This window comes from Ursus americanus, chromosome 9 (assembly GCF_024610735.1).
Source record: "Ursus americanus isolate L20-20 chromosome 9, mUrsAme1.1.p, whole genome shotgun sequence".
NCBI classification, from domain to species: domain Eukaryota; kingdom Metazoa; phylum Chordata; class Mammalia; order Carnivora; family Ursidae; genus Ursus; species Ursus americanus.
The window spans coordinates 14,041,147-14,617,862 of record NC_142135.1 but is presented as its reverse complement, the minus strand read 5'-3'; the positions used below and the strand labels follow the sequence as shown (position 1 = coordinate 14,617,862).

Genomic DNA, 576,716 nt, shown 5'->3' with positions numbered 1-576,716 from the left:
TGAAAAAGAAACATATTCCAGACACTTTTCTTCCTGTTGGCATCATCATTGGTTAACACATTATCTTTGGCTGAGCTTCATTTGTATTCTCTAAAAATCATAAGGGTCGGTACGTTGAAGTCTCTGTTTTTATTTGGAAGAAGATATTCTAAGCATCATATTTCCTTATCTCTTCCTGTTTTGATTCTTTTGCTTTACCTCACTCAGCGAGGAATCACGCAGATCTCAAATCTGATCCTAACTCGGTCATAGCCAGTTGAATGACCTTGGGCTGGGCACTTGTAATTTTCTTTGACACGTAATAGCTTCTATTTCCTTGACTTACATTTTTTTTGGGGGGGAAAGCCTCTTTATTTACTTGTTAATTATTGACTTTTAATTTTAGAAATAATTTCAGTTTTTAATTTTGACTTTAGTTTTAGATTTACAAAAAAAATTGTGAAGCACAGAGTTTCTACATATCCTTCATCCATTCCCCCAATTATGAGCATCCTATATTATTACGGGACATTTGTTACAATAAATAAATGAATACAGATACACTGTGATCAACTGAAGTTAATGGATTGCAAAAGTTAAGTTGATGGCAGTGATTGGTTTTCACATATTGAATCGGTATTGTGTCCCTGAAATAAATCCCACTTGGACATCACATATACTTTTTTTCTCATACAGCTTTTGTATTCTATTAGCCACCTGTGTTTTCCAGTTTTGCCTTTTACTACTTGCCAATACGAACACCGATCTGATCAGGTGACCCCATTGTCTATTATATGTGACATTTTGTTCAAACCCTCCCCTTTCCTGTAGATCTTCTTTAATTTGTGCTCCCTCTTCCAGCCAGCCCTTCCTAATCTGCTCCTCAATCTCTACCTCTTCTGTCTCCTTTAAAGGTTCTATGTCTGCAGCGCTGGAACTGGCACAGCTGTGTAGATTTTCTGTAAATAAGGTCTCTATTTTTTGTTTGTTTGTTTCATATCTCATCTTATTACAGAAAGAATTTAAAGCATTTTCCTCAACTACACTGATTTAATAAGGTAAGAACCAATGAAAGCCTAAGTGGATAATGACAGTGGGACAAAGGAAGAATTAGAGTGGAAAAGGTAAAATGAAGCCAGAGGTGAGGTTTTTGTATCATATAGTGATAAAATTCTCTGTGTTTTTCTTATTTTTTAGAATTTCTGGTACATTAGTACGAAGTTTTACAGTTTTCAAAGGACCTTGCCACATCTTATTTTGTTGTATGTTGGTGTTCTAATTTTTTTTTTCCCCAGGGTAGGAAACCTAGATTCAAAGAGTGCAGAAGGTAGTGAATAATAGAACAAAGAAAGTAATCTCAGTGTGTGAAAATGCAGTGTCATTGCACATATGCTCCATTTCACAATAGGATTAGACAAGCTTTGTGAGGAAGGGGCCGTGTTTCGTAGTTGCTTTGTTTTCCATATCTTGCTCACTCGAAATTAGGCACCTGTTATGGCCAACCACATGCACATTGATTTGAATGCTATCTCATTTTGCCTCCAAGTCTGTAAACAGTGTGGCAAGGTGGGTTAATGGGAATTTAATGTAGCAGAATAGGAAGACCCAAGCTTGTGTTTTGTTTCCTGTTGCTTTGCAGAAGTAGCTGTTCAGCCTTGGGGATATAAGACTAACTCATGCATTTTTACACTGATCTGATTCCCATAAAAGACAAACAATGCTATCTTTAATTCTGATACCTAAAATAGTTTATAGATCCTAGTTAACCATTCAGTGTCCCCATTAAGGAGAAAGTGTGAAGAAAGACAAGTGGACAGTGGTCCTAGTTGAAAGTAAGGGCTCCTCTGCTTGGTGGGTTAAGATGAGATTAGGGGAGCTTTCCTGAGACTGGAGAGAATAATCGCACTTTCAATTTCCTTAAATAAGTGAGAACTACCCTCAGTAGCACACACGGAGTGTCAGGTCTTCCAAGAATAGGAATTCAGGACCCAGCCTGGGAGCCATAGAGTGTCTATGGGAAGGGCTGGTGACTCCTTGGCTGGTGTGAATAGGGGGAATCTACATTATGTGGCCAGTTGGGTAATGGTGAAGACTGTGAGTGGTCTGCAGAAAAGGCTCCTTCCTGAGCCAAGATGTCCTTCAACAGACGAATGGATAAAGAAGATGTGGTCTGTATATACAATGGAATATTACTCAGCCATCAGAAAGGTTGAATATCCATCATTTGCATCGACATGGATGGAACTGGGGGGATTATGCTGCATGAAATAAGCAGAGAAAGACATCATACGGTTTCACTTATATGTGGAACATAAGGAATAGCATGGAGGACATTAGGAGAAGGAAGGGAAAAATGAAGGGGGAGAAATCAGAGGTGGAGAAGAACCATGAGAGACTATGGACTCCGGGAAACAAACTGCGGGTTTCAGAGGGGTGGGGTGTGTGGGCATGGGTTAGCATGGTGATGGGAATTAAGGAGGGCATGTATTGCAATGAGCACTGGGTGTTATATGCAAACAATGAATCATGGAACACTACATCAAAAACTAATGAAGTACTGTATGGTGACTAACATATCATAATAAAAATAAATAAATAAAAGAGACCCAAGAAAGTGCCCTTGACCCTGCCACCATGTGACGCAAAAGGAAGTAGAAGTGGGCTCTCAGCACATATCAAATCTACTGGTACCTTAATCTTGGACTCCCTGGCATCCAGAACTGTGAGAAAGAAATTTCTGTTGTTTATAAGCCAAAAAGAAAAGAAAAGAAAAAAGAAAAGGCTCCTTCCTAACTTTTGAGTAATCCTGAAAGAGTCTTGCATGTTGTAAGGTCATAATAATCACCAATTAATGAAGGTAAGTGAGAATTTGAAAGGACATAATTTGATCTGCAAATATAGAGAAATAGGGTCTTTCTTGCAGCTTGGGTATCAAGGAGCAGTCTATGCCTATTACAAGTGCTAAATACTCCAAGTACCACAGCTGTAAGAAATATGTCTTTGTCTCCTGAGTAGGCAACATGGTATAGCTGTTCAGACTTAGCTGTCCCTTGTAATAAACCAGAAAACCTGTTCAAGATACAGAAGTATGGGCTCCATCTCAGGTGTATGGAACCAGGATATTGGTAGAACGGGACATGGATAACTGTAGTTTTCCTTTTCTGTCGGTCCTACTCTCATCTGCGGACTGCTAGTTGAAAAATTCCTGGTCAGGGGATAAAACGGGGACTTTGGGTTCAGGCAAGTCAGGATTTAAATGGAAGCTCAGGCACTCAGACAAGTTACCTAAATTCAGTTTGCTACAGGATCTTATTTGTACAATGAGGATTAAAAATATCTACCTTTCATGCATATGGAAAGATTAAATGGGATAGTGTATGTAGAGTTTTCACTTCGGTGCTTAGCATGTAGTAGATATTCAGTAAATATTTATACATCCCTCCAACCCCATTAAGTTTTCTGCTTGATTTCAGGACATCCTTCCATTTAGGTAGCCAAGGGTTCTTGGAAGGTCTGACTTTGTCCCCCTCTTTGGTGTCTAATCTTAAAGCTCTCCTTCATCATAAACCTACCCATGGCTTCATCCACAATTGTTCTAGGTACTGACTGGCAGGTCAGAACACTGAGAATGACACATTCAAAATGACTGTGTGTCCTAATCTTCACTCCCCTAGAAGCGATCTTGGAGTTAGCACAACTGAAGATAATTAAACGATTGCTTTTTCGGAGCTTGAATCTTTTCTGACAGCCTTATATGAAAAGGTCTCCTTTGTGTTGTCCAGGAACGATTTTGTAGCAGATGAAGCCATTAATCAGTTTTAGTCAGGAAAGAAATGTCTATTTTGATCGTGTTAATACCTGGTCCAATGGTGGCAGATGGGTTGCTTCAGTTTTCACGGATATATGGGATGGTGGTTTTCAAAACGGAAAGAATTTGGAGTTAGAGTTGACAAATGTGAGCTTGAGTCCTTCCTTTCTTTCATCCCTCCCTCCCTTCCTCCCTTCCTCCTTCTTCTTCCTTCTCTCCTTCCCTCCCTCCTTCCCTTCCTCCCTCCCCCCTTCTTCTTCCCTCCCTCCCTCTTTCTTCTTCCTTCCCTCCTTCCTTCCAGTCTTCTTCCCTTCCTTCCCTCCTTCCTTCTTTTAACTGCATGGATTTGGATAATGGAAAATACTGCCTTTTGCATCTCTTTCTGTAAGATGGAAATGACAATCCCTACCTAAACTCTCAAGGGCTTTTATGAGGAATAAATGAGATACATAAGGTCTCATTTTATAAACTATAAATTTGATGAAAAAATAAATACAGTGTTTATTTTTCATATTCATGTCTTAGATGACTCTGGAATGAGAATGTATAAGAAAAGGAAAGAAACATTCTCCCATTTATTAATTATTCATTCACGCACTCATTTATCGTTAAGCAAATATTGAGACACTACAATAGAATGTAGCCTACTAAACCCTCACACTCGCATTATGTCATTTAATGTTTACATCAGCCTCGAAAGGTAGTTATTATTACCTTCACTGAGAAATTTGAGATCAAAAAAAAAAAAAAAAAGAAGAATTAGATCAAGGTCACACAGCTAATGACAAGGTTGAGATGGTAGCTTGGCTTTTTCTGACCATAAATAAGATCGGGTTGTACACAAGCTTGAAGAGAAGTGATTTTTATAAGGCGTTAAAAACTTGAGATGCTTTGGATATCTCAGCAGGATCACTTATTGAATAATAAGGATATGTTTTTTTGGTTCTCATCACTTCTGCAAATTTCCATCTGCTAAAATTAGATCTTTCTTAACCCTTGCTCTAAACCCATGAAGTCATGCAGACCTAGTTTAGATTTGTGCTTGACAAGATGATAATTTAGATTCTTCTGTCAGTTAAAGCCCACCCACCAGTCACCAAGTAGAACAAAATGTGGAGTGATCTGGTGAGGAGGGTGACAGAGACATCTATGATACGGGGGCATCTGCTAATGATTCCATCAGTTCCTATCACTCTCAGAATGGCAGGGGCAGAAGCTTCTAGGCTGTCAAGGCAAACATCACAGGATGATTGTGGTTCCCCACTATGAATTCAAAATGAGAGCTTGGGCCCCAACCATGACCTGCTTAACTGCAGAGCCCAGGTCACTAGTTCCATTCTCTTCTTTCTCTCGTCCCCTGTACATCTCCTGGTGGGATGAGGGGGGGAGGTTCTCCCATGAACTCATGTCAGTCTAGGTCTTGACTCACAGTTGGAATCTGCTTTCAATTTCTACTCTCACTACTTCCCTTGCTGCCCCTCCAATCACCCTGCTTCTCTTTTTCTGAGCTCTTAGCTTCAGAAACCTCTGGGCTCTTGACTGTAACACTGTTGCAGCTTCTCTATGTGGGGGCTACATGGTTCCTGCTTCCAAGGCTCTGCTTCCTTTTCATCAACACTTAATGGATTGCTGGGTGAATCCATTCATCTAAGACTCCATTGATTTTGTATCTTAGAGAGCCATGCTGGGATTCTTGGAATTATCATGGGATGCAGGGAAGTAAAATGAAGCAATGGATTCCATCATATAATTTTGTCCTATAGGTTACACCTGCTAAGAAGGGTTCTATGGCCTTGCTGCTTGGATTTTGTCACCCTTTGGTTTATATGCAGCCTTTTTTTTTCTTTTCTTTTTTACCAGCCACAGAGGTTTGTTTGTGACTGCTTCAAGAAACATCCTCCACATTGCACGCGGAAAGCATTATTTCCTACTTTAACTCTTAAATTCCAATATGGACTTCTGTTCCTGATGGGTCAAACCTACTTCTTTTCTCTTGAAATCTTACACGGTGACAATAAATAACACAAGCAGTTTAGACCTTGAAAATACACCAAGTCATACTGTTTTATTTAGGAGGTTACATTTGGGGCCACTGGGAGAGATAGAGTGAGTGTCCTTTGAACTACCAATAATTGGGGCAAGAAATAACGTAGACCTTTGGGACTAGAATGTAAACTCTATGAAGGCAGGGATTATTTTCTGTTCACTCTTGAATTCCCAGTGTCTAGAATAGTGCCTGGCTAATACAAACTGCTCAATAAATTGTCTGTTGAATGAATGGTGAATAAATGGTGAATCATTAAAGGGGAGAAGGAGAGTAATTATTATCTTAGGGATCAAAGAGGGAGTTATGGGAAGCTGGACATCAGTCCTAGGGGTGTTTGGGAACATAGGAGGGAGGCATATGAATTGCCCTTGATCTCACGGAGACAGACAAGGATGAGCTCAACCGCTTTTAGCTGAGTGTAGGGGCAGAGCAAATAACAGTGGCAATCCCAATGTGGTGGAGCCCCAGATTCTCATGGACAAATCTTTATTTACTCTCGCCTTGCTAGGAAATGGTAAGAAGACATGGGACTGACTTTTTGGAGTAAAGTAGTGTTACACCTGCCTCCGCATCTCAGTGGGTATCTGGTACTAGGTATGCTGTGTGGCTGATGGTGGAATCCTTTCCAATCTTGTCCATCTGTCCTGAGGATGAGTCTCACAAAAATATCCCTGAGTATGCACGGATGTAAACCTTGAGACCTTGAGCTGTGGCACTGGACCCAAGACCACTTATCTCATGTAACCATGGCAGATGACAGCACGAAGAGAGAATGGCTTGCTCCCTGGAACGGTATACCTTCCTCTCAAACCAATGTTGGTGGGCGTGTCTCAGTCACTGCTGCAGACAGGCGCTGTTGAACTACATGAGGCATGCCGTAGACCAGTGACTGTAACAACAGGTAAGGAGAAATGGGTGTCCTGGCACACTGGACAGCTTGTACATACTCTTTCCCTAACATGATCATAATTCTTTGGACCAAAGCCAAAAAAGCAATACTGACATTCTTGGAGTAATTATGGGAGGGGAGGGGCAGGAAGAAAAGAAAGTAAAGAAAGGCATTTTTTGCAATATAAATAGATGCTATATAATCTCTCAGTTATTCACTGTTGCTATTAAGAACAATTTGCCCCCAAGATGATGAATCAGAACCTACCAAGTGTTCCATGAATTCTCCTACTTGGTCCTTGCAGTCTTGAGTTGACCTCCCTCCCTATAGTTCAACCATCTGCTGTTCTATGTCAGATTCCCATTCCTGAGCATAGTTCAGCTTTTCTTCCTGCCCTAGAGACCTGTTGGCATCCACTTAAATCATTGGGTACAAGAGATAGTTGGGGTAGCGCGTTGAGGCTGCAGTTCATGGTTCTACAGACGGTATCCTCATTTGCAAACTATATGCAGTTATGTGCTTCAACCTGTGTAGTGGTTCAATCTGTGAATTCAGAAAAAGTGGTGGCCCCTCACCTCTTCAGTGGAGGACACAGACGCTTAGGAGGGCTGAACGACTTGCTTGAGTTCATGCAAATTATGTTTCCAAGGCAGGATCTGAGCCCAGGTTTTCGGACTCAAATCCAGTGTTGCCTCATCTACTTGGGCTGCTCCTTGGGATCAGAACTAAGCCTCATCAAAGCCATGAAGCTGACTGTTCTCTCAGGGTCTCACTCTGATTCCCTGGAGCTCTTAACCCTCTTTCCGGGGCCAGGGTTCTAAGATGTACTTCCTGCTGAGTTACTTGGCTCTCCCACCTGATGCAGCAGAAAAATGACATCGGTTTTGGAACCTTCTGTGACATAGCAAAGGCCAGCTTCATGGGCCTACAACCTGTGCGGTAGCCTAGATCCCATGCGGAGGTCCCTGCGCTCAGCATCATGAGCTACGGTAAATTACGTAGCTGATCCTTCTTTCAAGCTTATGACTTTGCTTACATTTATTTTTTTGTTTTTTTAAGATTTTTTTTGTTTTAATTTGAGAGAGAGAGAGAGAGAGAGAGAGAGAGAGAGAGAGAGAGAAGAGTGGTGGGGAGGGGCAGAGTGAGAGAGAGAGAAGCAGACTCCCCGCTAGGCAGGAAGTCTGATGCAGAGCTGATCCTAGGACCCAGAGATCGCGACCTGAGCCAAAAGCAGCTGTTTAACCAGCTGAGCCCCCCTGGAGCCCCGTTGGTTACATTTCCTAACTTTTCTAAACCTCAGTTTTCATATCTGTAACTCATGTCTGTAAACAATGTAGTTATGCATATCTTAAAGTCTTCTTGCGTGGAATAAATCAGAACAGCAAATTGGCTAACAGCTTTTGTGCGTGCATGGTCCTCAATAATTCTTAACTTTTCACATCTAATCCAGGAGGGAAACCCGCTCATTAACATCTTACTTTGTCAGCTTGGAAACGTTGGTTATATGCATGTGGAGTTTGGTTTTGTGGTGGATAAGATAATTATTTTGGTTTTGCTTTTGTGAGATTAGATTAAATAAGTAAAAGGGCTCCTTTTTCACCCAAAGTCACTAGTTCAACCACTGTGCAGGCTTGGTAAGCTGAGTGATGAGGGAAACAGTGTAATAGAAGCAAAGTAAGTAATCAGTCAATCCTCGTTAGTGTCAGGTCAGTACAAGGAGCACTCACGCTTCTCAGAGCAGCCCGGAGCCCGATCAGCTGGAGTTGCCGGCCAAGGGTAAGGTGAGGGGTCAGAAAAAAATGTAAAGAATGCAGGAAGTAAGGTTTAATGATATTCTAAAAACTTTTGTGTTTGGTACTGATCTAGCTGGTTCAAATACAACATTTCATTTAATCTTCCTAAAAACCCCATGAAGTAGATAACATTAGTAGTATCTTATTGTTGAAGAAACTAAGCTCACTGAGTATTTACAGCTCTAGAGAACGCCCTAGAACAGATAGTGTTTGGAGTCCATATTCATTGAGGACATAGCTAGATGGGACAATAAATATTATCTGGTGGCAAATGGGTTTCATCTTGTGACCTAGGTCTAATTCTTTGGTAAGGCTGTGTGAAGAAGGGTTCTAGGACTCTATCTGTGTGGACTCGGTGGGATAGAGTGTCTTGATCAATTAGCCTTGGGCTCTAGAAAACTGGTGGTGGTACGTAGGGCAGGTATCTCTGACCTAGGCTCCTCACTTTACAGAAGACATCATGACCAAGAAGTTAATATAGTTACAGTTTATAAGCTAACCTATTGCCTAAGCCTGCTTTTAGTCCCGACATCACTGATGCTTCAGTAAGGCTGTTTTACCAAACAACAAACAACAAAAACAAAAACAAAAAATCCAAAAGGAGTAATTTATTGACATTCCCAGCATCAATAGAAAAAGTATTAGAGCTTAGAGGATTCTTTTTAAGATCCATAAAATCACAACAGAAAGAGCATTTCAAACTTTACTGTATCAGTAGCTGCTAGAAGCCTTTATTTTTTAAAAAAGATTTACTTATTTATTTTAGAGAGAGTGGACCTTAGCAAGCGTGAGCGGGGGAGGGTGAGTGGGGGAAGGCAGAGGGAGAGGGAGAGAGAGACAGAGAGAATCTCAAGCAGACTCCCTGTTGAGTGCAGAGCCCACTGTGGGGCCCAGGACCCTGGGGTCCTGACCTGAGCTGAAATCAAGAGTCCGCTGCTTAACGGGCTGTGCCACCCAGGCGCCCCCTGTTGGAAGGTTTTTAAAACACAAGTTGCTGGATCCCACCCCAGAATTTGAGTCCGTAATTACCACTAGGGTGGGGCCTGAGAATCTGCATTTCTAGTAAGTTCCTAGATGAGGTTGATAGTCAAGTCTGGGACTATGCTTTGAGGGCTCCCTATTTGTAACTTTTCCTTGACCATTGATCTGATTCCTATTGAAACGAATTATGCAAGCATGCAGTTTTTATAAATTTGGGGGATACACTCTGCCACTCCCGTGGGATTTGTTAATAAGTCGTGAAAATTACCTCAGAAATTTTCGATTTAGTGGTTGCTTCAGCAGCACATATACTAAAATTGGAACAATACAGAGAAGACTAGCATGGCTCCCGTGCAAGAATGATATGCAAATTCATGAAGCATCCCATACTTTTTGGAACCCTTGTGCACTGTTGGTGGGAATCAAAAATTGTGCATCCACTATGGAAAATAGCTATGGAGATTCCTCAAAAATTAAACATAGAAGTACCATATGATCCCGTAATCCCCCTACTGGGTATATATCCAAAATGATTCAAAGTAGGATCTCAAAGAGATATTTGTATATCCAAGTTCATTGTAGCTTTACTCATGATAGCCAAGAGGCAAAAGTAATCCAAATACCCATGGAGAGATGAATGGATAAAGAAAATGTGGTATACACATGCAGTGGAATATTATTCAGTTAAAGAATGGAAATCCTGCCACATGCCGTAACATGGATGAGTCTTCAGGATATTATGCTAAGTGAGATAAGCAGTCACAAAAAGACACATACTGTCTGACCCCATTTATGTGAGGTATCTAAAGTAGCCAAACTCATAGAAACAGAAAATAAGAGGGTTTCCAGGGGATGGACAGGGGAGGAAATAGGGAGTCAGTGTTCAATGGGTGTAGAGTTCCAGGTTTGCAGGATAAAAAAGTTCTAGAGATCTGTTACAAAGAGATGTAAATATATCTAACACGACTGAACTGGCCATTTACAAATGGTTAAGATAGTAAATTTTATATGTGTATTTTGCCACAATTCAAGAAAAAGTGTTAGTTTAAAGATAACACTTTCCCTGGAGGACACAGTAGTTCTTAGCTGGAGAGGTGGCTAGAGGGAAGGGAGGGGTTCTTTGTGGCTACTCGCATATGAGCTGGGTACTTCTCCTGGGTCCAGTGTTAGCAAGCTTCACCCTATGTATCTGCCTATGGATTCCCAAGCTTTCCTAGGTGATTCTTTGAAGTGTTGGTACCTCAGTCCAGCCCAGAGATTCTAATTTGGCCTGTGATGTGACCTGGATGGCAAGATTTTTGAAAGCTCCCTGGATGGTTTAAATTGTAGTCGGGGCTGTAAAGCATTGTTTGGATCTGTGATTTATAAATTAGGAAAAGTTAAACAAATTCTCTTTAGAGCTTTGACAAACTGTATACTCTCGGCACTCCTCCATTCTCTCCCTCACTGCATTAGGTAATTCTGATTATTGTCCCCCTCCTCAACCAATTTGAGAAATGTAACATTAGCTGATTTCTAATGTCTCTTGCAGGTAAAATACATCCATGACTCCTGTTTTCTATGGTAGGATTCTTCTGATCAATGGATTGGCTAGATCCTATATTTGAATCCCAGTTAACAGAGCATTGAGTTCCTCATCAACTGGGTTTGCCCATGACCGAGGTTCCTGCTGAGGTTAGTGGGACAGTCTGAGGTTCGGCTGTGCGGGTACACGGAACCCACTTAGCCTGTAAATCCTCAGCCAGTCAAGCCACAGAGTCGACACAACATTTGGGCTTAAAATCAACTTGTTGAGCTATAAGAAAGTCTCATTCTTTTGCTTACACATTGTTTGTCAGGCTATGAATAATTTAAGGATGATCTGAAGAACGAGAGGATAAAATTTTGTAGAGTTAACATTTGCATAAAGGGATTAGGCACTGCCAAAGGGATTTTTCTGACTCCCTAAAAATCAGCAGTACATCAGAGGGAACTGGGAGTCTTGAGGAATTACTATCAGGGTATACTCATTACCAAAGAATCCCAAACGGAAAGAACTCCTTACATATTCAGCCATTGTAAGCCAGTTTAGATACCCACGAGATCAGAAATGTGGCAATGCAGGAGTCAGGGGACTCGCCAACTTAATGCTGTTTAATGTTAATTAAACTTAATATAGCTCAGTTATCTGTTTTTCAGATATTCCCAGGCAGAATACCGGAAAAGAAGAAATAAATCTATATTCATATTTTATGTATATTGAAATTACATAATCATAAATGTATGCAAAATTATATATTCTCATTGTGTAATACATTATCATATATTCTAAATTTCTGAATATTGCTACAATAACTGAATAGGGAGAAATAGGAAATCAATAATTTCCATGAAATCAGTTACCTAGGAAAATTCGTACGAGAAGGTACTGGTGTCATTGTACAAATACGCATGCGCAGTTTACTGTGAAGAAGGTTAAACTACGGCTACGTGCACGCACATGACGCATTCAGGGGTGGGAGCCATTAAAGCCCCCTAGAATTTTGTGAGAAGACATCACGAGGACATGACTACCCAGCTGTGTTTTAAAACATGTCTAAGCGTAACCAGTCCCATTGGGCAGTGCAGTTCCTGTGGTGGTGTTATCTTGGGAAGGTATCCAGTCACACATAATCTTGGCGAATGTTCACTGCATTCCAACTTTGATGGGTCCCTCTTTAGGAAGATGATTGCATATATATAATAGAACTATTGTTGGGTCTTCTTCAGCTGATACAAGTGTGTAATACTTACCCAGGGCAACAAACACCCAATTTCTGTCCAGCAACCCAATTTATGTTGCAGTTGGTTTTCTGAACATGTGGATGTTAAGCCTTACTGAAATGTATGACATTAAGTGAGCATTCCTAGCCTTAGCGCCAATGTAGCAGACATTACAGTGTCGTACACGCAGGCAAGAAGAGAAGAAACTAAGGTTAAAGAGGCAGAGAAGCCAGGTCCGGAGTCCTAGTCATGCTCTGAGACTTAACCCATAGATCTCAGGTTTCAATATAAAGTAAGGGTAAACATGAACTTTACAGATAAAAACTTAACCCATAGAACTCAGGTTTCAATATAAAGTAAAGGTAAATGTGAACTTTACAGATAAAAAGTAAGGGTAAACCTGAACTTTACAAGCCAGGATTGTCAATAAATTCAGTCTGGAGTTTTAAAAATGTACAGATTCTCAGGACCTAGCCCATGATTTCTGTATAGAATAAGGCTGAAGAATGTGCATGTGTAAAAATTTCCCAGGAAAGATTGCTGCTTCCACCCAAGATGGAATAGCGGGGGCTATATTAACTGTCCTGCAGAAACAACTAAAAAACTGGACAAAACATATGAAACGATAATTTTTAAGACATTGGACATCACACAACAAAGGGCAATAATCCTTGAAAGACAGGAAACAAATGAGATGAGCTCTACTGTTATCCCAGATTATTGCCTTGAGAGAGTTTCCAGGTTGTGTTGCTGGTGGGAGGGACTGAGGCTGAGCCTGTTGGTGTCCCTGTGTTGGGAAAATGGACATGGGAGTCCAAGAAAGCCAAAGTGGCTAGAGTTTGCAGAGTGGAGTCCTGAAGAGAGAGAGCAGGATGCAGAGAGACCCCTGGAAAGCTGCAAAGGCTCCCCCCTCCAGTCTTCAGCTGAGTTCTGATCAGTATATGTATGTAAAAAAAACTGCATAAGGGCAAAGCAAAATGCAACATCAACTCCTGTAAAAACTGTCAGCAAACTAGGAAAAAAAGAGAACTTAACCTGGTGAAGATCATCTATGAAAAAATTGTACAGTTAATATTATACTTAGTGATGAAAGGCAGAATTATTTCTCTTTGAAGATCAGAACCAAGGGAGGGACATCTGCTCTCGTCACATCTATTCAACATTGTACTGGAGGTCCTAGCAAGTGAAATTAGGCAAGAAAAACAAAAATAATTGCATCCAGATTGGAAATAATGAAATAAATTTGTTTTTACTTGGAGGTGGCTTTGTCTATGGAGAATAAAAAAAGATATTTGAGCTAGTAAATGAATTTAGCAAAGTTTCAGGGTACAAAAATATACAAAACTCAACAGTATTTAAGTAGAGTAGCAACAAATATTTGTAAATTAAAATAAATGTCATTTATAATAGCATAAAACTAGGAAATACTTAGGGATAAATCTAACAAAAGATGGGTAATACCTATATATTGAAAACCATAAAATATTGATGAGAGAAATGAAAGAAGACCTAAGTAAACGGAGAGATTTACTTTGTCTATGGGTTGGAAGACTTGATATTGTTACGATGTCAGTTATCTCCAAATTTATCTGAAGATTCAACACGATTCCAATAAAAATTCCAGGAGGCTTTTGGGAGGGGGAGGTAGAAATTGGCACGCTGATTTTAAACCTCATATGGAAATGAAAAGGATCTAGAAGAGCAAAAACAAAACCAAAATCCTTTGAAAAGAACAAAATCAGAGGGTTAACACTACCTGATAGACTTGACTGGCTCAAAATTTTATCCTCACGCAGATCGTTGGGAATATCTTGAACCTGTACTAAGTCATTGCTTTCCTATTTAGCAAAGGACTAGTTTGAGGAGCTAAACAAAATCCTGGAGGTATGTGAGTTATGATTTAGTTGCCAGATTATCTACAGGAAGAAAGGAAATATGACGTATGGGCACTAAAGTAGGGATCAAAAGCTTGTGTTTTAACGGAACCCATTTTTCTTAAGGCACGTAAACGGAGAAGCACTATTTGCCTACTTGACCTTCTTTATTGTGAGGATGAAAGCATGCAAATATGTTTTAAAAGGACACAACAGTATGCCGCTCTGGAATTGCTAGCACGTGCAGGCAGATCTTTCATCGTGTGTATTCGGAGCTCCTCAGGGATGGGGAAAATTACCCAACTATTGCCCATTGTGGGGAAAAAGTGCCCCAAAATGGGAGATAGAGTCACAGCCTGGACCACGTGTAGCATGTGAAAACTTGGTGCTCAGTCCCACATCCTGAGCTTTGGATTGGCCACTAATTTAGAGGAGTAGCACGTGGGAAAGAAGGATGTATAATCTAGGTATGCACTAATTACACTAATAAGCAAGATTCATATAGCACTTTCTACTAGCTCAGTAGATACTGGGCTTCAGTGGTGAGTGTTGAGGATTAAATGAGAAGGAAGCATGACAAAGTATGGCACTTATATTAGGAATTTTATAATGTTAATCAGAAACATACATGGTTTTCTTTTTTTTTTTTTAATGATTTTTTATTATATTATGTTAGTCACCATACAGTACATCCCCGGTTTCTGATGTAAAGTTCGATGATTCATTAGTTGCGTATAACACCCAGTGCACCATGCAATACGTGCCCTCCTTACTACCCATCACTGGTCTATCCCATTCCCCCACCCCCCTCCCTTCTGAGGCCCTCAGTTTGTTTCTCAGAGTCCATAGTCTCTCATGTTTCATTCCCCCTTCTGATTACCCCCCCCTTTCTTTATCCCTCTCTTCCCCTACTGATCATCCTAGTTCTTATGTTCCATAGATGAGAGAAATCATATGATAGTTGTCTTTCTCTGCTTGACTTATTTCACTTAGCATTATCTCCTCCAATGCCGTCCATGTTGCAGCAAATGTTGAGAATTCGTTCTTTCTGATAGCTGCGTAATATTCCATTGTATATATGGACCACAACCTATAATCCAGTCATCTGTTGAAGGGTATCTCGGCTCCTTCCATGATTTAGCTATTGTGGACATTGCTGCTATGAACATTGGGGTGCATATGGCCCTTCTCTTCACTACGTCTGTATCTTTGGGGTAAACACCCAGTAGTGCAATGGCTGGATCATAGGGTAGCTCAATTTTTAACTTTTTAAGGGACCTCCACACTGTTATCCAGAGTGGCTGTACCAACTTGCGTTCCCACCAACAATATAGGAGGGATCCCCTTTCTCCACATCCTCTCCAACAATTGTTGTTTCTTGCCTTGTCTATTTTTGCCATTCTAACTGGCGTAAGGTGGTATCTCAGTGTGGTTTTGATTTGAATTTCCCTGATGGCTAATGATTTTGAACATTTTTTCATGTGTCTGTCAGCCATTTGTATGTCTTCATTGGAAAAGTGTCTGTTCATATCTTCTGCCCATTTTATGATTTGTTTATCTGTTTCTCATGTATTGAGTTTGAGAAATTCTTTGTAGATCTTGGATACCAGTCCTTTATCTGTAGTGTCATTTGCAAATATATTCTCCCATTCCGTGGGCTGCCTCTTAGTTTTTCTGACTGTTTCCTTGGATGTGCAGAAGCTTTTTATCTTGATGAAGTCCCATAAGTTCATTTTATCTTTTGTTTCTCTTGCCTTTGGGGATGTGTCATGAAAAAGTTTGCTTTGGCCGATGTCGTAGAGGTTGCTGTTTATGTTCTCCTCTAGAATTTTGATGGATTCCTGTCTCACATCGAGGTCTTTCATCCATTTGGGAGTTTATTTTTGTATATTCTGTGTGAGAGAGTGGTCAAATTTCATTCTTTTGCATGTAGCTGTCCAATTTTCCCAGCACCATTTATTGAAGAGACTGTCTTTTTTCCACCGGATGTTTTTTCCTGCTTTATCAAATATTAGTTGCCCAAAGAGCCGAGGGTCCATTACTGGGTTCTCTATTCTGTTCCATTGGTCTATGTGTCTGTTTTTGTGCCAGTTCCATGCTGTCTTTGTGATCACAGCTTTGTAGTACAGCTCGAAATCCGGCATTGTGATGCCCCCAGCTTTGTTTTTCCTTTTCAACAGTTCCTTGGAGATTCGGGGCCTTTTCTGTTTCCATACAAATTTAAGGACTATTTGTTCCAGTTCTTTGAAAAATGTCCTCGGTATTTTGATCAGGATAGCATTGAAAGTGTAGATTGCTCTGGGTAGCATTTAACATTTTAACATTAGCATTTAACATTTTAACATTTTAACTATGTTAATTCTTCCGATCCATGAGCATGGAATATTTTTCCATCTTTTTATGTCTTCCTCAATGTCTTTCAAGAGTGATTTATAGTTTCTAGAATATAGGTCCTTTACGTGTCTGGTTAATTCCAAGGTAACATATGGTTTTTGGTGCTATTGTAAATGGGATGGATTCCCTAATTTCTCTTTCTTCAGTCTCGTTATTCGTGTATAGAAATGCAACTGATTTCTGAGCATTGATTTTGTATCCCGCCACATTACTGAATTGCTGTATAACTTCTAATAGTTTGGGAGTGGATTCTTTTGGGTTTTCCATATAGAGTATCATGTCATCTGCAAAGAGAGACATTTTGACTTCTTCTCTGCCGATTTGGATACCTTTGATCCCTTTTTGTTGTCTGATTGCTCATACATGGTTTTCAAACAACTCCCGCCTCCCCCAAAATAAGGTTAGAATTTAGGAGAGTAAAAGCATTCCTCTTTGTGAGCAATAATGTAAACCATACAATTTGTTCTACTTCCATTATTGGCGTGGTTACCTGGGAGCTCAGAACCAATTATGAAGCTTAGTTCTAACAATTCTAAAATTCCTATCAATTTTATATCTGATTTACATTTGATGCTAATTTTCTTTCAATTAACTTCCATACACTGCCTATTTCTTTCTGAGAAGAGGGTTGGAAGAAGGAAAGTAAATGAATGAATGAATGGGTGCATGAATTAAGGAATAAATGAATGAATTATATATAAAGAAGTATATAAATATATGAATATATAATGTGGATATATTTATATATAATTTACACATTTATATTATATATAAGATATATAATATATATAGCATCCTAGCTATGTATTTATTTACCATTATTCAATAAACATGCATGAACTCTTGAGGCAGATTCTCAGTAAACCCCACCTGAAAACTAGCCTTATACTATAATTAAATCCCAGCATCTGCAAGTGTGCATGTGTGTGTGTATGTCTATCTCGTGTTGTCTGTGTCTACCCTCATTCCATTGAATCTCATTCTCTAGGGACTTTGAGTTAAAGGAAAATCTATCCCCTTTTGGCCAAAGAGGATTTGGCGTTAGTTAATTAAATTCCTCATAGGCGTCTTTCCTGATGCAGTAATACTAAATCCAGAGATAAGTTGTCTTGGCAACTGTTTTGGCGACTGTTAACAGCCTGCTTTTTAGGCTTGTGAATAAAGATGTTTGAGAATGTAAATCAGCAGCTGAGGTTTACCAGGTTTTATTCTCACTTTCCCAAAGAAGCTGGACACTAATTGATAATACAGTACACTTTTATTTATGTTTGAGTAATAAAGCAACGTTCGTAGCTCAGCCCTTGGACGATTACATATATTATTCATGCTTTCAAAATGTAATAAAGATACATAATATCAGTTTTCCAATTAAAGTTTATGACCAAGCTTGGTGATGGTTATAGTTTTTGGCAGAGATTTTTAGTTTTCTTCAAATGCTTTCTTGGGATTCACAAAACAGCTTCAAGCATAAACATGTTTCGCTTGGGGGAACGGGAGGGGCAGAAACTAACACACATGCACACGGAGCTGACATATATGTGCAAACATTTTCCAGGTACTGAATCTGGCAAAAACTGACGATAGCCCTATTTTTAAAAATAATTTCTTTTAATTAAGGTATACTTTGAGGGTTCGCATGCAGTAGAGAAATTGGCTACTGAGTTCATTTGTTCACTATCAGTTTTGTGGCTACTTAATGTGCACTGATGTCCATTCCTGGCACTAAAAAAATATGTGCCAATAAAACCATTTTTTGCTAGATAATAAAGTAATCCTCACTTGAGAGGCTTCACATTGAATGCTTTATAGAAATACAGGGTATTGAACAATTATGTAGGATTCAAAGGAGCTTAAGATCTTTTGGTCCAACCTCTTTACTTTACAGAAGAGGATACTGAGATCCAGAGAAGCCATAAATGCTGTGAGTCTCTTGTAACTATGATTGGGTCATAAGGTCCCCAACATTGTCAATGCAATATAGAGGGTCCTGCTGTGGTGGCCTTCCCTGTACTTATTTCTTGCTAAAATAACCCTTTCGTGATTTTTTTCCCTTTTCATAGGGACAGCATGGTATGATTTGAAAGTTTGGACTTCTGGGACACCTGGGTGGCTCAGTTGGTTAAGCGTCTGCCTTTAGCTCAGGTCATGATCCCAGGGTCCTGGGATCGAGTCCTGCGTCGGGCTCCATACTCAGCAGGGAGCCTGCTTCTCCCTCTGCCTGCTGCTCCCCTGCTTGTGCTCTCTTTCTCCCTGACAAATAAATAAAATCTTTGAAAAAAAAAGTTTGGACTTCTGGGTCATATATACCTGGCTTCAAATTCATATTACTTAAAAAAAAAAATCTAGCCTCCGTAATTTTGATTCCCATATAATCCTATGATTAGGTAGCAGCCACCCTATCTATAAATTACATGCAAGTGTTCTATAACCTCGAAATTATAAAGACGACAGAGGATCCCACCCTGCCATGAGAATTTCACGTTGTGTACAACACATACTTAGAGTCCTTTAACTCTACAGAAAAATGTGTATTTCAAAATCAGTCTCCATTTAGTGCCCACAGGGTAACCGTTCTCACTTGGGGCTACTAAGGAAGAGACTGCTAGCTTGTCATGGCTGAATCTGTTTCTCCGTCACCCATACTGTCCTTCTCCTGTGGAAATTAGTCTGCAACAAAATATCTGCTCCTTGTTTTTTTTGTCTTAATGTATCAAAACTATATACAAGATACTATACTTTTTTCTCTAGTAGAATGTGCTTGTACGCTTCTTTTTAAAACCCATCACTTCTCAAGAATATGATATGGTTCTTCTGTAGGACTCACTCACTAGGGCAGTATAGTCCGATAGAAATCTCTGCAGTGATGGGAATGTTCTGTGTCTGCCTTGACAAATATGGTAGCCACTAGCCTCATGGGGCTATTGAGCACTTGAGATAGGACTAATGTGATGGCTGAGCTGAATTTTTTTATTTTACTTAATTTTGGTTCATTTAAATTTAAATATCCACATGTGAGTAGAAGCTACCATATTGGACAGTTCAGGTCTACAAGTTGGATGGATAGATGTTAGGAGCCTACCCCTCTATCTCCCTTTTCTTTCTTCTCTTTCTTCCTGCTTTCCCCTACTCTCTCTACTTTAAGTTTTTTCCTCTCTATGTGATCAAGTAACCCAGGCCAAATGGAATTTCTTCCAAAGAAACATATTTTGCTTCTTACTGGAATTTTTTTTGGGACAGTCCTTAAACTGGGGGGGAAAATAAGATTATCAGGCTCTGCAGAATCTTGATAAGGAAGTCCTTTGAGGTTAAGGAGGTCTGTGACCATCCTGTGCCTCTCGAAACACACCTTACAGGTAAGTATCCCTGTGCCCGTTTAGAATACAAGTCTCAGTTGAGCATCTCCTGTATCACAGGCATTGACATTTCTTGATATGTTGTAGTCATGTCTTGTCCCCTTTAAATAACCTGATGTAAATCTTCATGCCAATAGCTTTTAGTGCTCGAAGTCATTAAGTCTAGACTTCGTTCTTAAAATAGGTTGTGATTTCATTTTTAAAGGCTTTGCTTATCTATCTCTAGTCCCTCCATCCCCACGTGTTGTGTAAGGATAGATACTACCCATGTCACAACCGGTTTTTCAAAATTTTGTGTTTATTCATGGAACAAACACCATGCTTCCTTCATTCTACTAGTGCTGGAGGGAGACAAAAAAGATACAAGGTGAATGTGGGCATTTGAATTATAAGGTAGAGGACAAAGTATTTCATAGGTAGTCGTCAGGAAGGTTTCCTAGTTTCAATAGAAATTCCTGTCTCCCACCTCTAGCATCTAGTTTCTGGCTTAGAGATTTTGTTTTGGGAAGTTCTTGTCTCTAAGCTTCTGAAGTCACATCCTTCGACAGTGATTTCTGAGTGTATGGCCTGTGGTTACTGAAGCCCATACCTGTTCCTTCAAGATTTGACTTTCTAGACACCAGCTGGCTCATGACACAGTCAGGTGGGAACCAAAAGCCACTGCCTTCTGGGTAGCTGCGTACAGGCTGCTTTCTAAAGCTATTGTTCCAATAAATTACTTCCTAAAACTGTGCCCTAATGTGCAATTTCACCCACTGCAATGACTGTGCTAACCCTTCAGCAATGCCCCCGACTCCTCTTAGCTGTCTGAAACATCCTTTTCATATCTTTCTTTTCTGAGGATGTGAATGGCTTGTTTCTTGCAGCCTTAAGGAAATCCTTGACATCTGCGGTCGTGTAATACCCCACTTTGTACCCCACTGGTCAGCAATGGGATCACCCGGACCAACATTCTAAGAAAATCCTAGCGTACAGGAAGGGAACTATGCTCCATTCATTTCATATTTTGGTGCTTCCTGTCTGAGGGCTTCTGTCGGGGATATTTCTTTTATTTAACAGCAGTAAGAATTATTAGCAGGGTGGCATTACCATTCTTACTTGTCAGTGAGGAAACCGATGCCCAAGGAGTCAAGCAAATTCTGCAGGATTTCGTAGCTCCTTGTGGCAGGGTTGACACCCCAAACCAGGCCTCGATGGACCTAGTGACAGCTCTCTCCACTTTTCACACATTCAATCCACCTAAGCCGTGTGTGTGCCTCGTTCTCTCTGCCTGTGAAATGAGAATGATGGCCAGGTTACTGTTCTACTTTGTTCTCGTGGAAGTAAAGATGTATAAATGGGTTTGACATAACCAATACTTTTCACCTAGAAATGAAGCCTGGTTTATTCTTGAGTACATTGCCCTCTCTTGACCTCTGTCCTTGCTCTTCAACGGTGATAAAGAAATCACCTGCTCATATAACCGCTCTATCGTGCCTGGTGTTAATATTCGAAGCATTCTTTTCACCATGGAGAACCAAAAACCCATGGTGAAGAATCAAGAATTCCTTCTCTCATTTCCCAGAAATATCAGACTATATCCCAGTAGGCTTTGCATGTAATTTGAGAAAGAGAAAAACCTAGAGCAGCCTGAGATAAACCTGTTTCAAGGAAGCTGCTATAGCTTTCCCTGCAGAGTGGCCACAAGGTGGCAGCTTCTTAGAACGTCTGGGCTAGCGGACGTCCTGAGCAATGGCCGCGCTGGTTGGTCCTGCCTTCGCAGCTCAGCCATATCCAGGTCAAGTGTCTGCCAAGGTGAGAGCTGCCAAGAGGTCCATCAGTCAACACTGATGGAAACCACTTCTTGACAGTGTTTTCTAAAAAGCAGTAGCCGTATCACTCTTCCACTTTAGAGTGCTGTAGCTTTCAGAATGCTTTATTTTCCTCAAGAATGTAACATCTAGAGTGGGTAGGAAAAAAGTGTGGGGGTAGGACTCTTCCTTACATTTTCCTGTTGTTTGAAGTGATTGGTTCTCAACCTTGATGGTACATTAGAATATCCTGGGGAACTTTTAACTCAATCTCTGGGGCAAAGTCCCAGAGATTGATTTTTAAAAGCACCCCAGGTGATTCTAAAGTGCATTCAGAGTTGAGAACCATCTTTCCAGGTCCTCACAATTTATTCACTCATTCACTCACCATTTATTGCACACTTCCTCGTGTCAGCTCAGAGCAAGGTGATGGCGATGATGTTAAACGAGATTCTACAATTGCCCCCAAAGACCGTGCAGGTTAGTAATTCAATTCAATGGACGTCAACTCAGCAAACATGTATCAAGCTCTTATGCATGACAGGGACGATGCTGGATACAGACGGGGCTGTCAGTCCTGCTGGTCTTGCTTTTATATTCTGGTGGGTGGTATGTATAAATAATTAGATGAGGCAGAATTTGGTATTATTAATGTCTTACCTTTCTATAACGCTTCACAGTAACACAAAGATTGTTCACCAACCTACATAACTCGAAGCTTACTCCATAATTTTTGAGATGTAAGCAGTCGGCTATCATTGTCTGAGGTTCAGAGAAGAGACCAACATGCTTTGCCAGGAAGAAGCGAGTCAGTCCTCACACCCACATCTACGGACTCCACGGTCAGCAGTTGCTGACTCATTCCATGCTATGCTGTGGGGCTCAGGGAAGAGTGATTGGTTTTGACTGCCCGAATGAGGGCAATTGTCCAAGGGTGTATTTGTGTATTCGTCTTGAGAGTTTGATTTCTGGAGAGTGGGCAGAGGACCATTCTTGTCCACCCATTTCCCGAGATCCTTCCTCCACCCAGTCAAAGGCCTCTTCTGATGCTATCCCGATGCTCCTATCCTTTGTATATGATTTCTCACTTTCACCACATTTCTCTTCTCTCCAATGTTCTGGATGTCTATTGTCTTGAAGGGAAAACTGAAAATATTTAGTTCCATCAGCAGATCTGCTTGTCATAAGCTTCTGTCAATCATAGAAAGGTTTAATTAGGGGACTGAAAATTAGTCCAAATGTATATAAAGAAGAAGCCAGACAAGTCTCATTTTTAGAGATCTCCGTTCTGTCAGCTAATAAAGTGTTAAGCCAAATGCCATCTGGATTGGGACTGGCGCATAAGATCGTTGACGATGAACATGTTTGAAGAATTAACCTTATGGCTGATTTGGAAAGTTGTCTCTTAAGGGAGTGAAGTGTGGGTGTGTATCCTCCTCATGTGCAGAATCAGAGAGATATTAAAACCCTTCAGGGTCAGTCATTATAGGGAGATATTCCTGGGCCATTGTTTTGTTTCCCCGTAATAGCAGAGAATCCGCTAAGTGATTGATTCCCAGAGGTCTCTGGTATTTCTATTGCATAGAAGACTTTGCTGCTGAAAACCTCACTGGGGACTGAAATTATCTATCCCTTCCTTAAAGGCTTGGCAATCTGAAATGATTAGGATTGCCCAGATTGAGGTGTGATAACCTCAGAGAAACAGGAAAAAATGGGAGTACATCCAGGAGGAGAAATTCATATGATGAGGGACCTGAACATTCTTCTAAAGAGCAGCAACTGAGGAGCTGTGAAACTTTAAGCTGAGGAAGCAAAGATCCAGAAAAGAGGATGGACACATGAGAAATGTTCAAATATGCAAATATCTATTTGTGGAAGTGAGACTGTGTTCATCCCATCTGGCTCCAGAGAGAAGGACAATGACCAAGGGGGGTAGTGACAAGAGGACAAATGTCAACTCACCCCGATGTGGAAGAACACTAGAACGATTCAGCAGTAAAAGGGGTTGCTTCATAAACCCCCCTTCTTTCAGAGACGTTCAAGTACACGATGTTGAGAAGTAGGGATTCCTCAACTGGGTACGCACTTGGTTTTCATGAACTTTCTTGGAAATGTTCAACAGTTCTGGGTATCCACCTCAAGACGGTTTGGTTCTCACGTCTCTGATTATGTTTATCACATTGTCTGTGTCATTAAACTTCACTCTGGCAGGTGGGGGAAACACTGGGTGGGTGCTAAAAATCAGCCATGAGCGTGAAGTGGACAGGTAATCTATTAGTCCCTCTTCTAGGTGTAAGGAACACTTCACTGGTCCCTGTTAAATGAGCATATGCGTGATGATTCTTCCAATGTCAAATCACCCGTGTACCAGAGGGGGCAAACGGTCCCACACAACCTGGTTTCAGTCTACCCCTCAAGCTCATCTTGCCTCTAACCTCTCCTCCTTTACATGTGAGTCAGACTCAACTACTGAACGCACTCTTCTCCGTCACATCCTCTTGCCTCTGCTTACGCTATTCTAGGTCCGAGAAGTATTCCCTTCCATTCCTGCCCTAGCACCTTTACCGACCTCACCTGCCTGTCTGCTGGTCCTCCTTCAGGTCATCTCAGACGTCACTCTCCATAGACAGTTGTCCCTAACCCCCAGGGATGTGTTCATTGGCCCTTCTCTGCTCGCATAGTACCTTCTGTATCTCACTCCCCTCCCCTTGCATTCCTGGCACACATTACTAATTAGTGACGGCACACTTTCTTGGCTGAGCCTGGATTCAACTTTAGAACTCTCTTAAAGGCATTCCAGGAAGCCACTACTAATGAACCAGAGTGGATGATCCAGATGAAACCTGCCTGCCAGCCCCAGTTTAGGGCATGCCTCACTCATGGCGCTTTCGATGTTGTATTGAAATAGTTCATGCAGTTGCTTTTTTATACAAGGCTGCAGTCACCATCGGGGGAATTGTCATTCTTAGATTTAAAAAAAATTCTCAATACCATGCATAGTGCTTGACATCGGTCTTCACAAAGAGCTCCTGGCTATAGAAGTGAGTGGGGCCTTGGCTGGGAGAAGCTTGGAAGGGCAGAGGGGAGCTCTTGAACTCCTTCACAATCCAGTCTCAGTGTACCTGCCTGACGATGACCCGGGGCATTATTGTCTTTGAATGGAGGATGGGGGTCGGGTACCATGACCCCTGTCTACCTGGAGAATGGACTGGGAACACACCACTTGCTGTCCCTGTAGGTGCCTCTAAGACCCTTTCTTTCAAGGGTCTGAGGGATCCTCTGGCAGAAAGGGTACTCCTTGCCTTTGAAGTCCTTTGTATTTGTTTTACTTATTCTTTTTAGAGATAGAAAGCATGCAGGGGAGGAGGAGAGGGAGAGGGAGAGAGAGAATCTTAAGCAGGCTCCACACCCAGCATGGGGCCGAAGTGGGGCTCGATCCCAGGACCCTGAGATCATCACCTGAGCTCAAAGCAAGAGTGCAGACACTTAACTGACTGAACCACCCAGGTGCCCCTCCTTGTTTCTTTTTAGAGACTGCTTCAGGGCGTCTGGGCGGCTCAGTTGCTTGAGGATTCTCTGTCTCCCTCCCTCTGCCCCTCGCCCTGCTTGTACTCTCTCTCTCTCTCTCAAATAAATAAATAAATCTTTGGGGGGGGGGAAGAGCCCTTCGATATTCAGGCCCATGCCCACCTCCTCTCACTGCCTCCACACGGAGCCCTACCTTTTTCCTTTTTCTTTTTCTTTTCTTTTTTTAAGGTTTTATTTAAATTCCAGTTAGTTCACATGCAGTGTAATATTAGTTTCAGGTGTACAATATGGTGATTCAACCTTTACATGCAACAAGTGCTCTCCTTAATCTCCATTTCCTATTCCCCCCATCTCCCCCCCACCTCCGCTCTGGTAACCACCAGTTTGTTCTCTGTAGTTGAGAGTCTGTTTCTTGGCTTGCCTCTCTCTCTTTTTCCCTCTATGATCATTTGTTTTGTTTCTAAAATTCCACATATGAATGAAATCATATGGTATTTGCCTTTCTCTGACTGATTTTGCTTATTTGCTTAGCGTAATCCTCTCTAGCTCCATCCATGTCCTAGCACGTGAGCCCTACCTTTGCATTTCAAAGTGCTCTCTCCTTCCCCAGAGCACTTCAGAGCTCGCTCACGGCAGCCGTGTCTCCCCTGTGTGCCACCAGGGGGCGTCAGTTCAGCGCTGATCCACCTTGCGCTTGCCTTGCCTGTTAGCCTCCCGTCCTCCCGTCCTCTCTCCATCACCCCCGGACAGGAACACTTATTCCTTCTGCTCCGCGCAAGGAGCTTGGCTTCCAGGAACTCGTCCTCAGTGGCTTTTGCTTCTGAGCCTCCAGTGCCTGAGGACCGTCAGTGAAGAGCAGGGCCCGGGGCCGACTGCACAGGCAATGGAGACACATAGAAATGACTCTACCATTCACAACCCACGTGATCTTGGCACGGTGCTAAATGGCCCCAAGGCTTAGCATCCTCATCTGTAAAAAAAAAGATTGTGCATTATTATGCCTGCCTCATATGATTTTGGGGATGATTAAGTAATACTTGATGTAACCTTATAATAAGGGTATGATAAGGCCTTATAATAAGAGCTTACGGAATTTTGGAGTGAAGAACTGAATGCCATCAGGGATCCCCAAACGAATCTAAACATAAAGATGATAGTGAGGTGACATTCACAAGGCTACAGATCGGCTGGGCTTGGGGTGCTGGCAGGGGGCGTGTGGTGGGAAAGAAGCCTGGGCAGGTGAGTAGGAGTCAAGCTCAGCGAGGCCCTGAAGGGAAAGCTGAGGGGTTAGGACATCATTATATTTTTGCTCTCTGGGCAGGAGAGAAAGGAGACCAAGGACGGTCACTGATCAATGCCAGCCCACAAGCCCGCCTACAGAAAGGGTGAGCCGTCCTGGGGATTTACAGGTGAACTGAGCAATTCTCCTTTGGAAGAGGACGTGATTTAGACCACACTGCTTTGGCCTTAGCCGACAGGGAATCCTTTGAGGAGCCCCACTGGCCCTATTTTGGGCATAGAAATTTCTAACTTAGTCCCTTTCTTGGCTAGGAAATCTTTGAAGGCCCCAAAGGTAGGTTTGGTAACAGCTTCTTCATGCGGAGGCTGTCCTTGGAGCACAAGTTAGGCCACCAGTAAAGACAAGGCCGCCAGAGCTGCCCAGCTCACAAGTGTCAGTAGGGTTGACTCAGAGACAGTCTCGTGGCCCCTGCACCCGGCAGCTCCCTACTGGGAAAAGATGCTCATATGCGTTGGACTTCCATCACAGCACATCTGCAAATTCAACTTAAAGAAACAAAGACCAAAGGCTGGGATGTGGAGTGGACATGTGGGAAGGCCTGTGGAGAGGAGAGGGGTCGCCCCGACTCCACCCCAGCTCCAAGGAGGGACGGTGACCAAGGGTGGACATTTCAAGGGGACCGGGTTTCACTGTAAGCACTCGGTGGAAGGACTTCAGAACTATCAGACAGTGGAAACCGCTGCTTTATGAAGCGTCCTGTGGGTAGGGGTATTCAAAGACCAGCCGTCACTTGGTAGAAAGGAAGTCATCAGTGGTTCCTTCTTGAAGTAACACTTTAGATGAAATGAACTCTTAGTTGGGAAGGAAGTCGGGTAAAATGTATTTTCCTGAGACTTCACGAACTGCAACATACTTTATTGATTCAATACTCGGCCGCTCTGGAAAAGAAGAGTCTCCCCACTCTGCCCACCTATTGAAAGATCCTCACCCCATGGTCTGTACTGGAAGACAGTTCTGTCAGCTGAGAGCAGGAACTATGTGCTTATTTACGTCCGAATCTCCAGCCCACAGGACACTGCCTGTTACTGGGTAGGTGTGCAATAAATGTTTGTTGAGTGAGTCTCAAATTAATTTTTTGTATCTAGGGTTAGACATGGACTGAGTCCTTTTTGTGTACTAGATATGCCTACTTGGAGTGAAAACCAGTGGTTAACATTTATCAATCCCTTATTATTGGCCAGATGCCCAGCTTAATGCCCTACACACAGTGTCTCATTCGAACCCCACAGACAACCCTACTAAAAAGATCAAGCAGATATTACTATCACGTTCTTTTTACTAATGAGGAAACTGAGGCACACAGAGGCTAAACAGCTCCCCCACAGTTACATAGAGAGCAATTAGATGATGAAGGATCGAAATTTAGGTTGTGTGACTCCAAAGCCAGCATAGTTCATCAGCACACTATACTGTGAGTGATGGAGTGACCGTTAACCATCATTAATAGGACGGTATATGCGCAAAACATAGCTAACGACTACTGAGTGCGTTCTATGTGCCAGGCACTAAGTATTTGCTCACTTAATCGTCCTGGCAGCTTCATAATGTAGGTACTATTACTATGTTCATTTTATAGATAAGGAATTTTTATAGATAAGGATGCAGGATTTGGGAGTTTATCGGGTCCTAGAGCTCACCCTTCCAATGTTATGTGGTCTTCCCTCTTTCGTGACACCGAAGAGGGCAACAATGAATCTTCTTCTGTAAAAGGTATGTGTTGCTCTAGGAAAATTGTACTTAGATTTGGCCTGGAACTGGATCTCAGCTCATCAAAAACTTTGGATGGTAACATTCCAGAATGCTTTCTGCTTGCCCACTGGCCATTGCCTAACTAACCGTTTAGAGGAAGGATGGGAGGTGCCAAAAAAACTTATCGAAAAGCCAGTGTTGTGGGAAAAACTAAGAATTTAGGATCAAATGGAAATGGGTTTAGGGCCTGGTTCATCAGTTTCCTGGGTCTAGGACCTTGCAGGCCATGTAACCTCTGCATACCTCAGTTTCATCCTCTATAAAATGGGAACGGTAACTATACTCACCTCATAGTGCTGCTATCAGAATAAACTCACCGAATTTCCTTCCTTCTCCTTTCCCTTCTCCCTCTTTCTGTTACTTTCCATTCTCCCCTTTCTTCTTCATTTTCTCATTGTTGTTCATAATATTTTTAAAAGATTTATTTACTTACTTTAGAGAGAGAGAGTGAGAGAGCATGTGTGGTGGGGGGAGGGGCAGAGGCAGAGGGAGAGGGAAAGAATCCCAAGCAAACTCCCCACTGAGCACGGAGCCCGACACAGGGCTCTATCTCAAGACCCTGAGATCATGACGGATGCTTAACCGACTGAGTCACCCAGGCACCCCCAGGTTGCTCACCAATTTTTAATGTGGATTCATTAGTGTATATGGATACCATTCATTCCTTTTTCATATTTTCACTAATCAAAATCAACCATTCTCCAGAAATGATACCAAACCTTAGAGTTGGATTGAATCCAAAGCTGCGAACTATGTTCTAAGAAAGTCAGTATGGTTTTAACAGAAAGAGGCAGAGCTCTTGCTCCCCTTCTTTGGGTTAGGACGTTTGAGATCAAGAGCTTTCTTGCTACGAAAAAAGGCAAAGGCTGGTATGTTCAAGAGCACACAGGTGCCGGGCACAGCAGCTCCGTGTGGGGAGCGCCCAGGGACAGCCAGGCTGGGAGGCATGGCTGGCCAGCGGGAAGAAGCCAGCAATTGACTGCACCAACCTTACACAGCACCTGGGCAGGGCTCTTTGAGAAAGAAATCCTTCTCCCCTTGCCTGGGGATCCCTCTTGGGTGTTTTTAGGTGGAATGTGTGGAATTGTACTTTAGACAAGCAAAACAGGAAGAGGATTAGCCATTTGTATCTCTCGGCCTTTTTCTCCCTCCCTCCGTCAGGATGAGGATGTGTGCTGCCTCCTGCCGGGCGTTGTAGCGGAAGATTAATTAGCTAATATTGGTAAAGGGCCTTTGATGATGACTGCTAAGTGTTTGCACCTTGTAATTGCCATTTTTTCCAAGAAAATGTCCATATAGTTACTAATTAGGCATTGTTGAAGCACCTCATGCCCCATTATTTTACAGTTGTCTTGCAATTAACTGCATCAGTACCATTTCCGATGACATTTATTGCCCATTTCCCTGGTTTAATTTTTGGAAATTTTATGGGAAGCCTGGGCATTGTTTCTTATTCACTGTAACTTGAATAATTAACAACGTAAATATGGCTTTGGGTGGTGATATTGCCAACAACAAGAGTTCTTTAGAGATTTTAATTAAGAACACTACACGTCATCCTTCATGTGAAGGTTTATTACGGTGCCAGATCACTCTAAGTACTTCTTCCTCCGGGCCTGCGGCTCATGCGTGAGTGTCCATGCACGTGTGTATGCACACACGTGTATGAATATGTATGCACGTGTGTGTTCACCAGTGTGCATGTGCGAATGTACGTTCTTCGTGACCAGGAGTGTGATATGAGATACGAGGACAAGAGCGAAGTCCTTCTTTGGCTTGGTCTTCTTTAAGGGATAAACTAGAGAAACTGGCTAATGAGCTTTTCTCCATTTCTTACTATAAGCTAGAGATTCATTTCTCATAATGTGAGTTTTATTTTAGCTACGTTCTGAGGGGGGAAGGCAATATGATATAATGGTTAGGAAAGCATGGGCTTTGGGGGCACCTGCATTGTATTTCTCACTCTGCTTCTTCCTATCTGGGTCATCTTGAACAAGTTCTAGCACCTCCTAAGCTTCATATTGTTGTTGGAAGATGAGTGGAGAGCATGTATGGAAAGCATAGAATGTTTCATGCCATGTAGAATGCATACAATACATAATGGTTGGATGGAAGGATGGATGAATGGGTGGATGAGGGGATAAAAAAATAAAAAGAAGTGAATGAATGGCAGAGACCATTACTCATTTGTACAATTACCTCCTCCAAATTCTGATCAGTCAAGCTCATATTTAGTATTAGTTCAATACAATTTTTTTTAAAATAAAGGAGAATCTCAAGAAGACTTTCTAGAAAATTTAGTGTATCTGACTGGGGCCTAGACTGTCTGCCCCTCTGTGGTGGGAAAACTGGACAAAACCCTGATTATGATGAAACATCCAACTTCTTGACAAAAATTACCACTAAGATCTGAATATGGTGATTACTAATGAGCTGAAACAAAGGGTTGTGTTCTGGTTTCTTTCACCCTATTTCACGTGTAGAGACAGGACAGAGGCCAAGGGGAGGCCTGGACTTGAAATCTCAGGATTCTTCTAAGAATTCCAACCCCACCAGGTGTAATTATCTATGTCACTTTGGCCTCTGCAGAAATGTCACAATTATCTATGTCACAATTATCAAAGTGTCACTTTGGCCTCTGCAGAAATGTCGGCCATAAGCAGTAACATTCATAGGAACTCTCCAGGAGATGGGCTCTGAAATGGAAATTTTCTGGTGGAGACTTCACTGGCAAAGCTTCTCTGTAAAGGTACCTGCCAGGGGGTTTGGGGGAGAGAAGCAGGATTGGGTTAGGGCGGCTGCCCCCAACCTGAACTTACTCCTCTGGGCATTTCTGGAGCTGGGGGTGGGCAGGCCTCAGAGCTGCCCTGAATTGAGAAAGAGGGTCAGTCATGCTTTCGAACCCTTGCAGGTCATCCCCAGGAGAGCGGTGTCCCTTTGGGCGAGGCCAGGGCAGGGCAGTTCCCGAGGAGGAAGTCAGCTGTGAGCTGTCAGCACCCCAACACACCCAGCAGCTGCAGAAATGGGTTTCTCAGTCCTGGGAGGCAGGATTCTGGCTGGAGCCCTACGGCTTCCACCGCAGTGAAGCGGCTGTGAACTCAGCATGTCCTTCCCCTTATGACTGCATCGTGGTTTTTTCCCCTGCCATCAATGCCTATTATCGTTTCCACTTTACTGCTGGAGATAGAGTTTTGGAGTTTAAGTCACTGCCCCAGTGACACACCAAGAGAGTGTAGGGCCCATGATGTGCCACCAAAGCCCATGCGCACTCCCTAGGACCATGTGTCTGTCTACTTCGACAGCAAATGAGAAGTCACTCGTAGCTTGCTAAACTATTCAGCACTCAGTTGCTTGCTGAAACTTATAAGAAGATTGAAGGATTCTGTGTTTGTGTGTGTGAGAGAGAGAGCAAGAGCAAGAGATGTTTCAGAGCAAGCAGAAATTTGGCTGTTTTTTCAGCATGGTTATTAGCATCGCTCAGGATTTCAGAGGACAAGTAGGCCATTACTACACGCTTCACGTTGCGAAGATTCTGAGTCAGGCCTTACCGCTTATAAAGATAACTCCATGCAATCAAATCTAATATACACTTTTTGAGCTGCGTTCATTAATTCCCTATTACTTGAGGAATTATTTATTGCACATCTATGATGTACTCACCAGGGACATGCAGGTAAACGGAGCTCAGAGGCTGGTGGTGACAGGTTGCGTTGGTCCCGGCCTCCAATACTGCAAAAGGGTTCGGCCACCGTGGTGGCCCAGGGAATACAAACAGACAGAAAATAGTCTCCAAAACTTCAGTCTGTTCCACCATCCCCAATCCGAGGTGGAGACCGCAAGAGGGAGGGAAGGATGGAGAGGCTTTAGGGAAACCAGAGCTTGTTTACTCCAGCCTTGAAACGTCCTATCACCCGAGAAGCTCTGAATGCTCAAGTGGCCGCCTCTGCTGGAGTAGGTCCCTGCAGGGTTGACTGGCGTGATCAGCAGCCTGGCCGCTTACAGACGCCAGTTTCAGGGCTGCCTGAGCTCATGGGGGCCCAGCAGGCACCGTGAGGACTCGCTCGGGCATGCATCCTGGCTGCTGACTGCCCCCGCCCGCTGGGAAAGGCAGGGCTTCGGCTTGCCATCCCCTTTTATGAAATATTTGCTCTTACCTGCCCAGACCTCATCAGGGTCTGTGAGTCTCCAGCAGGCACACACGGTTCTTGGTGCCTCTTCCAACGAAATGGGAGAGCAAAGTCCGGCTGGGCACTCGGCTCAAGGCGGAATGAAGTGGGCTTGAGTTCCAGGTCCACTGCTTGCGGGCAACTGGTGGGCTACCTCACTAGTCCAGGCTTTGGTTGCTCCATCCTCTGCAAAATGGCTTGGCGGGGTTGGAGGTGGGTAATAGCCATCCTGTATTGTGAGGATCAAATGGGAGAGACTTAGAGCTCCAAATGAAGGGCTGAATTCAGATTAAATTGCCACTTATTAGACATATACCAAAGGCCCGGTGTAGTGCCAGAAACATTTCTATCTACATTATCTTCAGAATCAATTGACACCACAGTCGCCTTCTGTGAACTTGAAGAAATGGAGCTCATGGAGACGATTTCACTTGCTGGAGGCTGCCCAGCAATTAAGCCTACCCTGGTTCCAGATATCTCGTTTTGCAGAGATTAGAGACTGCCTGGGCCTCCGAGGGGACAAGAGAGTGCTTGCCCAGCCGGTGGTGGGACTAGATGCAGGCTCACTCCAGGCTGACACCCAGGTTCAACGACCTGGTGGCTCGGTGAGGACCCCTGCTGGCCGAATCGTGTGGGCCAGTGTGAACACCAGTGAGGCTGCAGGTTGGGAGGAAGACAAAGGAGCGGAGTCTCTTTATTTGTTTAGTCACTCATCAGGTGTATTGGGTGCTCCTGGTTTCATACTTTGTTAATGTCCTTTGCACAAAGATCACGATGCTGTCAGATGCGGCTTGGCCTGCCTCGGCGTCCTGCTGCAGCCTCAGCTCCCCCGGACCCTGCTCCCCTGGACCCTGCTCCCCTGGGCTTTCAAGCCAGCAGCTTGTGTCTGCTCCCTCTGGCCTTTGCGCCTGCAGCTGCTTCTGCCTGGAAAGCTCTCCCCCTGGCTTTTGTGTCATCTTTTCACCCTTCAGCTCTCAGCCAAGCATCTTTTTCTCAAGGCAGGTGATTCTGCTGCCCTGGGACCAGCGCGGTGTCCTTTGTGCGTCACTAATACAGCCCTGTCTTCCGTTCCTTCAGAGCACTGGACTGGCTCTGTGGCTGTCCATTCTCTGATGGATTTGCTGATTAATATTTGTCTTTCCTTCTCCACTGGAAGCTGCAGAAGAGCAGGGACAGTCTAACATTGGGGGCGCAGAGCTTCTGATCACAGACTGCCTCTCATGTAAACACTCTCTAAATCCCAGTCTCCGATCTGTGAAACTAGTGCATGGTGGGTGATAAGTAAATATTTGTGGTTCACTCTCAAAAAACTATCTTCCATTCTTTCAGAACACGAATTCAGTTCCTAGCTCTACCTTCCTTAATGGATCAAATGACTAATAAGGAATAAATGGGGGAAAGAAGGACTGGGTATCATTGGTACTTACCATACACTTAACTGTTTGCAAGGCTTGTCCTTCAGTGCACACCTGTTACCATGTTGTGGGGTTTCAACCTCTGGAGGAGAATTTGAGGGCCGGTCTGCTTATCCGACTAGGAGCTGGTGTCCATGGTAAAAGGGATTCTTTGTGTAACGTAGGCGGCATAGACTTTGGAACCAGACTGCCTGGATCGAAGACCTGACTCCACCACTTATTAGCTCCAGGAAGTTAAGTGAGTTACTTAACCCACCCTTGAGTCCGTTTTGCCATCCGTAAAATGGGTTAATAATAGTACTTATGTTGTAGTGTTGTTGTGAGGACTAAGTGTTTTAATATTTGTTTTGTGAGGGTTTTAGCTCTCAACATAGGGTGCATGCTATCTAAGTGCCAGCTGTTGTTTTACTTGTTTAGGGGTAGATCATGTTACAGCTTTTCGGGTGCCAGCCCTTATAGCCACTTCCTTCCTGCTTCTGCCTTCCTTCTGACCTGAACTGCTAATATCTGGCCATTTCCTGAGCCTAGATGATGATGACAAAATTTTTGTTCTCGGTGATTTCAATTGAAAAGGAAAATTTCCTTCCAATTTTGATTTCAATTTCAAAACTCAAATTTCAATGTCAAATTCAATTTCAATTTCAATGTGAGTTTTGAAAAAAGATTATTTATTTATTTATTTATTTATTTATTTATTTATTTATTTGAGATAGAGAGAGTGAGCGAGAGACAGAGCATGAGCAGCGGGGAGGGACAGAGGCAAAGGAAGAAGTGGAGTCCCTGCTGAACAGGGAGCCCGATGTGGGACTTGATCCCAGGACCCTGGGATCATGACCTGAGCCAAAGGCAGATACCTAACTGACTGAGCCATCCAGGTGCCCTCAATATGATTTTCTTTGAAATTTCTCCACTGGTAGAAAATGGACCTGTAGTCCCACTTAAACCTCAGTCCTGCCTCCCCCCCCCCCCCCCCGGGAAGATTTGGTTCAATGGATTTAATCGACTGGAGGGAACAGTGTTGGGAGGTGGGCAGGCTTGAGAAAGATGGCTTTTGCCAATGTGGGTGGGTGGAGTTCAGTTCCACTGTGCTAAGCGGGGCTGCCTAAGTTCTAGTGTTTGCTTTCGTGCTCATTACCACTCTCCTTTCTCCCCCTTATCGGACTCCTGGCTAGCAAGCTGATGTGAAAAGAAAAGGAATGTTCATGAAATGCCTTTGTGAGACGGTCTGCCAGGGCAATTTAAAAACAGAATTAGTTATTGAGGTTCCCTAAAGTTACAGAGGGTTGAAAGTTTAAAGTCTGATCTAGCTAAGGCCGAAAACATTGGCTGTGGGGAGGACAAAACCCCAGTCCAGAGATGTGACTTGCACCCAGGGTCTACCCATCATGGCTTTGGTGGCCTTGGGGAAGTTCCTTCCTGTCTCTCAGCCTCCTCCTCCTCTGTTAAAGGAAACACATAAATCATCTAGTCACTAAATATTTTTCGAGCTCCTACAATGTTGCAAATACTGCTGGACTCCAGGAGCTGGTAGATGTTTACATCAGAACCGTCTGAGAACTCCACCTGAGAAACCTCACATATGCTGAACTGGGGAGCGGGAGTGCGATGGACTGCGTTGTGTTAATCTGTGTGATTAACATAGAGCACGACGTGTGGCACATACCATTCACCCGGGTCGATATGTGGTACACGTTTTAAAGGTCCAGCTTCCGGCTTTCTTACTTCCTGTATGTGTGTGTGCTACTTTATTGATTTAGAGTTCATATTTACCAGTTCCTTTCTTCTATTTACTTTGGATTTATTTTGCTGTTTTTCTATCTTTTATAGTGGAAACACAAGTCACTCATTTTTAGCTCTTTTCTCGGTCCGCGTATAAGCACAGTTGTAAGTTTCCCTCCAGCACAGCCTTAGATGCTCCCTTAAATTGACATGGTGCCTTTTCATTCTGATCATTTGAAATATTTCTATGTCCTTCATGACTTCTTTTTTGACCCATGTAGCATTTAGAGGTGTGTTGTTTAATCTCCAAATGTTTGCATATTTTTGTTTTATTTTTTAGTTATTGAAATGTCCATTTTTTTCGCCTTTGTACTCAGAGACATAGTCTAGAAGCACAGTGGTGTTTCCTTTCTGCTCTAAAAGAAACTCTCCCTCCATAGGTACAATGCAGCCCTGGGCCAGGAATCCATTTCCCCATGCGCCGTTCTCGAAATTCCTGTCTTCACAGCTCCCTTCCGTTTACTACACTGCCCTGTGAATTCCAGTGGTTTCAGGAGCTCTGGACTCTGATCTCTACCTCCTCAGCTTAGCAGGAGTACCGTTCTCTCCTTGAGCTCTTTTCCTGGTGACATATGGGAACCTTGAGGGTCCCCAAGGCGGGAAGTTGAGAAAACACTAAGCTCGCCACAGATGTCTGGGTTTTGGCTGGCTCGAAAATCTGCACGGACTCCACCCCTTCCTCTCCAATTTCTCCTTCAAAACTGCTTCGCTTATTTTGCCCACTTTTAAAGGTGTTTACGGGAGGGGGAAAAGGGAGCAGTCTAGAACCTATGTTCTGTCATGGCCACACCCAAAGTCCTCCTTTCTCATTTACTCCTATTTAAGTTACTAACAGCAAACAGAAGAAAGTGGTTTTGGAAAGCTGGGCTTTAAAATGCATGTTTTTAAAATTTAACAAAACGTGTTTATTTTTATCAGCAGTTTTAACTCAATTTTTGTTTGCATTTCTTTTTCTTAAAGATTGTATTAATTTGAGAGAGAGAGAGAGAGAGGGAGAAAACTCGAGTGGGGGGAGGGGCAGAGGAGAGGGAGAAGCAGAGACCCCCGGACCCCAGGACCCCAGGATCATGACCTGAGCCGAAAGCAGACACTTACCCGACTGAGCCACCCAGGTGCCCCTGTTTGCATTTCTAACGAGAAAAATTACTGTTTATGAACTTGAAAGAGAAAAATTACTGAGTCAGTTTTTCTCGCTCGATTTCTGAACTTCCATCACTCTGAGCAACTAAATTGAACTTCAAATGCTGTAAAAAACCTGTTTCTAACAGTACCTGAACAGGGCTTTTTTATGTGATGCTTTTTAAAGATAACATAATAACCTAGTTAAGAATGACTAATTTAACGCAGAAGACGAACTATGCTTTACTTCAGCACAATGCTACCATCTCACGGCGCAGGTGACATAACTGGTTGGCCCCTCCCGTCTCCTCCCTCAGGTGCTGGCGAGTCCTTCGAGTCCTTCGGTAACTCCTTCCAGGTAATACCGCTCTCTGCTCCTGCCCGCATGTTCATACTGATTCATGTACGATTCTTTCTGTTTTCCTGACTTTTTCCTGTGTTTCATGCTTGTCTCTGCCAGCTATGCCAGAGAATTCTGTTTCATAAAAACATGACTTTATACCTGTATTGAAAATCTAGCTCCAGGACGCCTGGGTGGCTCAGTTGGTGAAGTGTCTGCCTTTGGCTCAGGTCATGATCCCAGGGTCCTAGGATCGAGTCCCCCAAGTCCTTCTCCTTCTACCCCTCCCCCCACTCATGCTCTCTTTCTCCCTCTCTCACTCTTTCTCTCAAATAAATAAAATTAAAAAAAAAGAAAATCAAGCTCCAGAGAATTTTTAAGGTGCTTTGTCTGTAATTCCCTGGAGTATACTCATTATGAACAGAATCTTCGTTTATTGCATTTCTTAGCCATTCTTGTTCCTACTGCGTGCTGCGCACATCCATGAAAATGCCGAAAAATAAGGTTTTGGGTTTCTTTTTCCCCTCCAGAGTATATTCGGCAAAATCACAGTGCTAACACTCCTTGTTATCTGGGAATAGTGTCTTCTCTGTACCGCCAGGAGAGGGTTCTAGAGGCTGGTTGGCTTTTAATGAAAAGAAAAAAAAACAATCCGGGGCGCCTGGGTGGCACAGTGGTTAAGCGTCTGCCTTCGGCTCAGGGCGTGATCCCGGCGTTATGGGATCGAGCCCCACATCAGGCTCCTCCGCTATGAGCCCGCTTCTTCCTCTCCCACTCCCCCTGCTTGTGTTCCCTCTCTCGCTGGCTGTCTCTATCTCTGTCAAATAAAAAATAAAAATCTTAAAAAAAAAGAAAGAAAGAAAAAAACAATCCAATTTCATGTTATCTGAAAAACAAAATCTGTGTCACTGGGTCAAATGTTATTTACCCTATACTGGGTATAGGGTAAATTCCTGGGTCACATTGTTAAAATAATTCCCAGTTGTAACAATCTCAGGATTTTCCCTTTAGTTATGCTATGCTCATTTAGGATGGTACAAATGAACTTAATAACATCCATTTTGGATATTTGAAACAGCTTTTCTTTTTTCTTATGGTTCTTTCTTCTGTTTCAAAAAGATGAGACCTCTAGAGCAGTGAATTCTGGGTAGATGAGATATTATTCTATCTTCCACTCATTTGTGTGGCTTCATTAAACAGAGTTTAAAATCACAAGTGCCACGATTTTGGGGAAAAGAATGATGCTTTAGACTCTGGAGAACACAAGAGAAGCAAACTTTCTGCCCTCAAGTTGCGGGTGGAAAACCCAGGTGCAGCTACCTGCAAAATTAAATGACGATTCCAAATTTTTGAAATGCAAAACACACAGGAAATTTTGTGAAACATAAGGTTGGGGTAGGCAATGTGGACAAACTGAGAACTGGAATGGGCTGAGCAATCTTTTCGAGGAACACTGCATGCGTATACCTAATGTAGCCTAAAAAAATCTCCGTGATTAAACCCCATGATTGTGTTTATACACAAAGGTTTGGAAAGGGCTTTGTTCTTTGAAATGCAATACGGTGTCTCCTTATGTAACACATAACTCACCACCCTTGTGCTCTGCTTTCTTTTTCTCTCTAAGGAACCTCATCTGCTTTCTAGACCCCGAGCTTCCACTCTGTTATTGCCTCCTCACTTGTGATGCAGGCACCCCCCATTCTGATTCTAAACAAGGGTATTGGCCAATATGACTTCTCTGCCCAGATCGTACGTGAATGAGGAGCGATGACGAGGAAGAACATCTCCAAACACACCCCAAACTGTCATTGGATTGTACGTGACCCCTTGGAAGAAAATAGTTGCGGCTACAGTTCTGCATGTTACTGGTTTGAGACCAGACCAAAGCGTCTTCCTTAGCTATGCCCACAGGAATAGTTATATGGGGAACTTAGAGAAGAAACATCAAACAAAGAAGGCTTGCAGCCATATTAAAGAAAAGTTGTCCTTGTCTTTAGCTGGAGGTGTCACGTTCTAATTGTGTCCTTTTACTCTCATTTTTATACATCCCCCTTTCTCTTGGAAAATGACACTGTAGACATTGATTTTATTTTCATCAACGGAGGTGAGCCAAACCATATGGTTTTCAAGGGGGTAAACAGACCAGACACAAGGGCTAAAATGGAATTATGCAATCATGAGCAGGGGAAGAAATGGGAGCATTTCTGGATGGCTATGTTCTCTAGATGGAAACTGAGCCCTGCAGCCAGGACTTAAGGCTCCAGCATCCATATCTCTTTGGGAACACTCTTTATCCTTGTGTGAAAGCACGGACCGAGAAGCGAAACTTAAGCTCCTTTGACAAAATCCTGTTTAATCAGGCCCCTTGCTTATCTGCAGGCGTAAACCAGCCTCCCCAGAGCTGAAACTTACATTGTTGGGCAATAGAAATTTATTTCCTCCCTCTTGCCACTTCCCAGAAACATGGTCCAGGAACTCAAACGAAATGGACCCTGAAGGATGGATAGAATAAATGTCACTTTCAGAAATAGCTTGTCTATCCCAAGGTTAAATAATTATTCACCTTACATATTTTTCTTTTACTTCTGTTTATTAAAAAATGGAATATCTTTTTGTGTAAAATAAGGTTTTAACGCTATCCCTTGCAATCCATTAGCCAATTAGTCTACTCACATTTATTGAATACTTTACTAAATGAGTGAGACATTTTTATAATATGTAATGATTTTGTGTAGAGATGAGAATGTATTTGGACTTTTGGCCTCTTCCATTCTCTGTTCATCAGTCCTCATGCCTGCACCATTAGTTTTGATATTTTAAACTCAGTTTTTTTTATTTTATTTATTTTTTTAGAGGGGAAGAGGGACAGAGGGAGAAGGAGAAAGAGAATCTTTTTTTTTTTTTAAGATTTTATTTATTTAGTTGACAGAGAGAGAGACAGCCAGTGAATGAGGGAACACAAGCAGGGGGAGTGGGAGAGGAAGAAGCAGGTTCCCAGCGGAGGAGACTGATGTGGGGCTCGATCCCATAACGCCGGGATCACACCCTGAGCCAAAGGCAGACGCTTAATGACTGAGCCACCCAGGCGTCCCGAGAAAGAGAATCTTAAACAGGCTCCATGCCCAGCACAGAGCCCGATGTGGGGCTTGATCCCAGGACCCTGAGATCATGACCTGAGCTGAAATCAAGAGGCAGGCGCTTAACCAGCGGAGCCATCCAGGTGACCCTTAGCTCAGTTTCTTGACCTCAGCACTGCTGGCATATTGGCCAGATGATTCTCTGTTGTGGAGAGGAGTCCTGTGCACTGTGGGACGTTTAGCAGCACCTTGGGCTTTGCCCTCCTAGACACCCTGCCCTCATCACAAGTCAGCAGCAACAAGCAAAACTGTCTCAAAGACATTAGCAAATATCCTCTGGGAGACAAAACTGTCCCCAGTTGAGAATTACTGTTTTAGTCTAAGGATACATTTTATATATTAGATAAGACAAACCAGCTGCTTAGCAATGCTTGGACGACGTTCTGAGGCATTGGTATCTCATTCATTTTAATCGGGCCCTGGTACTTTATTTAAAGGAGCAGCAGTGTGTAATAATAGGATGACTTATGTGATCACAAACTGAAACTCATTACGATCGTATGATCATTTTCTTCTCCCTCTTTCTCACTCTGTCTAGAACCTAGGAGTGGAGGAATAATTTGGAACATAAAATCATGTACCCTGAGATCTTTTTGATAAAAGTTCACTCCATAAATATTACCTTATGCGTGATCACGAAGGAAGGATGTTTCATTTTCTTTTGCCTCAGGAAGTGTCTATGAGGGACTTAAATCACTCAGGCAGGATGTGGACTAGGGGGTGTCAGAAACAGCCTTGTACCTGCCCAGTAAGGCTGGGCAAGCTTGGGTGGACAGATCAACTGGACAAGAAGAAAGACCATCCAGACCAGTATCGGAGAACATGTAACAGAACACTAAGTTAGCAGGGGTATGCCGAAAGGAAGTGATGGAAAATCCAGTGGCTAAAGGCATCAGAGAAAACGACTTGCATACATAACCAGGCTCCGGTTTCTGAGCTAAATTGCAGAACAGAGAAAAAAGTCAGGGGAGACTAAGAAAAATATGACCACCCTAATAAGAGTTTTACAGGAACCACATGATTGAAATGAGAAGCTGGCTCAAGGAACATATCAGAGATTCAATTATCTGGGGGTGGAGAATAAGATCCTAGAAGATTAGTAGCAAATATTTCTTTATTCTGTATCTTTATGCACTAGATGGATATGCTTTCATCACATCACAGGTGAGAGTTTATGCACAAAATTGACAAATACTTTTTGAGCACCTGCAACGGTTGGTACTGGGTGATGGAAATTTAGTAGCCAAAATAGAAAAACACCGCTGTCATACAGTTTATATTCTAATAGAGGAAGAGAGGCAATAAACACAATAAATAGATAAATATATAGTATATTAGAAGGGAAGAAGTGATATGAAAAAATGGTGCAGGGTATAAAAGCTTGGGAATGCTGAGTGTCAAATCAAAGACTTAGATAAAGAGAGACTTTATTTAAAAAGACTGTTCCAACAGGCAGAATGCTCTGATCCCAGAAATCTGCAAGTATCTCAAAAGTAAACAAAAATAAAAGGCTTTTCTTTTATAGGGTGGGGCGGGAACAACTAGCAGGACGTCTGTAGGGGAGTAGAGCAAGTGGGTGGGGTAGGCAGGCCGCATCTTTGGGGTAGTTTCACAGTGACAATTTTTTTTTATGGTTAGCAGATTCTCGGAATGAGCTGTTTAAGGGCGGAAGTTCTGCACTGTAGCGGTTTAATGTTTGCCTAAACTTGCGGACAAGCCAATGTTTAGGGGCCCATGTGGAGGAGAGGAGGTTGACTGAAGTTTGTTTGGTCAAGTTCAATGGCTATGCCATGGGCAATTGTGTGCACTTGGTCATAGGGAAGAGCATTTATGTATAATGTCAAATAAGGTGGCCAAGGGTGGGCTCATTGGCATATTGTCAGAGTTGAGGTAAGTGAAGAAGCAGAGACTTCAGAGCAATGAGGGAACCAAGAGCTGGTATGAGAGGAGAGCATTTCCGGTGGAGGGAAGGCTAGTGCAAGGTATTGAGGTGGGAGTATAGCTACTCTGTTTGAAAAATAGCACAACGGATTACATTTTCCAAAGCTTGCCTCCATTGTCTCTCACATCCCACATGTTTTGTTTGTTTGTTTTTGTTTTGTTTTGTTTTTTTGCAATGCAATCTTGCCACATTCCCATGAATAGGAAGAATTTATTTCTCCTTGTCCTGAAATCCTGCCAGGCTCTGTGACTGCCGACACCCCTGGAATATAGCAGAAGCATCACTGTGCCAATTTCTAGGTGTGGCCCTTTCTTAACTGGTGGGAAACATCCACTTTCTGGTTCCTGGTGCACTTGCTCTTGGGACACTGTCTCCCAGAACGTGGACTCCCCTGGTGCCACACTGTGAGACGGCAGAGGTGCACAGAGAGGCCGTAGGGAGGCGGCCTGGTCTGCAGCCTCAGCTAAGACCCAAGCACCAACTGTGAGTCATGAGAATGAGTCATCTTGGGCACCCAGCTCCTTGAGCCAGTAGATCCCTTCAGATCTGGCTGACAGTGGTCTGCAACCACATGAAAAACCTTAAGCAAAAATGTCCAGCTGAAGTCAATCAACTTACAGAGCAACCAGGAGAAAATAAACTGCATTAAGCTACTTAATTTGGGAGTAGTTTGTTATGGGACAATAGATGACCGAGATAAATAGGAAGGAGGACACTGTAGGGAGAGGGAAGTGGGCCACAGGGAGATTAGTCCACAGGGAGATGAAGTCGGAAAGGTACATGGGAAGTCCAGTTGGGTATTGCCTCATAAAAACTTTTGAGTTTTGCTCTGAGCTAAGTGGAGGGCTGGCACACAGTTGTGAGAGCACGGTGACATGATCTGAGTAACATTCTGAAAGGATCTCCCTGCCTGCTGTGTGGGGAATTAACCACAGTCACTGTTGTAACAATCGGGGCAAGCAAAGATGGCGGCTCAGATCAGGCTGGTGGAGGGATGGGAGGCAGGAAGTTGTTGGCATCTGTGTATATTTTGGAGGTAGAACATAAAAGTGTTTCCTGATGGATTAGGATGTGAGAGAATGAAAGTGTCAAGAATGCCTGTGATACTGGAAGAATGATGTTCCTGTTCTAAACCGAGATGAGGAGCACTACTGGAAGAGCAGCCATAGGGAGGAAGATTGAGAGCTCAGCTCAGGACATATTCCATCTGGATCAAGGGTTGGACATCCCCATCAGCAGTAGGCAGTAGGACATTATAGGTTTGGAGTTAGTGAAGGTATCAGGGCTGGAGTTGTACATATGGGAGTTCTCAGCACATGGGTGCTTTGGAGCCATGAACTAATAGATCACCTAGGGAGTGAGTGCTGAGAAAAGAAGAGAGGGGAAGAGAAGAGAGAGAAAGAGGAGAGAAGAGAAGAGAAGAGAAGAGAAGAGAAGAGAAGAGAAGAGAAGAGAAGAGAAAGAAAGAAAGAAAGAAAGAGAAAGAAAGAGAAAGAAAAAGAAAGAAAAAGAAAGAAAGGAGAGGAGAGGAGAGAAGAGAAGAAGAGAAGAGAAGAGAAGAGAAGAGAAGAGAAGAGAAGAGAAAGAAAGAAAGAAAGAAAGAAAGAAAGAAAGAAAGAAAGAAGAGGAGAGAAGAGAAGAGAAAGAAAGAGAGAGAGAGAAGAGAAAGAAAGAAAGAAAGAAAGAAAGAAAGAAAGAAAGAAAGAAGAAAGAAAGAAAGAAAGAAAGAAAGAAAAAAAGAAAGAAAGAAAGAAGAGAGGAGAGGAGAGGAGAGAAGAGAAGAGAAGAGAAGAGAAGAGAAGAGAAAGGAAGAGAAAGGAAGAGAAAGGAGAGAAGAGAGGAGAAGAGAAGGGACTGAGCCCTGAGGCATTACAAGGTCAAGAGGCTGGGACAAGACAAAGGGACAGACAATCAGGCTGAGAAGGAGCAGGCAGTGACATAAGAGGAAAGCCAAGAAAGTGGGGGTCCTCTAGTCTGGCAAAGGAAGTGTTTCCACTAGGAAGGAGCCAGCAGCTGGGTCAATGCTGCAGCTAAGTCAAGTAAGGAGAGAACTGAGGATTGACCTCTGTATTCAGCAATGCAGTCTCAACAAATGATCTCACTTTCTCTCTGTTTCTCCCCGTACACAACACAATAGTTATTGAGCATTTATTATATGTCAAGTAGGTCTTAGACTTGGGGATATTAAGGTAAGTTAAATGTTCCCTTAAGGAGTTTACAACCATCAGATCGATTAAACAATATTTACTGCATAATTACTATGTGTAAGACACTCTGCTAAATACTATGAAGGATATAAATGTTGGATGGGATACATATTTAACCTAATTGGAAATCTAGACAGAAACACACAGACAGGTACATTGCAGTACAAGTGAAGCCCATAAAAAATGTCCTAATGGGGGCGCCTGGGTGGCTCAGTCGGTTAAGCGTCTGCCTTCAGTTCAGGTCATGATCTCGGGGTCCTGGGATCAAGCCCCGAGTTGCACTCCCTGCTAAGTGGGGAGTCCACTTCTCCCTCTTCCTCTGCCCCTTCCCCTGGCTTGTGCTCTCTCTCTTTCTCTCAAATAAATAAATACAAATCTTCAAAAAATATCCTAATGAAGTGTAAGATTTCAGCAAATGGTGGCATATATTGTATGATGAAGGGATAGGTTGCCTAAGTTGAAAAAATCTGGGAAAGCTTAATGAAGGTACGTGAATAGAAAACTGCAGGGGTGGGGAGCCTGTGGCATGGGCATTGGAGATCAGTTCATAGGCAACGATGTAGAAGTCAGAAAATGAATGTGAAAATGAAGGGTGATGCCACGGATGAATGCGGAGGACAGTGTTCTAAGTGAAGTAAGCCTGTCACAGAAGGACAGACACTGTATGATTCCACTTTCAGGAAGAACCTAAAATAGTCAAACTTGTAGAAGACTGGTGGCCACCAGCGGCTGGGAGAAGGAAATGGGGAGTTGCTATTTAATGGGCATCGAGTTTCCATTACGTGAGATGAGTTAAGTTCTAGACCTCTGCTGCACAAGCTTGTGCCTACTGTTAACAATAGCGTATTGCACACCTAAAGACTTGTTAAAAGAGTAAATTTCATTCTGAATGTTCTACAACTTAAAAAACATCAGAAAGGGGTGCCGGGTGGCTCAGTTAAGCTTCTGACTCTTGATTTCAGCTCAGGTCATGGTCTTGGGGTCATGGGATTGAGCCCTGTGCCTGGGTCTGCACTCAGGGCGGTATCTGCTTGAGATTCTCTCCCTCTGCCCCTGCCCCTGCTCACGTGTTCACACTCTCTTTCTAAAATAAATCAATAAAATCTTTTAAAAAATAAAAAAATAATTATGAATTGAAAAAAGTAAGTGGAGATACTTCAAGAATAAATGGGGTCATTTTTCATGACTTTGGGTTCCGACCTTTTTCTGTGCTATGGGAAGGCTGGAGCCTGGTGGATGAGGAAGTTTTGGGCTAGTGGATGCATCATAAATTTCTGTTTTAGGGTCATTGATCTGGTGGTGAAGTTAGGAGGGGGTGTAGCTAGGGGATGATATGACTCAGACTAATCTCACTGAAATGGACTGATACTTAGAATAATACAGGTTTTTTAAAAAGTCTTTTCAACCTTGGGGAGACTTTCCCTCTTTGTAGATGTGTGTGTTTTTGTGCATTTAGGTTGGTGTGTGTGTGTGTGTGTGTGTGTGTGTCAGATGAACATCTATTTCTTAAAACATTCCTTCCTATGTACTCAGTTTTTGCAGCCAACAATGGGCTCCCTTTCTTGTACATTCTAGCTGTCACTAGTGCTTAAAGTTTAATTGTAAAGCTTGGGGTTTCCTTTTATGCTACAGCAAAAAGAGCTTAGTTTGTCTTTGGATTTATTTTTCTCTTATTTTCTAGTTATGCAATTATCTCACCCACAAACATTGCTATTTCAGTGTCTTCTGTTTTGACTCTCACACCTCTTCTAAAATGTAGTGTCTGAGCATGATGTCCGGCGCATATGATCTCCTCCAAAATAATCATTCATTCGTATATTCCTTTTCTCTCTCTTTTTTTTTTCAGAATGTGGAAACATTGTCCAGTAAATATGTCAGACTTAGGTGCTTTTGTTTTTAAGTTGCTGTAAACCCTTTATGTTGTTTTAAATCTCTTGATTTTGTCCTATGTCTTAAAAAACTTTTTCTTCTCATTTTTATTCATTTAAAAACATTTACCAAGCATTTGTTATGTGGGAAACCAGATTCTGAACATAACCTACCACCCATCCCCATGAAGGTCTCAATCACTAAGGGAGTCAGACACAGAATTAAATCACCGTGGATACAGTAAAATCATAGATTTTATATATGTACAAATAAATTACCAGATTTATCATTTTTCATTCCAAATTTTATTATTTCATTTTTCAGTTTTTTATACAATGGCTAAATTTAAATATATAAACTATAATTTTTTTCCAACACACTATTAATATTGCTATCACATTATCATATAAATTTTATCTTTTCATTGTTTTATTCATGGTTTCATTGTTTTTTACTTTTTTTTTTTAGTATTCACGATTTTGTGTTGTCATCTTCCTTCCCCCTTTTTATGGCTTTTAAGTATTTACTTATTTAATACATATTTGAGGGTGAGTTTTTATGTTAGTTCCTGGTAGTAATAGCATGACTTACTCCATTTTGCTGGTTAATTACTCTTCCGGTACTATCACTATATTTTGAATGTATGTCTTCATTTTGTTACATTAAGCATATCTTTGTGGGTATATGAGCCAAGGGCAGGCCGCCCCAAAATGTGCCACTTTGTTAGATTGGTTATTTTGCATTAAACTTACTTATGAGTCAGCTGGTGTAGGAAGGACACTCTGCCCCACACTTTGTCCCCCCAAAAGCAGGAAATAAATCTCCCATGAAAGGTGTCCTCTCTGAACCAGGAGGTAAAGAGACATCCTTATCACCAGAGATGGGAAATTTAGAGCAGAGAAGACTGTATAAACAACTCTTGTTACTTTTTTTATTTACTACCCCAGCCCCAATTCTGTTTATAATTCCTCACTAATTAAAGCTCCCAAAGTTGTTTTCTTTGCCCTATCAATTCCTTACAGATTTATTGTGTTTGTTTAAAAAGCATAAAAATTGCCTGCCTTGGTCATTTCTTTAGGTCTCAGTTTCAATAATGGATCTCCATGGGCACATAATAAAACTTTGGGTTTCTTTTCCTCCCATTACTTTATCTCATGTCAATTTAATTTTTAGTCCGGCTGGAAGAGCTTGAAGGACAGGAGGAGGGATTTTTCCTCCTCTACATAGGCTGCAATTAGTTGTGTTTTATTTTGACATTTAAAAGAGGCTCTTTTTAACAGAAACCACAAGGATGTTCACAGTAAAAGGTATATATCAGACACATTTTGGATTTTCTCTTTTACCCTACAAGTTTACTGTTCCTGTTCCCAGAGTTTTCTTTTCACTTGTTTAAATTATGTGCAATAGATGCTTGAAACTCTTCCTTCCTCTTTTAAACTCTTTGGAAGATAACTCTAGCTCATCTCATTTTCCTTCTATTTTAAATTATTAATGGGTTTTTAGAACTCTATTTTCCCTCCTATTTTTTTTTCTGTTTTTAAATTATCCTACAACTTCTCTACTCTCTGAGAAACCATTTCTGTAGTTAGTCTCTGAGGGAATCTTCTGGCCTAAACTGTGTTGATTTTAACTAGAGTGGCTGCAAGTGCCCGTGGGGGGCTTCCAACTGTCCCCACGTCTGTCCCCATGGACCAGGGGGCTACAGATCACTGGTAGGTGGGGCTCAGCCAGTGATCATTTGAACTCTTCCTGTTCTAGCTCCCGCTTGGAGGACACACTAGTATCCCTTCTATTCCCAGGTCCTTTTCAACGTCCGTGTCTTCTGCGGCATGAACTCAACATTCCAGCTCACAGACGGCGTGTGCATAACAGAATTCTGCAGGAAGAACCCCAGCAGCGAAGGATATAGAGGTGAGAAAAGAAAAGGCTTTATCTGCTACCAGAAGGAGGGCCAGTCTAGAAGTGAAATGGCGCTGACATTTGACAATTAGCAGAGACTCGATGTGTTCGAGGTCCTACGGGTCCTGCAACAAGTGGAACGAGCAGCAGGGCTATGGGATGGGGGGCAGGCTCATGCCCTTTAAGGCCAGTGCACTGTGACCAATTCTCTGAGACGTGACTTCGAGAGTTAACCCTTGCGTCTTCTCAGAAAATCTGACATAAAAGTCAACACATCTGAGAAAGTACCTTTTGTACTTTTTGTGGTGTGGACCAAAGCAGGATATATGGGGGGGGGGGGGTGTAAGCTTGAGACTTAGGGCTCTGCTTTTGCAGAAAGACCTTACTTAGCTCTTCACACTCCTGAGCACGTCCAGTACACCCATGCGTGGCCGAGAGTCCTCTCTGCCTCCACAGACAGCAGAGCCCCTCCCTGACGAATGCCACCAACAAGGGCCCAAATCATAGAGGCCGCTTTCACTCCCCAAAGCCAGAAAGGGTCCCCGTACAGTGACTGCCCGTCAGCCTCGACGTTAAAGGGAGAGGTTCTCTCGTGGCGTCTGTGACTGGTTGAATGAAGTCCAGGACAACGTTTGAAGAACTGTGTGGAGAGGTGAGACAAATAGTACCAGCACCAGTGGTGTAAGTGGACAAAGTACGGAACTCGGCCTGCCCCCCGGAATTCTGAGGGTGCCCCTCGTTTATTACAGTTCTAGCTTGCAGCCGCTCGGCAGGAAGGCCACGTTCCCCTTCCCTCAGCTTGCCCGCCTCCTCTCATTTCTCCCACAGCGCGAGGGAACAGTGACAACCCGCAACTCGAGGAGAGGTGACAGTGGGGATTTGCACAGCCACAGAGAGGGGAGGAATCCACAGCGACCCCTTGACCAAACATAACTTTATTCCATGCTTCTCAGGCTACCCGTGGAAAAGGGACAGTTTTGTTTTTTAAGTTTCTAATCCATCACAGCCTGATTCTTTTATAAAATATCATAAAAATGAATCACTGGAAAACTTAAAAGGCATAATTAGACTCAACAGGCATGAATGTCTCTGCCAGACGTACTCTCAATAACCGCACGTGTCTCGTCACAGATGCGTGAGAAACGGTTTGCAGCCTTGCTCTGGTTTGTGGAGAGGCTGGGAGATCACTTTGCAAAGTTCAACATCCTGAGACAATGTGGTGATTAACCTTTTTAAACACACATGTATTGAAATCTCACCACATTTCTTTATCTATCATCTATCTATCTATCTATCTATCTATCTATCTATCTATCTACCATCTATCATCTTTTACCTTGTATATTATTGCTTCCGTATTTTCAAGCTGTATGCTTGAATTTTGTTCTGTTCTACTCTATTCTATTCCATTCTACATTGTATCCACTTCATTCCATTCTGAATCTGTTTAGCTTGTGGCCACAAGGGCCTCTCTTCCTATGGATCCCAAAACAATTGGGTGGAAGGTATGCACATATGATTTTGGTAATGCCTCTAACAGTGGACTGCCATGTGTTAAAAATTTGTGGGGAAGTAGTCACTTGGTGACTGGTGAGTGTTCCTTTCATATTTCCTAGTGCAGTTTCTTTAAGTGGATGATTAAAGTCACTTTAAAACATGAATCTGTTTCTTTTTAAGCTTGGACTCCTTTGTTTCTTGATAGAACACTTTGGGGGTGGTGTCGATTGTCAGAAGTTCTTTTGGATATTCTTTGGTTCTACCTTACGATTTCACAAGGAAATGACTAATTGACTATTTTCTTCAGACACTTTTCCGCTTCCTTTAAAAAAAATTAAAGGGTGCTTTTTTTAAAAAAAGATTTATTTATTTGAGAGAGAGAAAGAGAAAGCATGAGCAAAGGGAAGAGGCTGAGGCAGAGGGAGAAGCAGGCTCCCCTCTGAGCAAGGAACCCGATGCAGGACCTGATCTGAGGACCCGATCCGAGGACCCTGGGATCATGACCTGAGCTGAAAACTGACGCTTAACTGACTGCGCCACCCAGGCGCCCCAAGAGTGCTTATTTTTTAAGATGATCTCTCACTTAGTTTTATTCTTGAACTATTTATTACTTTTATCTTTTTAAGGAGTTGACAATCTTTTTCAGTCCTAAGTATTACATGGCCTGCTAGGCCAAAATGAGCATATCTGGGACCTAATGCTCATGGTGAGTGTTTTGTTTATCTTAGATTTGTGTTGAGTTTTATCGAAACCCTGGATTTCTCATAATCGAAGAGGCAAAATCTATAGTCGTTCATATTCTTGTATCTTTTATGTTACTTACATTCCTCCTGGAACTGTGTAAGATTATGACCTTGCATTTGTAGGGGAGGAAAAACATATTTTTCTTTCTACCCTTCTAGGTTTTCAGCTAGGGCTGGATGGGAGAAAAAGGAACAAAGACCAGACTTTTCTGTGGCTCATAGTCCCAAGGCCGGATTCTTGAGGCATACGGGTTATAACCCTCCTACAGCTACCCCAAGGACTTCCTTTAATGTTTTACCACTAGAGTTTGCTCTGGTTAGTGTTACTTCGCTCTGGTAACTGTAACTATCCCTCCAGCCCCATCTATGTTAGCAATCATCCTTCAAGCATATGGCCCACTGATAGACATCAGAAGGGTCTCATGACTAACGTTTTACTAGACAGTAGTAAATAACCTTATCTTAACAGCAGCCAGCCCCTCAAGGTCCTGGAAACCTTGCTTCTAAATTCCTTAGAGATTTAATGCTATCCCTAACCCCCACTGACTAAAAACGTATATAATCAGTGACTCCTCATAATCCCAGTGCAGTTCTTTCCGCCCAGGGGTTCTGTCCCCGTGCTGTAATAAAAGCACTGTTTTGCACCGGAAACTGCTCAAGAATTTTTTCCTGATCCTTAGCCAGCTCACAGCCCCACATCAGGGCTCTGTAACAAAGGCAGATTAACTGGAGAAAAACAAACAAGTTTTATTAACATGTTTATCTTACGTATGCATTGGAGAAACTCCGGGACAAGTGACTCAAAGTTTTATTTAGAGCCTGGTGTTAGCAAGGAAAAAGACATTTTTTGGGAAGTGACAAGACAAAGGAAAAGGACTTTGGGTCTCCACCGGCAACAAACTGTGTGAAAACAACAAGGGAAACTAAGGGCAGATAAAGTCTAGTTACCAGTCTGGTATGTAGATTTCTCCTGTGCCCCCAGGCTGGATGAGGGACTGAAATTGTCTCTGGTGATTAGCTTTTGTCCTTTCTGGTGGAGAGGGGGAAGGAGACACTCTGGTAAATTTATGTCTTGCTTTTAGGCAAATAGGAGGAGAGCAGAGAGCAATTTTGTGTCTGCTCGTTCTTAATTGCCTTCAGTCTGAAATAATCCACGTGCCAAGCTGGCATATTTTGGAGGGGCCAAACTTTGCTAACCCTCACAATTAAGGCGATAAAACTTGAAAATTAGAGGAGGGCATTTTTCTTTCAATGTCGCTCCTAAGAAAGATCAGTGAGAAAGTACTATTAGTGCATATATGAAATTTAATATCTGGATTTTAAAAAACAGAGTGCAATGAAAATCACATCTCTGATTACACAAAACTAAATACAGATCACAGAGTAAAAACAGGAGTGAAAGACTCAAGAGAAAGGGGAGATAGAAATGATTTAAAAACCTACTCTGAACTCGACATGGATTTAAAAAGAAAAGCAAATTCCTTTCTTGGATACCATAGTCCTTAAAAGTACAGATTCTGGCACCAGACAACCTAGATTCAGATCATCTGACATCATTTATGCAATTGTCTTTGGGGTCCAGTAACCTTCTTAAGTGTGAAATAAGTGGCAATAATAATAATAAACAGCTGCCTTATGGTGTTGTAAGGATTAAATGAGTTAATACATTTAAGTGTATGGAATAGTGGCCTGGGAGCTATGAGCATGAAGATGGGTATGACAAATTTTCTGCTCTTTGAGAGCCGCCAGTAACTCTTATAAACAAAATATAAAACAATGAGAATAAAAGGTTCTAAGACAGACAAACGGATGGGTGGACCAATGTGAATAGACAGTGTGGGTGTCAGTGGTTAGAGTCAGTAAGTGAAGAAACAGAGACGTAAAGAGTTTGTCATTGACTTTTGATCTCTTGGCTAGCAAGACTGGGGCTGAGACTATGACTCCGAGAGCCATCTCTGAGTAGAGAACTAGGGCTCTTTCCCTCTACAGCCTTACCTCAGCCTCTATCCTTACTAGCTGTGTTACTTTGGGAAGTGACTCAGCCTCTCTGAGCCTTAGTTTGTGTTATCTATAAAACAGAGCTAATAACGCTGCCTATTTCTGGCACTTGTTATGAGTACTGAATGAGATGGTGTGTATAAAGTGTTTTACAGAATGCCTGGCTCACAGCAAGCATTCAGTATATCTTGCCTTTTATTAATAGTCATATAAATATTTTATTTCATTCCAGTACTGCTTGTGGAGAGTAGATTACATACTTGCAGTCACGTCGTCAAGATTGGTTCTATTTTTGTATACATTTTTTTGCTTCTGGGTAGAGTATACAAGACAGAAACAATCAGAAATAATAAACATATAGAGGGAAATACCACCATTACAAGGCAAAGCCTTCCCAGAAGAAGTAATCAATTGCAAAATGAAGTGACTTGGGTTTTCGCCTTTCTCTTTAAGCTCCACAGAGGCTGTATGCCATGCTTCAAAACACTCCAACATAAGAGCTTCAGAAAGGAGAAGAGAACAACAACAACAACAAAAAACAAAACAGATTTCTGGACAATCCAGTCCGTACAAAATACCTAGGACAATTCCTGGCACCAAAAACGCGTTCACTGTAAGTTAAACTGACTTTTTATGTGATTAATGAAAATGTCTTCTATGCCTTCTTCACAAATACTCACTAACCCCAAACAAACTAGGTTTGTCAACTTCAAGGTCGAAACAATGCCCCAAAAGAGAAAATTTCTCTGGGTGGGGGAAATCTATGGCTCCCTATGCTTTCAAGGGTTTAGGCCAGTTTCAAAATGTGAAAAAGTTAAATTGACCAAAGCTATCTTTTGTGTTGTTGTTGTTCTTGTTTGAGAGATCATTGTGAGCTAAGTGACAGGGAGTGTCATTGAAAGCCAAGTGAATTAGGGAACCGGGGGAAGCAAGCTTCCTGAAGAGAAGATCGTGCTCCAGGCCTAGGGTGCAGAGGCGCCTTTCCGTAAGCTGTTCAGCTGCAGATCCAACCCGTGTTCACTAAGCCCTGGGGTTGCACAGAGTCTGTGCGGGGCACTGGAGGTACCAGTGAGCACTGGTCAGGTTCCCCCTGGAAAGACAAGACATGCACTCAGACCTCAACCCAATGACACTGTCCAAAGTCAGTAAAAATCCCCTAATGAGGAATCACAGCGTAGAATGGGATGCAGCCCAGAGGAAAGGCACAGCAGTAAGTTCTGTGAGTCAGGGGAAGAAGAAAGCTCTGAGGTCTGCATGCATCTGGAGGGCTTCCTGGAAGAGGTGAGATCTTGGGCTGAAACTCAGCGGGAGTACAGCGTCAGGAGAGGTGTGAAAGGGGCGAGTTCCTGGGGCATAAGCAGGGGTTGCTGCTGTGTAAAGGGAGCAGGCAGGGATACGTCTGGCACTCAGGAGACCCACTGGGGCATCACTTAGTACTCCTGTGCTACGGCCTCATAAAACATGGAGACTGGAGGCCCAGACTCCTCAGAGATGAGGGCAAGAAGTACCCACCAGAGCTCAAGGGGGCATCTAAAAGAGTGGTAGGGAAGGGAGGGAATGGGTACCCCCTGTGGTCTGAGCTCCAAAGGTCTCACAGGAGATTAGTTTATTCCACTAACTTTCCTCTCATAAATTTCTCCCCAGAGATTGTGACCGTCCAGGAAATGGAAGATTCTGACAGAGGAGTGAACTTAATGTGCCCCGCGTAGAGCATGTCGAATCCCTTTTACCGGCTCCCCACCTCTTCCTGTTTGCCACAGAGGACTGTGCCTGGGCCCTGGGGGCTCGCACCCCCTCAGAGCAGCCCCTTGCTAATCCTGGGTGACTGGAGGAATGCAAGAGCCCTCCTTCTTTGTCTGAAGACAAGAACCCCTCCAGAGTGTAATTTATACTGCAGAACTCTCTGCAGGTTCAGGCTGAAGATGGGGGCTGCATGGACCTCCTACCCTTACTTGGCTTCCTCCTCCCCCTTCCTCTACTTTCTTTCCTTCCTTCCTGGTTTCTTGGGGGGAGCACTTTCTCAACCCATTCCTTGCCCTGGACTCCTCAATGCAGGGTCTGCTTCTGAAACGGTGGATGGAATCAAGGTTTCAAGGAGAGGATAAGCATGTTCCATTTGCTTGAGGGAACTAATCTCACTTAGGTACAAAGGGAATGAATGCAAATCTGGAGAAGAGATTAGGAATCCGGCTGTTGCATGATGCATTGCAGACATTTTTTGAAGCTCAAGAAATTCATAATTCTTTTTTGCGGTGTATCGGCCGAGACAGCCAATTACTGGTGCAGTTGCCTTGGCTCAGCTGAAACATGATGGAGTCTAAGTTCCCTGAATGCATCTTGCAGTTCAGAACTTGACTACACAAAGTGTAGGTTAGAGACGCTGCCTGTGTTCCCCACCCGTGTCTCCTGCGGACTTGGTGGTGCCGGAAACTACTTGATGCTACAAGAACTTGTGGTTTTCTGAGAGCTTCCTCTGGCAAGCTGACATACTTGGCCTGATGTCAGGTGGGCTGTAAATGCTGGGGAATTTATACCCTCAGAGCAGTTCTCATCTAACGGGAATCAGTGCTTGGAACAGCCCAGATTTCTCAGTTCTTCAGTGGTTCTGAGCTGTGCGCTACACTGCCCCCTGGAGGCTGAGACCCAGTCTCCCGCAAGGGCGTTCCCTTGGCTCCGGCTTGATGCCAGTCCCCATTCTCCATCCCCCTCCTGGCGTCTCCTGGGATTTATTCCAAGTCTCTTTGCAATAAACCTTTGATCAGGATCTGCCTCTGAGGGAACCCAAATGAAGACAGACAGCTTGAAGCTCACCACTTTCATATTCGCAAGAATGTTCTCCACCGAGATGCAGTTTCTTTAAAAGGCAATTTACCTGTGTTGCTGCTCGGCATGGTCAGAGCACACGCCTCTGCAAAATGTTGCAGCCACCGTAACTCATGTTGATGAATACGGTCAGTCAGGAGAAAGATTTTTTTCCCTTTTGACTCTGGTCTGAATAATCATGAGTGGTATGGCAAGCGGAATGTTTCAGCAGAAGAAAATCAAGGAAACTAGGGAAATCGCAATCATTCCCGAAGTGGTGGGAAGCTATTCTGCGAGTCACTGATTCCGCAAATATTTGTCAAGTCTTGTTTATGCACAGGGCGCTGTGTGGTGCCAAGATGGTTGTAATTGTAAATTTGATTCTGGAGAATGCATCCCATAGTCATGAAAGCCAGGAGAATAGTCGTGTTGGTTAACTAAAAAGCAATATAACAGATTTGCAAGCTTGCAACTTGCTCAGATACTGTCTCTGGAATCAGGATCAAGGGAGGAATTCCTTCCTGTTTTTTTGAGTGTGGATACGCAACTGCCAAAGAAGTGTATATCCAGACCCCTAAGGTGGCTGGTTGGTGGGTGCTAACGTTCATTAGATTTTGTGAAATGCGACATGGTTTTCAAAAAATAAATCACTCTAGTTCATATTCAACCTCATATAGTCTTCAGCTTTTTCTAATTGCTTTCTATAAGCTTTTTTTTGTTTCCACAACACAATTGTGAGTTGTGTCGTATCATCCCACTAGGTTGTGTAACTGTAAATGCACAGGGTAAGTTCCCCCACTTACTAATGTCACAAGTGTTCAGTGCATGACTGTGGTGTGCCAGGCACTGCCTTCTGGGCACTGATGCCCACTCACTACCAGAACCCCCACCTCCCCTTGCTATGAAAAAGCAATAGAGAACACGTGGTCTCAACTTGCAGGGAATTTCTGGTTTATTTGCAGAAACAGGCAAAGAAAGAGGAATTTTCCAAATGGCATGGTGAGGGCTAAGAAAGAAGAGAGTATGGGATGGAGAAATTCCAGTCCATTCAGATTCGGGAAAGCGGAGAGAACAAGTGGGCCCAGGGACGAACCCAGAGTAAGTGTCATCTAAAGTTCATGTGTATGGGCTTTAAGGACTTAGCTAGATAGAGAGAGACACTGGAGGCAGAAGGGAAAACACAAGCAAGCGTCTAGACACGGAGGAGAGCATGGGGTGTTCAGTGGAGCTGGAGTGTGGAGTTGCTCAGCGCTGGCAAAAGAAAGGAGGGGAGGCCGAACGGGAAGGGCTCGAATGTTCTGCTATGCAGTGTAGACCATTTTGGAAGGGTTAACAGGGAGAGATTGAAATTTTTTAGCAGATTAGTAAAAAAATCAGATTTCCACTTTAGTTTGCTTTGGCTGCTCCATGGAAACCGAATCGTGGTGGAAAAGACTGGAAGGCAGGAGACCATTCAGGAGGTAGTACAGTGGCCTTGAAGGGATCAGATGATAGAGTGACCGGGCAGGTATCAGTGGAAATGGAGAGATGTGGGTAGAAGTGTTAAGAGTGGAAGAGAAGCTCCATGTAAGGAGATTGTGTGTGTGTGTGTGTGTGTGTGTGTGTGTGTGTGTGTGTGTGTGTGGTGAGGGGGCACAGAAAGTAAGTGCACTTCATACAGAAGGGGGCGCTGGGCTGAGGAAGGAGACATGACTCAGCCTAGCTTCAGGGGTGACTAGAAATTTCATTCCTTTTGTTGTTTCTTCTTGAAACTCTTTGCTACAAGATCTTTGATCACGTGTGACACAACCCAGCAAACTCTCTCTTTTGTTCTGAATCTGCTGACAAGGCAAAACAGAACTTCAGCTTCCGGTTCTTTATCTCATGGTTGATTAACAGAGATTAAAACTCTGTGCTCTCAGACGTTTGCCATATTTGGGAAAAACAGCCATTTCCTGTTTTGAAGCCTAAAATTTATGTCTGCAGCTTGAAAAACCACAGTGTAAACCACCTCATTTGAAAACGTGTATAAAAGCTGAGGTGCTCTGAAGACATTTAGACTGGGATTGATACTGCTTGCGACAGTCTCTGGCATATTAGTTTCGTAACTTGTCTGGTTTTTGTCTTAGACAGTTTGGTGCCATGACTCAGGATGGGACCTTGTCTTCAGATTCTCATTTACCCCAGCCAGGTAATAAGGCCATTTAGAGCCTTTTGTGCTCCATTTCTGGCTGGAAACCTAGGGATCTAAAGGTGAGTCCTGATCCTGGTCCTATATGTTCCAAACTCTTGTCTCTTGGAAGCCTGGTAAGAATTTGATTTAGATTCTTTCTGAGTACTTTAGTTGATTTCCAGTGATGGATTTTTTTTTTTTAAGGTTAGACCATTTGGCTATCTCTGTAAATGATTTAAATAGTTTATAGATATTTTATCTCTATTGAATAAAAGATGACGGAAAATTGAGTTCATTACTCTTTTCTGCTTGTTTATCCATTTTTCTCCATTTTGAACTCAAATCCATTAAGAATTTGTACCCATTAGGAGGGAAAGAACTCTTTTTATATGAAAGTGAGTTTCATATTTCTGGGTTTACCCCTGATGTATGGACTGAGATTTTGGAATCGAAGCTATGTTTTCTGGATCTAGAGGTACGTGTATGTGTCTATAGGTATGTAATATTTTCCTACCTCCAGATGGTATTACTAAATGAGATTACAAAATTTTAAAAAAGAGCTCTACTCTAATTGACTTAGAGCTAGCTAAGGTCTTATACAAATGGGACTATTCCTAAAAATTCTCAAATATTGAAAAAATTAAATTTTGAATATTTCAATGTGCTCAAAATACTTTCTTATAGGCAGTAACTCAAATGTTCTAAGAATTCAAGTTTACATAATTTAGGTAACTTTGGCAAATGAGACTAATTTAATATTGTTGGTTTAATATGAACAGCTTTATCTTCTGAGTTGTCAGCATTAAGTGTAGCACAAACGTACATTTTTATTTTACTTGGGCATGTTTCTCCTCAACTTGTGAAGGTTTGCTGATTTAATATGCTATCATTTCAGTTACTATATTTTAAGATTATAATAAATTTAAATTTGTATTTAGTCAAATTAAGTCATTATTTGGACTAACTTTATTTCAAAAGTAATTATGTTTTGTAGAATGTCAGCTTGAAGACAGTTTCCAAAATCATTGGGTAACTTAAAACCTTGGACTGATGCTAAATTGAGTTAATTCATGAATCATTAGATACCTAGATCATATCTAAGTAGGATAAAATACTGAAGAATTAATTGCTAAATACAGTTTCATTTTAATGTACTTTTTGCGTATTTTTATATAATACAGAGAGGCTATATATTTGGGTCTGTTAATGGACATGTTCATTTTTGCCACATTGAGATGCAATACTGTAAGGGATGTTCATGGCTGTAAAAAGTTATGAAATGAATATTTAAAAGCTCTGCTAGTCTGCTAGAAAATACTGGTATATGAAAGACAGTTTACAGTTATTTACTAACAGACGCTCCTTCCTTGACCAGACCTTAGTCAGGCTCCTGTGAATCTTCTTCTAGACGAGGCCTCGGCCTTAGCCTGCTGAACCCCATTTTAGCAAAGAAGCCTAAGCTAGTTAATTGACAACCACCCCTCTTTATATCTGATCATCCTCGATATCTGGTCGAGCTCCTCATCCCCTGCCTTGGATATCTAAGTCCTTGGCCTGCTTTTAGTAAGAATCGTGTTAAGCCAGTTTAGCAAGAATCCCCCTACTTTGGTATCTAACCAAGTTCCTCTCAATAATTTTCTACACTCACCCCCTCACTTGGCTCCTTGGCTGCAGTTCTCCAGTTGTCGGTGCTGTATAGAATGGGACTCGGGGCTATAGTGAAGCGTCTCTCCTTTACTGCAGTAGCTCTAATAAGTTCTGCCTCACCATTTTGACACATGCCCTGGGAATACCTCTTCTCTCACACCACTTCCTAGTCTTCTCTATGCAATAGAAGTGACTGTAGTGAAAACTTAGAATCAATATATGTGAATGAGGCTCTGTTAGGAGTGAGAGCAGCAGAGAGGAACAACTTTTCATGCAAAGTGTGCAGGAGGTATTTTGTTAAGGAAAACAAGAGAAGCTTGGTTCCGAAGTAAAACGACTCATTACAAAATGAGAGAGAGAGAGAGAGAGATAAATGTATGATAAAACTTGTCTGGATAGAGAAATTTGCAGATGGTTCATGGGAAGGGAATTTTACTTCTTATAGTCAAAGCTGGCTGAGGTTTATGAGTTTATTTATAAGATTTTTAGTAAGAGTGTTAGTATCAGATATGCTGTTTCAAAACTAGCATTTGGTTTTCTCTCTATTAAAATGATATTTTTTTTTCTTGGATTACTGGTGTTCTCTTAATAAATGCTTATAAAATACTTTTCTCTACCTTGAGAATAATCTGCTCAGAAAATAATTATTCAGGGTCTTATTAGAATAATTCTTATGCTTGTTGATTTTGTCATATCTTTAATTATTTGAGAGAACAAAGACTTTTCACTTAAAAAGAACTGAAGTTCTTTATAGTCACATACCTCCTATGTCTACTTTAAAATTTATATTGTCGTTTTGGTTAACTAGATAACCAACTATTGTTTCTTAGTAATCCACGATTCTATTTAATCAAGTGTTCAAACTTGACTGCTTTTTACATTTTACCTTCCAGAAATCAAATCCTAAATACCTTTGGCCAAGGAAATTGTCAAGGGGAAAAAAAAAAAGTTAAGTCTGGACCTGAGTAAGGAAAGATATTATTGAACGAGACTATTGCAGAGAGATGCTCAAAGCCCAAGCCAGAACAGTTTCAGGCAAGGGGAGTGGGAGTGAACTTCTGTAAGCAGAAGACCCTGGGATAGGTGTCTGTGGAAAGCACAAGAATGATGTCATGCTAACAGCTGGTGTGCGGGAGGGACCTTGGAACGTAATGAATTGCATCAAATACTGGACTAATAGAAAAGTTGAGGCAGAAAAGTTGGTTTGTACTCAGGCACGTGGACTTGGGATTCCAGGTCTCAGGTGAAGTAAACAAGCTAACGTGCACCTAGAGTTGGGACCCAGTGGTCTTCAGCAAAGCAGCCTAAACTCATGCGAAGCACAAAGTTTCATCAGCCTTCTCAGTCCCTCTCCTTGTTCAAGGTGGGCTCAGAGAGAGACTCCACAAACAATTTAGAGAAAAGGAATAACTCAAATAGGAGAAGGCTGAGTGAAACAGACCCCAGGGTCAGCATTTTCTCAGTAATATCCCTAGTAGAAGGTTAGTTTCCCATCTGTTTGGTGTGTAGCCAATGGGATGTGTCCTTCAATGGGATGCCTAAAATAAAAAAGATAAATGTTAATATAAAGGAATGTATTAAAGTAAAGAGCCAGCGGTTGAACCCTAAGACCATCTGGTGCAGTGAAATTCAGGAGATCAGTGGATGAAGTGGTGTGATGGTGTGGCACTGCTCCCCGAGTTGTATTCTGCCCTTCATTATGGTGCCCAGAGTCTGCGTTACAACCCTGATGAGGGCGTGCACGACCTGAGCATGTCAGCAGACTTTCTTAGTGACTCAGACAGCAGCTTGTCCAGGGACAAGTCTGGTCCATGCAAGGACTGCTGCAGTGTTTCTTTAGAACCCGGGGGGAAAGACCAGTTACAAGGCAACCTAGAGTCCGAATAAAGATCTGGGCAATCGTGTTTTAGTTCTCCGTGACTCGAAGTACAGAGGAAGGGAGAAAAGTTGGACAAGTTAGAAAGGTAGTCAGATATTGAAGGAAACTGAAAGAATTGAAAATTTGGTAAGGATGGCAATCTCTGTGAAGTAACAGATCCAAATCTCATTTATAAGTAGGTATAAACACTAGTTCATCCACAGTAGGAAAGGAAGCTAATTAGTGTCTATCAGACAGACAAAGTTTGCACAGCGACCAGTTACCTGCGATTTACAGAGGTGCAAAGAGCTCCAAGACAACGAATCGGGTCAGAATCTGGTAATCCAGAACAGCAGGCTTAGCTTCCCACTGAAACACAAAACGCTCTTACAGTCCCTTTTCCCCTCTTGATCAAGACAAGCCCAAAGAAAGATGATTCTTGATCACAAAGCAAGGCTGCTCTCACTAGACATGGCCTGGTTGTTTACATAGATGCAGCAAGAAGGACAAGTCACCACATAGGCCTTCTATTGGCTTTGCTGGACGTTTTCACAAAGAATCTCAGACTGGACTTTTCAAAGCCCCTTGAGGATAGGAAGCCGAGCCAAAACTTCACCATCAGTTTTCACCTGCAGTACCTAGTGATTTGGTGGGAAGTCCTCTCTCCTGAGGTCCCCAAAATACCCTAAGATTCCTGAGCCTGCCAGGAAGTACCTTCCTTGCTCACCTCTAAGGCTGGGAACCCTAGAAAGCCAGTTACCAGGCCAGTTTTCCCAAGAGGGACTTTATAAGCACTGGCCCCAGAAAGTCCAGCTTAACTCCTGAAAAGTGTCTGGTCACAGCTGATGAAACGAGCATCCTTCTCAACTATGACATTCTACGCAACGCCAGCCTGGATTGCATCACCCGTGTTTCCAATTCCGTCCTATTAACAAGGTGGACAGACTCTTACTGAATCTGTGTAAATAGCTAGAGTGCCACGAAAACAGGAATCCTCACTAAGAGTTCCTTAAATTTTGCAGAGTGAGTCAGGGCAGAAAAGATCACAGTCTACTAAATTGTTAGGAGTGATAGATAGCTTGAGAGAAAAGAGAGAGTGTTCCTTACATCCAGAAAACAGAGCATTAAAGCATCAGCACTGTTGCAAGCAAAGCCCGTGTCCACCCCGTTTACTCAGTTCATTCAGTGCTTTGTAATTCATTCTTGCTCCACTTGATCTGGGGTTCGTAGTCTCAAGAACACATCTGCTTCTTGACTAGTCATCTGGAACTCTTGACTCAGTCCACTGGTATGGTCTCATAGTTATTGAAGCAATGCCATCGAAAGTCTGTACCCAGGAGTACCTGGCATGGTCCACTTCCATGCGTCTCTAAGATAGTCCTCTTTTTGTTGAAGACAAAGCACTCATCCAGTAGCTGATTTCCAAAGGCTCTTTGGGAAGCATCAGAGTAAAACTCAAAAAATAAATGACAGAAAATGTAAAATAGCCATGTTGTGTTTTTTATAATTTTCAAAGGTGAATGATCTGATCAGAGCTCACTATTAAAATAGTACAACTGATAAGGAAATATGATCGTTTTTGTGACTTAAAAAAAGTCAGTTCAAAAAGTTTTAGACAAAACATGCCAAACAGAATGATGAATCTTATTTTCAAAGAAGACTGGATATTACTTCTAATTTGTGAAAATGGATAAACATAATCTTTACAGAGAAAAAAATATCAGATACAACATAATAATTCTGAGACATGATATGCCATGAACATATCAGGCATATTGTTAGAATACACTTGTTATCAAGCAAAAAGTAAACTTAACCCAATTGAGTTTAGGAAGAACATACTTGAGTAAAATAAAAATGCATTCTTAAATGGCCGATAACTCAAAGGTCATAATTGTATTTATTAAACCAATAACATTAAAATAGTCTCATTTGTCAAAGATTTACCTAAATCATGTGAGCTTGAATTTTAAAAACATTTTGGTAAGTTTCTATAAGAATACTTCCCCCCCCATAGTGAATATATTAGAGATTTAATTGTCTTAATTTCCAGGAACTTCAGGAATATTAAAATTACATAAACTCTTATTTATCTCTTAGCCAGTCCAAAAGGAGCTCTTCTAAGGGATTTTATAGTTTAATGTAATAATATTTGGAGGTAGGAAAATATTACACATGCATGATAGAACAGACACACAGACACACACACATAGACACAAAGAGCTTCTAGCTTTAATTTTTAATTAAAAAATCTTAGCCTGGTTCAGGCATAAACACAAAAACTCAAAACTCACTGGTTCATAGAAAAGAGCTAACTCTACTCCTTGCCTCACTTTTATTTTTTTACAAAGATTATATTTTTGGCAGATGGGGCAAATTGGAGCAACTTGCTCAATGTGAGAGCCGAAGGAGCTTCCTCAGTATTTGTGGAGGAGATCCTTACGATGTGCTTTGCCCTGAAGTGTAATCCTTTGAAGGCTGTGGACTGCATTTTGGGAGGCAGATGGAGGAGAAACCAAGTGGCCATCTGCCTCCAAAGTCCGTCTAAGTGGAGAAAATATGAAGCCTTTTCCCAGTTAGCTTTTCCAGTGTCAGGCTTTTGCTCTTGTTGTCACTGAGCTCCTCAGAGCCCCAACAGTGGCAGGGGACTTAAGCCTCAGGTGTCTACAAGGAGTTGAGGGCCTGAGTGAGAAGGAAGGCCTGGCAGGGGTGGATAGTGGAGAGGAGGAGGTGGCGGTGTTGAAGGGGGAAGAACAAGGGATTCTAGAGAGCTGAAGGGAAAGCGGAGGGTGGAAAAAAGAAGGTAGAAGTTAGGGGATGGTGATGGGAAGGCACAGGTCTTAGAAGACACTGAGGAAGGGAACTGGTCTTTGAAGGAAGCAAAGCAGTGGTCTCTGAAAGGTTTTGTGGAACAGATATTGTTGTTTCTTTGTACCAAACAATAAAACCAGTCCAGTGTTTAGATGCAATCTTGGAGTCATGGGATTCAAGATCCTTGCTCAGAATGAGCCAATTCACAAAGATCCTAAGTTCCGCAAAGAAGCTATTGAAATTCTATGGGTTTTTTTTTTTTTCTTAGTGAAATGTTGTCATTTTGAAAAGATTGGATGAAATCAGTATAAATAATGTCCAAGCACACCCCCCACAGGGAAGAGTGTGTAGAACAATGGTTAGATTGACAATTTCCCATGATAATGAAAGGAATACCTATTGATTCTAAGGATCTTAACCCAAGATGTCATATCTCAGGAGAGTCAGAGGCTTTAATCACACCCAGGAAAGCCAGAAGAAGGCAGAGAAATAGAAGGAAGGAAAAAGACAAAAATGAAGAATAAAGCCAAATCTGGACCATGCTACAACAGACACATGTTTGGAACACTATTCCAGGAGTTAGACTCACCGCTGTGGATCCCGACTTCCCAGCCAGGAAAGGACCCAGCACCTGCGAAGATGGCATTGACCCCTGGGTGAAGAAAGCAAGGTCCTGGGGCAGAGTCACAGCATCATCACTGTCAAAGAAAAAAAAATGCAATCTGAACATTAGTATGAAGGATTTCTTTAAGGGGTTATTGCAACAGGAGGAAGAGAGTAGAATAATAGGAAGATGCTCGAAGACTAAGTCAGAAATGTCTCAGGGGAGGGATGGGTAGGCAAAGCTTTTAAATGCAGAGATGCCTGGGATAGGTGGCTGTGGAGAGTAGGAGGCAGGGAGGTGAAAGCTGGTGTGGGAGGGGGTTCTTGAAACTTAAGCTTCATCAAATAGTTTACTGACAGGGAAGTCAAGGCGGGAAGTATTGGTTTGTGGTGAAGCACATGGGGCGGGGTCTGCACTTGAGATGAGCAAACAAGTTAAAGTACCGAAAATATACATGGGTTTGAGGGCCTTGCTGTCTTCAAGTTGCGTCAAACTCAAAGTTTGATTAGTCCTGTCAGCACCTAAAATTGTTTTGGGGATTTCCCAAAGGGTCCCCGAAAACTCTCTTTTGTAAAGAGAGGAATGTTCGGAATAATGACGGTCGTTTGACATGTTACTGATGATGAGTTACATGGGAAATATTCTCAAATCAGAAAAAATGCCTAAACTTCTTTAGGTTAAATTTGTATGGGTAAGATGTTATTAACATAAATATTTAAACAATTGTAGTCTGTATGGGAAGGTTCTAGACAATGATCAATGATTTCTGTCCATGATATGTTTCTGTTTATCAGTCTTGGTATTGCTTTGCTTATAAGACAAAAGCAGTATTGTATTAGCACACAAAATTTCAGTTATTTTGTAAAAAAACATTAACTTGGCTGAAACTTTACTTTTTAACTTGTATCTAGTGGACTTCAGGTAATAGTGTTCTATTGGGGACTCACATTTATCTATAGGTTTTATTAATCTACTACTGATGTTTAGAACATGTTTAGCTGTATTGAATCTATTTACTCGGTAATCTCAGTATATTCTTGGTATATTCTAACTTTGTGCTAGGTATATATGGTATGTAATGTTTTAGGATTTTTATATGTTATGTTTTCTCTGTGAAGATTATGTTTATCTATTTTCATAAATTAGATGTACTCTCTACTCTTCTTTGAAAATAGGCATAAATCTTTGTGCTTACACATATTTTGTCAAAAACTTTTTTGGATTGACTTTGTTTTGTTTTGCATGCTAAGAAACAATCAGATATGCTTGTCAATTGCATTATTCTTGTAATGAACTCTTTTCAGATCATTCTCTTTTGAAAAATATCAACAGTGAGTAAACAATAGACATTTCTAGTCTTTTGTCATCTACAGAGAGCTTGCATGTTTTGTTTTACTCCTGATGCTTCCATGAAATCATCTGGAATCAGCCATAAGGCAGAGTGTTCCATCTTCAACGAATATTCTCAAATCAGATCCCTGCCTAAGAGCCTGGTGAAGAAGACTATGCCAGGTACTCCTGGGTACAGACTTTTGATGGCATTGCTTCAATAACTATGAGACCATACCAGTGGACTGAGTCAAGAGTTCCAGATGACTAGTCAAGAAGCAGATGTGTTCTTGAGACTACTAACCCCAGATCAAGTGGAGCAAGAATGAATTACAAAGCACTGAATGAACTGAGTAAACTGGGTGGACACGGGCTTTGCTTGCAACAGTGCTGATGCTTTAATGCTCTGTTTTCTGGATGTAAGGAACACTCTCTCTTTTCTCTCAAGCTATCTATCACTCCTAACAATTTAGTAGACTGTGCTCTTGTAAGGCAGAAATGAAACAGTGATCTTTTCTGCCCTGACTCACTCTGCAAAATTTAAAGAACTCTTAGTGAGGATTCCTGTTTTCGTGGCACTCTAGCTATTTACACAGATTCAGTAAGAGTCTGTCCACCTTGTTAATAGGACGGAATTGGAAACATGGGTGATGCAATCCAGGCTGGCGTTGCGTAGAATGTCATAGTTGAGAAGGATGCTCATTTCATCAGCTGTGACCAGACACTTTTCAGGAGTTAAGCTGGACTTTCTGGGGCCAGTGCTTATAAAGTCCCTCTTGGGAAAACTGGCCTGGTAACCGGCTTTCTAGGGTTCCCAGCCTTAGAGGTGAGCAAGGAAGGTACTTCCTGGCAGGCTCAGGAATCTTAGGGTATTTTGGGGACCTCAGGAGAGAGGACTTCCCACCAAATCACTAGGTACTGCAGGTGAAAACTGATGGTGAAGTTTTGGCTCGGCTTCCTATCCTCAAGGGGCTTTGAAAAGTCCAGTCTGAGATTCTTTGTGAAAACGTCCAGCAAAGCCAATAGAAGGCCTATGTGGTGACTTGTCCTTCTTGCTGCATCTATGTAAACAACCAGGCCATGTCTAGTGAGAGCAGCCTTGCTTTGTGACCAAGAATCATCTTTCTTTGGGCTTGTCTTGATCAAGAGGGGAAAAGGGACTGTAAGAGCGTTTTTTGTTTCGGTGGGAAGCTAAGCCTGCTGTTGTGGATTACCAGATTCTTTTTTTTTTTTTTTTAAAGATTTTTTATTTATTTATTCGACAGAGATAGAGACAGCCAGAGAGAGAGGGAACACAGCAGGGGGAGTGGGAGAGGAAGAAGCAGGCTCATAGCGGAGGAGCCTGATGTGGGGCTCGATCCCAGAACGCTGGGATCACGCCCTGAGCCAAAGGCAGACGCTTAACCGCTGTGCCACCCAGGCGCCCCTGGATTATCAGATTCTGACCCGATTCGTTGTCTTGGAGCTCTTTGCACCTCTGTAAATCGCAAGTAACTGGTCGCTATGCAAACTTTGTCTTGTCTGGTAACCAAGCTTTCTCATTTCCTGTGGAAAAACCCATTTGATGTTTACTTCTAAATTGGACTGCATTTTCTCACCTTGCACAGCTTGTCAACCCTTACCAAATTTTCAGTTCTTCCAGTTTCCTTCAATATTTGGCTACAAACTAATCTTAGCCTGTAAACAAGCTTTCCAATTTTTCTGCCTCCTTGACGTGGAGCTACTGAGAAGTACAAATTGATCGCCAGCCTTTTATTGGGATTCTGACGTTGCCTTGTACCTGGTTTTTGCCTCCAAGATCTGCAGAGTGATTGCAAGCCGAAGACTAAGAACTTTTTATAAGACTAGAAGGACTTATCATCCCAGCTGACCATTCATGGCCCAGTTCTTTCCCTGGATAGGTCACTGTTTGGACTACCAAGCACGTCTGGTGAAATTCTCCATCCTTATTGGAGTAGTAACCAATGCTATGGACAACACCACCAACACAATTGACATCTCAGCTTCAAAAAGCTCGATGAATGGTAAGAGACTGAATATACAAACAAGCAACAGCCAGACCATGTACAGAAATAGAGCTCTGACACACAGCCTCTATAGCAATTAGTCTAAGAAGGCAAGTACAACCTGTTCAATGTTAGTCCCAAATCAGGACCTGGTAATAATTGCCAGCTTCTCTAATTCTTGCCCGTACTTCTAACTTAGGATGAACCATAGAAAGCCAAATATGACTCCTGACCAATCACTTCTAGTTAGTCCTCTAGCTTCTGCAAGAAAACAACCTCCTATTCGGGCACACCTGAAGCCTTCCCTTTTTCCACTCTAGAGCTTTCCACTACTTTACCTGCATTTGAGTTTCTGCTCATCTAACGTGATGGCGGTAGCTCTCTTGTTATAGCAAGCTCTGAATAAATAGCACTTGTTTTTATTCAATGGTCTTCACTTATTACCACAGCTTTTTTGGAGTTTCCATCAAGGTACAGTCTGCACTGACCATCATCATCGCCTCCAGTTTTCAACTGGCACCCAGAACCCGTTGTGCCCCACTGCTTGCTACTTGTCAAGTCCACAACGAGTGGTAAGTCAACACAGACCTGAACTCCACTCCCTTCCTGTTGAGCTCTTTGGTCGTTTCTTCTGAGTTTGGTACCCAGGTTTTATGATCAGTGCGCACCCATTTGTTTGGCATCATTGGTGGAATCAAGCCATTCTTTTCATCCCTTTGTGTTGTATTTGTGTTACTGGTCTGTGCAGCGCAGCCTTAAAGTGCTGTACGTCATAAGAAGGAGAATCATGTTGGGGCGCCTGGGTAGCACAGTCGTTAAGCGTCTGCCTTCGGCTCAGGGCGTGATCCCAGCGTTCTGGGATCGAGTCCCACATCGGGCTCCTCCGCTGGGAGCCTGCTTCTTCCTCTCCTATTTCTCTGCTGTGTTCCCTCTCTCTCTGGCTGTCTCTCTGTCACATAAATAAATAAAATCTTTAAAAAAAAAAAAAAGAAGGAGAATCATGTGATAGATCACAGGCGTATGCTTTCTAAGCCTATTGCTCATGGCAGTCTCACAGACCAACGAGTTTGCTGTTCTTACCACAACTGCCCAGTTGGGTAAACTTTATTGTAAGTCACCGTAAAACTGGATGAGGTTCTCTTTCCATATCAAGTTTTTGTCCTGAGGGCTTTTTTTCCCTTTTTGATTCAGAGAGGCATTTGCTATGGTATTCCATGTGCCAAAAGGCACAGATTGTCGAGTCTGTGTTTGGAGGTGACCAATCATGAGTTTGGGGCTTGAGCTGTGAGCTGCACAAACATTTCTTTCTACCAGCACTTCCAGCTCTCACGGGGTCGTCTAAATCTCAATTTTCTCCTCTTCTGGGGAAACTCTTGCTTCATATATCTACTCTCATGACAGTCCGTACTCTAATACTTATCTTTCCAAATGACATAATTTTCCCAAGTATTATTTAAGCCTTTACTGGGCACTTGGGGTGGGGGGACATTTGACTTCCACAAAATTGTTCCTTTGAAAGCTTCCTTAGAAAAGAAAGGAATACGATTTCTCAGTTCACATGGGCAGCATTTTTTGACTGGTATGCAGAGGCCTCCAAAGAAAGTTTAAATAAAATATTACTTCACTAAAAGATTCTTTGACCAAAGCTATGAGGGATTCAACAAACTTAAGCAACAAAGTAATTTCCCTGGTAAGCCCTCTTCTTCCTTGTCCTTCAGCTGCTTCCCTATATCCTCTTCTCCCTCTTCCCTCTTATCCTTCCAGTCTCTTTCCTTTCACAGCTCTGTCAAACCCTCCATCTGCTTCCCCTTATTCAGACACTTTACCTTTCCTCGACTCTTCTAAAACCACCAAAGCCAGTTGCCTCTAAAAATCCATCCTTCCCATATGCTAGGTATGCAGGGAACTATGGAATCGAACCTTGGACTCAAGCTAAATTAAGAGCTATAACGATTTCTCTAAACCTAGAGAAGACCAGCACCTACCCATAAAATAATTTAGAATCCTTTTTGGTGCATATGACCCAGAGTTACTTGACCTATAATAACTCGTACACATGTTGGTTGGAAGCTCAGATGCTGAATCCTATATGGCAAAAGCTGATTGGACCCAACCAGAATGGGACCTACAGTATCCCTCTTTCCACAATAAGCTTTAGAGCCAAAAAGAAGCTCCAAAAGTAAGGCAAAGTCTCCTGAACACCATACATGAAATATTTCTAATAAACATTGATTGGACCATCATTCAATCATGCAATAAAAGTAAATATGAAACTACGGGATATTTTTTAGGATAGATTAAAACATACCTTCCAAAAAACATGCCAGTGTGAAAAAGATGCTGATTGCACAGCAGCCCTTTCATCTCATTTTGTCAAGGGAGCTGAACCTGAAACTGGGCGCCTTATTCAAAGGAAAAAATTAGAATAAGAAAAAGAAAAACAAAGCTGGGGGCATCACGTTGCCTGATTTCAAGCTATCTTACAAAGCTGTGATCACAGAGACAGCATGGTACTGACACAAAAACAGAAACATAGATCAATGGAACAGAATAGAGAGCCCAGATATGGATCCTCAACTCTATGGTCAACTAATCTTCGACAAAGCAGGAAAGAATATCCAATGGAAAAAAGACAGTCTCTTCAATAAATGGTACTGAGAAAATTGGACAACTATATACAGAAGATTGAAACTGGACCATTCTCCTATAGCATACACAAAGATAAACTCTAAATGAATGAAAGACCTCAATGTGAGACAGGAATTCATCAAAATCCTAGAGGAGAACATAGGCAGTAACATCTTCAACATCAGCCACAGCAACTTCTTTCAAGACATGTCTCCAAAGGCAAGGGAAACAAAAGCAAAAATGAACTATTGGGACTTCATCAAGGTAAAAAGCTTCTGCACAGCCAAGGAAATAGTCAAGAAAACAAAGAGGCAACCCACGGAATGAGAGAAGATATTTGCAAATGACATTACAGATAAAGGGCTGGTATCCAAGATCTATAAAGAACTTCTCAAACTCAACACCCAAAAACCAAATAATCCAGTCAAGAAATGGCCAGAAGACAAGAACAGACATTTCTCCATAGAAAACATACAAATTGCTAACAGACACATGAAAAAATGTTCAACATCATTAGCCATCAAGGAAATTCAAATCAAAACCACATTGAGATACCACCTTACAACAGTCAGAATGGCAAAATTTAACAAGCCAGAAAACAACAAATGTTGGAGAGGATGTGGAGAAAGGGGATCCCTCTTACACTGTTGATGGCAATGCACGCTGGTACAGCCACTCTAGAAAACAGTGTGGAGGTTCCTCAAAAAGTTAAAAATAGAGCTACCCTATGACCCAGCAATTGCACTACTGGGTATTTACCCCAAAGATACAGATGTAGTGAAAAGAAGAGGCACATACACCCCAATGTTCATAGCAGCAATGTCCACGATAGCCAAACTGCGGAAGGAGCCAAAATGTCCTTCAACAGATGAGTGGGTAAAGAAGATGTGGTCTGTATATACAATGGAATATTACTCAATCATCAGAAAGGATGAGTATCCACCATTTACACTGACATGGATGGAACTGGAGGGGATTATGTTAAGTGAAGTAAATCAAGCTGGAAAAGACAATTATCATATGGTTTCACTTATACGTGGAACATAAGGAATAGCATGGAGGACATTAGGAGAAGGAAGGGAAAAATGAAGGGGGGAAATCAGAGGGGGACATGAACCATGAAAGGCTATGGACTCTGGGAAACAAACTGAGGGTTTCAGAGGGGAAGCGGATGGGGGGATGAGTTAGCCTGGTGATGGGTATTAAGGAGGGCACGTATTGCAATGAGCACTGGGTGTTATATGCAAACAATCAAGGAACACTACATCAAAAACTAATGAAGTACTGTATGGTGACTAACATAACATAATACAATTAATTAATTAATACTTTTTTAAAAAAGGAAATAGCCCCATTATCTGAACTAAAACACTTGACACAACATTTTGAAATGGCTTTAGGATAAAAATGAGACAAGACTTAAACTGTGGCCCTAAAGATCAAATATTTAAGTAGACCAGTTCCCACCAGCCACCTATTGATAAGGACACTGGTAGATTTTGTAAAAAGAAGGGGCACTGGAAAAAGAATTGTCTCATCTTAACAAGAGAAACACAAACAAACAAAAAACCCCTTAAATTTAGACCAATAAGGAAGGAAAATGCATTCAATGTTCTGGATTACTTTTAAGCAAACAAAGTGAATTATAAATATAAATGGTCGACCTCACTAATTCCTGGTAGATAGCGGGTACTACCCTTTCTGTATTAAATCCTACCACCATTACTCAACCTTTCCTCAGAGAAATCATAGCACACAGGAGCAGGCATTTTAAGTAATCTACAGCGCTTAACTGTCACCCTTGTATCCTTGACTGAAAAGCATTCCTTGTTTTGCTCTATGATGCCACCCTTGCAAAGTTAATAAGGAGATATATATTTTGCAAATGGGCTTTGCAAATGCACATGAGAGGAGCTCTTTCTTGGGATTTGAGAGGACTCCTTATTCATAATCAAGTTGTTTTTGCTCTGGATACACCGTTGCCTTCTGCATAATATTTAATACATTCCTCTGTAAAAGATCTTGACACCATACCTGACACTTTATGGGCTAAAAATTCCAACATCAGAATTCGAATGGAATTGGAAGAGAACCTATTAAAATTCAGATAGATCTTACCAAACCATCACCCAAACTTTCCCAATATTCTGAGGCCAAACACAAAGGAAGAGCTCAAACTTATCTTTAAAAACCTTATATTTAAAGATCTTCTCATAGTCCGTAGTAGCCCTCGTAACACTCTCATCCTGCCAAAAAAGAAACTAAATGGATGAAGATATAAATTGTTCAAGACTGCAAGACCATCAACAAAATTATGAACTTTTGTTTCCGTGTAGTATGTAATTCAGATGCCATCCTATCATCTAGTATGCCTACAGTCACTCGCTTCACTGTAATGGATCTTTGTTTTGCCTTTTTCAGCCTGCCTCTAGACCAAGCGAGTCAACACCTTTTTGCCTTCCACCAAGGAGGACAACAACATCCCTGGGCAGTCACGCCTCAGGGGTGCACTGAAGCCATCTACTATTTTTCTCAGGTCCTTAATCAGGATTTATAAGATCCAAATTTCCCTTGTGATTCAGTTCTGATAGAATAAATAATATAATATAATATAATATAATATAATATAATATAATATAATATATAAATCTCTTACTTTGTTCAGGGAACAAGGAAGCTTGTAAAAGGATCATTTGCTTATTCTCAGCCTTGACAGGAAAGGAACATGATGCTTCAAAACTAAATTACAAATGTTCCTTTATTTAGGAAATGACCTATCTAAGGAAGGGAAACACTCTCCTGATAGATTAAAGACTATCCAAACCTGGGGCGCCTGGGTGGCACAGCGGTTAGGCGTCTGCCTTCAGCTCAGGGCGTGATCCCGGTGTTATGGGATCGAGCCCCACATCAGGCTCCTCCGCTATAAGCCTGCTTCTTCCTCTCCCACTCCCCCTGCTTGTGTTCCCTCTCTCACTGGCTGTCTCTGTCTCTGTCAAATAAATAAATAAAATCTTAAAAAAAAAAAAAAAAGACTATCCAAACTTATTCTAGACCTCTTTCAAGGTGACAACTGGGAGGATTTCTAGGCTTAACTGAAAATTAAAGGCAATGGGTACCAAACTTTTCTGTGATTTCAACACTTCTTTACGAATTGTCTAAGTCTTCAGTAAGAGACTCTGATCTAGGAGCCAAAATACAACAGGTCTTCTGTAACCTAAAAAGGACCTATAATAGCCTCCGTCCTTAGGCACTCCTAACTACAAAAACCATTTCATCGAATTATGCATGAACAATTGAACAAGCCCTTGGGGTTTCAACTCAATTTCATGGGAATCATCAAAAACCAGTTGCTTACTATTGACTCACCCTTGACCCTATAAAGGCTTTCTCCCCTTGACTTAAGGTAATTGGTGTCATAGCAAAACTTGTTGATGCTTCTGCTGAACTAGTTCTAGGCTCTCTACTTAAACTCATGTTTCCTCATGCAACACAGACCTTACTATTGACTGAGAACACACAGTACTTTTCAGCCAACTGGTTAACCTCTTGAGAGATTCTGTTACTCTCTCCTCTCACATTACTCTTCAACCCTGAAACAACCTGAAACCTGCCACTCTCCTGCTCCTAAAAGAATGGCAACAACATGATTGTCTTAATTCAGTTAGGGATCTGTCTGTAACTTGCAGATGTACAATGTACTAGAGAACCATTGAGGGGTCAGCCCTTTATCTTCCCGAGAGCATCTGCTACGAATCATCTTCAGTATTTCAAGGAGATCTTAACGAAGGTTTTGTAGGTACCCATTGCCATACGACAGACCGTACCAAAATCCACTGAATTAAAACAATCATGATTTTTTATATGTCTGATCATTTTGTGAGTCCGTTTGCAGACTACCGTGCTAATTTTGCCTGGATTCGCATATGTGTTGTCTCAGCTAGAGATTGAGCTGGACTGGAAGGTGAAAAATGACCTCACTCATATGTTTGGCCATTGGTTCTGGCTTTTGGCTGAGATTCTTCAGTTTTTATCTGCGTGGCCTCCTATCAGCTAGTTCAGCTGCCTTCCCTGGGTGTCTCAGGGAAGTTTTCTGAAAGAAGAGAAGTAGAAGACACAAGGTCTTTGAAAGCTTGACCCTGGAAGTTACATTATGTCATTTCCACCATATTCCATTGTGCAAAGCAAGTTATGGGCTAGCCTAGATTCAAGAGGATGGAGAAATGGACTCCACAGCCAGATGAGGGGGAAGGCAAAAGTCATATTGTAATATAGTGCCTTACTGAGATAGGAAGGGTTAGGGACGTTGAACAATCCACCACCCTCCTTACGAGGATTTTGGACTTTAGCCTTCCACGCTTGGGGCATCTCTGAAATGTATTAATAGGAGGGAATTATAGGATCAGTTTGTGTTTTAGAAAGATGACTCTGAAGTCAGTGTGAAGATGGACAGAAGAAAGGAAGGACAGAAGTTAGGCAAAATGATTTAGAAAAATAATGAAACATCCATTTGGAGATGATAAGGGCTTGAACAGAGATTGAAGGAGATTAGCTTATGGGTTTTAAAATCTGACCCAGTGTTAGGCAACTCACCATACCATGACTATATGTATATGTAATAAATTGTGTATACCATTTCTAATAATACATATATGTGATACAAACTCTATCGAGTGAAAACAAGGGAATAATGAGCATGGAGTTTGGGATGATGAGCTCCTTAGATGAGCGACGTAAACTACTACAAAAGCCTTGGATTTGTGGTCAGGTAATAGGCTCATCCGTGCCTATTTTATTGCTAAAAAAGAAAGAGAAAGAGAAAGGGAAATAGATAGTTGTAGACCTAAGATGTAAGCACAGTATGAAACAAGCATTGTTCTTTATATATCTGAGCCGTGGATGAAGACGATAGCACTAATCTGTCTTGTGAATCTCCAGGAAGATGGTTTAGTACGTACTGGGCAGCATTCCCCAAACTCGCTTGCTCTGGAATCATTGGTCCACAGATGAATTGTGGAAGGTTCCATAGCACTTATCACTTCACAGATGAAGAAATCGAGTTTATGAGATATAAAACAAACTTGCTCTTCTTTCTTATTCTGAGTTTTCTTTCTCTGTTTCCTTTCTCTTTCTTTCTTTTTCTCTTTTTCTTTCTCTCTCTTTCTTTTAGTGATCTGCTATATTTTTATTAGCTAATAACAAGTCAGTAACATTTCATGAGGACTGAATACTTTAAAATGTCCTGTGAAAACCATAAAAGAGAAAAAAAAATATTCCAGTCTCCAGGGATATGCTGTCTAATACAGTGGCTATAGGCCACCTGTGGCTTCAAGCACTTGAAATGTGGAAAGTGTAACCAAGAAACTAAATTTCTAATTTTATTTAATTTTAGTTAACTTTGTTTAAGAGTTAAAAATTTTTTCCATTAAATATAACTATTGTTTTAGTAGGGCTTTATTTTACTTAAAGACTTGAAAATTTAGCATCCAAATTGAGATGTGTTATAAGCATAAGATACACACTGAATCTGGAATACGGTTGGATAAATAGATTTTAGTTTATTTATTTATATTTTAAAAATTTTAAGAAAGATTTTATTCATTTATTTGACAGACAGAGAGAGAGAGAGAGCACAAGCAGGGGGAGCTGCAGGGAGAGGGAGAGGGAGGAGCCCGACTGAGGCTCCATCCCAGGACCCTGAGATCATGACCTGAGCCGAAGGCAGATGCTTAACCAACTGAGCCACCCAGGTGCCCCTGGACAAATAGATTTTAGAAGAAAAAAGATCCATTCCATTTTGGTCATGTGGAAAAGAGGACTTATTATGAAGAAAGACTGTAAAATATTTTAAATAATCCTTTATAATTATTACCTGAGAAAATGATAATTTCTTTTATATATTAGGATGAGTAAAATATATGATTAAAACGAATCTCACCTTTCTTATTATCTTTAATATGGTGCTAGAAAATAGTAAGATTCCATATGTTGGTCATATTTGCTTCTACTTGACAGCACTGCCCTAGCAATTTTTTCTGTCTCAGGCACAAACTTTGAAACACTGTACTTGCCATGTGCCTTCACGAACATCAAAAGAGAAAACTGTCCCTCTCTGGCTTTCTGGCTTTTACATTGTTAGCTGTTATCAACTGTCCGTAGTGGGGGTGGTGAGAGCCTAGGGTCCGCGAGGGCAGGTATAGGCTAGGAAGTGAGAGGAGTCTCTCTGTGACAGTGTCCTCTAGACAAACAGCACTCATGACTGATGAGAGGCCCCTGCTTGACTTCTCTGCTTAATCAATCTTGGCAACCCTTTATTGCTTGCTTGACTAAAACATGGCGGAGATTATTGCTTTAAAGAACCTTTGTCAGCTCTTTGCAGAGCAGAGAATTCTCGAGGCCACACCAATTACCTGTGTATATGCCAATGATGAAAAAGGCAGGAGTGATGGGTAGGGAGACTAAAACTGAGACATGTCAGAGCTCAAAAACACCCTAAGCCCTCTCTCTCATCATGGAGCCAGGGTGTCACTCAGAGGACTGGGTCTGTCTTTAGAGTCTGGATTTGACCCTCTCAGAGAAGAGATGCGTAGGACTAAGAGAAGAGGGAGTCTGGAAAGGGGGTGCGTACAACTACACAGACATGTATAATTGAAAAAATTCTGCCCTTCCAAACAAAGACCCACACAATGAATGTTTGATTTCTTCTTTTAACCAACATTTACCCAACACCTGACACAAGCCAATAGTTTGGTTGTAGATGGAAGAGAAAGAGAGGAATCGAGGGTAGATGCTAGGTTTCTACCCTGAACAACTTGGCTGTGCCATTTTCTGAGATGCAGAAGGTTCAGATCCAAGGTCGAGGACATAGAAACGAAGAGAGCCGCTGTGTGCATGTAGATTATATAAACATCTCTTGGGCGGTCCTGTGGTTTTACTTCTGCTCTGTTTTGCTTTAAATCTTCTCCGGATGACTCTACAGTGCAGCCAGGGTTGAGAACACTCGGACCTCATGGGATCCAGAAACAGGTTTCAGAAGCAAAAATGATCCATTCCATTTCGGACATATGAAAAAGAAGAAATCAAACCATCTTGACCTGAGTCAGATTCAAGGGTCAGAATCCTTGCCTCAGCTCTGTAAGCTTGCAGAAGTGCTGCCCCATTTAGCCTCAGTTTGCTCACCCGCAAAATGGAAAGGTTGGAGCGGAGGAACTTAAGCAGCTGTTCCCTAGATGACTGTCTTTGGCAATATACTCTGAGCAGTACCCGGTACAGCACCGCGGTTAAAAACATTGTATTTGAACCCTGCTAAAGGAAATCCCCAATTCCGTAATCCCAGACATGTTCTCAACCTCTCTTATGATTGATTTCTTTGGCTAAAAAAAAAATGGATCTCAATCCCTAACACCCCAACTTGTTACGAAGGCTAAACAAATTGATATCCATAAAGTACTTCGCACAATGACTCTCACCCAAGAGCCGGTCAGTAAAAGTAGCTTATTACTTCTATGCCCTTTTATGCTCTGTTTATTTATCTTGCCTGATTTCGTTGATTTTACACATTTGGCTAATTTCTCTATAGAGTCACAAGGACATATTTTCCCCCCATGCTTAAACTGAAACATGAGATTACAAAAATCCTCCACAATGAGCAGAATTAATTATCATTCATTCTCCGCCCTCAGAATCTCTAAGACTGTACCTGAATAGTGGAATTATCCCTGGGAGCTTTCCAAAGCATTTTCAGTACAAAATCTTTACTTATAAAAGGGGAAAATAAGTCTCCCGTAAGAATACATTACTTCATTTGGAAAGTACAACAGTAGTAATTGCTTTGTTCACTTGTAACAATTTCACCATTCCGAACTTACCCACAAACACATCTTTCCGTCTGGAAGCCTCACTGCCAGAGAGCTTGTTTACACATTTTGCAAGGAGGGGGAGAGAAAGGAGTGGACATTTATTGCGTTAAGCCCTGTGCTGTGATTTTTAATGAAATTTTTAACAGTCAGGCGACGTTTTGAATGCATAGATTCTTCTGAGCCTTTAAAAAAATCTATTTTAGGTACATGTCATTATTTATGTCTTAAACTGGGTGCTGGGTGCACAGATCTGTGTTCTGTTACTCTATACTTTTTTCCTTTGTCGACAATGTTGCAGTGGGCTTTTGTTTTGGCAACGGGATCTGCCGCGTGACCTTCGTCGCACAAAGACCTATGTTGCTTCTTGGTGCTACGCTCAGCACCTCTAGTGCCTTATTTTGTTTTTTCTGCGCAGATTTATGTGGGGGGATAAATGCTAAATGCAGGTTTAGTGCCGGCCCAGGAGGCATTCCTGGCCTGCTGGGAAGTTTCTGAGGCAACATCAGTAATCACTCCTTCAGTTAAAAACACCCTGAGACGTTCTATGACCCGGAGTGCAGTTCTCCATGCTGGAGAACTAAAATAGTTTTGGATTCAGGAGGACCGTTTCCCATCAGGAAGACGGGAATTAACTAGCCACAGTCAGCATGTCCCACAGAAGACAAATGCCTCTCCAGTCACAGCCCTTTCAGCTGGTAAATAGACCTGACATTTAGGAGTCTTTGCTCCTTTTGCACTAATAAGTCTGACTGGAGGCCCAGAAATCATTAGAGGAGTGAGAGCTTTTAATGAGCTCCAGGAGAAGAATATGGTTGAAAAAACACATTACCTGCAGTTAGCCGCACCAAGGATGCTAATGTTAAAATTTATGAGAAAAGTGCTTGAGGAAGGTCTGAACCATTATAAAAGCTAGGCATAATTTCTGTTTTAGAAAAAAAATCAGACCATTCTTTTAAAAAAGGTCTACCCTAGAGTTTACTAAAACCTCATATTAGGTTTTATTCCAGATTTTTTCCCCCACCCTTTCCTCCCCACAATGGTCAAAGCTTAGGCTGAAGAACAGGCAGTGGGACCATGTCGTGAGCTGATAAATGTATTCACTGGTTTCTTTTTCTGCCAAAAAAAGTGTACGATGGCCTCCCCAGCTGTCTTACCAACTAAGGGCTGTTAATTCTCATCCATTCTTTAACCCATTCATTTATTTAATGATTCACTTAACAGACATTTTAAAATTCCATACTTACAGAGTGCCTGGTAATCTGATGTGTGAAGAGATTAATAAAACATCTTGTTTTCCCAGGGAGTTTAAACCCACACACCATTTACTCTCTTATGTAGTGAACTGATGGTTAAAAGCACAAACAGACGTGGGTTTGAGTCTGGTTTCCCAGTTAATGCAGGTTATCCATGCAATATATTGTCCGCAGCAGAGCACTTCTGAGAGACAAAAGGGGTGCCATCAATAATTGCTTTTGTTATCTATTGCTGTGGAACATACTACCCTAAAACTTAATGGCTTACCACAGGAATTATTACTGTCTCTCACAATTCTCATGTTGGCCAAGCTTGGCAGGGTGGTTCGTACTTGTAGACTTTCCTATGGTTTTTGGCTAGAGTGGTGTCATCTGAAGGCTCGACTGGGCTGGATGTCCAAGATGACCCCCTCATATGACTGACAGTGGATGCTGGCTATTGACTGGGACCTCCACTGGGTTGTCAACCTGAGCACCCCAGGCCTCTTCACATGGCATGGGTTTCTCATAGTATAGTGTCTGGGTTCTGAGAAGGGGCATCCATGCAAACAACTGTTCTAAGAGACACAGTTGGCAACTGCAAGTCTGTGCAAAGGTGATGCCTAGGATGGCAGGATGCTACATCTACAATGTTCTGTGACCAGAGGAGTCCTAGCACATCCTGGAGTTAAGGGGCTAGATGAATAGGCTCCACCTCTTGGTGGGGAAGTGACCCTTACATTCAGGAGGAAATAAATTTTATTTATTTAGGAAATAAATAAATAAATAGGAAATAAATAAATAAATAATAAATAAATAGGAAATAAATAAATAAAAAAAAAGAGATTGAAGTGGGTGGCCCTCTCAGAGAGAAGCTATCTCAATAATTACAGTAGGAGAAGAGCTAGAGCCCAGGACTGTTCTAAGGATTGTCATCCAACCTCAGTCTCCTTGTCTGTGATGTAGGGGGGTAATAATAATAATGTAACTCTAATTGGCTTGTAATGAGGATTAAACAAAATAGTCCAGGTAAGACCTGAAGCTTGTGTCTGGCACACAGTGAGCAGGTAAGGAGGTCTAGCTGTTAGGTAGCCTCAGGGTGATCACACTATTCTCCGTTTCCGTGGCCACAGCACGGGGTTAGGCCTTTTGTCACCTCTTATGTGGTAACACAGTTTTTGGACGAGTCTTGCTTTTTCCATGTTCAGTCCTCCTGCATCTGTCTGTCCTTCAGATACTTAGTGGTTCATCGTTACAAAGCATCGTTCTATCACCCCTCCTCTGCTCTGATGCCTTAGCAGGTCCTCACATTGTCGGCAAAGTCCAAATTTCTGGAGTGTGCCCAGACACATTGATCCTATATAGCTGTAGTTGCTGTGAATGGACGCTTCCCTGCTCCCTGCCCGGAGGGTCCTTTCCTAAGTCCTGCGTGTCGAACTCCCCATCCTTCAAGATTTATCCAGAAGCTGAGAGTGTTCTCTCCTTCATCTGCATCCCCATTTCATCTGTGCCTGCCATAAGGCTCTGGGGACTTTCTACCTTGCATTATAATTGTGAGAATATGTGGATGTTTCAAGGGCTGGAGGGAGGGAAGGAAGAAGAGAGACTGAAGTGGAATGTTTTTGAAATAGCTGTCTTTTGTTTCCAGCTCTGTCATCATTTGGTTCTCTTTAAGCTAGGCTGCTCATTGAGTGCCTTGAATAAAGGATTTGGCAGCAGAAAGATGGTTTTGAGATTCAAAATCCTAAAACGTGATCAATAGAAATAACTCAAGGCATACACTGGAAAATAGGAAGAAAGGAGCAAAGCTTCCATCCATGACATGAGAAAATAATCTCCCCAGGCTTTGTTGAGAGGAAGGGGACACAGACATTGTACAAAGGGAGAGGGAACTCTGTGGCCCCAGATGAGGGTACCGGACCTGGAAGGGATGGATGGGAGGAGTAGAATCAGCAGTTCAGGAAGGCTCAGTTTCTCTTGAGTGAGCCCTGTCCTTGTCCCATCTGAGGGGCTACACTCATGATGCCATCATTAATGCCTAAAGCACAGATAGAACTGCCTGTGGACAGATACCCATGTCTGCCTTACCCTTTGTTTGGTCCTTGACTGGTTTACCCTGTGGAACAACCACTCTCACTGTCCTTGAGGTCTCCTATATGCATCGGTGAGGGTGAGCCCTAGTCATGGATGAAGGGAGGACGTATGGAAAGAAATATGTCTGCAACTGTGCATTGGTGGGTGTGAGCTGATTCAACATGAGAACTGGGCTGAGACAGGGGCCAATCTTAGCATCACACCGTTATTGTCATGAATAATACTGCATACGTAGTTATGGAATGAAAGCCTATTGCTGAAGGCACAATGGCATTGTTTAGATTCTGCACAAAAGATTTGTCTCTCTCTCTCCCATTCATTTATATAACCAGTCCTTTATTTATGTTCATATACATTTATTGACATTTATTTTATGCTTTGGGTTACAATCCAATATTACCTTATGTTTTCGTTTTTGTTTTTGTGTTTTTGCTCAAATTGTTTTAGCTTTGGTTACGGGGAATTCCTTCAGTTCACTCCCGTGTCCCTTTGATATACCCCCATTTTTGTTGTTTTGAGCACTTCCTCACTTTTTGGCACAAGATTCTTCATGCTTATCTTGTATTCTTCCTGTTCCAATCCTAGAATAAGCTGTTTCTCTCAGGAGCCCTGGTCTCTTTTATTAGAGAATGGCATTAGAAACCAAGATCTGGGGGGTGCCTGGGTGGCACAGTGGTTAAGCGTCTGCCTTTGGCTCAGGGCGTGATCCTGGCGTTCTGGGATCGAGCCCCACATCAGGCTCCTCCACTATGAGCCTGCTTCTCCCTCTCCCACTCCCCCTACTTGTGTTCCCTCTCTCGCTGGCTGTCTCTATCTCTGTCGAATAAATAAATAAAATCTTAAAAAAAAAAAAAGAAACCAAGATCTGGGAGCTAAGTGAGCTTTGTCTTTTCATTTAGGAAGGGAAGTTCTTTCCAGAAGACTCCTATTTCAATCTCAACACTGGGCTAAGAAAATTAAGTATTAGTCCCCTTACCTTCTCTGATGGAGGAGGGTATAATCGGGAATAGATGTTAAGTAAACTGACCTACAAGATTTGCCACCATGTGAGAGCCAACCGCTGCACATCCAGATTTGAAAACCAGACTACAGTCAACACCCCCCTGGCGTACTTGGAAATTGGACACACTCCATCGTCGCACAACTTTATGTTCCTTTTTCAGCCCTAAGTGCAGACTAGTAATCAACATAATATAAATGTATTTGGATTTCAGCCACTTATACTAATAATGATGATGAGAGTAACCAATGTTGGTGAAGTGCTTGGATAAGCCAGGGACTACAGTAAGTATTGTGCACGCATTATTAGATTCGATCCTCCAAAAATCCCTAGGCACAATTATCATCCTCAGAAGAGGCAACTGAGGCTTAGGAATATTCGTGACTTGTCAGAGCTAACAGTTAATACAGTGGAGCCGAAATTTGAAGCTGAGCAGCCTTTAGCAAGACCTCAGCCTCAATTTCTCTGTGACGGCCTTGGCCATTTACAAGGGAAGACGCTGCTTTGGGGGTATGGCATCTGCAGAATCTCTTAAAAGGTGCCTTGCCAGGGATTCACATACAGCACATCAAAGCTGTTATATGCTCCACGGAGCATGTGATACCCGTATGCCACAAGTGATTTCACCCAATCAGAACTCGGCCAGACTCGGCTCCTGGGGGAGGCACACACTTAGAGCAGTTTGTTTATGAAAGGTATGAGATCAAGATGATAGGCTACGCAATGTAAACTGGTTGAAAAAGCCAGGAACCATTCATTTAGTGGCTACTGAGATGAGGTTTTTCTACCTACCACAAAATTGTCTGCAAATGACAAGGACTAGGACAAGAGCAGGGTATTTGGAATAGGTTATGCAGAAAACGAAACAAGTAGAGGCAGAGGAAAACAAGCTATTTCATGTGTGGCTCCCACTTAGGACTTCTCTCGCCCTGGTAGAGCCACCCCTGATTTTATATACTGGGTTTCAGCCCTACTTGAACCCAAAATCTGTGGGGCACCCACATCGCGCTTGTCTTGGCGGTCTGTCATTAATTAAGTGGTAATGCACTGGTATAAATGAACACACTCCTGATGTAACAGTCTGAGTTTGAATCCTGGCCTGACCTGGTGTGTCACTTTGGGCAAGATATGTAACCTCCCCATACCTCAGTTTCCCCATCTGTAAAATGGAGACAATAATGGTTCTTACCTTGGAAGATTACTGTTTTATGAGAAATAATATTTTGTTAAATGTGCTTCAAACATTAGTCATACATATTAGTTTTAATACAAATTTTGTTAATAAAATAGATGATTAATTTCTGTATGGTTTATTTGTAATAAAATTTATTATAAATTAACTTTCTGGGTAAGTAACACTGTATTTTTTTTTTTTTAAGATTTTATTTATTTATTCGACAGAGATAGAGACAGCCAGCGAGAGAGGGAACACAAGCAGGGGGAGTGGGAGAGGAAGAAGCAGGCTCACAGCAGAGGAGCCTGACGTGGGGCTCGATCCCACAACGCCGGGATCACGCCCTGAGCCGAAGGCAGACGCTTAACCGCTGTGCCACCCAGGCGCCCCAGTAACACTGTATTTTTAAGTGAATCTTCTTCCATCAGAATATGCCAGACATGACTTCACTTAGCCTTTGCTTGCAGATGCCATCACCACCACCATGGGTCTCATGACTCTTCAGTTTTAGATATGCAGTTTAGCCACTCCTGACTCTCCGTGGCAGGACCCTTGATTGCCATTCTAACTTTGTCTATTTCTTCTGTTTACCCACACTCAGGGCTACAGAAAGTCTAAGCTGTTTGTGTGTGGCTCCTTTCTCTACCCAACCCTGTTGCATCTCCATGAGATTTTATGCAAACTCTCCTCCGTGCTTCAAATATTCCCTTCTGTCCTTTATTCTTCTGATCAAACTTTGTATTTATCATTCAAGACTCATCTCAGATATCACTTTTCCTGATCTTCTTTCCCCTGACATTCAGAGTTAGCTGTATCTCCCCTGTGCTTTTGTGGAAGTCAGAACGTATCCATGTGATGGCATTTATCACAAGCAGCATAGTTCTTTGCTTATTTTTCTATACATATCCCCATTGGATTCTGACCTCCATGAACCATTTTTACATTAATCTCTAGATATCCAGGGCCCATAAAAAACCTATAATTTAATAATTTCTTTATGTATGTTTAAATGACTAAACAGATATAAAAACACATTGGGATTTCCCAACACTGTGTCCAATAAATTGATCACAGTAACATAATTTATGTGCATCATTTGAGCTGATTTTCTTATTTCAATAGACATTTATTGAGTACCCCCACTACATGCAAGACACTGGTTCAATTTGGAGAGCAGAGGGGGAAAAAACCCACTGTTGTATTCTTTTTCATGATAGGAAGCTTCTACCTCTTTCCACTTAATTCCTAGTTCCTCTCCAAGATAGAAGGAATTGTTCCTTCGGTCAGAGTCTATAATTTGTCTGCCTTCTTTCCATCCCAAGACTTAATCTAAGGAGGGAACCAGAAGATCCCACCTAAGCCCCAAACTTGATATATACACTTTAGTCTAATTTTTACGTGAGCTCTGCTCTAGGAATTACACGGTGCTATGCCACTAAATAAAGGAGTGCTTTGTTTTCTATGTGACCACAGCTCCTTATATATAGCTCTCCAAGAAATTGGTTTTGGCCGGAGTGGAGGTTTTGGGGGCTGGAGAAGGGATGGAGAAAGGAGAGATAATTAAGGCAGCAGAATTCGGGCTTTTCTGGGTTTCTAGCCATACCATCAAAAAACCACTGACATTCATTCCTCCGTAATAGAAAAGACACATGAACCAACATCATCTTATCCTTGCCCTCTAAAAATTACAATTTAATGGCCTTATGAAATCTATGTGAATGGGGAGAGCTGGTATATTAGTTTCCTAAGGCTGCTGTAATAAGCACCACAGCCCGGCCAGCTTAAAACAACAGAAATGCATTCCCTCACAGTTTAGGAGGCCGGAAGTGTGAAATGAAGGCGCTGAAAGGCTCGGTTCCTTCTGAAGGTGGTGAGGGAGAGTCTGTTCCATGCCTTTCTCCTAATTTCTGGTTGCCTGCCATTCTTGGCACTCCTCAGTTGTAGATACACCATCCTGATCTGCACGTGGGTGTCGCGTGGCATTCTCCCCCGTGTGTCTGTGTCTTTCTGTGTTCTCTCCTCATCGTATAAGAACACCAGTCATTAGATTGAGAATCCACTCTAAACTCAGGCTGATTTAATTTTGAGATTATTTCCATCTGGAAAGACCTTATTTCTTTTGTTTGTTTGCTTCAGTTTCAAATTTTATTTACACTCCAGTTAATTAACAATACCCAGTACTCATCACAAGTGCCCTCCTAATACCCATCACCTACTTAGCCTACCCCCCCCCCACCTACCTCCCCTCCAGCAACCCCAGTTTGTTCTTTATAGTTAAGAGTCTGTTTTATGGTTTGCCTTTCTGTCTCTTTTTCCCTCCTGTGTTCATCTGTTTCATTTCTTAAATTCCACATATGAGTGAAATCATGGTATTTGTCTTTCTCTGACTGATTTATTTCACTTAGCGTAATAACTCAAGCTCCGTCCACGTCATTGCATATGGCAAGATTTCATTCTTTTTTTATGGCTGAATAATATTGTGTTGTATATACACACCACATTTTCTTTAACCATTCATCAGTCGATGGGCATTTGGGCTCTTTCCATAAGTTGGCTATTGTTGATAATCCTGTTATAAACATTGGGGTGCCTGTATTCCTTTGAATCAATATTTTTGTATTCTTTGGGTAAATACCTAGTAGTGCTATTGCTGGATTGTAGGGTAGTTCTATTTTTAACTTTTGAGAAACCTCCATAGGTGTTTTCCAGAGTGGCTGTACCAGCTTGCATTCCCACGAACAGTGCATGAGGGTTTCCCTTTCTTAGCATCCTCACCAACATCTGTTGTTTCCTGTGTTGTTAATTTTAGCCTTTCTGACAGGTGCAAGGTGATATCTCACTATAGTTTTGATTTGCATTTCCCTGATGATGAATGAGGTTGAGCATTGTTGCATGCGTCTGTTAGCCATCTGTATGTAAAGACCCTGTTTCAGATAAGGTCATACTGTGAGGTTTGGGTGAACACAAACTTCTGGGGGATCCTCAGCAACCCAGCACAGCTGTCCTAAGATAACTGGTAAAAAATGGCGTTGCAAGCATGCCATATGTGAAAGGGACATGGATCTGGGAATCAGTAGATGTGCCAAAACCAAGCTGCGCAACTGAGTAATTCAATTAAACTCTCACTCTCTAGACTTTGGTAACCCAATCAGTGAAATAAGATATAAACTAGGATCTCAAGTTTGAGGGGATCTAAAGACTCATACAGGCTATCTTTTGCCACAATGATCCTTGTATTTCTCCACATTTGACTGTCCCTAAGGTCCCTTCTTAAATCTTGTTTTCTGTAACCTGTTATTCAGATTCCTAGCAGGAGCCTCAGTCTAGTGCCTCCCCATTAAGTTTCTTGCAATCTATCACCAGGACAACCAGGCCACGTAGTCTCTTCATAGGACACCTTTGAGAGTGAATGATAGCCAAAATTACCATGAAAACTTACATGGGGTAATAGACAAAGATTGGAACTGTCCCAGGCAAACAGTGTCATGTTATCAATCTCTACCAAAACTGTTCTCAGATTCTTCACTCCAACTGAAGTGTAAATTACCGTGTCTAATGAGAACTTAGATCATAAATAGTAAGATCCATGCCCATGACCAAAATTACTGGTTAACCCTAGGGTTTTTTTGGTTGATGCTAACTTTATAACTAACTTTAGAATTCTTCTAAGAGTGTTCCAGGTAGGCACTCTTTTCTACATCTGACTTTGAGAATTACCAGTTTTTCTCTATGTAAATGTACTACTCACTAAACACTGAAACCTTAATTTTTAAGAGTGAAATTCTAATAATTAAAATTCCACGCATTTAATGGCATAATATGTTGGGAGGGAGTAGCCGACTAGATACTTTGCAAAACATATTTTTAAAAAGATAAACTAAAGAAAAATATGTTCTATGTAGATAAAGAATGATTCTTGTAACTGCTCTATTTCTGTGCTTTTTATTTGAATTTCCAAGATTTAAGGAAAGAATTTAAAAAACTATAACAACTTAGTTTCTTTCTACACCTGCTGAGTTAGAACTGCATGTGATAATGGCCCTCATGAGATAAAATTGATTTCATGTTGACTCTTTGCTGGGAAGAGAGGAGATGAGCATCAGGTCCTCAACTCACTTACTCCTTTTATGGAGATGGTGGCGGAGTGGCAACTGGGAAGAGGCACTATTGAGAAAGATGCCTTGTGACCTGGTCTAATTGCCTTTTAACCTAGAACTACTAGACCTCTTGTCAATCAAACAAGGGCTTCTGCTAGCAGGAGAATCCTTATCTAAGGAATGCTTTTAGTAGAATGTGCCTGGTTGCTTAGGTTTGTGAATAGCAAACAAATCTGGATGTACACACTCTCTTTAAATTTAAATTTTAGACTGAATATTTCTAAAGGGGGAAATTCTTGCAGAAATGAGAGACTATAACTGGTTTCATTATTGCTTCTCTTCTGGTGACAGATAGGGGATCAACCTGAAACAGACCTAGAGACAGACGTGGTTTCAACTGCCCAATTTGTTGAGGACAAAAGCAAATGGTGGAAGAGCTGTCAAAGTTTGTTGGTGATTTTTATGGATTCTTGAGCATACAGAGAGCAAATATTCAATTTGTTTGTGTAAGACGGAAGTCTGAAATATACCAAGCTTCCTGCCCTTGCATCAAGTGCAAAATGAAGAAAATGACAACAATAAATAACTCCATAAACATGGTGCCCACGAAAGAGTCACAGCATGCACTGGGAACTGTGAGAACGCCCTGAAAGACATACAGTAGCCAACATAGAATTGAAAATGGAAACTACCAAGAAAACCACCATAGGAGGTCTGATGACAAAATTGAGATTGGCAGCAGAAAGCTTGCACGCCTGGGAGTGACCTAGACTCAGATGAAGAAGCAACTCTGTGGCAACCAGCAAAGGGATGCTCTGTTTTTGCCCACAGAAATAGCTTGGTACTTGACCATACAGCCATATCACTTCACCTGGATGTCTGCCTCCAGGTGCAAGCAGAGGGTGTGGGAGCTTGGGTCACATATCAGAGACAGTACCCTGGATGATTGGTCACTCCAGGAAAGAATGGTGGGTGGTCACTCTCAGTGAAGACAGCCTCAGAATCACATTCTGTGGTTACTTCCAAGCCCACACTGCAGAGAGATGCAGCAGACAGTCTGACTGGAAACCTTACCTACAAAAATCAACAGTGTGGAGTCATAAACATCTGGGGAAAGACAACACTCGAGGGAAAGAGAGAAGGAGCCTGAGCTCAGGGGACCCAGCAGCTTTGGGTGTTAGTCAGGTGTGCTCCCTCAGAGCCAGAATTATGAGAAAAGATCCCAACTTAGGAGAGACCTAGAGGAGAAAGGGACAGTCTCCTTAAAATAACATAAGGCACGTTTCTATCCCTTGATTTGTCATTCATGCCCTTGGTTGGCAGAAGCATGACATTCTTACTCTGCACTAGAGCCCAAGGAGAAAAGAAGACAAAGCAAAGCAAACAAGCTCCTTAACAATTAGGCCACTGCCCAGCCTGGCTAACACGAGTGAGAACACTTTGACAAGAGATTTACGTCATTAAGACCTTGGTTCCTTGGTTCTGGTGGGAAAATTGGGGCAATTGTTACCAAGGTCACAGAGACCAGGTTTTCTCAATGGATAGAGTGGTCCCCAAATGGGTTAAAATTGATTACTTGTTGAAAGAGCTCTTGAGATTGAGGGAAAAAATATGCAAAGAGATTTTCTTTTCCTTGACATTGGAAGGAAAGAAAATTTGTGAAGAGGGTTACCAACCTCAAAACGTCATGTATAAATAATGCTTCTGAACCTCCCAAGGAGAAAAACTCTAGGCCACAAAATAATTACCAAGATGTACGAACTACACTGCTCAATGGTAGAATTCAATGTTTTCTGGCTAAAGCAGGAAATTCCTTTACTGGGGCATTGAGGGAAGAAAAAAATGTCCTTCAATGTTTGGTTAAATGCCACCTTAATGAAAAGATGTCCGAAAACATAAAAATCTTTATCAAAACTTGTTAGGGAAGACACAGACAAAAAAGATTTTCTTTAACCTACAGGCCAAGGAGAAACCAAGACAAAAACTATACATTTTAAAATTTTATAATTCAAATTCTGCTTGGCTTTTTCTTATCCTGTTTTATTTTGAGAAATTTACTTAATTCCCTCGGCCTTTCTGTCTTCACTAATAAAAGAGGGATAATATGGGCCCGGTATGGTTTTTAAAAGTAATTATAAAGTCATGCATATTTATATTGGAAAATAAACTGGAATAATGAAAATTTAAATCTATGAAATTACATCTCTACCATCTTTTCCCATCAGAATCAAGTTTAATCCCTTGACACTTAATGTAGTGCCTTGTTCATACTAGATGTCCTATCACTATTTGTTGAGCGAATGAATAGTCTTACATCTCTGAGTTGGAGCAGTAGACAGGCACCAGGCTGTGGATGGTTTTGAATCCCACATGAAGAGCTCCTATTTTGAACTGAGAAATGTCTTCACCAAATTCACAGGGTCACGTGGAATTTGGAGCTGAGTGTTGGAATTAGCGGTGGGTGATGGGGAGGGAAACTGAGTGAACAGAGCTGGGGGAGCAAGTTAGGCCAATTCCATAATAGTTTGAAGGATATTATCTGCTTAATTAGATTTCTGTTTACTTTATTGCCTCTAATGATGTCCCATAATGAAGGGAAAAAGGAAGAGGCAAGGAAAACAGAAAGAGAGCAAGGAATGTAATCTTGATTATTTGTGGAAATCCCGAGATCTGCATGATTCATGCTGGGCGATTCCAAGTGTCTGGATATTTTCTCATTTTACCGACACAACAAACCTATAATCTGGACACCGTGGCCCACTGTCCTTTCCAGTGAGGGAACTGAGGCTAAGGATGATAAAACATATTTGAAACCTCCCCCAGATACTGAGTATTACAGTGATTTTCAAACCAAGGCTTATATGACTACACAGCCCCTTTTCCATCTGTTAAACCATATTTCTTCTCAATAGAAAAAAGAAAAAAAAGTCAAACTTCTTAGCATTACACTCAAGGCTCCCCACACTGTGCAGGGCTGGGATCACAATGAAAAACCAAATAATCACCACCTTCAGAGGACTTTTTTTTTTCTTAATAGAACTGTCCCAGCTCGCCAACCCTTCCCCTTGCTGATGTTAGAATAGGTGTCTACTTTTTTTGTTTCTAACATTTTATATCAATATAAATATATAAATAAATAAATATAAATATATATTTTATGTATATATTTATATATACATATATAAAATATATTAAATTAAATGTATTAATAAAATATATAAATATAATTTATTATATAAATTATATATAATATATAATATAATATTATATAAATTATATAAATAATATTATATAAATATATATATAAATATAATATATTATATAAATTATATATAATATTATGTGAATTTTATATATAAATTTTACATTTATATATGTAAATATATCAAATTAACTATATTAATATAATATAATAATAAATTGAAATATTAAATACATAAAATATATATTTATATTTTAGTATTATATATTTTACATAAAATGCATATTTTAGATTATGACGTAATGGACATATAACATTACATTTGTTTCAGGTGCACAACACAATGATTTGAAATTCGTATATACTGCAAGATGATCACCACCATAAATCTAGTTCACCTCCATTACCACAGGGTTACGAATTTTTTGTATATATTATATATTATCATCATCATATCCTCACGATTTGCAATAGAATTATGCTGAACTGACTTTTCCCCAGTAGCCCGATAGCACCCTTATCAATCCTCCCTGTCTGAGAACCTGAGATTTTCAGGGATTCACAGTCCGCACCAGAGCACAAATGAACAGATGATTCTTGAGAGAGCAACCCATTCCTTCTAACCTCAGGCCCCACACTCTGCCATGGAGTCAGTCTTCTCATTCCCTCGTCCACTGGTCTCATCTTTCTCCAAAAGAGGCTGGAGACCTCTTTAGAGAATACAGAATCTAGTTGGTTCTTTCTACAGATCAAATTATCTGGACAAGTTCATGGGGCAATGTATGGATGGAAGTGAAAGATATTAACCAAGAGCATTGGGTTATAATTAAAAAAAAAAGGAAGAAATTAAGTGAAAAGAGCACCTAATGATAGGTAGAAACGTGGAATAACCTTCTAAATGAGGTTGACAGCACCTTTTCTTCTGGAGTCAAAACAGAACAGGACAAATCAGTGAAGATCTTCTGTGTGAGGCAGTCCTGAGTGTCATGCTGGCAAATGTGTTGACCTCTTCAGTCCCCTAATTTCTATGGCTCCAAGAGCTAACATTCCCGGCTGCCTCACTGAGAGAGAGAGAGAGAGAGAGAGAGGGAGAGGGAGATCTCTTAATGATATTACTGAACGCTGACCTTTTCAAGAAAAAGAAGCCTAGACAGTTATTAATTAAAATAAGAAGGGTAACTGCAGTGTCAGCTCAAATTTGAACCTGGAGATCCCAATTTCAAGGCTGTGGCGAAAGTCCTCTCAGACGTGTGCAAGTTCAATGTATATTTAATAGAAGAACAACTTCCTTCTGATATCAAGGCTCAGATTTGTCAGTTACACTGGCAGAAACAGTCATGAAAATCTCAATTCCCTATTTGTGTTTGCCGCCATCTACACTGCTACCTGGTATGCTAAAAATATTATTAGGCATTGTATTTTGAATCTAAAAGGAAAAATGCATGTAAAATTTCCATATGATATATTACACTTTGAAAATGGTCTATATACTACAAATGGAGTGCTTTTTTTTTTTTAATGGAGGGAGAAGTGAAGTATATAATGTGTGTTGTGTCTGCTCTGGGACGACTGCTGTGATCTGGGGGCACTTGGGTGGCTCAGTCAGTGAAGCGTCTGCCTTCAATTCAGGTCATGATCCCAGGGTCCTGGGATCGAGTCCTGCATAGGGCTCCCTGCTCAGTGGGAAGTCTGCTTCTCCCTCTCTCTCTGCTCGCCGCTCCCCCCTACTTGTGCTCTCTCTCTCTCTCTGTCAAATAAATAAATAAAATCTTAAAAAAAAAAAAAAAGAAGACTGCTCTGATCTGAGAGATGGGAGTTTTTGATTCTGATCCATGCTCAGCCAAGATAAGAATTAGTCATGTGATTTGAGGCAGATCAGTTTACCTTTATTGATCTCAGATTCCTGAGTTGTAAAATTAGGGCCCTCTCATCTAAAGGCCTGTGGTAGGCAGAATGATGGCCCCCCAAAGATGCCTGTGTCCTGATTCCCAGAATCCGCACATGTTAGGGGGCTTAAGGTTGCAGGTGAAATTAAGCTTGCTAACCGGCTGACCTCAAGATAGGGGGAGTATCCTGGATTCTGGGGTGGCTGCAATGTCATTGCAAGAGATCTTATAAGTGGAGGGTGGAAGCAGAAGAGAGAGAGAGAGAGAACCAGGGAAATGGCAGTGTGAGATCGATGCCCAACCTTGCTGGCTTTGAAGTTGGAGGGAAGGCCACTGATTAAGGAATGAGGGCAGCCTGCAGTAGCTGGAAAAGGCAAGGACAGGGATTCTCCCCTAGGAGCTCCAGAGAGAACACTGTCCTGCCGACACCTTGATCTTAGCCCGGGCTTCTCCTTTCAGGCTTCCGCCCCCAGAACTATGAGACGTGTGTGTTGTTTGACGCTATTAAGTTTGTAGTACGTTGTCACAGTCACAATACAGAGCCCTTTGAGAACCAGTCGTGATGCAGCTGGTATTAAGTTTTCTGCGTGAGCACCTGGGAATCCCAGCTTTCACTGCTCATTTCCTTGCACTGACAGGCCGATCTGCACTCACAAGGGTTAATTGGCAAATTGCATAATCAGGAGGATACGTGATAGCCTTCAATTTAGGGGAAGCAAATTAACTTTGGGCAGGCAGTTCAGGCTTGAAAGCAAAGTGGCATCCTGGCACTTTTCTACTGCCGCTGACAAGCCAAATAGAGGTGGTTTGCTCTAAAGAAGCAGGCTTCCATGTGGGTGTGCTGACAGCAGAGAGTACAAAAGAGAAAAGGAGAACGTTCCTGATTTTTAACCATATCATTAGTAAATAATGATTAAATTACATCTTATTTTCCAAACCCTATGCCCCTAACTGTTTCCTTTTATCTCACCATATTAGCTAATAATGTCCTCAAGTTTCTGTCACATAATAGGGAAGATAACGGGCAACTTGTCTTTTTCCTCACTCAGTGGAAAAGATGATACAACCTATAGTTTGGGGACAGAGGTATTTATTGTTATGTTAAAGGTGTATCTACCAATTTATATTTCATTTAATGTTTTAACACACATGGGTCTTGAATTTTGTCAAATATATTTCTCATCAATGGGGATGTTGCAAAATTTTTCTACATTGTTCTGTTAGTATGATAGACTGCATTCATCAATTTCTGATGGAGCTTATATTTTAGGAGTGCTAGAGGACAAATAAACAAGTGAAATGTATTGTATGTCACATGGTGATTGATTCTAGAAAAGAAGGTGCACCATGGCTTGCTGGTGGGGAAAAGTAGGGATGCAAATATTTTATGTGCAATAAATGCTAAACTCATTTATTCCTTTATTTATCCAATAAATGTTTAACTATCCACATTTTTGAACATCCACATTCATTAATTTCTATACTCAACAGTCATTTTGAGTACCCTGGAATGCCTAGTCTCTACTAGGGATGTAATTTACAAATGGGAATAAGATAAAATGTCTGGGGGCGCCTGGGTGGCACAGCGGTTAAGCATCTGCCTTCGGCTCAGGGCGTGATCCCGGCGTTCTGGGATCGAGTCCCACATCGGGCTCCTCAGTTATGAGCCTGCTTCTTCCTCTCCCACTCCCCCTGCTTGTGTTCCCTCTCTCGCTGGCTGTCTCTATCTCTGTCAAATATATAAATAAAATCTTTAAAAAAAAAAAAAAAGATAAAATGTCCGTCTTCCAGGACCCCCCGGGTTGCATGGAAGGACCTATTTGAAGGAAGAGGAATCTGGGATAGTTTTCAAAACCAAAAGGAGAGGGCTGTATACCACCCTTCCATGCAGGAATATTCTCAGATTATCAAAATTCACCATCCCTTGTCCCTCTACTTGGAGATATGTTCAGGATTGCCAGAGGGAAGATGATGTGATCCAGCCAGTCACATGCCTTTAAAGATAGGGAAGGCTATGTTTGTTTGTTCGCCAAAATGTGTTGGTTACATAATACTCTTGTTTGCTTCATGATCTCCAATGTCTGTTCTGGAGCTGTCGTAGACATTGGCTTTGACTCCCTTACTCTTTAGCTATATACCTTTCTTAAGGAAAGATGGAAAGAATTGTAATCCATCTTCTAAATCTATGGAGTGTGTTTCCACAAATCTAGCATCAAGGGAAGATTCATAGGCATCTACCTTCAGTGATTTGTGACCTACTGACACCAGATAGCAGTAACTAGGTGTTCTCTATGTGAAAGGACAACAGCACTAACGTTCTTTCTGCTCAGTTGGCAGTATTTCTTATTTACCTTTTTCAGAAAGGTAATGCAAATCTCTGCATCCATTTAATGCCATCCCAGAAGATGAGGGAGTCATTTCTCTCCCACTTTTCAGTACAGCACCAAAACCATCTATTTCCTCTGTTGGATTCAGAGAAGCCTGTCTTCCATGGACAGTGGGGCAGTGACATTCACACACTGAACCTGACATCTGGCCCTGTCACTTATAGGAATCACCTTGCCTTGTTATTGGCTGCCACTGCCTTTCTGACTCTTTCTTCAGCAGAATTGACTCAAAGTATGACCTTGACCGCTCCCCAACTTTTCTATCCTTCTCCTACCTTAGACCCATCATAGAGTGATACGTCCTTTCAGTAAAATTTTTTCTTCTTCAATTTCTATTTTTAAATGGCAAATAGCAGCCTCTCATGAAGCAGGTCCCAAGTTTTTACTAAAAAGAATCAATAAAGAAAAAGAAAAAGAAGAGAACACCAACATTGGGCGAGTCCAATGGAAGAACGTTAACCATCCTAGTTCACTTTGCCATGTGGACCTTCCACTGATCTCCTCTTACAAAGGAAAGTCTGATTAAAAATGTAGGGGATTAACTTATTCCAGGGTATGTACCAATCAGGATTGTGAACAGCAACTCCTCTAATGCGTTTATTACTTCCTCATTATTTATGAAGCATTAACTGTGTACCCTGTAATCTAGGTGGTCCAGATAAAGCAGGTAATAAGACAAAAAAACATCAATCATACCTTCATGGAGGTTACGTTCTATTATGTGATAAGACAACAAATAAAAAATAAAAGATAGTGTCAGTGCTGTGGGAAAAATAAAGATGGTAAGGGGAAAGGGAAATATTGGGAATTAGTCTTTTCATTCAAGGCTATCGGGATTCCTGAGGGTGTACAGTATAGGGATCTTTAGTAAAAGATGTTTCTGGAAGATGGTGCAACAATGCATAGATAGTTGAGGAGGGGGCTTGGTTGATATGTTCGGAAAATAGAAATAAAGGAAGAGCAAGGTTGGTAAGATTGCGATCAGAGAGGCACAGATAGCTGGATTGTAGAGAGTGAGAGTTCATTTTAAGGACTTGACTTTTACTTTGAGATTGGAAGCCACTGGAGAAGAATATTAAATCCTGCTGACCTTTTCCAGTGGTGACCCCTGCTGCTGTGTTATGAACGAACAGCAGAGAGATGGGCAAGTACAGAGGCAAAGAGACCAGCCAGGGAGCTGTTACCAGGTGGAGAGTATGGCAGCTGGGATGGCAGGCGTGGTGGTGAGAGGGTTGCAGACTTTGGAAACATCTTTAAAGTGTAAACCAGCAGGGTTTGCTGATAAATTGCATGTAAAATGTAAAACAAACAAACAAACAAACAAACAAAAAGAAGTCAAGGGTATTCTAAGATATTTCGATCAAGTACTTAGAAGAATGCAAATATCATTGTTATGGACTGAACTGTGTCCTCCCCAAAGTCATACGTTGAGGCCCTAAACTACCCCCACCCCGACGTGCCCTTGAAGGTGATTAAGGCTAACTAATGAGATCGTAAGAGTGGAGCCCTGATCCCACCGGGCAGGTGTCCTTTTAAAAGAGGAAAAGACTTTGTTTCTGCCATGTGTGGACACAGTAAAAATGCAGCCGTCTACAAGCCAGAAAGAAGGCCCTCACCGGAAATTAAATCAGCTTACAGTTTGATCTTGGACTCCCCAGCCTCCAGAACTGTGAGCAATAAATTTCTGTCACTTAAGCTACCCAGTCTATGATATTTTACTATGGTACCCTGAACAGACTAATTCAGTCATTAACCAACAAGTAAAAGGGTATTTTTTTTTAGTCAGGTATGAGGGAGAAAATAGTCATTCCTGTTATGGATGCCTCCAATTTGATATGGCCATGGATTATTAACATAAAGATATTGTACAGGCAGTTGGATAAATGAGTCTGCTCTTCAGGGGAGTGTTCAGGGTAGATATAAAAATTTATATGTGTATAAATTGTATTTAAATCTGTGAGACTAGTGACTCTAAGGAGTAAGAGTATGTGGAGAAGAGACAAATTTTGTGCACCGAGCACTGGACCACATCAACACTAAGAAGGCGGTGACATGAGGAAAAATGCAAAGGGACAGAGAGGGATGCCAGCCTGAGAAGAGAACCGAGAAGGCAGAGCTTTCTAGAAGGCAATTACAGAAGTGTTTTGACAGGCAGACTGTAACAACGGTGTCAAATTCTACACATGTGGGGTAAGATGAGAACTAGCAGTTGATCACTGGGTTTGCCGTTGTGGGGGAAGGTCATTGGTAAATTGTCGTTAATGGTTTGAGTGCAGTGTTGGGATGCTGGTCTGAAGCAAGCGTACAAAAGGCACGGCATAGGAAATTGAAGACAAAGAGCACTGACTACTCTGTTGAGGTGTGACATAGAGATGTCAAGGTCCATTAGACATGGCGTGTAGCCATTCTGAACTAAAGGTCTGGTGAGACAGGGCATGCTGGGGATGACAGATTTTCATAAATTCCATTAATTTAAAGTACAAAAACCAAAAGAGGAAACAAGGAATAGAGCCGAGAGGATACCACTATGCCCTCTTCCTGTCTAAATGTAGACGAGTTCCATTGGATGAATATCTGCTTTACCTGGGAAACACTGGAAGCTTAAAATAATAACCTGTCCAGTTGTTGTGGATGTGAGAAGGGTATTGGGACAGAGCCCTTATAAGTCACATACTCAGCGACACCTGATGGCTCTCAAAACCTCATCTCATTTGAGTACAGAGGACAGCCTATATACAGAGCCTATGACAAAATATTAGAGAATAAGAATAAGGAGAAAATCCTGAAGTCTAAGAGAAAGATATGTTGGAGAATTATCTACTGCTGGCCTCAGAATGAAATGTTTGGACTCTGGAATGTTCTAGAATGCAGAGAGAAAGCTCTATGAGACAGGTGCAGAATGCCATTAGGATGTAATAAGCTGAGTGGGGACTCTAAGAAAATAAATTGCAAAGGGGAGGTAGAGGATATAAAGAAGGGCCACAGGAAATGCAAATGAAATGAAGTTAAAAGCTATCACGGAGAAAGTGAAAGCCAACCTTAAAGTATAAAATTTTAGATCGGATATGGGGAGGACACAATTGATAAGCTTTCCAGAAATACTGAAGGAAAGGACAAATGGATGAAAACAAAGGGCTGTAGACATTAAGAACTAAGATTGGAAATCCAGCTTGATAAATGTTCTGAAGCATTAGTAATCAAAAATTTAAGAAAATCATCCTGAGCTGAATTTTTCCCCTGCTAGTTTTTTTTTCAGATTGAAAAAGGTCCGATCAAAATTGATGTGAAGGGACACTTCTAAATTTTTGATCTGTAATGTTATATAATGTAATCTTCATTATCAGATGTCAGGGTGTATTATGACATACAATAATTAAGCAAATATATAACTGTCCCAAAAGTCAATACATAGACCTAGATCAATGGAATAGGATAAGGAACCCAGGGAAAGACCCCCAAATATGCAGAAATATGATAAACAACAGAGGGTGCATTAACACCAATGAGGAAAAAGGAGACTAATTCAATAATGTTGCTTCAATAATTGGTTCTAACACATAGAAATGATATAATTCTACTTCACATGATACACAAAATACATTCTAGGTGAATTAATGGCTTAATGTGTAAAGTAAATTTTAAAAACGTTTGAAGACAGTGTTGTGACCTTAAGGAGGAAAGAAGACCCCACAAAACCCAAGTCACTGAAAAAAAAAAGGATACATTGACTATTTTCAAATTCTATACATTTTTTGCAGAAAAAGACATTATAAAAATGACAAGCAGTAGAGCTGGAGATTTTAGTGACACATAACTGATAAACATTTTGTATCCAGCATGCAAAGTAGAATAACTCCTACCAATTCATAAGAAAAAAGCAACCAAAAAGAAAAAAACATGAATAGGGAATGCACAGGTAAAACAAAACCTTAATGGACAATAAACAAATTGGAAAAGATGTCCAGCCTTGCTTATAACCAGAGAAATAAAAATAAAACCCACAATGAGATACATTTTACATGCGACAGATAAGCAAAAAGGAAACATGCTGGCAAAGCCAAGTGTTTGCAGGGATGTGAATGAAGTTGGAAACTCCAACTGGCTTGGGGGAGTAAATGGCTGCTGTCTTCTGAGTTCCGGATTCTAGCTACCCTTTCCCGAGTAAATATGTACAAGAATCTTTGCAGCCACACTGTCTGTAATAGTAAGAAAGAACCTAAATGACCATTTACATGAGCACGATCACATTAGTTGTACTCTATTCAACACTACTTTGAAGTTATTCAAATGAAAGCACATATATCAATATAAATAATCTTAAAAACCTAATGTTGACTGAAACAAGCAAGTTGTAGAATAGTCTGTGGAATAGATCATTTTCATAAGGTGTAAAAACGTGCCAAACACTGATATATGGTTTATGGATGTGTCTCGTGTCCAGCTACATACACACTCATATACACACACGTACAGTAAAGTGCATATGTAGAAATTTTTTTTAAATATTTTATTTTTATTTATTCGACAGAGACAGAGACAGCCAGCGAGAGAGGGAACACAAGCAGGGGGAGTGGGAGAGGAAGAAGCAGGCTCATAGCGGAGGAGCCTGATGTGGGGCTCGATCCCACAACGCCGGGATCATGCCCTGAGCTGAAGGCAGACGCTTAACCGCTGTGCCACCCAGGCGCCCCATATGTAGTAATTTTTAAATGTGGAGAAGGATAAATGCTCCATTCAGGATAGCAGTTAACTCTGATGGTCAGAGAAAAACCTTCATTTATCTTCATGAAGCTTTATTTCATAAGCGAGGGAGGGCGTATTGGTGTTTTTATGACTGTTTATACCACTTGCAGGCACAAGCTATTTAATATAATAATAGATGATTATAGCAATAATACCCATTTACAATTCCAGTTTACTTCTGTGAACCTTGTGAAGCATGTATCATAGTGGTGGGGTAAAGGTGAAAGGGAATAAAATGTGCTGACTGTATCTTATATTTTAGAAATTAAGTCTCGCATTTCATTTGCCACTGATAATGAGAGAAATAGAGCTTCAGGAGTGTTTTTCTTAACTTAGTTATTTTTTATTTGTAGAATTATAAAAAAGAGACAGATGAATCATCCAAAACACTGAGAAAATAAAAGCAAATGAAACTTTGTCCTTATACAAAATGACATTAAAGAGCTGGGAAGCACAAAGCCAAAAGCACAAAAGAGAGTAATAGAAGAAATGGCAACCACAGCAGGTGGATAGAAAATCCCTTCACTGGAATACCCAACACTTGACCTGGTTGGCTTAAGAGTTTCTTCTGGGGTTGAGAAATCTTAACCTCCAAATATGTTTCACATGTTTTAGGGAACCTGATAGAGTATAAATTTAGGAATTAAAAACGAAAATAAATTTAAGAAGGACATTGGGCTTAGAAAAACTTGTATTGTACCTAAATATGCCTTGCCAATCAACTGAAGAATGAAAAGATCTGTTATAGCTTTGCTTCTGGGTTGATCTCTATATATGTGAAAAGAAAAAAAACACAGTTTTTGTAATGAAAGAACATAAATGCAGTTTCTTATCAATATTTATGACAAAAGGACAGAACTTCAAATGTGCACTAATTCTCTTAAAAAGGTAATTGAGCATCACGCAATGATATTAAAATGACATGTTAAATAAAAAGTGATGGAAAAATAACTTATCAGAATGATAGCTTGACAGGCTGTAAAACATACTAGTTAAGATCATAAATACCAGAGCTAGTCTGTCTGTGTTTGAATCTCAGCTCTGATACCGACCAGTTTATAACCTTGGTAAGCTACTTGACTATTCTGTGCCCAGTTTGCTCATCTGTACAATAAGAGCCCAGATGTGGCATTCAAAATACTCACCTGCTAGTAAAGTCATGTAAATTACTATTTAAATAAATATGTAGATTGAAATATATTCCCTTTTATTTCCTAAATATGCTACACAGTATATAGTAAAGTGTTACTAAGTAAAATGTTACAGGGCAAATTCTTTCTCAAGTCATTTTATTAATTCACAAATCACTTGTTCATTTTTAGAAATTATTATTGTGACCTTTTGTATCACTGAGCTGTCACAGGGTAAATGAGACTCCTCTTAAGCCACAATTTGATATAGGGACGGCATCAAAATTTCCCAGCAGCCCTATTACATTGATTGTCATTAGGTCCTTGGTGTCTAGCATTTTGTTGCAGCCACAAGGTGGCTGGACCCTTGCCTGTAAGGCATAGTCAGGTTTTCACTTAGATACTAAAGCATCCTTTTGTTTGTTTGAACATTTGAAATTTATTTATTTATTTATTTATTTATTTATTTATTTATTTATTTATTTATTTTCATGTTCCATGCTTCATTGTTTGTGTGTAACACCCAGTGCTCCATGCAATACGTGCCCTCCTTCATACCCATCACCGGGCTACTCCATTCCCCCACCCCCTCCTTTCTGAAACCCTCAGTTTGTTTCCTGGAGTCCATTGTCTTTCGTTGTAAAGCATCCTATGTTGCTCAAACCTGGGTCCATGCTGCCAATGCTGCTATTAATGACACCTGTTTTGCTACCTGGTCAGGTGTCCCTGTCAATGGTGCCTCCCAGGAGCAGCCGGCAGGTCCTGTAGACACCCGTGCCCTCAAACCATCAGACCCATCCCTGTAGCCTTAGTTGGGCTCAACAGCCGTCTTCTCTCCTACCTCCCAGCATCACTTCCAGACCCCATTATTTGTCTCTCCGCCTATGGCTGAGTGACATCAGTGGTGATCTGTGGTCTCAGTAATTAGAGTTGCTCTTTACCAGCCAATAGGATTGGGTTGCAGGGTTTCTCTGACTCTATGGCAGTGGTATGTGTACCACCGGAAGTATAGAATCTTAGAGGACCTGGTGGGGTCTTTGTGAGGACCACATCAGGTAGTTTAGGTAAAGCTCTTAGAACACTACCTCACATCTAGCAACCACTCGACTAATCCTAACTGTTATTAGCCATATTTATTTTAACATGTGAAAAGCTGGAAGTGGGTGCAACAAATTCTTAATAGAAAAAAAAATCCCACTAGTGTGAAATCTTTGCTCTTGCTGTAAATGTGCTGATCAAATTTCTCTTCTGGTGCGTACTGTGCGAGTATCTCTAGTGCAGTGATACGTGGTATCTACGTTGTGAAATTTATGATGCTTTCAATATCATATGACGAACAAGGTTGTATGGGTACAGAATGGTCGTCAGTGTATCAGTTGTTTACCCTTAGCTGGCTGACTGGGAGCCTGGCTCGCTGCCCATGCCCAGCATCACAAGAGAGATCAGAGGCTCGTTCGCCCAGGTAGAGGTCCCTACTCAAAATTCGAAGTATGGTTTCTACTGAATGTGTGTCACTCTCACACCACTCTAAAGTCGAAAAACCTTAAGTCCAACTGTCATTAAGCTGGGGATCATCTATATTCAGATTGTCTTCCATCACAACAACAAAAACAACAAGCATGTAATAAACTACGTCATCACTGATTTCTGTAAGAGATATACTTGATGGACATACAAGAGTGAACAACAAAGTTAATTTTAACAAAGTTAAAATGTGAGGCAAATGTAAATCAGAGAAATATAGAGTAGCAATTTTAGTAGAAAACAAGACAGATTTTAATGGCAGAGCAAAATCAGTGACGAAGAGCAACACTGCTTTCTATGAAAAACAGTTAATAGACCCAGAAGATAGGTCGGCAAATCTACGCATGTAATTATATATAAATCCAAAATATTAAAGTGACAAGTGACAGATTAATGTAGTGATTAATCTTGTATTAGAGATTTTAACAGGTCACTCTCAGAAATTGATAGAACAGACAAAAATAAGCAGGATCATAGATTTGTATGAGTTGATTAATGAGAATAATCCAGAGATACACAGAGAACTTTCTGTAACAATTGGAACAGTCACAAAAATCTATCATGTACCAGATTACAAACATATCTTTATTGTTTTTAGGCGCAGTGTTGTTGTTTTTTTTAACTATTTATTTAAATTCCGCTTAGTTAGCATACAGTGTCATATTAGTTTCAGGTGTACAGTATAGTGATTCACACTTCCATACATCACCCGGTGCTCATCACAAGTGCTCTCCTTCATCCCCATCACCCATTCCCCATCCCCCCACCCATCTCCCAGCTGGTGACCATCAGTGTGTTCTCTATAGCTAGGAATCTGTTTCTTGGTTTGCCTCTCTCTCTCTCTCTTTTTAAAACCCTTTTTTTGCTCATTTGTTTTGTTTCTTAAATTCCACATATGAGTGAAATCATATGGTATTTGTCTTTCTCTGATTGACTTATTTCACTTAGCATAATAGTCTCTAGCTCCATCCATGTCTTTGCAAATGGTGAGATTTCATTTTTTTATGGCTGAGTAATATTCCATTGTATAATTATCACGTCTTCTTTATCCATTCATCAGTCGATGGACACAAGCTATTTCCATAATTTGGCTGTTGTAAATAGTGCTGCTGTAAACATTGGGCTGGTGTTCGTATCCTTCGAATGGGCATTTCTGCATTCTTTGGTAAATATCTAGTACTGCAATTGCTGGGTCATAGGGTAGCTCTATTTTCAACTGTTTGAGGAACCTCCATACTGTTTTCCAGAGTGGCTGCACCAGTTTGCATTCCCACCAATGGTGCAAGAGGGTTCCCTTTCTGCTCCTCTAAAGAATTGCCATTGAACCGTATAGTTTCTCTTGCCACATAGAATACACATAGTTAGAAATTAATGTCCAAAAAGATTAGAATTTAAGTTACTCATGTCTTTAAACCAATAAAATACTTACAGAAAATCCCTGTGTTGGGGGGCCTGGGTGGCTCAGTTGGTTAAGCATCTGCTTTCAGCTCAGGTTGTGATCCCAGGGTCCTGGCATTGAACCCCGTGTCAGGCTCTCTGCTCAGTGGGGAGCCTGCTTCTCCCTCTCCCTCATGAGAGATGCTCATGCTCTCTCTCTCTCTCTCTTTCGCTGTCTCTCTCTCTCTCTCTTGCTCTCTCTCAAATAAATAAATAAATCTTTTTAAAAATAAAAAAAAAGAAAACTCCTGTGTTAAAGAAAATATACAGTAAATGATGAAATCCTCAGAGCTAAATGAAAATGAAACAATGCAGAACAAAATGTGTGGGATATATACACACACACATATGTACACATGTATACATATATAATATATATTTTGTAATCCATTGATAAGAAAATCATAAAGACTGAAAATACACGAGCTGAGCATCCAACACGAAATCTAGAAACACAAGCAGAGAGTCTATGCTTCTGGCAGTAGGCCAGTCCAGGTGTTCTAAAAGTAGCCCTGCCGCCTTAAAATACACACATTCTGGATAATTTACAACAGATTTATTTTAAATGTATTTCTGAGTGCACAAGGAAATATGGGAAATCCCCCGGGGAAAGGTAACAAAGGGAAAGTGGTCGGAAACTACAGAGACAACTGCATGAGAACCTCAAACCCACGCTTCTCTGGGCTCTAAGCCACTCCTGGGAGCTCAGAGTTATTCCAGCCTGAGAGAGCAGACCAGTCTTGAGGGCCATGCCCTCAGTGAGCTCCTTAGAAGCTTACCCCCAAGTAAGGATTGTTGTGCAGGAAGGGAAGGAAGCACTGCCGGAGGAAGCCAGTTAAAGAGTGGAGGAAACAGGAGAGAGGGGAGCCAAGTAAAGGGGTACATCTCAGGCAAAGTCCTGTTAAGGTAACTTATCCTGATCTCACGGAGGGGTTCTATAGTTATTCTTCAGTGATGATAGATTATTACCTTTATAATTCAATATAATATTATAATATGTTACCATAACTTACTGTTAAATTATTATGTTAATGTATTGAGATTAATTACTATTATAATAAGTTAATATAATATTATAATAATTTATCATGACCCAAGGAAAATAAACTGGATTTTCAAAGTCCTGCATCTATCAGTGATTATCAGTGGGTATGTGGAGGGTCGGTGAGGGGATAAACTCCTAGAAGCTTCTAGCTTTCTGTGCAGACCCAGGACAAGAGCTCTAGCAGTTCCAGGGAAGCCCTCTGAAGAAGATCTTAGGTTAGACCAAATCGGAGGGAATCTGAGCACATCACTAGTGTCTGGTGGAGCGAGGGAGCCAAAGCGGAGAGGGCTGACCAACGCAGACAGGCAAAGAAGTGCAACTTCTGTAAAAATGTGGGCAGGGGGACATGTCTCTACCTACAAATGCAAACAATGAGAGACCCTATTTGTCTCTACCCCTGCACCATGTAACACTTTTTTTTTAAAAGATTTTATTTATTTATTTGACGGAGACAGCCAGTGAGAGAGGGACACAAGCAGGGGGAGTGGGAGAGGAAGAAGCAGGCTCATAGCGGGGGAGCCTGATGTGGGGCTCGATCCCATAACACCGGGATCACGCCCTGAGCCGAAGGCAGATGCTTAACCGCTGTGCCACCCAGGCGCCCCAACACTTTGAACAAAAACCAATGGTATTTCTTTACAACTTGTGGCTATAGGCATGTGCTCACGGACAAATCATTTATATTCTCCTCAGAAGCAGCGACAGTGGGGCCCAGTACGAAACAAAAATGTGAGATTCTTTGCTTAAAAATTAAGAATTGTACTGATAGTTGCCAGAAAGGAGGGGGTTGGGGGGTTGGACAAAATGGGGGAAAGGGAGTGGGAGATACAGGCTTCCAGCTACAGAATGAAGGACTCATGGGGATGAAATGCACCGCAGAGGGAATATAGCAATGGTAGTGTGATAGCGCTGTCTAGTGACGGATGGGAGCTACCCTTGTGGGGAGCACAGCACAGCACACAGAGTAGTCGAACCAAGAAACACACTCTTTGTGTGTGTGTGTTGTAAAACATTTATTTATTTTTTTTATTTTTTAACTTTATTATGTTATGGTAGTCACCATACATCATTAGTTTTTGATGTCGTGTTCCATGACAAGAAACACACTCTTAACTACAGAGAGCACACTGACGGCTACCAGAGGGCAGGAGGGTGGGGAGATGGAGGAAATAGGTGATGGGGATGAAGGGGGCACTTGTGATGAGCATCCGGGGATGTATGGAAGTGCTGAATCACTATATTGTACACTTGAAACTAATATACCACTGTAATGAGGTTTTCTGAGCAGGGCAGGCCAGGCTGCCCAAGCTGGTCCAAAAAGCACTTGAGATACTATGGAAAAAAGGCTGGCTTGAGGGGGTGAGGGGAGGGTAGAAGTAAGGGCTCCCACACACAGGTCTGAGCTGCTGTTGCTTGAATTTTCCATTCAGGCCAAAGGAGGGAGAATGGAGCTTTCTTATCAGTTTGACCAGATGTGGGGCAGAAGGAAAAAAGAAGTGGGGCTTAAAAGATATCAGTGATTGAACATTAAAATGGAGTCAGAATCTTTGCTACAAGTGCTAGTAAAAGGAACAAATCCTCCTCACTGAGGAAATATGATTGGCTGGAATTTTATGTATCACATTTCATTATAACCAGTTGAGATATACGAAGTAACTCAATCACAAATTAAAAATATAAATAACAGAAAAGTAGGCTAAACATGGCTATGCACAAAAGGCCTAATGGAATTAGAAGAATGATATGAATGTAAGAAATATGAGTATTAATGGCAATATCAGTTAAATTACAAATGTCATTAATTTTTAATAACATTGCTTTATATAGTATTTAGAAGATGCAATGGCCATTTCTCAGAAGATGAGAGACACATTGTGTTATAATTCAGACTCAAAAAGTTGCTTAAAAAAATCTGACATGATCAACGACTTTTTCTTTCTTTCTTTTTTTTTGTGTGGTTGCCAATTCAGTTTAAACTGAGCAAGGATTTCAGACAGAAAGGAAACTGAATAATCCAGATTTGTTTGAACTTTTTTGACATTTCTAGAATGATGTCCTCCATTCTAGAGTTTGTGGAGTAGCAATATCAGAATCTGGGTGGCATTTTGAGATATGCTAAACAAGTATTTTTTAGAATTAGCCATATAGCACAGCTCAATCCTGGCAGGAAAGTATTCTCATATTGACATCTTTCCTTTCTCTTTCTTCCAGATCTGTGGTGACCTTCCACCATTGCTCAAAACTTTGGTTATAATGATATTCAACTATGTACCCCCCCCCTCTAAAATATGGTGGAAGGTCAAGACACCCCCCTCCCCAACACCATACTGTGTCCGGCTTACTGAATGACACTGGAGAAGACCTTTTTCCTCTCCTCCACCTCTGAGACTTTTCCTCTGTGAAATGTTAGGATTGGGCCGCGCTCTCTCTCTGCATGCCTACATATTAACTAGGGCTCCTTCCAGTTCTGAAATTCTAAGCTCCTTTACGCAATGTTTTAGGTTTTCTAAATCAAGAAGAGGTAATTAGGAGCCTGCAGGTCTTATTCTTCTTGCTCATTCTCTAAACTTCATCCCTTTGCAAATGTGCCTCAGAGGAGGTAGACCAGATCTCAATTATTTTGATGTCTTAAAGCTTATCTTTATTTCCTTATACAAAAGCAAATCTGTATGCTATACATGCTTAGGATAAAAGCAAACCATCAGAAAAAGGAAGCAAAAAGGAAAAATCAGCAGTGATAGTGCAGTGAAGAAAAATACAGCAGGGTAGGCAGATAAAGATAGCCAGGAGAGGAAGTTCCAAGGCGATGGTCAGAAAAGGATTTTCCAAAGTGGTGACTTTTGAGAAGATCCTGAAAGGAGTAAGAGAATGAACCATAATGTTGGAGAAATAGCATCACAGACAGAGGAATAGTGTGTACAAAATGCCCAAGTGAGAGGAGACTTGGCATGTTGAAATATTGACCAGGAGGCCATTGAGGCTGGAGGGCAGTGACCAGGTGGTGATGGTGAAGGATTTTTAGCTTACCTCGAGGACTTTAGATTTGAGTCCCAAGTCTGATGGGAAGTTATTTGGAGGATTCTGAGCTGGGTCATGTTTTGATCTGGCTTACATCATTAAAAGATTTGTCTGTCCATTGTGTGAAAACTCTTCTGGCAGTGAAGCAAAAGTGTAAGCAGGGAGGTCTGTTAGGTTAAGGAGAGGTGATGGAGGGGGCGAACAAGCAGACAACATTTCATGGCTGGATTAGAGGTGGAGTGGGAGAGAAAAATAAACATCAGAGATAACTTCAAAGTTTTGGACCTTAGATATTGGGAGCTTGGTGTCTTTTGCAGAGATGAGAAAAGATATGGGGTTACAGATGGGGTTGAGAGTTGGTTCAATTTGAGATGCCTATTAGAGATACACCTGGAAATGTTGAGCACGCGGGTGGAAATGAGAGGCTAGATTTCAGGGCCAGGTAAAGATGGACCTAAATGGGAGTGACGGACTGACCGAAATCACAGGTCTGGACTGAGCATACTGAAAAAGCCCATAGAGTGGACCTGGGGACACAGTGACATCTAGAGTTTGGAAAGGGAAGGCAATCTGACCAAAGAATTTCAAGATAGAAAAAATTGTTGTTAGTAGAAAAAGTAACACCAATGTCTATTTTAAGGACAGGGATATTCTGAAAGGCAGTTTGGCGGAAGGAAGAACATAAAGTCTAGGGGTCCCAACAAAAACCAAGTTTCAAGGAACTGAGAGAACCAAAAGAAGATTTCCAGCCCACACTGAAGCCATTGCCTCTGAGATTGGGCTCCTACTCTCACAAACGTGAGAGCTGCTCTTCATTGGCTGGTTACTAATTATAATGACACATATTTTCATTTTTCAAAGCCTCTTCATATCTCATCCCACTTTATTTTCGCAGCAACTTTGACTGAGGAGAGATGATACATTTTTTTTTTTTTTTTTTTTTTTAAGGAAGAAGCAGGCTCCCAGCAGAGGAGCCTGATGTGGGGCTCAATCCCATAACGCCAGGATCACGCCCTGAGCTGAAGGCAGACGCTTAACCGCTGTGCCACCCAGGTGCCCCGAGATGATACATTTTTACTAGCCCTTTCATAGACGAGAACATCGAGGCTCAGTGGTGAAGTGGTTACATCACGAATGAACGATGATACCAGCTCTGCAAGTAAGGTCTCTCGGCTGTTCTTTCTACTTTGCATACCACTTATTCAAGCATTTTAAGGTTTACACCCACAACATATTTCCTCACAAACAGCATTTTGTACAGTAAATTACATATACATAAGACCAAAAATGCGGAGTAACTTTCTTCATCACTTTTCCACCCCATTTAAGCGTCCACAGATTTATCAGCCCATCTATCCATACAGTAAATAATTTTTGAGTACTTACTATGTAAGCTGGACACCATTTTCCATGGAAATACAAAGAGGAAGATGGTTTTATCTAAGGGGTATTTTCAAATTTTATTCAATATACAATAATGGTAATTCATACTACTTGTTTGTGATTGGTTAGTGTCTGGATTGGGGAATATGACTTCATCATATGACTTAACTTCTCCAGGGTAACAGGTTCTAACATGGGAATAGAGGTTTATATTTTCTTTTCTCATTTGAAACTATAGGTTTTGGATAAATAAGATGTTTGAAGATAACTTGGATATTTTTAATCCAACACTTTCAGCTTGTGGCTGGGAAACTAAAGCCCAGAGAGGTGAAGAGTGATTTGACCACGCCACAAAGCTAAGCCATGGCATTGACATCGAAAGTTACGCTATTGGTGAGAGTAGTTTCTCAGATCTTTGAGTTCTGTCCAAGGGTACTTCCTGGTTGCCAAAAGTTTCCAAGAAGTTTATCTGGAAATTCCATGAGTTACTCACCCAAGAATTAATTTTACCAAGCCAGATGGCATTGTTGGCAAGAATGGGGTGTCACGATCCAATTTTCTTTTTCTTTAGGCTTCAAATCTCCACAATGAGCACCATCCAAATTATGAAATCAGAAAAGGGGCTCACATTTCATTAGGGCATCAGATGACTGATGTTCACGATTCGAGATTTCAGTCAGATATTTTCATGCTTGGGAAAGTAATGTATTTCTCCAGATAACACCCAGATATTTTCCCTTTATTTAGCTTGTGCGTGAAGTCCCTTCTTAATAACATTATATTAATCTTATTAATCTTGTCCGAAAACTGATTACAAATGTGAAGCTACCAGCAATATTTTTTTGAGGTTTATTATGCTAATCTTAGTGTCTTAATTAAAACAACAAAGGTTTATTTCCTACTTGTACAAAGTCTGTCATAGGTTTGGGCCTCTCTCTAGGGTAGCTGCTTTTCGTGTTGGGGGTCAGCATGGAATCTCCACATCAAGGCCCATTTCCACAACCACTTCAGCTGAGAGGCCTAGTCTGAAGGTTCAAGTAACAACAACTGAATGTTTCCACATGGAAACGTCGCATATCCCTTTTGTTTAGACAGCCATACCCCAAAGTTGAGAAGAATAATAGTTACAGCTGTTACAGTTACCTTTGTTGAGCTGAATGGAGGAATTTTTTGAAAGGAATAATTAATTAAAATTGTTCACATTTTTTACCCTCTTAACAAAAACTCGGTGATTAAGACCACGAGTGCAAAATCAAGGCCCCACAGTCAACCGAGATGCAGCTGAGTCCTTGTTCTGTGCTTATCACTATGCAAAGAGCTTTTCAGATGTTATTTTATTGCAAACAGTCTCTCAACAATCCTAACAACTTGGTACTATTGTTGCTACTTTATAAATGAATGAACTGAGGTTCAGTGATTTGTCCAGGGTTCTACAACTAGCTTAACGATGGCACAAGATGTTTTAGAAGCAAAGAAAAAAACAAAACAATACCAACAATTTGTGTAAAACCATTCTTATAAATCTAAACCTAGTAAATAAAAAGGATAATAGTCAAGTAGAGTCTTGCCTTATGCTTTCTTTCTTTCTTTTTCTTTCTTTCTTTCTTCTTTCTTTCTTTCTTTCTTTCTTCTTTCTTTCTTTCTTTCTTTCTTTCTTTCTTTCTTTCTTTCTTTCTTTCTTTCTTTCTTTCTTTCTTTCCTTCTTTCCTTCTTTCCTTCTTTCTCTCCCTCTCTTCTTTCTAAGTAGTCTCCATGCCCAGCAAGGAGGCCAACATGGGCCTCAAACCCACAGCCCTCAGACCAAGACCTGAGCTGAGATCAAGATTCAGATGCTTAACCGACTGAGCCACCCAAGTGTCCCTTGCCTTTTGCTTTCTAAGAAAAAAGTTCTTTTCCAATTACTGTCTTGAACAACCAGGAATGGTGGAGACACTCAGTTCTTGGACTGTTTTTTTGTTTGTTTGTTTGTTTGAACTCCTGTATTGCCCTGACAAATGTCTTCCATTGTTACCTTAAACTGTTGTGTTTTTTTTAACTTTATTTATTTGTCAGCGAGAGAAAGAGAGTGAGCGTGCAAGCAGGGGGAGCGGCAGGCAGAGGGAGAAGCAGGCTCCCCGCTGAGCAAGGGGTCCGAGGCAGGACTCAATCCCAGGACCCTGGAGTCATGACCTGAGCAGAAGGCAGATGCTTAACCAACTGAGGCACCCAGGCGTCCCTCTTAAACTGTTTGTTACACCATTTTGAAGGTAAGAATCATATCTGCTTTTATCCTGTGTCCCATCAACATGGAACAAAGCAACAACACAGAAGGTGCTTCATGAATTTGTTTTTAAAGGATTGCCACTGCAGCTTTGAAGGGAGCAACAGTACAAAAAGAGCATTGTAAGAATATTAAAATGACTGATATGACACGTTTGTGATTCTCCCTTTGTTTTTGCATTACGTACACCATTACCTAGAATTTTAAATGTTTTCTCTCAGCAGAAGGCTTATTACTAAATCATGAAAAGCATAGAAAGGGAGAACGGGAGTTGGGGAAGGCTTTGCCTTGGAAATGCCCATCTTGAGCCCATGTAGTACTTAATTTTCATCTTGGTGGATGTGAGAGCATCCAGGTTGGAATAATATTTGAATTACTTGTCAGGCCTGTTAGACAAGCTGGCATAAATCTCATTTCGCATTGACGTTTTTCAACTAAGATTTAACAGTCTAAAAATTCAGGTACATGCTGCCAAAAACACCACAAAACCCGAAGGCTTGGAAGGACGAGCAGGACTGACAATTAATTTCCTTGAAGGTCACGGTTTAAGAGTGATGCAGCGTCTTTAGAATTTTGACAACTTGGCTGCCCGTAGAGGCCTCCGAAGTAGTCCTAGCAAATACTTCATCATGCTTCTCAGAATAGACCTTGCTTTGGAAAATTTAATAGAATGGAGTTTTGGCTTAAAATAGTTTGCTTTCCGGGGTGCCTGGGTGGCGGAGTCGTTGGGCATCTGCCTTCGGCTCAGGGCGTGATCCCGGCATTATGGGATCGAGCCCCACATCAGGCTCCTCCGCTGTGAGCCTGCTTCTTCCTCTCCCACTCCCCCTGCTTGTGTTCCCTCTCTCTCTGGCTGTCTCTAACTCTTCAAAAAAAAATAAAAATAAAATCTTTAAAAATAATAATAATAAAGTAAAATAAAATAGTTTGCTTTCCATCCCTCACCCCCCTTTCTGGTTGATCTAGATAATGGAGAGTCAGTTAGAGAACGCATGCTAGGGAAAGCAAATCCTAGAGTGAGAGGTCACGACTAGATGTCATTATGTATGAGGAATCTATCCTAATTTTCCTCATCTCTATTTTTTATTCTTCCACGTTGTTCCTAGGCATGCCTCATTTTTTTTTCACATTTTCTCTCCAGCCCCAAGTGTCCACCTCTTCCTCTGTGTAAAGTAGGCTGTCCTTCCCTTCTTTGCCTCACTAATTCCCATTCATCAGTGAGATTTCAACCAATGCTAGTGAGAAATTTCTCCTCATCCTTGATCCCAAAAGTATCCTCGACATTGAAGGAAACACATGAGTGTGGTGTTTACTTATTCTGAGGTATGAATGACTGACAAGGTATCATACAGAGTCCTCACAGATGGGTTTTCTTGTAAGAAAGCACAAGAAGTAGGGGAGATAGGTAGGAAAGATAATCCACACTGAGTACCAAATATGTGTGGCTTTTCCACATAGTCATCTAAAATGCTCTCAAAAATGACACTGTGAAGTAAACTCTATCACCTTTCCACAACTTACGTTGATAAAATTGAAACTCAAGTAAGTGGTTTATATCCAAAGAATTCCAAAGCCCGGGCATGAGGGAAGGTTTTTGTTTCTTTGCTTGTTTTTTTTTTTCTTTTCCTTTTTTTTTTCCCTGCCAAAAGAAGGTACATTGCTTCTACTGTCAGGGATGGGGTATTGAACTTAGTTCCCATTGTAGGCGAGAACTTTTGAATGAAAAACTCATTCAAGCAATGAGTCCAAAAGTGTTTTTCTCCTTTGTCACTAGCTCGCCTTTCTTCACGCCCCTAAGGCCCCTGGTTTCAATAAAGCAGCAATCCTGTGAGAGATATTATGCGAGACAACAATACGGTCCAGTCGGAGACAATTACTGTATGTTTGCTCAGTGCTCAAGTCTATGAGGGGGTTTCAGAATCAAATTTATACAAATGCAGGAAGCTCTGATTGTGGTTATGAGCCCTGCTGACGCAGAGGTGCTGTGGATCACAGCAAGTGCCCAGAATCAGAGAGAAGTTATAGTGAAGGTGTCACCTCCTGACTTCTCCTGTGATCCCTGCTCTCCCTAGTTATAGCCATCTTTCACACAGAAACCATTTCAGGTATATGTTCAAATTTCACCATCACCAAAAAGTGCCATGGCTTAAGCAAAGCAGGAATGGCAGCCCCCATTTGACTGATGAGAAAAATGACATCTAGGCTTCATAAATGTAACAAAATGTGAAACTGTGACCCAAATCCTTAAGTTCTGGCCACAAACATATCGTGCTTTCCACATTACTTAAAAGGGGGTCATAATAAAACAGGACTTTAAATCAAATTAGATTTAAAATCATATCCTTGATACATATAAAAAAAGGGCAAAATGGCAGATATGAATCCACCTGTATAACTAAGAACACTAATGTGAATGGATTAAATACTCCCATGGAAAGGCAAGTAAGTTAGACTGAAAGTATGATTCAACTATATCCTCTCTATAGGTGATACGCTTAACAGACACTTCTAGACCACGCCACTCAATAACAGTGGAATATCCATTCTCCCTAAGCACACATGGAACATTCTCTAAGATATTCTGCATGGTGGGTCATAAAACAGGCCTTGCGATATGTAAAAGGATTGAAATAAAATAAAGTAAGCTCTCTAACTACAATGGAATGAAATCATAAATCAATAGCAGAATTATTTGGGCAACATACAAATAAGCAGGAAGAAAACAATATACTACTAAATTACCAATTTGTCAAAGAGGAATTCATAAAAGGAACTAGAAACTGTTTGGAGATGGATGAGAATAAAAATGCAGCAAAAGCAGTGCTTAGGGAAAAATTTATAGCTATAAACACCTGTATTAAAAAGAAGCAAGATCTCAAATCAATCATCCAAACTTGTACCTTAAGAAACTAGAAAAAGAAGAGCAAAATAAATCTGTGGCCAGCAAATGGAAGGGAAACTAGGGAATACAGTGGAAAGTAATGAAACAGAGAATAGAAAAAAACACAGAGAAAAACAGTGAAACCAGAAACTGGTTAGTTGCAAGATCAACAATTTTGAAAAAACTGAACTTTAGCTAGCTTGACCAAGAAAAACAGAGAAAAAAGTCAAATTATTAAAATCAGGATTGAAAAAGAGAATATTACAACTGATCTTGCTGATATATATTTTTAAAAGATCAGAAGGGCATATTATAAACAACTGTATGCCAACAAATTAGATGTTAGATGAAAGGGACAAATTCTTCAAAAAACACAAATTACACAAAATTGACTTATAAAAAATAGATAACCTGAATATACTCATAACAACTAAAAATACTGCATTAAATTTAAAAACTTTTTACAAAAAAAAAAAGCCCAGGGTCCAATGTCTTCACTGGTGAATTCCACTAAACTTATACACAACTAATGAATCATTGAGCCTTACATCGGAAACCGGGGATGTACTGTATGGTGACTAACATAATAAAATAAAAAATCATTATAAAAAAAAATAAAAAAATAAACTTTGAAAGTAGAATTAATATCAGTCTTTCATAAATTCTTACAAAAAATGGAAGAGAGAATGCTTCTTAATTCATTCTGTGAGACCAGTATTACATAGGTATCAAAACTAGACAAGCTATATGAGAAGATAAAATTATACACCCATATTCATTATTAATATGGATGTAAAAACCCTCAACATAACTAGCAAACTGAATCTAGCAACATATGAAAATGATTATGCACTTGACCAAGTAGGACTTACCCTGAAATACCAGGTTACTTTAACATCTGAAAATTAATCCATGTAATACACTGCATCAATAAAATTAAGGAGAAAACTGCATGATCAATTCAGTTGACAGAAAAATCTTCACATAATTCAACACCTTTTCATGATAAATACACTTAACAAAATAGGAACTGAAGGAACTTCTTCATGCTAATAAAGTGTATTTATAAAAAAACTTCTTCAAGCTAATAAAGTGTATTTATAAAAAACCTATGGCCAACATCACTAAATAGTGAAGGACTGGATGCTTTTCCCCTAAGAGTCATAATAGAATAAACATATCTACTTCTATTCAACATTGTACTGGAGATTCAAGCCAGAGTAATTAAGAATGAAAAAGACTAAAAATCATCCATACCGGAAATTAATAAGTTAAACTACCTCTATAGATAACATGATCTTATCTAAAGAAAATCCTTAAAGAATCCACTAAAAACCTAATTTATTCGAGTTAATAAAAGAATCCACTAAAAACCTAATTTATTCGAGTTAATTTGAATTCATCAAGATTGCAAGTACAAGATCAATATATGAAAACCAATTGTATTTCCAAACACTAACAATGAAAAATAAAAAAAGAAAATAATTTCGTTGTATCGAAAATAATAAAATACTCAAAATTAACAAAATAGAATAAATATTTAGGATTAAAATTAACTAAAGAAGCGTAAGACTTGAAAGTACAAGAAAACTACAAAAATCACTGAAAAAAAATTAAAGGAGATTTAGATAAATGGAAAGACATCCCATATGCATGGGCCTGAACACTTAATATTGTTAAGGTGATAACACTCTTCAAACTGATCTACAGATTCAATGCAATCCCTACCATCATCAAAATTGACACCCTGCCCCCCCCCCCCAGAAGTTGATAGCAGTTGAATAGCCAGAATAGCCAAAACAATCTTGAAAAAGAACGAAGTTGGAGGACTCATACTTCCCATTCCAAAACTTACTGCAGTTACAGGAATCAAGACAGTGTGATAGTGGCATTTGGGGCCACATAATTCTTTGTAGTGGGGGCTGTCCTGTGCATTGCAGGAAATTTAGCAACATCTGTGGCCTCTACCCACTAGATATCAGTAGCAGCACCCAGCTGTGACCATCAAAAATGTCTTCAAACATTTTAAAATGTCTCCTGGGGGGACAAAATCATCCTGATTGGTAACCACTGCTCTAGATACTCTTCTTTCTCCCAAAGAGAGCTGAAGCCAAATAGCCACAGCCTTCGAGAAATCCCCAGGCCAGTGGGAAACAATGGCTATTTTGACTTAGGGAAAAAAACATTGTTGGAACATTAAAGAAACAGAAATATAAGTAACAAAGAAGAAAACGATGTGAAAATTGTTAAAACAGCATGAACAACTCACAGTAGAATCACAGCATCAGGAGTGATTGATTGTGCCCTGGGGGAGAGGTAGGCAGAGGAACAGCGTAGCAGGGGATGTGAAATTTGATTTGGACCAAAAAAGCTGAGTGAGTATAGAAGGGAAAGACATTGTAGGCTGGAGGGGAAAAGATGAGCAAAGGTGTGGAGCTGTGCAGGTTGCAGGCAGAAGGGTGTCCGGGGACCGGATAAGGCAGGGGATGGCAAGTAATGAAGCTGAGAAGAACTATTATTTGCAGTCTTTAAGTCTTCCTTATACATAGCTTGCAATTTGTAGCAGGCCTTGCTTATGCAATTTTCCCTGGCTTCCCAGTGAGTGAATAAAAGTAAAATCAAAACTAGAAGGGACTTTTAAGTCCATTTGATAAAACCAAGAAAAATCCAGAGCAGGAGATCAACATAAGAAGTAGTTTTTCCTCTTTGAATTTCTGCCTGAGTGCAGAGAGGATTTTTTTCTTCTACTTTCTTTCTCTCTTCCTGATCCCCTGAGAAATTTGAAATCCTCCTGAGCAGGATGCTTGCTAGGGCATAGGAGAAAATAATCTTAATTGGCTCTTTCCAATCTGTATTTGTGGGAATGGGTGTGAATGCACCTCTCCATTTACATCTGATGGTATTTTTAATTTGGGTAATTCTTTAAGTGAATGATAACAGATGCATGTAAATTTCCCGCCTCTTGGAGACTGTCATACCTGGAGTTACTTCAACAAAGAAAAACTAATGATGATCTAAGAAAATAGTCATTCCAGATGTAGGCAAAGCCTCATTTCAAGTGGCAACATAGATTTTGACCCTTTAAGTGAGGACAATGGTAGTTACCAGGTATTAAAGTCTACAAGACAGTAATCATATAAATACTTCACAGGCATCATATCAATTGATTCCAGACAATAGTCCCATGAGAAGGATGTTTTTAACATCCTCACATTGTAAACGTGGGCACCAAGGCTTGGCAAGGTTAAGAACCAAGTCCTAGGTCACATAATAATAAGCAGGAAAGCTGGGGTTGAACATGGGGTCTGTCGATTTTAAGGTTTGTGGTTTTAACCCTAACTCAACACTGCTTCTTTCCTGGTCTCGACGTATAACTGAATATACTCCGATATGCTTTCTATTAGAAAACTGGTACTATCATATAATGTACAGCATTATTACCCAAAGATCAAATACCAGTTTTCTAAAGGCAAGGGGCATATCTTGTTTAAGAAAATCGAGAATATAGGAAGTATGTGGCTTGGCACAGGCCATGTGTAGATCATAAGTACATTCAGTAAAGACCCCAGAACTTTAGGATGCAGCCTTTTTAGTTGAGAGAAGGGTCACCAAAGATATATATCTCTATATATATCGATACATCTCTATATGTTTAATGTAAAATAGAGTTAGCTAGCTAGCATAGTGTTTTGAAGACAAATGTTAGAACTCTATGTCAAAACAAAGATTTGTAGTCACTGGAAGACTGAAAAGAATGTAGTGGACAATGTAGTCAAAGAATGACTTTTGGTATGATGAAAAATATGCTGATTGGCTGACAGCAAGCAGAGGAGGCAGGACAGCAAGCCAGCAAGTCACGGAGCATAGATATTTTAGAGCAAGAAAAACTCAGAATGAGAATTTAGCCATAGTCTTGGACAGAAAGAGTCTAAAAGCTATTGCCAAAAATCAGACAATTGAATTGGGTGTACATACCAATATGGAAGAGAGAGACAAAGTGTATATGTAATTAACAAAGGGTATGAAGCATCTGTGCAAGTTGATCAACCAGGAAGTTCTAGGATAAAGACGGGAAATGCTGCTTTATTCACGTTCACTCTAAGGCGGTGGCAGGGAAGCCTATCAGAAGGATCCTGAGGTCATTGGAAATCTAGAACCAAATAGCAAGAGAACAGCAAGAGTCGCTCAGTATCAAGTGATCATGATGGGCCAGTCCTCTAGCTAAGTGCTTTACATAATTTTTCTTTAATCTCCAAAACCACATGAGGTAGCTTGTATTATTTCTTATATTCTATGGTCTCAGACGGGTCAATTCACTTGCCTAAAGTCATGCTGCTGGTAAGTGCGGGGGCACAATTCAATCAGGTCGTTCTGATCCCAGAGCTCTGCTTTTTACATCCGTGCCGTTCTTCCATGAAGGAAAGGAGGGAGGGAGGGCTGGGAGGCAAGGGAGGGTTTCAGCCAGCAGTGGAAATTCTATTCACGTACTAACTATTGGCACGGAAGGGGGCGCTGTGACCCGTTTGGGCAATGGAATGTACAAGTATGTTGACTGTGGGGAGATTCTGGGAAACAAATTTTGGGTTGCTGGAGGGGTGGTGGGTGAGCGAATGGGGTCACCGGGTGACGGGCATTAAGGAGGGCACATGATGTCATGAGCACTGGGTATGATAGGCAATTGACAAATAACTGAACTCTATGTCTGAAACTAATGATACATTATATGTTAATTAGTTGGATTTAAATAAAATAAGAAAAACAGAAGAGACACATCAAATAAATAATCTCTGCTGGATGTTTGTGAGTGAAGTTGTGGTACCTGAAATTTCTAAAGCCATTTTAGGACTACAAGGAGAGCTAGCCTTCAAGCTAGAAAGAAGGAAGAATCTGGTCCATTGACTTGCTTAATTAACTAATTCCAGGGTTTCTCTACCTGAGATTTCTCTGAGTCCTTATGCTGTTTAAGCGGTTTTGAATCGCTTAGTGGATACTTATCTCTGTCTTGCTAGTGTGGGAAATAAGGATTAGACACAGGAAATGACTTATTTTAGGTATAACCTGAGATGGATCTCTACTTATTCCCTCTTTGGGTCCATTGGTCCTCACCTTTGCAGAATATACCAATCCTCTCTCTCTCTCCTTCCACCCTCCTTTAAAAATCCACTGCAAACTATGGAAGCTTTGCTTCTGCTACCCCATTGTTTTCTAGTTCTCTGTGAAGCCTTCACTCGTTTGCATTCTGTCTTAAATTGCAAACATCTAAGCACGTCCTAAGTATTCTACACTGGGCCAGGTACTGGTGAGCAGAATGAGCTCATCTTCACTAACAAGATCATTCTACAGTTTAACTTGATTCAGTCCAATCTATTTATGTATAGATATATTCACAAAATAAATTCATCCCTAAGGTTATTCATTGATTTGTATAACACATACTCAGTGAGCACCTAGTAAAAAGTACTATGTGCCTGGTGGGTTATGGGTCTACACAAATAAACAACACATTGTATATAAGAAGCACCCATGACTTGAACACATAGCAGATTAATTAAAGTTCTGGATTAAGGGTTTGAAGAGAGTATTACAGGAATGGAAGTCTGAATCAGATGTTAGGGGAGGACATAAAATCGAACGTGACATGGTTTCTCCCCTAAGAAGGAAACGGAGGGATACGTTGAGATTGTCAACATTCAAGAAGATGTCGACAATCTCAACGTATCCCTTCCCAAAATTGTACCCCAACCTAAAGTGGCTTGATATAACTATAGGATCCCTACTACACATTAGCATTTAGTATCCCCAGATACCTCATGTTCAGATCTTATCCCCTGGGAACTCATTATCTGGCTTTTAACAGGGCTTTCAACGCTGACATCTGACGCTCTTTTTGCATTTTTCTTAAACTGCTCTTATTAGTCTCACTCAGAGCCTATTTTAAACCTGGAAAGTTAGGGTGACCTTGGGCAAGGTATTTAATCTCTCCAAGACTCTAGATCTAAGAAATAGAAATGATAGCACTTATCTAGGGAGTTTGTTAGGATTAAATTACCTAATTACATAGGGGAATAATAGAGTGCCTGGTACATAGTAAGAACTCGACATACAGTGGCTCTACTACTGGTCTTCCAGATCCTCAGATAATTAGACTTCTGCCATTCCCCTCATATTCCCAGCACTTTTGAATTTTCTAAGCATTTTTGCTCACTTTCTTCTTTCTTCATAGGAAACTCCATTTCTTACAGTTTCTGAGCTCCTATCTATTCTGCACAGTCCACAATGAACGCTTAGGTGCAGTAAATGGAATTTAATGTACACCTACTTGTCAAAAAACCCACAATAATCTTTTTTTATTCTTGAAGCAGTTTTATGAGAATGGGAATTATGGGGAAGCTGTCTTGAATATTTGTTCTTAAGACATGACATCATCAGGGCACCTGGGTGGCTCAGCAGGTTAAGCCTCTGACTCTTGGTTTCAGCTCAGGTCATATTCTTGTGGTCATGAGATCGAGCCCTGCATGGGGTTCTGTGCTCAGTGCAGAGTCTGCTTCAGATTCTCTCTCCCTTTCCCTCCTGCTCACTCTTTCTCTCCCTGTCAAATAAACAAAATCTTCAAAAAAAAAAAAAAAAAAAAAGACATGACATGACATTATCCATGTCTACTCAAGAGGGAAAGCGTACTTTTACCAAATGCCTGAGGTGTCTCAGTGATGGGGAAACTTTCAGGTAAACAAAACTGACCAATTTGGTGTTGCAAGAGCTCTGTATACTCTATCCAGACCTCAGCTAGTTATGCACAGGCTGTTATAAAATAGAATTAGGGCTTGGGTGAAACAATCCTTCTAGAATTCTTCCTCAAAGACCAAAGTTGTCATTTGCAGAACGAAAGCCTTCTATAGAGGTAAGATAATGCTAAGGAATAGTGGCTTTTGTTGAGTAATAGGGTTACAATAAACTGGGGGGAAGGAGAACTAACACTTATTGGGTGCCTATGAGGTACCATGCATAATTTCACTTAATCCTCACAGTACCTTAAACATGGATATTATCATCTCTATTTTACAGATTAAGAAACTGAGGTTTACAGAATTGAGGAGTTTTCCAAAATTTTGCTGTAAAAGCTAGCAAATGGTAGAGTCAGGATTTGAACCCAGGTCTGTAAGACTCTAAAACTCATACTTTTTATGCTGTCATGTGTTTCTTTCTGTTGTTTTCAACAACTCAGAAATGGAGAACCATGTTGTTATCCTCTGTTTTCATTGAATATTGTTTTTGTACTTTCATAGTAAGCTGGGGTGTTCAGAGGAGTATAAATGGAAGCAAAGGGGACTTTCTGCATGGGCCAGAAACATTCTCAGGTGTCTTTATCCTTGGTCACTTCCTCATTCTCTCACTGGAATGCAATTTGGAGAGAACTGGAGAATGATGCTTCATACTAATTTTTATTGCTGCTGGTAGAATAAAAGGGTGTTTCTTCTCTACTGTATGCCTCTCTGCCCATGTTCTTCACCTCCTCCCTCCAAGAGAAGTCCCTATTCCAATAGGCCAGTTTGCCAGACACTGATTAAGTCATATTTGTTAGAGAACAAGATCTCTGTGGGGTAGAATGTCCATACCTGGCCTTCTATTCTACTTCCCTTCAGCTGAATATATTGAAAAGGCCCCAGTTATAGGTGTCCAGACCAAATGTGATAAGGCTGTAGCATTTGGATTTGGCTGGGAAAGAGGGGTAGGAGGAAGGCTTATTTATTGTTTGAGCCTAAATCATATATATGTTCTAGTGCAGATTTACCGGAGTTCTGATTTTGGACTAGTTGGCTAAGGCCCACCTGTTACCAAAGGGAAGTGTGGATTCTCATTTTTTAATGTTCCTTGTGTGTATCCCCCTAAATCACTTTAGGAGCTGGAGGTGGAAATGGTTGGTTGGTCAATGCCCCAGTATTCCTGGGTACCTGGCATAATATCACTTTAATACCACTAAAAAGTCAGCAGAACTCTTAACCTTTTCCAGTATTTTATACACTAAATTTTATTTCCAGAAATAGATAGTCTTTAAGGTCAGAGATTGACCTTTACATTTCCAATCTCCTGTTAGAAGCACACCAATTGATCTCAGCAGAGAGGGATCTAATGCAGCAGGTAAAGCATTGACCCCGTCTCTGTACCAAATCCCTATGTTGGTCCCTAGGGATATTTGAAATAATTCTTACAATCAACAGTATTCCCACTTTACAGATGAGCCTAATTTTTTGACCAGATTGGTATTAATAATAACAACGATAATAAATGGTTTCTGCTTATAACTGAAAAAATTCAGAGACAGAGAAAGCATGGCTAAGTCAGGGTATTGCCCTTTTCTGTGTTGGTTTTGACTTCAGGATTATTTTCTTCATGACATCAAAATGACCCCAAGCATCACCTTATTCAAATATAACGCACAATAGAATTGCTACAAGTAGATGGGAAAGATGGAAAATTAATAAGATTCAAGGGGCACCTGGCTGGCCCAGTCAGTAGAGCATGCAACTCTTGATCTCAGAGTCGTGAGTTCAAGCCCTACATTGGGTGTAGAGATTACTTAAAAATAAATAAACTTAGGGGCGCCTGGGTGGCACAGCCATTAAGTGTCTGCCTTCGGCTCAGGGCGTGATCCTGGCGTTATGGGATCGAGCCCCGCATCGGGCTCCTCCGCTATGAGCCTGCTTCTTCCTCTCCCACTCCCCCTGCTTGTGTTCCCTCTCTCGCTCGCTGTCTCTATCTCTGTTGAATAAATAAATAAAATCTTTAAAATAAATAAATAAATAAACTTAAAAAAATAAGATTCAACAAAAATTTGGCTTGATTTATCATGGTGGAGGGTGTTAAGTTGTCTTGCTTTCCAATTCCCAGTTCTGTTTCTTGATTGGATAGTTTCTTAAATTGTGTTAGATCTTGCTTCTAGTGGTGACTATAAATGATTGAAGTTATGCCTATAGGAAGTGTAAGCACCACCTTCCATATCTGTACTCTCTGTCTTACTGACAGAAACTGTACCCGGACAGCATAAAGTGAGTATTTGGCAAACATTTGGTAAATGTTGTGAGAGAGTTAAACTGGATAATTCAGGTTAGCAAATCTGAATAACTACAAAGTCTCCAATTGTTTTCTTTGGTACACAATGGCTCCTGACGTGTAAGTGAAAATCAATTATACAGTTTAGTAAAGCAACAGATGTTAGGGACAAAGGAGAGATATGAAATGGAACTAACATTCGTTGAGCATTGATAATGTGCTGGACAGTGTATTAGACACTTTTCATGTGTTATTCATTCTTTCGAGTCAACATTATGAAATACCTATTAGGTGACAGGCAGAGCACTCTCTGATGTACTGTCAGTAGAACTAAGACATGATATTTTCCTTAAAGAAGTTACAGCCAACTAGGTCAGCATTCATATTGTGATATGATAAATTGCTCTACTGCTCAGAGAAGGACATCAAAATCAGACGGAAAGTCCACAGATGGTTTCACAAATTTAGAAGTACTTGAACTAAGTTTTTCAAGAGGACAAAGGGGTCAATTAGTTGAAAAGGGAAAACAGGATATTGCTTATATCAAGAATAATACGTATGGGGGTGCCTGTGTGGCTCAGTTGGTTAAGCATCTGTCTTAGGCTCAGGTCATGATCCCAGGGTCCTGGGGTTGAGCCCCATGTAAGGCTCCCTGCCTGCTTTTCCCCTTCCCTCTACCCCTCCCCCACTTGTGCTCTCTCTCTTGAATAAATAAAATTTTTTTTTTAAAGGATAGCATGTGTGAAGATGCAGGGATGTGCAACAGTGTGATATAGCTGGAATTTGGAAAACTTACAAATCACGTGGAGTAGTAGCTGGAGATGAGGCTACAGAGCTGGATATGGTCCAAGTCATGGAACATGGAAGCCTTAGAAGCCATGAGTACATTCTTCATTTTGAGAGTTATGGGGAACTATTAATGAAGATTAATCCCAGAAATATCACGATCAATTTTGTATTGAAAATAATCACTTCAGAAGCAGTATGGATGACGGAGGAGGAAGGTGGAAGGACCAGTTATTTTAGAACCCCTTCAAGCATTAATGATGAAGGCATTGGCAATAGAAGGGAAGGGTGTACTTCAGGATGAGGAAGTAGAATTGGATGTGGATGGTGCATGAGTGAGAGAGGTCTACAAGATTCCCCACATTTGAGGCTGGGGCTGCAGATACAGACATTTTCCAAGATGAGGAATATTGTAAAAGGAGCAAGTTTTGGGAAAAGACATAGAGTTCAATTGGGGATATGGATGTAATGGGCACTGAATGAAGTAGGGCAAGGATTTGGTTAATTTATTTGGTGAGTTACTCCGCCCATATGTTCATACAGGTAGGGAGAAAAAGTCATCTTTCTTCGTCTTTTTCTTCCTCCTAAAGGTCAGTGGAGTATACCTTCTTAGTTATGCATATGCAAGGAGAGTAGTCATCCATTATAACTGGGGGTGGGTATAAGACTCTGAGCAGAGTGCCAAATAGGCAAGCATTAGACATCCTCAGTGTCTGCTCTCTGAGATCGTAATTTCGAGAAACCCATTGTCTGGGCTGATATGGCACTGACCAAAATCCACAGGGAGAAAAATACCAGGGCTCCAAAGGAACTCAGTAGGAGAAAAGAAGGATTGGTCCACTGGCTGACTTTTTCACCAGGGTTAACAAAATGGCCTGAATTCATGGAGAAGGGGTAGCTTACCTGGCCTACCTGTGAAACAATTTCTAAATATGTGACTGTGGATCAAATAGCTGTAAACTTAAAGTTTGGGAATTGGTAAGTATTTAAACCAACAAAGGCATAATAGTGGTAGTGAACAAATGTCTAGAAGACTGGGCAAGACCAGTGTTCAAAAGTGATCCATGTGGGGGGCGCCTGGGTGTCAGTCATTAAGTGTCTGCCTTTAGCTCAGGGTGTGATCCCAGTGTTATGGGATCGAGCCCCGCATCAGGTTCCTCCACTGGGAGCCTGCTTCTTCCTCTCCCACTCCCCCTGCTTGTGTTCCCTCTCTCTCTGGCTATCTCTCTCTCTGTCAAATAAATTTAAAAAATCTTAAAAAAAAAAAAGTGATCCATGTGGCCACAATGGTGCTACTAGTGGGGTAGGAGGGCTTTGTAACTTCTCTTTTTCATCTGGAGTTTGAAAAAGAGGACTAGATGTATTTGGGCTGAGTGAACTCTTGAGTTTTTTGCAATGATGTCTATCTATGAACACAGGCATGTGAGAGTTTGAACAATTAGTTGAAACCATAAAAGACATGTGGTTTCATCTGTATCTTAAACTGGTAGAGTGGGTCAGATAGATTACACGGAATTTGTAGTGCCTGTACAGCAGTCAGGTAAAGATATTGAGGAGGAAGATGGAGGCCTGAGTGAGAAGGTCAAAAGAGCTTAGAGTTGAATTACAGGTGTAAGAGTCATTAGTATGTGGATGGTAATTGAGTATATGTTTTCAGATGAGATCATTAAGGGCAAACTTGGTCTTAAGGCCTGGAGACGACTAACATTTAGGTGGTTAGTGGAAGAGGAGGGGTCCATGAACAAAAAGTCAGTGAAGTATTAGAAAGAGCGAGAACTATGAACTCACAGAGGTCAAGCGAAGAGAGAGATCTCAAAAGGAGCAATGGTCAAAATTCAAATGACATAGGAAATCAAAATGCTTAAAACAAATTGAGGGCTTCAGAGGGGAGGGGGGTGGGGGAATGGGATAGACTGGTGATGGGTAGTAAGGAGGGCACGTATTGCATGGTGCGCTGGGTGTTATACGCAAGTAATGAGTCATGGAACTTTACACCAAAAACTAGGGATGTACTGTATGGTGACTAACATAATAAAAAAATATTATTATTTAAAAAATGCTTAAAACAAAAAAGATACTGGCTTTTCTGACATATACTTTATCTCTGTACCTTTCAGTTATATGAGCCAATAAATGTTTTTGTCGTTCACATCACTTTGGGGTTTTGTTTCACTTAGTCCAGAAGAGCTCTAGCTCATGTTTTTCAGATTTTCACATAGACTTTGATGTCTCCCAAGGTGCTGACATACTTAGGTATCCTGGCTCTAGTAATTTAGATGCCTGCTGCAGGATGGAAGAGATAAGCTGTATACAGCAGGTGTCATATATACCACTTATTAATATGTACCACTGGCTTTGATACAGAACAAACAGCTCCCAAAAGCCAAGATTCCTAACCACAGCAGATTTTTAAATAGAACCCTTGTTAATGGATGTCATAGATGGTCTTTCTCCACGTGTAGATTGGGCCACATAAACTATTAAACTCACACCAAGCCATATGAAACTAAAGGTGTTCTTCCTTCCAAGATCCTATTCCTTGCTCCTCTGTAGAGGAACCTTTTCATAGCTGTACACTGGATTAAATAGTTGGGCAGAATCTTATTCAATTTTCAAATGGTTCTCACTCAGTATTCTTGACCTTCTTACAAAACTTTAAAATAATCTCAATCTTCCAAATGCTAATATAAATCTCTAGACTCCTTCCGATCCCTTGGGAGCTGTGTGCAAATGCTATGCTAATATGCTCTGTTACAGCTGAGAAAACACATCAAATTTGCCAGGGAGCCACATTATTGACAGAGCTCTGGAAATTCAACCCCATGAGCCTCAAAAGTTAGAAAGCAAAGCAAAGCTTACACTAGAAAAATAAAGTTCTGTGACTATGGCCTTCACTTTTAATTATAACGCCCTAAAAGTTACAATTCTATTCTGCTTTCTCACCAGGCATTTAGAAAATGGGATTGCCTCATCTTGCTTTTAAAGCGCATGCCTGCATCAAACCATAATATGCCTCTACCTCCTGTGGAACTACCTAGGAATTCAAAGGCATATTTCATCTGAGTTGTCTGTATTGTCATTGTCATTGGAAAATTAAAAATAAAAATGTTCAGTTCTTGCTGTGCTGTGTAACAAAGGGAGGGGGATCCTCTGAGAGATCATTTCAGAAGTGCAGGGCACCATTCCACTCTGAAAACACAACAAAAACAAGAGTGTTTGCTATGACTTTACCAAGGAGCTTTTAAAGATTTAGAGTTAAAATAAAACACTTCCAGAAATGGAGATGTGGGACCCATAACCAGAGTGTGCGCCATCTGTCTTGTCTTCCCGGGAGAGTTGTTGGGTTTTCCTGGGCCACGTCAAATCCCATTGGAATAAATTCTTGGTTGTCCAAACCATTTGGTCATAATGGGATTTGGGAACAATTAGCACACTGCTGGAAATCACATTTGAAAATTCTTAGGGCCAGGATTAAATAGAACTTATACCAGCTTTTATGTAGTCAAATCAAGGGAGAAGAATCTTGAGCCTAATTTATTTTAGGAAATGATATGCCCAGCCAACCTGGGACTGACTCCAACTTTGGAATTAAAAGGACCTGGGTTCATGTCTTAGTTCTGTCAATTCTTTACAGGCTATTCAAACTTTCTGGGCCTTAGTTTCTTCATCTGTAAAATGGTGGTACCAATCTTAGAAGATAGTCTTAGAATGTAGTGATAAAGTTTAAATTGAATTATACATTTGAGGCCAATATCTGGGTATCAGATACATAGTGAATGCACGTAAGTGGTCATTAGGGAACATGGATGTGACGCAGGCTTAGCACTTTCCAAAGATTCATCTTTAATCTTTTGATTATTTAGGGGGAAAATGATATTTTGTTTAGAGTTTGGCATTTGGGGAAGATTTTTCTTAGAAGGTAGAGAAGGAAGTTTGGAAGATAACTGCTTCCAACTATTAGTCTGACTTTAAAAATGGGACACAAGTTTCATTCAACTATATTCAAAAAATATTTATTATCTGATTACCTATTTTCCAGGTTGTGTGCTAGTTCTGGGGATCTAGAAATTAACAAGCTACCATTTTTGGCCCTATAGAACTTGATGCTTATAAAAAAAACATGGACATTAACCAAGTAATTACAGAAACAATTATGTGCAACTGTAATACAATGTCATCGAGGGAAAACACAGCATGCTTGGACAGTATGTAACAGAAGAAATTTAACCGCAAGCATGGCTTTCTACTCCCTGAAGAAAGATTCATCCCCTGTGGAAATGTGAAGTTTAAAGAGTTTGTCTTCAGTGTGCTTTCCAAAATCTTGCTATTCTCTCCCTAGTTGGGGACATTAGTTCCCTGTAGTCTTTTGGTGATTCTATATTACTTGTCATTATATTCCGAAAACTTAATAAAAGTGCATTGATATTGCATTGCTTCATTTATAACTAGTATAACTTTCCTACTGGCTACTATCCTCTACCTAAAAAACTTTCTCTCTATTCTCTCACTCAAGAAAGAGAAGTTCAACTCAATTATCCCTTTGTTTTGCACCCTTAGACCCATTCTATTGAACTTCTACTGATTAGACAAGCCTAGAGTCCTTGTAGCTGGGCACTAAACATACTTAAATCATTTCTAAATTTGTCAAATTTATGCTTCTATGGCTTATTTAGAGCATTCGGCTCCCTCTAGGAACGGCAGACTAAAATAAGGTGGAGGGATGATAGAATAAGAGGGAAGGAGAGAGAGACACTCCAGGTTATTCAGTTTTGATCCAGGTCTCTCCTGTTTAATATCATATTCCCTTCCCACCAAAATCATTGCTGGTAAATTTCTTGAGCAAAATAAAATGAATCCTATGACACTAGAGTTTTAAGGAACCTTAAAGTTTGTATTAATTAGGACTCTGGCAAGTGATGAAAACGCAAATGAAATTGACTTAAGCCCAATAAAGTGATATATTGACTGACTCAAATGACCAAAAAGAAAAAAAAAAAAAGGAACAGCTTGGAGGTCTTCCGTCGTTGTATGTAGCCTGATCAAAGGGTCCAGAATCTGGCTTTCTCCATTTCTTTATCCATACTATGAAACTGTGGAAGATGTAGGGACTGACTTGCTCAACATTTATTCATTCTTTCTTCTAGAATGTCTTCCATATTTCAGAAACAGTGACACCCAAAACTGTATTTTTAGCCTCCCTCGTGGCTCTGCGTAGAGATGTGATTTAAGTTATACCAATCCATAGCATCTGCATGAGATATAGATTTGGAACTGGATAAGCAGTGGTTGGGGTTAGGCATCCATTTTCCTGGTGTGGATCATGGCTGAGACAATATCACTCGTCAGTAGTCACTCCCTGAGTCAGAGATTTTCCACAGTGGGGGTGGCAGCTTTCCTGAACATGGCTTATGCAACCTGGTTCTGTGGTAAGCAGCATCTCAACTTGGCAATTTCCCACATTGTTAATGGAAATTCTCAAATCAGAGCAGAGGTATTGTGACCCTAAAGACTAGGAATATTTTTTGGAAGCTTAGCCTAACTTAGCCTAACCCAAACTCCTTTGGGTTTCCATTGATTTTCTTCTAAACTACCTTACATTTGGTAGATATAAACAAGACCAAATTAAAGCTCTAGAGATGAAAAATACAATGTTTGAGATGAAAAATCACACTGGATAGGATCATTGGAAGATTACACACCACAGAAGAAAACATCAGCGAACTTGACAAAATGTAACGTCTTCATTCAAAATGAACACAGAGAGAAAAAAGTCTGAAAAAATGAGCAAAACATCAGTGAGCTGTATAATGACTTTAAGCAGCTTAATATACATGTAAACAGAGTCCCTAAAGTAGGAGTGGGGCACAAAACAAATATTTGAAGAAATAATAGTAATAAGGACTGAAATTTTTCCAAATCTAAAATTCAACAATAAGAAAACAAACAACCCACTTAAAAATAGGCAAAAGATATGAACAGATACCTTACCCAAGAAGCTATATAGGCAACAAATAGGCACATGAAATCATATATCATTAAAGAATTATAAATTAAGGCAATGAGACATTACAAGCTTATTAGAATGGCTAAAATCCAAAACACTGACAACCCCAAATGCTGGTGAGAAAGTGGAGCAACAGGGCATCCCTTTCATTGCAGGTGGGAGCACAAGATGGGACAGCCACTTTGGAAGATAGTTTGGCACTCTCTTACAAAATTAAACATACTTTTACCATATGGCCCAGAAATTACGTTCCTTGGTACTTACCAAAAGGAGTTGAAAACTTGTGTCCACACAAACTTGCACATGAATGTTTATAGCGGTTTTATTTATAATTGCCCAAACTTGTAGAACCAAGATGCCCTCTGGTAGTGAATGGAGAAGTAAACTGTGCTGCATCCAGACAATGGAATACTATTCAGCCCTAAAAAGAACTGAGCTATCATGCCATTAAAAGACATGCAGGAACTTGAAATACATCTTACTAGGTGAAAGAAACCAATCTGAAAAGGTACATACTGTATGACTCCAACTATACGGCATTCTGGAAAAGGAAAAACTATGGATGCAGTAAAAATATTAGTGCTTGCTAGGATGTATTGGGGAAGAGCAGTGAATGGGTGAAGCACAGAGGATTTTAGGGCAGTAAAGATTTTCTGTATGATAGTATGATGGTGGATACATGTCATTGTACATTTGTAAATCTCATAGAACGTAAAACACCAAGAGTGACCCTTAGTGTAAACCATGAACTCTAGGCAATAATGTGTCAATGTAGGTTCATCTATCATAAGGAATGTACCGCGCTGGTGTGGGATGTCCATAGTGTGACAGGCTATGTTTGTATGGAGAAAAGGGATACATGAAAACTCTGTGTTTTCTGCTCCATTTTGCTGTGAACCTAGAACTGCCCTAAAAACCAAAGTTTATCAAAAATATACGAGGAATATACAAAACATTCGATGGTAATAAATGGCATAACAAATATATCCAGGGTAAAGGAGAAGAGAGAAAAGTTCTATTTCATGTATTTCCTCCCTTCCTTTCCCCTTGAACATCACACATGTCCTTTCTCAATGTATGCTAAATTCTTGGCTATTTACAAGCACAGCCCAAATATATCATTGATTCTTTTCCAGATTCAACTATGTTATAACATATATCATTACATTGTTCCTTTTTTTATTGTGGTAAAATTTACATCACATAAAATTAACCATTTTTAAAGTACATGATTTAGTGGCATTTAATACATTCTCAAGTCTGTGCAACCATCACATATGTCTCCTTCCAAAATATTTTTGTCACACTCACAGGATTTCCTGAGCCCATTACGCAATCCCTCTTCATTCCATCCTACCCCCACCATTACTAATATGCTTTCTGTTTCTAAGAATTTAATTACTCTGGATACTTCATTTAAATGGAATCATAACATATGTGATCTTCTGTGTCTGGCTTCTTTTAGTTAGCAGAATGTTTCTAAGGTTTACCCACATTGTAGTATGTAACAATACTTCATTTGTTTTTTATGATCAAATAATATTCCATTGTATGGATATACCGCATTTGGTTATCCGTTCAGCTACTGATAGACACTTAAGTTATTTCCACCTTTTGGCTATTGTGAATAGTTCTCTGATGAACATCTGTACACAAACATCTGTTTGAGTACCTGTTTTCAATTCCTTGGGGTATTGGCTTTGGAGTGGAATTTCTGGGTTATGTGATAATTCTACATTTAACTTGTCGAGGAAGCACTAAACAGCTGAACCATTTTATAGTCTCATCAGCAAAGTATAAGGGTTCCAATTTCTCTATATCTTTGCCAGCTCTTGGTTTTTGTTGTTTTTGTTCCCCTGCTTTTCTGATTATAGACATCCTAATCAGTGTGAATTAAATCTCATTTTGGTCCCTTCAAGGGTAGTTTCGATTGTCTGATATGTTTTTTTCATATGTATAGGTCACATTTTCTTGCATTTTTTTTCCTTTTCGCATTTTGTAAGTTTTGGTTGGAAACTCCACATTGTAGATATTATATTATAATAACGGTGGATACTAACTGCCATTCTGTTGTTTTATGTGGTCCTTTGTTTATCTGCTTCACGCCCTGGCTGAATTAATCTTACCAAGGTTATTTCTCCTGCGGTTTGCTGCCTCTGATATCCATGTTCAGATTTCTTCCCCTTGGTTTTATCTTCTAGCCTGGCTACCTGCAGTTTGCCTGTGGTCAGCATAAGCCATTTACTGGTCAAAAATTATACTTAAGCCCTGTTGGCCAGTTCCATTTTTGCCCTTTACTACAGGATTCACATGGGGCTTGAAGGCTGCTCTCAGCTCAGGGCATTTATGCATTCTGCTGCTCATCCGGTCGCAGATTAGGAAGTGGGAGATCCCCTTTCTGACTGCTCCTGACAGGGTGCAGCCTTGGGTATGCACATAACCTTTAAGACTTCCAGGGAAGAATGTGATGTTAGTTTTAAGCCTTCTTCTTAGGAATCTCCCCTGGGTCAGAGTAGCCCATTGTCCAGTGTTTGGTCGGTGAGATTTTTTTTTGTCAGGGTTTATGCCAATGAGATTTCTCTGCTGTGTTACTGAGTCTGTGCGTGGCTTGTGGAATGCTCCAAAGTCTGCTCTGGCAGCTTCTGTGCGGGCGTAGCCTAGTGCATGTGCACAGCCTTCTGGACCCCAAGAGTTGACTGTGATCTCAGCAAGGGTCTTCTTGTCTACTCTTTCCCCCATTCTCTCTACTAAACTTCAAATGGCTCTGCCATTTTGCCTGTATCAGGGAGCTACCAGATTCCTTAGCTGCCCTCCACCAAGATCTCCACTGCTCTTGGCAATGCCTTTAAGCATGGGGTTCCTCAAACCTGTTCCAAATTAAGTCATGCCAGCAGGAACTTTCTGTAGGGTATAGAGTTTGTGCGAGGTCTTCAGGACAGGCTTGGGCTGCTCCAGCCTTACAGAGGGGGAGAGGGCCCGGTTCTCAGCAAGGCCACTGTCGTGGGCAGGAGGGGTGCGTGAGGACCATGAACTGCTCAAACCCTCTGAGGGCCCATTTCCAGTGAATGTGGATTTGTTCCAGTCATTTTATTTGTATCCCAATCAAATATTCAGAGAAAATTTCCTCATTACCTTGTGGAAAGTCTTACTGATGAAGACCGCTGGTTGATTCTCAGGAGATTCGGGGGCCAGTATACGGATTTAGTACTAACCTCATTAGAAGAGGGACTGCAGAAGAGAGAATTAACAGCAGGGTGAGCTGCTCCATTAAATATCAAATTGTCATCCAATTAGGTGTTGTCCTATGAGCAGTGTGTTGTTTCCAGTTATCAGACACCAGATCTCAAGTAGCAGCAATATCTTCCTAATTTTGAAATGTGTCATTAACCTCAACTGCACTGTTGTTCACAACTGCAGTTCTGCACTATGCTTGAAAAATCCATCCTGGATTTGAAGTTGTTTCTTAGTAATCTGGTGGATTTTGCAGGCCCACCCTTGAAAGCAGACATCTGGGTAACAGCTCATGGGTGTCACTATGTCCTTCTGCCAGTCATACCATCAAAATATAAGGCAGACAGAGTTGTTTGCCAATGACCTCTGTGGGGATCATCTGGCTGGGTAGTGCATACTCTTCTTCGGCAATGTTCTTTGTCATTCATTTATTCACTCATTCATTCATTTGTTTGTTCATTCATCTACAAATTCATTTATTATACAGACAAGAATGAATTATAGGCAGAGTTAATATGTGTGAATGGGGAGTGGGTAGTGATGGGGAAGTATTTTGGAGGCTTACGACAGAAGAGAACATAGTCAATTTAGGAAACTGTAGGTAAGGTTAGTTTCAGGAAAAAAAAAAAAAAAAAAGGAGGAAGTATGTAACCTACCAGAAAATGACATAACACTGTTAAAAATGTAGGCTGTGAGCAGATGTAGACAAGAGGAATATTTAGTAGTGTTATCTGTACATATCATGGAACCTGTTATCCAGCAAAATGGGAGAGAGATTTTCATGCCTAACTTAACATATGCCCCAACACAAACAAAACAGAACAAAGACAATAAATACAACTCATCCTTTTCAACAAAAGTGAAAGTGTCTCAGATCAGAAAGTTCTCAGAAGTCAGATACCTGTGAAGAGAGGGGGAGGCACGGACCCAAGAGCCACAGGGCTCACAAAAGGGAGACAGCCCATTTGCCAGGCAAATAGCAACATTAGCCAAGGATACATGTTTTTCTAAAACCAAACAAATGACCAAACAAAAAGACATTATACACTAGAATGAATTTTATGAGGGATAGAGAGTGGAATTGGAGGTGGCAGGTTAGCGAAAATAATAGTAAAATAAAATAAAGGAGAAGCAAGCCCCGGCATGGACAGAGGTGATAATCACGTGCCATAAACTTTCGAGTGCAGTGAACTTAATTCTGTGTACTCAGGTCCAAACGTATAAAACATGAATTACAATAATGGCTATTAAGCAAAAACGATCACTGGGAAAAGACAAGCAGAGGAGGGTTGCCCTATGGCCATACCTCGCCAAAGAATTCATCCGTTACGCACATGGTGGGATTAAAAACTAACGCTAGACCAACATTCCATAGTATCGATAGTTAATCTTGTATGTGTTTTTATCTAAAATGAGCACATTCTTAAAATATAGAATATTATAATCCCACCATGTAGCTTTAGTCATTCCTACTTAATCCTTTCAGTCTCTAAAGGCTTGAATTAAAACTCTCTAGGTAATTATGTGGGTTTTAAAAATCTGATTTGAGGGGTGCCTGGGTGGCACAGCGGTTAAGCGTCTGCCTTCAGCTCAGGGCGTGATCCCGGCGATCCGGGATCGAGCCCCACATCAGGCTCTTCCGCTATGAGCCTGCTTCTTCCTCTCCCACTCCCCCTGCTTGTGTTCCCTCTCTCGCTGGCTGTCTCTATCTCTGTTGAATAAATAAATAAAATCTTAAAAATAAATAAATAAATAAATATCTGATTTGAATTTAAATGAAGTCAATCTGACTGATTTAAAATATTGGTGCCTCTTATCATTTGAGACCTTGGCCAAGTGATGTAACCTCTTTGTTTCTTGGTCTCTTCATTTGTAAAATGGGAATAATATAGTTCCTACGTCATCAAGTTATGAATAAGATATATGTGTAAAATACCATAGGGAAACCATTCACAGTCATTCCTGGCACACTGAAAACACTTTGAACACAGATATTCATGCTATCATTTGCTATTATCTTATTTATTGTTATGATCTTCTTGAAATCGTATCACGACTAGAATGGACTGAAAAAACACTGAGCATTTATGAGTCCTGCCTCAAGGGGGGTTATTCCTGATTGTATCGTGGGCTGTCCTTCACACTTGTGCTTCCCAGAGGAGATTGCGTGGAGCATCCATCTCCGAACAGTCTCTGGAAAATAAAAGGCCGTTGACACAGGTTCTGCCTGAGTTCAAATTCTGCCTCTGTCAGTTACTAGTTATGTGAACTTTCTGTGCCTCAGTTTCCTTCTATGTACTACGGAGATAATAGCATCATTTCTGTAGGGTTATTTTTGTAAGTATTAAATGAATTAATGTAGCTAAAGGGCTTAAAACAAAACTGAGCATACAGGTGATGCTTAATACATATCTCCTATTGCTACTGTAATCTGTATTAATCTATATACATTCTAAAGGCCTTAAAGTGAAAAGTGAGCCGTTTTTGTGGTTTGGGATATGTCTCTGTCATTTGATAAGAGTGTCCCCACACCAGTTTCAATTTCGGACAGGCTGGCAAGGCTGCCCATGTAACATTTGAACCTTTATCAATGTTCAGAATCTCAGTGTGTCAAGTTTTGTGCACCAAATTCTCCACATTTGCCCATTTTCCAGAATTGGATTTGCTAAACTCTCAGTCTCTCGCCCCTTCTATATATTTCCCAAATGAAAGATGGGTTTCTCTTCTTCTCTTCCAGGGTCAAGTTCATGGTGGGTGATACCAGATGGCTGGCAGCAAAGAGAGATGAGTTTCTAGGGACTAGGGCTGTCATTTGAAAAAAAAAAAATCGATTGGTCATTGTACTTGGCCACTGCTCTTACTAAAAATATTCCACTCTCTTAATGCACTTACGGCACTGGGGCTGAACTCTGTCCGCTCAGGGCGCGTGTTATTGGGGCTGATCGTGGCAATGGAATGAAAACAGGAATTCTCCTTCTTCTCTTATCACCTGTCTTCATTCTCATCCCCAGTATTGTCAAGAAATGAGTGAGACAGGTGTCAGATGTCACTGTTCCGGGGCCTTCTCCAAACTCCTGCCCTCTGAAATAGTCTCATCACACAGCTTTGGGAGGGAGCCATTCCCTGTACCAAAAGGGACTGCAGGAGCCTATTTGGATGGAGAGAAAGTGGACAAAAAGCTACATTTTCTGATTCATTTCTCAACATTCTCAACATACAATAAACACCATTTTTTCCTTCCGACTACCATAGACCTCTTTCTAAGTTTCTAAAACCCTGATTTATAAGCCATGTCCCCAGTCCTACAAGATAAATCACTGCTGCTAAACAAATAATAGTGTCTCACTTCCTCTTGTCAGTTACTCACTTTCCTAAATGGTTTTGCAATGAGGGGTGGGCAGGTAACATAAGGTAATGACTTATGAGAGAATTTATAAGAATAATTTTCTTTTATGAGATACAAAACAGTGACAGCCACAAAGAGATGCCCCTCGTGTGCGTGTGTGTGTGTGCGTGCATGTGTGCGTGCGCGCACGCGCATGCTCCATTTCATCTCTTCTCTTGACCTTGGAAGTTGTAATGCCATCTTGCAATCATGACAAGAGCTTTACCAACAGGATCAGAATGCTAAAGCAGAATGATGGAAAGATTCTAGATTCCTAATGAGATTGTCAGATTGTTGAACCAGCCTTGAATCCTCTGACCTCCAGTCTCCTTATGTTATCATACTTGTCAATATTATTTAAGTCACCATTAGTTGGTGTGTACACTACTTGCCTTCTCCATGAAATATTATACAAGAGTCTTAGAATTTAACAAGGTTGACTGCTTCTCTATCCGCTGCAGGTTGTAGGAAGTAGGCTGTTTGATGTATGGGAACAAGCCTCAGCTTTGTATCCAAAGTACCACACTCAGCTGAATCCTGCACGCTGCTCCACGCATAGATTACACATCAGAATTTCTCCAGCCTCAAGGCCAGGGAGCTGAGCTTTCATGTCCCACGCAAGTCGGTGCAATGGGTGGGGGGGGGGGGTGAGGAAGAAACTTTAAGGCATCTCCAGCTTTCTGTGTATACAACTCAAGAGGCTCTAGTAGTTCATAACAACATTCAGAAGAAGATTGTCGATGCTGATTAGTGGAAGCAAAGCACCAGAAACCGGACTGTTCATGCACAGAACTGGTAAGTGGGATCAGAGGGAATCAGACGGCAAGAGTTGACAACGTTTGCTACACCTGTTTCCCCTCCTTGCAGAGACAGCATACCCGCTTCCCCATGGAATAAACAAAGACCCTCAACTCTAGAAACCTGAGCTCCCCAAGGGTGTCTAACTCAGTGCATACAGGCTGTGTGATACTGGAAAAGAATGTAATGTCTCTGACAGTTTCAGAGACAACTCACGTAGTCCTGTCCAATGAATCCTTTTCGCATAAATAGTAGAACTTTATAAAAGAACAACACTTTAGAGATGAAGGGACGGATCCTGTTTGAATACTACCATCAGCACGATACAAGTCTGTTCAGGAACTTCAATTTTGCTGCAAAAGGGATTTAAGATAACTTGCATAATACAGGGCAAGATGGAATAAGTTAAAATTAGGAGTAAAAGAATAAAGAGAAACAAGGCAAGAGAACCAAGAATAGCAAGGATGAGACTAAATGTGCATATTATAAATACTTATGTTCCAAAAATTATTTTATGAGAATTGGCAACCCAAAGAAGATTTTTAAAACCCTGCCTGTTACATAGTTCACAGTGCTTATAAGCCATAAATAGATTAGTTCTATTGTCATTGCTGGGAAGAGACAGGACTTTCTCCCCAGGTTCCTCAAGAACACAATACGTGATGTAATGATGTGCTGAATAACACCTCACATCCTCTCAGCAGACTCTATGATGAGTACTGTAATTTGCTTCTTACAGTTGCCTTGATCCAGTTGAATGGTCTCCCACCAAGACACAACCCAATAAAAGTGCAAGGGCAGTAAAAATAATTCCCTGAGGAACTGATGGGTTACAGTCTGGTACAGGCTTAAAATGACTGACCCTAATCTGGGAGCCCGTTGCAGCCTGTCTGGTGGAATGTGGGGATGGCATGTCCATCAGGCCATTCTTCGCCCTGTGACTCTGCAGAGCTTTGATAGATAAGAGGCAGCAAAGAGATTCAGATTACATTGGCTGACAAGCACCTGGAGGACAGTTTTAGTCCATGTAGCCAGTTAAAAACAGACCCACGTGACTGGTAGGCAATCGAGTTCGGGACTGGCTGATGTGAGACTTACTAGTTAATTTCTACGAGGACTGAGCAAAGTGGAATCAGATACCCTTGCTTAAAAACCTTATTTCCAGGCAAGTCTGTCCCGTGTCAGTCACAGTGCTGCTCCCTGCTCAGGGAGGCAAACACATTTATACTACAGATAACATCATTAGAAGGTTGTGGTTGTCATGGGGCAAGTGGTATACCCCTCGCTCTCAAAGGTCCTTGTTCTGTGTTGAACCATTTTATTAGCACAAGCCTTCTGATATTATCAATTCCTTGGTATCCAGGGACTTTGATCTTTTTGGTTCCCTGGTGCCAAATAGTCTGTGACTTTAATTTCTTTCTTTTATAGCTCAAAGTTTCTTATCTTGTGAAGCTGAGGAAACTGATATCTCTGGCCTTCCCAAGCTGACCTTATCTTACCTCCTAAGATTTTAGACACACACTGCAGTGATAACCCTTTGTGTGGGCAGAGTGGTGGGAGGTCTGGGGAGGAAGGCTTAGGCACAGATGAGCCTTCCATTGCTCTGCTCTGCGTGGACACTTCCCTGGGGACTTTACACCCAGTGTAGTCGGTGCATGAAATCAGAGGGTCTGAGGAATTTTCTTACAGTTGATTTCATCTAAAGACAGGTGAGATGTTTTTAAGAGATTGACCTGTGTGTTTGGAATCTCAAATCACTCTGCACAAACAGGCACCAACTCTGTCCAAGAGGTAAGGCAGATGGCATCGAGATGCCTGGTGGGGCCATTTCTCATTAGTTGTGGGACTTGGGGAAGTAACTCAGTTACCCTATTTTCTCCACGGTAAGTGGGTAAGTGGAGATGGTGATACTGTTTCTCAGGATTGTCTTGAGGATTTAAGGCATTAACATATAAATAAAGTGCCATCTCAGTAAGGTGCCCCTCACTCATTATCTCTATTTATATAAAGATATTTAATTTTCTCCTCATTTAATAATTTTTCTTATTGATCTTAACGTTATATAACATCATAATCCCTGTTTTCTCTTGGGTAGCATATCATTAATGTCAATGATCAAATCTTTTTAAGTTTTGGATATATCTTTGATAGAAAACATTTGGCTGGATACAGCTTTCTGATCCACACTGTGAATCTTTTTCTTTAAGAAGGCGATTTAAACTTTTAAAATATTATATTATAAAATACATGTTTGGATTTGTGCACTCTCTCTTTTACAGGTTATCCTTTACTTTTCCATACTGTTTCTTTCGTTTAACTTTTTTTGTGTCGTCGTCTTCTTTTTTTTTAAATTTCCTCTCTATTGATCACCAATTTGGAAGAAAATAGATCAGATTTGTACTCAGAGCAAACTAAGTAAAATTATTTGTAAACAAAATATTTTCACTTGTATTTCTAAATTTATCAACTTTAGAAATGAAACATTATTTATGCCCCCCCACCTATGAGAGATAGGACAATGAGTCTCCTTCCATTCCTTGCCTCTTCTTTAATTTTTTGTTTGAATTTTATAGGGGCAAGAGGAGTCTCCCAATCTATTATCATGAAATTATCTTTTAAATGTCAGGTGTTTTATACTGTAGCTTTTTATTTTTAAGAACATAATTCTTCCTTTGCGATAACAATATCACAGTTTTTCCAATTATCTTTTTTTTTAACAATGTAGACATGAAATATTTAGTGTAAATATTAAACAATACGCTACTGCACAAGCAATGGGCCTAATTAGAAATCAAAGGGCAAATCAAAATATGTCTCAAAACAAAAGAAAAAGAAAATGCAATGTTCCAAAATCTATGGGATGCAGCAAAAAGCAGATGATCCAGTGAAATTGATGCTAGAAATGCTTGAATTAAGAAAAAAAGTTCAAATAAGCAACATTACACCACAAGGAACTAGAAAAAGAAAAAAAAAAAACTTAGCTGAAATTTAGTAGAGGAAGGAAGTAACAAAGAAAAATCCAAAACAAATAAAATAGAGCCCGGAATAAACAATAACGTAACATTGAAAGTAATGACCAGCTTTCCCCCCAAAATCAACAAAATTGGCAAAGTTTTAACTATATTAACTAAGAAAGAAAAGAGAGAAGACTCAAAAACCAAAATGAGAGATGGAAGAGATAAGAACACGACCGATAACCACAGAAATACATAGTGTGATAACAAATTACTATAAACATTTACAAACTAACACATCAGATAACTAAGGAAAAAAACACAGATAATTGCTAAAAATCCCCAAGTAACCAAGATTGAATCATGAGTCTTGAATCCAAGAAATAGGAAATCTTCTTAGACCAATAACAAAAATGAAAGTTGGATTAGGAATCAAAAATCTCCCAGCACAGAGGAGCCCAAGACCACATGGTTTCATGGTGAATTCTACCAATATTTAACAAAATAATTAATAGGAATCTTTATCAAAATCTTACAAATAATGGAATAGATGGAATACATTCAAAATCATTCTATGAGGCCAGTATTACACTGATACCAAAGCAGGATAAAAACAACACAAGGACAAAGATGTCCAGGGGCCTCTGGGTGGCTTAGTCAGTTAAATGTCCAACTCTTGATCTTGGCTAAGGTCATGATCTCCCAGTCATGGATTCAAGCCCTGTGTTGGACTCCACATTGGGCAAAAGGAACAAAAAAGTCTACTTTGTCCAATATAAGTATTGCTACTCTTGCTTTCTTTTGACATCCATTTGCATGATAAATGTTTCTCTACCCCCTCACTTTCAATCTGCAGGTGTCTTTAGGTCTAAAATGTGTCTCTTGTAGGCCCAAGGTATTTAAGTAATTTTAATCTATCTTTTTTTCTCCTTTCATCTTGAATTTCTGAAATCTGAGTGGAACTTAAAATCCACATGGTAATTTTGGTAAACATATTTAATTGGTAATGTATCTTACCTTCAAGAGCTTCTTTGAAGTGAGGAATATTACAGAGACATAAAAAACAGGTAGATAAAGGTGCCACTCTTATTGTCTCAAACTACATTTATTCTGATATAGTTAATAATTAAATCATAAGCCAATGATTAAATCAACAAAGGCAGCAGTATACTTTAGGGAAGAGCAAGGCCAGGCCTTGGAGTTAGGCTCAACTTGAAAATTGGCTCTTATCACTTGAGTAAGTTATTTACCATTTTTAACATCTTTGAGCCTCAATATTCTCGCCTGTAAGATGGAGACAATAATACATATTTAATAAGGATTAAAATAGCATCTAGTTAAGGCTTGGCACATAGTCGGTATTCAAAATATCACTATACTTTCTGAGCTAGCAATGTGCTAAATTTCGTGAGGATTACAAAGATAAGTGGGAGGAAAGAAAATCATCATTTGTGATAGTTTAGTTTGTATCAGGCTTTGTGGTTCATATACTATGTGGGCTCGTCTTACTTTTCCTAAAAGCCTGAGGAAGTTTCTCATATTCCCATCTAGCACATTCAGAAATTGTGGCTCAGAGAAATTAAATGCGTTATCCAGAGTCAGCTCTTGCCCTGAAAGGACTTGTGTTCTAACTGGAGACATAAGTAATATCTACTTGAAGATCAAAGAACCTGTACAGGATAAAAGGAGTATCATAAATAATTTCACTTATATGTGGAATCTAAGAAACAAGACCAACAGACTCTTAAATACAGAGAACAAAATGGTGGTTGCCAGAGGAGAGATGGGTGGGGAATGGGTGAAATAGATAAAGGGAATTAAGAGGTACAAGCGTCCGGTTGTAAGATAAATAAGTCACAGAGATGAAAAGTACAGCATAGGGAATATAGTCAATAATATTATAATAACATTGTATGGTGACAGGTGGTGTCTCCATTTATTGTGGTGAGCACTGAATAATGTATGGAATTGTCGCATCAATATGCTGTACACTGGAACTAACATAACATTGTACATTCATTATTTAAGAAGTATCATAAGGGTAAGTATGGGATCTCCAACTGAGTAAATATGGATGATAAAGGACCAGGAATTTAGAAGGAGCGATCTTCCTGGTTTAAAGTGTGTATTGATCAGGATAGATTGCCTTATGCTGTAGCAACTAACAACTCACAGATTTTAGTGGTTAAAACAGAGATTTATTTTTAACTCATGGCCCTCACAGGTTGGACACATCATAGCTTAGAAAACCAGGTTGATGGAGAAGCCATCGTGTTCAATGTTGTTGGTTACTGTGCCAAGAGATAAAAGCTCTGGAGAATCTTATAGTTAATTAAATTAATCAAATGCTTAGGGATTGAAATGTAGTGGCCCGGAGTCACTTCCATTTTCGAGTAATTGGACAGAACTAGTAATGTCACCTTTGCAAACACAAGGTGGGAGGGAAGCACATTTCTACCGTGTGCGTGCGAAGAGAGCAATCTGGAAATATTTGGTGAATGGCAATAGTAATTAACAACATGTGATTCTTACAAGAGTCTAACGTAACTTATTTTTAGTGACTTAATATTTAAATACTGTATTTTCTAAATATTACTTCTGGTTGAAGATTGCATTACTGATAAGGACGTGTGAATTTTTGCATGTATGTGTCTATTATCTAAGTCAACTTCCTGTGTGCACGAGATGCCTTGCTCATAACCATCCCTGCTGATTATCTTTCAAACCTTTACTAAACACCTGGGCTTACTGGTAGAAACTAGACCTATCCAAAACTCTGCTTCTTACCCTTCCCCCCCCCACCCCGCCCCTGGCGGCAGACATCACGTTCCAGGTACTTATTTATCCTAAAATGATTTACTGAGAAGTTGCTGTTCACAGAGTATTTATAGACACCTTGGAAATGACAAAACAATATATAATCATACTAGAAAAAATTATTTTAGCATCTACCATCTATGTGGTTGGCTAGGCCAGAAGCTAGAGAGTCATCCTGACCTCTTCCCCTCTTCCTTACCATACATGCAACCCGTCATCAAGCTCTGTCGATATTGTATTTTTAAGACAATTGACTGCATATTGGGATCATCTGGAATACTTAAAAAAATACTGGTGTCTGGGTCCCATCTCAAGAGTATTATGTAATTGGTCTTGAGAAAGGCCTGACCAGTGGGGCTTGAATAATTTTCTAGATGATTCTCACAGGCAATCAAGTTTGAGATCCAAGAGGTCTCAGTTCTGTCTACTAATCACGATTCCCACCTTCCACCTTTGGTGAAAGCCCCTCTAATCTTTAATGTGGATTATTTCAGTAACCCCCCCCCCACTCTGGCCTCCCTGGCTCAGCCTGAGTTAAGAGTCCCCAGTGCTGTGTTGTGGTTACACCCTGACCATCTCCTGTCAGGTCACTTGTAGAGATTGCATCAATACTGCCTCTTAATTGTGGTTTCTTCTTTTATTTTTATTTATTTTTTAGACTATGAGCATATTATGGGCAGCAATTACGATTTGTTATATGCCTGACTTGTAGTTCAGTATATGGCACATAAGGTGTGCTCAGTAAATGTTTGTTGAATAAATATGAATGGGTGAATGTTCAGCAAATCTGGAGCATTAAACCAGCACAAAAAAGAATGAGACAGAGGATCCTATAGAAGTATTAGTAGTCCGGTGGGGGAACCGGACATCGCAACACTCAATGCGGTAGGAAAAAGGGCTATTATAAGGGATGGAAATGTTGTTTCTCAAGGTTGGGGATTAAATAAGGTAGCAGAAAATATTGCCAAAATTATCCTGCTATACGGATATTCTATGATTTGCTCCCAGTAATAAGAGCATTGATCTGCTATTTAAAATTGGAAAGGTGGAGAGTAATTGAGAATAGAATATGGGGGTGGTTTCACATTTCTAGTCTTTTTAACATAGTCTTTTATGACCCGCTGGTTCCCAGATCACTTTATCGACCATTTCTTTTGCACCTGTTACCCAGAGGCCCCAGAACACCTACATATTTACATCTGAGAAACCACATAGGCCAATGGCAAAATGCACGTATAAATTTGTCTGTCCTCTGCACAACTTCTTGCATCTCAACTCCAAATCAACTTTCTGAGCTCTGTTCTGTGATCTGATCTGTGAGCTGAACCTGTCAACGAAACGTCCCCTTTGCCGGCACGCTTCCTGTGACGTTCTGCCAGCAGGGGGCACAAGAGGGAGAAGGGAAGGCAGAAGTTCAGGGACCAGAAACTTGCTCCTTCTTTTCCGTTTGTCCAGCCTCCGGCTGTTACCACGGCAACAACCCTTTGGTTGGCTTGAGCCTCCAACTTCTTTTTTTACACCTTGAACCAACTCCTGAGTAGCTCACCCACTGTTTATATATCAGTACCAGACAAGGATTCTGATTGACTACTTGGGTCATGTGCCCATCCTCTGGGCCAAACGCTGTTTACAGAGCGAAGGGGTTCTCTGAGGGGCGGGGCTTCTGGGACACGCCCACCACTGCAGTCAAGTGCTGGGTCTATGTGCTAGTGAGAGAAGAGTCATGAGAAAGGGTACTGGAAAGGCAAAAATTAAAGATACTACAGTCAACTATAAGAGTACGGGCAAATAATAATGTTTGAGTTCCAAGGAGTCTTAGATGTTGGATAAGCTAGCAGTTCCAAGTAGCCATAATTCTCCTTTCACACAGGGCTTCGGGGTCCTCGTACTACCCGCCATTTATTGCTAAACCGTGTCTCTAGGGGCTCCCTGGCGTGACCGGACTGGCACAGGTTCCAGAGGTTAAGGTCCCGTTAGGACTGGATACATACAGGCATGTTCAACGTGATAAGGAAGCCAAGAAGCATGAATAAAGAGTGGCTCGCTGGAATCCAGAAAGGTTTGGAAGTGTCATTTGAGTTGGATCCTTAAAAAAAATCAGGAAGCATTTAGCAGGCAAGGAAAGGGAAAGTGCAGTGTGGAAGATGTTCTGGGTTATGAAAATACAAGTGCGGGAGAGACCAAGGCATGAAAAAGGCATCATGGGTTTTGGAGAATCATTTCGTGTGGCTGAGCATAACATGTAGGGGATTGGGGGGGGGGTAATACGTCTGGAAAGACAGATTGTGGCCAGATTGTGATGAGCCTAAGATGCCATCAGTTCTCTCCGAAAACATCTGCTTCCCGTGCGCTGGCCAAAGCTACAACCATTTTCACACGTACTTCATCATGGGGACTCCCTTTTTATGGAGGCCTTGGAATCCGTTTGCTTCAAAAGGTCCAGTCCGGGGAGATGATACCGGGGAGGTGAAGCGGGTTAGGCCTGAGAATGGATGCTTTCCAATTTGTTACCCGAGCACATTTCAGAGTTTGGTAAAACATCTTCAAGCTGTTACAAAGTACCGTGAGCTTTTCATCCGCTGCATTTCTGCACCTGCGTGTTGCCTCGCCCACCGCTGGGTCAGGCTCCGCGAGCCCCAGAAACGGAAGCAGAAAATCGGGCTGGGAAATCAGGGAAGAGAACAAATCCGCCCAAGGCTGACTCATCTCAACACTGAACTATGTAAACAAAGTTTAGCTGCAACGGAGCAGTTGGAGTACAGATCGCCGGAGGCATTGGAACGATAACGAGGCTGAAAGGGATGCAGGGGCATATACGCTATTTTTAACTAAAATATAAAGGACAAGACAGAGGGGGAAAAAAACCCAGCCTTTTAGAAATGTGTTAGGGGAAACATTATCACCGTCCCCACACTGCTGTGTATCTTTCTGAACCGCTGACAACCGATTTCCCCAGGCTGGGTTTAAAGCTGTTTATAATGACCTTCACCCTGCTTTTATGGTTAATTAATTATACCTTTGCCTGCTATTGCCACCAGTATGGGAAGTACAGACAGGAGGAAGAGACGATGATTAAAAGCTGCGTGAAAATTCACCATTGAGCTACATGGCGCAGGAAAGGCAAGGATGAGCTGGAAATAATCCTGGCCTCAGGACCAGGAGGGCTTGGCTACTGGCCCAGTGCAGGATGGGTAAGAGAGGGACCACCTCGTCCTGGCTGGGCTGGACTTTTCTGGATTGAAAACTGAAAATCCCACTTTTGGAGTGCTCCCTGCCCCTGGCAAACAGCGTTGGTCACTCTAGGGAGGGTTGGAGATCTAGCTGACTGTAATTCAATAAGCCAGGTGAGGCAGGCCAGGGGTTTGGGGAGAGGGAGGGCTGCCCCCGGAAATGGCGCAGAGATGTGAGGGCCGGCCTCAACCAGAGGGCGTGATGCTCCAGGGAGCACCTAAATAGTCAAGCAGAGAGATTGTGAGAGTGAACAAACTGGCCTCAAGCCTCGAGAATCCAGGACAAATAATATTTATCCGTCCAAGCAGGCAACTCACAGTCTTGGGTGAAGCGGGAATGGGGGGTTTGTATTTGGGCTAAAGTTCTAGGAAAAGACTTTAATCCTTGAACAAGGGACTGGTGACACCAGGAAGGGGCACCTTTGTGGATGGAGGTTATTGAATTTCTAGGTTGGTTTGCGGGGAAAGAGCAGAAGTTTGGATGACTTAGAACTGTTTGTTGGCTTCCCATTGTCCTGAGGACAAAACCCAAGATCCTTGTTTGGAAATGGAGAGTTCTCTGACCTGTTCTCAGCTCTTTTCTTATCTCTTCATTCTCCCACACTGGTCATATCCAGTCATTGGTATTTCTTCAACCGTACCAGCTTCTCTCTCTCCCTGGCCTTTTGTCTGGTGGCTTCCACTCATACTAATTTCTTTTAGGGTTCAGCTCAAATGTTTCCTCCCCTCCTATCCTACCCCAATCATTCCCTGAATTCTCATTTTATGTCATAACCTAGCCTCTGAATAGAGTGCAGGCAGCCTACTTTCCAGTTTTGCTAGAGAAGTTCCAGGCAGCCAAGACGATGCCCCCAAAGGTCAGACTCACCTCCGGGGTCCCCAGGGGACGCACTGTGGTCTGCAGGAATAGTTTCAGATGAGCGAGGTAACCGATGGTTGCCCTATGAAGCTCCAGATCCCTTAAGTTTCTCAACAAAGAGTGAAGGCTCTAGTTGCATATTTTTTCTCAACACTATTAACATTTTGGTGGGATGAGGAGGTGGGGAGAATGAGTGCAGGGGAGCCTGCTCTGTGCATTGCAGGAGGCATAGCACCATCTCTGGTCCCTACCCATTAGATACCAGTAGGATCCTTCATATTATGACAACCAAAAATGTCTCCAGACATTGTAGAATATTCCTCAGGGGACAAAATTCAGCCCAAGTTGAGAACTACTGCTCTGGTCTAAAGGAACATCCTGTACAACATGGGCAGGACTCTTACAGGGCAGAATCCTCACACCTGCACCCATGAGCAGTTAATACACATGGCACATGGGCTCAGTGAAGACCTGTAGAGAACTTCAGGTGAGTATCACATTGCCTGCCCTGTGGGACTTGACCAGATGACCCGTGATCTATCTTGGTCCAACCTCACAGCCATTTTTTGCTCTTTAAAAAATGGATCCTCCCTCTTTTCACTGTAATATAAATCTAATGGAGAAGCCAGAGATTGGAAATTCTATACTGAGTCTATGGCTTAGTGTATGTGTGGGTCTCTTCTAGATTCTAAACACCCTAGAGTATGAAACAGTATTATTATTATTTTTTAATGATTTTGGTGTTTCTCCCATCCAGGGTCTAGAATGGAGCTTTGCACGGAATAGACAATTCAATAATTAATCAAATCAAAGTTAGAAGTCAAGAGAATATTTGGAAGCTATCATGACCAGGAAACAAGATGGAGCTGACTCAGTTGATCCGAGTGAAGAGAAAAGCCACTTTTCTGTGAAGTGTGGTACTTGGTATCCAAGGCTACTCTTTGGACACAATTATAGGCCTGGGAGTTGCAAGAAACGCAGAACCCTAGATCCTCTAAATCAGAATCTGCATGTTAAGAGGTCTCCAGGAGATTCCTATGCACATTAAGCTTTAAGAAGCATGGTTTTAGGGGCGCCTGGGTGGCACAGCGGTTAAGCGTCTGCCTTCAGCTCAGGGTGTGATCCCAGCGTTATGGGATCGAGCCCCACATCGGGCTCCTCCGCTATGAGCCTGCTTCTTCCTCTCCCACTCCCCCTGCTGTGTTCCCTCTCTCGCCGACTGTCTCTATCTCTGTCAAATAAATAAATAAAATCTTAAAAAAAAAAAAGAAGCATGGTTTTATAACACCACTTCTGTATTCTTGCAACCAATGGCCCAGTCTTTGACTTATCAGCTGTGCAGCCTTAAGCAAAACATTTAACCATATGAGCCTCACTGTTTTTTTTTTCTGTAAAATGGTCCTTTTGATAGATATTACATGCTAGGATTGTGAGGTTCAAATTAAAAAAAATAAATAAAAGGAAAATGGTCACAGATCACAGTGCCTGACTTTATACGGTGAGAGTTCAATTGTTATTATAGGTTGTTATTCTCTGAAATTTCTTTTTACTCGGGAAAAATCAGAGTCCGGACTACGGACGATCCCTCGCCTGCTATCTAGCCCATAAGCTGAAGATTGACCGTATCATTTACTCTTCCTCCAGATATTGAGAAATATCAAGTCAACCTTGGTTAAAAAGTTTTCACCCTTTTCGGGGCGCCTGGGTGGCACAGCGGTTGGGCGTCTGCCTTCGGCTCAGGGCGTGATCCCGGCGTTCTGGGATCGAGCCCCACATCAGGCTCCTCTGCTGGGAGCCTGCTTCTTCCTCTCCCACTCCCCCTGCTTGTGTTCCCTCTCTCGCTGGCTGTCTCTCTCTCTGTCGAATAAATAAAATCTTTAAAAAAAAAAAGTTTTCACCCTTTCCTACATGTGATCTATATTTTAGAAGTGTGTACCTTGGGAACAAAGCTCTATAATAAGGTTAATGAGAAGAGAAGCAACACAAATCTGTTTTCATCACTGTTAAACAGGGCTTCGCTCGCAGCACAGGGGGAACAGCTGCTCTGAAGGCAGCCTCGGAGCAGATCAGTAGAGGCTGATTATTTATTAATGAGAGGGTTTTAGTGGTGAACCCTGGTGGAAAACCACCAGACTCAATTCTGCAAGCCGTCCGCCGAAGAGGTGGTGTATATGAATCCCTTGATTGATGTAAAAAAATTCAAAACAGATACTTCCCAGCACCCTGGAGGCTGTCATGTTCCACTGCTCTCTTATCTGTTCATGTGAAGAAAATAGGATCCTTCAGTAAGTAAATGTGTGTTCTGTTTAATTAAACTCACTGCTGGGCTCTGTGTTGGGGCTGGTCCTCACTCAGGGATTATTGGACTGTTACATCCTGCCTTCCCTCTCATTCCCTCCCCCCCCCCGCCCCCCTGTGCTTCTATACCCCGCTCAAACTCGGCAGGAGCATTGTGGTAAGTGCTTTACTAGTTTCTTATTGACCCACTTTCTAGATAAGGAAACTGAGGCTCAGAAAGCTTAAGACCCTTGTCCAAGATCTTCTAGCTTGGAGGGCTGTGATTTAAGCCCAGGTTCTGGGTGACTCCGCAGCTTTTGTTCCTGACCTCTTGTGCAATATAACATGGGTGTACTTAGTAAAAACTCACCATAGCATGGTCCTCAGCATTTGTCCTCAGACCAGCATCATTAGCATAATCGGGGAACTTGTTAGAAACGCACATTTTCTTCTTTTTTTTTTAATGGTAACAGGGTTTTTTTAATAATATTTTTTATTATATTATGTTAGTCACCATACAGTACATCCCTAGTTTCTGATGTAAAGTTCCATGATTCATTACTTGTATATAACACCCAGTGCACCATGCAATATGTGCCCTCCTTAATACCCATCGCCGGCCTATCCCATTCCCCCCTCTCCGAAGCCCTCAGTTTGTTTCCCAGAGTCCATAGAAATGCACATTTTCATGCCCCGCCACAGACCCAATGAGTCAGAAACTGTGGGAGTCGGACCCAGGGAGCCCTCTGAATGATTCAGATGGATGGTAAAGTCCGGGAGCCACTAGCATGTAGGCTGTATGCTCAGCACTCAGACTGAAAAAAGGAAAAAAAAATAGACTCCCCGACCTCAGGGAGTTCAGAGTCTGCCAGAGGAGACAAGCCTAAAAAAAACAATCTGAGTCCTATTTTATTGGTGCGTTGCAAGTGCAGTGAGGAGATAAGCATGAGAAATAAGGGAAGTACAGATGAGCTCGATTCATCAGGATGGAGCAGGAAAAGCTCCTTGGGAAAGGTCGGTGGGCCTTGGACTGAATCCTAAGACCTGCGAAGTCCCGGCCACAGGGACAAGAGGAGAGAGTATTCTAGGTAAGGGGAGAGCATAAACAAAAGATGACAGAAATGATGGGCATCAGGCAAAGAGCAGTTATGTGGGGGATGCGGGAGCGTGACGTGCGAGGAAGGAGGCGGTGATGAGTTCACTGAGCGGGCAGCGAGCTGCCCTCTGTCATTCCGCAGCTTGACCCCCCACCTGCTGAAGCTTGGGAGTGGGAAGCCTTGGCTTGGCGATTGTAGAGTCATTTGTCACTCTCTGGCATTTATGACTGCCCTATGGTTCCCGACGAGGGGCGCCATATATCACGATTTCTTGTTCTCCACGAGCTCTTGAGCACCCAGTAATTCACGCATGTTATTTCTACCGCACACTTTTCTCCTGCTTCTTAATGTCCCCATGCCACTGACACCAGCGAGTAGACGTCAAGCTGTCCAGTGGATAAAATGTAGTTTGACAAAGGCTCTGTGGCTAGGGATGTCACTTACAGTTTATATCATGAATTCTAACTCAATTCTTTGTTCTCCGCATCATCTATCAGTGAATAACATACACACATTGTAGGACTTCGGTCTGTATTTTTCAGATTAATATTCTAACAAGGGCATGGGTTATATAGGTCAGCACTTAAAATCAAATAATGGTGTTAGATTCATCCTGGAATAGTGAAAAGAATGTGAGCTTGAGGATGAGAGAGGTGAGGGTTGTAGCCTCAACTCTGTATTTTCCTGCTGTGCCCCTTATAAATAAATCACATTCAAAGTTCCACTTATTTTTAATCTTGCAAAGCCTCAATTTCTTAAATCCGTGATGTGGGGTTGCTGTAGAATTAAATGATACAATATTGGTGCCTGGAACGCGGTGGGTGGTGTTCCTTCCCTTGTCAGTATGTATGTCTGACCAGAGTTTGCTTCTTGAAAATGCTCGATATTAAGACTGGACAGAGATTTCCTTCCTCTATTTCCAGATACTGTGTCTGCGCATGTTTCTTCCTCTATGGCCTAATGGGAGCGACGTTGGTCTCAGCAGAGAAGCAGCAAAATCAGTGCATCTGATTGAAAACCTTTCCAGCCGTTAGACTTCTAGGGGATTTCTAGGGGAAGGGAACTTAGGTCTACAGTTATTCGGTGACTCCTAAAGGAAATGGAAGACACGCTTCCATCTGACCAGTGGAAAAGGTCACTGTGCTGACCTTAGCCCCAGATATCAAGAACTCAGGTTTGGCTCAATTAGCACCCACAACGTGCTGGGCTGGGTGCTGGCTGCTTCAGGTATATGCTCTCCTGTCATCCTCACTTCAACTCTGCTTACATCCATGTCAAGGATGAGAAGCCAGTTGGCCCACTGCTGTCATGGGTCTAGTCTGAGGCAGAGACCTGACTGAACTCAGGCCTGGTAGTTCATGTCCAGAGCCATTTACAAGTTCCTATTCCAGACCTACTTTTCAGAATCTTCAGGGTGAGGTCCCTAGGCATCTATATTTTTATCGAGTGACCTGCAGGACAGTTTTCATGGTTAGGAAAATTTGAGAAAAAAAAAAAAGCAAAGCAAGCATACTATTAAAATAAAAAGCAACAGAGACCAACCTTGAAAATTTGCTGAGCAGAACAGGCAAATTGTACACACAGAAAGTGTATTAGTGGTTGCCTAGGGCTGGGTCGGGAGGGGGCTGCTGTTGGAGAGAAATGGGAAATGACTGCTAATGGGCTCCGAGTTTCTTTTTTGGGGTCATGAAAATGTCCTGGAGTTGTGGAAATGGTAATGGTTGCACAACCCTATGAATATACTAAAAACTATTGAATTGTACAATTTACATGGCGGAATTATATGTGAATTATATATCAATAAAGCTGATTTTTAAAAAAAGGAAAGAAACTTCCCTGAGCAGACAAAACCAGTTTAGTCAAACAAGCAAAGTTTAATTTAGCTTAGTTTGCAAGCTAGCTTGACCTGGGTCGCTTCTTGCTTATGCCTCTGAAAACCATAAGTAAACCTTTACCTGTTTCTCAAGGTTGGTGTGAGTTAACCATTGACCAATACCCTACCATTTAAGAAAATTCTAATATTATACGGCGCGCCTGGGTGGCACAGCAGTTAAGCGTCTGCCTTCGGCTCAGGGCGTGATCCCGGCGTTATGGGATCAAGCCCCACATCAGGCTCCTCCGCTATGAGCCTGCTTCTTCCTCTCCCACTCCCCCTGCTTGTGTTCCCTCTCTCGCTGGCTGTCTCTGTCTCTGTCAAATAAATAAATAAAATCTTTAAAAAAAAAAAAAGAAAATTCTAATATTATAACCAATCCCTGGGAAGAATAAACAGCCACGACTTTCTCACTCTATAAACTGCTTTATACCAATATACCCCTGAGCCTTGTTCCGTGTTCTGGTCTGAGTGCTCTAGTTTGCAAACAGTCCTTCTGGTGTCTGCACAAGAAACTCACTAATTCTTACGTTAGTGATTCATCGGTTGTACTTCTGGTATGACTAAACTTTAAACCATACAAACAAAACTTGTACTCCCAAGAGACACAGGGTCGCTTGGACTCTTTGATGAGGCCACTTAGGAGTCAAGATGGTGTTTCAGGTCAGGCTGGGCAACATATCTAGGGGCTTCTGTGAAGCTTATGTTAATGTCTCTCCCTTCACCTTATACAGGTGAGGGGACAGCCTCAGAGGTTTTAAATGGCTTTACCCAGACTCGCGCAGCGGTTCTTTGGCCAAGCCAGGATCAGACCCGTTGCCTGATTCTACTTCTTTTCTACTGTAAACACATTTTGGCCGATCGTCTCACATGTGTGAGCTTTCTGTCCCTACTAGACCAGCAAGCTCAGCTAAGCAGGACCTGTGACGTTGTCCCTGTGCTTTGCCCAGTGCTCAGAATATTCGTTCACGATTTGCTGTCATCTGTCAGGTAACCTTTTGCAAAACACACCCATATTTCTGTGACAAGCCCACGGAGTTTGTATCATTGACGCTGGGCTTTGGGTTCCAGAGGAATGGAAGAGAGAGACTCTTGTCATACAATGGGAGCATCAGAAGACAACCCAACATGAACTCCGCCCTTGCCTGGCCTACCTGTAGCCCTCCAGTGCGGCAATAAGCAGACGACCACATAGTCCCAGTTGTGGTATGAAATTGAAAATTAAGATTCCATATTACATCCTGGAAAATCAGGAGGGTTTCCAAAGGCCTAACAGCAACTTTCCTTCCCCACTCTGCTCTTGTGGATAAGGTCCCCTCGCTAAATGACCCTCTTCATCAATGGACCAGCCCCTGTTCCTGTCAATCTCGAGGCAGTGAGTTTCTGTTCATGCCGTTCTGTGGAATGACTCAAACAAGCCAATCACACCCTCCCACAGGAACTAGGGGGCACCCCTTCCTCTTGATGCTACCAAGCCTGCCTCCCACAGCCCTTGCTGCTTATTGGGTTCCTGAGCGAAACCCACACGTGACCTTGTGTGGCATGCAGCGTCCTTAAGTGGCATGCAGTGTCCTCCTTCCCTGGGCTGTGATTATGTAACTAATAAATTGTCTGTATCATCTGTCCACTGTTGGGTGTCATGTGCTCAACCATCCTCATAACCACAGGATGGGGATCCGTCCCTCACTAACTGGGAAAATAGGAGGCGATTAAAACACCAGCTCAGGTTCTCATCTGTGTCCCATCCTCAAGGACAGGTCAGTCATTCTCTGTGGTTCTGCTGTAGACAGAATGCTGGCTCAGGAATCAGGAATTCTGTCTTCTCTCTACCCAAACCTCACGGCATGACTGGGCTAAGCCGTTGAACCTGTGTGTGCTCCAGTCTTCTCTCGGGTAAAACAGAGTGATTGAAATATGTAAGTGGGTTTTAAACTAGTTTTTACCCTGGGAGCCCTCTGCTCAATTAAGATCTGAGAGATGTTTTGAGGAGACAGAAGGAACATCCTCAGTAGCACCCTAACCCTCTGCTCACTGCCCCTCCCCACGACACGGCTACCACAGGCCTGTACCTGAAGAACCCCAGGGTTCCATTGGACCAAGATTGACAATCATATCACCAGGCATTTTCTAAGATTCGTCCTGTATGTTCCATAGATTCTAGAATGTGAAAAGACAGTCCCAGCTCTGCTATCTACTAGCTATGTGACATTGGGAGACTTACTTTAAATCTCTTGAGTCTCTGTTTCCACATCAATAAAACAAAAGAAGCAGGATAACAATAAGAAGAGTGACAGCATCAGCAATAAAAGTCATAATAAGCATTAGCTGTTGACTATGTTCCAGGCACCGTTCTAATTATTTCACATGATCGTTAAGGACTGCACGTTTGTGTCCCCCACAAATTTCATATATCGAAATCCTACCCCAATGTGAAGGTTATTAAGAGGTGGGGCCTTTAGGAAGGAATTCAGATTTGATAAAGGTGGAGACTTTATGATCCTTGTATGAGTCACAAGGGAGTTTGCTTCCTTTCCTATTCTCCATCTTGTGAGATACAACAAGCTGGCAGTCTGCAGAACTCACCCTGACCTCAGACTTCCAGCCTCCAGAACTGAGAGAAATAAATGTCTGTTGTTTATATCAAGCCGGTTGGGGTGGTATATTGTTAGAGCAGCCGGAACTGACTATGATGTACGCATGAAGTCATTAATACCGAAGGTGCAGGTCAGCTCAGACGCCGTCTTGCTGCTTTGTCTGGCCCTGGCAGGTTGAAAGAGCTGATTTTCTAAAAGGGCCGCTTAGCGGCTCTCAGCCAGAGGCACCAACTGTCAAGCCCGCGTTTGAATGGCTGTACAGGCCTCCTTCTGAGGCAGCAGGCATTAGCCTGACAGGTGAGCTAGCCTGAAAGAAGGCTACCCTGCGAACACAGCTAGGCCGTCCATGGTATAGCTTGAGGGGCACATAGAAGGTTCCAAGACTCACAGCTTCCTCTCCCAACCAGATGTCACATTGTCTAAGATCCCATCATTGAAGACCCTTCCATTTTGTTCTCCCCAGGCACCGGTATTTAAATTTGCCCATGCCAAATTACAATATCCATGGGATTAAAGGTCAGTAGATTCTCTCTGACATTCTTGCCCACCAACCTCCTTCTGAATTATCAAACGCAGGAAGTTTCAGTAAAGAAAATCCTTTGGTCTTGTTATCAGAAAGTGATAGAGCAGGGGCGCCTGGGTGGCACAGCGGTTGAGCGTCTGCCTTCAGCTCAGGGCGTGATCCCGGCGTTATGGGATCGAGCCCCACATCAGGCTCCTCTGCTATGAGCCTGCTTCTTCCTCTCCCACTCCCCCTGCTTGTGTTCCCTCTCTCGCTGGCTGTCTCTATCTCTGTCGAATAAATAAATAAAATCTTTAAAAAAAAAAAGAAAGAAAGAAAGTGATAGAGGGACCAGGGATTTCTAAAGTTGGAGAGATCTGGGATCCGATGCCATCTCCAAGCTGAGAACTCCCCTGTTTCCCTTTCCTAAGCACAGCTTTCCCCCAGGCTACAGGTTGCATTCCAACTGCCTGCCTGACATCATCATTTGGAAGGAAGTGTAAGAGACATCACGAAATTCTCATGACCTGGATTGAAAGCCGTACTGTCTGCACTCAACCTTGCTTCACCACCCCCCACGACGACAAACCAAACTTCCTGTTGCCAAGCTCGGGGAGCCTGATGTTACTGTTGACTTCTCTTCCTCACATCCCAAATACAATTTTCCCTGAAACTCTGTTTACCTAACAAATACATCTATGATACGATCCCCGTGCACCATTTTCAACCATGACCTGCCTACACTGACCTCGCACCATCTCCTGCCCAGCTAGTGTCAGATTGGTCCACTTCCGGGGAGAGCTCTCCAACCTGTCACAGTGATCTCACTAAAACAAAATCAAATCAGGCCACTCCTCTGCTCAGAGCTCTGTAGTGGCTTCCATTTCACCCAGATCATGGTTCGGAGTCCCTGACCCAGCCCACTAGCTTTTAATGAACTCATCCCCTTTGCCTCTCTGACTTCACGTCCTCCCACACCTCCATCAGCTGTAACCACACCAGGCTCCTTGCTTGTCTTTAACGCACCAGGCTCACTCCTGCCTTTGTGCCTTTCCCACGGCTCTTCCTCTGCTTGAAGGCATTTCCCCAGGTGCTATGGATGGGATTGCTCTTCCCCTGGGGAACTGTACCTAGAGATGAGATCTTTAGGAGGTAATTAAGATTAAATGAAGTCATAAGGATAGAGTCCTAATCCCAAGACTGGGGACTTATAAGCAGAGAAAGATATCTCTCTCTTCCCTCTTTTACCCTCTCCCTCTCTCCCTCCCTCTCTTTTCTTCTCTCTCTCTCTTTCTGTCTCTTTCTCCCTCCACCACGTGACAACAAAGTGAGAAGACAGCCATCGCAAGCCAGAAGAGAGTCATCACTAGAGACTGAATTGGCTAGCACCTTGATCTTGGACTTCTAGCCACCAGAATGGTGAGAACTAAGTTTCTGTTGTTCAAGTCACCCAGCGGATGGTCCTTTGTTATAGTAACTGAGCAGACAATGACAGTAGATCTCCATAAGGCTGACTGCCAACCTACCTCAGCTTTTTCTTGAATGTCACCTTCTCAATAAATTCCACTACAATATTCTGCTAAAATTGCAATGTCAGGATTCCCAGTTCTGCTCATTCTGTTCTTATTCCTTGTTCAAAGATGTATCAGTTTCTAACCCGTGACATAATTCACTTATGACGTCTGTAGTTTATTGTGTGATAATCCTGATTGAATGCATTCCTCAAGAGACCTCTGTTTTGCTCCCAGCCATGTCCCAAGAATGAGGAACAATGCCCAGCACATAGTAGGTTCTCAATACATATGTGTAAAGTAAATACATAAATGGAGTACTAACTATAAGATTTTCTAGTTCTATGAGCTCGGGCAAGTTGTTGACCTATCTAAGCATCTTCTGTTACTTCAGAGAATTGTTATAAGAATTAAGTAAGTAAAACGTGAGTGAAGATAGAGGGGCTGTTTGTCTTGTTATCATCATATCTTAGTGCCTGGACATAATAGTTCTCAAAACAGAGTTGGGTACTCTCAGTGCAGTGCTTGGTAAATAGTAAGTACTTCCCAAGTAATGACTATAATTTTGACTGGCTGAAATATCTACTTCAATGCATTGTCTTTATCTTCCTCTTGGGAGCTGGATTGGACTGGACAAAAGGAATCCAAATCTTCCCATTCTCTCTGCCCTCAGGCTTTCTGTACCAGCCACACTGGTCTGAATTCCAGGCACCAAATGTACTTTCCTGCATTTTGTTTCAGTGCTTTTAACAATGCTGTATCTGTGACCTGGAATGCTCTTCATTGCCACCCACCTCCAGCTGGCAAAAAAAAAAACTCCCATTACGTACATCTAGTCGATTCCTATTCAACTCCCAGAGTTCAGCTCCAACATCACTTCATAGGAAACTTCTTCTGTCTCTACAGAGTCGATCAGGGTCCCTCACAGTCTGAGTAGGAGCGCCCCACACTTTTTAGGAGCCTTTCTATCCAAACTTCCTGGCACAGTGTCAAGGATTTAGTAGTTGTCCAACAAATAGGTGTTGCGTAGATAAAAGATATTATCAATGACCAGGTATCTGATATCCATAATTTAATTTGACTTTTTTTGGTAGATCCTAAAATTATCTCTAATACCCAGATAGAGAAACTAAAGTTCAAAGAGATTGAGTAACTTCTCCAGTCACATAACCAATAAGTTGTAGAGTTGGGATTTGAACTCAGTTCTCTTCAGCTCAAGAAAAATCTCCTCTTCCTACCACAAATGAACTCTTCCCAAGATTCCTCAAGTCAGCTTCCTGATTACTTTCCTTTAATGCACTTTGGTCCTTCAAGCTCTCCAGAGATATCAAAATATATTCTAACCCAACTGACTCTTTGACCCAAAAGTCCCCTGCACCTCCAGTGATTCCAGGAGCCCAAATTCATTCCAGGAAATTCATGGTTCTCACTAGCTATCTCTCTCAAAGATTTTCCCCCATTGTAAGATATCCATCCTTTTAACCTGCTCAGTCCTGAACTTCCCATGTCAGTAAGTGGCACCATCATCAAGCCAAAAACTTAGAGGACACCCTCAATACCTTCTTTTACTTCCCTGTGCCATCCAATCCACGTGTTAATATTTTCTGTGCTCCCACCAGGTATGTCTCAAATCCATCATTTTTCTCCAGGATTCTAAGTGTCCGATGTCCTCTCATAGCTTCTAATCCTTTCCAATATTTTTAATGTCCCTTAAGAAACAATCTATCCCATGCATTCCAGAAATAACGGGTTTAACACAGACTAGGGGCTTACGTGATTGTGGGAAGAGCTGAAGGGGTGGGGCAGATAGCAGAGAAACTGAAGCTGAAAGTCATCAAAGTCCATACTGAAGATCTCCACCTGCAGTACCGAATCTGGTGGTTTTCCAAAGCTTGCCTGGAGTTGCAGGCAATTCTCAGAATGTCTAGGAAGCTCCTAGACTGTCTAGTCTGGTCTGAAGCCATGGAGCAAGTAGGTTGTAGAGTTTGCTGACAGGCTTTTCCGATGCTCACATCTGCTCCTTTGCCCATCTGCTATCACTGCTAGAGAATAAGGCTTTGCATTCACTTCTATTTGCAAAACATCACAGGCAGATGTTACGCTCCTTCATGGAACATAGCTCAGAACAAAACATGGAAGGTGATTACAAGAAATGAAGTTGCTAACCTTACAAGGATGTGTTGGTGGCATTCAGCTGACAGCGGAGAGCCCACCCCACCATCTGCCACACAGCAGCCAAAGGATCTTTAAATACTAACACAACCGTATTATTTTACAACCGTGCTTAAAATGATTCAATGGCTTCCCAGTTCTCTTAGGATAAAACCCAAACTCGTCCCCATGACCTGCAAACTTCCTTGATCTTTCTCTCGCCACTTCTTCAATTTCACCTCATTCCAGCCTTCCCTTTAATCACTATATTCCAGCCACACTGGTTTTCATTTCATTTCCTTTCATTCGACATGCTGAACGTTTTCTCATGTCAGAATTCATATATTTACTCTTCCTTCTGTCCAGAATGGTTTTCTCCTTGATTTTCACATTCCTGTTATCTCAATGCTCTCTCTAAAGAGCCCTTTCCCGGTTTTCTCTGCTGTCCCTGTTATTTTCTTCGATGCATTTATTGTGATCTGTTCTTATCTTTTCTGTTGGGTTATGATCTGCCATACCCATTGGGACATAAGCTCAGTGAAACCAGGTACCATGTTGTCAAGGGCTGGTTCTCCATCCCGAGTTAGTTATCAGTTATCCTCTTGGAACACAGTTCATCATGGGCTGAGTTCACCCCTTCAATCAGACAACATCAGTTTCTTTGGTGTCCAATGACCTGCAGCCATTGTACCAACCTTAACAGAGGTGCTAAAGAGATAAAAACAGTATCTGCTCAGTGCAATGCTTAAACAGTTTCAGCACATTTCAGGCAAAATATCCTAACGAACCCTGAACTCTGCAGCCTTCTACCCCTGATGTTCTACAATGCCTCTCTCCTCTCATCCCTTGGCATAGCCAGAAATACCCTATCAGTTTGATTATTTGTAACTTTACCCCCTTTCCCAAATATTTCAAAATTTTCTTCATTAATCAGTACTAAGCTTAAAGATACTCCAAATTCATTTATTTCTTGTCTGTGCTTGCACGGCTCCTTATTCTATTCCCATGATAACCTTCATCACCATCAGCTTATTAATTGATTTCTTTGTATATGTATCGACACCTCACTAGATGATGTGTTACATGAGACCAGGGATTCTGTCTGGAGTTTTTTGTCTTATATCTTTAATGGCGGGCATGGAGAAGGCACTCAGGAAACATTTATTGAATTGCACTGAATTCTTTCTGAGAGCAAAGTGCTGGGTTAACCCCCACAGAACTGTAAGATTGTGGAAACACCTTAGCTAAACTGTTTATAGATCCATAATGCACAATGCCAGCTTTCTCCCCTGATTAATGGTGTTTTCCAACCATTCATCTCATCTTTCTATCTACCCCTTGCTGTCCTGTGTTGTCTTGACCTCCACATTATGCTAAGTGCATGCCACCTCGTGTTCTCAATGAATTCTCATAAATAGGAGCCACCTCACCAGCATCTGGCGTGCCCAGCACTAACCCTCCGCTGCAAACCTGAATGGCTTTGCCACATTCAGATATTTCTATGAACACATCATTCACTTGTCCCTTCAAAGTCTAACGGATACTAATTAGCAAATAAATCAAACTGAATTTTCCATTAAACATGCTTTCATTCGTGACAGTATTTACTTGCCTGCATGTAGTAGGGGAAACAGGGATGATAAACATTAGCCACTATTTTTTCTCTTGTTGAAGATGAACATAAATTAAAATTTCCTCAAAATAGAGGGTGATATATTTTTTTAAATTTTATATCCTGATGTGGTCTGAAGGGAAGGACTGCGTACTGAAAGTAAAAGGTAACACCAATTGTAGCTACCAACTGTGAAATCAGACGTGTCAGACACTATGCTAAATTATTTCTGAGCCTCACAAAATTGCATGGTAAGCGATTAACTCCATTTTCCAGATTACGAAAATGGTTGCAAAAGAATTAAATAGGGATACCTTGGGGACTCGGTTAAGCGTCTGCCTTAGGCTCAGGTCATGATCCTGGGGTCCTGGGATTGAGCCCTGCATTGGGCTCCCTGCTCAGCGGGAAGCCTGCTTCTCCCTTTCCCTCTGCCGTTCCCCCCTGCTTGTGCTCTCTCTTTCTCTCAAATAAATAAATAAAATGTTAAAAAATGAATTAAATAACTCAACTAAGGTCACAGAGATAATTTGAAGATAAATTAGGCCTTAATACAAAGTTGGCTTCATTCATAATCCAGAACTCCTTTGAAAAATAATCAATTGTGTGAATGTGACTTCCACTTAATTGTTCTAGGTCCATTTTCTCCACCTGCAAACTTGGGGGCACTAATTAGATAATACCTGTTTTTCCTCTGACTTTCTATGGTTCTACGTTCCTATACCGAAAGCTATTTGAGGCAAGTCTGACTTAAAGCATTATGCACTTTGAAGAATGCAATAATGGCGACGATGATGACCATGATGATATATACAAAGAAATTTAACACCGCGTAGATGAGGCAGGGAAATATTTTTTTTTGCCGAGAACCAGAACTAAAATGATTGCTGTAAGTGAGCATGAAATGCAGCTCTGAAAATGTGCAGGAAAGATGGCAGAGTAAATCTGGGTCACACAATCATCCTTCTTATTACCTAGCACAACCACCACCACCAAAACAGTAAGTGTCAGCAAAAAACCCATCAGCAGCAAATAAGCTGGAAACTGGATATAATGTTAGGCCCACAAAGAATAGAAGTGGCTGCCAAGGAAGCACTTGATAGCTCTTGCTTCCCATCCCACTGATCGACAAATAGGGAAAGTAAATAAAATTCTGGAAAGATTCATCAATACCCCCAATCTGAAATTATTAATAGACAGACCAAGGAAATATTTTTTTTTTCAAATCCTAGGACTAAAAACTCTATTCTTGAAGATTTCAAGATCTTAGCAGAGGCACTTCCTTTCTCTCTCCTGCTCTCTCTCTCTCTCTGTATGTATGTACACACACACACATACACACACACACACACACACACACACATGCACACTGCTGCTGGGAGTCACACATTTTCCTAGAGATCCCTGGTGAACTGGGAGAATGACCAAAATTTAAGCATATCAACTCATGGAAATGAGATATATACATTTCCAACTATGGGATATAAATGATGATATAGGGAATTAGAAAATATTTCAGAAAAGAAAGTAACACTCTAACATAGTTGAAACTATAGCATTTCATGGACATTGCCTTCTCCTTCCCACTGAGACAACCTAGTTTCAGAATAGATCTATGAGAGCACAGATTCTGGAATATCTTAGGAATTCAAGAGGAAGCCAGAGCTGATCAAGACAGACTTGAGAAAAATATTCCATAAAATAACATGACCTTCGATGCAAAATTAACTATAACTAAACACTTAACTCAAATAAACATCATTCAAGTATGCACCTAAGAAAAGAGTATGGTATGAAAAAGATTAATCCAGTCTGGAAAAACAAACATAACTCAAGGAAAAGAACATTGCCTCTAAGTGTGTGTGTGTGTGTATATATATATATATACACACACACACACGTATATACACACACATATATATATATAGTTTTTCAATAATCAAGAGTTCAAAGATGCCTAAATAAGAGAATTGCAGGAAAATAAGAGAATTATATGAAAAAGAGATAGATAGTAAAACACCGTCATAAAATTAATATATAAACTAAAACCAAAAAGAAACAAATAAGCTACATTAGAGAATTTTAATTAGTGACAAAAGAGAGCTTTGTGGTATCACTGGGACGGTCCATGAAAAGGGGGACATTCTTACAGACCCAACCAGAGATTAAGTGAACAGACACATGAAATCAGAAGATAATTTTTATTTGTGAAGTAGAGAACTCAAAATCAAGGGAGAACTGAATATTCAGAACAAAATAATACTGTATGTTCCCAGAAAGCACTTCTTGTAAGACAGACTAGACTTACTGTGCATCCAGGTCTAAGGAGAAAGTTGCGGATAAGGAGGAAAATCAGATTTATTTAGAAGCTCTCCATCGCACCCATTAGTGCCAAAGACAACAGACATAAGTCTACCCGATTCTAAAAAAAAATTAAACACCATCAAATTGTACCTCAAATACAGAGCCAGAAGTAGATCTTCTCAAATGTGAGCCCTTTTTGCAAAAACAATTGATGAGATCCTGTTAGCCAAACGGCATGGCAAGAAGACTAGTCAGGTAAGTAAATAAAGTCCCAAGTTTAGAAAGGCCTTTGGCGTCACTGCAGTTTCCTACACTTTTGTTCAATTACAAATGAATGTAATACTTTATTTAAAGCAGCATGGAAAATCGGGCACCTGGGTGGCTCAGTCGGTTAAGCTTCTGCCTTCAGTTCAGGTCATGGTCCTGGTTTCCTGGGATCGAGTCCCACATGGGGCTCCCTGATCAGTGGAGAGTCTGCTTCTCCTTCTGCCCCTCCCCCCCGTTCGTGCTCTCTCTCACTATCTCTCTCTCTCTTAAATAAATAAATAAATAAATAAATAAACAAAATATTCAAAAATTTAAAAAAACATGGAAAATAATCCAAAAAAGAAACATTTAAAAGCACACAGAGTATGAGATAATAAGACCATTTTTATTCTCACATCTACATACACAGATATCTCGAGTCTACTTAATGTTACTAGTCCTCCTAGCTGGTGATTTTTAGATGACTTTATTAGTTTGTTGCTTTTTTGGCATCTCTTGATTTTGAAAACAAGCATGTGTAAATGTATAGTGAAGTCAACTCATTATTGTTATATTCAAAGAACAGGAGGGAAAAAATTAGGTCTTAGCTTATGGTCAGCCAAGGCAGGTGGAGCTTGAGTAATAGAAGGGCAGAGGGGCAGAGAAAGGAAACGTCCCACCAGCGTGGCAAGGTAGGAGAATCTCTTCCAGAACTCACCATGTGATCTTGGAGGTTCCTCTCTGAAACCTCATAGACATTAGTCCTCTTGCCTTACTGTCTAAAACTTAGTTCTATTGATAATAAAACAGGGGAACTGCCGCTACATCAGAATGTGTCTGTAATAATGACAGGAAACAATGCATGTGGTAAGACCAGAGCGATTATATGAGCATGTCGACATCGGCTCGCCTCCCACCGGAAGTGTACTGGTTTCCCAAGCAAAACGTTGGATTTAATGGTAGTTAAGAGGGAATAAAGTGAGGAGAAAATAAAAAATAGCAGACAGGTGAGCCTGGCTCTGGTGGGAAAATTGGTTCTATTGCCCCACATTTCTTCAGAAAAATAAGCCCCAAGGATCGTTTGCAGTTATGGCAACCCCGGTTCCTTTTTTCTGTGGTTCACCTGGGAGGTGGAGCTTATCTGCCTGCCTACAGGGATGCAGAGACAAACACAGGTGGAAGTCAGATGGAATAGAGAAATCCCAGGATCTTTGAAGGGCTTGAGGAGAATGAGCTCTCTCTTTTAAACCCAAATCGGGGAGGCAAAAGCCTGGATCCACTTGTCCATCCTACCCCTCTGAGGTGAGAGGCCATTGAGACCAGAACCAATACAAAGCAAAGCACAGGATCCATCACACACCCCCAGCCCCAAATATATTAAGTACTTGGGCTAATTCCCTTTTATTTGAGGGAGGGAGAGCTGGTTTGGGCCATTTATGATGAAGAGTCCTCCTATTTGACACAGATGAGATTGTCCGTCTTCACTTGTATTTGTCTCCTCGTTTAGGACAGGTTGGGGAACATCTGCAGTGTCTGAGTCCCAAAGATGAGGGGGAAAGAAACACACTGAGAGATATTTCTGGAAACAATTGTGTTCCAGCATGGAGTTGCCTCATGAGGTTCAAGAAATATAAGCGGATAACTTACATTATTTTAAAATTAGCTTCGGTGGCATAGAGTTCATTTTTTTTTTTTCCACATCTGAGCATTCCAGGATGAAAACCTGTGGTTTGTGTCTTTACTGATAAGACACAGAGGAGACCGTTTTGAGGCCTTTGCTTATAACATTCTGCCAGCTGGGAAAGCCATGCCTTCTTCCCTGCTGCACGAGCTCCCTTTGTTTGACCAACTCCCGCTCAGGATCTAATGCTCAGTTTTGGCATTTCACCACAATTTACCAGCCATGGGTGCCAATGCCTTACCCCTAATCTCCCCGATGGGGCTCCCCTGTGTGTCTGTGACAGCCACCTCCGACCTCTCTCATTATATATGTCACACGGTAGTATGGTCCTCTCCTACTAGACTGTAAGCTCTTTGAAGATAAAGATGACTCACAAGTCTTCGTACTTTTAACACACACCACAGATGAGGCACGTGACAGATGTGCTAGATAGCTTTTGTTCACGCCCACCCTCAAGTCACTCTCTGCACTCCTTATTCTACATCATGGAGAATAATGCCATCGGGGGGGTCCTTGCCTTGTGATTCCTACTTGGGTTTGGCTAGTGGAAAGCACAGGCACGAGATAAAAGGGGAGAAGGTGAGGTTGGAATGTTTTTCCCTTGGCTTTTTCCAGCAGCCATGGCTTGCCTCCGTCTCTCTACCTTAAGGCCGCAGATACTGCCTCAGGGTACGAGGTATCAGTCCCTCCCCCTGACTTTTTAGACCTATGAGTGGTAAGGGCTTCTCTCGCTAGCTCCGGGACACTGCACTACTCCTTGTTGGTTCCACTAACCCTGGCCCCACCTTTATTCAACTCTCCTTAAATTGCTAACTCTTTCCCATTATATACTGACTGTAGGTTGCTAATCGTAAATGTTTTAAAGAATCAGCGATTGACTAATGAATCATCGAACTTTACATCAGAAACCAGGGATGTACTGTATGGTGACTAACATAATATAATAAAAAATATTTAAAAAAAAAGAATCAGCGATTGGATGGATGATAAAAATAGGGATTGAAGGTATGAGTGATTGGCATAAATAGTATTGGAGTGTTCCAGATTTGCCTTCATTGTGGTGTGTGAGCGTGCTGTGCCTGGCTGGTCTGAACCAGACAATATATGATGGGTGGGTAAGGGAGGGCATCAATTTGGACTAAGAATAAGGAATGTTTCTTAGGATCCTGAAGTTATCCAGAGGTCAGGTGCTGTAGGTAAGATCTAATTTACTGAGATAACGGTGGGGGTGAGATAAGGCACGAGCAGGAGATAAAGTGTGGATCAAGGGGGGGTCAGAGGCACAAATAACCAAAGTCAAAGCAGACAAAGAAAGTACAGGAAGTGCTTGGATTTAGACACAGAGAAGGAAGAGGTGGGTCCAAGGTTAAGGTACAGAGTGGTGCTTGCCAGGGAAGGCTTTATAGATGCTGTCTCTTGTGTCTGTATTCCATCATGTGTAACTTAGGAGACGGACGTGTGTGTCTTTTTGCATGAATTTTACAGGTACTTACACATGTTTGATCACTACCACCACCACCAAACTACATGAGGATATAGAACCATGCACACACACATGCACACACCAGACACAGTTCTACTCCAAAAACCCACAGTTAGCACGACTCTTTTGGAGGGGATGTAGAGATGTCAATTGTGGTTTCCAGGGAACACTCCCCTAGGAATTCCATTTTTGTGTTTCTTTCAGACAAAATCAAAGAAACCTGCATCTATTTCCACACTTACCCATTGTCTCCATCCTGATGTTCTGTTTTGCTTTCTGCATCTGGATCAGTCCATTTTGCCTCAGGGACTAGCCTTCTGTGTTAGTCCCCTGGTTCCACTATTGTCCAGGAGCCTGTATGAAGTGGAAATAATGTGATTATGGCATTTTATGTCATTTCATTACTGAGAGTTTCTTCACCACTAATGCCATCCTCATTCTTTTGTTGACCTTCTCGGGGTCTCTCTCCTCCCAAGTCTGGATTTTAATGTTGCTCCTGATTTAACTATTTAAATAAACTTAATTATTTGCTTGCTTTTACCAAAATCACTCTTAATAACTGCTATTGTCTCTTATAATTACAGTAATCACGTTGGCTCTGAGTGACTCACAACATTAGCTTTCAGTCCAATAAACCCTGGCAATTGTATTTGGCAGAAGGTCTAGGGTATTGTTAGTGAGAAAATAGCATGGCGCCTGGGTCTGGTGGGTCAGAGCTACACTGAAAAGTCAGGAAGACTTAAGGCATCCCAAGGTAACAAACTTAAAGGTTTCAAGCAACCCCAGCTAGATCTCGAGATTGGGAGATAGTTTAGAAAAGCCCTTTAAGTTTATAGTCTTTGAAGTCAGACTATCTATTTAAACCCATCTCTGCCACCGATAGAGCTTATGTTCTTAGGCAAGCTAGTTAAAGTTTCGATGTCTCAATATCCTCATCTGTAAAATGGGTATAATTAGATACCTGTCCCACCTGTTTCAATTGCTTCCATTCTGACTGATCTGTAACCAAGCCATACCACTTATTAAATATTTTAGATACTACCCATATAACCATATATAACCATAAAGTATAGCCATGCAACCATAAGATAACCATATCTTTTAAAATTTTGAAATGTTTCAATTTTCTTTTATTTCAATTCTATTCACATTTTTATTTTAATATTTACTTATGTGTTTGTTTGTTTATTTAAGAGACAGAGAGAGAGAAAGCACCAGGGGAGGAGCAGACGGAGAGGGAGAGAGAGAGAGAATCTCAAGCAGAATCCATGCTTCGTGTGGAGCCTGACACGGGACTTGATCTCATGACCCGGAGATTGTGACCTGAGCCGAAATCGAGGGTTGGATGCTCAACCAACTGAGCCACTTAGTCACTGCTTATTTATTTATTGTTAATTTGAGTACGGTTGACACACAGCGTTGCATTAGTTTCATGTGTATAACATAGTACATTCATTCAACAGCACTGTATTGTCATGCTGTGCTCACAAGTGTACCTACCATCTGTCACCATACAGCACTATTACACCACCATTGGTATATTCCCTATGCTGTACCTTCTTATTCCTGTGACTTCTCTGTTCTGTAACTGGAAGCCTGTCTTTCCCACTGCCCTTCACCCATTTGCCCATCCCCCAGCCCCCTTCCTCTGGCAGCCATCATCTTTTTCTGTCAAAATAACCATATCTTATGGTTTCTGTGTGAAAATTAAATGGGTAACCAAGGTATAGCCCTTAGTACTGTACAAAGTACATAGAAAATACTCAGAAATACTGGCTGTTAGAATTATTTTCATTTTTATTATTACTCTTCAGAGAGCTTTCATCTGGGTCACAGATATGTTATCTCATAAAATCCTTTGCTAACTATTAAAATTATTATTATTATTCCATTTTATGGGTGAGAAAATCAAGATTCAGAGTCGTTGAATATTACAGAGCTAACAAGTGGCAAAATGGGATTTCACCCTGGTCTGGTTCTTAAAACTTTTTACTATACAGCATTACTTTGAACCAGAAAGAGCATTTATAAAACCCAGAGGGGGGGAAAAGGTTTTGGGTCAGAATGTCCCTAAGTATAACAATTACGAGGGGCAGAAAAAGAATTAAATAGTACCGAGCATAAATCATATCACACCAACACCTGCAATGGGCTCTCACAGCTCTTTGTTTTAATTAAAGAGCAGGATCAGAAATCCCATATGTTCAGTTCTAGTCTTGGGAGCAGAGGCCGCAGAGGACAGAACGTGTAGTCACAACCTCATTGACATGCATGAAGTACAAGAAAGAATAAGATAATTGAAATCAGTAGCCTTTCTTTTCTAAGAGATATAGTGCATGTTACAGTATGTCCACCCGGCTCCTTCCCTTGAGGACCAAAGTACCTATTCCCCTGCCTGCTGGGAGTGGATTGCTGACAGCTCTCAGCTGAGTCCCCCACTGAGCACTGCTACCAGATGAAGAGAATCCACTTGTCCAAGGTTGATCTCCTTCCTGGACACAGCTTGCAGCTACTGATTGGTCAAAACAGAAGTATAAAGGACTCCAGGTTTCCCCTGCTATCTGAAAGCAGATCACGCTTATGAAAACTTTTGTAAGCAGAAATGGGGTAGAGCAAAGGGTATCCCCCTGCTTTCTGAAAGTTCACAATATGCCACTTTGCTTTTAGGAAAGACCATTAGTATGGTACAGACTTTTTTTGGAAAAACAAAAATCCTCTTTGGATTTCTCTCAATTAGCAAGACAGGTACTAAAGTGGGTCTAAATGTGATGTGGTGTCATGGGAACTTTTGGAAAGTGGGGGATACCTGCATTCCCCTTGCATCGGCTGGGGGCAACTCTGTGAGAGCACCCAGCTCCAGAACTTCCACCTTCCCTGGGAAATCACCGAGGCTGCTCGGGTCCACTTCTCTTTCAACTTGCCCCTCTGCCTTCACGACACCACAGGTATTCACCCCAACAGTGCTACCCCATGCATTTCCTGACCATAACTCAGGGCCTCGGAGCCTATGTCCTACGAAATGCCAACTGTAATGTGGGGTAGAGTAAGCACCTTTGTTGCAGCAGCCACCCCTGGTTAGCCTCCGTACTTCCGACAGCGCTCTAATGATTTGTCAGATATTTACTGTAGTATCAGTGACTACATCAGGGCACAATAAATATCAGAAGCACTTTTGTGAGCACCAGGATGGAAATATTTTATGGATATCCAAGGAGCAATTCAGCTGTTGTCAGAGGCTAAGTCAGTGGTCTTGGCAGAGATCCAGGGCTCAATGAGCACGTCCATTAACATTACTCTAACTCCAGCATCTTGAACGCTCAGGACAGCGTGGAAAAATCTTAATTACCATTAACCAAATGGTGTTTGGGGAGTTTCTTCCTTCTGATTTGTTTACGACTATACAGGTCCTGGGAGCATTCTCTTTAGAGCTGAGTCCCTCTGGTGATAAGTTGCCCTCCAGGTGCCATGTCAACAAGGGAACATTCCTGAAAGTTTTCTGGATGTGAAGATCACGGGGCACGTCGTTGCACGTCTTAGTGGTACAGTGTGCGAAGGGCAGAGCACAATCCTCTTAGGGTTTTGGAACTCGGATGATGTGTCATCATCACGTCCACGTCTCTGACCTAGTACCCTCACCTCTGGTCATTGCGAACCATGTGGCTTACTCGTCACTCTTCAAAGCCATCCCATGTCCTCTGCCCTGACAATCTGGCAGGTTCCTTAAGGCTTAGAAGAAACATGGCCTGCAGTGTCATGTAGTCACCATATTCTTTAAGGAATATTAATAAATATAAGCCTCTCCAGCAAGCAATTGACCTTTGTACTGTTCGTCATTGTAGACAGAGGAATTTAACCTCTGAAAGTCTATCTGAAGTGAGCAGTGCAAAAAGGACACACTGATTTTTCAATATAAAGACACACACAAATTTCCAGGCATGACCATAAAAACAACCCTGTTCTCTTTTCATTCCGCCTTCGTTCTGTAGAATTTCAGCTTCATCCGGGCAAGGATTATGTCTGGTTTTTTTCACTTTTGTCTCCCCAGTATCTAAAACAGTGCTTAGCACGTGGTAAGTGTCCAATTAATATTTAACAAATCAATACATGAGTCTTCCAAAGTGCAGAAGGTAGTGGAAAAAATGAAACTATGTTGAGATATAAAGGAGGCTGGCCGAAGAAGAGGGTACCAAGGTATTTCTAGTTGGAAAAAACCAACATTGTAAAGATGCCAAAGTCTCTAATAATCAGAGAATTTACAACATTTCCACTCATGAAACAAACTGACTTTTTTTCTTTGAGAACTTGAAAAAATATTCTAAATTTCAGCTGGAAGAAAAGAATAAAATCGCCCTTTCCATCTTAAGAAGAAAAGTCGGAGAGGTTTTGTTCCGCCACATGTCCCTGCACGCGCACACACACACACACACACACACACACACACAGAGTAATCACAGTGGTGTGGAAAGGGAGGAATACTTGGCCTGGTGGTGGAAGAGCTTCAGTTCTGTGAGGTATAAAACCATGAAATGTGAGGTTCCCCCAGTTACTGTAACTGCTCCGTTGAATCGTCCTTTCCCACTGGTTAGCAGCCATTTTAAGCATTATGATTATTAAAACAATCTATTTCCAGTCCAGACCATTCTACAGCTTTAATCTCAAACTTCCCCTTCCACCTTCCTTTCAGCATAGACTCTGCTTGTGGCTCTGGCGCCTCTGAGAGGGGGAGAGATGTGTGAAGTCTTCTCTAAATGTCCTTCTCCTGCCAGCGCCTGGTGAAACCCATACTGTGAGATCCATAAACCCGTATTTTCTGTGGAAATTCCAGCTGCTATTAAAGAAGTTAGTGAACTCCCAATGAATCTATTGTATATCCCGGCCTAACAGTTACGTTCTCGGTGACTCAGAACAACAATTTTTTATGTGAGTAAAAAAACAAAAACACAAAAAACAGAGATTGGGCCTTTTAGCACCTTTCTGAAGGTACAGCTTGCAACATTAACTCCATTTTTACAAAACCCAAGTGTGAAAAGCATAAAAGGAATGACATTACATTATTAGCACGTACCATCTTCCCTCTCCCACTTCTCCCAAAGGAGAGAGAATTATTACTTGCTAGGTCAATTCTGGATCCTCCTTTATTTATATAAGAATATCAGAATCAGGCCAAAAGGCAAAGGACAACAAAATAAAACAAATGACCTGAGCCAGAAAGACCAATGTTAGCGAGAGCGATGGGGCTGTTTCAGGCTGGGGAGAATGAAAATTTTTGAGGTGCATGGAGTGGGGGAAGGAAGAGATTTAAGACAGGGAAAGAGAAATTGAAAGGAATTGATACAGGGAAGGGGATTTTTTTTTTTTAAAGATTTTATTTATTTATTCGACAGAGAGAGAGACAGCCAGCGAGAGAGGGAACTCAAGCAGGGGGAGTGGGAGAGGAAGAAGCAGGCTCATAGCGGAGGAGCCTGATGTGGGGCTCGATCCCACAACGCCGGGATCACGCCCTGAGCCAAAGGCAGACACTTAACGACTGAGCCACCCAGGTGCCCCAGGGAAGGGGATTTTTAAAAGAGTTTTGCTGACTTCCAGGAACGTAGCCACCTCTTTCAAAATTTCTCCTTCCATTGCTTTATTATTTTTTTTCTCGGAGAAGTATAGTATTTCCACTGTAATTATTTCTAGTTGCTGGACTATTGGTTTTTATGTGACTTTGCATAGCGCTGGTTGCAAAGCAATCAGCTTATACAGGGTACGTGAAGTCTTTCGTCTACCAAACATGCCATCTGTGTATTCTGGTCAACAAGAATCCTTCCAAATGCTTGTGATGCCCTGATGTGGAGAGAGTAAGATAATGATCTCTGAATGAATGCTCCCGTGGTTTCCCCAAAAGTTCTGTACAGCAAATACTGCATTGAAGTTATTTTCATCCTTAATAGTCTTGAATTTATCTTCAAATATCCGAGGTTCGTGTTCCAGTTTTACTGTGTTAACTGTGCAACCAAACTAAGAGCCTTTTGATGACAGGCAAGATGCATTATCTTTGTATGTGGCCACAGCGTTAGCAATTGGCCACCTGGGCCTACAGTAAACACTCAGCGTAAGTGGATAAGTGTGTAAGGCCTCAACCATATCCAAGAAATCCTTTGGTTGCCTTTATAAAGTCCTAGATTAAGGAGTCCTTCTGTTCTCATTATGAATCGATTCTTGAAGAATTTAATTACCTATAACTTCAGCAGGTAGGACTCTTCCTTAAGGGGTCATATCAGCTGCACTCCTCATACACCCGGAATGCGGTCTTTTTTTTTTTTTAAGATTTTATTTATTTATTTATTTGACAGAGGGAGAGAGAGTGAGAGAGCACAAGCAGGGGGAGCAGCAGAGGGCGAGAGAGAAGCAGACTCCCTGCTGAGCAGGGAGCCCGATGCGGAACTCGATCCCAGGACCCTGGGATCATGATCTGAGCCGAAGGCAGACGCCTAACTGACGGAGCCACCCAGGTGCCCCCTGGAATGCTGTCTTAAAGAAGAATAAATGTTTCAAGTTTGCTTGAATCCATGAGGAAATGAAAGAGGGAACGGAGAGAAAGATACAGGAAGGAATAGAGAAAGGAAATAATATGAGAATTTAAGGCAATTCTTTAGGGGAAAAATATCTATTCCAATAACTCCTTGGTTGAAGTAACCAATCAAAATGCCCAAGAAACCTGAAATATTCTTTTTTCCCATGTTGGAACATCTACAGGTGTTTTGGGTAAACTATTTAAATACAGGAAACAGGTAATATACAGACTTCCCCATACTCGCACATTTCCCCTTTTATCACCATGGTTACTCTTATTTAAATTTATTAGCACTGATGGACACTAAGTAATGTAGTAATGTACTCATACTGAAGAGGCTAGATGTGTTTACACAGTGTGGTGATTGCTAAACTACTTTTTTCCAGCCGGTCAAAGTGTCACCAGTTTTTCCCTTCTACCTTTTTCTTATAAAAGGCAATGCATCAAGTACCTTCTGAAGGCTTTCTGTTCCATCCCGAAGGAGCTTCTCAGTAATGTTCTTTCATCATAAATTGCTGGGTGTTCTGAAATGTTTTCTCCCCTGAAGTTATAAGTCACAAGTTTCTGATGTTTTGTCTAATCTCTCTCTCGGCATACTGATTCTCTGGGGACAAGTGTCATGAAAATGCGTTTGGATAGATAAAAACACATTCATTCTCAGTCTCCACTGACCCTGCTATTCAAAGAGTCAATATCTATACGGATGGCAGTTGCATTCTTCGAAACATGGATTTTTCTTCTCCAAGTCTTGTAATTACTGATGCTTTGGACTCTTCCTGCTTTATCCATCATACTGAGGTTATCCTTGAAAAAGTACTGCCTGAGCCTAGAGCTCATAAGTCAACATCAATGATAATAGAAAGCATTTAGTAGATCCCATTAAGCACTTATCCTTCTAAAAGCTTTTTGTGTAAAAACTTTTTCAATCCCCACCACAACCCCAGGAGATCAGTTCTACTACTATCCCTGCTTTATACATGAGGAAAATGAGGCACAGAGAGGTTAAGTGATTTCCTATTTCACATAGAGCAAATGGTAGAGGAAGGGGTTGCGATGTGGGCATTTGCTCATAGATAGCTCCCTACACACTGGAACGTGTTGTCTCCAATTAGCAAGAAACGGCAGCAAGGCAAGATTTTTAACCTGTATGTAACCTTCATGGGGCCAACAAGGCCCCTGAGAATTACATGCAAACATGTCTGCACACTGTGTGCACAGGCGTTTGTGATTATGTGAGCATTTTTCTGAGAAGAGACTCTACGGATTTCATTCAGTTATCAGAATGGTCCAAGGTTCCCTAAGAAGTGGTTAAAGAACAATATAGTGAAAAACAGTCTAGTGTTTGAGATCTAACGACTCACGGTTTAAATTCTGGCTCTGTCACTTACTTTATTAAGTCATTAGCAGCTTTAATTTTCCTGGTATGTTACACGGGGAATAACAATGCCAACAACATAGGGTTACTGTACGAACCAAACAACATGATACATACCCAGCATCTAGAAGACCGTCTAGCATATACAGCAAATAAGGAGAGGTCCCTTCCTGAACCATCTGGAAGCCTCTAGGCAAACAGGATACTTCCCATCAATCAACATAAGTAGTGATGTCTTCATCTGCTTCTTTTCCCAGGTTCCCAGCGATCTTTCCTAAATGTTTCCAGCCCAGAGCAACAGTGGTGAGTGTGGGTCCAAGGCACGATGCTGGTCTCTGTTAGACCCAGTTCTCACCTTTACACAGATGGTGTTCAAGTTTTCTCCAGGCCCAGGTGAACCTCTTAGTCCTGATACTCATTTCTCTTGGCAGAGGACCGATTAGGAAAGATATCAACAAAGCAACAGCCTAAACCTTCCCTATGTGGGGTGCAATTGATACTTCCCTTTTAAAAAACTGAAAATTTTCTGAATTTCGAGGAAAAAGCAGGTTAAATAAAAGAAATTAAAATGTGACTGCATTGATTTTCTTGGCTGCTATTAAGAAATTACCACCAATTTAGTGGCTTAAAATCATACAAGTTTGTTATCCTGTCTGAAGTCTGATGTGGGTCTCACTGGGATAAAATCAGCGTTACCAGGGCTGCATTCTTTTCTGGAGGCTGTAGGGGAGAATCTAGTCTCTTAACTTCCCCAGTTTTTAGACACTTGCCTACGTTCCTTAGCTCATAGTCCCTGCCACATTCCAAGCCAACAATGGCCAGCCTGGTCTTTTTCACTCTGACATTGACTTTTCTTCTGCCTCTCATTTCACTTCTACTTCAGAACCCTTGTGCTCACCTGAAAAATCCAGGATATTCTTATTTTAAGGTCAGTTGATTAACGTTCTTAATTCCCCTTTGCTATATAATATAACATAGTCACAGGTCCTGGGGATTAGGATGTGGACATCCTTGGAGGGCCATTGTTCTACCTAACGCAGTTACCTTCTAAATTAGGTCTATCATGACCACCTTATTTAAAATTCCAACCCACCTGTACCCTGCCGATCTTCCCTATGAATTTAAGACATAAAGGCTGTAATAAAGGCGTGAGGTGCCAGGGGCATAGATTTCTTTCTTTTTTTTTTCCCCCCAAGATTTTATTTATTTATTTGACAGAGAGAGAGAGTGCACAACAGTGGTAGGCAGAGGGAGAGGGAGAAGCAGGCTCCCCGCTGAGCAGAGTGCCCGATGTGGGGCTCGATCCCAGGACCCTGGGATCATGGATAAAGGAGTCAAGTTGACCTGGGTTTGAATCCTAGTCCTGTCATTTTTAATGTGATAACCTTTGGAAAATCTTGGCATTTGGGGGCCTCAGTTTTCTTATTTGGGAAATGGTGATAATACGTCAACTGCACAAGATTTTTGTGACTATAAAAGAGGATAGTGTTTTATATGTTTCTGGCACAGAAACACACATGGCAAGTGCTCGGTATTTATTCCCTTGCCAGCTTTCTTCTTCCTTCCCCCTCTAATTCTAGTCAAGTTCTTTGTTTTTTAATTGTGGCCAAATAGATATAAAAGTTACCATTTTAACCATTAAGTATACAGTTCAGTAGTGTCTAGTATGTTCACATTGCTGTGCCACGGATCTCCAGAACGTTTTCATCTTGCAACACCAAAATTCCGTACTCACTGAATAATTCCCTATTTCCTTCTCCTCGCAGTACCTGGCAACCACCCTTCTACTTCCTGTTTCTAGGAGTTTACTCCAGATGCCTCCTATAAGCGGAGTCACACAGATTTGTTTGCCACTGACGTATTTCACTGAGCCTAACGTCATTAAGTTTCATCCATGTTGTAGCATATATCAGAATTTCCTCTGACACAGCATTTTTACAGCTAAAGAATATTCCAGTGCATGTATATACTATAAATTGTGTATCCATTCATTCACCCATGGTCATTGGGTTGCTTCCAACTTTTGGCTATTGTGAAGTGCTGCTATGAACACGGATGTATACATATCTCTTTGAGACTCTGCTTTCAGTTCTTTTGGATATTTAACCAGAAGTGGAATTGCTAGATCATACGGTAATTATATTTTTAATTATTTGAGGAACTTTGATACTGTTTTTATAGTGGATGCATCATTTTACATTTCCACCAATAATGCACAGTGGTTCTATTTTTTTTCCCACATCCTTGTCAACACTTGTTAGTTTCTGGGTTTTTTTTTTGTTTTTTTGTTTGTTTGTTTGTTTTGATAGTAGCCATCCTGATGGTTGTATAATATCTCACTGTGACTTTGATTTGTATTTTCCTAGTGATTAGTGTTTGAACATCTTTTCATATGCTTGTTGGCCATTTGCGTATCATCTTTGGAGAAACATTTCTTCAAGTCCCTTGCCCATTTTAAAAAATCGGGTTATTTGTTTTCTTGCTGTTGAGTTGCAGGTATTCTTTATATATTCTGGGTATTAGCCTCTTATCACATATATGGTTTGCAAATATTTTCTCCCATTCCTTAGGTTGCTTTTTCACTCTGCTGATTGTGCTCTTTGATGCAAAGACACTTTTATTTTTAGGTAATCCAGCTTCTCTGCTTTACTTTTATTGCCTGTGCTTTTGGTGTCATATCACTAATGAGAGTTATAAGTCCTCCTTTAACACATCCATGCATACACATAGACACGCACACACACACACACACACACACACACACACACACACACTCATAGGAGCCAAGCATTTAAAAAGAAGCATTGAAGAAATCACTAAAGCCACTACTACCAAATGAAAGAGCAGACTAAAAAACCAAAACAAACCAAAACAACTGAACAAACAAACGAACAAAAAGAGCGAAAAGAAAGTTGTCTATTTCTTAGGAATTTCCTTCTCCGATAAGAAATGTGCCATCTTCATGTCTTATGGTGTCTTCTCCTGAGAAATAAACACGCGGAAATAAGAGCAGCTGTGCTACAATCCTGGCAAGAACAAGGAAGTGGGAGCCAGTAAATCAGTATTCTTGCAGTTAACGAGCTATTTGACCTTGGACAAACCATTTTCCCCTTTTTAGGTCTCACACATCTTATCGGAGGTCTCCTCCACCTTTAGTTCCCTGCGCCCAGGTTTTTTTTCACATTCAGGAGAAAAGACCATATCCTTGGTCCTGTCATTTGTGACACTGTTGGTGGGTTTACTAGCAAGCAATTGCCCCTCTGACCACTCTCTAGAGTGCAGTTTCCCTAATGGGACGAGAGACAATGGGATTTCCTAGCCAGCTGCTTTTACTATGGTCTTCCCACACCAGGTGCCAACTGATGAGTGTCAAGATAGAGTTCAAAGCTCATTCATCACCCTTCTCGACTCCCTTGATGTCTGCAGGTGTTTCCCCCTGTAGTCATTCCTAGTTTCCAGACCATTTCCTCTAGTTCTTCTGAGGAGCCCTGCAATATTGTCATTGATAACTTGTCTCAACTTGGTTTGCTCTTTGTCTTGTCTTGTCTTGGGCCAAAGAACCCTTCCTTAGGCTCGAGTCTTACTCTTGTCCATCTAAGACTGCCAAGGTCATACCCCTCCATTCTCAGAAATAATGCTTTTCTGCATTTCTTCCATCACACATAAAATCAGTGTCTAAAAGCAATTCTGAGGTACTCAAATTCAGAGTTCTCCTTAAAACTGAATATCTTAAATCCTACGTGGCCCAGAGTCCCATAACGATCATGACCTCTGCTAGGACCCCAAAATATTCACTATTCCCACAAATAACTTGACTGATGCTATCTGGGCTCGTTTTAGATTATAATTAGAAGTTTTTCTTGAAAGTGATGAGCCAACTTTTATTTCATTCCGTTCCTAGGCTGTTCTTGTTTAAAACTACTGTGGCAGAACTTACGCCACACAAGTGGGTGGTGACAGGTGTGCAATAAATAGAAATAACAGATAATGCTCCAAGCATTTTCATTTGTCTCTAATGTGTTATCACACTTAAATTTGAAAATGCGGAGGCCTGATGTTAGGAATTAGTGATAACCAAACTCTAAAGTCACAGAAAACACACACACACACACACACTGTGTCCTAAACTCAGAAGACTACTAAGGAAACTTCCCATTGCCTGTAAGTTTCCTGGCATATTCACATACATGCACACATGTGCTCTTGTGTGCACATACACACACACACATACACTTCTTTATTTCTTCTATTCCAGACTGGGCTTAGAAAGACTGCCACATCATGACGCTAAGTGCCAACCTGTATCAGATCACTTTTATTTCATTAAGTTTGTTGTAACATACTTTTACCCCCTAGTAATAGAATAAATACAGACAATCTCTGGCCAGCCCATGACATCCCTTAGACACTTACTGACTTCGAAATGCCATCACCAGAGTCTGAAATGTGGAAGCTAGATCTTAATTCGGGAGCAGCACTGTGCTAAGGGTGGTTGGCACCCCGTTTGCTTGTTGCCTTTCTTCTTGATTTAAATTCCTATTCTGACTCTAGCATACCGGAGAAGACAGATGCTGAAAGAAGAGGGAGTCGGGTTTGTGACCCCAGCGAGAAAAGTGGGGGAATCCAAAAATGAGGAGGGATTTAGCAATAGACTCCACAAATTTTCATTGTGTTTTAGGAAGCAGGCTAGGAGCTTAGAACCCCCCGGGAAAGGCAAATCAGGCCTTTCTGATAACCTGGAAAGACATCGCTAAGACAAAGAAGGATCACTCACAAGAGTAACAAAAGCCAGAAGATCACGTTACTACTTTGGAACTGATGTCGCAATCAGAAATACAGATCGTGGAAACTTGTGCTCTATTTCCTGGATACAGAAAGACTCAGTATATTGCTAAACTTGATCCAACTGACCAGGGGTGAAATTCAGACTTCTAAGACTTCCTGTGTTTTTTCCATCATGCTGGTTGAAGAAAGACTATGAAGTCCCTTGAACCCTATGCTGAAAGCGTTTCGACTTTACTCAGTAGGCAACAGGGAACCAGTGACATATTTTTGAGCAATAGACTGATATATTATCACCTTTTGGTAATGTCTTCTCACTAATAAATTTGGTTTGTTTTTGTCCCGGGAGGAGAAGTATACTGTGGTTGATCTTTTCAAATCCTTTTTTTTTTAGAAAGAGGGAGAAAATAAATGTATAGAAAAATAAGCAAAAGCAAATAAACAAATAAATATATAGAGTGTGTTTCCAGTTTAAAAAAAGGTAAATAAGGGGCGCCTGGGTAGCGCAGTCGTTAAGCGTCTGCCTTCGGCTCGGGGTGTGATCCCGGCGTTCCGGGATCGAGTCCCACATCGGGCTCCGCCGCTATGAGCCTGCTTCTTCCTCTCCCACTCGCCTGCTGTGTTCCCTCTCTCGCTGGCTGTCTCTCTGTCACATAAATAAATTTAAAAAATCTTTTAAAAAAAAGTAAATAAATGCAAATAACCAGAGAAACAAAAAGCCTGAGTTATATAAATCATGGCCAGTTGGGTACCAAGTCATTTTTCCCTAAAGAAGCTCTTGATAAATGGTCAATAAACGTTAGGTGGTGTATTATTTTGTAGTTAATTCCTCTTATTCTCCAGTTTGCTCTTCTAAGTCATTTCACCACTTTATAATTGTGGCATGTAGGAACATATCCATATATATCTTTTTCCCCACACCAGGAGAAGAGTGCAAAGATCTCATTTCAGACAGCTAGGTGACTTATAGGAAGGCCTACAAGACAATTCTGAAAATACAGTGCAGATCTCCTGAGCTTTCTACCTTTTCAGGTTAACAGTTAGTGGTGGAAGAGAACATTCAATTTGACTGAAAAATAACACACACAGAATACAAAACTCACAGTCCAAGGGACTTGGCTAGGTACCAAAATTTACATTTTCCCCGCCTGTAATGCTAATAATTCAGCATTCCATTAACACTACATTAAAAAAAAAACTCTCTGTTTTATCTTAACCGTCTTTGTGGAAAACTCCCTCTTGGCCCGCTGATTTTTGACAACCTGTTGCAAGGTAATGATAACACAGATTTGCCTCTGAGCCATATTACAGCTCAGCTTCCTGACAACCTTGTCTCTGGCTAAACAAATCATTTGCACCCTGCCTGATTTGTTTCCGTGTTTGTAATTCAACTGCAATTTGCTCCTTCCCATGGCTAAATGAAAATGTGGTCATCAGATCTAATCCTTCCTGTTGCAGCACCATGAATAATAGGGTTTCTGAGGTGCAACACATAAATGTTTTACTAACCACAATGTAGGTGGGACGCCATGGCAGAATGAGAGTGGTAGAGATAAGATTTCCTACAGATTCATTTTTACAGGATCTAGAGGCCATGTTACGGTGTGGTGCGTTCATTAGGCTCTTTAAAAAAACTGTTTCTCATCCGAAGAAACATAGTAACATAAAGCCGTGCTTCTCAATTCCTTGACATACCAGCTGTATATTTTCTTCCTGGTTGAGTTGGGAGCTAAGATATATCATCAAGTATTCCCAGACCTGATTTTAATTCATTCACTGCCATTTTTTTTTTTGTCTTTGTTGTTATTTATTTATTTTTTTCTACATAGCATTGCTACCTCCTGGGCAAATTAAAAGCCACTGTAGAATAATGAGGTTTATACTGAAAATAAATTCTTCTCACTGATGCCGGGCCAGTCACCTGAAACTATAGAGGGGGGTAAAGCACTCGGAGATTTGAGAGGGACAAGGACGTGATAATGAAGAGTAGTACTGTAAACATAATTCTTCTCTTCTCCAAGTTAAAAAATGTTGTTGCAAAATATATTCCCTCTGGCCTGAAAAGCTATTTCCTGTGTCCTGTGGTTTCTGTTCCGCAGGTGTCCTGAAAATAATTGGGTATTTAAAGAATCTCAAAAAATTGCCGATCACAGAGCCAACCGCCTCTTGGTACTTTCCCTCGGAGGCTCTTATTAATTTTTAATCAGCCCGCTGCTGTTTCGGGTCTTTAGGACTCCTGTAAGTAAAGGAAAATGCTGGGTACGCGGCAGAGGGGGAGTAAATAAGGCAGGGGGAAAGGGCTCCCCAGAACTCAGAGACAAAGGCCGGTGTGCTTTCAGCAAAGGGCGTTGAAGCAGCTTCAGAGGAGAAATAGACCGCACGTGTGCACAAGAATCCCGTTCCTCTCCAGCTGCTCGACTGGGGCACACTGCGTGCAGCCTCTTGGTCTTTATTCCCATAGATGAATGCCACTCCTTTTGCTCCCAGACGGACCGAATGACTTGACACTCGAGGAAATTTTCTAATTTTTCTACTTCTTCTAAAAAATGTGTCAATTCCGCCCTTGTCCCCAGTCACCCTCTCTCATTGCTCTTCATCGTGAAAACCCTGCCCAAGGCCTGGCCCACAGCAGGATGCCAACCGATATCCGTGCAGTTAATGCTTCCCCCTAATGGGGAGGTGCTATTTTAAACCATAATGGGGGGCTCGGTCCCTTCTGAGGGCCATCTTACCAACGCCCCCTCCGACCCTCCAGTGGGGTGTGACCAGGTAGCAGGAGGCCCTGGGATTCTTGGTTCCAATGAAAAGATAGTTCCTCCGAGTGGACGTTTTCCTTTTTTCTGCGTTCTAAACTGTCAGGTGGTAGAAACCATCAGGTAGGAAGACCTACCTGGCAAGACTGGAGTTAGTAAGAGGCAGGGATCGTGATCCGAAACTGAGCCATCAGATGCTCTCCTTTTCATTCTGTTGCAGTATTTAGGGTATAAAGAGACTTCTCCCAAAGGGAGGTTAAATTTTAACAGACTTTGGAATAACAGATGTTCTGATTTTATCTATTTATTTATTTGTTTATATTTCAGTTATTGGTCAAGCTCAAGAGGGTCATTTTCAAGTATGCAGAAAAAAATGATTTTGTAGAAAAAACTTGAATGTTACCTCCTTAGGAAACCCTCCTTAAGACTGAACTTCTGGGGGGAAATCCTTAAAATAAGAGTATAATTTTTCACTTAGAATAATTGTTGCTATCCGTCAATAGCCCATTGCTTCCTACTGCCACATAGCATTGCAATTTATGGCTATCATAAATAAGCATTCAGTGAGCGTGTAGGTACAAGTGTTTGTATGGACATATGTTTTAATTTCTTCTGGGTAAATGTATGGAAGTGGGATGGCTGGATCATACGGTTAAGTGTATGTTTAGCTTCTTAAGAAACTTCCCAACTATCTTCCAAAGTGGTGGAAATGTGTACATTTCTGCCAACAGTGTATGAAAATTACAGTTGCTCCACTGCCTCACCAACACTTGATATGATCACTCTTTTCATTTTAGACGTTCTGAAAGTGTCCCCTGGAATCCCGTGGTTTCAATTTTCATTACCTTTATCATTAGTGATGTTGAGAATCTTTCCATAGATTTTCTCCGGTAAAGTGTCGTTCAAGTATTTCGCCCACCCTTTTAGGGCATTGTTTATTTTCTTATTTAATTTGTCTGTTGTTTGTATATCCTAGACGTAAATTCTTTGTCCGATATCTGATACAAAACTACTTGCCCCCAGTCTGTGATGTACGTTTTTATTCTTTTAACAGTGTCTTCTGAAGAGAAGTTCCTAACTTTTGGTAAAATCCAAATTTATAACTTTTTTTTTTCTTTTATAGATTACGCTTTTGAAGTCACATAAAAGAAATCTTTGGTTAATCTAAAGTCATAATATTTTTTCCATATTTTTAGACATATTATAGTTTTGGATTTTAATCTATAATCGATATTGACTTATTTTTGCACATTTACAAAAGCATGCATTCAAAGCATGAGGTGAAGTGCATATCTTTATAAGTGAACACTCAGCTCTTCCGGCATAACTTGTTGATAAGACTATCTTTCCTCCACAGCATTTCCTTTGCACTTTTTTTCTCAAAAATTAAATGACTAAATATGTGTAAGTCTAATTCTGGATGTTCTACTCTGTTCTATTGATATGTCTATCTTAACAACAAAAAAATGAGACTATCCTGATTATTCTAGCTTTATGGCAAGTATTAACATCTGGGAGATTAAGCCCTTAGACTTTGTTCTTTATTGAAGTTATTTTGTGTAATCTCTGTCCTTTGCATTTCCATATGAATTGTAGAATCAGATTTCGGCAGTTAAAAAAAATTAAGAGGGTGTCTAATAGTACATTTACAGGTAAATATACTGGTTTGTTCTAATCACGTAAATCATGTAGTTGCATCACTAAAAATATCCTTTTGTGATAGATGACTTTTTAGCTGTTTCGGAAGGACGTTTTTGTTTTTTGTTTTTCCTTAGGCAAAGTCATACTGCAGCAAGAGTTCACCCCAGTATCCATGTGGCTTACAATAAGAAAGGCTCATTTCTTTCCAGGCTTCTTTGTCTATCACAGGTTGATAGACAAGCTCTGCTCCACATTGTTTCCATCTTAGACCTGGGCTGAAGGCACAGCCTCTACTTGGATAAGCCTTAAAACAGAGAAAGTTAGAGAGATGGCACAACCGCTCAGTCTTTACACGTTTGCTGAGAAGTCACATGTCCCATCCATTCACATTTCATTGGATAAAACCAGAGACGTGGGCAAACCCGATGTCAGTGGTATGAAAAGAAAAATTGTCCCAGAAAGAGGGCACCCTAGGTGAAGGGATAGAATTGTTTTTAACAGAATAAAATCTATCACAGATACAAAATAGCTCTTTAAGTGGCCACTTTCACAATTGTGTGCCAATTTACAAATGGACAGGATTGATTTAATGTGGAATAAAGTTTTCATGGAAAAAATTAAGGTAGCCCACATGTTTTGCCTTGCATGGCTATGCCTCTATTTCTCCCCAACTTCACTCCTCTTAATTCTAGTGAAGAAGCCTTTGAGCAGGCTACTTTGACTTCATAACCTAGTGTCACATCACATATTTCTGGGGAAAGTGGCAGTATTTATTCCTGTGTCACTGTTTTGCCCACCCCTTTATTCTTTTCCTTCTATTATTTAATATTTTCTCAGAGATAGCTACAGAAAATTTACAAACTTGTAATTCAGTAAGTAACCAATTCTCCCTTAAGCCTAAGTGGGAATAGAGAAGTGGACTGTCTGAAATCCAATAGGATAATTATCATAAAAGCCATCATTAATTGTGTGTTCAATGTGTGTCAGTCATGATTCGAAATGGCTTACCCGCATTTTCTCATTTAATGCTTCCAAAATGCTGTTAAGTAGATACCATTGTTATAATATGAATAACAATGGGGAATCGGTGCACAGAGATGTTAAATAACTTGTCTAAAAACTCACAAGTACTGTATTTGAGTCTTGATTCAAATCCAGGCCTGTCTGACTCCAGAACATAAGTCTACAACACTATAATTCAAGAGGGTGACCTTCAGACAATCTCAGAGTTCTCAGCTGACAATCTGTAAGATTTTAAAATGGGCAAAGCTGGAATTTTAATATCAAAGGGAAGTAGTACATTTTCTATGAAATCACCTGCATCTGGACAAAGCAGGCTATTGATCTCAAGCTAATCTTGGAGAATTGCCATGTAGGTGAATAAAAATCTAAATTATAGTACCTTTCAAAGCAATATATGGAGGTATCACTCTAAAGTTCAGATAGACACTGGAATTTTTCTAAATGAGCTGTGATTAGGATTCGCTGGATGACACAATGTCATTTAACAAATATTAGTTGCATCGCCATATAATTATAACTTCATTCCACTTAAAAAGAAAAGGATTTTAAAATCCCCAACAAAACACTGTTAAACCAATCCAGCAGCAGATTAAGAGGATTATCCCTCATGACTAAGTGGGACTTATTCCAGGAATGTAAGAGTTGTAATAAGAAATCATTCACTGTAGTAAAGCAAATTAATAGAATGAAGACACACGCACACACACACACACTCATCTCAATGCATGAAGAAAGAGCATGTGACAAAATATAACACCCTTACATAATAAAAACACTGAACAAACTAGAAATAGAACACAACTTATTCCACATGATAAAAGGTATTGATGAAAAACCCACAAGTAACACCAAATTCAGTACTAAAATAATGGACATTTTTCTTCCCTAAGATCAGGAGCAAGACAAAGGTGACTGCTTTTGTGATATCTATTCAACATTTTATGGAGGTTCTAGCCAGAGAAATTAGGTAAGACAAAAAAAGGAAAAGGAAAAAAAAAAAAGAAAAGAAACAGCAACCAAAATGGAAAGAAAGTAGTAAAATTATATTTTCCCATTTGATATGGTTTTATATATAGAAAATCCTAAAGAACCCATAAAATCACATTAGAGCTAATAAATTATTTCAGCAAAGTTGCAGGATAAAACATTGACAAACATCTGTTTTATTTCTATACTCTTATAATCAACACTCCAAAACGAAATTAAGTAAACAGTTCCATGTGTAATTACATCATAAGGTGTGATATTGGCATCAAGGTATACATACTCATAGATAGAACAGACTAGAATCCAGAAATAGCTTCTTTATTACCAAGGGCCAAAGCAGGTGAGCATATATGTGAACCTGAGAATTTCTGTATTCCCAAGACTGCGATGTCAAAATCTTTAATCAAAATTTTAGTAATGGATGAAACTATAATATCTATAATGTCTTTTTATGCAGTGATATTTGAGATGAGCTAAAATGAGCCCTGGTGTTTGTGAAGAGTTGCCTGCAAGCTGTCTAGAGGGATGGGGGAGGGGGTGGAGATAAGTCACGTGCCTTTGTCTCACCACAACTGCTTCCTCCAGAATAGCTCCATTTTTATCTATTTTGTTTATTGTGTCTCCCCACAAGGTTTTGGTAGGCATGCCAAAATTTACACAAATTTATTTTTAATTATTTCAAGATTTTCTGGAATTTGTAGGGGCCCAGACAGAGGCCTCTCTTTTACTTGCCTTTAATCTCAATTATATTCTCTATGAAAGTAATGAATGATGCCTGCTTTCCATAATGCCAGTAAGACCTATAATTCTGTACCATAGAGAATTTGCAGCACACTTAACTGGTGTGTGTGTGTGTGTGTGTGTGTGTAGATATATACGTATATATATCTCCTACATCTTCTTTATCCATCTACCGGTCGATGGACATTTGGGTTGCTTCCTTACCTTGGATAACCCTAACTCTTTATGATGTAAATGTACCTATAATATTGACAGTACAATTAATAAAGTTCCTGTTTTCCCAAATAAACAACTGAGATAGGAACCAAGTGGTAGCCAAGCTAAAAATCAAATTCAAGTTTATCTCAATCCAAATTTAGTGCTCTTGGTATCTGCAGCTGTATCTCTAGAGCTTAATATGTTTTATCCTAAAATACTTTAAATGAAATCTTCTGGAGGCTTAGGAATAGGACCTAAAGAATAGGACACTAATATTTAAAACTAGCTAAAGCCTACTTTGCCCTCATGGATTTTTGGAAGATAGTTTGCCACTACTTAGGTTTTGCACTGAATTAAATAGTGCCTCTCCAAGATTTATGTCTGCTCAGAACTTGTGAATGGAACCTTAGTTAGAAATAAAGGTTTTGTAGATACAGTCAAGGTAAAGTTATGTTGAATTAGGGTGGGTTGTAAATTCAATAAAACTGGTGTCCTTATAAGAAGAGAGAAATTTGGACATACAGACACATGCACTGGGGAGAAGGACAAGAGAAGATGGAGGCACTGATTGACTGTTGCAGCTATAAGCCCAGGAATTGCAAGGATTTCCTGCAACCACAACAAGCTAGAAGAAGCAAGGAAGAATTCTCACCTGCAAGCTTCAGGGGGGCCACGGTCCTGCCAACATCTTGATTTCAGTCTTCTAGCCTCTAAACCTGTGAAACAATAAATTTATGTTATTTTTAGCCACCCAGTTGTACAGAAGCCCTAGTTAGGAAACTAATACAGGGTCTGTTTGGGAGAGTATCTAGTTCCATTATCAGTTGCATGGTCCTGGGGTGAGAGGACTTAAGAATCTGAGAGCTATTACCAGGGTTTCCCCAGCGTATCAAGGGAAGAGGGTGTTTACTAAATGTGGATAAGAATGACCCAAGAAAAATAAGGAAGCTCTCCACAGGGCCCCAGCCACCAGTTTAGTGCAAAGAGTGCAAGTATTCAAATTTAGAGAGCTAGGATCTGTGAACATGAATCAAGGAAAACCTCACTAATATAGAGCGGGAAGCCAGCAGGGGGAGCTCTCACACCCTACCGCTCCTTGTCAAATTGCAGACTTAACAGGAAGACTCACCTTGCAAGCAAATACTATTTGACTATCCCAGAAGGAGAAAGAAAGGTTTTCCTTCACCCCCAGCGACAGCCCAGCCAATGAGAGACAGTCACAACTCAGCCAATGAGAAGCTACCATATCTTGGAATCCCATTTAATTCCAATGGGCTTTTTCTTTACAACAGCCCCTCGGGCTTCCCCCTTTCTTCTCCTTTGTTTACCTGACGTGCTGTAGCTTGCTTTGTCAAATTACAATTCTCTGCTATTCTCAAATAAACCCATTTTTGCTGGTGAAATAACCGACAACTTTATTTTTTAAGGTTAACAGCTCTCATTCCTGATATGTCAGCATCCAAAACTGAGACCTTGTGCAAAGCACTTACTCTCCCCAGGCCTTTCCCTCTCCTATAAAAAAGGAATCTTTTCTGGATCTACTAATTTTCAAAGGGATAGCGAGTATCTGACAATGAAATGATTGTGAAAATGTTTTGAGACACCCGGAACTGTTCAATCCATTGTCATAAAGGACTATGGAAATATAAGCCAATCTAATTATTTTCATTTTTCAATTACATCAGCTAGAATCTTCAAATACAGAGTGAAGAAATCAAATGGTTATTTTGTTTCCAAAGCTTAACGTTCTATTCTTTTCCTAACCTACTTGCAGAGCCTATAAAGAAAAAAATTCCATGTTCTGTTTTTCTATTAACCTAGCTTGCTAAAGCTTCCACCACTTAGCAAACAACAAGAGCAACAACAAAACAGTGTCATTAAAACCCTCAAAGCAGGGAATAAAAATTACTCTTCATCATTGACTTAAATGGAAAATGAGCCGTTTTGAATACAATTAAGGCAAGTGGCCAGTGACTTGTTTGTTTGCTTTCAGATCCATTCCCTGGTCTTTCCTCCATCTGTATCATGGGAAAGCAGATCCCTAAAAACTGAGGTGTTAGAAGAGCCAGTAGGGATCCCTAGGAGCTGAAGAGAGGGCAGAGACAGGTGCCAGGTATCCCTCTCTCTTTGTGGTTCTAGTATCTTCCCTCCCACTCTCCAATACCTCCCTCCTTGGGCTCAGTTCCTGCCAGAATCACTGTGATTCAAGCTTCCAGTGTTTTGTCCTGGCTCCTGCTCTGGTAGGGCCTCCGCCCCCCTTCCCTGCCATTTTCCCTCCAGCCCTCAGGATGGAAGTGGCCTCCTAGAGTTTCTAATTTCATTTTTCACCTTCCCTTTTGTTCTTTCATCTCTTCCAGCATCCTTGTAACTAATTCCCAGTATTAATGTCCCTCTATTTAATTTACTTGGCATGGTTTTTGTTCTCCTGGATGGACCCTTATTGAATCAGTAAGTTAAATTAGTTTGTCTCTGCATGGAAGAAGGCATAAATGTTTCCAAATTTTTCTGATTCTCCAGCCTTAGAAAAGATTGACTGTCTTTAACATACACTATAGCATGGGAAAACTACAGCCACACGATTATTTATCCTGCTATAAATGCGTGTAATGCAGGGGGCACGTAAATAAGTCTTTACTTTTGTCCTTTCTCCAGTGTGTTTGGAGACAATTATGAAAACAAACTTTTCAGAGGCGGCAGGGGTGGGTGGTAAGTAGTTGAAAAGGGATGTGCAGAATGTTCAATCCTGCTCGGAATTTTGGAGTATTTCTGTATATAATCAGAGTGCACCTTTAGTCCTTCTAACTAGTGAGCCCTTATCCTACAAAATTCTGCTCCGATACTGCTAGCTGTTTGCAAAACTCCATGCTCTCCTCTTCTTCATGGTCACACAACTCCTGTACATTTCTCAGCCTTCCGGGTTGGTAGGCATCGTCATGTGTCCTGGGCCTGGAATGTAATATCACTTCCTACTGACACTAGCACTTCCGGGCATGGTTCATAAAAATCTCTTGAGTTAGCTTATCTGTGTGTTTTTTCCCCTTCTGCCTGCTGACGAGCAGGGGCGAATCAACCAGCTGACCCATTCACTCACTGATACTGTTATATGAACCAACATAAACTTACTTTGGGCTATTATACAGCTGGGGTCTATTAATTATAGCACCTAGCATGTCCCTAACCAATATACTCCCTCCAGAAGTCTTTCTTTAACTTCTGCGGAAGCACTGATTTCCTATCTTTGGTGCCTTGTTTATACCTCTCTGGCAGCCCTTATCAAATTGGATGAGAATTAATTGTTCATAATGTTCTCTCCCTTTCTGTCTCTCTGTCTCCAGAACATGAGCTTTACAAGGACAGGGAGAGGGTCTCATTTACCTTTGTATCCCCAGGGCCGAGCATTAGTTATGGAGCATACAAGGTCTTGAGAATTGTATGTTGAGTTGAATGGACTGGAACTGGAGTCTGACCTAGTCTATCTTTGCTTCTCCATCCTTCCTGGGATGAAAATCTTGTCCTTAACCTTGACCTTTTTAAATGGGTGTTCACTATTTGCTGCCAAACATACATCCCATCCATCTACCCATCTACTCGAAGTTTTAACTTGAGACTTCTGTATGCCAACCATTCCTCTTCTCCCCACTTTCCTACAAAACCGTCACAACTCTGAGCCCTACCTGTCTTCATCATGGCCCACAGACTTCAGTCTCATGGAAGTATTGCTTACAGTATCCTGGGGGATAAAAATAAGTATGAAGTTTTTGTGAGCACATAAGATCTCCCTGAATTCATACTCTGTGTGTGTTGTTTATTTAATTGAAAGAATAATATTACAAACCTGAAAATCTCTGATTTCTAAATTTAACCATTGTTAGCTATAATCCAGGATTAAACGAACTAACAACCTTGAAAACTTGTGAGTCCTGTGGTCAGAACAAAGGTGTGAATTCAATGAAATACAGTAGGGGGGATATTTTAGCTGTGGAAAACAGGGACAATAGAATAGCAGAATATGTCTTTATAGTCTTTATTCAACTAGAATGAGAGTAGAAGCAGAGAAAGACGGTTATCATGTAGTTTCACTTAGTTGTGGAACATAAGGAATAGCAGGGAGATCATTAGGAGAAGGAAGGGAAAAATGAAGGGGGGGAGTCAGAGGGGGAGATGAACCATGAGAGACTATGGACTCCGGGAAACAAAGTGGGGGGTTTAGAGGGCAGAGGGGTGGTGGGAAGGAGGGCACGTATTGCATGGAGCTCTGGGTGTTATACGCAAACAGTGAATCACGGAACACTCCGTCAAAAACTAATGACGTACTTACTGTATGGTGACTAACATAACATAATAAATAAATAAATAAATAAATAAATAAATAAATAAATATAGAGTGAGAATAGAAGGTGAATTTTTAACCTCTATTTACCTCACCAGTACTTCGATATTAAGAATTGTACAGATTCCTAGTCTATTCCATTGCAAAATAACTGAATCAAAAAATGTCAAGACTGGAAGGCACCTTTCAATTCATGTAGGCTAGTGGTCCCCGCCTTGCTGAAGGATGTGAACCTTTTAAAGTACATTTTCAGAGTTGTGGGTACACACACACACACACACACAGGCACACAACCACTTCATATATAATATCAATGACTTAAGTATTCCCCAGAGGACATGATGATCTCTCATCCATCCATGGGAGCCCATTGGTGAAATGTCATATGCACTAACAAAGAAATCTGGATATCAGCTCTGAAGTTTACTCCCTATAACGGCAAAGTGCAATCAGTGCCACACTGATAAGTTTATCAATTTCTCCAAATTAAATTGCATCTGCTTCTAGCTCCTACTCACTAGGCTGATAGAAAAGTCTATCTCAATCCTCATTAAGAAGGCTACCTCATCCATTCTCCCAGGATGATGTCCCAGGTCTTTCATAGTGCAGACCGTCCAGGGGGTTTACACTAGCTACAGCTGATGGGCTCCTGGCTCAGGGCCCCAAGCTTCTGTGGCCAAGCTTGGGTAGGCAGTCTTTCCTGGTGGCTCCAAAAGCCCTCACTCCTCCTATTCTGTCACATCAGCATGGCCAAGCTACCCCATCAGAGGTATTATCACCTGTAAAGGGAAGGGAGGATGGTGGCCATACCGGAGGTTGGGGCAGTGCTGTCGGCTAATCCTTGAGGCACCCATACTCCAGTTCCGTTCCCAGTTCTGGGGGAGAAGCTCTAAAAGCTTTCTCAAGTCCTATAGCTTTCGCCTCTTCTGCTCCACCGGCTGAGAGAATTCAGCATAAATCATGTCAACTGCTTTTTGCAGGACAGAAGGTCGTGTGCCTTTATCGTCGAGCACCTGTGCTCTGGGGCAGACAAGCTGGGTTCGAGGCCCAGCTCGGATGCTTGCTAACTCTGTGAATGCATTCGTTTCATTCTGCCATAACAAATTACCACAAGCATGGTCACTTAAAACAACAGATATGTATTAATTCATGGTCCGGAGGCCGAAAGTCCAAAATCAAAGTGTCATCAGAATGGGTTTCTTCCAGAGGCTCTGAGGGAAAATCTGGTCCATACTTCTCTCCCAGCTTCGGAACGTGACCCACACTCCTCAGCTTCCCTTGGCTTGCAGACGTGTCACTCCAATCTCTGCCTCCTCCATCAGGTCATTTTTCTTCATTTATAAGGACACTTCCCATGCAACTTTATCATTCAATTTAATGCAGGATGATGGCATCTCAAGATTTTTAATTCAATTACATCTACAAAAAGCGTCCTTCCAAATAAGGTCAGATTCACACGTTCTGGATGGACATATCTTTTGCAGGATTACCCTTCAACTCACTACAACAAACTAAAAGCAATTTTTTAACTCTACAATGTCCATCGTGACCCATTGTATAATGCGGATGATGACGACAATTGTAAACTCCCCCATACGTTTACTGGGGATAAATGAGTTTATCCATGTAAAGCACTTAAAGAGTTCCTGGTAAATAGCAAATATTCTTTGCTAAACAATATGTGTTGTGATGGAGTTAACTTCTGAATAGCAATTAATTTCTGCTCTTGGGTCGAGTCAAAGTCCCATTAACAAAACCCAAGACAGGAAACCACAAAGGCTAATAAACTTCTGCTTATGAAGTTGGGGGGCTGGATGTGCACATTGGAAAGCATTCTGCCATATTTCTGTAGCTATTTTGCCTTAGTTCTAAGAGAGAGTTTTCAGAGAGAAAATATCAACAACCTGGCTTGGTTGCCTTGTATTTAGCCCAAAGAACATAAAAATTTCCAGCGATAGGACATTGGGATGAAAAGAGGGTCTAGTAAGGAAATCAGGTCCACACCAGGTTTTAACACAGGGAATTTAACATAGGGAACTGATTAATCAGGGAGGACTGAAAAGCCAAAAAGGAAGCACAGAGGTAACACAGAGACAGTAATCACAGGGAATAGCTACCTCTCCCAGTTAAAGGAATAGAGGAGTCATTCTCCCCTCATCTCATCAAGCAGGCATCCTATGACCTCACATGGTCACAAGAAGGGTCAGTACAGTTCAATAAGTTATTTCGAGATAGAGACCACAATCACATAACTTTTATTACAGTATATTATAATAAAGGTTCTATTTTATTATTAGTTATTGTTGTTAGTCTCTTAGTGTGCCTAATTTATAAATTAAACTTGATGATAGGTATGTATGTATAGGAAAAAGCATAGTATATTTAGGGTTTGGTACTATCCGTGATTTCAGGACTCTGCTGGGGGTCTTGGAACATATCCCCATGGAAAGGGGGCACTACTGTATATATATAGAAATATATATATACACACACACATATATGTATATATGGTCATATATCATGTGATAATATAAACAATCTTTGATTACATTAAAACAAAACTAAACTACAGTTAGGAAAGCCGAGTTCTTCAGCATCTAATGCTAATAAGTAGCCAGGCCCATATATTAAGCAAGGTCTGTCTGATTTTAAGGCCATAGTCTTTTTAATCTGAATTATCATCTGGATATCAGAGCTAAAATCTGAAATGTTCTCAGCATTTGGAACACTGGAACACTGGAAAAAACTTAAAACGCATTTCTTATGCCAAACATAAATGCAACATTCTGCACCTGAACTAAAAAAAAAAAATCACCATTGTCAGGGAAAGAATATATGCGCCTATATAGCCCCCAAAAGGATTAATGTGTTCTAGCCTATTACAATCCTAATATTAATAAACAATGTGGTTCAGCTGTCAAAAAATAAATGTGACCATTTTCTGCAGTATCCAAAACAAGCAAAGGGATAACCCATCTTCGTTCAGCAATGGTCAGGTCACAACTGGAATATTTGTTCACTCTGAAGTATTATAGCATCAGAGGAACTTTGAAAAACTGAACTTAATTAGACGAGAGTGACCATTATGATGACAAGATGATAGCACCATCCTGTCACCATCCCGCCACCGTCCTGATATCTACCCACCTCCTCTTGCTTCATAAAGTAATAGGCTCCCGACGGGCTCCTGGCCTGCCATGCAGTAACCATCGTGCGGGAGGGCGGTCTGTCTAAATGCCAGTGTCCTCACATTGAACCTGCCGCAGTTCACCCCACAGCCTGGGGAATGATGTCCAAATCCCCTAATAAGGTTTTAAAAGTCCTCAGGTTCCTGTATGTGTTTACCTCTCCAGACACACACCATAGCTGGATCTTGCTGATTCGTACTTCCCATCCTTTGGGCATTCGACTCTTTCTACTGGATAACTTTCTACCTCTGATTTCCACTTACACACTTGCCTTCCACCCACCCCTTTCCTGCTATTCCTGCTCATTCTTCTAGGGGTTAGCTCAGGCTTCACGGTATCTTGAAAGCTCTCAGCAGCCCCTGCTCCAGATTTCAGGATTTCTTGGCCCCTCTTTTATACCTCCATACCCCTCTGAGCTTCACCGATCTTAGCGCATAGCACACTTTGCTGCAATTGCCACTTTCTTGTCTCCTCTACTGGGTAGGAAGTTCTGTAAAAACAAGAACGAAGTTTGCTTCCTCACTATTTTACCCCCACCACCAAATACAGAACTCAATGAATAATTGTGTCTTGGAAGGCTTCATTTTTGAATAAAAGAAGAAGGGATTTGAATGGAATAAGGCTATCTGCAGAGAGGATTGTGAAAGCCATCTCCTGGGTATAAAGCAATATACAGTGATTTTTCCATTTAGACCAGAAAGCACAATTAGGACCAATGGGTAGATGCAAACTGAAAGTAGATTTAATACATTTAATACAAGAAAGAACATCTAACAATTAGAAGGCTCTGGAAACATGGCATGCTGTAGTTAAACATAGAGATTCTCTACCACTGAAATGTTCGAGTTCAGAGGCAGGTTCCTGGAAGGCCAATAGGATATATTGTAAATGTCAGCTCAATAAATTGGTAGTTTTCTAGAGTTGAGTTGTGTTGAGAAAGAGTCTGAGGGACAGGGAGAAAAAAATTATGTAATCAATTATTAGTGTCTGTCAAGACCTTTCTTAGGATTGAAAAAATACGCACTAATACTGTCCTTCTCCATCCCTGTTTCTGTCCTCCCCACCCCCAGCACACAGAGAAATATACGATTATAAAACAAGAGTCTTAATAGGGAGACTCTCACTTTGTCAGTCAAAACTCACCCCCGTCAGTGGCTACACTGCCTGGAAACCCTTATTTTGTTGTTTCTTTTTTGAGTCAATGGGAAACTGTAATGTCCACTGTCCCTTCTCTTAACTGGAAAGTGGGAAACTTCATCCTGGCTAACACATCGTAATTCATGACTGTTTTTGTCTTGAAACAGCAAAACGGAGAATCGGGTAGATAGTTGTGGGCAGAAAAGATGCGAGGGAATCGTGGACTCGAAGAACACCTAATGGCTCGTACCTGAGAAGCAGCACCCAACGGGATTATTAGATTTTGCTAAGCATTGGACTTGATTACGAAACAGAAAAATAAGTCCCAGCACATGGTATTTAAATCACGCAGTTCTCAGAAGAGTATCAAAGTTCACATTATCCTGGTGAAGGCTCCAGCTGTCCCTAGTATTGGGGAACCACTCTGGTTTCTGCATTTTATACATTAATTTTTTTTAAGACTTTATTTATTTGAGAGAGAGAGACAGCGAGAGACAGAGGGAGAGGGAGAAGCAGGCTCCCCGCTGAGCACAGCTGGATCCCAGGACCATGCGATCAGGACCTGAGCCAAAGGCAGACGCTTAACCAACTGAGCCACCCAGTCGCCCCTGCATTTTGTACATTAAATGAAGATCTTGAAGTCGTTAAAGAGAAGCTTGTTTATTAGCTGTGATGTTATTCTCCTTTCAGGGCCGCCTTTTCTTACCACATTAATCTTGGGTGTGCTGCTAATGTCTTTTCTGCATTGAAGTCAGGAGGCCGGTTGACATGAGGGCAGTGAACCGTGAAATGCCTGCGTGGGTAATATATGGGTTCCAGCAGCCAGACTCTTCGGAGGCACAAATAAATAGACTCCTTTCTTGCTTGATGGGAGCATTAAATGCATGGGTGCAGGGACAGCACATACACTGGATGGATACTAAATACTTAACAAATGCTCTTTGTTATAATTTTCATACTAATATTGTTTTTATGTATTGTCAAGTGTCAAGTCAAGAGCTTTGCTCCCAAAGTTTTACTTTTAGGACAAATATCAGACTTTGGTCTGTAGTTTCAGGGCTGAATCAGTCAACGCCGGGAAAGGAAGCAGCAGGATTTCGGGACCAGGTACGGATTTTGGAACCTCGTACTTACATTTGAATCTGGATTCACCTACTTATTAACTGTGTGAACTTGAGGAAGTTATTTTCTTCTCTGACCTCAGTTCATGATCGGATTGAGACTGTGCATGTAATCAACCTAGTGCTAAGAGTAAAATAAAAATACAAAACAAAATAAAATGTTAAAAAGTTAATAATCTCTTGTTATTTTGTGCATTTGTTTATTTTTATTTTTTTAAGATTTTATTTATTTATTTTGCGGGGGGGAGTACCCGGGGGAGTTGGGGTTGGGGCAGAGGGAGGGAGCCTAAGCAGACTCCACACTGAGCCTAGAGACCACGTGGGACTCCCTCTCACGACTCTGAGATCACAACCCAAGCGAAACCAAGAGTCCAATGCCCAGCCAACTGTGCCACCCAGGTGCCCCCTCACATTTATTGAGATTCGGGTTTCCTCCCTTTGATCAGTTCACCATGCTGTACCCAATGTGACCCCATCACTGCCCTTCTTCAGGCTCCTTACTGGTTCTCCTTACACTGGGGATAATCGTAACAGCAGGCAGTATTAACGGTTCTGTGTGAGGACCAAGTACTGTTCCCCCCAATCCTTTTGGATGGCTCTCTCCCTGGCCTCAACTGTTTGGCCTCACCCACATTCAGAATTCTGCTGGGTATTCAAAGGAGATGCTCTGTAGGTGTGCGAAGTCCTCTCTGTGCAGCTTTCTTCTCTCCAGCACTTGAAAATGTAGCCACCCGGGTCTCCCCAGACTCTGTTTCTTCAACTCAAGGATTCTACCAGGCTTTGCCCATGTTTCCTCTCCTCGTCCGTACCGAAGCCTGAAAAGTTCTCTCTGGGGCAACTGTACGGTTCACCAAATCGTCTCCTACATCCTAGAAATCACCGCCCTTCGTTATCCATCTCCACTGTCTTAAAATCATTGTTTCATCTATTTCGTCCAATTTTGCATTTGTTTTAGGTGTGGGGGTAAATGGGACCCGTTATTCCATCTTGGCTGAAAGCAGAAGTCTGGGAGCTCACTTCTCACAGTGCTCTCAGCTTAGGCATTTATAACCTTCGGTCCCCAGACAGAAGGCTCAAGACCCAATCATTGCTTCATCAAATGTACGTGCGCCGAATTCCCATCAGACGGCAGCTTTCTTTACCATTTTGCCCTCTCTGCCTGGACTTCTGCCTTAGTTTCCTCCTCTTCAGCTCTACATTCCTAGTAAAACCCTCCTCTGAAGCCAGGGAGCCTGGTTCCTGCTTTTTCGAGCCAGGCCCCACACCTTGCACATAGCCTGTGGTCAGTGTTTCTCCGGGGCTGTTATTGGATGCTCAGCTGTTGCTGTGCTGAGCTCCGGGCACTCCCTACAGAACATACTAACTATTTCTGGATTAAGTGTACCTGAAAACGACTTATGTACTACTCGTTTGGATATCCATGGATGTCGATCCTTACCAAACCAAGACGAGGTGTATTATAAAGCCCTGGACCCTGGAGCCAAATCTCTACCCCCAGAGCTCTGCCTGTGATCCATTCCCCACCAACATGTGATCACAAGGGTCCAGCATACCCCGAACTCCCAACTAAGGACACCGAGAAGCTAAATAGTGACTATTGCGTGTTTTGTCCTTGGAGGAAAATATTCACGTGCAGAGAAATTCCTGTGAAAGCTTAGTGAGTTGTCTAGTGAAAACTTCTTTTCCTGTCTCAATTTACAAGTTAAAAAAAAAAAAAAGCAAACAAACAAAAAAACAAGGCCAGCAGAGTTTAATTGAATTTCCCAACATCACAGAGCTAATTAATGTTAATGGTAGTACTCAAACTCAGGTCTTCTGTATCCTAATTAAAATTTCTTTTCTCTTGGATCACAAACACTTAGTTCTTTTGGTGAGCTATTTATTATTGATATCATTCCTGAATAAGGGGGGAAAAAACTCACACACAACAACCCAATTATTGTGGCCTTCTAATTTTTTCTAGACGTGACTCAGAGGGAGAATGTTTTTGTAAAGATTTCCAAGCCTCCCTCTCATTCCCTTCCCTCCTATAACATGGTCATCTACAAAGGAGAACAGAGAGAAGCTCTTGGCTTCTGATTTCCTAACTCCTTCTTGATTTCTGAAGAGCCATAACTCTACCATAAACGTTCAGGCATCGTGCTCTGGCACTGCAATTTTTAAGTTCCCAAGTTACCTAATTTGTACATATTGGAGAAGCAGGGTAGCTTGTGCTGTAAGTCAATGCACTCTAGACACCTGTTTTCTAAATCTGAGCAGATGACCTGGTGGGGGACCTTGATTTTCTCTTTTTCTCCCCACGGAAGTATGGTCTAATCCATGGGCACATAACCATTGCGTTCAGAGAGTGATCGGGTGTGATCTGCCGATCACATATGGAAGAAAATCCCTATGTCATTACTTCCTTGAGATGATTGAAGAAGCAGCCTCCAACCCGAGCGGACAGTCCGTAGAAGTCAGGCAGTGGAGCTCAGTGGATCCCCACCTGAACTAAAGCTGAGCAGAATTCAAAGCTGAGTAAATATTGTTGTTCTCCTCTCCCTTCTTGCCAACTCCCACCTCATTCCCTGGAGTGCTACTGATGGAGCAAAAGTGGGAATACAATCCCCAATGTCTAAATGAGATAGAGACAGGTTTGGGCTTCAAACACAAGTGCCTCCTCCCCCAGTATCTTATAGCTTCGGGCGTCACTGGGTTCCATTCCACGCAGAGCTGCTCCAACAATTCACAGAACGAACTCCTTAAGTTCTCGACGTTGCCGAACACTGCAGTAACATTAAAGATTACAGTTGGGACATACATGAGAGTTGAGAGAAGAGCTATGTTAGAGATTAGTTGGGATATGAGAAGAAAAAAAAAGCGACTATGAAATAAAGAACCGTTTAAAGTTATTTAATCTTGAGTAAATAACAGCTCAGTCTTCTCTTAGACACACACACATACCCACAAATGATTCAAAAGATTTCTAGCCTGTCAGCCTGGCTCACCTTGGAAACCTTAGTTACTAATATCCCCCCAAACACTGGCAATAGCAACAATAATTTTAATTGCATGGGTACTGAAACTATGCCAGGCACTACCTAAGTCCCTAAACACCTCTAACTTGGACAATAACCAGGTAGAAATAATTTTACCATGTTTCCAGCTAAGGAGATAGAATCTCAGAGAAGGTAAGTAACTTGCCCAAGGTCACACAGCTGGCAGGTGCTGGAGAGTCGGGACTCTGTTTGATGCCAAAGTCCTTGCTTTTGCAGTCACTAGAATTACCGCTCAGGGTAAATTGTTCCTCCCTGCTCTCTGTTCTCCCCAGTCCAAGGGTGGTCATCATTATTATAATCTTGGAGCTGCTTCAAAGGCCGGTGGCTCCGCAGATTCAACTCCAGGATAAGAAAAGCAAACAAAGTGAGTGTTCATTTGCAGCCTTTATGTGGGTCTTTTCATCTTCAAAGTCCTTTGTGAATATTAAACAATTAATCCCCCTGGAAGCCCTCAGCACTGGGGGAAGCGAATGTTTCCATTAATGTTGATGAATGTCTATTGCTATTGGTGAAGTTTTGCCTTTCAGCTTGTGCTTCTAAAGCCTGAAAGCCTTTCCATATAAATGAAGCACATTTTCATTCACACGTCTCTCCCAGGTGGATGAGGGAGTTGCTGAGATGTCTAAACACAGGGCTTTTTAAGTACCTTTGAGGAGTTAAAAAGCTTTGCTGGTTCTGCATCCACACAGTTTTTATGATAAATCAGAAAAGTTGATGGCACGCGCACATGTGTGTGTGCGTGTGTGTGCGTGTGTGTGTGTGTGTGTGTGTGTGTGTGTGTGTGGCATACTGCTGGGTGCTTGTGTTTTATTCCAGACAAAACGGCACATAGAGGGGACTTCCCTGTTGGAGCTAAAGCCAGTAGCTCAGCTGCACGGTTGTCTCTGTGGTGCACCCGGTTAGCACATTCGGCTGCTAGCGGAAAGGTTGGTGGTTCAAACTCACCCAGGGATAATTTGGTCTTCTTTTCAGAAATAGGCGAGCAGTCCATTTCAGGACTTTATTACTCTTTTGCAAAGCACTGGTTCAGTGTTCTCTAAACCGGTCTGCTAAATCCCACCCCAGGTGCTTATTAAAACCACAAGTTCCAGTGGTTTTGAGATTCTGATCCCGTTGTTCTCGGGAGATGCCTGAGAATTTGCCTTTTAAAGACATAGCCTCTGCCCCCAGGAAATTATTATTATCATTCAAGTTTGAACAGAATTTGTGTGGAAGATAAAAATAATTGGCCCCAGAGCCACGCTGCCTGGGTCTGACTCTGCTTCTCCACATATCGACAGCAAAGTTTTGCGCTGCCCGTCTGAAGTGGCCGCCGGTGGCCCTGGCGCGGCATCCCACCGCCAGTGTCTACATGCTGGGATCTGATAGTTTTCTTTTTTAATTGTTGGCTTATTGTCTGTCTTTCTTAACTTACTACCACCCGAATCTCTCCCTTGCCCTTATAGGTCTGCTGTGCTGTGTCAATTTAGCAAAACCAGAGCTGGATTTCTTGGAATTCCCTTCCTTTAAAGAACCAGGTTGGGGGGGTGCGCCTGGGTGGCTCAATGCGTTGAGTGTCCAACTCTTGATTTCGGCTCAGTCATGATCTCAGGGTTCTGGGATCGAGCCCCGAAATGGGCTCCGTGCTCAGCACAGAGTCTGCTTCTCCCTCTCCCTCTGCACCCCCGCCCCTGCTGATCATGCACTCTCTCTCTCAAATAAATAAATAAATAAAATCTTAAAAAAAAAAAAAAAAAGAACCAGGTGGAGATCTGAGATGTGGGAGTGAGTCTTGACCGTTCTTGGAGGGTCATCAATGGTTAGAGGTGGTAAGGGACAGAAGCGGAGGGCAGCAGGGTCCAATTTGTGTTCACTTTTCCTCGCCCCATGTCCGAGTCCCCTTGCTGACCTCCAGCCCTGCTCAGCAACCTGACCAGAGGCCCAGTGCCAGACCCTGCTCTGAGACCTCACAGAGACGGAGCCGCGAAGAGCCCGCGGCCTTCCATAGACGGCTGCGTCCCTCCGGGAGCTGGTCTTGCCCTTCAGCCGGCAATGAATCAGAGCTCAGCAAACTCCTCACGGCTTTACTTTCAAAGAATGTCAATTCTGTGAAGTCTGAGAGCTCAGCTAAATCTGCTCATCACGATTTCCTCAGTACCTAGAACACAGTTATTGGCTGAGTGGCTGATGAAATTGATGGCTTCATCCATAAATGGGGGGTTATGATGCTTCTTTCACTGAGTTGTGTGAGGACAAATGAAATAACATATAAAGAGCTCAGGACTATTCCTGGCGGATAATACGCACTGATACATGGTTGTTGCTGTTACTCATTCTGTTGTTACGGCTTTGAAAACATCAAATCCGCCACAGGGAGCCAACAACATTATACGTATGTGTGCGATAAAATCTCTCGAGTCAGTGTCTCCCAATCCGCCTGGGTTTAGTCCTGCCTTTGAATCATAATGTCATCCCAGAGAGCTATGAAGCCAGGGAGAACGCTAGAAATTCCCAGGACAGCTCCCGTGTTCGAAAGATGAAGAAACACAGACCCAAGAAGTGAACAGATTGGCCCGAAGTTATCCACTCGTTAGAAAAAGATGTAAAACTAAGAATGGTTTTCATTGAAGCAGTTCAGAGTCCTTTCTGTGATCTTACGGAAAATAAAAATTTTCTAACACTTCATAATGATGCATAACACGTATGTATGTGTATATACGTGTATATAGAGGTACACATATACACACACACGGTGATATGTATGTGTATACAGATTTTATACACATACTGGTATAGGGTCACAGGGTCCTGCCTTTCCTACGGTTTGGGGGATGATACATCCAAGTCGCCTGGGACAGTGCGGTCTATGCTTATGCCATGGTTTAATTATTAACAGTATCCCCTTCGCTCTTAGAAGTTTCCCTCGCTATAAGGGAGGCCTTTGTTTTCCACTTTCTGTGCACGCATTTAGAATGAAGTACCCTACAGAGATGGACATGTGTGTGCTGGGCATCGTCAACCAGAACGTCGCATTCACTTGGCAGTAGTGACCACTTTGGGGATGGGTTCATGGCGCGATCGGAGCAGTAAACCGGGACAGCCAAGTGAGCAGCAGGCTTTCTCTTCTCTGAGATGGGCCACCAGTGAAGATGCTAGACATTCGGAGCTGCCCCATGCTTCGCCAGGGGACCTGAGCAGGAAGCCAACATGAAACAAAACACAACCAGGAGATGGGAGAAACTGAAGCCTAATTGCTGATATCGCAAGTGCTTGATCAAGCCCTTCCTGAAGCTACCCAAACGCCAGATGTTTTTGCTAAAATTAGATAAGATGAGTTTTCTGGCCTCTGCAATTCAAAGCATCCTAACTAAAGTACTGATTGAAAAAAACACAAATGTAATAAAAGGGATGGGACACTTGTGCCATGGTCCTAGTCCTCCACCAAAACTGTTTCTGGGCCAGAGTTGTTCCTCTGATAAGTTAGCAGGGGAGGTATGTCCCTGCGTGTCCTAACCTCCCCATCCTACCCTCATGCTGTGTAACTCCATCACTCTGGACTTTTCAATCCTGATGAACCCGTTCATTCATCAGCACACGTAAGCTGAGCCCTTTACGACCCCCGGAAGTTTACATTCTACTCAAGGAGAGGATTAAACAGCGCGATGACAACTTCTACCCATACCGTGACGTGCCAGGGCTTTATGAAAGCTGTCTGCAGGCACCATAACTGACCCAGACTTGGTAGGAAGGTGAGCAGAGAGAAGGCCTCAGAAGGGAACAGATATGGAATTAACCCTGAGAGGTTGAGCAGGAATTTACTAGCTAGTTAAGAAATTACAGGGAATCCTGTGAAGAGAGAAGACATGCACCATTATACAGATGACAGATAGCTGAGGAAAGGCAACCATTTGCTAGGAGCTTGGAAGAAAAGTCTAGAGAGAGAGAGAAGCGGGAGTCCTCCCACATCACACTAAAATCCCCGGATTTCTACACTGTGAGCAACGGAGGAGCACGACAGGGAGTCCCCGATCAGGTTGTCCGGCTTCTCTTGGGCCACGGTAACAAGACTGCTTTGCTCTCCACTTGACTAGCTTTCAAGAACCTGCACACAGGCTTGCATAGCCTTCTGTACCGACGCGCCCAGGGGCACCTGCCCCCCTCCTAGGAGAAGGCGGACTGCGCGAGATTCCGAACTCTTCTTTCCCCTCTGAACCCTTTGGCTAATTGATAGACAGCTTCTGCTTTATTTTACTCCTTCCTCCTGTCCCTAATCAATTTTCTTTTGCTTCGGACTAATCCTTCCTTAAGCTCTCATGCCAGGTCCCTCTCTTTCTCTTTTTCATATCCAGTGATCAGATTTGCATTTTAGAAAGACTGTTATCCCTACAAGAGTTTGGAGCAGGGGAAATCCGGAAGCAATGAGAGCCTGAAAGTTGTTACAGAAATGCAAGGGAGAGAGGAGGGAGTCGTGGGGAGGAAGGGGAGGGGAGGATGCTTCGCGGTGATAGCCACCACACATGTGGGATGGGATGAATGCATTTGGGGTCTGTGTATCAAAAAGCAGTTAGCATATGTTCTGAGAGAAGCCTCAGCATGTGGAGGCTTAAACTGCATTCGGAATTGAATTTCCAGGCTCAGTAAATTTACAATATGCTTCCTCAATCCATCCCACCTCCTTGCTCCTCAGCTCAGTGAAATAGCTAAATAATTAAATGCTAAAATGCTTCTTGGATATGCTTTGTTGTTGAAACACATCTGCTACATGTTGGAGGACCCCTTCCTGGCAGATGTTCCTTTCCTTTGGCTTGTTTATCTATGGAAATGAATATCTTAAACCTCCTCCCCTGCTAAGCTTAATAAAAAGGAATCCTTTCCATACTCAGCTCCTTCACTGTGCCCCTTGTGGTCCTTTATCAAACTATTAAGGACATACACTGTGCAACTAATTATTATTATTTTTTGCTGCTACTGCACTGCTTTCATCCAAGGGAAGGCCATCGTCAGCTCAGGACTTAGCGCGGGAGACCGAATCCACACACCATATTCTCTCCCAAAGAAAACAGAGTCTCTGTAGTGAAAAGACTCTGGAAGCCAGGACTCTATAAAGAGACTATGGAGTCTCTCCTTAGCTCTATTCTTTGAGCAATTACGTACTTCATGGAGTTAAGGTTGCCCACTGATAAACTAGAAGATAGAGAAAACAAAGAATAAATTGAGATGGCATAGCATACATTCATCCAATTTGGGGAAGATTGGGAGCTGTGGAGAACAAGGAGTAGACAGGATTCAATATGTTTGCCATAAAGACCATGAACATAAGGGAAGATTTAATAAACTTACTGAAGACATTCATGGCCTCCGAATTTATTGAAACCCCTTGGTGAAAGAGTCACTAGGGCACTCGTAAGGAAAGCATTTGCTTTCTGATTGTGCGTGGAGATGGTCAAGATTATACGGGCTCAATACAAAAACATAACTAAGACATCTTTGAAATACAGATAAGGGAGGAAGAAAAAGCAAATTTTAATTAAAGTCACATATGGTACAGCTTAGCAGAATGAGAGACCATAGGGGCTGTTTTAAAATTATTTGCATGTGTCATAACATTGAAATGGGAGAAAATAGATGTTTTTTCCTTTAGGGTGAGAGAAGCATTTGACTCATGAGCTCCATTTTGTGTATTATTTAATTTCACTAAGTCCCGGAACCTGAGCTTTTAATCCTGGTTGAGTTTCCTTAGCAGCATTTGGCCTCTATTTTATGGATGAGTATCTTGTTGTAGAGAAGTCTTGTATTATAAAAAGAGCTAGTCTACTTTTTGTTCCTGTGTGAGGGAAGCTTGCTTTCTCTCTAGATGTTTGTGGGATGTTTTTCTTCAAACTTGAAATTCATGTGTCTGCCAGGATGTGTCTACATACACAACTCTGATTCCACGGAGCATACATGACCTCTTTCTATCTGCATCCTTCACTGTCGGCTCAGAGATCTCCTAAATACTCAGAGATTTCCAAAATACTTTCATTGTATTTATCAATTTCCTTCGCAGACACAGCGTTATTCTGCAAGTATGGGCAGAACATTGTCTTTCCCAGCCTTATGTAATCACCCTCTCTCTTGTCCTCTCTATTTTCCTGTCCTTGTTTTCTCAAGTTTTTCTCTACCACCCTGATTTGATTCTCCACGTTCTTATCTTGTCTGCTTCCTTCTGCTTTCATTATGGTCTGGAATTCTGCTACCAGAGTTTTGGTATTTTTGCCTTTCATTTTTTTTACTTTTAGCTCACTCAACTGTTTTCATTCTATTTCGTTCTTTTATTTCAGACTACTTTTCTTTTGTGAATTTTTGCTCTTATTTAATAAATACTTCTCTTTTTCTTGGTTTATTCGATTGAATATTCAATTTAAAATTTTTCCTTTGGGTTGCAAAACTTCATTTTCAGAAACATGTTCTTCTTATATTTTCCTCTCCTTTTTATGATTTTAAACGCCCAATATTTTTTTTTAAGATTTTATCTATTTATTTGACAGAGACAGCCAGCGAGAGAGGGAACACAAGCAGGGGGAGTGGGAGAGGAAGAAGCACGCTCCCAGCGGAGGAGCCTGATGTGGGGCTTGATCCCAGAACGCCAGGATCACGCCCTGAGCCGAAGGCAGACGCTTAACGACTGCACCACTCAGGCGTCCCAATACGCCCAATATTTTCTTAATACTCTCCACTCAGCCTTGAATGAAGCCAGGTATCTGCAGACCAGGTGTTTGCCAATAACGTGTGGATTTCCTTGACTCTGCTACCTGTCTGTCTAAAGCTGGATTTCCATCTCCATTTTACACCTAGAGTGATGGGCAAAGCTTCCAACCCATTTTCTGGTTTCTGTAAGATATCCGGGTAATATGCCTCTATTGTATCAAACTGGGAGCCTTTCCATCTTGGCTACATACATAACATGTTCTGTCTAATCTCCAAAATGCACTGCTTCTACGTAATTTTTTGTATTTGCTTTCACTACTTACTGTTGACAATCATACTTCCAAAATCTTCCTCCAAAAGTCCTGACACTTTCTGTTTTGCTGTGTTCTTTGTGGATGGAAGACATCGATGGATGAGGAGAGAAAGATAACTGATCACCTGGCAGGGGGGTGGGGGGGTGTATAGAATCAGTGCTCCTGCATTAGAAGTGTACTTGTCTTGTTTTAATTTTATGGCGACCTGAATGTCTTCATCAGAAGAATAATCTAAGATGGGAGAATTTTCTTTCAATCTTCACACTTTGAACAAAAATAAAACTATTTGCTGGAGACTGGGTAGATTTTTTTTTTATTTTTTATTGCAATATACTCTGTTGAATTTTAAATTATTATGAATCCTTTCAAAATGTAAGTCTTAAATCAGGAAGGATGCATTTTTGCCTTGTTCACTGTTGTCATGGGCAGCAGGAGAATGGACAAAGCTGAATTAGGAGCTGCTCAAATGCCAGATGCCATTTTAAACTGGAATGCACCCAGCAATTAGCATCTGCTCAGTGCTTGGAACATGGTAAATGACTTACATACAAATGAACCTTTGGGATATTATCCATTCATAATGTGGGCACCAAGTGTACTATAAATCACCGAATTTCCCTCATCTCAGTCCGCATTTTGGTTCCAAGTCAAAGGCTGCAGAATACTAATTGTTTTTAAAAAAAGATAAGATGGGGGCGCCTGGGTGGCACAGCGGTTAAGCGTCTGCCTTCGGCTCAGGGTGTGATCCCAGCGTTATGGGATCGAGCCCCACGTCAGGCTCCTCTACTATGAGCCTGCTTCTTCCTCTCCCACTCCCCCTGCTTGTGTTCCCTCTCTCGCTGGCTGTCTCTATCTCTGTCAAATAAATAAAATCTTAAAAAAAAAATAAAAAATAAAAAAAGATAGGATGAGGTGAAATCATTACTGTCACCACAGATTGAAAGATAAGAAACAGATAAAGCAGGGGGAAAAACCCTCTATTCTGCACATATAATCCTCACCATCACCTACAGCTTGTGACGATGATCCCATTTCTTAGATAAGGAAAACAAAGTACAGCGGCAAGTAACACGATCTAGGTGACACAGCCACAAAGTGAGAACGAGGAGCTTTAATTCAGAACCAGATCTGGCTGGCTGAGTTCAGAGGTCAATTTCTACTGTTATGTACATCCCCTACCCACAAGCTCAAGCTGTACTGGAAGGGTTTCTCTCAAATGTATTTCTGGTGACTACATGCATCTGGTACAAACAAGTCCCGCCTTTGGGTCCTTCATGTCTAATGGAGACACTTAATCTTGCTTGTTACAATCTCTTCTTCCCTGGCCTCACATAAACCCAAGAGGGAAAGAGAGGCTGGAGGCTAAACAGTAAAACCGTCCACTGCACTTGACCCTTCTCCTCTCCTCTATTGTCTAGTCTTGATCTTTGGACCAAGCATGGGCTAATGTCATTAAATACTTGAAAAGAAAGACTGTTCTTCATACATAAAAATAAATTCTCCTAAATTTCATGAATATTGTGGATTTCCTTGCTGTGGATACAATGTTTTCTGCACTGCCTCTGCCATTCTACACACCCTTAGCCTTTGGGGATCGGTATTGTTTAACTGATACTTGGGCACGGAGAAAGGGTGGATGTAGAAATGTCTGGGGGATACAATCTTTTGTTAAGAAAAAGAGCAAATGTAGCTGACTTACAACTCTGCAGAGGAAAGGAAAGTAAATGTTCCTTAGAACGCAGTGATCAGAGTCTTCACCCAACACATCAAGTCTGGACCAGAGCTGATCTACCTTCTCTCTTTAGAATAGACTGGAAGATAAGAAAGTGAGGCGTGCTCTCATGTACGTTGACCTGGCAAATTACCACCAGATATTATATAGGCCGTCCTCTAAAATCTAAAGAGAGATGAGATACCTTCATGAGCATTTTTTATGATTAGTATTCTTATATCGATCTTAACACCAGTGGGTTGTAAAGAATCTGCTGTCATCATCTCTTGGTGGTATGGGAGCAGTTAATAGGCATAGACCATGAGACATCTCTGGCCATACTAACATGAACAATTAAAATTCCTTCGCCTACTTCCTGCATCTTCTTCTTTCCTCTCCTCCCCATCTTGCTGCTCTTCAATCATTCCTGCTGTGCTTGGAGGTTCCTATAAAAGGGCTTCACCTGTATTCTCAAAGCTCATTAGAGCAGGGACAAATAAAGATTAAAACCATTTCCGGAGAACAATCACTAATTCTTCTTGAACAATCATGGGAGATCCTTTAGGAGTAAGAAAGAGCTGCTTCTTGTGTTTTTTAAATAGCTAGTATGTCATCCATTCTCCTTAGGCATTGTCCTAGAAAAGATGTTTCCAAGAATGACACCTTTACTAGCCACGTCTACATAGCCTCAAGGAGTTAGACGGAGGAAAAGAAAAACAAACAAACAACAAGTAAAACAAAACAAAACAGAAATCAATCGTCTGGCTACAGGTTCCATGTACACTAAGCAAATGGATGTTTAATTTTTTTTATTTTTTAATCTGGATGTTAGATGCCCACATCTGATTTATTGTTTTACATCCCAAAGCACCTAGCACTCTGTCTTGCACCTGGCATGTATACCCAATAAATATTTATTGAATGAATAAATGCATGAATGAAGATAATGCATGGATGTGGGTAACTGATGACATTATTTGGAAAGGACTTGAAGATATAAAGCCTTGAGACTCTCTTTTTCATGGACAGTGATAGAATTTAAAGAAAATGGAACTTCTCTGGGGTTTTATTTAAATTAGGATTTTATGAATGCCCTAATGCCATATTCTTGATCATTGCATGCTAGACAAATGTAGCAGATGAGGGACAGTCTTTTAGCTCAGATGACACTCAAATTAGAGTTGCAGAGCCTACACCAGAGTCTGTGAATAGTTCATCCCTATGTCTAAAATTACAACTGGTTCCATAAAAACAAGGAGTCAAAAGGAGACCATATCCAGCATTATTCTGTGTGGGGGATGGCAGGACAAATGTTAAGAGGGTAGAAAGAATGAGGAAGCAGATTTTATCCAAATGTAAGAAATGCTTGTCCTGCAACATGAGCTTTCACCTAAAAATGAAAGAGCAGATTCACAAAGTAGTTATTTCCTCCAACATTGGGGATATTCAGCACATTTATATGTATAAAGTACCTAGAGTAGAGCTTTGACATATAAAGATATTATATAAGCATTTCTTCAACAAAACAAAAGCTATAATACCTGAAATACTGAGTAGATGAGTCTTGCGTTTTCTAAAAGTTTCGACTTACAGCTTATATGATGGTTGGGCTATTTTGGATGAAAGTCACAAATGGGCTCTAGGATTTTGGGGCCAGAGGAAAATTTTACTGAAAGGGTAATTCAGGAAAGTGGATGCATAAGAGTGAAGAGAGTCCAAAGAGTCTGTTTGGAATGGGATTCAAGAAGATCCAGAGGCTCCAGTTACTATCTCTGGAATGAATGAGAACTCTAGTTATTTTCAGTCTTTTCACTATGTTAACTCATAGTCAAATTCCAGAAAGGGAGCATCGGTTGGACTTCATCTCTTGGGCCATGTACCCAGCCTTTTACTAGATTACTTAATTGGAAAATCAAACTGTGACTGCTCAAGAGATAATTCCTCAAGGGTAAATAAAGGTATAATTTCCAAAAGGAAGTGTAATGGATACTGGGTAAGCTAAAAAACCCAATGCCCACTGTTTCCTCTAAGCCTCTTCCAGCTCTATGGTTCTGTGGAGCTCTCATAATGTAACATTACGAACTCTCGTTAGATGGGGTTCATGACCCCCTGACTCACTCCACAAGCATTTTGTCCACAGACAGACCATTGCCTAATAATCCTTTCTGGTGATGACAAGAAAGAACGAATGCATAACTGGATATGTGTACCTTCTCTTCCCAAAGTGCATGTAGTCACTCTGGGTAGAACAAAGTGATGGGCTTGGGAAGCAGTGAGTAAGGGAGAGGAGAGCCTAGGGAGGGAGAGAGAGGTAGGGGGTGATGTGACTAAAGTCATGCCAGGAGCTATGTATAACCAGGCTCACAAAAATCCCAAAGGTGGAGAAATAGACATAATATTTACAAGAACACCTTGTTTGTGCTCATGATAGTTACAAGTCCACCCCCATTCTTTCTAAATATAGATGTGATATTAACAAACCCACCATGATATTGACAAGAATTTTACCAAGTTCTATGGTCAGTTTCCTCCAAAAGACCAGCCATAAGAGCTGTCAGTGACAACCCATTAGGGACCCCTCTCACTCTAGAGAGCTCTTTTTCTTTCCTTTCTGGTCTTTCACTTAATAAACTTTCACTTCACATCACCCTTTTGGCCCGAGATTCATTCTTCAACTCCATGAGACAAGAACAACCCCGCAGCAGGGCTCTGGCCAGACATCTTTTTTTTTTTAAATTTTTTATTATGTTATGTTAGTCACCATATAGTACATCATTAGTTTTTGATGTAGTGTTCCGTGATTCATTATTTGTGTATAACACCCAGTGCTCCATGCAATACGTGCCCTCCTTAATACCCATCACTGGCCTGTCCCATTCCCCCACCCCCTCCCCTTTGAAGCCCTCAGTTTGTTTCCTGGAGCCCATAGTCTCTCGTGGCTCATTCCGCCTTCTGTTTACCCCCCCTTCATTCTTCCTTTCCTTCTCCAACCGATCTCCCTGCTATTTCTTATGTTCCATAAATGAATGAAACCATATGATAATTGTTTTTCTCTGATTGACTTATTTCACTTAGCATAATCTCCTCCAGTCCTGTCCATGTTGCTGCAAATGTTGGGTAATTGTTCCTTCTAATGGCTGAGTGATATTCCATTGTATATATGGACCACATCTTCTTTATCCATTTGTCTGTTGAAGGGCAGCTCGGCTCCTTCCACAGTTTAGCTATTGTGGACATTGCTGCTATGAACATTGGGGTACATATGGTCTGGCCAGACATCCCAACTGAATCTTGTGTCAACTACACACTTGTCACTTTATGCAAATTACTGAACCCATGTACATGTCTCAGTTTATTTCATTGTACCTACCTCGTAGGTTTATCATATGTATGGGTGAAATTAGGTAACACATGTAATCAGACTGGCACCTATTCAGCCCTCGGAGTGGAGGACTGTACATGACATTTTAATTATTATTAATATTACAACTACAAATAATGTCACCATGTTACCTTATTGAGTAAGATCCATGTCAGACACCCACAGCTAGTCCAAGGCACATTTGCAAAGATGGCCAACCTGTTCTACCAGACATTTTTCTTCAGGAAGAGAGGAAACGTACCTAAGATATAAGCAAAACACTGTAAGAGAAGTGTTGGGAGAGAGCCCAAAGCCTGCCATTCTTTATGCTCAGAACACCTTGGAAATGGCTCCACTGCCTGTGCAAAACAGAAACTCTTAGGCTTTCAAGAATAATCACACTTAAAGCAAAACAGAACAAATAAAAAACAAATAATAAAAACAAAAGCCCAACTTTCTCTTTCTATCCAGGACATAGCTTTTTAAAATACTTTTCTTTTAAAAAATAAAATAAGATGAAATCAGAGAGGGAGATGAATCATAAGAAACTCTTAAATATAGGAAACAGACTGAGGGCTGCTGGAGGGGAGGTTGGTGGGGGGATGGGATAACTGGGTGATGGGCATTAAGGAGGGCACGTGATGTAACGAGCACTGGGTGTGATATGCAACTGATGAATCCCTAAACTCTACCTCTGAAACTAACAAAAAATAAAATAAAATAAGGCTTCTAATCTATTAAAAAAAAGTTTTTTTTATTATTATAAAAATACTATCCATAATCTATCCAAACAGAGAAAACATTACTGGATTGTGCCAGCTAACCGCTACATTAGCCAATTGTTGTTGGCATTTCCAGTAGCATTTTCTATGTACATAAATCTGTACAGAAACAGATTTGAACGGAATGTAACTGAAATGCTTTTGGAAATGAAGGGGGTACTGGGTATAATTTTGAGTGGGCCAGCTCTGGATACCCCATTAAGTAGAAAACCACCTAGGACATAGATCCCCTTTCAGGCTACAAAGTAGTTAAGAGGAAACCCAAGCCCTCAGGACCATCGCGGTTGAAGTGAGCCACAACAATCCTTCACCCTATAAAACCTAAGGCATTTCTGCTGACTTGATTGACAGAATGCTGTTTTCCAGGGGCATCACTTCTGCATCCTTCCTTCAGTGACCCATTTCTAAATGGGGCATTAATAAGATCTCAAAGTGTTTCAGTTTTATAGGAGTTATTAGAAATCGGTTCCAATGCTACTGACATAACAGTGTGCATTACATGTGGCCATTCTTCCGTTCAGCACTCTCAGAAACACTGTGGGGGAGGAAGTAGCAAACCCATTTCACAGATGAAGAAACTGGAGACCAGAGAGATGACAAGATTTGCCCCAGTTCACACAACCTCTAAGGAGCACAGAACAAAATCCTACATTTTGACATTACGATCTTTACTCCTTACAGTTCCTGTTTCCTTGTTTTAAGACTGAGGGTGCCATTTGCCTCTTTATAACTAATGCTTTGGGTCCTGAAATTGGGTTTCCAGGTTGTCGATCTCAATGACGGCTGCTTGAAATGTCTTTTTAGGAAACCAAACAGCTAAGGTGGACAAAGCTCAAAGAGAAAACAAAAACAGCACATTTATCTGGGCTTCTTGCCCATTCTCTGAATCATTCAGAGGGGATCATGAGGAAGAGTAAAGGCACATTTCACTGTTAATGGATTTTAACTCACTTTTAATTCAATAGCAAATGGAAGCATCTATTGTTTTTGCAGATCTAACATCCCATTATTCCTCTCAAGTACCATTGGCTGACTGTTTTTATCAATGTTGGCATGGATACAAGTCTAGTAAAATGCAGAATATTTGAATACAATTTACATTTTTTCCCCAATTACCATTTAATTCACCTGATATTGGCCACATGGCAAACTGGTTCACATTCCAGACATCAGTTCTCTGGTATTTTTTTATTTTAGCAATAACATTTAATATAATTTACTTAATTGAAAAATAATACATGTACACTGAAGTGCATTTGGAAAATATGGTAATTTATAAATTAATAAAATAAAGATCGCTGTAGTCCAACTACCCAGAAACAAAGACAATTTACAATGTATGATGTATGATTATTTTACTATGCATATGCGCATATTTTTTTTAACAAAGCTGAGATATTTTCTCTTTAAATTTATAATCTGCTTTTTCAAACTTAATAATACATTATAAATACTTATTTACTCATTAGTGTCTCCTAAGACTTTGTTTTTAAAAGCTGATTATTTGGCTTCATAATTTCAAAAACTAGTTTTTTCTTGTTGGATGTTAGTTTTTTTTCTCACTTCTTAACTTTTATAATAACACTCAACATATCATTGTACACAAATTTTTGTACACAGCTGTTTCTGTGAGGCATGTTTTTGGCAGAAAATTCAGAAACCCTAACTACTAGTTTCTTAAATGGTATAGACATTTCCCCAAGATAACAAGACATCTGGAGGTAGAAAACCACGGCTGGGACACAAGCTAAATGACATCAAAGAATGCCCCAGGCTCTTTCTATCTTTTTCTGCCCCTGGTCTGAGTATTTGCTTTTTATTTCTATGCTTTTGGAGCTCATTGTTGCAATATGGCTACCACAGCTCCAAGCATCTGTACTCAAGGAAGTAGAGGGAGGGAATGATGTTGGCCACACTCCAACAGTGTGATATCCATGTAACCACTCTAGATGCAAAGAAGTCTGGGAAAGCAAGTATTTAGTTCTTCTAACCTCCATATAAACTGAGGTCAAGAGAGAAAGGAGTTGGCAGTAGGTGTTAAGTTGTTCAACCCACGATGTCTGCCATAATCTATGATATAAAATAAGAAATTTCTCCCTATAGGAAAAACCCCTAGAAGGGATACCTTAGAATTTCATTTCTTCTCTGATATAAAAGAAATATATGTTCATTGCAGAAAATTAGAAAAAAAGCTCAGAAAATAATAGAAAATAAAATAAAATATTTTATAACCTCACCAAGCAGACATAACCAGCCAATAACTAGACTGTGCATCTAGTCTTTATCCTATACTAGCCCAGACAACTCTAGGTGGAAGCAGGAATTACAGGTTACTGTAATAGACATGATTACTAGTCCTAAGAATCCAGATGAATGGCTCTCAAGTTTAGTCCAAGCAACCGTTTCTAGTTTTGTACTTGATAAAACTCTAAAAACCCTAACAAGTTCACTGACTTTCATGGAGGACAAGCACTAAAACAAATAGATATATATTACACTATATTTAACAATACAGTCATACACAAAGTATTAAAATAGTACTGAGCAGTAGTAGTTCTTTTGGGGGGCAAGGGATGGTTCAAGAGCTGCTCAGAAAAGATGATTCCAGAATAAATTTTAAAGTTTAATTGAATTTTCCATGGGGACAATGGCAGGTTGCCGTGATAGAAATGAGTATTCAAGATTCAGAAAACAGCATGCAGAAAGCATTGAGGAGTGAGAACAAAGAATGCATATTTGAAATTACGTATAAATGAGGGCTTAACAGATTATAAAGTTTGAGAGATGTCTATTTAGTAAAAGTAGATAATTCTGGTAAGAGAAACAAGACTCTAAAAGCTTAGCAGTTCACGCAACAGAAGAGCGGCTCTGCTGTGCCCAGGTGTTAATAGAAAGTCCTGGGGCAGGGGCTAAAGCAAGGTGTCTTGATCACATTACCTGTGAGAAAGATCATCTTATCAGCCAAGTTTCCTCTAGGTACACAAAGGCAGGCGATCAGCTGAGTCCATTGCAACGATGGTTTCTACCTCCTCCAGAAACCTCTCCTCCTGAGAACGCAGCCCCGAGGAACTTCTGGTATGTTCTAAAGGAAACGTCCATGACCTGGGAGTCCCAAGGATAATCACCATCAACATCATCCTCCTCCTCCTATCAGTTACTGTAATATCTCAAACAACTTCCATGTTCCTGTCACCAGAGCTAGGCGCTTTACATATGATATATCAAGAATTCCAAGCATCTTCTTTTAAAACGATATTCTTGGATGCCAGTGCTCTGGATAATTTCAGTCATGACATGGGAGCTGAACATGTCAGGCTCAGTTCCTGCTCCGCCCCCACCTGCAACTTTAAAGGTACAGTTGTACATTTATTTATTTTACATCATCGCAGAGTAAGGAGTTTCTCTATCTCTATCTCCTACATGGGTCCTAAAACCTTCCCACTTTCTTTGTTGGCCAGGCATACAGTAAATTAGGGAAAAAAGCAGGAGGCCTTTTATACTATAATTCAAAGCAGAGAAAAGAAACAGAAACTGTTTTAGTTTAATAATGCCAAAGAGCATGGGCGGCGGGGGGGGGGGGGGAGCTGGAATGGATTAAGAGTCCGGACTGCCTTATGGATGGTTTGACTTTGCAAAGGAATATTTTCTTCACCTGTCTTCTCCACCTATATACAACTCAAGCCCTCTCAGGGAAAGACTCCTGAGTCTAAGAGGACAGGTAGTATGGCGGAGCATCTGGGAGAAGGATAGAAGAGAGTTTTAGGAGTCAGGGGCATGGCAAGGGAGGTGTTGAAAGGAAGGGGACCCAGAGAGGGGAGCAGTCGTTCAAGCTAAAGGCTTTAGCATGCCAATTAAAGCTAAAGGTTCCCCACGCTCTCCTAGGAGCTGGCAGTCTGTTTAGAATAGAATAGAGCATAATTTCCAATTCTCCATGAATTCCTTGACTCGGTGTGGATTATTATAATGGGGAAAATAAGCCCGAAGAACAGGCAGGGCTACATGGGTGCTGGCTGCAGACTCTCGGAGACTAATGAACTCTTCTGTTTCTCAGTTTTCCCATCTATAAGATGAAGACAAAAATACTACATACTTCTTACCTTAATGAAAGAAAGAAAGAAGATAAAATATTTCAGGAAATTAGATTGGTGCTTTGGGGCCAGCAGACTCTCTGTAAAGAGCCAGATAGTACATAGTCTTTGCAGACCCTACTGTCTCTGTCACAGCTACTGAACCTTGTTCTTACAGTGAGGGAGGCAGCCACAGACACATGTAAACAAATGTGTGTAGCTGTGTTCCAATAAAACTTTATTTACAAAAACAGATGGTGGGCCAGATTTGGCCTGCAGTTGTAGTCTATGGGCCCAGAGCTTAGAACATTCCTGGACATACTATAAATGATTCATAAATATTAACTATTATTGTCATTATTAATTGATCACCATGTCTTTCCAGATTCTTTCTGTTTGACAATCAGCCAATGGTAAAAACTTCCATGATAATGTCCTATAGCAATTTTCCAAAGTCAAGGAAATAATAAAGAAATTATTTTATATTGGACTTCACTATAAAGTGTATTTTTATAAACAAGTTTTGCTTTATTTTTTTTTTAAGATTTTATTTATTTATTTGACAGAGATAGAGACAGCCAGTGAGAGAGGGAACATAAGCAGGGGGAGTGGGAGAGGAAGAAGCAGGCTCATAGCGGAGGAGCCTGATGTGGGGCTCGATCCCATAACGCTGGGATCACGCCCTGAGCCGAAGGCAGACGCTTAACCGCTGTGCCACCCAGGCGCCCCAAACAAGCCTTGCTTTAAAAAATAGATGTGTGTTAAAACTAATAGACTAGATTTGACCAAACTTCCTTCGACTGCTTATAATCCCAAATGCTCACAACTTCTCTCCATGACGATTTAGATTTCAAGACTTCTTTGTAGGATGCAGGCTTTTGCACAGCTTGTCCATGGGCGAGAGCCAATTTTTAACAAGACTGGTCCTCCTCACCAACATCCTTACTGCCATCACTGTTACTATCATCCAGAAAATTCTCATTTCTCAAGGAGAGCACCCAAGTTCCAGGAGATGGTTCTGCCAGTGTCTCGGCATCTTTCCAGTGGGCCCATCTGTTTGCACTGCTCAGCCAAGGCCTAACAGCTCAGAACATATGGCTGGGACTTCTCATCTTGGAGAGCTGAAGCTGACAAATACTTGAGAACATTCATTTAGTGTGGGAGGTATGGTGGCTCAAAGAAACCTGGTCTATTTGCAAGCCTGAGGCTCCTGGGGAAATTACCTGAAGTCCTTGCAGGGGAAGAAGAGCCTTTCCACTTTCACAGGAATAACTGGAAATGATTAAATATTAGTATTATATTATTCCATCTGTACAAATACATAGAGTTAGTCTCAGAAAGTTTGAAGGACATGCCCCAGTTGAAACTGGGATAATGTGGCAAGCACTGTCTAGTTTGCAAGTATTCTGTGCAATGGGGTTCTTTATATTTACTTAATCAGAATATCCCTTTTTCCAACCACTCCAAATAAGTAGAATTTTACTATACATTGGAATATCAAATGGCCTGGGAATCGATGTTGTGAGAACAAATCAGGGTATAAATACAGCTGGACAAAATACATTGGAAAAACCCAGGAGATGGGTGCAGAGTAGGCAAATGGTTTATATCTGAACATGAATATTTAAACAAGAGGACACATTTTTATCCACTTGTCAGGCTCAGTGCACCTGCAGTCCTTTCAAGAACTAGTTACCCTTGAGAATGAATCAATAAACAAGGCAGCCATGGTCCCTGCTCTCATGCAGCTTACAGTCTAGTGGGAGGTTATTAATTAAGACCAGGATGAAGGCAACAGCACTGTCGAAGGGTTTACTGAAGAGAGTTTAATGAAGGGTCTACTGAGTTATGAGCAAACTTAAAGGAAAAGGATGGAACAGGGAAGCACCTCAGGACTTACAGTTTGGGGAGCTGGTACCACCGCTAGGACTGAAGAGGCAAGAGGAGGGAACAGTGTGATCCCAGCCTGGCAAGAAAATGAAAGCTTAGAAGAGGACCACCTTGCAGGACCCATGGTTGCAGGGGTGCACAGCCAGAGACAGGAGAACCCAGCAAGGCAGAGAGGGAGTAGTTGTGGGAAAGAGATTTTCCTGCTCTCTCCAAACTCCCCCCCGTGGACCCTCAGTACCCAGAGAGCAACAAAACCTGTAGCCTGAAAGTCAGCTTCCTGAGGCACAGAGTGCGGTTGAAAAGAGTGGCAAATATGTTTTTTGGGGGTGGGGATATTGAAAATTAAGAATAACCGGCTTACTTGTGGCAAAGTTCTAGTACTCATGAAGGACATATAGTAGTTCTTCAACTCATACTTACTTAAAAGAAATGGCATAATGGAAATACACGGGCTTAGCGTCAGCTCAACTTGGACTAGAACCCCATCTCTGTCACTTTAGAGCTGTGGGATATTGGGCAATTTCCTTAATCTCTTCGTTTTGATTCTATACCTGTAAGATGGAAATAATAATGCCTTCTTTACAGGGGCTTCATAAAAAATAATAGAAAGAGGTTTTTTTTTTAAACACTTGGTACGTAGGAAACTTTCAAACCATATTATATTCTTCCCTTCTTGTTTTTTACCATTGTATCCTTATTACTGTAATAATTCCAGGAATTTATAGCCCAGCAAGCATAAAATTCAATGTTGGACATAACTGGCAAATATTTTAACAAACTTAAAAGTATTAAAAACAATCTTTCAAAATGATAGCAAAAGTAAAATAATGCTGGTCTTAAAAGAGATTAAGGAAACCAACCTAAAGATTACAGTCATCTAAAATTCCACTCCTTCAAATAGCTTTTTGATTTTTTACATCAGAGCGTTTTGGACAATCGCTTAAAAATGTTGTGAAAGTTGTCATCCCTGCGGTGACGAATGTGCTTCTAATCCCTCCTTACCCTACTCTTCTCCTGCAGAGTTATTTGTCCCAAACCAGAATTGATTATATCACTTTCCTCTCTTAAACATATTTCCCATGTGCCTATAGCACAAAGTTTAAATTCCTTAGCGGGACATCCAAAGGGTTTCCTAATCCAACTCCAAAGTAGAACTCTAATCCAAGCCCCGAGCCCCGCACACTACGGATCAGCTTCGCTGAGCTACTCGCACTTGGCAATACATTTTTGTACCTCTGTTCCTTATTGTTCCCTCTGCCCATATCTCCCTTCTTGGCCAAGTGAAAACTTACTCATCCTTTGAATCTTGGTCTCAGTGTTGGTTCCTTGGAAAATAGGTCATTATTTTTCCTCTGTTCCCATAGTGCTTTATTATAATTCTTAATTCTGCTTTGTGTTATGATTTCTTGTATCTCTCCGTGTCCCTAGGCAATTCAACTTAGATGAGTAAGTGCAGAGCCTGTATGTACCACATAGAGTAAATACCACTTAATTAAATAATTATAGTTAGAGTAAGGGGTAAGGAGGAATTCATTATGGTGAGCTTCCAAAAGAAGGCTAATGTGAAGTGACTGTTAAATTTGTAAGTGAGGAATAGGAGTGCTTTAATAAAGGAAGTGGCAAGGCCATTGCTTTGGGAGTGAGACAGAGCAGCAATGTTTTCATGGAAGGACATATGAGTAGGATGAAATCTAGGGAGAGGCAGTGGACGTTAAAGGAATTAAGAACAACGGGTCCTTAATGCCTCAGTTTCCTCATACAGCCTTCCCTAGCCACTTCAACCTTAGGAAACGGTCCTCCTTTGGCTCAGTTCTGTCACTCCCACAAACTTTAGCATTTCTAGCCCATCCAGAGCTGTTGTTATGAACTTTGCCTTTCCTCCTCACTAAATTACAAGCTTCCTAAAAGCTGAAACTGCATCTCATATCCTTAACCTGTGCATACACGTTAGTGAATTGTTGAAAGATGTGACGAAAGACTTTGAGTCCCTAACCCAGAGCTTGATTGTGTTGGAATGGACAATGGAGAGGCAGTACCCATCATGGCCTCCTCTTCCTCACCCTCCCCCCACCAAAAGAAAAATGCTTACTTATTTGTTTACCTTGTCAAACACCTGCTGCGGGCCAGTCCCTATTGAGGGGGTGGAGATGTAACAGAGAACAGGACAGACAAAATTCTTGACTTGATAGAGCGTCTCCTTCACTGAAGGAGACAAACAAGGAGTAAATAAATACAACGTAATATATTTCAAAAAGTGGTAAGTCCTGTGAAGACAAATAAAGTTGGATGAGGGTCTTAGAGTGATGGGGTAGCAATGTGAGAAGTAATTTTCAATACAGTGGTCAGGGAGACATCTCTGTGCAGGTGCTTTATGGTCTGAGATGCACGTAATGTGAGGAATGAAGTCACATGGAGATGGTCCAATTAGATTATACCAAGACTTTCTCAACCAATTACCGAAACTGTCCAAAAGCTCATTTAACAAGTCCTTCAAAGGGAGATCAGATTCATGGAGCATATTTTTTTCTTCATAGTCCCTCAGCATCCATTACCAATTATTTCATTAGTTTCTGAACATTTTCTTTTATTACTTATTCAATTACTTGCTAATTTCTGAAATGAGATTTGGTTTTTGTTAACTTCCAGGTTATTTTTTCCGTAGAAACATTGAAAATTAGAAATTCCTTGCTTAATCATCTCTGTTCTCCCTTTCTTATAAAGTCTTATTGTAACATTTATGGGCCATCTACGAGTTTGATGGATGTCATTGAAAGGCAGAAGAGCGAAGAAGGTCACATATTGGCTCCAGGACACACGGCATTCAAAGTGCATTCCCCTCCAATCTATTCAGGAAACCTCTGTTAAATGTCTTCAATGGGCCAACCATTGTTCTACCTGATACATCAGTGAAACAAATACTCAAGTTTCCCCGTCTCATGGAGCTTACATTCTTAGAGGAGGAGACAGATAATAAATATAGGACATATATAAATTACATGGAATGCATAAAAAGTCATGAGCGCTATTAAAAAAAAAAGAATGTTGAGCCATGTGTGAGGAACTGGCTGGGCTTGCTGGTGCTATGGAGCCCTTTAGGCTTTACAGAGAGAAAAAGAAAAGAACACTGCATGATGAGACATGCCTGTGTGTTCAAGGAAATCAGTGTGGGTGGAGTGGAGAGAGCTGAAAGAAGAGATGTAGAAGACAAGGAGAGATGGGCAACAGGAACCAGATCCCGTAAGACCACGGGCTTGTGTTCAGAGCTAGGGTTAGTTTCCTATCAATCAGTTGTCTGTCAATACTAGCCTGAAAATGCAATTCTGAAGTAAACAGGGCTACTGAGCTCCATGATTGAGATTACATTCCACTTTGGAGTTGGCAATGTGTTTTTACATACATTCATTCATTTAATTCCCCAAATCCTCAAGTTACTATTATTCCACTTTTATTCTTTTTTTTTTTTTTTTTTTGAGAGAGAGAAAGAATGCATATGCATTAGGAGGGGGGAGGGAGAGAGAGAATCCCAAGCAGGCTCCATGCTCAGCACGGAGCCCAATGCCAGGCTCAATTTCACGACCCTGAGATCATGACTCGAGCCAAAATCAAGGATCAGATGCTTAACTGACTGAGCCACCCAAGTGTCCCAATATTATTCCAGTTTTAAAATGAAGAAACTAAGTCTTGGAGATATAACTATCTTGGTATCTCCGTGAAGGTATGGAAGATCAAGATGTAATTCATATCCAGGAACATCTTATTGGAACAATTTCTACTACCTCCACCATTAGCTTCCTGTAACCACTACACTCCTGTCTTCCTGGGACTGCCTCATTTGCCACTGAACTGATGGACTTTCATTCACTCTTGTCTTACTGCAGCAGTAGCCAACCTGACCAGGTAGCATCCTTATTTCAATGAGTTCCCAACTATTGGTGTGGTCTGCAGGACACTGAATGGATGGGTTGTGTGTGTGTGTCTCTCTCCACCGAGGCACACCCCCATCTCTCCTTTCTGGGCTATAGCACATTCACTCACTTTTATCCTTGGTCCTGCTGTAGGTCCACTGTACGTGGTATTCTCTCTACATGGAAAAAAATCCTTTTTATGCCCCTAATTATTTCTACTTTTCATATCTCAGCTCAATCATTTCTTCATATTACCCCTTCCTTGCTTTCCTGGGATCTCAAAAACATTTGTTCAACAAAAGACACTCTGGAGTCTCAATAAGTATTTGTTAGATGAATGGATATACAAATGAGTACAAGCCACTATTCTCACATGCAAGTATTTTATACCAGCCTGTGATTCATACGGAAGACTAAGCCAGAAGAAACCTTTGCTAAACAGCTAACTGTGCACAGTTAGTTAATACATCCTTTATTTTTATGACAAATATGCTAATTCAGGTACTCAACACATATTTGCTGATTTGTTCATTAAGGTAAAGTTGCAATTATGTTCTATTTAACCATGAAAACTACACTTGAATAGGCAATCTACAGCTAGCATTGTACTTTTACTTACTGTAGCTCATTGAACCCTTGGAAAGGCCCTATGATGTCGTTGTTAATGCAACATAGCCCTGACTGTCATTGGTTTAACTAAGTGTTTTATCAAGGCACCAGTGGCTTAGACAATACAGAATTTAAAGTTATTCATAATTTTGCTGAGACAAGATCTTGAAACCTGTCTTTCAGTTGTTTAACTAGTCAGGAAGCCTAATTAGCCATTTAACATACTCATGATATCATGGCTTTGTTTTTCTTTGGAAAAAGGAAATTTAAGCAAAATGCTGGTGAAGAGAAAATAGAAGTATTTAAGAAAGTGGTTCTTGGCTGGGTGCAAATGATTGGCTGTAGTGACATTAGTAATGCTGAAAAAGTTGATTTACCTGCCTTGTCACCATCCCAGGAAAGTGCCAGGCTCATAAAATCATATTCAAGAACAAATTAAGTAAGTCAATATTTTTCCTAAATTTTGTGAACAGGATATAAACTGCTCATTTCTCTTTTTCTTCCATTCAGTTCTATTACATGTCACAGCTACTCCTGCACCTCATACTTTGGCCCCCTCTAATTAGACATCTACTCAGCCAGGTGGCTTTGCCATGGGCTTTCTCCCTTCCCATTTTGTCTGGGTTCTGCATTCAATGCTCAGAGTTTGAGACTGTGAAGTTGTCCCGCACTTGGCAACTTGGAAAGCAGGAGAGGGTAAATATTTTATGAGCTCATCCAGAATTCTCCCTTAATGGATAGAGAGAGGGATAAGCCGGGACATTTTCACAAAAATTCTGTTTTATTACCAATGAATTTTGAGCTATAGAAAAGTGAGTACTTTATTGGTGAATGCTAAGTGTTTACAAAGAATAGTCCCCATGTAGAGAGGAAGAAACTGATGCTCAGAAAAGGTGTGTAAATTTGACACTGTTTTCCTATAGTGTCAATGTCAATTTTGTTACCTTTTCATAACACGGTAGAAAGAAAATTACCTCAACTAACTTGTCCTTGGCTCCTACTTGCTTTTGACCTTGAACTTGCTCAAGATCCAAGCTCTGTTTCTATATGTTGTCCCCCATTTTGCACACAAGTGCTCTCTCTCAATGGACCCAAGCCCGGACTGGTTTTCATCTTTGCTGCTACTGGATCAGTAATGTCAGCTCATCCATGGATGCCCCAGCTCCGTGACCAAGAAGGGGCAGCACTACCATGTCCAAGATTCAGAGCTAGGAGAGTGCAAAACTGGAGCTTGAACTTGGTCCCAAACACTTGTCAGAACAGCCTGGGAAGCTATTTCATGAGTTCTTAGACAAAACAAAAATGTGGGGTGAGTCAATTTGACCTTTGATTTTTTTTTAATTTTTTCTTTCCCTTTCATCATACACTTGTGCACCTTAGTCTTTTCTCCCTTACTCTCTCGACGTTAACTTAATACCTCCAGCCATTTGCACAGCGTAACCTCTCTTATTCTGTCCTAAACTATGCCACCCGCTAAGAGACTTGACTCTTCCACTCAAAGTTCTTCTACGTTCTTCTCACACAGGTGTGGGAAGGCAGCATGGAGTGTGGATTTTGGAGTTAGGTAGCCCACGGTTTGATTTCCAGCTCCACTGTATGCTGGCAGTTGAGGAATAAGCCCAACTCGATGTTCATGTCCATCAGGTAATAGATATCTGGTTCACTACCACTCCAACCCTGTGATTTTACAGCAATTTCACATGCTGATCTCCACCAGGTGTTAATTTATTTCCATGACTTAACACAGTTTACCTCTGAATTGAAAGTCTCTAGAAAGCTCCAACACAGAGGACTCCACGTTAGTCAGAGTTATCCAACAGACCTTTCTCAGATGACAGAAATGCTCTCTATCTCCATGTCCAGTACAGTAGCCACTGGCCACATGTGGCTATTGAGCCCTTGACATGAGGCTGGTACAAGTGAGAAACTAAATTTTTCCTTTTATGTTAACATTAGCTATTTTAAATTTAAATATAAATAGCCACATATGGATTGGGCTACAGTACTGAATAGCACAGTCTTAGATGATAAAATTTCAGACATTAAGACAGGTTATAGGATAAATATTTATGTGAAAAGGCAACTTCCCAGCACCCCTCAATGACTAGAAGTTGTACCCACTCCGTCTATTCCTCAGTTCATCCGTACGTACGACCACAAAACTCCAAAGTTGTGTATGTTTAAGTATACACAAGGTTATTATTGCTACCAACTTTTAAAAATACGTCTTTATTATTTTCCAATTATCCAGATTGCTCTTTTATTTTCCTTTGTTCAAGACAGATGCTAAAATAAATTCGGGAGAGAAGCCAGTTTAGAGTCATTAATTTCATTTAGTAGATTGTCTCCTCAGCCCCTACTGCTGCTTCTTTTTCTTATAGATGTATTTTCATTCCTTTAACTCTCTTGGGGTAGGTTTAACTCACTATTGATGGTCTGATCTCAGGCCTTTATTAAGTCAGAATCCTGCAGTTTGGAAGTTTTCCCTGGTGGAACATTTGCTTTGAACAAGGGACGTATTCCCTATATTTCTTCTGCTTGGATGGGGCATCATTTAATAAATTACTGTTGCGATTTTATATATAGAAGCCTAAATAAAAAGTGGAATGAAATAACTCCACTTTTATTAAATTTTCTGTATACGCATTTTATCAGGGTCACACATGATTTGCCTTCTAAGGCAGTGAGTTCCTTATCACTGGAATTATCTAAGCAAAGGTGCGAGGTCAAGTGTCAGGTATTCTAAAGGCACGCATCTTGACTCTAAGGTCTTGGCCCTTAAATGGGTTTGACATTGTGATGACAGACTATCTGGAACCTTGCCTCCATTTCTTAGACTTTGTCCAGATACAAGAATCTCTCATATTGTGATGTCTCTGATTTCACTTCCGGGTTGTCTGTTTGTTCTTTTACTAACCCTCTGCTGCATTTTTCCCTGGATTTCTTTCAGACGCTGTCTTCCTCTCCCAGTTGCATGAATGGTTGGTTCCCCCAAATCCTCTCCTTAGCCTTCTCACCATATCTCTCCCTATATGTTCTTTGTCACCATGGTTCACCCTGCCCCACAGGCACTGGTGACTGCTAGATATGTTCTCATGCACACATAAAATTCCTTCCTTCGAGGTCTCCTCTTGGCTCTCCCACAAGCACTTCACACACAATGTATCAACAGTTTAACTCAGTGTCATCCTCAAACCACCCAAAATATCTGTTCCTCCTACATTTCCAATTTAGGTGGTACTATCATGCGACCAGTTACCTAAGCTCAGAACCCGGGGATCATCTTTGACTTTCCTCCTTTGGATCCCTCTCCCATCGAAAAGGTCACCAAATCCTGCCCATTCCACTGCCATTCATTCATGTATTCATTCAAGAAATATTTATTATGTGCATGCTCTGTGCCATATATCCTGCCGGATGTTATGCGTGGAGAAGTAAGTAAGACAGACACAGTCAGTGCCCAAATGCAGCTTAGAGTACATTACTGAGAGATACAATTAAAATGAAACAAAAACACATAAACAAAAGTAATTTGCAATCCACACCCCATAGTGCATGGGCTAGAACTGCCCCAGACTCTTATGCATCCTTGTTCCCTGAAAAATTCCCCAAAATGGCCTTGAATTCTTATTTGCACACAAGAAGAACATAGACACCAATACTCTAGAATTCTTTCCAAACAGATGACCGCCTGTCTATGCAAATTGCTTGGAGTCTGCATCGTTTATGCACTGAAGAGGCTCTTCCTCGAAGACTCATATTACTTGTACAGTTCATTTAGTCTAACCTCTAACTTCACACAAGATTCATTTTTACAATGGCATGACCTGCTTTTGACCCATCAAGCACGGGGCAAGCTCACACCCTCACAAGGCAGCTCACTGAATATTTAATAATTTTGCGTGTTAGAAAGTTCTCCCTGAAACTCCTCTCCACTGCCATTGTTCTGGAGTTACATAACACACCCAACATTTCTTCTTGTGATTGCCTCTCAAATACTAGAAGATAATTATCTGAAACTTATATTCTACACACCAGTTTTTCTCACTTCTTTCACCTGTTCCTCATGGAAATGATACAGTTCCCAGATTTTGCAGTGGCCAAATCCTAATGGCACTCTGGTTTGCAAATGTCCAGATTAAAATGTGGTATTCAGAACTGAACACAAAGCTCCAGATGTGATAGGACTCCTTGTGATTACCATGTTGATGATTACAAAAATCATAAATACCACTACATATTATAGGCCTCCTATGTGCCAGACGTGGAAAGAACTTAATTATCTCATTGATACTCACAGTAATTTTGTAGGCCGCATATGCTTACTATCTCCACTTTTGTTGACATGGAAAGTGACATGACCTAATTGGTAGCAAATGGCTTATAAGTGGCAGAGGCCAATGCTACGTGTATCTTTAAAGCCCACATTCATAAGCGCTTTTTGTTCTCTTTCCTCTGTACAAATAAAGCAGGGAAAGCAACGTTTATCTCTTTGTGCCTCTGTAATTTCAACTTGCATTTTCTGATGAATCTTAATCTATTATCTTAGAATAATGATAATAGCTGCCTCATAGAGTTGTCATAAGGATAAAATGAGGTAATATATGTTAGATACAATATGACTAACGTGAATTTAAAAACGTGAAACTTTTTTTTAAAAGAGAGAGAGCAAGCAGGGGGAAGGGCAGAAGGAGTGAGAATGCCAAGAAGACCCCATGCTCAGGGTGGAGCCTGACACGGGGCTCAATCTCACGACCCTGAGATCATGACCTGAGCTGAAACCAAGAGTCAGATACCCAACTGACTGAGCCACCCAGGCCCCTAAAAATGTGAACTTTTATTATTATTGTCATTATCGTGCCGCATGATACTTGATAGTCATTAATAAGTGATTTATAACTGAGACAATCCTAAGGAAATCAGAGATTTGTAGCTAACGACAACTTGTAATAGTCAGGATAAGATAGGCTAGGTGGCCCAAACAAATCCCAATTATTAATGTCTTAACACACAACGACAAAATGCTTATTTCTCATTCATCGTACATTTCCAGCTGGGCTTTATGGGGGCTCTGCTTGTCTACTCAAGGTCCGAGAATGTTGGGGACTCCAGCACCTTATAGGTTGTTGCCACCCCATCTCCCCATCTAGAACGTGTTGCCACTTTAATGGCTGCAGTGGGTAATGAGAAAAACCTGAGGGTCAGTTTTCATGGGGTTCCTTGAGCCCTGGAGGAGAGGAAAAGTGGCTACAAATAAAATTAGATTTGTTAGGTGACCATACAGAATGGTTTTCTCTGGGCAGTCCCAGTCTGCATGCCCTGTCCTGGCATTTATTTCTCTCAAAAGTGCCCTGGTTTGGATGATAATCTCAAGTTACCCTGAGTAATGTCAACCCCATCTTCCTACCTTTTTTATTAGAAGTCATTTTGTGAGAGAGGCCTTCCTCTCCACCTACCCAGAAGTAGACTCCCCTCCTGTGTCTAGCCCATCACCCTCCCTACAGGCATCACAGCACATGTTACTACTTCTCTGTTCGCTTGTTTGCTTCTTGTCTACGGACCTCATAAAAATGTCAGCTCCATCAGAACAGGGGTCTTTTCTCTCTTGTTCAGTGCTCTCCTCCCAGATAGTCCTGGTCACATGGCTATAAGAGTTGTCTGATTTAGTCGTCCTGGGATTGCATCCTCCCAGTTTCTAGCTCAGTAAATGTTTATTGAGTACATGAAAGAATGTGCCGTTTTTCTCACTGTAGCATTCATAATTGGGAAATGAACATTAAAGGTACATTAAAACATTAAAACTACTCCTACCTGAAAGGAAAACTAAAAATATTTAGTAAGAGCAAGTATTGATGAGAATGTGGAGAAACGGACACTCTCATCCACTGCTGTTGAGAATATAATTTGGTAAAACTACTTGGAAAATAGCTGCATATTCCCTAGTAGAGCTGGTCATGATGTGCTCTCTCTAAAACCCAGCAACTCCGTTCACAAGTGTATAACCAAGGGAGTGTGCCCACGGCACCGGAAGACACGTCTGCAAACATTCTTAGCAGGAAAGAAGAAACGTTAATCTAAATGTTCATCTATAGGAAAATATATGAATACACTAGATATTCATAAGATAGAACATTAGATAGCAGTGAAAATGAAGGAACTACAGGTACATACAGCAATAAGGATGAATCTAAAACATCTCATGTTGAGAGAAGAAAAGTCCCAAACACTAGACCTTGTCTCCCTAACGTCTCTAGATACCAAAAAGGTGTGTGTGTGGGGGGAGAAAAACAAGAACTAGATTCCTTTGGAAAAGCTGTCTATTAAATTTCCTTCTTGGAGAGCCACATACATAGTAGCTGTTCAAAGATAGAAGAAATCCTGCCATGTAAATTCAACTTTTTGAAATTACATATTCATGCTATGTGTTGAGAGCAACAAACAACAACCCGTGGCACACATTTTGGAAAAATGTAATCAGATTTAGGATTTCCCATCTGGAAAAATTTTACAGCCTAAATATCATCTCAGAATTATATTAAGGTTTTGAGTAATCTGATTATGCAACAGATCTCGCTGTTGACCACAGTGAAGTTAAGTGCTCAGCCAGAGCTCCCTGGTTTAGGAAATTGTTGCATGGGTATTTATAATATATACACTTATGTCATGTCTTTACCTGGCCCTCAATATCTACAAGAAAAAGTCCAGAATCATTAACTGGAGGCCAGTAACAATAAGAATTCAGTGACCTAAACATTTAAACAGAGGCAAGTTGTTTACAGAAACATTGGAAAGGCTGGAGGAGCAGTTCTAGGGTAGAACTGTAATAACTTCCAGAAAAATACCGGAGATTAGGCCTAGTAAGGAAACCAACAGGGACTCAGGACATATCTATGTTAATCACTGGCCGTCATTGGGAAGCAGTCACTCCAGCAGCTGCTGCAGAACCCACACCTTACCCTTCCGGGAGCTGCCAATGCTGCCAGAACTGGTAACTCCAAAGCCACCCCTTGTCCAAAGGATCCGCACTTTGTGGACATCCTCACAGAGCTGGGTTTGGACCTGGGACATTCGGTGAGAGTCTACACATGAACCCAAAGTCTCCCCGTTCATATTGCTGGTGGACCCTTCAGAAGGAGCCGTAGTGTTCCCACCTCACGTCAGCTTTCTTCATCGTTCACAGCTCCACCAGATTGGCTGAATCTAGATCACACCCAAACCCTTGCTACAAAAGGATGTAGAAAATATAGGTTTTGGTTTTTCAGTATCCATTTCTGAACACACCAGAAGGACTGAGGAAAGGGTGGTGAGCACCACAGTACCATGCCCACCATAAGGACTTTCCTTAAGACTCAGGGCCAAAGAGGCAACAGGTAGCGAGGCAAAGGGGAAAAGATTTTGTTTCCTAAAGCAGCTTAGAATGCCTTGGAGATCTGTTCAGTTATGAGACTTCTGATTTATTGGTTTAAAAACATTTTCTGCTGTGATGTTTCTTTTAACTTTTCCTGTATGGTAGCCACTCCACACGACTTTGATTTTGGTCTATTGCTTTTTGCTTTCTTGGTAGGTCTCTACAGCTATCAGAATCCCAATCCAATAGGAATACTCTAGTCAGCACGTCTAAAAGAAGATTTTTTCCCCCCACATTTGTTTGTTTGTTTGTTTGTTTGTTTTCGCCTTGGGAAATTCTTATCTACTCCAAAGTCTCAAGATAGAGAATTGCTCACAGGGTCCAAGAAGAAAGAGAAAGGGGGCTAAAAATCAAATAGACACATTGTGAAGAGAATCAAGAAATGAAGAGGAAAGACAAAAAAAAAGAAAGAAAGAAAGAAAGAAAGAAAGAAAGAAAGAAAGAAAGAAAGAAAGAAAAAAAGAAAACAGAATTTAGTATTATTTCTGCAAAGTTATTTAAGTTCTCAAGATTAATTTTACTGGGATGGCTGCCTTGAAGTGTGAAATGAATCCGTGTGGTTTGTGGCAACAATGCCTGACACATGAAATCAAAACAGAACTAACCTGAAAATGTTTCTTTTAGAATTCCTACATTAGGGGTGCCTGGGTGGCACAGCGGTTAAGCGTCTGCCTTCGGCTCAGGGTGTGATCCCAGCGTTATGGGATCGAGCCCCACGTCAGGCTCTTCTGCTATGAGCCTGCTTCTTCCTCTCCCGCTCCCCCTGCTTGTGTTCCCTCTCTCGCTGGCTGTCTCTATCTCTGTTGAATAAATGAATAAAATCTTAAAAAAAAAAATTCCTACATTAAAAAAAAAAATTCCTGGATGTAAAGCCGAGTGGGGAAAAAAATCAGCTGGGTTCCAATGAAGATTCTAAGGCTCAACATCCAAGTCTATCTGAGTTAGTAGGTCTGTTGTGGGGCCCGGAATACGCAACTTTAGGAAGGACCTTCCATATCAGAGACCTTCTGTACATAAGGGACCAATGTAGGTGGTCCTTTCCCCACCTTTTGAGAAATGTTGTTTTGGTTGTAAGAGAGAGAAAGTAATAGTCATTTTCTCCAACTGGAGAAAGGGCTTTTACAGAGACTGGGAACCAAGAAGAGCCTGTCATCGCCTTGTCAACAAAGATCACAGACTGGGTCTCACAGTGGGGTTCAAAGGGTGATGTGCTCTTTACAAGGCAGGTACCTGGACTCTGTCTCAGAGCTGCTGAATCAGAATTTCTGAAGTCGGGATGGGAAATAGGCTGTGATTCAAGCTCCCTGAATGATTAGAATGCAGAGTAACATCTGAAAATCACTACCACATTTATGTAAAAGGCACTGTAGCAGTATTTTCCCCAGAACTCTAAATTCATTGCAGGAGGTTCATGAGCAATGATATATTTTAGTATGTGGTGTCCAGCAATAGCCTCCTAATAATTTATTTCTAAATAAACTGGCAATCGTTGAATTAAAAAAAATCAGCCTTTCTTTCTGTTTCTATGGATAAACTTGGGAATAGTACAACCAATGCACGAACTGCAATCTAAAACAATACTTTACCCTGTTGGTAATCTCAAATCCAATCTCTGGAGAATTGTTAGAAGACATAGAGCGAGAATCTCTGTAGAGTTGAACTTGTCAAATTACTGCAGTGATGAAAGTTGGAAGTGACAATCTATTCCCACAGTTTCTGCAAATGAATCCGTTCCTCTACCATGTACTGACCTTATGAAGATATCCAGTAGAGCAGATTGTCATCATCAGGGGAAATTTTCATGCTTAAAAACAAAATGTAGCGTCTTTTACTTACTGGTGTACCAGAGAAAAAGATCATTACAGCAAACACTCGCTGCTCTAAAACAAATTGAAAGGAATACAGTTGTGTTTCAACATTGTGTTGTTTACTATGCCTTATTAAAAACCCCAGATGAAATTCTGAACTTTTATTCTAGTCTTTTTGTTAAGATTATTTCGTTCTCCATCAAAACCATAAGTGTGTTACAAAATCCATCTGCCTTCACTGAGCCTAAATGTAACTACATTAATCCAAGCTGATAGCTGAATGTGAATACAAAGCTGATGTCATTTATGAACAAGCATCTTAGCATACTGTTTTAACAACTTCTCAGCTTGACAAATACAAACATTTATATTACAAGGTAATTTACATTTAAAATCCCATGCCCACAGCTGATAAGAGAAGATAGAACATTGAATTTTGGCACATAAATAAGCTTTTCCAAAACAACAAAGAAGATTCTAGTAATGGCTTTCATTTAGACAGCATACTTTATCCATTGGGAATTCTAACTAGCACACTTCACAAAAACATATTGGGGAAGTTTGTACTTTTTATAAATAAAAAATGATGAATGTGTCTCATATCCATACTGATTTTGTGTGATAGGTCATTTGAACCCAGAATTTTAATTGGCTTATGCTCCAATGCCTCATTTTTAGGAATTTAGGCATAGACGTTCACAGCAACTTATACTAGGGCTTAGGAGGATATAAAGTAGTCGGAATTTAAAATCAGAACGATAAAAATATACATATCTACAGTTACAGGACCACACCGGAGTATGGCTCTTTTGTAAAATGCCAAACTGCCTTCTCCAAGTCTAGAAAACTACTAATGTTCCTTTTTTTAAGAAATGTGATGTGAGCATTTGGGTCTCAGTGAATGGGGGTATGTGGTTGTCGGATTCTTAATAAAACCAACTATCAGAACTGTGAAATCCATACATTAGAAGAATTGTGTTAGGAAAATATTTAACAAATGGCATCTAGGTTTTTTTTTCCCCCCAAAAGCATTTTTTTGGCAAGCAGTGAAGCCTAGTATAAAGTGTTAAAGGTTTTGAAATGAATCAAAACTGGCTTCCAATCCAGTTTTGCCACTGGCACCGTAATTACAAACTCTATGTTGTGTGCCAATGACCTTGTGTGGCCTTAGGAAAGTGTTTTATATCTTTAAGCTACTGTTTTTTAAATCTATGAAGTAGGAATCATAATAGTAAATATAATAGCATCTACTTTGAAGGGCTATGTTGTATTAATAATTAAATAAAATAATAAATGCATGCATGATGCTTAGAACACTGTCTAGTACAGAGTAAAATTTCAATAAAAGGGAGACAAAAATATAACCAATTTTTTTTAGGTCTAACCTGGAACCTATTCTTAAAATGTAATAGTTTAGAGGAAATATAAAGATAGAGAAATTACTGCAAAACAAGATAGTAACAATAGGAGGCAGAAGTTAGTGAAAGAAGAAATTTCAAAAAAAGAGAGACCCATTAATTGGAAAGTAGAAATGTCTTATTCTAACAAGTGTTGATAAGGGTGGGGAAAAAACAAAAATTTATATACACTGTTGGTGGAAGTGTAAATTGGCAAAACTAGTTTGGACAATAATTTGACATTATCTTAACAAGTAAAAAAATGTATGTACCCCTAGAATCAGTAATTTTACTTCTAGGTATGTACTCTAGAGATCCTTTTATATTTGTATACCTGGGACAGGACAAGGTTGTTCATAGTAGCCATATTCATTAAAACAAAACAAAACAAAACAAAACAAAACAAAACAAAACAAAACTGAAGACAAAAAAATTTCCATAAAAAATAGGACAAACAATAAATTATGAAAATCCGAAGTAGGGAGCATTATAAAGGAGTGAATTTACGTTGTTGAAGTTTTGATTTTGTTGTCTTGCTCTGAAGATTGTTGGGCTTTCTAATAGCTGGTTATTAAATAACTTAGAGATGAATTTGATGCCCTTGAGATCTGTTTTGCCAGGGTGGGTTTAAACTGACTTTTACTTTAGGGGCAGTTCAGCAGCAGAAGATACATTCTCCTCAAGCTTAAATGTAGCATTCATCAAGACCGGCCACATTTAGGACCACAAAACATACCTTAACAATTTTTTTAAAAATTTAATCAGTAATCAATAGCTTTCCCAAACACAAAGAATCATGCTCACAGTTTCATTGGCGAAGTCCACCAAATATTTAAGGTAGAAATTATACCAATTCATTATGATCTTTTCCAGATAATAGAATCAAAGGGAATATTTCCTAACTCATCTAAGATGCCAGCAAACTTATACCAAACTCAGATAAAGATATTAAAAGCAAGAAAAACTACAGACAATATATTTTATGAATATAGATGCAAAAATCCCCAACAAAATATTAGCAAGTCAAACACAACAGTATGTAAAAAGAATCATACATCCTGACCAAATGGGATTTGTTCCAGGTATGCAAGGCTGGTTCGGTTTTTGAAATCAATTACTGTAATCTGTCATATCAACAGGCTATAGAAGAAAAGGCATAAGATCACATGAACAGATGGAGAAAAAGCATTTGACCAAATCTAACACCTACAATGATTAAAAAAAAAAAGGTTTTAGCAAACCAGGAATAGAGGGGAACCTTCTCAACTTGATAACGAACCTTTACACAAAGCCTATAGCTAACATCATACTTAATGGTGAGAAACTAGATGCTTTCCCCATATTATAAGGAACAAAGCAAGAATGTCCCCTTACCACTTGTATTCAACATTGATTAAAAATCCTACCAATGTAATTTGGCAAGAAAAGATAATGAAAGGGAAATGAATCGGAAAAGAATAAATAAAACTGTCTTTGTCTATACACACTTGCTATAACCATCTATATAGAAAATCTGAAAGAATTGACCAAAAAATCTGATGGAACTAATAAGTGACAATAGCAAGTTTGCAGGATGCATAATTCACAAAAGCCAATTTCTTTTCTACATACTAGCAATGAGTAATTGGAATTTTGAATTAAAAACACGACATCATCTACACTAGCAACCCCCAAAATGAAATGTTTTGTTATAAAACTGACAAAATATGTACAAGATTTATATAAAGAACACTACAAAATTCTAATGAAAATTATCAAAAAGATCTAAATAAATTGAGAAATATTCCATGTTTGTGGATAGGAAGATTCATTATCATGGAGATTCAATTCTTCCCAGCTTGATTGAATGAAATCCCAATCAAAATTACATCAAGTTACTTTCTGGGTATTGACAAAATAATTCTAAAGTTTAAATGGAAAGTATAAACCTCGATAACCAACACAATATTGGAGAAGAAGAACAAGGTTGGAGGACTGACACTACCCAATATAAATCCTTACTATAAAGCTATAGGAATTAGAACAGTGTGATATTGATGAAAGAATAGGCAAATAGATAAAGGGAAGCAAATAGAGAACCCAGAAATACACCCACACAAATATAGGCAACTGGTCTTTGACAAAAGACCAAAGGTATTTCAATGGAGAAACAATAGTCCTTTCATCAAATAGTGCTGGAACAATTGTAAATCCATATGCAAAAAAAAAAAAAAAAAGAATCTAGACACTGATCTTACATTTTCACAAAAATTAACTCAAAATGAATCATAGGCCTACATGTAAAATTCAAAGACATAAAACCTCAAAAAATATATAAAACTTCTACAAGATAGAGCATAGGGGAAAATCTGGACTGCCTTGTGTTTAATGATGAGTTTTTAATACATTAAAGTCCATGGTTAGTAAGTAAGAACTTCAGCCTAAAGTAGACTTTGCCACCTCACTGGGGAGCTTTGGAGCAAAATCTGCCTTTTGGAGGCACCCCATGTTGGGCAAAAATGGCCTGGACCAAATTTCCCTGTCATACTCAGTCCTTGGCTGGAAACCGCCCAAGAATAGCCAGTCCTTGACTTGAAAGCTGAGGCAGATGTCAAAGGCACCAACAGCTAGAGGCTGTCAAATAACTGTACTTCCTGTAACGAAATGGCAAGGTCTTCTTGGATGAAGATCCAAGCATGCTCTTTTGTGACTGCCCTGGGTATGTTGCAAGTGTCAAGAACTGGCCATCAGAATGAGTAATATGCTTGAAAATGTCATCCAGATCTCCTAATTCACAGCCTAGTTCTTTAGTTCCTAATTTCTTTTACATCCTAAGCACATATCTGCCAGCCCATATGGGAATCTTTGTCAACATATATTTGTCTTGGCAAATATTAGACTTTCTATCCTGAAGCTAATTATCAGAAGAGCAATCTTTGGCTGGGTATCCCAATGGCTAATCATCTCACCAGTATCGTTCATATTATCCACACATTGGCTAGTCTTCTCTCTAATTACATTTTAAATGAGTGCAATTTGGAACAAACCCTGAGGAATATTCATTTCAATTTTATGTGCAAATAGGTATTTTTCATGCAATTTATTTCTGTTTTGAGTTTCATGCCCCCATATCCAAAGATAGGCTCTGGGTTTTTTTTTTTTTTTTTTTTTTTTTTTGCTAACTAGATTGCAATTTAACTCTTTTTTAAAGATATAAGGATAATAATCTTAAAACATCTATGAATTATTTTTCTCTCATAGTTTCTATTCATGATGCTTTTTATTGGTTGTAATTACAGCAAAGATGGAATCAGATGGACCTTCATTTTTTTAAGCTCCCTCTTCTCTTCTGCCTTCACCAAGTCCTTCTTTCAAAAATTCTATTTGTTGTTTAAACATAATTACATTTTCTTTTTTTTCAAAATGCAAATGGACGAGAACACACCAGTCATTGCCTAAAACTTTCCTCTCCCATTACAACCAAATATTACACATGAGCTAGAGAAAAGGTGGGTAGAAACAACAATGGTTAAAATCTAGAGAAGACAAAGGAAGTCTATACTTTTGTTGGTTTAGGATAAGGGACTCTTCTTATGACATCATGTAACTATGCGTAAGAGCTTTAGGAATATTTATTCCATCAGGTCCAATTGACTTTTATTAAGGATAGCTTTGAGAAGAGAGTGGTCAAAATGGGTGGAACAAAGATGAAGCCCAAGCCCATGGTTTCAGGATGGAAGGACCCTTCTGAATAGGATATTTGTTCTTCTGTCCCTATTCAGGCTGGAACTATAAGATATGAGAAGTCCCATGTGCCCAAGACTAAGGATCTCTTTTCTCATAATACTTTGGGAATGTGATATTTACCTTCAGTGCTGCTTGCTTTCTAACTGATAGAACAGGAAGAATTGTGCATTTGTTACTGTAGATGATAAAATGATGATCACAGAAATTATTGATTTTATTAATCTGTTTATTCTTCACACTATTTAATCTCCACTTGCTATGCCTGACCTTGTTCTCATCCATATTCCTAAATTTGAATCTCTAGTTCTAGGTCCTGAAAACTCTAGGATTAGGAAGCCAATCCTAAACGTTTTTTCTAGATTTCCCAGTATTGCTGTGACCCTTTGTTAGGCTAAAAGTTGGAAATTACTGTAATTGGGTCCCTTTCTGCCTTAAATTCTACCCTGTTCCTGTCTCATTCAATTAGAAAATGAAAGCTTTAATCTTAAATGTCCCTTAAGGGTCAGCTCAAACCACGTATTTTCCAGAAAGCCTTTCCTGGCTAATTTAAGCACATAGGGTCTTTTCTTTTTAGACCTCATGCTAGAGAATCTAGCGCTAGCATGTGTATCAAGTCATCATTTGTCATTGATTGTTTCGTGAACTTAAACCCTACCTCAAACATTTGACCCAGGGATCAATTTTTTTCACGCACAAAACTTGTTAGTTTGAGTTAACGAAAGTAAAATGCATTTGGAGGGATTTCTTGAAATGCCCCTGAGATGGTGATTCTTAACAAGGACACATGAGATTCTGCTTAAAGAACTGCCTTAAAAGACCTAAGGTGCCTACGGCCTCTCTTCTGAGATTTTGTTTCAATAGATCTGAGGTAGAGCTCCTTTGGAGTCTGTACCTTAAAAAATTCTCCGCACACAGTAAATGTGTACACCCCAGATAAAAGCTACCACTTTAAAGCTGTTGGAAAACACTGATATGGTGTTAGTTTCCTGAGTGAATTCTGACTAGGGTTGCCATATTCAATGAAAATGGTAAATTAAATACAAATACAGAACACCCAGTTGAATTTTCAAGTAAACAACAATTATTTTTTAGTATGAGTGTGTCCAAAATATAGCATGACTTATACAGTACCCCTAATCCTGAGTGTTACACAGGCCCATACATATATGAAAGTTTACATATGATACAAGTATAACAGTGAATCCCTGGACACAGGAGGGACAACTTAATAATTGTGCCAAGGAAAAAGATTTTTCTTAGGCAAATAAAATAAAATTGGAGCACTACCTCACACTATAAACAAAACTTAATCCCAGATTGATTCAATTTGGAAACTTTAAAATTTTAGGAAAAAATATAAGAGGATATTTTATGTCTTCAGGATGGGTGTAGGCTCCTTTACAAAAGACATGAAAGGGGTCATCCAAAAAATATTGATAAATGTGACTAAATGAAAATTAAGAATTTCTGTTCAACAAAGGGCAGTACAAAGAATGTGAAAATACAAGGATAAGAAATTAAATCTCTGGGGCGCCTGGGTGGCACAGCGGTTAAGCGTCTGCCTTCGGCTCAGGGCGTGATCCCGGCGTTCTGGGATCGAGCCCCACATCAGGCTCTTCCGCTATGAGCCTGCTTCTTCCTCTCCCACTCCCCCTGCTTGTGTTCCCTCTCTCGCTGGCTGTCTCTATCTCTGTCGAATAAATAAATAAAATCTTTAAAAAAAAAAAAAGAAAAAAAAAAGAAATTAAATCTCATATGTTCAAGAAATGATGAGTAACCATGATGTATTAAAAAATTCTCACAGCACTAGGAAACAACCCAGTAGGAAAATGCAGGCATAACAATGCAATTCAGAAAATACAAGTCCACAGAAAATAAATATGTGAAAAGGTTATTATTATCTATTATACTAATGATAGAAATGGAAATTCACAATAATAGTTAATAATAATTGACAATAATATCATTTTATATTCAGTAGATTGGCAAAAAATTAACAAGTCTGACAAGAGGAAATGATGTGGAACAATTGAGGTATTAGTGAGAGTGTATATTGACAAAAAAATCTTTCAGAAAAATAAGTTCATGTTACATTGTAAAGGTGAAAATTATATTTTATGATCCCCAAATTCCAATTCCAGGGATAGAGCATAGAGAAATTCCTGCTACAGAGCTCAGAGAAACTCTTCTATGTTCACGAGGAGACATTTTCAAAAACGTTTGCAATAAAGAAAATACCATAGCGGATAAAGGCACCACCGCTACACGAACCAACATAGATGGATTGGAGAAACAGAATATTAAGTAAAGAAACCTAAAAACCAAAAAAAAACCCCAATCTCAGAAGACTATATTTAGTATGATACTTTTTTAATGTGCAAAATAAACAAAACTAATAGGAATATTTCCATATTTGATAAAAAAAATATTGCAGAAAAGAGACAAAGGGAGACTTCAGGATGGTGGTCGCCTTTTACAGAGAGGCCAAAAATGGAATAGAAGCGTAGGAGGTGCTCTTAGATAGATAAAGTGGTATGGGTACTGTTCTCAATTGTATGCTAGAATCATGGGCATTCTTTTTTTTTTGTTATGCTTAATAACATACTTGTACGTTAAATATATTGTGTTCTATTGATCTACTCTCCCAATAAAGTTACAATGAATAAACCGACATCCTTTGTTCCAATTTTTCAAGTTTGTTAAGAAAGAGTGCGCAGAGGGGAGGGGGGGTGGGGGATCGGGATAGGCTGGTGATGGGTATTAAGGAGGGCACGTGTTGCATGGTGCACTGGGTGTTATACACAACTAATGAATCATGGAACATTGCATCAAAAACTAGGGATGTACTATAACTATAAAAATTAAAATAAAAAAAACTAGGGATGTACTGTACGGTGACTAACATAATATAATAAAAAATTATTGTAAAAAAAAAGAAAGAGCGTGCTAAAAAGAGTTTTCAACTCACAGTAAGAAACACATCTTTCTTGTATGGAACCAGAAAAGACCCCGAATCTCCAAGGAACTGTTGAAAAGGAAAAACAAAGCTGGGGGCATCACTTTGCCGGATTTCGAGCTGTACTACAAAGCTGTGATCACAAAGACAGCATGGTACTGGCACAAAAACAGACACATAGACCAATGGAACAGAATAGAGAGCCCAGAAATGGACCCTCAGCTCTTTGGGCAACTAATATTTGATAAAGCAGGAAAAAACATCCGGTGGGAAAAAGACAGTCTCTTCAATAAATGGTGCTGGGAAAATTGGACAGCTACATGCAAAAGAATGAAACTTGACCACTATCTCACACCATACACAAAAATAAACTCCAAATGGATGAAAGACCTCGATGTGAGACAGGAATCCATCAAAATTCTAGAGGAGAACATAGGCAGCAACCTCTACGACATCGGCCAAAGCAACCTTTTTCATGATACATCCCCAAAGGCAAGAGAAACAAAAGATAAAATGAATTTATGGGACTTCATCAAGATTAAAAGTTTCTGCACAGCCAAGGAAACAGTCAGAAAAACTAAGAGGCAGCCCACGGAATGGGAGAAGATATTTGCAAATGACACTACAGATAAAGGACTGGTATCCAAGATCTACAAAGAACTTCTCAAACTCAATACACGAGAAACAAATAAACAAATCAAAAAATGGGCAGAAGAAATGAACAGACACTTTTCCAATGAAGACATACAAATGGCTAACAGACACATGAAAAAATGTTCAAAATCATTAGCCATCAAGGAAATTCAAATCAAAACCACACTGAGATACCACCTTACGCCAGTTAGAATGGCAAAAATAGACAAGGCAAGAAACAACAATTGTTGGAGAGGATGTGGAGAAAGGGGATCCCTCCTACATTGTTGGTGGGAATGCAAGTTGGTACAGCCACTCTGGAAAACAGTGTGGAGGTCCCTTAAAAAGTTAAAAACTGAGCTACCCTATGATCCAGCCATTGCACTACTGGGTGTTTACCCCAAAGATACAGACGTAGTGAAGAGAAGGGCCATATGCACCCCAATGTTCATAGCAGCATTGTCCACAATAGCTAAATCGTGGAAGGAGCCGAGATGCCCTTCAACAGATGACTGGATTAAGAAGTTGTGGTCCATACAATGGAATATTACTCAGCAATCAGAAAGAATGAGTTCTCAACATTTGCTACAACATGGACGGCACTGGAGGAGATAATGCTTAGTGAAATAAGTCAAGCAGAGAAAGACAATTATCATATGATTTCTCTCATCTATGGAACATAAGAACTAGAATGATCAGTAGGAGAAGAAAGGGATAAAGAAAGGGGGGGGTAATCAGAAGGGGGAATGAACCATGAGAGACTATGGACTATGAGAAACAAACTGAGGGCTACAGAGGGGAGGGGGGTGGGGGAATGGGATAGACCGGTGATGGGTAGTAAGGAGGGCACGTATTGCATGGTGCACTGGGTGTTATACACAACTAATGAATCATCGAGCCTTACATCGAAAACCGGGGATGTACTGTATGGTGACTAACATAATATAATAAAAAATCATTATTAAAAAAAAAAAAAAGACAAAAAAAAAAAAAAAGAAACACATCTTTCATTGTTGCCGAACACACAGACACACACATGCACACATTCCTAAAACAAAGTGCAAGTCACATTTTAGTATGGAACAATACATACTTGGCAATGCATTCTGAAATTGTTTCTTCTATTCTCTTCTTGAATGCTGACACAGCCCACACAAGTAGAATTCGTGAACCACTTTCGGATCATGACCCACGGTTGGAAAAACACGACACTAGAATTGACCAGTTTTGCTGTCTGTTAATAAATATTATTTAAGGAAAGTAACCTGCTGTCTAATAAGTTTAAGAAATTACAGGTGAAGTCAGTTTATTGTGAGATCCTCCCCTTTACTCTTAAATGACTCCTATGTTAACATGCAACATGTGATTATCTATATAAGGGCCTAACTGATCACGGAGTAATCTGTGGGACTAGCGACGTACAGAACATACTTAAGAACTAGTTTCTCAAGATAATATCTCCTCTGTCACTCTCCTTCCATTTCCCTATCTCCAAATTCCTGTTTCACTTGTGATTTCCCCAAACACAACACGAGTAGTGATTAGGATGCATGAAGCATAGCATTAAAAACACACTTAATTGAAACTGGTGAAAAGCAATACTGTGACCACCCACCCATAAAACTATTGGTGTCAAGAATTCTCGCATCTTCACAGAACATCCAGTGACACTCCTAATCTCCTCTCATTAAACCGAACTTACCTGTAGAAACAAAAACGGAAAAGAAATCATTTCAAAATATCTCATTCAATTGGGTTGTCTATCCAATGTATTGATTTTTACAATAGTTATCATTTTCTGCCTTTTAGTGGAAATCTGTAAGGGTTCATTGATCTTAGTAAAATAGACTTTTGTGTAAGGACTGTTTATATCGTAATTTATATGGGATAATGTGCACTAAGTTCCAAACAACTGACTTACAAATGACTTACAAATGCGTTTTGGAGAGAGTCATCAATAAACTTGGGTCTGCCTAATACTCTGGAATCGTAATAGATTAAGCCATTACCAATGATTAAATTCCTTCGTAACTATTTCATTTGGGGGAGGAGGGGAAAGGCTCAGGCATGCTGTCACAGCTGGAGAAGGAGACATTTCAGGAGTATACTTCTTGGTGGAGACTCCAAAGAAAGTGAGAGGAAATCAAAGACAAATTGTATATTTCATTTTATCTATTTGTTTGTTTCCTATTTTATTTTATACGGGGAAATAGCCTGCTTCAAACAGAATATGAGATGATTCTCACTTTCTGCTACATGGGGAGGCAAACTGTGTACCATTTTGAGCCTCAGGGCTAGTTGCTTTAGGGTCATTGAAATTTCACAAATATGTCTTTTCTCATAAGTTTTGACTTCAGAACTTTGACTTTCTGAGCAACGATTGTTCGCTCCCCCCAACTTAGTGGTGAGCTAGAGCTGGCATTACTGGCTCAGGAGAGCTGACGACGTGCCTCTCTCCCCAGGCTGGCTTAAAGTCAGCTATGTTGGGAGTACTTACACCACAGAAGGTATTAAATGCTACAAATTGACTTCTTCTTCTTCTTCCTCCTCCTCTTCCTCTTCCTCCTCCCCTCTTCTTCTTCCTCTTCCTCTTCAACTTCTCCTTCCCCCTTTCCCCCTTCCCCCTTTCCCCCTTCCCCCTTCCCCCTTTCCCCCTTCCCCCTTCCCCCTTCTCCTTCTCCTTCTCTTCTCCTCCTCCCCTCCTCCTCCTTCCCCTCCTCCTCCCCTCCTCCTCCTTCCCCTCCTCCTCCCCCTCCTCCTCCTCCCCCTCCTCCTCCTCCCCCTCCTCCTCCTCCTCCCCCTCCTCCTCCTCCTCCTCCTCCTCCTCCTCCTCCTCCTTCTTCTTTTTTGGTGAGTTGGTTTGCCAGCACATAGCTGTCTGACATCGACTCCCTACCTGCATTACCACAACCGTGCAACATTGTGTAAGTTACTTATTTTCTCTAAACCTCGCTTTAATAGGAGAAAAGTAATTCCTTCTCTTCTTTTCCTGGTCCACAGAGGCAACCTGAGGCTCCAACAAATGTCTGTGCTTATGTTTAGTAGAGGGCAAAGAACCAGGCCAATAAACCTTGTTTTTTATTTGAATCCATTCTGCCTTTTTTATACCTGGTCCTGAGCTTCACCCTGTAAGTCCAACCTTTTATTTAGTTCTCATTGGGACAGACTTACTTTTGTTGCTCCCAGTGTGACGTGTCTCAAGCTATTTAAGTCCCTGTGTCATCCCCTGTCATTGGTTCTACGCTAATCTGGGTGACAGACCTTGACCAATGGAATGAGACAGAAGGGTTGCTATGCCAAGTCTTGCTCTAGGGCCTGGAAGCTTCTTTCATTTTGAGTCAGGCAAAATGTTAGACACTGCCATGCTGTGAAGGGAACTCAGCTAGTCCTGTGGAAGGATTAAGTGAAGAAAAACAGAGATGCTTCACTGACTATCCCGGCAGCCAGCAGGCATGGGATTGAAGAAGCCATCTTGGGGGTTTCAGCCTAAGATGTTCCGTGTGGAGCAGAAAAAAGCCATCTGCACCAATACTTGCCTAAATTGCAGAATTGTGAGCAAACAAATGATTTGGGGGGGGGTTCATTTTAAGGCACTAGGTTTTGGAGTGGTTTGTTGCCCAGTGATAGATCATGAAAATACGCATCAACCTTCAAGCTGGAAACGTCATCTCCAGAGATGGTGAGTAGCGTGCTCAAGATCACAGAGCAAGTGTGTGTTGGATTTAGGCTAAAATCCCAGTGTCCGTACTCTGGTCCTGTGCACTCCATGTTACTCCATTCACTAGTGAGCATGATTTCAGAGAACACCTAAAACCTTGATTGCACAGTGAACTTCATTTCAAAGTTATCTTTCTCCACTGTGACCAGTCGAAGATTACACACTGTTGCTGCCTAACAGTGGACTTGGGAGGCTACATGAAAGAGAGAGACACTGTAAGAGCTGTATTGTAATCCTAGACTAGTTACACTCATCAGGATTTTCCAGAGAAATAGAACTAATAGAATTTATACATATATATGAGAGGAGTTTATTTTAAGGAATTGGTTCACGCAATTTGAAGGTTGGTGAGTCCAAAATGTGTGGAGTGGACCTGCAGGCTGAAGACCCAGGGAAGAGCTGATGTTGGACTTCAAGTCTGAAAGCCTTCTGCTGGCAGAATTCCCTTTTGCTCAGGAGATGCCAGTCTTTTTTCTATTCAAATCTTCAACTGATTAGATGAGGCCCACCCACAGGACAGAGGCTAATTTACTTTACTTAATATCCACCAATTAAAATGTTAATTTCACCCAAAAACACCCTTGCAAAAGCAGCCAGGGTAATGCTTGACCAAATACCGAGGCACCATGGCCCAACCAGGTTGACTCATAAAATCAACTATACCATTAGTCATTCTCCAGCAGTGAAGCCTGGCACCAGTCATTTAATTTTTCTGAATCTCAGTTCTTCCGTAATATGACAGGCATTTTCATACTTTCCTCACAGACTAACACAGATGACAAAATGGGGTCAAGTATGGAAGGCTCTCAGTACCACACAGGCACACTGGTTAGTTTCTGTGGTGATGGACATTGCAGGACATGTGACCACTGGCTTGTGCATAAGCTTTTAAGACATTGTTCTAGAAAGGAAATAGCACTGAAGCACTTTCTTGCTTTGTTTCACAGGGCTCTTCTGTCAGAGAAAGGCAGTGTGAACGCATCAGGAAATCCCCCTAAATACACAGGTTGCATTACAAATGCAATGTCCTGATGGCCCCTTTTCATGAAGTGGGCTCAATAGCACAGGGTTGGGTTTTTTTCCCTCAACCATCTTTCTTTAAAGAAGAAGAAGAAAAAAAAAAAAAACCCAAAAACTCATTCATTCAAATTGCTTCCACTTCAAAGTGTGTGTGACTACAAATCTGGTTCCAACCTCCCAAAACACCCTGTTTCATGCTATTAAAATTAGCATTTCATTCTAACTGCCTCCCTGTGGGACCGTACATGGACTCCTTCCACTCAGACCCTCACCTGCCACCTCTCATCAGGGTCCCTCCTGGCCTGGGCCCTCTTGTGCCCCAGTGATGTCCTCCATTTACAAACTGAGACTTGGAATTCCTGGGACTTAAACTATAGGGATTAAAGCTTTGATCCTTGCAAAAATGAAAATCCCCAGGAGCTCTGGGAGGATGAAAGGCCCAGAGAAGTTTAATTTAACACTATTGGGGCGTGCATGTGTTTGTGTGCATGTGTGTGTGTGTGTGTGTGTGTGTGTGTGTGTGAGAGAGAGAGAGAGAATGCAGTAGGAATGACGTGGAGCCCTTGCATCTGAAAAAGGGAGGAAAGGATGCAAAATATAAAGACAAACTTCCATCACTTGAAAATCTCACTTAAAACTGGCCCTTCACTGAGCCTGGAGACCTAACTGAGGGCTCTTTGTTTCAGCGCCTTGGGAAGTCCTGGGAGGCAGGCACTGTCACGTGGGAACCAAAGACTGTACACATTCTTTTTATGGGAAGGGCAGACCCAAAGGTGCGGGAGGAGGGTTCATTATTGGAGGAGTAAATTCCTTATTGAATAGGCTTCCTGCTGGCTTTATCCACGGCGTGTAGCTGAACCATTCACTGGCTAAGAAAAGAAAGTCATAGGGCAAGATTAGCTTGCATTCCACCCTGAACTCTACAAGCAGTTGCATGTGCTCGCTCTGGGTGCCTTTAGCTGCAGGGAGGAAGGCTCTCCTGGGGGAGCCTCAGTGGTCAGCAGAAGAGATTTAATAATAGCGTAGATTCCTTCGACAATTATCTCAATTGATTCTCAGTTGATTCTCATACCAATCTTGCAAGGGAGGGAGGGCAGAGTTAATCTCACTTTCTGAGAAGCTAAGTGCCTAGCCCAAGCCAAGGACTGCTAGACTGAGAATTTGAAAGTACCTAGCGCTTGTCAATTTTTCCCATTATAACTTAGGCAAAGGACAGAGACTGCAAATAAAAATTCAACTAAAAGTGAGGAGTAAGCATTTCATTAAAAGTCCTGGCTCTGGGTAGAGAAAGAAAAAAAATTTCAGCCCCTCAGATACCACTGTGGTAATGCTATAAATCTTTGCACTGTGTACTAGAGAATTGAGGGTGATTTCTTAGCTTCAGTAGTTATCGTGGAAGCACATATTTAAAATAATAATGATGTATCATTTCATTCGCGCACACGCACACCATTCGGTAGGCAAATTTTAAAATTCCGTAATACAACATGTTGACAAGAATAAGAATCTATAGGGTCTGTTACACAAGTGGGAGTATAAATAGATACCAAATGCGACTATGTTGAAGAAAAATTTGACAATATCCAACAGAGTTGAAGACGTACGTACCCCATGACCTAGCAATTTCATTCCTAAGTGCTTTCTCCAGAAAAATGTCTACATATGTACATAAGGTAGCATTTACAGAACTGTTCGTGACAGCACTGTTTACAGTGGTTGAAATCAGATTTTGAAATTGAAACAAACCTATGACCTTTCATTTATTGTTTTATCCATTGGTCCATTCATCCGTCCATCGTGCGTGTGTGCGTGTGTGCGTGTGTGTGTGTGTGTGTGTCTGCGTGTGTGTGTCTGCGTGTGTGTGTATAATGTGTTAGATGAGATTCTAGGTTTTAGGTACACAGCAGTGAACAAGACAAGAAAAAAACCTTGTCCTCATTTATATTTTGGTGGAAATGAGCAATAAGCTAGGGAAGAAATATATAATTTTAGCAAGGGAAAGTGCCACGAAGCAAATCAAAAAGAGTCAGGACCTAGAAGGCACCTTGGTTGGAGAGGAACACATTTTAGATGTATTGGTCAGTCTGGCAGTCCTGTTTGTTAGGACAACATTTAAGTGGGTGTTTGGCTGAACGTGGAAAGGAAGTGCATGAGTAAAACACAGCCACCCGAACGCCTGGGGAGCAATATGTATTAGGAAATGAAACCCACAGCGACCCAGGCTCCGAGGTGGTAGTGTGTTTGGTAGTTTCCGAAGCTCAGATGTGTAGAAGAGAGCCAGAGATTCAGGAGTAGCGGAGGGTAAAAATAATTAAAGAGAAATTCCATTTACTAATGGATTTTTTCAATATGATGTTCAGCTCATCTCAATAAGCAATGCAAGATGACAGAAAAGGAAAATCGTCACCTATATCTAGGTTATTATGGAAATGGACCAAGAATATCAGTGACAACTGACATTTAATAACTACTGAAACTGTGTTATACACTGTGCTAACCTTTTTGCACCTATCAATTCGTTTACTTGTTTATAACAAATGTAATTGTTTGTGAGAATCTTTAATGTGGGTATTAGTACTCTTGCTTACCAAAGAAGAACTTACGGTTTGAAACGTTTAAGAAGCCTGCTTTGTGTAAACTAGTTAGCAAGCAGCAAAGGCAAGATTCGAACCCAGCTCCGCCTTTATTACAGGCTCATAGCCACTCCATCAGAAATCCAGGATGTTGGTGCTTGAAGACCTGTTTGAAGAGCAAAGGAACTTGACTCTCCTTTCTCCAGAGGTCAGGTATGCAGCCCATCTCCTTAAGCTGACCGTCTGCTATTCCTGGTCCAAGAAAGGCCAAATCACAGAGCTGAAAGGTAGATTCTCTTGGGAGTCTGAAGAAATGTTCACAGGGCCATCTCTTTGAGAATGGCTGAGATGCTGCCCCATCTTCCCTTCAATCTATTTTCCCACAAATTAAGAGACGGTCTATAATAAGCAGTCCCCAACCACTGGGAAGGGAGGACAAGAATGACCATCAGTTTTATACCACATGTTCACTACAATCACTTGGAGAACAGAGTTGAGAACGATTCTGAGAACTATACAGAATTCTGTCCGCAGACGGAACAGCTGGGACAACCTGGCTTAATGAGCTTGATCTACTGGCACTGTCGATGACCACTCCAGCAGGAAAAAAGCTTGGGCTGTCTCATATTAGATATCCTTGAACATGCGATGCAGTGTTATCCTGTAAATCAACTTCAATTTTGCTCCAGTTGTGATCTCATCTTTTGCAGCACAAACCCTTCCAAATACCTCCTCGAACCTTCTTCACAGGTGGATTTTATCCAAACCACAACCCTTGTCCCCTTGATTATTGTTTTCTTCATTTGTCCATGACTTTTCTTGTTATAATGTAACAGCAAAGGGATCTGTTACCTAGGCAACCAGGCATAATGTCTGTCCTGGTTCATCTTTGTTGGGACTTGTCTATGTTTGGAGGGGACTTTTGAAGTGCTCTTGATTTACCCTACTCCTAAGGCTACAAGACGTGGCAACCTTGAAGTGTCCTTCCTCTCTATCAGAAGGACAAGGGCTCTATCACCAATCAGGCCACATTCTCCATAAGTTCCAGTAGTGTATCTTTTTATTTTCAATATCTTGATATAAAGTTAAAAGTTTTACAAGCCCTCATATCATTCCTCAGATCTCTTACCTTATCCAACTGTGGATTATAATTTTATAACTTTACATATTGTAATGCACTTTATTACTACTTCCTATATCTGATACAAGTCTTTCCTCTGATACAGAAGTTCTCATTCTGACTAAGGTTTCCAGACACACCACACTAAAAACTTCACAGGTTCCATCTTCATTCGAATGCCACATTTGGAAAGATCCTTGGGATCAACCCCAATTACACCTTTGCTTTATAGATGAGGAAAGTAAGGGGCAAAAGGAGAGGACTGGGGTCTGGAGGCTGTTAGAGCCATGCTCATACATCGCAAGACTAGTCATTCATTGATTTGTGTATTCTTCTAGTCATTCAGAATATATATTCACTATGTGCCAATCCCTGTTCTAGGTATTAAGAAGTGAGCAATAAAAAATAAAAAATAAATAAACAAAAGGTCTTATCCTCAAGAAACACTTTAACAAAAACAATCCAGAGCATAATCAGGAAGCAAACCCTAAAAGGCTTAGAGCTGTTCAGACCAAACTCTAGGTTTGAATATCCATGCTTGCATTCAGAAACCAAAATTAAGGTCACAAGACGTGAAGTAAGGAGTTATGGTTTTAGTCTCATTTGAGTCAACAGCTAGCTAGATTAGACAATTTTCTTGATCCCACTGATCTTACCTATAAAGCAGCAGTTAAGGACTAAATCATCTTAAAAGTATCTGTTATAAATTCAGAGAATAAGGATTTCCATCAGATCATATGAGAAACCTTAAAATAACAGAGATATCCAGGCTCCACCCTGGTCTGATTGAATCATAACTCATACGGACGAAGCCTCAGTAGTGCGAAGGGCTTCTGATGAGCCTTCGACTCCAGGTTTCGATCATCATGAGAGCCCCTTGACTGGCTGCTTCTTATACTAACTGCCTATTATTTATAATTGTCCCCTAACATTCATTAACTGTTGTGAAAATTAAGAAATAATAATAATTTGAACAATTTTGGGAAAAGCCTGAATGTTCAGTAGCCATGGTAAAAAGTAGTCATCAACAGATTTTATACTTGCTTAATTAATCAAATACAGTCCTACAGCCATGGTAAAAGCAATCACGACAACTGGTTTTACACTCATTTAATTAATCAACGATTCACTTCGCTGAACAAGTTTCCTAAAACCAACTAGTTAGGAATAGCTTTTTGCTTTTGAAAGTCAGTCAAGTGGGCACACAAACTTCCTATGTATATGGTTCGACAGCAATCTCATCTAAGTAATCATGTTTTTAGAACCGATTTTAATCTTCTCAATCCTGTTGAAAGTCCACCGATGCCTGAACATCGTTCTTCCCCAAACACCACGTCAGGCCAGAAATCTGCTTTGCTTGGAGAGACCGTATTTGATGAGCATAGCTCTCCCCTGCTTAAATAACCAATAAATTGAGCTTTGTTTCAGGTATTGAGTGGTGATATTGTCTTTAGGCAATTTGGAGGTACCATTAAGATTACTGTAAGCTTTTCACAGAACCACTGGATTAATAGGAATATTCTTCAGTTTTCCTGTGCAAATCCCATTAGCACCTCAACGGTACTTTGAACTGTACATTGTTACACTGGGCTCTCCCTAATGACTTAATTTTGTTATCCTGGGATTTTCAGCAGACAGGGAATGTTTTATATAATACATTTTGAATTTAATTTGGAGACCTTTTGATTTGAAAGGACACCATTTGGTAAATGGTTTTATTTTGTCCATTAATGTGCTTATTTTTCACCAGTTACTTTGCATTATATGTATATAGTGTGTGTGAGTGTGTGTGTTTTGTGAACATATGGACATATCGCTGGGGTTCTTTCGTCCTGGATTGTCTTCCTTCTGTTGCACGTACAAGCGTGTGCTCTGTAAGTAACAGACGAAGGCATAGGCTTCACCAGTCTCCAGTCCGTCTTGCAAATTCATGAAAATAGGTCATTTTGTGTATTTTTGTTTATTTACTCTTCCAAGGTACACACTTGTGTTTTGATCACACAGTCCATTCCTAGCCTCTGCATGGTTAGGAAACCCAGAATTATTCGTAAATACACATTCTTGACCAACCGCAGTGGCCTTTTGCTTGTCTGCCATGAGTTGATCTGTAGCAAAGCCTTGACCTGCTCCTGGCAGAACAGCAGCTCCCTTATAACTTCTCGCAACGCTAATTTTTGGGCTTATCTTGGTGAATGGCAAAATTATTTTTACTTTGAATAACAATAGCTATTATGTGGAACTTTTTATATGTCAAAATGTAGAGGCGCTTCAGAAAAAAATAGGAAGCAAGAAAATCAATCATTCAGTAGTGCGCTTTTTCAGCTTGAATGCTGACTTCAAAATAAACAAAATGCTGACTTTAAGAAAACCTCTTACAAAGGCTCCCTTGCTCACTGCTGTTCAACCTTCTGAAATCTATACTTCTCCTTATCTATCATACCTTACCCTCCACTGCCTTCTGTTCCTTCTTCTGGCCTTCTATCTCTGTTCCTTGTTGGGGCGGTGATGTCCTCGGGAAAAGAACAATCACACGGCACACAATCTCTTTTAACCCCTACATCAGAAGGCAACATAGAAAAGCTGCATTTAAACAGGGTCTAGAGAAAAGTTGAGGGCTACAATTAAAATTTCTCCTAAGCCTAGAGGTTTGACCAGAATCTGCAATAGAATTCAGGATTTTATTGGATAGTTATTGTCCTGGATGGTCATAGTTGTCCTTGTTTCTTCATTAAATTGTTCATTTTTTAGACAGGGAAGATTGCTAAAAGTACCAAGGAGGGAAAGACCAGGAAGGAATTTAAATAGCCCTGTTATGCTTATTTTCAAAATATTTATACTAACTGCCTGTTTTTTTATAATTGTTCCCTAACATTCATTAACTGTTATGAAAATTAAAAAAAGATAATAATAATTTTAACAATTTTGGGAAAAGCCTGAATGTTCAGTAGCCATGGTAAAAAGTAGTCATCAACAGATTTTACACTTGCTTAATTAATCAAATACAGTTCTACAGCCGTGGTAAAAGCAATCACGACAATCGGTTTTACACTCATTTAATCAATCAATGATTCACTTCAATGACAAGGTATACATACATACATACATACAGAAAGAAGAAAGAAAAAGAAAGAAAGAAAGAAAGAAAGAAAGAAAGAAAGAAAGAAAGAAAGAAAGAAAGAAAGAAAGAAAGGAAGAAAGAAAGACAGGCTACATAAAAGCAATTTCAGAAGGCTTTCTCTTAGAATTAGATTGCATAAAAAATAAAAACTATAAGCCAAACAAAGGCGAATGAATAGCAGTCTTCAGAAAAATAGTCTTTAAAACTACCAAACAGAATTCTGGGGAGACACAACAGTTTAAGAAAAGAGAAGCTTGGTTTCCTTTTTCATAAAGAAGCTCAGACCTGAATTAGGGGACTTTATCAGAAAAAAATAAAATAAAATAAAATGGGTAATTCCTAATTCAGAGTATCTTCAACATTTCCAAAGACTCTTAGAGAGTAAACAAGCTAGAAATCTAAACGAACTTCAGTTTAATAGGTAGAATTTACCTTACAAACAGAACTTCTATATAAAATGTATTACAGAATAATTACCATTAGAAGTCTTAGGAAAATGTCCAGGGTATGATTAATATTTCAATATTACATGTGACTGAAGAAATAAATAATTAGCTTTACTTCCAGAATTCTTATGGGGAAAAAATCCTCATGTACTGAGATAGAATAATTAGCACAGAGCGCATAAGAACCCTAATCAATTTTTCTCTGATTATCATAAAATTCTTTTTTGTATTTATTAATAAGGCAGGCCATATTCTACAGCTATTAACTCAATCACATGTTATACTTCAAAGACCCACTGTTATGCCTTGATCCAGGAGCCAAGGCTCCTCTTTGTGTCAATAATTGCAGACTCAGCTAAACTATTCAAAGTATCTTTAGATACTTTGTACCAATATCACCTTTAAATCTGATGGTATCACACACAACATAATCCCTATTCCTAACTGATAACCACCAACAGTTTTTTTGGTAGGCAACTACCTAATTATGAAATACTATTACTGTCTCTCAACCTAAAAACTCTCCTACATTTACCTAATGAAAGAAAAATGTCTTGATTGTGTTCCCATGGTTCAAGAAGTATCTATGGCCGGAACAGGTCCTTAAGTCTTGACTTAACATATTTTTGTTACTAGGTCTTATCTTAAAAATGAAAAAGGATAATAACAAGTTAGATATGCAGTAACTAGTCTCTTGTAGAATCTAATCCCTTACTGGAAACCAAATTGATTCAAATAACTGAAAAATGGTCCTTTCTAGAACACATCAAATTTTTGAAAGTGTAAATATATTCTCTGAGAGCTGATATAATTTTGAAGTAGTTTGACTAGCTTAAGATGATGTTTATACTGAGAAGTTTCCTTCTCTCCCAAAAATTGCGATTCTCAAGGTGAAGGCTCATAGTAAAAGACAGAACATTGAAAGTTACATAAAATGGAAAATTGCTATCCTAAAGGTGGAGGGTCATACTAAAAGGGACACGATGAAAGTTCCATAAAATGCTTTAGCATATCAGCATGCTAGTATGGTTCCCTAAATACAGTCCTTACCTGTGAACCTCGTATAATACAAAGACAATTCCATGTTAAAGTTAAAGGATTCTATTAGAGACAAAAATTTGGAACCAAATTCTAAAAGACATACTGGAAGCAAATGGGTTTTAAGATCCATAAGAATTATATCTAGCAAAGCCAAGCTGGCTGCTTTCTAACACTAAATGAAACCTCAAATGGACACTTGCCAAAATCTACCAGGGAATATGTCACAACAGAGGAAAATTGTCCACAATATAAAACACCGATGGGGAAAATTTTCTAGAAGATGTGGCCAATCCATGCTATACCTGTAACTAAGAAATGTAAGATTAGATGTGGAATGGAACTGATCTGAAAGATTTTATACAATTGCCCCCTGGTACATTCATACCATCATGAGTATATGTTTCATACCAATGTTTATTTTCTGAATGGGATAAAGCACTCTATTGTCAAAAGTCATATCACTCACTGTGGCTAAAAAAACATACAAACAAACTGAGGGCTTCAGAGGGGAGGGGGGAGGGGATTGGGCTAGCCCTGTGATGGGTATTAAGGAGGCACATATTCTGTGGAGCACTGGGTGTTATACACAAACAATGAATCATAGAACACTACATCAAAAATTAAGAATATACTGTATGGTGACTAACATAACATAATAAAAAATTAAAAAGTTTAAAAAAATACAAACAACGACAACAACAACAAACTGTTAAACTTCGCGTTCTTACATGTGGCCTGACAACTTATATAGACAGGGATGAAGCACACTTTAGTGACAGATACTTGTGAATTACACATGGCTTTGCCCCTTGCTCTGAAATATCGTGGTCGTTATCAGCCCCTAGTCTCTGAAAACATGGGCAGGATCTTCTCAGAATTGCAAAATTTGCAACAATTAGAGACTTTAAACTAAGTGTCTCTGGAGAACCACCAGAAGCAATTGGTCCAGGGAAGTCCAAGAGCTAAAGACAGGTTCATTGGGACAAACTGATAACATAAACAATCAATAGGAAAGAATATCCCGCGTAGCTGAAATGACTGATTACCTTTTTCCATTATACTTTTGGCCATATTTACCTATTCACTAGCTTCAGTTTATATGCTTCTGACTTAGAACTACCAAAGATAGAGTCAAGAAGATGAAGAAAATTATTTTCTTAATAAAGCCTATAAATTGTGGTTCCAGAGTGCCTTTTAGTCCCTTCTCATAAATGTTGAGTTAAATTTGCTTTTCTTACAGTTTTTTGATGTCCATTTCCTCAAGTCTTAAGTTCTTCTGTGTAGTCTCTGTCCAAATAAGTGACTCCGCAACTAATTAAAAGACAAAAACAAGATGAAATGATACTGATCACATCTGAACTGAAAATAATACTTTTGTATATATACTGTATATATTATATATTATATACTATATTACACATCTTTTACAGCCCACAGTTCATAGCATGGTGCCTAAAATCTATTTTTTCCTTTTTTAAAATTTAAAATCAAATTTAGTTAACATATAGTGTATTATTAGTTCCAGGGGTAGAATTTAGTGATTCATCAGTTGCATATAATGCACAATATGCTCCTTAACGCCCATCATCCAATTACCCATCTCCCTATAGTTAAGAGTCTCTTATGGTTTGTCTCCCTCCCTGTTTTTATCCTATTTTATTTTTCCTCCCCTTCCCTTATGTTCATCTGTTTTATATCTTAAATTCCATGTGTGAGTGAAATCATATGGTATTTGTCTTTCTCTGATTGACTTATTTCACTTAGCATAATACACACTAGTTCCATCCACATCATTGCAAATGGCAAGATTTCATTCTTTTTGATGGCTGAGTAATAGTCCATTGTATATATATACCACATCTCCTTTATCCATTCATCCGTGGTTGGACATTTGGGCTCTTTCCATAGTTTGGCTATTATGGACACTGCTGCTATGAACATTGGGGGCATGTGCTCCTTCAAATCACTATTTTTGTATTCTTTTGGATAAATACCTAGTAGTGAAATTGCTGGGTCATAGAGTAGTTCTATTTTTAACTTCATGAGGAACCTCCATACTGTTTTCCAGAGTGGCTGCACCAGCTTGCATTCCCACCAACAGTATAAGAGGGCTCCCCTTTCTCCACATCCTCACCAATATCTGTTGTTTCCTGACTTCTTAATTTTAGCCATTCTGACCATTGTGGTTTTGAGTTGTATTTCCCTGATGCTGAGTGATGTTGAGCATTTTTTCATGTGTCTGTTGGCCATTTGTATGTCTTCTTTGGAGAAATGTCTGTGCGTGCCTTCTGCCCATTTTTTGACTGGATTATTTGTTTTTTGCATGTTGAGTTTGATAAGTTTTTCTATAGATCTTGGATACCAGCCTTTTATCTGTTATGTCATTTGCAAATATCTTCTCTCACTCCGTAGGTTGCATTTTAGTTTTGTTGACTGTTCCCTTTGCTGTGCAAAAGCTTTTTACCCTGATGAAATTCCAATAGTTCATTTTTACTTTTGTTTCCTTTGCCTCTAGGGATGTGTCAAGCAATAAGTTGCTGCGGCTGAGGTCACAGAGGTTGCTGCCTGTGTTATTCTCTAGGATTTTGATGGATCTCTATCCCACATTTAGGTCTTTCACACATTTTGAATTTATTTTTGTGTATGGTGTAAGACAGTGGTCAGGTTTCATTCCTCTGCATGTGGCTGTCCTTTTTCCATTGGATATTCTTTCCTGCTCTGTCAAAGATTAGTTGACTGTAGAGTTGAGGGTCCATTTCTGAGTTTTCTATTCTGTTCCATAGATCTACGTGTCTGTTTTTGTGCCAGTACCATACTGTCTTGATGATTACACCTTTGAAATACAGCTTGAAGTCCGGAATTGTGATGTCTCCAGCTTTGGTTTTCTTTTTCAACTTTCCTTTGGCTATTTGGGGTCTTTTCTGGTTCCATACAAATTTTAGAATTGTTTGTTCCAGCTCTGTGAAAAATGCTGGTGTTATTTTGATAGGGATTGCATTGAATGTGTAGATTCCTTGGAGTAGTATAGACATTTTAGCAATATTTGTTCTTCCAATCCATGAGCATGAAAAGTTTTTCATTTCTTTGTGTCTTCCTCAATTTCTTTCATAAGTGTTCTGTAGTTTTCAGAGTACAGATCTTTTACCTCTGGTTAGGTTTATTCCTAGGTATCTTACGGTTTTTGGTGCAGTTGTAAACAGTATTGATTCCTTGATTTCTCTTCCTGTTGCTTCATTGTTGGTGTATAGAAATGCAACAGACTTCTGTGCATTGATTTTATATCCTGTGACTTTGCTGAATTCCTGTATCAGTTCTAGCAATTCTTTGGTGGCATCTTTCAGGTTTTCTACATAGAGTATCAGGTTGTCTGCAAAGAGTGAAAGCTTGACTTCTTTGCTGATTTGATGCCTTTTACTTCTTTTTGTTGCTTAACTGCTATGGCTAGGACTTCCAGTACTATGTTGAACAACAGTGGCGAGAGTGGACATCCCTGTCGTGTTCCTGACCTTAGGGGGAAAAAGCTCTCTGTTTTTCCACATTGAGGGCAGTTATTAGCTGTGATTCTTTTGTATATGGCCTTTATGATGTTGAGGTAGGTTCCCTCTATCCTCACCTTGTTGGGGGTTTTTATCAGGAAAGGATGCTGTATTTTGTCAAATGCTTTTTCTGCACCTATTGAGAGGATCATATGGTTCTCATCCTTTCTTTCATTGATGCGGTGTATCATGTTGATTGATTTGTGGCTGTTGAACCACCTCTGCAGCCCAGGAATAAATCTCACTTGGTTGTGGTGAATAATCCTTTTAATATACTGTTGTATCCTATTCACTAGTATCTTGGTGAGAATTTCTGCGTCTATGGTCATCAAGGATATTGGTCTGTAATTCTCTGTTTTTAGTGGGGGTCTCTGTCTGGTTTAGGGATCAAGGTAGTGCTGGCCTCATAGAATGAATTTGTAAGTTTACCCCCATTTCTATTTTTTGGAACAATTTCAGAAGTTTCAGAAGAATAGGTATTAATTCTTCTTTAAATGTTTGGTAGAATTCCCCTGGGGAGCCATCTGGCCCTGGATTCTTATTGCTTGGAAGACTTCTTATTACTGATTTAATTTCTTTGCTGGTTATAGGTCTGTTCAGATTTTCTATTTCTTCCTGTTTCAGTCTTGGTAATTTATATGTTTCTAGGAATTTACCCATTTATTCCAGATTGCTTAATTTGTTGGCATACAATTGCTCATAATATTCTCTTATAATTGTTTGTATTTGTGTGCTGTTGGTTGTGATTGCTCCTCTTTCATTCATGATTTTATTTATTTGGATTCTTTCTCCTTTATTTTATTTTTTTAATTTTAAAAATATGTATGTATGTATGTATGTATTTATTTATTTATTTATTTATTTATTTTAGAGGGAAAGCGAGAGAGGCAGAGGGAGAGGGAGAAAGAGAATCTCAAGCAGACTCCGTATTGAGTGTGGAGCCTGACATGGGGTTCGATCCCAGGACCCTGATAGCACAACCTGAGCTGAAACCAAGAGTCAGATGCTTAACTGACTGTGCCACCCAGGTTACCCAAGGGTATTTCCTCTTTTCTTTTTTATAAGTCTGGCTAAGGGTTTATCAATCTTGTTAATTCTTTCAAAGAACAAGCTCCTAGTTTTGTTGATCTGTGCTATTTTTTTTTTTAATTTCTGTATCATTGATTTCTGCTTTAATCTTTATTATTCCCCTTTTCCTGCTGGATTTAGGTTTTATTTATTGTTCTTTTTCCAGCTCCTTTAGGTGTAAGGTTAGGTTGTATATTCGAGACTTTTCTTGTTTCTTGAGGAAGGCCTTTACTACTATATACTTCCCTCTTAGGACTGCCTTTGCTGTATTCCAAAGGTTTTGAAGTGTTGGGTTTCATTTTCAATTGCTTCCATGTATCTTTTAAATTCTTCTTTGATTTCCTGGTTAATCCATTCATTCTTTAGTAGGATGTTCTTTAACCTGAGTTCCTTATTTGTGGTCCTTCCAAATTTTTTCTTGTGGTTGACTTCAAGTTTCATAACATTGTGGTCTGAAAATATGCATGGTGTGATCTCAATCTTTTTGTACCAGTTGAGGCCTAATTTGTGACCCAGTATGTGATTTATTCTGGAGAATGTTCCACGTGCACTTGAAAAGAATGTGTATTCTGCTGCTTTAGGATGCAATGCTCTGTATAAATCTGTTAAGTACATCTGGTCCAATGAGTCATTTAAAGCTTTTGTTTCCTTGTTGATCTTCTGCTTAGATGATCTGTCCATTGCTGCTAGTGGGGTGTTATTGTACTATTTATTATTGTATTATTATCAAGTTTAAGTCTGTTATTGATTGACTTATATATTTCACTGCTCCCAGGTAAGGGGCATAAATATTTACAATTGTTAGATCTTTTTGTTGGATAGATCCCTTTATTATGACATAGTGTCCTTTTTATTTCTTATTACAGTCTGGTTTAAAATCTAGTTTGTCTGATATAAGTGTGGCTACTCCAGCTTTCTTTTGATATCCATTAGCGTGATAAATGGTTCTCTACCCCCTCACTTTCAATCTAGAGGTGTCTTTGGGTCTAAAATGAGTCTCTTGTAAGCAGCATGTTGATGGGTCTTTTTTTTAAAATCCACACCAATACCATACATCTTTTGATTAGAACATTTAGTCCATTTACATCCAGAGTAATTATTGAGAGATATGAATTCAGTGCCAAAGTATTACCTGTAAAGTTGCTGTTCCTACAGATTATCTCTGTTCTTTTCTAGTCTTTGTTGCTTTTGGTCTCTCTTTCCCACTCAAAGGGTCCGCTTTAATATTTCTTGCAGAGTTGGTTTAATGTTCATGAAATCCTTTAGTTTTTGTTTGTCTTGGAAACTCTTTATCTCTCCTATTCTGAATGACAGCCTTGCTGGATAGAGTATTCTTGGCTGCATATTTTTCCCATTTAACAAGTTGAACATATCATGCCACTCCTTTCTGGCCTGCCAGATCTTGGTGAACAGGTCTGCTGCCAGCCTTACGTGTCTACCCTTGTAGGTTAAGGACTTTCTTTCCTAGCTGCTGTCAGAATCCTCTCTTTATTTTTGTGTTTCGCAAGTTTCACTATATCGTGGTGTTGACCTATTTTTGTTGATTTTGAGGGGAGTTCTCTGTGCCTCTTGGAATTGAACGCCTATTTCCTTCCCCAGATTAGGGAAGTTCTCAGCTGTAATTTGTTCAAATAAACCTTCAGTCCTTTTCTCCCCCATTCTTCCTCTGGGATGCCTATCATATGGATATCATTTGATTTATGGAATCACTGAGTTCCCTAAGTGTACCTTCATGATCTAATAGTTTTCTTTCCCTCTTCTTTTCATATTCATTATTTTCCATAATTTTATCTTCTATATCACCTATCCTCTCCTCTGCTTCTTCAATCCTCATAGTGACTATATCCAGTCTGTTTTGCATCTCAGTTATAGCATTTTTATTTCAGCCTGACTAGTATTTATGTCTTTTACCTCTATAGCAAGGGTTTCTCTACTGTCTTCTATGCTTTTTTCAAGTCCAGCTTGTAGTCTTATGACAGTTGATCTAAATTCTTGTTCAGATATAATGCTTATATCTGTTTTCAGTAAGTCCCTGGCTGCGATATCTTCCTGACCTTTTCTGGGGAAAGAATTCCTCCATCTTGTCATTTCGGCTAAGTTTCTACCTTTTGTGTGTTATGAAAGCTTTCTTATGTTTCCCGTACCTTAGAGTAATGCTGTATTAAAAAGAGGCCATACACTGTCCGGGGCCTGGAACTTCAGGAAGTGTTTCTGGTATGTGCTGTGTGCACTCTGCTGTTGGATTTTGGCTGCTCTTTCTCACTGGCCAGTCCTCTGCAGAGTTCCTCTTTGCTTGTAGTGGAGAGGCTTGGATCTTTATCCAGATGTGCTTTGATTTGTTTGTTGAAAAAGGCCTGGGAAAAAAGGAAAGAAAAGAAAAAAGAAAAAAAAAAAAAGAACTTTCTCCAAAAAGAAAAAAAAAAAAAAGAACAACAAAAAATCCTCTCTTCCTCTCTCTCCCTCTTTCTCTCTCTCAAATAAGTAAGTCTTTTTAAAAAACGCGTGTGTGTGGGGGGGTGACTGGGTGACACATTCTGTTAAGTGTCTGACTCTTGGTTTCGACTCAGGTTGTGACCTCAGGGTCAAGCCCCAGGCTCAACTTGAAGTCGGCTTGAGATTATCTCTCCCTCTCCTTTTGACCCTCCCACTCATGCTTGCTCTCTCTTTCTCTAGAATAAATAAATAAATCTTAAAAAACAAAACAAAACTATAAGACTGATTCCAAAGAAAAATAAAGGAGAAAAAATAAAGAAAAAGAAAAGGAAAAAGAAGCCTGATCCCAGAAAAAGAAAGCAAGAAAAGAAAATGACAAAGGAAACTAAAGAAACACACAAAAATATTATAAGCCTGATTGCCAAGGAAAAAGAAAAAGAAAAAAAAATAAAAAAAATAAAAAAAAGGAGTCTGGTCCCATTTTCACCAGAACTGAGGGGATACTTTGAAGCACTGTGTGACCAGTAGACTTGGTGCATGCCTGAGGCCGCCTGTGGTGCTCTTCACTCCGGCCCCAGTAAAAAAGCACTTGCCAAGCACGGGGGTGGGGGTGGGGTGGGGGTAGGGTGGGGGGTTGATGTCAGCGGCTCCCACCTCCACTGGGGGCTGCTGTGCTGCTCTCTGATGTCCCACCATGTTGCTAGCAGGGATAAAATGGCGACAGGCCTCTCTCTTGTCCCAGGACAGGGGATCTCACACCGCCTGCTGTTCAAAAGCTGTCACAGAAAAGCGAGGGCTATCAGCGTGCCCAGTGCCCAGCTCTCCTGTGTTTTATCTTTGGTGGGCGCTGGGATTCAAAGCTCCAAAGCTTAAAGGAGGTGACACGGCTCAGATCCGCTCCCTCCACCAGATAAGAGACTCCCTGTGCTCTGACTCGTGCCCTTTGTCCCAGAAGAACAGTCCCCCACCTGCACAGGGTGCGGATTCTACGCTCGGCACCACCAAGCAGCCGTAACCAGGTGATCCTGCTTCTGCACGTACGCTTGTTTGCTGCCAACTAAAGGCTATTTGCGGGGCCCTGCAGGGTCTTTTGTCCTTGGAGAGGCAATATACCCTCTTCCAAATGTACTCCAGCAAGGGGAACAGTCTTTCCCAGTGCAACCCCAGGGATCCCTACACCACTCTGAGTGTGTACCCCCTCCCCCCACCAGCCTCCTTCTCTCCAGGAGCACATGCTACAGCTCCTCTCCAGTGAAAGTTGAGCACTTCAAAATCTCTGGGCTTGAGCTCCACTCACTGTTTGCAAAAGCCTACACCATTCAGTTCCCCCAGCTCTCCAGTCTGTGATGCAAGAGGTTTTCTCAACTCCTCTCTCCCTCTCTCCCTTTTCTCTCCCCATGGCAAGGGTTCCTCCCCCTCCATAGCAGAGCAAATTTTCTCTCCCCCAATTCACTTCCATGTCCCTCACACCTGCCACTCTGTCTCTCTCCAACTGTGGAAATCCTTCTTCCAATCCTCAGATTAATTTCCTGGGTGTTCAAATGATCTGACCTCAATGTGGCTGTGTTCTGGAGATCAGGAAAGCCCAGGGTCCCCCTACCTCTCTGCCATCTTAATTCCTCCCCCTAGAATCTATTTATTGACATGGTTCAAGTCAGTAAAATACAATATCCTCCCTAGATCCTGAATATATAACGTCCTAAATGGAGAACTAATGAGTTCAGTTTAGGCTACTTTATTGCTAGAAATAAAGATTAATGGAAGCATCTATAAAACAGAGTTAAAAAATAGAATTGGCTGAGGAGAATAAGAAAAAACAAATATGTCTCAGTTAACAGGTTATTAGTGAGAAATTTAAGTAAGGGGAATATGGTGGTTTTTATAATATTCCTAGAAAAGAAAAAAATTTAGTATTTTTTGAAAAGAAAAGAAAATCAGAAAAATATGATCACAGAAATATCACGGGGAAAATATATATGAAAAGGCAAAGAAGCTAGAATAGCTAAAACAATTTTGGAAAAATATGGGAGGAGTCTGTTTATCCGTCTACCATCAAGACTGTGGTATTGGTAGAGAGAGAGACATAGAGATCAGCAGAGCAGAATAGACCCAGACAGAACTGGAAATAGATCCACACAGACAAATCCAACTGATTTTTGATAGAGGTGCAAAAGAAATTCAATGTAGGAAAAGCTGTGGAATCTAAAGCTAGGCAAAGAGTTCTTAGACTCGAAAACAAAAACATAATGCATATAATGAAAAAATTAATAAATTGGATTTCAAGAAAATTAAAACTTTTGCTCTGCAAAAGATATTAAGAGGATAAAAAGGTAAGCTCTGGAGTGGGAGAAAATATTAGCAAACCACATATCTGACAAAGGACTAATATCAATAATATATCAAAATTCAAAAGAAAAAAAAAGCAATCATCCAATTAAAATATGGGCAAAAGACATATAGAGACATTTTAATGAATAAGATATACAGTACAGATGGAAAATAAGCACATGAAAACATGTTCAATATCATTAGTCATTAAGAAAATTCAAATTAAAACCACAATAAGCCATTACCACATATCTACCAAAATGACTAAATTAAAAAAAAAAAAATAGTGACAGCCCTAAATGCTGGCGAGGATGCAGAAAAACTGAACCACTTATACATTGCAAGTGGGGATGTAAAATGGTATAGCCATTCTAGAAAACAGTTTGACAGTTTCTTAAAAACTAAATATGAACCTACCATGTGATCCAGCAATTGCATTTATCCCAAAGAAAACACACATATACAAAAAAAAAAAAAAATCCCTGAAAAACCTGTACATAAATGTTCACAGCAGCTTTATTCAAAACAGCCAAAAATTAGAAACAACCCAGATGTCCATCGATGTATGAATCGATGTATGAACCATCTGTAGTATACCCATACCATGGAATACCATTCAGCAATAAAAAGCCACAAACTATTGATATATGCAAAAACCTGGGTGAATCTCCAGAGAATTATGCTGAGTGTAAAAAAGCCAATCCACTAAGTTTACATAGCGTGTGATTCCATTTATACAACCCTCTTGAAATGACAAAATTATAGAAATAGAGAACAGATTAGTGGTTGCTAGTTGTTAAGTTGGGGGTGGTGGCTGGAGAGGAGTGAATGCGACTGTAAAAGGGAAATGTTAGGAATGCTTACGATGACAAAAATATTCTGCATCTTGGCTGCATCAGTGTCAATATCCTGGTTTGATATTTTATTATACAGTTGACTCGTGAACAACAACACATGCGTTTGAGCTGCTCAGGTCCACTTGTATGCGATTTTTTTTTTTTTTTTTGATTGCCACAATCCAGGACTGTCACTATATTTTCTCTTCCTTGTGATTACTTTTAAATCACATTTTCTTTTCTTTAGCTTACTTTATTGTAAGAATACAGTATATAATACATGTAACATACAAATGGGTGTTAATCGACCGACTGTGTCATCGTAAGGTTTTTGGTCAACAGTAGGCCATTAGTAGTTTAGTTTTGGAAGTGTCAAAAGTTGTAGGTGGATTTTCGACTGTGCTGGGGGTCGGCACCCCCAACCCCTGTGTTGTTCAAAGGTCAACTGTAATTTGGAAAGCTGTTACCATTAAGGGAAAATGGGGAAAGAGTAAACCCTATCTCGGCATTATTTCTTACAATTGCATATGAATCTGTTATTACCTCAAAGTAGAGGTTAATTATTTTTAATCCAGAAAGCATTCATTAACTACCAAACAACTATGTCTTTTTAGAAATACTATTATCAAGAATGGTATAAACCATAGGGGCGCCTGGGTAGCTCAGTTGGTTAAGTATCCAGCTCTTGATTTCAGCTCAGGTCATGATCTCAGGGTCATGAGATCAAGCCCCACAACGGACTCCATGCTGCGTTGGGGGTACCCTGCTTAAGATTCTCTCTCTCCCTCTGCCCCACCCCTCTACATGCCCGTGCTCGCTCTCTCTCTTTCTAAGAAAAAGAAAAAAAAAGAATGGTTTATAATCAAAATATTTGTCTGGTTCTTTCAATACGCAAACAATGAATCATGGATCACAACATCAAAAGCTAATGATAAACGGTATGGTGACTAACAGATCATAATAAAAAAATTTTTACATTTAAAAAAATTTTTTTAAAAATTAAAAAAAAAAAGAAAGTTTAAGGAGCCAGAATCCAGAATCCAGAATCCTCCATTACTCTCAAATGACATAAAAAAAGGGCGTTTGTGTCAAGGCACACTTAGTTTCAAGCCCTACATCTATTTTGGACCTCTGAGAATGGGATATCTTATTCTTAAAATAGGGATAATAATATCTATTGCACTGAGTTGTTATAAGAACTACATGAGGTAAAATACGTAAGCACACACCTGTATGCTATTGTAATAAACCTGCTAATTCCGAAGTGCTTACACACACACACACACACACACACACACACACACACACAGAATCCTACTGTAGCTCATGAAGCTATGTGCATTTTTATATAACTGTGTCTCTGTGTCTCTGCGTGTGATTAATAATATCATATCACTGTCATATAGGTATAGAAATGGATATTTCAGTAGTGGAGATTGTCAGAATAAATGACTTTCTTTTAAAAAAAAATGCAAGCGCAGATTACATTGCCTAGTAAGTTATGAGGGCTCAACAAATATGAGTTCCTATCTCTTTCCCATTCTGAGTAATGGGAACTCTTACTTTATTTTGTACATAAAACCAGATACAAGAAGGAGAGAAATGGCAGGCTATGTCTGAAGAACAAATTGCCTTGCAGGGAAAAAAAAAATTAAGATGAGTTACCAGCATGAAAAATAATCTTCCCAACAGAGTTCAAAGAGACTCGGAAATGGTCTCTATGGGGAAAGCTTCCACTAACCAGGGGAAGGTGAAAGAGAGACAGCAGCGGTGCCCTGAGAGGGTAATGGCCAATGTGACCTATTATGTGTTTACCACATCAAGTTTATTTGTTGTTCTTATCACAAGCCACTAAGGAGGCACCGGGGGTGAAGAAAATCTGTCCACTTCACAGCCATTTCTTCTAAGGTTCTTTCTTTTGCCAACTGGCCCTGATAAAATGTTTCCAGCCCTGAGAGACAAGCTCCTTCGCCCTACAGCCTTCCCCAGAATGGGACGCTATTGAATGAAATATATGTTTGGAATCGGGGCTGGTGAGGGAAAATATCAGACAAACGCAGGTGCAATAAAAGAAGGTTGAAGTAGGAACATCAGAAAATTAATTTCCTGGCTCCAAGTGTTGTTGGATGGTAGCTCAGCAATCCGCCTGGGACAGGTTAGGAGCTCATCATGGGAAATAGGGGAGCCGAGCGGATGGAAATAGCAAATGATGAATCACAGAAAGATGTCTGAACATCTTAGTAACTCCGAGAAGCCTTGCTAGCCTGTTTCCACAGTGCAGAAGATGTTGTTGCCTGCTGACAAACAGCCTCACACAAATCAGCTTCTCTAGAAAGCTTATTTGCATTTTAAAGGGCGAGGTGAGCATTGGCCTCCGACACCGGTGGACACCGAGTACCTCCCCCAGCCTCCTTGAGGCTGTCCGGAAAGCGGCCTGCCGATGATGGCTTTCCTAGATCCTGCCTTTCCAGTCCATTCATTAGAACAAACTGGGCAATAGCAGATTTCAAACTAGATGAAGACTTCAAAAAAATGTTGCTTACAAATTTCTCTTCTCCCAAATCAGAAGGAAATGCCTACAGATCCAAGATACTTAATCATTGTCAAAAATCAACTCCATCTACTTGCGTAGCACAGTACACTTTACAAAGCGCGGCCCCACAAGTGATCGCTTTAGATCCGCATAAAGTCCTTTAAACAGGTGGTGCGTATGGCATCACACAGATCATCACCCACAGATGAGGAAACCAGGGCTTGAAGAGAATGATTGTCTAACGTCACCAAAGAACCAAGTCAAAGCTGGATAATTCTGACCCCCTAAATACCATTGATACTGAATCAATAGCCAAAAATACACAGACATTTCGAAGCTGTGGATTTTCTTCATTATTTGTTTGCATTTTCCTTCCCTGTGGGAAAGGAGGGTTCAGACGCTTTTGGGTGTGATAGCATCGTACCTTAGCAGGCCCTTGGGAAAGTACAGACCCCAGGCCTGCAAAAACTTTATGTGGGTTGGGAATAGGTGTACAATTGCGGAATCGTTTATGACCCTCAGAGGGGATATCTGAATAGACGTTGAAACGTCGACAGAGACATTAACTGCCAGTGGAATTCTAACTAATTACATGTCATTAGGAGCTAGAGTAGAAGCAGAAGGTGATGTGGCGAAGGCCAGTAGAAGCAAAGACTTACAGAATGAATAGGACTTACAGATAAAGGAGGAAAGGAAAGGGGTGGGATATTTCAACAAAGAAATAGTTGGAGCAAAATAGTAGACCATATGTTCTGGAGCTATAATCATTGGTATTAGAGGCTGGAAAGAATACTGTGGTATATATTTAAGATAGGGAGCTCTGAAATCCGATTTTTAGAGTTCAAATCTCCATCACTTACTAAACGAGTTATATGTTGGTTTCTCTATCCGTAAATGGAGACAGTATTAGTGCCAACTTCATAGAGTTTTGGGAGAATTACATAAGATAGTACATAAAACCTCCTTCATTAGAATAGTACCCCTACTTAGTTGACATTAAAACAATAACTGTTACAGGGAGTGGTTGGACTTGGAGTAGAGACAGAGGGAGCATGTAAGTTATCATTTATATCATTCAGCCTTTGACATAAAAGAGGATGCTATTAATGATTATGCCAGGGCACTGAGAATAAAGGAGAAGTATTTGAGACAAACCACAAGGTATCATGACCCGACATACAGGAGACCCTGCTCTAAGTTTTTCCTTGTTCAATTCAAACTTCCCAGATGTGTCATAGACAAAATTCCATAATCAAATAGCATTATGCAGACCAGATATTATAAGTTATTTCTGTAATAAAATCCCCAGTGTTGAGCTTTGGACCAAGAATGTCAAAGGTAGACAAGACGTTAGAGGTCACCTAAAATTCCTTCAGCATTTTCAGTTGTAGAGGGGACCTCACCGAGAGCAGGTGCTGATGGAGTGCCTATGATTTCCTTGGGCATCCCGGACACAAAGCACCCACAGCTGGACAGAACTGCTGCAGACACTTTACAGATTTCTAATTATTGTGAGAGTCCAAGGCTTATTACAGATGAGGGAACTGCTTTGCAATGGCTGAGAGCCTTGTTTAAGATTTCCTAACATTCAGTTCAGGAGTTTTTTCAACAAATCAGCATCACCCAAAGAATGTTCCAGTTCACAGGAGTCCTGCAAGATGCTCGAGCAGCAAGGCTAAGTAAGCTTAGTTAATGCTGTTTGCTGGGTTACAGCATACTCTTAGAAACTCACAATATACGTTAAATGCTCTGAGAAGTCCTTGAGTAAAAAACCGATCCAATTTTGTTCAAAACAGTATTTCCTAAATGTGTGTTACCACAAAACCCTTTTATCATGCAATATTAATTAACATTCTCAGAATTAGCATTCTAGTGCTACAAGCTTTGCAAATACAATACCGCACAATTTAGTGACTTGGGAAGAACTTCCAAACCAGTAAAAACGAGAAATAAATAGATCATTAGAACATTTTCTCATTTTGTATGGATTTACATGCAGTCATAAAATCAACACGTCTCTCATTATATGCATTCTTTTAGTTGTTTTAAGTAACATATTCAGTCAGGCTTAAGACAACTGGATATGCCCAATTGATCATTTCTTTATTAATGAAAAGTTAGTTTTAGCTTTGCCCAAAACAGCAACATTGATATGATAAAATGATTTTCACTTAATATTTTATAATTTCAAAATCAAAAGGGAAAAATACTTCACTGTCTATTCTAACCTATAGAGTGTGGGGCAGAGGGAACTTTTAAATTGTAAAAGCAAAGGAAGAAATGCATAAGAACAGAGATTAATTTTTAAATATTTTATAACCTCAAATATTTTATAATCTCAAAATCAAAAGGGAAAATACTTCAATGTCTATTCTAACCTATAGAGTGTGGGGGAGAGGGAACTTTTAAATTTAAGAGCAAAGGAAGAAATGCATAAGACAGAGATTAATTTTTTAAATGGTATACTTCAATATGTCCCAAAATAAAGCCAATTATAGAAATAGTAAATAGGATTTATAGTTAAATATGACGACGAAGGATACCTATCTTAAGTACATAAATGGCTTACACAAATTTTAAAACATACAAGCAAACAACAAAACCCATTAAGAGAACAATAGAAAAAAGGACCAAGAATCTGGAAGTAGAAAGGAAGTAGACAGGAAGTAGACAGGAAGTAGAAAGGGAATGAATAAAAGAAGGTACTTTGACTTCCCACAACCAACTTGCTAGAGGCTACGGTTTTTCCACAAGCACTGACTCCTACTAAATGACCTTTCACAGTCTGTTTCTGCCTTCCATACCCCCCCCCATAATAGTCCTGTGTCATCTGCAACCTGGGGCGACAGCACCCACAGGAGTCGTCATTAGCTGTTTCATAGTTTTTGTTCTGAGAGAACGTCCTTTTATACCTAAAAGTTGTTGTTGAACTTGAGACATTTAGTTTAGGACACACACAAAAGAAGGGAACTTCCCGAGACATGGTGACCTTGGGGTACACTTGCTTCTAAGCACAGCCTCCAAGATTCCCAGGACATCCCTGCAGGAGCTGATTCAAGCAAGAAGCCAGCTAACACTTTCATCTCAAACTGTCGTCTCCATTCCCCACTGGCAGTATCTGACTAGCTTGGTTTCCCATTTCTGGTTATTTGTTCAGTGTTCATCTTCTAAAATGCCACAAGCCCCCTGGTAAGTTTGGAGTCTGGTCTCCTCTCCATGTGAGGCATACGTATCAATCAGTCGCCTATGTTTCCCAGAAAGAAGGGGGATTTCATTACTTTTCCTGGCCACCTCAGTTATCATAATGAGCCCCATGCTACAGGAGAAGCCATCTCCAAATTTAGTGGCTTCCAACATTTATTATGATGTTTCGTGGTCCTGTGGGTTGACGGGGGCTCAGCCGGTGGTCCCTACTCAGATGTCTGTGTCACTGCCACGGATAGTGGCTGAGAGTAGAGCTTTGCACTTAGGTCTCTCAGCCTCTGGAGAGTGATGTTATTGGCTAGGAATGCCTGGGGACTCACCTGGACCCAACCACTTGTGGTGAGCATCACAGACGTTTCCCTGATCAGAGCCAGTGTTGTGCCTGGACCAGCCCATGCGGTTCTTATTATGATCACAGGACACACCTCAGCTCAACCATCAGGGAATTTTTGGGGAAAAAATAGGGTTTATTACTCACAAGTCCTGAAGGGCACACAGCAAGGCCAGGCCACACAGTGAGGTCGAAGGTAGAGACAGAAAGAGCACAGACCAGGGAGGGGGGTGGGGGAATGGGATAGACCGGTGATGGGTAGTAAGGAGGGCACGTATTGCATGGTGCACTGGGTGTTATACACAACTAATGAATCATCGAGCCTTACATCGGAAACCGGGGATGTACTGTATGGTGACTGACATAATATAATAAAAAATCATTTAAAAAAAAAAAAAAGAAAGAAAGAGCACAGACCTGAATTCTGCCTTTATTGGGGTTGTGAATAGGGTGACTAGAGTTTTACAGGTTCACTCTCTCCCGGTGAGTTTTAAAACAGAAGAGCAGGAATTCAAGCACGGGAGGGGAAATTGCCTCACTCAAGCGATCAGTTGTCTAGGTCATGCAGGGCTTTCTAAAGTGGGGAACTTCATGGGTGGGGCAGCCTGGCTCTTCATCGAGTTGTGTAGCTGGTAATGTGTTTATTGGAGACGCACATCTTTGAAACGGATGCGTCAGCAAGCAAAAACTTAATGTTAGGTGCTTACATTATAATTGAAAAAAGAACCTAATTATCAGGGACTTACATTACCTGGGTACGCGGGAGTGGACTGGATGTGTAAGAGGGCTCACTCACAGGTCTGGTCCCTCAGTGTCTTCCGTGAGGCCCCTCTCCCAATAGAGTGGTCAAGTCTTCCTATGTACGGTGTCAGCTACCCGAGAGAGAGAGTGTCCCAGGAGCTAATGCTCTGAGAGATCCAGGCAGAAGCTGCAAAGGTCTTATGATCTAGCCTCAAAAAGGTGAATACATCACTTCTGCTGAGTTCTATTGCCCAACAAGTCCTGAAGACCAATCCGGATTTAAGGGGAGGGGAATCAGACTCCACCTTTTGATACACTTGAACAGGGAAGAGGAGGAATTGCTTGGGGTCATTTTCGGAGACCCTTTCCCACCCTGCCATTCACCACCTTGTTTTTCTTCTTCTCTGCTTTGCTTTGACTAGTATGATCTGGGTACTTGTGCTTCAACCCAGCTCTTCATCACTCCACTCCTTTCCCCCATGTTTCACGGGAATAACATATTCAAATAGAAGAACGTTGTTCCGAAGTGATAGGATCTGACTTCTCTGGGGGCTTCAGATTCTTTCTTGCTGTACCCATCGAGCTGATGATGTGAACTAAGTTGCCTGATATCAAAGTAGCTAGCAGCTCAGTGCCACAGGCACCCCACACTGCGTAAAGCATGACACACGTCCCATGATCAAGATCGCTTGACTATCTAACTGACAGAACAAGGCTGCGTCCCAAGACAGAAGCTGTCCTCGATTTGGTATTGGGGTGCCTGAAATGCAGAGGTCAAAGGAAACTGAAAAGAGAAATTAGCATACTGCATTTTGAATTACAAATGGAAACTATGGAGAAGAAAAGAATTTTAGGAAAAGATCCAGAGAATTTATGTGTCACTCTGCAAACCCAGAAATTTTCCCACTTAGATAGTGAATTAGTGTTTCAGATGGCACTTTCCAAGAGAGATAGTGTTCTGTACCTAACCTATGAGATGCAGAGTGCCATAATTAACGTCTCAAGGGGAGAATTCTCCTGATTGAGCTTTAAATTTGCTAGTCAATTGGCTAGGATTGACGATAGCTGTAGTGAAGTTAAATCCAAGGGGATTTTCTCCTTTTCCTGATTTCTACACCAGGAGCCAGTAAACTATAGCCCATTAGCCAAAATTCCATCCACCACCTGTTTTTGTAAATAAAGATTTATTGTAATACAGGCACACTTGTTTGCTTACACATTATCTGTAGCTGTTTTCATGTTACAATCTGAGTTGGGTAAACCGAAGCTGTTTACTATCTGGCCCTTCACAGAAATGTTTGTCGACGCTTGCACTACCACAGTCCTCAGAAAACATTATTTTTTTGCCATAGTTTATGACTAGTAACTCTAATGTGACCCTGGATTATAATTTGCTGGGCTTTAGGACACTGTATATTTTACTTGAAAATTATATTGAATAAGGAATTTATTATTTTACCATAAGTTGTGGCAGTGGTAATATTTGATTCTGTGATTTGATTATTCACTTTGAATATTGTGTCTGCTGTGGTTTGAAGTGGGCGCTTACCCTGTTTTTGCTTTTATCTTTGTTCTGTGTGCTCCAACCAAGACCTCCCCACCCCCTGTATTATAAAAGCAAATAACAGTGAAGGTGTGTCTCTGGGAGGTTGAGGTGTAAGTGGAAGCCAGTTCATCTAGTTTCTCATCTAGGCAAAGTGTATCGTTGCAGTCATGGGGGATCTTCGCAGATTCACCAGAATGAGGGGTCCCCTTAGGGATATGGATCCCAAGCACCTGCTAGTCTGAGTAGCTACTATAATTTCCATTCACTCTACACTCACCACATATGGCTCTTGGAGCGACTCACTTTTCATATGGTATTTCATTAACTCTTAGACTATGTTATTGTTGGAGGAAGTCATTGAGAGGATGTGACTGCCAATTGACCCCCAAGCTGGGTCTGGGCAACTGGCAGCTCCTCACCCCATCTCTTGTCCTTGGAATGTACATTCTGCACACTGTTCCCACAGTGGGAACCATTTTGAAGGATGCAAGCCTGAGAGAGCAATGTGTTGTTGAGACCGTCCTGCCCGTACACATGGCTGGACCAGCTCAGGCCGCCATATAACCGCTCAGATTCTGTCCAGGCAGATGCAGAGATCTCCTTGTCTGGCAGCCGCCCAAGACCAGCCTTATACGTACATGTTCCTCGCTTATTAAACCTGTCACCTACCACTCTGGAGTGGCCTGCCTCTTTCTTCTGTCTCCCCTTGCTCCCCCCCCCCCACCCTAATGGACCAGTTTGAGAACCAACTATTATGAGGTTGATTTTGTGACAGACGTGTCACAAAACACAGAGAGACTACAAAATGTTCAGTAATTTGCCTAAAGTTACATAGCCAGTAAATTACGAAGCAACAGTTTGACCCCAGTGCTATGTGATTTCAAAACCTGTGTTTTTAATAGCTATGTAATTGTTAATAGGGCTCTTACCTTTTGGGGCATATATGCCCCAATAATCTGGTAGCCACGACAGACTTGAGACCCAAGGAGGACCTAGACATTGTAATTCTGGCTATATATGGACACCACTGACACCTTGAAAATGAAAAAAATATATATTGGAATTACACTTACACACTATGTACAGATGTGTCCCACTGAAGGGGATGTTTTCAAGCTTATACTCAAAATACACTTAGTATAGTTAACATATAAAAATAAAATCGAGAAATAGAAGTGTGAATGGTTGTTACAGGGTCCCTGGCAGGATACACGTGAATCGACAGTTCTTTCCTTCTTATTGCCAAATATCTTCCATTGCATGGAGGTACTGGAATTTTTATCCATATTTTAACCATTCACCTGTTAAAGAACATGTTGGTTGATTCTAGTTCCTATTGATAATAAATAAAGCTCTATGAACCTTTGTTTACAGGATACCACAACGCGCATGGGCATAAGTTTTCAATTCACTCGAGTAAATACCTAAAAGTGAGATTATTGGATCACGGGATACGTCCACGATAAATGCATGACAAACGGTTTTCTCACGTGTGTACATTTTTCCTTTTACTCTCCCTTCTCTCCAGCATCTGACATTGTCACTTCTTTCCCTCCAACCGTTCTAATAGGTATGTAGGGGTGGTGGTATCTCATTGTGGTTTTGATTTCCATTCTCTAATGACTACCGATACCGTCTCTTCATTTGCTTTTTTGCTATCCAGTACCTTCTTTGGAGAACTGTGTCTTTGCCCTTTTTTACTCAGTCGACTGTCTTCTTATTTTTGAGTTTTAAGATTTCTCTACATATTCTAGAGCCATGTCCTTTGTCAGTCATGTGATTTGAAAATATTTTCTCCCAGTCTGTGATTTGTCTTTTCATTCTCTGAACAGCGTCTTCCACAGAGCAAAAGTTTTAAATTTTTACCGTCTAATTTATCCGTTTTCGTTTTTTATTTATGACTTGCGCATTTGGCGTCTCATCTAAAATCTCATTAACAAACCAAAGGTTACAGATTTTCCTCCAACATTTTCAATATCTGTGTGTATATCTAATTCTACATACATCTGTTGGTTCATTTGTTTCTTTAAAAAAGATGTTTATTTCTTCTTTTGTTTCCTTGTGTGTTGCAATTTGTGGTTGGAAACAGAACATTTTATGTAGTACAGTAGTGAGTGAGACAAATAATTTTATGCCTGGAAATAGGTAAACTGTTTGCTAGGCTTTAGTGTGGGAATACTGAGTCAATCTAGCCAAAATGTGAGTCGGATTTGGATTTTGGTCTTGCTCTCATTATATTGAGTATCTGCTTCACATTCCTCTAGTAATACTTTGTGCTTAGGATGGGGGCTGGTTTATCAGAGGATTCTTCTCAGTAATTGCTCTACCTTTAGCTTTATGCCTTTCCTTTCCTCCTACACCTCAAGACACCCCTTCTGGGGCTCTTGACCTTCTCTAATACTAGCCCAATATGTGTGTGGTGTATGTGTGTGGCGGGGGAGGATAGGGGTTGTAAGTGTGTTTCACTGTGGTTCAGCCTCATTCTTAGGCAGGTGTTCTGATCCTGGGTCTCAGGGGTCTTCTCTGTATCCTTATCTGTCACTAGGGGAAGAATAGTTAGTGACTATACCCCTCCCGCAGAGGTAGGGGGTCAGAACATACTCCTGTCTCTTCCAAAGGAGATTTATTTTGGTTTTGTTTGGTTTTGTGTTCTTCTCTCCCCTTACCTTAGTTGCAATGGATCTTGACCGGTGTCCTCAGGGCAACAGGGGTTGATCCCCTTGCCTCAATACCTGAAGCTTTTTGTTCCACAGAGGAAACAGAGGAGAATAATCCAGGCAGGACTCTGTGCCTTTCCCTCAACAGCTGCTGTTCCCCTCTTCTAAGGCTGTATCACAAAGGTGGTTTATCTCCACTCTCATCCTGACCTTAGACTTCCTTGTGAGGACTGGATGGAGATCTGTAGAGAGGAGCCCGCAAATGGATGCATATTCTCTTTGTTTCAGTGGCTCCCGGGGCCACTCTGCATTATGGTGGTCTACACTCAGCCTTCAGCAATTTGTTAAAATTTGTAACTGAATTATTTCTGGCTTGCATGGCAGATGGCATCTGTGGTGAGTACTTACATTACATTTCTCCTTGGAGAGATTTATCTTTCCTGAGATTTCAAATTACTAGTTGGTTGTCCTGAAACCTCATCTTTTTGGTAGATTGCAAAAAGTTGTGATTTTACAAATTATTCAGATTTTTTTCGCTGTAACAGTGAGATCTATGCTCTTTCTCACTTTCCATATTCTCAACGGAACCTGGAAATGTTCTATTTTATTTTGAAAAAATTAGAAAAAAATTAGCCATGAAAGATGTTTGAACTGGGGAGTGAAAAGTTCAGATCCATTTCGGCGGTGGGGGGGGGGAGGGGGGGATTACTCTGGCTGCATGATGCAGAATGGGTTGGAGAAAACGAGAGTCCAGAGGTAAGTGAGGAGGTTGTTGGAGTAATCTGGGCAAAAGATGAGCAAACCCCAAACACAGCATGGCATGGGGACTAAAGCTGAAGATATATTTGAGAAGTTTAGGATTTAACAGGATTTCCTGACAGATTGCGGACGTGGGTGCCTAGATGCATATTCACGCACTTCAATATACTGGATTATGGTGTGAAAAAGAGGGAAGATTTCAAAAAAAAAGTGCCCATGTTTCTAACCTAGGCAACCAGGAGAATGATGATAAAGGAGTCAAGATAATACTAAGGTTATAAGCTAAACAGAGGTGCAGAGAGCCTACATAGGTGTTGACCTTGGAGAACAGGTGGTCAGTTCCCTGCAAGGACTGTGAACAAGCATGACAAAGGACCTTAGCCAATCAGTAAATGATTGATCAATAAATGAATGAGTGAGTGAGTGAATTAATTTATCAGAGCTTTAGTTGGGAACTCTATCTATTTAATAAGACTGATTTGTTCCTTTTTATTCCAGCAAGGGTAATAGGTTTTATGACATTTAAAAGAATTCAGTAGGGATAACTTGTGTAACTTGAAATGCCCCAGAAAACATGAACTGAGCTACTCTAGCCCTTCCCTGGCTCAGATGCTTCAAGAGTTTTCCCATCTCTCCCCCATCACTGGGCTTCCCAAATACTGTGTGCTAACTGCATGGGTCAATTAGCATGAAATTCAATTTGTTATAATCTGTCTGAGGCCACTTAATAAGCCTGACACATAAGCCTCAGGTTTGGGGACAATTAAGAGAAATTCATAGTGTGAAGGCATTTAAGTACCTATTAGGAATGAAGAGAAATATTTAATGCCCAATTCCCTATTCCATCTTTCAGAAACAGGAAGAGACCATTATGTCACAAACAAGTTAATGTAATAGTGCTTGTTACAGGAAACATAATTAAAGCACATTGTCTATATCACGATATCATGGATTTCCCTCTTCCTTCCTCCCTCAAGCAAGCATTGATACAGACTTTCCCTCCTTCCGCTTACTGCATCTCATCATGCACTTGGTGTTTTGGATGAAAGATGAGAATTCCCCCTCGGAGGAGCTGCAGCCTACTGGGAAAATGCCCACTACAAACATTTGCTCCTGTAAAATGATGGGTGCTCAACTCGGGGTGGGGGAGGGGGCAAGAAGGGGCGGAAAGGAGTGCCATTAACTTGGACTGGAATCATAGAACTTACGCATTCAAATGAACATTGTTCTCCAAAAAATCACTATGAAAAAAAGAATACATATCTCAATTATGTTCTAGTCACTTAAAATATTTTAGACTTTCCTCTTGGAGTTATCTTCAGAGAATATTTGCAAGTTATACAAAAAATTTGATTGCCTTTTATTTTTATCAAATTATACTAACTAGCTCAGTTCTTTCCAAAATGTTTTTCCTTGTTTAGTTGTCTGTATAGATGGCCCACGAAACATCCTTCCATGGTCAAATAAATTTAAGAAAAATCTACCTACGTTCACCCCTTATTTAATGAGCATTAGCAGATCCAATCTCTGAAAAGCCCTGCAATAAACTTATTTAATTTAGTAGCCCAATGCTTCTCCAAGTTAATTTCATCAAATCTAAGACACCATCTATTGTAAGATGCACAAGGAATTTATGTAGAAGTTATGGAGAAAACAATTTGCCAGTTAAGCTGGGACTGGTACTTTCTGAACACGTAGAAGAATTTTTATGTTATACTTACTGAAATAATTCTTTTAGCATTATTTTGACAATTACTTTATTATATATTATTCTTGGATATATATCTATATATGAAACAAGTCATTCAAGGAACTTCTAAAACTTCTAAACCAGATCCTAACTCTTCTGAGTCACTTTTTATCTCAGAATAATTGATACCTGTTTTCCACACTATATCATTATCTGTTCTACCAAGAATATGCTCCTGTTTCAAGCATGCTTCATTATTTTCTCCATGATTTTTATCCAAACCACAGACACCTATTCTGCAAGTGTTTATATATTTGTGCAAGAAAAACAAGCACATCAAAACTGCTACCTAGATGACAGTGATAGCAAGGTGCATTTTAATCTTAGAGATGTTAAAATTTGAAAGAAAAAAAAAAGTGTGCTATGGAATCAGTGAAAAACATCGTACGCCCATAAGGCCCCCTGTTTGTGGATCCCATGGAGGTAGAGTTTTTGGGGAACCTTTGAGAAAGCTGATCTAGCCTGTTTGATCAAAGTTGGATTGAAGCTAACGATAGCCAATCTTCTATAAAATAAATATAGAACCACTCTACATACGTCATAGGAGCATTGAGCATGGGGATCTCAAAAGGAAATCCTTGGAAGGCGGTACACACAGCCATTCTAAGTGCAGGACCTGGAGCCAGCTGGCCTCAGTGCTACATGCGTGTTTGACCAGCTCCGATTGTGGCCAGGCTGCTTACTCTCTCTAAGGGTCAGTCACCTCATTTTTGCGGTGGGGATAATATGGGTGCACCTCCCATGTAGACTTACTCTGAGGCTTAGACTTAACAACAAATTGTAGGGGTGCCTGGGTGACTCCGTCAGTTGAGCCTCCAACTCTTGATTTCAGCTCAGGTCACCATCTCAGGGTCCTGAGATCAAGCCCAGTGTCAGGCTCCATGCCAAGTGTGGACCCTGCTTGGGATTCTCTCTCTCCCCCTCCCTCTGTCCCCCACTCCGACCTTGTGCTCTCACTCTCTCTCAAAAAAAACAAAAAAATGTAAAGCCCTGACCACTATCAGCAGTCAACACATTTTAGCTATTATTACTTTCCCAGACATTCATGACAAATAGCCACCTTCCTTGCTTTAGCTCTGAAAGAAGCTCGGCTATTTCTGAGAATTAAAATGACTCTTACAGTATGAATGATTTCTCACGTGAAGAGGCTCCTGGCGATGTGCTGCAGGGGCTGATGATGATTACTGAGTGAAGCATTTTAAAAAGTACTTTTGGCAATGGCAGCATTATCAAAATAAGTGCACGACCTCCCACGTGCCTATTATGAAAGCAGCTAGACTCATTTGCAAAAAGCAGTTCTAGTGTGATTACTACCATATCCCTCTGCATGGATAAAAATTGGATAGAAACTAGTTTTCTGTTTTCTGCATTCCACCCCTCTTACCTCCCAGGTCCAATCCATTTGAAAGTCTATGGAAAATGTTGCGGTGGAGGTGGGGAGTGTTGGCTTTTTTTAAACATGAATTTCACTTACTAAGTATGTAACTTGGGCAAGTCAGTTGATCTTTCTGAACCCTGATTTCATCTCTAAAATAAGGATGAAAAGTGCCAACCTCACAGAGTCATTTGGGCATTCCATTATAGACCAACACGTGTAAAGCTCTGTAACCCATTTCCAGGCACATAGTAAGTATTGACTAAATGTTGATGTTACCACTCTTATGATTAACATTAGAATTAACATCACTACATTAATTTCTTATTGTAACAAGTTATCATAAACTTGGTAGCTTGAAACAACACAAATGTGCTCAGAGTTCTGGAAGTCAGAAGACCAAATGGGTGTCACTGGGTTGAAATAAAGGTGTCAGCAGGACTGGGTTTCTTCTGAAAGCTCGGGGGAACAGTCTGTTTCCTTGCCTTCTCCAGCTTCTAAAAGCCACCCACATTCCGTGGCTTGTGGCCCCCTTCCATCTTCAATGCCAACAATGCATCACTGAATCACTCTAACATTGCCTCCCCTGCCTTCCTCTTCCCCTTTTAGGAACCCTTGTGATTACACTGGGCCCAGTGGGATAATCTCCCCATCCCAAGTTCAGATCATTAGCAAACAAGAGGCCGCCTTGCCATGTGACATAGCATATTCAGAGGTTCTGCAAAGGAAGACTCGGGCATCCTTGGGGGCCATTAGTCTGCCTGCCACAGTCATCTTCACTCGATCAATTACGTACTTGCTGCCTAACACATTACCCCAAAGGCAGTGGCTCAAAGTAACAACATTTGTCTCACAGTCTCTCTGGGTCAGGAAGTTGGGTGTGGCTTCACTGGGTCCTCTGATTCATGGTCTCCCCTAGGTTGCAACCAGGGTGCCCATGGAGGCCGTAGTCATCACAGGGTCTCCTGGGGGAGGGTCGAATCCAAGCTCACTTACCTGGTGGTTGGCCGAATCCAGTTCATCATGGACCATTGGCCAGAAGCTTCCCTTAGCACCGAGCCACATGGACCTCTCCATAGATGGCCGCTCGAAACAGCAGTTGGCTTCATTAGAGGAAGCAATCAAGATGGGAGAAAGAGAGCAGGTTAACAGGACAGAAGTCACAGTCTTTTGGCATACAATCTCAGAAGTGACATTCCATCACCTTTGCCATATTTTATTCATTAGAAGCAAGTCACTGGGTCCAGCCCACATTCAAAGGAAGGGTTTTTCACATGAGCATAAATACTGGTGGCAAAAATCACTGGAAGCCACTTTGGAAGCCTGCCTGCCACAGTCACCATCATCGTTCCCATCATATCCATCTTCTTCATCTGGTCACATTTGAGCCCGGACCCATTTCCAACGACTTATATCAGAAAATCTGGAGGTGGAGCCCAGGCCCTGTCCTTTTAAAGGCCTCCCTTTGTGATCTTATTATGCAGCCTGCATGGAGAGCCCCGGCTCTGCACCTGGCCACCACAGCGGTAATTTATGTACAATGCGCTGTGACTGTCATTCTCTATTGAAAATCCTGTCACACGTTTTCGATCGTGTGCAACAGAGGGTAGAGGCTCTGTACTTGCTTGGGAGTCCCTCTCTGACTCACAGCTCCTCCTCGGATTTCTCTGCACCCATCCACACCTCACTCACTACACACGCTCCTTTAATACCCCACAGCTTGCATCCCTCCCCAAGGATCGGGGTTTTTGCCACCTCTATGCCGTGGCAGATGCTGTTCTCCCTGCCCACAGTCCCAAGAGACTCCCAGGACCCACCTACGCTTTTTTAAAATGTAATGATTATTGGCCATAGTCAAGGGAATGCTTATGCAATGTTTATGAAAATGTTAATTAAAGTGTAAAATACAAAGAGCAACAATAAAACATCCATGACTCACCAATTAGCTTAGGCTGAGAATAGTGCCTTGAACACTGGAGTTTCCTTGTGCGAATTCTGTGTCCCATTCCTTTCACTCCACCACAGAAGTAATCAAAACCCTAAATGCTGTGTTTGTAACTTCCGTGCTCTTACCCAAAGTTGTAAATCCCTAAATAACGAAGCGACTTAGTTGTGCACGTTGCATGGAGTCATGCCCTAATGTTCTCCTGAGTTTCACTCATTCTGTTCCCGATAGCTAAAATACATCACTTTCCACCACTGGACAGCAACCAGTTTTTAAAAATACATCTCAATTTATTTATTTATTCTATTACGGACAGCTCTGGCGTCCTTCCATAATTTCTGCTATCGATGACACTCCTGCTACAAATTATTGTCTATGTCCAATGGTGCCCATGTGAAAATGTTTCTCTGGGGTATATGCCTAGGAATGAATTTGATGGTCCCCTTGATATGGGACGCTCAAGTTAATTAGATACCTTCAGAGTTTTCCAACATGTTTATGCCAATAAACATTTCCTCCGTCAGTGGATGAACGTTCCTACTGCTCTGTATGCTTATTATCATTTCATATCGCCAGACTTTTTAATTTTTGCCAGTCTGGTGGATCTGATTAGTGACATAAACACTGATGAGAAGAACATCATTCAGGTTGCTTCTTCTGGAAAGTGCTAGGCAAGTCTTTTGCCCGTTTTCCCAATGGCAATCTTTTTAATTTAGAGGAGTTCTGTATCTACTCTGAGCCCTAATTATTACATTTTGTGGTTTGTCTTTCATCCTTTTAATGGTGCATTGTGATAAATAGATGCTCTTTTTAAATATCATTCATTTGATTTGTCTTTCAAATTACGACCCACTCTTTTATGTCTTCTCGAAGAAATACTTCTCTACATAAGATCAGAAAACTATTCTCCTCTACTGTCTTCTACAAGCTATGCCATTCTGACCTTCTTATTCAAATTTGTAATCTTATGGGATATAATCTTATTTCCATGTGAGGTAAAAATTAAAATTCCATCAATTCCCTATGGTTAATTAGTTACTAGAGCATTATCAGTTTATTAATTACATTGGCCATCATTTCTCTGTGGAACCACAAGGCCAGTCGTTTTGTCAATAAGGTTGACAATTACGTGTTTCACTTCCTGGCTTCCTGATTCTGTTTCATTTGCCAAATTGTCTATCACTGCACTGCATTATTTATTACAATTTTATACTTTTATAGTTGTTTTTGTCTGATAAGGCAAATTCTTATTCTTGAAAAAAAAAGTTATTCTAAAGATTCTTTGCCCTTTGAGCTTCCCCAATTTTAGAATTGACTAATCATATTTAGGATTTTAATTGTGTTTTGTTCTGAATATTAACTCAAGTTTCAGAATGTCAAAGGATAGGTGATCCCGAGAGAAATTACTAGACACACACGCCTTGCATGCACGAACACACACTCACGGGGTGCAAAACTTACATTTATTCCCTTCTACATGCTAATCAAGCAGTTGACTCTTGGGGAGGGGGCAGGGTTTCAGACACGCACTATTTATTTATGTATTTATATGTTTTAAAGATTTTATTTATTTGAGAGAGAGATAGAGCACACCCAGGTGTCCCTACAAATATTTTTAAAAACAAAATCCCACATAATAGTGATTAGAATTGTTCCCAGGGCACGTTGGTGGCTCAGTCGGTTGAGCATCTGATTCTTAGTCTCAGCTCAGGTCTTGAACTCAGGGTTGTGAGTTCAGGCCCCATGTTGGGCTCCGCACTGTGCATGGAGCCTAGTTAAAAAGAAGGGGGAGGGACACCTGGGTGGCTCATTCCGTTAAGCGTCTGCCTCGGCTCAGGTCATGATCCCAAGGTCCTGGGATCGAGCCCCACATCAGGTCCCTGCTCAGTGGGGAGCTTGATTCTCCCTCTCGGCCTCCCCCTGCTCATGCTCTCTCTCTCTCTTTCTCACTTGCTCGTTCTCACTCTCTCAAATAAATAAAATCTTTTTAAAAAGTAAAAAGAAGGGTAGAAAAAGAACTGTTTTCAATTGATTGGAGGGTTTGGAAAAGGTTCTCAGCTTTATGACAGTGAGTCTTCTAATCCATAGATAAAATATGTTACTTTATTTATTCAGGTTTTCTTCAATATTGTTAACAAAGTTTCATAATTTTCTCCTTAAAGGTGTTTTATATCTTTTGTTAAATTTATTCCTATTTGTATTTTTCTTGACACTATTGTAACCATTATTTTTTTAAAAAATTTACTTTCTATCTAGTACTTTTGTATGGAATTGTAATTGATTTTACATTTTCTATCGAGCAAGCTTGCTAAGTTCTCTTATAATTGTAATAATTTGTCTATATATTCTTTTGCATTTTCTATAGGGCCAATCTTATCAGAGAATAATGAAAGGTTTATTTCTTTATTTTCAATCTTCATAAATTATAAATTACTCTGGTCTTCCTATATTGGTCAGGGTTTCCAGGAAAATGTTGAATAGAAGGAGTGATTATAGTTATACTTTTCTTATTCTTAATTTAAAGGAGATTCTTTATTCACCATTATATATATTTTCTTTGTTTCTTTTGAATACCCTATAACAGCTTCTTGAAAGAGCTTTAATGAATAAGTATTGGATTATATCTAATGCTTTTTCTACAGCTAATGAACTGCTTTTATGATTTATTATTTTTCTCCTGTAAGCTTTATGTTGATTTTCTGTTAATCCAAATTTTATTCCTTGGAACTGACCCATTTTGATCATGATGTATTTTCTTTTTATTGGATTTTTAGATTTATTTACTAATATTTTATTTATAACTTTGCATTTATGTTCAAGAGTTAAGCCGGCCTATAATTTTCCTTTTTCATAGGCCTTTGTAAGGTCTTGGTATCAAAGTTGTGATAATAGCACTAATGCATTGAGTAGTATTTCTTTTCTTTTCTTTTTTTCTCTTTTCTTTTCTTTCCTTTTCTGTGCTCAGGAGTAGTTTGTATAGGATTAAATTTTTTTCCTTGAACATCCAGTAGATCTTTGTGGGAAAATCTTAGTTATTTGTTCAATTACTTTAATGGTCATGTCACTATTTAAGTGTTTGATTTCTTTATGAATTAGTTTTATTGTTGTTGCTTTTTTTTTTTTTAGAGAGAGAGTGTGTGTGTGTGCCTGAGCAGGGGGAGGGGCAGAGGGAAAAGGAGAGAGAGAATCTCAAGCAGGCTCCACACTCAGTGTGGACCCCAACGCGAGGCTCGATATCATGACCTTGAGAGCACAACCTGAGCCAAAATCACGAGTCAGATGCTTAACTGACTGTGCCATCCAGGAGCCCCATGAATCAGTTTCAGTAATTATATTTTTCCAGGAATTTTTTCATTTCACCAAGTATTTTAAATTTATTTTCACAAAGTTGTTCCCAATATCTTCATATTATATTTTACTTATCAGTGGAATTTCAGTTATTTCCTATTTTTTGTCATTCATATTGTTGTGTATTTGTTCCTTCTCTCTTTTGATTTTGACCAATCTTGACAGAAGTTTGTTTATTTTATAAGTTGTATTAGCTTCCTTTTGCTGCTGTAACAAATTGCCACAAATTTGGTAGCTTAAAGGAGCACAAATTTATTCTTTAACAGTTCTGGAAATCAGTAGTATGAAATGGATCTCACCGTGCTAAAATCAAGATGTCAGCAAGGCTGCATTGCTTCTGGAGGCTCTAGAGGGAAATCTTCTCCCTGCCCCTTCTAGCTTCCAGGGATGTTGTGACATTTCTGGATACATTAGTAGTCATTATGCAATTATGGAGGCTAACGCATTCCAAGATCTGCAGTTAGCAAGCTGGAGATCCACCCAGAAGATACATGGTATAGTTCCATTCTAAGTCTCAGTCTGAGTTTGAGTCTGAAGACCTAAGTACTAGGAGAGCCAAGAGTGTAAGTTCCAGTCTGAAAGTTGGCAATCTTTCAGTTTCAGTTCAAGCCCAAAGGCCAGAAAAGACAATGTGTCAGCTCAAGCTGTTGGTAAGAAAAATTTCCTCTTATTCAGCCTTTTTGTTCTATCTAGGTGTTCAGCTGATTAGATGAGGCCCACCTGCATTAGGGAGGGAAATGGTTTTTACTCAGTCTGCAGATTCAGCATCAATCTCATCCAGAAACCACATCATAGACACATCCAGAACAACGTTTGGCTAAATGTCTGCACATGCTGTGGCCAAGCCAAGTTGACACATAAAATTAACCATCATCCTTGGTCGTAGCTACATCACACCAGTCTGCTGCTGTTGTCACATTGTCTTCCTTTGACCTTCTATGATTATGTTTAGGGCACAACCAGGTAATTCAGGATGATTTCCTGTCTTCCTACAGGCCCCTATGATTATGTTTAGGGCACAACCAGGTAATTCAGGATGATCTCCCAATCTCAAGATCTCAAGATCCTTAATCACATCTAAAACGTTTTATGGTTTTGCTGTTGTTGTAGTGGTTGTTTTCCCATTTAACATAATAGTTACAGATTCCAGGGATTAGGATGAGAATATATATGGCGGATGGGCATTATTCATTGAAGAAGTACCTTTCCAGTCTCTTGATACTTTTTATTTTAATTTTTATCATTGCCTCTTTTCATATGATATTGATTCCTTATTCACTTCTTTAATAGGATACTAAATCATTATATTCAGCATTTTCCCATTTCTAATGTTAGAATTGAAAGCTAAATGTTTTCCTCAAAATACTGTTTTAGGTGCATCCACAAATTTTGACACATAGAATTTTCACTATTATCTTATTCTAATGAATTTAAATTCTCTTCTTGATTTCTCTGTTGAACCATGAGTACTTTGCAAGTGGGTTTCTTCATTTCCAAACACATGAAAGTTTTCTAGTTCTCTCTTGGTGTTGCTCCTAACCTAATTGCATTATGTGATCTATAGGATATTCGTTCTTTAAAATTGGTTGAGACTTGCTCTATGGGCCAGTATGTGACCAATTCTCACTTAACTTCAAATAGATTTTTATAAAACAGGTGACTGATACTTGGATTCGGTGTTCTGTGCCTGCAAGTTTACATCCCGTAACCCTGCTCACAATTCCTCAGTCAGCTCAGATGTTCATTTCCTCCAAGAAGCCTTCCTGACCACTGGGCTAAGTGTCCCCTTATGCGCTTTCATTGCACACCATGCATAATTAAACACAGCTTTGTTCAATATTGTAGTATCTGATCCCTTATTTACCCATCCTATACGTTTTTTAAGATTCTCAAGGACAAGAAGCAGATGTTATTTACCTTTGTTTTTTGTGTTCCCACCACTCTATCTGCCGTATAGCCTCTCAGTAAATTATTATTGAACGAAACAACTGAATGAGGCTAATTTTTTAAGAAGCTTGCCAATTCTCCTCTTCCATGTAAATGATATTCATTGCACTCTAGAAATAGTGCCAATCTGCCACATTAAACTTAGTGGAATGGAAGGCAAATTTTCTACTCTATTGAGAAGTTTTATTTACTGAGACAAAAGTGCTTATTTTTCAAAGTCATATGCAGGTCACTGAAGTGAGAACACATAGTCTTTGAATTTGGTTTTTGGCTCCTAACGAGTACATGTGCCTTAATTCCGCTAGGATTACAGTGCTGTGTGAGCACACAGGTGAGCCACTACAGAGCTTAACTCTATGGCATCTGGGACATTAGTACAACATAATCATGTCATACCTAAGAGAAGAATCTAACTTTAATTAATTGTAGACTCAGAGCTGGGGGAAAAAAAATAAAATCTAGTCTAGCCTAATTCTTATATCCCTTCTCCAAGATCCTAGACAAGAATTAAAGTTTTTGCTTGAATATCTCCAGTGACGGAGGACTCACTATCTTTTAACATTTTTAATATCAATATTATTGCCTATCAGAGATGTGCTAATCTGGTAGTAAAGTAATCTGATTTAAATAGATAAAAGAAGCAGAATAATTCCTTTTTCATAACTCAGGAACATTCCTCTTTCCTCTAGACTAAGGAATCCCTCCATGTTCATGTGTTTCTTGGTCTTGAGTATGACCACAAGTCAGGATGTATCATAACATCAAAGCTTATCTACTATAAAAGGCAATATCCAAACTAAATAAACTTCCTATGCAAAACTTAAATTTGGGCTATTCAATAGAAAAAAAAGATGAATTTGTTTTATAAAAACTGCAACATTGAAAAAGTTCTCAATTTGGAACATAGCGAGTATTAGATTATAGTGTTTGTTAGCAAAATTTAATCCAAATACAGTTAAGCATTTAAATTCCCAAAAATGTAGACAAAATTTAGAAATCCTGAGTGTTCCCAATCCAGAACTAGAGAATTCTAAAGTGCAAAAAAACCTTTTGTGATTCAAGTAAGCTTGAATAATGCCTGAATGCTTCTAAATACAGGAGTTCCTAGAGGTGAGGATGTTTGGGAAGTATGGTAAAGGTAAAGGATAATAGCACTTTTATACTAGAAAATGCCTAGCATATATATCCCAAGGCCCATCAGTATTATCTTTTCTCACCGAAGGCTTTTACCTTAATTTCTAATAATTTTACTGCAAACACACATGGTCCATACTTTCAGCTTTCTTTATATCCACATCCTTTGCTACATAACTCTGTCATGCCCTCACACTTTGTTGGTACAGGTGACCATGTGTCTTGCCATCAGCAAAGGGATATTAAAAAACGTGACATACAGAGAGGTTCCAAGAGTGTTTGGATATCAGGACAGCCTTAGCTCTTGCACCTCTGACTTTCCCATGAGAACATGCTTAGGCTAGCCTGCTGAAGAGCCAGGAGTCGCATGGAGCAAAGTCAAGTCTCTCCAGCCAGCTGCCAGGCAACTCACAGATGCAACAGTCACCATCTGACAGACACTACGCAGACAAGAGAGGACTTTCACTTTAGACCAGAAGAGTTGTCCAAACTAGATTGCTGACCTGTAGATGCAAGAATTAAAAAAATTTTTTTTTAAAAATCTCTTGTTTTCAGTCACTGTGTTTTGAATTTGACTCAATATCAGTTTATTTCTTTTTTTCCACCCTGTCCTTTATCACCACAAAACATCCCCTGCTTTGACAGCCTGGAGAGTTGACTCTTGGAGTGGACAAAACAGCATTAAAAAGAAAGAAGAAATTTTCCTCAGAGCAAGGGCTGGGACTAGTGTGGTAATATGGAGAGTAACTGAGCCAAGATGCTAATTCCAATGGCTCTCTGCTCATAAACACCAGCCCCACTGTTCCCACTTCCTCAGCACACTTGAAGTAGGGCCTGTGATGTGACCACATCCCCTCTGTTCACACCGTCAACCATATTAACAGATATTACCAGTGAAATATGAAACAACAGAGGGGGGAACAGAGATGTGAATCATAACTATTAACAAAAAAAACCCTAAAAGCCACATACTGAGCCATTTTTCTAGTTGAAGTAGAATAAACGCATATGAGAGAAGCAAGAGTTTTACATATTCACACTTAAATGTTCAAAGAGAGAAGTCAGGGTATTGGAAATGCCAAGGAGAAACAAGCAATTACAGAAAAGAATTAATTGGAAATAAGTGGTAAAAGATAGAATTGTTGAAATAAAAAGCTGAATGGATAGGTTAAATAACAGACTAGATTCCATTAAAAAGTGAAAAACTGAGCTGAAATATCATGCCTAAGACTTTCACAGAAGGCAGAAATATAGCATGAAGTGAAAAAGAATAATTTAAAAAGTTAAGTAAGATAAGGGATAGGAAAAGGTGTGTTCTTAGTCCATAACGAGTATTATAAAATCACAGAAAAAAAATGACTAAAGGGGAGGAAATGTATAAATAAATTATTTGGAATATCCCCAAATTAAAGATATATGTAAGAATCAGATTAAATAGGTTCATAGAGATTAGAAAAGTAAAAGCTGTAACTAGTTGCCAAATTAAAGTATATCCAAATGAAAGGGAAAGATCTCCATGAAAAAAGGCAGATCACCTGAAAGGAAATGATAAGAATCATGTATACCTGAGATGAAAATAATGGAGTAATAACAACAAAGTGATGAAAGAAAAGAATTGCAAATATAGGATACTATAACCAGCTAAATGATCACTTAAATAGGAGACTGAAATAGAAATATTCTTTTTTTTTTAAGATTTTATTTATTTATTTGACAGAGAGAGAGGGAGGGAACACAAGCAGGAGGAGCAGCAGAGGCAGAAGGAGAAGCAGACTCTCTGCTGAGCAAGGAGCCTGATGTGGGGCTCGATCCCAGGACCCTGGGATCATGACTTGAGCCAAAGGCAGATGCTTAACTGACTGAGTCACCCAGATGCCCCTGAAATAGAAATATTCTCAATAATGAATGCCTCAGAAATTTTACCGCAGCTAGAGCCTCTCTGAAAGAAGTCTCAGAGTAAGTACCCCAGCAGTAAGACAGAGAGCAGTACCATGTGAGAAATAACTTAATAAAAATGTTGCTGTGTAAATAAACAATAACCAATAACATATCCTCCCCCCAAATTACTAAAGTGTATCCAGAGTTCATTTCTAAGTCATAACTATAAGTGATGATGTAGAAGGACCCAGAAGAAAGACCAGAGAGTGTATGAGGAAAATTTACTTTAAGGGAAGACAAAAATTTACAAACTTAAGAGGTTGGTTGGGGGAAAATAATAACTATAAGCCTCAATAAGTTCAGGATAAGTGACAAAATTCAAGTAGAGCATAAGACCTTCAGACTACCAGAATAAAATTTAATTTATCTATGGCAGTTAGTAAAAAGGGAAGATAAAAACAATAAGAAAGTGTTACAAATCTCACGAAATGAGATTCAGAAATAACTAAAATGTATAACAAATGTAACTGGGTTAAATATACCCATTAAAAGACAAAGATTTCAACTGGATTATTTGACGGAGACAATACTGACTGTTCACCCACAATTTCTCTTCTTGGGCAGACAGAAGGAAGGCATTTTCTAGTCTGCATGACAGCTATTTGGGGACTTATGACTGAGTTCTGGACTATTGATGGACCAAAAGTACTGTAAGGCACTCTCCAGCCTGGTCCTTAAAAATAGGATGCTCTAATTCTCCTTTCCCTGATGATCAACTCAAGAGCCTATGTGTTACAGTTCTTGTCGCAGCTGGACCCCTGAATCACTTTTAGAGTAGAACCATACAGAACAGCCATGTTTCCCACATGTGCATGAAAGTAATGAATCGCTGTTGCATTCTTTGGGGTTTTTATTTCTAACCACATATCAGGATAGCTTCATCCTGACTAATATTGAGGGAGAGCTCTAGCCATAATTATTTCCAAGAAACAGTCTGAATAAGGCAGGACCCTTCAAAACCCTGGAAATCTGAAAGCAAATATATTATTCAAGGACACCATCCCCACCCACCAGCCCTGCATTGATAAGGGTCTGGCCTTTCTGGTGCTGAGTTTAGTTCAAGAATCAAGAATAGTATGTTATATGCCTCCTCATTAACAAAGGCATAAAGATTTGTAGGGTAAGCTGTTCTGGAATTACAGTGAGCCTGAACTAAAAAGACAGAAGTGTGATAAAAATTTAGTTTTTTCTCAGCCCTGGCAGGACACAGGTTTTCTGGAAAGTGTGCCTTGCAGCAGGCAACACATAGAAACAAAGAAATGAAACAGTCACGCAGGTAGGTTTCTGTCTTTGGTTGCTTTACCACCTTCGTTCCATTCAGCTCTGATGCTCTTATTAAATAAATAAATAATTTATAAATGTATAAATCACGCATTTATAGCAGGTAAGTATGTTTTCTCTTCTCAGCAATTCACAGCCTTGTGTGCCACACTGAACACACTTAAGATGAAAAAGAGAAAAGTGCAAAATAACACACCGGGCAAATGTGGCCAAAAGAAACATTTCTTTCAAGAATTTCAAACTAAATAGGATTTAAAGAAGAAAAAAAAAATTACAGATAAAAGTTTACCTATATGTGGGCTGATCAAAGGAACAAAAGATCCAAAAGCTATGATAATAGTAAGTATATTAGCACATAAAAATATATACATAATCACTGACGGCAACCTGTGAACAATGAGGAGAAAGAGCTAAATCAATAGTTGTAGTTAAGGATTTTAAGGCGTGCATATCAGAAACAGATAGCTTAAGGAAACAAATTAAAAATTCATATGTATGATAATTAATAACTATGAACCAAAAGATACATAAGCAAATTTCCACCCAGTGAGCACGCTTTTTCTTTTCTAAGCAAACATGAAACATTCGTACAATTCAATCAAGTAGTGAGCCCCAATAAGAGCCTCAATAAATTGCAAAGAAGCAATATCTTACAGCATTTCCCAACGACTATTCCATAAAATAAAAAATCAAAACCAAATGTAAAGTTTCTGGAAACCCCAAAAATCTGTAACCCAAAACACAATACAACTACACAGCCCTCGCCTTAAAAAGAAATTCATATGTGAAAATAGTAACTTTGCAGCTAAGTGAGCATAAAAGCGTGTTCTGTCAAAATTTCTAGGAACCAGCAAAAGTAGTACTATAGGAGGCATATATATACTAAAAAATATTTACCAGAAGGCAATAAGGTTATAAACAAATGAGCTAAGGATTCCCCCAAAACACTAGGGGAAGAAAGGGAATAAATTCAAAGAAGGAAGACATAATCAACATAAGGACAGAAATTAATAAAGTAGAGAAGAAATTCCAGATAACAATAACAGTGCACACTGTATGCAAAGGGCTGTTTGAAGTGCTTTACGTATATTGACTCACTCAATCCTCACAACAACACTTAGAGAAGGTAAAATTATTCATTCTCATTTTACCGATCAGTAAAGCGGTGCACAGAGATATTACGTAACTTTCCCAAGATCACAAAGCTAATAAGGAACAGAGACTGATTTATAATCTTTGCTTTTATCAACTGTGCTATACTAACCCAAAAGCTGATTTTTCTTTTGAAAAGACTCTTAAAGTAGATAAATCTCCAGGAAGACTGATCAAGGAGAGAAAGAGAGATTGAGAGAGAGAGAGAAAGAGAGAGAAAGGGAAGGAGAGAGAGAGAAGCATTGCTTTTTCAGGATAATTAGGCGTAGCTGACAAAACAAACCCTAACTCTCATTGGCATAACATGATAAGTGGTTATTTCTTGCTTACATCACAATTGTTGGCCAGTGAAATCCACAGGGCAACTCTCCTCAAGCAGTTTTCAGGGGCCCAAGGAAGCTATAGCAGAAGAAGAAGAAGGATGAGAAACACTGCCTCTTTGCTTCCTTGATCTGGAAGTCACACTCTGCTTATCTTTCTTGGGTTTGGACCAACCACTAGTCACATGTCCTCACCCCAAACGATAATGAGGCTGGGAGTGTAGGAAAACACATGCATTGTTTCGGTGACCACTAGCAACCTCTGCGATTGTTGGAGGAGGTCACTAAGAGGATGTCACTGCTGGTTGACCCAAGCAGGCTGGACCCAGGTGATCGGAGGGCCCTCATGCACTCCCTTTGTCTCTGGAATGCAAGTTCCACCCACCATCCCCATAGTAGGAGCTGTTCTAAGGGTGTAGCCTTGAGAGAGTAAGGTGTGGCTGAGACCGTTTGGACAGTGTACATGACTGAACCCAAGTAAGGCTACTACCTAAATTCTTTAATTCTTAAATTCTGGCGGGCTGGTATGGAGATCCACTTGTCTTGTGGTTGCCCAAGACAAGCCTTGTATGTGAGTTCCCTTGCTTATTAAACCTGGCACCTATCAATCTGAAGTGGTCTGTTTTCTTCAGTCTCTCCCAGCCCCTCCTATACAAAGACCGGTGAATAAGGTGAAAAAAATTTTTAAAAAGTAAATACAGAATGAAAAAAAAAAAACTATAAACAGAAGGAATATTTCAGTTGAAATAAATGTGGCACAAGGGGACAGGGGGTATATAGGAACTCTGTATCTTCTGCTCAATTTTTTCTGAAACTTAAGACTTCTCCAAAAAAAAAAAAAAGTTTGTTAAGAAAAGAACAATACAGTCCCACACCTACCTCACTTACAAATATAATTGCCCCAATCTTAATGCAAATATAAGGAAAACAAACCCAGTATTATTTAAATAACTACACCATGATGATGGAAGCTTTACACCAAGAATAATATGATGAGGACTTTGGCAAGACGGTGGTGTAGAAAGATCCTGAATTCGCCTCCTACTAAGAGTACACCAGATCTACAGCTTAGGGATCACATGGATCACATCCCTTTGAAAAAGCTCTAAAACAACAAAGGATGAAAAGATACACAAAAACAGGTAGGAGCGGCAGAGCCCTCAGGTGTCACCAGAAACACCACCCCTGGGGCACAGTGACACAGGATAAGGAGGGATCTCACCAATCCACATTCTCTTGCAGAAGTGAGGGGTTGGTGCCCACATCAAGCACCCCGACCCTTGCAATCTGCAGAGGAGAGACAAGCCCCCCAAATGTCTGACTTCGTAAACCAACAGGGCTAACATTCAAGGGACCCAAAGGGCTGGTCTCACTCACCCTGAGACCCAGTGAGAACACAGCAGTTTGGTTAGCCCCGATGGGTATTAGGGAGGGCACGTATTGTAATGAGCACTGGGTGTTATACGCAAACAATGAATCATGGAACACTACATCAAAAACTAAGGATGTACTGTATGGTGACTAACATAACGTGATAAAAAAAAAAGGGAAAGAAAGAAAAAAGAAAAGAGCAGTTTGAAAAGCACCAAGTCTATATGTGAAGGAGATTCATTTGCTAATCTAACAGAATCTGCTAGAAGGGACAGTAGAAACTCTCCCTGAAGACAAGACATTTGGCACGCAGCATCTCCCTCCCCTGCCCCCCAGCATAAACACAGGGTCACCTGTGGGAACCAGCACAGCATGGACACTCACTACCTAACTTGCTTACACCAAGCCCCACCATGCCCCACCCTGCACTTTGGTCTCATTTTCCAGAAACTGTTTCCGATAAGCCCGCCTTAAGAGGCACCCTTAAAAGAGAGGATCCCAAACCTCTCAGAGACAATGGGATCCATTCTTTGATTGATATGCAGAGTCTTCTAAAACACAAAATGATTTCCAAAAATAGACCCACAGGGATCTTCACAAGTCTTTAGCAAAAACTTTGTTTACCTGAGTGGGAAACATTAACTTAGTCCATGTGCCAAAAATACAATTTGGATCCAACTGTTCTTTTGAGTTTTGTACCCAAGGGGTGGCTAACATTTTAAAAACAAAAGCTGTAAGATCTCTGTTTGTGTTTGTCTATATGCTATGTATGTCTATATATGTATGCTAAAGAAATGTGTTATTTTTCTAGCTCTGGATGGTATTGCCAAAATTAATTTGTAAAGAGCTCTATTTATTGGTTTAAAACTTAAGTATTTATATAAATCAAATATACTCTCAGAAATATATATATTAATCCAAATGTTTTTCAAGTTCACAATCTGAGATAATCTGATAAATAAAAGCTAATTTAAATTTGTTAGTTTAATAAAAGCAGACATGTCTTCAAAATCTATCAACAAATAAAGTAACTTAAAATGATGATCAACTATTTAATGTTTAACCCAAGCCTAATTGTTAAAAGCAAGTAATTTAAGTAAATATAAATAAGATCAAATGTGTACTAAGTTAAACTAAATAATGGAGATTCATTGAATATCTAAATTGTTTCCAAATAAGATAAACATTAAACGCTCAACATAAATTTATCTACTTTTGGCTTTTTAATTTTTACAGAGAGACATAAACTATCTGGGCCTCTTAATGAACGTGTTTTCTACCGTACTGACACAAAATTATGAAGAGGAAAATATACTTCCGAAACTTTTGAGATGTATTTGTAAGTTTGCTAGTCTACTATGGGGTGCTAATGTAGGACAGCTCACAATTGCCTGTTTCCTAGTTTTCACTGGAAAGCGAAGATTACAAATAGGTTAAAAAGTGGGAAGAAGAGCTGAGAATGCAAAATGAAGCAAAGAGAAAATGCCAGAACACTTGGAGTAATAAGTGTCAATTAACTCAGCAGAAGCTGTCCATCAGTACCCAGAGGATGTGGGCAGAGAATACAGGTAGGCGACAGCAGGTGTCCTTTTAAAAGGCAACAATCAGGGGAACTCCCATAAGAATTTCTCCTCCTCTGGAAGGATTTACTGTAGCTTCTTGTTTTTCAAACTGTGGTCACACACCACTGGGGGGTTATGATGACCGTTTATTTAAATAGAAAATATGCATAGTATCTGTATCTATGTATATCTATGTATATAGATAAATGGATAACATAGATCTTCAATTTTATCTGTAATTTATAGGTGGATTTATTTATTATCTATATATTAATAAAGAGAATTATTTCCTAAAGTACAAAATAGAGTGCAAACACAGCATATACCGAAAATAGGAAATACGTGTCAGTTAATTCAATTTTGATTTCAGTTACTGATATCGTTTACTATGCATAAGTATGTGCTGGCCATAATACACACTATATTTCTTGCTGTGGGATGATCCAATATATTTGAGAGCCACTGCACTTATAACACAGTCAACTGAACAACAACAGGGTCCGTGTGGCCAGCTGAAGAAGCTAATTCAAGAACACCCCCCCTGCCCCCCCCCGCCCCGGCCCCTGCTGTCCTGTTCACACACAGTGATCACTCCTCAAATCCAGGCTGTGCCTTGGCTTTTCAGGTTTGTAACCAGCCAGCAATCTTTGTTTAAAAGATCTTCCTCCATTTCTTATTGCTTTTTTTCTTATTTCTATTTGCAAGGCTGGGAATTTCTGGTGGTGGCTTCCCAGATATTTATAGCTTTACCATTAATTTAGAGGGTGTCCCATCTTTCAAATCTTTATTCTTTCCTCAACTGAGAGCAACCTGCTTCAGCACTAATGTGGGGATCCTGTGGCCCCTGACTGTTCCCAGTCTAGCAGAGCAATGTCAGGACAAACCTATAGATAACAGTGAATCTCAAAATGTAATTTCCAAAAGGCGCATGGTTTATTTTAACTATATTATGTAGAAGGGGTTTATATTCATTTAATGTACTGCATAGGCAATTATGCTATCCTCTCAGAGTAAAACTGTAATTATTCTGTAACAAATGCCTTACATCATGTCTTTTCTAGAGAAGCTTTGTAAGCTTTGAAATTGAGAAAATAGCATTTGAACTAATAAAATTGAAATTGTTAACCAAAAAAAGAGGGCTTTTTTAAAAAACGAAACTATGAGAAATGATAAAGATGAAAGAGAATTACTATATATAAAAAGTAGGATGTATGTTTTTGGTAAAAGAAGGGATGAGAAATGAAGATGCATTTTTGGTAAGGGAGAAAAAAGAAAGTAATTTTGTCCTAAAGTGAAATGATTGTTCCTAAATAAGAAAGGGGAAAGATAGTACAAAACCAAAATGGATATGGAAAGTTATAGAAGGTTTATGGAAAAGAAATCTTGAGAAGGAATTTTATGTGTGATCAAGCTGACTAAGATTAGAATGGATTTATTTAAGTTAAAAAGGAAAAAAAAAAGGAAGAATTTTAATATCAAAAGTACACTGGTACAAAACTAGATTTTGGTTTTCTTTCTGTTAGAAGTACAAGGTTTTCTTAGACTATTAGTCTGCTTTTTTTTTTTTAGGATTTTATTTATTTATTTATTTGACAGAGAGAGAGACAGCCAGCAAGAGAGGGAACACAAGCAGGAGGAGTGGGAGAGGAAGAAGCAGGCTCCCAGCAGAGCAGGGAGCCTGATGTGGGCTTGATCCCAGGACCCTGGGATCAGGCCCTGAGCTGAAGGCAGACACTTAACAACTGAGCCACCCAGGTGCCCTTATTAGTCTGCTTTTAAAAAGAATACAAAGGATTTTCTTTACCTTTAATGTAATCTGTCAAGAAAACAAAGATTCTATGTTTTGTCTTTATCAGGTCTTTGATTACTTAAGAAAACTGAGTCTTCACTATTACTAAAGCTAAGCGTCTTTTTTGTGTAACTATGTAACATTTTGCATATGTTAAATTTCATGGGAAGCATTGTCAAATAAGAAATGATTCTAACCTTTCTTTAGGAAATACTTATATGTAAGTTATTACAAGTGCTCCAGAGATAATATGACATTCCTGGGAATATGATGTGCCCTGATACCATGTCAGTCATAATTTCTGCAATTGTCTTAAAATGTTGTGTATCATAGAAATAACCAAATTTCCTTGTCATCTGCATTATAATGAACTCGCACCTGATATTTAACCATTGTTAATTTTTAAGTCTTTTGTCATTTATCGAGTTTTTATTTTACTCTCAGGTTTGTGCAAAAATGTTCCTGAAAAAATGCTTCGCCTTCAAGGAGATGCATGGAAAAGAGTACTCTGGAATGCAGGTTTTTGATAACTTTATGATCATCACACTGAACTGGGTAAGAATTTCTGAAACTTTGATGGACAATAGGCAAATTCATAAAATGGGTAACAAAAGATCAAGATCAACAAGAATTAACTACAAGAAGTTTAAATGAACTAATGAAGAGGGGCGCCTGGGTGGCACAGCGGTTAAGCGTCTGCCTTCGGCTCAGGGCGTGATCCCGGAGTTATGGGATCGAGCCCCACATCAGGCTCCTCTGCTATGAGCCTGCTTCTTCCTCTCCCACTCCCCCTGCTTGTGTTCCCTCTCTCGCTGGCTGTCTCTATCTCTGTCGAATAAATAAATAAAATCTTAAAAAAAAAAATGAACTAATGAAGAGGACAATAATTTTTACGACTTCATTTTCAAAACATTGCTGGGTCTTTAATATTTTGCTTGCTAGACTTTAAGGACCCCTCTTCTCGCTTTTAAGCCGTCTATAAACTTACAGTGAATTAGGAAAGTGTGTCTTTACAACAAAGGTTAACAATATACGTGTTTACATAAATCCACTAAGAATCTGTTCTCCTTGTAACAGGACACTATTAGACAAGTCCTTATCTTGGGTGGGACAAGTCTTTAAAAAGACTTTCAAGGTCCCATCTGAGATTCCTTGTGAAAAGTTGCAGCAGAGCAGATTCAAAAGAACCTATATGGACAGTCACTATTCTTACTGCACTTCTATAATCAGGCCAAGTTTATTTACATTAGGCTTAATTTGCAAATGAGTTAGCCTTGCTATGGTTCATGGAAATGGAAACGATTGTGGAGAGAAAATTATGTTTCAAGAATACACTTGTGGATCTCAGATTTTAGTGCGGTTGGTTGTCTTTGAGGTTTTATTTTCTACCTATAAACTGAACAGAGCCCTGAATATTTTCTAGCTTCCTCCAATATTTGGCTGTAACTCTCAGAACTGACATTTCCATTTTTCTCCCATTCTATTGAAGTGGAATCACTATAAAACTAAAAATGCCCTTTTCCTGAAGCTATACAAGTTAAAACTGTTAAAGCTAGACTTTTTTTTTTTTTTTTTAAGAGAGAGAGCATGAGCAGGGAGGGTCAGAAGGAGAAGGAGAGAATCTTAAGCAGGCTCCATGCTCAGCGCAGAGCCTGTTGTGGGGCTCGATCTCATGAGATTGTGACCTGAGCAGAAATCAAGAGTCCAAGGCTTAACTGAAGGAGCCACCCAGGCACCCCCAAAGCTAGACAATTTGGTATAAACTCCAGAGAAATCACCACAACAGCTCATGTGTGGACGGTCTTCATGTCTGCTGCTATGTGGTTACTCAGAAAGATCACCAGAGACATTCACACTACAAACCAGGAAAATCGTCTGATTGCCACTGCTTGCCCTCTTCCATCTGAAGATGCTCAGAACCTAACATCTAGAAATCTTCTCAACTGGCTGCTCTCCAAACTCAGAAAACTCAATTTATAATTTGCTGAAACTATTAATCTTTGTTTTTCTTTTGTTTCCATAGAAATGCCTCTTAGTTAATTACCTGATTGCTCACATCACATAGAGGGGTAATGGAGGTGAAAGCCCCCTGCAACGCTATCTCCCCAAATACAACATCCTCAGATTCACCCAGTCCGAAGTGATCACGAAGATACGCATTTGCTAAATGCATCATGCCGTGTCTATGTCAATAACCAACAATCGCCAATTGACTGAGAAATATAAAACCTGAATCTGATTATAACCCATTTGGTTGATTTGATCGGTTAAATGCTGGCTCCTGGGAATCCAGGGCAAGTTTTCAATCCTTGCCTATTGTTCTTGCAGTCTTCATATTAACCTCCCTACTGCATTTATACCCTGGAAGGTTTTAGGTGCCTGTCGGCAACCGCTCACATGCCAGATGGTATCCATCAGGATTCGACAACCGATGAAATCAACACTAACCACATGAACGATGAAGTTGGTGACTAGGTGACACTTGAGCCTGACGACTCAATTAATGGAAACAGCAAACGGGTGATTCTTTGGTCTGACTACATCATTGGTGGTTACGGAGAATAATGCTGTCATGGCTCGTCTTGCTCTCAGCCTGCTGAGAGAATGACTAAGTGGAGGAAATGTTAAAATCAGAAACAAATGGAGACCAACCTGAAAATTTCCCTGAGTAGACAACACCAGTTGAGTCATATAAGCAAAGTATCAGTTAGCTTATTTTGCAAGGCTAACCTGACCTGGATCATTTCTTGCTTATGCCTCTGGAAAGGATAAGCAAAACTTGAACTGTTTCCCAAGGTTGACATAAAGTAACCACTGAGGGGCGCCTGGGTGGCTCAGTCGTAAAGCCTCTGCCTTCCAGCTCAGGTCGCTCCCTGCTCAGCGGGAAGTCGGCTTCTCCCTCTCCCACTCCCCCTGCTGGTGTTCCTTCTCTCGCTGTGTCTCTCTCTGTCCAATAAATAAATAAAATCTTAAAAAAAAAAAAAAAGTAACCACTGAAAATTGTAATATTGTAACCAATCACTGGGAACAATAAACAGTCGCTGCTTTCTCACTATATAAGCTGCTTTATAACAATATACCCTAGAGCTTCATTCCCTATACCCTTTGAGTGCTCTGGTTTGCAAACTGTCTTTTTGGTATGTGCACAATAAATTTTTATTAATTACTACTTCAGTGATTCACTGATTTTAAATTTGGCTATTTTGAACCTTTGACAAGGAAATTTTAACACCCCATTAAAAGTCATAAAATATACCTGAAAAAAAAGGAAAGATTACTATATCCATGAAGAGTTTGCCTTAACCTCTTAAAGATTTCAATTATCTATAAAAAAAATTTTTTTTAAGATTTCACTAGCACTGGCTACTGAGTCCTTCCTCCAGACCTTACCCTGGATGATCTATGAAAACGAGAGGGAAGTGTGGATCTGAGGACCTTACACCTAAAATCACAAAACAAACAAACAAATTGTGAAAAATACCCTGGGGGACAAAAAAGGATTCATGATTTAATGTGGGTAGAAACTGCCAGTGTGGGGTAGGCAAATGCCAATCCCACCATCAGGGAACAGAGCGGGGGAGAGCTGTATTATTTTTAACTTTTCATTATAGAATAGTCCAAACATGGACAAAAATAAAGAATAGTATCTGCAAGTCACTTGTATCCATAACCCTGCTTTACCAATTCTCAACTCATGGAAAACTTCTTTAACCTTTACCCCCTACATTCCCCGCCCACCTAGATAATTTTGACCAAATGACTTCAAGAGCCTGTCTTAACATTAATCTTCAATGACTGTGCAAAGAGAGAAAATGATTCCATTCCACTTATGAATGACGATAATGTAAAAATCTTACACACCAGGTGATGAAATTCAACAATTATTTTAAAAAGAATATTGAAAAAGAGTATCTTTCGTTATCAACTTAGCAGCAACATACAATACCAGTGATCCCTCCATCTCTCCATTTCTCCATCTTTCTTTTTCCTTTTTCTTTCTTTTTTTTTTCTTTTGGTTTAAAGGACACTACTTTCTCTTGATTCTCCTAGCTAAAGAGTTATTCCTTCTCAGTCTTCTTTTCTGCTTTCTTCCCATTTTCCAAATCTTTAGCACTGAAGTTCACCAAGGCTATGTCCTCAGACCTCTCCTCTATCTAAACTTACTCCCTAGGTAAACTCAACTACTCTCATTCCATGAAATACCATCCGATCACTGATGATTTCCAAATTCACATCTCTACCTTGGACTTGGCCCCTGAATTCTAGACACATGTATGCAATTTTCTAATCCATGTTTACATTTGAAGTTTAATAAACAGTATATCCTAAGTCAAAATCTTGATCTTCCTTCTTCTAACTACCCAACACTCTAATGAGCCTTCTTCTCCTGCTTTCTTTATTTCATTAAATATCAATTCCATTCTTCAGTGCTCAGACCTAAACCCTGGATTTACCTATAATTCCACTTTCTCTAATAACTCATATCTGATCTATCAGAAATCCTGTTTAATGTGTCTTCAAACATCGAGAATTGGGTAGCTTTGTACCACCCCACAACTATCACGTGTTCAGGACTTAATGATTTCTTACATGGATTATTGTAAAGCCTCCTCATAACGTCCTTAAACTTACCCCTTAAACCTACCCTCTACATCACAGCTAGAGGTTTGTTCATTGTTGTTGTTTTCATTTTTTGCTTGTTTTCTATCTCTTAATAGACTTTATTTTATTGAGCAATTTTAGGTGCACAGGAAAATGGAGCAGGAAGTACACAAAGTTCCCATATATCCCATGCCCCATACATGCACAGCCTCTCCCACTCTCAATGTTCCTCAACGAGAGGTGCATTTCCTACCATCGATGACCCTACACTGACATATAATCACCCCAAGTCTATAGTTTGCACTAAGGTTCATTTCTGGTGCTGTATTTTCCATGGGTTTTGACAAATGTATACCACAATTACAACGTCATAAGAATAATTTTACTGCCCTAAAAATCCTCTCTATACTGCCTATTCATCCCTGCCTCCCTTGAATTCCTGGCAACCACTGATATTTTTACTCTCTCTATAGTTTCTGCCTTTTCCAGAATGTAATAGATTTGGAATCATGTAGTATGCAGCCTTTCGAGACTGGCTTTTTTTTTTTTTTTTAGCAATATGCATGTAAGTTTCCTGTGTCTTTTCAAGGGTTGATAGCCAGTTTCGTTTTAGCAGTAAGTAATATTCCATTGTCTGGATGTACCACAGTTTATTTATCCTTTCGCCTACTGAAGAGCATCTTGGTTGCTTCCAAGTTTTGGTAGTATACTATAAATAAACTCCTATAAACATCTACATGCAGGCTGGTTTTTTTTTTCTTTCCAGCTCATTTGGGTAAATACCAAGGAGCGTGATTGCTGATCATATTGTCAAGAGTATGTTTTGTTTTGGGGCGCCTGGGTGGCACAGTGGTTAAGCGTCTGCCTTCGGCTCAGGGCGTGATCCCGGCGTTCTGGGATCGAGCCCCACATCAGGCTCCTCCGCTATGAGCCTGCTTCTTCCTCTCCCACTCCCCCTGCTTGTGTTCCCTCTCTCGCTGGCCGTCTCTATCCTGTCGAATAAATAAATAAAATCTTTAAAAAAAAAAAAAAGAGTATGTTTTGTTTTGTAAAAAGTGACAGACTGTCTTCCAAAGTGGCTGTACCACTTTTCATTTCCACCAGCATGAGGAATGAGAATTCCTGTTGCTCCACACCTTCAGTACTGGATGTTATTAATATTTTGGATTTTTGCCATTCTTGCAGGTGTGTGGTGATATCACATTATTTTGCTTTGCAACTCTCTAATGACTTAAGATGTTGAGCAACTTTTCATACATTTATTTCCCATCTGTGTATTTTCTTGAACGAGATTTCTGTTCAGACCATTTTTAATCAGATTGTTCGTTTTCTTATTAGTGAATTTTAGAGCCCTTTAAAATGTACGTTAGATAATAAATAAATAAATAAATAAATAAATAAATAAGTAAATAAAATGTGTGTTAGATCATGTTACTGCTACTCTCAAAATAAGAATAATTCACATTATGCTTCACCAGGATTTGTTACAAGCGCTTTTCATATGGCATTCCTTCATTTTTAAGATGCACTGTTTTTTCTTTCCACATTTTAACATTGTTTAAATTGGGATGTAGACAATGCTGAACGAAAAGAAAACCTAAAAGTTTAGAAAACCTAAAAGTTACTAATTTTTAGAAACACTTTAATCAATTCATGTAACTTTTCGTTGGGACACTGTGGGTGCTATCCTAGGACTGCGGAAAAGCCATAAATAGACCAACCATCACAAAGGCTGACACTCCACCTTAAATCATCTTAGTACATGTCTCCATCTGGTTGATCTGCGCCTTCTCTCTCACTGTCAGAGCAAAACATAAACATCCTCTGGAGAAAGATAATATCATTCACATCTTCCCAATTTTTTACACACAACTCCAGAATACAATAAAAAATCACTGGACATGATAGAAAGAAGAAATAAAGCAAACCTTCAGGTGACACAAATATGGGGTTATCAAATAAGGAGATTAAAATCATGTGACGGGTATGTTCAGAAGAAACAGAATACAAGGTAGGTATGTACCCTCACCTGAGAAATGAATCAAACAGAAATCGTAGCACTGAGGAAAGCAATTAAAAATTCAGAACTTCATAGACGAGAATGCGGAATAAACACAGAAGAAGAAAGAATTATAGAACAGCAAGGTCGGTTAGTACAAAATACTGAGACCAGCACCCTGGTTCTCCAGCAGACGATGCAGCCGCACCAGGGAGGTCAAGTGATTGCATCAAAATCTCATCACAGTCTGGTGTCAGAGCAGAGCCTGGAGTTGAGACCCATGACCTGACATCCAGTGCATCCACTGATGTCTCCCACTTAACAACATCTTCCTCCCAGAAAGTCTGATCTCTCCAGAATGGCATTCCCTCGACAGAGACCCCGGAGAAGCTGGTGGCTGGAGCTCATCTGTGACCTCCTGACTCTCAGGAGAAGGTAATTTAACCCAGAATTATAAGTGAAGCGTTAACTCTAAAACTTAATTGTGAAAGGCTTAATGGTTCTCACCACTTGGTTCTCTGGAGTGAGCTGACCCCCCACATACTGTGCAATGTCTGGAGACATTTTTGCCATGACTGGGGGACGCTACTGCCATCTAGATAAAGGCCAGGGGTGTTGATTCCCATTCTACAATGCACAGGCTAATCTTCCACAGGACAAAAATGGTCTGGCCCCAAATCTCTGTAATGCCAAGACTGAGAAACCCTGGTCTAGACGGAATTGCAGGGTGGAAATTAAAAAGGATAGCAAAGAAAAGAGAATAAGGGACGTATGGGACATAGTTGAAAGATCTAAAATGTGGATAATTGGAGTCCCATGAAGAGATAACATAGAGAATGGTTGGAAACAATAATACTCAGAGGGGTATAGGCCAAGAATATTCCAAAACTCACAAATGCCCTCAAACCACAGACTCAACAGAGTCTTGAAACTCCAAGTATGATCACTTCACAGTAAAATTCCTAAAAATCAAAGAAAAAACATCATTGCTGCAGAGAAAAAAAGAAAAAATATATCTTACTTTCAAAGGAATAAAAGTCTGACATCAGATCCTTCGAGTCTTTAAAGGACTCTAAACCTAGCATTCTATACCTAGTGAAGATGTGCTTTAAAAATGGAGACAAAAATTAAAATGAAGAGAAAATAAAAATGTTTTCAGTTAAAAAAATCTATAAAAAGGAAAATCTGGGTTAAAGAAGCATAAAGTGTCTTCTTTAGGCAGAAGGAAAATAATTCCAGGGAGAAACAGAAATTCAGGAAGAAATACGATCGCTTAAAAGAGTACACGTGGATAAATCTAAAAGAATACTTACCCTATAAAACACTTATAGCACTGTCTTGTGAGGTGTATATTTAAAATTAAATTTCATTATAAACAAGAGCAAAAAAGATGGACAAAGGTTTGTCTTAGCATGGGCTCCTGTAACAAAATAGCCTAGACGGGGCAGTAGAAAAAATAATTTATTTCTCACAGTTCTGGAGGCTGGAAGTCTAAGATCACGCTGTCGGCAAGATTGCATTCTTGGTGAGAACTTGCTTCCTGGCTTGCAGAAGGCTGCCTTCTTAGTGTGACCTCACATGGCAGAGAGACAGAGAGAGAGAACACAGGCTCTCTGGGCTCTTGTCTAAGAGCGCTATCCCCATCCATGGGAGCTCTATCCTCATGCTCTCATCTAAACCCAACTATCTCCAAAAGGCTCCACCTCCTACTGTCATCACATTGTGGGTTAAAACTTCAGCGTGTGAACTTTGGAGGACACAAGCATTGAGCCCGTAACAGAGGGGAAGTGGAGTCCAAGTGTTAATTGTGAACTTGCATTGTTTGGGATGCGGTAAAGCGCAAGTGAAAAGTATGTTTATTACTTTGATTATGGTGATGGTTTTACAGGTCTATGCCTATGTCCAAACTCATGAAATTGCACACGTTAGAAAGATGCAGATTTTGAATATCAATTATATTTCAATAAAGCTGTTTTTAAAAAGTCAATAAAAGCATTGGCTATTTGAACAGCATTTTTAACGAATTCTATCAAACCGATGTGTATAGGACCCTTTAACAATGACGGAATATACATTACTTTTAAGTGCAAATGGGATAATTACCAAAATTGATTATGTAGTAGTCCCTAACACACATCTCTTTGTTTGAATAATGTAATATATACCTATTCAACTTTTTTTGTTAAATTTTTTTAACTGTGCACTTAGGGTGAACTTTTTTTTTTCCTCTCCTGTCTCCTCTGGGTAACAATTCAGCCCCTACCTTTCAAGAGTGATTTTTAAAAATGAATTCATTGAGGCAAAATTGTTATTAAAATGAATTCCAAATCTGAGCTTCCAGAAAGACAAGGCGCAGTGATTACGGGTTTTTCTCTAAACAAGGGCTTGTGTATTTCAGAAGCCCAGCTCTTCTCCCTTCCAAATAGAGGCAAAAGCTCAATACATAAATAAAAAATAAAATAAGGAAACCATTTATTTTCCAAAACGTATTAGGAATGAAGTATATAACCAACCATATCATACTGACTCATATGTTCAAGTTCAAGGTAGTTTTCAAGACATATGCGTTTTAAATTCTGCCCTTTTTTACAAAGAAGGGCCTTCTGCTAGTATTGTTAAGGAAGGCTTTTTGGTTCTATCCATTTCACACGGACTATAAACTGAACTACACGGGATCCAATGAATCATAGTCAATCTACTCATTTACAACCTTCATTTATGGAGGATGTTTTTTGGATAGCGAGAATGCCCAGCACACTATTTCAAAGAAATTGGCAAAATAAGAACAACCAGGAGAAGAAAGAATTGGAAAGTGGCAGCTACACTTTCTAACAGGTTTACTTGGGACTCACATGTAATTCCCATCTTTTCCAGTCCATTCTCCAAAGGGCCAAGCTGGCACTTGAACAAAATGTGTTATATTGCATTACATTACAGAGCACAGAAAAAAATAAGAGCCTTATAGAAACCTACACAAAGACTTTTTTTTTTTTTTTAAGATTTTATTTATTTATTTGACAGAGAGAGAGACAGCCAGTGAGAGAGGGAACACAAGCAGGGGGAGTGGGAGAGGAAGAAGCAGGCTCATAGTGGAGGAGCCTGATGTGGGGCTCGATCCCATAACGCCAGGATCACGCCCTGAGCCAAAGGCAGACGCTTAACCGCTGTGCCACCCAGGCGCCCCTACACAAAGACTTTTTACATAAGATCCCAGCCTCTCCTAACTGCAAAGATTTGGAGACCAACAACTTCTGGCCTCTGTTACCTTGCAATGGCCGCTGTAGGAAGTTTTCTCTAAATGTTCTACTGGTTTCTCCTTCTGTCCCTCCTCTTTCTCTCCTTCTGTACCTCCTCTTTCTCTTCCTTCAAGTATGATACTTCCTTCATGCATTCCTATTTGGTCAAAAACTTGGCCCAAGACCCTATTCTGTCTACACAAGAGGACATCTTTACTTCATCCCAAATGTAGCGGAAGCACAAAAAGGCTAACTTGAACTGCTTTTCTTAAGGCCCTCTAGACATTTCCTCAAGGCATGGGAAGGCCCAATGAAAGCTCCATCTGGCAATAGCAATTTGTATCCTTATCTGAAACAATAAAATATCACTTGGCCTTACAAAGTGGGCCTAGGCTGCTGTCCAGTGTTCTAATATTCCAGCAACCAGATTGCAAAGCTTGCTATCTGAGATGTCCTCAAGTTCCTCTGGGAGTGAGTCCAGAGAAGAACGTGTCTACTCTTAGGTATGGAATTTTCATCCCCTGTACTAGAATCCTCTTGTACTTCATTCTGGCCACATTTCATGATTACATAACCTAGCCTCACCGATATAATACACTCTTGACTTTTCCTTTGAACCCAAATCACATGTTTCTGTGGGTTCTTCGAAGTTCTTTTAAATTGCAAACCTAAGCCAGTTTCTTTCAGATTGGGCTGGGCAACTGAATGGAAAGTAACTCTCATCTCATTTGTTTGAGATTCTTCTAGCATTGTTTAAAACCCCAATGCTATATTTCTGAAATATACTATTGAAATGCCAGAGTTCCTGTTCATATGACCTCCGAGCTTTCTTCTATGTCTCCATCACTATCCTCTTCGATATTATGAACACTCAGAGGTAGAAAATAAATAGAAAATGATAGATGAGCTGTACACAAATAATTCATAAAGTCTATGTAAAACTTTAGAACTTTTTGGTTACAATATCAACTTCTCATGGGCTTCCACTCCCATTACCCCCCCCCCCCCGCCAATACTAAGACAATATTAGGAGATTTCCACTGAAAATCACAAACACATTTACATTTATATAAAATGTAAATAAAACAAATGAAAATAAACAAACAAAAACATCTCCAAAATCTGTCTTTTAAAAGATTTTCCCTGCCATTATAACTTGAAATCACCACTATTGGAAATGAGAACAAGAGTTTATCAGGAAAAGATAGAACTATTTTTAGGCATGCTTTAAGGCTCGACTGAAACCTAGAGACAAAACACTTACTGGGACACCAACCTTCAGGGTCATATGATGTTTCCTGCAGTACTTCTAGGAAGCTCAAGTCCAACGCACAGAAAATTTAGGCAATTGAATTGCTTTAGGTTTGAAGCTTCACTAGGCAAGAATGACAGGACTATAATAGGGCAAGACATTCTCAGATTTTGGCTGCTTTAATTTTTTTAAATGGTCCATTTAATCAAGTCTAAGCTCTATAAAAGAACATATTAATCGGTGATATTTATTAGATATCCATGATGTGCCAGGCACTGTGCGAAGTGCTTTACATACATTGTCATGTTCTAATACTCAAAACTGTTCTAGGATGTAATAATTATTATCATCTATATTTTACATACAAGGAAGTTGAGCTTCAGCAAGGTTAAATAACTTGCTTGTAGTCTCACAGCAGCAAGTAGTGGCTGATATTCTAACTCTAGTCTGTCTTGATATTAACCTCACACATTGACTGCTTCACTATATAAAGGTAGGAGGGAGCAGACAGGATAAAGTGAAGGAGTCTGTGAAGAAGAGATCTCAGTGTGGTTGAACAACAGGATTAGTAGGAGTACATTAGTTACACACACACACACAGAGGAATAAGTGGCTTGAATTGGAGGCTTGAATTTAGGATTTCAGAAGTGCTCCCATTTTAAATAAAAAAGAGAAACCAGTTCCGTGATTAAAGTGGGTCGAATTGGACTGCCTGGGTGGCTCAGTCTATTAAGCATCTGCCTTCTCCTCAGGTCATGATCTCAGGGTTGTGGGATCGAGCCCCATATCAAGCTCTCTGCTCAGTGGTGAGTTTGCTTCTCCCTCTCCCTCTCCCTCTGTAATCTTTCTCACTCTCTCTCAAATAAATAAATAAAATCTTTCTAAAAAGCGGGTTGAATAATGAAATTTTTTATAGAGGAGAAAAAAGAAGTGGGAAGCAAGGGTGTTGGCTATGTCGTCCATTTTGAGGCTCAAGTTATCAGCATAATGGCTGCCATTGAGTCGTAGGGGATATGGTTAGTCTGTTTCCAAAGTCTTCATTGAAGGAGAAGTCGAGGTAGATAAGAGTAAAGTGAAGGAATAGAGCATAGAGGGCTGAATGAGACAACAGTTAATGAATTAAGGATTTTCTCATAAGACTGGAAGAGTAACTGTCTAAGAACTTTTAGCTTTGGACAAGAAAGAGGTCAGTTCTGACTTATGACCCTGAGATTTGTGAGGTATAATGTGTGACTGCAGCACAAATTACCTCACACTTAGCACTTAGCACACATTTATTATCTCAGAGTTTTTGAGGGTCAGCAATCTGGGTATGGTTTAGCTGGGTTCTCAGCTTTAGGATCTCTCACAAGGCTGCAATCAAGATGTCAGCCTCTGCAAGGGTCTCCTCTGAAGGCTCAACTGGGGAAGGATTTACTTTCAAACTTATTGATAGAATATTAGTTCCTCAAAGTCTGTTGGATTGAGGGCCTCAGCTCTTAGCTGGCTGTCACTGGAGGATACTCCAAATTTCTTGTATGTGGGTCCCTCCTACATGGTATTTGCTTCATCAAAGCCAAAAAGGGAGAGTCTGTTAGCAAAATGGAACTCATAATCTCGTAACCTAACCATGAAAGTAACATCCCATCACCTTTGCCATATTCTATTAGTTAGAAGCAACTCACGAGGTCAGCCTACACCCAAAGAAGGGAAATTACACAAGGGTGTACATTCCAGGAGGCAGGGGTCATCAGGGACCATATTAGGGGCTGCCTGCCACATGGTGTGAGAGGGAATGAGAAGCCTTTCTTTGAAAAGAGCGTAGGGAAGGCGGCATTCTCAGAGATCAGCCAGGTGTTAGTTAAGGTCAGGAATTATAGTGAACATCAAGTGGGAATTCACTGGCTCACTTTGGGATAGTGATTCTAGTAGGTACAGGAGAAAAACTTAAGAGAGAAGAAAACTTGGAAATTGGGTGAGAGAAAAAGAAGCACAGAAGAATAGGACTCAGAATTCTGTGAAGAAAAGTGTTTAAGGCAGACATACTGACTTATTCTCAAAAGTGAGTTATTACATGCATTGGTTAAAAACAAAACAAAAAACAAAAATGAAACAAAACCAACAATGACAACAACAACAAAACCAGTCTAGAATTAGAGGTATAACTTCTGTCTAACAGCTACAACAAACTAGTTGATCATGTGGTGGCCAAAACAAAGTCCGAAATCCCCTCACTTCCCTTGCTTACAATTGTCATTGTTTTTAAGAGATATTTATTTATTTTAGAGATAGATCGAGAGTGGGGGGAGGGGCAGAGGGAGAGGGAGAGAGAGAATCTCAAGCAGACTCCTGCTGAGCATGGAGCCTGACGTGGGGCTCCATCTCAGAACCCTGAGATCGTGACCTGAGCTGAAATCAAGAGTCAGATGTTCAATTGACTAAGGCACCAAGGTGCCTCCTGTTTACGACTGTCCTTATAAGCTCAGGTATCTTCATATTCTTCATTGAATGGATAACCCGACAGATCTTAAGACACAAATGAAGCAATGCTGTTAAGGGGGTGGGGAAGGAATTATATGAACAGGTCAAGAAAATTGGGAAAGATGTTGTCACACCTGGTTATCCTAAATGGCTTTGAGGGGATCGTGTACATTTAATTTTATAGCTTCTTCTGCTTGGTTAATGAAATATAGATTGAGGTCTCATATTTTCAAGTTCCTGTTGAATTACAGTAAAATCAAGGAACTAGAGCTTGTAGCTCTACTAGAAGCCGTGACCTTGTTGGGCTGGCCACCTCCAATGCCCATACACACTGAATCACAGTCCCAGGGAACTCTATCTACAGCCCTCTTGATTTCAAGTGCTGGAAATTGCTATGCACGCATGGAAAGACTGGGGTCCACTGAGTCGGAATACTTATTTCCATCTCATTTGCCTTCCGATCCTCAGAAATCTATATTTACTTTAAAACCAACATTATGAAACGCTGATGGAATTAGATGTCTAAAGTGTCTTAATTCTCCCATCACCTACAATTAAAAGATAAAATCAAGCCCTTGTCCCAAACTTTCTTTTGTCTTACCGATAATGAGTACACTGTCTTTGAGAATATAAAATATCTCTCTTTTACTAGTACTCTCTCTAGGGAAATCATTTTAGGACTTTTTATTATCACTTTAGAGAAGATGTTCTAATCATTATTTAGCATTCAAAGAGAGTTACCAGGCTGTGGGCCTTAGGCCTTTGGAGATATGGGGAATAGGGGGTTTCTGAAAGTGATTCCATTGACTTTAAAAACATTACTGAACAAATATTATCAAAAGGTCTGGCATTCAGTGGGATGTTTCTCTTTCTTTTTATCTGTCCATTGGGTACTTTCTGAAAACAATCCTTAGTGACTTAATCAAACACCAAAGTACCAACTTGTTAGGAATTGGCCAGAAGTGCAAAACCAGAATAATATCCTTTTGTTTCTTTTCATATAAAGCAAGTTTGTGGGTAGGGGTAGGAGGCCAAGAGAGGGAGGCCAAACCCCACAGTGTCTGTTGCATTGTTCAGAAAGCTCTGAGGAAGAAGAATTGCTTTGTGTTTTTTGTCATTTTCCTTTTAAACCAGGGGATTTTTCTAACGTGCTAAAACACTAGAATAATACTGGTGATAAAACTGGAAAAATTGTCTTTGGGGGAAATATAGAGATACTGAAACAAATTTATCAGAACTGAGGAGATGGGTGTTGTTTGTTAGGACCTGTGAATGTCTTGTCATTTTATGTTTGGTTTCAAAAGAAAAAAGGTTTTTGTTCTGCCAACCTCACTTTTCTGCAAAAATATAAACCATACAATTTTCATTCTTATCTATTTCCTGGGTTCCATTAACCATTAATAGCTGTCATGCACACTTACCAATTATGTGTTTATATAAAATTAACTATGTCTCCTATTCATCACAAGGGAGTTCCTACTTGAATTTACATTTTCAAGGCAATCCATGCATTGATTTTATTTATTTATTTATTTATTTATTTATTTATTTATTTATTTATTTTTTATAATGATTTTTTATTATATTATGTTAATCACCATACAGTACATCCCCGGTTTCCGATGTAAGGCTCGATGATTCATTAGTTGTGTATAACACCCAGTGCACCATGCAATACGTGCCCTCCTTACTACCCATCACCAGTCTATCCCATTCCCCCACCCCCCTCCCCTCTGAGGCCCTCAGTTTGTTTCTCATAGTCCATAGTCTCTCATGTTTCATTCCCCCTTCTGATTACCCCCCCTTTCTTTATCCCTTTCTTCCCCTCATGCATTGATTTTAATAACTATTTTTATTTTAATTCAAGTAAGAACTTAACATATTGCTCTTGAACTGTATGATGAAAATTTTTAAATTTCGAATATAATTAAAAATATATAAGACTAATTATATCTATTACCTTACTTAGTGTAGAAGATTTGGTCATCTAAACAAGTTGGTTTTAGCAAAAGAAAGAATAGAAACATACTTCAAAATTTTCCTATTTGTTCAATGCTATGAAATTACTGCCATAAATAAAATAGAACATCCGCTATTTGAACTAGAAGGAGAATCTTTAGAGCAGTAGCCTGACATTTTTTCCTCCCGAGTTTCATATTTCCTTTGCTTTTCTTATGATCTGATCATTTCTACCATCTTATTGGTCCCAGAGTCAGTTTCTTTACCTTCCATATTCTGGCCTAATCTGGGGGTGGTGTAGGGGAATCCTTCTTTCGATTCCCCTTAACAATGGTGAGCAGTGTTAAGTGACTAAAATAATGTTATCCAATAGTATGGGCAGCGTAATGAAAAGATGTAAATAAATCATAATAAGCATGAAGGCAGTCAAGTTCTCTAAATATAGACTCTATTCTCTTGTTAAGATTACTATATTTTACTCCCCAAAAGATGTCAATAGATATGTTGCTTATTGCCCTTGAACTCCCTCATACTGGCCTGTGCTCTGTCCCTTGAAAGCTAACTTTTCCCTTTAAGTCAAAGTTAAAGAGTTCCCTCTATCCCTGCCTCCTCCTCCCAACCCTGCTCCAGTCTTGCCTGAGGGAGGCCAGACATCCATTCAACACATATTTATAATACACGTGCTTATGTGCCATGCAGTGTTCTAAGTGCTGGCCATTCAGTGGTGTATAGGAGGGTAAGATCTATAACCGTCACTCTCATGGATTTTATATCTTGGTTGGCGGAAATGCAAAATCAGACAAAAAATGAGTAATTTCCAAGAGTGACCTGAAAGAGAAACAAGGTGGTATGATGGAGAGGAACCAAGATTAGAGAAGGGAAACTGCTTCGCTAACATTGTTCTGGAAAGCTTCTCTGAGGAGGCTGCATTTGAGCTGACACAGGAATGGGGAGAAGGAGCCATCTGTGAGAAAATATGGGGACAAGACATCAAGATGGAGGGAATAGCAAGGGCAAACAGAGTAAGACTGGATGAGCTAGGGGTGTTCTAGACCAGACGCAAGACCAGTGTGGTTCCAGCATGGCGAGGAAAAGTCCCACATGAGGCGGCAAATAGGCAGGGGCCAGGTCTGGTAGAGGCTGGCAGGCCAGGGTAAGGAGTTTAGGTTTTATTCCAACTGCCATCAGAAGCCATTGTGCTCCATCCAAACGACCAACATTGATCACTCTTAGTAGATTTTTATTTCAGAGAACAGTTTATACTTACCACAATCTACTGAATTTTCCACAACAAACATGCATGATTTTATCATTCCCCACTAATCGGAATCACGGATTCTGAGAGATGATTTATTTCTAGTGTAAAGAAGGGAAAATACAACATGAGCCTAGAGCATCCTGTTGTCCCTGAAGCAGAGATGTTCTCAAAGACAAACAGTGACCATGTCAAGTCAGGGAGCCGGCTTCAAGGGACACTGAATGGCTAAATGTTTGACAATTTGAGTATTTAAAAAAAAAAAATTGTAACACGTTGACTCTTTTTCTTTAAAAGTCCCTAGTGTTAAAAGATAAACTGAGGCATGTTAAAATTTTAAGAATTTGAGTGAAAATCTTTTCAAGTCAGGCAGGATCAGACTGGAAGTGGATAGCACTCCATTGATGGGACCTTGGGGACAGACTTTTACAGAGAAAAGGTAGAAGCAAAGTAAGGAAATTATTGATTAGCTATCTATCGCTTGTAGCCTAGTTGGCTGCTTGTGATTTGTCGTCCTTAGGTTTCAATTTCCTAACTTTGAGGCAGGCCTAGATTTTGGTTTACATCTGTTGGCCAACATGGTATTAGAGTCACCTCAGTCTAACTGGGTTCCTTTTAATTAATTTAACACTAGTGATAGCCCTTAATCCTGGGGAAAGAGGGGAGATGGAAGGAGAAAAGAAAGTTATTTTTGAAGAAGAATGTCAAGTAAAAGTAGAAACAATGGTAATATTTTTTTTAAAAAAATGCAACTTCTTCCCCACCCCAATGTAACAAGTGATTCCGGAAACAATCATAATTGTGATCCTTGGGTAAAAGATTTTAAATAGCAGGATATTTACATGATACTCAAAGTGTCATGCTACTGATTACTTACTAATTACAAGGGGGAATGTCTCTTTATAATGAAAGAACAATTTAATCAAGCAATCAAACAGGATCACCAATATTGAAAACAAAAACAAAACCAAACTGCTATCATGTGCCTCTTGATGTGACGGTTAGAAGATAATTTTTGAAAAAGATCAGGTTATGACTCTCATAGAGATATAAAATAAATTCATTAACAAAAATGTAGTTGTCTTGTTAATCTGTGAGAGAACCAGGCAGATGTTATAATGGATTCAAAAAAGAATTCAAGGAACAGATTCATTTATAGATCAGGATTATGGAAATTAAAGTGCCAGTGAAGGCCATGTTGGTTTTTCTGCTGGGAGATTGAGAGGGGAAAGAAGGGCAGTCAATAGAACCCCTATGGCTCTGGTCATAATTTGCATATCTATGACAATAATTAGGTTACATTGTTATGTTATTTATAATTTATGGTTTTTAGATAGCTTCTATAGAATCAGAGTCAGATAACCCAGAGGGATTCCTCCAGACAATGCATGGTTTTCCATTGAGGCCCAACCTTTTAATAAGAAATGCACACTGTTTTTTTTTTTTTTAAAGATTTTATTTATTTATTTGACAGAGATAGAGACAGCCAGCGAGAGAGGGAACACAAGCAGGGGGAGTGGGAGAGGAAGAAGCAGGCTCATAGCGGAGGAGCCTGATGTGGGGCTCGATCCCATAACGCCGGGATCACGCCCTGAGCCGAAGGCAGACGCTTAACCGCTGTGCCACCCAGGTGCCCCAAGAAATGCACACTGTTGATAAGGGGATATTTTTGCCAAAACCATGTAATCTGAATTTAGTCAGACAAAACTAGAATATAGCACATTCTATATAATATCTAGCCTGTACCCTCTTAAAACAGTTGATGTCATGAAAAACGATGAAAAGATGGGGAGAATATTCTTGATTTTAACAAAATCAGGAGCATAATAACTACATATGGTGGATAAATCTTGACTGGATTCTGGATTCCACAAAAAATACAGAATATATTTGGGATGGTACACAGGAAAATTAATATATGGACTTCAAATTAGTTGATATTATTGAATCAGTGTTAACTTTCTTAGCTCATAAATGGTTTTGGGGTTATGTAGGTAAAATTCTTTAGTCTTAGGTTGTACATGCTGCAGTATTTAGGGTTGCCATGTAATCATGTCCTGCATATTTCGAATGTTTCTGAAAAAAGGATAATAACGCGCATATAGAGAACAAATTTGTCAAAAGGTTAACTAACTGGTGAATCCAGGTGAAAAATACATAAATGTTTATTACAGTGTTTTCATAGTTTCATGTTCATTGGACTACCAACTTTTAAAACAGATTTACAATTTTTAATACAAAAAATTAAGGAAAAAGGTAAAAACTACTCTTAGAACAAAACAATGCTTATAAAAATGAGTTTAAAGAAAATAATGTACATTAAATATGTAGCTAATATATGAATCAATGATAGGGATATATTAAGAGACAGATATGAGAGAGAGAGATGGATAGAAGGACTGATTTAATGCAGGATTTGCAACTCACCAAGTACTTGTCAAAGAATAACCTCCACTTGGCCTCCATCCCAGACTTCCCCTGTTATCAAGGAGTCCCAGTCTTTTCATGTAAAAGATGCCTTTTTCACGTGAAAAAAAGTTACCAATATCGTGACTGTCACTTTCTAGTATCTACTGATTAAAAAAATACATAGTGACAAATGCACCCATGAATTCATGAAACACTTAGAAATGAATTTCTATGTCATTAAGCACAAGACTGTTTACATACATGTGTGAATTGGGAATTCCTATGTGAACGAGGCGTTGTATTTGTTTAGTTTAGAGATTAGTTAGAATGTAGAACGATTATGGGTTCTACATTTTTTGTTGTTGTTTTATCATTCTATAGACAAAAGAAAATGAATTCAAAATGGGAATAACTTTAGATGGCGATACAGAAGGGCTTATTTTTATTCTATCACCAAACATCCTCTTGGACAAGAGGATTAAAATTTGGTTTGCTTGTTCCTAAGACAGGTAGGAATTGCCAAGGACAGAACTCAGGGTTCTGGACTAAGTCCGACGTGGAATAGATTTTGATTTAATGATTATCCTTTCTGGATGCTGGTCCCTGGAAAAATTGCTTGGCTTCCCTGTGTCACAGTTTCATCAACTGAGATGAAATAATAACCAAAAAGATAATAATACCAACCTTTCTGGGGTAATTGTATTTTTCTTCATTCTTTTTAATTTGTCCATGTATTTATGATACCACACTCCCAAAGGATTTGAAGCCACACAATGATATTGTGGGATGAAAGGGTAATTCTTGGGTTGTATTTATACATAATAGAAGTACAACAACTTTGGTTTTTGCTTCCTCTCCCTCTTTCTATTTTAAACGTTAGGATTGGTAACTGATCTGGAGCATCCAACTTTATTGCAGCACCTTGGTAATGCCACTTGTAAATGGGGAGCAGATTCATTAAAATCTTAGACTTTAGGAGTGAGATGACCTGTTTCTACGACCTTGAGCAAATGATTGAATTTTATGATTCCACAAGTTCTCACCTATAAAACTGAGAAAAATATCTGCCCTGACTATAATGATCAACTGAAATACTAGGTTGTAAAATGTCTTTGCGAGTACTAAAGTGTATATGTATGTGAGTCATAGTTACTCTGTCATTAAAGCTAAGAAAGGAAATGGACAGAATAAAATCGTTTGCCCAAATAGCCGTTGTTTAAATTGAAGTATAATGAATGTACAGTGTTACATTAGTTTTAGATGTACAGCCTAATGGTTTAACAATTCTTTACATTACTCAGTGTTCACGATAAATGTAGTCCTCTTCCGTCACCAACATTGTTACAATCTTATTGACTCTGTTCCCTATGTTGTACTTTTCATCTCTGAGACTTATTTATTTTGTAACTGGAAGTTTGTACTTCTCAATTCCCTTTATCTATTTCACCCATCCTCCCAGCCCTCTACCCTTTGGCGACCACCTATTTGTTCTGTTTTTAAGAGTCTGTTTGTGTGTGTGTGTGTGTGTGTGTGTGTTTGTCTCTTTTTTACTTCTTTTTGTTTCTTAAATTCCATATATGAGTGAAATCATATGGTATTTGTCTTTCTCTGACTTATGTCACTTATTTCACCAAATAATCTTTTAAAATGTACCTCTAAAATTGTACTATTTTGACTTAGAAAAATTTTACATGCTTGGAAGTCATAAATATCTCAATAGAATCCCCACAAAATGCTTTACGTTTTTTTATTTGTGTTTTATACCAACAAGACTTCAAAATTGACAAAAGTGACAAAGGGCAGAATTTATATGAAAGCTTCTGAATTCCTATGGATAAATATACCATAGCATTTAAAGATATCATTATGTTATTGTCATTTTATGGTTCTCAATACGCTGTTCTCTTATTTGAAAATTAAATGCATGATGAATATAAGGTATCCATCAGTAAGTGCCGTCAGCCTCTGTGTTATCTGAAAAATACACTTTGTAAAGAGAAGTAAAGAAAAAAAATCATTCTCAATCTCTTGTCTCCCTGGGAGAAGGTATAATATTACAGGTTCCCTGGTGTGTCAGGATGGTTTAATTTATGAATATCTCCCAGATAGTATCCATCATGACTCAATCAGATTGCATGTATATTTCATTCCATCATTCAAAAGTCGGTGACCTATAGCTGGTCAATGGGGTGTAGGCTTTTGATTAAAGAAAGTAACTGCTGATCTTGCAGCCTTAGAATGTCAAAAGAACTGGAAATTGTTCTTGCTAAATTCTGTAGCAGCAAACGTAATACCAACTGCATGGAAAATTCAGTTCTCTTAAGAAGAAAGTCTTTAGCCAGGCAATTTCCACAAGGATGATTACTTTCAATCAGAAAGCATGGTACAATGATCTCATTGAAGGAAACAAGAAGGAAATTGCAACTCAAAGAGGCAGATTCTCTCCAGGGTCCAAATCATTTCTGGGTAGTGTTGCAGGAAGCAAAACTAACACTTTCAGGCCATCAGAAAAATGTATTATTGTTGCCAAGCACTAAAGTACCCCACAGAGCTATGGATGAGTTCATTCATCTTTCCGAGAGCTTAATTTACTACTGGGAGGAGTTGACCTATGACTCACTGAAGAAGAGTAGAATTTATATGTACTGAGCACCTACTATGGTCCCAGTACTGTGAAATACACCCTTAAATGCATTGTCCTATTTAATTTTTACTGCAATGTAGAAATAGATGTTAATGCCCACAGCTTACAGATAAGAAAACGAAGGGTAAAGAGATAGCATAACACTCTCAAGGTCATAAACACAAATAGCAGAGCTACATTTGATTATATATCTGTCTGCTATTGATATCCATGATGTCTCAACTCCTAGTGCCTCCACTGAGAGGCCCAGAAAGCAAGTTCCCTCTTTTTATAGTCTTACACTCAACTGTCTCTTGGCCACCACCCTCAAACACACTTCCCAGTTGGATGTAGGTGCTGGCCGTAATCTACTGGCCTGGAAATTTGGGCTTGATGAAGGCCCCATATTTTTCTCCAAGATGGTGCAATTCTTGAACACACCAAAGATTGATGAATTCTCCATTCAGCTATCCATCTATTACCAAAGCCCTATTTCAGAAAATAAATGTTCAAAACACAGTTTTGTTCCTATTCTATGATGAGAAAAGGGGAGAGAAGTGAAATCCAGTTGACAAGATCAAGGCAGGAGCATCAGAGAAATTGAAGAATGGATGTGTTTCCACATATAAAGATGGCATCAGGAATGGCATTGACAGAGTGGAGATACCATGAAGAAAATTCCAGAGGGAGGCAAGTCAGGAGCAAAAAAGTTATGGATGGCCCTGAAATTTCAGAGTTAGAGGAAACATTAGTGCTATTAAGTAAAAATAAGAAAGCTAAGGAATGATTTGAAAGAGATAACAAAGTTTTGGACATATTGACTATGTTGGTCATTTGGGCCTTTTATCCAATTGCTCAGGCCAAAAATTGGGCAGCCATCCTTCACATACCCACTTCACTCACACTGTGCGTTGCAATCCACTAGCCAATATTGTTGGCTCAACCATCAATGCATATTTTGAATTCAATCCACTTTTCATTACCTCCATGTTAGCCTGTGGCCTTAGCTGCCATCATCTTTTACTCAGATCATTACAATAGCCTGTTAATGGGTCTGACAGCTTCTGTCTTTTTCTACAGTCTCAATGCAGCAGTTGGAGATACTCTTAATTTTTTTTTTTCCCACTCAAAGTATGACAGTTTGGTACAGAGTAAAAGCCAGAGTCCTGTAATGGCCTCTACAAACATGATCTTGCCCCACTCCACTCTCCACTCAACCTTACTCTGTGCTACTCTGCCTTCAACCTTCCATTCCAACCACACTGGCCCCCTTGTTCTTCCCAGAACACACCAGCTGTCATCATGTCTTAGAGCCTTCATACTTGCTGTAACTTTTTCTTAGAAAGCTCCTTTCCCTGATAACTGCATGGTTCTCTCCTCTTCCTTTAGATCTTGGCCCACTTTCTCAGAGAAGCCTTCCCTAATGGTTCACATGGTCCTTTTGACAACCCAGCCACTACTTAATCCCCTTCTGTTTTGATGCTTGTTTATTTTTCTCCATAGTCATTATCACTTTCTTACATATTGTTATTATTTATTGTCTGCATCCCTGTATTAGAATGTAAGTTCCACAAGACAGTGGAATGTGTCTGTTAGATTCACTATTGTAGACTTTGTGTATAGAACAGTGCCAGGCACATAATGAGTGCTCAAAAAATATATGAGTAAACGAAGTAATTAAGAAATTGAGAATTCAGAGAATTCAAGACTAAAGTTACTGACTTTGAGATCTTTTACCGTTGATGGAATAGTTAAACTATATGACAGATCACCAACAAAGGAAGGTTAATTAGAGAAAAGATACATCATAGAGTGTTTGCAGACAGCAGCAGGAGATGGAGCAAGGGTGCTATATATAGTGCCATATATATATATTATATATGTATATAATTATATATATATTATAATTATATATATAATATATTATATATGTTACATAAACTTTACACTATGTATGTATACTTTATGTAATACATAGCACATGTAATAAATAACTGAATATATACACATGCATTCATTAGCTCATTCATCCATTCATTTGTTCATTCATTCATTCATTCATTTATTCATTTATGTGCCTCAGGTGCAAAGAGTGAAGCCAAGCATATTGACCTTTTATCCAGTAGACTTGAAAAACTATTTAGTTTAATAGTTTGTCTGTTGCTGATGTTTTCTAGAAGTACTCAAATCATTTGAGATAGCGGTGGTTTTATTTCTTCCCTTCCAATTCTTTATAGCCTTGTTTTTGCTTTATTTGAGCTTTGTACAAGGCCTCCAATTCTGTTAAGCGGTAGAAGTGGTGGCAAATTGTTTTGCTATTGATCTTAAAGGAATGCACCTAAAATTTCTCCATTAAATATAATGCTGGTTGTAGGTTTTTGTTGTTGTTTGTAGCATTTGTCAATTTAAAAGATTCAGGTTTTTTTTTAAACATAATATTGGATTTTGCCAAATTGTTTGGCATCTAATGAAAAAAATCACCCATTTTTCCAATATATTTTTTTGAAGATTTTATTTAATTATTTTAGAGAGAGAGAGAGCATGAGCTGGGGGAGGGGCAGAGGGAAAGGGAAAAGCAGACTTCACACTGGAGCACAGAGCCCAACGCAGGGCTTGATCCCATGACCCTGAGATCACGACCTGAGCTGAAATCAATAGTCGGACATTTAACCTACTGAGCCCCTAGGTGCCCCTCTCCAGTATATTTCTGTAGCTAATCACATTGATAGACGTCTCTGATGTTGAAGCCTTACTTGATCATGTTGTATTATTTTGAAATACACTTTTGGTTTCAATTAGCTTAAGTTTTATTTCATATCTTTGCATATCGTAATGAAATAGACACTATTTTCTTTCTTTCTATCTCTCTCTTTCTCGCTTTCTCCCTCACTCCCTCTCTCTTTGTTTCTTTTCTGGTTTGGAAACCACATGACACTAGCTTCATAAGGTGAGCTGGGCAGCTTTCACTTTTTCTCTCTCTCAATGATTTGCCTAAGAGAGGCATCAACTATACCAATGTTCAAAAGAACCATCTGGAATTGGAACTTACTGGGAGAGAAGGTCTTTAATGACTGCCTTGAATCATTTTCTACTGACATTAGCATTCACGTTTTCTCTTCTTTCTTGTACCAAGTTTGGCATTTACACATTTCTAGGAGTTTACCCCTTTCATCCTGTGTTTCAAATTTATAAGCATATATTTATTTAAAATATTTAATATTACTTAAAAATCTGTTTTGTTTCTGCATTATCCCCTTTCTAGTCAGTATTTTATTTATTGGCATCACACATTTTTTCCCCTTTGACAGTATTGGCCAAAGTCTATTTTATTAATCTTAAGAAAGAATCAGCTGTTAGTTTTATTAATTCCCATTTTTAAAAAAAAAATCTTGTTTTTTCTCTGTATTTCCTTCCTTTTAGTTTTTTTTGTTTGTTTGTTTGTTTTGAGTTTGTTGTTTTTCTGTCTTCCTGACTTGAATGTTCAGCTTGTTTTAAACTTGGTATGTGTCCTGATAGATGCATTTGAAGTGCCTTTTCTTCCCTCTGCCGCTTTAGCAACATACCACAAATATCAATGTCTCATGTTTAATTGCCTCTCAGTTGTAAGTATTTAATAATTTCCTTCCTTCCTTCCTTCCTTCCTTCCTTCCTTCCTTCCTTCCTTCTCTCTTTCTTTCTTTCTTTCTTTCTTTCTTTCTTTCTTTCTTTCTTTCTTTCTTTCTTTCTTTCTTTCTTTCTTTCTTCTCTTTTTTAAAGAGAGAGAGTGGGGTGCGGGGAGGGGCAGAGGGAGAGAGAATCTTAAGCAGGCTCCATGCTCAGTGCAGAGCCTGAGGCAGAGCTTGAGCTCATGACCCTGAGATCATGACCTGAGCCAAAATCAAGAGTCTGACGCTTAACCGACTGAGCCGCCAGGGCACCCCCATGATTTCTTTTATAAGCAAAAAGATTACTTAATTTCATTTCGGTTCCAAACCTGTGCTAATTTTAGCTATTTTTACTGTACATTCCTAAATTTATGGCACTACCTTTACAGAATATAGTCTGTATGAAGTTGATCCTTTGGCATTTAAAAGTGATACTTCATTTCTGATCTAACATATAATCTATATTTTGAAAACAAATTCCATATTTGCTCAATAATAAAATGTATTTTCTACTTGCTGAGTAAAGAGTTTATATAAATACAGATTAATATAGGTGATACAGACAGTGATATACAGATAAATATGTGTCTGTATGTAGAGATATCTAAAACTCAAGTGTATTTAGATCTACGTTTTTCTGGTTTTGTTCCCTCGCCTGCTTTCTGTTTTTGTTACTCTATCAGTTCCTGAGGGGAGTGTGTTAATATCTCCAGATGTAGTTATTGACTTCTTTCCCTCCCTTCAGTTCTGTCAGCTTGGGCTTTTATTTGTTGAATATATATATTTGTCAGGATGTTTATACCTTCTTGTTCTTCTGTTCCTTGCATCAGGGTATAATGCCCCTCTTTCCTGCTGCCTTTGAGGAACTTCTTCAATCTGATTCCCAAATCATTATTTCATTCTTTGGCTTTTTGTTCTATGTATTGTGTTTTCTATATCGAATTTATAATTTTCATACTTAATATTTTGCAATGTTCTTTTTCATAACTTCAGCTATGGCTTTATGTTATCCTTTACCTCTTTATATTTATTTTACCTCTTTTAAATTCTTGAGTTTTCTGTTCCAATAATTCTTCAGTTGTAAATGCTTTTCATTTGTATGTATGTATGTATGTATGTTCTGTGGTGGTTATATTGACCAAGGGTCAGATTATTTTGGCCTGTGAATTTATGTTCCCCTGGAGGCATCAGTTAGTCTCTCCATCTTGGAAATTGTATTGGGGAAGACCCAAAATGTAGGTTCTGGTCTACAGCCCCCTATCTGAATTTTATAAGTAGGAAGAGGGACCAAGTGAGCTCCAGGTCTTGCAGGGTTGTCTCCTTCCATTTGCAGTCATTCTATAACTCATCTGTTCTAGGCCCACATGTAAATTCTTAGAAATAAGCATTGCTGGAATGAGGCCATCTTGTCATTTCAGTCCACTAGTCCTAAGAGTTTGGAAAGAGAGGAGGTGAACAAGAAATAATCCAAAGGTATTTAGTCAATTCCAATTATTTTCAACAATTCTTTATCCACTTAGGGCCATGCTTGGCCCTAACATCACCTCCGCTGACTTCAGTGGCCTGGAATGTTCCCCACATTATCTGGAGAAGAGGGGATCAACTATTGTCTCTGAGACACCTGCGGCAGAAACAAGGCAAAGTCTTTCCTCCAACCCTACTTCCTGTTCTAGTCAGGCCACCACCATCCCAGCTGTGACACTCAGAAAGCCTTCAGTCTCCCAGCAACTTATATCTGGCAACTATCCTTCACTTTTTCTTCTAGCCCATGCTTCGATATTGCTTCTCTAGTTCCTCTAGACTTGGATGGGAAAGCCATGCTGACTGACCATCTGGACCATGTTCAAATAATAATTCTTAAGCTGCCATCTTCATTAGTGGGACCCTCTGTAAGTCAAGCGTGTAATAGAATCATTTCAAATTTTAAAGATTAGATTTTGACTTTATACCTGGAGCATAAGACTGTCTGTAACAGCTGAGAAACAATGGTCTCTAATGGCATGCAGAATTGTCCAATATTTATTTGGAGAAAAACTATTACCCTGGCCCTCCTCCTTAGTCATGCCAGGCCTGGAGCCATCATCACCAATTTGAAGAATATTGTAAATGATAAGGATGGAGTTGGATTTGTTTCATTTTGTTACTTTTCCCCTTGGAATTTGCAGTACAGATTTGTCAGAGGTCAGAGGGTTATGTTCTCCCTTTGAATAATCTCCCAGCCTTGACTTTATCTGTCCATCATGTTAAACAGTACGACCAATTTAAAGCACATTCCTACAATTTCACCAGAAAACTGACCCCCTGGGATCACTCTGGGCCAGCATTATACATCTGGCACCTTCCACTGTGCCTACTCTGACTCTCCTAAAGCTATCTGAGAGTCATTTCTTTATGTAAATGCAGAATTCCCATCGCCTTCTTTCAGATAGGGAATTCAGGTACTTTCTTTGTTCTTCTCAGGGCCAATTAGAAGAAGCAAATGACTGGCTTTTTTGAGCCCCCACCCCTATTTTACTATTGGCTTGTTTATGATACATGCTATATGATTTACGTTAGGTATCAAACACAATTTTTGCAATTATATTCAATATTTGTAATTAAATAAAATATAAAACATTTATGTTATACTATGTATAATGTATGCATATATTATATATTATAATATATACTTATGATCATTATATATAATCTACAATACTGATATTACATATTATAATAAATAAAATATTCCTCATTAGAACAATCCCTCATGTATGAAAATTAAATTATATTTTAGATATTTGAAGATGCCTTATGACTTCTAAATAGGACATGTGATAATCCCATCCAAATACTAGAAGGCTTAGATAATTCCTATTAAGATAGCAAACCACTTGGCAGGGACAAGCTGGTTTTAGGTATTTCAAAAAAAGAAGTGAGGTGCATAGATTGTAAATCCCAACCCTTTAATCTCAATCCCAAACCGCGTTAACGTATCTAATTCTGACTGTTTCTGCACACCTTTTTTTAAAGCTTTTATTTAAGAAGAGATGTTGGCCACTTGCTCAAATCCTTTTCCTGCAAACATTGTATCTGGATGAGAGCATTTGTAATTGCTCCTTCCTTTTCAAACTCAGTAACAACAATTTCATTTTCAGGGAAAAGAAACTTTGTTTTTTCTTAGTGGAACCAAGGCTCTTCTGAAAATGCTAATGCTCAGGGGCCCAACTCACTGAGCCTGAAGGAAACTTGGGCACCTCAGCACATAGCCTCAGGCAACCAGGTTAATAAACCATGTTTAAGGTTAATTCCTGTTCTTACATGGTCATCAATCCTCCTTAAAAAGAGCTGCCACAATGGGATTTGCTGCACCTGCCAATCAGCTGTACTCAAGAGACCTACAAGGGGCAAGAACAAAAGCTAACACCAGAGGGAAGATAAAGGTCAAACGAGTTTAACAGGTTGGTGTACATGAATCAGAATTTTATATTAGCCCAAACTAAGTTGCTACTACTTTTTCTGGCCATGCCTGTGCATGCGTCGGATTGGAGTGTACTTCTTCATGCTTTATTGCATGTTAGAATAAATGTTCAGTTACTACTAGTTTATTTTATATTATTATTCCTACACGGTATTTCTAGATATTACTATTATTAAATAGTGCATGTATTTGGATATGTCCAAATTTTTCCACTTGCAGCATCACATTATCAGCATAATAGCCACTTTTCATATCGTTGCCATCTAAGTGGGTCCCCTCCCACCTCCAAATCAACCTTCTCTGCTCCCATTCACTCCGTATTTACGATGAGCCTACTACATGCCAGGCTCTGAGCAGCCAACACCGATTCCCTCTTAAGGAGCTTAAATGAGTGGAAAGTACACATTCCCACAAAATATTCTTCATTTTATATGACTACTCTTCTTTAATATAGACATGGTACTCAACGTTAGGTCCACGTAGTAGGAAAACATTTGTGAAACGCTTTGAAATAAAGGAAAAGATTTTGGGGGTCTTGGATGGAAATCCAGGCATAGTCTAAACATACATTCCCAGGGTTATTTTACTCTATCGTGTCTCTGAGCTTTCTCTTGTCTTTGAGTTATTTTGCAACTCTGTCATTTGTAGGTAAGTGGTAGCAAGGGAATGATTCTTGTGCAGACGTGAAGACGAATTTTGTCTGGGGTGAATACAATTGATTCTCACACCCTCCCATCTCCTGTTCCTACAACCTCACCCCTGACACAGTCCTGCTTTACATATATTTGTAAATTCATTTTGACACCATTTACTGCTCATAGATGTGGCTCTTTGAATTCTCCTTCTGAACTAGCTATAAATATCTTTCCAGTCCCCTCAGTTAATGAGTTCAATAACATTTTTGACATGTGTTCATTTGTAAGAATGTCATGGTTACACCTGTTGAAAAAAATGCTGTTTAACAACTTTCAAGATCCTTTAAAGCAGGCAACAGACTTTCCAAACAGCTTCAACAACTATCAATAGCTCCTCAGTCCCCGATATCCTCTGTCTTACTACATTCGGGCTGCTCTAACAGAACACCATGGACTGGGTAGCTTACAAACACCGGAAATTTACTTCTCACGGTCCAGGAGGCTTGATGTCCAAGATCAATGTGCCAGCATTGTTGAGTTCTGGTGAGGCTTGCTTTCTGGTTCACAGGTGGTACCTTCCTGCTGTGTTCCTAACATGCTGGATCTGGGGGGTCTCTTTTATCAAGAGCACTAACCCCATTCACAAGGGCTCCACCCTCAAGACCCAATCACCTCCCAGAAGCCCCAGCTCCTAATACATTACATTGGGCATTAGACTTTCAACATATAAGTCTGGGGAGAACACAGACATTCAGTCCATCTACTGCACAGGTGCACACACCTGCCATCCTTCTGACGTGATATATACTCACTGAGCACACCCTGCACTTTTTTGTGTTATTGTTGCCATGTATTCTGTTTGTGTTGTATACCACAGAAACTGTTTTCACTTCTTCATACATTAATTTTTACTCTTTTATTAAGATTCATTTTAAAAAGTTACTTCTGTGAATATCTTCCTCCCTGCCCAACGTCAAACTAAATGTTCCTTCCTCTGTGCTCTGTCAGCACCTGGTCAGTAACCACTAGAATAGCACTCATCACAGGGCATTGTCCTTACTGCATGTGGGTCCCTCTCTTTCGTCAAACATAAACAGTAAGTTCCTAAAGGGCATGTCTTACTCGTTTTTGCGTCTGCATCACTTGGTTAGAACCCGGTGCGTAGTCACCCCATGTTTATGGAGTGAATGGATCACTGAATGATGGAATGAATGAACAATTACAATCTCAACATCATAATCACATACTTAATCCTCTGTATACATATTTTGATGAACTAGTGTATTGTCATAGACCCTCTATATGGGAAACTGAACATGAATAAATGCAAAAACATGTATCTATGAACATCTGCATAAAAATCAGCAGTCGATGCCAAAAAAAAAACCAAATTATGACCAAGGAAAAAGAATAAACACAATATCCAAACTCATAAATATGTTTTGGTCTCAAAGTTAATTTGCAAACTGGTTGATTAGAACTTCAGGCACAGTTTCCCAGAGAAACAATATGATGCAAGGGGTTTAGTCTCCGAGTCCCGTCTACCCAAACTTCTTTATCCTGCGACATATTTGAGAATATATTTACATGCCATGAAGTAGTAGAAGATCCCAGATTTACGAGACCCTCAGCACAGTGTCCTGACAACCTAGTATATCCTTTCTAACACTTAGAATTTAAAGAAAATAATTGAATTGACTAAAATATCACTTCTCCATCATTTTCAACATACGTATTTCAGGAGAAAGGAGGCTTTAATAGAACGGAATGATAAATTAGATGAATAATGGAGTATTTCTGAGCACCTTGACATGTGTTTGGTTAGAGAAGCTTGACACTGGACTAAGTCTATTTCATTTAAAAATTCACTGCTTTGCTTTTTCTTAACCAGGGTATTATTCCTAGCACAACTTCCTCCTCCTCTTCCTCCCCTTCCCCTTCCCTTCCTCCTCCCCTCCAACTCCCCCTTTCCCTTCTTCTTCTTCTTCTTCTTCTTCTTCTTCTTCTTCTTCTTCTTCTTCTTCTTCTTCTTCTTCTTCTTCTTCTTCTTCTTCTTCTTCTTCTTCCGTTGCTTTCCATGGCTTTAAATGCTATTTGTGTTAAGAGAATGTTGGCTGTTCTTTATTTTGTTGTCATGTTGTTGGTGGTGGTGTTTTCCGTGAAGAGGAAAAAAAAAAGAAAGTGAGAGAGAGAAAAGAAGAGGGAGAGAGGGTAATAATACAGAAAGAAGGAAGACAAGAAGAGGTTTTGGGGCAGAGGAAAAAAGCAACTCTAGTGTGCTGGCCAACTGGCTGAGGTGAGGAAAAAATGATTTATGTGGTTTGCAATTTTCATAGTGTAAATATTCTTGATGCAGCTGATTCCAAGCTACCAGGACAACATCCTGAATGTAGACTTGTGTAGAAAAGTGTCCACTTGGTTCTTGCATGCTGTAGGAGCCTGACAAGCCAGCTCCAGGACACCATTGGGGAAGAGAGTGAGAGTGAGGAGAGAGAGAAGAAAAAGAGGAAGAAGGACAGAATGTGAGGGGAATTTAAGAATGAGTTGGAAAAGGCTGGTGTTAAAATGATGGGTGTTTTGTGAGAATCAGGCTAATAGAGGAATAATCCAGGTGTGAGAAGTTCCCTCTCCTGGAACCCAGAGTTAGCATAATCCCAATCTGTGACCTGGTAGGGAAGAGCTTTCCTAGGGGACGGCAGTTGCTACTAGACAAACAGTTCCTGCAAGGTGCATGGTGAGTTATTCTGGAGGTAGTCATTCTCCCACAGGTAGATATGGAAGATGTTCCCCCAAGAAGCCCTGCCCAGAAAAAGAGAGGGAGAGAGAGAGAGAGAGATGATTTCCACTAAACCAATTTTCACATTTATGTGCAAACCACCCGAGGATCTTGTTAAAATGAAGATTCTAGTTCAGTAAGTCTGGGCTAGACCAGAGATTCTGCATTTTTGGAGGTCCCAGGTGATGCCGAGGCTGCAAGTATATAAACTACAATCTGAGTTTCAAAACTACAAACTGAGTTTCATTTGAGCTCTAGTCTGTCTTCTTGTCCATGCGATTCTTTATGTGCCAGATGCAAATCTGCTTATGTCTCATGAGAAAATCCCAGCTTCATGAAGTACCACATCCTGTTCTTGTGCTCTAAGAGGAATGACCTAATCATCATAGATTCTGATTATACACAGATGATAACGATAGTAATCATGTTCACTTCTATCTTCTAAGTGCCATTTATGTGTCATTGGCTAACTTCCCATCAGTGGTTAATACGTGTTCTTTTGCTTACACATTATCATAAATATAGTTCATTATAGCAAAGAAACCCTCTTTGCTTTTATCTCATCTGACAGCTTAGCCATTTATCTGACAACTTCAGTTTATAGTCACACTATCTGTCCCTTCTGCTATGGTCTGCATGTTTGTCTCCCTCCCCCAAATTCCTATATTAAAATCTTAACCCTCAAAGATGATGGTATTAGGACGTGCTGCCTTTAGGAGATGTCTGAGTCATGAAGGTGGAGATCTCATGAATGAAATTATAAAAGAGACCCCACAGAGCTCCCTAACTCCTTCCACCATGCAAGGACACAGTGAGAAGGTGCCAGCTCTGAACCATAAGTAGGGCCTTCACCAGCGTTTGGCCATGCTGGCACCTTGATCTTGGATTTCCAGCTTCCAGAACTGGGAGAAATAGACTTCTGTTGTTTATAAGCCACCCAGTCTATGGTATTTTGTTACAACAGCTCAAATGGACTAAGGTACTCCCTCATACCATTTTCCTGCAAGGATAACACATGGCTTTAACATCAAACTCTTGCCTTTAGACTTTAGGAAGTTGACACAGGAATCAGGCAAACTCCATCTTTCCTCAAAGGGCTTCCTTAAGCTAATGGCCAAGCTTGTCTTCATCTTGTCATTGTCAATCCATTTCAAAAATACCTTCCCCAGTTACAACGGTCTCAAATTTCTCAATGTGCAGAAGATGGCTTATTGGAAGCAAACTGTACTATAATCAATGAAAATCAAGCCAGGAAGGGAGCAAAAATGCCCCGAGGGAAGGAGGGAAGATGAAGTAAAGAAGAACTATAGGTATTGCCAAAGTCTTGCCCTGTCCACTAAGGTGACGTCATCATCCACAAACTGAAAGAAATGACCTCGGAACTGAAAGAAATGTGTGGGCTTCCAGGAATTCCCATTTGCTATGATTATAAAGTGAACGGTAGTAAGTCAACAAATGCTTGTATTTCCATTCTAACAAAGGACACCTGATATTGCAATCTTAACCTCAAAGCAGAGGGCTGTAAAAATAAAAAAGAGCATCCCCTTTCAAGTTAGAGATATCTGGCTCTAAGTACAAGAATCCATCACTTATGGGCTGTGACTGTCCTTGGGCAAATGACTTAACACACACTCTGTCCTCATTTCCTCATCTTCAAATTGGTGATAATAAGACTTGTATCATAAAACACTTTTCCAGATTAAATTCCATAACACTTAAGAAGTATCTACCACACAAGAGACATTCTATTACTATTACTTTTCCCACTTCCTTTCCTGAAAAAGAGTGAATTTTAGGTGTTAGAAATTTCAAGTCTTATGAGTAGCTAAAGTTTTTAAGGAATGCTAAAAACTTCCCGAAGTATTAAATCACGGGTCACAAATTCTACGTATGTTGTAGACACACATGCTGTCCTTACACAAAGATTCATCTGAATGTTTATGCAATTAGGTAAATTTTGTTTTAAAAATCTCTTTTTATCAAGACTATCGTTCTTTTTGTTCCATCCCAGTAGAGCTCCTTCATCATCTATTGTAGACGTCGTTCATTGTTTATTGCTATCATTGGCTTTTAATCGATAAAGGTAGTATTTATTGTTCATAAGTCATAATAATACCTTATAGTTGCACTTCACTAAAATCTTAGCTTTGGCTTTTTTTCCTCATTTAATCTTACAGCATTTCCAGTTAGTTGGCACAGTAGGTATTATTATTTCTGTAGCATAGATGAAGAAAACAATTCATGTAAGTGAACAAAGATCATAGAAGAAGGCAGAATGACAGACTGCTGTCAGCTAATCCTTTAAGACAGATTTAATTATCTTTACATTCAGATGGAGACTGAGCTTCTGAGAAGTTAGGGATCTTGCCCAAAGCCACACAATGGATAAATGAACGCAGCTGGAATTTGCATACAGGTCTGCCTGACGCTACTAAGGCTTACACTTTATCCTATTTTCTACTGTATCATTTGAGGTCTAAAGCTATGTTAACTTTGGCAACATTTTATACTAACAGTGCATTTGCATATTCCAGTCTGCTTTGAATCTGAGCCCTGTAAAAGTTTTGTGAAATGAAGATGGACAGATATCATTACAATTATTATTTTAGCACTTAAATAGAGGCTCAGATAGTAAATATGTGGCACAACAAAGTCGTAAACACTGTGGTTGGGAGGTATGGTTTGAGAAGAAGAAGGTATCTGTGTGTGAAATGAAGTATCTATATGGGCAAGGCCAGAAGCTTTACTATAATTCTCACTCCACAAAGTTTGATGAAATGTGCAAGCCCCTCACACATTGGGAGGGTGGATGTCTTTGGGAGGGGGCTGTCTTGAAGCTCAGGGGTGATGGTACCTAGAATTATAGTCGTATGTGTAAACAGGCTCACTACCATCAATACGACTTGCTTTTCTTGGCAAATCTCTTTGTATTTCCCAAGGAGGCAAGAGTTCAGAGTAGAATAAAGAACTGCATTAGCAGCAGTGTCTGAAAGCCTGCACCTGTCTAAAACAGGCAGCTTGCAAATTAGTCCCGATCGATTGGATTTCCAGAGAGAAAGGGGAATAAAAAGACAATCAAGTCAACCCCCTACCCTTGTCCAGCCAGTGGGACACATTATTCATGACTCAAACCCAGTATGTGCTGTTTATAAATAGTTCTAAACCCCAGGATGCCAAATAAACCCTCTGCTATTTGTACACCATTTGAAGTAAAGCAGGACAAGCTTCAAGCCGCCAGCCTGTGCTTGGGGTTTCCAGAAATTCACTGAGCGTTCTCCTCAAGCCTTCTAATGGCAGTATGAAGGTGTCATTAGGGCATTCTGGACAAATGGCAGACCCTGGCTACAAGTGAGGGATGGTGAGTGGCTAGTGACCATAACGAATGTGTGAAAGGAAAGCTGTCCACTTATAATTAGAGCTTGATTGCTGTAGCCCAGTAGCAACACTGAAATGTAGACTCATCTGGCTGAAGTAGAGGTGAGGGGCGCAAGCCCAGCGTGATAAAACACATATTATTTCTGAAGTGTCTTCTAGGAACAGATAGGACTTGATATTAACCAAGGTCTGGTCAGTGAATAAAGATGTCATGGCAGGTGTTTCAACAGAAGGAATTTAACATGGAGGACTTAGTTCTGACAGTACTGGGGTAACTAAAAAGCCAAGCAGGAGAAGGTCCTCCAAGTAGCAGACACCAAGATGGGATTAGGTATACTAAAGATGTGTTGGGAAAAGGCCCTGTAAAGCACAAAGCAGGAGGGAGCACAGACAGGCAGTGAGAGCCTTCAGAGTCAGAGAGATCTATCATGCATGAAATGAAAAAAGGAAGGAAGGACTGGGTAGTAAGAGCCTCAGGCTGCCGCTAAGGTTTTGACAAAGTCTCAAACAGGTGAATGGGGGTCTCCAAGGAACAGGTGATCATTAGAAGAATCCTGCCTTGGGCAAGGATGGACTGGATCTAGTTCCCCAGCCATGGTACAGTCATTGGCTGGGAGCAGCCTAGAGAAAACATGACCTTGTCTAACAGCACCACTGAATGGTGGGGCAGCTGGGCCTGTCATTCAACCATGTTCCCCTTGTAGGGAAAGGAAATATCTAAGCAGGACTCCTCCATAGTGGCCGCAGTGAGGACACCCAGAGATTAGCACCAGGAGGAAGTCACTACCAGCCCCAGGGCTAGGGAGGCAAAGAGAGGTGATGTTTCAGTGTTACAGACCCCATTGCCCCGCAGGTGCTGAACAACAGAGGGAATGTGGGCACTGCAGAAGAAGAGCATAACAACAGAAAGTAATAAAAATACTAAAGTAATTAAAATCTACGAAATGGACACAGCCAGTCAGCCCTCCTGCTTTTTAAAAATTAATTTTTTGAATATGGAGAAATTCTCAGGTGCAGAGATTCCACTTCCTGCCAATATGGAGTAACAAGCACTGCATTTACCCAGCTGCCTGGAACTGTTAAAAACCCAGACAAAATAAATGAAACAATCATTCTCAAATTATTAGACCTCAACGGATGAAGTGATCCCTGAGAGATAGAAAACAAATGAGATGATCCCTACTAATGCCTCATATTACTGCTTACAGAAGGTCTGTAGGCAGTCGCATTGTGGACTAAGAGCCTAAGCAGAGCCCGCTGAATTTCTTGAGCTGAGGACACAGAGCTTAGAGTCCTGAGAGATAGAGGCAACCAAAAGTTTGGCAGAGTGTTGGAGATAAGAGATCTGTATGGACAGAGAACTCTGGAGATCTACAGAGGGTCCCTCCCAAATATTCAGCTAAATGCTGATACATGTGAGGAGACTCCTCAAGGCCAGTGAAAGAGCCATCCAAAAAGATTAGAAGGAACATTTGCAAAGCTCACACAGGCTCTATTTACCAATAGAGAAGAGAACCACATAATTCCTAGGGCATCATAAATGAATTAGTAGAGAAAGGTTTTATCTTAGAACTGTAGGGAAAATTAGCCCTAGACTAAATGCTTTTCTGATCCCACCAAACAATGCTTAAAAGGATAAAACTGTTTCCAAGTAGCTTAATTACATTCCAAGACAATACTTATAGAAACACAAAAATACTCAGCACGCAACAAAGTAAAATTTAAATCGTCTGGCATTCAATAAAAAGTTACCAGACATGCAAAGAAGCAGCAAAATACTACACATAATGAAGAAGAAAATCAATTAATGAAAACTGACCTAAAATGGGCAAAGATGACAAGATTAAAAGACAAAGATAATAAAACAGCTATCGTACCAGGAAAATGTACAAGAAAGTAGAAGATTAAGTATGTTAAGGAAATAAATGGAAGATATAAAAATGACAACACTGAACTTCAAGAAATAAAAATTACAATGTCTGAGATGAATAATACACTAAATAGGATTAATAGTAGACTAGACAATGAGGATGAAAAGATTAGGAAAGTTTAAGACACAGCAAAGAAATTCTATAAAAAGAAATACAGATAGGAAAAAATTGAAAAAGTAGAGAATGAAGCCTCAGTGAATTATGGGACAAATTCAAGGCGCCTAATATATGTATAATTGGTCTTCAAAAAAATGGGCATAGAAATATTCGAAGATAATGGGTAAAAAATTATCCAGATGTGAAAAAAGGAAACCAATAAATTCACAGATCCAAGAGCATCAAAACCAAAACCAAACCCAAACCCAAACAAAAGAAACATGAAGAAAACTACATGGAGGTACATCATGATCAAATTTCGTAAGGCTAATGAAAGAAAAAAAATCACCCAGAGGACAAAAAACCTCAGTTTCACCTTTAATAAACTAAAAAAAGAAGAGAAAGTGTACCTGACGTAAGCAGGAGAAGGGGAATAATTAAGATTAGAGTGGAAGTCAAAGCAATAGAAAACAGAAAACAGTAAAGAAAACCAATAAAACCTCTCTGAGCCTCAGTTTCTTCATGTGTAAAATGGGAATAAAAATATCACTATAATAAATCTTACCAATTCTATTTCCCCACACTAAGAATCAATGGTGGTGTCCTTTATCATCACAATTGCATTATAGTTTTTCTAGTGACAAAGAAAAAGTGAAATGATACCTGAATCTAATTTCCAGTGTCAAAAATTGTTATACACCAAAAACATCTTTAGTCGTTCCTATTACCTACTTGACCCCTGAGCCATAGAAATTTGCAGTGTGTGGCCTACACCTTAACATAACATTAAAGTATTTTTACAAGGTCATCCAAATCTGTTGGTCCTTCCTCATCTCCCATTTCTTACAACTCTATTACAGCCAACTTGACCACCTCACTGCCCCTGCCGTATATACCATGCTCATTCTTGCTGCGGAACTTTGGACACGCACTACCTACAAGGTGGAACGATGAATCCTTCTACCTCTCTGAATTCTACTAACCCAGCAAGGTCCTTTTGAAAGCCAATGTTTTCTGAAAAGTTTTGTGATACCTCTTAACCAACTTGCCTTCCATAATCTAGACCTCCAAGGAATATACAATCAAGCAAGGAAGAGTAACACATAAACAAATAAGTGGGATAAGATGCAATGTGTACTGTACATATAGCACAGGCATGTAGCAAAACCTAGGAAATCAGAGAGGGGGGATTAATTGCCCCCAGCAGATAAGGGAAGGATACACAGAGTTCACATTCATAAAAGTCTCTAAGAATGAGTGGGAGTTCAATCACAGAGTGGAGAAGCGGGGGCAGAGAAAGCAGCCTATGCAAAGTCAAGAAAATGGAGAGCTACATGCTTCGGGAACAATGAGTAGTATGGAGTGGTTGGCTAGAGGAGAGGACCCAAATCCTTCTGCTTCCCCAATCCTCTCCATCAGCTGTAGGAGGGTAGGCTCCCTAGAAAGCAGATTGAATTAAGACATTAGTCTGGGGGTCACTTATTAGAGTGTGGTCTTGGGATTGATAGCTGTGGAAGAGAGGAAGAGGAAGCTGGATTGAAAAGAAGTTGAATTTACATTCAATCTTAGTGATTGGATCAGATCACCCCACAGTTAGCTCTGGAGCTGAGATGACCCCTCAGACTTTCATGTCCCTGCCTCCAACAGTCACTGGATGTGGGCTATCCTTGGACTGGGATGGCACTGAACAAGTCCATTTTCTTCAACTCATGACAATTCTCAAGGAGGGCTGACAGATACGGGTCATCTTCTAGTAACACTCCCAACAGCTGAATTAACTAACAAGCCCTCCATTCCTGGTGGGGGATCTGTGTGGCACAACCAAGTGTCCACCACAACCTGCTTATTTCGACCACCACATTTCATCATGGCTCCTTTCCCTTCCAAAAACCAATATTGGATTTGAAGTGCGGCAACACTGATCTCCCATGTGCGCAAAGCAAAGCTGAGAAATTTGCAGCTCAAGATGGGATGAATTCCAATGTTTCAGATATTTGACAAACCACTGATCATCAATAGGGATAAGTCTTCAGAAACCAACTCATGAAGTAGAACGATCTTTCACCAAGCAATCTGGCCAGACAGATCTTAGTGATATTTGCTCTTTCAAGGACTAATTACCATATTATTAAATAAAGCTAATTATCATAATTTTAACTACCAGAAGATATCATGGGAATTGTAGTGGGCATGAATAACCAATATGTAGTAAAATAAAATAGTTAGAATTTGCTCAGAACTCAAGGAGAATGCTCTGTAGGCAACTGCTGATCTTCAGTGGTGAGTTCATTTATTTGCTGCCCGCTCAGCCTTCCCCGTAATAAAGTCAAACCCGTCCATCCTCCTGTATAGTAAGCAGAATTCTAAGAGAGCGTCCAGTGATCCACACCTTTGTGTAATAGCCTCTCCTTGAGTCTGGGTGAAACCTGTGACTTACTTCTACCCAAAAGACTGGCAAAAGTGATGGGATTTCACTCCCATGACTGTGTTTTGCTGTATGGAAAAGATGAAGGGATTTTACAGATGTAATTAATGTCCCTAATCAATTGATTTTAAATTTATCTAAGGGGAGATTACCAGGAGTGGGCCTTTACTAATCATGTAAGCCCTTTAAAGGATGTTCTAGAGATTAGAGATAGAAAAAGGAAGAGACGCTCCTTACAGCCTTAAAAAAGCGGACTACCGTGAATTTTATAGCCTCAATAGAAGGACATGTCATATGTGAACATGTGTATCTATCTATACATCTATCTATATGTGCATATGTATATAGTTGACCCCTGAACAATTGGGGGGTTAGGGGCAGTGACCCCCTGTACGGTCAAAAATCCAGTGTAACTTTTACTCCCCCAAATACTAATAATAGCCCACTGTTGACTAGAAGCCTTACTGACAATGTTGTCAATTAACATATTTTGTATGTTATATATATTACATGCTGTATTCTTACAGTAAAGTAAGCTGGAGAAAAGAAAATGTTCTTAAGAAAATCCTTAAGAGAAAATACATTTGTAGTACTGTACTGTATTTATATTAAAAAAAATCCTCATGTAACTGGGCCCACACAGTTCAAACCTGTGTTGTTGACAGGCCAACTGCACACGTTAAAATTTTCTATGTTCCAATATGTGTACTCCTCTACACACCCACTGTTACATGCAAGTGTATATATTCACACATGTGCAAGTGTGCACATGCATGTGCTCTATGAAAAAGAATTCATAGAAGTAGTATATAGCTAAGTGTATATTTTCATATGTGCAAATGCATATTTATACATACATTCTGCTCACCATTGCCTAACTTTTGTACATTTAACTGTATGGTATGGTGTGCCTGTGAGATGGAGCCTATCACCCACTAATATCTTATATGCAGGCTCACTTTCGCCCAAGTGTCGAGAAAGAGCCACCGATATTTAAGTGACTTTGGTTTCCCTTGGACATCCTGCAGCTCTCCATTTGGTGTTAATGTAAATGAACTGAAATGGAGCATGAGATCAGGGCAAGATGACTGCGATTCCCATCTCTGCTCCCAGCTGGGCCACAAATGGAGCCTGGTAATTCATCCCCCCTGCTCCCCAGGCCAGGAGTCTGGGTCTCTTTCCATTACCCTTTACTGGGACTCTGCCTGTTTTCTGACAAGGAGTTCAGCAAAAACCATTTGGCAAGTGCAATCTTTCGGTCTCCTGCTTTAATACTCAACGTCCAGAGAAGCACATTCCTCTCCCTTTTCTCCCTAAGAGGTCTTTTTTATTTCCTTCTAATGGACTCTTTTAAGTGACAAATTTCCAGCTGTTGTCAGGATTTCTCCATTAATGTGGTTTGAGGCTCTTGGGGAGCCTTCGAGCTCAGAGGCCGTGTCATCCTGAGGTACAGATATACCTGTGTGAAACTTGAACTCCATGGTCAATACCTGTGTTGACAAGACTCGTAAAGTCACAGCCACTGGGGACCCTCTGAGGATGTAGTAAATATACACTAAAACCACAGTCTCAGATTTGAGAACTTTTTTCCTCTTTTGCTTACGAGATATGGGCTTAGATTTTCTTACTGAGTCTACTTACTCTACTGGTACTACTACTAGTAGAAAAAAGTGAGTCAGGAGTTGAGCAATTACACTACCTTCCTTCTAGACTCCTTTTCTCTTCAACAGAAAGGGTTAAGGCTTGCTACTGCTATGATGGAATTAACTGACTCAGCTAATTTATCAAACATGTCACGCTCTGATGTTTATCACCTCTGAGGGTCATTAATGGAGCAATTTGCAGGGTTTGTTACAAGTACAGTTTCTGGTTCTCTACACACTGTAGCCAGAGCGGTCTTTGAAAATGCAAATCAGATCATGTCACACCGTTTATAATTATCTAATGGGTTCCCATGGCTTCTAGAATAAACCCCCAAAATTTCTCATTGCTTAAAAGACCCTGCATACTGTCCTCCTCCATCTTCCCAGCCTCATCTCATGATTCACTCCTCCTCAACTTTCTTGCATAGAATAGACTTGCCCCCTTTCTGTCTCCCTAACTCATAGTGCTTGCTCCTTTCTGTGAATGCTCCTCCTCTCTCTATTTTTTTTTTTTAGATTTTTATTTATTTATGTATTTAGAGAGAGAGAGAGAGCAGGAGAAGGGGGAGGGTCAGAGGGAGAGGAAGAATCTCGAGCAGACTCCCCGCTGGGTGCAGACCCTGATGCAGGCCTCGATCCCATGACCCCGAGATCATGACCTGAACTGAAATCAAGAGTTGGATGCCTCACCGACTGAGCCACCCAGGTGCCCCTGAATGCTCCATCTTTTGGCTCCTGTTATTTCCTCTCTTGGATATTCTCTTTCTTTCCTGTCCCCTCACTAGCCAAATTTGTTAATGATCAGACCTCAGTTCCAATGTAACCACCCCCCCATACACTCCTCCCCACACATATACACCAAGTCAATCTCCTAGTCAGACTCCCTCACAGGACCCTACATTGGACCCACCAGTTTATAATTGGATGGTCCTTCATCGGACCCATTAAAGGTAGTCAGTGTACATCTACTTGTGTGATTCTTTGCTTCATGTCGTCTTCTACTAGACACAGGGTAAGAACTGCTTCAGTTGGACTCAGCAGTATAGTCTCCATGCCAAATATTGGCAGCTGGTCCATAGCAGGATGCTCAACAAATATCCACTGAACGAATGAGTGTGTAGATTGGGCTTTACCCTGATTACAGCAAAGCCCGAACTCTGGTGTGCATGCTGTCTCCTAGATCTCTCAGTGTCCAGTTCCAACACCACACGGAATAACTTCCTTCTAAAAATGTATTTATGAAATTTGGTGGAGCTCTTTTGCTGGTGAGGGAGAAAAATGTACTTCACAGCATTCAAACTGTCTTTCTGAAATAAGAGAACATTACTTGTGAATCCTTCGGAAAGTTTGGCAATTTTCAATTTAAATATTTACCATGAGTTCACTTATCATATTTACCATGAACACATAATGCAAGGCAGATGGTAATAAATATTATAATAGACCTCAAAGGTGTCATGAGAACCAAACAGAAGGAATTAATCTCCACCAGGGAAACCTAGGAAGTTCCCAGGTAAAAGTTAACATAGGAACAAGGCCTTGAAGTTTGGGTAGGTTGGTAAAGACACTTTCAACACTGTTCCCCTGGCCAACCCCTGGCTAACTCTAACTATCTTTACAATTAAGCTTAAAAATCACTTCCTCCTGGAAGTTTTCTCTGACCCCATCCTCCAACCAAGTTACATGCTCCCAGTGCCCTATCCCCATTCACATCCTGTCTCTTATTTGTCCACCTTGTTAAACTCTAAGCTCACAAGAAAAGGAACTGAAGGTGACTTATCCACCACTACATCTGCGTGGTTTAGTACAGTGCCTGGCAAAAGGCAGCCATTTAATGATATCCAATGCATGAATATGTGAGTGACAGAAAAACGGGAAGTGTAAGTGGAAACAGCAATCCAGGTACGGAGAAGCACCATAAAGGCATAAAAGAAAGGAACGACTGGTGTGGTCAAGTGTACATGGGTACATTGCTCCACAAGAGAAAGAAAACACTGGGGCAGTTACGTGTATATTGGATATGGGGGGCATAGGAAAAGGAAGGTTTGAAAGGTCAGCTGGAGCCAGATTTTCAAAGGACTTGAATCATAGTGACGATCTGTAGTTTCTGTCACCATGAGGAACTATATGCTTCTTATGTAGGAGGACAGTAATATTAGATTTGTACTGTACAAAAAAAATCACTTTAGAGGAGCAGAAGTGGGAAAAGTGGAGAAAGAAAAGAGAACGAAGATACAGAGAACTTCTAGGAAGCTACTATGATTACCTAGTTCATGATTTCTCAGCCTTGGCCCCAGTAACATTCTGGGCTGGTCAACCTTTACTGTGGGGGGCTATGTAGTTCACCGTGGGATGGCTAGCAGCATCCTTGGGCTCTACCCACTAGATGCCAGTAGCACCCATCCCCTAAGGCGTGGCAACCAAAAACGTCTCCAGACATTGCCCACTATTTCCTGGGGGACAAAATTACCCCTGGTTTTTTGAGAATGACTGCTCCAGGTGATAGGCAATATGGTATAATCAAAGGTGGTGGTTTTTAGGATGAGAGGATGGGTTAGATACCAAGGACACTAATGAAAGTCATTCCCACAGGGAACAACCATTTGTCATTCTGCAGCACAATTGGTATACTGCCCATAGAAGTAGGTCTCCTCAGAAGAGGACAGGTAAACTCCTCTTACAGTGATCACATTTCTCCTAGAAACCATACAGATAGCCGAGTTCTAGACATTTCCATCTATTTTGTTGGATTGAGTAGTCAAGAGGCCATCATTCTTCTTTGATAGTAGAACTCTGATTCTCTTTGGCACTTCTGTCCATGGACTTTAAACTCCTACCTTCTGACTCCAAGGATGGAACAATGACACAGAGCCCTGAGCTAAGCAGATACAGGGGATGCCATCAGGACACCTCAAAGGAACAGCCCATCTGAGGAAGAAGTCAAATGGGGACACGAAGCCAAGAGTAGCAGGGAGAGAAACAGAGCTGTGATGGGGTTATCTGTGCTCTGGAATCCAACCATGCCTGAACCTAGGCCAGCCTTAGATTCCTCAATTTAGTGAGTTAACAAAATCATATTTTTGGTTTGGGTTATCTGAAGAACTGAGGGTGAGCCATATTGTTCAAGGAGAACAGCAGTCATCTAACAATATCCAAGAAGTGGCATTATAGAGTGTAGAGTGAGCACTGGACATAGAATCAAACTTCAGATTTGAATCTAAGCCCAATCATGCACTCATCTATTGATCATTCATTGAACTTTAATTGAGTACTTCTTGTGTTATGGGTAATGAACTACACTGGGGCAGAACAATAGGGAAAAAAGATGGTCTTAACTGCAAAGAACTTATATTCTAATGCTCAACTGATGATGGCAACCCTGACTGCATATTTGAATCACTTCTGGGAGTTTTTAAAAATGCCAAGGCCTGAGTTCCATGCCAGACCAGCTAAATCAGAATTTCTTAGACAGGAAGTAGGTGATATTTACTGAGGTAATACTAATGATGGTTGGGTTCTATCCCCATTTTACAGAAAAGGAAGCTGAGGTTAAATAACACGTTTAAGTATACACCACTGGTGAGAAACAAAGCTAGAATCTGAACCCAGACGAGGTCCCACAGGATTCCAGAGAATCCTCTTAATCACTAAACTATGCTATCATTCAAAAGGCATAGAAACACCATGGTATATTCAGTCCAATATTATTAAATACAAGCCAAGTTCATTTTCAGAATTCTCAGCTCTTCCTTTGTCTTCCCTTGTTCTTGGCCTCACCAATCCCAGCCTCACACACACACACTCTCTCTGCACAGGGCTGACAACTTTCCTTCTCTGTCCTATTTAAAATATTCTTTCCAGAAATTATATGCTATCCTTCACTTACAATGCAGAGTATGCATAAGTCATGGTGCTTCCTTATCCAGAGTCACACTTACGTCTTGAAATAGCTGTGTCTGCCATGGAATAGCAGAAAGAACACTGGCTCTGGAATTAGAAATCTCCACTTTGCCACTTTAACTTAACTAGTTCTGTAGCTTCAGATAAATTATGTAACTACTCTGAGCCCTAGTTTCCTCTCCTGCAAAGTGGGAATAACCCCTCTCTTGTTGTATTTACAGCGTTTAACGTGGTGTCTCAAACATGGCAGTCATTAAATTAATGGCAACTATTGTTATTACAATTTCTGGATATTCATATCGATTTTCATATGACTGAGGTTATCAAAAATATGTAAAAGTAATTAAAGCATCCCAAATCATCAATCAGCTACTATGTTCCTGACATTGTCATCATTGCTTTACATGCATTTTCTCAGCTACTACTAAAAATAATCCTGTAAAATAGGTGCTACCATTTTCCACATTTTAGAGACAAGGAAACAAAAACAGGATACCATCCTTTCCTAGGAAAATGTTAAAGATTTACACAGTCTTAGTGCAAATTCTTTTAGGGTTTCCAGACCCAATATCCAACGGGGGGTTGTCCCCAAACACTACACCAAGCAATACTCTCAAACACCAGCAGGTTATCTGAGAATTCGACTCAATTCTGACACTATCTACTTCAAGAAAACAACAGATTCCACCAGTTAAGAGTTCAGTGCTCTAAGACTGTCCCCTACCCACAACTACAGATGCCAGTCCCAAGCCCCAGCATGTTGTTACCTTACTTCTGACTGACAGGCTACGGATGGGAAGGTCCACAACCTCCTCTTTAAATTCAAATAATTTGCTAGAGTGGCTTACAGAACTCAAGGAAACAATTATTTACTTTGACCAGTTTATTAACAGATATGATAAAGGACACAGTTCAACAGCCAGATGAAGAAATACATGGGGTAAAGTGTGGGGAAAGAGCGTGGAGTAGATGTGCCATTCTCCCTACATGTCCACTTGTTCACCACCCCAAAAGTACTCTGAACCCAGTTCTTTTGGGTTTTTATGGAGGCTTCATTGCATAATCATGATTGACTAAGTCATTGGCCATTGGCTGATTCAAACTCCAGCCTTTTCTGCTCCCAGGAGGATGGGGAAGGGGGGTGAGGTGGAAAATTTCAACCCTTTAATCACCTGGTTGGTTCTCCAGGCAACTGGCCCCCATCCTTGGGTGGGGTCCAAAAGTCACCTTAATTAACACTACAAAAGACATCTTTATTGCTTTTATACAGGAACTTCCAAGGATTTTAGGAGTCAGGAACCTGAGAGGAAGACCAAACACAGAAGAAATATTCAGTTTGGTCATCTGAATTTCTTGTAAATTACAATATTGTACAAATTGTAGAAGTTTCCTTTTTAGGAACAAATATCTGCACTGCTATTGCCATGTGCCAGGCATTTGTTGTGACAGATGTTTGTGTACGTTACCCACTTAATGTTTACAACAACCCCACTTTACAAACAAACAGAGGCACAGAGAAATGATGTTAGTTGCCTGGGATGTGGCTAGAACCCTGGTCTCTCACTCAAAGCCTGTGTGCTTTTTCCCCTTCCTAGATATGAATAAAAGCTAAATTAAGGGTTTTGATTAATTAATAGTATATGTGCCCAGGAAAAAGGGCTTCATTTGTAGATCGACAAACCCCAACCCACCAGAGAAGGGATCTGATGAATTTTCATTTCCTTCTACTCCATTTTACTGAACTCAACACTCTTCTCTGCTTTGCTTGGCCAGACATTGATACCTCTTCAGCCATCCAGATTTCCATCCGGAAATGCTCCCCCTCTTGGGAGGACTCACTCAGCATCTCCTTTATGAATCCAATCCCCTTTGCAAATACAAACTATCCTTGTCTAGTCTGAATTGGAAAGAGTTCCTCTGTTTCAGAATAGAGAACTCTCCCTGCATTAAAAGAGAAATTCCTGCAATATGATCAAATAGGATAATCAGCTCAAGTCTATCACATTGAATTAGTGGCAAAGATAGTTCCCACGACTTAATTAATTCTTCTATTATCAGCATTCATGCTCTTCAACTGAATCTCATTTGCATATTCCCGTAGAGCATCATTATTTAAGTTTAAAGGCACTTAAAATCAAGTCACACAATGGTTATATGTAACTCAAATCAATGCAGGCTATTCAAAGAAAAGCACTGAATGGCTATAAAGACTGGCTGATGTACCATTTTCAGACCTGCTCTATTTAAGCCCACACCCCTATAATGCCACTGAGCACCTACTATGTGCAAGACATTAAACAATGAATTTCAGTTCTTATGGGTGCAGTGCATAGGAAACTATGCATTTAAAATAACACTGTCCTGTCAAGTTACTGATCTACATTGTATATATTTCCTGGTCATAGGCAGCTTCCACACAGAAACATCTGGATGCAAACTGAAGAATTCAATTACTCAGATCCAAGTGGGTATATCTGTTTCCTGGTAGCTGGATAATTGACTTATAGCTGGCTTCCTACAGATATAGCCCAAAGACAGAATGACAAAGACAGAATGACATAATAGTTTTTTTTTTTAATTCTGCTAAGAAAAAGATCTTTGCAGACATGCTTGACATTATGCAGGTAGCCACCAAAACAACCAAATTATAATTGCTATTTGGTCACATCGAGATGCTACATGAACTCTCTGATTAATACAACTGTGTAAAAAATACGTCAAGATATTGCCATAATATTGTCTGATATTTTGCCTCGGGTAAATTTTCTGAGGCATTTCCTTGCCTATGAGCAAGACAGCTATGGCAAGGTAGTAATTTCCAGGAATGAGGGGAAGCCAAAACGAGGTTTAGATTTTGGATGATAGTGAAGCAAATTTTAAAACAATGTTTTGAAATCATTGTTACTCTAAAAATCCAGTGTTAGAATTTTTATTGTGTTAGCCTAGTCTCTGAAACAAGAACAGAAATTTAAACATTTGAAATATAAAACAGGTCAATCTGGATTTTTTTTTCTTTTAATATACTTTCATTAATTCCATCTGAGCCTTAGCCTCTCCAGATCCCTGGAATTCAAGGAGTCGTCTCCATGTGTTTGATGAGGAAGGAAGAAAGACTGGGGTGGGGGGAAGGGCAGGAAGATGGAGGACATAATGAGAATAGACACACCTCTCCTCATACTCAAAAGACACTCTGCTGCGCAGCTCCATTCCCTTCTGTCAAACAGCTTCCCACACAAAAGCCATCTGTAAAGGGAAGGACGTGACAAAGCAAGTTGTTGACAGTACGCAGTGAAGTTCATCTCTGGCTTTATTAGGAAGAGAAATGGAAAGCAGAAGCTTAGGGCTGTCAGTAATTTCGAATATGCTGTTTGCCCAGATGATGGAGAAGACCTTGTTTACTCTGTCTGAGCTCATCCTGCTTCCAAAATCTGCAGTGACTCCCTAGTGCTTCTCAAGAGTTAATGTGTTTGGAGGATTGGAGTCACCTGGGAATCTTATTAAAATGAAGAATCTGTTTTGGTGTATCTGAATTCTGCATTTCTTAAAGACTCCTAGTTGATGCCTGCTGCCAGTCCATGGTCCATGCCTTAAGACCCAGCACACCCAGGATCATCCCCTCTCCTCTGGACTTCACCCACACCCCAGCCAAGCCGAACCACTTGCTCTTTCCTAGACAGATGCTATGCTCTGCTTCTTCTGACACCCACCTCTAAAGTTCCCCATGACCCCCAATGCATATGGCTCCAGGAGTAAGAGCAAAAAAAAAAAAAAAAAAAAAAAAAAAAAAAGTTCTCTTCTGCCATGAGGCCAAGCTCATTTCAAGGGTCGGTGTGCAATTTCTTCTTCCCCTAGTGGTACTTGCTGGGACTTTTGTAAGCTGCTGGAACACTGTAACTCTTCCTCCTCCTCCTCTTTTTCTTTCATTTGAATATTTAGTGAAGCATCTAAATGCCTGTGCTGAGGGCAAAAATTCTGGGATGAACACAGCTCCTGCCCTCCTGAATTTCACAGGCTGAAGGTGGTAGCATTTGGAGAGATTAGAGGTACTACACCGTCAGTCAGTACACTATGGAGGGGCTCCTGCTGAGAAAGCACACACTGCTCTGGAAGGATTGAGGAGCTGAGTTTTAAAGGAAGATTTTTACATAGCTGAGAAGGGAATGCATATTCTTCCGACAGGGAAAAACAGAATCACCGGCACAGCAAGAAGGGAAGGAATGACACTGCAGGCGATAGAAAGGGCAAGGGGAAGAGTGTCAGAGTGGAAGCTAAAGTTGTTTGACTTCCACTGTTGAGATTCTCTGACATTTTCTCAATGGCTCCAAGCCAGAACACACTCCTTCAATCCCTTCTCTTGACAGAGTCTCCTTTGGAATTCTGGGCAATCACGTCGAGCCTCCTGAGACAAACCTAGAAGCCCTGAGGCTTCTGAAACACGGAGGTTACTTGCCTGATCCTTGAGCACTGCCTCGCCTATAACTCCCATGCTCACAACTTCAGTAGCAGCAATTTCCATCTTCAATCTTTGTGTTTCTCCAGAGTAGATCCTGAAGCAAGGGCTTGAGTGCAAGTGGTTTCTTTGGGCTATGAAGACTAGCAGAGGCATGGAGAAGTGAGAAAGGAAAGGGGAGACAAACAATATAGGGTGCATTATTAAGCAGCTACTGCTGTGGGTGCCTGGAACTTCATCCCACTCGGGAGCCAGGGTGAAATAATATGTCTCTCAGTTACTAGACAGAGGCCAAGGGATCTGGGGGTTCTCAGACATCCATTTCCCTCAGTCCCTGGTGAGAGCCACGGGTGGCATAGGCATAGGCATACTCTTCCGGTTCTTCTGGTCTGCCATGCACGGCAAGTGAGTCTCCTACAGCGAAAGAAAGCCCTCAGGCAAAGAAATGCAGGAGAAAGAAATGGCCGTTGGAAGTCTGGTGGATGCATGCTGGGCTGGTGAGGTAGGGGTGTTATGAACAGAGCTGCAGGTGGCTGCCACATGCCTCACAGGCTCCAGGGCCAGACCTCCTTCCTCTTTGCCTGCTCCCAGTACCGCCCTCAGCCCAATCTTCCTAGCGTTTGACTTTGAGGATTCGGCCCCCTGTTTTGGGTTCTCCTCTAGCTGAAGATTCCCTCCCCATCGCTACGGGGTACAGTGCACACCGAAGTACTCAGGAACGTTGGTGGAATTTCTACCTGATGACTCAAATCCAACGGGCCGCCTGGCGAACTTATTCTAACATGATCCTGAAATGAAACTGAGATGACTTCACACCAGATACATATTTTATCTGTAGGTCCACATTTATATTCCATCCTGGCTCTCTGGTGACTGATGAAACGTGAGAGCAATTTATTTTTGCCTGATTCAATGACGTCACCATGTCACACTCCGGAGGTTATATTACATTGCCTCTTCTCTGCCCCAGTTGTGCACAGTCCTGTAATATTAGGGAGGTTTTGCGACAATTCCTAAGCCTCAAGTATATTTCCCCAGTGGTCTACTTTTACCGGCTTTCTCTCGATCTTATTAAAGGCATCAGGTTTAGGAGCCCGCAGTGTCAGCTGCTGGTTTCGCCTCTTTATCATTCACTGACCTTGCGTTGGCCGAAAGGAGAACTAACTCCTCCACCCTCAGACCACCGCCTTTCGGTGGTCTAATATACCCACGCAACAGGCATGTGACTCAGGCTCGGCCAATCAGAACGTTCATTTCCTTTGGCCATTGTAATTGGTCCCGCTTGGGCATGTGACACGTTCAGAACCAATGGAATGAAACAGGATGTTTGCGGGGATTATCGAGAACATTTTTCCTTTCTTGTTCTGGACTTGAACTTGAGAGGGTTTTGGCTAGGACCTGCTGTCTGGCCGTCTTATCCTCCAACCTGGCCACCGTATCATCCAACAGGGAGGACAGCAGAACTGTGAACGGAACTCAGCACGGAGGGGAACTGAGACTGCATGACTAATAGAGCTGAGCCTGAAGCCGGGGATCTTTCTGGCCCTAACAGGACTATAAGAGAACAATGTTGATGATCATTTGGTTGGATTTTCTGTTGCTTGCACACAAAGATCTCTAACTGATAAAGAACCCGAGAAACCTGGCTTTAAATCCCAGCTCTGCCTTTTGCTAACTCTGTTTTATTTTTACTCATTCATTTGGGGGGGGGGGGAGAAGGAGAAGTAGACTCCCCACTGAGCAGAAACCTGACTCCAGGCTCGAGTCCAGGATCCCAGGATCATGACCTGAGCTGAAGGCAACTGCTTAACCAGCTGAGCCACCCAGGTGCCCCAACTAGCTCTGTTTTTAAAGTTCAGTTTCCTCAACTTCCAAAGGAGATAAAATTTCCCCCTGACAGGGATATTGTGAAGATGAAATGAGATGATGTATTTAAGCCTCTCTGCACAATGTCTGCCTCCAACGCAGGAATCTATGAAAACGTAACTCCCTCTTCCTTTCCCACTCACTTCCCTGCACAGCCCACCATCCTTCCCTAAGCATGTCCCAGCCCAGCAAGGGTAAAGTTCTGCACATTGGCTGCATTCCCATAATTGATAACATTAGAAAAAATGAATGCACCCATGAAAACCCTGATGTCGAAGTATCCCATGACCACAATCAGAATATGCTGAGGAGAGCAGGAGCTCCCCACTGGCCCACGAAGACTTCTGCCATCTTTGTGACTTGAATGATTTATGTGTCTGCACTGGACCTCAGTCGTCTTCTTTTTCCAATGAGAAAAATAGTCTAGAGGTGGTATCTGAGGTTTCTTTTAGCTCAGAAATAGTCTAGGCCTCATTTCTTGAAATGCCTCCTCTTTGTATTCAAAGCAGGACCAGGACCTGGGTGAGGCAAGTGGGAAGCCTAGGACAGAGTACACAAGGAGGCACGTGCCCCTGGGTGCTAAACCGCACGGCACAACTCAGAGTAAGTGCCTCCTTAAATTTCTCCCTAGGCACCAACCCTGATCACTGTACTCTCAGGCCTAATATGTTCCATGTAGAGCGTACCTTGTCTAGAATAGATGGAAACCAAATACTGTCTTCATTGTGGCTGGTTCTAACTAGCTAATGATGCTAAGTAATTCTGAATTTTGAGTTAGGACCAGGAAAGCAGACCCTTCCTGGACCCAAATGAAGACATTTCCTGACCTATGAATTATGGGACCTATTTTAAGTAACATGGACAAACTTATGAACCATATTGTTCTATCTAGAGCTTAAGCTTTCAGTTTTGAATTAGCATAAGCACCATGAACCTCCCCCAAACCCCGCTCCGGGTTTTCTAGCACATCACAAATACCACCATCATCTCTGCTCTTCACAGAATGATTTGGGGAGCTTCTTCATTGATGCCACCCTTTATCTGGCAAGTATATTGATTGAGCTCATTAAAAAACAAAACAAAACAAAACAAAAACAAAAACAAAACACCTCTGATTTTGTTTTATTCTCTGACAATGTGCATATCTTGTAGCTTTGGGGGAGAAAAGTTGATTCCTCTTCATTTATGATGAGATACATATGACTGAGAAAAAGACGGGTGCAGGGAAGGAATATTCAAACACTGAGAACAGTGTAGAAATAATTAGACACAGGAAGGAGGGGTAGGGATTCGTTGGAAAGGGAGTCATTTTCAGACTCCATCTTTGATGTAGATATCCACATGTAAATAAGTACACAAGTGTAATTTGAGCATTTGCCAAATATGGGCACTTTACCTGTGCCATCTTACTTAATGCTCATGATAAACAAGAAGCCATTGTTATCTCCATTTTATAAATAAGTAAACAAAGACTGAGCCCAGGTCAGTTTCTCAAAGTCACAGGACTCAAGTGTGGTTAAACAGCCTAGGTCGAAAATGAGGTTTCTCTGACTTGAAGACAGTTTGCCCTTTTTCACAATTCTGCAAAGAGTCAATGTGATTTTAATTGACTATTTGTCCTTTATACCCCTCAACATTTTGTGTTCTTGGTCATCAGCTAAGTTGTAAGGGGATGAAGTTTTAACTCTCCGGCCACTGAAGGAGCTAGCTTTAATAACCTGCTTCAGTGGATGGAGTAACAATAGAACCCTTTTGGGAGAATTAAGATTCTGATTTCATGCCTGCTTTGCCAGCAAAGTCTCACAGCTGTGGCTGTGGCTGTGGCTGTGGCTGTGGCTGTGGCTGTGGCCATGTTTGTAACAGAGCTCTGAGCATTGGGGTCCACAGCAGCCCCTGCAAGATCCCAGAGGAACAGCAAGGCTCTCTCCCCCCAACCCCCACACCTAATGTATCAGTAACAAATACCTTACTGATAGCCCTGAATTTCGACAGCTCTAGAAGAGAACATCTTCCCAGTTAGTGTCTTTTTATGAAAAGCAGTTTCATGAGTGGAGTTGCAAGCAATTTGCCTGGTTGCATTACTAACCCAAACTCAAAACTAATCCAAACTCAAAACAGCCATCTGAAGGAATTGCTCCAATGATCCTGCACCTGCTATTTTATGGTCCTTTGAAAAGGCATTTGTTTGTGAGAAACACAATTAATGTCATTTAGTTCCTTTCAAACACCCAATAGTGGATGAAGAATCATCAGAGGAGAAAGTGAACAGTTCTTGGAAGCGGTAATTGTAGAAACAATTACAGCAAGTGACCGGACCAGTACTGGCTCCCTCAGAGGACAGAGGGATGACTCTAGCACCTGCCCAGGGCAGACACTGATGTTTCCTAGCCTTAGCAAGAGGCATGTATGCAGACAACAACTAGATACCTAAAGTAATGGGGACCATTCTGGGGTGAATTTTTCTCAATGCTTAAATATACAGGATTTTCTTCATTTCAGCCTTCTTGTGTGGTGCAGATATTCACATGCAAATGAGTCCCTAATATGTAATGTAATAAAGGAAATATCTATAGAATATCTTTTGAAATTGATGTGATCAGTTAGGTATAATCACTGATATTTTATAGCTTGACCAACCTCAACAGTCAGCTCTGATTACTCCTTTTAGCCTATTTGTCATGCCCAGTAAGTATATTATATTTGTTACTTTTGCTATGCCCCATCAAGTCCACCCAAGACCACGAACCCCTTGAATACTCCATCACATACTCAGTTCAGTGAGCCCCTGTGAGGCTTTGAGTCCCTAGCATCTGGCATGTAACTGACCCTCAATAAATGTTTGTTGGATGCATTGATTTTGCAAACTGATCTCCAGCTATCTTCACATATGATTTCTAATAATTTCTTAACACCTTTTCCACCAAAAACTGGGGAACCCAGTCAATAAACAGAATATATGTATACACACACACACACACACATACATATACATATGTGATATATAATCTGTATATATATGCATATGTATATATTGTGTATATATGTATATAATATGTATGTATGTACACACACATATATATAATATATATATACACATATACATATACATCTATATGTACACACACATACAATTCCAGGATGGCCAAATCCTAAACCGGGAATAAGAAAAGTTGGTCAGTTGGTCTTTTTACTCTTTTTTTACCTAAAGTTTTTTTTTTTTTTCTATTTCTACTTTAACTCTGCCACTAGCAAGTTATCTATCTGCTGGCATATAGCTTTCCCTTTCTGCCATAAGTTTGCTTGTGGTTTATATTTGTTTCTAGGGATTCTTTCTGCTCTGACTTTTTACTTAATGGAGAGAGAACCAGAACAGCCAAGTTTTCAGAGGAAAAGTAGAGAAAGAGAGTAAAATATCAATTAAACCTTAAGAGATTGGCATGGATCTCTGCTAAACTAACTTTGCATTGGTGCATGTCTCTGCAGAAAACAGAGAATTCAGTGTTGGGTGTGGGATGGCTGTAAGTTGGGTGAGACAGAAGCAGAGAAGTGACCTCATTATAGGTTGTTTCTCCAGAAACCAGGGGTGCACCGAACTCATGCTTCATTCTGAACCCCATAGTATTGACCAGTGCCTGGGAGTTTCTCTTCTTTCTAACAAAAACTGGCCTTGGTTGAATTCTTTGTTGCCAATCTCCCCTAAATCTTGCCTTGGTTCCTGTCCATATGCTAAGCCTGGTTGTGCAGACTTCTAATTGATTACGAGAGCCAAGCAATCACCTTCCAATAAAGTCTTTGTATGCCTCAACTGGCTAGAGTCTTGCACCAAGAACATTCACTGATGAGAACACTAAGAGATAGAGATGTTTAAAAAACCTGGCAAGAGTCACAGTTGCAGGCAGTACTGTTGTGACTCAAGCAAAACTAGAGGGCTCCAGAGTCCATGCTCTCAACCAGTACCCAACACTGCTTTTTTTTTTTTTTTCTTTTGCAACAAGGTATATAGCCCCTTTTGGAAAAAGTTCCTGCAAAATCTAGTAAGGTTGAATATATGTGTATTTTACAACCCAGAAATTGCACTTCTTCTTTTTTTTTTTTTTTAAAGTAAACTCCACCTCCAAAGTGGGGCTTGAAGTCACAACACTGAGATCAAGAGTTCCATGCCCTACCAACTGAGCCAGCCAGGAGCCCCCAGAAATTGCACTCTTAGGTGTGATAGATTACAAAAATAAGTGCCATATTTTGCATATCCGCCCATCAAGAGGTAGAGTTTATTCTCCCACTCTGTGATTCTAGCCTAGTCTTGTGATTTGTTTTGTCCAAGGAAGTAAGTTAAAAGTGATGTTGTGCCAGTTCTGAGCCTGGGTCTCAAGAGACCTTACAGTTTCTATTCTTGCTGCTTCTAGAACCCTGACACCCTATGCACAAGCCTGAAGCAGACTGCTGGAGGATGAGAGAAAAACCACGTAGAGAAGCTTAGCCACTAGAGACCACCAGCCACAAGACACTTTGCAAGCTGATCATAAAAACATGCAAAGCCCAGCTCATATCAACAGGGCCTGAGCTGAAACTAAGGTGCCAACTCTCAGAATTGTGAGCTAAATAAATATTTGTTGTGTTGTCACTAACTTTTGAAGTGATTTCATGCAGCAAAGGCCAATTCATTAAGTATCTTAGGGATATCTATCTATCTATCTATCTATCTATCTATCTATCTATCTTCACTAGGTGTGTGTGTGTGTGTATAGAGAGAGTATGTGTATATATATGTTGTATATAGTATCTACGTATATGTATAGTACATATGTTGTATGTATGTATAGTATATATATGTGTGTGTATATAGTATATATGTATATATGTGTACATATTTGTGTTTGTATATATATCTATATACATAAACAAAGAAATAGGTATAAGAATGTTCATAGCAGCATTGTTTATAATAGCAAGAAATGTGAAACTATTTAGCCAGCAATAGGGATACAGATACACAAGTTATGCAATATTCATGCAATGGAGAATTCTACAGCACTGAAAATAATTGAGAGAACACCTGTTAGCGTGGATGGGTCTCACAATCCATGGTGAGGGGAAAAACCAAGACGCTAAAGAACACATGTAATTTGGTACCCTTACTTTAAGTTGGAAAACATGCAAGTTATGTACTGACTGGGGACTCCTCTTCACGTGGTAAAAGTCTAAAGGACTGCATGGAAATGATTGGTTGATTCATGAGAGTAGACTAACTCAAAACAAGTCCGCTCTTCATTCATGTAACAGTTCAATGAAGTTGATAGTGAAAAATTGCTCCATGCAGTCATTCAGAGACCCGGTGATGTTTCTTGTAGCCCCTGGCCCCACTCTGGGGACTTCAGAACCTTCTCCATGCAGCCAGCTAAGGGGAGAGCTTGGAGGATTGCTCAGGATTATGGGCCAGATTTGGAAGTGGTCTAATTCCATTTCATTCACATTCTTTTGGCCAGAATTCTGTCACACACTCTGACCTATTGCAAGGGAAGTTGGCACGTATAGTATATCTGTATGTCAAGGAGGAAAATAAAAGGGCCTTTTTTTAGTACATTTCCTTATGATTACCACAGGATTGAATATGAAATATATTCAGGGGAGAAGAAATGAAAGGCTTCATCTGTACTGTTGTGTTTTATTTCTTAAATTGTGATGCATAGATGAGTTTTTATTATATTTTATTATATTTTTCTTCAAAACTTTATGCTTTTTTTCTGAAGTATGTCATAAGATGGTAAGAAGTTTACTAAAGTAATTAGATTCTATCTAATTACTCTAATCAAGGAGATTAAAACAGTTCTGTATTGAATATTGAAGAGAAGTGAATCAGAATTCTTGTCTGTAATCCTAGAAAAAGAGTGGGGATTTTGCAATATAGAACTATATAGGTGCACAGAGCTGTTCCCTATTGATGCTGGGTTAACATCTGAATCAAGATTGATTCTGGAAAAGAGTGAAAATAAGCACTAATAATTCTACTGAAGGGGGCAGGAGAGTCCAAACACCCAATTCTCTCATGCTTCTCTTTAGCTAACCAGAGGTCCCCACTGCTATGGGTCCTTACATACACTTTCTTATAAAAGAACCATGAAATTTCAGAATTTCATGGGGAGGGTCTGCGGGGGTATGCACCCTTACTAGCTTTTTACCAAGGACAGCAATCTCCTCCAGTATCTTTGGAAGGTGACCAGCCAGCCCCTTTGGAAGATAGCTCTTCACTCAAAGTGTTCTAGGCCTTCTCTGTGGGCCTGACTACCCATTATGCACTCCCCCAGGCCCTAGTTTCTGCCAGGACAGGGCTAGATAATCCAAGGTAATCTGGACTACGTTGTCAGCTGCACTGCTTTTCTTAGAATAGGTAATGGCCTTTCAATGTCTTAACCTAATGGATGGTCCCACAGCAAGCCTGATAGGGAATGTCTTGGAACACATGGAACTTCCATCAAAACTGGCAGGTGCTCACTTATTATCTATTTATTTTCAAACAAATTTCTTTGCTATTGTATGACACATATCTGAGATCAGGACTTAATACAAAATGACCATCTAAAGTTGATATTAAGTTTATGGGGGACATTTCCTAACTCTGGGCCCCTGGAGAACTTTGTTTATACCTCGTTTTTGATACTTCATACATTCTGCCATCAGTGAGAGAGTGACATTTGAATATATCCTCTCTAGTATTTGATGAGTTCCTCATGGATCTTATTAATCAGCCGCAGTCTCTGGTCTATAGAGGATGGCCAATAATAAGGAAAAAATATGGACATAAACATTAGAAAAGTAATGAGAAAAACAATTTCAAGGTATTGATGAAATGAGAAACTACTTCCATTTAAGAGGAGTTATTAATGACTCTCCAGCTACATAATAAAAAATAAATTATAGTGGGGATCATTACAAGATCTCAGTAAGAGGCTAGTTGAGTGAACCCTTACATTACATGCAAATTGGAAGACTTTCAGAATACAAGTAAAATGACAATACTAAAAGCTCAGGCCACCAGGAGTATGAAATTTCCCCCTTTTCCTAGACATTGAACAGTCAGTTATATTCACGTGCAGAAATTCATGAAGATGCACATTTTTACAAAACAAGAGAGATAGGATCGAAAGTGGTAGTTCTCAACTCCTAGGCAGGAGTGCTCGGCTCTGAAAATGTTAACCTTCTCCTTCCCACTTGAGTATAGACACGGTTGAAAGATACGCACAAAAGTCAGACAAAAATGATGATTTAAGTCCTTGGGCAAATTGGTTTGCTAATACTTTCCTGAGTAGAAAATTTCCCCCAAACTACAGGCCACCCCACAAGGACCAAACCAGCTCAACTGTGCCTGTGGCATGACCAAGACATGATGAGAAGGGGCTGAAACATGCTCATTTTGTTCTCCGTGATCACCAATCAGAAAAGACACTCTTCCTGAGGGAGCAGTAATGGGATGAGAAAGCCCAAGAGAGCTACACCAATGGAAACTTCTCACACAGAAATGGAAGAAGTGGTACATAAGTATTCCCCACCAACAAAGCAGGATTCCCAAATTCTGTTGTAGTCTGGTAACTCACTCCCCATAAAACAACGCAAAGTGTGTTAGCCCTCTGAATCTTATTCATGACCCCGTAGAAGGCTCTGTTTGACAGGTTCCGTGGACGCTATGCTCCCCTATGCAGTATTTCCCCTCTGGTGGCCCCAGCGAATGCTGATAGAAATGCAAAGACAGTCATGGTTAATAAATACATAAGTAGGTCTGAGCTTCAATAGCAAGACACAAAAAGAATCAGGGAGCATGAAATAAAGCTGCTTAGGATTCTGCTGACTGGTCTGAGGTAGAAATGGTGCTAGTGGATTGTATACTCTTTCTGTCAGAGCTTGAGAGGCTCAAAGGGATTGTTCTGGAAAATCCCGAAGCAGTTATAAATTTATGGTTGCAAGTATTCTGTTGTTAATGTGCAATTCTAGCTGGGGTTTTAGAATTGAGTATTTCAATTCAATTTGAAAAAAAGACTATGAAACCCAAGAAGCACATCAATCCTTTATAGTATAATTACGTAGTCTTTCCTGGCTTTGTTCTAGGACTCTGAAGTGGGTACATACACATACATGTATTTGTTCTGTGAATTTATATATTTATATAAGCGTATCACACAATGTCAGTTACTAGAGGTTTCTTACTCATGAATCGTCCTATGTAAAGTGTGCCTCTTTAAATATCAAAACTGCCTAAATACCAAAGGTTTTACATTTTAAAACTTTCTAAGCAGATTCTCTGGATCACTAAAGGAAGCTTCCGAAGAAAAAAATAACCACTTCTTAATTTTATCATGAATACAGATGGCTGTGGGATGAACTTGGGTTATTGAAGGATTTAGAGACATTTGCCCTTACATGTAATGGCCTGTCCATGCTTATGATCTCTTTGTCGCTATCGGCTAATTGACGTTTTAGAGATAAAATTTACACACAGTGAAATACTCAGACCTTCAGTGCATAATAAGGTTCTGATAAGTGTTACACCTATGTTAGTGTTCCAATCAAGACATAGGATATTTCTATCTGCACAGAGTCCCCTCGCGTCCACTTCTAGTTAAGACCCACTCTCTCTGTAGGCAACCACTGTGCTGATTTTCATTCCACAAATTAACTTTGCCTGTTCTTGAATTTCATATAAATAGAATCAACAGTATGTAGCCCTTCATGTCTGGCTTCTTTCACTCAACACAATATTTTTGAGATTCACCCATGCTGTTGCATATATCTGTAGTTACTTTCTGTATCGCTGATTAGTATGCCATTGGTAGAATAATTGCAATATGTTCTTCCATTTCTCTTATCGATGGATATTTGGGTTATTTCCTTTTTCCTTATTATGAATAAGTCTGTACTAGACATTTTTATAAAAATCTGGAATTCACATATGGAAAAAAAAAACTTGGGCCCTAAATCTCATGCAAAGATTTATGTGTGATCAATTATAAAATTAAACGTAGCAGCTAAAACCATAAGGCTTCTAGGGGAAAAAAAGAAATAGAGAACATCTTCATGACCTTGGAGCAGGCAAAGATTCCTTAGATACAACCTAAAAAGCACTCAACATAAAATAAAAGTTGATGGATTATACCTTGTGAAAATAAAAGCTCATCAAAACATACAGTTTACAAATTGAGAAGTTACTGTCAATGTATTAGAGGCATTGAAATGCACTGGCAATTCATTTGTCAGAGGAATTGTATCCTGAATAAATAAAGAGTTCTACATACCAACAATAAGAACACACACTAGTAAAAAGTTGACAGAGATTGGAAAAGACACTTGCCAATAGAAGATACATGAAGGGCCAATAAATGCACAAAAAATGTTCAATGTCATCAGTCACGAGGGAAAGACAAATAAAATAACCATGATATACCATTTTATACCCATGTGAATGCTGAAATTATAAAGACTGGCAATACTAAATGCTGGTGAGAATGTGGCGAGGATGGAGGTGTGAAATCATACCATCGCTTTAGAAAAATTGCTTGGCAATTTCTTGGAAACTAATCATGTATAACTATGGAGAAATTCCATCCCTAGGTATTTACACAAGAAAAAGGGAAACCTATGAGCTACTGTTGTTTGTAAATGACTTTATACAGGATGCTTCAAAGAGTTTCCCTTTAAGGTAGAAGAGAAACAGCATAGTCAAGGGAAGCCAACATTATCTGAGCACTTGCTATGTGCCTGCCAACATGCAAGGCAAGTTATGCATGCATTTACAGGACATATATGACTTTCCAAAGGTAGACAAGTAAATAAATAACAGATTAGGCTTTTAAAAATTATTTTATGCATTCGTCAAATATTTAGTATGTTTTTGTTGGTGTTGGGCATCGTTCTAAGTGCTGGATGTATTGCATAAAAAAAATGGAAGGATTAGATTTTTGTCCTAAGGGTACTCAAATTTTAGTGGGGATTGAGGAACTATAAACTATCAAATCATATGTTAATATATAAATTAAAAGGTAGTTTGTGATAGAAAAACTACTGTGAGGACACTGAAATAAGTTAATAGGACAGAGAGTGACAGCTGGGTGGAGGTACATTAGACAGGGTAACCATGGAAGTGGGTCTGAGGAGATGATGTGTGTAGGATGATATTCTGATAATGAGAAAGAATCAGGCACATGAAGATCTGGAAAGGAGTAATCCATGTGGAAGGAACAATAAGAGCAAAGGTCCTGAGGTGAGAACTAGCCTGACGGGCTCAAGGAGTAAATTAGAGCCTGTGTGACTGAAGAGGGAGGATGCCCAGGAGATGAGGTTGGAAAAGTAGGAAGGGGCCAGGTTGTCCAGTGCCTTCGATATTATGGTAAAAAGCTCAGATTTTATTTTAAACTCAATGGGATTTCATTAGGAGGTTTTAAGATCCACTCCAGGAACATTGTTAAGACTCACTTGATGGTAACTATAATTATTACAGCAGGATCTGACTTGAGGGTTGATTATATTGCTTCTTTAATAAGGTCAAGTACACATTCATTTATTAATTTATCTGCTCAATAAATATTACTGGAGCACTATTGTCAGCTGGATACTTTTCTCAACACAAACAGTGTAATCTCAAATTGCACAAGTAAAACTCCTGCCCTTACGAAGTTTATAATCTATTTCTGTGTTTCTCTAACCTGGTTGCATCATGAGAATCTCCTGGGGAGGAAAGCAAGCAAGCAAGCAAGCAAGCAACTAACAGAACCTATTAATTTTTCATCTTTCCAGATTATTTTAATGTGCAAACTGAGGCGAGCACACCATTCTTTTCTTAGACGCATGGGGCAGCATGACGTAGTTGTATACGTTCCTAAAAAATTTTTTTAGCCTTCTTTTCAAATAAATACTGTGACGAAGCTAAAGCAGAACTAAACTTTAAAGTGCAGCCCCTGTATGGGCCAGCAAGTAGCTGGGCTGAGATTTGAATCCGTATCTTTTTGATTGCATAGCAATACTTTTTCCACACAGCAGCTACAAAATGTTTTCTAAGAAAATAAATAGTAGTTTTTAAATTACTCCTTAATTTTTCTACTTAGTATCCCAATTCTTTTGGCTCTTACCAAAAGTTACAAGAAAACATAATGTATACATATGAGTAGAATTTTAATCTTCTATGTCAACTCTGGAGTTGATTATAGCAATGTCATGATTTAAAGAAACAGATGATGAAACCTAGAATACCATTTATGTCTGCATAGAGTCTGGACATTAAGTTTGTTCAAGATTTGGCCCCCTCCTTCATCCAGCCCATTAGGAGAATTAAGATAGGATGTTGCTTCTGTGGAGAGAACTGTTCCTGAAATGATCTGTAAGTCTGTGGGGATATTTCCATTTGGAAGAGCACACTGGTCTTCTTTGAAACAAAAACAGAATTATAAGAGAAGAGATTTTCATGATCACTAAATCCACCTTTTTGCTAGACACCGATTTGCATAACATAGGTAACTTACATCTAACATGCTTTCAGAAACAAATAGAGAAAAATCAAATTTTTCTTTCAACTCCAATAGTAATTTAATATTTTGCCAAATATCAGCTAATGTGGACCTTAAAGGAATAAGGAACAGCTGGAATTTAACCAGAGACTCCGGTGACTATTAAAATTCAGTGTTAATATAAAATGTGGCCTCTAGTAGACCTACTTTGTCAGTGCATATAATTAACTCATTTGTATTGACACAAGTAAGTGTTTTGCATGTGTATGAAGAGGTTGATAAACCTTTATTAACAATCAACATCCCTTATAGCAGGAGATTCACAATGTTACTAGAAGTTAGATCAATGTAAGGGCTGCCTGTGGTTGTGTTCTTGAACGAACATTCATTTTGCTGAATGAAATAGGTCTGAAAAGTATCCGCTATCTGATCATGGTGACTCTAGATGTTATTGCCACACACTCTAGCCACGTGGGCAACTTCTCATCTTGGCCCAAGTGCACTTTTCTCCCCAGGACTCAATATTTCTTCATTGCATCTGTGTATCCCCCCCTTCCCTGATCCAACTCCAGAACTATTAATAGGTAATATTTACATCATATACCATCTGAAAAATTAGTACTAATTAAAAGCAGAAAATGACATCTGGTTCTTCCCCCACAATGACCCTCTCTGGTGACTAGTATCTTAGCACCCTTCTTTCCTTTCCCCTTCTTCATTGCAGGAAGGGTGCCATTGTTCTCAGCACTCATGCCCTGGCTCCGAGTTTCTAGAACTAGTGCAAAGGAGACAAGGCACCACCTCTAGAGGACATAGATCTTGATCCAGCTGGAAAGGATTTGCCCCCAAACAAGGCAGCCCAGTGGCTCTGTGCATATTTCCTAGGATTAACCAAACCTATCCTCCTTAGGAAGAGGTTTAGTAACCTATTGTTAGTGAGCATGTTTCTTAGGGTCTCTCTCTCTACCCCAAATTTCTGATTAAAGAAATCACAAAACAAAAACAAATTTGGTGGGGCAGGAGGGGAGGGTTTTCTAATGTTAAAATGGCAATAGCAACAACGATATTTTCTCCATATCCCAACTGTTAGAATTGGCCCCTGTCCTAGGAAGACCCACATAGGAAGGGGTGATTCCCACCGGACTGTCACCTGAGTAGCAGGAAGAAGGCTTTATTCAACCTTAAAGGTGAGACAACGAGTTTAGTGCTCAAAGTGGAGGGGAAGATACCGACTGTCACACCTCTTGGCTTTTTTCCTAAGTCTTTGAAACACAACGCTGAGATTGCTTGGCTACTTTCTTTCTAAGTCAATTTTATTCTTAGAAACAAGATACCGGTAGTGATTAGGAATAATTGTGATTACCCCTAAACAGTATTTTTAAAATATTTTGTTTATTTATTTGGGAGAGAGCGAGAGAGAGAGCAGGAGTGGGGTGAGGGGCAGAGGGAGAAGCAGACCCCCTGCTGAGCAGGAAGCCCCTCATGGCGCTTGACCCCAGACCCTGGGATCACGACCTGAACCTGAGGCAGTTGCTTACCCGACTGAGCCGCCCAGGCGCCCCTGTAAGCAGTATTATTAAAAGCTATATGGAGTAACGTAGGTTTGTGTGGACTAGCCAGAGGATCCGACCATTTCTATAAAAAAGCAACTCAAATTTAGATGTATTGTATGCATAGCAGAAGTGAGAGAGGAATGACAGATGGAATTGTCATTTCTAGAGTTCTAGAAAAGCAGAGTTACTTTAAATCTATTCTCTCTAGGTTGCCGAGGTAAATATTCGCATGGGCCCACTTGGCTCTGCCTGGTTTGGGCCAGAAGAATCTGCCTCTGCCTTCAAGCGGGCAAAGGTATTTGGAAATGGAAACAGCACGGCCAGTGATTCCTTACCTATTAACGTGCCTAAAGTCTTTTTCTTTAGTTGACCAAATCCACGAATTTATCCAAGATTAGCAAGTGGACAGTTCTCTTGGAGAATGGGAAGAATTGGAAGGAATGTGTGGTTTCTTTGCCAGGCATCTAATCACAGATGTCCCTTCTAATCCCAACAGATGACAGGAACCAAGACCCTTGGCTCATCAGTAATTTTTTTTTTTCTGGTAGAAACCATTAGACATCTTGAAATGTCTAATTATATGTGTCCATAACAGGAAGTAAAACTGGGTTTATATAGGCTCTTGTTTGTTTCTGGCAACAGTGAAATGGTAGGCCTAGCTTACAACCCACCCAAAAGTCACAAACAGCCCATGTATTAGTCAGGGTTCTCCAGGGAAACAGAACCAATGGGAGATATTTGTATGTTTCTATATCTGTATCTATCTATATCTACTTATTATGAGGAACTGGCTATGCCATTATGGATGCTGAGAAGTCCCACAGTCTGCCATCTGCCGACTGGAGACCCAGGAAAGCCGGAGGTGTAATTCAGTCTGAGTCTGAAGGCCTAAGAACCAGGAGAGTTGATGGTGTAAATCCCAGTCCGAGGGCACAAGAAAATGGAATGAGATGAGATGATGTGTCCCAACACATACAGTGAGGCAGACAAAAAAGGCAAATGCCTCCTTCCTCTGCCTTTTGCTCTTCAGGCCCTCAACAGATTGGATGATGACCACCCACATTGGGGAAGGTCATCTAATTTACTGAGTCCACTGATTCAAATACTGTCATCCAGAAACATCCTCATGGTCACACCCAGAAATAATGTTTAATCTGGGCACCCCATAGCTCATTCACACCTACACATAAAATTAAGCATTGCATTCCCCCTTGGGTGTCAAAGGAGGCTGAGTGCAGAATTTGGACTTTGATCCCCAGCCGGCAGTCACAGGACAGTGCCCCCGCCTTTCCTTTGCCAGAGCAGTATCAGAGGGAGCTACATGAAACAGATGGTTGAAATAAGGTCCAGAGTCTCAGAGCCTAATATAAAAAATGTCCAGGTTTCAACTGCAAATCCCACATCATCCCAAGAACTAGGAAAATCTCCAACTGAATGAAAAAGACGATTAACAGATGCCAGGACCAAGATGACAGAAATATTGAAACAACCTGACAAAGATTTTAAAGCAGTCCTCATAGAGATGCTGCAATGAGAACCGCAAACCAACTTGAGACAAAGGGAAAAACAGAGTCTCAACAACAAACGAGAAAGTCTCAGCAAATAAAGAGAAGCTAGAAATAAGAACCAAATGGGAATTTTAGAACTGACAAACACAATAGCTGGAATTTAAAAACCTCCCTGGATGGGTTCAACAGCAAAGTGCGGAGGCAGGGAGACAAAGACCCAGTGGATTTGAAGATAGAAAAATAGAAATCACCGAATCTGAACAGAGAGAAACAAAACAAAACAAAAAAGGAACAGAACCTCAGGGACCTGTGGGACCATCATAAAAGACCTCCCATTTCTGTCATCAGTATCACACACAGAACAGGTGTGTCTGAAAAACTTCCCAAACTTCCCCCAAAGACAGAAGCCTACAGATGTAAGGAGCTGAGCGAACTCTTTACTAAATAACCTGCCCCCCTCCCAAATCCATAACGAGACACAGTACAGTAAATATTCCAAAAGCTAAAGACACAGAAAAAAAAAAATCTTGAAAGCAATAAGAGAGAAATGGCATTTTATCCCTAGGGAAAGAACCAATTCAAATGACGCCAGGATTCTCTTCATAAACTGTGGGGCCAGAGGAAGGGGCACAATTGAGCGCCCCCTACAGTAGATGCAAAATAAACAAGTGACTGCTCTGAAAGATGGGGGAAGAAGGCACGCTGGCTAGAAACTACAAAACTCACAGAAGAGGAAACAGAGGAACTCTTCAGGATCAAGACCGGATAAAGAAAAGGAAAATTGGTAAATAAAAGGAAAATTGGTAAATAAAACTTGATCAAAATTAGAATTTTTTTCTCTGTGAAGGACCCTGTCAAGAGCGTGGAAAGACAAGCTACAGAGTGGCCGAAATTTTTTGCAAGCCACACATCTGACAAAGGACTAGTATCTAGAATGTATAAAGAGCTCTCAAAATTCAGTAGTCAAAAAATAATAAAATAAATATAAATAAATAAAATAAAAGACATAAAGAGATTCTCACCAAACATACAGACCAAAAAACAAAACAACAACAACAACAAAAAAAAACACATAAAAGATATTCAAACATCATTAGCCTTTAGGGAAATGCAAATTAAAACCGTGAGGAAATGTTACCACACACCTACCAGAATGTCTAAAATAAAATGTGTGACAACACCAAATGCTGGGCAGGACGTAGCCAAACTGAATCATTAATACACTCTTGGTGGAAACGTAAAATGGTACAATCCCTCTGGAAAACAGCCGGGGACTTTCTTTAGAAACTAAACGCACAACTACCATACGATCCAACAATTACATTTTGGGGCATTTATCCCAGAGAAATGATGACTGCTGTTCACACATGAACCTGCACACACACATATAGCCATTTTATTTGTAATAGTCCAAACCTAGAAATGACCCAGATGTGCGTGAACAGCTGAATAGTTGAACAAGCTGTCGTACAACCATACCGTGGAATCCTACTGTGCAATAACAGTGAACCCACTCTTGATGCACTCAACAACCTGGATCCATCTCCGGAGAAGTATGTAAGCGAGAAAAACCAATCCCATAAGATTGCACGCTGTATAATCCCATGTATATATTATTGAAGGGATATATTATTAGGTGAAAAAAGCTAATGGAGAAAAGTATGTGTAGTATATTACCATTTCTCTAAGAAAGGAGGTAGGGATGCATGCATATGGATATCTTTCATTTTTTTTTGAGACAAAAGGAAAAGTTTTGTTTCTTAAATTCCACATATGAATGAGATCATATGATAATTGTCTTTCTCTGACTGACTTATTTTGCAAAACAGAGGATCGTAGGGGAAGAGAGGGAAAAATTAAAAAAGATGAAATCAGAGAGGGAAACAAACCATAAGAAACTCTTTCTTTAAGTTTTTATTTATTTATTTTTTAAATAATATTTTGTATTATATTATGTTAGTCACCATACAGTACATCCCTAGTTTTTGATGTGAAGTTCCATGATTCATTACTTGCGTATAACACCCAGTGCACCATGCAATATGTGCCCTCCTTAATACCCATTACCAGCCTATCCCAACCCCCCCCAAGCCCTCAGTTTGTTTCCCAGAGTCCATAGTCTCTCGTGATTCATTCCCCCTTCTGATTACCTCCCCCTTTCTTCTTCCCTTTCTTCTCCTACCAATCTTCCTACTTCCATAAATGAGTGAAACCATATGATAATTGTCTTTCTCTGCTTGACTTAACTCTTAACTATAGGAAATAAACTGAGAGTTGCTGGAGGGGGGGGGTAGGAGGATGGGTGATGGACATTAAAAGGGCACGTGATGTAATGAGCACTGGGTATCATATAAGACTGATGAATCACTGAACTCTATCTCTGAAACTAATAATACATTATATGTTAATTAATTGAATTTAAAAAAGAAAAGAAAAATGAAAAAGTAAGCAAAAACTTGAAAAGAGATGGTTCCTCAAAGAATCCAAATAAATGGTTCAAATGGAAGAACCAGGAGAGGGGAACAAGGTTAGAAGTTAAATTTCTCTGAATATACTCTATTATATATATAACTTTGGAATACAGTACTATTTTCCATAATTATATAAATGTATAAGTAATTTCTATAAATAAAAAGTAAAATAAAATGACTTAATAGTATACTGAGTTAGTGTCATAACCATATGAGAAAATATTTCAGATGACTTTATAACACAATAATTTACTAAACATCTTTCTTGGATGTGACCTAAGCACAAAAACAATCTTAGAAAAAATCTTAAATTGATTTTAATAATCGTATTGTTGATGGTAGCATTTATATTGTTATTCTGAGTCTGTTCCGTGTGAACTATGTGAGAAAGAAAATGAATAATTCTATCAGTGTTGAGAAATACAATGCTTGGCATAACAGAAAAGAAAAAGATGTACAACTAAAGATATGAGGTAAAAAACTGTGTTCTAATTTGATTTATCAGTATCTACATGAACTCATGACAATTTATCTTTATCTCCTGGCTCTATCCACTGACAGGGCTTAGAAATAATAGCCAACCTAGTAACAAGGAGTACCCTTAGTACCCAGATCATGGACTTCTACTTTTAAAAGAACTCAGGGGTCTCTGAAATATTGATGGATGAAATGATGTGATGATATGAAGCCAGAAAGCAAAGAAACTGTAATGTCTACAAATGTAGTATTGAAGGGTTTTAAGACCTCAGAAGACAATTTAAATACAAATGGCTAACAGACACATGAAAAAATGTTCAAAATCACTAGCCATCAGGGAAATTCAAATCAAAACCACACTGAGATACCACCTTACGCCAGTTAGAATGGCAAAAATTGACAAGGCAAGAAACAACAGTTGTTGGAGAGGATGTGGAGAAAGGGGATCCCTCCTACATTGTTGGTGGGAATGCAAGTTGGTACAGCCACTCTGGAAAACAGTGTGGAGGTCCCTTAAAAAGTTAAAAATTGAGCTACCCTATGATCCAGCCATTGCACTACTGGGTATTTACCCCAAAGATACAGACGTAGTGATGAGAGGGGCCATATGCACCCCAATGTTCATAGCAGCATTGTCCACAATAGCTAAATGGTGGAAGGAGCTGAGATGCCCTTCAACAGATGACTGGATTAAGAAGATGTGGTGCATATATACAATGGAATATTACTCAGCTATCAGAAAAAGCGATCTCTCAACATTGCTGCAACATGGACGGCACTGGAGGAGATAATGCTAAGTGAAATAAGTCAAGCAGAGAAAGACAATTATCATATGGTTTCTCTCATCTATGGAACATAAGAACTAGGAAGATCGGTAGGAGAAGAAAGGGATAAAGAAAGGGGGAGTAATCAGAAGGGGGAATGAAGCATGAGAGACTATGGAATCTGAGAAACAAACTGAGGGCTTCAGAGGGGATGGGTGTGGGGGAATGGGGTAGGCTGGTGATGGGTAGTAAGGAGGGCACATATTGCATGGTGCACTGGGTGTTATACGCAACTAATGAATCATCGAACTTTACATAAAATAAAATTAAAAATTAAAAAAAAAGACTCCTACTGGTCAAAAAGAGGATAATTTGGGCATCATAAGAATAATCACAATGGATTAAAACATTTCAAACATGGTTATATCCATGAATTCATAAAGTTATTAGAAGGAAAAAAGTCCTCATTTTTCCTTGGAGTTTATTACAAAATCATCTCATTTATTTCAAAAAATAATAAAATAGAAATATCAAACATTTGTTCTTTCTTTCCTGTAAGAACTCATCTCAGGAACGGGTGCCTGGGAGGCTTAGTTAAAAGCCTCCAACTTTTGATTTCAGTTCAGGTCGTGATCTCAGGGTTGTGAGATCAAGCCCCACATCAGGCCTCCGTGCTGAGCATGGAACAGATGTAAGATTCTCTCTCTCCTTCTCCCTCTGGCCCTCCCTACCCCTGCTCATGTGCTCTCTCTCTCTCAAACAAACAAACAAACAAATTAAAATTAAAAAAAAAAAACTTATCTCAGGGAAATCAAATAGTTGATAATGCAAAGTTTCTTTCTAGAAGAGTCTTAGCTGACAAATGAAGGACTGGTAGAAATAGATGTTGCCATCTCCAACCCGTGATGATAGGCTGTAATGACAGATGCTGACATCTCAGACCACCTGCTGATGGAAGTACATAACACCATCTATGGGGACTTCTAGCCAAAAATCAAACTATATCTGGAGCAAAGCTCTAGGACCAACCACCAATTTAAAGAAAACAGGGGACAGAAGAATATGTTAAACAACAAAAAAGTCCCAACTGTGAAGAACTTTAGAGACTAATAATCTGGTTTCTTTAAAAATTAAATAAAATTGTAAGGAGGGGCTCCTGGCTGGCTTAGAAGAGCATGTGACTCTTGAACTTGGGGCCATGGGTTTGAGTCCCACGTTGGGTGTAGAGATTACTAAAATAAGTCAACTTTAAAAAAATAAATAGTGAGGATAAAAAGAGATCAAAATCATGAGACAGAGAGAGACTGAGAGAGAGAAACAGAAAGAGAGATGTGTAAGTGACTGAGCAGAATGAGGGATCTATAGATTGAAGCAACTGAAGAGAAATATAAACCACTGTATTACAATTTATGAATCTTATTTTAATTCTGATTAAAATAGAGTATTAAAAACTTTTTTAAGATAAAATTTGAACAGCAGCTTATTTTTTTATACTAAGAAAATTCCATTGCTTTTAGTATATGTATAATAATGATATAGGATTATATTTTTTAAAAGGATCTTTTACTTTAGAGGAAAATATTGAAAAAATTATGAATAAAATAATATAATTGGGATTTGTCTCAAAATAATTGGGGAGAGAACTGCATGGGGATATAGTTACAATAGGTTTGGTCGTAAATGGAGTTGGGTGCTGGGTATAAGGGGATTTATACCAAACTTGTATATGTTTGAAAATTTTCATAATAAAAGAGTTTGTAGGGGCACTTGGGTGACTCAGCCTGTTAAGCATCTGCCTTCAGCTCAGGTCATGATTTCAGGGTCCTGGCATCGAGCCCTTCATCGGGGTCTCTGCTCGGCAGGGAGTTTGCTTCTCCCTCTCCCTCTGCCCTTCCCCCAAGTTTGTGCGCTCTCTCTCTTTCTCTCAAATGAATAAATAAAATCTTTAATTAAATACATAAATGAATAAAATAAAATTCTGTAACGTGTCATCCAGGAGGAGAATAGTGCCTGTGGTGTATTTGAAGACTAAGAGACAAGCAACCCAAGATCACTGGGCTCAAAGCAGGAGGGCAGATTTTCAAGATGGTAGGAAAGTTAATGGTCATTCTATATAGTAATAAAAATGGATATCAATGAATGAAAAATAAAAATGAAAAAAATAAATAAAAGTAAATAAATAAAATAAAAATGAATAAACTCCAGAAACAGGTAATCACATGAACAACACTCACAAACAAGGTAGTGAGCCAGGTACTAAGTGATACATACAATATGATTTCATTCAGGTAAAGCTCAGAAAAGGCCTGATTAATCTCTATTCTTTTAGAATGTATATAAAAGGGGTAAAATTATTTAAAAAAAAAAAAGGCAAGGGATAGGATCATACCAAATGTCAGAATACTAGGCTCTGTCCATGGGGGAAGGTGGGGGCCATGACCGATCTGGGGGACAGAGGTCTTCTTGGGTTCTGGAAACCATCTCATTCTTGGCCTGCGTGGCGTTTCCTACGTGTTCATTGTACAGTAGTTTATTTAAACCATACATACATTTTCTGCGTCTTGTAAACTATATAACATACCTTGCAACTTTAAAAATAGGTTTAAAGGAAAAAAGCGCAATGATCTATGCGCAGCATCCGGGAAGGAGGAAGGCTTAGCCTCCCACGGGATCAGGCTTAAGCTAATCCTCAGATACTGTGCAGAGGTGAAGGAGGGGGGCTGCCTCTCTCAAAGAGGGCCACAGAGAGACTGAGTGAGCAGTGGCCCACAGAAGAGCAGGTGGGGACATTCTGTGAAATACGGCAATGTGGAGACCTATGTGCCTTTACAGTGATGAATCCAGAGGAAGTGACCTCAGTCCAGGAGGACTGGAAGGGCTCTTGTCTGGGATACCAGAAAGGAGGGGACAGAGGGAGTTGAGTCGAAGCATCAGACCTCAACATTCTGAATGGAACTCAAACAGGCACAGGACTCAGGTTCTGCTGGGTCCCGTTTCTGCCAGTAATTCCATCCTGCTCAGGGGGGTGAGCTACCAGCCCAGGCTGAGGCCACGGTGTCCGTGGGACCTGACGGGCACCTGTCCACCCGGTCGGATTTCATCATTTCCCTCTATCTGCTATAAGACGGTGTCGGCCATGAGGGCCGGAGCCCAGCACAGTGCCTGGGAGGCCATGATGCTCAGCGCTTGCTGAATCTGTCTTTGTAGAAGCTAAGCCTAGAAGAGCCACAGAAAGGACCTGGGGCCAGCAGTGGGACAGATTGCTTAATATGCAACATTCAACACTCAAAACCGTTTTCCATGACCAGCCTGAACCTTCATGACACAAGCTGCTCTGCATCTTTGCAGAACCCAGATTGGGGCAGCCGGGCTTACGACATTGCAAGGAAGGGCGTAAAAAGCAGGCTCTCTTTCCTTTAGTCAGTGGTCGTGCTACATTTTTTTTTCAAGTACAGCGCTGTTGTGAGATACTTCCTAAGTAAGAGCTCTGTGCCCAAGAAGAGGGAATGGTGGTTTAAGGCGGTTGCAGAGCTGCCCCAGCGCTGCCCCAGAGGGTGTGAAGGAACAGCCACAGATCGAAGCAGGTTGGAAGGCAGCAGAAACAGATCAATGAAGGAGCCTGGGCTGCCTCACATCTCAGACACCTGGAGTGGCACAGGAAGACAGAGCTAGCTTCCAGGCAGGGAAGATGAGAAAGGGAGCAGGGAGCAGGAGGGAGGCACGAGAGGGACAGCCAGCGTGATGATAGGAGTTGTTCTCACGACTAGTAGTGAACACCCGCAGCCCCCACGGGGGGGATGCCTGCTGCTGGAGCCTCCTGACCCATGTCCTTGCCTCTGGCTTCTCCCTGATCCAGCCAATACTCCCCACCCTGTGCAGATTAGCATCAAAGTCAAGAGACCTGTGTTCTCCAAGCTTTAGAGGGATGCTGTCCAGGGGAAATACAGTGTAGGCCACATACGTTATTTTATATTTTCTAATCGCCACACGAACGAAGCAAAACGGAAGCAGGTGATATTATTTTTGATAATACATTTAATTTAACCAGATGCATCCAAAATATTATCATTTCTACATGTAGTCAATATAGAAGATATCAATGAGGTATTTATGTTCATACTGAATCAATGAAAGCCTCTGTGTATTTACATCAACAGCGCACTCCAGTCAGACCGGGCCGCATTTCAAGTGCTTCATGGGCACATGAGGTGAGTGGTCACTGCATAGGACAAGGCAGGGCTACTCTGCGACCCTGAGCGTGTCACTTTACCTCTTGAATCTTGGTTATTTTCCTCTATAATGAGGGTTAGGCTTAGAGGATTTCTTTCTCTCTCTCTCTCTCTTTTTTTTTTAAGATTTTACTTATTTATTTATCTTTTTGAAAGAAAGAGAGAGAGAACACAATCAGGGGGAGGGGGAGGAGCAGAGGGAAAGGGACAAGCAGACTCCGCCTGGAGGCTGAGCCCAACATGGGGCTTGATCTCAAGACCCTAAGATCATGACCTGAGCCAAAATTAAGAGTCGGATGCTTAACCAACTGAGCCACCCAGGCGCCCCCAGGCACCCTAAGGCTTAGGGAATTTCTAAGCTACCTTTAATACATTATGGATACATGTTCTGGCAAAGTAAAGCTCTATTTCATAGCAAGAGATCCACCTCCCACTCTGGCCAGCTGGTTTGAAGATGGGCAGCAGGGGCTGATAATCCCAAGGAGCAACACAGGTCTATTTGGATGACAAGGGAGTAGGCACAGAGGACAGTCCCTGCAACATGGCCATTGCCTCACTATCAACCAGCATGCCATAAATGCAAATCTGGGGCTAGAAATGTCAAGTTTATGACTGCACATCCCAAGCGTTCTTTTGTGGTGTCCTCCATCTGCAGAGATGAGAAAAGGGACATTAACTTAGACCACTCAACTACCAGAAACAATGAGGGCCTCAAAGGGAGAACTTTTATAAGCAGGAAACCTAAAGACCTCAAGGGTCCAATTGGTTGCAGAAGTTCCTTAAGGATTGAACTAGTACTTTCTTCTGGAATTACACTGCTGGAGGTCATGCATCTGCCAATCTAGTGGCAAAGGAGAGAGGTCTGCCTTCTAGTCAAACTATCCCCTGAAGATTTTCTCCACTGCCAAATTCTGCAAAGACAAATGCATGCTATAGTCATGCAGCCAGCTTATTATGGAATTCTCTGGAAGCTGTCCAAGTTGCACAGAATCCTGCCTCATCTATACTCTGACTCCAGCTAACCTCCGTGAGCACATCGTCCCCCACCCTCTCACCTGCCTGACTTGGAACTTGTTCCCTGCACGCAGCCACGCACAGGAGCAGCGCTGACTTGAATGCTCCCCTGTCCTTCTCTACATCGCAGAACGCATCTCAATATTCAACTCACAGATCGCACAGTACTTCCTCTGTGAAGCCTGTTCTCGGTCTCCCAGGCAGGGTAAGCTGTGACTTCTGTGCTTGCACAACTATTCGCGTGACGTCGGTGACATAGCGCTCCTCAGTGACGCGCACCAAACTCACTGCATTGCGGAAAGGGACAGACCTGAGTTCAGATCCTGCCTCTGCCACTTACAAGCTTTGTGCCCTTGAGCAAGTTACTGAACTTCTTGCAGATTCCTGATATGTAAGATGGGAGCTGGGATAACTACCTACTAACTGTCAGGGTGTTTTAACTCATCTTCACAGGTCGCCACTCGGGGGTGTTTATTCAAGCTGATAGCATTGGAAATAGCAGATGTTTATGCATTAGCCCATTCCAAAGATATTTACTGAGCCTCTCCTAAGCCAAGGCCCTATTCTGGATTAAGAGGGGAAAGTCAGGTAAATAAATGATTCAGTCCCTGCCTGAGAGCAGTTTGTTATCTCAGTAAACAAATCCTCAGTCTTTGATGCTGCAAGATAAGCCCTGTTCCCCTTGCTCTCTCCTCTGGAAGAAGAGCAAGCCGCCAGTGAGTGCCTTTGGTAACTGGGCTCTGCTGGGATACCTGTCGTCTGGCTGAAAACAGGGGACTGTTAAAAATAAAGAAGCCAGAGCTATTTTCAGGAAGACAGACCTCAATGGAAGTCCATACAGAACCAACAACAGTTTCACACCATCTAAATACGCCCAGGCCCTACCTTCCTTACATCCGCTGCCCGTTTCAGAGAAGGCTCTGCCCTGCCCAAGAACTGGGAGCCACAGCCTAGAGTTAGCAGGGTCAGCAGCTGGCTGAAGGATGATGGTGACAAAACCCAGCTGCCCCGTAGGTCCAGTTTTCCATTAACAAAGGAGAGAGGGTGCATGAGTTCATTCTGACCTAGCCATGCCTCCCTCAAGAAGACCTAGATTTGAGAAGACAAAATTAATCAGTTTCTTCTCCAAGAAAGGAGGTGTCCTGGAGAGCAGAGCGGCTATCCTTCTGGTGTGCAGGGTGGCCGGGTCTACCCAGGGAGCTGTGGTAGAGGAGGGGTTGGCAGGGGCCAGGTCTGGGAGCACAGAGGTCAGGATGGGGCCGGTCCTGGCAGCGAGGTGGACACAGAACCCCAGGCTGAAGGCTCTGGGATTAGTGAATTCCTCCCTGATCTCAGGCTCAGGTCAGCAAAAGTCCTCCAGACCCCCTCTTGCTGTAGAGAGGGGATTCCTCTTGCAGGGCCAAGTGAGAATCGGCTCAGGAAGCCATGATGCCTTCAGATGACAGGCCCGGAAGGCATGGCTTGTGCTGAGAGCAGGTGGCTAATACGCAAAGCAAGCCCCAAGGTTGCAAAGCAGAGTCCTGCCTTGCATTGCAGAGGGGTTGCTTTAGAAGCCCAGCCTAGCCCAGAACTTGGGAGTCCCCTGGGGCCTTCTCCTCCCAGGGACTCCATCTGCCCCCTGGGAACTGGGTGGCGGCTGCCCTCTGGTGCTTAAGTAAGCTGCTGACCTGGTCACAGTGCAAGACCAGGGGAGTGCTTCCCAAGCAAGTTACAGATTGGATTGGGAGAGCGCAGCGATCCTTGCTACCTTCCTCATCGCTAAGAATTTTTCTCTTGTTGGGAAACATATCTGGGTGCAAACATGGGCATTAAAGGCAGAGAGGCTGAGAGAGAGAGAGAGAGAGTCAGAGAGAAGAAATATCTGGAAGCTCTGATTGAAAACAAAACAAAACAAGTCATTTACACAAGGACACAAACCTCCATTAGCTGCAAAACTGCCCTAAACAGATGAATACGTGGTGACAGGTAGTGGCATTTATGCAGATGAATGGGAGATGGAAGCACTCACTGAGCATTCTGAGGACTGTGTCATTAAAAACATAGGGGGAAATGCAGCTGCTTGTGCACAAACCCAGCAAAAAGTCCACAACAGAGAATGAGAAGGGGACTGGGTGAGTCAGAGTGGCCCCCAGCAGCTGCGGTTTCCTCTGCCAAGGTCACCCTGTAGAACTCAGGGAGCTGCCACTCAACTGCACTTGTGGGGAGACAGGAAAGAGAGGTGACTGTGGATTAGAAGCTCAGTAAGCAAGCATGTCTCAGACCTGCCCCTCAGGGGTGGTTCCAGAATGTCTTTAACACCTTGTTTGCCAGACCGTGAAGCCATCTCTCACTTCTGGGCCCGGCTAATAAGGCTCTACTTTCGCATTCTGCTTTACGTATGATTCTCTCTTCCAACCCCAGAGATCCTCCTCAGGTAAGAGCTTTGTTTCACTCAGTCTCAATTTCTTCCCCCCAGAGCCTACTTGGTACAGAATGGATGGAGGGAAAGGAAGAGGGAAGGAGGGAAGAGAAAGTCTGCTGAGTGAGGCAGCAGGAGATTCCGCAAACAACTCTTTCTTTAAATTAAATCTGGTGGGATCAGGTGCCCTGGGCTCTCAATTTAGACTGCACAGTGGTAATTCCTGCCCAAGCGAGCTGTATGGTCTTTGGCAAGTTTCTCGTCTTCTGTGTGCCTCAGTGTCCTGGTGGATAAATGAGGGATTGTGGTAGCATCCATTTCCCAGGACTGTCACAAGCTCTAAATGACACAGTGTATAAAAACAGCTAATTACAGTGCCTGGCACTTACAGGTACACACCAAATATTAGCAATTATTGCTATGTAAAAAAGAAGAAGCCATTAAAATAAAGCTGGTGTGGTTGAATCAAGTAGGAGGACACACAGCCCCATGTGCTCTGCCTTCCTCCCTTGTCCCACAGTGCTGGAGAGAGCCCGTGTGCTCCCTTTGGATGTGAGAGATCTGTGGAAAGCAGTGAGCATCGCCATAGAAAGGACTCAAGCATGGAAATCAGACCTGGGTTCTAACCTCAGATTCCTGACTTAGAAGAAAGGAAAGTTACTGCACTTCTCTGAGTTGCAGTCCTCAGCTGCAATTTAGGGATGAAATTTGTCTACCTGACAGCCCTGAGGATGAAATGAGAGAAAGTATGCAAAACATTCAGAGCAGTTCCGGCTTGTAGGGCTCCAGGAATTCACCTTCCTCCATGCTAAACACTCCCTCTATGGGTGCACAGTAGTTCATTATTATTTTCCAAGTGAGCAAAGGAAGCCCCTTACTTACACAGCTACAGAGGAATTTGACAACATCCAGACCCATCTGGACATGCGAAGTGGCTCCTTCCCATGCTTGATGGACAGCAGTAAGTACCCGGGGTCTCCTGCAGCCAGACCTGTCAGCCCGCTGCCAACATCGGGGACAGATTACAGCCTGATCGAACTGCCCCTTCCAGAGGCCACATCTTTAGCAGACAGCAAAAAAAGGAAAATAAAAGAAAAAATGCAAATCAAGAAATAGGTGGCTTTTGAGATGACTTTATCAATTGTCAGACGAGGATGCTCCCAGACAGCTGGTAACTCCGAGCAAATATGAAAAAAGGAAAAAAAAAAACCCACATATTCCCACCAAAAGTTCCATAAATGACTCAAGAATGACAGCTATCTTGTTTCAAGTAAGATAGCAACCTGTTGCATAAAGAAAGAAAATTTCCAAACATATGTGGCAGTGCGATTTTTGGCTCCAAGTTGGAAGGAAGAAAAGAGCATTCCTTAGACAGGAAACCAAAGATTCCTGACTATTCCGTCCTCCCACTTGCCTTCTTCCTTCCAAAACCAGAGCTTGAAGCTAGATTATAAAAGGAAGAACAGAAATAGAGGAATCAAGGACATAGAGAATATTATCTTTAATTCACTGATTCCTTCAACAGATTGTTTTCCTCCTTTTTGTTAATTAACTTTGTAACATGGAAAATTTCTAACATTAAAAACTGAATAGTCCAATGAACTTATCAACCACTTTTAACAATTATCCAATCTTGTTCTAGCACTTCCTCCACTCACTTCCCTTCCTCCTACATTATTTTTTAAGGAAAATCTCAGACATCATATCATTAAATCCATAATATTTCACCCCAGCTGTATACGGAGCACCTTCTAGGTATGTTTACCCTGGCCAGGCAAAAATAGATAAGGAAGACTCCTTGCCCTCAAAACGCTCAAAGGGGGATGTGGGTCTTCTGAAACATGCAAAGTTGAGGCATTTATTTGTATAACACATGTTGCAGAGTATGACCAATGCCAGGCACAATTCTCAATGCTTTATGCTATTAATTTATTTAAATGCAGTCCTCCTAAGTCCCCAGTGAGGTAGGTAAGATCATCTTTCTCATTGTACCAATGAGAAAGCAGAGGCACAGAGAGGTTAAGTATTTTTGCCCAAGGTCACACAGCTAGTAAATGGTGGAGCTGAGGTGCACAAATTGCTTGGAAGGCACAGCAGAGGAAGCAGATTTTATCTGGGGCCACTGAGGAGTGAGTGGAAGTTCCCCATGCAGACATGCGGAGGGAGGAGCGGAACAAAGGTCCAGAAAGGCATAACACACAGGAAGCAAGAGTTTTGGAATGGCTGGAAGTGGACCTGGAATGGCAGTTGATGCTGGGCTAGGAAGGGGTCTGGGGCGCCATGCTGAGCAGGGTGGACATGCTGTGGCCTCTGGACAGCCAGCAGAGATTAAGCAGGTGAATGATGAGATCATATCATATTAGAAAGATAACTCTGGAAACTGCATGGAGAACTGAATGTAAGTGGGAGAAACAGAAGGCCTAGGCATGTCCAGGTAAGCTGGGAGGTGATCAAGCCCGAACCAGAGCAGTGGAAGTGGGAATGGATGAAAGATACAGAAGTAGGAGTCACGTGACATGATCATTGGGACTTGCACTTCTCAGAATGTTGGCAGAAGCCCAAAGCTCCAAACAATAAGGACCAAGTACTGCAAATTCTGAAACTGGTGCTGGGCACATCAACAGAGAAGCTAAGAAGGGGCCAGATCCCTTCCTGAACCCTTTAGCCCATCCCCCGGCTCCACTCTCTGGATAAGAGCAGCCTAAAGATTTCTCCAGGAGAGATGTCTTTGCAGAACACTGTTGGCAATATAGGGAAGGAGTGCTCTCTCTTCTCAAGCCAAGAGAGGGACCTCAGCAGCCCCCAGGATCAACAGGGGACCAGAGTGGTGGAGAAATTCTTGGGAGGACATGACAGTCCTCCCGAGTTGGGTGGGACAGAATAAGGTGCCTGACTCTAACTCTGGTTGGGGGGCGGGGGGTGCTGGTGGGACCCGCCAGCAGAGCCAGAATGCTGCAGCAGGAAAGGGCTGGAACGTCTGAGTTCACAGGCAAAGGTGTCATATGTGTGTCCATGGGTAAGAGGCAGCCTGCCTGGGCCACTGCTTCCCAGCAGAAAGAGGCCAGGCTTGTGCAGCTGGCAGCTACTGAGAGGGAGTGCTGGCAGGATATCCTGAGAGGTGGCCAGAGAGGGGCTACGAAGAGGCAGGCGCAGCGTGAGAGCGCCTTGAAAGGGCTGAGGAATCGCCACAGAAGGCCCGACCACTCTCCGATGAAAGCGCTGCGGATGAGGTTGGCCCCTGCCTGGCATTGCCTGGTGTCTGGGAACTCAGAGCATCCCCATGCCCCATTCCCAGGAATGATGACAGTCTGGCTCTCGAGGCCTAAACTGATTCTGCAAACAACACAGTTTATGCCAAACACCAGCTTTCCTTCTGGGAGACTGGAATTTCGGTACGTGCCTCGAAGAGGGACCTACGTACCAGCCCCAGTACAAACCGTGGGTGCATGGTGTCCAGTGAGCTCGTTGTCACAACTCCTTGCTGGAGAATTAAGCATGTCCTGGGTGACCCCACTGGCAAGGATCTTCAGAAGCTCACCCCCGGTCTCCCCTACTTAGCGCCATGTGTCTTTTTCCTTTGCTGATCTTGCTCGGTATACTTTCGCTGTAATAAGTCACAGCTACGAGCACTACTATATGCCGAGTCTCTTGAATCTTCTAGTGATTCCCCCGACCTAGCTGTGCTGCCAAAGAGCCCACCATCACCCCCAAGAGAAGCAATGCCAGCATTTTGGTGTCTGCCAGACAAAAGGGCGCAAATGTCAGGTCTGATAACACGGATCATGTAAAACCATTTTTGGATTTTAATTTCTCAGTTTTCTCCTTGAGCACATCCTGGGGAGAGCAGAAGCAGCAAGGAGTGTGTGGGAGGAGGGGAGAAAGAGCAAATGACAAAAAGAGAAGCAAATGAGCAAGTAGGATGACAAGTGCACACCCCCAGCCACTTTGTGGAGTCTGACCTGCGTGGGGTGGGGAGGAGAGTTGGCCGTGGGGTGGGGGCTTGGAAGGGATGGGGTAGGAAAAAGTACTGAACTGAACTAGAGAGTGAATTGTGGTATTTTTAATATCAAACATAACCACAAGTAACTAGGAAGAAGTTAGAAAAGTCATGTGATCTGCCGGAACTGTTGCCAAGGATGGGAATGAAGCCCCAGAGTGTGTCTGAGGACAATATGGGAGCAGAATCCATTTCTTTCTGGATTGGATTCTACCAAGTCTAGACCATTCGATAGTACCAAACCCACTTTCTTTTTTTTTAATGTTTTTTTATTATATTATGTTAGTCACCATACAGTACATCCCTGGTTTTTGATGTAAAGTTCGATGATTCATTAGTTGCGTATAACACCCAGTGCATCATGCAATATGTGCCCTCCTTACTACCCATCACCAGCCTATCCCATTCCCCCACCCCCCTCCCCTCTGAAGCCCTCAGTTTGTTTCTCAGATTCCATAGTCTCTCATGCTTCATTACCCCTTCTGATTACCCCCCCTTTCTTTATCCCTTTCTTCTCCTACTGATCTTCCTAGTTCTTATGCTCCATAGATGAGAGAAACCATATGATAATTGTCTTTCTCTGCTTGACTTATTTCACTTAGCATTATCTCCTCCAGTGCCGTCCATGTTGTAGCAAATGTTGAGAATTCGTTCTTTCTGATAGCTGAGTAATATTCCATTGTATATATGGACCACAACTTCTTAATCCAGTCATCTGTTGAAGGGCATCTCGGTTCCTTCCACGATTTGGCTATTGTGGACAATGCTGCTATGAACATTGGGGTGCATATGGCCCTTCTCTTCCACTACGTCTGTATCTTTGGGGCACCCTATGACCCAGCCATTGCACTACTGGGTATTTACCCCAAAGATACAAACGTACTTTCTAAACACAAATACGTGTTCCATAAAACCATACAAGGCAAACAGGTAAGCGTGTTCATCTACAGTTAAAAGAACACTGGCTTTGATTCTGACTCTGCTCTTTCTAGCCATGTGGCTTTGGGGGAAATTTCTTACTCTCTGATCCTCAATTTCTGCTTTCATAAAACGTGGACTTGGATGTCAACCTCACACATGGGTCAGTAGGGGAAGAAATGAGAGAAGACACATCGAGTGCCTGGTAGCTTTGGGAGACCCAGCAACAGGACCTTACTCCTATTGGCCACCCACCCTCTTCCACCTTCTTTGGAGTATTGTGAAATATCTGGAAGAGGAATGACTTTGTGGGGTTCTGGGTTTTTCTGATCTTTATTTTGTTAGCAGGAGTGAGCATTTCTGCAAGTTTGCTGAACGTGTAGTTGGTGAAGCTGGGATTCGGACCCAGAAGGCCGGATTCCTCTACTTCTCACAAGTGAATCTACCACCGGCCCTGGGATGCTGTCTCCACCCCCACTAGGAACGTCACTCGCTGTCTCTCCCATCACATATCCCTGGGCTAGTGTGTTGTTCAAAGGGGATTTGGCTGTGTTTCCCTCCCTACTGAGATCACTCTGGTGATGGATTGAATTTTATTTTTTCCATAGAAAAGATATCTCCACATCCTTCCAAAGTACATCCTCATCTGTGCCCTGGACAGTGCAGATATGTCTGACATTCAAAGCATGGAAAATACTGGATTTCAACAAAGCAAGTAGATAAAGTTCTTCCTCAAGTGAGGGTAGCATTGCACGCCACCCACCACAACTGGAGGATGTTTCTGGGAACCAGAGGACACACAGGCCATCTATTCAGCTGTGAGCTCAAGAGAGCCTGCTTCCTCTAGAAACTGCCAGCTGGTCCTTCTGCCAACAAGAGCTTAAAACACTCCTAGCGCACAGTTCTTGGGTTTCCCACTTATCTTTTCCACTGCATATTTAGTCTTGATGGGAGAGAGAATGCAAAAGCGGTAGAAACACGCATATTTCGCAAATATGTTTTAAGCAAACTTTATGCCTCTCTGACCTTCATTTTCCTTTTCTGAGAATGAGGAAGACAGACTAGATCAGTGGTTCTCAACCTCGCTGCAACTGGGATCATCTGGGAACTTTTGAAAAATACCGATGCCGAGGCCCTCTCCTCACCAATTAAATCAGAATGTCCAGAGGTGGGGCTGGGGTGTGGGTGTTCTCCAGACGCTCCCCAGGTTCATTCTGATTAGAAGCTCCCACTGGGCTACATGACACTTATTATTTCCACCTTGAATACTCCTTTGATGATCCCTTAGATAAAGTGTGGCCATAAAACAGTGGGATGGTTTCCCACACCTCTCATGAAAAGCCATCTGAATGCCAATCTTTCTCTTTGTGTAGTTGATGGAATCCAGGACAGCCTGTGGACAGACGAACTTGTAGCATGGTTTTAGAAACTTTTCTAGGGCTACGCATCTGGGAGGTAATGATGAAATCTTAGACCAGAGGAGTGACAAAGTCGAATTTTTATGGGCCCAGGCAAGGAATATAAATGTATGACTGAGGCCAGGTATAACAATAGGGAGGGGTGGGGCTTGTGGAACTAAACATATGTGCCCTGCCTACAGGCATTCAAACAAGCTCCTTCTCTCTTCCCTTCCCTTCCCTTCCCTTCCCTTCCCTTCCCTTCCCTTCCCTTCCCTTCCCTTCCCTTCCCTTCCCTTCCCTTCTTTTCTACTTTCCTCCCTTCCTTCCTTCGTTTCTTAAATATCACCTTGGCAGAACAAGAGATTAACTTGTATGCTTACTTCCCCTATGGGTCACCTGTTTGAGACCCCCTATTCAAGACATTCTGATGCATTAGAAAAATAAGTAATGAAAATATCACAAAAGCGGCCACCTCATTACTAGACCTCCCAAAAGACACCACGTCTTCTACATTCCACACTGCAATAGACAATGACATTAAGAGAGAGACAACAGGACCCACTGCCAAACACTGCTCCAGACCTACCCAACCTCCCTTTCTTTACGCATCTCCATGGTTCTACAGATTTGGTTCCTTAATCTTCAATGCAATACCTGCTTCCTGTTCTTGGGTCTCCGTGTGCCGTTCTGCTTTCCCTCTTGGGCTTACTGCACCGTCTTCCCACATGCAATTCTCAGCAGAAGCCCCTCTCGTGAAAGCAGACCCTACAGCTTCAGGAGAGAGAGCCTCTCCAATCCCCTCAACCCTGGAGTCCCTCCCAACCAGCCGTCTCCTAACTCAGGGTTTCTCAGCCTCAGCATTATTGACATTTGGGGCCAGATAATTCTTTTGTGCGGAGCTAGCCTATGCCTTGTAGGATGGTTAGCGGGATCTCTGGCCCCACTAGATGCCAGGAGCAACCCCTCCACAGTATGACAATCAAAAACGTCTCCAGACATTTCCAAGGGTCCCCTGAGGAGTGGAGACCCACTGCTCTAAGTGCACACAGTGTCCCGATGCCTGCGAGGAAAATGGTACAGTAAGCTCCATCAGTTTGGATCATAGCCAGCATAAAAGCCAAGCTTCCAAAAGAAAGGCCCCAGCTGAAAAGAGAACAAGCTTCAGTATGATCAGCTGTGTCAGTTCTATTTAATTGTAAATTTGGACAGGCTCTGCTGAGTGAAGTACAGAATGTTTTTCGCCTTGGGCCCTGATATTATATTAGAATAAAAGCAACCTGAGAGGCATTTGTTTTTGTGGAAAGTGCGTGCATGGGCAAATCTCTGCTCATCAGATTGTTTTGAATTAATGTGGAAGCTATAAATAAAGTGTTCTCTCTTTTTGGGGCTGGCTTTGATCTATTGTTATCCCTTCCTTTTTAGAATCTTTAAAGGCACTTTTCATTCAGATTCTTCATCAGTGAAGCAAGCCGACTTCAATAATTCCACTCAAAAGCCGCTGTCGCTTTCTGCACACAAGCCCCATGTCAATCAGCCAGGCAGCCCTCTCCCCTAGATGGCTGTCCCCCAAATGCCCTGGAGAATGGAGGGTAGATAGGCTAGGTTGAGATAACTCGGACAGGCGTGTAATGTGAAGAGAACAAGTTTGACTGACATTTTCCTCTTGTGTTAAGGTTATTGAATAATTATGGGAGAATTACTGCAGTCACAATTCTCACGTGCCCTGGAGGAAGGGGCACAAAAGAGATGATTAGGGTGAGGGGCATGATTTAGAATCCTTGTGCCTGGTTGAGTCATTAATAAGTGAATCTTCTGAAGCAGCCTGCATTTCTGCAATTGCTGAAATGTGAAAGATGACATATGAGCTTCCATTGTCACAAGGCAGCCACGAGTCCAGAGTAATTGAGCATTAGTGTGCCAGTGGGTATGGGAGGAGTGTGGTAGGAAGAAGAGAATGACCTCTCCTCTGAAATAGTCTTAGTCCTCTCTCTTACTTGCTTTGTAGTGTGAACTCCTCTGAGACTCAATTTCCCTTGTATTTCAAATAAGGGCAATCCTATTTCCTTCATAAGGCCATCAAAAGTTTTAGAAATCTACTATGGCAAATGCCTGGCATAATGCCCGGTCCATGGGATGTGCTCCCCATCATCACGACCACCATCACCATTCTCTTCCTCCTCATTGTCATCATCACTGTCATCACCATTATCATCATGACTGTCACCATCGTTCCTTCTTAGAGAGGTGAATGGATTGGTGGATATGTGTTATATTCTTCTCCTTTTTGGCAATGAGGACTCTAGGTTATTCTTTCCATGGGCAGGGAGGAGAGAACTTTTCTCAGTCTCTTATTTCTACAGAAAAGTGGAAAATTCCCCGGTCTGGTCACTGTAGACTTTCCGTAACCGAGTGGATACTAGGAACACTCACAAAGACTTAGTTCAAAGGTCCAGAAGACTAGGGAAGGGGTTGTGCAAACTGAGTGTATGCTTGCTTCTCCTTGAAGAGCATGGGCTGTGATTTCATAGAAACTGAAGACCCACATGTTAACAAACATCCTCTCCACTCCAACTTGCATGCCAGGGTGGGTTAGTAACAGTGTGGATTAATGGGTAGGCCATGGACAAAGAAGGCAAGTGCACATGGAACCAAATACAGATTCTTCCATGTAATAGTTGCGGGACCCTTACTCTCTCTAAGCTTCAGTGTCTTATTCTGAAAAGATGGGTAGAATAATTATTACTTCACAGAGGATTATTCTCTGGTGCAGGTTCCGCTAGGATGTGAGACAAACTGGAGAGGAAGATTGTGTTTAGTGAAAGAAGTGCATCGAATAAAAATGCTCTGAAAACTAATGGCTACAAGATGCTGAGGCCAAGGCAACTCTTTTGCTCTAAGTCAGAGTTGAATACCAATGAGCGAGGAGACTTTCCTTCTCCTCCACCCACTGTAAGGCTGGAGGGAGGGTAGAGGGGGGACTCTCTTACATCTATGATCTAAGATGGAGGTGCTCCCAGACACAAGGGATCAGAGAGCCACGAGGCAAAATGTTAGGAGCATCGGAAATGCTTCCTCAGGAGGAGAGTCAAAGCCATCTGTGGGTTCACAAAAGACAATCCAAGAGATTAGGAAGGAGCCAGGTCTCATAAATTGTGTTGTTTAGGATGAAGTCAGAAACTGTTGCTTGTTTATTGTGACCTCGGTGTGCCGTGGGAAACAATAGTGACACGTGGATTTACAAACTGCTCATTCTTGCAACAAACAAGAAATGCAACGTTAGGTCTTTTGGAAAGGCAGAATTCTGTCCCAAAGTGCCTTAGTAGGAATTAGGAGTCCAGTTCCTAGACCCAGCGCTGCCCTCCATGGGATACTGTGGGTCCTCAACTAGGCTTTGCTATTTGACAGTCATCTGTAAAATCAGTTGTTGACTTTGCTGGAGAATCCCCATCTGGAAGGTCAAGTTGTTGAATTTGGTAGTAATTCTGTGGTTCTTCCGAGGCTTTGGGAACTTGGGTCCAAGGTTCTCAGGATGTACCTGAGAGAGCAGGGAAAGGTTGCCCACCTTCAGTCCTCCTAGAATTCAGGAAAATCTCCCTCCACTAAAGCTAGCAATTATCCCCAAACACTCAAGGAATCAATTTTATTCTGTTACATAATTTGGCACTCTGTCTTCTCAGCAAAATGTGGCTAGCACATAGGTCTTCCCTAAGGAAAAAAATTACCCCGGAGAGAAATCCAGTTTTAACCAAAAGATGACATTTGCACCTCAGAATGGCATCGTCCCCCTACAACAAGGTGTCTCACCTGCCCTATTATACAGACCTGAATTGCTCACCAAAGGCTCTCAGTAGCCCATGGGGAAATAAAAGCAAAAACAACTTTACTTTTCAGAGACTTTAGAGACTTTTCCTCATTTGGAGTGTGTGTGGAAATGAATTTTAAGCACAAATCTGTTCTTACTGAGCTTGAAGCAAATTGGAATCCTGACCACAAGGAATGAAGGTGGCTAATCTCATTTGAAGACTGCATGCAGGCAAATGAGTGCCTGTGAGCTTCTTGGGACCCATGTCCTTCTATTGCCAAATACTCAAGAGAGAGAGGAAGAATGCATTCTTCAGGGCAGGATAGGTCCTCAAGAAATGCTGACAGCTTGCTTCCAGCTTTAAAATGGTGTGACTCTATGGGTCTGTGACCCCCTGATCCTTAAAAATTACGTGGTGAAAATAGAAATACACCTCCATAGGTTCACAAATACTAGTAATGGAAGTTACCCAAGCTACTTGCTATTAAGCACCTACCATTGCCAAGAAATATTAAACAGAGCTCTCTTTCTCTCTCTGTTCTCCCCCCACCTTTCTCTACATAGACAGATACAGATATAATTTCATACCAAGAACCCTAGGGTTAGCATTACTATAACCATTTTAAGATGCAGAGATTGAAGTTCAAAGAGGTAACAGAACTTGACCCTGATAACCAGCTAAAAGAAGGACGAGTCTACCCTTAAACTCTGATCAGTCTGACTCTTAAGTATCTTCCACCATTTCATCCTTCACGGGCATGTATTGGATATAGGCATATCTGCAGAAACATGAAGTGATAAGCAGTCTTAGTCATGGTGGTTTAATCAGTATAGTTTGGTTAATGGTTGCTAGAAATATACCCCAAAGAAAAGAAAATGGGTGGCAGTTTCCTGTGATGATTCAATATAACACTACAGCACTAAACCTCAGAGTACGAGGTGTGACGTTTGGCAGGATATTTCCTTCCAGGAGTCATTTAGGGTCTTGCTACTCAAAATATGGTCCATGGACCAGCGGCATTGACATTCACCTGAGAGCTTGTAAGAATTTCCAGCTTAGTCCTAGGGCTGCTGGATCAGAATCTGCCTCTTAACTCTAGGAGTGATTCTTATTTGCACTAAAAGTTTGGGAACTATTGATTTAAGACAACAAAGAATACTATGGATTGTTCACAAAACCATGGATACCCACAGATCTAGGCTTCTGGAGTGTTGTGATTGATGAAGATTTTAAAATCTTTTATGAAGAGCACAGTGTATGATAATATGACAACATGTATTGAACACTAACTAGATCCCAGGCACAGTATTAAGCACTTCGCATTTATTATTTTATTTAATTCTTATAATAGCTCTAAAAGGTGGCCAGTCAGGGGCACCTGGGTGGCTCAGTCGGTTAAGCATTCAACTCTTGATTTCAGCTCAGGTCATGATCTCAGGGTTGTGAGATCAAGCCCCAAGTGTTCATTGGAGAGGCTGCTTGCCCCTCTCACTCTTCCTGCTTGTGCTCTCATTCTCTCTCTCTCTCTCAAATAAATAATTAAATACACCTTTAAAAAAAACTAAATAAAAGGTGGCCAGTCATTATCCTCATTTTGTAGAGGAGGAACTGAAGTTATAGAGATCTATGAACATGTTCAAAGTCACTTAGCTGGTAAGAGGTGGTTCTGGGATTTGAACACAGACAGTGTGAGATTAGAGATTAGATATTAGGATTTCCACTTTGAGTTGATTAGTGTACCATGCTGCCTCTCCAGCCCAAATGATGAAACATTCAGGAGAGTGAGATGGAGCACTGTGCTTCATGGAGGTTGCTAGCATTTCAGTTTTCGACAAGAGCCTCGCTATACCCAGGTGCAACCTCCCATCAGTTACCAGTTCTGCAGAAGGCGATTTATTACTAATTAAATAGTAATTAAATTAAATGTAATACTAATTAATTAAATGTAGATTAATTAAAAAGTAAATTAAGCACAGTAATCAAGGAGTATCAATAATGGTGCAAATGGACATGCTCTGTCTCCCGGTATGACACACCGACATAGCCCCAACCTCGCCACCATACATGCTTGCCAAAAGATGTTTAACCTGGATCAAATCAGAAGAGTGACAAACCCAGAGAACTGTTATAGATTATAGGAGACTGAATAGACATGCCAACCCAACGCCTTGGGTAACCCTTGACTGAATCCTGAAAGGGGTGAACGGTGGTGGAGATAACCTATAAGAGTGGTTATGGACATAGCTCAGAATATCTGAATAGGTACTATCTGTATCTTAAGTAATAGAATTGTATTGGTGTTAAATTAATTGAGAATGACCATTGTATTGTAATTGTATAGAATAAGTCCTTGTTCTTAGGATATGCATGCTGAAGGATTTGGCATTTGAGAATCATCTATATATGTTCCTTCTTACATGGTTCAAAAATAGAGGAACAAGATAAATCAGATGTTAATTTGTGACTCTAGATGAAATAAATATGGGTGTTCATTGTACTGTTCTTTCAACTTTTCTATAGGCTTAATGCTTCAAATTTAATATTTGGGGAAAAGTGAATTAGTGCTGAGTCAATGTTATTTCAGTAAAATAATGTCACTCGAGTAAGGAAAAGGATAGGGTGTGGTGGGGGAGAGATGTAGGGATGAGGGGCTGGGGAGAGTCATGCTTGGAAGACCATAAACTACCATCAACCTCAGTGAGTCGAAGGTAGGTCGCCTGCTAGTGAATGTCATCTGTATGCATCTGGATATGCAAAAATGCAACTTACAGAGAGATCACTGTTGACTTTGGTGTGGTCTGTCAGCCCTGCTTTGCCATCACCGGTGGGTAGTTGATGCTAGAGTCCCAGGATTCCCCCAACACCCTTCATTTTGAACCAATATCTCTAAGCATCCTTTGCCTCAAACCAGAAATGTTTTGGGGAGTTCCTTGTGACCCCCAACCCACTTTTTTTTGTTGAAGAGTTGGTCCTAGGCAGTCACGTTTGTCCCACCTTACCCTCACCCCTAGCCACAAAGGACTGTATGATTAGACACCTAAACTGAGCTGGATCAGTCAGATTTCTCTCCCGGGAATCTGAAACACAGAGAAAATGAATCTTATCTGGAGAATCTGAGCTGAAAAACCATGTAGGACCAGAGCAAACTAGAGCCAAGAGTATGCTGAAGTTATAAGGAAACAGAAACCATAAACTCGCAGAGAAAGGTAGTCATCTGCAGAGAGGAGAATGGAGAAGGTGTGTGGAGAAATACAGGTGAGAGACCTAAGTCCCCAGAGAATCAGAAACAACACACCTTTTGCATCATCCAAAGGACTTTTTTTTTTTTTTAAAGATTTTACTTATTTATTCATTCGACGGAGATAGAGACAGCCAGGGAGAGAGGGAACACAAGCAGGGGGAGTGGGAGAGGAAGAAGCAGGCTCATAGCGGAAGAGCCCGATGTGGGGCTCGATCCCATAACACCAGGATCACGCCCTGAGCCGAAGGCAGACGCTTAACCGCTGTGCCACCCAGGCGCCCCATCATCCAAAGGACTCTTAACTCCTAGCTCCCATTAGGCTTCACTTCCTCCCCGCCCCACCCCCTGGGAATTCTGTCTTCCTCCCTTCTCTGAACTAATAATTAGGTAAGTTTCAATTCCTCCAGCAGGCAACATCACCAAGCCCCAAACTATCCATCCTACTCTCCCCCTCCTTTCATTGAATCCCTGTCTCTGAGCCAGCCCTTCACCTGGGCTCACTTGAATAGTGACATGATTTATTTTACTGTTTCCTTTGTTAATATATGGATTGGTGGGATATTTGTTCTATTTCCAGTATACTGATTGCCTTAGGGATTCTAGAGAGCCAGGGACAGGAGCTGCATTACTTATGTTTTTATTATAAAAGTAATACATGTTGATAATAGAATTCTTGGGGAAAAATAAAAAATGTGAAAGAAGAAAAAAAACCATTTATAATTCTATCATCTAGAGATAAGTCCTACTAATATTTGGGCTTATTTCCTTCAAGTCTTTTTAGACTTAACAATATAATTCAGATTACATAGCACATACAATTTTGACCCTCATTTCTGTTACATGGAAAGCATTTACATATATATATTTTTTTAAGATTTTATTTATGTATTTATTTGAAAGAGAGAGACAGTGCAAGAGAGGGGGAGTAGGGAGGGGCGGAGGGGGAGGGAGAGGAAAAGAATGCCAAGCAGACTCAGTGCTGAGCACAGAGCCTGACTCATGGCTCGATCTCATGACCCTGAGATCATGACCCAAGCTAAATCTAGAGTCAGTCACTCAACCAACTGAGTCACCCAGGCGCCCCTACCTATATTTTTAAAGATTTGTTAAAGTATTCTAAAATCAGCATGATGTTCTAGTTGATATAAAAAATATAAAACATATAAATACATGAAATAATCTATATACACCCCTACTATTGTACATGTTGGTTATTTTCATTGCTTGCTAACAAAAATAACTCTGGGATCAAAATCTGTGTGTGTTTTAGATTCTTAATGTAAATGGACAAACCAGTTTCACAAAAGGTTTCACAATTGTCTCTTTCTACTCTGGTATAAAACTTTCTCTCATAGCATCTTTCCTTGCATTGCTGCCATTGTTTCAGTGTTTACAAATCTAATCATAAAAAATTTGGTAGCTCATATTTGTTTGTATTTTTTAGGTTTTTATTTTGATTTCAGTTAACATACAGTGTAATATTAGTTTCAGGTGTACAATGTAGTGATTCAACCTTTCCATACAATACCCAGTGCTCATCCCAACAAGTGTGCTCCTTAATCCCCATCATCTACTTCCCCTATTCCCCCACCCCCTTCCCCTCTAGTAACCACCAATTTGTTCTCTAGTTAAGAGTCTGTTTCTTGGTTTGTACCCTCCTCACTTTTTTTCCCTCTTTGCTATTTGTGTTGTTTCTTAAATTCCACAAATGAGTGAAATCATATAGTATTTATCTTTCTCTGACTTATTTTGCTTAGCATAATACTCTCTAGCTCCATCCATGTCATTGCAAATGGCAAGATTTCATTATTTTTTATGGCTGAGTAACATTCTATTAAATATATTTTATATATATTTATATATATAATATATAAATATATTTATATATATTTATTTTATATATATATATATATATATATATATATATATATATATATATATATATCACATCCTCTTTATTAATTCATCAATCATTGGACACCTGGGCTGCTTTCATAATTTGGCTACTATAGATAATGTTGCTATAAACATCGGGGTGTATGTATCCCTCTGAATTCATATTTGGGTATTCTTTGGGTAAATACCTAGTAATGCAATTGCTGGATCATATGATGGTTCTACTTTTAACTTTTTGAGGAACCTCCATACTGTTTTCCACAGTGGCCGCACCAGTTTGCATTCCCACCAACAGTGGAAGTGGGTTCCCCTTTCTCCATATCCTCACCGATACCTGTTGATTGTAGTCATTCTGACAGGTGTGAGGTGATATCTCATTGTAGTTTTGATTTGTATTTCCCTGATGATGAGTGATGTTTGCATTTTTGAAGACTAGTAAGGTTGAACTTCTTTCATTTGTAATTTGACTTGATACAGAACATTTTTAAAGGGCGAGTAATAAATTTTGTTTCACCTGATGAAGGGCACATGTATTTTTTAACATAAAGTAATGTTTTCTGCTATCCACTGTCTTGGAATTAAAAAAAAAACAACAAAAAACAAAAAACAAACAACAAAAGCCCTAGCCACGTAAGTAAGTCAATGATCAGTGCTGTTGAGGTAATATCATAAAGTTTTGGCAATTCTCCCCAAACTGAGACCCAAACTTGAGTGTTATCTATCTAAATGGAGAAAAATAAAGGAATGATATTTAAGTGAAGATTATAACTGAAAAAAATATTGCAGTCTTTTTGTAAATGACTTTTCATTGTTAATACCTGGTTTCACTTAGGCACTATTATAATATGGTAGATTTGAGGCGTTTAAAGATAAAGAACTCTGGTAACATGGTTTGAAAAGATGGAAACTTCCATTTCTTAGAACTCCAGGTAGAATTCTAATGGGAAAAGAAAAAGAGGGCCTAGCCTAAAAGGATTAGATTCTCTCTTAGTTTTGAAAATGTTAACACAGGAAATGCAATGGCACCATTTATTCTTGTAACCCAGAGCTACCTAATAACTTGAACTCATTGAGCCCCTCCAATGTCTGGCCAGCTCCTTCTGGGCTGGAAAGTCTCCTTTTCCTCCCAGGTCTAGATCAGAATCACTATTCCTGAGTTGCTAAGAGAGGGAATGGAGGCAAGGGAAAGTCTAGTGACTCATTTAAGTTACATAAAGATTTAGAGGGAGAGGGGAAATTGAATGAATGGTCCAAAGGTACAAAGTTCCAATTCAAGATAAAGAAGTACTAGGGATGTAAATACAACATGATAGCTATGGTAACACTGCTGTGGGCTATATTTGAAAGCTGTTGAGAGAGAAGATCCTAAGGGTTCTCAACACAGAGGAAAAAGGCATTTTTTTTCTCTTTTTCCTTTTCTGTGTCACATGAGATGATGGATGTAACTCACTATGGTCATCATTTCACAATATATGTAAGTCACATCATTATGCTGTACACCTTAAAGTTATACAGCGCTGTATGTTAGTTATAGCTCAAAAAAAAAAAAAAAAAAGACTTAGGGACTTTTTCAAACCCTCTTAAAAATACCAGAGAATCCCATTGTTGAACTGACCCTAAACTTATTTTGTATGGGAAGAAGCTATTGAAAATGTAATTCCATCTTCCTTTGTTCCTAATCTCCAGACTTGTCACAGGATGTTCACATTTCATTTTGTAATTGTAATAGCAGAAGTCATTTTATATGTCTGCAAGTTTATCTCGCATAGAAGCTAGAGATGGCTTGTACCAGATCAGGAAAGCTGATGGGTAGTAAGGAGGGCACGTATTGCATGGTGCACTGGGTGTTATACGCAAGTAATAAATCATGGAACTTTAAAAAAATAATTAATTAATTTTAAAAAAAAAAGGAAAGCTGATTGTTAAATCTTCAGGAATTTCGAGAGCCCACAGTTAAATACAGCCATTTTAAATTACATCAGCCTAAAGTCTAATAAATTGTAGTAAAAAACAACGGTTTAATAAATATTCCAAACAGCATTTCCTAATTATTTTGCTATACCTTATTGGTATCTGTGTTCTTGAGTTTATGTGCATCCACTGCATCTGTGTGATGGGGACTCTATACAACGGTGTGTCACCTTTGTCGCTTGGAATTTGCCATTGTAGTACGTACTCCACCAAAATTGGAAAAGACCACAAATCAGGGCTTTCCCCTCTCTCTCATATGCACAGTCCACTCTGCGAAGGTGACAGCCATTGTTGAATTCACCAGCCTGCCAGTGCAAAGAGGGTGTATTCATTGGTGGACAGGTTCGGGATTTATGGCAAATCTTGAATTCCAAAGTCAGAGAAACTTAAGTTCTCGTTCTGGTTCTGTCATTTACCAACTCTGTGGCTCTGGGCACATTATACAACTTCTCTGAACCTCACATTTCTCATTTATAGAATGAGCAGAGTATCTGTCAAGATGATTTTATTTTGAGATATTGACAACCTAAATATGCTAGGTATTCTTCAAGGTGTACTGTCATATCAAAAAGATTCAATAAATGCCATTATTATTTTTACTACTATAATTATTGCTAATTTGACATAGAAACATGAAGTATAACTCTAAGAGTTATCATGTCATATAAGGCAGGAAAAAAAGCCTCTCCCCTTTCTATAGCAGAAATAACTACGATAGGGCTGAGAATAATCCAGTGCTACATAAATAAAAAGGAAGGAAATTTGGGGGGTGGGGTGGAGGAACAGAGGAAGGAGATGAAGGTGCTCCAGTGGCCCAATTGGTTAGCACACGTGGTACTTCTACAGAAGGATGAGATGATGTTGCAGAGAGAAACAGGGACAAAGTGTGGAAAGCCTATCTACCCCACTAAAAAACTGTACCCAGATTCTCAGACCAATTAGCGACTATTGAATGGTGGGTCCAAGCAAGAGACTGCCACAATCAGATTTGTGTTTTGGGTAGATCATTCTGGCATCAGCATGGAAATGAAATGTAAGGACCAAAGCTGATGAGAAAGGAATTGGGAAACTACTGTATGGTCTAAGTGAGACACAGCAAGGGTTAAAATTAAGGTACAGCAGTGAAAAGGAGAGCAAGAGTTGGTAAGAAAGACACTAAGGAGCTCGCTGCTTACAGAAAGGTCTTGCTATCCTCCTATCCTTCCTGCAGAGATAAACAGTACTAGACCAAATGCTTGTAATATTCCAATCTGTCATGACCTGGAAAGATAAATTCATGCCTCACTTTCACTGCATTCCTGATAAAAACGATCACCACCGAGCAGCACTAAAAAGATAACAGTATTAAACACTTTTTATTGAGTAAAAATTATCTAAGAATAAAATGACAAATTGATACACTACCTGGAACTCTCTAGCACAGGAGTTGGGAAAACTTCTCTGTAAATGACCAGAGAGTAAATACTTAAGGATTCAAGAGCCATACAATATCTGTCGCACTGACTCCATTTTAGGGTTATACCATGAAAGTAGACATTGACTAAGCCTGAATGAATGAACATGGCTGAGTTTTCACACTCTAGACTCAACAGGCACTCAAGAGTGCATGTTGGGAGGTGAGTCTCTGCCATTTTCAAATCCTGACATGTCATAATTCAGTGCTCAAAGGGAAGTCAAATGGAAGGGCTTGATCCAAACAAAATCCCACACCCTGAGAAGGATGCTTCAAAAGTGTTTTCATTTCTCTCTGTATCTTGTAATGCACAGTGGACACCCCATATAACCCTATTTCCCCAGCTTGGCCCGGTGATGACTTGCCAGTAGCCTGGCAGGCTGATGCCTGGAGGCAGACTGCCAATGACCCGTCTTCTTTAAGATCCTGAAGTCTTCTGTACTTCGAGACAAGCACTGGACTTGGAGCAAGAAGACCAGGACTTGAGACTCATCTCTACCACTTCCCCACCATGTGACCTTAAGCAATCACGTTCCTCATCATTAAAGTGCTGCTTCATGGGTAGAGGTTATAAGAATCAAGTGAGACAGTGAGCTTTGTTGACCGAAATTTTGAGAGACTGTAACACTGTTTTATTATTATTCCCAAAGTAGCCTTTGGTGAAACCATTTATGTCCAGTCCTCTGTCCTTCTTAAACTCCATAGAAGTTTGTGTGGTCTATGCACACATCACACCCCTCCTTCCAACAACCTCCCTTAGTGGTTGTTGTGGACACACTTCAGAAATAACTGAAGGGGAAAAGAGAAGTATAACAGAAAGAGCCAGAAGGCTAGAGGTCTGCTCCTCACTCCATCATCTTTGTGACTTTGGGAAAATAACATCCCATTTTAAGACCTCACATCTATACAGTCATGGGGGTGGAATACATACCTGCAGAAATGCTCACACTAAACTTCATTTCTAAGTCCACATCGGGGCCACATCCTCCTTCATTTTCTCTTTCTCCCACTTCCATTTCACAATAAGTCCTCCCTTCTGGGTTGTTATTTTTAAGCATGTGATCCTGGGCCATCCAATCACAATCAGCTGGGAAGCTTGCCCAGGGGCGCCTGGGCGGCTCAGTTGGTTAAGCCTCCGACTCTTGATTTCAGCTCAGGTCATGATCTCAGGGTTCTGAGATTGAGTCCTGCATCAGGCTCTGATACTCAGCAGGGAGTCTGCTTGAGATTCTCTCTCTACCTCTGCTCCTCCCCCCTGCGTGCACATGCCCACTCTCTTTCTCTCCAAAATAAATACATACTTTTTTTAAAAAAAGAAATGCAGATGCACAGATTTAAGTGATGAGAAAAAAAAAATTGAGGGATGAGGGGAATGAGACTTTGGTATCTTTATTTTAAAAGTTCTCCAAGTGATTTATACTCATTAGAATTTACAAATTTCTACTCTAAGTTTCTTGCCTATAATCCTAGAGGACAAGGAGCCCGTTTGTTTTGATTACAACTGTATTCCAAGCAGTTAGTACAGTGGCACTCAGATGACAAGCAGTGAGCTTTTTCAGTGAGTCAGTTAATGAATCTATGGAAGGAACTCTGAGTTCTACAGATTTGGTCCCTCCCTTCATTGGAAATGACCACCCTACTGGCTGTTGAGAACCTACTCGATAAAGCCAACGGTCATCATGGTAGTTGCTAAAAGCACCAAAATATGAATCTGTGTCTCCCACATGAGAGAGGCTCTGTGGACATTTTCCTCCTGCAAGTGCTGAGTGGGGAAGGATTTTTGGAATGGAGACGAATTTGGTGTCCCTCCATGTCACATCACCAAAGAAGTCTATCTGCCTTAATTCCCAGTGTGAAACCTCCAACTGTCTATGCTTAGAGCCTGGTGGCTTCAGAGCTGGGGTAAGTAAGGTCAAGAGGCCCCTAGTAGCCCGCACTGTTCCTGCCAAGGCTTGCTTGGTGGTCACTCTGCACCCCATTTCTAGCTCTTTGGCTGTGCTAAGGATGAATATGAATTTTGGAGGTCTTCCAGTGTCTTTGACTAAGCTAATCCCTTATCACTCAGACCCAGCTTCCTCATGTTACCACCAAATCGCTCAAATATTATTCATGTATTCATTTACAATTTACCCAACACTATTGAACATCTATCAGATGCTGACACTGGGTTAAGTGTTCAGACCTAAATAAATAAATAAATAAATAAATCAGACAGAATTGCTACATTTAAGGAACTCACATGATAAAGGATTGTTTTATCACAACAAGGAAGGGTAATATATATAATAGTTAATCAATGAGAAGTGATACTCTTAACCTTAGGGGGTGACGTGGAGAGTTGGTAAAAGTAATACAAATAAGGAACGTTTGTTTCATATATTTAATCTTTCAGCAGATATTTACCGAGCATCTACCAAGCACCAACTACAGTCTGGACTTCCTGGGATTATGGCTTAGAACATTCAAGAGCTTGAGTGAATTCACTAAGTGATCAAGAAGGAAGGAATTCAAAGGCAAAGGGAGTGGCCGTCATAATGGAATGGAGTCAAACATCCACAGGAGTTTCCAGTATTTCTCTTCTTTTTTAACCCTTTCTTTTTTTTTTTTTTTCTTTTTTTTCAAAACTTGCCAGTTCTTCTACCTGTGGTACACCATAGGATGCAAGACAAACTATTCGGTAACTTGCTGATATACACTTTCACCCAGGCAGTCATGTCCCTAAGGTTTTAAATAATTCCATAAATGAAACTAAGGGCATTTAAGGCAGCTCAGGAGGGAGCATGGATGTGTGTGAAGAGACTGTATGCTGACCACCAGTTTCCACTTCTAGGCGTTCTTTTATTAGTGGTAAGGCTGCCTCTGCAGAGAGCTGCGGGGTTACTTCATAAAGATTTGATGACTGAAAGGTCCAAGGTTGTAGAGAGGGCATCCTGTCTCCCTAGACCCTAGTAGAGCTTCTGGAACAGCTCAAGTAATTGTGGCCAAATGGGGTTCACTGTTTCAGATACTCAAAATAAATGGACTTGCTGGCACTCAGAAGTAGTTCTTGCTGTTAGAAGCTTCCAGAACAGAGGGGGTGGGTGCTGGGGGAAAACTGTTAGTAGCAGAACAGATTGGCCAAGCTTTTAAAAAAAAGAATCCAGCTTCATGAGCTTCATGTGAATGATTTAGACACTGCAGAGCCACTATGTCACATTGGAATATGTGCCTTTCACCCCTCCTGTCTAGAGCAAAACTCTTTTCCTCTTTCTTCAACCCCTTCTGACAATTTGTAGCTGGCATCGAGCATTTTGAATGTGGCGTTTTGATTTGGATGATGACAAGATATTTCTTGAAACTGACTTACTTTATGCCGAATATGAAATTGGATTTGTGATGGTTGGAGCAGATGGAAAACCCATGAAAAAAAGTACCAGAGCCACCACTTTGCAGGCCCAGGGGCTGTGAAATCAGGCTGCGTTCAGATGGGGGGAAGTGGTACCCTAGGGATCCAGCTTGGGACAAAATGGAAGAAAAATTAGCCAGGTGATGGAGAGACACTCAACTCCCTTTGAACTGGTTCTAGTCTAAGTTTTCAGAGCTGTCCTAACAGGTCTGTATAGACAAACCCAAGCAACATGAGTTCCCTCAGGCAGATCCTCCCTCTTGCCTTCCTCCCAGGTCTCCACTGTCCTCTGGCTGCATGGATGCACGTAATTTCTGGCTTGCAGCCCTCCTCTCCTTCCACTCACCCGCCACCTCTGATCCTCGATTTATCTCCCTCACTCTCCCTGCTTCTTCCTTCCGTCCTTTTCCTCCTGTCCCCACCCACCTCTTTCTCCTCTCCCCATCTCATTCTGCCTCTTTGATGGGCTCCAGCTGCTGGGACTCTGCTCAGATTCATTTTTCCGTTATTAACAAGGAACAAATTAATGGCAATTACCAGAAACAGAACGGGAAGCTCTCATTCCACTCCCTCTGTAAGCACGGGGCATGCACTTCACACAGCGGGTTGGTGGGGAAGAGGAGTCATGAATACAAAACCCACAGACCTCTCTGTGAGGATTCTGTAGACCCCTCAGATGGGGGACTCTGTGTCTCCACAGCTCAAAAGAACCTGCCCCAGAATCTTCAGACTCAACAGTAGTGAGCCGGTTCCTGCTTCTCTCCCCTTGGACCCCTGCCTGCTTTGGATCAAGGCCTCTAGCAACACTAGCAAAGAAAGATGAAAGCTACTATTAGCCCAGGGCAAACATTCTCTTGAAACTTGATAGAATTTCACAACCTTTTCCTGCTCCCATTTTGTAGTCTTTATTCTGCAACAACCCAACCTGGTAAGTAGACTCCCTATAAAATCTGTGAATGATCCCTGGTCTTCTCTCCTTTTGGACAAAGCCCAAGTTCCTTGCTGTGGTTCACAGGACCCTCCATCCTCTGCTATTTTTCTCCTCTGAGGCCACTTCCCTGACTCTCCCAGCTCCCCATCTCTTTATAATCTAGTCATGATAATGTCATGATCTTCTGATCAATCTAGAGATTCTGATCAATCTAGTCATGATAATGGGGATTTCTAGCCCCAATCTATCCCTGGTCATTGGTTGGGTCCTAGTTCTCTTGGTGGGAGCACTCTCTCCACCCTTTTTGCCAGTCCACCTGGCTAACTCTATTTGTCCTTTCACTTGAAGCTACAACATCGACTCCACCAGGAAGCCTTCTTTGATTCCCCTACCTATGTACACCTACAATCTGCATCCACATGCAAGCCCTCTTCCCTGCACACATGTAAGTATACATTCCATCCACACAACCCACATTCCCCAACACAAAACACATTCATCTACACAGAAATCCACATACCCACACTTATGCCACCAACACATATGTCCAACCATATACATCAGATCATACCATACGAAATTTCTAATATTAGATTTTTTTTACCTCCATGTATTCTCAACCTATGTATTCTCCCCCTTTTACCCATAAATACACATCTCTTCCCAAATGCACATGCTCTTGCTCGACACAAAATCTCCCAATCACCCCTTCTACTAAGTATGATGTAGATAAATTGCATGGTATTCTCATCTCCCTCATGCTCAACATTTCTGGTGACAGTAGACATTTCTGGTACTAAGTTGGGTATTAATGTCTCAGTATATACTTTAGAAAGATGATTTGGCTCCTCCAATGCCCCAGAAGCCTAGGGTGGTTGATGCCAGAACACCTGGAATGAAGTCCCCTCAGTATTTCAATAATTCTATCACATTATAGAGTAGGAAAAATCCTTACATCAATTTGTAGAGACTTCCAAATGACAGCAAAGCAGTTAAAAACAGTCCAGAAGGTATAACATCAAGAGGATACAAAGAATGAAATCCAGCTCCACGAATACTGAGAACCGACTACATGCCACTGTTATGGACTGAGTTGTTTCTTCCCCCAAATTCAGATACCAAAGCCCTAACCTTCAATGTGACTGTATTTGGAAATAGGGCCTATAATGAGGGGCGCCTGGGTGGCTCAGTCGTTAAGCGTCTGCCTTCGGCCCAGGGCGTGATCCCACCTGGGATTGAGCCCCACATCAGCCTCCTCTGCTAGGAGCCTGCTTCTTCCTCTCCCACTCCCTCTGCTTGTGTTCCCTCTATCGCTGGCTGTCTCTCTCAGTCAAATAAATAAATAAATAAATAAATAAATAAATAAATAAATAAATAAATAAAATCTTTTAAAAAAATAGGGCCTATAATGAGATAATAAAGGGTAAGTGAGATCATAAGGGTGGAGTTTTAATCCAAAGGGGCTGGTGTCCTTCTAAGAAGAGAAGGAGACACTAGAGATCTCTAAATCTCTCCCTCTGTCTACGCACATTAGAAATACCACGTGAGGACATACCCAGAAAGTGGCTGTCCACAAATCAGGAAGAGGGCTTCTACCAGACATCAACCTGACCTGAGAGCACATTGATCTTGGATTTCTAGCCTCCAGCACTGTGAGAAAATAAATGTTTATTGTTTAAGCCACCCAGTCTGTGGTATTTTGTTAGGGAAGTCCTAGCAGACGAATACAGGCAGGCACACTATTCCAAGCCTGAGCAACAGGGCAGGAAGCAAACAGATGAGGTCTCCACACTCTTGCGCTTACATGCTGGTGGGGAGGAGACAAACAAATACATAAGTACATAGCCTGATTAGCATGAAGAAGAGAAAAACAGCAAGGAAAGGAAAACAGAGAAGGGATTCGACTGACAAGACCCTGTAAGGACTTGAAAGCCATGATCAAACTTGGAGTTTCATTCTGTGAAATGGGGACCCATTGCAGGGTTTTGAGCAGAGCAGTAACCTTAATGCAGGTTAATACGGCAATTTAAGGATAAGCCTTAATACCTAAGCAAGGTCATTGTGGTGGAGGAGAAATGAGGCAGAAGCTCCTGGGGACCATGCATGATGGCCCTGGCTACACTGTCTACACTGTGGAGCGATGAGGACACCATGGGTGGGGGAGGGCAAAGCTCAGGCAGATGGGGCGGGGCAAGGTTCACCTTGGCACACACGGAATAAGCCCATAGAGTAGTCAGTGGCTCAGGCTCAAGCAGATAGGCTTTAGTTCAGATCCCAAACTCAGCCGCTCACTACCTTGCTGAAATTTAAGATATTATTCGATCTCTCCGCCCTTCGCTAATTTTATTTGTAAAGCAGTGTTTGAAATAGTATTTCCTTTTGAGGTTGTGATGAGGAATAAAGGTGATTACTCCAGAGGATGCAGATAATTTATAATTAGTGCCACTTATGGATTCTTCCTACATTTTTTTTCTAACACTGTTCTCTGTGCTTTTTATATATTTATGCAATCAATGCTCATAACAACCCTTGAGTTGGGTACTTGAGGTTGCTCCTTGTCTCTTTGGAGCTTATGTATAAAGCAGTAAAAGCCTCCCTTTATTTTACTCCCATCTGTTGGAAAATTGTCATAATAAACTATTCTGTTAGAACAAAACACTCTGTTGGCATCTGCTGGGAAACTCGGGGAATAAATAACACCAGTCCCTCGTGTTGATGGGGTGAATGGTGTTTCCTTAGATCGGGTGTCTCTGTGCACTGTATGGCTTGCACACCTGTGTGCAGCAGGCCTGCAGATATAACTGCTATCCCCATTTGACAGGGGAGGAAACTGAGGCTCGTGGAGGTTAAGTCACTTGGTTGAGATTATACCAAGAGGTGTCACTGTGCTCTGAGCCACAGCAACCAGCACAGTGCCAGGTACAAAGTAGGTTCTCATTAAAGACTAGGTGTGGCTTTTGTCATTGTTAGAACTGACTCAAGTAGGCAAAGTGGTGTCCATTACAGGCTTTTGCCTTAAAAGGAAGATTATTCTAATGGCAGCAAAATGGAGATAATTTAGAGGGGGAGATAATTGTATCACATGTCAGAATCGGCCCAGCATTATTAATCGGTGGTACAGCATAGTTTAGTATTTGATGTTGTCATGCAGCCTTTTTATGTGTGTTTAAAGCTTTGTTAATTATTAAAATGCCTTGCATCTGACATTCTTCATCTTCTTCAAAGGGTTTCTACATTTACTCCCGGCGGTAGCCCTGGACTGGAAAGGGCACACGGCGCCTTCCAGATTTCACAGATGTAAAAGGCGAGACTCCGTGTCTAGCATGGTCCCTTGTTTATATGTTAAAGGACTGGGTGGGTAAGCCTTACGTGTGCTCAGCACCAATGACCAATCTCTGAAGGAACTGGCCTTAAAGCCCGGGCCTCCTGCTGAACTTCCTCTCCTCCTCTCCTACCCCCAGGCGTATGAAGGTAAGATGGCGCACCCAACCAAGACGGCTCGCATGCACCAGCTGCTCAGCGGCGTCATTTGGACAGAGAAGTGCTCAAATAGGCACGGTCGAAGGGACAGGGAAACAGAATGTCCAAGGCCTCATGCAAATCTGGGACACAATAACACAGAAAGGGTCGTTTGAGGATGAAATGAGCTTATATATGTAAGTATTTACACATTGACACATAGCCCATACAAGTCACACACACACACACACACACACACACACACACACACACACTCCTTACTTTGCTCCCAGAGGCGAAAGTGGTCCATTCTTCAGGGTCTGTTAGGAATGAGAGGTTTCAGAGAGTGGGTAACTGCCCTGCATGTTTTCCTCAAAAGATTTAACAAATTCCTTAAAAGAAAGAAACCCGTGTACCCACCACAGTTCAACCCCTCGTCAGCAGTTTTTGAAGTATGGGGCAATCTCCATAAGTAAATGACAATTTGCCAAGGTTACAGACAAACCTATTTGCTAGAAATGTTAATTTTGAGGATATTTTTCAAAAACAGCAGAAAAAAAAATCTTCCTTTGGATTTTAAACTGAGAATACAAGATGTAACATAACCTTTTCTTGATGCCTCAAGATCAGCCTTTTGCTGTTGGTGATCTTTTCCCTGGGCACCTAGGAGCCATTCCTAACTCTACACAGAACAGCCCACGGAAAGGTCTGGGAAGGACATCTCATCTCTAGTAAGTGAAACGACCAGATGTTGGTGTGGCGCTTTGCTTCTTGACAGCTCGTTATACCAACTTCCACCCCCACAGCTACGTTAGATGCAGAAATGTGACTTCCAGAGAAGTGCGAATTCCAGATGCCTCCTTCACTTCCCCTACAGGACCTGGATATGCGCTGGGCTGAGCACACAGGGAACTTGGCAAATCTAAGAGCCCTTGGACTATAAGATGCGTCATTAGTTATTACCACTAAAAAGAGAAGGTGGTACGAAATGACGCCCTAAATGCCAAGGATGAAAAATGCAGGCCAAAGATGCTTCGTCAACAGTGAAACATCGTCAGGTCAGTGGTAAAACAGACACCACTCAGAGATGGGAGCAGTTAGCTGGGGGTGAGGGAGGGGCTGCAGTCAAGGGCAGGGCTCTGTGTAAAGAGTGGGGTAGGAGTGAATTTGGGGTATCGCTGCCACTATGCATTGGTTGCTATGGTCAAAAATGTATTGGTACGTGGGAAGTGTGTTTAGAACAAAATTTCCCACTGACTTATAAAATTTGGGTTCTGGGACATGGAAAAGTGGGCAATTTGCATCAGAAACACGCAGCAGCTCACCTCATGGACACCTTCCAGACTTCCAGAGTCAAAGTGCTTCCTTTTTTAGAACTCAGAGCCTTTCTGGGAATGTCAGGCCCGCTCCTTTCCCATCTACAGGAATGAATGCAGAGAAACCTTATCAGGAGTGCCTCTCGGGAGAGCCTGTCTCTCCTTCCTCTTTGCTGCCTTTGACTGGGGCTTCTGACTTTTCTGAATAAAAGATATCACCCCTCCTTTATGGGTCCTGCTATTTAAAAAGATGTTTAAAAAAATTTTTTTGTGCTAGAACCAGCAAACTTTACAGTGACTGATCCTGACAATGGTAGGTGTTTATTAAACAGTAGGTGCTCATTAGGTGAATGCTCAGTAGACACATGACCAAGTCAGCGGCAGAGTCCTGAGTCCTAGTCCCCACCTCCCGCTGCATCACTGGAAGCACTTAGGGGAGTTACTTAGCCGCTCTCACTTTTCCTTTCCTCATATCAGGAGGTGGAAATTGTCAGCAGGGTGCCTGGCATGTGGAAAGTCTTCAGTTGACGGAAGCTGAGAAACAGTCATTCACTCTTTCATCAGATTTGCTGAAACCCATGGACATAAAGAGGAAGACCCCCGAGCCTGCTCTGGAGGGGCTCAGGGCTCAGGGTGGGAGGCCAGGGTAGAACGCACTGATCGTACTCTGGTCAATGGGGCTTCGGCGGAGGGGGCTCCCGGGGTCTGCCATGGCCCCTCTGCTCCTGAGCAGGCGATGTTGGAGCTGAACAGGCATTTGCCAGGCAGACACATGGGAAAAGAGAAATCCAGGCAGAATAGGAGTCATGCCGATGGGGTGGAGGCTGAGCAAACAGCACTCTGGTTCTGGGGCAGGAGGCAGGGGGAGGAGGTGAGCTAAACAAAGGGGCAGGGAGCCTGACACAAAGGCTTTGTATGTGGGCATAAGGACTTGACTTTCGCCCCATAGGAAGCAGGGGGAGAATGAGTAGGAACTATACACACAGAGCTCTGTCTTCATGTTCACCGTGATGTGGCAGAAGGACTGTCATGTGTGCATGTGCTGGGGGTTGGGGGGAGACCAGGTAGGGAGGTGACTTCATCACTGCTCCCCCAACTCCAATCCCATAGACACACTCCACGGTTCACAACGAATTCATTGTAATGAGTTTACAAATTCTCACCCACTCCAGAGTTGAACATCCAAGCAGGAAGTCCAGATATAGAAAAGTAGGTTACATTTTTTCTTAGTCATCATTTTTGGTATATGTTCCATCCTGACCTTTAAGTCATCCTCTGCCCTCCCCTGCACTAGCCTGCGGCAAGTACCTAAAACCCACGGACAGCAACCCTGGCTCTGAGTAGTTGTCCATTTGTCTCCTCTCCCCCTTAATAACAGCTGCCACTTAGTCATCCAAAAATAGAAGCAGAATGCCTACCACATAGCCGCCCCAAAGTGTAAATTGGGAATAAAAGGGTGAATAATATAACCAGAGTGCCTACCCTCAAGGAATGTTTAGACTGATAGAGAACTTTCTATAGACTGGATGCATTTCTCCCATGTACTGCTCCCAACAATGCTAGAAGATGCAGGTATCATTATCCCTATTCTGGAGATTAGGAAACGGGGTTAGTGAGCTGAGGGGACTTGCCCAAGCACACAAATAGAATTTCTCTTTTGTTCTCAACAACTTTTCTCTTACTCTTCATCATTACCTTGTCAGGAGGGGAACCTCTTTCCTATTGCTGATATCTCCTTTCTGTGGAGGGAACTCCACTAGCAAAACATGACTAACCCCTTTACTCCTTCTAGACCAAGAGGAGTGACTTGAGGTGACTAGTGATTTGGAAGGAAGCTGAAACTGCACACCTAGTCCTTTTCTTTCTTTTCCTTCTGAGACTTGACCTAGTCTCAAAGCACACCTGCTGTCCTCCTCCATGGCCTCCTTCACCCCCCACATCACCAGCAAAAACCATTGCCACTGCACGGTTAAGTAATCTGTTCATAGTTAACTATAGGTTTGAAGTCCATCCCAGGATCTCTATTCTGGAGCGGTACATTGGTTTGCTAGGGCTGCCATAACAAAACACCAAACTGGTTGGCTTAAAGAACAGAAATTTATTTCCTCACAGTTCTGGAAGCTATAAGTTTGAGATCAAGGTGTCGGCAGGGTTGGTTTCCTCTAAGGTCTCTCTCCTTGGCTTGTAGATGACCATCTTCTCCCCGTGTCCTCACGTGGTCTTCCCTCTGTGTGTGTGTGTGTGTGCCCTAATTTCCTCTTCTTGTAAGGACATCAGTCATACTGGATTAAGGTCCATCTGAATGACCTCATTTTACCTTAACCATCTCTTTAGAGACCTTATCTCCACATATCTTCACATTCTGAGGTATTGGGGGTTAAGATTTCAACATATGAATATTGGGAGAACACAATTCAGTCCATAAACATCCAGTAGCTGGATTGTCTCTTTCATGGTTAGACAAGATTGATACAAAAATAATGGGAATGTAAAGAAAGAAGCTATGTAAGGTCTCGGGAATGGATAAACAAATTAATGTGGGAGTTGAAAGAAAGAAGGAATTATCTCGAGCTCCTGGAATGGGGTAGGGCTGTGAAGAAGCTAAAGGAATGTCCATTAGGGTTCTTGGCCATGGGCAAGAGACCAACTCTGGCTTCCATAAGCAGATTATACACACACACACACACACACACACACACACACACACACACACAGTGGGAAGGATAGAAGATTCACAGAATGCAAGAAAAGGATGAAGAAGCTGGCATGAGAAAAACATACAATACAATACAATACAATACAATACAATACAATACAATACAATACAATCAGAAGTCATCCTAGGAGGTCTGGGTAGCAGAAACCCATAGAGAGCCTTCTTCAAATGCCCTTTCCAAAATGAATTCACTCTAGTCACTTCTTCCCTTATAGTACTCCCTTTGAGACTCAGATTCCCAAGATGGGGTACAATGAAGCTGGCTTGAAGCATGTGTCCATTCCTTGGCTTAAGGAGTCCAGGATGCCTGGAGCAAGGCTGCACCCATGGGTGGAAGGGTATTGCCTTGGGGATGAAGGGGCTGTCACCAGGGGAGGGTGAGTAAACGCTGAGTAGGCAAAAACAGCACCACAATGGAATAAGTCATTGTGATATTATAGCTGGGGAAACTGAGTCTTAGCTTTAGGTACAGCTAGTAATTTAAGAGACCTGAGATTTATAAGAAGTTCTGCTAACTCTAAATGATGTGCTCTTTCTAGCTGCCCCATAGTGCATCAGACTGCCCAATTCCTGGGTGAATAAAGGAATATACGAGTAAATATATAAATAAATAAGCAAGCAAACAAGTACATGACAAGGCAAGAATTTTGGAATTTTAATCCACTAAGAAATACAAACTCTCCCGTCACTTCTAAATTGAAGTGAAGGCTGAGGTATGCTTAATAAGAGAGCTTTCTTTGTTTGGTAATCATTAATATTCAAGAGAGGATTTGAATCCACTTAATCTACCTTTTGCAAGAGAACAAGTTCTTGTTTTCCCTCCTATCAAGTCGTCTGGGCCATGACAAGCTATGGAATCTTTGTACACAGCTCAACTCCTGCAGGTGACCTCTGCTTACCTGCCATTTGGATTATTAAGCCACCAGGCAGGGGTCATGTCCAACTCTGTGTTCACAGCAGCACTTGATACATTGGTGGATCTCAAAAAACCATAAATTAACATTAGCAATGTGGATGGGTTTGTCATGGGTATGTAAGCGGGAAGGCTACGGTTCCACGTTTGGGGAAAGATAATTGAGACAGGGTCGGGGGGGGGTCATCAGATCCTGCATCAGTCAATTTATTGGGTATCTACTGAGCCCCCAATTATATGTCCAGCTATGCAAGCCCCTGAAAAGAGAGTAAACGAGGAAGTCAGCAGCGGAGTCTCAGGAATGTTTTATCTTTATAGTTACAGGTTTTATAACTAAAACCTGAGCTCTGGAGCCTGAGATTAAGGGCCAACACACAAGGGCATGTCACTTTCATAGTATTCTTTCCAAAAACCAGCATACTAATTATGAGAAAAACATCAGACAAACCCAGACATTCTACAGGACACCTGGCCAATACTCCTCAAGAAGACTGTCAAGCTCATGAAAAACAAGGAAAAACTAAGAAACTGCAATAGATCAGAGGAGAATGAGGGGACATGACAGCTGAATGCACTGTGGTCCCCTGATCCGATGCTGAAATAGAAAGAGAACAGTACTGGATTGAATAGTGTACCACCCATCCCCTCCAAAATCCATGTTTACCCTGTACCTGAGAATTTGACCTTATTTGGGGATAGGTTCGTGCAGATGTAATTAAGTTAAGATGCGGCCATGTTTTTTTTTAAAAGATTTATTCATTTATTTGAGAGACAGAGAGAGTGAGTGGGAGAGGGGGTGAGGGGCACAGGGATAGAGGGAGAGAGAGAATCTCAAGCAGATTCCACATCCAGCACAGAGCCCGATACCAAGCTCAAGCTCACAACACGGAGATGATGACTTGAGCCAAAACCAAGAGTTGGATGCTTAACCAACTGCACCACCCCAGTGCCTCAAGACACAGTCATATTTCATTAGGATGGCCATAAAACCAGTATGACTGGTGTCCTTATCAAAGGAGAGAGAGCTATACACAGAGACACAGATCAGAAGGAGAGAAGGCCACGTAAAAATAGAGGGAGAGATTGAAGTGATGTGACTACAAGCCAAGGGTCTCAGTCCATTCTGGCTACTCTAATGAAACACCACAGACTGGGTGGCTTAGAAGCAACAGAAATTTATTTCTCACAGTTCTGGAGGCTGGAAGTCCAAGGCCAGGATGCCAGCATGGGCAGGTGAGGGCCCCCATCTGGGTTGCAGACTTCTCGCCATAGTCTCACATGATGGAAGGAAAGAGAGTGCTCTCATGGGCCTCTTTCAGAAAGACATTAATTTCCAAAGACTCCACCTCTAATACCATCACATCGTGCGTTAGGATTTCAACATACAAATTTAGAGGGAATACAAATATTCAGACCACAGCACCAAGGAACTCTGGGATTGCCGGCAACCACCAGATGCTAGAAGAAGCAAAGAAGCTCTCCTCTCTACAGTCTTTAGAGAGAGCATCACCCTCTGGACCCTTTGCTTTTGGACTTCTGGCTTCCAGAACTGTGAGAGAATAAATTCCTATTGCTTTAAGCCACCTAGCTCAAAGTATTTTGTTATGGCAGCCCTAGGAACCTAATGTAAGAACATTAATGGAAAAAAACTACGATGAAATCAACAGAAAGGCTGGATTTTAATTTAATAATAATGTACTGATATGGGTTTCTTAATTTGACAAATGCGCCACCATAATATAAGATACTAACAAAAAGGTATATACCAGGATGCTAGGTGCTATCTTTGCACACTTTCCATAAATACATAATTATTCCAAATTAGAAAGTTTAGTTTGAGGAAAAAAATCCACTTACAGGCCGTATCATCTTTGGATGGTCACTTCCCCAGACTTGGGTCTGCTCATCAATAAAATGGAGATAAGGATAGCTCTACTGAGGGTTGTGTTTAAAATGTGATAATGCGTATGAAGTACTTAGCAGGCACCTCGTTTCCCATTACGATTCTGTCACTTGGTTGATTGGCCAGTCCTTCCAAATTCACGTCACAATGAATCTGCCCCACTCATGCCCTCATCCATGCCATTACTTAAAAACATGATGGAAGAAAAGGCCAGAACTCTTCAGGCTTCTGTGGGATTCAGAGGCAGTATTCCCACTGAACGGGGTACTCTTCAACCCGCTACAAATCCAGCCAGCTCGTGTGTTCTGTCTCAGGCCCAAACCTAGTCACCTATGAATCAACATCCCCCACATGGCCACTAGTTGAATAACCTTAATAAAAAATAAATGAGGTTAGTCTAGGGTAAAACCGATGTTTTCCTTATCTTTTCTAGGTGACCATGTAGCATCATGGTTAGGTAGAGTCAGATTCATGGGGTTCAGAGCTTAGCTTGTACCACTTACTAGCAGCGTGCCATTGGGCAAGTTGGTTGCTCTTAGATTCAGTTCACCCATGTGTCAAATGAGGACAAAAATACCTTCCTCATCAAACTGTTATAAAGGCTACAGTAAAGTGTGAAGCCATAGTGCTTTGCACACAATAAGCATTGGAAATGATTAGTGCGTGTATATACCCGTGTGAGTGTGTGTTTGTGCATTTTCAATGCCTGGTGCAGTGACCGACATATTAGAAGCACAAAAATTGTATGTTTCAAGAAAAAGTCCTAGATAAGTGAGGCTGCTGCGGATTGAAGAGAGACGGTGACTTGACCAGTGTCATAGAGAATGACAGAAGTACCAGTGGGGCTCCAAGGGCACTGATTCTGCAAGGATCTGGGAAATAATCTGATGCTTTTAATTTGCAGAAATGGAAACTGAACCGCAAATAGTCAAGGGGGCTTGCCTGGGGCACCGCAGTTCATTAGTGGTAAATATTATACCTCCATCTTATGTGTCCTAACTCCTAGTGTAGGCTTTTCTCTCCCTCCTCTGGACGGTGCACAGCACCTAGCAAAATCTATGCATAGCACATCCAGCCTGCACTTAAAGGGCTGACTGTTGATATGTAGCAGCTTGGAAATCAAGAGCAGCTCTGAGAGTTACCAGACCTTTGAGTAAGGGCACTGAGGATGGGGACAGTAAAGCCAGGGCAGCTTTGATTGAAGCACAGTGCTTTGCTAAAAGACCAGTGGCTCTATCTTCACGTAAATACTGAAAAAGGCACAGTAATCCCAGAGGCTTCGGCAGCGTGCATCACAGCTAAGCAGTATTTTGGCAACTCAGGGAAGCACCCCGAATGTTCCAGGTCTGTCTGAATTTTGAGCAAATCATTTCTTCTAGCTATGTTGCAGTTAATACCAGAAATGATGGTGCCAGAGAATTTCAAGATACTTCATGGTTTTCAAAAAAGATGTTTTGGCTCTTAGTCATGGTCTCATCTGTCCCTCTCGAGAACCTTCAGATTATTATTGTTATTATATTACAGCTCCTATATTATAGATAAGAAGACAGGCTCCGTAAGATGGAGTGGTGTTGTTATATATATATAAATATATATAAATATTATCTATATAAATTTATAAATATTATCTATAAATTTAATAAATATATAAATATTATAATATTACATAATTGTTGATAAGGAAAATAGTTGTTCATATTTGCTGAGCCTGTATCACTGTCCCAAGCATTTTTTTAAGATTTTATTTATTTATTTGAGAGAGAGAGAGAGAGAGAGAGGCCGCGGGCATGACTCGAGGGAGGGGCAGAGGGAAAAGCAGACTCCCTGCTGAGCGAAGAGCCCCACATGGGGCTCAGTGCCAAGACCCTGAGATCATGACCTGAGCCTAAGGCAGACGCTTAATGGACTGAGTCACCCAGGCACCCCTGTCCCAAGCATTTTAAGAGTATTTGTCATTTAATTTTCACACACATCTGTGAGGCTGTTGATATTGTTATCTAGTTTTATTACAAGCCACAGAGACGTTAAGCAATTTCCCGGAACTCACTCAGCGAGGAAGTGGAGGAGTCAGGATGTGAACCCAAGCAGTCTGGCCCCAGAGCCTGTGTTCTTACCAGGAAGTAACAAACCCGGCCTCCCTGCTAAACAGTGAGCAGGTGAGACACAGATGCTCCCTTTTCCTTAAAGAGCTCCCAGACTAGTTTGAGGAAACTGAGATGTAAATTAGATCATTAAAATTTAGGCAGATAAAAAGTATAAGGGGCACTATCACAGCAATGACAGAGGTGACTAAAAATCGATATGGCGGAGATTGGATTAAAACCCAGGCTTCCTGACTGCGTAATCAATATTCATTCTTTCCTTCATTCAATAAACACTTAATAGTAAGTGTTAGAGATTGGAAATAATAATGACGATAATAAAAAGACATTGTTCTTCTGAAGAACCAGTTACAGTCCAAAGAAAACATTTCCCGACCTGCTTCGAGCCTACAGCCTTCGTTTCAACATGAACGCAGCAAGAGTCCTGCGGTCACCAGGGGACGTGAGGACTCTAGCTCTCCAGTGCCCTCCCCTCCCCCTCTGTCCCCTTACTCCCCCCCACCCCCCAGCTCTCCTCGGAACATGATGAGGCACCTAGGGCCATTCCATTCCAGTCACATGTGGCCTGATTTAATATAACCTCAAGCTCCATCGCTTTCACAAATGCAAACTTAATTGGGGCCCCTCTAATCCCCTTAGAGATTTCTTCTCAGTAACTGGGTGTTGGCCCTGCTCCCTGGTGGAGGGTCTGCAGCCGCCTTCCGCCGGCACATTCTTCCAAAGTAAGCTATAGTTGGGGGCCAATCCTCGCAGGAATGTCTATGAAGGATGCGGTCAGACGTCCTACACCTACTCCCTTGGGGGTCAGAATCATCTCAGAATATACTTTCCCCAATGTTTTGAGGAGAGAACACATGAGATTACAATTCGAAAATGCTAAAGATGGAGTTTCATACCTAAAATAACTCTTAAAATGCAGCTATAAATTCCACTATCAAGCTCAGAGTGCGTGAGGTAAACCTACAAAATATGCCTGCTTCGACAACGTGACTTCCAAATACGGTCATAGTTCTTCCCTTCTTCCAAGTAATCGCCGGAATACCCACTTGGCCTATGAGCAGAAAGGCCAAAACTTGAGGGGTCCCTAACACTTGCTGTTAGGAGTCCACCACCATATTCATTCCATCGAAAGGGGAAGGGAGGGGAGGATGTTGATTCTGTTTTTAAATATCAAGAGGGGAGAGAATGCATATCTGAGGTGACAACTATCAGTTCCTCTCGCTGTGCACACTTCATGCATGTCCACTGCTGCTACGATGACCTTGTTGACCTAGGTCATTGACCAGAGCACGGAGAATCCCCAGGTTGGACAAGCTTGACCACATGGCCCTATAGCTTAACCAGTGTGCCTGGGTCCAGCTTAGCCACCTACTTTGCCAGACCCAGCTGTGCCTTATTCCTCTCCACCTGGAGTATTTCCATGAGCCTGGGCCACCTATCCAGACCACCTCTCTCGGGGTCTTTTCGATCTCCTTCATTGGGCTTCAGCTGGGCCACCCTGGTCCATCGTGGCCTATCTTCCAAGCTTCATCTTTTCCTGGCTTCTTTCTGTCCTTGGGCTATTAATGCAAACTGGCCCTCCGTTTCCTCCTGGGAGATCAGTGTTGCATACCCGAGGTCTCGGTGATGCACACACCTTCACCGAGGCTGTGCCCCCGCAACCACCGCTACTCCTCCTGGATGCCTGGGCATTCTGGCTGTGCCACGGAAGGCGTCATGAAAGCCTTTCCTCTGAACAGAGATCTCCCTCAGGACTTTTGTCACTACATCCAGTTCGAGAATAGACGGGCACATTTTTCAGGATCGCCCTCATCATTTCCACCCTGATGGCAGCACGTGCATGCAGAAAGCAACAGGTGTTGGAGGGCGTGAGTGGGACGGTCTGCTTTTCATCAGAGCACAGTGAGGCGTACCATCCTCAGTGTCACCCGAGCAGCGTGGACTCCACGTTGGACAAACGGGAAAAGCCAAGGAAAAAGCACAGAGGGAAAGCCACAAGAGCGCGGTGATTACAGATGACCTCGTCCACTTTTTTCTCCTCTGGCCTGGAAGCCAGGCAATGAGGAGCCCACTGGCCTGTGCTGATCCTTGGACCTGCAGCAGCGGACCTCAGGGGCGAGACAGCAGAGAGCCGAAGAAAGGCTCCAGGACGGAATTTCTACCCCAGCATCACTCACGGCCACATGGAGCCAGTGGTCCTCAAATGTGAACCCTCGAGGCTACGGGGCTGCTGAAGCCGCTGCTGTGAATTCAGAGGACAAATGTGCATGGGCAAACTGCGCTGTGGTGCTGAGAGCCGTGGGTCCTTATCTGTGTTTGTTCCAGAAGCCCAGGCAGCTGCCTTCACCTGCTCGTCTTTTTCCAGGGTCCTCCTGGTCAGATAAATCAATTAAAAACATCAACTGCCGGAAGAAGACAAACACAGGCAGCAGGAGAGGGCCTGGCGGGCCAAGTTCTGTTTAGTCACTCCGGGTTTCTAAGCACGTTCCAAAAATATAACCCCCACCACCGTGGCAAACCTGCTTTTGATGAAACACAATGTACAATCTCTAATGTTGACACAGAACAGATGGGACTTTGATTTTTTTTTTTAATCTGTTCTTGATAGAAGAGAGATCGGCACAATGGATTTTTTTTTCTTGATTTGGAGTTGTTTTCTTTCTTTCTTTTTTTTTTTTTTTCTTTATCACATGCACACCTAACACTGAGAGTCCTTTGGTTCTCTCTCCTTGCTTGTCATTGATCCCTTCTGTAACTGGGAGTCTCTGGTGGACTGGGCCTTGCTTTTCTCATCAACCAGCTGGGATGAAGCTTACTGCCCCCCCCATGTCCCTTCCATCTGGCTCAACAGAGCAGTGGTAGGAGCTGCACACCAAGAGGGTCCTCAGACTTACAGACAGTGAGATCCTGGCTTGTCATCAATGATCTACAAAGCGATGGCTGAACAGGGGTCACGCGGGGCAGTTGGCCTCACCTACCCCAGATATTGCTATAATCCTAGTGACACAGTGGGCATGCCATGAAAAATTGGCTTCAAGACACGTTTCAACAGATTGTAGCCCATAAGCCCTTCCTAACCAGGCCTTCCAGAGCCGACCCTGGTCACAAAATATCCTCTTTACCCCTCCCTGGGACTGCCAACAGAGATCCTTTGAGCATGGTCTAGCCATGGAATGTTCTTTGGTGGGGGGATGTCCACCCCCACATGATTCCATTCCCATAGCAACAGCTGCTATAGGGGCCGAAGGAACGGACACTGGGAGACGGTGTCTGTTAACTCCTACCGTAGTAACTCCAAATTGTTTGATTAGATGATAACAGATACAACTAGATAGTTGCTGAACCCCCATGTCAAATTTAACGTACTCTTAGACTTTAATTTCCTCCCACCAAAAAACATCCTTCAAGGAAAAAAAATTAAAAGAGAGAGGGAAGAACAGAACAAGGGACTCTACCACTTGGGTAGTGGATTCTCTGCCCTATGCTGAGTCTGGCCTTTAGTCTCAACTGGACAGGTTCCCCAGGTCACTGGATTGATTCAAAGGAAAAAAGGCATCGTGCTGGGGAGTGGGAATGCAGGTTTCCCTCGTCTTCCCAAGTCCTGCTTACTGTCCCCCCACTCTCAAGGGCTTGCTGGGGTGGCAGGAGGCTGGGGAGGTTTACTGGTTTAGGAAACTGGCAGGATTCCCGCCTGAGTCTCGTCTCTTATGGGCATCCATGTTCCAGTCTCTCCCACACAAATTAAATTGCCCTAACCATTTTTCTGAAAGAAAAATCAGAAAATAGGAATACCTCTCCAAAAACCATTTTTGCAAAGAAAAGGACAAGATCATACAGAAATTTTTTTTACAAAAAACAAAAACCTGAAATCGCTCTCCTAAAGAGATATATGCACCTCCATGTTCACTGTAGCATTATTCACAATAGCCAAGACATGGAAACAACCTAAGTATCCACCGATGGATGAAAGGATGAAGAAAAGGTGATACACATATTGTGGTCTATATTATTCAGCCACAGAAAAGGAAATCCTGCCATTTGTGATAACATAGGCGGACCTTCAGAGCATTACACTTAGTGAAATAAATCTGACAGAGAATGACAAACATGGTAGGATCTCTCATCTGTAGGACCTAAAACAAACAAACATGAACTCATAGAAATGGAGAAGAGATTGGTGATTGCCAGAGGCAAGATGGGGCATGAGCTGGGAATGGGGAAATGGGTGAAGGTGATGAAAGGTCCGAACTTCCAGTTATAAGATAAATAAGGTCTGGGGTCTAATGTAGAGTATGAGGACTATAGAGAACAACGCTGGTTGTATATTTGAAAGTTCCTGAGAGAGTGGATCTTAAGAGTTCTCATCACAGGAAAAAAAATTAGCTATGTTATAATTCTCATCATGAAGAAAGTTACCATTTTGGGGCACCTGGGTGGCTCAGTTGGTTAGGTGTTCAACTCTTAATTTCGGCTCAGGTCATGATCTCAGGGTCGTGAGACCAAGCCCCACATCGGGCTCCATGCTGGGCATGGAGCCTGCTTCAGATTCTCTCTCTCCCTCGCTCTCTGCCCCACCCCCCCTTAAAAAAAGTTACAATTTTTCATCATAAAAAATTATAATTTCTCATCACAAGAAAAAATTGGAACTATGTTGCAATTATTACACTATGTAGATGTTAAGGATGTGAATTAAACTTATTGTGGCAATCGTTTCCCAATAGATACATATATCAGATCATTATTTTGTACACCTTCAACTAACTAATACAATTTCATATGTCAATTATAGTTCAATAAAACCAGACAAAAACTTACAGAGGGACAGAAAAGATTGCTGGGTTGTCTTATTTTGTGAGTTAACTCCAGAAAAAGAAGTCTATTTCTACTTATATATTTCACATGCTTTGGAAGCATGTCCTCTTGGTGACTCTATTTCCCAGACTCCATACCATGTATAGAAACAAGAGGACACTTGTCATTTTGTTTGCCATGTTGGACAGCAAGCACCATATAAAAGATACTCAGTAAGTGTTTTGGCATTTAAAAAAATGTTTTAACTGCCATTATTTAGTTAATGAGCATTTAGTAAACAAGCAGCAGCAGGAGGAAGAGAATGACGACAGCAATGATGGTGACCTTGGAGTAATGAAGAGAAAAACAAGATAGACAAATAACCCATGTGGGGTAGGGGTTTTCTGATGAGTAAGTGTAAGTAAAATGGGAGCGCCAGGGCCTGGATTCAAGCCCACTCTTACCACTTAGGATGGTTATTTGGCAAGTCGCGTTATGTCCCATGTTCACTTTCTTCAACTTTAACACGGACATGTGATTCTTCACAAACTGCGAAAATCAAATGAGAAAACTATATGTGAAAGTACTTTGTAAAAGCATTTGTACAGGGCGCCTGGGTAGCGCAGTCGTTAAGCGTCTGCCTTGGGCTCAGGGCGTGATCCCGGCGTTCCGGGCGTTCCCGGTGTTCTGGGATCGAGTCCCACATCGGGCTCCTCCTCTATGAGCCTGCTTCTTCCTCTCCCACTCCCCCTGCTGTGTTCCCTCTCTCGCTGGCTGTCTCGCGGTCACATAAATAAATAAAAAATCTTAAAAAAAAAAGCATTTGTACAAATATAAGGAGGTGATTTTGCTAACAATCATAAAGACTACATAGGTCACTCAACATCCACTCAAGTGTTAAGACATCATAACTAGAAACTATCAATAAGAATGTGGAATGACCAAGAATGATATATTCTTTTTTTTATTGCTGTGTAATAAATGACTACAAACTGAGCTACTTAAAACAACACCCGTTTATAATGTTACAGTACTGGAGGTCAGGAGTCCAGGCAGACTCATCTGGGTTCTTTGTGTGGGTCTCACAAAGCTGAAGTCAAAGGTATCACCTGTACTAGGTTCCTATATGGTAACTCTCAGGAAGAATGGCTCCCGAGCTCATTCGCATTGTTGCCCAAATTCAATTCCTTGGGTTGTAGGACCGAGGTCCCCATTTTCTTGCTGACTATCAGCAAGGTACCACTCTCAGCATCTTGAGGCTGCTCTCAGGACCTAGCCCCCTGGCCCCTTCCTTTTCAACAACCTTCCTTATATCGTACTCCCTCCCTCTGCCTTCCTCCTCTACTACCGCTGAAAGAAAACTCTGCTTTTAAAGTGATTAGATTAAGTCCACCAGGACAATTATTTTGAGTTCAATGTCAACTGATTAGTAACCTTAATTACACCTGGAAAATCCTTTCTGACATGAAATGTAACATAATCATGAATGCGATGTCTCAACACATTCACATTCCTGGGGATTAGGGCTGGACATCTGGGGAAGGAGGCATCTTAGAATTCTGTCTACCACAGATTAGGAACCCTTTGGAGGAGAGCTTTGAATCCGTACATTATGTTTCTCCTCATTAAGACTCAAGGATCCCATTCATATACTCTCAGTGCGTAGCACCATTCCTTGTACACAGCAAGTGCTTAATGTGGGTTTGTGAAATAGAGACATGAGGCTTCTTTAGGTAAATTTTCCTTGAAATCTCAGCTTTCATAAGGAAAATAAGGAAAAAAGTGTTTTTCATCTTGCTAATAATTGTACTGTACTCACCTCGTGCCTCTGCCACCTAGCAAAATACCCCACATATCGCGGACCCACGATAAATCATGTTGAATGAAGGAGTGAATGAAGGAGTTGAAGAATTTTCCACTTAGGCTTAACTAATAATCTCCTTTGATATCTGTATATCCAGCTAAGTTCTTTTGTTTTGGTTTTTGGGAAGAGAGGATACTAGGGAAAGCTCAATAGGAAGATTTTGTTTTTCATTTTACCTTTTAGATGCTTTTTTTAAAACAGTTTCTTCAAGGATTTGTTCCACTATGATCTACTTATACTGAATAATGCTCTTCCCCCTCAACACGGGGAACGGGACTTCCAGACAAGAGGGAGATATGCATAGATCAAAGTAGAGTTCTGGGGGCGCCTGGGTGGCACAGCGGTTGAGCGTCTGCCTTCGGCTCAGGGCGTGATCCCGGCGTTGTGGGATCGAGCCCCACATCAGGCTCTTCTGCTATGAGCCTGCTTTTTCCTCTCCCACTCCCCCTGCTTGTGTTCCCTCTCTCGCTGGCTGTCTCTATCTCTGTCGAATAAATAAATAAATAAATAAATAAATAAAATAATTAAAAACAAAACAAAACAAAGTAGAGTTCTGCCTGAGGCATCAGAGGGCACCTGAAACAACGGCCAACTCCAAGAGCCTTCTCAGAAAGAATTTAAGAGCCTTACCATTTTGCTAAGGAATCTGAGTGCACAGGGCATCATAACAAGCTAGATTCCAGCTCAGCTAAAAAGTAAATGGCTCCTACCAGACAAAGCACAAAAATACTTCCATTACCCATCCATGAAAATAACAAAGCCTCCACACTGTTCGAAGCTTCTTCTTTGAAAGCTGGATTGACAGATATTGGATTGAAGCAATGCAGCTTAATATCAAAAACGACAGCTGGCAATGTAGCAGGGAAACACAACCCACCTCGCCGTGGATAAATCAATGTTCTTCTCTGAGCCATTACTGCATTAGCGACTGGTTATTACTTAAAAATAAAAACTTGCAAATGTATTGGCTACACCTTCATCAGACTGTCTCTCTGGAGGATTCTTTTATGATTCTTCTGTTTTCCAAGTTGCACTGAACAATTTTGCATTAACCATATCCCAGCATATTCTGCTTACTAAACCAAAGCCATTTACATAATGGGTAATTTCACACACACACACACACACACACACACACACACACACACACACACACACAAATTAGCTAAATATACATGTAAACAAATCCTTGCTGAAGTTTGGATACTCTTGGAAAATGCAAAATACTTAGACTGTGGGGGAGGTGGAAGATGGGAGTAAGGTGTATACATGTTACACCTTTCCAAGTTAAAGAACAAAATAGATTAATATTATCTAATATTTATAACAGCATTTGCTACACTACTCTAAGCCCTGTATTTGTATTAATTCATTTCATCGGCACAGCAACTCTACAATGTAGGCATATTATTATCATCATTATCATCATCTCCCACTTACAGATGGACCTCTGATGCTGAGAGTTCAAACAGCAAAGAGGGGCATTGAACTCAGGAAGACTTCATTATTACGCTCTGCTACTGCTAGTATATTAAATATATCATATATATATGATGAGAGAGAGAGTCAACCTCCTAGGGATAATTAATGCGAGGATTAGTCATTTCCTCATTCAAAAGATATTCAGTGAGCATCTGCTCTATGCCAGGCATTGTCCTGAACAATGAACAGAACAGACAAACCTCTGCCCTCAGGAAACTTCCTCTCTAAAGTGGGGAATGGACAATAAACAAAAATGTAGCAAACTATACAGACTCTCCAGCCACTGAAGCGGTGGAGAGTGGACCTCTTCACTGGGCTGATGGGGTACAAGCCTAACCCTTGGGGTGAAAAAGCCACTGGGACACATGGACATATCATAGAAATCATGCTCTCACATCTTTCTCACACTTGGAAAAGTTAAGTTTGAGTCCCAGGACACCATGTGTAGTGAGTGATGTTGGCTGTGGTTTGCAGGTCTGTTCATGGGACCCTCGGGTCAGTGGTCTTTTGAATGGAGATGCTCAATAAGTCATCATTTCCTAAGCTGCCTGCCTGCAAGTGAAGAATCTTCTTTTCTTTAGGTTTTACATTATGGCTGGCTTTAGTCCAATGATCAAAGAAAAGTTGGCTGAGATGGCAACTTGATGCCAGGTACCAACTGCAGAAGATGATCTATCAAGACATCACCTCCGTGCAGAGAATTGCTCTCTCTCAGAGCTGGTCAAGGTCATCCATAGAAACATATCAGGAGATGCCATCCCAGGAGAGGGGCTGATGAGTTCTTTTAGCAAGATGTCACTTTCTATTGTCATAATCGAGCTGGGTGATTTTAGACAAGTTGAATAACCTCTTTTTTCCTGGTTCCTCATCTGCAAGATGGGGCTAATAGGGATCCTATTTTCCAGAGTGATCATAAGTGTTGAGACAGCATACTTGGATGTTTGAATTAGATATCTCAAATTAAACAGATCCAAACACACCCAAATTAAACATAATGATTCTGGTTTTCATCTCCAAACTACCCTTACCAGCCTTCTCCATTTCAATAAATGGTAATTCCATTTTTCAAGGGGCTTAGTCTAAAAACAAGCCAACAAAAAAAAATTTTTTTTTAATTAAAAAATAAACCTTCTGGAATCTTTCCCCCCACCCTATATGCCTTGACAAAATTCTGTCACCTCAATCTTGAAAACTGTCCAGAATCCAACCACCTCTCACATTTACCTGCTGGAACTCTGTTCAAGTCACTGTAATCTCTCACTGGATTGTTGCCATGACTACTTAATGGTCTCCTTGTTTCCATCCTTGGCCCTCAATGGTCAATTCTCAAAGCAGTGACCAGCAGAATCCTTTAAAAACATAAATCAGCTCAGGATACTTCTCAGCCCCAAACCCTGCAATGGCTTTCCTCTCTCACACAGAATAAACTCAAATCTTTACACTGGTCTATAAACACTACACACTGTCCCTCCCTCATCTCCCTCTAACTTTGTGTCACCTCCCACACACTCATCAGGTCATAATGGTCTTCTTAATATTCCTTGAAAAAGCCATTCATGCTCTTGCCTAGGTCCATCCTTTCCTGTTGCTTTTCCCTCTACCTGGAATCAGCTCTTTCCCTGGGTATCCACATGCATGCCCCCCACTCCTTCAAGGCTTTCTCCAAAGTCACCTCTTAAGCTAGGCCTTCCTTGAACATTCTGTTTGAGTTTCCAACCACCAACCCTCCAGGCAAGCACACACATGCATTTCTCACCCTTCTTCCCCGTTTTTTTCCCCCTCCATAGTATAAAACCTCCATTGCCTTCTAATATAATTGACAAATATTTACTTTTTAAATGATTTGTTTCTCCTCACTAAAATGAGTTTCACGAAGGTAGAAATTTTATCTATTTTGTCCACTGTTATACCTCTGTCACCCAGAACAGGGCTGCTCAGCACTCCTGACGTTTCGGGCAGGATAATCCTTTATCACAGAGGCCTGCCCTGTGTTTTGTTGAGGGTTTAGCCGCATCCCTGGCCTCTGCCCATCAGCTGCCCTTCCCCAGTTACAGCAAGCAAAATGTTTCCAAATATTGCCAAATATCCACCCCCCAGAAAGCAAAATCTCTCCCAGTTGAGTATCACTGATCTAAACCAATGCCTAATACAAGGCAAATGCTCAATACATATTTACTGAAAGAATAAGTCAAAGTGAAAGGAGTTAATATCTTAAGTACATAGAACAGTGCTGGACACATAGTAAGGACTCAAAAAACGTTAATTATGATGAATGCGTTATTTTTTATTTTTATTGTAATTGCTGCCTTGTTGTCTACATCTAAATAAACTATGGAGACAACCAAACTGTATTATGTAGAGCGCTAGGACTTGATACAGACTTCATCTTTAAAATATATTTGAATTATTTTAAAAACTGCAGTACAAAGCCTCACACTGAGAGGTGTTAACACATTGGCTACCACCAATTCATTAACTTGTGTTGCCACGTTAAATTGTTTTGCGCAGACCTCAGAATACATCATCTTCTGCCATCTCTGTGCATATATTTTAACTTCTTATAAATGTGTCGCTGATTCGGAAGGCTATAGTTTGGCACTGGTGTTTATTTTTATTCCTGTCTATTCCTGTCGGCTCATGTAAAACTGTTCAAGCAAGTATTCCATGGTGCAGTTGTATCAAACGTACACTGATTTAATCTGGCCAAATTCAACTATACACGCTTGGCCAAAAAAATAGAGAGAAAGCATAATTTTCATTCAACATGGACCCCTAAATGCAAGCCAATTACTTCATCTGGTGTTCAACTAAGCAACAGCAATCTGTTCTACCCTGGAGGAACAATTGGCTATATTAGACTTAGCAGGAAAAAAATGGGAAACTCTACACAAAACCGATATACCATATTTTATGGGAGATCTAGGATATTTTTCATGGCCAAATTTGACCATGTATGTTATAGTTCTTTTTTATCTACAGTCTCGAAATCCAAAAAGTCTTTGAAAAATAGCATTGTGGAGGAACGCATTTGGCAGCAAACTCCTAGAGGTAATTTATGGTCATTGGTTTCCCAGTGTGTTTGATTATGCGATGCTGCCCCAGACCCTGCTGACGGTGTGACAAAGGAGAACACACACTCCTTCCTGCCTTATGAAAATTCTGATTTTCAAAACACATGTGGCCACACAGCTTCAGGGGACAGACTGTGGACCAGCGCCTGGTTTTCAATTCACTTGCTACTTTCTACCCTGATGCCTGAATAGGATGTTACCTGGTGGTAGAGCAATACCACTGGTATGTCCCCCACCCAGGGCATGCTCCCTGCTTGTGTCCCTCATGTCACAATGATAATCATGAGCGAAGGCTAATATAGCATTTAGGTAGTTTTTGTGCTTAATGTTAAGTTTGGGGTACTTACCGTCTCATTTTTGTATTTACAACATCAAATTAAAGTAGTTATGGTATAATCTGTTAAGCCACTAACCACAAGGACTAAATATACTAAACACAAAGTCTTATTTATTTTTATAAAATTTATAAGCATCATCATTGTCATGGCTGGTGGTTCATCTTTGAAATCAAATTTCTTACTAGCGTTCCTTCACACTGCAGTAACAGTGTATTTGAAGAGCATCCTGGGATTACAAGGCAAACTGTTAAAAACTGTCACATCTGCTCACACATGTATCCTCTTATTTGCTCAGTGCAGACTTTATCAAACAAAACCGATAAGCCACTAGCCAGACGGATTAAGTAAAGGAAAGAGAAGACATAAATGACCAATGGCAGAAGTGAAAGAGGGAATATCGTTACAGCACCACTAAACATGAAAAGGATAGGAAAGAGTATTTTAAACAACTGCATGCCAATAAACCTGAGGATAAATGGACACATTCCTTGAAAGACACAAACAACCAAAGCTTACTAAAGAAGAATTCGATCATTTGAATAGTCTTGTATCTATTTAAAAAAATTGAATTCCAAGTTATGTCCTTACCAATTGACCCTAATGCTTTCATTTTTGAAATCTAGATTAAACATTTAAGAAAGAATGCAAAGGAGTAGTAGAGATCTTTTGGGGGTTGAGCAGAAATAATCTGTATCTCAATTGTGGTACAAGTTCCATAATACATACATCTTTCAAAACTCTTCTAATTATACACCTAAAACAAGGGTTGAATTTTACCATATGTGAAATATATCTTAATACACCTGAATAAAGAAAGAGGGAGGAAAAAAAGAAAAGTGGAAACTATCTGGGGACCAAGTACGCAGGCCGTGTGAAACAGCAAAAACCAGTGTAAGAATGTTCAGATGACAAGTCCACAGAGGGTTCTCAGGCAATAAGGTCTAGACAGTTGTGGGTTTCACACCAGTTTGGGTAGAGGTCCTACCCGCAAGCACAAGCTCCACCAAAAACCACCACAAAGTCTTGCCTTCGACTCTCCACCTGGCAGGCCCTAGAACACAAAATCAATCTAACGTCTGGTAGTTTTCCTTTCTTTTTTTTTTAAATTTAAATTCAATTAGCCAACATATAGTACATCATCAGTGTCAGGTGTAGAGTTCAATAATTTATCAATTGCATGTAACACCCAGTGCTCATCACATCACATGCCCTCTTAATGCCCATCACCAAGTTACCCTGTCCCCCCACCCGCCTCCCCTCCAGCAACCCTAAGTTTGTTTCCTAGAGTCAAGAGTCTCTCATGGTTTGTCTCCCTCTGATTTATTCCCATTCAGTTTTCCCTCCCTTCCCCTATGATCCTCTGTGCTATTTAGTATATTTCACATATGAATGAAACCATGATAATTGTCTTTCTCTGATTGACTTATTTTGCTTAGCATAAAAGTTTTCCCTTTGATAGAGAAATATTTCTCTTATCCATGGCTCCTGTGAGGAAGTACACGTATGTCTATTGAGTGGTTATAATCACTTTCCTTGGGAAATAACCTGCTATTCTTAAATGTGAAAGAGACAGTTTTAGTTTAACAACAGAGGCTTGAAAAGGAATTAAAATACATTTCATAGTTCAAAGTAAAAAATACACAAAACTAAAGAATTTTGTTTGTCTCCCTTTCACTTCTAGGACCCAAGATTTTATTACAGTTCAGAAATGTCACTTGTAGACCCAAGTGTTATCATTTTTGTTTTATTTGTTTCCCACTTTGTTATAAGCTGAACTGTGTCCCCTCTAAATTCATATGTCATACCTCAGAATGTGGCTGGTTTTGGAGATAGGGTCTTTGTAGAAATGACAAGGGTTAAATGAGGTCAGTAGTGTGGGCCCATGTCCTCGTAAGAGGAGGAGATTTGGACACAGACACACACAGAGGTAAAACTATGTGAAGACACAGAGAGAAAACGGCCACCTGCAAGTCAAGAAGAAAGGTATTAAAAAAAGAAAAAAAAAACCTGCAGACACCTTGATCTTGGTCTAAAATCATAAGAAAATCTATTTCTGCCCTTCAGTCTGTCGTACTTCCTAATGGCAGCCCTGGAAGACTCCAGTGGTGACTTTCCAGGCTGTGCATAATAAATACAGGACCAACTCTGGGTTCGGAAGCTATGATCTCTGCCTTTCTTGGGCCAAATCGCAGAAAAGGCAAGAAACTCCACATGAGCTTGTCCCGAATGGAGTCAGACATGACTCAGCCAAGCTGGACACCAATCTCAGCCTTCAAGTCCATTTTAGCTTCCCTGGAGCAATTATAGTGTGAGCCTTTTCTGTAGGACTTCCCAATAGCATTTGTGCCTCGTTGGTGCCCATATTTGAAAATGAACAAAACAGGCATTTGGTTAATTACATGTTTTTCAACCTGAACAAATTTTATTCCTGAATCCAGCCCAGCTTGGTTTTTTTTTTTTTTTTTTTTTTTTTTTTTTGCTACTCCAAATGCGACAGTGAGCTATCGGGGTGACAGAGTAATTTTCTATCCAAAAAAAAAATCCCAATATATTAAGAGTCCCAAAATTTTTTGGGAAGAAGGACGAGAGAGGATATTTATTTTCAACGAACACAGACTGAGCATGCTCTCAGCACCAGCCTCCTGGTCAAGGAGCACACGGCCTTGGAGCTCCTGTGCTCTCTGAAATGCCTACTCTACAACATAATTCTTCAGAGCAAGGACTTGAAAACCAGAATGACTTGGGTTTCAATTCTGGTTTCATCATTTATTGCTCTGTTTCATTTGACTAGGGGCCTCAGTTCCCTTGTCTTCTAAGATGGTAGTTTTATTATTGTTTAGAAAGCACTGATTAATTATCATCGTTTGTATTCAATAGAAACTGTCATTGCTGCAATAAGAGTTTGAGACGTTGTAAAGCACTTCTACATACACTCTTGTTTTTATCCCTAAAAAGCCGCTGTCAAGTCAAGAAAGGGTATGGTTACACCTGTTTTATTTGTCAAGATTTTGGGTCTAAAGAGGTTCAATGCCTTGCCCGAGGCCATACAAGGAGATGGTTTTCCACTTACTTCCAGGTCTTCAAACACATAACACTATGCTCTTCCCCATCAAGGCACTGCCTTCTCCCTCACTAAAGGTGACCTGGAAGGTTGCTTTAGGCCAGGATTTATGTCAAAAATCCATCTTCCCTCCTGCAAGTTATAATCAACAACCCATAAACCAGGCAGGCTTCAACCACACCAGACAAATGCAAGTCTGCTAAATGCCTTTTGCTAGGACGACAGATATCAACAATGATGATCTTCACACTCACACCAAAAAAAAAATCACACACATCCCCTGGGGCTTCCTGCCTGGAATCAGGTCATTTTAAGAAATCATTTAATACCACTGTGCTTTGAAAGGCAACTGCTACTGGCTCAGAACGACACTATCAGAAGGCAGCCCAATCCTGGAGCCCTTGCTGCTGAGGGCAAGGGCCATTAGCTAGCCTCCCGGCTCTTCATCACAGAAGTCCCCCAGCATGGGATCCGAGTGATCTCAGAGTCAAAGGCCATTTGCCTGGGGTGTGCTCTCTGATGCAGAAATGTCTGGGCCTGGGCCTTGGCTTGTTCAGCATTGTTCAGACTTTTAAAAATGCAATCTTCAGTGAAAAAGATATTTACATCATGATCCAGCAACAAGTGTATTTGAAAACAGTGGGTGGAGAAATCAGTTTCGTGAGTACAACCAACCCTTTTAAAAATGAATTGGAATAGAAGGGAATGAAATGGGACGAAATAATTATAGAATAGAATAGAAAGTGCATTGCATGTAGTAAGGATTAAATATCTATCTATCTATCTATCTATCTATCTATCTATCTATCTATCTATCATGTATCACTTTATCTATGAACTGGGACTTCAAGTTTAATCTACTTCTGACTGTGAGTCATAGTCAAAAATGTTTGGAAGGCCACAGTGTAGATGATGACAACAGAAGGGGGGTGCAATGGTTAAGGATTTGAAGAAAAAGCCGTAAGAAGGTTTGGGAAGATGAATGAGTTCTACTTCTCGCCTGACTGGGTTCTTTCGAAGGCTCCTCATCCTCATTCCCCAGGAACCCCTTTCCTTACTGGGTACGCACAGTCATGCGTGATGGAGCCTGCGGCATCTCCAGCCTCATGGCAGACTCTTCTGTTAAGTAATGAAACAAGGAGGCCATGAAGCTAGGGTGGCTGTAACACCTTGGTGGCCCACGAGCAAACCAAAACCTAAGCCAGGCTCAATGCATTCAAATTCAAGAAAATGAAGCTTGAAAACAATCATCACAGACAACCAACCAGGCTTTCCCAAAGAAGTCAACAGCTTCAGCTATCACCAATCAAATCATTTCCTTGCTTTGTTTCCACATCTCTGTGAAAACCTAACCTTAAGCTCCTGGTGGTGGAGGGCTCCCAACTACCCTTGGTGTGCCACTGCCCAACTCAAATCAATGTATGCTCAAAGAGACCCTTGAAAGTTTTCATGTGCCTCAGTTTATCTTTTAACAACTCCCATCGCCATCCCACCCTCCACTACAGCAATACCAGTGCCTTTGGTGTTTGGGGAAAAATCCAAGCTCCCCCATCCCTACAGGCTTCTGCTCACGTGCTGTTTCTAGCATTCCTGTTCTTACTGTGCCTCTGTCCAGGTAACTCCACTTCAGTGCTTTGAATTGTTCAACAGAGTGGCCGCCTCCTCCTCCACGGATACCTTTCAGCTATCACTCAGCATCCATTAATTCATTGAGTATTTAACAAATATTAAAACACAGACCGAGGTGCTAGAGATAGATACTATGGTCAACCGGACAGAAACACCTGCTCTCCTGGAGTTTACATCCAGTGAATGGACAGATGATAAATAAACAACTAAATATGTAGTATAATGCCACCAAACACAAACAAAGCACAGTAGGGAGAGAGCAAGTAGCAAAGGAAACCTTCGCTGAAGGGATCGTTGTGAGCAGAAAATGGAGTTACAGGCTGTGGAGCAGGCCACGAGTATATTTGGGGGAAGAGTGTTTCAGAGCAAGGGAAGAGCAAATGCCAAGACCCTGCAGTAGGACCAGACTTAGTGGTCCCTGATGACCAGACTGGGTTAGTTATTCCTCCTATAAACTCCTTAGCACTTGATGTATATTTTTATTACACCAAATGATAAGTTTTTTCATTGTTTGTTTGTTTTTTCCTACTTAAATGAGCTCTTGATGGCATCTGGGAACTAACCAAATCAGTGGCCTCTACATATTTGAGTGTGTGAAGAAAGACATTAACAAGCGATTAAGGAAATGACTGATAGGTTGAATAAATGAGTGAAGCTTGTCCTTTCTTAGGATCCTCCAGAGAGAAGCAGGTCTCTCTAACTAGGAGGAACGATGGAGAGGATATGCTCCACCCATGACAGCTTTCTTCCACAGAAGAAAAGTCACTTCCAAGGGTCTCACTGGAAATTCGTGGGAGTAAGGGCCAAATTCCTGGTTTCTTGAAGAATCCAGGTCTAGAGACTGATCTCTCCACTAGCCCTGTAGCTACATACCAAAGGGAAGGGATTAGCAGGGGAGACCTGATTGTCTTTGGTCCTCATCCAAGCAGCAGGAGGATTCCAAGAAATGCATACTTTGAAAAGGAAACTCTGGAAAGGAAAAGGAGAGAGAGAGAGAGAGAGAGAGAGAGAAACTTTCCCTAGAACTAACCCAGCTGATATAAGCAAAACCAAAAGAGAGGTGAGTAGATTGCTTAATTCTTTGAAAAATGTGCCCCATTAGGCTGAACCATCCAAACTCATTAGTTTGGGAAGTAAATTGCCTTTCAAGATATAGTTGTGTTAAATCAGTGTTTAGAAATTCCTCTTGGCTCTGCAAATATTCAGTCTTGTGAAAAGAGATGCCATGCCCTTGAAAATATTTTCAACTGTCTAGAAAATGAAACCTAAAATACCAGAGCTAGAAGAAAAAGATAAACTGCCCCAAAGTCCTCTTTTGATAATACAGAGAAGGAGGGAGAGCATTTGCTTGCCTGGGCTGTGCCTAGAACCTAGCCTGTTCCCTCTCATGTCAGGGTCCTTGCCTCCCACCATACTGCCTTAGTTTACCCATTGCAGATTATTTTTCTTCTTCAATTTTGTGAGAGAACTTCCCCCCAATTATGGGATCGAGCTTTATGAAGATAACAGAAAGCACAAAACTCTATCGGCCTTCTTCCAGATTCCAAGATATCAGAGGAAAGATTGCAACACTGTCAGATCAAATTAAGTGTTGAATGGAAAGAGCTCTAGAGATTCTGAAATCCAAGTGTCCCTTCCTATCTCACTCTGTTTCTCTTTGAACTCCTACACTTCACATAAAGCTTAATGGGAGCTGATCTCAGAAATACCCACTTTTTCTCAGCACAGATTATACTGGAAGGAGATGTAGAGATTCTTCCCAGATAATGATAAGGTTGTGAAATGTGCTCAGGGATAGCAATATGACTTAGGAAATTCTTTGCTTTTTACATTTCTTAACCAGTAGTCAAAGAAATGGAATATTATATATTTTTAAGTATTTATTTTAGAATATTTTTTGGTTTTATATCTGTTGCAAAGGTAATGCAGAAAGTTCCCATATATCCATTACCCAGTTTCCTCTATCACTAACACCTTACGTTACCGTGGGACATTTGTCACAACTAAGGAACCTTGGTCAGTCATCATTATCAACTGAAATCTACCCTTCATTTGGATTTCACTAATTTTTCCTAGTGTCTTTTTTCTGTTCCAGGGTCCCATGCAGGAAACCATATTACATTTAGTCACCAGGTCTCCGTAGACTTCTTTGATCTATAACAATTCCTTCCGACTTCCTTTGTTTTTGATGATCTTGACAGTTGTGAGGACTCCTGGTCAGAGATTCCATATCTTGTCCTTCATCTTCCACTTGTCTTATATCTTTTTTACAGTGAGATCGGATCGGGGTCATGGGTTTTAGAAAGAAAGACTGCAGAGCTAAAATACCATTCCCATCATATCATTTCACTTTTTTTAAAGATTATTTATTAATTTGGGAGAGAGAGAGAGAGAGCTCAAGGCGGGGCTCGACCTCACGACCCTAAGATCATGACCTGAGCTGAAATCAAGAGTCCGACCCTCAACCAACTAAGCCACCCAGACACTAACCCCCATCATATCATTTCAAAGGTACATGCGATCAACATGCTTATCACTCATGAAAGCCTTGATCAAGTAGCTAAGACACGGACTAAATAAAAATGGCGAAACTTTTTAACCATGTGTCAGAAATCACCTCAGTTGCCAATACTCCTCTCTCACTACACTTTCCAGAAGCACAGAAGCCCACGTGGTTTGCAAAACATACCACATTCTTCTTCCTGCTAGTCCTTTGTTCGTGCTACTGCCTCTGCCCGGAACTCTCTAGCCTTCTGCCTTGGCTAATCCCTACGCATCTGTCCATATTCAGTCCTGCGTGGACTTATGTTACTTCTTCTGGGACCCTCATTGCCTATTTAGGCAGGCAGGGTACCCCAACTATTTGCTCCCCCAGTGCCCAGTTCACACCACTTGGCATGCTGATTTATATGTGCTTACTGTTCTCCCACCTCCCTTTCATCTGTGAGCTTCTTGAAGAACATGACCATGTATTATAGATTCTCATCCTTAGGGTGTAGTGCACAGAAGGAAGTCGAGAAATGCTCCTTGAATGGGTGAGTGAATGAATAAACCTAAGCCTTACAACCTTGTCCAGTAGGTATCATCTGCATTTTTTAAAATGGGGAAACCAAGTCTTGGAGATACTAGATAACTTCTTGAAGTTCACACAGCTAGTAAGGACTATGTCCTTCATGTCAACTTCAATGCTAATATCTTAAGAATCTGTAAGTTAGCTGGTGATGTGTGCAAATTCCTTAGTGGCTACAGGTTGTTTTTATGCTGTCTCACCTCTTCTTCTAGGTTCGACTGTTACCATTTGGGTCTTGACTAGTGTTCTAATTTAATGTACTTGATATCGAACCTTCATTGTGTGAGCTTCATGTTCTCTCCTGAAATTTGATGCAGGGTCCCCAAGGGACTTCAAGACTCATCTCTTGGAAAGTGAGTTTAAGGGTGTGCCTGATGTTAGAAGACCAAATGTGATCGTGCACACTATTTACACTCTCGGTTCGTCATATTTTTTCTAGGCAAGCAATTGCTAGTCCTAATTACGATACAATCAAGGGTCCCAGCTCATAAAGATCACCAAATTCTGAGCTCATCCTTTGCTTTGTAGAGGGCAACACAGAGATCCAATGAAGTGAGTTACCTGCCAAAGGCTGCTGGGCCAGATGGGGATAAGGTGGTGTCCTGAACCCCTGAGCAGTGCCCTTCCTCTCCATCACTTGGCCTCTGCTAGAGTTGGCTGACTTCCAGAATACTATGTAGTCCATACATTCCCTAGGGAATATGGTAAAATCTTAGAGTTCCTGAAGACAGATGAAGAAAACCTGGGCCACATGTACAGCATTTCTCCCATCTCTTCTTTGTCCTCCTTTGCTCTTTCCTCTTCCTTCCCCCTCCCTCTGCTTGACAAGTGGGTTACAGTAAGAGAGAGGAAAGTGGGCAGAGTGCCAAACTAATTATAACATCTAAACTTAACCTACAGCTAAACAAACATATGCTAGATTTTCTAGACGAGATCCAATTTCAACAATTCTGCTCACTCTCCCTGAAGAATTTCTCACGATGCTAAATTCAAACCGGGAGCCTCAGCACTCCCGGCAAAGGTAGGCAGTCTTTGTGGCTGTGCCAGAGAAGCTCCAGCTGACTGGCAACATGGGTAGAGATTTCCTTCCTGGCATTCGTCACCGTTTTCGTTTTCTCACGCAAAGTCTTAGATCACCGTTTCCCCTTAACCGTTGGTTAAACATCCTCTCTGCTCTCATCCACAGCTGCCAACCCAAGGACATCCCAGCTACAACAGCATTCATCAAACCAACGTGCTCCCCTCCTCAGTTTTTTGTTTTTGTTTTCTTTTTTTGGTATGGCCTCCAAGCTAAGAATGCCTTTTGCATTCTTGAATGGTTGAAAATAAATCAAGAGAATAATAATATTTCTTGACATATGAAAAGCACACGGAATTCAAATTTCAACATCCATAAAGTTTTGAGTTTCACTGATTAAAAATTTGTAAAAACTTAGTTTTCTCTCTTTTCATACAAGTCCCTATGGAATAGCCGTCATTTTGCCTCGTGGTCCCCAAAACCTAAAATAGTTACTATCTGGCTCTTTACATAAAAAATTTTGCCTCCCCCTGTAATGGAGGAAAACTGTCATGTCGTGGGTCAAAGCTCAGGTCTTAGAATCAAGCTGACTTGGATGGAATTGCCAGTTGTGGGGCTTCAAAGCTGGGTGACTTTGGGCAAGTTATATACTCTTTCAAGTTTGCTCATCTATTAAATGGGGGGGAAATGGCACTTGGTCTGCAAGAATATCATGAGGATTAAATGGGAGGAGGCACAGAAGGCACTTAAGCATGTGCCTGGCACATAACAAACGTTCAGTAAGTGTTAGCTATTATCAGTGTCTACAGCATTATCCCTGTTCCCTTTGTCATTTATTATTAAAGTAATTCTTGGGAAGCTCAGTTCTGAAACTCCAAATCTCTCTAAAGTGGGTCCTCTACCGAAATGGTGATTACTGGGAGAAGCTGATAACAGGAAAGCATGTAAAACTTCCTTTCAGCCTCCTCAGTCTGAAGTTCTGATAACAGGGACGCTGTAGACTGGGCTCTCGGTGAGATGCGGATCTAATTAAGTTTATGCACATTAAAGCGTCTACAAAGCTTAACTCTCACAGAAGAGGCATTTTTTGTATTAACAGAGTTACTTATTTCACCAAATAAATCTTTAGTTGGTGAAATAACTAGATGATGGGGAAGGGAAATTGGTCAGTGATGGTAGAAAGAGTACCTATCTCATCGTGGTGCACAGGAACCAGTCTTCCCTTAGTCCCTGTCATTGCCAGCTCACATACTTCTCGCTACTGCCATTTGGGATTGTTCAAAAGCCCTGCCTCTGCCTCCTCCAGCACAATACACATTTACAGAGCCTACACACATACTTCAATTTGTTTTTGAGAAGGCCAGATCTATAAAAACAGCATTGTATTACTTTGTTTTTAAATATTCACTTTCATTATAAATGCAATATTACCAGGGGTGCCTGGGTGGCTCAGTCGGCTAAGCATCCAACTCTTTATTTCCACTCAGGTCATGATCTCAAGGTTGTGAGATCAAGGCCCACACTGGGCTCTGCGTTGAGCATGAAGCCTGCCTAAGATTCTCTCTTTCCCTCTCCCTTTGCTCCTCCCTCCACCTCTCTAAGAAACAAAACAAACAGAAAACAACCCATAGTATTAAAAATTTGACAAGCAAGGAAATAAAAGAGAAAAAAGCCAGTATCTCACCTCACATCTCACTTTTCCTAAGCATATGCTTGCTCAGAGTTGTAATTGTTACATAGTTATATTCACATTGCTCAACGAATTCACGTAGTGCAGTTTTCACCTAGTTGGTGAAAACATTTTTCTATGTTATTCTATGGTCTTCATAACCACTGGTTAGTTGTGTGCAGGAAACAGCTGACCCAAATGGCAACTTTGAGGCAATTAGAGAAAGACTGTCCTTTTTCCAAGCCAAGGCAGGCCCACATCAAGTACATTATTGGGCAAACAGTATAGATTTCAGTCTCTACTGGTCTCCACCTGCCCTTGGTTGGATGGCCTTACACAGTGAAGAATCCAAAGCACTATGCATAGCAGCTGTGGCAAAATGCATATCTGTTCACATTTCTAGCCTGGAGTCTTGGACTGTGAATCACAAGCGGCCAGTTGTAGGCTGGCCCTTGGGGCTGTTGCTTCACCTATGTTTTTATACTACCATCTGAGTTTCAAATCTTCTTAAAGGTATGATAGCTGTAGGAATGCCAAGGATAAGTAGGGGAAATAATTATAAAATAACAAACAATAACAATAAAATAAAAACAAGCAGGACTCGGGAATCAGATACCTAGGTTAAAATCCTTCTCCCCCACTAACTGTTGTACCACAAAGGTGAAATAAAACATTTATTTGGTTTTTGTCCCCAGTTCCTGGCACAGAGCTCCTAAAACCCTTGAGGTTTCCTGAGTGATGGGAGTGTCTTTCATTATTCATAACAAGCCCCTTTTGATGACACTTGAGTTTATGCTAACGAGGAGTCATAGGGTGGGTGTCCCAGATAGCTTCAGAATGGGAAAACCAAACTTGTGATCAGTGGGTAAGAACTTTCAGCCCCTTCATCCATTTACCCCACCCTAGCATTGAGGAAGGGAAGGGGGCTAGAGACGGAGTTATAAAAACTCTTGAACAATGAAATTGGGAGAGCTTCTGGGTTGGAAAACACATGGATGTGCTGGGAGGGTGGCGCACACCCCCCCCCACCTCATGCGCCATATACCTCCCCTTACGCATCTCTTCCATCTGTCTGTTTCTGAGTTCTATCCGTTATATTAAACTGGTAAATGTAAATAGGTGTTTTTCTGAGTTCTATGAGTCATTTTAGTAAATTATAGAACATGAGGAAGGGAGTCACAGGAACCTCCAAATCTGTAGTGAGCTGGCCAGGAGTGTGGGTAGCTGGGCATTCCATCTGCAGCTGGTAACAGAAGTAGGGCAGTCCTGTGGGGTCTGTGCTAACTCCGGGTGGGTAGTGTCAGAATGGGATTGACTTGCTGGATCCCTGGTTGGTGTCGGAGAATTGGAGAACTAGCATGGAAAAATGACACACATTTGGTGTCAGAAGTGGGGGTCAGAAGATACGACACGACACCCTTTATTGACTGCCAGTGACAGTTTGCAGAACAGGGGGAGAGATTTCCCCAGCATGGTCCAACCATTCCCAGGCTCTCCAGTTCCCATTCCTTCCCAACCTCCCACTGGTGGGTGTGGAGACATGCTTATTAGGCAAAACACTCCCAACGTACAACCTCCCCAGGACAAGTCTGGGGAAAGAATCGTCTCCAGCATAGGAGCAAAGAAACTAATTTTGGCAGGGCTTCATGATTTGAAAAGTTCATCTCTATCCACAGTATCTGTAAATCACATTATCCTGCAGAGTAGAGTTTAGTCCTTTTTATTTAACTACCCCCCCCCCCTTCCAAACTGGGCCTCTTGGAGCTTGCAGGGAAAAAGAACAGACCCCATGGCAAGAGCTGCCTCCTTCATTACTAGAAGAAAATCAGTGCAATCGCTGCCCTAGCAAGGATTCAATTAAATTCTTAGCCAAAGGCCCTTGTTCTCTGTAGTTTCTATCTAGGGAAAGAAGGTGAGAGAGAGCTCTTGATCTCTCAATGACTCCAGGTTTTGCTCTTAGCTTCATCAACATTTTATTCATATCTCTGTAATGGCACTCAGCATTTCAGGATTTATCTTTTTGCTACCTGTCCCCCCCCTCAACTCCACCCACCCTATTAAATTGGATGCACCTCAAAGACAGGGTTGACTTAGCTTGTGCCGCAGAAACTAGCAGGGTGTTTGGCCCACAGGGGGCAGCCAGTGTACAAGTGGGTGACTTTGTGTGTGTCTGTGTGTATAAATCAGGCATGAATCAATAAGTGAATAAACAGCTAACCAGGATAATAAGGTCTACCTTTCAGGATTCTTGCCAATAAGAGAGGAAACTAAAGGAAACATGGAACACAGTTCCTAGTCTGTGTCCGTGCTCAGTAAATGCTAAGTTTCCTCCATTCATTTTCTAAATACAAAAGCTCCAATTTTACTTCTATGGTTTATGACATCATGATCATTTATATGTTAGTTTACTTTAGTAAGTAGACACTTTTAAGAAGTCCTCAGCTCAGTTTTTGTCTGTGCTTTTTGCTATGATGTGGTTATTTTATCACAGTATTGCAATGTATTCCGGGGAACAAATCTCTCTTCTCTTGTTACAAGCAAAGGGCCTCCATGCCAAGGATGGTTAAGTGCTAAGTGCAGCATCTATTTGGGATTACAACTGGAGTCCTTGAAAAAATGCAGGGTATATACAGAAGATAGTGTTTAACCTAGAGGGGGGAAATATCAGCATGTTGTAAGAATTTAGGGGGAAAGTGGCAGAGAATATCTTAATTTTAAATGATATATGAAAACCACCCAGCCATTAAAGGAAGAAAATGTTTTAACCCAGAAAGGGGAAAAGGGGAGATCTGAAAATATTGCATTTGTTTATAGAAAAAAAAAATTGCTAGGAATATCTTAATTCAAAAGCAGGTACTAAAACTACCCAGCCATAACCAGTGTGTAAGCACAAAGCCTTTCCAGATATTATATTTGATCATTAAAAGAGAAAGCATTTTCAAGTTCTGATTTTCTATTTTATTCTGTTTAGCTGTGTGTGTATATGTACTTCCTTTTATCTTTACTTAATGAGAAGAAGCAAAAGGAAACAGACTAAAAATTGCTGAGTCAAGTTATGTTCATTTTAGCCCATCAGAGCTTTTTTGTTTTTTGTTTTTTTTTTTCCAGAGAACTGGGGAACCTAGAGAATGTTCAAAATAAACTAAAATGGGATTTTGTTCTTCTTACTCATGCCCAACCTCCTTAAAACCAAAACCAAAACAAAAACCACTGGCCACTGAGCTGTATAAAACTGAAATATGGCATCCATAAACCAAGCCACGGTGCTTTTAAAACCTTCAAAGTCATAGCCACCCTCTCCCTTGGACAGAACCACGGGACACCTAAATATAATTACCATTTAATTTGTTTTCTCCTTCTTGGGGATAACAAACTTTTTTGAGGCTAAGTTTCAATTAGGGAAGAATTAAGAGAAACCGCTCCTCTCTGTATCCAAGCAGAATTCAAAGGGGCTCCTGGCTTGGGTCTTCTAAATGGGAGAGAAGCCAGATTATTTGTGTAGCTTAATTTATATCCATTACAATTACAATATGGTGAGTCCAATGCCGGTAATGATCACTTGGAAGCCAGCCAGCGTTTTCCTCCGTCTGGCTCTGGCAGGGTGTGCCTTTCAAGAGCCATTCCTGCCCAGGCTCTCTTCTATTGTCCATAACCAAAAGCCTTTCCCATTCAGGCTGCAGCAAGTCCAACTCCGTACCCATGGTCGAAGAAGAAAAGGATCGGCACATAAATATATCTGACAGTCATCAGGGATTAGAAAACAGAATCTGGCAATAAATATGGTAATTAGGTAATTTGAGACTTCAGCGCAGGGTTCTTTGAAAATGCAATCTCAGAACTGGAGTCTGGAGCTGATTTTTGCACCATTAAGGAGAATTATGAGAGAGTCGAAACTTTTTAATGACATTTAAGTATTTTTCATTGGCGAATTAATAACTTTTCTGTCCACACTAGGGAAATGTTAATGACGCAGTTAGGAAAAAGACCTCCACTCCCTCCCAAGCTGCCCGGTTAGAGAACCAGCAACTCCAGAGCAAACCTCCACTCTGGAAGCCACAACGCGGCAGTTTGGCTTGAGTATGTAATAAGCACTTGGTGGATGCTTAAGAATTCAATTCAGCTCCTATGTAGAAAAAAAAAAAAATAGGAAGGAAAGAGGGAAGGAAGGAAGGAAGGAAGGAAGGAAGGAAGGAAGGAAGGAAGGAAGGGGCAGACATGTTTTTTTTTTCCTCCTCTAATTTAATAGCATGGAAGTTTTAATTATGTTTTGCCATTTCCCAGAGGAGAGTTCTGGACATTTATTGAATCTGCAGGTTGTGCTTCAGCTTGGTATGTTGCTATGATGCACCAAGGAAGGCTTCCCTCTGTGTCTGGAAAAGGGAGAGAGAAGCCGGCTCAGTGTGACTTCCTTCAGAAGGTCACCTCTAAACACCCAAGACTGAGTCCTGAGCTCCTCCTGGGTCCATTGCCTCTCCTCTCCCTCTGTACCCTGACAGAGACACAGTTGTACTGAGATCGCTGGTTTTCTGGTCTTTCCTCCTCCCCCAGCTTCTGAGCTCCTCCAAAGAAAGGACAGTGCGCTCTTCCCTCTGGGATTCCAAGTCCTTCCAGAGCTCCGGGCTCATAATGGCTCAGTTATTTATTGAATAAATGAGGGGGTAGGGCCCATAGGAATAAAAAATGCTCTTCTCATAAAAAAAAAAATTCTCTGTGTTGGAAAGATTCCATGTTCTATTTTCCTGCTAAGGCTATTTGCTTAATTCCTTATACTGCCCTAAAATACAATCTTTGAGAGATCAAGATAAAAGGACCTTGGAATAGTAGCTCTCAACCTGATTGATGATCAAAATCACACTCAGAAGTTAAACTATCGATTTCTTTGTGAAATTCTAGGATGGAGATCTGCAATACTATTGCTTTGTAGTAGTAGTAGTAGTAGTAGTAGTGGTAGTAGTAGTAGTAGTGGTAGTAGTAGTAGTAGTGGTAGTAGTAGTAGTAGTGGTGGTAGTAGTAGTAGTGGTAGTAGTAGTAATAGTGGTGGTAGTAGTAGTAGTAATAGTAATAGTGGTAGTTGTGATAGTTGTAGTAGTATCAAGATTTCTGTTGATTCTGAAACGTTGGAACCCCTGTTTTTGAAATAAGATGATCCAACCCCCGTTTTTGAAATAAGATGATCCAATCTTTCCAGCTGATGGAGTAATCAGGTCATTGACCAGAAAGAATGAGAGACTTGCCCAAGGTCGAAAGCAAGTTAGTGGCAGAGATAGGACTTGGACCTAGGTTTCCCGATTCTCAGCTCTTTTCTCTCTTTCTTGCACTTCAAGTGCTTACGAGTTTACTGAGCACTTATTATGTGCTAGCACTCTGCTGGGTATTGGAAATAAAAGACAAATAGGAATGAAGCTCCTTTTTTATTTTTTTAAAAGATTTTTATTATTATTTATTTATTTGACAGAGATAGAGACAGCCAGCAAGAGAGGGAACACAAGCAGGGGGAGTGGGAGAGGAAGAAGCAGGCTCATAGCAGAGGAGCCTGATGTGGGGCTCGATCCCGTAACGCTGGGATCACGCCCTGAGCCGAAGGCAGACGCCCAACCGCTGTGCCACCCAGGCACCCCTGAAGCTCCTTTTTTAAACACTTACTATGAACGGGATACTGAGTGAAATGCTTTATTATATAACATAACCCTGTAATGTAAGTATAATGATAATTCAGAGAATTTCGACTTAAACAGGTTAACTTGCTCAACAGAAAAAAAAATCACTAGTGTTTAAATGTGGGCCCTGCTGTGGGAGAATTCAGTCTAACAACAGAGCTCAGACAAGCACCTACAGAACCAATGCTACATGGTATGCTGGCGTTTTTGCCCCCAACCCTCCTCCCAGCCTCTATCTTTCCCAGAGGGACTGATTTTGATAAAGTAACTCAAACTGGGGAAGGAGTCTCCAACCTAATAAGATACAGACTATAATAAGATATAGAAGAGGTGTCTATAGGACCCAGGTTTCGTGGAATAAAGTCTTTGTGGCTTTTTTTCTTCATATAATCCACTTGCAGACCAGTGCGCTCTGAAGCCCACTGCTTCTCTTCCGGGCTTCTATCCCCAAAGCTGAAACCCCTGCTAAGCTTCTAGCAGTTGCAGAAATAAACAAAAGAGAATACCTAACCTTGAAGAATGGACTTTGAAGATAGGACAGGGTGGGTGACCAGGTTAAAGGGCTCAGGGTGTTGATTTAGGAGGAAAGATAAGCGGGAAATGCCTCAAGCATCACACTCTGCAGATGATGAAACTGGCCTGGGAACGCGCTTGGAAATCCCTAGAAAAAAACCCAAACTCCTGACAGGGCCAAGGCAAGTGATCTCCAAAGCCACTTCAAAATTCCCATTATTTTATGGGTTCTCAGTCAATAGGAAAGTGAAATATATGATCCAGGACTTCTTGTGCTCTTAATGTTTTCCCTGCTAATACTAACATTTGGTAACACACTGTTCCGCCCTTCTCTTCCACGATGGGGTGGAGCAGGGAGCAGAACAATGAGCACATTCCAGAAGTGCAAAGGAGCCCAGATAAAGGAGAAACTAGATCTGCCCGAGACTAGGAGTAAGATAAAGAAATTTATCAGGGAAACCACAGCAATGCTGGGGCAAGCCTTGCGAGTAGAGGGAGCCTTGAAAGTGTGGTCTGTTTAGAACACAATGCTCGAGGTCTCCTGTTCTGGAAGCTTGCTGAAATGCAGATTTCTAGATCTTCTCTCTGAGACTCTACTTTAATAGGTTGAGAGGAGGGTTTTGTTTTGTTTTGTTTTGTTTTTAACTTGGTGTACATAATTCAAATTCAGGAAGTCCGTGATCTTGCACAGGAAATATTACATCTTTATTTTCACTAGCCTTTAAGTGAAGTTTAGCGTTTTGAAAGTCGGCAACAAACTAGGGAAGTAGTAGCACCTGTGATGGCACCAACAGAAACCACAAAGATTTTGAAGTCAGTAGATATCTCAAAATCATGTTTATGTTGAAACAACGGAAGTTACAAAACTTGAAGCTAAATCTTATTTAATGTGTTAATAAAGACACGTATCTTTCTACATCAGAAAATTGATAAACAGTTCTAGAGATATAACACTATGTAAATATTTTCCCTTGTGATTCCATGTATTTAATTGCATGCATTGCTGTGAGAAGACAGTCCGAGGCCCAAGAGGTCTGTAGCACAAAAAGTGTCATTACTTCTTACAGAGTAAGTTCCAGAAGTCTCCATTTTTAATACACAAACCTGATATTTCTGATCCTAGTGGTCTAGGGACCAAACCTGGAGCGATGCTGGTGTAGGTTATATGTGTGAGTGTGTATATGTGTGAGTGTGTGTATGTGTGTGAGTATGTGTGTGTATCTGTGTGTTATGTGTTTGTGTGAGTTTGGGAGGGTAGGGTGTGTGTGTATGAGTGTGTGTGTGTAAGCGTGTGTGAACGCATGTGTGTATGTGTATTTGTGAGTGTGTGTGTGTGTGTGTATCTCTAACGCAGAGGAATCTGGGGTGAAATGTAGGGTTGCAGAGCAACAGTGCATGAAAACGAGACAGGAAAGTCAGCTGGGTCTAATATGCAAGTCTTCCCAAGAAAGTTCGTTAAACACGGCATAAGGAATGTCACACTCTCAAACTTAAATGTGAAGTCATAAACGAGTAATGCATACCACTTAGCCACCCAAGTGTAATTTATTCTTCCCTTCCTACAGTCACTGTTAAATCACAGAAGCAAAGCTAGCAGGCTTTATGACAATAGTGGATTTATGTATACACTATGTCTCTTATTAGCCTGAAATCTGGGCCAAGAATAGGAAGGAAAACAAATGAGCTGTGAGACAAAAGGAAACAGGAAATGCCAAGAAACCAGGGCTCCACGGGTAACAAAGGTGGAGACCTGGAGCTCCAGGATCATTCTCGCCCGGCTGATCTCCACGTAGCTCCTATCCACAGAGAGAAGAGGCTGCAGCCACAAAGGGAGAGATGATGCATGCTGGCCACCATCTTCCTTCAAGTATTTTATTCGACCTCTCCATGTTTCATTATAAGCCACATTCATTTGCGGGTTCAAAGGGAACAAAGAACTAAATTTAGTATATATTTCCTGCCAGCCAGGTAATTGACATACTTGATCTCATCGAACTTTGAGGAAGCTACTCTGGTCCCCATTTGACAGTTTAATGTGCTCAGATGGGTAAAGATGGTGTTTAGCTGGTAAAAGTGCTACTGCCATGCTTGACCCTTGCTACTTTTACAATTCCATGCTGCTTCTCGAATTTGTGCTGAGGAATTTCTGCAATTAGCTGGGGAGAAAAATTACATACTGTTTTTCTTTAAAAACAAAATCAAGTAAAAGACAGAGGCATGCACTCACTCATCCCTTCAACGACCCAAACGCAGTCCAAAGAGAGTAAAGGGATTATTCGAAGTACAAACCCTCAAGGACAAAGAAAATAGGACATAGGAGCAGCAAAATCTGAGAAGCCACAAAGCCCATGGATGATTGATATGACAGTGAATGCAAAGGGCTGATCCAAAGCCTACGGTGGGAAAGCCAGTCGTACAGGCTGGTTTATGCTACACGTGTCCCCAGAGAATCAGAAACTGGTGGAACTGTGTACCTCTGCATATAGGGACACTGGGGGCGAACAACAAAAGGGTTCTTTTTAAATAGGTTTAAGAAGCAGTTAAACCCCACATTGATTTCTCTATGAATCACAGCCAGGAGTCAGTTGTTTTACTGCAGCAAAAAAGCCTGGAGGTTTAGTGTTTGGAAGAGCACAGCCGACCAGCCTTCCCTCTCTGTGACCACCCATATTAAGGTGAATTAGGATTGGCTTCCCACATCCTCTCCTTCCTCGGCTGTGTGTTGGGTTCCCGGTCTCCCGAAAACCTGCTGAATCTGCAAGATGGTGATAGATGACCCAGGCCCTTACAATGAAAGGATGGTCTCAAAAAAACAGAGAAGACGCGCCGGGGATTGAGAAGGCAGGGTAGCCAGGAAGAAGCATAAATTTCCCCACTAGCAGCTCCACAGAAATGCTGACACTAAAGTCTGTGGGTGAGACTTCTGCAGTGAGTGTTAGCATGATGCCAGATGCCACAGACAGTTGTAAAAATGTCCAAGTTTCCCCTGAAATTTCCTGGCAGGACAACTAGGCGCCATCCTTAGAGGTGCACTAGGTATAAAAAAATGTCATGATTGGACAGAGCCTTTGCACCAGGGTGACCTGATTCTGCCTTCCTCTTGTTTGCAGGGAGAGTAAGGAGCATAAGGAAGACCGGCATTTGGGGGAGGACCAACATTTATTGACTCACTGCAATCATCTGCCATGTGCTTTCCCTAAAACAGCAAGAAAGAAAAGGCTAAAAGCCCACAGCCACTCAGGGTTGCTCTGGACAGCAGAGAAGAAATTCTTTCCCGGCCTCTCTCCCCTTTACCAGCAGATGCTGCTAAAGATGGACTCTTTTGAAGAATAGGGGATGGGAGACTTTTTTTTTTTTTTAAGTGTTTTTTCAAGGTTTTTTGCTTTGATAAAAGTAAGGATATGTGATGAATAGCTCACTAATTTAGGAGAACACTCCAATGTCCTTTTTGGTTAGGAAAGATAAGACTCAGCTGTGATCTACAAGGGGGAGGTTGACACAAAGGCAAGATAAAACTCTCTGAAAAATTAAAGGAGTTTCAACCCACTCCAACCCCCCAACCCACACCCCAGGAGACTGCAGGGTGGAAGAGATAGAAGGGCAGGGCTGAAGGGAGGGACTAATGCCCAGAAGATGGTGCCAGGCTGAGACCTAAGCAGAACGAGGCTGGAAAGATTCCATGGCTGGCCTGGTCCAGGAAGTGTAGGGAGAGTGATATCAGATACTTGCTCTAAGGGGTGCCTTGTGTTCTTTACGAGAAACACTTGACATTATTTTTAAAAACTGAGTCATTAAGGACAAGAATGGCTTTATTAGGGGGTCCTTTGGAGAATCGTGACTCTTCAGATGTCTTGGGAGCATGTTGGACATCTCTCAGTCATGTAGAATGGGAACTTGAATTGGTCTATTCAGGTCATCAAGGAAAGAGTGACACAACAGAAGGCAGATGAACTCACGGACATTAGAACATTGTCTCTTCTAATCGTCAGGAAGATAGGAAGTGATTATTATGTTTTATTTTTTATTTTTTATTTTTTGACTGCAGTGTCCCTCTTTGCTACTTGAGTTGTAGAGAATGTCCTCAGGTCTCTTCTCAGAGTGTATGGTGGCATAGAAGGGAGTCTAAATATCTGGTTCCTCTCCTCCGGAGGACTCCCCAGGTGCTTCACGTAGAGGGCAAGTTGGCTCGAAAGGGTTATCTATTTCCCTGAAGTTTAGGGAGTTTCATGGTTCGTAAATTCTTGAGCTGTTAGTAATTTCTAGAAGAAGTCTGAAGGTCAATAAGACATGGTAAGCAAAATGCAGAATAAGGAGCTGGAAACTACATAAGATGAAAATTTTGTGTTCTTGTGATCACAAGAATGGAGTAAGCCAAGAACACCTAATCCGATTAAATAGAGATGAAGTCTCCATAAAGACTGTGTGTGCATCTTTCCTGGTTACCTTGGTAACTCCTTTTTGGGAATCACGATGTTATAAGGAGAAAAGAAAAAAGAAAACTTGTACACATGACCTAGCAAGAGCCCCTTGGAGGAAGGTCTGGGAAGAAGTTTGGGAGGGAACGAACTGAATTGGGCACAGAGTTTGGCCAAGAGGAAAATCTTGGGTGCTGCAGACCACTGTGCCCTCTGCTGCCTTGGGCACAGTCAGTGTAAGTAATAAGCTAAATGCCTGCAGAACCACAGTGCTTCTCCTGCCACACTTTAGGGCCCCCTGGCCTCTGCAGGGCACTTTGCAAGCCCTGAGCAGGGATGGTAGAAACCCAGGCTCAGATGGCTATACCTCCCTTTATTATCTGCACAGCAGGAGTCTGCAGAAGTCCAGGCCAACATCCTTTCATCTCTAGCTGGAAGGTGGGGATGTCCCCAGTCCCAATCTCAAAGGGGTTTAGGAGGATTAAGTGAGTTAATACACAGAACAATGCCTGTAGTAAGTTTTCTTAATATGTGAGCTGTTAATATTGTAGTTGCTCATAGTATCTCACAGACAAAGTTGGAGTAGAACCCAGAGTCAGCACTTCAGTGTCTATCTGAGCATGATGTCTGGGATGGGAAAGAGCAGAAAGGGAGGGAAGTGTTGATTTGGGCCAGGTCAGGTCCAAAATGCAGAGCTGCTGGGTCAGAGTCCCTGGCTCCCAGAGAAGACACAGTGCTTACACCAAGGACAATGGTTCTTTGATGGTGAGCTGGGCCACTTCCCAGGGCTATTCTCTGTAACAAGGACCCCGCACCCCAGTGGGCTCAAACCTCAGGCCTGATTGCTTCATTATCAGTTTGTTCAGCTGAGGCCCAGAAAAAAAGCTGTTCTCAAGTATAAGTCAGATTCAGGAGGAACTGGTTCCAGCATCCATGACCTTACAGATGTGCAAACATTGTGCACCTTCTCAAATTCTGACTCAGTTGTCAGGGTCAGTCCACTAGTCCCAGCACCAACTACTGTCTTGAAAATGGACGTGGGTTGAATTGTGTCCTCCATAAAGATAGGTTGGAGTCCTCACCCCTACTCCCTATGAATGTGACCTTGCCTAGAAATAGGGTCTTTGCAGATGTATTCAAGTTAAAATGAAGTCATATTGGATTAAGGTGGGCACTACTCCAGTGACTGAGTCCTTATAAGAAAAGGGAAATTGAAGCTCAGTTACGGAGGGAAGCCATGTGATAGCAGAGGCAGAGGCTGGAGTTGACATCTCTACAAACCAAGGAAGACCAAGGACTGCCAGCAACTACCCGAAGCTAGGAAGAGGCAGGGGAGGATTTTCCTCTAGAGCACTGAGAGAAAGCATGGCCCTGCTGGTACCCTGATTTCCAATGTCTAGCTCCAGAACTGAGAGAGACTAAATGTCTGCTGTCCTAAGTCACCAAGTTTGTGGAAAATGGTTGCAGCAGCCCTAGGAAGATGATATAAAAATGAACTTCATGGGGGTGACTGGGTGGCGCAATCGTTAAGCGTCTGCCTTCAGCTCAGGGTGTGATCCTGGCATTCTGGGATCGAGCCCCACATCAGGCTCCTCCGCTAGGAGCCTGCTTCTTCCTCTCCCACTCCCCCTGCCTGTGTTCCCTCTCTCGCTGGCTGTCTCTGTCAAATAAATAAAATCTTAAAAAAAAAAAAAATGAACTTCATGGCCCCACTGCCTTTATCTACCTCTGAGCAGGTTATGTTCCTTTTGCCCTCCGAGTAGCTCTTTCTAACTTGGAGTCTTTGGAGAACAGCTGGGGGAGGCATCAGTCTTTTCTTACAGAATATCATCTGGGCCCCTTAGGCAAAGTGACCCGCCAGTCCCCAGGGCTCTACATACCACAGGAAGCAGCTGGCAGCAGTCCACAGGGAATGGAATTAAGTAGAAATACAATTTTGGATTCCCCTTTTCCTCTGGGTGGGGACATCTGACAGCCCCCTGCATGCCTAACATGCCTTAAAGATCAGCATGAAGGTGACACTGTACCCCTGCCTGGCCTGAGCACCAGGTAACTGGTTTGGGCAGCTTCATTTGGAAGAGAAAAAACAAATCAATCTCCAGTGAGTCTCTCCAATTCATTCCCAAATTAAGGACTAAATAACTGAGGCTCAGAAAGGTAAACCAATGTGTGTAATAGAATAATTTTAATGCACGTGTATCTGGTTCTAAGCATGCCCCCTTTCTGTAATTATAATAAATGTCCTATGCAAAATATGCCAAATAGAAAGAGATATGGAGTAGAATCAAAAGATCAGGGTCACTTAAATGTTCTTCACAGTTTTTGTTGATTCCATTGCATATTGCAAGGAAGGGTGTGACCCATGTGGAACAATGGTAGGGATTTTTTTTTTTTAAGATTTTATTTATTTATTTGAGAGAGAGAGAGAGCATGAGCTGAGGGGGTGGGACAGAGGGGGAGGGACAAGCAGACTCCCCACTGGGCAGGGAGCCCGATACGGGGCTGATCCCAGGACCCTGAGATCATGACATGAGCTGAAGGCAGACGCTTAACTGACTGAGCCACCAGGCACCCCTGGAACAATGGCAGGGATTAACCAAAGTTGATACTCAGAAAACACTACAGCAAGAAAGAGATCTGAGGGAGCTGAGGAAGGAAAGGAGAGGAAGAAGAAATGAATAGTTTTAAAGGAAAGAAGAGAAAAGAAATAGGATAGAACAAAGTCTCACTCCAGCTCTGAGTTAAGACACCAGTTGAGAACAGTTCGGAAAAGCCAGTCCAAACTGGAAAAACCCCAGCAATGTGTGGGACTTAGCCAAACCCCAAAGCCATGCCTTACATTTCTGGCTGTCACACACACCTTGATTTAATAACAGACTTCCGGAAGGGGCGGGGAACTGGGGAACCAACCCTTCATTAGCTGTGCACATAGATGCTGTGGTTCCTCAGAGGCGATAATTACAAGCCTTCATCGTCTGAGTTTGGAGCCCATCGACATTAGATACCAGTGTCGTTTAGGAAATAAAATATCAGCTTCATCATGGATGAAACTGGACTGGAGAACTCCAGCTTGGCTCTGCTGCCAAGAGGAGGTATTGCACATTTTCCAAGTCTAGACCACCACCCTATCTTGGGTGGAGTTTGCAAAGCAGTAGGCCTGCAGGGGAACCTGGAGCTGCAACAGCAAACGGCACGCCTTCTGGTGAGAGCAGCTCCGTGTGTGCATGGCCTGGCACACAGATTGAGGGCTTCAAACTCAGTCCCCACTGATCCTCATGGCTGGTCAGGTTCTTTTGTTAGGACGCTAACTGCTCAATTCCTTGCAGATGTTCTGCCAAGTAAGCACTCACTCCTCAGTCTGCAGACTGGAGAAACTCAGCCTGGCTCCAACCTACTGATCTTAACAGTGCACCATGGACCTCTAAACCTGCCTCCAGAAAAGGCCCTGAATCCAGGTGTCCTGACCACACTGGAGATGAAGCAAACAAAGGAAACACTGTGCTCCTTAAGCAGGCCACGTGGCCTGAGAAAGGGAAGACAGGCAGACCACACAGGAGCAGTGGCCTGTAACGGGCTGCCACAGTCCAGAGACACCAACTCATGCAGAAGTTTAAAAAGCTTTGACTAAGACCCACAATAAGAGATATGTTTTAGCTGGAGTGAAGGCAAACTGGTGCAACTACTGTGGAAAACAGTATGGAGGTTCCTCAAAAAATTAAAAACAGAATTACCATATGATCCAGTAATTCTACTACTGACTATTTATTCAAAGAATATGAAAACACTAATTCAAAAAGATATATGCACCCCTATTTTTCTTTTAAAGAAAAGTGGACGGCCACCTGCAGAGCTTTATTTGGATATGCGTGGAATCTTGGAATGTTGACTACCCTAAGTTCTCCTACACATGGACCTTGAGAGCTTGTTTGGAGGTTCTAGCAGGGGAACACAGCTACTCCTATACCCTTGCATGAAGAACAATCCTCCTCTATTGGGGAAGGTCGTCTTCTCCTACTGACCGAGTGTGCAGCTTCCACAGGGATGCATAAGGGGCAGTGATGGAGGAGGGGACACCAGCCTAGTCAGGCAGATCAACCAAATTGATATTAGTGATCAATGGGGTGACAGATGTCACCACCAGATCACCCTCACATCCTATGCACCCCTATGTTTATTGCAACATTATTTACAATAGCCAAAATATGGAAGCAGCCTAAGTGTCCATCAACTGACAAATGGATAAAGAAGGTGTGGTATACATGTACAATGAAATATTACTCAGCCGTAAAAAAGAATGAAATCTTGCCATCTGCAACAACACGGAGAGAACGAGAAAGTATAATGCTAAGCAGAATAAGTCAGAGAAAGACAAATACCATATGACTTCACTCATGTGGAATTTAAGAAACAAAACAAATAAGCAAAGGAAAACAAAAACAAAAGAGAGAGAGAGAGAGAGAGAGAGAGAAACCAAGAAACAGACTCTTCACTATAGAGAACAAACTGATGGTTACCAGAAGGGAGGCAGTTGGGGGAATGGGGGAAATAGGTGCTGGGGATTAAGGAGGGCGCTTGTCATGAGCACTGGGTGATGTAAGGAATTGCTGAATCATCAAATTATACACCTGAAACTGATATGACACTGTATGTTAACTAACTGGAATTACAATATAATAAATAAATACATGGAGATATGTTTTATCTTCTGATCCATTACATGTGTGCACATACATCCTAAACTGAACTAAACCTTTCAGTAACTATATTTACAACATTCTCCATATTTATGTGATGTAAATCTCAACCTTTATTGATTTCAACTTTTAATCAGTCACAACTCCAGTTTGAAAAGTTCTGGCCCTAGTGGAAGTCAAAGTCCTACCCCAGGAATCAAATAAATGATTCCTCCTTCCTTATGGAGGATTCAGTGACGGGGGAGCGAGGCGGGGGGGAAGAAGGCATCACCTTCCTGATACTTCATACTTCATCACCTTCCTGCACATTCTCGGGGCCCCGGAAACAAGGGAAGGAAACGACAATTGGAGCCTGCCCTGAGTGGCGGATGACAATTTTAGAAATACCAAAATGGTTCAAGTGCTTCTTTTAATTAAAGAAACATGTTTTGTTTTGTTTTGTTTTCTTCAACTGTGACTTGAATCAAAAGTATTTGTTGTTGTTGTTGGTTTGTTTTTTCTACAAATATGCCTCCTGGATGGTTTTACGGTGGGACCAAATCAATGCATTATCGGGTGATTCAACTGGAACAAACCAAAATAACAAAAACATCCTTCAAGCTGAACCAATATTTTGTTCCCTTCAAGCCTCAATGGATCCTGAGACTTAAGGCTTCTGAAATGTGGACCCAAAAGCACTTCAGGACATTCTGTCCCCTTAACTTGTAGCCTGTATCCCTGTTGTCTTCAGTTACTCGCAGTTTCTGTACAGATCCCCAAATGCTTCATGCCTCCAGGGCTCTGCGGATGCAGCTCCTTCTGTTTAGACAGCCCTTCCTTCCACCCCTTGCATCCCTGTCTGCTTGCCTCCCTACTCATCTCTCAAAGCTCAACTTTATGATCACTTCACTCATTAATTCATTCACTTTTTCAACAAACTTTAGTCGAAGATTCACCGTCTGTCAGGACCCATCCTGGTTCCTTGGGGAATCCAAAGGTAAACAACAGATAGTATTACTTGACACAATGCATGGCATTATTCAAGTGCAACAGCCATTTACACAATAACAGGGTGAGTGTAATCTCAGCAAGCATACAGGGTATCATCGGAGCACAGAGCGGGGTCCCTTAACTCAATGTAATGGGCCACATAAGGCTCCCGGGGGAGCTAATGCTTGACCCAGTTGAAGATGTGGAGAGAATGGCGATTCTAGGGGTCAGCAATAATGGAACTACCCAATTTACAGATGAAGAAACAAAGGCACGGAATGCTTAAATACATTTCCCAAAGTGCAAAGTTATCAGTTAACAGAGCTAATATTTGATCTTACTGCACACTTACTCTGAGGTAGGCCTCTTTTTTTTAATTGAAAGATTTTTTCTTATAATAATTTTTTATTATGTCATGTTAGTCACCATACAGTACATCCCTAGTTTTTGACGTAATGTTCCATGATTCGTTACTTGCGTATGACACCCAGTGTACCATGCAATACGTGCCCTCCTCAACACCCATAACCGGCCTAGCCCAATCCCCCACCCCCCTCCCCGCTGAAGCCCTCAGTTTGTTTCCCAAGATAGGCCTCTTAGTCATTAACTTGAATCATCTTCCATTTGCCATAGGAATTTAGACAAGGAGGCAATACCAGTGGACAAATAGGAGAAAGAAACTCAATGGGATAGGCATGGCTGTTAGATCCATGGTGAAGCCAAGTACTAAACCCAGAGAAGATGACAGAGGGGTGGGGTTTGGGACAGGGGAAAGGGACAATATGTCATGCATAGGACCTGTAACAGAGCATTAAGTCCTTATAGAGAATCTATATCAAAGCTACCCATTGGTTGAACACTAGTCATTTCAAAGCCAAACCAAAATAAGGATAAATCCTTTCTCTGGTCATTACTAGAGAAGTGTCCTTGGACAATGCATTTATACTTTGTAAGCCTCCGTTTCCGGGTCTGTACAATGGAGATAGCAGTGTGTCTACCTGAGGGGCTGTGCTGAAGATGATAGTAAGTGTATAAAGCACCAGGCATAGCTCCTGGGGCACAGCATGTGCTGACTCACATTACTTCTGCTTCCCCTCTGCAGCCCTTAGGTTTTCCCTCCCTTGCTGAGAATAGATGCCTTGGTCCATCCACTTCCTGTGCCACAGAGCAAGCAGCAGCCTGAAACCCAACCCCATCCTGGTACAAGTGAGTCCCTGGCCACAACCCTGCCAGGGAGTGGCTGGGAGCAGAGTCCCAGGGCGCTAAGCATAGCTTATTTGAGTGGACATGGGGAGAACAGGGTCCATCTTTAAGAGCTATCCAAGGAAGCCTGGAACCACCCGTCCCCTGCAGGAAGGAACTGCTAATTGTGTCATTAATAATACTTAGCATTCTCCCCATGCTTTTCCAAGCTAATTAATTCTGCTCCAAATCCTGGAAAACAAATGACTGGGTGTGTTGGAGACAAGCTTCTGTTTCTGAGATAGAAGGGTGGAGAAGCTTTGTCCTCTGTAATGACTGGGGGAAGGGAAAAACTGTTTCACCACTTCCTAGGGTCAAGTCACTCAGAATGCGCAGAGGGCATTGAGTCCTGGTGGGGACTTACCTTCCACCCTGAAGACCTTCTTCAAACAGGAATAACCACCTGAGGGTACAAAGATACAAGGCTCACCCTGCCCTAGGACACTGCCCAGAAGTGACAGGTGTTCTTAAGCTGGTACCATGGTCTTTAGGTAAAAGTTTATCCTTCTCTGTCCCTAGAACCCAGGGTAGAGCTCATGCACCAGAGGACAGGATGTGTAGTTAGCTGGTCAACTCTGCTGCCCTTTAACTCAGTGGAGACTAACTTTACAGACCAGAATCTGGGGGTACCAAGAATCTGATCCAGTTCCCTCCCTTCACAGAAGTGCACAGTCAAACATGAGAGACAGAATTAGCAGATAAACAGAGAAAGCTACAATAATAAAAAGAATGACTCCAGTAAGGGGAGCACCAAGAACCTGGGGCAATCTGAGCGGAGCAGAGTGGGTTCCTGGAGGAGAACATGTTTGAGCTGTTTGGGAAGTTGATTAAGAGACAACAAAACCAAAAAAATGGAGGGGCTGGTCGAGTGAGGACTAGCTGTGCTGGTGTTTACCATCAAGAGGAAGCAAAGCACATTTGGGAATGTGAACATAGTCCCATGCACTGTGGGGGTTGGGGGATTGAAATTAGTGACTTTGTCATCACAGAGCAAAGAGAGGCTCGTGGGAAGACACACAGATGTAGACGCATGTATAATACATGAGGAGGAGCTCTGGTGAAGGAGAAGGGATTGAAGGAAGTAGACATTACTTTTACCTTTCAGGGAAAGATCAAGTCAGCGACAGATGAACAGGGGAGGGTCCTGGCTTGAGGCCAGAGGAAGCATTTCTCAGGCATGAACTTTTGCCAGAAGCTCCTACCCCACAAGATTCTGATTCAGGAGGTCTGGTTGGAGCCCAAGAGCCTACACTTCTAGCAAATACCCTAGTTTACACAGATATGGTTCATTCACAGGTCTTCCTTGGGAGGTGCAGTAGAGAGGTCTTGGTGCCCAGGTTGGCCTCATGGGTACTCTGACTCTGGTCTGTGCTATTTGCAAGAAATCCCAGAAGGGGAATCATCTACTGTGAGATGGGTATGGTGCTACAGGGGAAATTTCCATACCTTCTTCCAGTGCTCTCCCTTTTCAAATGCAGAAAAGCTCCTGAAACATAACTTTCCAGATTCCATCCCTTGTAGCAAGGTCATTGAGAGAAGCAGTGCACCTAATTTGAAGGTACATCCCAGCTCCTAGCTCAGGGACCACCTGGGTGGATTTCACATGCTTGTTTAATAAATGGAACTGATTTCCATTTCTTTTCTGAAAAGTGTCCAAATGTTAGCAGCCATCGTGGTTCTTTGTATGGATATACCCTGCTTCGGTGACTCCCTATCCTAATTTCTCTCTTAGAAATAGGAATCTGGTCTCTAATTATTCTAGCACACAGTTGGCACAGGGAGGAATGATTTCATGTGCTGGAAGGGTTATGTTGTCTGGGTGGTCACTGCAAAGTGCTGTGGACATAAGCAAACTCGTATGTGTGACTTTGCTAGTTACTAGCTATATACGGCTATATACAGGAAAGTGAACTATTGTCTCCATATTGCAATTTCTTCTTTAATACAGGGAAGGAATTAAATAATGTATTCATTGATACATTCACTCAGTAAATAATAATCAAGCACATACACAAAGATGACGATGTACTATCCTAGCTGCAGGGAGTCAATGGTCAATAGGACACACTCCACCCTCCTCCCCACCCCCACCCCATCCTGATAACATAATGCTAGTTAAGGAGATCACCCCCGCTCCATACAATAACCCATACCCAAATTTCGGAAGCATCTTGGAACTGTCCTCCTTCTATAACCTCCTACCAATCACTGTGTCTAGATAGTTCTATTCCTTAAATAACGCTATAATCAATTCCCCCTTTTCCATCCCTGTTATTGTATAGATATTCCAACCATATCCTAAGTGGTCCCTGCCTTTCATAGGACCCAGTAAGACTCTTCCTTTTCCACGGCCCCCACCCATGCTTTCTCAAACGGAAATCTGATGTTGTTACTACTGCTTATTTGCCCTCCTTGACTCCCTGAAGTCACTGGGTAATAGCGATAATTGTTCTAAAGGGCCTTGCCCGCTCTAACTCATTAACTCCCAGCAACCATGCAAAGTAGTTTCCATCGTTGTCCCCATTTGCGCCGGTTATTTGTCTGTTCAGTGTCATCTCCACTCCTGTCCTCTCGGGTTCTCCTTGATACTGCCGGGGGTGTGGAAACCTGCACATGACAGTTCCCAGCCTCCCTGGTCAGCCACCCTCTGCTTGGGCTCTGCCAGTGGGAGGCACTGGGGAGAGACTGGAAAGTGGGAGGAAGGGAGAAGCTTGTCTGTGCCTTGTTTGGTTTGCTCCCCGCGGCCACGTGTGCTTCCCCACAGTGCTGGCGGTCTTGGTGGGCGAGCAGCTTCTGGTCTACACAGCTGTAGGGCCTGCCCAATGGCGGTGACAGCAATGGCAGGTCTACCAGATACACAGCACACGCAGGCTGGGCTCCTACAAAGTCTGGTAAGCACCTCCTCACCTCTTTGAATTCTTTCCTCCCCTTTTTTCTTCCATCTCTTCCCAAAGACTCGAACTAATGACCTGCATTGACTCCCTCACTGCTGGAAATATCTGCAGTGCATTCTGTTTTCTTGACTGCATGTCAGTGGATATACCACTTAACATGTGAGAAACTGAGGCACAGAGGGATTGAGTAACTTGTCTCAAGTTCAACAGCTAGGGGATACCAGAAAGCACAGATAAAGGCAGGCAAAAAACAAAACAAAACAGATACTACATTAAGTCAAAGTTCCTCAAACATGTCATTCAAAGGCCTTCATAACTGTTTTCCTGTCTGCACCCACACCTCACAGTCTCGTTGCAGAGTGACACCTGGTAGGCGATTGTGTTCTGTTCTTGTTTTTGTTGCTGAATAAATGAATGAATGAATGCCAAATGCACCAGACTTGTGTAAAACCCCAGCAGGATCTGTGACGGTGACAGATGTCTGATGGATCAGTGAGGAAGCACGTAATAAACAAATGAGTGAACTCTAAGCACACGAGCCGACCTGAGAAACCACCCGCTCGCTACCTCTGTATTCCTTCCAGCCTCGGTATCAGAGCATGCCACAGCCAAGACACTGAACATTCGCATTCCTTACACAGAGCGAGCGTACAATAAATACACATTTGTTAAATGAATGGATGAATCAATCAAGTGAAAATGTGATCAATCAAAGCCACGCTCAATAATGCTATTTGGAATTCTAGTTTATCAAGATACAAAGTTTTCTGGGAGCACGGCACAAAAAGAAGCATTACATTTTCCTAAAAACAAAAATCTTCAATGTAGCAGCCCACAAATAATTAGATGTTAATGTTTCTAACTTGGAAAAAAAAAAAAAAGCCACAGTTAATCTCAGGGGACATCCTGTATGAAAAAGGAAAAAACAATGAGTCATGGATTCTAACCTCCTATTTATAATCTGGGTCCACAAATGATCTGTTGCTAAAGGAGAAGAAAGCCATTAATCTCCCAACTCAGGGAGCAATTTTATATTTTGAATAAAAACAAAATAAACAGCATTAAGGAGGGAAATAAATCAGATATGCAGTAATTAGTTTGAAAGAGCCGGATTTTCCTGCCTAACACTCTCTTTGGAACTTAAGCCTCATCCATCAAAGCCGAAAGTGTATCCGATGACACAGAGATTTTCCATTCCCTTTTCAGACAAAATTAGTCAGTTGATCTGAATAGTAAATTGACAGGAACGAGAAGGGAGGGTGGGAGTGATGGGGCCATCGGGGAGGTGGGATCTGATACTTAATAACATTTGGTGAAGCCCAGACTCCTGCACTTTTAACCTCCTACCCTCTTTTTATTCATTAAGTTGTTAGCTTTCTATCTGTGAAATCTTAAAAGACCGAGGCTTTTTAAAAATAGAATCCGAAAGGCACCTTATTCATTTTCTAACCCAGTGTCCTTTGTTTTACAGATTTAGAAAGCTCAGCCCAGTGACAAGTCACTGACTTGCTTACGTTTGCGCAACAAAATCAGCTGAAACTCCAAGAACCCACATCCTCCCAGCCCTATCTCACAAAGCTCAATAAAGACAAAAGCTCCAACGTCCATAAAGGGGTTCTGACTTGAGGTGAGATCTTTGATTTTTTTTTTTTTAAAGATTTTATTTATTTATTTGACAGAGATAGAAACAGCCAGCGAGAGAGGGAACACAAGCAGGGGGAGTGGGAGAGGAAGAAGCAGGCTCATAGCGGAGGAGCCCGATGTGGGGCTCGATCCCGTAACGCCAGGATCACGCCCTGAGCCGAAGGCAGACGCTTAACGACTGTGCCACCCAGGCGCCCCAAGATCTTTGATTTTTTGCACCAATGTCTGGGTGGGAGCCCCCTTTATGCTAAATTATGGAGGTCTACTTCCTTTCAGATTCCACTTTCTATAAGCTCCCTCAGCCATTTTTCTTTCCCATCAAAAACCTTTCTCCAGATTCCTCTATCACTCGTTACCTTATTCTGAATTCTAATGATTATCTCCTCTCTCCCTATTATTCTCGAATGTCCTGCTAAAAGAATTTTTTCAGCAGCAGCAGTTTGGTAACTAATTCATTTGAGGCACAAGCATAAAAGTCTCTCCACATATATTTACAAATCCTTGCATAAGATTTTCTAAAATATTGTGACTAGAGCTCTGTGAATAGCATGTCCCCTTCATTTCCCACAGTCCCAGCTATTTGGTTTAGGCCTATATATCCAAAGATGAATGATCATATCAGTGGAAAGAGCAGGGGGAAGTAGAATGATTAAGGAGCTCATCAAAGCATTGATTGCTAATAATACTGGATAATATTAATTATATATAAATTTCTAATAATAATATTAATTATCAGAATAATTCAAAAGTTGGCTATAAGTTATATGCCTATCAATAATGAATAATTACATAAATTATCATTTATACATATAACAAAAAGCTATTTAACCATTGAAAATGATTCAGAGAACATGTATTAACATAGAAAGGTATTTGGGGCGCCTGGGTGGCTCAGTCAGTTAAGCGTCTGCCTCTGGCTCAGGTCATGATCCCAGGGTCCTTTGATCGGTTCCCTCATCTTCTCCCTCTCCTGCTCCCCCTGCTTGTGCTCTCTCTCTCTCTGCCAAATAAATACAATCTTAAAAACAACAACAACAACAACAACAACAAAACCCATAGGTGTTCAAAGTGCATTGTTAATATGGGGAATGTGAAGCTTTATCAAATGACACTTATGATTCTATTTTTTACCAAAAATAAATGAGCAGATTTTACTGAATAAAGTATGAAATGATATTTCCAACTTTTGCATTGCATTTCATAACAGCACATAGATTCCTTTTGTTATTTTTAAATATAAAGTAAAACTACCCGAGCCATTGCCCTACACAATTCAAGAAACACGGTAAGAAATGATGCCTGAGTGTTCTCACTCAGGGAATATGTAAATACTGGGTAGATGAAGAGGGTTCTGGGTGGTCCCATCCTCCTTCCCAGGACCACGCTTTATTTTGCATATTGGTTTTGTTTGTTTTCATATATGACATTCTCTTTGAACAAAACTCCCAAGGGCAGATCCCTGCATGTGTTTTGCTCAGTTTCCTTCAGGCATAATCAGAATAAGTCCTTATCTATGGGTATTTTCTTGGCATGGACAAAAGTAGGAACATAAACAGTCACTGAAAGGCTTTGAAGTATCAGGTGTTGTCCTAGGACTTTTCACAGAAGCTATCCTGTTTGTCCTCGCAGCTCTGAGAAGCAGGTATGATTTCCTCTCATTTTGAAATGCAGGAGTAGAAGCTCAGAGAGATGCAGAGACCTGTCCCTGTTCTCTCAGGCGGACCACGGTGAGACCAAGAAAGGAACCCAGAGCCAGGAGAAACAAATCCTGACTTCCGGCCAACTCAGCTTGTGGTCTACCAGTGCGGCTGGTGTTGGGGGTTGAACTGTGTCCCCGCCCCAAATTCATATGTTGAAATCCTAACCTCTTTTGGTACCTCCGAATGTAACTTGATATGGAGATAGGGTGTTTATAGAGGTAATCAAGATAGAGCAAGGTCATTCTGATGGGCTCTAATCCAATATGACTGCGGTCCTTATTCTAAGAAGGGGAAATTTGGACACAGACATGTACAGAGGGAAGACCATGTGACCAGGCGAAGATACGGGGAGAATGCCATGGAGACATGAAGATGACCAAATCAAGGAGAGAGGTCTGGAACACAGCCTTCCCTCACAGCCCTCAGAAGGAACCAACCCCACCAAGACCTTGACTTTGGACTTCAGCCTCCGGAAGATGAGGCAATACATTTCTGTTGCTTAAGCCACTCGGGTCTGTGATACTTTGTTACAGTTGCCCTAGTAAACCAATATAGCTGGTCACCCAGTGAACACAAGAAATGTTAGTTTTGATGGGAGAAGGGGTACCCCTAAGAACACAGGAAGTTTGAGGCCACTACATGGCTTTGAGGGGAAGAGGGGGAAAACGCCCAGTAGGAATGAGGCCCCACAAAGCCCTGTTGCCTCTCTCCCCATGTGGCCTATGCTAGCCCTACTACCAGGAATAAATCCACAAGGTAAATTATTCAGAATCATGTGTATTGGGGCCAGAAATGCATTATTTAACTTTTTTGCAGCAGATGTACCTTTTTAATTTGGTTTTATTTTAGGCTAAAATTACAATATTAAATTTTAATATTCAAACATTAGCATGACTTTGCATTCCCTGCATATCTACCATCTCTGTCCTCCAGCAGATGCAGAATAGCAATAGGGAAGGGCCGGGTGCAGCAATCTGGAAAGAGGACCCGGCCGTGGCTGCTGGTCCAGTCCCTGCACCAGGGTGATTGTGTGGCCTTGAACACACAGCTTCACTCCTCTGAGGCTCAAGTTGCCTCCGCTGTCAATGATGGAGATGACCTGGGTGTTCTTAAGGTTCCTCCTGCTCAAAGTGTCAGCAGGTGTGTGTTATCTCTAGGGACCAGGGGGAGCCAAATAGAGGTCAACAACAGAGGGCAGTGCACGAGTGGAATGTTAATCCCTACCTTTGCCACAGCCAGAGCAAGGCAGGGTCTTGGGGAGCCATGGAAGGGGAGCATCTCCAAGTGTTGATAGGTGTGTTCACTGAGCAGGGTCTCTATAGATCTTTAGGGACCCAAACAGAAGTTCATTGTGCCTGTTCCTTATCCTTTTTGTGAATGATAAAATACCAAAGTTACATGTATGCTAAAAATAAAAGATTTTCTGACTGCAAACCTTGGATTATTTATTCAAGCTTCTGTGATTGTGGAGGGGTGTGTATGTGTGTGCGTGCACACACACGCACCTCCACGACGTAGGAGGTGCTTCCATTTCCCTGGTATCCCAAGCAGGTTCTCTGTCTTTTTAGGGTGGTAATTAAGCCTTGAAAGCAGGTGCTTCAGTCATCCTGCCTAGTCTCCCTGCGAGGGGCTGCTTCTTAATTTCTACTATTGGTGAGAGTATGAGTTGGCGTCACTTCACTTAGTACTTGGATCTTCTCTACAACCCCACAGGTTGGGGGGGGTCTCTCTTCTGTGACTGATATCCTCACCCTGGAGAAATTCTTTGCCAAAACTTGGGATGAAATTGGGTAGAGAAATTGGTCTCTTCTGGCCCCCTTCTTGATCAGCCCCATCAGTCAAATCCGGCCGACTGCAAAAATACTGGAAGTTCTTCACTGAAGAGTCAGGTAGTGCCAGAAATTATGACATAGTAAGAGCAAATAACGACTTCCCCGCTCACTTAGAAGTTTCCTAGAAAATGCTTCTGTTCTTAGGCCTTAGAAAGGAGGGACACTCTGCCATATAACATAACCTAATCAAGGGACTCCCCTCCTTTGCCATATTCCGTTAGTTCGAAGCCAGCCACAGGTTCTGCCCACACGGCAGAGGAGGAGATTATCAAGGGGTACCTCATCGGGAGTTAGCTTTGGGTGTGTCTATACCACACTAGGATGCTTAGCATAATTTTGAACCCTTTCCTGGCCCTGTTCTTTTGTTTCCTCCTTCCATAGCATAGGAGCAAAAGGGGATGCCTAGCCTGGTGGAGTAGAGAAGAGATCATGAGCACTGCCTGACTGTTCTCCTCTGAGTTCAATAAATATTTTATACAACACCACTGAGCCAGGAATATCTTAAGTGAGCAACTACACGAACAATAAAAATGATTGCTGCATTCATCTATTATTTACTGTGTTCTGTGAGCCTTACTAAATATTTCAGTTATTTTGTTAAATATAGTAGGTTTTGATTCCAAATCCCATTTTGTAGAATTGAAAGTAAGGAATTCAGAGCTTGAGCAAGATCTGTCTGACTCAAGAGCAACCATTCTTGGTACATAATAATAAACAAAAAAAGTCATGGAATGCTTACTAGGTTTCAGGCAGTGTTCTGTGGGTTTAACATTTATGAATTAACCATTTAACCCCATTCATGAGGTTGGTGCCACCATCAACTCCATTTTACATATGAAGAAACCGAGGGTCAGAGAAGTTAGTTAACTTGCTGTAGATCATGTGGCTAGCAGGTGGCAGAACTGAGATTAACCAGAAAGTCTGGTCCCAGAAGTTGTGGTCTTCATCTCTGTGCTATCCTGGCTGTCACTGCCTTGAAGGAGAAAGACTGGGTTTTAGTATATCTACACTCCCAAGGGCTAGCCGAATAGATAACGCATAGCAGACCCTGTTTCTACATACGTGCTATCTACAGAAAGAGCACATAAAAAAATAAAAGGATGAAAACAATGAATTAGAGTAAAAGATTCTTCATCAAGAATTATCTTTCATTTTAGAAGCAACACACTTCATTGGAATTCGCTGGTCAAAAATAGACTTAGAGCCTTCTGAAATATTTTTACGAGAGCAATATTTTTTAAAATATTTTATTTATTTATTTGTCAGAGACAGAGAGCACGTGCGCACAAGCAGGGGGAGCGACAGGCAGAGGGAGAAGAAGACTCCCCACTGAGCAAGGAGCCTGATGCAGGACTCGATCCCAGGACCCTGGGATCATGACCTGAGCCAAAGGCAGAACCTTAACTGACTGAGCCACCCAGGCATCCCAAGAGCAATATTTTAGACAGTCCAAACAGAGAAGTATAATGACTAGAATTCTAAGCTATGAGTTCAAATACGGAGCTAAACTGAGTGACTATTTGATGATATTAAGCAATTATTGTTGTATTCGTTTCCTAGCACTGCTGTAACAAATTACTACAAACTTACGGGCTTACCACAACACAAAGGTATTATTTTATAGTTCTGGAATCTGAAATGGGTCTCACTGGGCTAACAAAAGATATCGGCAGGGCTTCATTCTTTCTAGAGGCTCTAGGGGAGAAACGGTTCCCTTACCTTTTCCAGCTTCTATAGGTCACCCCTGTTCCTTGGCTCATGGCTCCCTGCCTCCATGTCCAAGGCCAACAGCACTAGCTGTGTCCTTCCTGTGTAGCCATCTCTATGGTTCCCCCTCCCTGCTTCCCTCTTCCCTTTAAGAACTTTAAGGATTTGGGGGTTTCCCTGGGTCCACCTGGATAATCCAGGATAATCGCCCTATTTTAAGGTCAGCCACTTAGCAGCCATAAATCCATATGCAACCTTAATTCTCCTCACCATGTCACCTATTTTCAGGTTCAGGGATCAGGACAGGAACATCTCTGGGGAGCCATTATTCTGCCTGCTACATCTCTTGGTTTTCTTTGGGTTTGTTTTTCTGCAGGGAGAAGTGATCATTGTATTGTGGTTATTATTTTTTTAACCCTTATCTTTCAGGGATACGGGTTGCATAATTGACAGATGAAAGGGTAGGATGTTTGGCATCTCCTTCAAAATAATAGCAGAGAAAAGAAGACAGAGATTAAGATAAAGTTGGCCATGAGCTGAGATTTGTTGACTCTATGTGTTTGGTATGTGGTGATACACTGTGCAATTCTGCTTATGCTCAAATACATTTAATATTTTTGCATAATAAAAACAAATAATGACTGGAAATAGAGACCAGGGGGCCAAGAGACCATAGCATAAACGGAGTCATTCTGTGTGCCGGCCACTATGCAAAATGCCTCATCTGACTCTGAAACATTCACAGCCCCCCTGACACCTAAAAACCTGCTGCTTTGATAGGTTGGATGACTCGCCCAAGTAAACCGAGAACCACATTCTGAATCCAGATTTTCTTTGATTTCAAAGCCCGTGTACTGAATTGTTTTTTTAAGTTAAATCCTCAAATATAGGTTAAGCGGCTATTTAAGGCACTGGTATGGTGACAATATTTTAGGAGATGTAATGCTCAGTCTCAAGGTAATCAAGGCCTAGAAAATATCTATTGAATTGAAATTCTGGTCCTAGCTCCGACCACTTACAAATGATTGGAGATGAATTATCTGTTCTGCAGACCTCCATCAGTCCTCCATGATGAGATCATGGATTCCATTTTGCAAATTGTAGAGGAGAGTAGGAAAGGTCAAATTTAAGTTAAAGCCATTATGAAGAGGGGTGCCTGGGTGGCTCAGTTGGTTAAGTGTCTGACTCTTGGTTTCTGCTCAGGTCACAGGGTCCTGGGATTGAGCCCTGCGTTGGGTTCCATGCCTAGCACAGAGTCTGTTCAAGATTCTTTGCCCTCCCTCCTCCTCCACCCCTCCTTCTTCTCTCTCTCTCTCAAATAAATAAATAAAATCTTTTTTAAAAAAGCCATTATGAGTAGTTAAGGGCTGTATAAGTAAAAAGGACAAAATGCAACATGGTGATGATACTGTGGTTGAAGATGAAAAGGCCCATGGCCCACACACAAAGAAGGAGAGTTTTCATGTATTGTCAAGTTCTTCCAAGCCTTATGATTTTTTCTTCATGAAAGTGACAAATTCACATATATGAGTGAGGCCAACCCTAGGAACACCCAGGACAGGGACATTTCAGAGTGACGGATGAAAAGCTCGGTCTTTGCACTGAAGTTTCTTCCTACCTCAGGGACTGTACTTAGCACGCAGGGACAGCCATGTTGGGAAACAGGGATTATGTTTGCTGTGGTGACTGGGAAAGCATGACATGGTATATTAATGAGGAGACAGGAACAGATGGTGTCAAATGCACATTAGCCTTCAATGTGATGTCCTTCAGGATCCAGTCCCAGCTGGAATTTTGCAGGTTTATCACCCATATCCCAGTCATATATACTTTTCATTCCAGCCTGATCTAAAGTGAAGTTTCTGGGAAAGTCATGCCAACTCACTGCCTTATTCACAGTTCTCATGTGAGCACACCCTTCCTCCACCCTTGCTTGGTTCTTACTCATTCTTTAAGATTCAAGTCAGGTCCTTCCTTAGGAAGAGTTTGAATCCGATATCCTTCTTTGACTTCCATGAAATTCTATGACTTCCAAATTGTATTATCCATTTTAGCACTAGACCAAGAGGTACTGAAGGCAGCTGTTGACTTTCCTTGCTCTATCTCTAATTTCTAGAGAAGGACAGAGAACATACTGTTTTGTGATTATATGTTGAATGAAAGACGGTATGTCACAGAAAATAAATATTATTTAAAGTACCCTTCCTTTTAAGGGGTGGTTCTTTGTAATTGAAGGTTTCTTTGCTGAGCACTACATTTCTTGTGAGTGTGCCAGCATGGAAACAGCAGCCTGAGACCTATGTTGTTCATCATAGTCAAGAATAGAGACTTGGAGAAGAAAAATATTGTTAAAATATCCATACTACCCAAAGCAATCTACAGATTTAATGCAATCCCTATCAAAATACCAACAGCATTTTTCACAAAACTAAGACAAACAATCCTAAAAATTGTATGGAACCACAAAAGACCTCAGAAAGCCAAAGCAATCTTGAAAAAGAAAAGCAAAACTGGAGGCATCACAATTCCAGATGTCAAGTTCTATTACAATGAGGTAGTAATTAAAACAGTATGGTAGTGGCATAAAAATAGACACATAGATCAATGGAGTAGAATAGAAAACCCAGAAATAAACCCACAAGTATATGGTCAATTAATTTTTGACAAAGGAGGGATGAATATACAATAGGAAAAAGACAGTCTTTTCAATAAATAGTGTTGGAAAAACTGAACAGCCATACGCAAAAGTATGAAACTGGACCACTTTTATTCACCATGCACAAAAATTAACTCAAAATGGATTAAAGACCTAAATGTGAGACCTGAAACCATAAAAATCCTTAAAGATAGCACAGGCAGTGATATCTTTGACATCAGCCATAGCACCATTTTTCTAGATGTGTCTCCTAAGGCAAGGGAAATAAAAGCAAAAATAAACTATTGGTACTAACTACATTGGACTAAAAAGTTTCTCTCTAGCAAAGGAAACAGCAAAATTAAAAGGTAACCCTACTGAATGGGAGAAGATATTTGCAAATGATATACCCAATAAAGGGTTAGTATCCAAAATATGTAAAGAACTGATACAACTCAATACCCCAAAAACCAAATAATCCAATTATAACATAGACAGAAGACACAAACAGACATTTGTCCAAAGAACACATATAGATGACCAACAGATACATGAAAAGACACTCAATGTCACTCCTCATCAGGGAAACACAAATAAAAACTACAAGTTATCACCTCATACCTATCAAATGGTTAAAATAAAAAACACAAGAAACAACAAGTGTTGGTGAGGATGTGGATAAAAGGGAACCCTCTTGCACTGTTGGTAGGAATACAAATTGGTGCAACCACTGTGGAAAACAGTATGGAGGTTCCTCAAAAAATTAAAAATAGAGCTACAATCCAGAAATCACAGTATTGGGTATTTACTCCAAAAATCCGAAAACACTAATTCAAAGGCATACATACACCCCTATGTTTATAGCAGCATTATTTACAATAGTTAAAGTATGGAATCAGCCATGCATCTATCAATAGATGAATGAATAAAGAAGGTATGGTATTTATATACAATAGAATTGCATATAATTTAAATAATTTTATTCAGCCATAAAAAAGAATGAAATATTTTCATTTGGAACAATATGGATGGATCTAGAGAGTATAATCCTGAGCAAAATAAGTCAGAGAAAGACAAATACCATATGATCTCACTCATATGTAAAATTTAAGAAACAAAACAACTGAACAAAGGAAAACAAAAAAAGGAGAGAGACATACAAACCAAGAAAGAGACTCTTAACTATAGAGAACAAACTGATGGTTACCGGACAGGAGATTGGGGGGGGATGGGGGATATGGGAAATGGGGATTAAAGAGTACACTTACCATGATGAAAAAATAAAGTAAAATGATTTTAAAAAAAAGGAAAGAAGGGAAGAAGGGAAGGGTTCTTCCAGCTGGTCCCTAGAGGATCTCAGGCCATACATACACATCCACTGAACACAGTTTTATTGAGCACCTGTTCTGTGCCAGGCAGTAAAGATGCAAAGAGAGCAAAAGTGCTGTGGTCTCTGCTCTCAGAGAGGTTACAGTTAGCTCCTAAAGTGTCACCAAAGCAAAGAAATAGCGTTGTTCCCCCCAACCCCTAAGAGATTGGAATTTGCCCTTTGTGGCTTTTTTTTTTCCTATGTAACAGTCACTTTAATATTGTTGTGATATTTGTTTCCTAATAAAATTGACCAGTGGGGGGAACAGAGAGAGAGAAAGAGAGAGAGAGAGAGACTTGGAGGAGCACAAGATCAAAAACAGTAGAAAAGGAGTCCTCTCTGGCTATATTAATTCATAGAAGGCCAGTGACTATAACAGATATATCTCAAAATACCATTGACTAAATATAATGGAAATTAATTTCTCACTAACATGAAGTTTAATTTTCATGGACATAAAATTTCTCACTCATGTAAGCCCCAAGAGATGATCATGATGGCAAGGGGTAGAGGTGTATATTAGAGTTAGAATTAATTCAGCCACACACACACACATAAGATAGGTTGATGGCGGCTTCAACACCATCAACAGTCCATGGACTTCAACAATGAGTCAGCAGTGCAGGGAAGAGAGAGAGGATTGTCTGTGGGAGGTTTTTATGGGCCAAGTCATCAGGTATTCACCACTTGTACCCATAAACCAATGGATAAACTCTGTCCCATAGTGACACCTTATTGCAAAGGACCCTGGGAAATGTACTCTAATTATGGGTCTGGTACAAGAGAAAACCACCTTTGAAGAACACAGGGCAGTCTCTACTGCAAGGGCTGAGAGATGGAGAATATCAAGAATGAGAAGAGTCCTGGCAAAACAGAAGGCAGAGAAAGGGCAGATGGGAGGGGGGTGGGAAGGAAGAAGGAAGAAGGAAGAAAGAAAAAGGAAGAAAAAGGAGAGTCTAGAAATCCTGTCGTTTTTCTACTGCCCTAATGGAGCTAAATATGAGACAAGAAAATGAGAGCCTGGACCACTCAGGAAATGAGAAAGCAATCCACACATGGATTGCACACTTGCTTTATCTCACTAACCCCATGTGACCGCTCAGTAAGGTGGTGTCATTTTCCCCATTTACAGATAAGGAAGCTGCAATTACCAGAGCCATGTGGCTGGTCACTGGCAGAGCTAGGAATAAGAATCCAGACTGCGAATAGTATTGAGAGCAATAATGAAAGGTGGTATTTAGTTAGCACATCCTCTATGCTAAGCAGAATATTAAGAACTTTACCTGAGTTCCTGAATTTTAATCTCAAGGCAAACATATGAGGGAGGTACTAAATACCATTCCCATTTTGCAGATGAAGGAACTGAAGTAGAACCGACAACTCGTGTACCTAAGTTTTCTCAGCTCTTACGCAAGAGGGCTTGTATTTGCACCCAGGTGCTCCGACTACGAGTCTGCCAGATGAGCTTCCTCTCTCCCCACCGTCCAGCCCAAATCCATCTCTGTCAATTACACCCATTGCTTCCTGACAACACATTTGCCATGTATGAACCTCTTTGAATATTTATCTAGTCAGAACCCCCAGAGGAGAGAATATATTTTGGAGTCTTCTGTCTGAGAAGATTGCTTTATGGTCCCTTCCATATGGATGATCAACCATCCGAGTTTGCCTGGAACTGTCCCAGTAATCACTCTGAAAGTCTCGCATGCCTGGAAACTCTTCAGTCATGGACAAACTAGGAATGTCTGTCACCCTGCTTTCAACTCTGAAATCTGTGTATTTATGAACTTTATGCACAATCCTCTGTCCTACCCTAAAAAGAGAAGGGTCAATTGGGCGCACCCTCAGAATCTCAACTCTTCTCTCGAATGGAGTCAAGTCCACCACACCATACTCTCTTTTTAACTCCCCTCCTCCAGCTGGTTAAGGAAAACATGTGAAAAATGAGACACCATTGGCAGGAGCAAGGATCCATAATATTCTCAGTGGATTGTGCAGTTTTATCATCTGCAAAGACGGTAATGGGGAGGACATTCTTCATTTTGAGTAAGTCATCAAAGCAGTACATTTGAGATGAGGCACCATTAGAAATTAGCAAGTCTCTCTGTGGCCTGTGCTGATTGCAAACCAAGAGAATCACTGAAACCATGGACAGAAACTGAGATGACCAGTGCTCAGGGGGAGCTGGCAATTCTTCAGGGGCTGCACATGTGTCATCATCACTGTTTGGGGAACAGCCCTGGATTAGTGACTCAGACGTGGCACAGAAGTAAGCGAGCTTTGGCAACCTCTTCGTCTGAACTGAGAGCATGTTAACAGGGCATCTGGAGAAGAAAAATTTGCCTGGGTGGGACTAGAGATTCAAGTAAACATCGGCCATTACCAATTCCCTCACATTACTGCAATTCCATTTTTTAATGTAAATTAAATTAAACAACACATCATTAGTTTCAGATGTAGTGTTCAATAAATGATCAGTTGCATATAACATCCAGTGTTCATCATATCATGTGCCCTCCTTAATGCCTGTCACCCAATGACCCCTTTCCCCCACCCACCTCCCCTCCAGCAACCCTCAGTTTGTTTCCTATAGTTGAGAATGTCATGATTTTTCTCCCTCTCTGATGACTTCCCATTCAGTTTTCCCTCCCTTCCCCTATGATCCTCTGCACTGCTTCTTATATTTCACATATGAGTGAAACCAAATGATAAATGTCTTTCTCTGATTGACTTATTTTGCTCAGCATAATACCCTCTAGTTCCATCCATGTCAATGAAAATGGTAAGTATTCATCCTTTCTGATGGCTGAGTAATATCCCATTGTATATATGAACCACATCTTCTTTATTCTTCATCTGTCGATGGACATCTCAGCTCCTTCCACAGTTTGGCTATTGTGGACACTGCTGCTATGAACACTGGGGTGCAGGTGTCCCTTCAGATCACTACATTTGTATCTTTGGGGTAAATACCCAGTAGAGCAATTGCTGGGTCACAGGGTAGCTTTATTTTTAACTTCTTGAGGAACCTCCATACCGTTTTCCAGAGTGGCTGTACCAGCTTACATTCCCACCAGCAGGGTAAGAGGGATCCCCTTTCTCTGCATCCTTGCCAACATCTGTTGGTTCCTGTCTTGTTAATTTTAGCCATTCTGACTGGTGCGAGGTGGTATCTCATTGTTTCATTTTAAGGCATTATTTCTTTTGCTTGCCACCCTTAACAAAGGGTGTCATCCTCTGTGTCTTGGTCTGCCTGGGCTGCTATAACAACATACCACAGACCAGGTAGCTTAAACAACAAACATTGATTTCTTACAGTTCTGGAGGCTGTGAAGTCCCAGATCAAGGCGCTGGTGGATTTGGTTTTTGGTGAGAGCTCTCTTCCTAGCTTGCAGATGACTGTTTTCTCTCAGTGTCTTTACGTGCTGGAGGGTGAGTGAGCTGTGGCTCCCCTCCTCTTGTTAGAAGGATGCTAATGTCATCACAGGGGCCTCATCCTCATGACCTCATCTAAACTTAATTACTTCCCAAAGGCACCACCTCCAAATACCATCACATTGAGCAGTAAATCTTTAACATATGAATTTGGGGGGGACACAAACATTTACTCCATAAAACCCTGTGTCAGGAGCTCCCCCACCTGCAGGTTGCCCCAGGCTCTGCAACTGATCATGGTTTTACTCAGGAAAATAAAGACACAGACACGCGTGTGCACACACACACACACACAGAGTTTTGTTCTAACAAACTTTTAATTTTGGAATAATCTTAAATTTTTAGAACACTTGTAAAGATTGTATAGAGAGTACCCATATGCCCCTCACCTCATGTCCACCATCATTAATATCTGACATTATCATGGTATATTATGAAAGCTAAGAAACCAACACTGGTCCATTATTTTTAATGAAACTCCAGCGTTTATTTGTATTTCACCAATTTCTCCATGAATGATCTTTTTATCTGTTCTGAGACCCAATCTGGGATTGTACTCAGTTGCCATGTCTCTTTAGCACCCATTGGTCTGTGACAGTATCACAGTCTTTCCTTGTTTCTGATGACCTTGACGCATTGAGGAATATGGATCAGATATTTTGTAGAATGTCCCTCAGTTTGGGTTAATGTGTTAAAAAAACAGTTTGTATTCCATAATGCATCAGCCAAGATTTTGATTCTGCTCTGGCCAGAGGACCTATAACATAAATTGGGTCCTGCCTCATTTTGATGATTCGCATCTATTTTACCTGAAGAATTTCTGTAGCTGGATATTATCCCTCTGTCCTCCCTCGGTCCCTCCAGTACAGAAGGATATCTGATCCCAAGGAAAGAGTATACGCATTAGAGCCATAAAAATTTGGATTTAAGTCTTGACTTTGTATTTACAAACATTGATCTTGGGCAAACCACTAACTTCTGTGAACCTCTGTTCACTCCTTAAAAAAAAAAAAAAAGTGAGAGAATGGGGCACCTGGGTAGCACAGTCAGTTGAGAGTCAGACTTGGTTTTGGCTCAGGTCATGATCTCAGGTTCTTGACATTGGGCCCCACAATGAGCTCCCTGCAGAGTCTGCTTGAGCTTTTCTCTTCCTCTGCTCCTCACCCCCATGCTCTCTCTCTCAAATAAGTAAATAAATCTTCTAAAAAATGAGAATAAAATGTTGAGTTCATGGTATTATTGTGAAGAATAAATGAGCTACCATGTAGCACTTGGAATATTACATAGAATATGTGAGTATTTAATTAACATCCATTTCCAACCACCTACGTTTGTTCCTTTCAACCACCCAGAGCCTGCTTCTGAATATCACCTGTTGTCACTTGTTCATAATAAGAATATATGGAAGACAGACTCATCACAAGAAAAAAAAAATGCGAAACTTTGTATGGGGACAGGTGGCAACTAGACTTACTGTGGTGACCATTTCACAATATATACAAATATCAAATCCTCATGTTATGTGCCTGAAACTAATATAATGTCATACGTCAATTATACCTCAGTAAAAAAGAAAAAAGAAAATGGAGGCTGGGGCGACTCCCCAGCTCACAATCCTCCCAGAAGTGTCATCATCTGTGTGATTCTTTCCTTTCTTATAGTAATGGATCTGCCTTGTGGTCATAGAAGGGACATGTGACCCACATCAGCCAATGGGAGACTCCCCTTTCCTGGCCATACTGACTGGTCCAAGCCCAGTCAGTCAGAGTCTTTCCCTGGGATTGTTCCCACTGGGTTAAGAAGAGAAATTCCTCCCTCCTCTCTGGTCATGGAGTTAATTGTAAGGATAAGCTGCTTGTAGACATGTTTCCTGCCAGGTGGAGACAGCCAGGCGCCCCCCCCCCCCCACCCAGGGAACCAGCATGCATGAAGAAGCAGAGCTGAGAGATGAAGAGAACAATCAATGGAATTCTGGTACTCGGGTCCAGTGATTCCTGAGGTCAGTCTACCTCTGGCCTTTCCATAGTTTGGTGATCTGATTAAATCAATGATCCTTTTTCCTTAAGCTACTTTGGATTGCGATTTTATAAAGTACAATTAAAAGGATCTCAATAGATTGCTTTATTGAACTTTGCTGCCTACTGCCACCTGTTCTAAGTGCCTTGCTCCATAACCTGTTATCTTTTCCTTCCTTCTCCTGTGGTCTAGTTGTCACTGAAGTGGCGTCCCTCTTTGGCCCTTTTCCCAACACTAGCTCTAAAGCTAAAGGTCTAAATTACTCTGACACAGACAATCTATTAAAGGAACAAGAATCAAAATCTCTAGGAGTGGGTCTGTGAGAATGCACTGAAAAGAAATAAAACCACAGATAATGTCACCTTGTTGTTCAGAACATAGACTCCAGAGTCCATCAGACCTGAATCCATATCCTGTCTCTGTCACTCGCTAGTTGTATGACTTCAGGTAACCCACTTTACCTCTGAGCCTCAGTTTTCCCACTAAAAAATAAACATGAGAATGAATACCTTTCTCATGAAGTCTTTGTGTGGACTCAACAGGATAACATACATGTGATGTCAAGCAGGGTGCCTGTTACATTGCTGATACTTCACTTTATAACACCAGTTATTAATAATGACAATTAAAATTGTGCAAATCACCCCAATCCACCAATTCATCTTGGTCTCAGGAAAGGTGGGGTAGTCAGGCTTTGTGTGTATCCTGACGTGTGTAGTATGAGACATTCATGAAGCACCACTAGTGTTCTTGCCAAAAAAAAAAAAAAATCTGAATCTCAATCAAATCAATCTTCAAGGGCTCACTTATAGGAAAAGGGCAAGAGAAAGAAGAAGAGGTTAGATGAAACTATATGGAAATGAACACACATCCAGAAAGTGGGAGATACTAAAAGACAGATGACTTGATTTCTGCAATGAATCAATGGCAGAAGGAAAAGAGAGATAAACAGACAGAGAGACTGAGAACAAGCCATGGTTATGCTATTATCTCACCATATTATACTCAGTGGAGAGGAACTTGAAAGAGTACTGGTTTTATAAGCCAGGTGGCCTGAGCTCATACCCTATCAACTACTATCATTACACAAATAAACCTGTGGGATTCATCAAGGGGTGATAATCCAAAAGTTGATGTGAAGTTCAAATGAGACAATGTCTACAAAATATGTAATAAGAAATTGTATGTATACATGGTTTTGTAGACATTATCTCATTTAAATACCTATACACAGAGTTCCTGCAATGCATACCATTTCTCTCCCTCTACTCATACTGTCCTCTTGTGTTTCAAGCTTATCTATAGCCTGCTCCTATACCCACTGATGCAGTCAACAAACTCTTACTGGATATCTTGGGATGGCAGTAATTATAAACACAGTAAGACAAAATCCCTGCCCTGAGAGGATTTACAGTGCAGACAAATTGTCACAGGCACATCATGAGATAAACACAGAGGCCACTAAATGTGGCAAAGGGTTTGGGGTAGGCAGACACGTGCTCAAACCTCAGCTCTGCCATTACTAGCTGAGTGGGCCAGATCTATTCTCCACCCTAAATCCCCTTGCTCTGGGAGACCCATGTGTAGGGACAACTTCAACAGGTGCCAGTACCCTCTGGCTCCTGAATGGGTTTGGCCCCCAGAGGAGCTTGGAGGCAGAGAGGAGAGGCAGGCAGGGCAACTTCCTTCCTGAGCTGCGACTTAGGACCTGTTGTGTCCTACAACCTGAGGTCTCTCTCAAAGTGGCCCTCAAGACAGTTCTCTACTTCCCTCTTCCTTTTAGTCCTATGGGTAACAGTCCTGCTGCTAACTAGTCCTGGAACCCTGCACTACCCTTGTGGCTTCCTAATGCTGCCCACACCTTTTAAATAATCCTTTATTAAACTGTTCTGAAGCGGTCTCCTTTGTGTGAGCCACCTGTTTCCTGCTGGAACCTTGACTAGTCCATAGCATGATCTTGGGCAAGTCTTAAACTTTTAGATCCTTTGTTTATTTGTAAAGTGGGACCAAGTATAATCCCTTCCTCCTGGTCCTAGGCAATTTTGGTTAAGCAGAAGGCTGTGAAGTACGGGGAAGACTGAGCAGGGAGAAGGACAGATCAGGGTTCAAATCTGACTTCCGCTCTTATAAGTTGAGTAACCTCTGGCATTTGGCAACAAATCTCTTAGAAGTTCAATTCCTTGTGGGCAAAAGATAATGGCCAATGTTCAATAGGACTAAACTTTGGCTGAGATCCCAAAGCCGGGAAAAAAGCTAAGTAGCCATGCGTTCTAAAGACAGGAGCTAGACCCCTATCCAGGAGAATGTCTGGTTTGTATCCAAATCAACATTCCCAACAGCTTCCTTATAGGAAGGCTGAAGCTGTCTCAGAGAGAAGGAATTCATCCAAAAAGCCTAGTAGTATTGGGTATGAAGTTGCCTCCACTCACCCATAGCAAAATAAGGACATCTAGGATAATCGATCTTGGAGAGAGGATTTGTTGCAAGAAGGCAGACTGGATGCTTGTGGGATGTGGAGATGCAGGGACAAGTCCCAGGCTCTATAGTCTCGTGGAGTTCTCGGGCGATCTTCAAATATGTTCTGCTGTCATTAGTTGCTAAGAGACTAGTACCTAGCACTTGCCTGGAGAAGATGGAGGATGGGGCTCGTTAAAGCAGCCCAGGATGGCAAAACAAGTATGTGTGCGTTTTCCTGGGGCCAGGTGAATACCACGGAAAGCAGATAGCTTCACATATCTGCTCAAGTGGACTGGGGTGCCATGAGGTGCAGAAACTGAGAGAAGTCACAAGAGGTTAGTCCAGTGCATTGTGAAGCCAGTGTCCCTGATGAAAGATGCCACGTGGATGAGCCAACATCTGGATCCTACCATTTGTAGGGCGTTCGACAGCTAAGAGAATACCATGAAAAGGGTTCACCACCATGAAAAGCATCTCTCATCCTTCTCACCAGCCTAACCTTGGAAAATCCATCAGCTATTAGGTGAGGCAGGTAAGAAATGGAGCAAAGATTGCTGAAGAACAGATCAAAGGCCCCATGCCTTTACTGGTATCAGAGCATCCAGACATGCCTGAGCTGGGCAGAGGGAAAGACGCTCTAAACTGGATATGAGATTACATTTTGATTTACATTGGATTGGACATTTTAATACTTGCAAGTGACCGAGAAGCTATAGACCATCCCTGATATGCCGTCAGGGGAAGGAAGAGGCAAATGAGTTTGAAGGCGATAGGGAGAAAAGAAAAACTATTTCCTGATTGTATCGACCAGGTCCAACCTATTTCCAACAAAGCTATTATGTTTATTTTGCAGAGTATTGGTGAAAAATAACTGACATAACCTGGCATACTACATCCTATGAATAGTAGTAGTATTATTAAAGATTTCAATGTATATGTTACACGTGCAAGTTAATAACACAAGTAGTCACATTCTGAAGGGTTAATGCACAAGAGTGGTTGCCCCTAGTAAGCTTCGGTCCAGGGGTCTGTTTTTAGGGGACCCCAGGCTCCTGAGTGGCCAGGTTGGTATCCAGAAGGCTAAAAGTGAAATACAAAGGGTCCACACAGTCTTTCACTATGACCACTGAACTGACATCTGGTCCAAATCCGTACCACCAATTGGCTCCCTTGCATAGCAGAGCCACGTCATTGTCTTCAAATTCTTAGAGCAACATACGAAGTACTTGGACTCTGGTTTCCAAACCCACTTTCCACAAATCCCACCTTACCTGTTAGTTTCTTCTCCCTGGAAACAGTCTGCCCTGCTTTTTGGTCATGGTTGTCCTTGCAGAACAATCACATTCTTTCCATTAAGACTAGAATACCCAGGTTTCTATGTTCTTTTAGGCTTCTCCCCCCGCCCCACCCCCTGTTTAGTGGTTCACCAACTCTACCATTTAACTATTACATCCTTTAAAGACGGGTTAGGTGAACAAACTCGCCTGGATTGAATGGATGACAAAATGAGGTTGGGGCAATAAGAAACCTATCAAAATTCACATGCAGGACACAGACCTTGAGACTTTAAGGAGACTCACTCCCTGGGGCACCTGGGTGGCCCAGTTGTTTAAGCGTCTGACTCTTGATTTCAGCTCACGTCATGATCTCAGGGTTGTGATATTGAGCCCCATGTTGGGCTCGGGCTCCTCACTGGGCATGGAACCTGCTTGAGATTCTCTCTCTCCCTCTCCTTCTGCCCTACTCTCTCTCTAAAAAGAGAGAGAGAGAGAGAGAGAGAGAGAGAGAAGAAGAAGAAGAAGAAGAAGAAGAAGAAGAAGAAGAAGAAGAAGAAGAATTCACTCCGAGATTTTGCACACTCAGCAAACGTTGAGTGAGGGTGTGCTTGTGAAAGCACATTTGTGTGAATACCCAAAAGCCATCGAAGCTTCTGTGTAATCAACACGTCCCTTCCTGGCTGTCTCTGTGTGGCAGGGGATGGAGAGGGAGTATCCTTCTTTAACAACTTGATGGTTAGTGTGGAGACCACACAGGTTCAGAAAGCCAGCTGGTATCAGAGTCTTGGTGACAACACAGCTTCAACCACCACTACTCCTTCGCTGTGCTCACTGCCTCTGCACACAGGTCTTTCGATGACCTCTGGGTAAGGAGTGAGACTCCTATAAGCCAAGGAGAAAGGGAGTTCTTCTCCCCCTCTGATTTCTACCTAAAATATACTGTGCAAAGTTAACGGAATGTTTCAGCTAACCCTCCAGGTCAGTGGTTCTTAATGTTTTGGAGGACATGCATAGCCATGGGACTCTCCTGAAAGATTTGGAATTTTTTCTCAAAAAAAAGAAGGCCACAGAAGACATAGAGACAAAATCTGTAGAAGTATCAGAAGGTTCATGAACACTCTCTATAGACCTTTGCAGATCCGTGAACTCGGGGCTCAGATTCCTGTCCTCACGGAAGTAAAGGAGTACCTCCTTGTCAGGCACCCTCCCAGTATCAGTAAGAACAAGAGGATCAAGGAATCCAAAGTGGTGTCTCTTCCAAGGAGGGCAGGAGGAGAGGGGACAAGGTCAGTTGGGTGAATGCTACTGCAGGGTGCTGTATGGGAAGGACTCGACTGAGACTTCCTCCTGCTCTTCCTTGCAGCAGAAAGCAATGCTTACGAGTGCTGCACTTTTCAGGTACATTTGCTTGAAGTCCAGCTTGGATTCATGACTGTGATTCATGTTATATGGATGGTCATAATGCTCATGGACCAAGAACCTTTCTTAGCTGATGAATTTTATGAAAACGTTTTTTTTTTTTTTTTAAATGTTTAGCTAACTCCTTGATGGGAAGCTGCTAGATGCCTTATATTTCATGGCCCCTGATTCCTGCATCCTCTCTCCTCCCTTACCACCCAGGCTTCAGAGGAGACTGATGAGCACACATTAGAAATACAGTGATCAGAAGTCAGGGAGAGCCCCTGCCTGCAGCCTCCTTTTCAGACCACAGGTGGGTGTCCGTGAGGGAGCTGATACAGAGAGCCCGGGGCGGGGGGTGGGGGGGTTAGTCTGCCATCTTTTCTGTAAAATGCCATCTTAACCAATTTTACCGCTAAACATAATGCCTTTGGTGGAACGAGGGGTGGGAGGTATGGGAACAAGAGCAAAGGTATGGAACTCTCATGATGAGAACCATGAAGGCAAAAAGAGTCTCACTTTTACAGGCTGAGAAAAGTGGACTGGAAAAAGAAAAGGAAAAAAAAGAAGATAAAGAAGAAAAAAAAATCACAACTAACCCAGAGATGAACCATTTAAGCACCCATCTCATGGCCCAGTGTTACCCTGGCTTAGGAAGGCTCAGCAAGCCCTTGCCATGAGCTCTTTCACCTCAGGGAAGATGAGGGGGGTGGCTTTTAAATCTCCCTCCATAACAGTTATAAGTGGGCTGAGGAGCCTGTACTATTGTGTTGATTTAATAACAGAGGTCACCTTGCTATCTGCACAGCTTTCCCTGCTGCTTTTTTTCTCAACTGGGAAGCTTAAGACCTATTTGTTGTTTAGATGGAACTATCTAGAAACAAATTTGTTCAAATAATGGAGGTAGCGAAACGATAGAGGAACCCCAAGGGAAGCTGCTCCCTCATTATCATGGTGACCTTGTTAGATCCAAGAGTGGTTTTGAGGGTATGTGTGAGTGTGTGTGTGTGTGTGTGTGTGTGTGTGTGTGTGTGTGTGTACAACTTCCCAGCAAACCTGCAAATGTAGGAATTTTGAGTTGTCATTTCATACAGGAGCACACTAAGGCTCCCAAAGACTAGACGGCCTCCCCAAGGACTCCCACTTCACTCAAAAATCAACAGCACCCGAATTATGTTCCTGACATTATTGGCTCCCAAACCCCTCAGGGGTTCATTATTTACTCTGTTTCCAATGACTCATTTAGCCGATGGATTTGCAGATAGTGGCTACAATGTGCTGGACGCCATGCTGGGTTGTAGCAGGTTGTAGGGATACCACAGTGAGGAGCCATCATCCTCAGGAAGCCCACAGCCTAGGCAACTATTTACTGGAATATTTGGGAATTTGCCTTAACCCCTAAAGCACTGTGCAAACATTGGCTGCTCTGATTGGACTAAAGCAATGTCACTCTCATCTTTCACCCATTTCTTAAGGAGCTGTGCCAACCTCACTTACAATCTTTGCATTCCTTACCTCTTTTCCTCTGGGGCTGACCTCCAGGCTACAGGTGAAAGTCTGCATCTGCTCTCTGTGTGTCCCTTTCTGCCAGTTCCCTGGTCAGGGTTCCCTGGCTCTGTCTGTCCACCACACGCCCTGCTCCCCTGCAGGCATTCCCCCTGGCCTGGTCCTGCCTGTTAGGGCCTGGACTCAAATCCATTTCTTCATGCTGTGATCAGTGCACTACTCAGTCCATTTTGGGAGAGGAATGGAAGGCAAGGAACCAGGTCAGAAAGGTTCCTCAGGAGGCTGAGGGAGAAGAGTCTGGCTCCGAGGGAGTGCCCCAGGAGAGGGTAGAATAAATTCATTGAGTGTAGGTGTGGTAAGCAAGGACTTTGGAGTCTTAGAAACTTTTTCTCACTCGTCTTTCTACCTAGTGACTTGGAGGAAATAATTAATCATTCTCTGCCTTGGTTTGTCGGGAGTTAATAAACTCCTTACAGGGTGACTCAAAGTAGTGACTGAATTATCAGAGCAAAATAATTATCATTATACAGCATTTGGCATTTAATTCAAGGAGTCTTAGATTGCCCTATGAACACTCAACGAGATGTGGTCCCCATGGTCTTTCTGCCAGACATGTTCTATTAAACCACCCACCCCCGATCCACTCTCTATCCTTCTCTGTGCCCCAGGAGGCTGACGTGAATGAATCCATTAATGGGCCCCTTTGCCACTTGGTTTCTCATAGGCTTTGGCCAATTCTAAATACCAGCAGAAGAGGGAGGAGAGTCAGGGGAACTCCTTCCTCCTTGAGTCTTGCTTAAGTCAGGCAGCTTTCTCGGGCCCTCTCTGTTTCTGTTCCGTATACCACTCTGTCCCTCTTTCCCTTGGACCTGGGGGGTAATAAGGGAACCTTGTTCTTATCAGCCTTGGTATTGCTTCTTCCTTCAGGGTTTCCTTATACCCGCATATGACCTCAGTAGTCTCTTGATTAAACTCTCTTTGAATGAGACTAACCTGAAGGCGATGTCTTCTCCCTGGGACCCTGCTGGAAACCACCTCCTTCCCTCTGCCTGAGATGGTGCTTGCTCCAAAAGAGGGCCAGACTCCAGTTTTGAAGTTCTTGTCTTCTGGCTTGAGTCTCTGTGGGTGGGATGAGTGAGAAAGGAGGACTAGTTAAAATGAATTACCCTGGGGAGGACAGGTCATGGAGGAATAAAGGGTAATGTTGCAAGGAGATTTGAGCCCCAGAGAGGAGCAAACCCTAAGGAAAGAGATGGTAATTGGAATTAGGAACCACCTATCTCAATTCTTTTACCTCCCAAAATCACCCTACCACAGCTTCCTCCCTGTCCAGCACCCCCAGCACCTTCCTCCCCAGGACTCCCGAGAGCAGATCTAGGACCACACTGGCTCTGGGGCAGAGAGGGGCTAGGAATGACTGATGAAGAGCAGAACAGATGTTCAACTTCACTAGTAACCGAGAAAAGGAAATTAAACAACGTCAATGGTTTTAAACATACGAGGAATGCTTTCTAAACCAGGCACAGTTTTAGATTCACAATTTCAATGCAAAGACTCTGGTTTCAGCTCAGAGATGTACAGAACTGGAAAGTACATCGCTCTCACCATTACAACAACAACCAAAACAGCTGGACAAACTACAAGTTCACAGCTTTTCTTGCACCTGTCAGAGAACGCAGGCCACAGGGCTATCCTGGAACCTGGGAGAAGCAGGCAACTGCAAAGGAGACACAGGATTCAAGCATTTGCTCATTTACTGACCTGGGCAGATGCCAGGTAAGAAGATTCAGTCAAAATCATGTGTGATTATATGCGTTATGTGAAAAATACATAGAGATATATACATCTATGTATATAAATTGACTCACACAATCATACGGTGGGTATGCACTAATTTGAGTTAAGGGTAATGTGAATTATACCATACTTAGTTCATTTCACAGTGGGGGTTTAATCATTCTCATTTAGTCCATTGTTACCTTTACTTTTCTTTTACATTTTATTTTTAAATATTTCAAACTTGCATAAAATTAAGAATAAGACATACCTCCACAGAGCTCTCGCCCCCCCAGATGTAACCAATGCTGATATAGGCCACCTCCCACGCTGGCCACCTCTCCTCTGTTGAAATGGGGCTGACCCAGCTCCTTGGGCTCAGCAGACTGACAGGAGCCCAGGACAATGCCCACCCCATCTTACCGCCTGTGCCCACCTCACCACACCTGCACAGCAGGCCCTCGTGTTCTCCCCCAGTTTAGTGATCCATCCCCTTCCTCTCCAAATGGGACTCAGTGTGGTTGGAAACATCAAAGTTCATTTTTGTTTCCCTTGGAGCCGGTGAGTTTTTGTTTTTGTGTGTAAGAAAAAGGATCTGCTTGCTCTCAGGCTCAGCTTTGAAACAGAAATTGGCCTGCACCCAGATTAAAATAGCATGCTTCCTGTCACACAAGACCCTAAGGATAAAACCTCTGGTTTTTCGAAGCCCTGAGATATAAACTAACTCATTTAATATATTGTTCCATTTGTCTTTCCAGCAACACTGAGAGGTGTGTGGGCTGAGCCCTGCATTCCAGGCAGATTTGGAGAGGTCAAGGCTTACTCTGCCTTGTGTATCTGTCAGGCACCAAAACTGCACTTTCTTTTTAACGACGAAGGTACAGATCACCTTTTATTTTACAGTATCTAGATCGGTTACTCAAAGGCCTTTTCTATATCCGTGGCTTCATTCCAGAAAACTGAGGTTGGGAGGACAAGTGGGACTATCCAATATTTCTTTATAGCAAGGCCTTTAATTGCTGGATATGATCTTATTTTGAACTTAGAGGAAGGGCACAGCAGAACTTTGTTACTATGTCTTAGGTCAGTGACATCGAAGCAGCTCCCAAGACAGTGATTTGGGTGAAGGCAGGTTCAATGACTGGGGAGGGCCCTCAAAAGAGAGGGAATGCAGGAAGCAGGATGGGCAGGGGAGGAGGCTAAGCAAGGATGTGGTCTCAGCAGGATCTCCCTTCAGCCTGATTGCATAGGGAGGTCTGGAGCATGAAATACACCCGTTAGTCATTGCTACTTTGAGGCAGTGGGGATGGCCTTTGTGGAAAGGTGAGAACTATCCTCTCACAGCAGCTGGGGAATTTGTGTGGGGACCAAGTAAAGGGAATCTGGAAAGGGAACCAACATCCCAGCTCTGCTGTCCTCAAACAATTGAAGGATTGACTGATGAAGGCCACAGGTACCATTTGCATTACAATGGAAAAACACAGAATAATTAAAAGGTTTGAATTGGAACTAAAGGTTTGATTGGACACACTGGATAAGGAGATTAAGTATGGGAAGGTGGGAAAGCTGGTCTTAAATGGTTAATTTCTTCTACCATTTGCAAAACCATTCAATTGAAGTGAGAATGAGTTTGATCCATGGCTGACTACCTTCAGAACCTTCTGCTATTCTTTCTGATGATGTCTTCACAGAAGGCCCATTGCCAGCCTTGAGATTGCTGATTTCAAGGCACTTCTAAGACAAAAATAAAAATTCCATTACTTTCTGCGGGACATGACTGTCTGTTCCTTTTGAGCTGGGCCAGAGGGAGCATTCAGAATACATTGCTGGAAGTAAATGGAATTCTTCAGCTATTTAAATTGCAATTCACCCCTGAAAACTCCATTTTATCAAAACTCCTGGTTAATACTATTTTTCACGCTCAGGTATTCTCCCCAAATACACATGCCGGAGACGCAGGAGCCCAGGGGAGACTGTTCCAAAGACAAAGTTCCTTAAAGAGGCCTCAGGTACTAACACCTTCACAGCCAGGTAACAAACAAAACCCAGAAAGGACTGACCTTTAACTTGGCAGACAGGTGTGCATTAAGACAGAGAGTGTTCTACTGGAATCAGAGGACTTAATTTGCCTCTCATTACCTGTGTGCTCATGAGAAAGTCATTTAATCTCACTGAGCCTTTTAGTTCACATCTCCGAAATGAGTTTTGGAACACCTTCCTTGCCTATCTCAAAGAGCTGTTGTGACAATTACATTAGGTTAATTTATATGAAAGTGCTATACAAAAACTTACAATTAAGCCTATGGTAGGCAAAATTCTAAGACAGCCCCAAGAATCCTACCCCCTGGTATATACCTTATATACTCTCTGGTCCCTGAGTGTGAGTATGTCCTGTGAATGTGATAGGCTAGTCACTCCCATGATTAGATGATGTAACTTCAGTCTCTTTCTTAACAGACTGGAGAGAGACTTTTCCTCCTGGCTTTGAAGAAAGTAAGTTTCCAGGTCATGGTTACAACCTAGGGATGGCCTTGAGAAGTTGAGATGGACAGCCTGCCAGCATGAAAACAGGGATTTCAGTCCTATAACCAAAATTTAAATTCTACCAACAACCTAAATGACAGTGAAAGAAGAGTCTGGCTCCAAAAGAGAATTCAGTCCAAGTCTTGTAAGACCCCGAACAGAAAATCCAGTTACTCTGTGCCACGACTTCCAACTTACTAAAAATATGACAGAATAAATAGGTGTGGGTTTAGCCTCTAAGTGTGTGCTAATCTGCCACGTAACTATAGAAAATGGATATACAATTGGCTGTTCTGAAATAGTTGATTGAGGACCTCTCAAACCCATTTCTCTATAAAAGCAATGAGAACACTAGTGAAAACTGTCAAAATTAACTGTTTCATAACTCTGAAAAATCACCAGTGGCTTGCAGCAATCCAACCAGCATTTATTCAAGAAAAATGGCTGAATCTTGGCAAGGACAGTGAGCTTTATGGCATTTTAACTGGACTTATGCCCATCACCCTCTCCCCAGTGCTTCAATAGCACTGAAAGCCAACAGCCTCACAGCTACAGCAGCTGTGAAAAACAGCAGCTTAGCAGCTACGAAGAAAGCAAAATGGGTTTGGAGCTTCCAGGAAGTCCCATTCCTAGAAATTGTCAGCATGTGATCTGTCTGGCAGTTCATGAAAAAAGCTCACTTTTAAGGATGTCTTTATTTGATCTAATCAGAGCTTACTCTTTGTGAGGAGCCCCACCCACAGAGTATTTGTCAAATACAATCAGTGGCAATTGTTTAATATCACAGCTGCCCAGAGGTGTATTAACAGTTGGAGCTAACAAGTGGCAAACCAAAAATATTAAAAAGAAAAGCTGGGTAATGAGATATCCATAGGCATCTTTGAAAAGCTCCAGGATATTCCTAGGAATCTAGAAGCCCATGTGCATTTTTAGGACTATGCATATACCCCCAAAAGCCCTGAGAATGTCCTACTCTCTCATCTCTGGTTATGTCAAGTCTCTTCACGAGCAAGGAGTTAAGTACAATTTAGAGTTGTAAACTGACTGTCAGAGCACTGAAAACATAACTCTACACACACACACACACACACACACACACACACACACACACACACACACACACAGAGTCCTTAAAAAGGCTGGAAGATTCTTAGTTCAAATAGTTTTATGGAAATCTCTTGTTTGGCCATTAGCTAACCACTAAGCTAATGAATAGAAACTTCAGTAGCCACACATGACAAAGAATACAGATTTTATAGAAATAGTCCAAGAAAGTCACTAAACTAGCAAAGAGCAGCAATAATAACAAAGCCTGGAGAAGAGAGAGAATCTGATTTTCAGAGTTGACACATCATACTATTTAAAATGTCCTATTTTCAGTAACAATAGCAATATATATATATATATGCCATGCAATGAAATAGGAAAGTGTGGTTCATACAAAAAAAAAAAATGTTTACAGAAACTGTCCCTGAGAAATCCCAGACACTGGACTCACTAGGCAAAGACTTTAAATCAGTTACCATAAAAAATTCAATTCCACTTGGTCATGATGTATTATCCTATTTATGTATGCCAGGATTTGACTTGCTTATATTTTGTTAAGGATTTTTGCATTTATGTTCATAAGGGATATTAGTCTACAGGTGTTTGCTATTTGTGAGTCATTTCAAAATAAAAGAAATCCACATTTTTTTTTTCTGAGTATCTATTCTGCCCCCGAGCTCTACTAGCCCAGAAGCAATAGAGCATACACTTGCTTAATCACTATGTGACCTTGGACAAGCTGTGTGAATTCTCTGAGCCAAGCCTTGATGTCCTCATCTATAAAATGGGAATGATATTAATACCTGCTTCTTTGGGTTGCTGTGGAGACTGAATGAGAGAATATGTATTGTGATAGGTTGACTTGTTCTCTCCAAAAAAGATATGCTGGAATCTTAACCCTCAGTATCTCAGAATGGGACTTTATTTGGAAATAGAGTCATTGTAAATATAATTAGTTAAGATGAGTTCCAACTACAGTAAGGTAGGCCCTTCCTCTAATATGACCAGTGTCCTTATAAGAATATAACTAAGTGGTGACAGTGACACAGGGGGAGAATGCCATGTCATGACAGAGGTGGAGATCAGAATTATGCTACCACAAGCCAAGGAATGCCTGTGAAAAGGCAAGGAAGAACATCCCTCAGAGACTTTTAAGAGAGTCTGGCCCTGTGAAGATCTTGACTTTAGACCTTCTAGCCTTCAAAACGGTGGAAGAATAGATTTCTACTGTTTTAAGCCACCCAGTGTGTGGTATTTTGTCATGGCAGCCCTAGGAAACTAACGCACATGCGAAGCTCTTAGAACAACACCTGGCATGCGATAACTCCATAACTCATGTTATAATTAGTCTAGGTGTTTTTCCTTGTTGTTTGTGTTAATTTTAAAACAATTTTATAAGTTAGGTGATTAGTCTGCTTGGGCTATCATATCAAAATACCAGAGACTGGGTGGTTTAAGCAATGGAAACTTATTTCTCACAGTTCTGGAAGCTAGAAGTCCAAGATCAGGGTGCCAGTATGGTCAGGTCCTGGTGAGGACTCTCCCCTTGGCTTCTAGACATCCACCTTCTTGCTGTGTGATCACATGGTAGAGAGAGGAGAGCAAGCTCTCTGGTGTCTCTTTTTCTTCTTTTTTTTCATTTTTATTTATTTGAGAGAGAGCAAGCTAGAGAGAGAGCATGACCTGGGCGGGAGGGGGGGGCAGAAGGAGAAGAGACTCCCCACTCAATGGGGAGCCCAACCCTGGGCTCAATCCCTGGACCCCAAGATCATGACCTGAGCTGAAGGCAGACCCTTAACCAACTGAGCCACCCATGCACCGCTCTGGTGTCTCTACTTATGAGGATGCTAATCCCATCATGGAGGCTTTACCCTCATGACCTCATCTAAACCTAATTACCTCTTAAAGGCCCACCCTCCAGACAGCATCACATTGTGGGGTAGGTCTTCAACATATGAATTTTGGGGAACACAATTCAGTCCAGAGCCGTAGGTACTACTACCTCTGCTTTATGGGTATGAAAATGGAGTCTCAGTGAAATTATAATGCAAGGAAAAGTATAAAAGGATAATGGTACTAAAAGGAGAAGATTCTAGTAAACATGTAACTTCCTCATGGGCATTTTCACACATAGCCATGTGTGTTACATAGCATCAGTGATGTTACAGTCCCTGGACTCAGAGAGCCTAAGTTCAATTCCACCTTCTGCCATTCATGAACTCTGGGACCTTGGGAAAGTTACTTAACTGCTCGGAGTCTCAATATCCTTACCTGCATAGGGGACAATGCCTAATGCCATGGAGTATGTCTGAGCACTAAATGACAAATACATGTTAACAGTGCTCCATATGATTTCTGAATTTTTGTTTCTGGATAAAATCTAAGACACTGATAGATTTGCGAATGTTGTACCACCCTTGCATCCCAGGGATGAATCCCACTTGGTCATGATGGATAATCCTTTTAATGTACAGTTGGATTCTATTAGCCAGGATCTTGTTGATGATTTTGGTGTCCATATTCATTAGGGAAATTGGTCTATAATTCTCCTTTTTGTTGGGGTCTTTGCCTGGTTTGGGGATCAAGGGAATATTGGCCTCATAGAATGAGTTTGGTAGCTTTCCTTCTGTTTCTATTTTTGAAATAGCTTTAGGAGAACATGTATTATTTCTTCTTTGAATGTTTGGTAGAATTCCCCAGGAAAACTGTCCGGGCCTGGAGTTTTATTTTTTGGAAGGTTGTTTATCACTGACTCAATCTCTTCATAATTAATTGGCCTATTTAAAAAATCAATTTCTTCCTGTTTCAGTCTTGGTAGTTTATGGGTTTCCAGGAAGGCCTCCATCTCTTCCAGATTGCTTAATTTATTGGCATAAAGCTGTTGATAAAAGTTTCTAATAATCCTTCCAATTTCATTGGTGTTGGTTGTGACCTCTCCTTTTTCATTCATAATTTTATTAATTTGGGTTCTTTCTCTATTCTTTTGGATAAGTCTTGCCAGAGGTCTGTCAATTTTATTAATTCTCTCAAAGAACCACCTTCTAGTTCTGTTGATCTGCTCTACTGTACTCCTGGTTTCTAATTAATTGATTTCTGCTCTAATCTTGGTCAACTGCTTCCTCGTGCGTGGATTAGGCCTGTCCCTCTGTTGCTGTTCCAGCTTCTTGAGGTGAGAATATAAAAACTGCATTTTAGATTTTTTTATTCTTTTGAGTAAGGCTTGGATGGCTATGTATTTCCCCCTTAGGACTGCCTTTGCAGTATCCCATAGGTTTTGGACTGTTGTGTTTTCATTCTGGTTGGTCTCCATAAATTGTTTAAATGGCCAACAGACACATGAAAAAATGTTCAAAATCATTAGCCATCAGGGAAATTCAAATCAAAACCACACTAAGATACCACCTTACACCAGTTAGAATGGCAAAAATTAACAAGGCAGGAAACAGCAATTGCTGGAGAGGATGTGGTGAAAGGGGATCCCTCCTACATTATTGGTGGGAATGCAGGTTGGTGCAGCCACTCTGGAAACGTGTGGAGGTCCCTTAAAAAGTTAAAAATTGAGCTACCCTATGATCCAGCCGTTGCAATACTGGGTATTTACCCCAAAGACACAGACGTAGTGAAGAGAAGGGCCATATGCACCCCAATGTTCATAGCAGCATTGTCCACAATAGCCAAATCGTGGAAGGAACCGAGATGCCCTTCAACAGATGACTGGATTAAGAAGCTATGGTCCATATATACGATGGAATATTACTCAGCTATCAGAAAGAACGAGTTCTCAACATTTGCTGCAACATGGACGGCACTGGAGGAGATAATGCTAAGTGAAATAAGTCAAGCAGAGAAAGACAATTATCAGATGATTTCTCTCATCTATGGAACATAAGAACTAGGAAGATCGGCAGGGGAAGAAAGGGATAAAGAAAGGGGGTAATCAGAAGGGGGAATGAAGCATGAGAGACTATGGACTCTGAGAAACAAACTGAGGGCTTCGGAGGGGAGAAGGGTGGGGGAATGGGATAGGCTGGTGACGGGTAGTAAGGAGGGCACGTATTGCATGGTGCACTGGGTGTTATACGCAACTAATGAATCATCGAACTTTACATCAGAAACTAGGGATGTACTGTATGGTGACTAACATAATAAAAAAACTTTAAAAAAAAAAAGAGTGTTCCAAAGTGCCTGGCACAAAGCAGACATCAAATAAAAGTTCAAACTTCAAAGATAAATATACAAAGATGGTTGATGTAGCTGTGATTGTTAGAACAGACGTGGACAACTTCAATACCCAACAATGAACTACATAAACTATGATTCATTCTCATAAAGAGATACTATTCAGGCGTAAAACAGAATAAGAGAGATTTATGTTGACCTACTGGGTTCTTTTCCTGTCCCTATCTGTTGTGTGACTTTAGGCAAGTGATTTAACTGCTCTGGGCCTCAGTTTCCCCATCTAAACTATGAAAATAAAAGCAGTACCTATTTCCCAGAGGGTTACATGGCATACAGTCCGGACAAGATACTAAAAATCTTCCCAGGCACATAGCAAGCACCTGATAAATATTAGCCATTATTATATTACGATTCCATTTGTATGGAAGGAAGGAAGGCTAATTGGTTAATATCTGGAAAAAGGTAAAAGAATCTGCTATTAACTGTTATTTCTGGGGAGTAGGAGGGAGAAGGTCTTCAGCTTTCCCTTTACCCTTTGGGTACCACTGGAAACAAACCAACCCAAGTTATTAGCTCTCCTCCTTCCCTCTTTCTCACATAATGAAGAGTAGACCAAATGGTAGCTGAGCACTTTCTTCTCCTGCCAGCCAGGGCTGTTCTTCAGCCAGGACACACGAGTACATCAGCTTAAAGATTGCCATTCTGGTGGGTAGATAGCCTCCTTGCCCTCTATGAACCAAGAAGTAAGCATGAACTCCTTGCCTGCTGGGGGCCTCCGTGAACCTCTGGGAGGCTGATTCACCATGACTCTGGTTTCTTTCGGTCCATGTAGTCCAACTTAGTAAATACCTTGACTTAACTCTTGGTACTAGGCACTGAGCTCAGTGCTGCGCACCCATTGTATCTGACTCTAGATAAGTCTTCAAGGTACTTACTCTCATTTTCCCAATGATGAAATGCAGATTACTTATATATAACTGGCCCAATAGCCCATAGCTCATCAGAGAGTCTCTCTGGCTCCCAAGGCCATGCTCCTTTCATTGGGTCTTTGCTTTCACTGGCTCACATTCCCTCTCTAAAAATATTCCTATGTTCTGACTCAACGAGTTATTTTCAAAAAGTCAGTTTTACCAGCTTTGTAGTTCTGGCTTGTCCCAACTGGTTCAGCAGTTTCAAGAGAAGAGCAGAATTTTCAACTCTGTGAATAATTAACAGGCTGAGTTTGATCTCTGGCCTAAGACTGACCACTTAACTTGATTATTTGCAGTGAACAAAAAGACAAGGAAAACTTCAGTAGATCAGCACTTTTTCCATGACTGGAGAGATAGGGGAGCCAGAAGGATCATTTTCACTCCGTTCCCCCTCTAGGAGATGAAGTCCCCTACCCAAGGTCACAGGTACTTGGGGACTGGGACTGTTCCTCGGGGACTGGGCAAGGTTTTGGAAATTAAATAGTCTCAGGTTTAAGTCATAATCAGTTGTGTGACATTGAACAAAGTTACTCCCACCATCCCTCAACTTCCTTCGTCATTTGTAAATGGGGGTGATAGTATTTATAGGCATTTAAGCTAATATTCTGCTGAGATATTAACATTTTTCAACAGTCATCAACCCATCAAAGTGCTGCACATAGAGCAGCACCCAAGTGCTGGAGGCATGTACCTATTAAAATTAGTCTGTGGGGATGTAACAGGGGCCCCAGGGCAGTGGCCAGGTGAACAGGAAGGTGGGGGTGCTGTGGTGGTGAGGGGTGGGTTCTGGGGAAGCAGCTATTTACTGACTGCTATGGAAGTGTTTCAAGATTTTAACATTTGCTATGGACTGTTCATGGCTACAGGATGAATAGGGGTCCTTTGCAATGGGAGTTTGCATTTCTAGGGGAATTTACTCTGTGGTTCGTACTCTGGCTAAACTTACATGATTCCACACAATCTTCACAAAGACTCTCGAAAGTGCTACCTCAGGCCCATGCTTTCAATGAGGAAAATGCCTCTCTGAAAGTTATAATAGCCAGTAAGTGGTAGACCAGTGATCTGAGTTCACACTGACCCATGGCAGAGCCAGCCTCACACCTGCGATGGGAGAGAGTGGGAAATCCTGGGCAATAGCACAAAACTGAAGTTGAGAACATGGGGAGGAAGGACAAGTAAGAGAGCTGGGCTGGAGGACACTTCAAATGAGAAATAACAAATCTGGTAGACATGCAGAGTCCGTGGACAAAATTGACATTAAAAACATGTGTTCCACCTGCACTTTGCAAATGGTATAAAATGTTGACAAAAGATGAATCTGCATCAGGGGTAGATGGAGGTTCTTCTGTACTGTGCTTATTCAAGCAACTGAAATTATGCCCAAATATTAAGTTCAAGTAAAAACAAAAATAAATCACAGCCCTTTGCACACAGGGCTTCATCTTCCCTCAGCTCTTGGTCATCTCTCAGTTGGATTGTCCGGTTTCTTGCCTTCATCAACTCAGTTTTCAAAGTCCAGGGGCCACTAAAGAAGACGGAGGTGGAATGTTCCACCTCATCAACTTTCAGCAGCACTGAAGAAATCTGAAGAGAAGTTTTTTGTGATTGTGTGGCTTGGAAATGCTTGCAAACGAGAATGAGTGTAACCACTGCGAGCACCTGCTACGTAGCAGGAAGAGCACTGGCCTGGGAGTCCGAGAACTGTGGTTTGAATCTTGTTTGGCCCATTTCACAGTTCAGCAATCTTGGATGAATCATGACTTCATATGAAAATGAGAATCACAGTGGCAACCTCCCTGCTTCTGCTGGAGATGAAATGAAATACCATTTGTAAGGTTCCAACCACGGGGTTTGGAATATAGTATGTGCTCAGTAAACATTTTATTTCCTTTTCTCAGAGGCTCCATTTCTACACCTATTCAAGGAGAATGGTAATAATATCTTAAGAAGAGGGTGCAGAGATTTAATTCAATACCTGTGAAACACGCTTTGACATGAGCAACGTTACCAACACGCTAAATTACTGTTGTCATTGCTGGAAGGAGTTGATGAACTCTTGTCCCTAACTACATCTCACAGTTGAATGTCTCATTCTATCTTTATTGCTTTCAAGTGTCTTCTGATTCTTGAATCTGAATCTTCCAACAAGACTACTGAAGCATTATATATGCCTCTGAACACAATTCACATCTCCCCATCATGCCCAGCCCAGCCCAGGGCTGTGGAAACTCCAAACACGTGGTGAACACTGGGCATTTCTGAAGCAAAAGCTAAGGAGGTGACAGGCATTAAAACGAAATGTTTGTCTAAAGTGAACTGTAAAGTGGTGAAACCAAGAGGCTCGGGATATTTTCTTCCCTTACCAGTGACTCATCAACTTTAGGATTTTGACTGGCCAGAAAACATTAGGGTGTGGATAACTTTGGGGGGCCATGATTCTGCATCATCTTACTAGATGATATCACGGTACAGTTACGGATTGTTTGGTGAAATTTAGTTTCAGATATCAGTGTATACCCACATATATACACACGCATACAAATAGGTAGGCATTTAGTTGTGATACACAGTTCATTTCTTATTGTGGGTCAGTAGCCAGTGTCTGAAAATGCTTCTCTAAAGCAAGGAGGAAAAACCTTGGTGTGTTTAGGGGAAAAAAAATAGGCCTGTGAGGCTGGAATATAGCTGTAAGAGGGGGTGATAAGAACTGAAGTTGGCAGCATTAAGCAGAGGCCAGATCGTGCAGGCCAACAGGCCACGGTAAAGAACTTAGATCTCATTCTAAGCCCACTGGATGCCACTAAAGGGTGTAAACCCGCATGTCACACACTCTGATCAACATTTTTAAAAGAAGGGTAATTTTGGATACCTTTTACGTTACCTTTCTCCTGTTCGCTCAAGTTCACAGATTGGACTCGAGAATTCCCCAGGCTGACCCCAAAACCAAGTGCTTTGGAGAGAATTAGAATGCTTGGAATAGAATAAAACTAGTAAACCACTGATTTGAATTCTTGGAGATACCAGGAAGACTAGCTCAGGTGGTAAAAAATAAAACTCCCACAGAAATACAAACAATAACGTAACTATTTTTCACCTATAAGTAAGCAAATATTTTCAAACAGCTTCACTGCAATTGGCACAATGTTTTAGAGACGGTCACACGGTCGTTCCTATCAAAATCTAAATTTTGCAGGGGTGCCTGTGTGGCTCAGTTGATTAAGCATCTGACTCTTGATTTCGGCTCAGGTCATAATCTCAGGGTAGTGAGACTGAGCCCCGGTGGGGCTCTGCACTGGGCATAGAGCCTGCTTGAGATTCTCTTTCTCCCTCTGCCCTCTTCACCCCTCCCCCTCAAAAAAATTAAAAATAAAAAAACCCTCTAAATTTTGCTTAGTCTTTAATCCAGAAATTTCACTTCAATGACTATATCCTTTAGAAATACTCTCATACATGCCAAAAACAGGTATAACAAAAGTGTGGTATCATTTATAATTAGGAAAAACTGGATATAGTTGAAATGAGCCTCAATTTAAAAAACGCATAAATAAGAAACAGAAGATTTTTACTATTAAGTACTAAACAACTGTACTAAAAAGAATGTTCTAGACACTTTCTGTAATAATATGAAGAAGGTCTGGGTTTATTAATGAGTAAAAAAAAGGAGCATCACAGTAATATGGGTAGCATGATCTAATTTAAAAACACTGGGAAAAATACATGCACCTAAGCATGTCTGAATGTTCATAGAAAAAAATCGAGAAGGAACACGCAGCACGCCTAACACTGATAACCCTTGGTTACAGGTGGAACAAGGTGAAAGAAGGCAATGGAAAATGTCCTTTCTTTTACTTTATACACGTTGGTATTTGAACTTCTTTTAAGCATATATTATTTTTGAACTGTAAGAAAAAAGTAATAAAATTATATTAATAAAATATATTCATAGGCTGAAAGGGCAGGCAGAGAGAGGCACTAACCAGAAGGTAATAAAACAGTTAGAGCTTTAAGATGATAGGATGGTATCAATGCCTGAGTTTCACCTCCTAATTGTCAGGTTGGGGAGAAACTAAAGATTCAGATGAAATGATGCAGTTAGCGTGTGTGTGTGTGTGTGTGTGTGTGTGTGTGTGCACGCACATATATTTATGATTTTTCTCCAAACACCTGGAGACAGTTTTTAACCATTACAAAACCAAATGTCACATCATCTCTGGCCATCTTAACTTGGTTAAGTTTCTTTGGCTTAACCTGCTCCAATCTGCAATTGACCTGTGAGATTTTGGGGAGTCATGAACACAGGGCAAAAGTGAAAAAGGGAAAATGGCTAGTCATACTAGTCATAGCAACCAATCCCTGAGTAGGTAACTTCCTGCCAGGACTACTTCTGAGTGATTTATGTATATCACCAACTCCAAAACCCTGCAGGGTAGGTAACACCTCATTCCCGCTTTACAAACGAATACACTATGGCCTCCCAAGCCAGGCGAGGGCGTCTGGCCCAGTAACACAGAAAGGGAGGTGCAGAGCTGACAACCCGGGCCTGACTCCAATGGCAGGCAATGCTTTCCACAGTGCCTCTAGGCTCCCTCAAACACAGAGGAAGCAGCCTCAATCCCAACGTATTGGAGCTGCTTGGCTATGCCTGAAGTCAGCTGGATGATGGTGCTAAAGAGAACAGAACACTTCTAATGCAGTGAAATTATCCTTTCAGAGTTTTTGATAATGTGCCCTAGTTGGCTGAGATCTGTATCAGCACTATGAGAAAGAAAAAAAGAGGAATTACTAAGCAATTTATAGTAGTTGTTCTCAGGTCCCCCCTGCCCCCCACCAGCCACATACAGAGACAGATGTGTGTTTTGCTCTCAAAATAAAGGGCTGATGAGTTGGAAGCAGGATTACTTTAGAATCTTCCTCTGATAAGACCTCCTCCTATCTGCTTAACTTTGCCTGGGAAGGCTATTCTGGACCCTTCCCTTCCCCACCACGTGGGGTTAGCTGCCAACACCTCCAGCCCTCACCGGTGTTACCCTAATGCCTGGAGCCTGCCAGTTCTCCAACAACACAACTTCATCAGAGGTTTTGCACTTACTCTGTGCCTGTCTTGCTCAGCAGAATGTGGGTAGGCCCCTGGAGCACAGGGACCGCACAATAGTCCTCTTTCTGGCCCCAGCGGGTAGCACATTGTCTGGTTGGCATCAATACATACTTAAAGAATGATTGAACACAATTCTAGCCAGACACATCATTTGGAACGGCAAAGAAAACAGAAGGGCCCTGCAGAGAAGTGCCTCTTAAGTTTTGATAAGAGCGGCTAAAAATAGTCCAATTCCTAGCTTGGGAGAGAAAGAAATGAAGAAGGAGATGTATCCGGCGTACAACTATTCTGTGATACTATAATGGTGGATCCATTTTTCGAAAGGATAGAAGGCACAACACAAAGAGTGAAACCTAATGTAAGTATGGTTGATAACGATGTGTCAGGGTTGGTTCATCCAGTGTGACAATGTGCCACACTGACAGGCATGCTGACCCTAGGGGAGGCTGTGTGGTTGGGAGAGGGGGTATGTGGGAATCTGCGCTTTCCACTCAATTTGGCTGTGAACCTAAAACTGCTTTAAAAAATAAAGTCTACTACTTTTTTTTTAAGTACTAAAATAGATGTCAGCACAAAGAACTGCCACCGTTTGATGCTTTATGGCTTTATGAACAACCTTGCTCTTACTGAAATATAAAAAGAAATAGACCCCATTAGAATAAAGTAGAATAAATCATGCATATCCATTGCGATACAAGAGAATTCTCTCCATGGGCTTTGTTGTATTGGCCAACAGTACAGCCAGGTAGCAAAGAGAAATGTACCCTAGTATCAAGAAAAAAAAAAAAAAAAAAGAAAGAAAGAAAGAAAAAGAAAGAAAATCAGTGTTTGAAAAGCAAAATTAAACACTTAAAAACAGAACAACAAAAAAACAATGAAATACTTTTTCCAGAGGAAATACCATTTCCAAAGAAGATACACATTAATTTACTCTTATCACCTTTTTCCTCATCCATGGCCCAGATTTGGTTTCTAATATTAAAGATTGTGACAAAATTTGCCAGTTCAAAAAATTTTTGTGTGTGTATAGTCCTTACTTTTCACAATAAAAGCACTCCCTGAAATTCAATCATCTTACTGTTACTTTTTTACATTTACAAATTAATCTTTTACATGAATGAGGTTTAGGGCTATAGCCAAGGAATAAGTATTAATTAGTATTAATTGGTTATAATTAAGTATAGCAACTAGCAACTTCTAGAACCATCTCAAAGGATAAGTTGCGCTTGGAATCTTGTCACGGACCCCTGCTGGAGTTGGGTACTCCGCACACAGAAATTTTAGATTCAGGGTCCTAGTTGGTAAAGGGACTTGCTCAAGGTCATATATCATATTGCAGCCACACCATTTGTAGCAGAGCCCATATGGCCCCCATGCCACAATTTAGTGCTCCATGATGCACTTGATTTACATTATCTCATAAACCAAAGAACAGCCCTATGGACTAGACAGTCCTAATAGATGCAATTTTTTATATAAGTCAAGGAGGCTTAAAGAAGTTACTAACTTGCCTGATGTCACACAGCAGGTCAGGGGCTGGAGCCGAACATGCGAGCTGTACGCAGCCTGAAGGGGTAAGGGGAGTGACAAAAGCACAGACAGAAGAGGGGCAGTTTGAGTAGGGATTGTCACAATGCCCAGCCACCCAAGGGCGGAGGTAATCAGGGGATGGTCAACATTCACCCAAGGCTTGTTATTGTTACTCATAATACAGAGTTGCTTCTCCTCTTTCTGCCTCTTTTTGCCTCAAGGGTTACTGCCTCTGGAGTTGTGGCTACAAGAGTGAAAATCTACCTGCCTCTCAGATAACTCTGCCTGCCAAAAATTGGAGCAGAATAAGGTTGTCTGTATTCTCCTCCAGTATGGAGAAGGGAGGGGCAGCCAAAGGTAGGTGTGGCCAGATGATCTTTCCAGGGAGAAATCCTAGCCTGGGGCTTTGGAGTCCAGCATTCCTGTTCCAGGCTAGATACTGTGGCTTATTAGCTTTGTGACCAGGGACAAATAGCTTCATTTCTCTAAACCTATGTCCTCAACTATAAAACAAAGCTATCGGGGCGCCTGGGTGGCACAGCGGTTAAGCGTCTGCCTTCAGCTCAGGGCGTGATCCCAGCGTTCTGGGATCGAGTCCCACATCAGGCTCCTCCGTTATGAGCCTGCTTCTTCCTCTCCCACTCCCCCTGCTTGTGTTCCCTCTCTCGCTGGCTGTCTCTGTCAAATAAATAAATAAAATCTTTTAAAAAATAAATAAATAAATAAATAAAACAAAGCTATCGGCAGCTGTCCAGAAAGGCCATTGTGATGATTAACATTAGACGGGATGGCAAGGCGACCTCATCAGTGTTAATATTATCTATCACTTCTAATTCCCCCTCAGGTCTCCACCATCTAGTACCTTAAAAGTTCTTAGGAAATATTTGTTGAATAAAATATTATAAACAAGTTAAGCAGTTTATCTACTAAAGATCAAAGCCCAAGAAACATTTCTTTCTTTTTTTTTTTTTTTTAAGATTTCATTCATTTTTTTTTAACAGACTGAGACACAGTGAGAGAGGGAACACCAGCAGGGAGAGTGGGAGAGGGAGAAGCAGGCTTCCTGCTGAGCGGGGAGCCCGATGTGGGACTCGATCCCAGGACCCTGGGATCATGACCTGAGCCGAAGGCAGGTGCTTAACAACTAAGCCACCCAGGTGCCCCCCAAGAAACATTTCAAACTCTCCAGCAGTGGCTACCCAATGGAAGTACTAACAAGAGTTATTTTTTTATCTTACCAGCTTCTCGTAGCTAGCTAAAAAATCTCCAGAACTAAAGGGAAGACCTCTCTCCCCCAGACAGAAACTTCATTTTGAATAAGGCTTTTGAATACCTATAATACCCTAGATCCTCTCTAGTCAATCATAATAGCTATTGATCTGGGCTTTATGTGCATTGTTTCATTCTGTGCTCACAACAACCATTTAAAGCAGATATTATTTTAGTCTGATTATATTCTTACATACATTATATATTATTTTGCAAGTACAACTGAAATTCAAGAGAGTTCAGTGATTTTGACCTATGTCATAAATCACATTGTACAGAAGATAAAATAAAGCTTCCAAGCAGGTATTTAACTTCTCCCAAGGTGACCAGCTTAACAGTAAGCAGAGCCCAGAGTAGAGAAATCCAGGGAGTTTGACTGTGAAGACTTAACCACTACTCAGTTCTTCGTGCCTGGGTCAGACCCTCTATCTCCAGTTTAGCCTAACTGCTGAGAATCCTCAGTTATGAGGTTAAAATGAATGCACTATCAAGGTCATCAAACCTTGGTAGCTAAATATATTGTTGTACAAGTGTCCCCCCAAAAAGTAGCAAAGCTCATCTTTTGAGTCACCGATGGCCACCCTTGACAAGGGACCAAAGTCTATATTCTAGCAGTGGTCTGTGTTGGCCAATTGAACAAAATAATGTCTTCTGCAATTGTGACTCCAAGACCATGGCATGAAGGCTGTCAGACTTATGCTGCTTTCCCTCTGTTCCCTCCAGCCTGACCTGTGCCACTTCTCTCGACTGCAACAGGCAGAGGCCTGAATTCCCACTCTACTTCAAAACCTGGCTGGCAATGGAGTTCTGGGAGAGGCAGGACAGGGTCACTCCCTTTCTCCCCCTGTTCCATCCATCCTAAAACCACTGCTGCCTCACCCTCTTCAAACCATAGAGGTGGCAACCCCTTGAGATGACCAGAGGGCTTTCCACTCTGGCAAAGCCACCCCCAGATTCATTCACTCACTCCAATGTGGAGTGAAGGTCTCTCTGCCAGGGCTTACTGGAATTATGAAGCAAAGGCATTTTGAGGGCACTCCATGGTTTCATTTACTCCCCAGCATTCCTCCCTGAATTAATTAATTCCTCCCTGAATTAATGTAAGCTGTGCCCACTCTGTGCCCAACTTTCTCCTCTACCTCTTCCAGAGTTGAGCATAAATGCTTCCTCAGGGAAGCCCTTACCAACTCATTGATGGAGAGATCCTCTCCTGCACACCCTGTAGGTTTCCATCTATTGCAATTAAACTCCTTATCGTGAATTCCTTTTTTGGCAAGTAGTGACCTGCCTTACCTGTTAGCATGTGACACTGAGGACAGAAACTATGGATCTGGTCTATCTTTTTATCTTAGGCACTGGGAATTTAGAAGCCTCCCAGTTAAGCACTTCGTGAATATTAATTTTATTAGTTACATCCTTTTTGCCACCATCTGTGCCTTCAGAATTTTGGTCTAATTCTCCCATGGGAGTACTCCAATTAAACCTAGGCCCATCTGTTTTATTTGAAGACCTACCAACCACTGGCACTTTTGAGAGCCACCTCTATTATCATCTGTCCTCTACAGAGGAGTGAAATTGATTTGCCCTGAGAAACAAACTCTGGGGCAGGGACTCTCAATGGGTTTGCTTGTAATCTCTGTATGTTCTAATACCTAAGCTACAACTCAGCCTCCTCTGGTCCTTCCTAAATACCTAGTAGTATCTTGCTGTGCTTGCAAATACACACCAATCATTCTTGCATATACTCTGCAGATAAAATGGCTGTATTTGTTCAATAAGCAGTTTCCCCAGTTAATTCAGTAAAAGGAAATAAAAGCCCTTCTGCACATATTCTGGGTCTGCTCATTTTGCAGGTCCTTTTAAATGCTACCAAACATGTCATTTTCCTACATTAAGCAAGCTCAGTCCACTTAGAAGAAATGGGAACAGCAGCCTACACCAAGATCACCCAAGAATAAATGCACATTCTGTATAAGGCTCCCTCCCTTTACTTTCTTGTGCAAGAACCATGATAAATTAAGGACTCCCACTCTAGGGATAGATGGCTTCCCTGCTGCTGAGCTCCCGAACACCTTCGGCATTCCCATTCCAGGCTCTTCCTATTTAAAATTCTCTTAAGAGCCTATTGACAAAGACCAGGGCCTTGAGCCTCACAGGACTGGGGCAGTGGCTTCAGCTGCTGGCCGAAGGAGTGCTGGTGGCCTTCCACACACCAGTCCCAAATGCCACATCTCCATCCCTCATTATGCCAACAGTGCCATGTGGCCATATTTGTCCGTTTTCTGTAATTCAATTACCCAGTGAGCGCGTTCCCTTTGTCTGACACCAAAATCACCCAAGACACAACTGATCTTAAAACCAAAACACCCCAGTGTAGATTCTGATATGGGAGCGTGGTGATCAGCAGTGCTTGCATTGATTCTGAAAATCAATGTGCACTGAAAATTTATGTGTATGAGACATTTTTCACGAACACTGAGGGCCTAGGAGCAATGGGTGATTAATTCTCACAGAGCTAATGCAGGGAGGGCTGTCACTAAATGAATTCATCAAAATGTTTACTGAGCAATGTAAAGATGACACACACTGATATAAAACTTGCAGCTTGATTTTTGAACCACATATGGCACAAAGAGGTATACAAGTGGAAAAAAACCAGAAATTCAGTTAACACTAATAGATGGCTTATTGGAAACCTTTATAGCATTTTTCAAAAGGACTGGACAGATTTTATTTTAATAAGACAGTGAGGAGGAAGTGGTTCAAAAGATGTCATCAATCTTTTATTTAACTAAACACTGCCCTTCATTTTGAAGGAAATGATACAATTTCAAATCGGAACTTCCTTCTCAAGAAGTGGTATGAGAACGTAACATTGATTTAACATACATTCTTCAACAAAAATACAGTTTATACAACTCACGAGGAAATAAAATATACATAGAATTTACCATGTTAGTCAATGTAATTCTCCACAGGTCACAAGAATTATAGCTAAGAACAAAATATAGTGAATACTTGAACAAACCAGTCAAGTCTGTAGTTACTGTGATTTAAAAAAAATTTTTTTCACAAATAAAATGTAACTTTCCAAACAAAACCATTCGATGACCATGATCATAGATTTTATTCTAATTTATTTTTTTAAAAAATGGTTAGACAATCACATAATATCAAGAGTCTTCGACACAGTGGATTCCATTTTGTTAAGAAAAAAAAAATAGAAAACAAGTAGTCATTAATTTTTCTTCACTCTCCATAGCATATGTTGTATAAAATTAAAGTTTTGCTTCCAAAAATATGTTTCCATGTGGTTGTCGTGTTGTCTAGTGGTGCTCTTAGGGCCAGAAGCACCGAAGACACGAGAAGGTTAACCACTGAAGTGTCATTTTTCATAAAAACTAAAAATTTCCTTAAAGGTCTTGCGTCAAGTCTTCTGCTATAGGCATTTTAGAGCTATAAAGTCATTTTAAATTACATGTGGAATAAAAGCTACAAAAGGTACGAGTTCTTTTGATACAAAAAGTTGTGTAGCGGACATTGTGGGCTTCTTTGACATACATAAGCAGTCTCAATAAAATATTTGCTCAAATAAGAAAATAGAATTTGTTTCATTACTTTTAGTATTAGTATGTGTTCCAGTCCGGAGTCCTGCTTATCCCTGCCACAGCTTCTGAAGAATGTGAGAATCAAGATTTCTTTCAAAGAACATACATAATTCACAGTACAAAATAGTTCTAAAGTCTTATTCCCAAGGAGTAACAAAAATTATTAAATATATATATATTTTTTAAAGTGCCAGATGTAGCCATAGCCTGGACGCTGATATCTCAGTTATCCGCAACACTGCCACCTTGAGGAAAGAGATGCGCTGATGGATTCCCCCTTTCTTGGAGCCTTCCAGGTTGGTTGGTGCTTTACTTCAGAGCCTTAGAGAGCCCTAAGAAACTTCCAATGGAATCATTCTTCGTATTACACACTTCGCACCTCTGGTAGCCAGTAAAAATGCTTGCAGGACATGAGAAAGCAGTCTCTGGAGTGGATGGATTTCCTTTTCTAGTTCACTTTCAAAAACCTCTTCCCCGAGGCAGAATACTACGACTGGTGTGGATTTTACGAGTTCTTCCTTCAAGTGGAAACTTCCCACAAAAAGCAGTTCCTTTGTGACAACAGACAGTCACTGGTGTACCTCCATGTGACCAATGACATTCACTTTCCAGTGGAGGGCAAAGGAGGTCGACAGAGAGAGAGGAGTGGAAAAGCTAGCTGGCTAGCCAGCCCAGAGCTGTTAGACAGTGCTTTTCTGTTCTTCTCCCCTCTTGCTGTCTGCACACTGGTCTTTCTTCAACTACCGTGTTAAGCATTAAAAAAAACCCAAACCTGTTAGATATGTGAGGCTCTCCTAAACGTCTTTTACCTTGCTTGGCTTTTCCATGAACAAGAGAACATAAACACGAAGCTGGGAGATCATGACACATGAAAACTAGATCCACATTTCCCACAGGTGACTGACATCTCTCCAAAGTCCCAGAGTAGGGCTGCGTGTGGTTCATCTTTAGCAAAGGGAAAGGACCTGCTTGGTGATCCTTGTGGGAACAGGGAACATAGCTAATGCTCCTAAAATTAAATTATTTCACATTGAGGTGCTACGACGGTCTAGGCTTTTAAAAATTATGGCATCAACTTCCAAGTTTGAAAAATGTATACAAGGAAATCCTTCAAGTCTTGTTGCCATGAGTTAGAAATCCCTAGGGAGAAGGCCCAAGGATGGCCACAGCTCTATAGGGCGTTCAAACAGGATTCCATTCCAGCTCTAAGAATTCCTTCACAAAAGGACTTCAGTGTCATCTAAAATGACTCCCAAGAGAAAGGAAAACTTCACTCAACTTTTGAGATGGCATTAGCAATGCCAATCTGCAGCAAAGCAGCACTGTGAAATCAAGGGCACGCATCATCCAAGTGCTCACGTGAATACAAGAGACGGGCTGTGAAGATTTCTAGAAGCCCCACAGTACAGCCAACAGGATCAGCGACAGATCCTTAGAGTAGGGGCCAGCCTGCTGCCGACAGATCTCACAACCACCAACCTGTGCCTTAGGACTGTCACCAGATTCGGTGCTGACTACACCAGGTGGCATTTTATTTGTGATGGCTGTCACCCCTCTTAATTGCGAAATCACCCGGGGGGGGGGTTCTCCAAAGAACAAAGAGCCTGCTGCAATATAACAAGACTTCGCCTCTTGATTAAATCACATCAGGTGTGGCTAGCAGAACAAACACCTTATCACTGAATAAACCTCAAGCCTAAGATTTTATCACCCGCAGAACAAAAGTGAGTCAGGGGGATGGGACCATGAGGAGACAAAACAAAACAAAACAAAACAAACAAAAAAAAAAAAACCAAAAAAAAAAAAAAAAAAAAAAAACCCACCAAAAACCAAAACCCCCCCAAAAAACACCACTGGCCCACCACCAAATCCTTACAGTTTACAAAAGGTTACCTTCACTGTTCAGGAAGGGGGTTACGTGATGAGTGGGAAATAAACTAATTTCTGCAGGGCAACCCCCATCTGACTGCTTCTGTAATGGATACTTTACGGGGTGGCACTAGCCAACCCCTGTGTGACCTGCGGATGAACACATCCGAGCAGGTTTAATTAGATCAGAGACACAAAGGGCTATTCCCTCCTTTGATAACAACGTGGCTCCAAGTCCCTACAAAAACAGGCTAGAAACAAAGGCAGCATAACAGAATCCTAATTGAATCCTTCCCCCAGCCGGCCCGCGACAGTGATTTACTTGGAACCTGGGAAGTGGTGGCTGGAGCAGGAGGGAGCCCGAGACTCCACTAGAAGCCAGCTCCAGAAGATGAACTACCTGGGGGTGGGGAGGGGAGGTAGCAAAGTCTTTGTTTTGTAGCCCAAGTTTACACAACTATTTATTACACTTCACAGGGGGCTGCTTGTGTGGCCCGCGGCTCCCAGACCTGGGCCTGGTCTCTTCGGCCTTATACCGCAGGAATCCCCCGAAGTACATCACCCCGCCTCCCACATCCCACACACACCCCTGGGGGTGGGGGTAGCAGATCTGTGGCTCTGCCTGCAGGCAGGGCGCCGCCACAAACCCTCTCAGGCCTCAGTACCGGGCACCCTCCAAGTGCAGGGGAGGAGGGGAAGCGGGGAGGAGGCAATGGCAGCCACTGGTCCTCCGAACTTTCCTCCACCCCCGAGTGCGTAAGAAGGGTAGATTTTGGACCCGGGTCCAGCAAGGCTTAAGTGTCAGGCAAGTCCACCGTTTGGCCCACCTCAGAAAGGAAGACAGATCCAGCGGGGCGTGCAGGAAGTGCCCCCAGCCAAAGTGCTCCTACCTGCTCCCTCTTCCTCCTCCGTCCAAGATAACAAGCCCAAGCCACAGCTGGCTGCGCCCTTCGCCAACTCTCCTTTTTTCCAAATGGCGCAGGAGCCCAGATGGGGCCCGGAAGGTGCTGGAGGAGGGAGTGAGAGGAGGGGGAGGGGGCGGCGGCGGCTGCGAAAGGCTCCCTCTCAGGACTCGGCACTCAGCTCGCCCCTCAGTGCACCGCCGCCTCGCGGGCCTCGTCCTCCCGGCCGGGCGCAGGGGGGCGCCCGGCAGGCGGCGTAGTCCGCGCCGCGTCGATGTCGCCCTCGTCCGGCTCGGCCGGGTGCAGGTGCGTGGCGAGCTCCTGCAGCACCGCCGCGCGCCCGATCTGGTCGTTACGCCGCTTCTCCATGATCAGGTCCTCCAGACTCTGAAACTCGAGCGTGTGGCTGCGCTGCGCCGAGAGCTGGATCTGCAGCCGGTAGGGCTGCTTGCCGATGCGCAGCTCGCCGCCAATCTTGAACTCGCGCTTGCCGTAGCGGCACCAGGCGGCGAAGCTCTCCGAGTTGCGCCAGCTCAGCTCGCGCTCCTTGGCGCCCACGTGTGCCAGCGCGTTCCGCACCACGGCGCCAGGGCTCAGCGGCTTGTAGCGGTACAGGTCGTTCACCACGCGGCCGCGCCGGCCCTGGCTCGCGTCCGTCAGGAAGCTGTTGCTCACCTCCAGCCGGTGCAAGTGCACCACCTGGAAGTTGCCCACGTATACAGCCCAGTGCGGGTACTGCGCCTGCGACACGAACTCCACCAGGTCGCCAGGCCTGCACTTGTTGAGCAGGTTCTCGGGCGTGTAGGTGCTCAGCGCCGCGGAGCCCGGCGCGAAGCTCTTCTGGTAGATGCATTCGTCGCGGTAGAACACGGAACACTCCACCTCGTGCAGCCGCGGGTCATAGGGCTGCGGCGGCGGCAGCGGCGGCCCGTCCCCGCCGTCGGGCAAGCCTTCGCCGCCGCCGCCACCATCCGGCCCCTGGGGCGGCGGCTGCGGCTCCACGTCCTCGTCGTCGTTGGAGAAGATGTAGGAGACCCCGATGCGGGGCCCGTCGTCCCGGTCCACGCCGGTCGGGTCGGCCGTGGGAACTTCCTTATAACTTAGGTGGGTCAGTTTTTCCACCTGGTTACCCATCACGCTGCGGATACACGTTCACACAGCCGAGAGGGGAGAAAGCGAAACCACCACTAGGGTCATTGGCACGGGTCCCCGGACAGGGGTGGAGACCACCTGTTGGGAGAGGAAAGCAAGGAAGCCATGTAGGAGCCCCTCCATGAAAACGACGATTTCTTAAGAGAAGGCGGAAGGGCTGGGGGGCCAAGCACCTGGAGCCATTTTACGGGGAAGCTCGGATACGGTGAGCCTTCCCTCATTTCTCCACCTCTAGGGTCACGGTCGCCGGAGGCCGGGCAACTCTAGCTCTACCCCGCCCCCAGCACTTCACCTCGCCCGGGCAAACGCCCATTGCATCAGCAGCTCCTACCGCTTCCGCCCGCGCCCTACCTGCCAAGCCCAGGCAAGAGGGGGTAAAGAAGAGAAACTTTACTCCAATGCCCTTTTTCTTAACCCTCCTTTCACCGCAGGGCCCTAACTTAGCCCCTGAGACGGCCCCCAAGGCTCCATCCTCGGGGAAACCGGCGAGGATCCTGCAGCTCTGCCCGGGCAGGTGAGCCACCCTACCTGGCTCACCTGCGGCGCTTTCTCCTCCGGTCTCGCCCGCCCCTCCCCCGCGCGCTCGATCGCCCTTTGGTTCGGGTTACCTGCGAAAACTCACCCGCAGAGAGGTGGAGGCCTTGGGGAATTGGCCCTCCCTCCCCCCAGCAGCACCTTGAGACTTCTAGGGTGAGTTTGCAGGTGTGGGATCCGCAATCCCTCCTCTCCAGGCGCGGGTGGCAGCGAGGCTGGGCAGGGGGGAGCGACGCATGTCTTGCCCCCACGGCTACGTAGCGCCCCAAGACTTGAAGGTGGGGAGCAATGCCTGTTTACACCGCACCCCTCCCTCCTGCTGGGGCTGCTGCTCCCCCTCAACCTGCTCTCGGGGGAGGTGGGGCGCTAGAAGGCGGAGAAGGAAGCAGCCTCGCTGCCCGGCGGCGGCAGCTCCCGCTCGGACCCGGCGAGCAACAAGCGCCGGAGCGGGAGGGACGGGATTGTAGATCCGGCTCTGGGCTCCCCGGGCGGGAGCGCAGCCCCTGGCATTTAAAGAGACAGACACTTGCTCCCGGAGCCCAGGTCTTTCCCACAAGGCGCGGAGCCTCTGGGATCCCCGCCCCGCCCCGCCCCCCCGGGCCGTGAGGCTCCGCCCAGGCCACGCCCCCGCGTCGGAGCGGGTTTAAATCCGGCTGGTAAGTAATCAATGGGCGGGCTGGCTGACACTGATCGCTTGTGTCTTCGCTGGCCGCTGGGAATCCCGCTTGCCTTCTTAGAGCAAGGGCTTGCTGTGGGGGTCTTCGCTGCTTGCTCAGTTGGTATTTTTCCGAGCTGACGGCTTTAAAGAGATATTGGAAGGCAGACGCCACCTGCCAGTGTAGAGATGAGAGAGGGAATAAGAGTTTTGGTGTTTGTTGTGTTTCCCCTTAGCCTCTTCTTTCCCAGAGACCTGGAGAGAGGAGTAGTCATTAGATAGTAAACAGACATTTGCTTCTTTCTTTTCTTTCCTAGAATGTATTTCTTGCCAAAGGTCACAGAAAAGAATTTTTTTACTGGGGCAGCTCGAGAAGCGTTTCAGTTTAGAGTTGTTTCTAGAATGAGTGCTGTGAAACTTTCCGGTTGGGAAAAAAGTTCACAGAAAGGAAACAGTATAAAACAGAACGAAGACTTAGTTGCTGGCTTGCTTCCAGGCCCTGAGCTGTATTTTATTACATGTCCTGGAAGTTAGCACTAAGTAGATTTCATAACCTCTGTTGTTTTGAGAGTTACCAGGTCATCCGGTAGTTAGAGAAAACATTTGCTCTAGTTGTTTTTCTTGGGGGTAGGGGATGTAGGAAATGTCTAATTGTCCTTAAATTAAGAACAAATTAGCAGAGGCCCCCGGTGAATGTATTTCCTTCTTGCTGACTTACAGAAGGAAGTGACAGGAGAGGAGTATTGCCTATTAACCTCCACCACGAGGGTACACTTGCTTCCCCATGCTGCTTTTGCTTTTGTTTTTTTTTTTTTTTGTATTTGTGTGTGTGTGTTTTGTTTTTCCTTTTGTTTTGTTCCCTACCTAAGATGTTACTGAAGTGTACTTTGTCTTTAAAAAAAATAATAGATTGGAGTGGGGGTGGAGTATTGTTAATAGACAAGCTTAGGCATTCACTGGAACACCAGACTAATTCGTAGTGGAATTAAGAATGCAACTTAAGACCTCTTCTACCCTGTTTTCCATCACTGTTTCTTTTAACTAAATTTTTCCAGGTAACACTATTATTTATTCAGTATGCATACCAACCAGTGGAAACAGGAATATACTAACACTACTGCGATCCTTTTTAGTTTGAGAGAGAAAAAAAAAAATCAATCTACTTAGGTACTTTTGAGCCCGAACAATCAATATTGGCAGGGCTGTGATGGAAGTTAGTCCTTCAGCAAGTCTAAGATCACAGTATAAGTTAGGCCAAAAAGAGACTTCTGTGTGCCTGCTGTGCAGATTAAATTAAAATATTTTCTGAACAGCCTCAGGCATGTACTCTGAGGTGCTGTTGTTACTTGAATGCTTTGTGTCACCATCATGTGAGCTCATGGAGGTACCATTTTGCAGGCAGGAGTTAGACTTACAGAGGCCATGACGAGTCATCTCATGTCTGTTAGCCTGAGAAACCTCTGCTAGGGTCAGCCGCCGTAGGCCGCTTTGCCTCAGCTGGTACTGGGCAGGTTGGCTGGGGATGGGACAACCCACAGGACACAGAGGTAGGACAGTTTGCTTCCAGCAGTCTGGGACAGAGATCAAATGAGTAGGAAGCAACACCTGGTTGTAGGTGCCTGTCCCCTTGTCTTGAGGAGCTGTGTTCAGGTATGTGATCATGGCTCAACAGCATTTCTTGAGCAAACAGAAAGTCTCAGAGGAAACAGGTTCTGAGTCATTTTTATATCCCAGTGCTTGGTAGTTAGTAAGTGCTCAATAAGTGCTTGATGGAGGCTTTAGCAGAATTCCTGGCCATCTCGATAGCCTGCCTCCTGGGTAGCTTCTTCCATTAATTCCTGATTAGGGCCCACCCTCCATCTGGTCACGTAAGGCTCTTGGTCAGAGGTTATATAAGGGCCCCCAAACATTCTTTGCTCATCTCAAATAATCGTTTAATGAATTTAAAGTTAAATTAGCTGTCAACAATCTCGAGACTTGGGAAATCTCATGTTTAGATTTGCAACTTTAGTTGAAAAAGCTAACTATGTAAGCCCATCAGGCCCACATTCCGTGATGGCAACAAAGAGCTAGAACTAAGCGATCGCTGCCTTGGAGATACGATGTAGTCTCCCCTGGCCCCCATGCCATCCTACCCACCTCAACTACCCTAGTTCCTTGGCTGGCCTGGGGAACCTCTGTGTTGGCCATCTCTGCCATTCAAGTTCTGTATTACACGTTGTATCACTTGATTATATATAATTCAGCACTTGATCGTATACCATCTGGTATTAGTCTTTAATTCATGTATTTAAAATGTCTTTTCTAGAGAGAGCTTGATTCAAAACATATTTCTTGAAGACGTACTAGATACCTACTTGTCTTACACGCCACACACTCATTCTACAAATTCAACAGACAGCATGCTAGGTTTTATCGGTTTTCTATGTCCCCATGGGGCTCAGTGTAGTGGAGGAGACAGAGAAAGGATAGACTTCTTAGGACAGTAGGACATGTTCCGAAGGAAGGGGAGGTAGAGGGTGCCTAGGGGAGGTCCCAAGGCATGTGGGCACAACTGAATTCCAAACTGCCTGCCATCGGGGGTGTTGGACTGGTGAGGGCGACACAACTCTAGAATAATAATGACAACTACCAGTGAGCACTTGATTCTATTATTCTGTTCTCTTTAGAGAGGCTAGGTGACTTCTCCCAGCTGGCGAGTGGGACAATCTCACAGGTCCCCTTGACTTTAAGGCTCATGCTCACAACCACTTTGTTTTAAGTAGAGACAAACACGTTCTTTAAGATTTGGCAAATGCTTGAGTCTTGCTGCTTTTCCTGGACTCCAGAGATAAAGCCAAGAACACAGTAGACAAAGTCCTTTCTCTTACAGCATTTATATGTTGATCGGAGGAGAAGTGGCAAATAAATCAATGAAGAAGAATAAGGGCCATGAAGAAATTAAAATAGGGTAATGGGATTAACCGTGGCTATGGGGGGGGGCAGTGGGCCTACTTTGGGTAGGGTGGCCAGAGATGGACTCCCGAGGAAAAGAAACTTGAGCTGGCACTGGGATGAGCTGGTCTTGGCATTCCCTCTGCGTTTCCAACCACAGTGGGAAGGAATTGGGATGTTTAGGAAAAGGAAAGGAGCCAGTGAGCAAGGGGCTGGGGTGGGAGGTGTAGTCAGAAAGGTAGGAGGCTTTGAGGTTTGAAGGGCCTCGGGCTGGCTGCCCTCGGAAAATGGACTGACAGGGATGGGAGAGGAAGCAGGTCTGGTCTACCAGAAGGCGTTCAGCACAGATGGAGCCTGGCAGACAAAGGAGGAAGGCCATGAAGGCACCATCCCTAAGAGCAGCCGCTTTAGGCTGAGATTGGGATTCTAAGCCACACTGTCGCTTCATCCCCCCAGCCCGGCAGTGACCCAAGTGTCACATCCCACACACCTCCTCGGAGGAGACGCTCAATAAAAGCAAGCTGTGTGGAATGCCAGTTAGTCAGTCTCACAGTCTTCCTGTCCAAAGCAGTGGGGAATAATCGAGAATTGACATTTCTACCTGACAAGGCACCGGCCCTGACTCTGCAGGTGTAGTTGGTGGAATGGCTCACTCCAAGAATGTACAACACAGGACCACGAGGGCAGAATGATCCGATTAGGCAATCTGGAACTCGGCCTGTTCCCCGGGCTGGGCCCCAGGCTCCTGGTGGCAGCAGATAGCTGAGTGAATTTGCTGGAAAACAGGTTCCTCCACACCTCCTTATATTGGGAAACTCCCAGACTTACCTGCGCCTGTTCCCCACTGCGGGGGAGGGGGAGTGGTTGTTGAAACCGTAGGAGGTGAGCGGTAGCAGAATGGAAACTAGTGACGTGGGCTGGTATCCTGTTTGCCAGGTGCATGACCTTGGAGCCTCTCTTCTCCAGTTGGCCTCCTTCTCCAGTCTCTACAGTGGGGCTGAGGATACTCCTTGTCTCGCTTGTGAATCCTCCCCTGAGACAGCTTACGTGGAAGCATCCTCTAAACCCTAAAGCCTGTGGAGATGCCAGGCATTATTTGCACAGCGGGTAAGAGCCAGATGATGATTTTAACATGGGGAGGAAAAGGAGAGCCATTTGTTGTAGGCCTGCTCTTACTAAATTTCCATTCCAATCCTGTTCTGTACATTTCCCAGATAAGCACCCAAAGTCCTAGGGATAGGAATCTTGCTGACTGTAAGTGGGAGAAGCTGGATTCAAATCCAAATCTGGCTGGCTGGTTCCAAGTCTACTTTTCCTGCTGCATCAGGCAGCCTCAGGGACGGCAGCATAGATATTCCTGTAGACATCGGCCAGTCCAAGGACCAGGGGTCTGGTGTGTCTTCTGGATGTAGACTGACCAGCTTGTCCTGGTTTGCCTGGGACTATCCTGATTTCAGCATGTCCTAGGCAAACTGGGACAGTTGGCTGCCCTACCTGGGTCCTTCCCCGTCCTGGTCATTGCCCTGCCTGGAGTGTTGCTGGAAGTGGAGCAGGGATAGGAGAGGGGAGCAAGGTGAGTCCGGTGTTTAGTCCAGACTCACTCTCACAAAGGGCTCGCATCTCTAGGTGAGGTTATAGACACAGCAGTAACTGGATAAGCAAGGCCGTCTAGTAAAAAAGGCAACAAATAATCTGCTTTGGGCATGAATTCTTTTTTCTGTCTCTTTTTTTAATCAGATCCTTGACAGGAGGTGAGGACTGGGCCTCTCTCTCCTCTGTGAGCTGGTGGCCTGCAGCTGCTCTCCCTACCCTCTCAGTCTGGCTTGTCTTGGGCTTTAAAACCTGCATAAAGAGTTTTGCACTTTAACTGAATTATTCCTTGACCTTCAGATTAAGGAAGGAATCACAGAGGCTGCTGAGTGGTATCCTTTTCCTTGGCTTCTGTATTTGACTCCCCCCCCCCCCCCCCCATAACCAGCGCAGGCTGCCCTCAAGCAGGCTGGGCCAGAGCTGGGCTGCCCTATGGGTGGGCACGGTGAGGACATGCCCTTAGAAGGGGTCTGGGGCTGGAACGCCCACACAAAACCAGTAGCTCTCCATCCACTCATCCTGTGGCTAACCCGTGAGGCAGCTTTTACTCCTTTTCTGGAAGAGGGCTCACCAGTGGGAAAACACTGAGGCCTGTCCCTTCCAGATCCTTGCTGTTGCGGAAGGCCCCTGACAACGTACTGTTGTTGTTGAGCCGGAGAGTTTGATTTGTGCTCGGGAGTCGGAGCTTGTAGCTGGGCTCCTGCAGAAGCCTCATGAAAGATGCATTTCACCAGGCGGTTCCAGGGGAGAGACCGGCTTCAATTACAGCTCTATAAATCCAAATATTGGCATATCTGCAAATCCAAATGTAGAGATTTCAAAAAAAGTCTAAATTCTTAGAATCTTATTTTGCACTTCTTGTGCAAAAAAGGGGAGGATGAGATATTTAGAGAGGAGACAGGGCTGTCAGTAATGAGAAAAGCTTCAGCACAGCAAACCCAACCTCCTTTTCTTTCCTTGGGCATTCTTCATGCTTCCGGGGAAGAAGAGCTGAAATGAGGGAGGAAGACTGCATTTGTTCAGCATGGCTTTCTGCAGGACAGATTAGGGAGACCACCCACCCAGGTTTTGGGGCGTAGGACTCAACAAATCTGGTTGGTCGATTTCGATCTGCTTTCCCCAAGGGAACCTCATGGGGTGCTTACCCCACTATAGTCTGTTCACAACCCAGCAGCCCCTAGCAATCCCATGAGACTATGAGCCAAGCCAGGTCACTGCTTTGCTCAAATCCCTCCTGTGGCTCCCCCTCTCTCTTGGGGAAGGGCCCAAATCCTAAAATGGCCCCCAAAGCCCTGGTTTGTCTTCCACATTCCTCTCTGACACCCCCTCACTCACACCTCCAGATACACTGGCCCCTTGCTTCTCTCTCACATTTGAGAGAAGACATTTTGCTGTTCCTTCTGCCTGGAACACTTTTCCACCAGATAACTTCATGGTGTGCTTGCTAAATCTTGACTCAGATGATCGCTTCCTGGTGAGCCTTCCCTGGCAACGCTCTTTAAAATTCTAAATGTCTTCCCACACATACTCCTTATTCTTCTTCCCTGCTCAATTTCTCTATCACTTATTCAACTCACTTATCACATGTTAGGATTCTATATTATTTTGTTTATTACCTTTCCTAATTCGAGTATAAGCTCTATGAAGTCAGGGATTCTTGTTTTGTTCGTGGGGGTAGCCCTAGCTCCTAGAACAGTATTTGACACGTGCTAGGATTATTCTTAATTTAGAGATGAGAAATTTACTTTAAAAATTTACTAAATGCCTGTGGTGTGCCAGGCGCTATCCTAGAGAGGTGAATTTCAGAGGGGTTAAGAAGTTGAGGCCAGGTTAACACAGCTAAAGTCACCAAGAAATTACAGCTGTGCCCTGTTCACCATGGTAGCCACTAGTTTTACATGGTTCTATGTGGCTGTCGAGCACCTGAAATGTAACTGGTCTGAAATGACCTGTGTCATAAATGTAAAATGCTCACTAGTTTTACAGTATGGTACAGAAGAGTAAAATATCTTACTTATTTTTTTCCAAGTGATTACACGTTGAAATTGTAATATCTTAGATCTCTTGGGTTAAAAGATAATTTTACAGAGCCAGGACACCCACCATTAACATTACCGAGCATGTTCGACTCCCTCCCAACGAAGCGACCTTCAGAGAGGCATTTGGGGATTCTTAGAAGGCATGCTTATAAACAGTACAAATTGACCTAATAATTATATTTCTCTTTGTCAATCAGCAAGAGAGGCGGGGGCCTGGCTTTATGCTTCAGACTCTGTGAACTAAGTCCTCCCACTTTCCATGGGTTGGCAGAGTTGGGTTTCTGAGTCTTTGAGCTTAAGGATTATACCTCAGATGATGAAGAATTCATGGAAGTGGTAATAAACAAATAAGAAAGTAGCAGTTCATATCAGTAAAGTGCTTACTATAAATAGCACCATTCTAAGAGCTTTATGTGTATTCACTCATCTAAGCCTCACCTATGAGCGAGGCATTATTATCACTATCCTCAAGGATCTTACCCATGACAACACAGCTAGTGATTTGCAGAGTCAAGAATCAGACACAAGACAGTGCCACAGAGTAGGGGTAACCTCCAGCCACCCAGCTGGCCCAGACAGTAACCAATATGGCTGAGTTCCTTTGTCTTCATACTCCACATTCCTTCCATCTTTGCATTCATTCATGAATCTGACTCCTCACCACCCTTCTGGCCTCATATCCTCCCAGTTTCCCAGTTGCCCATTCTGTATGGCCCAGTCACATCAGTCCTTGGTTTCCTGTCCACACCAAGCTTGTGATTACCTCAGACCCTGACATGTCCATTTCCTGGGCCTGGAATGTTCTGGAATTCCACTCTTCACAAAGCTAAATCCTCTGTATTATTTATGCCTCCAATTAAGTCGAGTCCTGAGAGGGGGTTTTGCTAACGAGCTTGTCACCCACCTCACCCTTCCTCAGCCCATTTGTTTCCTACAAAGCACTTATCACAATAGTGATTGTATTTGCTTCTTTCATCATTGCCTGTGTCTCAAGGAGGCCAGGCTGATGTGTCACTGTTGCACCCCCATTGTCCACTGTAGTGTCCTATACACAGTAGATGCTTAATAATTATGTGCTGAGTAAACAAACCCTTCTTTGGGTTAGCCTGATAGTCTCATTTTGTGTGGCTCAGGAGAAGTGTTTCTTCAGAAAATGATTTTGACTTTCAAGGATGTGTTCAGTTTGCAAAACTAAGGTGTGAAGTGGAACTGGAAAGAAGCTGATGGAGTAAAGTGGGTCAAGAGGGAGAAATAGAAAAGAAAAAAAAAAAAAGGAAGTCAATAAGATCTATTAAGGAGAACAATACCAAGAAAGGATTTTGCTAAAGTTCATGGTATTGGGGGTTGATTGCCAGTTGAGTGGATGAGTTATCCGATGAGATTGTAGGAGCAAAGGATGGGATGGAGTTCTCCCTCTACATGGGGAGGACTTACCTGTGGGCTAGCCCTGGACTCTGTGGCTGGGGCTGAAAGTATACCACTGTGCACGATAGTCAGCTGCTGTGCCTGCCAGTCCCGTTCCAGATATCCTTACTGAATGCCTACTTTGTGCCATCCATCATTCTCCCTTGCTATGCAGAGGGACCAAAACCTGATCCTTGCCCTCTGGGTGCTCAGGGCTCCTTCTCACCAACTAGCATCTACTGAACAGCTTAGGAGATGTTCAGTAAGTATTTTTCAGTAATGGATTAATGAATGCATAGAATTAAGCCTTTGTCTTAAGAGTCCCAAAAGCACTTGGGGATGCCAGACAAGGGATATTTAGAGACTGAGCCAAAAGGATAAGTGTATAAGCTATGTTTACTGAGCTTTTGCAAATTGGAGAAGCTATAATCACTTCGTACATAGCTTTTGCAGGGGAGGAAGCAAATAATTTTGCTCTGTCTTAGGTTCATTGGCTAGGGTCCTCAAATTAGACTAGCAAATGACAGATTAACAAGAGAAAAACAAATAAAAGCTTATTAACGTGTGCATCACACACATACATAGGAGCCCTCTGTGATGAGTAGATCAAAAGGATGGTTGGAACTTGGGCTTATATAGTATTTTACCAAAGTACACTAATTTTGTAGAGAAGTGACAAGACAAAGGACTTTGAACTTCTAGGGAAAGCAAATTGTGGGAAGGCAAATATATGGGGAAACTAATGGTAAACTAATGGAATTTTCTGTATGCCATCTTATCTCCAATGGTACAGGAAGTGGGGAAGGGGGACACCCTAACAAGAGGAATTTATGTTCTGTCTTCAGGCAGAGAGGGGGAGGGCAGAGAGCTTTTCTTATATTTGCTTCTTCTCAGTTGTCTTCAACTCAAATTAATCCTTGTGCCAAAGCGACACCTTTTGGGGTAGCATATTAGGCTACTCTTTACTGTGAACCAGCAAAAAAATGAGGTCTTGTCTGTAAGAGATAGCAGGAGAATTCATTCTGTGCCAGGTATGGTGCTAACTGTTTGTAATCATTACCTGGTTAACCCTTCTCAAAACCTCACAGGGCAGGTTCTAGCGTGATTCTAATACCCATGGTAGCTGGGGAGAGTGAACCATCTCAAGTGGCAAATCAGCCAACCAACAGGATATGGACCCAGACAGGTCTGAATGCAAGCCCCGCTGGACAGGGGACTCTGGTACGTCCGTCAGCCACTGATTGTCCCACTGACGTGACCAACAACAGGGAGGAGCATTCTTGGTAAGGAAAAGTGCAGCCATTAACTGTTTCTTTCTCCTCCTCTAAGTGGGGCCTGCTTCCACCAGAGCATCTAGCTCAAGGGTTTCAGACCGGTGTCTTAGACTTTAGCATATCCATACTGATTTCAGTAACAGACTGATAGAAGTGGCCCCATTGGGGAAAGGAACCCGAACTTTCTATATCCGGATAGCCCAGGGAGAGGGAAAACGAAACAACCTGGGGACCCTGACTAATTTGACAAATGAATGTATTACTATGGGAGGGTCTGAGTCATTAGAGCTTTGGGGACATGACAACTATGATAAATAAATTGGATTTCAGTGTGCCCTACCAAATCACTATATCCCTGCAGGCACTTAAACACCACACCAAACCTGAGCATGAAGAACTCTGCCATTTTGGCAAGGTCGGAAAGATTCCCATTCCCACCTGCCAAATTTCCCTCACCTAGTGATTTACAGATTCCTGCCCCAAGTTGTCAGGGACTTGATCCACATTGACCAATACTGTACTTGGCCCCTTTCCTTCCATCAGCCACAAACCCCAGGGGCTCTTGCTTCCTGGATCATTATGTAAATGAGTTACAGGCAGAATCTAACAACCATTAACTAGAACACTCCACCTTGACCATCTCTAGTTAGCTGGATTTCTGCTTAACTGAAGGTTAAATAAAACCTGTCTTGTTTTATTCCTTTTTATTGAAAATCTTTCTAAACTATGTTAGTTCACCTACCTGCCTAAGTTTCCAGAGCAGAATGAAAATAATTTCATTTTTGCTTGATGATCAGACATCTTGCAGTGCCTTGGGGCACTGTTCTGGCCTACTGGTTAGGATTAAAATTTCACTTTTGTTGCAGACTGTTGTGAGAAATTGGGTGCCAACTGTTCTAAGTTGAAAAGAAATTAATTTAATTTTGTTGAGAGAAATGCAGCATCTTGCCCTCCCAGTGCCTAACAGAGTGTCATGCACATTTTCTCAAAAATGCTGATGGAGTCAATGAATGCCTGATATTGAATTTATTTCTTGCAGTTCCCCCCCCCCCAATAATTGTATCTTATGTTTATTGATTGCTAGTGATCTTTCCAGGTGTTGTGCTAAGCCCCGTGCAAGCTTTACGGTATTTCATCCCTTGTTGCCATGCAGTGGGTGGGCTTTATTCTACAGATGAAGAAAAGGAGCTTCAGAGAGGCTGAGAGACTTGGCAGGGGTTCCCAAACCAGGAAGGGACAGAACAGAATTCACATTACTTGAGAGGTTTTATGGATGGCAGTTTTCTTCTGCATGTGGGGCTAGATGTTCCAGAACTGCCTCAAAACCACAAGAAAATGGAACCTATAGGACGTGGAATTGAGGTGGGACAGACACACGTCCACCCCATGGTCCTGGACTCCTCATCTGTGAGGGAATCAGAACAGCATAGTAGTGCTGAGAAGTGATTTTCAAATTATCTGTGGGGATGGGCCAGGCTGGCTGCTTGTTTTGTTTCCTGGTTGATAATTTCTAACTTTTTGTGCGCAATACCTTTGTAAAATACCATCGATATAAATTACTAGAAGAATGAAGTAAAAATAATAAAATGATGTACAAGCCTTAACTTTTGCTATTAGATTTAGCAGATATAAAATAACTGTCAAGTAGATATAAAATTTATAGAGGCTCATTCCCAATTTTTGTTCTTTCTCTGTGGACAGGTAACAAGGAGTCGGTGGACCAACAGAGGTGCTCCCATTCCATTTTGTAGTGCTGGGTCCTGGGTCGGACTGCCCCTCCTCCAAGTGTGGTCTTTGACCCCGCAGCATGGGCCTCACCTGGGCGCCGAGCTTGCTGGAATGGCAGGATCTCAGGCCCCCACTTGGACCTGCTGAATCAGAATCTGCATCTGAACAAGGTCACCAGGTGATTTTTGTGTGTGTTAGCACATTGGAAGCACTGTCTTCGAACATAGGCTCTGCAGTCTGACCACCTGTTTTAACTAAGCTCTTACCTCTTACTTCTGTGTGACTCTGAGCATCTCACTTAACCTTTCTGTGCTTCAGGTCCCGAGTTGTAACAGCTCCCCCTTCTCTGGGCTACTGTGAGCACTGCGGGGTCATACACCTGGAGGGCTAAGGCCGGAGGATTACACTCAGGGAGCTGGGTCCAGAGCGCTGGCAAAGCCCAGCACTGTAAGGTAAGAGCTCTGTAGCTATTGTTGCTGTTGTTAATGATTATTATTATTATTATTTTTTTTTTTTTTTTGTACTAAGCCGTCCTATTGTCCTTGAGGTCTAGGCATCCAGGCCAAGGATGTTTACTTTGATGATCACATATCTGTTAGTTGTATGGAGGGGTCCCCTTCCCCTGCCTGACCCACGTTGTTTAAATGGCTGCCAAGGCCTTTTAAAACCCACTTGGACAGGTTCCTCACCCCACTCAGGACCATCTGTTCACACTAACTGTCCGAAACAGAGTGAGTCTCCAAGGGGCCCTCCAAGCTGGTAAGTTCTGGCCTCCCAGGATGTTGAGAGCAGATCTCCCTGTGGCTTGGTGGATCTTTCTGGCCCATGGAACCACGGCAGTTCAGCTGGGAGAGAGGATCCCTGCTCTGCTATGGGTGGTGGGGTTTCTGGGGCAGCCGTGGCTCGGGCTGCTCTTTCTTTTTCTTCTGTTATCTCTACGGATGAAAACGAGCGTGTCCACTGGTGAGACTAACGGTTCCGTGAGCCGGGGCCAGGCAAAGGCAGCAAACAAAGTGAACAGTCAGCCAAGGAGCATTTGCTGGAGATTTACGTGGAAACCTGCTCACAGATGCAGGGCTGCTGGATTTATAACAAGGGTGGGATAATTTGTTCTTGTGTGCTAAGATAAGGGTAAACAAATTTCATGCTGTGATGTAAGCTCCTATCTGCAGAAGTCAGGAAAGATTCCCTGCCCTGCTGCTGAATCGCGTGCTTGACAAATTATCCTTAGAGGCTTATTTCTCCGGAGACTTCATCTAGAGGTCACGCTGGGGCCTGAGTGTGAAAGGTGGAAGGACATGCCTGGTTGCAGAGGAGGGAAACTCTTATGTTCCTGTGCATGTGGAAGCCCAGAAATGACAGTGGCCATAGCGCTGGCTGTAGTATTTGGAAAATCCCCGAGAGATGCTAGGGTGCCATTGGGTAGCTCTGTGGGATCCATGGGCATGGTTGAGGAAATATGGCTGGAAATGTGAGTTCCCCTTTCACCCCATGCTTGGCCTTGGTCCAGCAGACACACACACACACACACACACACACACACACGCATGCACACACACACACACACACACACACACACACACATGCCCTGGCCCTGCCCTTTATACTGTCGACAGCAGGTAGGTAAGTGTCCTGTGTTCCCAGCATGCCCTATCACACCTGCACCGAAGGAAGCCTTCCCTGGGCTGCAGGAACTAGCTGGCCGTCTCTGCCACCCCTTCCACTTCTCGAGGACAAAGGCACTCTCTTGATCATCTTTGTATCCCCCATGCAGGAGCTACTCTATATATTTGAATAATGTTTACAGAAATAAGAAAGCAAGCTAGAGCTCAGAGGGTGGACCTCTAAGAAATGTTGGAGCGCTACTCAAAATTTGGCAAGTGATTGTTCTATCATATACAATAGTTGGTGTTTTGCATATATTTGTTTTATAATCCTAGTTATTCTATATGTAATTATTATTACCCCACCTTACAGACCTTCCAGCGGAGGCTCCAGAACCAGGAAAACACAAGCCTTCTGTAGTGAAGCCAGGATTAGAACTTACTGCTCTTAGATACCCAACGCCTCTTTGCCCAAGCTGATTCCAGGGTATATCGCTATCCGTGGTATATATTCAGGGTATATATATATCCAGGTATATATTCCTCTTTGCCCAGAGTCCTGATTCCAGGGTATATTGCTATCCATGTTCCGTTAGGGATTTCCCTGGGCCTAAGCGTGGGTACCATTTTTCCCACCTTTAAAATAGAAGGAGAGACAGATTAAGATCCCATCAGCTGCTTGTCAGCGGGCGTCAGGAATGCAGAAGGAGGACATGTGCAGTCAGGCAGACTGGGCTTTAAGGCTTGGGCAATGTCAAGTCCCCAGTAAACTGGATATTGCTATACAGCCTTGGGTGTGAGAAAAGTGAACAGGGAGCCAGTGAGTAGCACAGGGCCTTCTAGCGGCAATTCATCCCAGGGGCTGGAAATCCAGTCTAAGACTGATGAGTGACCAGGCTAGTGTAATAGAGAACCAGTGATCCCAAAAGATGGGCGTGGTCCTGTTTGTGTGTTTGCAGAGTAAGGCACACATACGTGCACACTTATGCACACATGGACACAGTCATCAAGAGAGTGTGTGTCATCAGAGACCCAGGAGACATAGGATAAGATTCTTCTATGTTGCAGATAATATCATCCAAACTCTCTGGCTTTTCCACATAGGATTTTTTTTTTAATACTTTATTTATATATTTGACAGAGAGAGAGGACTCAGAGCAGGGGGAGCGGCAGGCAGAGGGAGAATCGGCTCCCTGCTGAGCAGGGAGCCTGATGTGGGGCTCGATCCCAGGACCCTGGGATCATGACCTGAGCCAAAGGCAGAGGCTTAACCAATTGAGCCACCCAGGCATCCGAGGACTTTGAAGATCATGAAGGTCTCTTATTCATCTCCCTCTGCCCATGATTTCCATACTCTTGGTACAGATGGCATGTATAATATATCACATTTTATGGAAAACAAAGAGTAATGTATGTGTGTGTACATGTGCATATGTATATATGTACACACACACATATATATATCTCACTATATATATATTGTTTTTTTCCATGATTTTTCCATATATACACGATTTCTGAAAGTTTATCCAAAAAGCTGGTAAGCATAGTTGCCTCTGGGTAGGGATCTAAGTGCCAGAGTTATAAAAGAGAATAACTTTGCATAATATCCTCTTTTATAATATTTGAATCTTTTAATCGTGGATACAGATTCCTTGTTGAAAACAGTAAACTAAAACAAACAAAAAACTATGGTCAAGCGTCTGTCTTAACAGTCAGCTGTTTCTGAATTGGTTCCTCTGAGCAGATGATTGTTTCTGAATGTCATTAACTCTCTGAGTATTTATGATCCGGTTAAAGGTTAAAGGTCGTTTAGGGTTCATTGGAAAGAAGTAGACTGAAGGAAGGCCCCTGGAGGTGAGGAGGATGGAAATGCCTTAGGGGGTGGCAATTCCTCCAGCTGCAGCCAGGAAAGGCCAGACCATTGGGGCCTGACAAGTGCCAATCATTCTAGCAAATCAGTTAAAAAATAAGGTGAACTCTCCATCTTTTTTTTTTTTCCCCAAAGATTTTATTTATTTATTTGACAGAGAGAGAGAGCGAGAGAGGGAACACAAACAAGGGGAATGGGAGAGGGAGAAGCAGGACCCTGGGATCATGATCTGAGCCAAAGGCAGACGCTTAACGGCTGAGCCACCCAGGCGCCCCTGGACTGTCCGTCTTGACACCTCGCTGAAGGAGGTGTATTTAGAAATATGGAGAGACTTGAACTGGACTTAGGGAACTTTTTTTTATTTTTGAAAGTAATTCGGCTGCATATACCAGACATTTGCTACTGGACTGGGCTGTGGCCACAGAACTGGGATGCAGACTTTAAAAACAGAGTTAGCTGATTTTGTTTAATACCTGCCTTGGGCCGGATGGTGGGTAGGCATTACAGGTCTCATTTCATCTTAAACAATCCTAAAAAGTATGATCGCATTTTACCTGTGAACAAAATGAAGACCACAGGAAGCTAGGGGTTCATCCGATGTGGTAGCAGATGTCACAGCTAACATGGCAGAATCACAATATGACACCCAATTCTCTCTGATTCAAACCCTAGGCTTTACCCAAGACTGTCCAAAGAAAAGAGGGCGGGGGAGGGGGAGCTTATTGTCCTACTGTATTGGCAAATATTTATCCTAAGGTAGTGGCTCTCAGACACTGACTACATCGGAATCACCAGAAGGGGTTGTTCAAATACTTATTGCTAGCCTCGCCCCCAGAGCATTGGATTCAGTGGGTTTGGGGTGGGGCCTGGGAATTTGCATCTCTAACAAGTTCTCAGGTAATGCGGATGCTTCCAGTTTGGTGACTCCCCTTTGAGAACCACTGTCCTCAAGAGACTAGAGTGGGTGTTCATAGAGCTTAACCGGTGATTTTAGGATCAAATGTGATGGGAACAGGGCAATTTCATGCTGTTTATATTTCTTGTAATTATTTTCTTTGTGTTTTTCCTTGGGTTTTAATGAAATACTTTTTGAAATTATCTACCTATCTTATCTATTTTAAGGTGAAAGAGGAAAATGCCTTTGTGGTTACACATGAGCCAGAGAGAAAGGGGGAGCAGTGCATCTTGCATCTTATGGTATGGCATGCAGAGGTGACCCCAGGACTCCGCAGGGGAAGACCAAATCCCTGATCAGGACTCTTCCGGTTGCCATTGACAGAAATCTAACTCATTTCTCTCAAGATCAAATTTAGCTATGTGAAACCGCAGCTCACTTTAAACAGGGATCTTAAAACCAGTTTTCTGTTTTTCTTGTACAACAACAATTCTGGAGTTAGATGGTCACTAGCATTGCTTTAGCAGCTCAACAATATCAGGTCTGGCATCTCTGTGATTCTTTTTTATTTTCTTTTTTTAAAAACCCATGATCTCAGAAGAGCTGCTGTGGTGCCAGTGATCACATCTGTATTCTAGTAAGGAAGGTGGAAAGTGGAAGAGATGTGGTCTGCCTCCTCAATTGTTATATCCCTGTGTCACATAAGCACATCTAGCTGCAAGGGAAATGGACAGAGCATTTAGAGCTGGTACATTGCCACCCTACACAAAATCAAGATTTTTCAGTCAAGGGAGGAGGAGTGATTGGATATTAGGAATACACTGAACAGCCTTGCACAGGAAATTGGGCAAAATCCAGAAGATGGTGGCTCCAGGAGAAAGGCAAAAATGAGTGGTTTCAAGAGAGTTAGAGGGGTTAGCTTTTGCTGAATAACAAGCCATTCCAAAACTCAGCATCTTTTAAAGTTTAAGTTTAAATAAAGATCCATTTCTTATGAATCTGTGGATTGGCAACTCATGTGGGAGACTCACTGTGCTCCATGTGGTGTCCACTGGGTTTAGTGTTGCATCTGTGACCTTAGCTGGCTGGCTGAGACCGCTGGGATCCTTGAGACACGTACATTCTTCTTTCTACATGGTTTCGTATCCTACTATCACCTTCTTTACATGGTAGCAGGAAGGTCCTAGGGACCCACAAGTTATTTATTGTGGAGAACAAACCAGTCTACAACTTGGTGAAATTAACAACTACCCTTTCATTTGCTCATAACTCTGTGCACCATCATTTTGGGTAGGGCTCAACTTGATGATTCTTCTGCTCATCTCTGATATCCCTCATGGGGCATAACTGGGGCCAGATGATCCACGATGGTCTTCCTTTTATGTCTAATAAATTGTGCTGGCTATTGGCTGGGCCACTTGTCTCCAGCAGGCCAGTCTGGACTTCTTCACATGCTGACTAATTTCTAAAAGCAGCAAGGGAGAGGGTACATCCCAATGCAGAAATACCTGTCAAGCCTCTATCACATCACACTTGCTGATGTCCCACCAGCCTAAGCAAGTCATATGGCCAAGACCCAAATCCGTGTGGGAGAGGACTGTGCAAGTTGTGGATACAAGGAGACATGATTCAAGTCTACCACATGTACCTTAAACCAAGGACTTGAATGTCTGCAGGGTTCTCCCTGTCATGTCTTTGCTTATCTCTTCATGTCCTCTTCATTCCTTTGGACAGAAGCTTTCCCTGGAGCCACACCTGCCGTCAGCTCCGGGAATCACTTTTTCAGTTTTCCAGCAAAGGAAAAAGAGTCTTTCTCCCTTCAGCTCTATTCTGAATACCGCTGGAAGAACTCCAGTTGGTCTGCTTTCGGTAAGATGCCCAGCCTGCAGCTAAGGAATTAGGATACGAATATTGGCAGTGCCCATTAGAGGTGCATATCTGGATCGGGGTTACAGAAGGAGCACTGTTGGACACTACCCTAAAAACAAAGTGGTGCCTCTTCTGGAATAATGGAGATATACTGGCTGGAAAACACAAATGTATGGGTGCAGACAACATTAGGGACCATTTGAACAGAGAACCTCACAGACTCTCTAGTGGATGGTTTTTGTTTGTTTCGTTAGTTGATTGGGAGGGTCGGTTCTAATAAGAATTTAAGCTAAGCTTAAATTCAGATTCTATCATTTTCCAAAAACACTAAACCAGTTTACACATTTCCCCTATTTTATTCAAAAAAAATGCAGACTGACATCCACTGCTGGCCCCAGTGGGAAGGTTTCTAACTGGGTGTTCTCTGTGGCAAATATACAATAGCGGTTACATTGTCTTGTCACTCACCTACCCCTGAGATTGTGTTAGGATGACAACACAGAAAAGCAAAAGAAGAAAAACCTCAGTCCTTAATTGGCACACTTTGGTCACATCAATGAGGATCTATTTTTTTTTTCCTCCAATCCCGTTAGGAATTCAAGAGTACGCTAATGACATTTCCCATTGTGACCTGTGAATATATGGGAATGAAAATTGCTGGGATCGCCTCTGCTATGCATGGCCTCTGATGGGGGCATTCCAGGTGAGTGTCATGGAGGGCTTCCAGCATGAGTGGAGTATAAGGGCCCACTCTTGCCTTTTTAATTGGAGTGAGGGAGGGTAAAGAGAAGCAACCAGGGAAAGTGCATGGAGTGTAGGAATGCTGGTCTTTGGGGAATGCAATCCACTTTCCACAAATAGCAGAGATTCCTGAAAGGCTTTGGGCAGGCTCTGCTGGGTAGCCATGGCAATGCGGTGCTTCTTGCCTCCCTGCTGCTGGAGACAGTGAGTTTTCTCCCCCCTCCCCAGGGGCCTTGGTGGTGCAGCCAGGACTTACTTCAGAAACTCCCAGACACCATGGCTACTCTGAAGCACTCCGTTAATTGGCGGAAGTGGCTCCTAACTGTCTCAGTGCCCTGCGGCATTTCATAGACTCCCCTTCCGCCCAGCAAACATTTGCCAGTAATTGTGGGGTCACCACTTTGAGTTAACAGGTTCTGGTTTGCCTTCAAAGGGTCGTTGAGTTCTCGGTTGGATTCTTTGTTCACAATCGGGGTGTGTTTATAAGTAGGACTGCCGAGAAGTCTTGGCTGTGACTTTGGAATATGAAAACAGTCTGGCTTCACATATACCCAGTTCAAAATCCATGTTCCCTCCTGTCTATATTTTTCCATGGTCTCCCATACTCACGGGTCCTGGATAGACATTTGTGGGAGATGCCTGGGCCCAAACTGGGATTTCTCAGCCAATGCAATGGAAAAGTCAAAGTGAGAAGATTGACGTTTCAATCAGGTAAATTGTGCTGAGGTCCACGAGAAGCCACAAGGAGACCATTGGCCTTTCTAAAATAGCAATGGGCTATAGAGCAATAGCTTGGGCTATAGAGCAAGGAGTCGGTTCAGACTATTTAGGGCACACTTGTGGTCCTGGGGGTGGGGATGGGAGCTGGGGGGTAGGCAAAGCAAGGGAAGGTTTCATGTAACTGCATAGCCATAGTGGTATCTCAGGGACCCACAAGGAGAAAGTGAGATCTGAGATGAGTTTGTAGGTAGAAAGTGGGAAGGACTGCACTCCTACTTCAGCTAGGACCCATCTATTCTTATATTTTATACACCGAGTGACCAGCTAGGATGCAGATTTCAAAAAATTAGTAGACTTTTTAGAGCAGTTTTTGATTTACAGGGACATTGAACAGAAATTACAGAGCGTTCCCATATATCCCTTTTCTTCTCCACCCCCCGTTTTCTCTTTCACCAACATCTGCCATTAGTGTGGTACATTTGTTACAATTGATGAACTAATACTGATACATTATTATTAAAGTCCATAGTTTTGCGTTCACTCCTTGTACATTCTGTGAGTTTTGACAAACCCATAATGCCCTGTATGCACATGATAGTGCCAGAGAGAATAGTTTCACTGTCCAAAAAATACCCTGTGCTCCATCTATTCAGACCTCCGTGAACTCTTGGATTCCACTGAGCTTTTTACTGCCCCCGTGTTTTCCCTATGTCATTCATATCATTGCAATCATACAACATGTCGGCTTTTCAGATCGCCTTCTTTTATTTAGCAATATGCACTTAAGTTTCTTCCATGTCTTTTCATGGCTTGAGAGCTCATTTCTTGTTATCACTGAATAGTAGTCTATCATTTGGACCTACTACAGTTTGTTGGATGTATATTTTAAAAGAGGTCTTCTACAGAAAGCATGTTTAAAAATCACTGCTTTAGAAACAAACAAACAAACAAACATTGGGTTAGACTTTATGGCTTGCTTTTATGAGGTAGCCAAGATGTTGGATAGGCCACCTGCCAGGGCAGCACCCATGTAAACAGGTGTGAGGGTGGGTCCAAGTGATTGGGTCACAAAAAACCTCAATTCCTACATACACATAAAGGACAATATTTAAAATGGCTGATGTTAAGAGAAAGAACATTGGACCAGGAATGAGAAAATGTGGTCCAATATGAGTTGAGCACAGAGTGACAATTCGTTTATTCACTCATTCATTCATTCAGCACTGATTTACTGAACACCTAATTGGAAGACGTCACGCTTGGTCCTGGGAATAGAATAATGAACAAAAATAGATGCAACTGATGGAACTTTCAGGAGAGTCAGGCACTCGCCAAAGAGATCACACCAAAGAATATACAGTTACATGCAGAATGAAGTGTTCGAAGGAAAACAGCACGACTGCAAAGGCTGTTACTCCTGTGACCAGCCCCACTAGCATCCTGCTTATCAGACCTTTCTGTTCCATTGTCCTCTCTATAAGGCAACTCCATGATGGAAATGCAGCCCTTTGTGGAAAGACTGGGGCATACAGGAGGTGTAACCCTCTGACACTAATCCAAAGAGCTAAGTACCTCCACGCAATGCAAGGGGGCTAGAGACAAAGAAGCTTTATTTCTTGCTTGCTGTGTCCTCCATCTCTTTTTTCCTACAAAATATATTTTGAGCAGTCATGATATTCCAAACATGGGAGGTACAAAATTAAATAAAAGATGGTGTCTCCCTTCGTGGATGAGGCTGATGAGTCAACATATAATTGCATAACACAGTCCGATGGCAGCCCTCACAGGGTGTTCTGAGGGCATCCACATGTGTCTCTCCTGTAATATGTATTGAGTGTCTGCTGTGTGCCAGGCATTGTGTTGGGCCAGGGATGGAGAGATAAAGGAGGTGTAGGATCTGCCTATGAGGACCTCACTTTCCAGTGCGGGAGATGATCTGTCAGTGTAACTCAGTACAGTGAGTCCCAAGATAGGCGCAAGAGGTAACAGAACTACTTGGAAGAAGGCACTACTGAGAATCCTCGCTTAAAATCTTTTTTGCTTTAGGCAGAGGAAGTAGACTTCTTCCTAATTTATGGTAAAATGATTTATGGAAATGTATATACGTAACTATTTTAGCTAAAAAAATTCTTTTCACTTAATCTGGGGCCTGAGATGACAAATTCCTCACTCTGCAGAGGGAGGCTCAGTGTTGCAGAATTAAAGATTATGCAGCTTCCTGAGGTGGAAGACAGAAACCGGCATGCTGAGGTCAGTCCTGCTCAGATGCAAGTGGCATCTTTAGTTCTGGCTATGACTTCTCCTAGGATCTAGTGAATGAATTAGATGTTGGGAGTGGGGGTCAAATGTAGCCCTGATTTTCCTTTTGGAATAAAGAATCAACCATAGCCTGTCCTAGTCTATTGGTCCCAATGGTAGCCTCTCTTGGTTCAACCAGGGCCATTAGAGAAAGGCCTAGTGTGCATCTGGAATATGATTCCCAGCCAGGATTTAAATGTGTCTGATGGTCTCTCCCAGCCTCTCTGCACTGGCAGGTGTTTTCTGCCCCAATATTATAGGGTCCAGGATGCAGGGGCAGCAAGCCCAGTGAGGATGTCTGGTTTTTGCCCACTTCCTAGAACCATTTATTGCCGTTCCAGTGTAGCAGTTAAGAATGTGGGCTCTGGACTTCACCAGATCTGGTTTTGAAATCCGGTTCTGCCACTGAATAGCTGTGAGGCCTTGGACAAGTGGCTTTACTTAGTTCTAAGAACCTGTCCGTAAAGTAGGTATGATCATAGTACTTATATTAGGATCCTGACAGGAAATAGAGGCTGCACTCAGGTTAGGGTCATTCCAGCAGGCTTTATTTACAAAAAAAAGGGAAGCTATAAATGTGTGGAAGTGGTTTAGGAAGCCACACAAGGTAGTGAGGAAACTGGTTCATAGCAGAGCTGTGGAAACACATAAGCCAGTAGGAAAGAGGGAAGAGGCTAGTGACAGTAACTCAAAGGGGGAAGAGGTATTTGGCAAAGGCCTCTTTGAGAAAAGCCAAGACCTTAGTCTACCAGAAGTGGCCTTATAGAGAGAGAACCTGACCTTCCTTTCCCTCCTTTCTCCAAAGCCCTGCTCTCCTGAGGCTGCCTGTTGGCCGAACGCAAGGAGAAGCTAGGGTGCAAGAGAGCAGGTGTTATAAGCTGTACAAACCAGCCTCCCAGGGCGGAGAGAGCAAAGTGGAAGAGGGTGAGGACAATGGTGGAGGGCAAGTGGAGCTACCCAGCACAAACTTCACAGCTTGGCAGAGCTGATTACAGAATGCAATGACCTTAAGGGCTTGTTGACCTTAAGGGCACAGTTCCTGGCACTGAGTATTTAAGGAAAGTTAACCGGCACACTTAGTATTTCTGTTTTCTAGATCAGATGTGAAAGAGTTGGCAATGTTTCAGGGCTAAGCGCATGAAGCAGGGCCTCACTGGAATAATAGGGGTTATACATGTGGTCCTTACCCGTGCCCAAGTCATGATGAGTTTGTGCTTCCTTTGGTAGAAAAAGAAAACTGAGCGTGTTTTCTCCTGTCCTGAGGAATGCTCAGATTACTTCTTGGAACCCATCCCACGTCCTGAAACTCCTGTTATCTTTTCTTTGCCATTTCGGGTTGCGTGTGAATGTGCTACTATAAAGAAAATGTGATTGAAGCTACTGGTCACCAAAGTAATGGTTCTGAAAAGAATAAGGGTTATTTGGGTTATTAGAGGGGCAGGAAAAGGGGACTCAACTTTCCACAAGGCAGTATGGGATGTAGAGGGTACGAAGATAACGTGAGCTCTCATCATCAAAGAGGCGGACTCGTAGGGATAGGTCCATCCCCAATCTTGGTATTAATGGACATTCCACATGGTCCTTCTGCCTTAACTTTCGATGTGAGCCTGAACCATTCATGGTGCCTAGATGTCTGTAAATTCCGTGTCTTACCTCACAGGAGTATTCCACAGATTAACAAACATCCAGAAAACAGGTGAGTCCTTTTGCATGGGGAGGGGAGCCTGCCCTTCTACTGCCCACAACTAAAGTTCATTAGTCAAGATGGGGTTGCCGCTCCATTCCCCCCTCTTACTGATGGTTTGAACTCGGATGAGCCATGTCACCTCCCTGACCCTCAGTTTCCCCATTTGTTAAGGTGGAGTAATAATACTTTCCTTGTGAGGTTACTTGGAGTAAATGAAATCATGCGTGCAAAGGACTTGTAGGCAGTCAATGCATGGCTCTCTCTCTTGAAATCTATTTTATATTATATTAATTAATTATGTTATTTATTTAATTTTTAATTCTTAATCTTATATTTCATGTTAAATAGGTTCCTACCTCCTCACACTTGCTCCCACTGATCCTGCATCTGGAAGGCTGTCCTCCTCACACCCCACACCATCAACTCTTCTCTCTAGCTTCCCTGTGTCTACCCTTCCCTAGAACTGTATTCACGCCCCATTCAAGACCTCACACACCGAGATGCTCTTCTGCCCACAGGCTACCTGCCGGGCTGCACCCTCAATGCCAGTGGCACCTGAGTGGTCATCCCAGCAAACATGCCTCAGGCTCCTCGGTTCCAGACATGCTCTCTCACCGAGTCCTCACATCTGCCCTACGGGGACTGTTACCAACACTTTATGGATGGAGAAACTGAGGCACCAAAAATTGCAGCATTTTTACCGAAGGTCTCAAGGTCCAAGTAGCAGAGCCCGAAGCCGAACCTGGTCTGACTCGGGGGCCTCCGTTCTTCTCTGCACTAGGTGTGTTGGCTCTCCCTGCCTCATCATAGGTGTTCCAGAAGTGCTTGTTGAATTAACTGGAACAAACACCCAAAGCTATACTTAGAAAGTTTTAACTTCATGGACTACATACCCTTCCGTGAAGAAATGCTGATGTAATGAATTTACGCCCATGAGGCATAGGAGAAAGCTAGGTTTAACAGTTTATTTTTTTTTAAAGATTTTTATTTATTTATTTATTTGAGAGAAAGAGAGCATGAGGGTGGGGAGGAGTAGAGGGGGAGGGGCAGCCCAGCGCGGGGCTCAATCCCAGGACCCTGAGATCCTGACCTGAGCTGAAATCAAGTCAAGAGTCGGTCGCTTGACGGACTGAGCTGCCCAGGCGCCCCAGGGTTAACACTTTTAAGTCATTCTGCCGTTATATATAACAGAATTTGGGTAGGATCCTTTTTCCGTTCAGATACTCACCTAGCATGATACGAAAACGATATGAACAATGATAATAACCACATACGAAGGACATGTTCCACACACTTCCCTTTCCTAGGCAGGCACAAGCTCCGAGAGCCTGGGGAGTAAGACCGCAGCACCTCTCTGTGTCCTTGTGAGGACATTCCAACAGCTCTCATTTCCAACGTTACCTTTGGTGGGAAGCGGCTGCACAGAGGAATGAGATAAGTGTTATCATGGCCATTGGACTTGACTGTAGCTTAACCCCAAGGTCACTGGGAGGCCAGAGCAGCACAGGGGAAGGAATGTTGGCCTCTGAGCCCCCTGGGCCTCCGGGCACGCTCACTCCCCCTGTTGGCCTTCCCATGGAGTGCTGTGACAGCCCGTACCAGCCCTTAGCGGGGCTGCCCTGCTTCTCCCCACAGGAAGGGACTGAACCCAGCACGGGCATTCCAGAAAGCTCGAGCACCTCCCTCCGTGGCCCTCACTCCTCTTTGCCCATGCAGCCCGTCTCCAGTTCACACAAAAGACTCTTTCAGAAACTGGTTACCTAGATTTGAACTTTTCAACGAGGCTTTTAAAATTTTTTTTTCTTTAAGCTCTGCAGCTAAAATACCAGATCCTGCTGTTGCTAAGATTAAGGATTTTCTCCCTCAGCTCAGTTTCCATTGACTAGGAAAGACCAGGAGATGGATTACTGTTCTCTTGCCAAAAGCAGAGAGGCTGCTTGAGCTTCTGGGGCTAACACTGGGATCTGACATTATTCAGGCCTGTGCTAATAGTCCTTAGTTACTCCTCAGCTCTCACAAAAGTCACACACATTTGTGTCGGTAACTAAGGCCTACGGAAACCACTCAGCCCTAAGTGCACACAGGAGAACCATGGAGTCGGAGTAAAAGGTAATTTAACATGAATATTTATATACTGTACGTACTGCGTGCCATGATTCACTCAGCTTATTTTCAGTTTATGCATTTGCTTCCCATTTGCAGTCTTTATTTATTACAAAGTTAAGGCCGTTAGCGAAATAACACATCAGAGTGGGTTTTCTCCCCCGCCCACCCCCGTCTTTAAAAAATTTTCCTGCTTTCTCATCTATTTCTGGAAAAGTGTGCCAATATAGCAACAAAACCGGTCACTGCTGCCAAACCCCAAAGAGATTCACGGAGTGTTGTACTGAGTGGAGTCTTTGTACCACTGAGAGCTGCACGCAGCCACCCCAGTGGCTACTGAGCTGGGGCAGCTCCTGTCGGTCACCATAAATGACAGGAATCACCCGCTGCTCTGACTCTCAAGGTGGGGATACAGGGGCCAAGACTGCTAGAGTGTTCTCTGGATGCACGGGATCTGGAGCTGGAGAAGCTTGGCTTTAGGGCTCAGCACGTCCCCTTTCTAGCTCTGGAATGCCTAGCAAATGACTTTCTACATCCTTTCTACAAACATTCTGAGTTTTCATTTCGTCTTCTACAAGACGAGCCTACTACACTCAGCTTGACACATGACAAGCTCTAAATATACATGTGATCCTAACAGTAACCTGGAGGTGACGAGGAAAAGCCCAGCCTGGGGAGGGCTAAGGCCCTTCCTTAATGCATTTTGGGCCTAGTTGTCTGATCCCTGTTTGCTTCATTCCAAAGCTTACAATCTGTTCATAATGAAACCCACCTCAGTATCTCTTGCCGCCTTCTACCAGAAGTATGTATTCAAAATCTGGCAGATTTGAGATTTTGGGGGACTTGACCTGGATACAAATGGTAAGAAAAAAAAAAAGATGCAGGTTGTCCTTGTGCCAGTGCCAGATGAAACGTGCTTTTTAGAAATGTCATCCTAATTTGATTTGCACCTGAGTTCCATTTGTATGCGAGCTACAATTCGCAGCTCTCCTAAACTTCGCTGCGGCCACCACGGTCTTGATGACTGGCTTACAGAGAGCTGCCTCTGTCAATCCCAGGGGAAGATCTTGTCCAGCTCTGGATGTCACTTTCCAAGAGAAGCAGAGACACGTTGGGCATGCCCCGAGGAGGGCTGGCAGGATGGTGAGGGCTGTAAGAACATGCGAGGAGCAACGGTTGCTACATCTCAGAGGAAGAGGCCTGATGCGCGGCAAACAGATTACTCTTTACCTTTGAGGCTTCAGGCAGAAGGTCTCACACAACAGGTGCAAGGCCCAAGGAAATAGTTTTGGGTTCAATTGGAAAGAGAGTTTTGAGCTTGAAAACAGTTCAGCAATAGAATGAGCTCTGCTGAAGGGGAAACTTTCATCTCTGTGGCTGTGCCTGATGGTCTGGGGACCAGTTTTTAACCGTGTTGTTCCAAGGGTTTATACATAGATGAGAAGATAACTAAGGTCCCCTCCAACTCACAGCTTCCATCCTTATGATAGGTCAGGTGCTTACAGATGTGCAAAAGGCTTTCCTACACCTGTTTTCTTTCACTTATTCATGTGCAGTTAGTCAGTAGACCAGTGAATAGCTGTTGTGCTTCCACTATCTGGCACTAGGTACCAAGTACACAACAGGAAACAAATGTTGCCCTCAAGTACCTTATAGTCTTGTGGGAGAAATGGACAAGTAGACAGACATTTGTAACAGAGCACGGTAAGGGCTGGAAGAGGAAGCACAGAGAACACTGGAAAAGAATACCTACCCCTGTCTGGGGGATGAGAGAAGGCTTCCTGGAGGAAGGGATATCTAAGATGGGACCCAGCTGGACTCAGCCAGGTAAATAATGGAGGGGCGTTGCAGGCACGGCAATAGCCTGAACCATAGCCTGGAAGCCTAAAAGAACAAGGCAGGATGGGGAGCTGTAGGCAGTTCTGTTCCTCTTATCAACAGGGGACTTCTATTTCCCCATCTCATCCTTTGAATCTGAATCACCTACGGGACTTGCTTCAGCCAATGAGAAATTAGCAAACACAAAAGGAAGAGCCAGAAGAGGCTTGAAAAAATGCTTGCACGGGAAAGCTGCTTGGTACTCTGGGAGTCTGACAGTGACAACTTTCTAAGTCCATGATAACCTGCTGGATGATGAGAGACACTTGTCCCCTGTGTCTTCTTGGTCATCCCTGGTCTGTAGTCAACTATCTTCAGAAGCAGAGCTGCCTAGCTGACCTGCTGTGGACCACAGATGCATGAATGAGCCCAGCAATGCTCACTAGAAGAACTGCCCAGCTTGGCCCAGCCCAAATTGCTGACTCATTAAATCCTGAGCTTAACAAAATGGCTATTATTTTATTCAACTAACTTTTGAATGTATTTTTTTTTCTTCTTCAGTAAAAGCTAATTGATATGGCAGTCATAGAGATTTATAAATCATGTTAAGGAATTTGGACTTGAATCCAAGAGTGCCACAGAGACTTCAAAGGGTTTAAGCTATGGAAGTAATATCAGATTGATCAGTAATCAGAATGATTACTGTTGGATCCAGCCAATGAGATCATGTGTGGTTTAGTATTTGCAAATATAAAGCAGTATACAAATACGGTTGATGAGAAAAAATAGTACATACCAATGGCGTAGAGACACATGGCACACAATTTCAAGGCAAGCCCTTCAAATCAAACTCCCCGAAAATATCCAGCAATGGCACATCTGGCTATAAACAAATTATCTCCCGAGTACCTTGCTGCTAGTAACCAGCTCTGGGCCTAGAAGGAGAACTGGCCAAAGCAAGGTGGCATGGGGGAGGGGCAGAGTGTGCCAAGAACATGGAAGATTCACTTTTCTCAAAGATGACTTGGATCAGCAGTTGTTCAGGCTAATTTGGTCCCTGTAACAAATACCTGGGTCCTGGGGCCTCAAGGAAGCCTTTTTAGAAGATTATCATAAGGACACAATCAAAGAATTGCACAAAGATGAGTTTGTTCTTTGCAACATTATTTATACTGTGAAAAAGTTAACATAAATGTCCAACAAGAGGGAAATAATGATGTAAATTATTATACAACTATATAATAGTGGTTGAAAACCATGCAAACATTAAAATGATACTTTTAAAGATCGTGGCATAGAAAATGTTCACAATCTAAAAATATGTACATGAAGTATGTGACAGTTTTCTACTAATACCCATTCTATCCTTTTAATAATAAACTCCTGATTTTTAGCTGAAAGCATGGCCCAGAAACCTCATTTCTCAGCCTTCCTGGCTTCTGAGTGTGACCGTATAGCTGAGTTGTGGACAATGGAATGTGGCCAGGAGGGATGTGTGCCATTTCCAGGTTGTTCCCTAATACTTACAGATGGGTGTTCCCTTTGCCTGTGCTTTTCTGTAAGGTTGAGTTGCAGATGTCATGATGGGAACTCAGAGACAGACCCTGGACCCAGCACCTGTCTAGGGAGCTCCTCCCCAGTGTGAATGCCTCACCAGAGCTCAAGTGACCCAGGAGCTGCTGTATGTTTGAGGGACACTCATTTGAAGGTCACTGATATCGTGGGGACTGCAAGTGACGTGAAGAGACAAAGGAAGGACTGTCACAAGAGTGCAGGTGGGTATATATAAAGTGTGGATGAACTTGGGCTACTCATTTTGGGTCATTTCTCCTTTGATCTACTTTTGTTGACTCTGGGTTTTGCTCCCTTTCTGACATGGGTTGAATGCTTCCCCCCACCAAATTCTTATGTTGAAATCCTAAAGCACAATGCCTCAGAATGAGACCTTACATGCAGAAGGGTCTTTGCAGATGTAATCAAGTTAAGATGAGGTCACTAGAGTGGTCTCAAATCTAACATGACTGATGTCCTTATAAGATGACACGTAGACACACACAGAGAAGGTGGCCATGTGACAGTGGAGGTTGAACTGCGAGCCAAGATTGCCAGCAAATCACCAGAAGCTAGGGAGAGTCGAGGAAGGATCCCCAACACGAGCCTTCAGCAACAGCATGGCCCTGGCGACACCTTGATTTTGGACTCCAAGGCTCCAAAACTATGAGATAATGAATATTTCTTTTAAGCTACCCTGTTTGTGCTGCTTCCTAGGCAGCCCTAGGAAACTAATACACTGTTTCTGGGCCGCCTAATGTCCTGCAGAAATGGCCAAAGCAGGCAGAGCAGACTAAGCAGCAGGGCACCCGTAGGGTTCTGACCCCTTACCCAGGGCCCTGGGAGTGACTGGCTGGCCGGGCTGGGGCCTTGACTTAGAGGATTTCCCTCAGCATTAAAGCCAGAATGGATCCGGCATGAGCAATTCCAAGATTTATTACTTAACCCTGATTCCTACCAGGGTTATGGGGGGAAAGAAACAGATCAGTGGTCTATGGAAGACCCTCCTGGGACACCAAGCCCAAGCTCTTGTCATATTCTCCATGTTTCCCTTTATGGTTTTATTCTTTTTCTGGGACAAAACTCCTCCCAGATTTGTATTCAAATCTCCTGAGAAGGTGGAGCAAACTAGACAAATGGGAGCACCCATAAAATCACAAGTTACCTCATTTGCATGCAATTTGTTCATTTAAATATCATTACCATATGGTGGAGGTCCTATTGCCAGGGTGACCAGTAACAGAAAATGAGCAGAGTAGCTTTGCCAGAGACTCTCTCTCCACTTTGATTCATTCCTGCTGTGTTCCCAGCTACCCTCCCAACTGCCATTAAAAGAATACAAACCATTCTATAGTTCTGCCTTTTTCTCATCTTGTTTCGCTTTTCACTTTGCCTAAGATTTTACTCCTTACCCTACCAGATTTTCCAAATTTAGCTCTTTCATTTCTTCCAGCTGAACTTGATGACCCTTCTCCACCTGTTTGATACCTTTGATACCGTCTCCCTCTGATCGACCCCTCACTTTACCGTTTCCGTTTCTGTTGTCTGGTGCCTGGCACTCGGTCATATGACCTGTCCAGAGTGTGAATTCCAGCTTGGCTCTCAATGAGCTCCATGACCCTGCGATACATTCTTGAATAATTCCAGGCAGCAGGTTGTCGGTCTGTAATAAGAGATGTACTTTAGGAGAATTAAATAAGGTAACATATATGAAGGCTTTGGATTAGTTATCTAATGCTGTGTAACTTAGCAGCTCCGAGCAGCAACCCTCATTTATTATCCCTCACCCCTTCTGGGGCTCAGGACTTCAGGAGCAGCTAGGCTGGGCTGTTTGGGCGTGGGGTTTCTCAGGAGGGTGCAATTAGGTATTAGCTGAACCTGTGGTCATTTAAAGACTTGGCTATAGCTGGAGAACCCAGGTGGAGAGTGGTCTTTCCATGGGATCCACTCCCAGTGGTGCTGGCTGTTGATGGGAAGCCTCAGTGCCTCTCTGCGTAAGCCTCTCCAGAGGGTTCTGGAAACCCCTCGTGCCATGGTGGCTGGCTTCCCCCCAGAACAAAGCGAGGGAGAGAGAGAGAGGCACAGGGATGCATGCTTTTTGTGACCTAACATCTGAAGTCTGTACCATCACCTACACCATGTCTATTCATTGAAAACGAGTCACAAAGTTCAGTCCACATTCAAGACAGATTTAAACTCCATTATTGGAATGGAAGAGCGTCCAGACCACGTGCAAAATGAGGTGTGTGCAGAGGGCCTGCAGAAGCTCCCCCTGGTCCCTGGGTGTCTTCAGTGAGTCAGTCTGGACACAGCCCTGGTCTGGGCAGCTGGGGGTGGCCCATCCAGGCTCAGTGGGCTCCTCTGCCTGGGCCCAGCCGGCCAGGGCTGTCTCTGGCCCATCCGCCTGCAGTGCATGCTGCTGCTGGAGGAAACCCTTCACAGGAGCCCTGTTGGGCTCTCAGTCCCCACCTGCTCCTGGGCAAAGCAGCACAGCACCACGGCCGGCCAAACACCGCTTGTATGGCAACAGACAATGTATGTTGATTTGAAACCCCGGGAGAGCCCAGGTAAAATTCGAACCCAGCCTCTGCACAGGGAAGGCAGGGCGAAGAAAGAGGCATGCCTCTCCAGATGGGCAGGTGGCAGGTTTAATAAGCAAGGGACTTACCCACGAGGCTTGTTCTCTGCCCCACAAGACAAGTAGATCTCTGCAGGGGCCAGCCAGAATCCTAGCAGTTATAATGGAGCTGGGTGTGGGACCAGCCAGCATCTCCCTCCCTCAGGCTGCACCCTCGAGCCCCTCCCACTGTGGCAATGCTGGCCTGAACCTACATTGCTAGGCCAGTGGAGGCGGTGGGGAGCCTCCGATTGCTCCAGGGTCAACCGGAAGTCCTGTCGTCTCGATGACCTCCTCCGACAGCGTGCCCGGAAGCTGGCAGCCGGCCGGATCCGCTTCATCTCCACAGGACTTTCCTTCCGACCTCCGGACTCTGGCTCCAGGCTGCTCCCTCGTGGACACAGACAACCCCTGAAACGAAGTGCTGTCTTTTAGCAGAATCTGCACTCGGACCCTCCAGGACTTGCCAGACCATGGAGCTGGATAAACGTGCCCCCAGCCCTGCCCCCACGCCCGGAGAACCTTCCTGCCCAGGAAGATCAGCTGGCTTTTCCCAAGCATGGCCCTGACCTCGAGGACAGAAAGAACCTGAAACAGTCCCTGTGGAAGGCGTGTTCCGCCAGGATCACCACCACCGTTAGGTCTTGCTTGTACTCGACACGTTGGGCTCAGAGCCAAGCCTCAGTGGGAGCAGCCCCTTGGCTGCCGCCTCCCTGCCGTCCTCACCTACCTGGCACACATTCTCTTTGTATTTGTGGCAAGAAGAAAAAAAAATGTTATTTCTGGAATTTACCGCATCTTGCTTGGGTGCCCCCTTACCTGCGGAGGGGGTGGTATGCACTGAATGCTCTGTCCCCCAGAATTCGTATGTTCGGATCCGAACCCTCGGTGTGAGGGTCTGGGGAGGTGGGGCCTTTGGGAGGCGATGAGATGGAGAGGCTGGAACTGTCAGGAATGGATTAGTGCCCTTCTGGAGGAGACCCCAGAGAGCCCCCTCGCCCCGTCTGCCATGTGAGGTCCCAACCAGAAGATGCTGTCTGTGAGCCAAGAAGTGGTTCTCACCGGACACCGAATCTGCTAGAGCTTCCAGCCTCCAGAACCGTGAGTAATACGTTTCTGTTGTTCGTAGGCCCCTGGTTTGTGGGGTGTTCGGTTATAGCAGCCCCAACGGAGGAAGACAGGTGGCCTAACCTTTGGCGACTGAAAAGATCCATCTCTTTCTTTTTGAAATAGTTTCTTCAGCCTCTTTAAGGTAAATAAGCCACTGATTAAAAGCTCAAACTCCGGCAGGCCTGATGTTTTCCCTCTTGGGACACCCCTCCTTTCCTCTCTCCCTGAGGACCCCACACCCACTCCCTGCCCCTGGAGCTGTTTTCTGCACACAGCTCTCTTCCCGGCGCCCACCCCCATGTGAGTCTTGGTTTGGCCCCATCTTGCTGCTTCGACTTTTGAATCGAAGTCCTCTGTCTTTGTCAAAGTAACTCAAAATGTAATTTTTTGCTGGAAATACCGTGATACGTTGTATTTAGATTTCCAGGCTAGTTGCCATCATTCCTCCAGTAATGTAGGTAGTATCTGACCATGGGCATTTTTGGAAAAGTAATAATGTTGCCAAATGAATAACTAAATAAAACAGAAGAATATATTCTCTTATTTATTAATTTTATTTCTTAAATTATCATAGAGAAAAATTGACCATTTCGGGGTACATAGTTTTTCGAACTTGAACACATGTATGATTTATGGAGCGACCTCCATAGGTTACCAAACAGTTACGGTGCCCCCAAACTACCGTGTGCTCTCCTTTCAAATAACAGCCCCTACTCCTGGCAAACCACCTATCGCTCCATTACTAGCATTTTGTCACTCCAAGAATATTACGTAAATGGAATCTTTTGAGAACGGTCTTTTCCATGATTCTGGTGAGGTCCATCCACGTTGTTAAATGTATCAATGGTTTTTTCCTTTTTCATGTTGTGTAATATTCCACTGTATGAGCGTACAACAGTCTGTGTATCCGCCTGACCATCGAGGGAGATTTGGGTTGTTTCCAGTTTTTGGAAATTGGAAACAGAGCTGCTATAAGCATTCAGGTGCAGGGGTTTTGCATGAATACAAGTTTTCATTTTTCAAGGAGAAATGCCTATGAGTGGAATTGCTGTTGACTCATAGGACACACGTATGTTTGTAAGAAACTGTCAAATTGTCTTCCAGAGCGGCTGTCCCCTTTTGACTTTCCCACCAGCAATCTACAAGAGTTTCAGTTGCTCTGCATTCTCACTAACACTTAGTATTACTAGTATCTTTTTTCTTTCTTTCTTTGTTTTTATTTTTGGTCATTCTAATAGATCGGTAGTGGCATCTTAGGCTTTTAATTTGCATTTCTCTAATGGCTCATTATGTTGAACATCTTTTTTATATGCATATCTGCCACACTGGTATCCTCTATTCTTTTGCCCATTTTTAAAATTGGGTTTTTGTTTTCTTTCTGTTGAGTTGGGAGAGTTCTCTTTCTACATATACATGTCCCTTGTCAGATATCTAATTAGTTTCTTCTAGTCTGTTGCTTGTCTCTTCAATCACTTAACAATGTCGTTTGCGGAGCAGAAGTTTTTAATTTTAATGAAGTTCAGTTTATAATTTTTTTTTTATGAGTCACGCTTTGGGTGTCATTTGTGAGAGCTCCAGTTCTTCTATCTTCTTTGGTTTCTGAAATCTGTCATTCCAAGTGTTCCCCCATAGGTAAGGCATCATTTCTCTCTGGCTGCTTTAAATATTTTTTTTTCTTTGTTAGTTTCTCAGAGTTTGATTAGGATGTGCCTGGATTTTTGAGGGCTTATCCTGTATGGGTTTTTTTTTTTTTTTTCTTTTCTTTTTCTTAAATCTGTAGGTTTAAGTGTCTTGCCAGAAATTTTCGGTCATTATTTCCTCAAATATTTTTTCAGCACCATCCTCTTTCTCCTATCTTTTTGGGACTCCAGTGACCTGTTTTTTACGGCCCCACAGGTCCCTGTGGCTGTGTTAAGTTGTGTTCAATCCCCTTTCTCTTTGTTGTTCAGATTGGATGACTTCTATTGATGTATGGTTAGGTTCACTGACAATTTTCTCGGTCATGTCAGAACCCATCTAGTGAGCCTGTTGATAGAGTTTTTGGTTGTTGTGCTTGTTTCTAAAATTTCCATTTGATTCTTTTGCTAGTTTATTTCTTTGCTGAGATTGTCTATTTTTTTCAGTTTCAAGAATGTTTGCTATTGCTCGTGGCATTTTAAAAATAGCATAAAAAATAGCAGCTTTAACGTCTTTGTCGGAAAGTTAGGATATCTGTGTGTATTCGTCCATGAGGGCTACCATGATAATGACCACAGACCTGGGGCTTAGACGGCAAGCATTTATTCCCTCACGGTTCTGGAAGCTGGAAGTCCAAGACCAAGGTGACAGCAGCTTCTGTGTCTTCCAATATGTCTCTCCCTGGTTTGCATGTCGCTGCGTTGTCACTGTGTCTCGCCTCTGTCTTCTGTGCACCTGTATCCCTGGGGTCTCTGTGTGTCTGAGTTCCCTCTTATAAGGACACAAGTCAGATTGGATTAGAGCCCACCCAGATGGCCTCATTTTAATTTAATCACATTTTAAAAGACCCTATCTCCAAACATAGTCACATACTGAGGTACTAAAGGTTAAGGCTTCAATGGATGAATTTTGGGGGAACACAATTCAGCCCATAACACTGTGTCAGCTTGTGCTTGTTGTCTGTTGATCGTCTTTTCCCACGTGGATGGGGAGTTTCTGTTGTATCAGGCACTTGTCCTGGTTGGGTGCAGGCTACAAGTTCCAACCTTTCTTAAGTGGGCTATCATTTCAATGTCACTTCAGGTTTTAAAGCCTTTGCAGGTCCAATTAGATCTGTCCCATGTGTGTGGCATGCAGGGATCAGGCGGAGATGTGGGCAGTGGCTTGGGTGTTCAGGTCTGGAATTCTTTGCTATGCTGATTAGGATCACATCCCTGCACGCACAGCTTGGGGGAATGCCTAAGAGTTTATAAGTAACTTCATGGGGTCACTTTCTTGTCTCCTTCCGTTTTGCAATCTACTGGTATTTGTTGCCTGGGTGTCCCCTTTTGCTCCTTTAGCTAGAAAGCTGGGGCTTTAGTTAATCCTCACCTGCCACACATTTCTGTGACTATGTCCGTGTCTGGGGCCAACTTCTGGAAGGACAGAGAGAGAGAGTAAAAATTGTTTTATCCCACCTTCTTGGAATTGCAGAGCCACAGAGAGGAAGGGCCCCCCAACACCCTCCCCATTTAGTGGGCTCCCATGGAGGACCTCTGCCACCACTACCAGGGCATTGCTTGGGGACTGGGGTATGAAACAGAAGGAAAAAAAAAAAAGGTGAGGGAAATTTATATATTTTCTTTTCACTTCTTGAGACCAAATGAAGGGCTTCTGGGGGTCTTTGTGCAGGTACTCATTTACTGGTTTCAGGCTACATTGTACTCAAGTCGGGGGGACACCTAAGGGAAGAAAAAAATGAAAAAATCACCACTGATCATTGGTAGTTCACATTCTGATCTTGTTTCCCAATCTTCCTGCTACTGTTCAGTTCTCAGAGCCTCGAGTAGGTTATCATGTATTCCGTCCCTGTTCCGTAGCTGTGTTCAGTGAAAGAGACAGAGAGGACTGTGCTTACTCCATCTTGCCAGGAACTGGAGACTCCTGAAACAGCCATGTTAACATTGAATAAGAAAAAGATGGGAACTTGCCTTTTGAAGGCTAATACTTCAGGCAAACAGATGCAACTAGGGGAAGATGAGGGTATGGGTAGAAGTTTAAGGGAAAAATAGGAATTCTGAAGAAGATGTCTAAAAATCCATGAAGGCTTTGAAATTGAGAATTGCTGTTTAATTTTAGATAAAAATGGATAGTTTCGATTTCTTGAATGCTGACATATAACTAATACCATCTTTATGCTTATATGCAATGATGAATTTTCAGCTCACAGGAAAAAAAAAGAGTAGGAAGAGAAACATTCCTGGGGAATATAAGTGAAACAAGAGAGAGATGTAGTTTAAAATGATATGTTTGTCTTAATTTGAGTTTGATAGTAAAGACAATGAAGGACAGAAGAAAGAGGAAAGCTGTTGGTGCTCTAGTACCCTTAAAGGGAAGAATAGAGGTCTCAGAAAAGCATGCATCATGGTATTCTTTAGTGACCACATGGTGGCGCTGTTGGCAGGACACAGCTTTAGTGGGGTCCTCTCCAAACAGGGGCGGCTACATTCTAGGGATGTGCAAAAATATCCCTGAAGAAAATATTAGAATTTCAATTTCCATTTAGATTTTATCTTAAGAAGATAGAAATACACTAAGCTTTACTAATATTTAATATATGGACTGATACTGTCTCCATCACTAAATAGTTAAATTAGATGATTCGGTGTCCCATGGTCTGCAAGGACACTGCAAGGATGGGGACTCTATAACTCAGAGGTTGGTGCTGGCCAACTCTTAACATTCGTTTGCTATGAATGTGTGGTGACATATTGCAGTTCACACATTCTTGATGAAATGTATTTATATACTGTATTACTGATTTTAATATACTCGCCTCTTAAAACATGTGAACGACTTAAAATATTTCCTGCAAAGAAACTGCAGGTCAAAATTATACTAACAAGGGTGCTTGGCTGGCTCAGTCCGTGGAGCATGTGACTCTTAATCTCAGGGTTGTGAGTTCAAGCCCCATACTGGGTGTAGAGCCTACTAAAAAAAAAAAAAAATGATACTAATAATTCAAGTCCAAGATAACAACAAAAAAAATGGAAGACCAGCAAACGTTGGTCTTCTGTTTTGGACTCTTTTCTGGACATATCATAGGATTAAAAACAATGGCTACTGGTGACAGATAATCTGACAGTGATTTTATGACAAAATGTACCCACTTAATCGATCCCTTTGAGGTAAAGGTAATGTTTTTGATAATAAATGAGAAAACAACAGCTTTTTTTAAAAAAGGATTTTATTTATTTGAGAGAGAGAGAGCGAGCACAATCAGGGGGAGCGGCAGGCAGAGGGAGAAGCAGGCTCCCCCCTGAGCAAGGAGCCCAATGTAGGACTCGATCCCAGGACCCTGGGATCATGACCTGAGCCCAAGGCAGATACTTAACCAACTTAGCCACACAGGCATCCCTGAAAACAACAACTTTTTTAAAGAAATTCATGCTTTGGAGAAAGAATTTTGAAAATATATGTTTAAAAATATTTCCATCATTGTGATTTTTGTTCCTGAGATGAAGATGGATGTATTTTACCTATAAAACTCTCATACTTTGATATTAATAAGGCTTTAAAGCTGAATTTTCTTGTCTGTTCAAAAATCTTCCAAATGAAGACTTTCAGGTTTTAAGACCATTTGTAAAAAATATAAATATTAAATACTTTCCATTAATTTTTTTAAAAAGAGATTGACATATAAAATGGAAATTTATTGATAAAATACCAACATTAAACTTAGAATTATTAGTGAATGGGACCAAAAGTAAGGACCAGGACTTAATAATAATTCAAGGTGATATGGTTCCTTGTATATGAATATGCTTTTTCCATTGGAGTTTTTTTGTGAAGTGTAGTATTTCAGTTAGGCAGTTAGTAAAATCAAGAAACGAAATAGATTTTGAAGCAGTCCATGAAATCACTGTACCTCAAAATGTTGTGTCCAGACTTTCAAAAGCAACAGAGCATATTTAATTGTATTTCTCTTGCTAAAATTAATGTTAGTGATACTTTTAGGTAAGGCATAGAAGTTTATGAAATAAAATTTGTTTCATATTTTTCTTTTTCTTTAAATTTCATTTTTGTGTGTTTTTTAATAGATACAATCATAATAATTATATCTGGCATTTTATACATTCTACCATATACCAGGTACCATTTTACATGCTTTACATATATTAATTATTTTAACTCTCACAACACGCAATATATATCCCAGTGTCCCCATTTAAAAGATCAGGAAGCTGAAGCACAGATAAGAAATTAGCATAAGATCAATTACTTAATAAGAGATAGAACCAAGATATATTAGTGCAGTAATGCATATATTTAATTTATACATCAATTACTACATCTCTAAACAATCAAAAGACCAACAGAAGTATGGATTAAAGTTCAGAGACTATTTGTCTGAAACTAATAGGCATGGTGGCAGCATTAGAATGTGCTTACAGGGAACTCAGCCCCACATGCAGTGTCGTTTATTAGCATTTATAAAGCACCTGCATGATCCTATTTAATTCCCACTATAACTTTTGAAGTCGTCATGTTAATCTCAAGAACACAAGCATAATAAAAAAATAACAATGCAGTCTCGCAGACTTGGGTATAAGGTCTCCCATTATTATTCACCACATCTTGGAGGTTTTCCTAACTTTTTTGAATTTAATTTTTCTCATTTTTCCAAGCGGGCAAAATAATATATGTCCCATAGGGTGACTGTCAGATTAAATGGCATGTCATAGTGTAATGCAGAGTAGTGGTGAAGAATACAGATTTAGAAGCTGAACTATCTGGGTTTGAATCCTTGTTCACCCACCTAGTAGAAGCAACTTTCTTTGTCAAGTTATGAATTTTCTCTCTGCCTTAGTTTCCTCATCTGAAAAATGGGGCTAATATCACTACCTACCTCATAGAGTTCTAATGTGGATTGATTTATGTAATGCCACTTAGGATCTGGTACCCCATAAGTGCTCAATAAATGATGGCAGTAATAATAAATATAAAGTGCTTAACGCACAGTAGGTATTCAACAAATAACAACTGTTTGTAATCATTATACCCATTGAGAGCTTTATTCCAGATTATACAATTAGGAAGTATCCAGGTCTCTTCCTTCTGGATTCTATGCTATAAACAGCTAGAGTTGACATGCATGGATACTTCTCCTCTGAGGGATGTAGGCAGAATGCGTTCCTGGGGAGAAAACACTTAGCCTGAGCTCATCAGGAAAGATAGCGCTGGGACCTAAGTAGGCTTTGGAGAGACGGGAGACTTGGAAGAGGGAATTTGAGGAAGAAGGAATGATGCAAAAGCCAAGAAACCAGAAGAGAGAGACCTGTTCAAGGGAGAGTGAGCAAAATTTTTGATTTTTGTTTGATTGGAGCAGAGCTACATTTTAGAAAGATTAACCTGGGGGTGCTATTTCAGTAAAACTCGAATAGGAAAAGGCCTGAGAAGTAAGGAGACAAAAGACGTGAGCACTGTGCTCATCCAGACATGAGCAGTAAGGACCGGAACTAGGGAACCACTGAGGGAACGGAAAAGAGGACGGGAAATGTGCCCTCCAGAAGCAAAATCAGCAGCGTCTGGAAACTGATTAAATGATAGATGAGCAAATGGAAGTCAGTAGACAGAATGACACTGGTATTCTCATATCAGTTGGGTGGGCATCAATAATGACATTGAGAAATAGGAAAGCAATATTCAGAACGGCAATGATAGCTTTGACTTTTTCCTTTGAATTTGAATTAATGGAGAAACACATTAAGTAAAAATGTCCTGGGGCATTTGGAAAACTTAGATTGCTCAGGTCCAAAGATAGAGTGGAAAGTCCTCTGCATAGAGGACATAATTGAAGGAGGTCTCTGTTATCCAAAGAAGATTTATATTGGAAAAAGATAATTTAAATAAATCCACACAGCACAAGACCAATATTTGACGAAAAATAGTGAAAAACTGGTTAAATTGGGACCTCAAAAGACACAAATAATTACAAACAATTATTTGTATCTTATATTTAAGACAATTTATACTATAATTCCAGCTGGTTACTAATTCTTAGAATGAACAAATAATTAATTGCTTATTTGTTGTTGTTGCTGCCATATACCTGATAAACTGGGCACTAGTCGGTTATGAGAATCTTCACTCCATTTTACTTAAAAAAAAACATAAAATGCATGTTTATTCCTTACCCTCTTTTTAAAAATTTTTTTTTAAAATAAATCATTGGCATATCGGTTAGAGTTTTGACTGGTCTCTCCTGCACAGATCTCACACGTAGTAAAGAAGCCAATCTTCCTTCTTCAGCATGGGCTGAAAATTTAGACTCTCTTGGCAAGCAATCTGAATGCAGTGTCCTTTTAGATTTTTATGATAGTTTCCTCTAAACTTTTAAATTGTTTTTTTAAAAAATTGTGGTAAAATACACATAACATAAAATTTGCCACCTTACCCATTTTTAAGGGTACAATTCAGCAGTGTTAACTATACTCATACTGTTGTGCAACCAATTTTAAGAACTATTTCGTCTTGCAAAATGGAAACTGTATACCCATTAAACAACAACGGATTCCCATGTCCCTTTCCCCTTAGCTCCTGGAAACTTCTTTTTATAACCAGATGTGGAATTGGTAGAATATACAGAAGTTCTGTTTTCAGTTTTGTGAGCAACTGCCATACTCTTCCACGGTGGTGGCGGCACCATTTTCCATTCCCACCATCAGTGCACAAGGGTTCCTGTTTCTCCACGTTCTCACCAATACCTCTTTTGTTTTTCCTTGCTTTCTTTTTATAGTAGCTGTTTTAATTGGTGCGAAGTGATATCTCCTTGTGCTTTCGATTTGCATTTCCCAATGAGCACCTTTTCATGTACTGGCCTTCCATATGTCTTGGAGAAATGTCTATTTCATCTGTATTTGGAGAAATGTCTATGCAAATTTTTTGTGCATTTTTGAGTTAGGTTGTTTGGTTTTTGTTGTTGTTGAATCTTTCGAGTTTGCTATGTAATGTGGATATTAACACCTGATCAGATAGGTGATTTGTAAATATTTTCTCCCATTTCATCGTTTGTCTTTTCGTTCTGTTAGTTGTGTCCTTTGATGTACAGAATTTCAGTTTCTGTGGGTTCCAGTTTATCTGTATTTACCTGCGTTGGCTAAGCTTTTGATGTCATATCCAGTGGGGTTCAGAGCATGCTACCCCAAAGTATGGCACCTGGGCATATTCAATATTTTTGAGCTGAAGGAGTTTGAGAAAATGGCAAGTCATAAAACCCTGTGTGAGAAGTACCCTCTCAATACCTAGAGGAAAGGAGAATTCTTACCTCTGACGATAAAGGAATGCTGAGAAGAATTCATACCTACAAGCCTTGCTAAATTTCCCCCAGTTTACTACATTTACTTTATACTCTTTCTTTGCCCCATCATATTTCTCCACAACTGTCCACTCTTCCTCAAACCCAGCATAATCCTACTCAGATTTAACCATTTCTTTGAGTCTCAATTTCCTTTTGAAGGTGCCCATGTCACCCAAGACTTACATTAAATTAATTGGTGTGCTTTCTCTTGTTAAATCTGTCTTTCGGTTTAATTTTCAAGCTCAGACAGGTATCCCAAGAGGGTCGAGGACATTTTTTTTTTCTCTCATACATGTCCAAGAAATTACTGAGAAATCCAATGTCATGAAGATTTCCCTGTGTTTTTGTCTGGGTGCTTTATAATTTTAGGTCTTACATTTAGGTCCTTGATCCATTTTGAGTTTATTTTTGTATGTGATATAAGATAAGGGTACAACTTCATTCTTCTGTATGTATATATCCATTTTTCCTAATAACATTTGTTGAAAGACTGTCTTTTCCCCATTGAATAGTCTAGACATGGGGTGCCTGGCGGCTCAGTCCGTTTAGCGTCCGACTCTTGGTTTCAGATCATTTCATGATCTCAGGGTCATGGAATCAAGCCCTGTATGGGGCTCTGTGCTCAGCCAGTAGTCTGCTTGAGGTTCTCTCCCTCTCCCTCTCCCCTTCCCCCAGTGCATGGTCACACTCTCTTTCTCTCGCTCTAAAATAAATAAATCTTTAAAAAATAGTCTTGACATCCTTATCAAAAATCACTTGACTACGATATGTGTGAGGCTTTATTTTTAGGCTATTATATTCCATTGGTCTGTGTGTCTTTATACTAGTAACACACTGTTTTGGTTATAGCAGCTTTGTAATAAGCTTGAAATTATGATGTGTGAGACCATCAATTTTGTTCTTTTTCAAGATTGTTTTAGCTATTCAAGTACTCTATTTTATGCTTAGAGCATCATTATAAAGAGGACAAATATTGCAAAAAAATATTTGAGGGTTCACCATTTTTTCCCGAAGAAACTCTCTTAATTTTTTGATACTCAGAGCATTTTCTGTAAAGAATTTAAAGTCACTGTTCTGTCATCATCCTTATAAATTGATCTTTTTCATTTGTTCACTGAAGTAACTCTCCCAGGTTCTCTTATATGAGTATCTTTGGAAGTGTTTCAGCTGTACTCCAACCTCATGAAATCCTGCATCTTTTACAAGATGTGCAATTTTACTGTGAGATAGAATTGCTTTTGTATTTAGTGGTGATAGCAGATGTTTACATGTGATCATCAGTGAATGACTGCCTTACTTGTCCTGATGGACTAGGAGACATTTGTTTTAAATAAGGATGTTTGAGTAGCGATGAATTTTTATAAATTGTCAGTTGTCTGGTAAATATTTTTACAGAATTTAACTTTGTGAGTTCAGGGGTTCTGATGATAAATATTCAAGCAAAGATAATGTGTTATTGTTGAAGCCACAAGAATGGGTGTCTTCTTCAGAGTAAAGCACTTTGAGCAGGAAAGACAATCAAAACAGTCATGAGAACACTCACTTTTAGATGGTTGAGGAGAAAAACAGTTGTTGGGGCAGGAGCTGTCAGGAAATTATGAGAATAATTAAATTTTAAAAAGTTTTAATTTAATTAAAAAATAGGAGAGAAGAGAATTTCAGATTAGTTGGGGCAGGAGCTGTCAGGAAATTATGAGAATAATTAAATTTTAAAAAGTTTTAATTTAATTAAAAAATAGGAGAGAAGAGAATTTCAGATTAGTTAGCTCAGGAAGATTGATTATTGGGGAAAGAGGCATATGGGGTGTAGCTTGTACCCGTAAGAAAGAAAGAGGATATTGAGCATGTTCAAGATTCCAGGCACAGTTCTAGGCATCAGAAGCGGAGGATGAAGATATAGTAGGATTCCCCTAAGCCTTCTCTCTCAAACGCCACTGCTTTTAACCCAGCGCTGACATATGGACGAGAAGGGCTGCAGCTCCCAGCAGCTCTGAGCTTGACCAGTCACTGGTCCCTCAGCATCCTCTGGAGAGCTGTTGTATCAGACATGTAAGGACAAGTCCAGCCTCAGAGGGGAAGATTCCGAGGCTAGATTCTGGACATGATCTGGACTTCCAAGTGAAGAGAACTGAGTACAGGAGTCACTTGTGACATACAATTCACAATTCTTCTCATTTGCCCATGTGTTTAGTCCCTTGTTTCTTTCCACAGGGTATTGAAACCAATCTTGGGATACTGGGCGAGAGAAACTATAAATTTAAAATTACAAAACAATAGTTGAAAACAAGAGTGAAAGAAAAAAGCAATACAAAAATACTAGCCATAATCTAGATGCTGTGACAGACTCATGTTTGGTCCTGGCAATAAGAAAATACAGTCAGGAATATTATTCTCTTTTTTTGTGGGGTTTTGTTTTTGTTTTTTTGGGTTTTTTGTTTGTTTGTTTTATTTTGTTTTGTTTTGTTTGTCTGACTGAGGTTGTTGAAATTTTAGAAACCAAAGGAAAGGGTAAAAACAATTTTAAAATATTTTGTAATCCCATTACAAAGAGATTTTCAACTTAATATGTTGGTGTGTTTCCTTCCCATTTTTTCTGTGTATATAGATTCTGCCATGAGCATTCTCCCATGTCATTAACTACCTCATGCAAACATGATTTGTAATGGTCTTAAAATATCACCTCATATGGGCATACCATAATGATCCCAAACCCCTTATTACTGGACATTTTGCTTACTTCTTAAAAAAAGAAAAGAAAAGAAAAGAAAAAGGATGGCAAATGCAAAAGGACCTCTGGTTTCAATTTCTTATAAAATACCGGGGGAGGTGGTAAGAGCTGCATCTCCCATTGGGCCCCTATTACATGTACTTTCTTATTTTCATGTACAGACTCATGCAGAGGCACCATTAGAGATCATACAGAGCTTTCCATTTTGATTGTGTACTTGAACACCAGTCCACCTCCTTTCTCTCTGTCCAATAAACTACTCCTGCCGGGCTTTTGTCACAGCTGGCATTCAGCCACCTTGATGTTGGTTAATAACTGCTGAAAGTACTTTCCCTCGGAACAATTTGCAATTTAATGAGGGATTCTAGAAACCTAATAGAATCATGTACAACAAAAGGTATAAATATATAATGGTGGCATTTGAAACATATTTACAAAGCCATACTGGTTTATTCATTCACCTTCATTCATTTCTTTTACGAGTGTTTGTTGAGCTATGTGCTAGGCACAGTGTTGGACGGAGGGTGCAAAAATAAACAAGTCCTCAAGGAGTTGATTGCCTAAGTGGCTGTCAAACAGGAGGCAATAGTGTTTCTCTCTCCATGTTTGAAAATGTTGGGGGCGGTTTTGGTTAGCACCTTGACTTGAAGGACATTACTGGTATTTAGTAGGCAGGGTTGCTAAATGCTGTGGAGAGGTTTGCACAAAGAATCGTCTGGCCCCAACCAGTGGTGTCTCCATTGATTAACCCATGCTGGAATGTGACTCATACTAGTACTAACAATGTATTATAGATCCGTGCTGTGTTAAGCACTTGACCTGCATTGTCTTGTTTAAGCTTACCTCGGTACTTTGTAGTACATACTATCTCTATTTTCCTGAAAGGCTTAAAGAGCATAAAGAACTCTCTCAAGGTCACATTGCTAGTAAATGGCAGAACCAGATTTTAAAGTGTCCTAGATCTGACCCCAGAACCCACAGTCTTAATAATGATACAATTCAGCTTTGAGCAACCTAAGGACACAAACTGTGATTTATTCATCTTTCTTCTTTATACCTAGTGCAATGATGGCAAGAGTGCCTGTCCTTTAGATGTTATTTTATTGAGTCTAATCCTTCTATGTTTTACAGATAAAGAAAACTAAAGTTCGGGGAGGTTAAGTTCTTCTAGTATGGGGCAGAGCTGAGATTAGAATCCAGGGAAGATGGCATAGCCACTATGGAAAACAGTATGGAGGTTACTTAAAAAATACTAAAAATGGAAGTACCATATGATCCAGCAATTCTCTTTCTGGGCAAATGTCCAAAGGAAATTAAATCAGTCTTCAAGGGCTACCTGCACCCCATGTTCATTGCAGCATTATTCACAATAGCCAAGAATGGATGACTGTGTTAGAAATGTAGGTTCCTGAGTCCCACCCCTAGAGATTCTGCTGCAGAATGTCTGATGAAGAGCCACTGTGTATGCACATGATGGAGTATTATTTGGCCATGAGATCCTGCTATTTACAACAATGTGGATGATACTTAAGGGTGTTATGCTAATGAAATGAGTCAGAGAAAGACAAACACTGTATGATCTCACTTACATGTGGAATCCCCCTTATATATGGAAAGAAGCCAAACTCATAGAAACAGGAATGGTGGCTGCCAGGGGCTGGGAGGAGGGGGAGAGGAGAGATGTTGGTCAAAGGGCACAAACTTATAAGATGAATAAGTTCTGGGATCTAACGTACAGCATGGTGACTATAGTTAACAATACTGCATTATATACTTGAAAGTTGCTGAGAGAGTAGACCTTACGTGTTTTCACCACACACACACACACACACACACACACACACACAGACAGACACACACACACACGTCAGTTATGTGAGGTGATAGAGGAGTTAACTAATGTTACTGAGGGAATCATTTCACAATATATAAATGTATGAAATCAGTATGTTGTATGCCTTAAACTTATACAATGTCGTATATATATATATATATATATCAATTATATATTAATAAAGCTGGAAAAAATAGAGTATACCCACCCTGGATCACTTAGGAAAAACATCCAGAAAAGGGAGATGACAATTTGCTAGCAGCCTGCCACTTTACCGGCCCATCTCTTAACTTACCTACTTTCCGTGTCTCTCAGTCTCGGCATCTATTTCCATCAGGGCAGATTTTTCTATGAAGGGCCAGGTAGTAAATATTTTAGGGCTTGCAGGCCATATGGTCTCTGTCATAACAGCTCTCTCTGCCATTTAGCAAGGAAGTTGGCATAGATCATTTGTAAGCAAATGGGTGTGGCTGTGTTCCAATAAAACTTTATGTAAAAAAACAAGTGTTCGGCCAGATTTAGCTCATGGGCCATAGTTTGCTGACACTTGGTCTATCTCCAGTGGTGGACTTTGTCCTTTTAGATCAATCTGTACTTGAATCATTACTGATAACTTGGAATAAGACTGGTAAACATTTGGAACCAGTTACCTCAAACCTGTTGTTCACCGGGCTGCTTGGGAGCTGTGTTTAGCAACGCAGGTTCCCGAGTCCTACCCATTGAGATTCTGCTGCAGAATGTCTCCGGAAGAGCCTCCGCCTCAGTATTTCTGGCTTCTGGCTCTGAGGCATGCAACAGAGTTTGAAAACCATAAGTTTATGCTTTCAGTAGATAACTTTGCAAAGAAATAATGTTAAATAAATCTCTGTGTAATCTCTGTCTCACCCACAGTCCTAGCTCCATGCCAAAAACCCTAGTTTACTGAACAGAATATCCATTTCATCTCAAAACCTCATATCATTCCACCCTTTCCCCATTTATTCAGAGGCAGACACATTTAAGTAAAAATAATCACCATCAGAATACTAATGGGCCGTAAGCTAATGTAAGGGTATTTATTCAGCTGAATGCAATTACCAGGAAAACCTTGTTTTCTAAATGGTGTGACTGTAATCCAATTTAGGTCTTTTAACCCCTGGTGATTTTTGTTTCATTTTGCTTTGTGATGGGTGGAAACCAGGCATGGTTGCTGGGGGCTCACAGAGCTAGAAGAAAAGGGAAATAGCACCACCACCACTACAGCCAATTTTCAATTGCAATGCGTCACTAAATCTCCATAACCACGGGTGGCTCTACATGATTCTGTTCCTAATTGAATTTTTTTTCCCAAGTAGAGTGAGGGCTTATTTTGCGGCAACACGATTCTATTTTGTGATGATTGTTGATAAAGTCAGCTAAATTAATGGTATTTCAGCTTCTGTATGCATAGGTATCACGGCGTTAAGGAGTGCTAGTGTCCAAGTAGGTTTTTCCAAGAAAAGACAGAGTACAGAAAAGATGGTCCCAAGCTCATTGCATTGGTGTGGATGAGATGGTTGGGACCATCTCCACGTTAGTGATATTATGCCCTTCTCAGTGCGTTGTATCAGAGGATACATGATGTTAATACCTCGTATGACTGGTGAGGTAATATTTTTTTTAAAGACTTTTATTTTAATTTTTAAAAGATTTTATTTATTTCTTCTTCTTCTTCTTCTTCTTCTTCTTCTTCTTCTTCTTCGAGAGAGAGAGAGAGAGAGAGAGAGAGTGCATGCAAGCCCGGGTTGGTGAGGGGCAGAGGGAGATGGAGAGAATCCCAAGCAGATTCCACACTGAATGTGGAGCCCCAACACAGGGCTCGATCTCACAACCCTGAGATCGTGACCTGAGCTGAAAACAGGAGTCAGACGCTCAAGCGACAGCCACCCAGCCGTCCCTCTGGTGAAGTAATCTTTGACCATTTGGTTTAGTGCTGTTTGCCAGGTTTTCCCACCATAGAGATTTAAATTTTCCCTTTGTAATTAATAAGCATCTTGTAGGGAGATACTCTGATGCTATGAAAAGTAGTGAGTTGAATTGGTTTTGAGGAAATACGGGAAATGGGCACATTTAGCTGTGCATATGAATGGTATATATCAGAGAAAATGATAATTAAATGAGATTTTGCCATTAACTAATCCAAAAGTCCCTCATTTGAGACAAAGAAAACAGCTCACCTTTAAGAGAATTCACTTCTAAAATTGGGATAACCACGAGCCTAGCCCATTTTCTCACCGCAGGTTGCTTTACTCATTCCTGACCGCCCTGAGAATTTATCATCTATCCATAGTTTGTTGGCCTGTGATTATATTTGTGTTCTAGAGGCAGAATTCTTTCAAGTTTCCCCCTTATTCCACTCATTACAAGGCATCCCCACTGGTCAGCCAACTTTTCTCTTCTTCCCACTTTTGTAATTAAAGTTCTCTTTTCACTGTCTTGGCTCATGGATTTTCTGGGATACAGAATGTTGCTAAGTGTATTTGCTGCAGTCCATGGGTCAGCTGGGAGAGAGGCTCCGGTTTGCTGAAGGCGGAGACAGCTCGTTCCCCACGCTGGTCGCTGGTCGGATAGCCCTGGGCCTCTCCCTCAGGTTTGATTTCTTCCTGCAGGTTCCAGGCCATTCTCAGTTCCCCAGGCCAGGCTAGCTGTACCCAGAACCGCAGCCCTGTTTTCTGCACTGCCTTAACGGGAGCTCATCGGTGCCTCTTTAACAGGAAGTGTCGGAGTTATTTTCGTCTTGTTAGTCTTAGTTTATTTTGGGTAGTCAGCCGAACACTGATCCATGTGTCTTACACCAGTGGTTCTCAATTTTTTTTTTTCCTTCCTGGTGCCTTGTCCTAGAGCGCATTTGAGAAGTTGTCAGAACAGAGCCTGGAGGAATAAGAAAGGGGGTCAGAACTCTCTAGAAACCATCAACAGGGCCCCCTCTCTCCCTCTCAGCCAAGCAAACTCACTCATTAGCAGGAGTGAGATCACTAGGACTGCTTTGGAGAAAGCCTACTTCTACCCCTCGTCCAACATAGAAATATGGTTTTCTATTGAAAGACAAGGATTTAGACATCATCACAGTAGGATTGCCAAGATAAGTGCTTTGGAAATTGTGTTATCTGAAGAGGGTGATGTTAACTAGGCAAACAGAAGACTCATGGACAGAGAGCTTTTATCTTTTAATACTGTCTTGTGAAATTGGTAGCACACATGTTCTGGGCACTTCTAGAAGGTGAAATTAAGTCCCATGAATGGATGAAACAAAGAGGAAGATTTTGGCTCGGAACCGAGAGGACGAGTACATGTCTACCATGCTTGGCTCTAGTGGGTAGTCATTGTGTCACTGCATCTTTGTACATTAAAGGTTATTATTCATGTTTCTCACATAAGGAAACCACAACCCAGAGAGTATCTGCCCCAGCTCTTGTTCTGCTTCGTAGGGACCAAGGTAGATTCAAGTCCAGGCCTGTGTGGTCTTTCCCCTATGTCTTTCTGCCTCCTGGGCCCGTAACCTGAGTTGTCCTCTCATGCCCTGGGTCATTCTGTGTCCCAGTGACCCTCCATCACCAGAGGCATTGGGACAGACTGTATAACCCCAGAAACTCCTGCACTGGGGTGCAAGCTTGCTCCAGATCACCTTTAAGGCTTGCAAATATCAGACCCCGATTCCAATTCAAACCAAGGAATAAATGAACAGGTCATAGTTTAAGAGCTCCATGGTGTCCTCCGCCTCCTGCACCAATCAACCGATCTGTTCTTCCCGGTGCTGTAGAATAACGTTCTTGAAAACACATCTCTGTTCCTAGCCCCCACTGCTCCAAAATCAGAAGCAGCTCCCATTTGCCTATAGAATCAATCAATCAATCAGTCTAAAGCACATTTCCATTTTCAAAGCCTGTCTTCCTTTTATTTTCAGCTCACTTAGTCCCCTTCTCAGCGCCTGCCCCCCCGGGACACCATTCTCCGTACTTTCCGATGTTCTCCCTTCCTTAACCAGGCAGTTCCCTCCTGCTGAAATGTGCGTCTCCCTGACAGCTCTCCTCAAATCCCTTGCCTCCTTGAAGGGTCCCCTCTAATGTCACGGCTTCTGTGAAGCTTCTCCTCAGTGCTCGGCCAGAAATGGAATCTGCCTTTGGAACCAGGGAATGAATAGCTTAGCATCCACCTGAGAGGACGCACCCCACTCTGAGCTTTCCAGATTGTGTGCGCGCTCGTCCTGTCTCCTCACGGAATTGGTGGCTTCTTGAGGGCAGGGCCTAGATCAGAGTTATTCCTATCTGCTTCTCCCCTCTCCCCGCCAGTGCCCAGGGCGGTGCCCCCCCCCACCAGGTAATCAGCGTCCCCTGGGACCTGTGGAGCTGGTGACAGCATCGAGCCACCAAGCGAACTCCCAGAGCAACCTACTTAACACGTGGTCGTGTCTGAAGAATGTGAGGTTACCGACCGGAGAGGAAGAGAAGGAGGAGGAATATATTTCACCTGTTAATCCTTGCCTGGTATTTTTAGTTGTCTCATGAAAGATAAAAAGAAGAAGAAGGAAAAAAAAAGTAAAAGCTCTGTCGACAGTAAAAAGCAGACATCTATTATCTTCCACAAGTGTGTGCTCACTCTTCTCTGAACGAACTCAATTCATCCTTTAAATATTTTTTTTCACATCCCTATAATTATTTCCTTTTAAAAAATTGCCATTTTGAAAAGAAAATTCCGTTTCAGAGAGGTTAATTAAGTTGCCCGAGTACATGGCGGAGATGTCGACACTCCAAGATTTTGCTTCTCCTCGTGGTCCGTTCTGCCTCCCGGACCTGCAGACAGTTGGAAAATGAGTTGTCTGGGGGGATAGTCTGTAGTTCCAGAAGGTGCTTGAGCTGAGGTCATCTTGCTTTGAGTTTGAAAAATACAAAAATTAATAATGCAACTACTACGTGAAGTTAGCAGACTTTAACTTTTAACTTCCATATTTGTTGATCACTCTTTCAAGTGTGCTGGGGGTGGGGAGGAGGGAGGGAGGGAGAGAGAAAGAGAGAGAGAGAGAGAAGGCGAGAGTGTGAGCAGTGTGTGCGCTGAGGACCACCCCCATGTCCTTAATTTTTCACTCTTTAACCCTTAATCCATCTTTAGAAAAATGAGTGATAAAAAGCAACGTCTCATCAGTCTGTGGGAAACTAAAGGAAAAAAAATAGTTAAAGATATGTATGTATGCAACATTTGCCTTATTTATATATACCAAGCTATGCAGGGTTTTATTTTTTTTTTTCTTTTTTAAGTAAAAATAGACAGCAGGAAATCATGCTATAATCTAAGATTGTCTTTTTTAGCCTGAGACTTTTGGCCTAAGAAGCCACACGTGTGCCCTGCAGGGAGCTGCGTGATCCCTGGGGTATTTACCAGGGAGGAAAGGACGGTGGGCTGAGAGTCCAGCCCAGAGTCTGACCCTGCTTCCGCTTTGATGCATGAGATCAGGCAAGAAATTTCACTGCTTCCATTCCGAGTTTATTTTTCGTGTATCAAAGGATGACGTTCGGTTAGAACAGGGTTTCTAACCTCCGCGGTATTGATACTTGGGCTCAGGTGATTGTTCGTTAAGAAGGCTGTCCTTTATATGGTGTTTGGCAGCGTCCCTGGTCTCTACCCCCGATGCCTGCAGCACACTCTCCCTGCCCCTCCGAGTTGTGATGACCAAAAATGTCTTCAGACTTTGGCAAATGTCCCCATGTCTCCTGGGGGCAGGGGTGCAAAAGGTAACCTTGGTTGAGAACCACTGGCTACAAGCATGTTTTACATTCACCAAATATTTATTGAGAACACCTCATTGGGAAGGCTGTGTGCACGGAGGTGGACCGAGGAAATCACCTCCTGTCTTCACGGAGCTTCAGTCTACCGGGGAACAGGAGTCTTCAGGCTGGTGGGAGACATGAGGACAGGTGCTATGAGAATCCTCTGGACCTGCTATTCTGGGAATATATCAGCCCTGGACGGACCCTGTCCCTTAATAAGTGATGAATTTTGGCCTGTGGCCCTTCAGTGAAGCAGGGGAAATGCACACTCCCATTTGGGGATAGAGAGTGTTGTAACATACTCACAAATGGATGGGGAAATGAAGAGTGAGTATAAGATGGGCTCAGAGCAGAATGAAATGCTTATGCTTAGTTCTCGTCTGTCTTTGGGGTGATGCTTTGGGCATGTTTCCCCCTCTCAACCACCATAGTCACGAGGAAAATGCAGCAGGGGTGAGCCAGACCTGGTGCTGGGTATAACTTTTCTTAGCTCTCAATTTCCATGCTCCTCTGGGGTGTTTGTATTGTAATGGGATTATAGGACATTCTATATACAATTTCTTAGAGAAAAAAAAAGCACTTTTAGAAGGTGGTTCCTTCCTTAAAAAGAATGCATTGATAGGATATTAAATTGATAGGTACAGTAGCATAGGGATGAAGAGTCCAGGCTAAGGGGGTAGAGTATTTGGGTCCATAGATCTGACACAGACACTTATTAGCTGTGCAATTTCAAGCAAGTTACTTGACCTCTCTGTGCTTTGTGGGATTTTTTTCACTAGTAAAATAGAAACATTAATAATATTTATACCTCACAAGGTTGTTGTGAGGATTAAAAGACTTTGAACAGAACTTGACATATGGAAATCACTCACTAAATGAAAGAAATTCTGACGACTCTGGGAGTCACGGGGTCACTCGGATAAGGTTCTAACTTATTTAAGATTATGAGCGGATTTTCACAAAGCACTGTTTAGTGAACCGAGTTATGTTCTCCTGAGCCCCTTCACATCCTTCTAACATAAGCACAGTCCTAGTATGAGCTTCTGTTACCTATAAAACGGGGAAAATCAAACATTATTTATCCAAAGTCAGCCATTTGAGCCAGAAGATTTCTGGGAAATCCATCCCAGCTCTCAAACTTCTGGTTTTGAATTATTCTGGATTCTTACAAATTCTCTAACTTCCTTGGCAGTATGAAATAGGAACAATTGATCTCCCACTGTGGTGCTTAAATATTAGGAGAGCATTTAAGAAAGACACATTAGCTTATAGAGAAGAGTGGTTCGTAAGTCAGGATAACAATATACTTTGAATGATTGGACTCACTTTTCTTCCTTCCTTAAGATTTTTCTCTCCTTTTGTCCCGTTCCCTCCATTTCCCTTCCTCCTCTAATTCCTCAAGCCCCAGTCAATGTCCTTGAGGATGCAGACTTTGTTCGGATGCTTCCTCTGGGCCAGAAGCAGCCCATTCACTTGGCACGGCACTCCTGTCCGCAGTGTCTGCAGGGTGGAGTTCCCAGCGGAGCACAACAGGGGTCTTTGAAACTTGCCCATCACCCTTTTTCCTTTACTAGTGCAGACAGCTCATCTCCGTTGATTGTTGATTTATGGCTTAAACATGTCAAGCTAACTATCTGCAGCTTTCTGAGCTGCTTTCTGCATCTTTTGGCTCCTTAATCCTCTTAGAGCCCAGCCAAGGGAGATCAGAATTCCCATGGTCCATGTGAGCAATGAATATTCGTCAGCTGACTGAGTCTGAAAGGAAATGTTCCTAGAGGGCAGGAAACCAGCATCCTTGTACAACCACATCCAGACCCGTTCACCTGTATTACTGAGTGAACATTCGCCGAGCACTTTCTTCATGTCTGGCTCTGTGCTAGTGCTGTCATCATAACACTGCAGTCCCTTGGCATGGGGGTTCTTATTAGGTGAACAAGGCCTTACTCCATCCACTCGACAAAGTTGCAGCCTTGTCTCCTGGTTCTGGAATCATTGCACAGGAGGAGGGCCAGATCATGGAACCCAGATAAAATGGGACTTGGGGTTCCAACAAGGAAAGAATGTGGAATCAGTGCAATAGAATCTTTCACCTTTAGCAGATGCCTCTGAGCCACTGTCTTAGCTTCTGGGGATTATTAGCCTCTGAGAGAACCTCAGAGGATGAAGAGTCACTGACGTCTAGATGCATCAGATACACACATGGACCCTCAGAAAATCTTTGAAGATTGTGCAGGGGACCATAGTAAAAAGCATACTTTTGACTGAATTGCTGACTGCTGGTTGGGGTGGCTACCCTCTCACACCTGGCTTGCAGCTTTCAGGTGGACATCTAAGGACAGCTGAAGAAGTAAGGTGCACCTCTCCAGGTAGCCAAGTCAAGCACCTCAAGATGGATGTTGCAGACTTCTCACCTGGCTGATTCACAGAACGTTAGCAATGGAAGGGTCCAAGCGTTGATTCAAGTTGGTTCTCATAACTGGAACTGGAATCATCTGGAATCTTGTTAAACCAGAGAAATCCAGGTCATAGATTGACTGACAGAATTAGGACAATCTCAGTGTATAGGGATTGGCGATCTTTATGTTTTTAAACATCTAGTCTAAACCCCATGTAAAGTGAATGCCAGTCAGGCCTCTTGTGGTGGATGCTGTCATTCTGTTCATTATTTTAAATACAGTTATCATTTCTGGAATATTCTTTATAAAAATCATGATTTCAGTATTTTAATTTATGTAAATTTATGATTCCTGGAACCAGGTCAGAGTACTTTTAAGACTGTGCCTTTTTGGGAAATTAAATGTCTGTTCTTAATCTTAGGATGAATGTTTAGTCAAGGTGACCACTATTTCTGTGAGGAAAGTGTGTGTGTGTGTGTGTGTGTGTGTGTGTACGCACGCATAAGCACACTCACACAGGGTTTCCAGCAGTCGTTTCCAAAGTGTTGATGGGACGAGCCATGGCAATCTCAGATGTCATTTGAAATGGCCCAGTGTGGGGGGCCCAGTGTGGTCCCATTTGGATTACGTGGAGATAGAACACCATATAAGGTGAGGGGCTTTGTTCAGTGTTGAAGGCTATTATTGTTGAGCTAAAAAGGACACTATTTGCTGCCCTGACATTCATGGGACTATTATAAAAGGTATTAATTCATTCCCTCAATATTCCATAGTTAGCGAGCACCTGCTGTATGCCAGGTCCTGAACTAAGTTCATTCTAGGAATTCAGGGATGACTAGGGCCTTGTATGGAACCACTGAGGCTTTGCCTTTAGTTGGGGAAATGCATGCAGGTTGAGAGGTTGAGCTCTGTTGCCATGTGGCTAGGCATTTGTGTGCATTCTCCAGCCCCATCACTTAGAAAATGTTCATTAAATGGGAAGTGCCCCCTGGGAGTAGAGTGGACCTCACTCCCGCAAGTCCTACATTTCTTCCAAGTTTTCTCCTCCTCATGGACACTTTAATCCAGTCTCCATTGCTCCCATAAAGTGGGCCTGGGAGCTTCTGAATAGCCACATATACACTGTTTTTGTGGTTATGTGAATCAGAGTGACTAATTCATCAAAAGTAATTTTCTAAAGACTGATGGAATAGTATCTCTGAATTGATACACTCATCCTTTAAAACTGGTACATTTTTCTATTTCTTCTATAAAACACAAAAATTATCTGGAAGGCCTTTTAAAAATTATTCAATTTGTAACTATTCATTACATTTCTGTGCACAAGGAATACACTAAGTGTTTTACATAAGTGGTTTTAATTTCACAGCAATTCTGTGAGGTCTTCATTGTCCCCATTTTACAAATGGGGAAACAGGCATAAATCATAGTTGAACTAATTTGCTGAGAAAACACATAGAAAATGGTGGAATCAGGATTCAAATTCAAGTTTGTCTAATTCCAAAGCTCTCAATTAAAAAAAAAAATCTCCACGCTGTCTCTTTTGATTATGTATTTATTATCTCTCTATCTATGTCCCTATCTATGGCATTGGAAGTTGTCATTCCTTAACAGGATTTCAGAACCATGTAGAGATTATCTGATTTTGAATCTGTAATACAAATTCTCTCTGTAAAGATTTTGATTTGTTTTTAGACCCATAACAGTATCTACTGAGCATGTGCTTGACTTTGTCACACACACTGGGGACCTAAAACTGAGAATACAGATGCAATAAAACAGACAATCGTAAAATCAAATTGAATAATTGCAATTCTGTCGTTGCTGTAAAAGGTAAGTCCTGACTTTTGTTAATCCTAGGAGACCCTGAAGAGCAATACAAGCGATTAAATCCCATGTTAATCCTTTACAGAGACCATACTGGATCAGGCACAGATAAAATCCCATACAAAGGGAAATCCAAATGTTACAGCAACCACCTCCATCCCCTTCTCTTTAGCACATGCTTCACGTTGAGCAAACGAGTCCCGTGAACTTGAAAATGAAGCATGGGTTTTAGAGAGAGAGAAAAATGAGTTTGTCTCTATGGGCAAAGGCCACTATTGTTTCCTGGGATCAATGTCATCGATTTTGCATCATGGCACGTAAGAGCAGTAGCTTTGAGATGAGCAGCAAAAGGCCAAGGATAAAGCTGCGGTAATGAGAGAAAATGACGTTTCTCTGTCTACCAATAGGCAGGCTTTGATGCGTCTCTATTCCTCCAGCCTCAGGGTTTAGAGTCATTGTGCACGTAGTGCCTGAAGCAGTGAGCCTCGCGGCGGTGACAGTTACACTTGGAGCGTCAGGATCGGTCGCCGATATGTGAGTTAGCAAAGAAGAAGCAGGATGAGGGCAAGGCCCGACAAGTGTGCCCTCAGCTTGCCTGATCATACATACTACTTGGGCCTCCTATCAGTTAAGTGTCCATGATTTTCTTATACAACAGCCGCATGTCCCTGGAATTTATTTAGCTCCCACGTCTTCTGTCACTTGATTTGGGGGGGTGGGGTGTCAGCTGACCTAGACTGAACTTGGATGATAGGGTCACCGGTCTCCTATCTCAGCCAAGCTGGCTCGTCGATCTGTTCTGGGCTGGGTCCAGCCATCCCCCGTGTCCCTCATCCTACTCCTGGGCTAGTGGTGCAGCTGGGGCAAGTCTCCCTCGTGCAAGAATAAGTGTAAGTGCACAAACGCTTCCAAACTTTAATTGTACAAGGCCCACTGATGTTCCCTGGTGACCAGCACAGACCCAGGGAAGGGTGGAGAGCTGGAACCGTTATGCACTCCACCTGGGTCACCTGTTAAATATGTTAAATGTGACATTCTGAATCAGGATCTCTACGGGAGTTGCCTCTGGCTCTCATCATAGAGCTCATTTAGATCCAAAGTAAAAACCTTTGAAGTATTATTTTGACATAATCTACTGTATACAAATGTGTATATGTGTACCCGTCCAGTCATCTCGGAAAAGTCAGGCTAACTAAAATTTCTTTCCAGTGGAACTCTAAATCTTTCCTTAGTATTTCCATTTTTTTCCTTTTTCTCTTTCTTTCTTTTTCTCTTTCTTTCTTCCTTCCTTCCTTTCTTCCTTCCTTCCTTCCTTCCTTCCTTCCTTCCTCCCTCCCTCCCTCCCTCCCTCCCTCCCTCTCTCTCTCTTTTTTCTTTCTTTCTTTCTTTCTTTCTTTCTTTCTTTCTTTCTTTCTTTCTTTCTTTTTCTTTCTTTTTCTTTCTTTCTTTCTTTCTTTCTTTCTTTCTTTCTTTCTTTCTTTCTTTCTTTCTCTCTTCCTTCCTTCCTTCCTTCCTTCCTTCCTTCCTTCCTTCCTTCCTTCCTTCCTAACCGCTTTATTGAAATGTAATTCACCCATACCATACAATTCACACATTTAAAGTGTACAATTCAGTGGCTTTTATGAAATTCACAGAGTAGTATAACCATCAGCACAATTAATCCTAGAACATTTCATCAACTCACAAGGAAATCCATACCCATTTAGCTATGACTCCCCAAATCCCCTTTTTCGGGTTTTGAGGTGAGGTCTTTGAAAATTTTAAAAGGCATTTCTATTCGTTTACTCCCCCAGAGTTTTGGAAATAACTGCATTATAACACTTAATCATATAGCAAGGCTATTATTTATTTCTTTTTCTGTCTCTCCTATGAATCTGTAACTTCCTTCAGGACAAAATGATGTACCTTATTGAACTTTGTATTTTCAGCCTAATGTCTGCTCTATCTTGGGGTTCAAATAAGAAAGGAAGGAAGGAAGGAAGTTGTCAACAGAACTGTTGGGTTAGTCTGTACAATATGCTCCAGAGAAAATATCCCTGTGACCTATTTTGACAGGTATTCATGTGGCAAAGAATAGTATTTTTTGGAGGAACAGAAACATCTTGAAGTTTGGCTAGAAATTTTTTTGAGCTACCCTCATCCTGGAAGTTCTGAAATATGTTCTTCATATTTCCTGGAACCCTCCCAGGATTACAGAATCATTTTTTGTTTGTATTAATTAAGGTATACATTTGTTTACTACCACAGAGTCATGACAAAACAAGTCAGAAATTTATTTTTCTCTGTCATAGCAATAGCTCAATAGACAGTTCACAACTGACGTAGGCCTTGCTCCGTAAGACCATCTAAGAATCCCCTCTGGGGCTTCCTCATTTTCCAAGGTACCACCTTCAGCGGCACTGTCTCGGAGGGCTTCCCCAGTATTTCTGTGTTCCAGACAGTCGAGGAAGGCCACAGAACTTTGAGAACATAGCGTAAAGGTGACATCACTCCTGGGTGGCCCTGCTGGCAGAATGAATCACAAGGCCATACCTTGCTGCGCAGGGAGACATGGGACATGCTCTGGATTCTGCTTGGATTTGTATCCAGACCTAAGCGTTTGCTTCTCTAAAGAAAGAGGGAGAGACTGGATGTTAGGAAGCAGCTAGCTGTGTGTCCAGTGCCGCTTTTTCACGTATCAGCAGGCACTCTCATCCTGACTTCTTCATGTTCCTTTAGTTGTATCTTAACAGACTTTGAGGCCTGAAAAATTATTGTGAGTTTTAAATGTGTTTTGCTCTCGTCTCCACGTGTCGACATGTTTTATGGCATTAAAAGAAAACAGCCCCTTTATAGCATTGTCTTCTATTTTTGTAAATGAAAATGTATTTCAGCCAAATTATAAAATAAATGGCTTTCGGGGAGCTAGCCTAGAAAACTTAAAACCACTTATAATATCGTTTCTATGGGGAAATGGCTTTGAGTTCTTAAATGGGTGTGACAAAGAAATGTACTTTTGGAATGAAACACGTTTGAACGTTGGGAGCTGCTAAATGCGTGTAGGTTTACACATAGGAAGTAACAGATGCGATTTATCGGGCACTTTCTCAGTAGTGCCTTATACAGCACTCGGGCAGCTTCCCTGCGCGGCCAGGACTAGCGAAGTCCGGATCCAGCTTCTTCCTTTCTGCATAAGTTTGTCAGGCACACAGGTCTTGGTTTCTCTTTCTCACTTTAAACGTTTTGCTCATCATTGTAAAGTTTAGTGGCAAAGTCGTGGCTAGGATACACCTAAAAGGTGAGATAAGGATATCTTAAGATGTTTGAGTTGTAAGCTAGATCAACACTTGAGAGACCATTAATTTAATTTTAATAAATGCAACGGTGGCCTTCTTATTCTGGAACATTGCTACAAATAGAATTTTACTTTTTTGAAATAATGCATGGTGTCTCTGTATCCTCACATTAAAATGGCTCCTTATGGGATGGTGTAAGTCCAAAGTTCTCCATTTCTTGTTAAAGGGGTTATTTATAATGATCTTAACTGTCCTTCCCTGAGATTCCCCCCGCCCCCCTCCTCACCCCATGCCCTAAGCAGATGCTTAGCCTGAGAATTGGATAATCCAGTACCGATGATAGACTTCAACTCCCAGTTTAGTCTCAACCAGAAAGTTCTCTTCATGCATTCAGCAGGTATTTATTACATGCCTATTAAGACAGTACTTGAGTAATGTTCCAGGCCCTGGGAAGCAGATGTTGGGCAAGAGTCACAAATCACATTCCCAATGAAGCTGACTCTCTACTGGGGAAGACAGACAGTAAATAGGTAGTTACAAGGTATGAGGAGGATTTTGTTTGCGGGAAGACAGTGTGCCCTGGGAACATATCGCAGGGATGGACACCTTAGACTAAGGGTCCCAGAAAGCCTCCCCAGGGGAGAATGAGTTGGAGTAAAACATACTCTACACGGAGGGAGAAGGGGACAGCATATCTTACTTGGAGATTACACCACTGGGAAGGGTAGGAGGAAGGGGAGAGGTTTATCTTAGCACCTATGACTTACCTGCGGGAAAACAGCTCACACAGGAGTTGACACACTAATGTCTAAAAACATTGAATCAATGAATGTGGGAATTTCAGGCAATATTGCTGATGACAAGAAAAAAAGTTTTCTGCCCATCCCAAGGGAGTAATGACCTTACATATCACTTTTTTCCAGATAAGACTAATGCTTCCTAAGTTGGCTTAGAAACAGTTAAGCTGGTCAGAAGGTCAGGAATTTGTTATAAGTTAAAAAAAAAAAAAAAAAAAGCTCTGATGAAGAGATTGGAATGTAGCAACTCTATGAGATCATAAAATCAGAGTGTCAGAGCCAGCTGGAGCTCTAGAGGTTGTGATGCTGTGGCTTCCATCTTAAATGTGGGAAATCAAGTCCCTGAGTGTGCACGCATCTGTGTGTGTATAATGAGTTTATAGAATTCACAGAGGAGAGCCCCCAAAAGATCTACCAACCAAAGGGGGCTTTCTCAACTTAGAAATAAAACAAAAATGGTGAGTTAGAGTTTTGGCCAGAGAGAAGTATATCTAAAGATGAACTGGATAGTGATTCTAAGTTAAACACAAGGATGGATAGAGGGATTAGATTCCTTTCTCTCTTAAAAGGCAGTCAAGGAATGAGAACACTGGAGTAAACCACCTTGAAATAATACAGAGACCACTGAGATTTTATTTATTCATTCACAGAGTCCTTAATTGACTCACTTTTTCAAAGATATTTCTTGAACAATTATTATGCGTTTAGTGTTGGGGATACAGTGGTTGGTTACCCTTTATTGGACAAGATGGGATTCGTACTCACATGGGACATTTAACTAGTGGAAGATGATAGGCAATTAAAATACAGTGTTAAATTCTAGGATGTGAGAGAAAGGGACAAAGGGTACTTGGCACGATATGTAGTGTGTATAAGGGGTTTCCAGTGAAGGCTTCTTGGAGGAATCACATGTAATCAAATATTTGAAAAATAAATGGGACATCATCAGGTGAGCGAGGGCAGAATACAGTGAGAGCTCAAGATCCTAGGAAGAGCTTCTATAAAAGCCCGGAAGTCAGAGCATAATAAGTTGGAGGCCAGTAAGGCACATAGACAGTCAGTGGCAGGCACAGCACTAGGTCTCGGTTCTAGGACAAATAAGACACAATTTGTATTGCTCTGTAACAGGCCACCCACCCCCACCTCCCCACACCAGGATTTTAGAGTAAACTATTCAACAGCTCTTCTAAAATCATTACTGCTAATTTTTAAATATTCTGCACTTTGCTTTCTAGGATCAGGAGTGAAACTCCTGGTTCACGGTGGTTAGGTGGGGGCTATGTGATGGATTATTTCCTGCCATCGAGCTGTGAGTGGAAAGCATGTGTGTCACTTCTAGGTCAGTATTTACTTGCCAGCATAGGATCCTCCAGAGCTTTCTTTGGCTGCAACAACCTAGGAATATTCCATACAGTCCCTGTTCCATCGTCCTGGAGCTCACAGTGAGGTTAATATGGAACAGAGGCCCCAACTGGCGTGCAGTCAACATGTGGTATGAATGATAAAGAAATGTTTTTGATTTAAGATAATATTTTGTTCTTCACTGAGATGCAGGGTTTGCTTGTTACAATAGCATAACCTCGCCCATGGTGACAGATACAAAATAGGAAACACAATTTTAAATTGAATTAAATTAAGAACCATTTAAAATTTGTCCCTCTATTAGGTGCTATGAATATAAAGGCTAGAAAGACAGGTGCTCTGCCCACCAAGAGCTTAATCAAGGGGGAGACAGACTCCTGATCAAATCAATTGGATGCCAGGAGGTCAGTGAACAAGAGAAGCACAAGGTCTGGTGGGAGCACACAGAAAGGCCATGCATTTCGGCTAAGGGGGGGTGTAGAAGGTGAAAGAGGCCCAAACTGATTCTGGAAAGATGCCTATGAGAAAGCCAACTGAGACAATGGGAGAGGGTATGCCAGGCAAAGAAAAGAGTGGGTGTAACAATAGGAGGAGAATTAATCCCTGCTTAAGGGATGCTCCCTGGGAGGACTGTGAAATCTGCTCTTTCTAGACCAAGACATTTTAAAACATAAAGTACACACGAAATATACATTTTAGAGCTCATTGTCACTGCAGTCTGCACGTTTGTGTCCCCCACAAATTCATATGTTGAAAGCTAAGTCCCAGGGTGATGGCATTTGGAGATGGGGGAGGCGCCCTCACGTATGAGGTTAGTGCCTTCCTAAGATTCCCAGAGAGATCCCACGCCCCTTTTGCCATGTGAGGTTACAGCGAGAGCGTGGCTGTCTATGGCCCAGGAAGTGGGCTCTCACCAGGCATGAACGTGCTGGTACCTTGAGCTTGGACTGTCCAGCCCATAGAACTGTGAGAAATAAGTCTCTACCGCTTGCAAGCCACCAGCCTATGGACTTCGATTTTGGTAGCCTGAATAGACTAAGATAACAGTCCTTGTGAATGTCCTGTAAATCGAAATCGGCTCAAAAAAAGGGTAGAAGTAAGTCAGAAACAGCCAACAACCAACCAAGCATCACTGGTAGAAGGAACAATCTCTTATTTCTTGGGAATCCTGCTGAGTGAGGGCCAAGGGGCCTATATGCTTCTGCTTGAGCTTTGTGTTTAGAACCGAAACATCTGAAGGCCTCCCTCGGTCTCTGGAAGAGGAGGCACGGGACAGTGCCACAACTTCATGGCACTCCCGTGCCCACTTCTAGAGACCAGGAACCTCTTCAAGCCACAGTGTGGCTGGGCATGCTTCCAATGGCCTTTAACAAGAAGAGAAACCTGGTAGAAAAAGAGTTTCAGGGTACCCCGTGGCAGTCCAGTTGGAGGGTCTGTGGTTGTTTGGGTATGCAGGAGAGAATGCATTTAGACATTGTCCCAGTTTTCCTGAAACCCACTCCTCTGCACCTCTTTACCAACTGGGAGCCATGCATCCAAATGCTCATTTTTCTTAATTAAATATATGACAGTTTTTAAAAATGACTTCTCTTTCCACTCTAATTAGATGTTAGTGATGCTGCTTCTCTGCTAATTACCACATATCTTCCTTCTGAAGACTATATTTGTATATATATAAAACTATATGTGTATTTATATGCACACATGCATATATGTGTGAACATATGCATGTGCATATATATATACACATATATATACACACACACACACATATAAAGTTGAAATTTTAATAACCTGCCTCTTGGGAGAATGCATCATTGATAAAAATACCCTTGCCTTGGGTTGGCGGTTTCCTGAGATTTCAATTTCAATAGCTTCTTCCATATTAGGCTGCTTTCATCTCTGAGGAAATAATTATATCCAGGTTTGGCTTTGTTCAATGGGGCATGACTACACCAGAATGGGTCTCTTCCTGAACAGAAAAAGAAAATTGAAAGGAAAAAAAATATATATAAAGGCCTGACACGCCAAACCCCAAATTATCTAAATCCATTTTCAATAAAAAGCTTGGTGGCTTGGTAAAGACGTGATGACTTTTGAAGGCAAAATCCATTGAAAAATCCCATTTCCCATGCTGTAAGGTTAGGAGAATAAATTGCACTCGGGGAGGAGGGGGGAGCTCCTTTCGACACGTAATAAAGCAGGTGGCCTCATTTGAATTTTCCCATTAGGGCTCCTGGAGCGATCTCAGAAATATGTTGGCCTTGCACACTGTAACTCAGCCTTGGCTCTCTGACTCCAGGACCCACACAGTTTTTCAAGCAGCAGAATTAGGGTCTGGATTACTTGAAATGTCCAGCAGGAAGTTATTTGTTACCGTGTTGGGTTTCCTATTTGCCATAAAATATTAAATAGGTTTCTCATTTTCCACAGAATATTAATAATCTGACTTGCCCATGGGCAAGTGTCTTCCCTCCCAGCCACTCTTTCCTTTGTTCCTTGTTTTCTGTGTTCGCACCATGGGATCCATGGGGCTGCTTCCATCCGTGTGCAGCATCTGGTACCGACGGGCTTACGAAGGAAGAGCAACAATAACCAGCCCAAATGGAGGCATGGCCAGGAGACAGGGGGTGAAGTGGGCCGTGGAGAGTGGGCTACATCCTTTTGTTCATTCAACAAATGGATATTGAAGGAACTGAAACAATATCACAAACACAGCCCTTGTCCTCGTGTGGGCTACAATCGGAAGAGACCTAACAGAAGTAATTAGGCAAACACGAATTCATTCTCATTTTGAACAGTGCTCTGAAAGAGATGTGGAAGGCAGATCAGAGACACTCAAGAATAGGCATGTCCCACACAGACTAATAATTTGGTACAGATTAAAAAATACTTGTTTACCTTTTGTTTAATAGGGGCAGGACAAAATGGGTTGACATTAAAAGTCATTCCATTTTACTAAAGAAACAGCATGGGCAGGCATGGTTTTGCAGACGTGCCTTCTTGGAGGGTGGGAGATGGGGCGGGTCTCAGCAGCCTGCAGAGTGACAGATCCTCTAGGTCAGAGGAGTAGACACCTTCCAGCTACCTGCCTTTCAGGTCATGACGTAGTCCTAACGTGGGTTCTGGGAGTGTGATTTCTCCCTGTGCCACAGCGAGGAGGTTTGTAGAGTGCGTCTAGCATCCTGTATAACCACTAATGGCCTTCCCCTTGATTTCTTCCTGCATGCATTGGGACTGCATGGCCATGTGGCCCCATAGGACGTTGCTAGGGACTCCTAACAATTACTGAGTGAGCTATTTGGGGCTGGTCAGAGATCATCCTAAAGCAGGAATGGGAGAGAAGAGACAAGCATTAAAGAAATGCATTCTGTTACTCGCTCTGTCACCCTCTCCATTACTCCTGGGTTCGCAGAGTTGTCAGTTCTCAGCTAACAGATGTCACGGGCATTTGTGGAAGGATCGTGGGGAGCCTGAACTCATGCAAAGGCTCCTTCTTTGGCTGTGGTCGCCCATGTTCTCTAGCAACAAGATTACCTCTACCCTCTATGCCGTCTACTGCAACCTGACCTCACTCTGTATTCAGACAGCCCAATACTCTGGCAGCAAGCCGACCACAAGGAGGTGAGTGGCCAACGGGCACATGGTACAAGTGACGGTGGGGCTCCTATGGGTGCATTTCGTGCTGCGTGTCATTCTCATTCCTTTGAATTGTATTCTGTGGATAAGTATCACTCACTGATCAAGGAGCTCCTTGAAGAGCTTGCAGGTAGAGTCTGTATTTCACTCACTTGTGTCCCCTGACCCATTGTAGGTGTTCAATAAATGGTTGAGGAATAAATAAACTTCTCTAGCTGGCTCTTGGTGGGCTTCACCAGACACTGGCAGCTGGTAGGAAGTCTTTTTATTCAAAAAAGAATGCTAGTAGAATCGCCTGTCGTTTGGCCGGGCTGGGGTAGGTGGGTGGTACAGAGGCCACAACCGTGGAGCGTGTGTCCCGCATGCAGCCAGACTTCTCAGATGCTTATTTGAATTGGTCAAAATTATATACCGAAATAGTTCTTCCTGTGAATCCGCTTCACTGACTAAAGCAGAACCATACTCTGAACGTTGCTGGCAAAATGTTGTCTGCATGTCCGCAGTTCTTGTTCTCATTTATGTTTTCTTTTGCAATTTCCCAAGCCAGGCAGCATCTTGGGAGACACATTAAAGGATCCAAAATATGGATATTAAAATAAATAATCTGCTCTCATTTCACCCTGTGGATTATTGGGATTCTGAATCTCAGCTGACTGCCGATAATAAGCATCTCTTAAAAAAATACGCATCACAGGTGGGCTCGGCCCAGCAAGAAATATTTGCTTCAATTCACACTCAGGGGTGTGATTTACTTTTCTGGAATCAAGACCAATTTACATGTTGCTGGTGTTGTTAGTTTATTACAGAAACCGGAGTTCACCGCTTCTGCATTTTAATGACGTCCTAGGGCAAAGGTCAGAAAACTATGGCCCACAAGCCATATCCAGCCCACCAGCTGTTTTTGTAAATAAGGTTGTATTGGAGACAACCACACCTGTTCACTTAGATATTATCTATGATGGCTTTCATGCTACGACCACAGGACTGAAGAGATGTGACAGAAAGTGTATGGCCTGCAGGGCTGAAAACATTTACTATCTGGCCCTTTGCAGGGAAATATGCTGCTCGCTATCCTAGCACATAGGATAAATGAGTTCTCCCACCTTGCGAACTCACCTAATCTGACATGGCAGGAACAGCGAAGCTCAAAGGTAAGTGGGAATAAGCAGGTAAATGGCAGAGGGAGCAGCTCTGAGGCTGGACAACCCTCCATCAGGGAGAATCTGAGGCATCTGAGGATCCAAGAGGAGGCTGCCGTATTCAGAGCTAAGGGAAGGTCAGGGAGTTATTCACAATCAGGCTGAAAGAGCCCTCCAAAGCCATATCGTGCAAATCCTTGTAAAGCCACGATCAAGTTTCTGGATGTTTTGACCATTTCAGACATTCAGTATCCAGGGAATGCATTAAAAATTAAAAATCAAACTAAAAGAACAACCGGGGTACTGTCTTTGCAACCGAGGGGCCACATCTTCTTATCTCCCTGATTTTGAAGCACTGTCACCTCTCCCTGCTCCGATGGACCGCTGACATTTGGGAATTCACCCAGTGAGTGTGGCGTGTCTCCCTGTGGTATTCCCGACATGCGGCTGCACTCTGGCCCGTGATGGGGAAATCCAGTGCAGGAATCGGGCCTTCTCCGAGGGCTGCCAAGTGCAGATCTGGCCATCGGCCTCTGGCCTCTCTGGCTGTCTCCTGCCAGAGCTTCTGGGAACGTCGGAGGTGGTGCCAAGCCTGACAGCAGTGGTCCTGAGCCAGGAGAAGGCGGACACACAAAGGCTGGGTCCTGGTGTGCCAGGTCTCATGCTCTGAGGCTGCCGGACTCTGCTGACTGCACACAAAAGAAGCCTTTCTTCCTGTGTCCATTTTCTAGGAACTCAGTCTGAATAGAGGCTACAAGGCAAGAAATAGTTGGTGGCAAAGGTTTACAATATGGGTTTCGGAGTTAGGGGATTTGAATTGCCATGTTCAAATTTACAAGCTGTGTGACGTTGAGCTGGTGCCTGACTTTCTCTGAGCCCGAGCCCCCTAATCTATAAAATGGGGATGCCGATATTAACTTGAGAAAACTGGGATCTTGCAGGAGATGGGGCTTGCAAAATTAGTGCCGAGCTTGGCTTCAGAACCAGTGATTATTAATTAGGGATGATTTCACTGGGCTTTTGTTAGGTCGTTTGCATCTCTCTGTCCTCCTCCTCCTCCTTCTCCAAAAGGACACATATTACAAAGACTGTTTGGTTTGACTGGGCTGGCAGGGGAGCAGCATCACATGCTTGCACCGCGCGGCCCAGGATTACATCAGAGACCTCATCCGTGCCTCTGCTTCCCCGTGCGCCTCCCCACATCTTCAAACAAGGCCTCCGTCTGGCACAAAGACCAAGAAAAGGTTCCGGTCCCTTGAGGTTGGAGAAGAAAGCAACTGCGAAGAAACAAGCTATTAATATTAATGTTCCAGGAAGAGGAGAAGAGAGAAAGGACACGGGCGCCCAGGAAGAATGACTCCATATGGCTTTGATGTGTTCGTTTGCACAGGACGGGCACGGCGCAGGGAATACAGAGCAGCAAGGAGGAGGAAAGTGAGGGGGTGGAGGTGGCCTGGCAGCATCTGAGAAATTACGGGAGCTGTGGGGAGTAGATTTGTCTAGACGAAAAGTCAGCCAGCCACACTGCCATCTGCAACCAGCAGAGAACAAGCTGGCAAGGGAAAGGGAAGCCCCCTGGCGCACTGGTTGTTCCCAGCAATGGGGGTAGGGGAGTTCCTGTAAAGACCTATTGCTGTGCTAAACCTGGGTGGGGGCCCCCAGAGTGATTGAGACCCCTCCCAAGGGGCTCCTTTTTGTGACCTCCAGGCAAAGTTTTTTGAGCCTCTCCTTTGAGGTCCTATTGCACATTTTAATGTCTGCCATAGATATATTGTCTGTTGTGTAAGAGTTCAGTCTTTGCAGTCTGACCTAGATTTAATACTTTTTTTTTAAAGGTTTTATTTATTTGAGAGAGAGAGAAAGAACATGAGCTGGAGGAGGCGCAGGGAGAGAGGGAGAAGCAGACTCCCCGCTGAGCGCAGAGCCTCCCACACAGGGGCTCCATCCCAGGACCCTGGGATCATGACCTGAGCCGAAGGCAGACGCTTAACCAACTGAGCCACCCAGACACCCCCAGTCTGACCTGGATTTAAATTCTGTCTTTTTCTCTGTCTTGCTGGTGTCATGTTGGGCATCTTATTTCCACCTCTGGGATCTTCTCTTTTCTCTTTTATGAGTAAATTAAGTAGCAGTAAGTGAGGAAGTCATTTATGCACAGGCCCTCACAACAGTGGCTGGTATCATGAATGTTAGAGTGCCTTCCCTTTCTCTTCCCCATACGAGGGACAGCAGAGCAGAGGCGCAAGGTGGTGAAGGGACTACAGCAAATTGAAATGTCTTGGGAGGATATGTTACTAGCAACACAGATGTTGGCAGACTCTGCTCAAGGTCACAAACTTCCTTGGAATACTACAGGTAAAGCCTCTCTGTGTTGAGTCAACTGGGATCCTTCTGCACAAATGGAAGTGGAGGATCTATTTCCCAAAAGTAAAGAACATCTCTGATACATGAAGATCAAGCCCCGCATTAAATGAAAAGAACTTAGTAAAGGCAGAAGAAGAGGAATTACAGGAGAGCCTAGATTATATCGGACTAAATGTCTTCCTCGTTTTCCCCATGACGAGGATCATAGGTGAGTAGCAGAAGCCCACCAAATAATACCTATGGTCTGTTGTACATCATAAAACTTTAGTTAATTGTCCCGTAAACTCTATTTGCCACACGATACAGCAGCTTTAGTCCCACTCAAGTATTTCTTTTGATCATGTTTGTAGTTTCACATTAGAGAAGCCTTGATGTATTAAACCCAACATGGATGGAATCTATCTGAATATTGTTGTTCACATTCTGTTGCCCAGAGAAGAGCAAAACCTTATTAGGCGAATCCCCTCAAGAATGCTGCATTAGAAAAAAATATTGCAAGTAATTTTGGCATGGAGAAGGCCCTTCTAAGCAAGAAAAAAAAAAAAAAAAACCCAAAGGTGTAAGAGAAAAGACGAACGAATTTGGCTACGTAAAAATGGAACATCTCTGCCCAGGAAAAAAAAAAAAAAAAAAAAAAACAAATGACAAATGAAGGACTGATTTCCTCAATAGGTAAAGAGCTATTACAAAGCAATAAGAGAACATTTGGCCAATAGGAACATGAACAGGGAAAAACATGCACAGGGTGATTGATGAAAAAGAAGTAAAGTTGGCTTATGAGCAAATGAAAAAAAAAAGCTCAGCATCGCCTATTAAAGCAATGAACAATACAACACCAACATGAAATTTGTGCAGGCTGGATTCACAGATACCAGTTTGATAATCATCATATTGGTGAGGTGTGAAAAAGTAAGTGTTTTTATTAAAGACTGAAAAATTTGGGATGGTGATTTGGCAATACCTATCAAAACTATAATAAAAATGCTGAGTCAGGGACTAATATGTTAAAGAGATTTTAAATAGTGTATCTTACTGATTCACATGCACATATGAGCAAAGATGTATGTACATAGATGGTTATTTCAGTATGTCATGTAATATCAAAGATTAGCAACAAACTCAATTAGGAAGACACTGGTAAATATACTAATGTGTATCTACAAAATGAAATACAGCACAGCTAGGACAAAGGATGGCAAAGAATGCCATGTGAGGGTGTGTGAGTGGTATATGTGAAAGAGAGAGAGGGAGATAATCACACATACATTTGGGTCTACTGGGTCTTGAAATTAAATTAATCATGTCCTCCTTTATCCATCTTCAACCTCTTTTGGAAGGGTAATACATGTGCAAAAGTGCATAAAACAGTCATGACAAAATTAATATTGTATAACTACTATATGATCAAGAAATCAAACAATGTCCATACCATTTCTTGGCTCAGTTGTTGAGTGTCTGCCTTCGGCTTGGGTCATAATCCCAGGACCCTGGGATGGAGCCCCGCATCGGGCTCCTTGCTCAGCAGGAAGACTGCTCCCTCTCCCACTCCCCCTGCTTGTGTTCCCTCTCTCACTGTCTCACTCTCAGTCAAATAAATAATTAAAAATCTGAAAACAAAAAAACAAACAAAAAAACACATTTCTTTTTACTTACAAATTGATGAATGCTTTCTGTCATTTAGAGCCTTTGTTTCCTTACCTGTAACTCGGGGGATGTTGACAATCCTTCTGTCATTGTACTCCCCCAGCTTACAATGTACTTTGTGAGAAATGCATTGTGCTTATAAATGGCAGAGAGCTTTGCAAATGGGGAAGATGATGACCATTCAGTTTGATTGATGTGTGAGGCCTGCAGGGGCATCTTGCTTGAGGTCATTGCTATGGCCTTCACTGCCCTGGGAAGACAGGACATTGGGAAGACAGCAGCACTCTGAATAGAATAGATCAGTATTCTTCCAGGAATTTTGATATAAGGCCATCCCGTTCAGCCTGCCCTGAGAATAAAGAAGCTTCCTCGTTTCTCTGAATCCATGAGTTCTGCAGAGATGGAGCCATACAAGGCTCTGGAAGACTGTTAGAGTCGTCCCCTTGCTGGAGTGGTCTGCAAAGACTAGAGGAGGGGTCCCCTTTTAGTAATTTCGAGGGATGTGAAACGATATGCTAGTCCTGCTGGGTTCTTTGTGCTGCCATTCTAGCCGTGTGACCTCAGACAAGTCAACCTCACTGAGCCTGAGTTACCTATCTCCTTGAGGTTACACCTAGTCCCAACCTCACACGGTGCAGTGAGGGCTACTGAAAGACAATCGACAGAGTGCCAGCAAAGCGCTTCACTTGGCCAGTGCTCAGAAATGTTTGCTGTGCTCATCTCTCAGAAGGCCGAACTGGATCATCATGGTGGATGAGACTGATGGCAGCATACGGGCCTGTGTTTTCTAGAGCCGAAGGCAGGCCTAGACCTAGAGACTAGAACAGTGGTTTTATGACTGGCTCAACACTCAGACAACTCTCCATTTCTACTAGTAGGTTTTTCTTGTGCTAAGTGACGAGTCCCTGTTTACTCCACAGTGACACATGGGGCTTGAAGTTGGAAGACAGGAAGCTGTCAGGCTTGCATAGGGAAAATGAGAGTAAAAAATCCTTGTTTGTGTGGGGACGGATGTGGAAGACAAAAGGGACAGAGAGAATGACAGAAGTCTAACTGTGTAAGACATTATTTTTGAACCAGACTAGGGTAGAATGTTCTTTAGAAATATTAGATGCTAAGGCAAAGCATATAGTCTGGGGTCTTACCTGGAAGCCTTTGATACCAGCCTAGGCATTTAGAATTGATCTTGTAGGTAGTGGAGAACCATTGAAGGTTCTTAGACCAGTGACAGGTCTCCAGCATGGGAGAGAATACTGAATTCACAAATTCGTTAGGAAACAGGATAGTTATTATCTACAACTAAAGCATTATTATATTCAACTCAAGAATAATCTCCTGGCATGGGCGCCTGGGTAGCGCAGTCGTTAAAGCGTCTGCCTTCGGCTCAGGGCGTGATCCCGGTGTTCCGGGATCGAGTCCCACATCGGGCTCCTCCGCTGGGAGCCTGCTTCTTCCTCTCTCACTCCTCTGCTGTGTTCCCTCTCTCGCTGGCTGTCTCTCTGTCACATAAATAAATAAAATCTTTAAAAAAAAAAAAAAAAAGAATAATCTCCTGGCACAGAGCCTCATGTTCTCAACAAATGCCTGCTGAATTTTTTTTTTAATATAAAGTTGCTGTAGCCCAGATGTCATGGGGTCTCATCAGGCCTCCCCAGCTTTTTAATATAAAATGACTTTGCATTTTAGTTAAACCTGCAGTAAGTGGCTCTAAGACCTTCTCTTGCACATACCCAGCCCGAGGGATGAGATGAGATTGGACATCGTAGCATCCCTCCACCCTCCTTGCTCCTCCGGCCCTTAAATCTGAAACCAGGTCCTGGGTTGAGCACCGCTGCTGATTCTTCTCTGACACTACCTACCACCAAGCCCCATTTCTCCAGGCTTCCCAGAGTTCCATGGCAGGTATGGTGCAAAGCACTGATGGAGAATGGATAAAGCTGAACAAAGTGCCATGAAGCTAATACCGCACAATTGCATCAGTGGAGAGAGCCACCACTTATCGCAGCCTTCTGCCTTTACGAACTATCCATGAGGGCCCCTCCATGGTGGGCACAGCCTTGTCATAGGAACTGAAGACAAAGAGGAAAGGATGGGTGAAATAAAATCCAGTTTATCTTGAATTTTTGACATTTTATTCATGGCATCCTAATTGCCTTTCATACTTTGCTTGTCCTTTAAGCTTTTTTCCATCATAAAAAAAAAAAATGAATTGTGTTAGTTGCCCCGTGTCATTTGTAGAGAACTGTGAAAGTTAATTAAAAACAAAACCAAAAGCCACAGATGTAATTATTACATAATGAGGTAAGGATAACATTATCTGATGCTATTTCACATACCAAGAGTGAATTTTAATTAGAACCCCAGGTGGTTACTAAGAAATCAGGTATAAAGAAATTTTACCTTTACTGCCTATTTGCAAAATAATTATGCATCACAATTATTGCTTGGGTATAAACCAGATTCTTTGGGAATGCTCCTTTAAACGAAGACTGTTTGTACTAGAGTCTTGGTCTGTGCAAAACATAAATAAACACGCATGCCTTATCAAGTCCAGTTTCTTTAATCTGATACTGCAGGCATGTAAGATTTAAGACCATTTGAAACATGTAATCATCTAGTACCAAAAGATTAGATTCATTCTTTCTAGTTTCTCTAAAGTATAAATATGAGATGTATCTGTAATGGCAATGAAATAAATATTTTAAGGCATCTACTCCTGTCCTTACACATAATTTATAATACTGTTTTATGACTATGTGTATATGTGTGTATGTGTATAAAAGACACAGTTCATTCCAGTGCAATATATCAAAATAACAGTAATATACTTGTACATACCGTGAAATGGTGCTGAGCAACCGGTAAAGCTTTCTAGTAAGTAATCCCTAAAAGTTCCTTTCTAGAACCTAAGTCGTGCGTTGTCTCTGTCTTGTAGACAGGGGGCAGAAGAGGGCAAAGGAGTGGACAGGATAGGGGGTAAGCAGGCACATTAATATCTCTTAACATCCAGTGCAGAACTGCCCTATGATCCAGCAATTGCACTACTAGGTATTTACCCAAAGGATACAAAAATACAGATTTGAAGTGGTACACGCACCCTGATGTTTATAACAGCACTATCAACAATAGCCAAACAATGGACAAACAATAGCCAACTATCCATCGACTGATGAATGGATAAAGAAGTGGTGGTGTGTATATGTATGTATATATATATACACACACACACACACACACACACGTACATATACACACACACAATGGAATATTACTTAGCCATCAAAAAGAGTGAAATCTTGCCATTTGCAACAGCGCGGATGGAGCTGTAGTGTATTATGCTAAGTGAAGTTAAGTCAGTCAGAGAAAGACAGATACCATATGATCTCACTCATATGTGGAATTCAAGAAAGAAAGCAGATGAATATAGGGAAAGAGGGGAAAGGAAAAGAAGGAGAAAGGGAAACAAACCATAAGAGACTCTTAATGGTAGAGAACAAACTGAGGGTTGATGGAGCGAGGGAGGTGGGGGACGGGCTAGATGAGTGATGGGGATTAAAGAGGGCACTTGTTGTGATGAGCCCTGGGTGTTGTACGTAAGTGATGAATCACTAAGTTCTACACTTGAAACCAATATTGCACTGTAGGTTAACTCAGTAAAATTAAAACAAAAACAAAAACACCCATTGCTCAATGGAGGCTGGCTGGACTGCTATATTGAAGAGGACTCTGGAGCCCCACCCTGGCCCAGGGGAACCTGTGGCTTAGGTTGATGGTGGATGATAATGTCCTCTCTGCTCATACAGGTGTTGTGGCAGGTGGTCGTGATGTGCATGTAATCAGTTTCCTGTTTTGTGCCTAATGAAAAAACACACTAGATTGGAATCCAGGTTTCTGTGTTCTAACCTCAGCTACCTGTTCCCCAGTGACTAAATTGCTGTGTGACCTTGGGCAAATATTCACCTTCTCTGAACCATAGCTTCTTTATCTTTCAAATGGGAACAAGGATACCAACTCCATCCTCCTAGTGTAGCCTGAGACCAGGAAAAGACAATCAGTTGAAAATTACTGTATAAAACTTCAGATAAAAAGCACACACATTATAAGTGTTCTGCTTTTTTTCTTCCTTCAGTGTAACATTTAGACAGCCCAAACCAAGGGACCCAAGAGAAGGGGCAGACAGCACAAATCTAATCAGTTTTGTAGTTTGCTTGTAACTCTCATTCAAAATCAAATCAACAAATAGAGCAAACCTCCAAGCAAGTATAAGGATAAATTTTTGTTTATAAAAATACTTATTCTGCTCTCCTATA

The 576,716-nt window shown here is 41.5% G+C and overlaps 1 protein-coding gene, 2 long non-coding RNA genes and 1 other non-coding gene across 20 annotated transcripts; 3 read left to right on the top strand and 1 right to left on the bottom strand.

The window, feature by feature from the left end:
* The first annotated feature begins 9,784 nt into the window (after positions 1-9,784).
* LOC123797986 (U6 spliceosomal RNA) lies at positions 9,785-9,891 on the top strand. The gene has a single exon (XR_006781141.2). It is a non-coding gene; the product is annotated as a U6 spliceosomal RNA (small nuclear RNA).
* A 38,120-nt stretch (positions 9,892-48,011) lies between these two features.
* On the top strand, positions 48,012-58,181 carry LOC148109417 (uncharacterized). The gene is made up of 3 exons (XR_015725705.1): positions 48,012-48,112; positions 52,792-52,951; positions 53,983-58,181. It is a non-coding gene; the product is annotated as an uncharacterized LOC148109417 (long non-coding RNA).
* Positions 58,182-164,160: 105,979 nt separating this feature from the next.
* LRATD2 (LRAT domain containing 2) lies at positions 164,161-502,634 on the bottom strand. 17 transcript variants are annotated; one of them, XR_015725689.1, is made up of 19 exons: positions 502,184-502,633; positions 500,398-501,639; positions 476,634-476,759; positions 415,543-415,627; positions 280,197-280,303; positions 273,589-273,693; positions 260,852-261,061; positions 255,342-255,414; positions 248,409-252,052; positions 242,683-242,769; positions 242,161-242,278; positions 232,299-232,351; positions 220,727-220,827; positions 219,046-219,176; positions 217,959-218,007; positions 215,606-215,770; positions 212,039-212,148; positions 187,673-187,736; positions 164,161-167,318 (listed from the first exon to the last, which is right to left on the bottom strand). XR_015725689.1 is itself a non-coding variant. In XM_087864623.1 (2 exons), the coding sequence occupies exon 2, from the start codon at positions 501,541-501,543 to the stop codon at positions 500,599-500,601; it is 945 nt and encodes a 314-aa protein (XP_087720749.1). In that variant the 5' UTR covers positions 501,544-501,639; positions 502,184-502,633; the 3' UTR covers positions 496,789-500,598. The 17 variants fall into 17 exon arrangements, 1 of the variants encoding a protein (XP_087720749.1); XR_015725691.1 differs by lacking the exon at positions 248,409-252,052 and adding an exon at positions 190,695-190,750 and having other exon boundaries at positions 164,166-167,318; XR_015725702.1 differs by lacking the exon at positions 248,409-252,052 and having other exon boundaries at positions 164,166-167,318; positions 502,170-502,634.
* A 3,098-nt stretch (positions 502,635-505,732) lies between these two features.
* Positions 505,733-530,727, top strand: LOC148109416 (uncharacterized). Its single transcript, XR_015725704.1, has 4 exons — positions 505,733-506,791; positions 513,693-513,897; positions 514,038-514,171; positions 520,554-530,727. It is a non-coding gene; the product is annotated as an uncharacterized LOC148109416 (long non-coding RNA).
* The last annotated feature ends 45,989 nt before the right edge of the window (positions 530,728-576,716 follow it).

Coding starts and splice junctions, on each gene's coding strand:
- LRATD2 (XM_087864623.1), bottom strand. CDS start 501,543: ATGGGTAACCAGGTGGAAAAACTGACCCACCTAAGTTATAAGGAAGTT.